The sequence below is a fragment of the Petromyzon marinus genome, chromosome 37, assembly GCF_048934315.1.
Source record: "Petromyzon marinus isolate PM22_M1 ecotype Great Lakes invasive population chromosome 37, UKy_Petmar_22M1.pri1.0, whole genome shotgun sequence".
NCBI lineage: Eukaryota > Metazoa > Chordata > Hyperoartia > Petromyzontiformes > Petromyzontidae > Petromyzon > Petromyzon marinus.
The window spans coordinates 23502236-24060634 of NC_133703.1; the positions used below are offsets into that span (position 1 = coordinate 23502236).

Genomic DNA, 558399 nt, shown 5'->3' on the forward strand with positions numbered 1-558399 from the left:
TAATAAAATAATACAATAAAATTCTCACGACGTTTCGGCCACAACACAAGCGGCCTTCATCAGGTGAAGGGACGAGACTGTCTGGAGGACAGCGCTCCAGCGAACTTGCTAAACGCTGTCCACCAGACGCTGTCCTCCAGACAGTCTCGTCCCTTCACCTGATGAAGGCCGCTTGTGTTGTGGCCGAAACGTCATGAGAATTTAATTGTGTTATTTTATTTTACTTTTATCTCATTACTTTCTCACATCACTTTATCTCTCATCACTTTGTCTCATCAATGTTATTCTCTGTGTTTCGAAGCAGTCGTGTAGTGTTCTGGATGCGATTCGCGGATAGCCAAAATCACGTTTAGCAAGTTCGTGAATAATGAGAGAATACTGTAAGGATAAACAACCCCAAGGCGGCCGATATGCAATGGGTTGACCAATAATAATTTAGCAAAAATAAACCCTGAATCTATTCTCGATTAAAATTGCCACCACAAAGAGAAATAAGTGAATGAGCTGACTGGGGCGGGAGTGTGAATCGGTGGAGATGTTCGGTGTTTTACAATCGAGCTGCACCACCACACACTGGAGCTCAAAATCGCTTGGTTGCCATTGTTGCAAACCGCGTCACTTCAGTCCATGGAGATCAGTAGCCATCACTCAACGTCCTCAATGCTCCTGTGTCAGCGCACGCACCCGCCACTGTGGACGCAGAGTGCACCGCGAATGAAATTGGGCTTGCGACTCCCATTGGGGCTGGCAGAAGCCTTCTATGAATGAAGAGGAGCAGCTGTTGCGTGACCCATCCCATCCATTATTATTTTCCTCCAGATACACTTCTGATTCATAGCTATTTGCGCAGGTGTTGATATACCAGTGCAATTCATGTGCAAAGCCCCCATGAATCAAACTTTGTCGGAGAGGTATTTATAAAGCAGATTCTTTCAGCGTCTGCGGAGTGCGGTTCCAGCATTCACTGAACTCAGCGGTGTTCCGCCTGCTCGCATTTGCCCATGGAGTGTTCATTGAGGGAAGAAGAGGAGGTTTTCTCACTTTTCAGATGCAGAATAGCATAAATTTCGTCATTGTGTGGCCTATTACGACATCACACTCGACACAATACCTGCAACAATTTCCCCCGGAGTGTTTAAACATCGTCAAAAATGTCCAATTCACTCTCATTTTGTAACTGCACCGAATCTGATGTTTTTTGAGAGAGGCAAACGCTAAGCAATGGAAGCCACACAAAGACGCGTCTATTATGTGACGCATTAAACCAATGCAATTTCAGGTGTTAGAGCGAGGATAGTTCTTTTAATTCGTGGTTTACCTTCCACACCCAGTGATGGATTGTGCAGCGTTACATTTCTAACAACCGCCGCTCCCCAACCCCAAAGACAAATATCCCCCGTGTAGTCTTAATAGACTGTTGGGGCAAGTGCTGGTAGCGAGCACCTATGAAGGCCGGCACGGCACACGAGAGGGTGGGTGTCCAGTCCAATGCCGACCGCCTTTGTCTCCCCAGTGGCGATGTTTACACACTGCACCAGGTACTCTTTGAGACTGAGTCGACCTAGAGGAGGCCCAGTACCGGTTCAGATAATCGTCACCGGTGTAAGCCGTGAGCGGGAATCGAACCCGGGTGGCCGGGGTTCGTAGTGCAGCGCTAACCGCTGCACCCCCCCACCTCCCTGCCCCCACCCGGGCCCCCCTCACACTGGGGAACGCAGCCACTTCGCGCGTGTCTGTGGACACCCATCAATGAGTGTGCCCGGCTCCCGTTTTGTTTGCTTGCTCGATTGTCGGTCTCAGCCTCGACAGCAGCACCCCCTCCCCTCCCGACAGTGGTCCAAAGCGACTTCGTGCGCAGTGCGTCGATATACGGCACCACGCTGTAAACATTCATGAATTGGTAGCCAAGATGAGCGGTTTGGCAGAAAAGGAACCCCAGCAGAATTAAACGCCACCTCCACTCTCCTCCTCCATAAGTTTGAGAATATCTCTATGGCAGAACGTCAACATCAATTGTCGTGATGATAATGATGTATGTATGTTGAACTTCTTTCGCACCGTGCGTAGCCTTCCATGCTAACTGGAGGTGCGCGGAAGGACAAGAAAACTAAACACCCAAAGCAGTTCTAGAGATATTAGTTTTCAATTTAGATGGAAGAAATGCACTTAAACTTAGGACAATTACTCACTCATGCCACTGCTAGCGGAAGGGTCTCCACTATGCCGCGCTCTATATAACCTCTTGAGGGAATGTGGCTAACCCTTCTTGCTCTTCACGTTACTTGAAACGCTTCAAGTTAATGAATACAGTGCCCTTCGTTGAGATAAAGCCTCACTGAGTCGCAAAGGCTCTTTCATCAGGGTGTTCCTGCTTCAGGATGTTGGCCAATTCCATTCATGAGCACCCAGAGACAATCTGCACATATGAGGGGATAACACTCTCAGAGCTCCACACAGATCCATCTGCTTAGAGCTTCTTCTTTATTAAGCACAGGAGATTCTTCATCAGTTTTTGAATTAGCCCCCAGCACGTGGAGCGAAATGTCGGACATCGCGCCTAGAAACACGCGGCACAACACGAAAACGGCATCTCGGCAAACAGCCGCGCAAAACCTTCTCAAGTTAGCGAAGGGGGGACGCTGACGGGGCCAGCCACGCAACGTGTCAAGCGTCGAGCTCAAGGGAAGCCCTCCCCAGCTCCTCCTTCACTCGCTCCCTGCTGCCTCCCTCCTGCCGTTCCAAGCGAGGGGGGGTGGGACCCGATAGCGCTGCGATTTGGAGAGGACAACGTGCAGCCTTCCCGGCTTGCCTGCCTCGACACGATCAAGGGTCCCACCACGCTCTTGGCAAGACTGCGCTATTGTGCGCCGGTGTCACAGCCAAATTAATCACACATCCACGAGCGATATACAATCCCTGTGCCTCTAATATATACACAAATAAGGCAGCATAGTAAACACAAGAAGCCTCTTGAACCAAAAAAAGAACAGTAGTCTTCAACTAGATGGGAGCTTTTCAGCGCAATAAAAATGTAACAGCTGATGGTGACCATAATCATTGTAAATCAGCTTTTTGGCTAAAACAAAAGATCCATTTGTTACAAATTGTGTCATGTTAAGCCCATCGAATGATACATCATCTCACGAAACTCAAAGAAAACAGAGCCTTGAAATATGCTAATTTCAGTGCGACTGTTCTGGCTTGTGTTTACAGTGCAAATAAACGTGAGTGTATTATCGCAATGCTTTGTTTAAGGCATTCGCTTTCGCAAACAAATACGATGCATAATGTTATATATAACACATTCTTAGAGGCTTGCTGGCCTCCCTTATTATGCATGGCTGTGAAACCAACGGTCACGGGGGTGTTGGCATGTTGGTAGAGTGCAGTCTTGGGCCCTTGAGGCCAGTCCTGGGCCCTGAGGCCACATCAAAGACATTCACTCGGCCCTGGGGGTGCTGCCTTGATCTCAGAACCTGACTTCGAGGCATCGGCCTTGGCACTGGGATCTAACTAAACCAGTGTTCTTCACACATTTTCAGAGGGGGGCCACTTTCCCCGATAGGACATCACCAGTGTGAGGGCCCCCACACTGCCTGCTGCCAGGGTTTTACTTTTTTGTCTTGTCGGGGCCGCACTAAAGGTCACCAGATGCTGACAGTGGCCCGCGGGCCTAGCAATGAATAACACTGGACTAAGCTATTTTGCTCTTTTTCGGAAGTGACCTGGCCACAAATAATAGCTCAATAAAAAGTGGCTTATCGTGTGAAAATGTATAGAAGCCAAATACTCTAAACGCACGTTTCTAAATGTGGAGGGGAAAACCGGAGGACCCGGAGAAAACCCCACGGAACCACAGGGAGAACACGCAAACGCCAAATATACAGCAGACGTCAGTGTCGGGATCGAACCCACGAACTGTGAATCAGGCGAGGGAGTTAACATCTCGCCACCGAGATCAGCCTAGAGGGACCAGCCGTATCAGGCCTTAACTGGCTTTGACACCTGCACCAACCTAAAAGGCCCCCACACTTGACCTTGGCCTTAGTCTTGTGACTTTTTTCCCTCAAATCTGGCCTTGACTTCGTGGGTCCCGGTCTTGAATCCAATAGTTGAGATGCAGCATTCATGTGTGAACACAGCCTCTATACCTGTGGCAGCGCGCCCTTGGGTATTATATTCTAATCCAGTTCTGATCAGAACTTAATCTGTATTGGCTGCTACATCCTTACAGGATTGAAAGCAATCTCATGATCGCTGAAAATAATCCCATATACCTGTAGAGAGCGATGGATGTTAAACAAGTCCTAAAGCCAGTAGAGTATGTGATCTGCAATATGCATCGTGCACATGGTGTGCATTGGTAAACGCTACATACAAAACGTTTAACAATACTGAGACACAATACAATTGGTTTGAGATCCCTGTTTGAGGTGTTTAAATAGCAAAGGGAACCGTTGATGGAAAAACTCCACTTCCGTAGAGCATTTTCGTGCATTTAAGTGTGGCTGATAAAAATTAGAATGCAATAAATTGAGTTTTGTAATTTTAGCAGCCAAGGTTAAATATCAAATGCAATTTTTAATAGCTACCATAATCTATTTTTTTAAACTTGAACATAAAAAAATCAGTTAGGTGTATGTTTGATGACATTTTGTCTGCGGCTTTTGGTTAAGAATGTGAATAGTCGTACGAAAAAAATTCCCCCCTTAATAAGAGTGCGTGATGCATTGCATTAGCAGGGCCGTGTTGAGTTTACATGCGGCTCATTTCTGTATTGTGTCTGGGCAAAATGTGGCTTCGACTTTATTACAATAATTAGCATTGTGGGTGTCTTGACCTAAGACTTACACGTAGGTCAGCAGGGAATGGCAGCCAAGCAGCAAGGAGCCACAGAGAGGTCCCAGCAGATTGCTCGCGTCTGTAGCTGCCGACGCGAGCTGCATTTTTAACAGACGCAGGAATATTTCATTGTCCTGTACCGCCGTTGTTTGTTGTTACATTAGCACCTACTCAACAATGCTTCACTCCCCATGAAACGATGAACACAGACTCTTAACAAAGCAACGGCATTGTTACGGGGAACTGAAAGGCTTTGAGACGTACGTACGCAATGCGTGAATAGCGTCTCGGTCTTTTGATATTTCAATCAGTGCGATTTTAGTAAACATTGCATGTACGGTGCTTGACCCTCACACTCAGGTACAACATTGTATTTCCAGTGCTTGCCACTAAATGACAAAGATAGCAGTGCCCTTGCACAACTGGTCATTAGAAAGGCAGTTCGTTTGTGTTTTGTGTTATACTGCAGCTTCAAGTCAAATTTATTTTTGGTTAACCATTTCTGGCACAAATATGCCATTACATCATGAAACATGGAAATAATTCGAAACAGTTACAAATTAAACAATGTAATGCAAGTTGTGGCTGTGAGTTAGTTGTTGCAGGCCGGCGTATGTTTTGAGTTGTGGCTTGAATGCAGTGACGGAGTCGAATGTTTATGTTGCCAGGCGAATTTGTTCCACTTGTCATTGACATCCTCAGAGCACGAGGAGTGAACCACACGGACGCCTCTCCTCTTCATTTGCGCAGAGGAACCAGGGCACCTCCATGGTTGACCGCGTGATATAATTACCGTCTCGCAGCATCAATCTGCAATAAAATACTGCACACCAGCAACCAGGGTTATTCCTCATTCAGTGTGTAATCATTTTACTAAAATCACACTGACATTTTACATATTAAAATAGTCTTTACTTAAATAGCCTTCACTTTTAAATACCTCATCCATATGAGGCACGGTCTGCGGAATGATACAAAAATCTATATTTTGTGTTGCAAGGTAATATTAAAGTTGGTCTCGTGTGTTAGTAACATCTCATCATTAAACGTGCCTCTACTGTAACAAAACAACTTTGATTGATAGAGCGTCAACGTGTAACCACATCTCAAGGCACATTATGGGGAAATGAGGCATAAATATAAACAAACACAATACCCTATACACCAGTACGAATCAAATGCATTACATATGCACATATCAAGTAAAAAAAGTTTAACAAACTGCGCTGCATACAAACATACATTTATTTATATGCTATGTAATGTTATTATTATACAGTGCATAAATATAATGGATAAAAAAACATAAACTAACAGGGATTTAAAATAATTTAAACCCTGCCTTTGGCTTGACTTGGCTGGTACACGGCACTGTACCCATTTGTGATTTGATTGCCGAGTCTCCAGTGAGGTCCGTAATTAATGATCGTCCATAATGCAGGTTTCATGGGTTAGATCGCGTAAATATATAAATGTGTCGTTAAACCTGCCACCACTCGACACAAGCAACTAGCAAGGTTTGTCACGTAAACAGAACGTGCCAATTCGTTACTAGTACAGCACTAGTGTATAGTGTAGTGTATAGTAGTGTATAGTGTAGTATACTAGTACAGCACACCGGTGTGTTGGAGAGCAAAGCCACAACATTTACAATCTGAGTACGACGTTTCGCCAGTAATTACAACTAGCTGCATCAGGCGACAGCCAGATTTGTGAAGTCCACCTGTTTTTTTTCCTTAAATAGAGGCGTAGGTGTGATGACGTCACTTGTGTGCTCTTCTGGCGCGAGGTGGGGGGGGGTTAATTAATTTATATAAATGACAATGGGTATCCAAATCTTGACTTAAAGCTTTCACCACTGCAGGACTTCATAACCATATCATCATTAAAAAAATATATTTGAACCTATCCACGAGACTTTACCGAAAGACCCAAGAATATAATGGGTATCCATTTCCGGTTGGGTTAATTATATGATAATCAACGTACATTATGCATGTGCATTCCCGTCGATTGTGTGTATTAAAATATCCGTACCAACGGTAATCCCTATGGAAGTATGGTGACCTGTATAGGCATGCATTTAAACAATTCATGATCGTGCATTCATGTTGCAGCCGCGTGATTATCGTGCACAGGGAGGCAGATGAGCGCAGCGAGCCCCTTTGTCCTGCCAAATCTGCAGCATCGACCACCGTGTGGTGGGTCACTAAACTCCCTTGAGCAGAGTTTCTCTTTCACTCCACCGCGACTCACCCTTTCGAACTTGCTCAGTCTCCGCGGCGCGCTGTTTGCCCGGCAGTGCAGGCGCCCCCACGGGGGAGCTGACGGGACCGGGGTGGGGCTGGAGGGGCTGCCGTGCTGCGCCGCGACCAATGGAGAGGGGCGGGGACTGGATCGGCCACCGCACGGCACGGGGCGTCTGTTGTGTCCCAGCTTGTGAGCAGTGAAGTTCTTTCCTCTCCGATAATTCCAACAGCACCGTGACGGCACCGGCAGCACAGCGCTGTCCTGGAGCAATGTCGACATTGGCATTCGAGCGTGCGAGGACAAGCAGACGCTGCCTCTCAAGGAGGATCCGTTGTGCAACTCGGTTGCATGCAATTGAATCGCCTGTTATGTGGACGTCTCTGCAACCAGTTGCGTTAAATTGCACAGCCAGTTTCAGTGGCATCAAACTTGACTTTCAAGCGGCGATGTGCTCAGCGATTTGTCCGTGATGTGTTGTTTCAACACATTCGCAAACCTTATGATCAGTCAAACTCCCTGAGTTTAACATATAGGCTTTCGCGACCAATATCATACATAAGAGGTTTTTTTTTGTGCTAGATCGCGTAAATATATAAATGTGTCGTTAGAACCCGCCACAACATTTACAATCTGAGTACGACGTTTCGCCAGTAATTACAACTAGCTCATCAGGCGACAGCCAGATTTGTGGAGAAGTCTTAACTGTTTCGTTCCTTATATAGAGGCGTAGATGTGGGGACCACGCTTCTGCGCTCTTGCACAAAGTGGGGGGAGGGGATTACTGAGGCAAGGTACATTATGCATGTGCATTATGCGAGCCCTTTGAACTTGTCCTTCCTGTTGATTTTGTGTATTAAAATAGCCCTACCAACGGTAATCCCTATTGAAGTATGCTTTCCTTTATAGGCATGCATTTAAATTATGTATTATTTGATGATTCGCTTCCACGCAGTACTAAGGCGGTAGCTATCCGAACGGTTAAAATTATTTTTATTTATTTCAATTTCGATAGTCTCTAATTATTCTTGGCCAGTAGTAGCTAGTTTTGCACAAAACTTCAACATTATCAAAATCAATTGAGTGTCCTTGTTGACACGCGTGTTCTGCTGCTGCTGACAGTGGCATTTGGGAAAATTTAATATTTCTCTGATGTTCTTTTAGTCTCGTGCTGATCATTCGTCCTGTTTGCCCAACATAACATTTTCCACACGTGCAGTTCATCCAGTACACACCTTCTGTTGATAGCTTCGGTAATACATCTTTTGTACCAGATATAAATTTCTGTATTTTATGTACCGTGCCAAATCTGACTCGGATGTTTTGTTTTTCCAAACATCTGGCTAGTTTATCAGTTACTCCCGCAATGTACGGTATTTTGATCATTTTAATTACTTGGGTAGTTTAAATGATCTTCATATTTGATTTGGTTTTGGCATTCAATGCCCTGTTGATTTGTACATCATTGTAACCGTTCATTTGCAGCGCTTCTTTAATATGTTGATGGCGGTTTTGACGACACATTTATATATTTACACAATCTAACCCAAAAAGCTCCCTGACTCGGATGCGTGGTGGGTAAATGGTGGTGGATGGTGAGTGGTGGTGAGTGGTGGTGGTGGTGGGTAAGTGGTGGTGGATGGTGAGTGGTGGTGGTGGTGGGTAAATGGTAGTGGATGGTGAGTGGTGGTGAGTGGTGGTGGTGGGTTAATGGTGGTGGGTAAATGGTAGTGGATGGTGAGTGGTGGTGGTGGGTAAATGGTAGTGGATGGTGAGTGGTGGTGGTGGTGGGTTAATGGTGGTGGATGGTGAGTGGTGGTGGTGGGTAAATGGTGGTGGGTAAGTGGTGGTGGGTGGTGAGTGGTGGTGGGTAAATGGTGGTGGGTAAGTGGTGGTGGGTGGTAAGTGGTGGTGGTGGGTAAATGGTGGTGGGTAAGTGGTAGTGGATGGTGAGTGGTGGTGGTGGGTAAATGGTGGTGGGTAAGTGGCGGTGGGTCGTGAGTGGTGGTGGTAGGTAAATGGTGGTGGGTAAGTGGTAGTGGATGGTGAGTGGTGGTGGTGGGTAAATGGTGGTGGGTAAGTGGTGGTGGGTGGTGAGTGGTGGTGGTGGGTAAATGGTGGTGGGTAAGTGGTGGTGGGTGGTGAGTGGTGGTGGTGGGTAAATGGTGGTGGGTAAGTGTTGGTGGGTGGTGAGTGGTGGTGGTGGGTAAATGGTGGTGGGTAGTGGTAGTGGATGGTAAGTGGTGGTGGTGGTGGTGGGTAAATGGTGGTGGGTGGTGAGTGGTGGTGGTGGGTAAATGGTGGTGGGTAAGTGGCGGTGGGTCGTGAGTGGTGGTGGTAGGTAAATGGTGGTGGGTAAGTGGTAGTGGATGGTGAGTGGTGGTGGTGGGTAAATGGTGGTGGGTAAGTGGTGGTGGGTGGTAAGTGGTGGTGGTGGGTAAATGGTGGTGGGTAAGTGGTGGTGGGTAAGTGGTGGTGGGTCGTGAGTGGTGGTGGTGGGTAAATGGTGGTGGGTAAGTGGCGGTGGGTCGTGAGTGGTGGTGGTAGGTAAATGGTGGTGGGTAAGTGGTAGTGGATGGTGAGTTGTGGTGGTGGGTAAATGGTGGTGGGTAAGTGGTGGTGGGTGGTGAGTGGTGATGGTGGGTAAATGGTGGTGGGTAAGTGGTGGTGGGTGGTGAGTGGTGGTGGTGGGTAAATGGTGGTGGGTAAGTGTTGGTGGGTGGTGAGTGGTGGTGGTGGGTAAATGGTGGTGGGTAAGTGGTAGTGGATGGTGAGTGGTGGTGGTGGTGGTGGGTAAATGGTGGTGGGTGGTGAGTGGTGGTGGTGGGTAAATGGTGGTGGGTAAGTGGCGGTGGGTCGTGAGTGGTGGTGGTAGGTAAATGGTGGTGGGTAAGTGGTAGTGGATGGTGAGTGGTGGTGGTGGGTAAATGGTGGTGGGTAAGTGGTGGTGGGTGGTGAGTGGTGGTGGTGGGTAAATGGTGGTGGGTAAGTGGTGGTGGGTAAGTGGTGGTGGGTCGTGAGTGGTGGTGGTGGGTAAATGGTGGTGGGTAAGTGGTGGTGGGTGGTGAGTGGTGGGTAAATGGTGGTGGGTAAGTGGTGGTGGGTGGTGAGTGGTGGTGGGTAAATGGTGGTGGGTAAGTGGTGGTGGGTGGGTGGTGAGTGGTGGGTAAATGGTAGTGGTGGGTAAGTGGTGGTGGGTGGTGAGTGGTAGGTAAATGGTGGTGGTGGGTGGGTGGTGGTGATGGTCGTGGGGTGGAGCGACTGTGAAGGGCGGTGTCACCCGTACACGGTGCTCGTTGCACCCTTAACAGGATAAAATGTTTCCGCGACCGACTTAATTATGCATTGTGTAATGTATTAGGCCCATATATGAAGTAATTGGGCATTGATTTGCCCATATAAGGAATACTGCAATGAGAATCAACGGATTTGTAATGATTCAAAGCTCGATTAAATGATTGAATCGATCTGGAAGGAGCTTTGGATGTTGTCCCCTCATGCTTGTGGGTATGTGGGGGCTAATGCCCCCCCCCCCCCCACTTCCCACTATGTGGGGGCCGATCCCCCCTCCCTCACCACGAGCGGGGGGGGGCGCCACGTCCACTTGGTGGGGGCCGACCTCCCCCTCACCCACCACGGGCTAATGTCCCATCGATTGGGTGACCCCCCCCCCGCCCCAGGGTCCTCTCTGACCGACATAGCTAGCGGCTGGCCGACACCGCCTAGGGGCTGATTACGCGCGTGCCCCCCCCCCACTCGCGTGCCTAACCGCGTGGATTACGTAATTGTTTGACTCGCCGCTGTGTGGGGTTTAATTAATAATTTCCACTAAGCCGTTGTGTCAACAAGGCGACCGCTCCCGCACGATCCGGATATTAATAAATAAATCGGCGCTCGCGCGGCCCCACACCCAACAACGTGTGTCTCACCGTGAACACTGTGGTGAGACACGCACAGACACACGTGACACTCACGTGTGTCTCACCGTTAACACTGCGGTGAGACACGCACAGACACACGTGACTCGTGTGTCTCACCGTGAACACTGTGGTGAGACACGCACAGACACACGTGACACTCACGTGTGTCTCACCGTGAACACTGCGGTGAGACACGCACAGACACACGTGACACTCACGTGACACTCACGTGTGTCTCACCGTGAACACTGCGGTGAGACACGCACAGACACACGTGACACTCACGTGACACTCACGTGTGTCTCACCGTGAACACTGCGGTGAGACACGCACAGACACACGTGACACTCACGTGTGTCTCACTGTTAACACTGCGGTGTGCACACAGACACACGTGACACTCACGTGTCTCACCGTGAACACTGTGGTGCACACAGACACACGTGACACTCACGTGTGTCTCACCGTGAACACTGTGGTGAGACACGCACAGACACACGTGACACTCACGTGTGTCTCACCGTTAACACTGTGGTGAGACACGCACAGACACACGTGACACTCACGTGTGTCTCACCGTTAACACTGTGGTGAGACACGCACAGACTCACGTGACACTCACGTGTGTCTCACCGTTAACACTGTGGTGAGACACGCACAGACACACGTGACACTCACGTGTGTCTCACCGTGAACACTGCGGTGAGACACGCACAGACACACGTGACACTCACGTGTGTCTCACCGTGAACACTGTGGTGAGACACGCACAGACACACGTGACACTCACGTGTGTCTCACCGTTAACACTGTGGTGAGACACGCACAGACACACGTGACACTCACGTGTGTCTCACCGTTAACACTGTGGTGAGACACGCACAGACTCACGTGACACTCACGTGTGTCTCACCGTTAACACTGTGGTGAGACACGCACAGACACACGTGACACTCACGTGTGTCTCACCGTTAACACTGTGGTGAGACACGCACAGACACACGTGACACTCACGTGTGTCTCACCGTGAACACTGCGGTGAGACACGCACAGACACACGTGACACTCACGTGTGTCTCACCGTGAACACTGCGGTGAGACACGCACAGACACACGCGACACTCACGTGTGTCTCACCGTTAACACTGCGGTGAGACACGCACAGACACACGTGACACGTGTGTCTCACCGTTAACACTGCGGTGAGACACGCACACCGTTAACACTGTGGTGAGACACGCACAAACACACTAGTGACACTCACGTGTGTCTCACCGTTAACACTGCGGTGTGCACAGACACACGTGACTCGTGTGTCTCACCGTGAACACTGCGGTGCACGCACAGACACACGTGACACTCACGTGACACTCACGTGTGTCTCACCGTTAACACTGCGGTGTGCACAGACACACGTGACACTCACGTGTGTCTCACCGTTAACACTGTGGTGCACGCACAGACACACGTGACTCGTGTGTCTCACCGTTAACACTGCGGTGCGCCCATAGACACGCGCCGGCGCGGGCAGCCGTTGATATTTCAATATGCGCGCGCGTTACATTCACACTGATTTATAGTCACCCACACACCGTCGTACGCCGATCGCTGTCCCACCGCGCTTCACACGCACACATGCACCACGCGTCACAACGTCAGTCTGTGCTAAGATTTATTTCCCGGAGCGAATAGTGAACCCCCGTTTATGGCCCCCTCCGGCCAGCACCCTTCGGACAGCGCCTAGCCTCCTGTCACCTGGCTGTCACAGAGGGCGTCTATCCTCCAAGCTCGAGCTGACTGCGAGCTGGGCTGAATTGGCCCCTACCCCCGTACCTATTCACCTCTTCAGCTGCACGATGGGGGGTTGGGGAAGATGCCCGCCTCGGAGACTTTGCCTGGCCAATCGTTTTCAGCTGCACCCTGCAGACGTCCCACAGACGCTGAGGGCGGCTGGTATTCTCCGCCACTCCGGAAGAACTCTGATTCAATCCGCCCCTCCGGCCCCCTTATGTCTCCAAAGTTCCTTAACCCCCGGGTCACGTGACGTCATCCTGCGCATCCAATCGAATCCTCTTTGCGCCGTTTTGAGCGCTCTGGCCGTTGGGGGGGGGGGGGGGAGGTCGCGTCATCCCCCCCCCTTCCCATTGTCTCTGTACCTGCGTTGCTCGCCGTTGACTCACCGATAATCCCCTCGCTCCCTCCAACTTAAATCAACTCTTATCTGCCTAGGGGCTTTTCCCTCCCACCACACTGTTTACACTGCCGTGTTGTGTATGCTTCATCGCAGCCGGCCTGTAAAGCTCTATGCCCCTTTCTTGGGGGGGCCGCCATGTAATCCGGTCTGGGGGGCTCAGCCAATTTCCTGGTCCGGGGAAACCGTGGACGTCCCTGTGAATGGGGTCCTCGGTTGAAAACCCATCGTACCAGGTGATCCCTCCTCGAGACCCTACGGGGGTGCATTGAGTGTTTAGTGGGGCGTGCGTGCGTTCGTGGGAGAGGGTAGCGCCGGCCGAGCTGCTCCGCTGCCGTGGCACCACAGGTATCAGGCCAAACACTATTACATGTGAAATGACGCAAACGACGAACTACGAAGAGCCTCTTCAGACACAGTAACAACACTAGCCGGCCTTCGTGCGAAGATCGCCTCCCCTCGTGCTCTCCCATTTTATATCCCTCGAACGACGGCCCAGAGGCGACAGTCAGGAACCGTCGCCTCTCGGTTCTGCTCTGTTTCCCGCCTATTCCTGTTCAAAACTTTTTCTCCAATCGCTTCAAAAGCCTGCCGTCCGACCAATCACCATGGAGGCCTCTTTCCGCCAATCGGAGACCTTGGCCTACTTTTTAATAACCGTTAGACTGAACATTGGCTTGAGGTGAGTGCTTGTTAATTTCAATCATTACAAATAGAATTAGCCGAATATCCCAAATGCCAGACCCTCCTGAGTAGATCATTGGCTTTGAGTTGTACCGTGTGTTCAGCATCACGTCCGGCATTTATACATTTTCCCCCTTTATCTCCTCTTTTTACGTTTTCGACCGGCTCCCTATTTCCTGCAGCAGATAAAGCACGTACCGAGACTTGCTGTTTGTATCACGACCTATGAAAGCACGATTGTAACTCAGGTCTGTACTTTACATCATCTGTACCGTCGCAGGACGCCCGTGAATCGGAGCTTAACAGCTTCATTGGACCCTACCTACTGACATAAATAAAATACATTTCATTTCAACTCAGTCCCCGAAGAAGCTCCCATCATGTGGAGCAACACCTGCAGTACAATAACAACATCGGATAGCTGCCCAGGAAAAGTGCAGCGTTGACCCAACGCGACAACCAACGCAGCAGTAGTCGCAATAATAGCCATTGTTCAAAAGTGCTACCGCTCTTGAGAGATATGATTTTTTTTTCTAGCAGACAGATCCTTTTTTTGTGCAAGAGTTGATTAATTGAATGGGAACTATATCACGTGACACGTGATTATATAGTAACTTACCACACCAATTTGTACAGAGTAACTTTATGATTATTATACTACCCGAAGAAATGATTGTGCAAATCGAATAACCATCGTGTGTCAAGTTTCAAACATTGACCAATCTGTAAATTAAATGCAAAATATGTATACGTACATTTGAAGGGCATTATAATTATTATCTGCATCGAGGAACGCCAATTACATGAATGACTGTTTGGCTTGTGGGAGTAAGCCGGAAAACCGGGAGCAACCCCACCCCGCACACGTGGTGAAGGCACACGGTGTGAGTGGGGATTAGGGTCTCGGTGGTGTGCATGTATGCACTGGAATTCCAGCGACCTGGGTTCAATTCCTGTACTTGCACCTTGCAGACATGTTTGAAACTTAAGTTGGCCTGGGCCGTCCGTAGGTTGACTCGGCATAAAATGTTTAAATGATCCAATGGTGCTGTAAGCAACGAAGAGACAAAAGCCCGTTGTGTCCCGGCCACACCGCTGCCTTCGAATTCCACGTCCGGTTCAATCGACGCTCATCAGCAGTGCTGGCGTGTAAGCATTCGGATGTCAGGATTCAGAGAGAATAATTCTCTTGTTGTGTATATACACAGGGCGAGTACACGTTGAAGTACATTTGGCAAAGCAGAATAAATTAAATATGAATGTAACCATTTGTATAACCAGCAGTGATACGAAACATGGAAATTGAGGCTTCCTTGACACTAACCGTGTTGGCCTGTAATTTTATCCCTTAAAAAATGCGGCAAAACGCAATGTGGGAATTGAATTCCTGACAACGTGTTAGCGACTCCAGAAGCCCTGACAAGGGCTGACGTACATATGGCACATACGAGAATCCCATCTGCTAACTCATTATGACCTAGATACCATCTTCCCAGCGTTTAGCTTTCAAAGGCATCGTTTCCGATCAGTTCTCGGTGTTTTTCTTGCCATCGTCCACAATTTGCTGGCTGTCGACATGAATCTTGTCGGAATCGTCAACACGTGTCAGGGATTATGCTTAAACGCCCCCCCCCCCTCCAAACCGCTGGTGTGTGTGTGTTGCCCGGGCAACGCCAGGAAGACCAAATTAAGTTTACAGCTGAAAAACTGCAAAGTCAGTGCGATGGATTGGAGACGACACGCAAGGTAATATCGCGCCTCGCCTCTGGGTGGATGTGTGCCATCTCGTGACACAGAGTCACAGGCGTGGAGTCATCAGAGAGAGAGAGAGAGCCGCTTGGGCTGCACCCAACCCAGGCGGGCACCCTCGGTGTCCTACCTGTCTGCTCGCAAGCGTGCACATAGATGCCTTCATCTGAGAGCCATCGCTTGCAATCTGATAGCCGTTGGATACATCGAACCTGGCAGTGCACAACGATTTCGGGCGTGCGGAGAGGCGCCCGTCGAAGTGTGCCAACTTCGTTTGGCAGCCGCGGAGAAGCAACGCGGGAGGAGGGGCACTCGGCCGGCTCCTCATCGCGACGGCCCAGAGTTCCGTGCGCGTGGACTCAAGATGCCTTCACTCCAAGAGTTTGCCTTGAAATGCATCGCACTGCGTTCTCGGCAATAAACAATCGGCTTGTCCATGTGAGAGTCGCCGCTGAGACAGATGGCTCTTGGGTAAAGTGGAAATAGATGACTGAAAACTCTGGCTTGGTTGGCCATCGCCTCCTCTTCGCTCGAATACGTTGCGGGGAAAAAAAAAACACGACCGTCAGTCGCAGTGCTGATAAGGATTTTGACAAAAATCTGGGCTGGGTCGATGCGTGAAAATAAACTAAAGCACCCAATCGAGTTTAGAGGTTACAGTAAACATCATCAAACAAAATGAACACGTGTATTTTAAAGCAAAGATTCGGGGGTGCGTCTTGTAATCCAGCAACTGCATGTGTGCACGTGACCAGATATGTATTTCACGTTATTTGACACCGCGCACACGTATTGGGTGTGTCGGACTTTCCACGGCGTCCTTTGATCCAGATAATACGGTAAATTATTTGTGTAGAAAGAAGAATACGGTTTTTTGTTGTTGTGCAGAATGAGGAATATGCAATTCGTAACTGTGAACATAATGCAGTGGTGTCTGGGTTTGAGAGTGTGAGGTGACGTTCGGAGCTCGAGGACTCGTGTCTGTTCCACTCTCAATGGATATTCCAAAGCTTTCTTTGTCTGCGGCACAAAGTGGCTTCTGTCTGTCTTTATTAAGAGTTGCCAGTCTGCTACTGTCTCAAAGTCTTCTCTTCACCGCCGCAGTACCAAAGAGCCGACAGATGGGCCAGAGGAAAATCAACGTCACGTGTAGAACGCTGCCAGACGGCCTCGCTGACATGGAGCAGCAGTACGGTAGTCATGCACTTCTCCCAGATGCTTAATATACCCCACAGAGATTTGATGGATTTAATTATGATCATGCGATTAATTAAACTGGCACAATAACACGTAAAAAAGTGTTATAATTCCATTATAATAACACAATATTTATCTTACGTACTGTCAAACAATATATGAAGCGGATATAACAGTTGTAAAAGAGAAAAACAAACATGCCTATCGTATGATTATGATACGGGGCTCAAGCCATGCCATTGTGAGTGGCATAACAGATAAGCAGCACTGGGAATGATCAGCGAAACTTTAAGATCAAATAAAAATATACGACCAAATATGCATCTACGGATTCTAAGAAACTTTCAACTCAACTCTCATTCACTGAAATAAGAGTTCTACAAACAAACCTGTAGATCATCTGCTTATTATACAGATTAAATGTTCTTCTTTTTACTTGCAAATTCACGTAGCAATTTATTAACATTGATTTATAATTGTGTTATTAATTCGCAGTAATTGTATCGACCAAGTGTCAAGGACAGATTTAATGGAACCACATTTCACAATTAAAAATAAATCCTTTGCAGTATAATTTGATTTGCTTCGTATATGTTTTCCAATGAATGCATGACATTTTTAATATCCCGTTGTCAATCCACTGCTGGATGAGGGCCTCTTCCCGCTGTTGTCTGGGCAGGTAGAGGTTGAACATACTTCACCACGCTGGTCAATTCAGCTTCGTGAGGAGTTGAGGGGGTGGGAGGCAAAACTAGTTCAGAATAAATAAAGTTTTCTCCAGGATGAGATATCAGTCATCCACCACTGTTCAGGAATCAAACTCAGGTCACCGGGTTCGTAGCGCAGTGCCCCAATCACTGTGCCCACCGTTACTACACCCCGACAATGGGACTGTAATGAGCTATGAATACAGTATTTTTTTTGTAACTGCACGTGAAATGTTAAATGCTAAATAAAGTTATAATAATTGCGCGTGTCAAATTACACAAAAACGTTCCTCGCTTGAGTTTAGTTTAGCTACAAATTCCTCCCTGAGGCTTAATCATTTTGTTTTAATTCCATATTAATATTCATTTCCAAGAAGTGCCTCAACCTATCAATATTTATACAAAAGGAGAGGGAGTCGTTTTATTTTGAGCGTGCGCTTGTGTGAACTGTAGCATACTTTCATTTAGCGGAATTATAAATGACACAAGTTTCTCTGGGTACGTGCCTGAGCACAGAGATCGGCCCTCGTGTGGCAGCGAGATGGAGCGCAGCATCGCACCACCGTGATAGACGGCCATGGCAGAGGGGAGCCTTCATCCAGCAGTGGACAGACCATGGCTGCTGCTGATGATGTTGATCACCATCAGATTATACACGACGAAATTATGCCAATCCAACAGGTTATTTGTACACATGTATATACTGTATGTTTAATTTCTTTTGCACCATACGTAGCCAACAGTGCTTATCGGAGGTGCGGGGGAAGGACAGTAGACTAAAGACAAAGCAGTTCTAAAGAAACGAGTTTTCGATCTACATTATTTAAAAATGCATAGCTCCAGTGGCTTCCTCATTTTGGAAGGAAGAGCATTCCAGACGGCCACAGAAGCGCATCTGAAAAGCGCGCGATGCAGTGACCACCGTCTTTGTTCGATAGTCATCTGAAAGCCGCTGCGAGGATGGCCGGAGTTCGCGTGATGGATCATGCTCCTTGACGAGATGAGCGAGCTATTGTGGTTGATTTGTGGCGAGCACTCTGTGAGCAATGACCGTGACCTTATAAAAGAAGAGATCCGGGTGGTAGAAATGCACGGATTATTTTTTGTCTCGGAGGAAATTAATTTTGCATTTACTTTGACGTTACTTAGACACCGAATTGTGTTCAGGGATGGAGTGGTGGCACTATGAACCTGGAGATCAGAGTTAGATTCTAGCCATTGTTTTTATCAATGGTAAGGGATAACTGAACCGGTTCTGCTCCCTGGCACTTCACCAAGCCGCACTGACGAGCCGTGAGATGTAGAGTCTCACATCCTCCCCGTGGCCCACATATTGAGAGGAGGCGACAATGCATTATATTGCATGGATAGCAGGAGATCCAGGGATTCAATCCTGATTCCTTTATATTTGGAGTTTGCGTGTTCTCCCCATGGTCACGTGGATTTTTTTCTCTGGATCCTCCGGTTTTTCCCTCCACATGCATTGAGATTATTTTGATTATTTGTCTGCTATAAATTTCCACATGATAAGCCATTTTGTTGAGCTATCATTTGTGGCCAGGTCGCTTCTGAAAAATAAGTTCATACGTCAGTGGGCTTTGCCTGGTAGGATGGGAATGGTTTAGTTGTATTTGTATACTAGCTTGTTTGCCCGTCCAAGGACGGGTGTATATTACAGCAAATCCGAAATATTCAATAGAAAAATTGTTCAGCTCATGATTATTAATGAGAGGGGGTTGCCCCATGTGGAGTGACGTCACCCGCTAATGGTTATTGGGAAGGGGTGCGGCACGTGGAGTGACGTCACCCGCTCATGATGACTAATGAGGGGGGGGCTCATGTGGAGTGACGTCACGCACGGGACACACAGACATTCTTGGCTTATTTGTAATTTTGGATTATTTGTTCACCTTTCTTGTACTTTGCACTCCTGCCGTGGTTTTTTTTTACCGTTTGTTGTTGTAACATTCGAACCCACCCGACTGGATATCTGTGAAAAATTGCTTTAAAGCTCGTCGGATTACTCCAGGATAAATAAATATTCTCATTATGAAATATTCTGGTTCTGACATGATTCATAGAGGTCCATTTCCCTATTCTTTGTCAAATTCTCTGCTGCTCAAGCGAGCGTAGGATGGTCATCATTTACCTTGGCGATCCTGAGACAGCAAAGGAAATTCCACACTCCCATGACGGGGGCTAAATAATTATAGGACTACATTTATGATCCTCAAAAATGTAGTCCTTTCTGGGCAACTTCTAATGATTCTGCTTTCCACATCAAAACAGGAAATCAGTTCTCCATCCATGCCTTCATACAATTACTTGTGCGCTGCACCATCCGACCGGCCGATCAGAGGCAAACATTTCCCCTCAGTGCTGAAATAATGTAAATTTGTACGCCAACGTATAAAGGAATGGTTTAAAGTGCTCGTAAGATGTCACAAGAGCAGCTTATATTGTGGCAGAACCATCGAACGAATTTGCCAAGTAATTTAACACGATCTGTCCACGTGCTTTAAATAAGTGTAGTACAATGTATTTAGAAAAATATGGCTTTTGGCTAGCCATCGAACAAAGAGAGCCACTGCATCACGTGCTTTCAGGTGGGCTTCTACCTTCCGAAATTAGGAAGCCAGTGGAGCTATATTGAAAACCCATTTCTTTAGAATTGCACCTCCGATGAGCGCAGTTGGCTACATACGGTGCGAAGGAAGTTCAACATACATCATGTGGGTTCCTTAACCGTGGTGCCAAGTATACACAGGTTTAGTAAGAAGGCCGACGCAACTGCTTGCTCATGAGCACGTGTACGTATGTATTTAGTGTATGTTGAAATTATTTTGCACCGCACGTAGCAAAACCGTGCTCATCGGAAGTGCGGAGAAGAATTAAGTAAGTATGGACGTACACAATTTAATGTATCCTGGAGAAGGAAAGGCGCATCTCCTCTACCAGTGTAGGAGACACGTGATAATCCTTGAGTGTCACTGTGGAGAATATAGATAAGAAAATGAATAAGCAGACAGAATTCCTCCTTTCCATATTTGGCTCCCCACATGCATGTTTTTGTTTTTTCCACGTCCCATTGGCCGCACAGCCTTCTGGGAGCACGTCTTTTAAGCAGCATTGATTTAATACAAGCAAATTCTGGATGTGTTTCGACATTCACTGTCTCATCAGCAGTCATGGTTTCTTAAACCATCTAAATGCAAATGAGCAGATTTTACTTTCTAAAATTGCCCCACATCGCACCACCAGATATCCGCCATGATGCTGCGACGGTCCGTGAACAGCACCCATCAGAAGTCGACCCAAACCTGCCAATCAACTACGATCTGAAGAACATCCCGCATCCACGAAATAGCGTCGACGAATGAGTGAACTTCAGGTAACGTGATCCACAAGCACCTGATCAGCAAGCCCACCACCACCACACTACAGTATACATTATAAGGTCGTGCTCATTACACACAAAGTGCTGCCACAAATGAACCACAATACCTCGCTGATCTTGTCAGGGAGCATAAACCATCACGTGAACTCCAGTCATCCTCGCAGTGGCTTTGGATGGCCATCGAAGATAGTTACTGTATCGTGCGCTTTCAGATGCGCTTCTGCGGCCGTCTGGAACGCTCTTCATTTCAATATTAGGAAGCCACTGGAGCTACGCACTTTTCAATCTAAATTGAGAAGTAATTTGTCTAGAACTGCTTTTTGTGTTTAGTTTGTTGTTCTTCCCCCGCACCTTCGATTAGCACAGTTGGCTATGTACAGTGTGAAAGAAGTTCATCATACACTGCCCAGGTTCCATATTCCATGGAAACAGTTCTGCACAAACCACGGAAGATGTCCAACACCTGGTTAACAAATAGATAATACGAAAAAAACCTCTCTCCTTTGCAACTGCGGCTACAAATAACAAACCATAGAGGCATGTAACTTCGCACTGCCCTAAATAATAAATTGAATGTTGTGCATCTGTAATTGACCAACTCTCAGACAAAGTAATTTAACGGCTAAATCACAGAGAACTGAATCTCTAAAAGTTGCTCTACATTGGCCGTACGGAATCATCATCGACACGTTTACATGCGGGCGAGACGGAATGGAGGAACTTAGCATTCGCCCAACAACGACACCTCGACTCTTCCACAAGCAGTGAAGTACGTTCTCCAATTATTGCTACATAACCAAGAGACAAACCGCTGCTTCAGGAGCGAATGCATCGCACACATATCGAACATTTGCTTCGTTCGTGGCTAATCGTCATGCTGCGGAGAACACGGCACGCCTACGACATTGAGCCTATTTGGAGGTCGCATACGTGGCCTGGGCTACGGCAGCCGTGATCGCATTCACCAAACTCAGCCAAGCATCGCTCAAGAAGGGCGCTTTCAGCTGTCTTGGTAGAGGAAATATTAGTGTGTGCACAAGTGCACGCACTGCTAGGGATGAGAATTTACAGAGACAATTGGCAAGGGCAGTAGGATTAAGGGTGAGAGGAAGGATTGAAAAGAAATATGCACTAATTAACAAGCTACACACGCACACATACAAAACACCGGTTTATCCTGTGGACTGCTGAGACAAGTACCATTAGCTCAGCGAGCACATGTTAAGACTGGCGGGGCACAGAGGCATCCGGGTCGCTCAGAAGTCAGAGCACTGAGCTTGAGCCACAATGAACCTGGGTTCGAATTCAGGTTTCAGCCACTGCCTGTGACTAAACCAGCTCCTCAAGCGAAGTGAGTTGATGGTCTAGGTCAAGTCACCAAGAACAGCACACCGATATAAAAAGATAACATTGAGTTTGATTTTGCATTTAATTCCAGCTATGAGAATTTAACAAACTTAAATATGTAGTGACATATAATGGGTCACTACGGCGCCTCGCTCCATCTACCAACAGAGAGAGGAATTGCATGTGTAGTAGCCCTCTCTGCCAGAACAGTACACGATGTCATGGAAGAGGTCTCGAGGGGAGCATGGTTCTGAGGGCTGGCAGAGTAGGGGGCATTTGAAGACATAATAGCCCGATTGGCTGGCAAGGGCACATGATAGGGTAAGGTGAAGATGTAGGCCAAAGGTGACAGAGGGGACACGTGTTGTAGGGCCAAGAACCTTCTAGTGAGTTCCAGAAGGGGGCGTCGCCAAGCGCGGAGAGGGGCCACGCTGAGGGGCATAAAAGGGGAGTCCCGGGGCCACATCGGGGCTGTCTGCTGGAATGGAGCCCACCGTGTTACATCTTCTCCTCGGTCTCCGGTCTTCGTGCACAGCATCGTGGGTTAGGCAGTGTGCCAACTGACCTGAGCCGTTTATATAGTTACCCCGTGGTGGTTACCGGTTATGTAATTACCCTGTTGTGGTTACTGGTTAAGTAGTTACCCCGTTGTGGTTGTAGAATGAACGTGTTGCCTCCTGAATGTGTGTCTTTCAAATGAACGCACTACACATGTGTTTGACTCTTGTCACGGTCTCGTAGCAGAGTGTGTGTGACAGTACGCCCCCGCTGCTTGGACGTTAAAGCAGCCAAATTCTGTGAAAAAATCTCTTCCGCGACCATTCCATGACATGGGGCACGCTGCTGTGAGAAAATCTCGTGACAAATTCCTCAACTCATGACTTGACACCAATGGGGGGGTGGGGGGCCCTGCACCCGGCCAGGAAGCGCAAGGGACAGAAGGACATGTCCAAGAGGTAGGAAAGTGAAGAGAGCCAAGATAAAAGCACAGCTGGCCTCCTCGGGCGCGACCGGTGTTGCTGGCTTCATCCTCTTTCCCTCTGCCCTACAGCTGAACCTGTCGCTCAAGAAATCAAACTCGAGCCACGTGCGGAGCTGTAATGACAAAGTGACAATATTAATCACTGCGGCACCTAATCCGTTGTCTTCTGAGATGTACGAATATTGACTTGGTGTAACCTAACGTGTTAAAAATATATATATAGAGAGAGCCACAAGGGGCTCTTTTAGCATCGGCACCATAAGCGAGCGGTGCTGGGTCCTTCCCGGTCCGGCACGGCTCCGGTCTCACAAGTCGTGGGGGTGCAACGTCAAATGAAACCCACGCAGGCAAGGCGCGCTCGTAATACGCACGCTAATGACGATACACACACTCGCTTCTTTTAGAGTCGCAAACATCGGGGGGAAAAAAACAAAGTTGTAAAGAACACAAAGGCTGCAGCATGTCAAAGTCGCCGACACAACGCGTATGTGCAATGCTGTCACGATGGGAAGTACACCGATACAAATCGCGACCCTTAAGGCAAGCCTTTTTGCCGAAATAAATCCTGAAAAACAAACCGCCCGAGCTCTCTTTCATCGCCTCCCTGTGCATTGGCGGCTTTCGCCAAACTCGTCAAGCGCCTGCTCCGTCACACGACGTTCTCCGCTCGTGCTGCAGGCAAAGCGTCGCAGACGCGAGCGATGGTGTCAAAAATCAGATTCAATCATTTACTTCTTTAAGCTGCATGGAAATGCCTTCATTACACATTCATACATTCATAATGTGTGCGGCACGTAATGTTACCAAGATATGCCCATAATCCCCAAGTCGGGTGACAGATGAAGCGACGCAGCATGCGATGTTGCTGTGACTTGACATTAAATGCGGTGGTTTATTTCGTACGAAATGCAACCTGGCAGCACGGATATGAATGCTGATATATATATGCATAATGTGTGTTTATTTAAGTGTGTGTTTATGCGTGTGCATATATGTAAAATGTGTGTTTGTTTAAGTGTGTGTTTGTGTATATATACACACATCTCTGTATAATTTATATGTGACAATGTCAACATCAGCCCTCCGTAGACAACTTTGGCTCAGCATATACATATTGTGGAATAATATTTAATCGCCAGGGTTTATATATATATATAAAACTGCACGAGATGGAGCAGTGGTGCAGTGGTTGGCGCACTACACTATGACCCCAATCCACACTGACCAGCGTGGTGAAGTATGGTCGAACAACCCACATAACCAAGGGTGGGAAAAACCCGATTTTTTTTTGCTCGACAAATCGGGTTATTGGTTTTAATAGAATTAAAGCCGATTTTGCCGATTAAAACCTGGTTTTATTATCGGCGTCTCGTGCACACTTCAATCCTGCTCCTCCTCGTCGTCTGCCACCGCGTCGTCTTCGTCGTCGCTCTCGCCGCTGGACTCGGTGTTGTCGCCGTCATCGGGTAGTCGTGGAACGCGTTGAGGTTCGACTTAATGAAGACGAGCTTCTCGACTGCGTTGGGCGCCAGGCTGTTCCTCAACTTGGAATGGATAAATCCCATCGTCGAGAAGTTTCGCTCAGACGCAGCAGCGGTCGACGTGGCCATGCTGAACAGTTTGATGGCTGATCTTCTGGAGCGCGGGATAGTCGCTTCCGACGAGTGACGAACTGACGACGAAGGCCTGGGCAAGGGCCGAACGCACCGCGTGACTCACGCGCATGGCGGCTGAGTCCGGGCCCCGGCCCGAACGCCGCTAATGGGCGCGTGCGACTGAAATCCCGACTTAACTTTAATAAGACCGAATAAAACCAGATTTGGGCAGGATCCAGGTGCTCCGGTTTTATATAAAAAACGATTAAAACCCGAATGAATAAAACCGGGCCGTGCCAGCCTTGCACATAACCAACATGGCATGGGATGGTATTTATCTAATTGGGGAATTATTAAGGGCAGTAATTGATTGATCATGAATTATTAAATGTATATCTTTTCTATTGCAAATTATAGGCCAGATGGCGCGTGTGCATGGCCACATCTCTAAGTCTGGCCAGGTGGTTCTCTGAAAGTCGCCAGTTAACATCTCAGTTGGTGGCCACCTCAGCCAATCAGCCCTCTGGGGGTCAATACAATGAGTGCCACGTTGTAACAAGTCAACAGAGTGGTTGTCCCATTTGGAGACTGGCCATCACCAACAGATGGATCGTCCAACGCTTGATTGTACACTAAAGCTACATTTCCAGGTTCACTGACAAGCAATGCTCTTCAGCCCAGGCACGGCTCTGGAACGTCTAGCATCAGCAGCAGGGCACCGATCCAAGTCCCCGGACTTCACGAGCCATGCAGCACCATGTACTTATCCCCCCCTCGTTCAGTCATTGTGCCCTCTCGCACAGAGAGGTGCAATCTTTATTTCGCTTATTGTATGTAAATATACTTTTTGGGTTTCTGTATATGGCAACACCCCATTTTTACGTCGGGGATGTGTTCGAAAAAGACGTCAACTGAAGCGATTTACAGTGCAGGTGGTGGAGGGGAAGGCCGAGAGGCGACGGATACGAGGAAGGGGCTTGGAGAGCGGGTCTCTATAGGTTGGTGATCAAGGGGACACTTCGAGCCACATCCTGGAAAACCACAGGGAGAGGTTGGAGGTGGGGTGTGGACCTCAACTGGCAGAGGGAAGGCAGCAATGGCAAGTCGTGGTGACCTCTACAGCATGACACTTCCCTGCACCATTGATCAGCACGGTTGGCTATGTGTGGTGTGAAAGAAGTTCAACATATATACCACGTGATGATCTCGTTATCTATTGAATAAATGAGTGTGATTGTTAATGCATTGCCACGTTCGTAAATCTCATTTGGCCATGATGACACATCACATCCCATACGGCTAAACACCCTCAACAAAATATCGAGCGTTCACTTCATCAAAGAGCATAATAGGAGAGTCAACATTTTTGATTGCCAAGAAGAAATAACGAAATAATCGTATGAACTTTTTTTTGCAAAAGACCAACAATTAATTGACAACACAAACGGACTGCATGACGACCGTGAAATGCTGTCGAGTGTAAATCGAAGTGGCCAAATCTTAACTACCTTGCCTTGTATACAGGAGTTCGTGGGTTCTATCCCGACTCCGATGCCTGCTGTAGATGTGGAGTTTGCATGTCTCTCTCTCTCTCCCTGGAGTCTGCGTGGATTTTACTCCGGGTGCTCTGGTTTTCCCTCCACATTTAGATTGAACACCACACGTTTAGGCTGGTATGCATATCCACATGATAAGCCGCTTGCGTTGAGCTGTCATTTGTGGCCAGGTCGCTTCTGAAAAATACCTATATAGCTCAGTGGGCTTTACCTGCTAAATGAAACCGTTACGTTTATATTTTATTCTGCTGATCGTTTAAAGCTCGTTTAACATTGACTGCTGCTCGTGCGTGCTTCGCGAGGCGGCCGTGACAGCAACAGACGATGGCCGACTGCTGCCGTGGCTGCCCAAGGTCGTCGTTGTCGTCCTCAGATTTCCAATCGGTTCGCTTCAAGCGGGAAAGAACGACGACGCCACTGGGAAACAAAGACGTGGATAATGTCAACATGTGACCGCTCTGGATAAAGTACGACAACAAATCCAGGCCGGGAGGGCGTCGTGGAGGCCGGTGCCGCTCTGCGCGCCAGCGTTCGCTGCCGGTGCAACCCTGCCTAGTGTATTGGTGAACGCACAAGGGTGAGGAGAATCATGGTTTGTGATCCCTCCACTTCAGTGGCAGCGATGCCGCTGGTGGCAAGCCATTGTCCGTGTTCTCCGGTTTTGCTCTCCACATCGAGAAACGTGCGGTTAGATTATTTGGCCTTGCTACACATCCCCGCAGTATGATGATAATGTAAGGTACTCCGATGAGAGATCATGTGTGGCCAGGTCACCTCTGAAAAAGAGCTTTCCAGCTCAGTGGGCTTTCATTGTCAATAAAACCAAACACTTCGGTGTTCAGATGATTGGCATGCAACCACCATCACAAGGGTAGAAGTGCAGAACACAACAGCGCACTTGTCCAATACCCCCGTCATCACGGACGACGATTCTCGGCCAGGGGAATTAAATAATACTACAACCTTTTGTGATATTTACGTGCAGACAAGGTGTGGACCAGACCCAATTTCGAATTCCAAATTTATGCACGGGACAGACAGACGGATGAACATACGGACACATGAATTCACGCGTGCACACGCACGCGCGCACACACACGCGTGCACACACACACGAGTACACACACACACACGCGTGCACACACACGCGTGCACACACACACGAGTGCACACACGCGTGCACACACACACGCGTGCGCACACACACGAGTACACACACACACACGCGTGCACACACACACGAGTACACACACACACGAGTACACACACACACACGCGTGCACACACACACACACGAGTACACACACGCGTGCACACACACGAGTGCACACACACACACACATGCGTACGCACACACACACACGAGTGCACACACACGCGTGCAGACGCAGGCCTACGCATACTCGGCTCATCAATGAATAAGCGGCTCCCGCAGTGGCGTGGTATATTAAACACCATTCCCCATATTTCCACATAGCAGGCAGGGACCCTCTGACAAGATCTGGCCACTTTCCTAACGCCGACCCACCGTGAATACAAAAAACGCGCGATTGTGTGTGCGTGTGTCTGTGTGTCTGTGTGTGTGTCTGTGTGTCTGTGTGTGCTTGCGTGTGTGTGTCTGTGTGTGCTTGCGTGTGTGTGTCTGTGTGTGCGTGTGTGTGCGCGTGCGTGCGTGTGTGTGCGTGTGTGTGTCTTTGTGCGTGTGTGTGTGTGCGTGCGTGTGTCTTTGTGTGTGTGTGTGCGTGTGTGCGTGCGTGCGTGTGACCAGCGGTCACAAAGCACGGGCTGAGCGAGGCAAGGAAATGAGATAACCAGGAGCTATCGCGTTATCTCATTTACGTTTTGCATTTTTAATGAACACAATTCCTGCATTTGTTCATTACTTTTTTTGCCCACAAAAGTGCCAGGGGGTTCAGCAGAGTTTGCCCGCCGATATAAAACATCAGCGTGCGCAGTGCCCAGCTGAGGTTTAACCACACGGGTGGTTATGTTGCTATGATGGGGTTGTGCCAAATGAGTGATGGTACGGTAATTTTTCAGAGCACTGCCATGTCTGGCCAATGCGAGTTACTGTGGATGTTTTTTTTTTAGTAATGGGAGGAAACCAGAGAACCTGGAGGAAACCCGCACAGATCAGGGGGACACACAAACTCCACACAGCAAGGTTCCTGAGGTAGGAATCAAACCTAGGCCCTTCCTGCCATGAGAGACAAGTGTTACACACTGTGCCACTCCACCACCCAAAATTACTTCTCGCACACCATTCTAATCTTTACCTTTCTGTCACTGTTCATACAACTATTAGTATGCATAACTAACCTAATGTACGGCCTTCTATCAACCGCCTAACAAATGTCTGCCTTCCCATGCCGTAACGGACCTTGCTGGTCATTTCGGGTTGGTAAAGTGAGGCACCCAGGACTGGTTCAGATGTGAGACGCCACTGATGTTAGCCGTGGCCGGACATGGAAGATAGGTCGCAGGGTTCCCTGGGCCACCGATTCCCCATTCCTATGCTCGACAAGCTAACAAGGAAAACATTTCTCTTTGCAAGCGTATCCCGACCAAAGGGGCGAATACAAACTGCTCGTACAGATGTATGTATGTTGAACTTTATTTTGCACCATACGTAGCCAAACGTGCTAATCGGAAGTGTGGGATAAAGGCACACACCGCTAAACATTGTGTGTATTTGCAGTACAGACCCATGGCAAGGTCCTAGTGCAGTGCAGCCAGTGGTGCGACGCGTTTCTTGGTTGTGCTGTAAAGCTGTTCCAATGTGATTTCAGGTTGTACCGCGACCTGTTCACTGACGTCTGACGTTCCGCTCATCGTGCTGCGAGCTAACTCAGGAGCACGTGAAGCGAAACATCTAGAAAAGCCTCACTGAGTCGCAAGGCTGTCCCTGTTGTGGGATGTTTGGCCAATTCCATTCGTGAGTACCCAGAGACAATCTACACAAATAGATCCATCTGCTTGGAGATTCTTCTTTTTTCAGCACAGGAGCTTCTTACACACAGACCTACACAGACTCGGCTCAGTTTCCCGAAAAAAACTCTCGGCACGTGGAGCGAAACGTCGGATATCATGTCGAACAACGCCCGGTGAGATCTGAAAACACATCAGAGCCACTCCGGCGCTGCGATGTAAAAGGCGGTGATCAAAGTCCAATTCATTTTTTTGTTCCTGGCTGAGTTTGGCCCTGGGTCAACACCTCCTGGGACGAGTTTCCCGGTGGGGACACCCCCTAGATCGACTTAGCATGAAATGAGCGATAAAATGGAGGGCTCCCAACGTTACCAACGAGCTCCGTTATTTGTAAGCGCTTCCAAATAACTGTTTGCATTTGGGATTTTTATTTGGAAATAAATAAAAAGGTCATCGTGACGTTGGTATTAGTTACCCGCTTCTTCTTCACACGGTTCCGCTGCGAACCTATCAGAGTTCTCAATGAAAAGGCCATCTTTTCCATCCCAAATCCTACAATACATTGCAGTTCCAAATGCTACAATACGTTGCAATTCCAAATCATAAAATACATTGCTATCCCAAATCCTACTCGCGTTGTATTGCACGGCCGTCACACAACTGGCATTCAATATTTCGAACAGCAGGAACCCCCCCCCCCCCGCCAATAACATTTTATATTCAAACACACGCACTCCGACAAGGATGGAAATAACTCACTAACCTTATACACTGTAAGTGATATACGAACCTACACCTGTGCCTCCCCTTGATTCACTCAGCCCTAAATTAATATATTGTGCGGCGTGTAAACATTAGCAGGGTGGAGGCAAAGGGAGCCAGGCATGATGACCACACCACCGCTTCCTTCGTTTCACTTTTATTCCACACTGTTGGGACAAGTGATGCCATCGAGCCCCGATAAAGCACAGCGCATGAGGGCGCGGTGTGGCCGGTACCATCCAGACTGTGGTCGGACCACACCAGCTACTCATTGAAGGCTAAGTAGATATATAGGAGTGGTTCGGATTCCACTCATCGGTGATGTTAGCTATGGCCAAGAATCAAACTCGGTGGTCATGTCTGCAGTGGCGCACTAACCACTCTCTCCACACACACATTGTGTTTTTGGAGATATAAACAATGACTCCCTCGTGTATTTGAACTCGTGAATGCGTTGATCCAGGACGTGAAAGTGAGGACACTGCTTGCGTGCCACGCAGCTCAAAGGCCAACCCCGTTATGAGAGCACAAGTCGCGCGCCAGTGGGAGGGCCGTGGCAGGACAGTGCCGCTTGACGGCATCGCCCGGCCGTCACCTGCGGTCATTACCCGCACCACGTAAAACACAACCTTGGAAATGTCACATTCACACACGATGCATTCTTCCCCGACTCAAAATTTCTGTGGAAAGCAGAACCAACACATGCCAATATATTAAACGGCTTGGTTGTTAAATATACGTTGAGGGATGTTGATATATATTGCATTTTCTCAATGACTCCCTCACAAATCGTGACTTAAAGCTTTCGTGACTGCAGGAATTCATATTATTTGGGTCTTTCGGTAAAGTTACGTAAATAGGTTCAAATTAATTAAAAGAAAATAAACAAAAAACTACGAGGTTTACGATCACAACACAAGCGGTCGTCATCAGGAGGAAAAAAGAGGTGGAGGGAGGGGGACGATCGCCTGCGTTGTGATCGAAGCGTCGTGGTTTTTTATTTTATTTTTACTAATTTGAATGTATCTACGTCACTTTACCGAAAGACCCAAAGAATATGACTCCCTCACATTTTGCTTTAAATGTCTGTTTAAATTAAACCCCCGCCCAAAAAAACACTAGTGGGCCCGATTTCTATCATGTATTTGAAAGAGTTAATTTGCACTGTGTTGGTTTAATCAGGAGCTGACCGATGCATTGTGAGTGGTTGTGCAAGGCTCTTAATGAAACATTCTCAAGAGCTCCCTTGAATATTATTTGTGGAAAACATATTGCAGATGATCAATATGTTGCTGCTTTGTTGTTAATATTTTGTACACGCACTCGATAGAAAATACATCAGCACTTTTTGTCGGCAGAGTAAATAATGAATGGTTAGCTGCAGAAAATAATAATTATAATAATATATCAAGCATTCACAATTTTTGCAAACAGATGTTACGTACTTGTTTGGCTTCACCTAACTCAATTAAGAAAGGTTGGAACAGCACATTAATTCACAGAATACAAGTGATTAATTATATTAAGCTCACGACGCATTCATTAAACTGGACGCAAAAAAAACCTCTATTTTTAGAGTTTTTGTAAATATTGGATGTAATTGATGACAACAATCCTACTGTTCACCGCATCATAAGCAAATATATATAAACATATATCCTTGAATCACGACCCTGAATAATCTAAAAAATAAAGTTAACATTAGGTTGTCACGCCATCCTCATAGCACAGAGGCAATGACCACGAACGCGCTATGTTTCACAGACGGGTATATTCTACCAGTAGGAGGCAATGCTGCTGCGCGGTTTTACCCAATTAAGTAAAATTCGCTTAATTTTCAAACGTGCCACATCTGGGGGTGGGGGCATGGGGGGCGGGGGCGAGGAAGACTTAATTATTCCACCGCTCAGAACCACGGAGCTGAATGTGGTCGCTGCATTCTCTTCAAACGTGATGCAAATGCACTGAACTCATTCCATTCCATTCGCCGTCTCGACCCGCATGTAGTCGGACGGGCTGGAGAGAGAAGGGGAGGGAAAATATTCGCTCGCGGATCTTGCATGCGTGCAGCGCATCTCACGGCCATGCCGCGTATTTACTAAAACGGGAAAAACGAACAAATAAAGAACTGACCTGGGACACGGTCCCAAAAATCTGCGCTCGCATTTCCACTCCGCTGCAGTGAATTGCGAATGCACAAAGTCGGGCTGGCCGGCCGTGAAGCAATCATCGGATGGAAGAGCGGGAGGTTATTTTCTTGAGCAGGAATGAGGTCCGCATCGATGGTTCTGTGATGTTAGCACCTATTTTCACCACTAATTCAAGATTATTTAGGGGGTAGCTGCCGTGTCTGTCCTTGTGCCTTAGATAAATTCATGAACGAGCCGGCAAACCCGAATGGACATTACAGCACGCCCATATTAAAGCACCGAGTTGCATATTAAAACAAAGCTTCCACCATGGAGTGCGTTCTTCTGAACCCAGCCCGAGGACGAGCAAGGTGACCCCAGAGAGGATTAATAACACGCGGCTACAACACTGCTCACGTCAGTTTAACACGTAGGCTTTCACGTGCTGCCACGGTGGTGTAAAGAGGCAGCAGCGCAATCTGGAGGACGCCGGTTCGCCCTCCTGGCGCGGCAGTCGACACAACGGGAAAGCCCCAAGCCTCTCCCCAATCGGCGATATCACTGGGAACACCACGAAATAGTCGATCGGCAGGCCCCGTGCGGTGGCGTAAATTGTCTCGCACACGCCTCCCGAGTCGTCGGCGTTGAAGCCGAGGCTAAATACTCCCCCGAGATGTTTCCTCCAGTTGAGGTCCTTCCGCGAGCGGTGGTGTGAGCGAGTTACCGTCGGGTTGCGCTCTTTCCACGGTTGGGTATTCACGGAGTGCTTTAGCCGCTGACCAACACACGCACACACACATACACCCACGCGGTAGGCAGTAGTTGGTCTGGTCGCCGTCGCGGATAGGACGCGTGCCGCTGGCTTCAGGGAGTGTGGGTTGGATCCCTCTCAAGGGCCTGCTGCCTGATGACCGATGACCAGCGCACACAGAGCAATGACCAGGAGCCTCGTGACCAAATCGCCGAGAATGCAACCACGCTTCGAAGCTCTTGGCATCGAAGCGGGGTTGAACCTGGGCGCTGCCGAGATGAGGGCCCACCACACAGGGCCGGTTGTGACAGGCTGCCACGGGGCGACGTGGTGGGCAGCAGAGAGAGGAGTTGTGTTGTGTCAAGGAGAGAGGAGTTGTGTTGTCTCAAGGAGAGAGTAGTTATGTTGTCTCAAGAAGAGAGGAGTTGTGTTGTCTCAAGGAGAGAGTAGTTGTGTTGTCTCAAGAAGAGAGGAGTTGTGTTGTCTCAAGGAGAGCGTAGTTATGTTGTCTCAAGCAGAGAGTAGTTGTGTTGTCTCAAGGAGAGATGAGTTGTGTTGTCTCAAGGAGAGAGTAGTTGTGTTGTCTCAAGGAGAGAGGAGTTGTGTTGTCTCAAGCAGAGAGGAGTTGTGTTGTCTCAAGGAGAGAGTAGTTGTGTTGTCTCAAGGAGAGAGGAGTTGTGTTGTGTCAAGCAGAGAGGAGTTGTGTTGTCTCAAGGAGAGAGTAGTTGTGTTGTCTCAAGCAGAGAGGAGTTGTGTTGTCTCAAGCAGAGAGTAGTTGTGTTGTCTCAAGCAGAGAGGAGTTGTGTTGTCTCAAGGAGAGATGAGTTGTGTTGTCTCAAGGAGAGAGTAGTTGTGTTGTCTCAAGGAGAGAGTAGTTGTGTTGTCTCAAGCAGAGAGGAGTTGTGTTGTCTCAAGGAGAGAGTAGTTGTGTTGTCTCAAGAAGAGAGGAGTTGTGTTGTCTCAAGGAGAGAGTAGTTATGTTGTCTCAAGCAGAGAGTAGTTGTGTTGTCTCAAGGAGAGATGAGTTGTGTTGTCTCAAGGAGAGAGTAGTTGTGTTGTCTCAAGGAGAGAGGAGTTGTGTTGTCTCAAGCAGAGAGGAGTTGTGTTGTCTCAAGGAGAGAGTAGTTGTGTTGTCTCAAGAAGAGAGGAGTTGTGTTGTCTCAAGGAGAGAGTAGTTATGTTGTCTCAAGCAGAGAGTAGTTGTGTTGTCTCAAGGAGAGAGTAGTTGTGTTGTCTCAAGGAGAGAGTAGTTGTGTTGTCTCAAGCAGAGAGTAGTTGTGTTGTCTCAAGGAGAGAGTAGTTGTGTTGTCTCAAGGAGAGAGTAGTTGTGTTGTCTCAAGGAGAGAGTAGTTGTGTTGTCTCAAGCAGAGAGTAGTTGTGTTGTCTCAAGGAGAGAGTAGTTGTGTTGTCTCAAGGAGAGAGTAGTTGTGTTGTCTCAAGCAGAGAGTAGTTGTGTTGTCTCAAGGAGAGAGTAGTTGTGTTGTCTCAAGGAGAGAGGAGTTGTGTTGTGTCAAGCAGAGATGAGTTGTGTTGTCTCAAGGAGAGAGTAGTTGTGTTGTCTCAAGGAGAGAGGAGTTGTGTTGTCTCAAGGAGAGAGTAGTTGTGTTGTCTCAAGGAGAGAGTAGTTGTGTTGTCTCAAGGAGAGAGTAGTTGTGTTGTCTCAATGAGAGAGTAGTTGTGTTGTCTCAAGGAGAGAGTAGTTGTGTTGTCTCAAGGAGAGAGGCGTTGTGTTGTCTCAAGCAGAGAGGAGTTGTGTTGTCTCAAGCAGAGAGTAGTTGTGTTGTCTCAAGCAGAGAGGAGTTGTGTTGTCTCAAACAGAGAGGAGTTGTGTTGTCTCAAGGAGAGAGTAGTTGTGTTGTCTCAAGGAGAGAGTAGTTGTGTTGTCTCAAGCAGAGAGGAGTTGTGTTGTGTCAAGGAGAGATGAGTTGTGTTGTCTCAAGGAGAGAGTAGTTGTGTTGTCTCAAGGAGAGAGGAGTTGTGTTGTCTCAAGGAGAGAGGAGTTGTGTTGTCTCAAGGAGAGAGTAGTTGTGTTGTCTCAAGGAGAGAGGAGTTGTGTTGTGTCAAGGAGAGAGTAGTTGTGTTGTCTCAAGGAGAGAGTAGTTATGTTGTCTCAAGCAGAGAGTAGTTGTGTTGTCTCAAGGAGAGATGAGTTGTGTTGTCTCAAGGAGAGAGTAGTTGTGTTGTCTCAAGGAGAGAGGAGTTGTGTTGTCTCAAGCAGAGAGGAGTTGTGTTGTCTCAAGGAGAGAGTAGTTGTGTTGTCTCAAGGAGAGAGGAGTTGTGTTGTGTCAAGCAGAGAGGAGTTGTGTTGTCTCAAGGAGAGAGTAGTTGTGTTGTCTCAAGCAGAGAGGAGTTGTGTTGTCTCAAGCAGAGAGTAGTTGTGTTGTCTCAAGCAGAGAGGAGTTGTGTTGTCTCAAGGAGAGATGAGTTGTGTTGTCTCAAGGAGAGAGTAGTTGTGTTGTCTCAAGGAGAGAGTAGTTGTGTTGTCTCAAGCAGAGAGGAGTTGTGTTGTGTCAAGGAGAGAGGAGTTGTGTTGTCTCAAGGAGAGAGTAGTTGTGTTGTCTCAAGGAGAGAGTAGTTGTGTTGTCTCAAGGAGAGAGTAGTTGTGTTGTCTCAAGGAGAGAGGAGTTGTGTTGTGTCAAGCAGAGAGGAGTTGTGTTGTCTCAAGGAGAGAGTAGTTGTGTTGTCTCAAGCAGAGAGGAGTTGTGTTGTCTCAAGCAGAGAGTAGTTGTGTTGTCTCAAGCAGAGAGGAGTTGTGTTGTCTCAAACAGAGAGGAGTTGTGTTGTCTCAAGGAGAGAGTAGTTGTGTTGTCTCAAGGAGAGAGTAGTTGTGTTGTCTCAAGCAGAGAGGAGTTGTGTTGTGTCAAGGAGAGAGGAGTTGTGTTGTCTCAAGGAGAGAGTAGTTGTGTTGTCTCAAGGAGAGAGGAGTTGTGTTGTCTCAAGGAGAGAGGAGTTGTGTTGTCTCAAGGAGAGAGTAGTTGTGTTGTCTCAAGGAGAGAGGAGTTGTGTTGTGTCAAGGAGAGAGTAGTTGTGTTGTCTCAAGGAGAGAGTAGTTATGTTGTCTCAAGCAGAGAGTAGTTGTGTTGTCTCAAGGAGAGAGTAGTTGTGTTGTCTCAAGGAGAGAGGAGTTGTGTTGTCTCAAGCAGAGAGGAGTTGTGTTGTCTCAAGGAGAGAGTAGTTGTGTTGTCTCAAGGAGAGAGGAGTTGTGTTGTGTCAAGCAGAGAGGAGTTGTGTTGTCTCAAGGAGAGAGTAGTTGTGTTGTCTCAAGCAGAGAGGAGTTGTGTTGTCTCAAGCAGAGAGTAGTTGTGTTGTCTCAAGCAGAGAGGAGTTGTGTTGTCTCAAGGAGAGATGAGTTGTGTTGTCTCAAGGAGAGAGTAGTTGTGTTGTCTCAAGGAGAGAGGAGTTGTGTTGTCTCAAGCAGAGAGTAGTTGTGTTGTCTCAAGGAGAGATGAGTTGTGTTGTCTCAAGGAGAGAGTAGTTGTGTTGTCTCAAGGAGAGAGGAGTTGTGTTGTCTCAAGCAGAGAGGAGTTGTGTTGTCTCAAGGAGAGAGTAGTTGTGTTGTCTCAAGAAGAGAGGAGTTGTGTTGTCTCAAGGAGAGAGTAGTTATGTTGTCTCAAGCAGAGAGTAGTTGTGTTGTCTCAAGGAGAGAGTAGTTGTGTTGTCTCAAGGAGAGAGTAGTTGTGTTGTCTCAAGGAGAGAGGAGTTGTGTTGTGTCAAGCAGAGATGAGTTGTGTTGTCTCAAGGAGAGAGTAGTTGTGTTGTCTCAAGGAGAGAGGAGTTGTGTTGTCTCAAGGAGAGAGTAGTTGTGTTGTCTCAAGGAGAGAGTAGTTGTGTTGTCTCAAGGAGAGAGTAGTTGTGTTGTCTCAATGAGAGAGTAGTTGTGTTGTCTCAAGGAGAGAGTAGTTGTGTTGTCTCAAGGAGAGAGGCGTTGTGTTGTCTCAAGCAGAGAGGAGTTGTGTTGTCTCAAGCAGAGAGTAGTTGTGTTGTCTCAAGCAGAGAGGAGTTGTGTTGTCTCAAACAGAGAGGAGTTGTGTTGTCTCAAGGAGAGAGTAGTTGTGTTGTCTCAAGGAGAGAGTAGTTGTGTTGTTTCAAGGAGAGAGTAGTTGTGTTGTCTCAAGGAGAGAGTAGTTGTGTTGTCTCAAGGAGAGAGGAGTTGTGTTGTCTCAATGTTTCAAGGAGAGAGTAGTTGTGTTGTCTCAAGGAGAGAGGAGTTGTGTTGTCTCAATGTTTCAAGGAGAGAGGAGTTGTGTTGTTTCAAGGAGAGAGTAGTTGTGTTGTCTCAAGGAGAGAGTAGTTGTGTTGTCTCAAGCAGAGAGTAGTTGTGTTGTCTCAAGGAGAGAGGAGTTGTGTTGTTTCAAGGAGAGAGTAGTTGTGTTGTCTCAAGGAGAGAGGAGTTGTGTTGTCTCAGAGTTTATCACAATCACAGTGCTGCACGCTTTATTGCCGGCGGTTTCTCCCGGTAGTCGACTCGGGTGTCCTCTCGCATTACAACCGCTCCTGTGTGTGACATTGATGAAACATCGCAATGCAGGAGCCTCCTGAAACAAGATTCTCGAGAAGCAATGAAAAGGCTTCCCTGGGTAAATATGACTTGGAACTTCGATCTTTACCTGTGTATCGATAGTTCAATGTTCATGTGCTGCTTTACTGGCGTACTGTGTCGTGTTATCTTGGTGTGGTCTGGGACCCTTTGTTTTCTGCCTTGCCCAAGCTTGATTTATTGGACTTATACAATGAACATTTATTGGTATTTACTGTATTTATATTTAGTGACTTGCTTACCCTGTTTCTCCTTTATGGCACTCCTATCGTGTGTTGGTATTGTTTGTTATTGTAATTTGCTTACTGGACATCTGTGAAAGAGCTTCATAGTTCATCGGATTCCTCCTGCATTCTAAATAAAGATTCTGATTCTGAAACGAACGGCATGATTACGATCACGTTTTAGGGTTTTACTACGGCTGATGTTCGACGTAGCGGTGGGGGTATACGTGCATTTCGCACGTCCCTCAACTAATCGTCGATGCAGTGTCCGTAAATGAGTATGACTTTTTTTTGCAATTTCAACAATTATCCTTCTGTGGATTGACTGTCTGTTTCAAGACACGGCGCTTACAGGTGGCGTTTCAGCAACCGTTTGGACGGCTTAAGCACAGCTCTCGGCAAACATTCAATCAATATCCATTCTAAACACGTCTCCGGAATCGCATTAAAACGCTGTTATTGCACCAACCCAGGGCGTAGCAACTGGTTTATTAAGAGGCCGCGAGGAGGGGGTGAAACCCTCCGAGAGCCGCGTACACGCGAGCCTCGAGGTGCCGTGACATTGTTGGATTTCCATTGCGACATTTGATTTGCCTCGGGGCTCGCGAGCCGGCGAGCCGCAAGGGCCGCCCAGAGGGAGGAAGCGCCAGGGAAGAGCGCTCGGCACGGCCCTCGAGTCCTTTCCCGAGTCGCCGTGGGGCTCGCGGGCGCCCGAGGTTATGAACATTCCCGTGTCGGCCACGGCCAGCGGAGTCTGCAGTCTTCACTTTGGGCGGAAGGGAGCAAAGCTGCGGGTTGAGTGGAGTCCGTTGCGTGGCGTCCCCATTGCCAGTCCGCAGTGAGACGTCTCAATGAATGAATTCTCCAACAGTCCACAACTGGTGCTCTCATATTCGTCATTTGTGCCAGCGATTGACGGTTTAAAGTAGTTAATGGTCCCGACAAAATTAACCTGTTAAATTAATGTCTCGTCCAAGTACAAATCAAAAGTCAAAGTGTCTACCTGCTCACAGAGTGCTGCTCTCCAATTGTCGATGTTTGACACGCAGCTTTCGCGACCAATATTATTAATACTAATAAAGTGTTTTGGGTTAGATCGCGTTATTTATAAATATATCGCAACCCTCCACCACCTGACATGGCCAAACAGTCATAAAATGTGTCACGTTGACAAAAGACAAAGAGTTCAGTACTTTAGCCCACCGGTGTGTTGAAGAGTGAATCAACATCATTTAAAAATTTTGAGTACGACGTTTCGCTGGTAATTACATCCAGCATCATCGGGCCATTCGCAGCAGGCACAGACACAGAAGCAGCAGCAGACAGCCCCGCAAGGCCACACCGCCGCCGCAGAGCTGGCTGCGTTGAGACCCAGCGTGGTATTTCGAGTACGCGTGGCGGCCCAGAGGGTGGTGGTAGGCGCGGGGTGTGTGAGAGGCAAGGAGTCGAGGTAGGCGGGGAGCGACCGGGCCTCAACTTGGATCGCTGCAACTTTCAGGAGCTTTCAGCGCCGCGGCGCTGAACGAGGCGCTGTGATCGTGGCACTCCGTCTCACTCGGGCGGAGGAGAAACGAAGATGATAATCTAGCGGTGACTGCTTCTCGACCCCTCCAACCCCCACCCCCCCGTGTGTCTGTCTGCCTGCTCTATGTCCGTGTGTCTCTGTTTAGTGCGTGAGAGGTCGTGTAGCGGTTAGCGCGCTGTGCTACGAACCCCGCGACCCCAGTTTGATTCCTGCTCACGGCCAACACCGTTGACGTTTATTTGAACCGCTCATGGGACTTCCCTAGGTCCACTTAGCCTCAAATGAGTACAGTACTTGGTGCTGTGTGTAAACATTACCTCTAGGGAGACAAAGGCGGCTGGACGTAGTGCTGCCCACCTCCTCGTGTGCCATTCCAGCCTTCATAGGTGTTCGCTAACAACACTTGCCCCAAGTCTGGTAGAGGCTATGCCGGGGATCTTTGTCTTGTTAAGTGTGGAAGGAGCGGTGGTGCAGCAGCGGGTAGTGCGTTACACTGTGAACCTGGTGGTCATTTGAATAGGTCCTGGACCTCCCTATGGTTGACTCAGTCTTAAATGTGTCCCTGGTGGCGAGGTGTGTAACCATCAGCACTGGAGGACACGACATCGGCTGTGGGCGGCGTTGGGCAGCCCTCCCACCGTGCTCTCTCGCTTGCCCCCGCGTGAACTGCGTAAACGCGCACCCAAATGCACTCTTGCTGAATCCTCAATTGAAAAAACACAACTTGGTTTTATCCATTCAACTTTCACTTTCCAAGTACCATACTTTGCTGTTATTATATTTTAGGGTATCTAACGCCCCCATTTATTTCAATAGTGCTATTGGCATCATGTCATCGAAGTAAAATCCATTAGGAAATGTACTAGAGCGCCTAAGCCCCATCTGTGACGGAATGTCAAGACTCTTGTGTGAGGATGCTTGCCCATTTCCATGAATGCGTGGCTAAATGTGGGCGGGAGTGGAGAGTCTGGAGATACGCCACCGTGAATAGGAGGGGGTGACACTCAACGCTGACATCTGCTGGCCTTCCTCGCAGTCCCACTCCACACGCGGCAAGCCCCTGGTGTTTGGGCACCCATACAACTCGAAATGAGTTCCAGCCCGGGCGAGTCTTGAACTTGCTCTTGACGACGTCTTCCACGGCTCGTCACTGACCGGGGAACGACTCTGCCCTCTCCCCGCTTCCATTCCCTTCTCCACCCTTCCCGGGACGTGCCACGACTCTCCACCGATCCCCTTCACTCCTCCGCGTCGTCTCACAACCGACCGCTCAGTTCCATTCACCTGCGGTGGTCCCCGACGACCAACCCGCCCTCAACGCCCCCCCCCCCCAACTCCGATCGCTGCCCCCTCCGTCGGCTCCCCCCGCGATCGCTCCTCGCCCAGGCGAGCCCGGCGCGTCATTGGGACTCGCGAGAAGCCGTGAGACCCCGTGAGCGCTTATTTATTTGCGAACAGGGTTTGGTCGCGAAAGGCGACGTGTTCAACCGAGGGGTGCCTCTCTGGCATCCCTGGCACAAATACAAGCCAGGCTGAAGCCTGCTTACCTTCCGGGCAAATTGTCAATGGTTTAGGCACAAGCCAACTTTCGTTTTTCTCATCGCTACGTAATTTTCTGTCAAATTATGAGCTTATAGCCACGGCTGCACACCCCGTTTGTGAGTTCCATTTGTCATTGTCACGAGAGTCACGAGGTGCGAGGGTACGCACCGCTGCTCCGGATCGTGATGGAAGCACCGTGCAGACTGTGCAGACTGCACGGTGGGAGTCAACTCATGCTCTCCGCCTTCGCGGTTGTGCCAGATCTTCAAGTGTCACCCTGCTGCTCACAAACACTTTGTGTTCCGCCGTGGCAGGCAGATAATATAATCAGCGCAGACGGACCATGCTGTTGCCAGATCAGGTTAAGAGTGAAGCTTCTGCACAGCCCTTGTGAATACGGCACCAGAGAGCCTGCGAACGAAACAGCAGCAGCAGCCATTGGCTATCCACTGCTGGATGAAGACTGCCCCATGCTGTAGCCATCCCGTCACGGTCGTGTGATGCAACGACCAATCGAGCATCTGCACCTGAGCCGACCTCATCGTTCCATCTCCACGGCAGTCGCCCTCTTGGCGGAATTCCCTCCTTGGCTGCAATTCTGTCACCAGTTTCCGTTCGTCCACCATCTCCCTTCACACCACGATGCATCCTGCCCAAGGCCATGCGCTTTCCCGAAACATCTCGTGCCATGTTCCTGATTTGTGTCCGTTCCCTTACCCACCTATTCCTCGTTCTCTTTTCGTGCAATAATTAAACCTTATGGCGGTCCCGAATAAACGGAAGTCAAAATCGAAATGTATTTATTTTTGGCGACTCCGTCCCACCGTGCACAGAAACGCCGCGACCCGCCTGACGCGGATCATTCTGTTGTCATCCAAGCGCAGCGAGGACGAATGCGCAGAAGAAACAAAACTTTGAAACGTTGATTAGCGCATCGTGTAGCGCTCGTCGAGAGGAATTGATTGCCGTATCGTTCGCCTTCAACAGACATAAAATGACGTCGCGACGCAGTTTGTGCGAGAGTCGGGGGGCTTATGGGACCCCGGGGTCCCGCCATAAGGTTCAATTATTGTCTGATGAGATTAGTTGAGTTCAAATGAATTTTGATTTAAAGCTTTCGTGACTGCAGGGATTCATATTATTGGTTCTTTCGGTTAAGTCACGTAGAAGGGAAACAATAAAATAATAAAAAATATAAAACAATAAAATTCTCACGACGTTTCGACTGCAACACAAGCACCTGATGTGGTTGTCACACCTGATGATGATTGCTTGTGTTGCAGTCGAAACGTCGTGGAATTTTATTGTTTTATATTTTTATTATTGTATTGTTTCCCTTCTACGTGACTTTGCCGAAAGAACCAAGAATATGAGTTCAAATACTTTACAATCAGGGTACAACGTTGTTTGGTCATTTTCCTGATTGTATTTGGAAGCAATAGTCATGAAAAAATCATATAGCTCGAGAAGAATAGCACCAATAATAACATAATAGCACATTAAACATGTTTTACACGAATACAATTAACGATTAACTCTTTTAAAAAAGACTGGCGCTCCCAAAACAAATTAATCATGTTTTTACATGAACAAAAGATTTGCAAATAATAATAAAAAAAATAGCAGACAATCCCGTGATTTTAATTAAGATTAAATGGATTTCCATTCACGTGTAAAGCGGCGTGGCTTGGCGTGATGCTCCTGCCGCGGTGAGGAGCGATCGGGCGCGATCGCTCTGCCCGGCCCGCGACTCAGACGGCGCTGCGCTGCGATTCGAGAAACGCCACGAAATCGGTGGCACTTGTGCAGCGCTCGGTGTGGAAACAACAACAAAAAAACCGCATTTAGGAATTAGAGCGGCGCACCTTCTCAATGAACTAATAATACAAACGATTGCACTCAGCGGTATCAGCAATTATCTTCCACCCCTCTCCAGCAAAATGCACTCGGAGCTTACACAATGGTGGCAGCACAGGAGTTGCAGTGGTGCGAAGTCTTTAGTTTGACTGACGACAGCAAAACCCTTCCCGAAACAAAAGCTGGACAGGGTGAAATGTCACCTTTTTAAAACGGACTCTGGACAATCCCCATACCTTCTACTTATATTGATTACATTTTCTCTCGTTCTAGCTTCCCCCCCCCCACCCACCACCCACTCTTCATTAACCAGGACTAACCTGTGTGGTGAAGTATGGTCAAATTACTGCCAAGACTGACATAAAGCTGGGAGGCCTAAATCTAGCAGTGGAATGATAAAGGAATACAATTATTAGGTTATTCTGATTTGTTGCACGGATGATCCCGTTCATATAACTTTCTGACCCGCCCCTACTGGATATCTGTGAAAAACAACTCTTAACTCATCGTACTCCTCCTGTATACATAAATATTCTGATGTGAAGTGAATTAAGACTTTAATACAGTAGATTACAATTCCGTTGTGGTTAAACACTGTTCAGCTTCCCAGCAGTGGATTGACCAATGCTGCTGCTGATGACTCGCTGCTGCCAAAGTATGTTCACTCCGCTGAGGGAGGGAGACCGCCCTTTGACTCCCACTTGAACGTGTTGTATTCTACGTGAGCCGGTAGCTGATGTCTGCTAAGGGCGAAGCGCTTTGAGAGGAATCTCAACGCTGTTTGGGGCAGGTGCACGGCACCAGACTGGTGGAGACTGAACGGGCAGGAGTGGAGGCTTCCATCCAGCAGTGGATTGCTCATTTATGATGATGATGATGACATGAAGTGTAGAGGCGATCGTGGCAAGGAGACCGGCTTCCCCTAGACACCACTCGGGACTCTTTAGTCGTTGTTGGCGACTGATTCCTCTGACTGGGGCGGATCCCACGAGGCCCCCTGCTAAATGGAACCATCCAGGGACGTCCGCTGGAGTTTTGCTTTAAGTAGTCCAACATAGGCAGCGAGTCAAAACACCCCCATTCTTCATCCGTACGTATGCATGTCACGGTACGTTGAACTTCCTTCGCACCGTACGCGGCCCACCGATCCGAGGCCGTCGCACCGCCTGAGGCCGCGAGCGGGCGGGCGACCGGCGTCCCCGCTCGACTCGCGACTCTGGAAGCGCGCAGCGCTCGACATCCCACGCCGCGCGAGTCGGTGCGCACACGGACATCTGTGTGGCACTGCAGTCTCAACTCAAGCGACGTAAACACGCCGCTTACGGCGATCGATATCGCAGTCAACAATTCTCCACGCTCAGACAAGCGTGGTCGGCCCCATTGGACATCCCGAGGAAACTCGTGGACATTCGACATTCATATGGCGGGGGATCAGTGTACCCAGAGGACAACCACTGCTAGCTTCCTATAAAGTGGTACTTAGTTTAGCTGCACCGAAAGGGTCATGGGCTGAGTCGACCACAACCAGGAATTGAACTCAGACGTCGCCTCGTTGTGAGTGACATGATCGAGAACAGAACACAACGGCCATACGACCTTAAATATTGATAACCTCCACGCTAGCGCCAACGCACATTGTGAACAACAGATTCTAGTGGTGGACCAAAACATTGCTTGATTGATAGTTCCTATCACATGTTCTTTCCCCCACCACCCCCCCCCCCCCCCCCATTTAGGACTATCAGTGCTGTGTACAGTGTGATGAATATTAATAGAGAATATTACTCAGTGCAAAAACACTTCCAAATGGAATAAGCAAATTCTACCCAGAATTAAACCTTCCAACTAATGCTGTGGCCTATTTATCTCCCTCACAATTTCAATTAAAAAAACGCTTAGAACAAACGTCCATTGGCGATCCAGCCTGCCTCGATGTCATCGTCCCATCATCCACCTCCGAGGTGATTCAATGCGTTCTTGTGATCGCTGTCGCTTATAGCGGGGCCCACCACGGTGGCTAGCAGATGTTAACTATCTCGCCTAGTATGCAGCAGGTCGTGAGTTTGATCCCGACCCTGACGATTCCTGCTGTGTATTTGGAGTTTGCATTTTCTCCCCGTGGTCGCGTGGATTTTTCCTCCGGGTCCTCCGGTCTTGTCCTCCAAATTGAGAATTCACATCACGCGTTTAGAGTATTGTATTTGGCTGCGATACATTTCCACATGATAAACCACTTCGTTGAAATATAATTTATGACCAGGTCACTTCTAAAAAGGATCTATATAGCTCATTGTGCCTTATCTGGTAAAATTAAAATAGTTTGTTTTAGCATTGTGAAATGCACGTGGATGAATATCACTCAGCATTCAAAAACTCTGTATCGATTTCGAAATGCAGTCTCATCAACAGTTAAGTTTGCTTTAACTAACGCCGGATAACTACCAGCATGGTATAAGCAAGGTACTCTTTTTAGGCTATGGGTCCTAGTTCATCGCACAATGGTATAACACAATGTAATCACGCGTATCGCTCTGGACAATATAAATAACAAGAGATAAGCAGATAATACGTTCCCTTCATATCTCTGCACATACAAAAGAAATAAAGTATATTTTACACTACGATCAGCCACGCGTATTGAGTAACATGCATCTTACCTTCCGTCAGAAGCCAAAACACATTATAAACTATTTAAGTTATTTTCAGTCGATTAGCAATTCCGTTTTTTTATTCCATTACGGTAGCATGATAATTATTATTTGACGGTAATGTGCATTAATGATACAAGACTCGTTCATTCAATCAAACGTGTTCAAATCTGTATGTGTGATCTTTGGCTTTCCATGCTGATAATTAAATCACTCGGCTGCTTGAGGACGTGTCTCATTACTTTACTTTTGTAACAATTATTGAAATGAGCTTTCGGAAAGTCAATTAAGCTATAAATAAATCAAAATCACTACCAATGAGATGTATTAAAAAAAGTTCAGCTTTTTAAGATAATGTAAAAAAAATACACAGAATGGTGAATTTTATAGTTATTGCGACGTTTGTTTGTATGTTGAACTTCTTTCACACCGTACGTAGCCAGCCGTGCTAAGCGGAGGTACTCCACGACAGGATTGGTTTAGATATCGCTCCCATCTCAGAACACGCAACTCAGGTTGCCTGTTGCCTGTTTCAGAGTGCAAACAACCCACCACTGATCCACCAAAAACATTGATTATGAAGTGCGCATTTTTATTTAGGTTTTTTTGTATTGCAATTTTTAGGAAACACTTATTTTTTGTTCTTGACAAAGAGTGTGATGCATAATCAAGAGGTGTGCACTTGGCGACAAGGGAGAGACTCGGCTTGGGAACAAAGCTCGGCATCTCCCACGTGCGCTGTCGACGGCCCATTTGTGGGATCAGATGGTCTGCCTTCGAATGTCTCCGTGACATCCTGCACTCGTCTCCCCAACGTCGACGACCTCATTCCACACCCGCCGTCTGGGCCTATTCGGGCATGCAGCTCGTCTCCAACAAGCAGACATCCCGGATCACCTTGCTGTGGTTGAGCGTCGCAATCGGATCCGGAACAAACCCCCGACCGCACGAGCGATCGCCAACGTGGACGACCACAGTCAAGCCGGTGCTGCTCACGGATCACCGCGCTCGATGATGCGGACACGAAGCTTGTCCAGGAGGCCTGGCTAGGGGCATTGCATTGCAACACCAGGAGGAGCATTCGAAACGGCCCCTTGATGGCTGAGCGACTTTCACTGTTTATGAAAAGCGTGTCCACGACCGTGCGACGTAGGGTGTTGTTCAAGGTGGGAATATTCGTGCATCTTGTGGCCATCGTGAGTGTCTACATGTGGGAGGAGACCGGAGCAGCCGAAATAAACCCCACGTGTGCGAGGGAGAAACACTCTATCCCATACTGCACCGCCTTCTGGCAAGCCGCGGTGCATGGCACCTCGATGCCCGCAGGAAAGACATTTCACAATATTTGTACGATCCACCAATCCTCACCTCCGCAGTGCTGGATTGCAGGCGTTGCGTAGCCACCGCCACTTCTCTTAGCGATGCTGCCGTGGTGCAATGGTTAGTACACTGGACTTGCAATCCAGAGGTCACCGGTTCAAACCCTTGATGCGGCAGTTGAAACAATGGTCAAATGTGTTACATGTGTAGTGACATAGAATCGGTCACGTAGCAGCATAACGCTAGCTGCTGGCAGGAAAGGGGATCTGCAGCTTGCAGCAGCCTTGACTGACAGCAGGCCACGTGATATACCAGAGAGGGGTGTAGGGGGAATGTCACGGAAGGGACACGTCGAGAACCCGCTAGTAGGTTCCAGAAGGGGGGCGTGGCCGGGGGCGGAGCCAGGCCACGCTGACAGTATAAGAGGGGCCCCCTGGGAGGGGACCTCGGGGCTGTCGTTTGGAGTGGGATCCCCGTTGCCTTCTACGCTGTCGTCATCACCTCATATTGCGCCGCTCGACGGTGGTTGGCTGTCTCGGTTCAGCGCTGTCATTGTTTGACGGCTAGTGTTGTGAAGAGGCTAGCAACTTACGTAGAGTTGTGTATAAACGAAAGGGAGAAGAGTGTGTACCAGTGTAGGGTGTGTATTGTGCAAAGGTTGCTCGATTTAATAAAATAACTGCCTCCAAGAACTTGCATCTCCAAGTCAGTCACTACACGTCCCCACCATTGCCCATCCAGCAGTATAATTGGGTAGACCGCAGTCAGTCAAACGGCAGGTCGGGTCTGGCCAACATGGAAGAGTAGGCCAACATAACTACCAGAGGGGCCGTCTCTCGAACTCACTTTTGTGGAGGCCCTTTGACCAGCAGTGGCGTGAGCGAGCAATTGCAGGGCTGCACCTTTCATCTTGTGGTATAAACAAACTTGAAGCCCTTTAATTTAGCTCCCGCCCTCATAATAATAATGTCATTTAGTTCAGCAGTAAGAGTACAAAGAGACAATTTGGTTTCACTACTCACAAAAAAGTAACCTCTCTCCACTCACAGGGCCAGGGGCGGAGCCAGGATTTTGACTTTGGGGGGGCTGACTTCAATATTCTGAGATATCCAATGTTTATGTTTTCCAATGGGCGCCACAAATGTATAAAACACATTTTATTGGATTTGAACACGGAGTTTATTAATAGGTCGGAGCCGTTGATGTGGCTAATAAGTTCGATAAGTTCGAAAGGCTGCCGCTCAAGCAGCCTGCAGGGCAGCACGAGGTGGCAGCCTGCAGGGCAGCACGAGGTGGCAGCCTGCAGGGCAGCACGAGGTGGCAGCCTGCAGGGCAGCACAAGGTGGCAGCCTGCAGGGCAGCACGAGGTGGCAGCCTGCAGGGCAGCACGAGGTGGCAGCCTGCAGGGCAGCACGAGGTGGCAGCCTGCAGGGCAGCACGAGGTGGCAGCCTGCAGGGCAGCACAAGGTGGCAGCCTGCAGGGCAGCACGAGGTGGCAGCCTGCAGGGCAGCACAAGGTGGCAGCCTGCAGCATTTTGCAGCAGCCGGATATCCGGTTATTCGATTACCGACTTTCCCAAAATTTCAGGTGGGGCTAAGCCCCCCCAGCCCCCCCTGTGGCTCCGCCCCTGCACAGGGCAAACTGAAACTTCATAAAGAGCAATAGTGGGTGAAAGCCTGTAATTGGCCTAACATCGTACGGTAAATGCACAATTCCAAATCAGAATTATTAATGACACACAAATGGGCAGGCTTAATTTGCTAAACATGAATGTTCATTCAAATTGGCCTCATGTTTCAGACTGCCAATTGCTACTTTATAGCAGCAATTAACAAAATTACTTCAATAAGATATTTTAAAAAATGCAAGTGTACCCATTTATTATCTTCGGTTAACGGACACAAATCTTGATAAAGTAAATGTGGATAAGTTTTATCACTTCCACAGCGTACTTAAAAAAATGTATATTCGCAATCACACTTATCCCCTCAAAGTCTCAGCTGACAAGCACGGCACATCAAGGAGCACCAAACAAGAACTGGTTGGTTAAACCATCCAGGAGATTTTTGACGGCTACCGCTAACCCTGTTACATTTGCACATTTTAAATAACGTACAATATAAAACATTAACCAAGAGCTTAGCGCTTTGAGTGGCAGAACATATTTGTTTGTGTTACGTGTGCATGTTTTGTGTTACTTGTGCATGTTGAAAACTTCTGTGAGGGGGGGGGGGGGGTGGGAAAGTTGCGTTGACGAGTTTTGCAAGGGTCGATGAAACGATCGCTCTCCTCTTTGTTTTCTTTGGTTCTTTCGGTAAAGTCACGTAGAATGAGAATAAAATAATAAATTGATAAAATAAAATAACACAATAATATTCTCACGACGTTTCGGCCACAACACAAGCGGCCTTCATCAGGTGAAGGGACGGCCTTCATCAGTCTCGTCCCTTCACCTGATGAAGGCCGCTTGTGTTGTGTTATTTTATTTTATCAATTTATTATTTTATTCTCATTCTACGTGACTTTACCGCAAGAACCAAAGAAGATGAATCCTTGCAGTCACGAAAGCTTTAAATCGAAAGAACCGAAGAAGATGAATCCTTGCAGTCACGAAAGCTTTAAATCGAAATCTCCTCTGTGTTGATGCTAAAGCTCGAGAAGACACCGCTGGTAACACAGCCGCGGCGTGATAAGTCATCATCAAGTTGCTCCAGAAGGCCGTGACGCGACCCACACACACACAGAGACGGGCCAGCCTTGACACCGCCGCTCGCGGATTACAATGGACAACCGACGGCAGGACGGAACCCACTTTGCGATAACAAAAAAAGAAAAGCTTCAAAGCTTATTTATGACACGTGCAGTTTAATAAAAGCCGCCACGCTCGCACGAGCGTAAGCAATAACCATGCAGGGATCCGTGTATTGTGGATTTTATTTAAGAGGCAGGGCCGCCTCCCTAGATCTGCCTTCGATAGGGGCTCGACAGCGGCACTGGGGATTCACCCAGTGCGTAATTGAGGGCGATAAAAACCCGAGGCGTTTTTGAGGCCACGGTTGCGCCGTGCATCCAAATGCACGCCACCATTTTCGTGACTGCGTTGGGACATCTTGCGTTTGGGTCACCGTCTTTTCTGCCCAGTCTTGTGTCATTCCAATTTCGCTTTGGAAGACATCTCACAAGTAGAAGAATACTGCTGCATTGCCCAGTATTTGAGACTGGTCCGTAGAAAAGAGACATCTTAGAGGCATACTTTTGACATCTCCTTAAGAGACTTATTCGCCATGCTAACGGGCAGCACTTGCCCGCACGCCCTGCTACTGAGAGAAGTGTTCATCGCATGGGGATGAAAGAATAATATTTCATTCTTTTTTATATTTATTTTTATTGAGGCAATATGCGGGCCCGTTACTTAGTGTTGGGATGCATACTTCGTGTTGGGATGCACGTACACACCGTCAGCATAAGGCAAACCGGTTATGAAAAGCAGGGGATAGAAAGATGGGGAACAGGCTGGCTGCCCCAGAAAAAAATAGTTTATTCTTAAATCTGTGATTCAGCCCAATGAAATCCAATACAAGGTTGAGACTATCAACTTACTACATTGGTGATCATTTGAGCACCCAGATTCCGAACTCAAGAGGTGCCAAGCTCAGTGCTCTGGCTTGGCCACCACCAACTGCACGGGAGCTTCCGATGTTTGGCCAAATTAACACGCACTGCTGCATCGGACTCAAATGTATTCCACGCGACTGTAATTCAGAAGTATTCAAGCGATCATACGCGTGTGATGAGAAGTTGCACGCATTCAATCATACAGCTAAATGGAACTATCCTGAGTGCCACAGAATAATTTTCCTACTTACAAAGTGCCGGAGTGAATAATTATAATGAAACTTACCGCTGGATGAAAGGTCAACCAACTCCCATGTCATGCTCGACACGAAGGACCACACCTCACCGTGCTTGCCAGTGCAAGTCGACAAGACACTCGAGCGGTTCGGCTATCGCTCACCATAGACGATAGCGGTGGACGGATTGGGAGCGACATCGCGATAAATACTGAGCTCCGTGATCACGATCAGCCATCGGATATCCATCCCCAACCCTCGCAGTGACGCGATGGAACAATCCGCGAAGCTCCTGCAGCACAACTCGCCTCGTCACTCCACCGCGGCAGTGGATGCAACCTTGGGCACGTTTCCTCCTTTGGAAGCCGACTTCATTGTTAAGTCTCGACCAATGGCCGTCATCCCTGCGAGCGACGTGTCCTGCATTTGTTCGCTGATCCACGCGTGGTTCTTCCCGTCTCGACGGGATTCCCAGCGTGCACCTCTCCGTGACTGTTTGCGCACCTTTCAGCTCGTTGGGGCTCTATTTATATCGCGTCGAACAAAGACGGTGGTCACTGCATCGCGGGCTTTCAGATGCGGTTCTGTGGCCGTCTGGAACGCTCTTCCCATATTAAGAAGCCGATGGAGCTTTGAACTTTCAAGTTATCTAGATTGAAAACTAAGGTCTCACGAACCGCTTTAAGTGTTTAGTTTGTTGTCCTTCCCCCACAACGCTGATGATCGCGGTTGGCTGCGTACACTGCGAGAGAATATTTCTGAGTGTCGTGTCAAAGCAGGAAATAAACGCCGTATGATTTAAACGAAATAATAATACTTCTTGAGGCACATTGGTATGATAATGCATGTTATTAATTATCGAATGACATGCCGTTTTATAGATTACTGCACTTATTTCGTGACTGTTTATAGATTATTGCACTTATTTCGTGACCCCTTTAAAGTACCTTTTTTTTTGCTTAGTATACATCATTTGCCGAGCCTTGTTAGGGTTAGAACTCTCTTACAGCAGTGCACTGTCCCATGGTTGGCAATGGTCCGTGGAAGGAGACATCGCCGAGATGACTCCTCAAGAGGCCACTTCGCCACGCCCTCCTCCAGAGACCATTGTCCATCACGTGACATTAGAAGAAACATATTTTTTATTCTCAGAGCTGTAATTTAGCCAAATTAAATGTTAAACCAGGTTGACACTATTGTTTGCTGAGAGGAGATTTCTGTGATTGCTGCCCCGACTCGCCAAGCCCGACGTGGCACGGCAAGGTTTTTGTTTCCCGTGTAGAGAGACGACTTGAAGCAATCAGCTAATGGAAGCCGAGAGAGTAAATTCAAGAATGTGCCTCTCGCTGCTTCAAACAATAACTTTCTTGCCGCTGGAAGCTGCCTACCTGGACTGCCAAAACAACCCCATGAGTGTTTCACGTTGAATAAACTGCCCAACGCGGTGCCAGCCAGCTGCATTAAAGTGTACTCGATATTAAGACCGCTTGTTCGCATTTGGTCTTCAAGGGAGGCCAACAATTCAATATAACATGGGCGCCACGGTGGCGAGATGTTAACTACCTCGCCTGGTATACAACAGGTCGTGGGTCTGATCCCGAACCTGACGCCTCTTGTACCTTTCGAGTTTTCGTGTTGTCGCGTGGATTTTTCTCCACATACAATTAGAAACATGCGTTTCGAGCATTTGGCTGCTGCTATAACATTTCCAACGTGATAAGCCACTTCGTTGAGCTATCATTTGTGAGGGCCAAGTCGCTTCTGATAAATAGCTACACAGCTCAGTGGACCTTACCTGGTAAAAAAAATATAATCATTTTTTAATGTGGCCGAAAGCCAAGCCAATACAAATGCCTCCATTCACCAGGAGTGCATCTGCTTGGCCCTCACTTCCATTTGCATCACTCCTATTTTTGGATTTGAAGCAGCCGATCTCAACAGCGGTTCGCTGGCGAGGCCTCCAACACAGCTCAATAGCTCAAGTTGGAGAGCAAACATCCAGTATCTAGTATTGTTGGCGTGGCATTTCAAATGCAAGCACAGTCCACCTAAAATCTTCAGACTGTACGAGGCGCGCGCTTGATAAAAAGTGGGTCTCGGGAGTAATCATGACCAATGTGTGGTGCCTTTAAAAGCATGTCCTTTTGTTGGTAGCTTCCTCCAACTTCAGCAGAAATCAGATGTTATGTTTCGGTACCGTGTTTATGCAAATGCAGGATTTAATATTTATTTGGCAATGACGGCAAAAAAAAAAACGAGCTAGATATTTCCAAAATTGCACTCGGGATATAGCACACATTTATTTGAATTGGTGTAGGCACGGGCTCCGCACTGCATGTGTAGACACTTTAAAGGACATCTTATTACGATTTTAAACTGCATAATAAAATTAAACTTTCACGTAATCGCCTTCTCAACCACAGTATTAAAATTCAAGAACAATATCTTTCATATGTGATATTGAAAAGGCACGATATTTTAAGATCAACCACTTACATACATACAGAATTTCGTATCAAAAGGCCCCGAGAAAATAAAAAATATATTCTCACTCAAATAGCAAGAACAAATTTAAAGCCCTATTACAGCACTGGCCATTGTGCCAAAGACTATGAAACCTCATTGGGCATGCCACTTAAAGTGGGCATATTAGTAACCTTGAGAGAGGCTCGGGCATTTCAAACGGCACTTTTTTCTCTAATACGGCTCAAGGGAATGGAGGAGGAGTCCTTGAATAAGGGGACCCTCGACTGACAGGAGTGATTTCTCGCGCGTCTGCGCCGTGGCCACATCACAAGTCGGCTCAGCGCCACTGACCGCGCATCTTTATTAAAGAGGCGCGTCAATATTGAAATGAGGAGGGTTATCGATGCCGAAACCCATACGTCAGTAATAATGGGGAACCGAGGGCTTTCTCCGGACCTAAATTAATTACCTCCACTCCCTACGTCTTTCAACGCATGCATCCAAACATCAAATGAACACTGCGCGAGGCGGGCGCTGCGCTCTGCCAAACGCATCGACGCCGTCCAAGGAGGCTGTCTGGTGAGGGCCGCGAAAGGCTCCCGACGCCGATTGTGGACGTCCAAGTCGAACACGCCGGTCCCCATTGACGTGCTTCGTGGTGCTTGTGTGGGTGGCAAGGGGGGGGGGGTCGTGAGCGGTGGCTTAGCGGTTAGCGCTACGCTGCGCTACAAACCCGGAGACCCGAGTTCCGTTTCTGCTCATGGCCAACACCAGTGACGATTATCTGAACCGGTCCTGGGCCTCCCCTAGGTCGACTCGGCCTCAAATGAGTACCTAGTGCGGTGTGTAAATATCGCCAATAGGCAGACAAAGGCGGTCTGGCGCGGTATTGGCCATCCACCCCCTCGTGTGCCGTGCCGAACTTTATAGGTGCTCGCTAACAGCACTTGCCCCAACATTCTGTTAAGGCTATACAAGCGATCTTTTTTTGCGGGGAAAAGCATATTGATAGAGCAGTTTTACTCGAAGCTAATTGGGGCTTGCGCTCTGGGAAAATGTTGCCATCAAAATAAAAGTGCTTTTTCAGCCATTAGGTGTAGCGCATTTACAGCTTGTTTCCAGACGCATTCATTTCATTAATCATTTGAAAGCAAAACAATGGAATCGTGACCACATTGGCAAAGTGCATCTTAGCAGTCTTTCCAATTGGAGGTTCCGTATCACCGTCCTGTCGCAATGTGGATTGATGCTGGCGCTGCGAGCCAGCTGCTTTGTAATTAGACGCATTATTGGATAACAGAACTCAATGAATCTGGGATGTGACATCTAAGACCCTCGGCATAACTGCTTTTTCACAATTGATAATATGGTGGCTCTGGGTGGAGAAGGCAGCGGCTTCACAGCAGCGCCAAGGACTAGAGAAACATAAATCAAAGAGCAATAATCATGATAATATAGGTTCTCAGATATCACCTTGTACGGTTCGATACACATAATATAAAAATGCCAATAGTTTTGATAAACCTCAGTCTCTATAAAGGTTATTGCTCTGCATCGGCTTTCCAAGGCTGACTGTGTAGTGTGTACGCCTCTTTACAAATATAATGTCGCCTTTGCTGGGGCCAATTAATATGGGTCATTGTCATCAGCCGTTGTTTTGAATGGGAAACATGCACAACAGTAATCAAGGCAACAGTAATCACGTTACTCGTTTTTTTCGCAGAGTACTTGTAAACTTAATGAATCAATACTAATTGCGCCGGAGCATATTGCAAATCATCTGCATAATACAATAATTAATATTTGACTACATATACATACAGTATCTATGCCACACATGTATACGATATGTTAGAAAGTGAATTTGAACTTCCACGTGAAGCATCTGTATATATAAATATATAAAGCGTTAAGTGCGTCATAAAACATGTACAGCAGCATCTGAAGCTAATGAATTAACCATCATACATTTAAACAATCATGTTGTGTGATGTGCTTGAAGCTCATACTTTGGGGCTAGACTTTGTAGGCTGAGCGTTGCTGAAATTATTAATCCACTAAGTTGATCAATCGATTTAAACAATATATATTCAATTTATACCATAGCGCAGGTCAAATACATTTCTTTACTGCGTCCATCCTCGACTTGGGACTTCCTCTCCATCGTCTCTTCTTGCAAATGCTTACAACCTTACTCAAGACGTGCAATGACAACTTCGGGAGTGCAGTTTGTTTGTCGCAACTTGACATTTTGAGTCTTTGCTCAGCAACCGTGATGAAAATAACATTTTTTGTTATTTTTATTTTATTAAAATACATAATCATAATAATCACATTTAAAAATTGCACCTGCTGTCCATGCTAAGTGTTGTGCTGATTGAGTGATGACCACGACGACGATGACGCATTCAATCCCTAACCACACTTCTGGTCTGATGACATGTATTTATGCAAATTATAAGCACATTTACTGCTAAAATAAAATGCCCATTGTTTTGTTCTTCCGCAGCCTACACTTGCGACTTGAGTTGAAGACGTCTGATGAATGAGGCCAGGCCTTCTAGGTAGAGGGAAAGATGAAGAATTGTCAAGTGTGCAGGAAGATCTGTCTTCAGTCGACAGGTGTTTGGGAATCGAACCCAAGGAGCCGGTTTCACCATGCAGCCTGACAACCACTGCACCACTACTCCACCCAAAGGAAGATTAATTACGTTTAGGAATGCACCCGTCTTTGTAAATCCACTGCTGGATGAGGTGCATCCCCAAAATATTTCACAGCCATACCTCACCACATTTGTTAGTGCACGTTGGTGAAGAATGAAGATTATGGCACTACCTCTCAAGGAGCTGCCATTATCGATACAAGCCACCACTTACATCGCCTCTTTCCATACCTACTGCACCATGATAAAAAAAAAACAGCCGAAGGAAAATCCCTGCTCCCATTTCTTTCGGGAAGTCATAACAGCACCAGCTGCTGACATGAACGGCTTTGGCATCTTGACCCAAGACAGACACAGATCTTTAAAATACTCGCCCCAGATTACATTTGCAGCCCCGCTAAAAGTAATTGCTCCAGTGCAGCAAGCACTTGTCAGGCATTGCACACCATTCACCTAGCGCCTCCGTGAACTCCAGAATCTGAATGATTCAATCTTTTGCTCGTTAAATTTTAGATGTGGGTGGAGGAGATCCAGGCGTTAATCGTCACTTTTCTCAGTATGGATGAGCTTTAGAGAGTTCTCTCTGCAGCTACATTGATGCACGACTACAATTGATGAGTTTGCAAAAAAACAGACTGAACCAGGTCACAGCAAATTGAAGACCATTAACTCTTTTGCAAAAGTAAAAAAGAAGCGGTCTCTCTGGCATCTAAAGTATCATGGGGGCGGTGCTAATGTCCTTCCACATGGGCCCTTAGCTCGTGGTACCAATTCCACATTCCCATTGAACAGACCGATGTACACATAGAAATATCACTGTTGACTTCTTTACAGGTGGTTAGCTACATTACGTGGCGTTTATTTTGCTAAGTGATGGTCCAGTGGTTAGCGCGCTGCACTGTGAACCCGGCGACCTGGGTACGATTCTCGGCCATTGCTATCATATGTGAGGCGCGATGGGAAAAACTAGTCCTGACCCCTCCCCTTCATTAACCAGCACGAACCATCCTGGTGAAGCATGGTCACCCCCCCCCCCCCCCATGACTGACAGCAGTGGATTGGCACGGGAGCGTCATCGCTTACTAATCGTACCCATGACAGGGGCATGATGGGCTTACCTGCATTAACACTCTCATGAAGGGACAATTTATTTTACAATTTTCCCGCAGGTAATTTTAAGGTATTTGTGTAAAAAGAGGTTCTTAGTGCGAATGGGATCTGACCTGATTTTAAAGGCCTCCATCTAATGTTGAGATTAAGGTTATGGCCTTGCACACAGCAGGCTATCTTGTGAACAATGTCACAAGTTCTTTGATGTCTGCTCTACAGGACAAATTGCTGGGTGGCTACAAAAAGATATCAACATCGGTCACAGTCAGAAAAAAAACAACATATGAATCAAAATGAACATGTATTTATACTAAAGTGGTACAAAAATTACTACAAAAGATTCAGAAATTAGTAGTTTTTCGAGTTCCTCCCCACAGAAAACTCGGTCCGCTGTGGCCAGTCCCGCCTGTGGCAGTGTGCCTTGATGTCGAAATCTTTTGTAGTCATTTTGTATCACTTTAGTATAAATACATGTTCATTTTTATTCATATGTTGGGTTTTTTCTTTCTTTATGTGAACGAAAAGACACAAATTCGCCCGTTTTCTCATTGAAAATAGGTACATTTCAAAATGTCACTGTCCTGGATACAAAGCAAAGTTTGTGGGGAATAATAATAGCCATTATCTGTACTTTTGAGGCATACGCAATTAGGAAATAACACTACCCAGGAACAAAAAACAAATGTTAGTATTCTTAGCTCTTTCGGTAAAGTCACGTTGAAGGGAAACAATAAAATAATAATATATATAAAACAATAAAAATTCTCACGTTTCGACCATAACACAAACGGTCGTCATCAGGTGGTCGAAACGTCGTGATAATTTTTATTGTTTTATATATATTTTATTATTCTATTGTTTCCCTTCAACGTGACTTTACCGAAAGAGCTAAGAATATGAATTACTGCAGTCACGAAAGCTTTAAATTAAAAATGTTAGTGTTATTTCTCTTTTCTTTCATATTTTTTCACAGCAGTTTTTTTTACGCATCCATAAAAAAGCGACAAACTTTAATACTTAAGAGATGTAATTGAATTTGGCGTAAACTATGCTGCCACACCATTCACGTTTCAATAAATGCGCGTGCACGGTGGTTAATGTAAGGAGGAATACTGTTAAAAGGGAGCTTGACATTCAGGATGTCAATAAAGCAGTCAAGGCAGCCAATTTCAAAGCACAGATGTAGGTCTTTGCTTCGTGAATGCCTTTAATTAGCTACAGACGACTTGCCTTACGGGCGGCACGGAACAATGGTGCAGGGGTACGCTTAGCGTGGACCATGAAATTATCAAAGTGCCGGTGAAGTCGTCTCGCGGCAGCCTCCACCCCCAACCCACGATGCCACAACAGAGTTGGCGCCCCTCACCTCCCCCCCGGTAGCAGCAACACAAACGCTCACGGCCACCAGCTTGGTAAACGCACCTCAACAATCACGGACTTTGTAACTGGAAGGGCGTTCCGGCGAGAAGTCGCGCGCGGCCGTGCGGCATCCGCCGCTGTGGCGTTTTGAGTTGCGGCGTGGGAGGGGGGCGATGGCGGCGAGACAATGGATTGGGGGGGGGGGGCGTGGAGCGACACGGCGCGTGCCGTGGGGGGGGGGGGTGGAGGCTTTCCCCTCGCCGGATGTCGGCGCTTCAGGAGAGGTGGCGTGAGACCCGCACGCCGTGCCAAGGAGGCCGAGATGCACTTCGATCCCGCCCGGTGAGCTCGCCACCCCCACCGTTTAGCTCACAAAGTGGACAAGTAGCTGTCAAAATACTACCCACGCAATGGTACGAGCGAAGGATACGTGAAGGAAACATTGTCTGCTTATTTCGTTATTTATATTCTCTACAACACCGCTGACGACTATTTTGAGTTTAATAATAAGTACATGATGAGTGTATAACCTTTGCCAATCCAATGGCAGGTAAAGGTATCCCTGTAACAAACCAAGCGTGAAGGTTGTGTAATCATACTTCACCACTCTGGTTAGTTGCGGGGATTAAATGAGAGGGGCCCAGGACCCATGAAGATCTCACTCCCTACTGAGGTCCACCAAGGCTGCGAATCCACCTTTTGGTCACCGTGTCCATAGTGCAGTGTACTTCACCCCACTGAGCTACTATGTTAACCATCCAGGAATCATTGCCAGCGCATGTTTGAATTCACGGCATTCATATGTAACGGTGGCAAGCGAACACTGGTCAAAAACCCTCGCACACAGCCAGACACAGACACCGAGAGACTGAGATCCACGTGGCCACAGTGCGGTGACGTGGGCAAGCGCCGATGAAGGCCGGCGAGGCGCGCAAGGGGACGGCGTGGTCAGCGTGGTCAGCGCCACGACGTTCAGAATCTTTATTTAGACTGCAGGAGGAATCCGATGAGCTATAAAGCTCTTTTTTAACAGATGTCCTGTAAGGGCGGGTCAGAACGTTACAAACAATACAAAACAAGTGAGGAGTGCAGGGTAGAGGAAAGGTAAGCAAATCGCAAAAAAAAATATATACAAATATAACTACACTCTTTTACCAGGCAGAGCCCACTGAGCTATTCAATTTTTTTCAGAAGCAACCTGGCCACAAATGATAGCGCAACGAAGTGACTTACCACGCGTAAGTTCCACATCGCACAGCCCAGGCGCTGTGCGATCTCCATATCACACTCCAGATGCACACTTTAAAGACGAGTCCATCGAAAGGAGACCCACACCAGGTTGGCACTGCCAGCACCACTGACATTCACGGCCAAGGGTATACATCCAAGTTGGCAGCATTGTAGCATAAGCAGATGAAGTAATCCACTATGGCTCCCAACACGCCCATAGATACACGCAAGTACATCAGGCATTGCGGAAAATTAGGTCGAGACAATGGCAGACGGCAGTGTAAATCAATGACGGGCGAACAGACATCAGGGTCTATTCCACAACATGTCGTCTACACAGAAACGTTACATATATACGACTAATTAGGCATCAAGGCCAATTGATATAGACTGCCCTCTGTACAATATTATTGAAGGAATTAAAATATATATAATGTAAGCACTAATGGACTACCATTGACAATGTGGCAGTCATTATTATCCCCAATTAAACGAAATCTCCCTTTCATCTCTCCTCACCACCCAACCCCAGAACCCCTCAGCTCCTTTCTTGAGCCAAGTCACTCATTTCTGGCTGAACGCACACGAGCGTAGCTCAAATTGATTGCAGGCACTGGGTGATTCTGGGAGGCACTCAATACCGCCTTCCGTAATCAACACACACACACGGTTTGCGCCCTCGCCAAGAATGTACATGATTTACAACATTTATGCATTCAGTGTGCGTTAATGAGGATAGAAATTGTATTATCTGAACATCTGTTGCCATTTAATTTCACCGTCTAGTGGTGCGTGCAAATGCAGGAAATATGCCACATGCAGTGATGTCATAAAAAAAAAAACAAGGCTTGCTTCGTTACGAAAGTTAAACCAACTTTGGGCAAGTCAATTCAGAATTAAACGTTTTAATTTCAAGCGGAACCTGTTGCATGCCCAGAAATTGACCAATGCAAGTGTGGCCAGGCAGGATCTGTGAGAGATAAGCCACAATCCTTAGCCTACTGTGACTTATTTAAATGCAACAATTGCGGGAAAAAAATTATTAAAACAAGTTTGAGAACAGGCAATTGATATCACAGACTTATACGTTTCAGACATTTCATAAACGTACGGATTGCTTATGCACTTCGTTTGTAGTAAGGCGAATAGCACTTTTCCAATGGGCAATTAATTACATTGCAGCACATTGCACGGTAAACAGAGGCTGCTTCATTTTAGAGTTAAAAATGTGGCTCATAACACACTTCTCTAATCCCATTGCATCTTCCCTAACGAGATAAACAAAAGCAAACCCCTATTCCCTGCACTTTGCGTAAGCGGCTTTTTATATATATAGGCAAACGATAGCTTAGCTTCTCACGAGAGGATACCTCAATCTATCTGGTTACATTAACATGCAGTGAAGATCACAGGCTACAATAAATTAAGCGCATAAACGGCAATCTTTAAGCGACCGAGTGTTAAGTTTTGGCTAATGGTGTTGCGGATGTGCTTACATGGGTGAAACACCTCAGGACAAAAACACTTTCCTGTGCAAAAGAGGACAGTCTCTTACCGAACGCGCCGAGCGCAGAGAAAACGAAGAGGGGTAGAAATTAAAGACCCATATCACGACACGCACGGCTTGCCCCACTCTTGAAGATTTTTTGTTTTGTGCACGGCTGAAACAATTTGGGCCAGTGTTTCTCACAAGGACAGTGATGCGTTATGTTCGTGAACGGATTTAACCACATATGCGGGAGTGCTTGGAAAACCTGAAGGAATTGAATGTGCGGCACGTGAATGTGAAAGGTGCCACACTACAAGCAGGAAAACGTCGCCCACAGGCCCCCGATGGGGCCGGGGACGGTCGTCGCCAGGGTCGTGGTTGTGCAGAGAAAACGTTGCGCAAATTAGGTTGTTGTTAAAAGGACATTTGTTTGGGTGAATGTTCACTTTTTTACTTTACTCTTTACAAGGATTACACCCAATTGAATTGGACTCAAAACAACTGATTTTACGACATCGTTTAATTTCATCTTCTGGGTTCTTTCGGTAAAGTCACGTAGAATGGAGATAAAATAATAAAAATAATAACAGAATACAATTCTCACGACGTTTTGGCCACAACACAAGTAGCCTTCCTCAGGTGAAGAAACAGGACTGTCTGGAAGACAGCGCTTAAGTGAACCCTGCCAAGCTTAGCAGCGTCTTTTAAGCTGTGTGGGAGGAACAGAGCGCCTTGACAAAGGAGTTTACATATAAATTAGCATGTAACAGGGGGATTAGCATGATGTTGGTGTGAGGGATTAGCACCACGGAGAGCGACGAGCTTTGTTCAGACAGACGAGTCCATCTATGTTCGGAACGGAGGAGGGGGGAGAGGAGTTTACATATCAACAGTAAATTAGCATGTAACTGGGGGATTAGCATGATGTTAGTATGAGGGATTAACACCACGGAGAACAACGAGCTTTGTTCAGACGGACGAGTCCATCTATGTTCGGAACGGAGGAGGGGGGGGGGGGGACGAGGAGGAAACAGCAATGGTGCGCTGCTCTGTCCTGTGTTGCGTTATAACTATGCTATAAACTAGACTACTATACATTACAATATTATACCTTCCAATCTAAACTACATTGTATAATATCGTATCCATAGACAAACCCCACGCTTAAATTATACAATGTGTTACTATACACTACCCTATACTTTAGACTATAAAATATTAGACTTGTAGTATTACACTATGTATTATTTTACTAACCCTTCTGTATAACACACTGCTGTATATTCACTATAGAATTACGGTACTATATATTGCCTTATGAATTATGTTAAACATTACACTGTTATACTATTTATTATTATTATTATACAAAATGCTATAAACTATACTATTGACCATCGTGTGAAAGGTACTAAGAGGCAGTGCCAGCGAATGGACTGCGGTCTGAAAGTCACCGTAAAATACAATCAATCAAGAACCGAAATGGTTTATAACGTCTTTCCAAAGGTTACTAAGCCGGAATCCATCTTCTCGGTTGAAATTGTCTGTGTTTGTATATGTCGATAGCCTCATGAACGAATCTCTCATGGTAGCCGGATGGCTACCATGTATAGGGCAGTGTATAGTAACGCATTGTATAATTCAAGGGTGGGGTTTGTCTATGGATACAATATTATACAATGTAGTTTAGATTTGAAGGTATAATATTGTAATGTATAGTAGTCTAGTTTATAGCATAGTTATAACGCAACACAGGACAGAGCAGCACACCGTTGCTGTTTCCTCCTCTTCCCCCCTCCTCCGTCCGAACATAGATGGACTCGTCTGTCTGAACAAAGCTCGTCGCTCTCCGTGGTGCTTATCCCTCACACCAACATCATGCTAATACCCCAGTTACATGCTAATTTATACGTAAACTCCTTTATCAAGGTGCTCTGTTCCTCCCACACAGCTTAAAAGACGCTACCAAGCTTGGCAGGGTTCACTCAAGTGCTGTCTTCCTGACAGTCCTGTTTCTTCACCTGAGGAAGGCTACTTGTGTTGTGGCCAAAACGTCGTGAGAATTTTATTGTTATTATTATTTTTATTATTTTATCTCCATTCTACGTGACTTTACCGAAAGAACCCAGAAGATGAATCCCTGCAGTCACGAAAGCTTTAAATCGAAATAAAAATCGTTTATTTTAATCAATTTAAACCAGTTTCAGTTCAGTTAAATTGACTTATAATCAAATCGACCTGCCTCAATCAATTCAAGTTTTGCCCAATTAACGCGACTTGTTGATTATTGCAAATTCCTTTAGGGGTAACACACAGCCAAGCCAAGTGAGATATGTTTGTTCAGATCCTTGCTTAACACAAACATGTTAATACAACACCGTGGACTCTTTCGTTTTACAGAATGCATTTTATTTCCAAAGGCACTGGTACATCCCATCAGATGGGGCCATAGTATTGATCTTTTTGTTATCCACATGTGGTATCTGAATGTACGAAGCCATGCATCGGTGACAGACAGACAGACACGTTGTCTCCTGTGAGAAAGCGTAACATTTCAATAAGATCACGTTCGTGTATAGGTGCACACACGTACACACAGATATCAACCAAACGTAATTGTTGAAATTTCACACGCAGAATTGCACGTTTCACCAACCACGAGTGTGTATGGAGCTGAACTGGTGACTGGTTTCGAGGAGCTACTGAAGGATCCACCGATGACTTTTAAGTGAAGCGAGACACACTGACGCCTCCGTATTACAACAAGGCTGAGTAAGGCCAATGATTGCAAAGTGCATGGCTCAAGCCTTTTTTTACCTGAATTTTTCAAACGACCTTAAGCCCACGCAAGCCCTGCATTGCAAAAACTGTTCCTTTTGGTGCTAAATCACTGAAAACCTTCAAATGGACCCTCCTCCCCCCCCCCCGCCACAAAAACCGAAAGGCAGCCATCTACAAAACATCACAAATTTTCTTCCCTAACGGAGCAAACAAGTGAGTAGTATATTATCCCATCACCTCCTCCGTATTGCACCCCTCTCCTCTGAAACCCTATCTTCGTCAACCACCTTTCGGTTGCGGCTAGGCCCGCCCAGCCGGCCCGCCCGCTCAGCGCCGCCCGTCGTTGATGATGATGTTGGCCGTGACGAACACGATGCAGGAGGCGGCCCAGCCCAGGATGAAGTAGGCCCAGAGGCGGTGGCGAAAGGGCGAGAGGTGCGTGCTCTGCCCGCCGCGGCCCGGCAGGATGGCCGCCACGTGCCGGCGCGAGGACAGGGCCAGGAAGGCGGGCGTCACGTACTGGATGCCGGCGCCGGCGTACGCGCCCGTCACGCCCACCAGCCACTCGAGGTCGTGCGTGAGGAAGGCGATGACCACGGGCGGCAGCACGGCGGCCAGCGGGAACACCACGCACTCCACCAGCCAGGGGTACGTCGTGCCGTCGCGCTTCGCACCACACATCACGAGCACAACGACCGCGCAAAAGTCAACGGGCCGCTCGCGCTTAACCGTAGGCACGGTGCAATGCGATGGCAATTACTCATCATCGTGTGAGATCACTGCCGCGGTGTCACGTTTTGGCGCGCTGCTCTTGCGATCCGCGATCCAGAGGTCTCCGGCAGCTGCAACAACGGTGTAAGTTTCTTAAATAGTACTGACTTTGTCCATGCCGATGTATAAATATAGTTACTCGATTGGTAGGTGGGGTAAAGACGTGAGAGAGTAGGCCAAAATAACCTATGGAGAGGTTTTCTTCAACTTCCTCTCGTGGAGGCCCTTCTGCCGGCAGTGGCGTAAGCAGGCAGTTGCAGGGCTGCATCTTAGCTTGCTGATAGCCCCCTGTCAATCCAGTCGTAGGAGGGTTCTTTCGCTATACTTGCCGGTCAGTGGGAGTTGATGAAAGGGGGCCCAGAAGGGGTTCAGATATCACTCGCCACTCACTGTCGTTATAACTGTGGCTTGGGAATTTGAACTGGGGCCACGGCAACACCTCAACAGCGATAATTAATCACATGCTGAAACATGATGTCACGATATCATATACAGTAAGTGTCTTCAAGAAACATTTTGCCAGGGAATGCCGGGGGGGACAGCGAGCGAGGATGAGAGAAAGCGTGCGTGCATTTAAAGCCAGCAAAGGCATTTGGTGTACACACGAGTGGTTGAGCAGTCACATGCAGTGACACCTAAACGGTCATCACGGGCAATCGCACAGCAAAAACAAATTAGGCGAAGATGTAACATCTGATGAGGTTCAATCTTCTCGTCTGTCATAATCAATACAAGTGACCAAGCCCAGATTTTTCAACCGGTTCGCATCATTTGTACTCAACAGTGACGTGTCAATGATTGATCACGTTGCACGCAATTCTCCATGTGTGAGTCTTGCACGTCTGAACAGTGAAGCGGGGACAATAATGCTCAATTCAACTGCACAACTAGAGAGCTAATTTTTACCCCCTACTTAGTACCGTACACAATGCAGCCAATGCCTCGTTAAGTGATGGTTTGTGGCAGAGATGAGTTTTTGCAATCGCTACACCGTACAATAATGATCAGTAATCAATAATTTAGTACGTGTGGTATTCGTACCACTCTTATAGCACAGGGCTATCACGAAGGCACTTTGTTTCACCGACAGATTACAGTGCGCCAGTCGGGGGTGACATTGCCACGTGTAATCCCAATTGAGTAATCTGCGGTGTAATTTTGTAAATTCGGTAAATGTGGACAAATACGCCAGCACGCAATGGCCTAGGCATTACGTCAAAGGGATCTGTAACAACCACTGTGAATCAGACGGCGTGGAGTGCTTTTACGGTTAATACAGCCGCAGTAATAACCAGTGTGGCCCGCCAGAGTTGAACCACGAGCGGGAACCGCGCTACCGCTAGCTGGGCCGCGTCACCGGCCCAGCGTCACGCAAGGGCGGTGTTGGCCGAGAGCGAGATCCAGCTCACCTTGCCGCTCGTTGAACACGGCGCCCGTGATGAAGCCTCGCGATGCGGCGTGATTAAGGGAGGTGCCAAGACAATGGCCCGACTTTTTGGGCCATTTGGTCCAATTTGGGCGAAATGTCAATGAGCACCGTCCGTAACTGGAAGAGTGCACAATTAACTCTCAAACGCTGTGGTTTTCTGGCCTCTATTCAGTAGCTGAGTATTTTTGATCGAGCTGGTCCCACTTTAGCGAGTGTAAAAAGTGCGCGTGACATTTTTCGTTTAAAATTTACGACCTTGGAATTGAGCACGGTCTGCTGGAGTTTTTATACGGGGTTGCTAGCAATGTTGGATGTATTAACAATCCGTGAGAATAGGTTTTCCCCTTTATTCTGGCAACAAAACAGGTGTTAAGATGTTAAAACACCAAACTGAAACTTTTTACAAGAATCATGTCTGCATTAACCACGATACTTGTGGTCAGAATGCAAACAAAAAACGTACTCTGATAATATATGCATTGTCTTTGATACTGATTGGTCCACACCAGAGACAGCTTTCTTTTGAGCCTTATCTTCAAAACGGTGTTAGACCAGAGGACGCCAAAAGGCGTACAGCAGAAAGACAATGCCACTATCAGAGTAATGAGGGCTCGAGGGTCAGCAGCTACATCATGGGACCTCCTTTGCCAGTACCAAAATATGAGAATAGGTTTTCCCCTGTTTTGTTGCCAGAAAATAGGGGAAAACCTATTCTCATATTTTGGTACTGGCAAAGGAGGTCCCTTGATATTAACAATCCGTCGATTGAAAGATTTAAAAATTCAACACATTCATCAATTGAACTGCACCAAAATAAAAATATATAATCGGGACTGTTTTGGGCAATGGCCCGTCTTTGCGCCAAAAAATACATACGATGTATTTTCTCTTTATTGGTCGTGTTATTGATTAATGTGCAGAGTCTTTTGTTTCATTTTGCTTGTGCATCACTGCCAATGCAGCGTCACGAACTAACGTATCAATTAATATTGATTGCTGAGGTTGACAATGAATGCATGAAAAAAATGTGTATATGCATTCAAAATACACGAAAATTATGTTGCGTTGGATTTAGAATAATGGAACAAAACATAACGGGACGAACAGATAAAACTAAGAACAACACAAAAAGGGGAGTTAAAATAATTGACACTTGAATAGAAATTTGGCATGAATCACAATTGATCGAATTGCAGAGGTCAAGGAATGGCATGGATCGATATCCCGTGATGGCCATGCTCCACCATGGCAACTTTATGTAAATTGTTGCCGGCAAATAGCAACAGCAGCACATTGACCATGAGCGACTGTGGCAACTTGGCGGGAAAGTGAATGGAGTTCTCACCGCCAATCACATTAATGTGGAGCTAAAAATTAATCTGCTAAAGCGGATCAGAGGACCATCCTGCTTATCAGGACTCATCACGCCACACTATCACGCCACCTCTACACAGTCACACAAAACCCCATCTTCACAACCACCATACTATTACAGCACCTCATCATCTCTACACCACCACCACCCCATCTCTCTACACCACCACCACCACTCCATCTCTCTACACCACCACCACCCTATCTCTCTACACCACCACCACCCCATCTCTCTACACCACCACCACCACACCATCTCTCTACACCACCACCACCACCACCACCCCATCTCTCTACACCACCACCCCATGTCTCTACACCACCACCCCATCTCTCTACACCACCACCACCACCACCCCATGTCTCTACACCACCACCACCACCCCATGTCTCTACAACACCACCGCATCTCTCTACACCACCACCACACCATCTCTCTACACCACCACCACCCCCCCCCCCCCCACATCTCTCAACACCACCACCACCCCATCTCTCTACACCACCACCATCCCATCTCTCTACACCACCACCAGCCCATCTCTCTACACCACCACAACCCCATCTCTCTACACCACCATCACTCCATCTCTCTACACCACCACCACCACCATCCCACCTCTCTACACCACCACCACCACCACCACGACTCCATCTCTCTACACCAGGGCCACCCCATCTCTCTACACCACCACCACGCCATCTCTCTACATTACCACCAGCCCATCTCTCTACACCACCACCCCATATCTCTACACCACCACCAGCCCATCTCTCTACACCACCACCCCATCTCTCTACACCACCACCACCCCATCTCTCTACACCACCACCACCCTATCTCTCTACACCACCACCACCCCCCCATCTCTCTACACCACCACCCCATCTCTCTACACCACCACCACCACCACTCCATCTCTCTACACCACCACCACCCCATCTCTCTACACCACCACCCCATATCTCTACACCACCACCCCATCTCTCTACACCACCACCACCACCACTCCATCTCTCTACACCACCACCACCCCATCTCTCTACACCACCACCACTCCATCTCTCTACACCACCACCAGCCAATCTCTCTACACCACCACCAGCACCCCATCTCTCTACACCACCACCAGCCCATCTCTCATCACCACCACCATCCCATCTCTCTACACCACCATCACTCCATCTCTCTACACCACCACCACCCCATCTCTCTACACCACCACCACCCCATCTCTCTACACCACCACCACCCCATCTCTCTACACCACAATCACTCCATCTTTCTACACCACCACCACCCCATCTCTCTACACCACCATCACTCCATCTCTCTACATCACCACCACCCCATCTCTCTACACCACCACCACCACCCCATCTCTCTACACCACCACCACCACCACCCTATCTCTCTACACCACCATCATCACCCCATCTCTCTACACCACCACCAGCCCATCTCTCTACACCACCACCCCATCTCTCTACATTACCACCACCACCACCACCCCATCTCTCTACACCACCACCACCCCATGCCTCTACACCACCACCCCATCTCTCTACACCACCACCACCACTCCATCTCTCCACACCACCACCAGCCCATCTCTCTACACCACCACCACCACCACCCCATCTCTCTACAAAACCATCACATCTCTCTACACCACCACCAGCCCATCTCTCTACACAACCACCACCACCACTCCATCTCTCTACACCACCACCACCCCATCTCTCTACACCACCATCACTCCATCTCTCTACACCACCACCCCATCTCTCTACATCACCACCAGCCCATCTCTCTGCACCACCACCACCCCATCTCTCTACATCAGCACCACCACCCCATCTCTCTATACCACCACCAGCCCATCTCTCTACACCACCACCCCATCTCTCTACATTACCACCACCACCACCACCCCATCTCTCTACACCACCACCACCCCCATGTCTCTACACCACCACCACCCCATCTCTCTACACCACCACCACCCCATCTCTCTACACCACCACCACCACTCCATCTCTCTACACCACCACCACCCCATCTCTCTACACCACCACCACCCCATATCTCAACACCACCACCACCACCACCCCATGTCTCTACACCACCACCCCATCTCTCTACACCACCACCACTCCATCTCTCTACACCACCACCATCCCATCTCTCTACACCACCACCACTCCATATCTATACACCACCACCACCCCATCTCTCTACACCACCATCACTCCATCTCTCTACACCACCACCCCATCTCTCTACATCACCACCAGCCCATCTCTCGACACCACCACCACCCCATCTCTCTACATCACCACCACCCCATCTCTCTATACCACCACCAGCCCATCTCTCTACACCACCACCCCATCTCTCTACATTACCACCACCACCCCATGTCTCTACACCACCACCACCCCATGTCTCTACACCACCACCACCACCCCATCTCTCTACACCACCACCACCACTCCATCTCTCTACACCACCTCCACCCCAACCCCCCCCATCTCTCAACACCACCACCACCCCATCTCTCTACAACACCACCACCACCCCATATCTCTACACCACCACCACTCCATCTCTCTACACCACCACCACCCCATGTCTCTACACCACCACCCCATCTCTCTACACCACCACCACCACCACTCCATCTCTCTACACAACCACCACTCCATCTCTCTACACCACTACCAGCCCATCTCTCTACACCACCACCACCCCATATCTCTACACCACCACCAGCCCATCTCTCTACACACCACCACCACCCCATCTCTCTACACCACCACCACCACCACCACTCCATCTCTCTACACCACCACCACCCCCCCCCCCATCTCTCAACACCATCACCACCACCCCATCTATCTACACCACCACCACACCATCTCTCTACACCACCATCACTCCATCTCTCTACACCACCACCCCATCTCTCTACATCACCACCAGCCCATCTCTCTACACCACCACCACCCCATCTCTCTACACCACCACCAGCCCATCTCTCTACACCACCACCACTTCATCTTTCTACACCACCACCACCCCATCTCTCTACACCACCATCACTCCATCTCTCTACATCACCACCACCCCATCTCTCTACACCACCACCACCACCCCATCTCTCTACACCACCACCACCACCCTATCTCTCTACACCACCATCACCACCCCATCTCTCTACACCACCACCAGCCCATCTCTCTACACCACCACCCCATCTCTCTACATTACCACCACCACCACCACCACCCCATCTCTCTACACCACCACCACCCCATGCCTCTACACCACCACCCCATCTCTCTACACCACCACCACCCCATCTCTCCACACCACCACCAGCCCATCTCTCTACACCACCACCACCACCACCCCATCTCTCTACACCACCATCACATCTCTCTACACCACCACCAGCCCATCTCTCTACACCACCACCACCACCACTCCATCTCTCTACACCACCACCACCCGATCTCTCTACACCACCATCACTCCATCTCTCTACACCACCACCCCATCTCTCTACATCACCACCAGCCCATCTCTCTGCACCACCACCACCCCATCTCTCTACATCAGCACCACCACCCCATCTCTCTATACCATCATCAATCCATCTCTCTACACCACCAACCCATCTCTCTACATCACCACCAGCCCATCTCTCTACACCATCACCACCCCATCTCTCTACACCACCACCACCACCACAACCCCTCTCTCTACACCACCACCACCACCACCACCCCATGTCTCTACAACACCACCCCATCTCTCTACACCACCACCACCCCATCTCTCTACACCACCCCCCCCCCCCCCATCTCTCTACACCACCTCCACCCCAACCCCCCCCATCTCTCAACACCACCACCACCCCATCTCTCTACAACACCACCACCACCCCATATCTCTACACCACCACCACTCCATCTCTCTACACCACCACCACCCCATGTCTCTACACCACCACCCCATCTCTCTACACCACCACCACCACCACTCCATCTCTCTACACAACCACCACTCCATCTCTCTACACCACTACCAGCCCATCTCTCTACACCACCACCACCCCATATCTCTACACCACCACCAGCCCATCTCTCTACACCACCACCACCCCATCTCTCTACACCACCACCACCACCACCACTCCATCTCTCTACACCACCACCACCCCCCCCCCATCTCTCAACACCATCACCACCACCCCATCTATCTACACCACCACCACACCATCTCTCTACACCACCATCACTCCATCTCTCTACACCACCACCCCATCTCTCTACATCACCACCAGCCCATCTCTCTACACCACCACCACCCCATCTCTCTACACCACCACCAGCCCATCTCTCTAAACCACCACCACTCCATCTTTCTACACCACCACCACCCCATCTCTCTACACCACCATCACTCCATCTCTCTACATCACCACCACCCCATCTCTCTACACCACCACCACCACCCCATCTCTCTACACCACCACCACCACCCTATCTCTCTACACCACCATCACCACCCCATCTCTCTACACCACCACCAGCCCATCTCTCTACACCACCACCCCATCTCTCTACATTACCACCACCACCACCACCACCCCATCTCTCTACACCACCACCACCCCATGCCTCTACACCACCACCCCATCTCTCTACACCACCACCACCCCATCTCTCCACACCACCACCAGCCCATCTCTCTACACCACCACCACCACCACCCCATCTCTCTACACCACCATCACATCTCTCTACACCACCACCAGCCCATCTCTCTACACCACCACCACCACCACTCCATCTCTCTACACCACCACCACCCATCTCTCTACACCACCATCACTCCATCTCTCTACACCACCACCCCATCTCTCTACATCACCACCAGCCCATCTCTCTGCACCACCACCACCCCATCTCTCTACATCAGCACCACCACCCCATCTCTCTATACCACCACCAGCCCATCTCTCTACACCACCACCCCATCTCTCTACATTACCACCACCACCACCACCACATCTCTCTACACCACCACCACCCCATGTCTCTACACCACCACCACCCCATCTCTCTACACCACCACCACCCCATCTCTCTACACCACCACCACCACTCCATCTCTCTACACCACCACCACCCCATCTCTCTACACCACCACCACCCCATATCTCAACACCACCACCACCACCACCACCCCATGTCTCTACACCACCACCCCATCTCTCTACACCACCACCACTCCATCTCTCTACACCACCACCATCCCATCTCTCTACACCACCACCAGCCCATCTCTCTACACCACCACCACCACCACCATCCCATCTCTATACACCACCATCACTCCATCTCTCTACACCACCACCATCCCATCTCTCTACACCACCACCAGCCCATCTCTCTACACCACATACCACCACCACCACCACTCCATCTCTCTACACCACCACCACCACCCCATCTCTCTACACCATCATCAATCCATCTCTCTACACCACCAACCCATCTCTCTACATCACCACCAGCCCATCTCTCTACACCATCACCACCCCATCTCTCTACACCACCACCACCACCACAACCCCTCTCTCTACACCACCACCACCACCACCCCATGTCTCTACAACACCACCCCATCTCTCTACACCACCACCACCCCATCTCTCTACACCACCCCCCCCCCCATCTCTCTACACCACCTCCACCCCAACCCCCCCCATCTCTCAACACCACCACCACCCCATCTCTCTACAAAACCACCACCACCCCATATCTCTACACCACCACCACTCCATCTCTCTACACCACCACCACCCCATGTCTCTACACCACCACCCCATCTCTCTACACCACCACCACCACTCCATCTCTCTACACAACCACCACTCCATCTCTCTACACCACTACCAGCCCATCTCTCTACACCACCACCACCCCATATCTCTACACCACCACCAGCCCATCTCTCTACACCACCACCACCCCATCTCTCTACACCACCACCACCACTCCATCTCTCTACACCACCACCACCCCCCCCCCCCATCTCTCAACACCATCACCACCACCCCATCTATCTACACCACCACCACCACCCCATATCTCTACACCACCACCACCATATCTCTCTACACCACCACCATCCCATCTCTCTACACCACCACCAGCCCATCTCTCTACACCACCACCATCACCCCATCTCTCTACACCACCATCACTCCATCTCTCTACACCACCACCGACCCATCTCTCTACACCACCAGCCCATCTCTCTACACCACCAACACCACCCCATCTCTCTACACCACCACCACCCCATCTCTCTACACCACCACCACCACCACTCCATCTCTCTACACCACCACCACCACCCTATCTCTCTACACCACCACCAGCCCATCTCTCTACACCACCACCCCATATCTCTACACCACCACCCCATATCTCTACACCACCACCACCCCATGTCTCTACAACACCACCCCATCTCTCTACACCACCATCACCCCCCCATCTCTCACCACCACCACCACCACCCCATCTCTCTACACCACCACCACCCCATCTCTCTACACCACCACCAGCCCATCTCTCTACACCACCACCACGACCACCACCCCATGTCTCTACACCACCGCCCCATCTCTCTACACCACCACCACTCCATCTCTCTACACCACCACCACTCCATCTCTCTACACCACCACCAGCCCATCTCTCTACACCACCATCACTCCATCTCTCTACACCACCACCAGCCCATCTCTCTACACCACCACCACCACTCCATCTCTCTACACCACCGCCACCCCATCTCTCTCTACACCACCATCACTCCATCTCTCTACACCACCACGCCATCTCTCTACACCACCACCCCATCTCTCTACACCACGACCACCACCACCACTCCATCTCTCTACACCACCACCACCACCCCATCTCTCTACACCAACACCACTCCATCTCTCTACACCACCACCACCCCATATCTCTAAACCACCACCAGCCCATCTCTCTACACCACCACCAACCCATCTCTCTACACCACCACCAGCCCATCTCTCTACACCACCACCACCCCATCTCTCTACACCACCACCACCACCCCATCTCTCTACACCACCACCACCACCACCACTCCATCTCTCTACACCACCACCACCACCACCCTATCTCTCTACACCACCACCAGCCCATCTCTCTACACCACCACCACCCCATATCTCTACACCGCCACCACCCCACTCATCTCTACACCACCACCACCACCCCATGTCTCTACAACACCACCCCATCTCTCTACACCACCATCACCCCCCCCCATCTCTCAACACCACCACCACCACCCCATCTCTCTACACCACCACCACCCCATCTCTCTACACCACCACCAGCCCATCTCTCTACACCACCACCACCCCATGTCTCTACACAACCGCCCCATCTCTCTACACCAACACCACTCCATCTCTCTACACCACCACCACCACCCCATATCTCTAAACCACCACCAGCCCATCTCTCTACATCACCACCAACCCATCTCTCTACACCACCACCAGCCCATCTCTCTCCACCACCACCACCACCCCATCTCTCTACACCACCACCACCACCCCATCTCTCTACACCACCACCACCACCAGCCCATCTCTCTACACCACCACCACCACTCCATCTCTCTACACCACCGCCACCCCATCTCTCTACACCACCATCACTCCATCTCTCTACACCACCACGCCATCTCTCTACACCACCACCCCATCTCTCTACACCACGACCACCACCACCACTCCATCTCTCTACACCACCACCACCACCCCATCTCTCTACAACCAACACCACTCCATCTCTCTACACCACCACCACCCCATATCTCTAAACCACCACCAGCCCATCTCTCTACACCACCACCAACCCATCTCTCTACACCACCACCAGCCCATCTCTCTACACCACCACCACCCCATCTCTCTACCACCACCACCACCCCATCTCTCTACACCACCACCACCACCACCACTCCATCTCTCTACACCACCACCACCACCACCCTATCTCTCTACACCACCACCAGCCCATCTCTCTACACCACCACCACCCCATATCTCTACACCGCCACCACCCCATATCTCTACACCACCACCACCACCCCATGTCTCTACAACACCACCCCCATCTCTCTACACCACCATCACCCCCCCCCATCTCTCAACACCACCACCACCACCCCATCTCTCTACACCACCACCACCCCATCTCTCTACACCACCACCAGCCCATCTCTCTACACCACCACCACCCCATGTCTCTACACAACCGCCCCATCTCTCTACACCAACACCACTCCATCTCTCTACACCACCACCACCACCCCATATCTCTAAACCACCACCAGCCCATCTCTCTACATCACCACCAACCCATCTCTCTACACCACCACCAGCCCATCTCTCTCCACCACCACCACCACCACCCCATCTCTCTACACCACCACCACCACCCCATCTCTCTACACCACCACCACCACCACTCCATCTCTCTACACCACCACCACCACCACCACCCTATCTCTCTACACCACCACCAGCCCATCTCTCTACACCACCACCACCCCATATCTCTACACCGCCACCACCCCATATCTCTACACCACCACCACCACCACCCCATGTCTCTACAACACCACCCCATCTCTCTACACCACCATCACCCCCCCCCCCCATCTCTCAACACCACCACCACCACCACCCCATCTCTCTACACCACCACCACCCCATCTCTCTACACCACCACCAGCCCATCTCTCTACACCACCACCACCCCATGTCTCTACACAACCGCCCCATCTCTCTACACCACCACCACCACTCCATCTCTCTACACCACCACCACTCCATCTCTCTACACCACCACCAGCCCATCTCTCTACACCACCATCACTCCATCTCTCTACACCACCACCAGCCCATCTCTCTACACCACCACCACCACTCCATCTCTCTACACCACCGCCACCCCATCTCTCTACACCACCATCACTCCATCTCTCTACACCACCACCAGCCCATCTCTCTACACCACCACCCCATCTCTCTACACCACCACCACCACCACCACTCCATCTCTCTACACCACCACCACCACCCCATCTCTCTACACCAACACCACTCCATCTCTCTACACCACCACCACCACCACCACCCATATCTCTAAACCACCACCAGCCCATCTCTCTACACCACCACCAACCCATCTCTCTACACCACCACCAGCCCCATCTCTCTACACCACCACCACCACCACCCCATCTCTCTACACCACCACCACCACCCCATCTCTCTACACCACCACTCCATCTCTCTACACCACCACCACCACCACCCTATCTCTCTACACCACCACCAGCCCATCTCTCTACACCACCACCCCATATCTCTACACCACCACCAGCCCATCTCTCTACACCACCACCACCACCACCCCATGTCTCTACACCACCGCCCCATCTCTCTACACCACCACCACTCCATCTCTCTACACCACCACCACTCCATCTCTCTACACCACCACCAGCCCATCTCTCTACACCACCATCACTCCATCTCTCTACACCACCACCAGCCCATCTCTCTACACCACCACCACCACTCCATCTCTCTACACCACCGCCACCCCATCTCTCTACACCACCATCACTCCATCTCTCTACACCACCACGCCATCTCTCTACACCACCACCCCATCTCTCTACACCACGACCACCACCACCACTCCATCTCTCTACACCACCACCACCACCCCATCTCTCTACACCAACACCACTCCATCTCTCTACACCACCACCACCCCATATCTCTAAACCACCACCAGCCCATCTCTCTACACCACCACCAACCCATCTCTCTACACCACCACCAGCCCATCTCTCTACACCACCACCACCCCATCTCTCTACACCACCACCACCACCCCATCTCTCTACACCACCACCACCACCACCACCACTCCATCTCTCTACACCACCACCACCACCACCCTATCTCTCTACACCACCACCAGCCCATCTCTCTACACCACCACCACCCCATATCTCTACACCGCCACCACCCCATATCTCTACACCACCACCACCACCCCATGTCTCTACAACACCACCCCATCTCTCTACACCACCATCACCCCCCCCCCCCCATCTCTCAACACCACCACCACCCCATCTCTCTACACCACCACCACCCCATCTCTCTACACCACCACCAGCCCATCTCTCTACACCACCACCACCACCCCATGTCTCTACAACACCACCCCATCTCTCTACACCACCATCACCCCCCCCCCATCTCTCAACACCACCACCACCCCATCTCTCTACACCACCACCACCCCATCTCTCTACACCACCACCAGCCCATCTCTCTACACCACCACCACCACCACCCCATGTCTCTACACAACCGCCCCATCTCTCTACACCAACACCACTCCATCTCTCTACACCACCACCACCAACCCATCTCTCTACACCACCACCAGCCCATCTCTCTACACCACCACCACCACCACCCCATCTCTCTACACCACCACCACCACCCCATCTCTCTACACCACCACCACCACCACTCCATCTCTCTACACCACCACCACCACCACCCTATCTCTCTACACCACCACCAGCCCATCTCTCTACACCACCACCACCCCATATCTCTACACCGCCACCACCCCATATCTCTACACCACCACCACCACCACCCCATGTCTCTACAACACCACCCCATCTCTCTACACCACCATCACCCCCCCCCCCCCATCTCTCAACACCACCACCACCACCACCCCATCTCTCTACACCACCACCACCCCATCTCTCTACACCACCACCAGCCCATCTCTCTACACCACCACCACCACCACCCCATGTCTCTACACAACCGCCCCATCTCTCTACACCACCACCACCACCACTCCATCTCTCTACACCACCACCACTCCATCTCTCTACACCACCACCAGCCCATCTCTCTACACCACCATCACTCCATCTCTCTACACCACCACCAGCCCATCTCTCTACACCACCACCACCACCACTCCATCTCTCTACACCACCGCCACCCCATCTCTCTACACCACCATCACTCCATCTCTCTACACCACCACGCCATCTCTCTACACCACCACCCCATCTCTCTACACCACCACCACCACCACTCCATCTCTCTACACCACCACCACCCCATCTCTCTACACCAACACCACTCCATCTCTCTACACCACCACCACCACCACCCCATATCTCTAAACCACCACCAGCCCATCTCTCTACACCACCACCAACCCATCTCTCTACACCACCACCAGCCCATCTCTCTACACCACCACCACCACCACCCCATCTCTCTACACCACCACCACCACCCCATCTCTCTACACGACCACTCCATCTCTCTACACCACCACCACCACCCTATCTCTCTACACCACCACCAGCCCATCTCTCTACACCACCACCACCCCATATCTCTACACCGCCACCACCCCATATCTCTACACCACCACCACCACCACCGCCCCATGTCTCTACAACACCACCCCATCTCTCTACACCACCATCACCCCCCCCCCCATCTCTCAACACCACCACCACCACCACCCGATCTCTCTATACCACCACCACCCCATCTCTCTACACCACCACCAGCCCATCTCTCTATACCACCACCACCACCACCCCATGTCTCTACACAACCGCCCCATCTCTCTACACCACCACTCCATCTCTCTACACCACCACCACTCCATCTCTCTACACCACCACCAGCCCATCTCTCTACACCACCATCACTCCATCTCTCTACACCACCACCAGCCCATCTCTCTACACCACCACTCCATCTCTCTACACCACCGCCACCCCATCTCTCTACACCACCATCACTCCATCTCTCTACACCACCACCACCACCACGCCATCTCTCTACACCACCACCCCATCTCTCTACACCACCACCATCACTCCATCTCTCTACACCACCACCACCCCATCTCTCTACACCACCACCACCCCATGTCTCTACACCACCACCACTCCATCTCTCTACACCACCACCACCACTCCATCTCTCTACACCACCACCACCACCCCATCTCTCTACACCACCACCACCCCATCTCTCTACACCACCACCACCCCATCTCTCTACACCACCACCAGCCCATCTCTCTACATCACCACCACCACCACTCCATCTCTCTATACCACCACCACCCCATCTCTCTACACCACCACCACCACCTCATTTCTCTACACCACCACCACCACTCCATCTCTCTACACCACCGCCACCATCTCTCTACATTACCACCCCAAGTAACTCTCCACCCCACGTAACCCCGACAGGTGCTGGGGAATCACCGTCGGGGATTCGTGGGGCGGCGTCGCGGACGCCTAAAACCAAACTGGCCCCACACTTTGTTCACAAAATCCCAACGCCCTGCAATCCACAAGTGCCGTTGTCTTCTAAAAAATGAATACGTGATAAAACCATTGCGTGTCATGTATCGCAACATACCCCGATGCACGAAACCCTAAAACAATTAGCCTGTCCAGCAATTACGATGAAGTCATCGCAGTGATGGATTGTGACACCGCCAAGGATTCTTTGATTACGTGCGTCAGTTTGTGTTCGGGAAAATGTGTAAATTGCATGTACGGTACCCCAATGTACTGTATTTACAGTGTGCATATTAACATGGGACAATCTCCTGTTTTTTATTGTTTTCCCTCCGTAATAACGTTTTTTGGGTCGGATGGTGTAAAAATAAATGTGTCGTTAGTTACACGATATAACCCAAAAAACCTTTATTGTGAATAATATTGGCCATGAAAGCCTACGTGTTCAATTTGCCATGACGTTTCCCAAATTGAACATTGCAAGATGCCTTCGTGTACACATGAACGGCAGCGAACCTGTGCATTAATGGGCATTCCTAACACTTTGTAAAATGCAGGTTATTGCGAATATATTTTCGAATTGCAACAGATTTACAAAAAATCAGTGTTGAAGGAATTTGTTTGCCGGTGATATAAGTTCTGTTTTGGAATTCGAGGTTTTTAAGGGATCCAGAGGTCAACAGTTAGATTCACTCTCCCAGCGAGGCAGTTTAAATAAAAGATCATCTTTTAATGACGCCACATCTGTCTGCCCACCCAGCAGTATAGATGGATACACCACAGGCGACTGGCAGCTTGCTTGCGATGGCGTAAATCGTGGATAGTCCCACTTCTGGCACGATGTCTGACCAATATGGAAGAGTAGGCCACATTCACTCCAGAGGGGCTCTCCTTGGCTCCCTCTGGTGGACGCCCTTGCGCAAGCAATGCCGTGCGTGCATAGTTGCAGGGCTGCAGAACTGAAAATTCGTCATGCTGTTTGAATTCACAGATACCCGACGTGAGACTTCATTTGGTTAAGAGTTCTTCTCGGAATTGCAGCGCTAAAGAAAAAGTCCATAAATGAACGTCAGCTCATCGCTCACTCGCTGGCAATGATGAACAAGCCTCCGCGAAATAAGAGAGCAACAAACAAATAGGTGGTGCTGTGGTTGGAGGCGTCTCTGCACGTGATTATAATGAGATCAGCAGAGCTTAATGATCTAGTATCGCAGAAGGAAATGTGGGGGGGGGGGTGGAATCCACAAAATCTATAACCTTAACGTTCGTGATGATTTGTCTTTTATCAGTAAACTGACTGTACACTCTGTCTATGTTGCCAAGCAGATGAGGGAATTATCAACATGAAAATGTATTCCTTTTGTGTACCTAAGGTTCATAACCATGACTATCTCGTTCATTTTGTAAAATTAAATGCAAATTTGATTTGACAGCTTCAAAATACACCGAGTGAAAATAGAAAATCATCCCGGTAACAGCACCACACACATCGAGCCATACATAATGATTGCTGTGGGCTTTATAAAAGATATTCAATGATTTTTCCCAAGCAACAAGTGACCTAAAAAATGAGTCTGCAGCAGCAGCAGAATAAATAAATTGTCAATTTCATGCATTAGCACAAGTTTAACTCGTAGGCTTTCACAAACAATATCATCCATAATACAGGTTTTTTGGGGTTTAGATCGCGTAAATATATAAATGTTTCGTGAAACCCGCCACCACCCTACACAGACAATTTCGCAAGGTTTGTCACAAACACAACATGCCAAATCGTACGGCACACCGGTGTGTTGGAGAGCAAAGCCACAACATTTACAATCTAAGTACGACGTTTCGCCAGTAATTACAACTAGTTTAATCAGGCAACAGCCAGATTCAAGGAACGAAACAGGAGGGGGTGATATGATAGCTATTTTGATTCCAATTCAGAAATTTTCGAATAATTTTTCAAATGCGGTAAAATTTTTACCATGATGCCAGCAATCAATGGCCTACTCTTGCGAATGACTTTACAGGATCTTTGTGGAGCAGGCAGCGTGTAATTTGTTTGGTTAATACACCCACTGTTCCCGCACCTCCGATTAGTATGGTTGGCTACGTACGGTGCGAAAGAAGTTAAACATACATACGGCATTAATCAGGGCAGCCGAAGGATTCAACCCTGAACCTGTGCAACAAGCTGCAAACGCCCTACTGTTGGTAAATTCTTAAATTGGTAACCTATTACTGTATATTGACACTTTTCATCTACCCATGTTCTGTGAAACTAAACCTCACTAATTATTGTGGCTATATTTGGTATTTGAAAAAACATCACAAATGCACAATATAATTTGAACTCCAGTACTTAGAATTCTTGGCCTTTATGCTAAATCTTAAAACTGAATGTCTCGGACATCAACAACAAGAGTCAGAACAAATGGGCACAAACAGTAACAAGATTAAAATTAACTCTGGGGTAGAACTGAATATTTTATTTCTGATCGCGTGTAAACTCAAAAAGTTACCATAAGAATGGAAACCAATATGAGATGTCAGGACGGTAAAGTCTTACCGGCAAAAACGCACAAATCATTCAAATCCATCGACTGATTTATAACGTTTCCGTGACTGGACCGGATAACGCCTCGGATGGTCAGAGAGCCCTCTCACTCACCAGGAAGATGGAGCGCAGGTTGTTGCGGAGCGTGACAGCGATAATGGGAAAGTTGGTGCTGATGGTAAACACCGGGAAGAGGCCCAGGAAGTAGCGGACCCCGATCGGCGCGGAGGGGTCGGCCAGGAAGTTGAGGGTGTAGAGGTCCTGCAGCGCGCCCGTGGGGTACGCGAACACGGCTGTGAACGCCAGCAGGCTGTAGAAGGCCAGCACCAGGGCATAGGCCGAGAGCGTCACGCAGCCCAGGCGCCGCTTGTCGGACACGGGCGTGAGCAGCGATGGCAGCGAGTGCTGGCACATGAACGAGTAGACGCACACGCCGAACAGGTTCGGCACGCCGCTCAGAGTCCCGATGGCCGGGTGGCCCTGCGCCTCGCCCTTGCTAATGTGCAGGATCGCCAGCACGATCATCATGATGAAAGCTGCAGGGACAGATGGGCAACATGGGGCGAGTGGTGGGGGGCACGGGATGGGCAGGGGATGAGAGGTGATGAGAATAGCAGTGGCAACCAGTGAGGCATTGGAAAAGCAACCTAACTTTTTAAGCAAGGCAGACGTATCACGCATATAGATTCTGTAATACTTTCTACGATTTGTTGTCCTTGTAGCACTGGTGAATCATCTCCAGGTTTTTTAGGATACGTTTGATCAATGTGTCTGTTTTTTGTAGAGTAAGTCTCAAACAGCAACACAGCTTTAGTGTAAAAGCTTCGGTCATATTGGATCAGCCATACGAGAGTTATCATGGCCCCGTTACATACAGGTGGGGAGAGCTAAAGCATAAAATAATTCGCCATTAGTTGGGAGAACATTAATAAAACTTGAACTTAAATGATCAACTGTTGACTGCTCACATAAACCAGCTTTATAATGAAGCAGATCCTTCACAATCCAAGACCGCTTTGTATATATTGTTCTTCATGAGGCCGGAACCATTGCAAAATCTACAATTTCGCGTAAAAAAACTAAAATCTCTATCCATAGGGGTGCGCAAACAGAGATGCATTCCTTCTGTCTCTACGAATGTGGAGAAAACCCAACGATAGTCAAAAGTGAAGTGCCGTACGTGCGTGTTCAAACAAAAATTAGCGCTTTCAAATTATCACTGCACATTTATAGTCTATCATGCAGATTTTGCAAGACATGCCAAGAGTGAAAAAAATGGAATTGAACAAAAGCAATTATGCTTTGCTGCCGTTAAATATGAAGAAAACAATCACTACTGTACGATACCCGATGCCTGTGCAGGAGACGGTGTAAAAAATGTTTTTTTCGGAGACAGAATCGTGCCTTATTGATCCAACTGTTCATTTATAGGACAGATCAGAGGTGAAGTAAACACGCACTGAAGGAGGATGAAATTACTGTCTGGTAACCTTCCCCTGTGCTCGTTTCTCCCGCCAGCCAACAGTAAAACCTGCAGTGAGTTCCGTGCACAACGCGGCCAGCCACACAAAGGCTTTGTGCTGTGCGCACGATCTGTTGTTGGCAGACAGCAGGCGCATGCTGAGACCGAAGGTGATAATGGGGTAATTTAATAATTAAGAAAGTCAAACATCAAAAAGGTCAAGGTTGCAACAGTTGACAGCGCTACACTCACAACATTGCTTCTTGCGTTTCTAGAGCCTCACAAATTAAGCAATAAGAAGCATTAATTAGTAACAGGTAGTAATCAATAAGTAACACAGAGCTGTTCCCTTCTGGGCATTCAACCAAGCACAGCACGAATGGGCAAAAATGTAATACAATGAAGCTTTTGTTTAGACATGTTTCTGTTTTCTCTTGACCCTGTTTTGGAAGGTTATATGCAAAGGGAAAAACGTGATCACCAGAATGATAGGGTTGCTAAATAAATATTATGGCCAGTTCGATGCAGTGATTCAGTGCAAAAATAATTAATTGAGATGAATGTGTACAAGGGGAACACTCCAGGGCGTGTGATTGCTTGCACAGGTTTATTTGTGATGTTTATCCCAAATGGGCCAAACGCCCCGCACATTTCGCGGGGATAATGTACTTGTCCGCCCAATTTACTCGCTTATTTATTAATGTAATTCGAAAAGGCAGCTGCTCCACGTATAAATAATATCTACCTCCTGGATCCAAAACTTTACGGGACTATTATTCGAGTCAACCTTGAACGATCCAAAATGACAAACAATTGCATCTGCAGACAATTGTGCCTTTAAAGGATAACATTAATTATTTCTCCTTCCTATAAATCAACAAATGCGCCCTGCAAAAACACATAAAAGGCGACCTTTAAAATGTACCTGGCCATTTCCCTGCTTTGCGAGTTCCCGCTGATTGCAGAGCAATCTAATTCACAGTCACTGCAGTCCCATTTGCGCGCTGCACCGAAGCCACTCAAATGTTTTTTATTTCTATTTATTTGTTTTGGCTTTCATTTGTAAAAGCTTGGGTTACTGCATACATTTTCACTGAGGCAAATGCTGTTTTCGCAGTCTACAAAGGCCAGGGATAATGGTATTTTCTAATCATGGATATTTCTATAATATTATTGATAGAAGATGTGGTTGACAGTAGAGAAGCCTTTACTAAACCTGGCTTACTCATGCGGTTGATTGGCTTTGAAATTTCCATTATTCTCTTCCCGATGATGTTGGTGGAACAATTGATAAGTTAACATTCCCTAGAACAGGCTAAGAGGTGTGCCACTCTTTAAGTGCAACTTTACCAATGTATTTGAATCGCAGAACGATTGAGGAATCATTCCATGAGTGAGCTTTTTCAATTCTAAACATTTGGTAAAATTGAAATATAGTAGTCAGACAAGGGGGAAACCTTTCGCCAAAGTTGATCCGAGTAACATTCGTTAATAGACAATGGTGGCTGTTGAAAATCCACGCTGAAACCACATTCTTCCCAAGTGTGCATTTCAACAGTACCATATACAACAAGATTTGTAACGTGGACAAACCGGCCCTCACCATGGAACATCTGTGCACAAGAGCTGCAAAGCTCATCGGATTTCTCCTGCAGTCTAGATAAAGATTCTGAGTAGAATTTGTGTTATTATACACATGCATGTATGCTACTGAGTGTTGCCCTTCTGTGTTGTTTCAAAGTCATGTTCAAGAGTCTCCCTGCTCAAACGAGCAATGAGGTGGTGCTCATCTCTGTTGGTGGCCCTAACTCAGCCGTGGAAATTCCACATTCCCATGGTTTCCGCATTGGACGATCACAGCTGACTTCCCACAAAGCGGTATCCATTGTATTGACCCTGAAAGTCCAAGTCAATCACCAATTAATGACTCTGACCACTGTGCCATCTGGCTGCATTGCTTATGTTCAGCAAATACTATTTTTATTTTATTTTACAAAGGATGCACACTGATACTTAAGCACCATATCTAATTGAAAATGTACATTTTAAAACACTCCATCTAACTGCACTGTGATCTGGGTCGCATAGCAAATCCACGACCCTGAATAAACCCACTACCTGATAAAGGCCTTTCCAAGCCGTGTTGATCATGGGGATTATTTGGCCTTACTTCACTGTGCTAGTCAGTGTGGGTGGGTGAATTGCGATCTGGAATTACAATGGTACAAACATGCACTTTGTAATCTGCGATCAAATGCATTCAAATGACATAGAGAGCCCAAGAAAGACTGTTGTTAGTTGAGACTTAAATCTTTCAAAGACACTAGACTACGATGCTGATAGCACCTATTACAATACCACTCACTCTTCATTGAATTTATACTGCGACTCCTCGCAAACAGAATCAAAATCTTTATTTAAATTGGAGGAATCAGATGAGCTATAACTCTTTTTCACAGATGTCCAGTAAGGGTGGGTGAGCAAGGTCAACCAAAACCTCGATGTCGTTGAATGTGGCATTGCCAAATTTCCATTCCACTGTGCACCGGTTCAGCTCGGACTGTGCAGTGCTTTAGATCAATAGGAAACCTTTAAGAAGCTGCAATGTTCAAATAATAATAATCACGCCTATGAGTTCACCTGCATTATTTAATGAGAGCAAACGTACAATGGACCAGAGCTTCGCTACGTCTCCTGGACAATAACATTTGATTTAAATTGAACTATGAAATCAGCGCCTTCAACGACCCGGCCACCTCAATCTTCAAGCCAGACGACCTTGACGCAAACCTAACTGTTCATCGTGAGGCTCGTAATACCATGGGGTTATCCATGAACTTAACTAGTTGCAAATGTGTCAAGTTTCTTCTGGGCAAAAAAAAAACTTTAGTGAGACAGAACATTTTGCAGTTAAACCGAGCAGCATTGAACATCAGTAATGTTTTTTACAGCAGGGTTCTTGACGAGGTTAAGAGGTGACATATTTGATTCAATGCTACATTAGCTTTGCTCTTTAAATTACTTTGTTGTTATGGCTGCCGGAACACAAACAAGACAAAGGCTCCAACATGACAGCGCACGGCTTGCTCGGCTCTAATTCTGGTGCTTAGGCAGCGCCGCAGAATAAGGGCAATCCGAGTACACGGTTGTGCTACAATAGCCGTGATTGTGGTCATTAATCCAAGACGTGTAAGGGTCCAACAAAGCAGATGTCCTTCTTGGCAATGGTGTAACATAGCCCTGCCAACAATGCTTTGCATCCTGCTACAATAACACGCATATGCTTACAAATAGTATTTCTCACATATATATTATCATGAAACATTTTCAGTTTTCAGTATATTTATACTGAAAGAGCTTGCGTGTCCTATTTCTGGGAATTCTTCTTTTTGGTATACCTAAAGAATATTTCTTCATTATTATTATGCTCAACTGTGGTACAACTTAAATTAGTCAAGATTTGAATTAGGACTTTAGCAGAATCACCATTCGTTATTCCTTAACCTAATTACCGGCTATTATCAATCTACTGTTGGATGAAGGCCTCCCCATGCCTTCACCTAACACTTGAACTTATTTCATCACTCCATCTCCAATAGTTTCATCTGGGTGGATTTTTTTCAGTGCACTCCAATGACTAAACTAAAACTTTCCTCCATTGGAAACCCCATTTGCCAGTAACAAAATATGATAATGTTTTTTTTTACCCTTTTATCTGGCAACAAAACGGACACCTTTTTTACAAGGAGTCATGTTTGCATTGACCACAATACCTGCGGTCGGAACGCAAACAAAAACACAACTCTGATAATGTATGCACTGCCCTTGAAATTGATTGGTCCACACCTGAGACAGCTTTCCTTAGAGCCTCGTCTCACATGGTGTTGGACCAGATGACGCCAAAAGGCGTCATCTGGTCCAACACCAGTTTTGTTGCCAGATAAAAGGGTAAAACTTTCCTTTTTATTAAATGCATGTTTCTAAGCATGGAGGGAAAAACTGGAGGACACAAAATCCATACGACCACAGGGAGAGAGACATGCAAACTACAAATATACAGTCATCAGGGTCGGGACCGAACCCACGACCTCCTGTATACCAGGTGAGGTAGTTAACATCTCGCCACCGTGGCCCCCAAATTTGCCTTCAATTGCCTTGTGCACACCGTAAAATGGCATTCAGACAGGAGCAGGCCACACATCCCAAGGAAGGACCTCCAGAATAAATGAAAAATACTCAACATATTCATGAAAACACCGTGGCCTCAAAAGGAAAAGTATATAATCGGCGACATTGTGGGCAATGGCGCTCGTAAATAGACGCGCCAGAGGAACAGAGCGGGTGCTAAGAGTTGGAGACTGAAATTCAGACTAAAGTGTTTTTGATACAATGCCGTGAGGCCCTCCTGCTTAAATAAGTACGGAGGTTACACAAATTGACCTCGCCAAAAAACAGCAAAGTCGTCATCACACAGCGGGATAATCTTGCAGTCTTGTTTTTATTATTAATATTGTTATTATTATTATTATAATAGACATATGAGAACCCATTGGTTGCAGGAATCTGAGTGGAATTGGGAACTTTATTGGGTGGTCTTTATTTAGCTTTTTATCACATCAAATTTTCTCCAGACGTGACAAGGAAAAAAGGTGTGGGAATCAGAACCGCAGTCATCTAATTAATTAATGAATTACACCCTAAGTGTGCAGCTTTTAATGTGGCAATGTTGCTGCCTCTGGCTATATTTAGGCGTTTTGTTAAATAGCTATAAAGGATTTAAAAAAATGTAAATTGCATTCTGAAAGACTAACAGTTTAGTGCGGCAGAAAAAATATCACAATTATCTCTGTGATTTATGATGACCTTAAAAGCTGCGTTTAATCGCATTATGTCTGTATTCATCTCCTGCCGTGGGCACGAACTATGCTCTTTGTACTGAGCCATGTCGCTGTCCATTATAAAAAAAAACACTCATCTTTTCTCCACGACTGCAACGTTGCAAATTGACTCTCCGATCCAAACCAACCAGACATTTCGCTAAATCGTTCGTGTGTCCTCACTTTCCAGGAATCAGCCGACTTGTTTGCTGGTATCTGGCCCATGTCAGGGCCAAGCAGTGGTCACTGTGAGCTACTTGCTGGTTTCATGAGTAAAATAGAAGCCTGTGGGGTGAGGCCGAAGAAATGCATTGGGTCAACTCGTTGCATGCTTCTTGTGGTTTCTTTCACAGCAATGTTTCCCCCCCCCCATGCAAATCCTATAAGTCTATGACATTAGCTGACATCACAAAGCGAGCAGCGAAGTAACAAGCCGAAATGTGATGCACATTGACAATCTTTTTTTTCGCTCCTGGTCCCGCTGAAAATAGCTTTGCTTCATTTCATTCACATCAGCTATCACCTGCAAGACAGGTGCTGACAGCACAAGATGGGGAGGAAACATCCCACAATGCACGGGGGCCTCTGGCGATCATCTTTGGAAGATTTAGAATCAAGTAGGACATGCTTTGGGCCCGCGCACAGCGGAACAAAAGAAGTGTCTACGCCTTACGGCAGAGGGAGATTATCATTCACTATGCGTGCCACTTAGATCGCAGACTGTGTGCTCCTTTACACTGGCATCAATTTTTTCCGTTCCTACAAATATACAAATAAATATTAATTGCAAGTGCACATCACAGTTACGTGATTTTAAAACACTGCATAAGCGTGACAGCAAATAGCCAGGAATCAAAACAATCTTTCATTTTAAGGTCTACATTACTATAACACAAGAAAATCGAATGCCACAGTAAGCACCGTCATACACGGACAGTTTATCACACACAAGCATCTTATGTACATAACGCAGCAGTGCTTCATTGGCAAGATAAATCAAACATGTTCCATCTACTGCTGTTTGCATGGCATCGGGAAGATTACTCTATGTATGAACAGGATAGGACATTTTATTTCATACACTGATTTACAAAACACAAATACCGGGATGAATGCCATGCTCTGTTTTTGATGGACCCATTTTATATAATTGTCACTATTTCTAAACTCAAGACGTTGATGCGATTTAAAAGTGGAGCCAAAGTATCCCACTATTTACATGAGCCCTGTGGACAGAGGAACACGTTATTGCTCATAGCAGTGAGAAACTGCTCCGAGTAGTTTGGAGTGACTTGTGTTGTAAGCCAGACGTATTACACACGAGTTTTAGAGGGGTTGAGGAAGGTGATGATGACTTGTGGTTGCTTGTTCTAATAGGTTGAATGTTGATACCAAAGCCGTTGGACTGAGCAATACTTGAGTGTTCTCCACTGGGGATTGTATCCAGTTTGAGAATCATTACCGATTTTGGGGCAGCCATCCAGCAGACAAAAAGAGACATACCGAGAGGGATTCCGGTGACAATGTAGAAACATTCTGGCCCCTGTACCATATCTTTTTAGATAGATTTTAAACTTCACACAATTTCGGTAGACACCTACACAAATGATCCTACATGCACGATGTACTGTATAAGCATGCTACATCTACCTATTATCGATATAAAATACAGTATAATAATCTACATCCCTGTGTAAGTCCATTCCTGGATAAAGGCCTCCCCACATCAAGTCAGCCATGTGGGCTGTTTGACCACACTTCATCACACTGGTCTGTACGATTTGGTGAAGGGGGGGGGGGAATTGTTTCAGATATCACTCGCCACTGATGTGAGCCGCGCCTGGGACTAACTCAGCAACGATGCACACATGTTCACTATATACAAAGAGAAAGATCCTCTGTATAGCTTTAACAGACTGTTGGGGCAAGTACTGTTAGCGAGCACCTATGAAGGCCAACACAGCACACAAGGGGGTGGGTGGCCAGCACCACACCCGGCCACCTTTGTCTCTCCAGTGGCGATGTTTACACAGCACAAGGTACTCATCTGAGGCTAAGTCGACCTAGGGGAGGCCCAAGAATGGGTCAGATAATCGTCACTGGTGTTGGCCGTGAGCGGCATTTGAACTTGGGTCATCAGTTTCGTAGTGCAGCGCGCTAACCACTATGCCACCACTCCACACACATTTTATAAACACACACGAATATGATATGTATAATTCAGTAAAAGAACACATTTCACCATTGGGCTATGAAATTCCAAATGCTGACAGATTTATACAATGTTAAGTCTCCAGTACATTTTGTCTTTACACCACGGTGGAACGTTACACTCTTTGGCAGACAGAGCACAGAGCCAATCACCTGCTCGCGTTTCTGCCCACATGGGACTTCTTAACCAATCAGGAGCAGTGCGGCATAAAGGGACAATATATCAATATGATTTTTTATAACGGGGGCATTTGATTAATTTAGATGCCCCATGTGGCTACAAAATCATTAAATATCATTGGCTGCACTTCTACTCTAAAGGGCTTTAAGTAGCTGTCTTAAGTGACAGTCCATCAAGAGTAATTCAAATTCAAAGCTATACGCTCACTTGCATTCATAGGCACTATATTGCGCATATATCAAATTTATATAAGCCATCAAAACTCTTAGGCAAGAACATCTGGTGCAGTTTTAAAACAGAATTGATCCAGCATTTATCTCCATTTAGGTCACTTCAACTTAAAATGCAATGAGAGCTGCTGCCTTCTCAGCACTGCCGAGAAAGGAGCGAACATTTAGGGGCCGTCCATAAATGACGTCACGCACCTGGGGGGGGGGGGGGTCAGACATTTGTGACGATGTGTGACGATGGGGGGGGGGGGGGTGAGAAATGTGACGTCACATCAAAATGCGCAACTTTAAATAAATATAGACAACACGTTCTACTTAATTAAATACTGTTTAATAAATGTTTTATCCTACAACATCAGAGTGCAGCACCACATTAAATACACACTACAACGACAGTAGTTTAAAGCGATTTGAAGAATGTTTTATTTTCAAAATGGAAATATGGTTGGGGGGGGGGGGCAGAGCTTTGTGACGTCATATTTGAGTGGGGGTCTGACTTTTTGTGACACCGTGTGACGAGGGGGGGGGGGCAAAAATCGTCCAAAATCGCGTGACGTCATTTATGGGCGGTCCCTTAACATGTCTCACGTTAAGGGATCGAGGCACTGGTTACTCATGCCACTCGTTTTTACACATTTCTTATGAAGGCCTTCTCAATGCACTTGTAAGGTAAAACTATTTGCCAAATAAAATTAACTATCTCTTTAATTGGGTAGCAAAAAGTGGCAATGCATTTGCAGTGGTACACGCGCAAATAATAACAAGAATACAAAAACAGCAAATGCATCAATACAATTGTAGCCTTAAAAGTAAAACTATAATCAGTGGCGTTTCGAGCAATGGCCCTTCTTCATAGATAAGGTATTGACAAATATAATTAATTTGTAACATTTTCTTTCGGTACAGAGAAAATGTTTGCAAAACAAGCTCACAGAAAATCAAACTGCCTGTTGAGCCACATGCAACTCAGATCCCTAATTACAGAGGCCCCTCCTGCTGCCTATTCAACCCCAGTGCTGTGGCTTGTCAACGGGCATTCGGGTCTGTAATTTGAGCTTCACTGAGACCTTCAACGCGCGAGGCCACCAAACTACAAACACCGGAAAAGTCTTCGTAACCGAGACGAAACAATGCTTTGATTACGTAGATGAAAAATAAAAATAATTAAAATAAAATGAAAATAACTCAATTAAATCACGACGTTCCGGGCGCAACACAAGTGTCCGTCATCAGGTGGGATGGCGGACGCTTGTGTTGCGCCCGAAACGTCGTGATTTAATTTAGTTCTTTTCATTTTATTATTTTCATCATCATCATTATTATTATTTTCATTTTTCATCTACGTGACTTTACCGAAAGAACCAAAGCGTATGGATCCTTGCAGTCACGAAAACTTCAAATCTAGAATGCTTTGATTATGCGGCACCAACAAAGTGAATCCTGTGTTACTCTGAATGAGCCTGCCAAATTGTTAATTTTAATACCGCAAAATTAATGTGAAGGCAGCAACTTACAAGCCTAAGCGATGACGGACTATGACTTTGTAACAATTTGACTGTCTCGATCGAGCTTTGCAAACCTGTCTGGTTTTCATGCCAAGTGGGCTTAACATCACCGTCACGCACCATCACGCGCGCTGAGCTGCAGTCTCTTTTTACATTAACCGCAACAAAATTCATAACTCATTCACTTTACGCTGTTCCCATCTTAGGCCGTAAAGGTGAAGAGAAGTTATATTTAATTAAAATGCAGCATGCAGGATCAACATGTTACTGTGGCAAGCAAACCAATTAAACGCGCACAAAGACCTGAATGTTCCTTCATTTGTATTTCCTTTTCTATCTCTTCTTCGAGAAAAAATAATAAAGTGACAAGATAATTACACCTCATCTTTTTCATCACATTCATAATAGGCCTGTTCACAGGCGAGCCTCGAAGTGGGACAGTGGTGAGGGTTTCATGCCAGGCAGCCAGCGGCATCAGACGACACAAACAACCGCACGGCGAAAATACATTTTGGTAATTTCGCTGGAAGTTATTTGCATCTTTAGACCATGACACAAACACATAATTAGCCTGTTGTTTCAGGTGGCAGCAGAAGATTATTAATGTCTACACAGCAGCACGCGGCAAGGTATGTTAATTCCTGCAGGAGTTGCTGGGCGGCTGTGGATATTTAACAGTGGCTGTGCAACAAATTGACTGACCCCTGCCACATGAATGTGGAATTTATACCAATGGCTAAGGGCCAACAATGGAGGTGAACAATATCCTATGCTCGTTAGAGCAATGGCACAGTTTGACTTTTGATTCTTTGAGTTATGACTCTTGTGGCGGTAAAACCGTCAACCCTGCGCCTCCATGGCTCTATGTGGAGTTTCTAATGTTTCGCCTCTGTGTGTTTGCCCTCACAGCTCCCTCCTGAGAATACATTCCAGCCAATTTCACGACTCACAATTATTTCAATGCGATGTTTTTCCACAGTAAATATATTTTAAATAGGATGCATGGCAGTGGTGTCCCTTCCCTCTGGCTTGTTCTTTGATTTAGCGATTGATGGTGAATGTTGAAGCAAAGCGAACGTCACCTGCAGCATGCAAAGCGGTGCTTCATTAGGGGTTCATTATTGCGTACACACCGTAGTTCACGCCACAGATGCAGTGTGGATATGTGCGGTGTTCATGTGCAATGGCAACATTGCACCCGTGGTGAGCAACAATTGTCTGAATTAAGCTACTTTGAATTTATTCTGCATGCTTTAAGTACATATCTCGATATACAAAACGCAATTAAATTAAATCGTGCACTATTGTAAATGTAAGCTCCCCTCCTCGTGTTTTATGATCGTATTTTAAGGCAACCGCTCCAATAAACATTTAAAGTATATCTCAATACTCAGTTCTATACTGCACAATGCTTCCAACTCTTCGGCTTTATGCATGGTACGATATATATTGCAGAGAAGTCTTATACCAAAAGTACTGTATGAAAATGTGTCTTTTTGCCCAGTGAGACTTCAGGAAGCATCAAAGGCCTACTTTTGCTGTTAACATTTTTTAGCATTTTGCCAAACTTCCAAATAAATTTAAAAAAACATTTCTTTCTGTGTACAGATTAAGGGGACGGCTCTTCTCCTCTCCCGTCTATTATTCTGTAACACTTAGAAATTCCAGCATGTCGCCTTCTCCCATAATTTGTCGTGCAAATAACCCCTTCCGACTTCAAGGGGGCGTTTTCGCACGCGAGAGGACGCACACACATCGGTCTCCCGGCAGAGTGGGGTGGCCGTGGCTCACGCCGTGGCTCACGCCGTGGCTCAGGCCGTGGCTCACGCCGTGGCTCAGGCCGTGGCTCACGCCGTGGCTCACGCCGTCGCGACGTCGCGAAAAAAGCAGCTTCGCTCGCACGTCCGCACAACGATTACTGCCGTCAAGTGGACGTGCCGACAGCTGCACGCCCCGATTACGGGTTTTCTTTAATTCTGACAAGAGCCCAGCGGTACAGAGTGTGAGCGGTAAAAAGAGGAGAGGGCACATGAATGCCAAGGGGCTGAAACGTATAACTCATCACGGGCTGGGGGTAAAGGGAGAGAAAAGGACATAGGGACTGCGAGCGGGAGTATGGCGTTTTGTACAAGTGTAAGGGGAGGCAATGGAAAAGGAACAAAGACAATGAGAAAAAGAGTGAGGGGGGCAGGCAGGGGGACGTGTACGAAAACAAGGTCCACCAAATAAAGTAACCTCCACGCATCAAGTGAACTTATCGTCGATATGAATCCCGCAGAGCAGTGGTTACCTCGTGTCCACCCGTGGGGTGATAGCTGGACGCCCGTGCCCTCCCCGCGACCTCCCACCGTGTGCACCATCACGCTGGATTCACTAAGAACGGGGGCGATTCCGGCCTCGAGCAATGTAAGTGTGTGTGTGTTGGGCTTATTTCGCACCGAACGTAGCCACCCGTGCCAGTGGGGGTTCCTCGCGACCTGTGGGCGTCCATCCCAATCGCTGCCCACGCTCCCAGCCTCCGAGGGCGGCGTTTTAGACAGATTCAAACGGTCTGTGTGCGGACCGTCTGCCCTTGGCCTTGGAATCAACTGAAAGACAAATTCAGGGCGCGCTCTCGACGCGTGTTACTTTCCCAGGCGATGGGGAAGAGCTACGTGTGTGTATGTACATGGACAGTCGCGCATCGTCGCTACCTAAGATACAAGTACCGGTGGTGCGGAGCAAGGACGTGTTGCCTGAGCTGTCGATGTTCAATGAATCCCAGCTCCATGCGCTTTCATGAATCGTCACGAATCAGGATTGCAATTTGATTTAAAACGTCATCGCGTCTCAGTGTCTTGTCTCATTTGTTTTTGTCTCGTTCATTGCATTAGCCCAAAGATAACACGAACATCTTATTTCCTTAAATTACTAAAAATATGCATCCTTAGACACAGGATTCGATGCATGAGATATGTATGTGAGAACTGACCTGAATCGATTTAAATTGATGACTCCTTCCAAGCCTGTTGTGCTACATGAATTTAAAACCTCCTTTTTATCCTTCATGGGCTCATCTTTTCAATATCTCTGCTCTTAGTTTATTGAACAGAAACAATAACCAGTAAAATATTAGACCGATTTTACATAAACCGCATGGAGAAAGAGTCGACAAATAGTTTCACTGTGTGGCAGGGTGGCACGGTGATAACACTTGTGTCTCACGGTGGTAACACTTGTGTCTCACGGTGTAACACTTGTGTCTCACGGTGTAACACTTGTGTCTCACGGTGTAACACGTGTGTCTCACGGTGGTAACACTTGTGTCTCACGGTGTAACACTTGTGTCTTACGGTGTAACACTTGTGTCTCACGGTGTAACACTTGTGTCTCATGGTGGTAACACTTGTGTCTCACGGTATAACACTTGTGTCTCACGGTGTAACACTTGTGTCTCACGGTGTAACACTCGTGTCTCACGGTGTAACACTCGTGTCTCACGGTGTAACACTCGTGTCTCACGGTGTAACACTTGTGTCTCACGGTGTAACACTTGTGTCTCACGGTGGTAACACTTGTGTCTCACGGTATAACACTTGTGTCTCACGGTGTAACACTTGTGTCTCACGGTGTAACACGTGTGTCTCACGGTGGTAACACTCGTGTCTCACGGTGGTAACACGTGTGTCTCACGGTGGTAACACTCGTGTCTCACGGTGTAACACTCGTGTCTCACGGTGTAACACGTGTGTCTCACGGTGTAACACTTGTGTCTCACGGTGTAACACTTGTGTCTCACGGTGGTAACACTTGTGTCTCACGGTGGTAACACTTGTGTCTCACGGTGTAATACTTGTGTCTCACGGTGGTAACACTTGTGTCTCACGGTGGTAACACTCGTGTCTCACGGTGGTAACACTTGTGTCTCACGGTGTAACACTTGTGTCTCACGGTGTAACATTCGTGTCTCACGGTGTAACACTTGTGTCTCACGGTGTAACACGTGTGTCTCACGGTGTAACACTTGTGTCTCACGGTGTAACACTTGTGTCTCACGGTGGTAACACTTGTGTCTCACGGTGGTAACACTTGTGTCTCACGGTGGTAACACTTGTGTCTCACGGTGTAACACTCGTGTCTCACGGTGTAACACTCGTGTCTCACGGTGTAACACTCGTGTCTCACGGTGTAACACGTGTCTCACGGTGTAACACTCGTGTCTCACGGTGGTAACACTCGTGTCTCACGGTGGTAACACTCGTGTCTCACGGTGTAACACTCGTGTCTCACGGTGTAACACTTGTGTCTCACGGTGTAACACGTGTGTCTCACGGTGTAACACTTGTGTCTCACGGTGTAACACTTGTGTCTCACGGTGTAACACTTGCGTCTCACGGTGGTAACACTTGTGTCTCACGGTGTACCACTTGTGTCTCACGGTGTAACACTTGTGTCTCACGGTGTAACACTCGTGTCTCACGGTGTAACACTCGTGTCTCACGGTGTAACACTTGTGTCTCACGGTGTAACACGTGTGTCTCACGGTGTAACACTCGTGTCTCACGGTGTAACACTTGTGTCTCACGGTGTAACACTCGTGTCTCACGGTGTAACACTTGTGTCTCACGGTGTAACACTTGTGTCTCACGGTGTAACACGTGTCTCACGGTGTAACACTTGTGTCTCACGGTGTAACACTTGTGTCTCACGGTGTAACACTTGTGTCTCACGGTGTAACACGTGTCTCACGGTGTAACGCGTGTGTCTCACGGTGTAACACTCGTGTCTCACGGTGGTAACACGTGTGTCTCACGGTGTAACACGTGTCTCACGGTGTAACACTTGTGTCTCACGGTGTAACACTTGTGTCTCACGGTGCAACACTTGTGTCTCACGGTGTAACACTTGTGTCTCACGGTGTAACACTTGTGTCTCACGGTGTAACACTTGTGTCTCACGGTGTAACACTTGTGTCTCACGGTGTAACACTTGTGTCTCACGGTGGTAACACTTGTGTCTCACGGTGGTAAAACTTGTGTCTCACGGTGTAACACTTGTGTGTCACGGTGGTAACACTTGTGTCTCACGGTGGTAACACGTGTCTCACGGTGTAACACGTGTCTCACGGTGTAACACTTGTGTCTCACGGTGTAACACGTGTCTCACGGTGTAACACTTGTGTCTCACGGTGGTAACACGTGTCTCACGGTGGTAACACTTGTGTCTCACGGTGGTAACACTTGTGTCTCACGGTGTAACACTTGTGTCTCACGGTGTAACACTTGTGTCTCACGGTGGTAACACTTGTGTCTCACGGTGGTAACACTTGTGTCTCACGGTGGTAACACTCGTGTCTCACGGTGTAACACTTGTGTCTCACGGTGTAACACTTGTGTCTCACGGTGTAACACTTGTGTCTCACGGTGTAACACTTGTGTCTCACGGTGTAACACTTGTGTCTCACGGTGTAACACTTGTGTCTCACGGTGTAACACTTGTGTCTCACGGTGTAACACTTGTGTCTCACGGTGATAACACTTGTGTCTCACGGTGTAACACTCGTGTCTCACGGTGTAACACTCGTGTCTCACGGTGTAACACTTGTGTCTCACGGTGTAACACTTGTGTCTCACGGTGATAACACTTGTGTCTCACGGTGGTAACACTTGTGTCTCACGGTGTAACACTCGTGTCTCACGGTGGTAACACTTGTGTCTCACGGTGGTAACACTTGTGTCTCACGGTGGTAACACTTGTGTCTCACGGTGTAACACTTGTGTCTCACGGTGTAACACTTGTGTCTCACGGTGGTAACACTTGTGCCTCACAGCCCTCCTGTGTGGACTTTGTTCTCCCCCTGTGTACTGAATGGGTTCTCCAGATTCCTCTCAGAGCTAAAAAACAAACAACGTTTTGGCCAAACAACCCAATGCTGAAAAGTTACCAGCAAATGACTTAATAGTGATTACAGAGAGCACCGTACGACCCTATTGTAACATTGTGGTGGGGGCACCCTTGAAAGGGAGTGTTGAGACACAGCGAGGCTTTCCTGGAAAAATAAAGTGCTGAATAAAGTGTTGGGAATTATCTATACAGCAATATCGTTCCAAATCAATGTTGGTCTATGGCAGCCCGGCACACTGAGGCATACCGTGACACGATGTTGGATTAGAACTCGTGACCTCCAGTGAGTAAGGGTAACACTCAAATCAACTGAGTGGTTCTCCTGTAAATTACGGCATATTGAAATGAAGAAATTTGATTATAAATCACACACACTGCATGAAAAAGGATGCATTTGGAAAATAAAAGTATTTTCATTTATTCAAACCCAATGAACCTGACCCTGAGCAAACAAATGCATGCAGAGCGAGGTAGCCACAAGGCTGACTGTGATGAAGGGCTCACACGGCATTCTGTTAAAGCCAGACAATGGCCTCCAGAGATCCTGCCTAATGCAAGGCAGCTTCAATAAAACACAGCATTTAGATTCAATCCATGTACGACACTGTCATTATCAGTGTCCGCATCTGTACAATGCTACGGTGCTGTATACGGGGAACGAAGGTTTTCGAGCTAGATTCGACAAAGCTTTACACCTACCCACAGGAACAAAATGGCAACTCCACAGTTCGTTTGATTGCATCTTTGGCTTCAGCGCCTCTTGCGTCGTAGGCTAAGCACAGCACGGTACCGTGGACACAATCGGCGAGCAATGCATCGAGACAGCTGGTTCTTGGGTTACGGTAACGGGCCCACCAAGACACAAGTCGACCAAACTATGGCTCTCGCTCAAACGACGGTTGAGATAGGGCACTTACCGATGACGTGTGGTGCACCGGCGGTATGCGCTCAGCCAGCCGGACTGCTGACGAGCAAGAGATGGATGAAACGAGTCCAGAGTTTCTTGTGCTGAATAAGAATCGCTAAACTAAATTTTTTATAATTTTGTCTGCAGATAAATTTCTGTATGTATGGAGCCAACCATGCTAATCGAAGGTGATGGAAGATGACTTATTTAATGTATTGTTCTCACTGCTTGGCCACTGCACATTTATGTAATGTTCATAGAGCAGCTTGCGGTACAGGCTGGCTGGCATATGTCATCACTACATCTGAGTGATCACAAAACCACATTTGAGTCTTAAAATGTACCAGACAGGCCACAACACAATCACAGCAAGAAGACCTGCGGTGGCATCCCAGTCAATGTGTGATGGAGTGACTTACCCGTCACCTCGGATCGCAGCGACGCAGTGGCAGAACACGCACGTTCCAGACCTTTCAGTGTGAAGTGCTCATGCAAAGTGCCCTCAAAGTTGTTGGTGGAGCAACGCAATTCTTCTGCCAACAGCACGCTAAACACACGAACGCGTTTCAGTCCTCAAATGTGGTGCCAAAAATGGTGTCCGCGAACTGAATTTCAAGTCTGCGTCATCCCGATAAAGCATCCCTGGTGTCTGCATTAAAAGAAACGTGCGGTTGGAGTTGGCATACAGACAACCACAAGTGGCTATCTTGGTTGTGTGGGCTTCTTAAAATTGATTAAGAGTGCTGTACAAGAGGAGTCCCTTGCACACAGAGCTTCCCACATTGCAGACAAAATTCCAGCCTTTTGGGGGCCATTTACTCATCGATGCTGATTAGATGGGTTTGGAAAAGCAAGCGTCATAACACGTTACCCCACCACGAACTCTCTGCTAACTTACTACATGAACGTAACTCTTTTTTGGGTGCCACTGTGCGGACAAAGGCTATGGTTGATTGAGGTACCTGTCCCAAGGGTTTAAAAGCAATCTGACTCAGAATGAAACCGAGTTCTCTGGATTGGTTATCTGGCACGTTCACTCCGTGAGAGCATGTATTTTGAGCCAGGTGTATATGCTTCAGAGTTATATGCATATTTGATTCGAGCGATACCTGTCGCATATTTGAGTGCGCGACAATAATGCATATTTTTGATTTAAAGCTTTCGTGACTGCAGTAATTCATATTCTTAGTTTTTTCGGTAAAGTCACGTTGAAGAGAAACAACAAAATAACAAAATATATATAAAACAATAAAAAATTCTCACGTTTCGACCATAACTCAAACGGTCATCATCAGGTGTGTCGGTTTGCATAAATTTATTTTGAAAACGGCATATTTATTTATTTATTTATAAAAAAAATAACGTTTGCGTCACGCGCAACGATTGGCAGTTTGCCCAGGACTAGTCCATCTATTTTTTGAAAAGAGGAGGGGGGAGACGAAATTTGTTTTTATGTATGCTGTCTGAAAGCCACTGTAAGCGTGAACAATCAATCAAGAACTGAAATGATTTATCAAATCTTTCCAATGATTGCTAAGATAGAATCCATCTTCTCGGTTGAAATTGTCTCTGTGTTTGTATATGTGGATAGCCTCATGAACGAATCTCTCATGGAAGCCAGATGGCTTACAAAGAACCTCCGTCTTGGAAAAGTCAATGGCATGTGAGCCTACTGAATTAGAACAATGATCTGCTACGGCCGAGGTGTTGGTCCTAGCGTGTTTAAGGTCTGCTTTATGTTCACGAATGCGGTCCGAGATATGGCGTTTGGTTTCTCCAATGTAACTACTACCACAGAGGCAACTTAGTTTGTAGACACCAGGGTATTGTATGTCCGGAATCACATCTTTTACAGACGGAACCAGATCACGGATTTTATGTAATGTGTTGAAACGGACCTGGATCTTGTGTTTATTCAAGATTTTGGAGATCTTTTTTGTGATCCCAGCAATGTAGGGTAAAGTGATGGTTTTGAAAGGCTCCTCAAGAGGGTTCTTCTTCATGGTTTGAGTGATAGCTTTGCGGATTGTATAGTCGGAGTAACCATTAGCCCTAAGAGCTTGGTGTACGTGCTTGAGTTCACTGCTTATGTGTTCCTGGTCGGATATGCATTGGGCTCTATGATACAGAGTCTTGATGAGAGAATTCTTCTGTGATGGATGGTGGTGGGAATCCGGTTTCAGATAAGCATCCGTATTTTAGTTTAATTTGTGCAGGGGCCGTCCATACTACAATGACAATAGTTTAAAGAGATTTGAAGCATGTTTCATTTTTGGGGGGGGGGCGGGGGGGCAGAGCTTTGTGACGTAATATTGGAGGGGGGGGTCTGACATTTTGTGACGCCGTGTGACGAGGGGGGGTCAAAAATCGTCCAAAATCTCGTGACGTCATTTATGGACGGCCCCACAAACGTTGTAAGATAAAAACATACATTACCAAGCAACCACGGTAAGGACACGGGTCTGCTTGCTTTTACACCAAGGTGATACAAAGCATTAATCTCCCATCCACCATGGAGCATACTTGAGACATTAGAGGAACCTACACTCATGGACACTTGTACACGTGGCCTCTACGGTCCCAAGAAACATTGAGAGGACGTCCCTTTAATCTTCAGACTACACAAATCTATATTCTTCCTTGTGTGTCCAAAATATCCATGCTGTTAAGGATACATTAAATATCACTGGTATTTAACAGAACACAGAATCCATCCTTAAATAACCCATTTAAAACCCTCCTCACGTCCGCGACTCTCAGGCCCAGTGTCACGAGGACGCACAGCGTGTTACCTGTGCTAGATTCCCACCCCAGCCGACATGTGGTGCACCTCATAGCCCTCCAGTATTGTAGCCTCCCCCTACCCTTTCCTCTCTTCCCATCCCTTACATTATTCAAATAAAGCTCAGCTCAGCCAACCCTATGCAACCCAATAACGATCATTGTTGGCATTTCCACCACATGTACCAAACGAGGATAAATATCAGTGGCATGGTGGTGAGGTAGACACCAGTTGACTGTGGTTGAATATTCCAGGGTGGCCGTCAAAAACTCGCCCCACGAAACCCTTACAGTGGCCACCAGAGAGTAGCGGAACCCAGTTATATTTATCCTCAAGTGAAAATCAAACCCAAAGTCCCAGCCCAGCGGTGCAAAGGCTGAATTTGGGTAGGCGAATTCAAGGGCTGTTAAGGCCCTTTGAGCCAGTCGGCAGCGGCCCCCAGTGCGTTCTCAGTTTTTAAGCTCGACGCTGGCAAAGATCTCATATGTTCTCAACAACACCTCTCCCGTACAACGCAAAGCTTGCATTTATGATGGGAATTTTTTTTAAAAGCTGATTCGTTTAATTGCATTGTTTGTGGGTTTTTTTAAATGTGTGAAAGTAAACAACAAAAAACAAGTGAATGTAATTGCAGAAATCGAAGTAACAATTAAGCGAAGGACACGCCGTGCATTATTTCGCTACAAAACTTAAAACATTTTATTGGCGGGAGAAAAAATGGTGCAGATTATCGGAACAAAATGATATTTGGCAATCTAACACATTGTGTTCTTTGCTGACTCAAAAGACAATATGAAAAATTCAGTGGGGAATAGAACACTGAAATTGGTTACTGTGTGTTAGTGTTTTTTGAAATGGGAGTTGTCATGAGTTATAAATTACATTAGGGCAGGCTAAAGGAATTCGCTGGGACACACAGGTATTACTTTATCAAAGCCACGTGCAGCATTTTAAAATGTCACAGTGTCAGCCCTTACAGATCACAGCCAAAATCATCCCACTGAGCGACGTGATTTTTTCCCAGTACAGTATTTTCCAATAAAAGACCGCCACACTCAGAGGCTCATAACATGTGCACAGGCACGGAAATAATAATTTATGTTCGTAAAATGCAAGCATTGATGTTTGCTAGTTACACTGGTAGCAACATCATACTTTTGTACAATGTCTTATATTTAGAATGTTACATTTCTAGATTCCCATTTAGCCGTATTAGACTGTTGAGGAAAGTGCTGTTAGCTAGCACCTATGAAGGTCAGCGTTGAATACGAGAGGATGGGTGGCAAGTACCATGCCCGACCGCCTTTGTCTCCCCAGTAGCGATGTTTACACACTGCACAGGTACTCATTTGAGTCTGAACTGACATAGGGGAGGCCCAGCACCAGTTCAGATAATCGTCCCTGGTATTGCCGTGAGCGGGAACCCGGGTCGCCAGGTTCGTAGCGCAACGCAGCTGAACGCTGCACCACCGCTCCCCACGCAAACAGTACCACGTGCACGAGAATACCGGCAGCACTTAAGAATATATAAAGATCTACAATTTGATTTCCCCTCGCAGAGCAAGTTGTTGTTCGCAAACACCTGTGAAGGCTGCCAAGGCAAATATGGAGCAAGGGGGGTAGGGTGTGGTAAGAACCACATTAAAATCCCATTATTCTCCCCTTCCAGGTGTTTACACACAGCACTACACCGGCCCTCGCGTGCCCCTATTATCAGCATCATCGCCAATAATCAACCCGAGTGCAGTGTGCAAGCCACTCTGGCATTAATCCCCTCCAGAACACAAATAGGAAAGCTTCGTTGAACGCGCGGGGGTTACGTTCCTGGAAAATGGCGTTGGGCAAAACCGCGCTTGACAAATGATAGACCTTACAGGGAAAACAGGGTTACGTTCCTGGGTCCGAAATGATCCTCCCCTCCCACTTTGTCTAATTCTACAAGATCTCCACCCTTGTAATTGTACTCAAGAAAGCCGAGTCGCTCGTAATTTCTTCAGCGTGTGTGGACACTTTATTTTTCAATTCCACCTCAACACAAACCCGCCGTCTCCATTACTCTCCCCGCACCGCGGCACTCACGCCCAACGCTCAGGGCCCTGACACTGAATTGCCAGCCCAACGCTCAGGGCCCTGACACTGAATTGCCAGCCCAACGCTCAGGGCCCTGACACTGAATTGCCAGCCCAACGCTCAGGGCCCTGACACTGAATTGCCAGCCCAACGCTCAGGGCCCTGACACTGAATTGCCAGCCCAACGCTCAGGGCCCTGACACTGAATTGCCAGCCCAACGCTTAGGGCCCTGACACTGAATTGCCAGCCCAACGCTCAGGGCCCTGACACTGAATTGCCAGCCCAACGCTCAGGGCCCTGACACTGTCACTTGATCGTGAATGATTCGCCATCGAGGCGTTCGTATGAATAACATAATCGATCAGTGGGACGGCTCGATGCGTGCTGAAAATGTGTGAACGTTTGCGTTGTGCCTGAGTGTATTGAGTACAGTATGTGTTACATTATTACAAAAAACACATACATGGTATATAAATCGTTCTCACCGTCGATTTATTCAGGCCTGAGTACCTTCCAACGGATGCAGGCCTCTCACCTCTCGCAAGCCGATCTAACGACTATATTGGCAAAAATATAAGCAGTTCAGTTCAATTTTGATTTAAAGCTTTCGTGACTGCAGTAATTCATATTCTTAGCTCTTTCGATAAAGTCACGTTGAAGGGAAACAATAAAATAATAAAATATATAACACAAACGGTCATCACCTGATGATGACCGTTTGTGTTATGGTCGAAACGTCGTGAGAATTTGTATTGTTTTATATATTTTATTATTTTATTGTTTCCCTTCAACGTGACTTTACCGAAAGAGCTAAGAATACAGTTCAGTTTTAGTTTATTTTGGTATAGCCCTGTGAGCCATTCGGCTCTTGAATCGGGTGCAACCACAACAAACAAAATAAACAAAAACACGAACAAGAAAAGCATCTTAAAGTGACTATGTGTGACTGTGCAAACAGAAAATCCATGGAAAATAAAAAAAACAGCAAAAATATTCCTGAAAAAAAAGCACCGTCAACCCACGTACAGCCAAAACATCACCCCCGTGTTCGGGAAAACACCTCATGAAGTAAACCGTGCATAGCCGCAACACGTGCTCGGGAGAGGTTTCCCTGTATACAGAGACACGTGAACACACACAAAGGTACGAACACATTCACATGCATTATACATACGTGTGCACACATGCTTGCGTTCACAAAACCACAGGCACACGCATGCACAGACATTTAGACACACATAACAGCCGCTATTTGACACTAATTGGCGGTGACATCACCACAGCACTTGTACTAGGCTAGGTCCACCTCAGACACATACGCACACATATACATAAACTGAGACACGTGCATAAGGTTTTTTTTGCATCTATGCTGCGAAACCAATTCCTATAGTGAGAGATGTTTTAATGATCTCTCAAGAGGAAGGCACCCGTATCACTGCCCTTTGGTGGCGTCACGATGACAAGTCTGCTGCACCGCTACTCTTCCCAGCTCGAGCATGTCAGCTCACCAGGGACGAACGCTGCGCTCCCGTGCCAAACCCCCGCTGACGGCTGGCAGGGCCTTGCCATCGTGCCGCGCCGAGAGTCCAGAAGAGAGGCGCCGTGATGCACGCGTTGTTCGCGTTGTTCGCGTACGGCTCCCCTTGCCCACCACCTAGTGGTGCGTGCGGCCGGGCTGAGCCCATGAAACGTGCTGTGCAGGAGAAGTCAAACTTTCCGCTGAGGTGGTAACGAGGAGCGTGAACTCAAGGGCCATCACGCGAAGTCCCGTCATCGTCGCAGCGGCTTTTGGCCAGCGATCGGACAGAGACGGTAGCTGGAATGCCCATCCTTCCAATAACATGAAGTCACTGGAGCTGTGCACTTTAAAATCTATATTGAAAACTCATTTCTTTGGAACTACTTTTTTTGTCTCCTTTGGTACTTTCGGTAAAGTCACGTAGAATGAGAATAAAATAATAAAATAACACAATAAAATTCTCACCGACGCTTCGGCCACAACGCAAGCGGCCGTCTTCAGGTGAAAGGTACAGACCTTCCACTTTCACCTGAAGACGGCCGCTTGCGTTGTGGCCGAAACGTCGTGAGAATTTTATTGTGTTATTTTATTATTTTATTCTCATTCTACGTGACTTTACCGAAAGTACCAAAGAAGATGAATCCTTGCAGTCACGAAAGCTTTAAATCGAAATTTACTTTTTTGTGTTTAGTTTGTTGTCTTTACCACGCACTTCCGATGAGCACGGTTGGCTACGTACGGTGCGAAAGAATTTCAACATACATACAAGGGCCGACAGTAATCATTATGAAGGAGTTGGTCAAAAGCTCCCAAAGCAGAACCCTCAAGAATAGAGAGTCTTGAGTAAGAGTCTCGGAGCACAGTGGTTAGAGAGCATAACCACAATTGTAATGATGCAACATGACATAGCAGTTTTGGGGGAAATCAATTTATCCTATCATATTCCTGGTGTCAATAATGCGAATAGCACATTATGGGACACAAACAGTGGCTAACATACAGAGACAGTGGCACTTGCTATGAGAACGTGGAATTTACACCAATGGCTTGTAGCCAACAAAGCACGTTTGAGTGAGGAGGCCCTTTCACTCGATTCATCCTGTGAAGCGAACCCAGGGTGCCTAAATCGGCTCAGCTGCCTCGTATGTCTCACTGAACATTGAACAATTACAAATTTCCCTTTTAACTGGATCATGGAAAGAAAAAAAATTGTTGGGCCAAAGCACGGGGCAATAAAAATGTTTCGCTGTGTTGGTGAATTAATGCTGATAAGCAGTTTATGAGCCTTCCAGAAATGTCACACGCGTGGGAATTTCGATGATCTCAGCACACCCGCAAGACAACTTCACAGGCATAAAAGTTGCTAAATTTGTGGTGGCACTTTTGTTTCGGGATCGAACACGTGTCTGAATGTAGCCAACTGATCGATGGTCGAAAGCGGAATGCGATTGATCAGTCAGCGGCAGTGCTCTTTCATTTTTTTATTCAACGAGCAGCAGGAGGAGCATTATCGGGGGCAATGCTCAAAGAAAGAAAAATGGTGCCCGTGTAAAAACCTGGGATGAGAGATGCACATGGTATCATCCTTATGGCTGGCAAAATATACATGCAAGCGTGGCTTCAAAAATAACCAGTCTGGCAAAGTCTCCAATTACTGGATGCGACTGCACAAATTAAATGTGCGCTCAGAAGCAAGTGGGCATCCAAAGAGTGCATCCGGGATGCATGTGTACAAACTGTGCTGGTACACAACATAAAACAAATGTGTTCAAAATATTATATATATAAAAAAGTATTTTGTCACTATTTTCCAAAATGTATGCAGTAAGCTGTGTTGGTTCGTTTCAAAGTCTTGGTTCAGGGATTTTGCAGTGGTCATGCAAACACAAAGGAAGTCCTCGACTTACGAACGTGTTACGTGGCAGATCCGTTCGTAAGTCGAATTGTTTGTATCTCAGAACTCAATATTTAATTGTGTATTTGGTGAGTGTTGTAAAATGTGTTATGGTTCAAGAAAACATTTAAGCATTGTTAAACTCATCAGAAGTACTGTAAATTTAATAAGGTAATAAATACTGTATATTAAATAAAACATAAAATTAAGTAAAATGAAAAGAAAAAAAATCGGCTTTATTTACACTCGCCTTGAGTCGCGATGATGGCTTGCTTGCCAGAAGGGGCATTTCAAGGAGGAGAGAGAGAGGATCGCTCCGCCGAACAAAATCGTTCCGCGGTTCGGTTCGTAAGTACGACCGAACGTTCGCATGGTACGACCGAACGTTCTTATGGTAGTTTGTTTGTAAGCGCTGATGTTCGTAAGTTGGACATTCGTATCTTGGGGCTTGCCTGTAGAAGTACCCGATCTGATCTCTTAACTAAAGATGAGAGGTATTAAGGTGGAGGTGTACGCGGAATATGTTGCTCTAAACACCATTTCATTGTCTCCACCCCCACCCTTGCCAAACAGGTTGGAGGATATGAAAGTACCTACACGTGGTTCAACTGTGGTCCTTTACATTTTCTGGCCTAATTAACTTACTACTGGCTTAATTAACTTACTACTGGCTTAAATGCCTTGCGTACTGACAATTTGTGAAAACGATGAGTATATTTTGAACACACGTCTGGTAAAGGGCAACACGTGAATTAAAAATATTAATATAATCATAATTTTAACTTGTAACGTGCACGGTATTAGCTCACTCTTGTAGCGAAAGAACGACGCAGAGGCATAAGAAACCAGAGACGAGCGGTAAGGCAGCAACGCAATGAGCCGCCACGAAAAAATGCCCAAGCTCTGTGGTCCTCTATGCATTCAGGTGTTTTCGGCCAATTAATGCGCGTTTACATGCAAGAGGAAACCAGAGCACCCGTAGAAAACCCACTCGTACGGACGGGAAACACTCTACTTCCATACAAATGGAACAGGTGGAGTCAAAATTTTTGCTGGACTGCATTCTCCTAGCGAGCCAGGGTATGATGCCTCAATTAATGTTACGTCTCGGCTGCCAATAAACAAGACTAAGAATTGGGAATTCACCCATATGAAAATTCACGCAATATTATCCTCGGCCATGCTGGCTGCCCATACGCATCATTATATGACGAAAAAGTTTTGCGGGCTGGATTCCTGGCTGGCAGGCGCACGGCCAAGTGCACGTGCGCCGGTGGTGACGTTCACCTTGCACGTCTGCGCGATGACGTCACCCGCATCCCACAGCGCTGAGCCGGGTACGTGCGTCTCAACAACAGCCGCCATTCGCCAGTAAGTGGCGGCGATGTCACCACGATGCTTGTGCCAGGCTAGGTGCACGTTGAGGCCACGTGAAGTATCGAACGCCCGCTGGCACGAGGTCACGGCGCAGAACCAGATGCCAAGAGTCGACTGATATGACTGGCTGATGCACCACCTGTCCCCCTACTGTGCCAACTTGCTGTGCTTTAGCCACCTGGCGCTCCGCTCGTTGTTGTGAGCGTCGTTCCTCCCCCCTCCTTTGTTGTTGGAGGGCGACTGCCTCCAACTGCCCAGTAGCGTCTTTCACGAGCCTCCTCCACAGAGGCCGATCTCGACACCGCTGGTACCGGTCATCGGCAAGTCCACTCAGCTCCACGTCCTCCTGTACCACATCACTCCATCTCTTCTCTAGCCCGTGCCACTCCCGTTTATCCCCCTCGATCCAGCCAAACAAAAGCTGTTTAGGGACCGTCCATAAATGACGTCATACACCGAGGGGGGGGGGGGGTCAGGCATTTGTGACGATTTCGATTTAAAGCTTTCGTGACTGCAAGGATTCATCTTCTTTGGCTCTATACCATAGAGCCCAATGCATTTCCGACCAGGAACACATTACCAGTGAACTCAAGCACGTACACCAGGCTTTCAGGGCTAATGGTTACTCCGACTACACAATCCGCAAAGCCATCACTCCAGTCATGAAGAAGGATCCTCTTGTGGAGCCACTCAAAACCATCACCTTACCCTACATTGCAGGGGTCACTAAAAAGATCTCCAAAATCCTGAATAAACACAAGATCCAGGTCCGATTCAACACAGTACATAAAATCCGTGATCTAGTTCCATCTGTAAAAGATGCTGTTCCAGACATACAGTACCCGGGCGTTTACAAACTAAAGTGCCTCTGTGGTAGTAGCTACATTGGAGAACTCAAACGACATATCTCGGACCGCATCCGCGAACATAAAGCAGACTTGAAACACGGTAGAACGAACTCCTCTGCTGTGGCAGATCACTGTTATAATTCAGTGGGCTCACATGTCATTGACTTCTCCAAGACGGAGGATCTTTGCAAACCAACCGGCTACCATGAGAGATTCGTTCATGAGGCCATTCACATATACAAGCACAGAGACAATTTCAACCGAGAAGATGGATTCTAGCTTAGTAACCATTGGAAAGATGTTTTAAACCATTTCCGTTCCTAATTAATTGTATTTTACGATGACCTTCAGACCGCAGCTCTTTCGCTGGCATTGACTCTTAATACCTCTCACACCACGGTTAATGGTATGGTTTACAACATGGAGTATAACAGCGCCTCGCAGCTGTCTCCCCTCGTCCGTTCCGACCATGGATTAATTCGTCCGTCTGAACGGGGCTCGTAGCTATCCGTGATGCTAAAGTTGAGGGTAAGAATCCACCCATTTTTTCGCCATATAGCATTGTGATATATAACGACTTATTGTTGGTAGCTTAGCTGATTGGAGAATATATAGAGTTTATTGATAACATTGAGGTAATTTATATTTAGTTTTTTATTGGTTTACTATATAGTATTCATTATATAGTGTAGTGTATACCCAGTTACTGTTAATAGCTCAGATGTGTAGGCGTTGACTTTAACATAGCCATTTCTGTGACCAGTCACAAGCTAATCACTCAGCTATTTCAATGCTAAATTCTCCTGTTTGATTTGTACTAGGTGCCTCTGTAGATGTGTAGGCTTTGACTTTAACATAACTATTTTTATGACCGGTCACAAGCTAATCCCTCAGTTATTTCAATGCTAAATTCTCCTGTTTGATTTGTACTAGGTGCATCTGTGGATGTGTATGCTATGACTTTAACATAGCCATTTCTGTGACCAGTCACAAGCTAATCACTCAGCTATTTCAATGCTAAATTCTATGCTAATTCCTTTGTCAAGGGGTGCCTCTGTGGATGTGTATGCTTTGACTTTAACATAGCCATTTCTGTGACCAGTCACAAGCTAATCACTCAGCTATTTCAATGCTAAATTCTATGCTAATTCCTTTGTCAAGGCGTTCTGTTTCTTCTCACACAGCTTAAAGGTCGCAGTCTGAGCTTGGCTGTGTTCGCTCCAGCGCTGTCCTCCAGACAGTCTCGTCCCTTCACCTGATGAAGGCCGCTTGTGTTGTGGCCGAAACGTCGTCAGAATTTTTATTGTGTTATTTTATTTTATCAATTCTTTTATTCTCATTCTACGTGACTTTACCGAAAGAACCAAAGAAGATGAATTTGTGACGATGTGTGACGAGGGGGGAGGGGGGGGGGGTTATGTGACGTCACCTAAAAATGCGCAACTTTAAATACATTAATTAAATAGGACTGTTATAACAACATTAATTTTGATTAATTTTCATTATTAACTATTTTAGTATTTAAATTTACTAAGGTCACCTTTTATTTATTCCATGAAGGAGCATTTTTCCTCTCCATGGGAGAATGGAGAAGCATGGATTTTGTAAAAAAAAAATGTAATGATTGTTATTAAACATTTTGATTCTTATGATTCTACCAGGGCTTTTCATTCTGTGAAATGAATATGTGATTGTTATAATTGTACTCTCCATTTTGCTTTGTTCTACTTTAAAGTTTCAAGTATTTTTTTAGAGGTATAATTACTTTTAATATTTTATAATTATAAGAGAAATTCAATATAATAGTCTGAATATCTGCAGTTTTAGTTAGACGTTGAATATTTTCAAGTGAATTTTATGCTAAATTTCAGATTTCCAAAACCTTTTTAATACGTGTTTTCTCCTACATCAGATTGCAGCGCCACATTAAACACGCACTACAATGACAATAGTTTAAAGTGATTTGAAGCATGTTTTATTTTCAAAATGAAATGGGGTTTTTTTGGGGGGGGGCAGAGCTTTGTGACGTCATATTTGAGGGGGGTCTGACTTTTTGTGACGCCGTGTGACGAGGGGGGAGGTCAAAAATGGGCCAAAATCGCGTGATGTCATATATTGACAGTCCCTTAGGCATGCGGTGACTGGTCATGCGGGCTACGTCACGCCTCCCTGCCCCCACCGACCCACTCTGCCCCCACCCACCCATCCTCCCCCACCCACCCACCCTGCCCCCACCTCACGCCGTGTATCCATGCAACGGCGTGGGCAGGCCGGGAGGGACAGACACACGCCGTTCAAAGGACGTGCAGACCGCGAGTTGAATACAAAATAAAAAAAACGGGCCGTAATTAAAAAGGCAATAATGAATTTATGCCTTCAGCTGACTGTGATTTAAAATCACAGTTTCTCCTCGCCCCCACCCCACCCCCTCTGTTTGCACGGCAAAGAGTCATTGTTCATATTGCCGTCGGGAAATCATTAGATTGTACGTTCGCTACCGTTTTTTATCTTGAACATTCAACGATGTAAATTCCACTCCTCCATCAGTCCCAGAAATGTTGGCCTGAAAATGTGTGGTGTGAAGAAAAAAGCCTCCGTTGAACTCGAGATTTGCCCGTCGCATCAGCAAAAGCCATACAACATGTAATCTCATTGAAATAATAAACATAGGGGAAATATGGTACAAATAATGAACCAAAATTCTGCATAAAACCAAAAAATTGGCATATTCCTTGGAAACCCAATTATTATTGACTCTTCCTTTTTTGCTGTGGATTAGATGTAAAAGCTAGTTACAAATACATCAAACCGTGTGCATTTTCAGCCCTTCAATCTATTTCTGGAAAATGTCCTCCCAATGCCAAGCGGGCTATGGGGACTATTTGACCAGATTTCGCCATTCTGGTCAGTGCAGGTTAGTGGTGTGAAGGTGGGGGGGGGGGGTACATGGATGTTGGGGCACTGCAAATTGCTGGACAGCCCTCTGCTGCCCTTGAAGTTGCCCCGCAGAGGCCTATAATAGCACCCGTTTTATCCAGAGCAGTCTCCCATCGAACCACTATCCCAGGCTAAACCAGCTTAGCTTCAGAGATCCAACTAACTGGACACATGCCAGGTGAGTTCGGACATAGGCGGGCACAAGACAGCACGGTGTGCCAAAGGAGAGCTGGGAGAACGGACGGATATACATTCTGTAGAAAGAACAATCGGTTGTGCCCCAAAAGCAAAAATAGGTTACTGTTTGACAATTATTAAAGGGCCTTTTCATGGAGCAACATTTAAAATGGGGTTTGAGGACATTGTGTGGGTGTGTGCGCTGTGTGTGTGTGTGTCACATAACCCTCCCGCCTAGGTTAACTCAGACTGAAATTCGTGTCCGGTGCAGCCTGTGAACACAGGAATGCGCCATTCCCAAATATCCTCAAATGGCACCGTGTCTGGCGTGGCGGTGACTGCTGCTTAAAGTTCTTGTTTTGCACAATATGATTTTTGCTTTCTCTCTTCCCATCATAAAAAGAACACTTAAAAGTAGTTTCACAGAGCCACCAAAGCCGCTGACATTAAATAGCAGATGGCACAATTAATTTGCGAGAACGTTTGGTTGCAATATTGCAGGCGTTTTGTGGCCGCTTTGTATTGAAAGTACACGCTTCGTTTCAGACAGCAGAACAGATAGCATGTGACCTGTGCACAAAATAATATCATGCGAGCAAACAAACCACAATAAACAGCTGAATAAAGGGAAAACTAGTATAGGGATTTTTTGCACGGACAGTGTGTCGATCGGAAACTGAGGCTGGTAGTATATTATTTATTAAACATTAAATTATGCACAGTCCTTGATAAAGCAGATCAATCATCCTAACTATTATTAAATCATACTTTTAAAAAAGACATGTAGAGAATACATTGGCAGTGGCATGCACGAAAAAATACGAAACTCATCACCTCCATCACTAACATCGGCTTGGAATGTGTGCTTTTAGGGTTATGAAGTAGTGTTAATGAAGAAGGTGGGGTGAGTTTACCAAATTCGATAATTTTAACAGTTTAAAATATTATTCGTTTTTATCGTGGTGTTCATTGTGGGCCACTTGGGACTGTTCTCCGTCACAATACGGAAATATATTTTATAGACAACAGTTTCAGATATCTTTTGAAATTACACGGTAACAAACGATCATTAGCAGTCGCCGCACAAAATATTCACAACCGCACTCCGATGGCAAAGCATTGTTACTGTACACGCGTCGCCACAACAGCGATGGGGCATCTCAGGACTCGTGGGCTGGACGCAGAACATCTCTCAATGTCAAACAATAAGCGAACGCATGCAACACTTGGCGTGTCGTTTTCTCCACGGGAATACAGATGATGGTTCGGCATAGCGAGGAGGTGTGTTTCTCAACTCCACGGCAGCCCCCTTAGCTTTTGGGGGTAGGGGGCTGTATGTGCCCCTCCCGCCCGCACCCAGCTGAGAGCTCGGAAATTCCCTTAGACTCCCTTAGAAATTCTTATAATCAAGTCAAAAAATATTGGTGCGGCCGTCCGTCATAAGGTAAGCGTTTGAGAAGCGTGCACTACAGATGGAAGCAGATCGCTTCAAGTCTCTAGCGCATTTAACATTTGTGTTTTGGTATTGCGCCGAATGATGCACCTGAGGACTAGTAGGTTGTGCTACTGGGTGAGGAGGGGGTCACGAGCACTGCAACTGAGAACCGCTGACGATGAGAACCGCATCCACACTGAGCAGAGCCCTGTTTACAAGAGGCACACTGTTGTGGTCGCCACTCATCAACCACTATCAGCTATGGGCAACCCCACCGCCGGATAAAGGCCCTCCCCCAAGCCGCCACCACCATCTCTCAAGACGCTGCGATGTGCACGCCTGGATTTCCACCGCGGTGCACGTGGCTGTGCACAACATTTGAACGGGCCGGGGGAGTGGAGGGGTGAATAGGTAACAGGGGAGGGGTAGGGGGAGTTCCAAAGGTATCTGGTTAATTCCACTCTCTTGGCACAGGGATCAAAAAGCACGTGGCTAATTGAGGTAAGTTTCACTTTAATTATTACCTTGAACTCCATTTCAATAAAGATGCAGAGCAGTCAGCACTGTGTTCCCAAGCATTCCTCCTTTCTTACTGCAAAGGAAGGCAGAATTGACCGGATTGGAGACACGCAAAGTAGGGCTCTTGTATTTATGCTGAACGTCATTCACATCGTATGTAGCTCTTAGTCCAACAGGGCTAACAGCTGAGCCTGGAGAATGACTGGGGAAAAATTGTGACTTCCCCCTATTGAGGCTTACGTTGCGCACGGTGCAATGGTGCAGCACAGCTCTTGGGTTGTGAGGCACAAGTGGTCGGCACAGCGTCAGATATTCAGCTCCACTCGCTGGGAGCCTCATGGCATCCCGTTAATACTCTTAACGAGGACAAGAAGAGGTAAAGAATTCAAATAGAAAGGCTAAATATATCTTGTAGAGCAATAAGCAAGGTCAGATAGCAATGATGTTGAGGCATGCAGTTTTAGCAGTGGTACAATGTGGTTAAATGAGTCTGTGACTGGTAATGTCAATGGAGACGAAAGGATGATTTGTTAAACAAGGAAGGACAATCATGCAGATGCATAGATTCTCCAACACTTTGCAACAAGCGCACCGCTTGCCATAACTTGGATCAGAAGCAGAGACATGAACAAATAAAGTGGAACAAAAATGTAAAAGTGTGCAAAAAGTCATGGAGAGGTGCATGCTTGGAATGACCCTGAGACAGAATGAGACACATGGATTAGAGATGATATGCAGGCTAGAAACATCACAACACCATTGAGAGAAGTGGGCAGTCACGAGAAGGGATGACGGCTGGTTGTCGAAATTCATGGGGGAGTGAAGATGGCCGAGAGTGTGTCAACCACAGAGATGGAGAACTTAGCATTTGCAGGTGCCACGTGAAACATGAGAGATGGTGGCAGCTTGAGGAGGCCTCCATCCAGCAGTGGATTGATCATGTCTGATGATGAATATGCTACTTCCTGAGCCATAAGAGATGACGTCATATGACACGTGATATAATGACGTCATACATTACATACATCTTTAAGTCGATATTCGCTATGCCATACGCAAGAAGAGGTTCATACATAACACTGTGTAACACAAAAGCCCTACCCAGGAACAAAAAATATATATATTTTTTTATTACACAGTGTATAATGACATCATCCGCACCTCCAATTAGCACGGTTGGCTACGTACAGTGTAAAACAGGTCAACATAGATACATCGCAAAGGATGTATTGCTGTGGCGTGTAATGTCATAACCTTGGCTGAAAAGGCTTATCTATTTAGGGCTGGGTGTTTTTGTCACGAAGTTTTAGCAAAGCCTTTAAACAACTTCGGCCGTATTCAAGAAGGAAAGCCTCATACAGCAATACAATTCGATACTCAAATGTAATTTATATTGGAGCATCTTTGCAAGAGTTATTGTGGCCCCCTGTTACTGACAGATGGATAGACAGATGGATAGAGCAAATGAATTAATTCATGCTCCAGACCTCGGTTGGAAAGCACTAAAAAGGATCCTGCTTTTCTTGGGCACACACTTTGAGTTACACCTTTGATGGGCCTTCATAATAATAATGCTGGCCAACCACGAGGTTTTCTTCATTCTTCTCAAGTGTTGGCTGCCTATTGTCTTGTTCAAGAGTTTTCGGCAAAGTGGGATATAATAAAATGTGTTGTGAATAACATCTTGCGTTTCAGAAACTGAGAAAATATCCAAAAGTGGTTAACTGTAAGCCGGACTCTTCATGAATGATTAAATGTATTGACTGGATGTGCAATCGTCTGATGTTTTGAACATGTTGTTATAAAAGTATGCAATGTTTGTTGAGCATACAGTGGAGAAACAGCAAAATAACATACATTTTGCTTCTAATTTAGAAATCAGCAAATTAATGTGAACAATATAAGAAAAAAAATAATTAAAATGAGTGTTGCATTGAATATTTGCCATACAAAGAACCAGAATTAACTTTATCACGTGAACATTTGCTAAGCCCAAATGTCCATGTCGAGCTTAAACAACCCACTGAATAGTAGCACCGTTAGTGGCCGCACAGGTGACCATTGTATTTATTTATTATTTTACCTGGTAAGGCTCACTGAGCTGTAAAGCTCTTTTTCAGACGCATACTGTCCACAAATGATAGCTTATCAAGTGGAAATGTATTCCCAAGTACGTCGTCACTTGATTAATACCGCTACCTGATTTACATCGCCTCAACCCACACTTACGTCGCTGACGTCATCGTCCGTCCTGTCTCGTGTCCGTTGCCTCGCAGCCTTCACCTCCACCCGTCCTAAAATCGCTTTGATTGACGTCGTTTCGATATTCGTCGTCGCACCTTTGAGGAACGCATCCAAGATGTGAACCAGGCCTTTACTGTGTATACGAAACCACAAATAGTGATTCTTACACAGGGCTGTATACGTGTATCGCTGGCTTGGGAATTAATATTCAATTAACCACTGCACATTTCCACCACTCTCACGTGGCTGCGATACATTTGCTTCATTCCCCCTGCCTATGGCAGAGTCCTGCTTTCAATAAAATAAATATTCCCACCGTTCCTATGGCGTTTTGAGATGCTGACGCATTTAGATGCTATGGAATTCCAAATGTGTTCTTGTATTTTAGATTCAGGAAACAAAATAATAAGACACCGTGTTGTCTTGCCTCATATGCCGCTGGGCTGAGTTCTGCTAGTGGGATGGGGTGGTATGGTGATGACGTTCCCGCACTGCCATCCTGGAAATGCACTTAACCAGTGGAAAACAACTTCATACTCTTTGGTTCTATTCGGTAAAGTCACGTAGGTAAAAAATAAAATAACAAAAATCACGACGTTTCGGCCACAACACAAGTGGCCCTCATCAGGTGAAGGGACCGTGTTGTCCAGAGGACAGCGTTGGAGTGAAAACAGCCAAGCCCAGGTCGCGTCCTTTAAGCTGTGTGGGAGGAAGCAAAACGCTTTGACAAAGGAATTAGCATAAAAATGAGCATGATGTACGTAGGAGGTACATGATGGACCATGATGGACCAGGAGCGGGTGGGGACCATGACGGACATCCTACGTACATCATGCTCATTTTTATGTTAATTCCTTTGTCAAAGCGTTTTGCTTCCTCCCACACAGCTTAAAGGACGCGACCTGGGCTTGGCTGTTTTCACTCCAACGCAGTCCTCATGACAGCACGGTCCCTTCACCTGATGAAGGCCACTTGTGTTGTGGCCGAAACGTCGTGATTTTTGTTGTTTTATTTTTTACCTATGTGACTTTACCGAATAGAACCAAAGAGTATGGATCCTTGCAGTCACGAAAGCTTCAAATCTAGAATTGAAAACAACTTCATCAACCTGATATGGGTCTCCCCTACTTCCACTCGGCATAAAATGAGCACCTGGAGTGGAATGCTAAATACCCTGAGGACAATACCCTGCAAACGAGCTGTTCCATCTCAGGCGAATCATCCAGGTGAACTATTTTAATACAATAATAAACGTGGTGTCAGCCATACCCACATAGTCATGTGCTGTGTCTTTCAAGAAGTGTCCTTTCAATATACGTATCTTATGGTATAGCGTATAATCACACAGTTTATGTACATATCGGTTTTTTAATACCCATAACTATTTAATATTGAAAGTATAGCGGTGGCATTTTCCCACATACGCCTGTGTACTTATCTACAATCCTGCCTCCTCGATGTTTATGCACTGGAGAGGAGACACAGATAATCCACCAGTGCTGCCTCCTACCCAGGTAGTCTACAACAAGAAAAAACTACTAAAAAGTGTGTATTTACATCTCTCAACCCACGTTAACATCAAACTAATTTTCCATACCAGGGAACAACATGAAGTGATTATTCATTTTATAAAGAGAAGATTGTGCAATCATCCCAGCAATCAAGGCCTTGTACTTGTGGTCACACACAGCAACTCAATTATAAAACGCACCCACGACGTTTTATTTAAAGTACAGGGGAAGAAGTGCATCTTATAACCAGAGAATATGGCAACTCTCGGCTGAAAAGCATGTTTGTAATTTCCTACACAAGAACTGCATAATTAAGTGGAGCGGTGATCCAAAGTTGTCAATGGTCGCTCACTTCTCCACCTTCCTTGTGCTCGCTCACGAAGCTGTGTGACCTTCCAGGTTTGCACTCCACAACGCTACAGATGGAAATCACTCTCCTGATGCATGCCAGCTGTTTTACATTTATCTCGTTTCCTTTTTTCCTCTTCTGAGCATGCTTGTTTTTTTATAGACTCAGTAAAACAGCCATTTGTCTCAAATGAGCTGCCTACAAGAGAACAATCAGTGTCCGTGACTTAGCTTTCACTATTACTGTAATTAAGTCAGCGGGCATGCGTCATGGCCAAATAACTGGATATCAATACAGACTTTAAGTTAATATTTCACAAACAAGCCGGCCGAGCTACGATTTAGCATTCCAAGCAAGAATGATCAGCAGTTCCTCTATCCAAGTAAACTATCCATATCTGTGCAGAGCACTGATCAAACAGGACCGCATGTGACCTCCAAACATAACATTTCCCAGAACAAGTCCACGGATACTGCTTTGGCACAACACGGGGACCCAGGGCGAAGGAGCCCGTCAAAGGTAGGAATGTTAGAGGCACTCATCGATAGCCAGGACACAACCAGGGGATGTCTCTGTGGTCAATCGGACTGCAGACTTAGAAAGGGGCTCACCCTATTTCTCTCTTGCGCATACGAGCTTGTTCTTCCAAGACACAGGGCACACACTGTAGGCTGACGTGGCGTCTGCATTCGTCAGATGCACGTCAATATTCAGCTTGCGCAGGGAAACACATTGGCATTTTTTTTTTCAAAACAAACTGCCTCATTGCGGTGCAGTGTACCTCAACGGACCGCTTAATGGGTGGCGGCGCATGGGGGATTGCGTTGGATGTCTTTGCTGTCCGTTTGGCACGTGGTTCGTGCCAGAGACTCGCAGCTACATGCACTTTACATTGCGTAGTACGCCTGGGATTGCTTGACTCCTCGAGTGCGCCGCGTGAACAATGAACCATTATTAGGTTGGTTGACAAAACTCACGAGTCAATCAATGTATCGAGAGCAAGCTGTGCTCTCTCAGTGGTTTCAACGTCATGATATGTATTACAAGCCGACCAATCGCTCGGATCCCCATGTCGAGCAAGCAACATGCATGTTGGCCAGTTTACAATGTAATGAGTGAATGGGCCACTTGTGTAGTAGGTGCATTAAAACAGCCTGGCCTTAGGATCTCACAATTCATTACGGGACTCTGTGCCCTTTTTGTATTTGATTAATTTTTCAATGGAAGTAGAACCTAGCCACATTGCTTTTATTACAAGTGACAGTTGCATTATTCATCTTTTGACAGATTAATGGCATTTGTTGAGCACAATAAAAGCCCACTGAGATGTATTATCTACCTTGCAAGGGACACTTGAGTGGAAAAAAAGTTACACAAAGACAGTTGTTACATTTTAGTTAATTAATATTCTGCTGGAAAATAATTTAAAAAAACATAAATTGAGTAATATCATCGACACAGATTATGTCAAATGTTATTTTTGATCACTGTCTATGAGAAGACGCACTTCAGTAATTCAATCATGGGCATTATTGGGCAGCTGTAGCAAGAATCAACTCTGCATCGCCTGCAGAGTGACTCATTGGCAAACCCTGAAACAAGTACTGGGTGCTGCTCATGCCCACTGGCAGCCATTAAGCCACTGCTATATATTCCACATTCCCAGCAAATTACGGGCAATATCACATATTTCAGAGGCACAGACTTGCTGTCTATCACTAAAGGTTGTTCATTCAAGATTTTAGATGAAAGTCGCGCTCATCATTGTAGAGACAGATGGTGCATCCCTCCAGTGCAACAACTAAAATTACCCCTGGCCATGTACCCAATATTTGATTACATCAGGCATGACACTGAATAGTAGCAGTAGTGGCAGCATTTATTTTCTGTCACGCCGCACATATATAACTGTGAGCGTGTTTTGCTTTTAACAGGGGGACCACAAAATAAAAAATCCAGACAGGGTCATTCGACGGCCGGAGGTGAGTATTGTCTTTTTTTAATGGCACATAAATGCATGCAGATGCCATAGTAAAAGTTTGAATAATGCAGGAGATAATTTTTTCACTAAAAATGTGATATAATCATGTAATTCTAGAGATATGAATGTCAACAAAACAAAAACGATGCTGCAAAATTCTTATTGGCATCATAGGACCTCCTATGCCAGTAGCAAAACATGAGAAGAGGTTTTCCCCTTTTTTCTGGCAACAAAACAGGTGTTAAGATGTTAAAACACCAGACTGAAACCTTTCACAAGGAATCATGTCTTGTGGTCAGCATGCAAACAAAAAAGAGCGTCTTCTGGTCTAACACCCTAGGTTCAAAAGAAAGCTGTCTCTGGTGTGGACCAATCAGTTTCAAAGACAACGCCACATATATTATCAGAGTACGTTTTTTGTTTGCATTCTGACCACAAGTATTGTGGTTAATGCGGACATGATTCCTTGTAAAAGGTTTCAGTTTGGTGTCTTAACATCTTAACACAACTGTTTTGTTGCCAGAAAAAAGGGGAAAACCTCTTCTCATCTTCTTCTTGGTTCTTTCGGTAAAGTCACGTAGAATGGAAATAAAATAATAATAATAATAAAACATAATAAAATAAAATTCTCAAGCGCTGTCTTCTGGACAGACCTGTTTCTTCACCTGAAGAAGGCTACTTGTGTTGTGGCCGAAACGTCGTGAGAATTTTATTTTATTAAGTTTTATTTTTATTATTTTATTTCCATTCTATGTGACTTTACCGAAAGAACCAAGACGATTAATCCCTACAGTCACGAAAGCTTTCAATCGAAATTCTTCTCATCTTCTTATTGCCAGTTAATAAAATCCCATTTGTGACATTTTCAATTATGCAAAACTTGACATCTTTAATTATTGTTAAAGAAAAAAATTCCCAAGAAATTTACGACCAATTAATCTCTTGCAAAGATATGGTGCTTAGTCCACAAATTGAAACAATAACTGGCAATCTAAACCGTTCTGCTGCATGATTTAACCGGCTCTATATCACATAAAGATACTCTCATTTGCTCAGTTGTTGAAGCTACAGTGAGGGAAAAAGTATTTGATCCCCTGCTGATTTCGTACGTTTGCCCACTGACAAAGAAATGATCAGTCTATAATTTTAATGGTAGGTTTACTTGAACAGTGAGAGACAGAATAACAACATCAAAATCCAGAAAACGCATGTCAAAAATGTTATAAATTGATTTGCATTTTAATTAGGGAAATAAGTATTTGACCCCTCTGCAAAACATGACTTAGTACTTGGTGGCAAAACCCTTGTTGGCAATCACAGAGGTCAGACGTTTCTTGTAGTTGGCCACCAGGTTTGCACACATCTCAGGAGGGATTTTGTCCCACTCCTCTTTGCAGATCTTCTGACGTTTGGTAACTCGAACCTTCAGCTCCCTCCACAGATTGTCTATGAGATTAAGGTCTGGAGACTGGCTAGGCCACTCCAGGACATTAATGTGCTTCTTCTTGAGCCACTCCTTTGTTGCCTTGGTCGTGTGTTTTGGGTCATTGTCATGCTGGAATACCCATCCACGACCCATTTTCAATGCCCTGGCTGAGGGAAGGAGGTTCTCACCCAAGATTTGACGGTACATGGCCCAGTCCATCGTCCCTTTGATGCGGTGAAGTTGTCCTGTCCCCTTAGCAGAAAAACACCCCCAAAGCATAATGTTTCCACCTCCATGTTTGACGGTGGGGATGCTATTCTTGGGGTCATAGGCAGCATTCCTCTCCCTTCAAACACGGCGAGTTGAGTTGATGCCAAAGAGCTCCATTTTGGTCTCATCTGACCACAACACTTTCACCCAGTTGTCCTTTGAATCATTCAGATGTTCATTGGCAAACTTCTGACGGGTATGTATATGTGCTTTCTTGAGTAGGGGGACCTTGCGGGCGCTGCAGGATTTCAGTCCTTCACGGCGAAGTGTGTTACCAATTGTTTTCTTGGTGACTATGGTCCCAGCTGCCTTGAGATCATTGACAAGATCCTCCCGTGTAGTTCTGGGCTGACTCCTCACCGTTCTCATGAACATTGCAACTCCACGAGGTGAGATCTTGCATGGAGCCCCAGGCCGAGGGAGATTGACAGTTCTTTTGTGTTTCTTCCATTTGCGAATAATCGCACCAACTGTTGTCACCTTCTCACCAAGCTGCTTGGCAATGGTCTCGTAGCCCATTTCAGCCTTGTGTAGGTCTACAATCTTGTCCCTGACATCCTTGGAGAGCTCTTTGGTCTTGGCCATGGTGGAGAGTTTGGAATCTGATTGATTGCTTCTGTGGACAGGTGTCTTTTATACAGGTAACAAGCTGAGATTAGGAGCACTCCCTTTAAGATTGTGCTCCTAATCTCAGCTCATTACCTGTATAAATGACACCTGGGAGCTAGAAATCTTTCCGATTGAGAGGAGGTCAAATACTTATTTCCCTCATTAAAATGCAAATCAATTTATAACATTTTTTACATGCGTTTTTCTGGATTGTGTTGTTGTTATTCTGTCTCTCACTGTTCAAATAAGCCTACCATTAAAATTATAGACTGATCATTTCTTTGTCAGTGGGCAAACGTACAAAATCAGCATGGGATCAAATACTTTTTTTCCCTCACTGTATGTGCTGTATGCATTCAGGAGTCATACAATGTTTGTAATTCATTGAATAACCTCAACACAAAGCAAAAGAATCAAATATCAAGTAACGATTCGCTATGGAAATGTGTATTGGTCAATTATTGGCCCAAAGTCCAGACAAATCGAAATGCACGGTTAACTAGTAATTGCATGCTGTTCGTAATGCAACATGAACTAATGTCACAATACGTTTATTCACAAGGCAATCATGAAATAAATAGGATAGCTTTAACATTTTCTCCTTTGGTCACACAGACACGTAAAGCAATACTGACGACACATTGTCAATCCATGACCATAACTAGTAGCCATCAAGAAAAGATAACGAGAGTGATTATGTTCAAATATGTACCAAGTATTTATAGACTGAAAATAAAAAGTGGATGTCTCCAAAGTGGAACAAACACAGCGTTAGCGGATCCAGGTGTCTCATGAGGAAGGCCGCTCTCATCTCCCACAAAGTGCTACTCAATTTATCATCCCTGCAGCTGTGATGGGCAACACAGACTACCGTCGGGATAGAAAACAACGCGACCTTCGAATGCAAGTCTAATACTCAAGGTGAAATCTCGTATGTTGTTGATTCATATCCCTACCAAAACCTGTCTGAAATGTCACAGTGTCCATTCACTGAGAGGCAGTGATGCGCAACCCTGACGAGTTCGTGGGCCACATGAGTGGCCCTCCTCCACCCCAGTGGGCCACATCGTGCGTGTGCACTAACCATGACCCCACGCGTCACTCGAGACACACTGAGGCCACCATGAGGGGCCACCATGGGACGCGTGAGGCCCGCAGGCCACAGGTTTCCCACCACTGCCCTAAGGCTTCTTTAGGCTTCCTATAGACCTCCTCTCTCTTCACTTTACCTTCACCTTACCTGCAGAGGGAGTCTCATTTCTCTATTACTACACCCTGACATATCAGTCCCACACCTGGCCAACAACCACCACTCTTTCGCTACAAAGAGCCCCCATATAGCCTTAAACTTTAGGGACAAGTGCTGTTAGCGAGCACCTATGAAGGCCAACACGGCACACGATAGGATGGGTGGCCAGCACCACGCCCAGCCGCCTTTGTCTCCCGAGTGGCCATGTTTACACATCGCACCAAGGTACTCATTTGAGGCTGAGTCGACCTAGGGGAGACCCAGGACCGGTTAAGATATCAGTCATCCTGATATTAGTCATGACAGGAAATCGAACTCAAGCTCATAGGGCTACACGTTAACCACTGTTCCACCGCTGCACACATACACGAACGTTGATACACGGACACACTCACACACAAAGACGCACAAAGGTGCACAATATACCGAGGAATACATTCGCAGAGTGATGTGAAGGTTGTCCTGACCATACATCGGCCTCTCGCTGCGCATAAATTAGGCGACGCTCCGTCGTGTGCGTTGCCCGTGCTGTGTTCAGCGTGACAAAGAGAACGTACACTCTCTGCGCATGCCAAGTGTGCGCACAGTCCAGCCTTTTTTGTACTTTCACAAACAACCTTGTCCATATATTGACGCAGTAATTGACTTGGCTTGTATTTTATTGCTCATCGTTACAATTTAGGCATCGAAATGCCAAAGGGACGCTGCTTTGAGAGAGTAACAAGCCAGTCAGACTGGGGTATTGATTGAGCCTTGATTTGTTTGTATGCATCATGCAAATATTGTCTTTCTCTCTATTCTTTTAGTTATTCTCTCTATAAAGTATGTTATACATCTGCGATCACATATTAGAACAAAACATTTGTAAAAAGCAACTTGGAACATTTGTAATTATAAAATGCTACAATGTTTTAAGAGGTTCATTTAATGGAGGCACTTATCTCTGAGAGCAGTATCTACTTTCTGTATATATCACGCGATATTTTGTTATTTTACATATATTTTTTTATTTCAAACTAGAAACTAAGAAGCTTTATTATAGAAGACGATTAACTTGATTTCAAATGAGGATATGTAAGTCCATAATATTACCTATTTATACGCACATGAGCAGATGGCATCAACATTTGACTTATTTTACCTTTCGCGAGAAAAGCAAGACTTGTGTTTATACCCAACGCAGCCGTCCACCGGGAGTTATTCATAGCAAACATTGGATGGCGACATCAAAAATTAACCCACCGCGGCGTTTAGAGTTTGCCCTACGCTTGCGAAATTTGGCAGCAGCAGCTTTGAGAGTGAGAGCAGACTGGCTAAAACATCGTTGCTAGCCACAAACGGACAGCACGCATGCATGCATGTATGCCGGCCGGGAACTCAAACAGATTAAGTGAGTTCTTCTTGTGTACGAAGGTCCGAATCAAAATAAATCTTATTAATTTTTGTCCTCGGATCAGGATTCCTTTCACATGCACAATGGATGCTCTCTCAATGCAGCACAGTGTGTATCGCACGCAGTGCTCCCTCCCTCACAAAGGCGACCTCAGCCGAGAAGGCGCCTCCGCTATCGTTGTTTAGTCACCAAGGCAAGAGCAGAGCAGCATGATTTATCCGCTGCCACGGCGTGGGTGTCCCGCAGTAGATTAAGAGAATTCATAGAGGAATGAATGAATACATGAATAGACCTCTGTATGGTCTCACGGTGCAGACATTCGAGAATGCAAGTGTGAAATAAATAAATGTGTGCCTTTCTGTCCAAACGAGCATGGGATGACACAGATACCCGTTAGTTGACTTGAGCCAGAGGTGGAAATTCCACTATCCTATGGCAGGAGCTAGTCCATTCATAAGTTAACCACTGTGGGCTTCCCACCTAAAATGGTATGTATTTTATCGCCCCTGGAAAGATGATGCACTGAGTCAACCTCAAATGGGATTTTAACTCGCAACTTGCATGCAGTCATCTACAGTGTAATTAACATTTAAGTCTAATGATGGAAATTCCGGGTGTTTACTAAAACCATTCCCAACACCATTGCTTGCATGCCTCTCGTGGGACAATGGGGAGAGGGAGTTTATCAATAACGATGTATGGGGTATAGCGGCGGTACAGTGGTTGTTGCACTGTGATTAGCACGGTTGACTACGTAAGGTGCAGAAGAAATTCAACGTAAATAAAGTGATCTGACATCAATTCCAAGCCGCTAAGGCAAGGTATGGCCAAACAATAAGCTGACTAACCAAACTAATCCGGCTAAGCAGGGTTTTGCTGTAATTGACAATACTTAATAATCGTATTCCAGCCTGAACAAATGAGAGCCTGGACAGGTGAGAACCTGGACAGGTGAGAACCTGGACAGGTGAGAACCTGGACAGGTGAGAACCTGGACAGGTGAGAACCTGGACAGGTGAGAACCTGGACAGGTGAGAACCTGGACAGGTGAGAACCTGCACCCTCTTCACGAGTGAGGGACTGAACAGGTGGGAGACTGGACAGGTGAGAGTCTTGATGGTGCTTGGATGCTGCTGCGAGCATGCAGCGGTGAGAGAGAGTTCCAGACAGCTGCTGCCGGTGCAGCTACGGAGAAACGCCGCTCAGCCAGGACGGTCCCGGTCCTGGGTATGATGAGCAGCTTATTGGACGTGCCTCGTGGGACGTGGCGGTTTGCCGTGGTCGGCGGAGTGAGAAGGATGACGGGGTATGGTGGGAGAGAGCTCGATGCCACAGGATAGCGATTTTGTACCGTATCCTTGATTTCATGGGGAACCTTTGCAAGGTTTTTATCAAATCCAAAACATTTTTTGTGTAGGGGAGGAAAATGGAGTTAGTCTTTGGAGAATGCTCAATAATTGAAGGGGATAACACTCGGGCATCTGCAAATAATTAAATAAAACCTAGATTTGAGGCTTTCGTAACTGCAGGAATCCATACTCTTTGGTTCTTTCGGAACCAAAGAGTATGGATTCCTTTTTTTAAATAACAAAAAACTACGACGTTTCGATCACAACACAAGCGATCGTCCTGATGACGATCGCTTGTGTTGTGATCGTAACGTCGTTATTTTATTTGAACCTATCTACGTGACTTTACCGAAAGACCCAAAGAAATATACTTGGCAAATCTTCACACACACAAAAAGTACGAACTTTTATTGCAGCAAATGAATTTGCCGTGTAATTTCTGAAATGAGGAGTTACATTTATAAATAGCAACAAACCTCAGCCTGTTCAGGCACCACTGCCTCACTACAATACTAATAATATCAGTATTAAATTTCATGTATAGCCACGAAAGAGCCAACTACATGAGAAAATACAACTGAGCAAGTATAGCACGTATGCCATTACACGTGTGTTCACATGACGTGTCAGCGTGCGAGCGTGCACACGGCATGCGTATATACGGTCAACTTCCAAGTGAAGTCCTGCTCAAAGGAGCAATGGAACATTGGTAGTCATCTCCTGCTTAAAGCACTGAGACATTGGTTGAAATTCCACATTCCTATGGTGGGGGCGGTCTGTTGACTTCCCCACAAAGTAATAGTATTCATCATATTGACCCCAGAGGGATGATGGGCTGAGTCAACCCCCGACTGGAATTTGAACTTACCACGAGCCAACTGGCCATATATATGTACATACAAAGACAAAGATCATCCATATAGCTTTAACAGACTTTTGGGGCAAGTACTGTTAGCTTGCACCTATGAAGGGTGGCATGGCACACGAGGGGTGCGTGTAAACGCCGCACCAGGTACTCATTTGAAGCTGAGTCGACCTAGGGGAGGCCCAGGACCAGATCAGGTAATCATCACTGATGTTGGCCATGAGTGGAAGTGGAAATCGAAATCGGGTCGCCGGGTAAATAGCACAACGTGCTCGCCTCAACGCTACCGCTCCCCACATGCACACAATTGTAACGTAGCCCTAAGAGACACCGTCTTGTCTTTCCGTATATTTTTTTATGAATAAAGTCCACTGACAACTCAACGAGTAACCGCGAGTGACTCTGTACACGTGGGTAGTTAGACGACTCTATATATTGCTTCTCGTCTCAAGACAACTTGAAGACGATGGAGACGACCCGTTCCAAGGCGACGACGGCGATTCCCCACACGAACAGCCCTCCAGGTCCGGTTCGTGCCGCCCCTTATCCCTCGCCCGGTCCGGCCACGCCCCTTTTCTAGAATTCTCCTCGCCGCACCTGGCTCTATCAATCTCCGTCCTTATTACACTTTCTCGCCATTGGATTCCGTGCTCCCCCTCACGTGACCCTGTCAACGCTTGTCCCATCAATCATCATTAGCACGTCCATTAGTGACCATGGTCCCGGAGAACCATACTGTCCCACTATCGCTCCGTACCGTCTTTACACAATTATACACACACTTAACATATCAAATTCCAAACACAATGTAAAACCACAATAAGTCATCCTCTGGGGAACTACGATGGCATTAAACATCATGCTGTTGATGACTGATGATGGCAGTGGTTGTGGTGGTGAAGGTGATGATGCCGATATGGTGATGTACTGCTGGGATGAGAAGACTTCTACTTATGTGGTTGTGGTGTGCATGTTTATCTTTGCCAAGGCATTTTATTTCAATAATTTATGGCCGGTGCCCTTCAAAATATCGCATTATCTCCGTGAGTGCGATGAGTGACAGGGGTGGATCAAACCCCTGTTTACCCATTGTTGTTGTTGTTTAGTCTTGTTTTTGCTGTCAGTGTGGGACTGGGTTTGCATTTTCTTCCCTTCTAACTTCTGATTCAATCTCTTTGCGCCCCTCCTCCCACGGAGCCCCCCAGCCATCAACAGTGAATGAAAATATAGCGCTGTCCGAGAAACACTATTAATTACATTCTTAGGTCACAATCAAATTTTCACGGAACATATCTTTAAAATAACTACGTTTATTAGAATCTTTTTTTATACAGTGTGGTTATGTAAGGTCAAACAAGGACTCCCATGGGCTGCAGAGCAAGGCCTTCATTAAGCAGTAGATTGTCAAAAGAATGCAAACAATTATCACTATTTAAAATGGAGTAGAAGATGGCAGCAGCCTTCACGTGGCCCACTCTGTTAAATGAAAAAGTGTACTCCGAATGCCGTCAACGCGGCGACCAAACATCGATCATTGATCTCCCGGTCTCCAGAGTAACAAGACACCGTTTAAAATAACGCATACAAAATACAAAAATCTAAGTTATTTCTTGCACAAATGAGCACTGAAGCAGTGCTCATCTTCCCGTTTACAGCACTGACCCAGTGATCGAAATTCCACATTCCCATGGCCCAGGGCGAGTTTCTCCATAGGACAGCTCCTGTTGCCTTCCACACAAAGTGCTTCTCGATCATACGTGCAACGGTTAACACTGTCCAGTCTGCAAAGCATCATGACTAAAAGCCACGAGGCCAAACTACAATGTATAAACATTCAGGTAATCCTTACATGCAGTATTGTTATGAGATCAAAGAAACAAGCATTTCAATTAACAACAACATTGCAGCACAGATACATTGGGGAGGAAAACAGTCGAGGAATCCTGGCTGTTAAGAGGTTACATGACTATCAATATTTCAGAGCAGCATCAAAAGTCTGAAGCGAGATGTACTATTCGACCAAGATCCGTCAATATGCTCAGCACAGATGGCTGGATTTAGTCCTGGAGACAAAAAGCGGTGATGGATTGCATTTGCTGTGTGTGTGGCCAACGCAGCATGGGCATTACTTTAACTTACACCATGGGTGTCAGCTGCCAAGGTGATAGACAGCTGGCACATAAACGCGGCATCATTTCACGCCTTTCGAGTGGCTCAGAGGGCTGAAGCACATCCGCAATCCCACACAAAGACAAAGATCCTCCGTATAGCCTGAACAGACTGTTGGAGCAAGTGCTGGTAGTGAGCACCTATAAAGGCTGGCACAGCACACGAGGGAGTGGGTGGCCAATACCACGCCCGGCCGCCTTTGTCTTCCCCAGTGGTGATGTTTACATACCACACCAAGTACTCATTTGAGGCTGAGTCGACAAATCGGAGGGCCATGACCAGTTCAGAAAACCACCACTGTTGTTGGCCGTGAGTGGGAAACGAACTTGGCTCTCTGGGTTTATAGTGCAGCGTCCTAACCGCTGCACTACCGGCAGTCCCACACATACACATGTACACACAAACACCAACCGGAGAACCGCTCAAATACTAAACTAATTAGCAATATTCTTTGGGTCTTTCGGTAAAGTCACGTAGATAGAAAAAATAAAAGTAAATAAAAAATAAAAACTACGACGTTTTGATCACAACACAAGCGACCGTCATCAGGAGGAAAAAGGGGGGAAGGCCACTGAAGGCAAGCTGTTTTAAAGGTTTAAAAAATGGGCGTGGCACAAGCGTCCTGGTATCAGAACGAAATGAGGGAGGGGCATACGTACCCTGTGGTCAGAGAGCACCATGATGAGGTACGAGAAGTTCCAAGAAAGACACGGAAGGTGACAGGAAAGAAACATCACAACCAGTTATGACTTGAAGTGGTTGATGACGTTCTTCCAATGATTGCTGAGTTTGTACCCATCCTCTCGGTTGAAATTGTGTCTGTGTCTGTATATATGGATGGCTTCATGAACTAATCTTTGTTGATAGCCAGTGGGCTTGCAAAGTATCATCGTCTTAGAGAAATACATTTTGTGTGGGGCCCACCGCATTAAAACAATGATCAGCCACGGCCGAGGTATTGGTCCTACCGTGTTTCAAATCTGCCTTATGCTCACGAACATGGTCCGAGACATGTCGCTTAGTTTCCCCAATGTAACTGCTGCCGCAGACACAGCTTAGTTTGTAGACGCCGGGATATTGCATGTGACTTTACCGAAAGATCCAAAGAATATGAATTCCTGCAGTCATGAAAGTTTTAAGTCAAAATTTTGTCACGTAGATAGGTAAAAAATTTAATAAAAATAAACAAAAAACTATAATCAACTTTCAAATATTATTACAACTGTAATTGCATTGACCAATCTCACAAATTCCTTCCTTCCTTGTTCGTTGCATGCACTTAATAAAGAGTCCTGGAATGAATAGCCAGCGGGAAAGACTCAAGGCAACCAAAGCAGGTCAAGTACAGGAAACATGAATATTACGGACACGTGACCAGGAAGAATGATGACCGACTCTGAAGGATGATGATGGAAGGATCACTCAAAGGTGCTCAGGGAAGAGGAAGACCGGCATCTGAATGGACATCAAACATCAAACACCAGATGTGATGGAAGCTATCTCAGTTGGAAGACGCAGCGATGGACAGAGCAGAAGTGGAGAGACATCTGCCTGGTGATGGAAACGCTCGTCAAGGAGCATGAACCATCACGCGAGCTCTGGTCGTCATCCTCAGAGCTTTTGGCGAACCATCGAATAAAGACGGTCACTGCATCACGTGCTTTCAGATGCGCTTCTACGGCCGTTCAGAACGCTCTTCCTTCCGATATCAGGAAGCCACTGGAGCTATGCACTTTCAAATTTAGACTGAAAACGAATTTCTTAAAAACATCTTTTTGTCTTCTTGGTTCTTTCGGTAAAGTTACGTAGAAGGGAAATAATAAAAATTAAACATAATAAAATAAAATTCTCACGACATTAGAGCGCTGTCTTTCCGACAGTTCTGTTTCTTCACCTGAGGACGGCTGCTTGTGTTGTGGCCGAAACGTCGTGAGAATTTTATTTTATGAAGTTTTATTTTTGTTATTTAATTATTTCCCTTCTACGTGACTTTACCGAAAGAACCAAGAAGATGAATCCCTGCAGTCACGAAAGCTTTAAATCGAAACATCTTTTTGTGTTTAGTTTGTTGTCCTTCCCCCGCACCTCCAAGTAGTGTGGTTGTCAATGTACAGTGCGAAAGAGGTTCAACATACACACATACACATGGCCCCCAATGACCCAAAAAGACAAACGACTATCAGAAGAGGGGAAGCTCAAAAGAAAGGTGCTGCAACCAGCTTGCGACGTCGAGCCGACCAATCAACCATGGTGCCCAGCGGCATGCGGACATTCGGCCAAACTCAAGATTGCACTCACCCAACACGATTCCAAATGCGCGGAGCCTCGCCGGGCGACACGCGGAGAGTTTGAATTTACAGCCGAGTTGACGGCGGGTGCACCCGGCAATTTAGCGGCAGGGAAATTGATTGGGTTTGCCGAAGCGCCTTGAACTGCAGGCGTCCCACGCTTTTAATATTTTCGCTCATTCGCACGTTATATACTTTATACTTACATACACGGTGGCGGGGGGGGGGGGCTAGGTTCCCTGGGTCAGTAAATAATAATACTGTTTGTCCACCAAAATCCTCAATGAATCTCAAGATTGTTCTTCGTGAGGATATTGCTTAGGATATTTGACCGATTTCTATTGTGAGCATTTTAGTTTAAGCACGGAAGGAAACCAGGGCGCCTGAATAACACTATCCTGCTGAGAGCATACAATGGTACTTCTAATGTGCTGGAATCTCAACTGCCCCTCTCTGGCATGCAGCATTCTACAGCTCTTTCACTGGTCTACAAATAATCCTATATGTGCACGTGCCCGCTTATTTGTACGGCATTTTGAGACGCGGTTACATTAAGATGCCTTATGAATCCACATTGCACTGTAATTTCATTGCTGTATTGTGACCATCAATCCCTGTACACAGAGCCTGTCAAAGACCTACTTACTCTACCGTCTCCTGTAGAAACCCCACTGTGGGTATATCATGCAGCTTCCAACTCTGTGTGATCCACCGATCCCACTTTACAATTGGCTGACCCGTGAGTGTGGTCGATTAAAAATAGCTTAAGTGAAGATTTCCCTCAGTTTACATTGATTTCATAATGGGAACTAAGAGATTTTTTTTCCACACTTAAGTTGTCTTTTACAACCACAACGCCCCTGGACTCAAGCAACAAGCATTAATTATGAGCATGCACAGAGCTGCTTTTGATGTGTCTATTAATTAATTTCTATATTTGTATTACAGCCTATACCATCTGGATGGGGAACCCTCAGTCAGCCGATAAAGGCCTGGCGCGATCGATCACGTCATGTAATCTACCGAACAGAAGCTGGCATCCAGGGTTAGGACATAACAAATGTTCTAACATTATCACCATCCATTACGCCGCCCACAGTTTATCACAGCGGGGGGCTTTTACTGCACAATACACGCACAGCTCAGCGTCTCAAATGAAGGGGGGGGAGCTATTAAGAGCATCAAATCCACGGCGGTAGGCATGACAATCTGTGGCGGCCTGCGAAGCTGCGTCTGTGGCTTTAATCATTCGGCTCGAAGTGTGCACCTTGAGGCAAGTGCGACACGAGAAATTGGTGCTAAGCACAGCGCACCGCCATGACAATTTGTTATCGTGCTGAAAATTCTACATGTGTGCTTTGAAGCTTACGGAGGAGCGCGTTCGAATTTAGCATCCCGGGCACTAGCCATAGTGCGACACGCTAGCCGTAGAGCGACATGCTAGCCGTAGAGCGACACGCCAGCCGTAGAGCGACACGCCAGCCGTAGAGCGACACGCTAGCCGTAGAGTGACACGCTAGCCGTAGAGTGACACACTAGCCGTAGAATGACACGCCAGCCATAGAGCGACACGCTAGCCGTAGAGCGACACGCTAGCAGTAGAGCGACACGCCAGCCGTAGAGCGACACGTCAGCCGTAGAGTGACACGTCAGCCGTAGAGCGACATGCTAGCAGTAGAGCGACACGCCAGCCGTAGAGCGACACGTCAGCTGTAGAGTGACATGCTAGCCGTAGAGCGACATGCTAGCCATAGAGCGACACGCTAGCCGTAGAGCGACACGCCAGCCGTAGAGCGACACGTCAGCCGTAGAGCGACACGCCAGCCGTAGAGTGACACGCTAGCCGTAGAGCGACACGCTAGCCATAGAGCGACATGCTAGCCGTAGAGCGACATGCTAGCCATAGAGCGACACGCTAGCCGTAGAGCGACACGCCAGCCGTAGAGCGACACGTCAGCCGTAGAGCGACACGCCAGCCGTAGAGTGACACGCTAGCCATAGAGCGACACGTCAGCCGTAGAGCGACACGCCAGCCGTAGAGTGACACGCTAGCCATAGAGCGACACGCTAGCCGTAGAGCGACACGCCAGCCGTAGAGCGACACGTCAGCCGTAGAGCGACACGCCAGCCGTAGAGTGACACGCTAGCCATAGAGCGACACGCTAGCCGTAGAGCGACACGCCAGCCGTAGAGCGACATGCCAGCCGTAGAGTGACACGCCAGCCGTAGAGTGACACGCTAGCCATAGAGCGACACGCTAGCAGTAGAGCAACACGCCAGCCGTAGAGCGACACGCCAGCCGTAGAGGGACACACCAGCCATAGAGTGACACGCTAGCCATAGAGCGACACGCCAGCCGTAGAGTGACACGCTAGCCATAGAGCGACACGCTAGCAGTAGAGCGACACGCCAGCCGTAGAGGGACACACCAGCCATAGAGTGACATGCCAGCCGTAGAGTGACACGCCAGCCGTAGAGTGACACGCTAGCCATAGAGCGACACGCTAGCAGTAGAGCAACACGCCAGCCGTAGAGCGACACGCCAGCCGTAGAGTGACACGCCAGCCGTAGAGTGACACGCTAGCCATAGAGCGACACGCTAGCAGTAGAGCAACACGCCAGCCGTAGAGCGACACGCCAGCCGTAGAGGGACACACCAGCCATAGAGCGACACGTCAGCTGTAGAGCGACACACTAGCCGTAGAGCGACACGCTAGCAGTAGAACGACACACCAGCCGTAGAGTGACACGCTAGCCGTAGAGCGACACGTCAGCTGTAGAGTGACACGCCAGCCGTAGAGTGACACGCCAGCCGTAGAGCGACACGTCAGCTGTAGAGTGACACGCCAGCCGTAGAGGGACACACCAGCCATAGAGCGACACGTCAGCTGTAGAGCGACACACTAGCCGTAGAGCGACACGCCAGCCGTAAAGCGACACGCTAGCCGTAGAGCGACCCGCCAGCCGTAGAGCGACACGCTAGCCGGATGGCACCACGCTTGGCGTGCAGTGCCAGCCCTACAGGACAGGGTGTGGGAGTGCCGGCTGTAGGAATGAGGATACTGAAGGCCATGCCACTCTGGTTGACCTGAGAGGACACAAAGGGGCCCCAAGAGGGGGCTAGGGGTGGTCACGTGGTCGGGGTCGAGATCCTGCTCGAGGATTCTGTAAGGTGGTCGTGGCCAAGGGCAGAGTCAGCCATGCCGCAGAGAATATGAGCCGAGTCCCCTAGAGGGGCCGGCGTTGTTGTTCATCCTGAAGAAACCCTTCGTCTACGTTCTACGTTCTACCGAGTCACCAACACGTGGACCTGGACACGAGCTGTGGTCCCAGTCCCGTATTAGCAGTTACGTTGTAACTAGTGTAGTTAGTACTCTTTGGTTCTATTCGGTAAAGTCACGTAGGTAAAAAATAAACCAAAAAAATCACGACGTTTCGGCCACAACACAAGCGGCCTTCATCAGGTGAAGGGACCAGACTGTCTCGAAGACTGCGCTGGAATGAAAAAAACCAAATCTAGAATTAGTGTAGTTAGCCTGATGGTCACCACCATAGATAGGTTGTTATTCTGTTAAGGGGCAGTTACCCCATGTGTTGGTGTTAATAAATGTGTTGCCTCCAAGTGTACGTCTGCGACTCAGGTGAACTCACTACACACACACATGTCCACCTATTGGATTATAAAATGCGTGGCCCTATAATCTGGAGAATACGGTAGTTGCACCACCTTCAGTGTGGTTCAGTGCCCATCATTTATTAAATGTGCTGTATTTAACGACTTTGGCGTGTGTCACATTAATGGAATGCGATATGATATTTATGGAATTGAATGTTAATGTTTATAAAAATTTCACCGTGGAAAAAGTAATCATGTAGTCGATCAATCAATGCAGGTCATTTTTTTAATCTGATAAAGTTCATATTACAGTATGTATGACAAAGTAGGGAAATTTGCTTAACAGGAACATGGTCTGCACTCCATGATGTTGAAAGATGAGACTACAAGATAAAGGTACAGCCCCGCAATTGCTTGTTCACACCACTGCTGGTAGAAGGGCCTCCATAAAACATTAAAAAATAAAGTAATAAATGATTATAAAAAAATATTTGTAAAAAATTTTTGATGGACTAATGTTGGACAGATTGCAATAATGGTTGAGATAAGGCATAATACATATTTCTGGATCGGCGAGAAGGTCAAAGGTCAAACAGATCACAATCGGACGTGAGCGTCAAATCTTCCAGGCGGCCCGTGATGCGCAGGTCGCTGGATTTTACAGCTTTCCCCTCGACTGCTTTCTACGTGGCTCAGAAACTAATGGCAGTCAGGTGACTGTTCCCTGATAGTGTAGAGGGGCGCCCTATTTACTTACACACGCTGACCCCCTCGGAAATCACACTCACCTGGAGCGAAAGCAGCACTCTCACTCCAGACTATGGACGCGACGACACTTTCAAAGAGACGATGGGCTTCCAAGTGCTCTATGGAATAAAACTACCCCATGGGAAATTTAAAGACCACAGTGCTTTTGACAACAACCCATCGCTGCAAGCAATTAAACTGCTCACATCTGACACTTGAAAGAGGCAGAAGTGTGGCATTGATAAAATAAAGTTCTGCGGTAAATCACTCAGGAGCGTTTATAGTTTAAATGACGGAAAGTCTAAATTCGCTTTCAAACTAACGCACGAATCGTGCTTTATCCACAAACATGTTCCACTTGAAGGTGCTGGGGTTGTTTTTCCTTCATATTTGCTAAACTGTCTTGCAAAAATGAATGTTGCCTTATGAATACATTTTCTTTGCTTAGCCTTGGGCAGATCAAAGTTACGCGTAAAAAGATATTTGTAAGAGTTGAAGAAATAACTCTTTAAACCATTTTTTCCCAGTTGTAACGGCGCAGTGGTGAACGTACTGCACTGTGAACCCAAGTGATCCGAGTTCGATTCCAAGCCATGGATAACATCGCTGGTTCGTGATATCTGAACCAGTAGCGGCAGCTACGTTTCACTCATCCACACTGGCCAGCGCTGTGAAGTACAGTGAGGGAAAAAAGTATTTGATCCCCTGCTGATTTTGTACGTTTGCTCACTGACAAAGAAATGATCGGTCTATAATTTTAATGGTAGGTTTAATTGAACAGTGAGAGACAGAATAACAACAACAAAATCCAGAAAAACGCATGTCAAAAATGTTATAACTTGATTTGCATTTTAATGAGGGAAATAAGTATTTGACCCCTTCTCAATAAGAAAGATTTCTGGCTCCCAGGTGTCTTTTATACAGGTAGCAAGCTGAGATTAGGAGCACTCCCTTTAAGGAAGCAATCAATCAATCAGATTCCAAACTCTCCACCATGGCCAAGACCAAAGAGCTCTCCAAGGATGTCAGGGACAAGATTGTAGGCCTACACAAGGCTGAAATGGGCTACAAGACCATTGCCAAGCAGCTTGGTGAGAAGGTGACAACAGTTGGTGCGATTATTCGCAAATGGAAGAAACACAAAAGAACTGTCAATCTCCCTTGGCCTGGGGCTCCATGCAAGATCTCACCTCGTGGAGTTGTAATGATCGTGAGAACGGTGAGGAATCAGCCCAGAACTACACGGGAGGATCTTGTCAATGATCTCAAGGCAGCTGGGACCATAGTCACCAAGAAAACAATTGGTAACACACTACGCCGTGGAGGACTGAAATCCTGCAGTGCCCACAAGGTCCCCCTGCTCAAGAAAGTACATATACATGCCCGTCTAAAGTTTGCCAATGAACATCTGAATGATTCAGAGGACAACTGGGTGAAAGTGTTGTGGTCAGATGAGACCAAAATGGAGCTCTTTGGCATCAACTCAACTCGCCGTGTTTGGAGGAGGAGGAATGCTGCCTATGACCCCAAGAACACCATCCCCACCGTCAAACATGGAGGTGGAAACATTATGCTTTAAGGGTGTTTTTTCTGCTAAGGGGACAGGACAACTTCACCGCATCAAAGGGAGGATGGACGGGGCCATGTACCGTCAAACCTTGGGTGAGAACCCCCTTCCCTCAGCCAGGGCATTGAAAATTGGTCGTGGATGGGTATTCCAGCATGACAATGACCCAAAACACATGGCCAAGGCAACAAAGGAGTGGCTCAAGAAGAAGCACATTAAGGTCCTGGAGTGGCCTAGCCAGTCTCCAGACCTTAATCCCATAGAAAATATGTGGAAGGAGCTGAAGGTTCGAGTTGCCAAACGTCAGCCTCGAAACCTTAATGGCTTGGAGAAGATCTGCAAAGAGGAGTGGGACAAAATCCCTCCTGAGATATGTGTAAACCTGGTGGCCAACTACAAGAAACGTCTAACCTCTGTGATTGCCAACAAGGGTTTTGCCACCAAGTACTAAGTCATGTTTTGCAGAGGGGTCAAATACTTATTTCCCTCATTAAAATGCAAATCAATTTATAACATTTTTGACATGCGTTTTTCCGGATGTTTTTGTTGTTATTCTGTCTCTCACTGTTCAAATAAACCTACCATTAAAATTATAAACGTACAAAATCAGCAAGGGATCAAATGCTTTTTTCCCTCACTGTATGGTCAAACAACTCTGATGACCGACAAAGCATGGCAAGGCTTTCATGCAGCAGTTGCTTTAAACAGGGCTTTAAATTATATTTGCTTTATGGTGTCTGTGGACAGAAACAAAACATTACCAATATCTACTTTGAGGCATTTACAATCACTAACTCTAGTAATAGGTTTTACCCTTTTAACTGGCACAAAAACTGACACCTTTATTCAAGGGATCATGTTTGCAATAACCACAACACAAGCAGTCAAAATGCAAACAAAAGAGACAACTCTGATAATAATATGCACTATCAGAGTTTTCTCTTTTGTTTGCATTTTGACTGCTTGTGTTGTGGTTATTGCAAACATGATGCCTTGAATAAAGGTGTCAGTTTTTGTGCCAGTTAAAAGGGTAAAACCTTTTACTATATCTTGTTACTGGCAAAGGAGGCCTCATAATGTAAATCACTAACTCAGCAAGCCGGGGTCTCCCTAATGTAATTAGCTAATGCTGATTATCATTACTTCTACCTCAGGAAAACATCTGACTGTGAAAATACAGCACGACGCTTTTGCTGCAGCGCACGAGAAGAAACCAACCAGCGAATTATCTCCAGGAAGTCAACGCGTCTCTGCTCGGAAAAAAACAGTGTGCCGACATCATGTCTGAGCAGGCTCTCTGATCCAGTGGTGAAAACTCCACCTTCCTAAGGCAGGTTCCGGTCTCTCTCTCGACTGAACGTGGTAGCGTGTGTTGTATCGACCCGGGAGGGACGTTCGGCTGAGATAACGTCTGTCCAGGACATGAACTCACAATCTTGCGAATGCAAGTCAGGCGCTCTTGACGCAGTGGTTACCCGGCCGGATTAAACTTGACAGAGGAAACTACAATTTGACGTTCTCTGTGTGTGACAGAGAAGCAACTTATCTGCTTAGGAAAAGCATTCGATCTGTCCAGAGGCCATGAACTCCGTGGGGAGAAGAGCAGCGGTTGGATATGTGGTCAGTGGAAAAACGTTGGGTAACTTGGGAGGCATGTGCCCATGCCAGGGAACGTCGCCCACGAGCTTTGAGGGTGGGTGTCAAGAGATTCTAAACGCGATCTAACCCCAAAAAACCCTGCATTATGTAACGAGATTCAGGGTCAAGATTTGATTCAAGGAATCGATTGTTTCATGAACAGTGCGGTGAATGGTAGCACTAATCGTGGCCACAAGGGTGACATGTACCATTTATATGAAGCATATACTTATATAACACACACATTAGAACAATTCTTATACATACGACTCGACGCATGATCTTGTGAACCGATATCAGCCAATGGATCAATGCATCGTTACACATTCACTATATTTTATCAGTATGTGCAAAACCCCCCACAAACCCTAAACTTGTGATTGTTTCCCTTTCCTTTAGACAGTTCTATAAGCAAGACAGAAGTAGTATGAGTAAACCTATGCAGGCGTAGAACTGGGTCTACTATGCACACATGACGAGTCAGTTACTCCTCAGTACACCGTTGTTGATTTGATGCACTAACCTCTCACTGAAGCAGCCAATGTGATCACCCCAATGATGATTTACAAGCCCGCAGTGCTGCACTTAAGCCCAAAAGACAACAGAAACACTTACGACAAGATCCACATGAGGAAACAGGCTCGCAATGAAACCAACTAGCTTACAATATAACTGCTCCAATGCTTCCCAAAAACACAATGCAACGATATTTTCAGCATTTGAAAATGTGCATTTATTAACTGCTGATGTATTAAATTTATGACGTCGTTTGGATCATTGCGCCCTCGACACAGCTAACCTGTGTTTCATTCCCATCCATGGCTAACATTGGCAGTGAGTGATATCTGAACCGATCCTGGTAGCAACCTGCGCTGACCAAGTGAGGTGAAGTATGGTCGAACAACCCCTCGTGACTAACACGGCATAGGGGGTCCTTCGTCCAGCAGTGTATTGGCACAAGAGGTGTAGATTATTACTATTACGCATTATTTTTGTTATCATCAATAGCAGTTGACAATATATATGACGATCAATACCTGTGGACATTATTTTTAGTAAAAACTCAAAACCCATAATATACCGGCACTTAAAAGAATAAGATTGCTGGGGACTGGCTCAATAATGACAAACGAGCATGATTACCCAGAGCCTCAGTACCTGCTATAACCTTCAGAGTCATGCTTATTATGAACGACCAATGATTCCCTTTTTTAACAAGCTGCATAAACCAGTCCAGTAATTGTGCCGTCAAATAAAACTAATCGCAATTCTATACGCAAAGGCAATACGCAGCAATTTCTGAGTCGTGTGTCACATTTTGTATGTTTGTGTGTATGTTTAACTCTTTTGCACCGTGCATAGCCAACCGTGCTAATGAGAGGTGTTTTACTTTTTGTCTCCCGAGTGAGAATGTTTATATACCGCACCAGGTACTCATTTGAGTTAACCTAGTGGAGGCCCAAGACCAGTTCAGATAATCATCACTGAGCGAGAATCGAACTCGGGTGACCGAGTTCATAGCGCAGCATGCTAACTGCTACAAAGACAAAGATCTCCCATATAGCCTTACCAGACTGTCGTGGCAAGTGCTGTTAGGGAGCACCTACCGTGGCCAGCACGCCACACGAGGGGGTGGTGGCCAGCACCACGCCTTGCTGCCTTCGTGGCGACGTTAACACACCGCACCAGGTACTTATACAAACTGCATTGCACACGCGCATAACACCAAATAACCTAAATGCGCTCAAATTCATCGGACCTCGGAAGCTAAGCTGGCTTTTAGCCTGGTTTAGTCCCGGTATGAATGACCACCAGGGCTTGCCAGGTGTTGTAGGCAAGGGGCTGCAAGTTTCCTCCCACATGCAAATAACGCAAACACCCCCAAGCAGAATCCTCCATCATAGATTCGTAAGACTCACCGAGGCTTCTCTGGGTGAATAACCCGAATTAGAATGAAAGCAGCATACCAAGGAATCTCAACAAGCTAATTTCAATGGGTGCATTTTATTTGCATTGAGATATGGTGTGGAAACATAGACTCTTGACTAAGTAGAACGAAAGCTGGAAAGTGCACAATGAAGCATGGAAAGAAACATGCCTGCTGGGGATTACGCTGACAGACGAAAATAAAATTACAAGGCTCACAGAACAAATGGAAACTAAGAGATGTAATTTTGACAATTAAGAGACATCACACTGACCATTCAAAAAAGTAAGGGGATTGAAATAGGGCATCACCAGAATGAGTGATGGGCAATGGATGAGAGTGGCGATGGAATGGCAGCCAAAGGAGGGAACACATCGGATAGGATGGCTACTAGGGAGATGGAAGGATGATATTGGTTCAATTGCATACGCCTTTTGGCACCACGGGACTGTCAACGATGTGAAAGATATGGGGAGGCCTTCATCCAGCAGTGGATATGTAACGGCCAAAAATGACGATGATGAACTTAAAACATCTTTAAGCATTCACACACATATATAAATCAAACTATCTCTTGGGAGCAAAGAGTACTGAACTTGTTAACTACTTTACAAAAAACCTTGAAAAACACTCACCCTGCCACCTCATTTTCCTAAAGCTCAAGTCAAAACTGCCAAGGTTAAAATATAAACAAACAGTAACTCAATGAGATTAAATTCTGACTTAAAACTTTCGTGACTGCAGGAATTCATATTATTTGGTTCTTTCGGGAAAGTCACGTAGATAGAAATGATGATAATAATAATAAAAGTAAATAAAAAAATACGACGATTCGATCACAACACAATTGATCATCTTGAGGAGGGGAAAAAAGACGATCGCTTGTGTTGTGATCGAAACGTCGTAGTTTTTATTCATAATTTTATTTACTTTTATTTTTTCTTCTATCTACGTGACTTTACCGAAAGAACCAAAGAATATCAATGAGATTAATAACTGTGTGGACGATTTTTTTTATTGCACACAGTGGCCAAATAAACAAGGTTGTATCTCGCCAAATGCAGCTTGATGTGCACATGGCACTGGTTTTACAAGGCAAGTGGGATGAGTGAAACATCCCTGTGTAGCCACACACTGCTCAAATTCCGGTGCACTGAGCCAACAATGCAGCGACCCTGGGTTTAAACCCAGGCACTGCCACCGCAAGTGAAATGATGAAACGATGGTTCTTATTCGTCAATGGCTGCACACTGAAATATAACACGAAATAAAATTGAAACATAATTGACTACATTCCTGGCATCGTACATTTTTTACATATCAAAGCATCTGATTTTACAATCAACATTGCCCGATTTAACACTTGCACACGTGAAAACAAAAATTTGGTCTCTTCTGAAACATAGTATTTTGTGGAGGTTTCACAATACGATGTAAAATAATTGTACACAGGCCAACTCTAAGTGACTGAGATGTTAGCGAATCACGATTGACTGGGCAGGAAGAAACACCGTCTCCTGCTGAGGAACAGAGGCCTGTTGAAGTGATTCTAGGAGTAGCTTTGTGACATCTTCCAGGAGTAACTGCTAAGAATATGTATTCACTTCATGGGACTCTGACAGCACAGTTAGGAGAAAGGCTACAAAGTCCAAATTTGCAGCATTCTTTGTTGAGTTCTAAAATAATCTCCTGTAATACATATTCCTGGGTTATTTTAATTGGTGATACTCATCCAACATATAACATAATTTGCTAAATAATTCATAAAAGCGATCACGATTTGCTAAATACAAGGATATAGATAGCCTAATGCTACAACCCCACAATTATCATCGGTCATGGTCAATCCACTGCTGCTGCCACCTCTCATAATCCTGCGATGCAAGAATCCATTTAGCACTTGCACACGAAGCGATTTCACTACTCCATCTCCTGAGTGGCCATCCTCTCAGACGCGTTCTATTCCTTGGCTGCCACTCCGTTATTATTCTTGACCATCGGCCATCGTCCCTTCTAGCAACGTGTTCCGATAATGCCATTAACCTGTGTGTGTTCGCTGGTCCATGTGTTCCTCTTTACAGTGAGGGGAAAAAGTATTTGATCCCCTGCCCACTGACAAAGAAATTATTAATCTATAATTGTAATGGTAGGTTTATTTTAACAGTGAGAGACAGAATCACAACAAAAAATCCAGAAAAACGCATGTCAAAAATGTTATAAATTGATGTGCATTTTAATGAGGGAAATAAGTATTTGACCCCCTCTCAATCAGAAAGATTTCTGGCTCCCAGGTGTCTTTTAAACAGGTAACGAGCTGAGATTTGGAGCACACTCTTAAAGGGAGTGCTCCTAATCTCAGCTTGTTACCTGTATAAAAGACACCTGTCCACAGAAGCAATCAATCAATCAGATTCCAAACTCTCCACCATGGCCAAGACCAAAGAGCTCTCCAAGGATGTCAGGGACAAGATTGTAGACCTACACAAGGCTGGAATGGGCTACAAGACCATTGCCAAGCAGCTTGGTGAGAAGGTGACAACAGTTGGTGCGATAATTCGCAAATGGAAGAAACACAAAAGAACCGTCAATCTCCCTCGGCCTGGGGCTCCATGCAAGATCTCACCTTGTGGAGTTGCAATGATCATGAGAACGGTGAGGAATCAGCCCAGAACTACACGGGAGGATCTTGTCAATGATCTCAAGGCAGCTGGGACCATAGTCACCAAGAAAACAATTGGTAACACACTACGCCGTGAAGGACTGAAATCCTGCAGCGTCCACAAGGTCCCCCTGCTCAAGAAAGCACATATACATGCCCGTCTGAAGTTTGCCAATGAACATCTGAATGATTCAGAGGACAACTGGGTGAAAGTGTTGTGGTCAGATGAGACCAAAATGGAGCTCTTTGGCATCAACTCAACTCGCCGTGTTTGGAGGAGGAGGAATGCTGCCTATGACCCCAAGAACACCATCCCCACCGTCAAACATGGAGGTGGAAATATTATGCTTTGGAGGTGTTTTTCTGCTAAGGGGACAGGACAACTTCACCGCATCAAAGGGATGATGGACGGGGCCATGTACCGTCAAATCTTGGGTGAGAACCCCCTTCCCTCAGCCAGGGCATTGAAAATGGGTCGTGGATGGGTATTCCAGCATGACAAATACCCAAAACACACGGCCAAGGCAGCAAAGGAGTGGCTCCAGAAGAAGCACATTAAGGTCCTGGAGTGGCCTAGCCAGTCGTCAGACTTTAATCCCATAGAAAATCTGTGGAGGGAGCTGAAGGTTCGAGTTGCCAAACGTCAGCCTCGAAACCTTAATGACTTGGAGAAGCTCTGCAAAGAGGAGTGGGACAAAATCCCTCCTGAGATGTGTGCAAACCTGGTGGCCAACTACAATAAACGTCTGACCTCTGTGATTGCCAACAAGGGTTTTGCCACCAAGTACTAAGTCATGTTTTGCAGAGGGGTCAAATACTTCTTCTTTGGTTCTTTCGGTAAAGTCATGTAAAATGAGAATAAAATAATAAAATAAAACAATAAAATTCTCGCGACGTTTAATTGTTTTATTTTATTATTTTATTCTCATTCTACGTGACTTTACCGAACCAAAGAAAATGAATCCTTGCAGTCACGAAAGCTTTAAATCGAAAATGCAAATCAATTTATAAAATTTTTGACATGCGTTTAACTGGATGTTGATGTTGTTATTCTGTCTCTCACTGTTCCAGTAAACCTACCATTAAAATTATAGACTGATCATTTCTTTGGCAGTGGGCAAACGTACAAAATCAGCAGGGGATCAAATACTTTTTTCCCTCGCTGTATGTCTCTCAGTGTAATTTTCTGTGTCATTTTCCGTTTTCGTTCTATATTTTCACCATGACTGCTGCTACAATGGGAGTAGTGGATTTTCAGACGGCCACTTATCATAGTGATGAGGATGCGTAATGGAAGGTTTTGTCAGGACAATATTCATTATATATTTAAAAAATTAAGTACCATTGTATCAACACTACTCTTATTGAGTAGGGCTATCACGAAGGCGCTTGTGTTTTCACAGATGCATTTAGTCTGCCGGTAGGTGAGCGATGTTGCTATGTGTAATCCCAATTGCGCAATTTGAAGGCAATTTTTCAAATTTGACATATGTTGACCATGGCGCCAGTACAAGATGACCAGCTGGTTTCCAATGATGAGCGCGGGATCTTCAACGTCCACCGTGAAGCAGACGGCAACTCGTGCACATGGGCGGCCTGCAAGATTGGACACGCTAGCGCTGGGCCGCGTCACCGCCACAAACTGCACTGACTGCACTGACTGCCGGTGAGTGCTGGTGATGGGAAAGGAATAACGTGGTGTCATAAAAACAATCTGGGAAAAGACTGACGACACCAAAGCAATGAACACTGGGACTTGGTATGAAGCTCTGATTTCTCTCAGGTCTGAGTAGTGGGGTCAGTACTTATCCCTTCCCGCGCTTGCACACAACCTTATGAAAGAGAAATTCAAAATCTAACTGTGCCAAAGTCCTGAATTCTGAATGGCATGGCCGTGCGTGCATTACATTTTTAAAAACCTCTCACGGATCCTTTGATACACTCACAGCGATCAACTTTTGAGCTCAATGTATCACCGCAAACACTATCAAGGGATGTCCAATCTAACTTGCGTTAGCCTGGACAGAGGCGTAGTAATAATTATCAGAAAAGTTAATCATTGATTCTTTTGGGATGTACAAAAGCAAAAAAAAATAAGCATATCAGCAATGCAAGCACTTTTGCTGGTATATTTTCCAAGTGGTAAATTACAGTTTTTGTTTTGTTAAAATGACTGTTCAATGGGGTTTATGAAGAGAGTCAATTTATTTCAAGTGTATTATTATATGAAATATATATTAATGAGCAAAGTCCTAATAATAATATATTTACATGTACCAGACTTGTCTGAATAAGCCAGGTGTTAAGGGACTTGCTTCGAAGGCACTTTCCAATTGGGCAATTCATGCCACTTCATAACGCCATGTAGCACTATTGTTTATTAATGCACATGTATTCTGAAGCGGAATACTGGAGACTGTATTCTTTGTTATCACGAGAGCTGACCATTGTGTGCCGTGCGAGAGGCCATAAGCTTATCAGCAAACCAAAATATGACAACTTGACATTCCATTCCTCGTATTCCGTCTACGGTAAAGTCCCTTTTGCTGGGCTAAGAAGGCTCCCTCGTTGCCAAAAATGTATGCAATGAAAATAATTGGTTCACAGACAGCACGAGTAAACAATGTACACACAGTGTACAGTCAGCACCGCACACACATGCTCAAGGCATTCACTGGTTGGCGTAGAACCTCGTTGTTTTGGGGCAGTATTTATCTCGCTTTCCCGTTCTTGGCGGAGGGACCTGAGAGTGCACCCATACTATGCCACGCCGTGAGCACTCTGCCCTTGAACTAATGCAGCGTGGCCGCTTTGTCTTTGTCGGACACGTGCACAGCCCCACGCAACCGGACACACACGCAAACGTAATTAAAATAACCCTGCATGTGGTACGGTCTAACACGTGCCGCACCGCAAGTCCCTGGGTGAACAATCTGAACCCTGTCTTCAACCTTCACTGCATCATCTCAATGCACAGGCCCTCTGGGTGTCAAAAGGAATAAAGTGGAAGCCCACTTTGGCCCGCTGTTAAAATTCAGCTGCCACTTGCCTGTATTCCATGTGGCAGGCATTGGAGTCTTTTCACCGCTGCGTGCAGTGGACAAGTAACCTCAAGTCAATTAAATCCACAACGGTCAAAAAACCACATGCCAACCTTAACGACCTACACTTCTTCAAAATGCTAATTTAGCGCAAACATAGCTCAGCATGCACACCACAACACACAACACGACGCAGTTTAAACCGACTTATAGCAAGGATTATTTGTATTTTAAACTGTTATTTGACTTTTAAAGATTATACTTCACAGGTACACAAACAAGCACAAAGACACAATGAACATTTATATGACATAAAAGAAAATTGGCAAGCAAAGAGTTTAGCCTGTGGCATTGAAAAGACATGTAATTTGCAAATACATTTTTTAAATAGTATTAATAACGTTTAAGCCGTGTCGATCCACTGCTAAATGAAAGCCAGGACTGGCGGGGGCTCAGGGCTGGGCCTTGCACCACCAAACGTCTCATTGCGCCCCCCCCAAGTTCACTCTCCTTCACCATATATCACTGCTGCGGTGGCCCCCCACACAACTACTCTCGTGCCCCCCCCCCGCCTCCTCACTGCCCCGAATCCGAGAGGAGCTGCAGCGGAGCCTGCTGAAGGTCTGCCTGGGCCGTGTCGATCATTGGGGTTGTTTGATAAACCTCCCCACCACGAGTGAGTGTGAGCTGGTGAAGCGGAGCCCGGTCTCTCTCTCTCTCTATATATATCACTCAAACTTGAAATGGAAGAATATGCAGCACTGGAATACTACTTTGAGGGAGTTTAAATCACTGGATTTTGACATGATACCATTGTTCCATAGCTTTCATTTTATTCCAACGGATTTAAGATGATCTTGAGGTGCGATAGCATCTGTGGTGTTGGCTGTGATAACCCCAAACCGCATGTTTTAAGGCACTGTTTATTTTGTGATTGGCTTTCCCAATAATATATTTTATTAGCTACCACTAATTCTGATGAGACATTTTATTAGATACCACTAATTCAAAGAGATATGTGATGAACAAACTTGCTCTACCACTTAGGACAGGCACCCTGCTGCAGGTGGTTATTTCACTCATGTGATCGCAACATGATCCACCAACCCCTACCTCCAAATCGATGAGTCACAGAAGAATGGCGGCAGTACATCCAGACATGAGGCAAGCCTCAGCGTTCTGTATAACCAAGTGAAGTTGTGCACCTCCTCTGGCTTAGTAGTACATCCTAGCAGCAAGAGCAATTGAGCTCATATATCCCATAGTTAATACATCAATTACGCTTCCGATTGTCGGTGCAGTTACTCGACTGATCGGGTAAGATTAAAATATTTAGGAAAAAAAAGTCTCAACTCTGTTCTGTTGTGTGCCGCTGGACGGGAGGTGATGAGCGGGGCTTGATGGCATAAATTACATCATCATCCGTGTCGCGCTGGGCGGGATTTGCAGGGGTGTCCGACATTGTCAAAGAGGCCCGAGTAATCGTTCACAAATAAAGGAGTCTATTAGAACTGTTTTTTTGTCGATTAATCAACTTAATTGACTAATCGTCCTGGCTCTCAACCCCTTCGCTGCGAGATCTGCTGCTGAACACGGGGCTCAAAGGGGAGAGCGCCTCCTGCTGACCAACGCGAATGCGCCACTGCTCACTCGCAAGACGAGCAGTGGCTCTCCCTTGGCGAGAGCTGCGAATGCAGCCAGCCGCGTGCCTGCAGCGTCGTGTGTCCGCGACATGCGGAGGAAGATGCAGGGCACAGCGAGAGAGAGAGAGAGGCGCGCGTGCGTTTCGCTGCTCCCCTTCACTCTGGAAAGCACGGTACGTGCAGTATCACCATCGTCAACATCGTGATTCCAGCTGAGACAAAAATACAACGGCAGTTTCGAATGGCCAATGACTTTTCCACTTCGGGAGGCAGACAAACAAATATGCAGCAGGGAAACGTTTCAGTGCAAAAAAAAAGGTGAGGGCCGTTTAGCTGCGGAAATGAGATGGGCAAGGAGAGCTCTGCACGAGAGCGGAACTACTCGTCGCAAGAGAGGGGTAAAACAGACTTTTACACAAAACACCTCGTGTGAAGCGCAGTCATTAATTATGAATGCCTGTTTCATACCTTGTATTATTAAATGCTTTGTGGGGAACGGTGTACTTTGTGCGGTTCGGAGCATGTGCACACAGCCCGTATTGTGCATATTACTATTTGCTACAAATCCAATAGCACTTTTGTGGGACTGTCTCTGCCTTGGGTTAACCCTCGAGTTGAGCGTTTTACCATCATCATTGTTTTTTTTTATCGGCTGCTGTCTAATTGATACAGCACACACAGTAAACAGGCATGGTGTACACTTTTTTGCCACCTTGAATATGAAATGGTGATATGTTTGTGGTCTTATGCATAGAAAAAGACACGAACTTTGTAAATTCCGATCTTAGGAAAATCAGCTACATGCGTGACCTCTAATACTCTAAACTCTTGCCATTAAATAATCATGGGCACTGCATTCCACACATCCTTTATGTACACTACAAAAATTATTGATCTGTAGCACATATTTTTGCGGCGCAGAACTATAATTGACCAACGTGGCTACGGTATCAAAATTCCACGCTCCATATTAAGCAACAGGCTTGACCGCTCTGGCACACAACAAAAGACATTTTAGCGTTAGCAGTGCTTAAAGACGGCACCTCGATCGCAAGGACAGGTAGGCAAAGGTTAAACAACCCACCCTCCGTAATTGCAGCCTGCCACTTCAAAACCCTTCCCAGATATTTCACAATGGAGGGCCCTTAGCTTTTTTGCTAATTAGCGTCCGGCCTTGATCGATCCGCCCATCCATCGGCAATTGGCACGGATCTGGCAAACGGCAGCACGGCCACGGCGTCCCCACGCGCGCGAGCCGGTCAAGGCCCCATTGCTCACAGCCGCGCGCCCACCGCCGTTGCCGGTCCCCGTCCAGGCAGAAAGGGCACGATTGCGGGGGGGGTCAAGTCCACGACCATCACGCGATGCGGTGCTGCCCTAGAGCACCGCACCTTAGAATCCAAATTTCTCCCCTTTGTTGGGAATTGTCACTCAAAAGTCGTTGCAGAGCATGTCGAAAAATGGGCTTCATGAGCGTATATACATAAAGAACGTGCTCAAAAGAGGACGTCCGCCAAAGAGATGGAGCGATGAAGTCAGTTCGACTCGAATTGTGGGTGAATGTTTGCATTGCGGGATCGTTAGAGATGCCTGCAGCTTTAAGAGGGGCCTTCATCCTACAGTGGATTGACCATAATATGAAATTACCGTTCAAAGGAGCAACTGGGTATGCTCATCAACATTGGTAGTCCAGAGACAATGGGAGGAAATTCCACATTCCCATGACAAGAACTAGTTTCGTCATAGTAAGACCATTGTTGACGTCCCACAAAGTGGTATTCATTTGAATGGCCGCAAAGGATGACGGGCTGTAACGACCAGTGCCATTCTGATGGCGATACATGTATTGCATGACAATTGTAAAAAGGAAATGTATTCAGCTTGGTTTAACATAATAAAACATCGCTCTGCAAAATCGACAAATATGCCCAGACATGATGGTATAGCAATGTAATCATTTGTTGATTAATTATTATCGACTCAATCTCATGATACATATATACAATTGCGTGTATAAGAATGAATGTTTATCAATGTGTATGTCATATGTAATGAATTATCGTAACCCCTGCAACTGCTCGAGCACATTCTTCTTCGCTTGCTGCAAAGATTCACGGTTCGAGCCCAGTGGCCGCCCCATTTAATACTGCGGGAGTGGAAGATGGCAGCATACTTCACGCGGCCCACTCTGTTAAGTGAGAAATCACGACGAATGGCGTTAACGTGGCGACCGAACATCGATCATCGATCTCCCGGTCTCCAGAGCAACAGCACAGGCCATGCCAGTGGCCCTCGTCAGGGCCAAACATGAAACCATTGTCGTTGCTCTGCATCTGTATCAGCCATATAAGAGAAGAAGACCGTAAAAATATCCGCCATCTGCTTAATTGATGTTTAAAGTGCAGACCGTTGTGTGCCGAGGTCATGGTAAAAAAAATTGCCAAACTACGCATACATTGCTCAGTTGGAATAGGCAGGCGAAAACGTAGCCAGAACCCTTCAGACAAAGCAAGTCATGAGGCTCAGTAAAGCTTTCCTGGTTAAACAAGCATCATAAATATTCCCCGCAACTTTATGAATAAAAATATATTACTTCCTAAATTGAATCCTGACCCCCAAAATCATGACAATTCATGAAAGTCATTACCTCACAGGAAAATATATAACTTGTGCACGGGTTTCAACTCGACAAATATAACCTGACAACTCATTTCACGTGCATGAGGACAAGTGAACTGCCTCGCGAGATATACAGATCGTGGGTTCGATCCCGACCCTGACACATTTGGAGTTTGCATGTCTCTCTCCCTGTGGTCGCGTGGATTTTTCTCTGGGTCCTCTGTTTTTTTTTTAATCCAAGTGTAGAAACGTGCGTTTACAGTATTTGGCTGCTATAAATATCCACATGATAAGACACTTTATTGAGCTATCATTTGTGGCCAGGTAGCTTCTGAAAAATAGCTATACAGCTCAGTGAGCCTTACCTGGTCAAATAAAAAATAGTTAAGTAAGACTACGCGTTAAAAAGTCTACGTGTTAAACTTAGTAAGACTGTAGTTTCGGAGTTAGCACCGCTTTCAATTGTGAAACGGCGAACAGTGGTACAATCCGTCTACATTCGCAGCAGGGATAGGCAGTTGATGTCACTAGGGCGGCGTAGGTCACCAGACCTGTGCAGCCGCGCTGATGCCTCAGAAAGCGCTAATGCGGCGGCAACAGAGGCAAAGCCAGCCACCTATTTAAGCGCAACTGCAACCTACCAGACATTTTCGCTCATTACCAGATCATCTCTTAACCCCCTTCCAGCACACAACCTCTGCTGCATCGAGAAAGCAGAGGGCACACAAAGCTGCTCTCCTCCTTGTCTTTCTCTCTCTTGTGCGCGCGCGTGTGTGTGTGTGTGTGCTCCTGTGAGCCGTCCAGTGACCTCACGTGATGAAAGGCAGAGCTGCGAGTGTGTGTGCCACCCCGTGTCAAGACAAAATAAATAAATCACAGTTCTTCTTTGGAGGGGGTGGTTGTCTATGTTTATTTGCTGAAAATGTATCCATATTATTGAGCGATTGCCGAGTTAAGAACACGATGTGATATTAATGGTGAGCGAGTTTAATGATACCCCAGCTGAGCGTGAGTCACCTGGGAATATCTGATATCAAAGCAATCGATAGAGATATGCATTTAAGTTTAACCAGCTTTCTTATACAGCAGAAACTGGACATAAGCAGAGCCCTTGGAAGCAGAAAGATATGTGCTTATATCCAAAGTAGTGTTCTTGTGTAAGAAATGTATTCCCCAACCTGTTACCAGTGAATGTAAGATGTGTTTTTACATCACTTTGTTATTTTAGGTAGTCTTATATTGCCCCCTTCCAAGACGTCTGACAAGCGTGGAGAGTATGCCAAAGTACTCTCTAGAGGGGCTCTCTGGTGTCCTCCGAGTGGAGGTCCTTCCACCGGCAGCGGTGTGAGTAAGTGAATGCACAGCCGTGCCTTTACCATCTTCATATCCAGCCTCTACTGCGGCAGATTTACATCGCTGCGACTCTTAATGAGCTACAGAGCCCGTCCACGGGGTGGCGAGGGTTAATACCAGAAGTGGAGGATGCCCACCGCTCCCCGGCACTGCACATGTACCTGCACCAAGCCCGGGTGACCACCTACTGCAGTTAAAACTCGCCTCCTCGACATCAGCCTCGTGACAATAAACTAGAAACTCTCGCTTGGAACGTTTGGCGCAACCCGCGTATTATTCGATCCTCACTACCCTTTCTGAGAGCGCGACATTCTCATTCGCCGGGGCTTGATACGATGTTCTGAATGTTTGGCACGCTTTGACATTTGCGTGGAACTGCACTGCGCCAGTGAACGTCTCTCTGTTGGCCTGCCCAAGCCCACATTTCTGAACAGAGGAATCAACATCTCCGGTTTGCATTGGTTCCCTGATCCACGCCCCCACCCCCTGCTGATTTTGTACGTTTGCCGACTGACAAAGAAATGATCAGTCTATAATTTTAATGGTAGGTTTATTTGAACAGTGAGAGACAGAATAACAACAACAAATCCAGAAAAACGCATGTCAAAAATGTTATAAATTGATTTGCATTTTAATTAGGGAAATAAGTATTTAAACCCCTCTGCAAAACATGACTTAGTACTTGGTGGAAAAACCCTTGTTGGTAATCACAGAGGTCAGACGTTTCTTGTAGTAGCCAACAGGTTTGCACACATCTCAGGAGGGATTTTGTCCCACTCCTCTTTGCAGATTTTCTCCAAGTCATTAAGGTTACGAGGCTGACGTTTGGAAACTCGAACCTTCAGCTCCCTCCAGATTTTCTATGAGATTAAGGTCTGGAGACTGGCTAGGCCACGCCAGGACCTTAATGTGCTTCTTCTTGAGCCACTCCTTTGTTGCCTTGGCCGTGTGTTTTGGGTCATTGTCATGCTGGAATACCCATCCACGACCCATTTGCAATGCCCTGGCTTAGGGAAGGAGGTTCTCACCCAAGATTTGACAAAACATGGCCCCGTCCATCGTCCCTTTGATGCGGTGAAGTTGTCCTGTCCCCTTAGCAGAAAAACACCTCCAAAACATAATGTTTCCACCTCCATGTTTGACGGTGGGGATGGTGTTCTTGGGGTCATAGGCAGCATTCCTCCTCCTTCAAACACAGCGAGTTGAGTTGATGCCAAAGAGCTCCATTTTGGTCTCATCTGACCACAACACTTTCACCCAGTTGTTCTCTGAATCATTCAGATGTTCATTGGCAAACTTCAGACGGGTATGTATATGTGCTTTCTTGAGCAGGGGGACCTTGCGGGCGCTGCAGGATTTCAGTCCTTCACGGTGTAGTGTTACCAATTGTTTTCTTGGTGACTATGGTCCCAGCTGCCTTGAGATCATTGACAAGATCCTCCCGTGTAGTTCTGGGCTGATTCCTCACCATTCTCATGATCATTGCAACTCCACGAGGTGAGATCTTTCATTGAGCCCCAGGCCGAGGGAGATTGACAGTTCTTTTGTGTTTCTTCCATTTGCGAATAATCGCACCCACTGTTGTTACCTTCTCACCAAGCTGCTTGGCAATGGTCTTGTAGCCCATTCCAGCCTTGTGTAGGTCTACAATCTTGTCCCTGACATCCTTGGAGAGCTCTTTGGTCTTGGCCATGGTGGAGAGTTTGGAATCTGATTGATTGATTGCTTCTGTGGACAGGTGTCTTTTATACAGGTAACAAGCTGAGATTAGGAGCACTCCCTTTAAGAGTGTGATCCTAATCTCAGCTCGTTACCGTATAAAAGACACCTGGGAGCCAGAAATCTTTCTGATTAAGAGGTCAAATACTTATTTCTCTCATTAAAATGCAATTCAATTTATAAAATTTTTGACATGCGTTTTTCTGGATTTTGCTGTTGTTATTCTGTCTCTCACTGTTCAAATAAACCTACCATTAAAATTATAGACTGATAATTTCTTTGTCAGTGGGCAAACGTACAAAATCAGCAGGGGATCAAATACTTTTTCCCTCACTGTAGGTCTCTCCATGTCATCTTGAGCGTACGTCCCTTTTGTGTTTTTCAGATTTTGTTAAATTGTCTTTGATATTAAACAGAAACAAAGCAAAATGAATGCTCGTGATGGCAATGTTCAAGCAAATGTACAAACTGAATATATGCTTATAACATACGCACCTCCGATTAGTGCGGCTGGCTACATACGGTGTGAAAGATGTTCAACATATATACATACATCTGGAAGTGCCGTATAACAATGGTATTTTTAATAACATTATTACTACTATATTATCACAATCAACATTTTATTTTACAAATAAAATCAATTATTTCTCCGGGAAAGCCACACTAAGTCGTAGGACTCTTTTTTTCCTGCTTTGCGTTTTAATTGTAAGATGTTTTCAGCCAGTTAATGAGTGTTCATGCAAGTGGGAGGAAACAGGAGCATGTGCACAAAGGGGGCTCTATCCCCGTACAGGTCACCATTGACTTTCTCATCAAGGAGATATTTACTGCAGAGGTCTGTGGTGCAATTCAGATTGCGAATTCAAACGCTCTTCACGTTAGCACACTGCCACCATCTCCCAAATTATTCGGGGACTGTGAGCTCTTGAGAATGGCAGATGAGACTGACTAATAGCACCCTGGGACAGGAACTGTCCGGTGGAGACAGCCATTGACAAATAGGTCTCTGGGCACTTTCGCATTTTCTCAGTGTGCTGATTCTAATTACCAGAGAATCTGCCAATGGCCCAAACGTTGCGAGACACACGGCAAACAAAAACAACGTGCAATGGTAAGTTTGTGTGGATGTGTTTATGCTTGTGGGGAGTGGTAATTGAAGCGGTTAGTGCACTGCGCTACAAACCCAGCGACCGCAGTTCGAGTACCACTCACGACCAACACCAGTGATGATTATCAGAACTGGTCCTGTGCCTCCCCTAGATCAACTCAGACTCAAATTAGTACCTGGTGCGATGCATAAACATCATAAGGGAGAGAAAGGCGGCCGGGCGTGGTGCCGGCCGGGCGTGGTTCCGGCCGGGCGTGGTGCCAACCGGGCGTGGTGCCAACCACCCACTCCTCAGTGTGCCGTGCCAGCCTTCATAGGTGCTCGCGAACAGCACTTGCCCCAACAGTCTGTTATGGCTTAGGGGGGTCTTTGTTTTTATGTGTTTGTATCGCAATGGTATCGTCGAACACTGCTAGAGTCTAGGCTGTGAAGGTTCAATTCTCGGCAGTGTGCATCAGTGTGGATTCGTGTAGGCCTCAGCTAGGTTGACTCGGCCATATTGTGCAGGTGTATCAATAGTCACACTGGCAACACATAGTTGCTCAGGCAAGCCTGGCGTGACGACTACCCCTCAACAACATTCCGCACCCACCAGTCCAGCTGGAGTAAGAGAAGACAATATCTCCTTGTGAATGCGTAGTCATGCATGGATGTGTTCGTGTATGAATTGTAACGCTCTCATTTTAACTCAATTTGTTAGGCAAATATTTGAGCAGTTAACCTTTTGAGATTAAGCAAGGATGTTATCGCAGGGTAGTTGCACAGGTATATAAATTAGGCAGCCTGGTAACAGTGGGCTGAGTGCCTTTGCATTGCTCAAGAGTGAATAGGTGACAAAATGGCCTAGGTTGAACATTCTCTGTTGCACTGGAACAGTCGCTAAGGTCAGATGAAACACAATACGCACTCGGAACTGGGTTTAAGTCGATTCGATAGCCGAATGTTTAATTTTTAAATCTGTTTTGTTTTCTCATTTGCAATTGAAATTGGATTTCTAAGAGTGACATTTGCATTGTACACATGGTGGCACTTTTATTTTTGAATGGTGTGTTTTTTTTATAAATATAAACAATGATAAACGTCAGCACATTACAGTTGATTTCCATCAAACCTGCTCGAAGCAGTAAAGGGAAAACATAAACAATAAAATTAAAAAAAATTATTTTTATTCTAAGAATTATAATGACCCATTTCACTTGATTCTAAAAATTCTCCAATAAATAAAAACGGCTTCACAAAAACGCAAATGTTTCTATACGTATTGTCAACACAACTGAGAGCCAAGAGAGAGAGAGAGTGAATATATTTGTTACTGTGGTACGTGCATGTCATAGTGATTGCAGCTCATCCTTGCTTCGATGATGAATTGAGATTAAATTACGTCCTCCTGTCTGCTTTCCGCACACGTGACCGAACATTCACTGCAACATCCACCAGCAGGTGCAGTGATCCAAGGATGGGGCTGCTGTAATTCCAAAGGGGTAGATGCTGCCACTCCTTGCATGCGTTATAAGCACACCACTTTTAGTGTTCATATGAAGACTCCACAGACAACCGCATGTACCGACACATACAAACTCACATTGATATGAAACTTTGTTTTGTGAGAGTTGTGATAATACGTAAATCAGAGCCAGCCAGGTCGCCACGTGTAGCATAGCCAAGTCGCCACGTGTAGCATAGCCAAGTCTTGGGGGAAAGATGATTATTTGATAACCTTTCAAGCCACGTCCTACACCTGGCTGTTAGTCAGATTAGTTTCCGGCAACACGTGTTGTCACGTAACAGCAGCATCCCCCCCCCCCTGTGCGGACACTGAAACCCCCAGAGCAGAGAGGGGGTGGCACCTCCAGAGGATGTGTACCGCACACGCGGGGCGGGGGTTTCACGGCGGCGTGGTCACGCCGGGCAGCGGAAGCGTGCCGCGGGGGCTGTGCGGCTCCACCGCCACGGGTGGTCAAGCGACCACACCACGTGCCGCTGCCGCGCAAACGTATTCGCGGTTGCGCTGGATGGCTCTTTCCGACGTGTAATTCGGGGTCGTTACCGCTCGTCGTTCGGCACGACGTCCGACGTTTCAGACGCCGTTCACTTCCTGCGCGAGATCCCGAGCACACGTGGGGCAAAACGCCGGCGCGCTAACGACCCAAAACCCCACACGCTCCTCTGCAGAGTGCGATGTTGATGATGATGATTAGCCCATTTTTCGTCACAAGTCAAGATGTGTGCAGAGGCACAGACACACTCTGGCCACCCTCATTACTGCTCGACCAGTGGAGACTCAAGCTGCTGGATTTTTATTGGCTGCTAACGCTGCACCCGCACTTTGCTAATGGTGTGCGTGGGGCCTCCATACAGACGGAGCCCCGTGCCAAAATTAGGGGGGAGCTCGAAACAGAATAGCAGCTCCTCCATTCACCGGCTGAACGTGACGCTAATGGGTTTAGATCAGCGCTTGGACGACCCTCCTCTAAATGGAAAGGCTCACGTGCATTGAAAGGGAACTATGATACAACATCCATGGGATTTGTGGACTGTGATATGAACATGTGAAGCTTAATGGTCGAATAAATACAGCAAATGACAAGCGATGCTGAAAGTTTGGACAACAACTGTATGTTACATTTAAGGGCCGAAATTGTACTAAATGCAAATAAATTCTATCATCTGCATGGTGGATTCCACATTGATAGGTCATCTAAACAATACAAATTCAAGTTATATGATAGTGACACTGCTCTAACGGGTGTGGAGCAGCTCTCAAAGAGTTGATGGAGAAAACCACCACATTCCTAAAGCAGGAGGTCGTCTCTCATACGATGACCAATCACGTTTTCACACAAAGCGGTACTCATTCAATATCTCGGAAGCGCGATGGCCTTTCTCTCTCCTCCCCCACCCGCCATCCCAAGTGGGAGCTGAGCACACAGCATTCTTATTTGGGGTCAAGAGATGTGCCACATTAACGCTCAGCCATATCGGGCGATTATTTCATCATAAACCTTGAAAGTAGTGGAGTGTTTTTGGGCGGCGTGGGGAGGGCAGTGGCACAGTGGTTAGCACGTCGCACTACGAACCCGGCGACCACAGTTCGATTCCCGCTCACGGCCAACACCAGTGACAATTATCTGAACCGGTCCTGGGCATCCCCAAGGTCAACTCAGCCTTAAACGAGTACCTACTGCGATATATAAACATCGTCAAAGACCAAGTTCCCCCGTATAGCCTTAACAGACTGTTGGGGGAAGTGCTGTTGGCGAGCACCTATGAAGGCCGGCACGGCACACGAGGGAGGGTGGCCAGCACCATGACCAGTGGCAATGTTTTTAACACACCGCACCAGATACTCATTTGAGGCTGAGTCGGCCTAGGGGAGGCCCGGGACCGGTTCAGATAATCGCCACTGGTGTTGGCCTTGAGCGGGAATCGTAGAGCAGCGGGAATCGTAGAGCAGCACGATCACTGCTACACGACCGCTCCCCACAGACGCACGCACGCACACAGCCCGTGGTCGGTGCACGCCGTTCGTCGTTAGTTGGCGATTAGATTCCTAGTGCCACACTGCATTTGTGCGAAGAATCATCAACGCTCTGAGCTGTGGTGCAAAACGGATATTAAACAGCGGCGCGTTCCTACACAGGAGCAGCAGGAAGGACATCTGTGTGCCGACTTCATAGCCCAAAATCCCCAAACTCTTACATGAATAATCCACCAGTAGCTTGTCTGTAAGTCATAATTCCCGCCCCACCCCCCCCCCCCCCATGTAAGCATTACCCGAGGTCTCACTTGCAATGACGAGTCTCAATGGGCTCTTTCACACTTAAAGGACAATCATGTTGTTCTACACAAGCAGGATGACGGAAATTACACAGAGGCTCATTATGTAGTTAATACTCATAATATACAGACCTACGGTTCATATGTGAATGTACCTTGCACGTTAACCTGTGGCTTCATACACAGTAAAGTTTGTTACAATGTTCCCACAATGTGCGTCTTCCCATATGTTACATTCTATTTTAAATTCCCCGATTGGCTATATATTACAGTCAGTATTCCTTGATTGAATGTTCCATACATCTAACATTCAATTTGAATGGACGCCTGAAAACATACAGTGCCAAGGTTAGCACAACCGCTCTTGAAACACAGTGGCCGTCCTGCATTGACAAACTCTCACGCATTCCTCTATAACACATGCTTTGAAGCACTATTGTCAGAACAAGATTAGTTGTTGTTAATTGTGTTTTGTGCACCGCTGCCAATGCAGCGGCATCACCACATAGCTTGCATACAGTATGGATTCAGTTCAGTTTCACACGGCACATTAATACCCAACACATTCATACCCAACACATTCACGCGTCACAGCGACTATGCCTACATGTATGCGTGTAAGCACTGCATACACAATGAACGGTATCAATTCATACGTAGCGTTTAAATGAAATGACGTAGCCTATACGAAGCACCATCTTTCAATATACTCCCCACTTCCTATTTTATTCAATCTAACAAACACTTCATCTGCTCACGATAATCCCCAGGACAATAGAACGCGGGCGTACTGAGAAACAGGAAGCCTGAAACATACACCGGTCCTTTCCTCTTGATCAAACTCCTTGGGCTGCGCTGAATGGATCTGCAAACGGAACGTTACTTAACAGGGACACACATTGCTTAAGGTGTTGCTTCATCTCTGCAAAAAGATACACGACGCGAGATAAATACAGCGTGAGCACCGCGTGGTCATATCACACGTACACGCGTTTAATTCACTTTAAGGTCTACCTCGTGAGTATGTTCTACAAGCACACCGCCGTCCAGTGTAATTACGTACAGGTCACCCAGTGAGCAAGTCACACATGCCAAACTCATTTCAATCGCGGCTGTTGAGCAACGGCTTTCACGCCCAATTCGCGGATGGGAAGACAAAAATCCAGACAAGAATCGCGGCGCAGTCACCGGTGGCGCTCGCTCGTGTCCCCAGACCGCCGCCACCCCGCCGTGATGGCGCGCACGCACGCACGCACGCATCAGCTCGGTGACCGCGTGCTCCTGCACGGCTCGAACACATTCCCCAATTCATCGGCTCGTGAGTAGAAAATTCACCACTGTGATAGCGGCCAGGCTTGTAGTGTTATCCTGCCAGGAAATAACGCAGGGAGACATTTTCGATGTTTACAGTGCACCATGCGGGCCTTGATGGGTGCTTGCTACCAGCACTTCCGAACGATTTATAAGCCTCCACGTGGAATCGTTATCTCTATCTGTGTGCACACAGAGTACTTATTACCTTCACCGAAGGAATGGTGGCTAACGGCCGAAATTGGCGACATAATTGGCGCCAAAGGAATTAAAACACCCGAGAAGATGGCTAACGCTGAGATGGTGTGATGAGCTCATGAGGAATGGTATCCGACAGTGTATAGACCAAGGTTGATAATTGGCTATCAGAATCGTTGTCGTGAGATTATTAATCTATTTGGAACGTCTGCAAGCAGTACACCCCGTTCGATGAGATTTTTCACAGGACTTCTAAAAATCCTTCAAACGGCATCTTTGACCTGTCCACAGTAGGGGTCACGCTTTCCCAAAAACTGCTATTAGACCGTTGCATTACGGTCAAAGTGACACGATGTATTCTCAACGGGTTGATATATGACACGTTTGAGTGGAATAACAAATGTAATATGAAGGGCAGTTTTTTTTGGCGAGATCACTGGTGGTGCATCGGCTGAGATCACCAACTCACCACAGGAGCCTCAGGACCCGGCTCTAATCGTGAGCGGCTGCCCATATATGAACCCAGTCAATCAGCTGTGCTCCGACCTCCGAACCACTCTGCCAGAACAAGCTTAATGTAGCCAGTATATTTTAAAATGAAAACCAGGATCTTGTTCTCTAAACTTGTTGTCCAGCCCATATGACAACACGTATGTGTATGGGGAGGTGCACACATTGTGTATTCATGAAAGTGCAATAGACATGCATGTGTATAATTGTATCAGTTATTTTTTATGTATAAACACCATTCATTATAAAATTAAACGTCTACAGTACATGTCATGCTACACATGAATTTGTGTGATGCACCGTATGCAAGCGTAAGACAGTGTCAACAAATCGCTATTCATTCACACACGCACGCAATGTGCGCGAGCCCGTTCAATGCAACTCTGCCACATTACCATCACGCAAAATCCGCGCAAAATTCGGTCATCCATGCAGCAGCAGCGTTTGGCTCGCCATCGAACAAAGGCGGTCACCGCATCGCGTGCTTTCTTTCAGACGCGCTTCTACGGCCGTTCAGAACGCTCTACCTTCCAATATCAGGAAGCCACTGGAGCTATGCACTTTTAAATATAGATTGAAAACTAATTTCTTTAGAACTTGATTTTTGTTTTTAGCTTGTTGTCCTTCCCCCTTACCTCCGAGTAGCTGGGTGGGCTACGTACGGTGCGAAAAAATTCAACATCCATACATAGATTACCAAACAACAACACACCAATTATTCATTCAGACGTGTATATATATTCTTGGTTCTTTCGGTAAAGTCACGTAGAAGGGAAACAATAAAATAATAAAAATATATGAATCCCTGCAGTCACGAAAGCTTTAAATCAAAATTTCATTCAGACGTGGTTTAAAACGACTCTGCGACAAGTTTCAGGTCGTGCCATGCAGCCGCCGAAACAGACTGTAAATCTCCGTGAAGCAAGGCGTAAAAAGACGCGATAACACAGTAAATAATCCATGTTACAATTAACGACTCATTCCTTCCCCGAGTCAAGTGCCTGGAAAGCGTTACATAAAAGTGACATAACACAGTGAATAACACACGAGCTGGGATAATGGAAACGTTGAGAGTGAGAGGGTGGCACTCAGGCACGACTGGTTGCTGTACACACGCTTGGCAGGGAATTTTATTTTTTATTTTCCCCAATGAGCAGTGTGGTCAAAGTGATTGATATAATCAGCTTTACCAGTGCAAGTGTTATAATAAGGTTAACAAGTGTTATTAGATTAACTCGATTAGACTGAATGATTATCATATACTGCTTAATCACGGCCACCATGATAACGTGTTTTTCTTTAACCAGCTGAACCAATCATTGCCTGAACTCAGTACCATTAGCATAATCCCCTTAACCATCAACATCTTGATGAGCTATATAGGCACAATCACCTTCATCGAAGCGATCGGGCACCGTGCGCCCTGACCTGCGTGCGTGCATCACCAAGCCAAGGGATTGGATCAAGACGGCCCCTACGGCACAGAGCGCCAATTAGGTATCGCAAAGAGGGCTCTCGTGGCTCCCACTGACGGCAGCGTAGCTGCCCCCCTTTAGCAACGGCACACTCAGGGGCACAGAATCCCCCCACCCCGCATCGGCGGTGCACGTGAATGTGCTCCGGCTTCATTGTGCCCGGCGTGGTCATGTTGTGTCGAGGCAGCTTGATGCCCTCGGAGGTCAGAGCGATGAGCTGGCACCACAAAGATCCGGGGGGTTTTAATCCTGAAAGCCGCCTGTGCTTAAACTGAGTTCTCAAGGGGGTCTAGAGTGAGTTGATGGTCTCGGACCGCCAGTCTTATTAACCGATGACTGCACAAAAAAATCACCACATTATATCTGGGTGTTGCATTAGATATGGATAAAATTCAGCTTTAAGAAAATAAAAACCCATCAGTTTTCGACTGTTGTGTGACAATCTACTGATAGAGTGAGTGGGAAAGCATGCCCCCCTCTGTGTGAAGGATATAAACAACGGCCACTTTAAGGAAATTTCGGGAGAAGTGCAGTGAAAGATATCATCGTCTGTGGTCATTCTCTTGACAGATGGGGTACACTGCCCCTGTGAAGATATCCAAATGGATTCCCCACGTTGTGGTGACACGGTACCGCTAGCACAACAGGAATAAGTTGTGGGGGGTGGAAAAGGACAAAAAAAAACGAAAGGTGCCTTGTTATTATTTAATGCCGTCTCTATTTGAAGTGCCCGGTATCGCTGTGTCCAGCCACTGCGATGTTTTATTCAAGCGGTGCACGGCCCCCACTGAATTGAAGAGGCCGCACAAGGGATAGCGGCCTTCCCTACGTAGCCTGGTTTTCCAGAAATAATAATCACGCTTTCATTTATTCCTTTCAACAAGATAAAGGTCGTTAGAATCCCAACATTAATCATTTATACCTCGGCACCTTCACGTGCTACAAATACACACCTACAGTCCATGAATAGAAAGAATGGGGGGGGGGGGGGGTGGTGGTGGGGAAAGAAGCATCGTATTTAGTGGGTGCCAAGTTTAATGCAATTTAAATAAATAAATGTACTTTGGTCTCATTGAGTCTCAAAACTCAAGAAGTCTTTCAACATCCCAATTTGGGCACTGCAATTGCGATGTTTGGCGAATTTCCTATAATGTGGGAGATAGCTGGAGTGCACAGAGAATACCTATGCATATGAATCCAGCAGATAGTATCCAGCCAGGACGCTCAATTGTAGTGCTCGCGGCTCACAATCGGAAGGTAATTAAAATCCTTGTTGAGGATTCACTAAGCCCATCAGCCTCAATAAAATTAGTTTAACTTTGGGCATAAGTCAACAGTCGTTGTGCTATGGAGAGACACGCCACCACCATAAGAATGTAGAATTTACACCACTGACTCAGGGCTGTAAACAGGAAATGACCACTATCTCAATGCTCATTCGAGCAGGAACTCACTTTGGCTTTGAGATATGAATGATGGGATACAAAGTATTATTTAAAATATGTATCAGCAATTATTACTGATCTTTGACCTGTAATTAACTCTCATCTAAATTATTGACTAGACTGCAGTTTATTTGTTCCATTTCACCCCTCCAAACCTTGTGAAGACAAGTAAAAATCACGACGTTTCGATCGCAACATGAGCAATTGTCTTCAGGTGAAAAAATACAGCAGGCGGACTGCTGAGGCAGGAAGAAATGCGTATATAATTCCTGCAGTCACGAAAGCTTTAAGTCAAGATTCCTATTCCCTGTCAACCATCCTCTTCCGAGGCTTTCAAAATCCCGATGGCTTCTGCTTTTCACATTCACATTATTTATGAATGTACATTTAACTTGCACCACACAAGCGAGGAAACCAGAGCAAGTGCAAGGCAGACTCATCAGGGTTACGCCGAGCCTGCTGTTAACATTTACTCCTCACTCGAAGACATTCAAGGGGCTGCTTCACATCACAAACACCGGACCTTTGAGGTTATGAAAAGAGCATCATAAATTTATGAAACAAGGAAAACACTATTCACGCTAACTGGCGCATCCATGACCGTACGCAGCGATGTCACTCCAAATCTCCGACTCTCAAAACTCACGGCATATTCCCCTCTTCCGTTCGCGGTTCCTTTTCGATGGCGTCCACAGACAAAGGCGGTGCGCTGTTCAGCCACTCCTGAAGCCGGCTGATTGGAACCTGCCTCTGTGCCACGAGACAAGGGAGGCTTAGCGCCATCTCCTAACAAGCGAAGAAGAATTCACTTCGGCACGGTTCAGCGCCACAGCACCGAAGGGGGGGGGGGGTGGATGGGGGGGAGAAGCGCCGCTTCGAGGAGCGCCGAGAAAAAGAAAAACGTGATGTCACGTGGGACGCCTGAGGTCGTTACAGCGATATAATTGCGCGTCAGCGCACGCATTCTCTGAGAACAGTAGATAAAGGCTTGCACGGCTCCGCAAGCAACCTCTTGCTACCATCAGACCACAGCGTGGTGAGCTCACGCCCCCACTTAACCCCCTCATCGTGCCACTACATCAAAGTAATTGCAGCGGCATAAAAGCTGGAAAGCCAAGGGTTTCAGTGGTATGTATGTTGGACTTCTTTCGCGCCGTACATAGCCAACGGCGCTAATAGTACTTGTGAGAGATGCTTCATTCTGTACTTGGACTTTTGCATTGTTTACACCACTATTTTGTTCCGAGTAAGCAATGCCTTTTTTGTTATTATGAATGGAGACGGGGTGCAACATTCACTAAGGGACCCCCGCCGTGGTGTAATGGGCATCAGCGCACTCGACTTGCAGTCCAGAGGTGGCCGCTTTGGTCTCCCGGCACGGCAGCTGAAACGATGGTGCTGTGAGTTTCTGAAATCCCACCTCCAGGCCTGTCTCACCCAGGAGTACATGTTGACATCTGGGTCATGCCACAGTTCGTCGATCAGCACGTCGTGTGGTGGAGTTAAATGTGGGTACTCCAATCTCTTCCAAGATGTGTGGCCAGCGTCGAACATTCGGACCAAAGCACCGTCAGTGGAGGCCCTTCTGGCAGCAGTGGCGTGAGCAAGAAATTGCGGGGCTGCACCTTCACCTTTTTACAATGCTTATGTAAATTAAATCAAAAGCAATTTTACGTAAGGTGAGTGCAATTTAGGAAACAAAAAAAGAAAAACGTTAAATGACCTGTCATAATGTTGTCATAATAAATTGTGTTAAGTGGAAGAAAAAACGGCCTCCCTCACGCAGGATTCCCTTTCCGAAGCACGGCCACTGCAAGATCACTGTCGTCTCATCGTGCGCGGGATTTACATGGCGCTCGCTTGCGACGGGATACACAATTACTATGCATTGCTTGTGGGTGTGGTGAACTTTTCAAACAATTACTATTCATCACCAGCTGGGCCCCATGTTAATTGCTGCTAGGAGGTACAAGTTACATTAATTAGGATAACACAGAGAGGTCCCGATTATAATAATGTGAATGCAAACAAAGGTACCCACGGGGAGGGGGAAGGAGTAGGGTGATGGAGAACGTTTGCAATGCGTTTACACAACACACATAAGGTCGCACTCGTTACACACAAAGTGCTTGCCAAAAATGAACCGCAATACCTTGTTGATCTCGTCAAGGAGCATAAACTATCAGATGCGCTTCAGCGGACGTCTGGAACGCTCTTCTTGCTTCCGGTATTAGGAAGCCACCGGAGCTATGCACCTTTAAATCATCGAGATTGAAAACTGATTTCTTAAGAACTGATTTTTGTGTTTAGTTTGTTGTCCTTCCCCCCGTATCCCCCGAGAGCACGGTTGGCTACGTACGGTTCAAAAGACGTTCAAACATACATACGATCTTTAAGCCGTGTTGCGGGAGATCATTACCTCATCACGTCGTGGTCACCCAGAACAGAAACATAGGACACAACAACTCCACGCATAACTCACAAATATGAAGGAGGCATCATTACAGCAGCGACGCACTACGCTACTCCTGACAAAATAATCTGGCTCAACCACGCTCAATGTAAAATCAAAGTTGTTGCTCTACATCAACATCAACCATTCAAAGACGATCGCATGATCACGAGCGATAGTGAAAGCCTGGGGAAGGTCTTTGTCCAGCACTGGATCGATCGTGGCTGATGACAATGGATTTCTAAGCAGGTTCAGTGCATACATTTGACCCTAAGCAGTTTTATTATGCCTAAATTTTTAAATAGACTCCGGCAATGCAAACATTGCAAATATTTCTATAAGGTAATACATAAGGTGAGTACAAACATTGCATTTTAGCAATGTTTGTATGAGCACTAAGCACGTGGTTTCAAAGACAACAAGGGGCAAGGGTAGAAATAGTTGGAAGTGGAAGGTAATCAAACAAACGCACAAAGTACTGGAACCTCGGTAAGAAGTAGAGCACAGCATGTGTGGGGGATAGTACACGCTAGGTCGGTCACCTACTTTTCAAGGTGTTTTTGAAAACAATATTTGCCTTCCGCACAGGCAACGCAGCGGCAGTGCGGCGACATTCAGCGCAGCTCTCGAAGTCGCGGAGAGAAAGCCGTGCGGCCGTTTAGCCCGAAGCCGCTGTGGTATATAAGCAAGCCGCCCTGCTGTTGGACAGCAAATCTCATCAGCACGTGGCCTCTGGGGATTTTAAATGCCTCGACGACGAACGTGGGTCATTCCCAGAGCAATGATGGATGGGAAGACACATACATCAGGCTGTCCTGGGAGGAAGGTCAGAGCGATTTAATGTGATGAACGGTTTGGGTGAAAATGGGAAAAAATCATGACCACTGAGCAAGTCGAGGCTCACAATTCACAAGTCCTTCTGGTGTCACAAAACTTCATTATTTGAAAACGTTTTTAAGTAAGCTCTCGTGTTGCAGTATTTTGTGTGCATCATTTACAGTTGCTTGTTCGAATTACGTCTTGAAAAGTTAATTGTCGCTGGACAAAAAAAAAAACACGTCACCAAACGTGGCAAATATTTTTCTGACTGACAACAAAAAAAAAACATTCCAACATCCTTTACCAAGATTTCAGTTGCGATTTATTGCATATGTGAATGAAATAACGTTTATATTCTTGGTTCTTTCGGTAAAGTTACGTAGAAGGGAAACAATAAAATAATAATGTTTTATATTTGTTTTATCATTTTATTGTTTCCCTTCTACGTGACTTTACCGAAAGAACCAAGAATATTAATCCCTGCAGTCACGAAAGCTTTAAATCAAGAAATAATGTTTGTTGAACTGGGGGCAACCAACAGCAATGCCCTTGGGTTGCAATCATTCACATTTTTACCATTGCCATTTCAGTTCTGTGTCACTCTCGCATAATGCATCTTGAACACGGCCTATCTTTTGTATCTTTAATGGAATGACCCCTTGCCGTCACTAGTACCACAATGCAAATGATACGATGTACCTCGGCCATAAATCCAAGCAGGACACTGCACCAAACGAAAGGAATGAAGCAAACGCGGATGATTGAACGACTGCATACGGGAACTCAAGGATGGATACGCGGGTGGTACAAAGAGGGTATGATTGCATTGGACAGGATGGATAGGATTAAATATAAAGTATATGGCAAGCCTCGCCTGCCATTTTATTGCAAATTCACAATAGCCGAGATGCGATAGCGCTTTAGGCAGTAAGATAGCTTTCTTTGCAGGTGACACACAACAGCTTCGTGACCTGGGCTGCCTGCCTCCAAGGAACCGTAATCTCAAAATATATTTAATTGGTCTCAGGGTTCCATCATAGCGACACTCACCAAGGCTGACTCTGCTTGAAATGTGTACCGCGGATAGAGAATGACTCGTGCTGGTCGCTTAAGTGTTGGTTTGGGAAAAAAAAGGCTCACTTGGAGCACTTGACAGAACAGTGTTTCAGGAGGTATGGTTTCCTTACAGGGAACGGTTTATTTGAGGTCATTTGAAATCTCATCTACTCTTCCCTCGTCCTTTCGTGCTAACCATATTTTGCAAAGGGAGCCAAGGTTAATGCAATGAATGTGAGTTGCAAGCAAAACTATTCATTATTCAAATAACTGCACTGCTGAGAGCTAACCTCTGTTACGTAAACAGGCGCCTCGTGGGGAAAAAAAAAAACCACGCTCGCAATTACAGCCTGCAAAATGGAATATGAGCAAACATGTGAATTGCATGCATGTCATATTTCAATACGCGAGCAGCTCTGTTATTTATATGAACTCACTGTGTGAATTTCCATTTTAAGGAATGCAATAAATAAAAGGGGTAAAGCAAAAAAAGTCACAACTCAATCACACATTTGATCTTGCTTCCGATTAGATGCGGGTCGCACAGAGTGAACATTTTAAATTTCACATCTCCACAATGCCCCCACCACCACCACCAGCAGCAGCACCCACCCAAGCCCCCCCCCCCTACGCACATTCACAACAAAAACCCACACACTCGCTCACGGGTAACAGGTGGCCATACATCAAGCGTACAGAGATTTACTCGAGATTTGTCCACAAGGCCCTGCCATCCAAGCTGCAGTTTTGATAACATGGCAAACAACATTTGACGCTTGCTGAAGTACGGGACGACGAATGGAATGAGATTACAAGCATTATTTTTAGTGAAAGACCTCAGTGGTGTGGAGGGCAGACCAGCTCCACACTAACACGAGGGAGGCTTTCGTTGTGTGAGCCTAAACAAAAGACAAAGGTCCCCCGTGTAGCCTTAACAGACTTTTTTGGCAAGTGCTGTTACTGAGCATCTATAAAGGCCGCAATGGTGCACGAGATGGTGGGTGGCCAGCACCACGCCCGGCCTCATTTGTCTCCCTCGTGGCGATGTTGACACCAGACACTCATTTGAAGCTGAGTCAACCTAGGGGAGGCCCGGAACCGGTTCAGATAATCGTCACTGGTTTTAGATGCGAGAGGGAATCAAACTGAGGTCACCGGGTCCGTAGTGCAGTGCGCTAACCGCTGCGCCGCCGAGCCTAAACACGTGCACACACACACGAGCGGCTACACACAATGGCAGTTCTGCCAAACCTCGGAACACATTTATTTTGTTTGCTCTTCATCGCTCTGAAATTGACAGCAGTAAAAAGCACTTAATACCGTGGTGTGTGCATGTGTGCGTGTTAGTACTGTTTATAATACTATTATGGTGGGTAGCGGCAGTGTCGCTGTTAGCGGGCTACACTACAAACCCAGCGACTCGAGTTTGATTCCTGCTCATGGCTAACACCAGTGACGGTTATCTGAACTGGTCCTGGGCTTCTCCTCGGTCGACTCAGCCTCAATTGAAAACCTAGTGCGATGTGTAAAAACATTTCCACTCGGGAGACAAAGGCGGCTGGGGCGTGGTGCTGGCCAACCACCCCCTCGTGCTCCGTGCCGGCCTTCAAGGTGCTTGCTAACAGCACTTGCCCCTACAGTCTGTTTAGGCTATACTGGGGAATCTTTGTCTTTGTGTGTGCATACTGTTTATAACACAGTTATGGTCGCGTTGGGTTCACATTCTCCAGTTATATAACTGGCTGTTATGCACAAGAGTGACATGTCGTGTCTGAAGCTCCCCTGAACGTCCCTTTCGCCCACTCTGCCTGAAATGAACACCAAGTGTCACGGTAGTAATCACCACTCGTGAGAAGGCTGTCTGGGTATGGTGCCGGCCACGCCACCCTTACATGAGCCATGTCGATCTGAATGGGACCTCACTGAAGAGGAACTTGGGCCTAAAAAGAGGTTCAACGTGTCCCCGTAGCGTTCGCTCACAGATGACAATACCTGAACTTGTTTAGCCTTTTTGGGTATCATCACCAAAGCATGGCCTATTAAATGAATGCTCCTCAGTAGAACAATATATTATACAGGGAAAGACGTGCGCATGAATACCATGGTCCTCATTCTAGAGGAAAGAAACAAAGGAAAAGCCCTCAAATAATTCCATGCTGCCTCTGTGAGCTATGGGAAGTAACACGAATGAGAGTTGCCTGTTTATAATGCAGCATGACATATATAAAACACACCAGCTGACTTGGGCAGTACACTGCACAAGAAGAGATGGAGAGTGATTGACAAAGCCAGTGATGGAATGGCAGTCAAGAGAGCAAATACCCACCAGGGTGGTGACCAGGCAAGACATGGAGTGATGAAACAAGTGCACATGTGGGAGCAAGATGGATTAGAGTATGATATTCGCATAAGCACAAGGTAACCTTCTTACAACAGTGGCTTAAAAATGCTACCGCTATGATCGTGATAATGAGTGCCAGTGTGTGCAAATATGGGAAGCGATGACTTAGCGGTTCATGTTTACTGTGCTACGATGTTGGTAACCCAGGTTCGATCCCTGCCCATGGTCAAGGTCAGATGATATTGTGAAAATAATATTGATGTGGGCCTCCCCTAGGATGACTCAGCCTCAAGAAAGCACCTTGTGTGGTGAGTCAAAACCACCATTCCAGCTCTTGTGTGCTGTGCAGGCTTTTTTGTTTTCTAAAAGCATCCGCCCTGACAGGCTGTGTAGGCTAAATGTATGTATTATGTTGAACTTCTTTCACACCGTACGTCGCAAATCGTGGTAATCGGACGTGTGGGGAGAAGGACAACAAAGTAAACACAAAACGTAAATAAATGAGTTTGAAATGGGGTATCATTGTTCGTGTGTGCTTGTATACATAGTCGACATATTTATACATAAAATATTTTAATTACCCCCTGCAGGCAATATAAAATCACATTGCTGCACCCAGAATGCAATTTACCAATTTCATTTTTGAATCCGTTAATGTGCTCCATTTAATTGCATCTGACGGGGGTGGACACCTTTGGCCACGCATGGGGGTACGGTTAAGAGGGTCCCCTCCCCCCCCCAAGTTGACGGCAAATCAGAACGGTCACCGTATCTTTTGAACCCATTAAAAGCGGCCGTCAAAAAAAAAAGCCGTGGTCTCTTGGCGCCCAGGGAACAATCGAGACTCCCACGGTACCCACTGTCGATAAACGCGCGCGGGATGGAGTGCAACGTTCATGGAAAATTGGACCTCAAATTCCAGTTCTCGAAACATCACGAATCGTTTAATGGATGAAAGCAGTTTCACAACAGCAGCTAATTGTTCAACTCGCTTGCATGCAATTTGAGGCGGCCTGCGAAACAACAATGACCCTGCTGAAAAACCGGCCGCTAAGCGCCGAGTCGGTGGATGCTTCCCACAATGCAAAGGCAGCACGCTCAAAAAAACAGTGGACTGAGCAGATCCCTTGCGATGATTATTGTGTCTAGGGCTTATTAAACAATTTGAAGAAAGGCTAAGCTATTGTCGTGGGTTCACGTTACGCGATACTCTGAGGATGGGGCATCTTTGATGGATTACCCAGAGCCCCTCGAAGACATGAAAGGGGACGGGAAAAAAAGAGGTTGAGGTTCAAAGCCTTGCCGACTCTTTGCCTGCACAGAAACACGGAGCTCGCTCAAACAGTTGCTTACGTCTCGAACCTGTTAAGTACAATTCACGAGTGTATTCTTGTGTTGCTATTATGAATCTTTTTAGCACGGCAATTGAGTTTGAACGTTTTGGAGGTGATATGCTCCCGCTGCGGAGCCCACACACAGTGCACATGGTGAGCACACGGAGAGCACACACAGAGAACACGGAGAGCACACAGAGAACACGCAGAGCACACGGAGAGCACACGTAGAGCACACGGAGTGCACACACAGAGCACACGCAGAGCACACGGTGAGCACACGGAGAGCACACAGAGAACACGGAGAGCACACACAGAGAACACGGAGAGCACACGCAGAGCACACGGAGTGCAGACGGAGTGCACACACAGAGCACACGGAGTGCACACGCAGAGCACACGGAGTGCACACGCAGAGCACACGGAGTGCACACACAGAGCACACGCAGAGCACACGGTGAGCACACGGAGAGCACACACAGAGAACACGGAGTGCACACACAGAGCACACACAGAGCACACGGAGAGCACACACAGAGAACACGGAGAGCACACACAGAGCACACACAGAGCACACGGAGAGCACACGGAGTGCACACGCAGAGCACACGGAGTGCACACGCAGAGCACACGGAGTGCACATGAAGAGCAAACGGAGAGCACACAGAGCACACGGAGTGCAGACGGAGTGCACACACGGAGCACACGGAGAGCACACGAAGTGCACATGAAGAGCACACGGAGAGCACACAGAGCACACGGAGTGTACACGGAGAGCACACACGGAGCACACGGATTGCACATGAAGAGCACACGGAGAGCACACAGAGCACACGGAGTGTACACGGAGAGCACACACGGAGCACACGGATTGCACATGAAGAGCACACGGAGAGCATACACAGAGCAAACGGAGAGCACACAGAGCACATGAAGAGCACACGGAGAGCACACACAGAGCACACGGAGTGCTCATGAAGAGCGCACAGTCAGGAGAATCCTGCTTGAGAAGTTTGGCTATTTCATTTTTTAGCATTGTTGCACGTGGCAAAAAACTGCAATGCTTAAAGAAGCCCCCTGAATCATGAATAGACAAACTATTCAAGCTACATGGAGATAGAAGTAAAAAAAAAACGACTTGCTGCACTCCTTCCAATATATACGTCATTGTCCAGAAGGTCGGTACCTTACACACATCATGACTCTATGGACGACTGCTTAAGGGTCAGCTGCCCACTGGTAAAGGCGCTTTCCCTTTCCTTCCTTAACTCTCTCGTTTGTCAGCTTCGGAGGCAAGCGCTTCTCCTGGACGCATCCCACGGCCTGACGGAGAATGTGGCGTCACCGAGGTCGGCCGATGGCTCGCTCCTCCACGCGTGCGATGTCCACGTTACTTTTCCTGACATACGCTTTCAGTACCGCAGCCGGCAATTATGCCTTCGCACGCGGTCCCAGTCTTCAAATTGCCCAGTAAAGCAGGCTCTTGAGTCTCTGGTGAGATTTAACTTAGTGCGTGGATATCCAAAGGAACAATAAAACAACCTTGCATGCACGATACGGCACTTGGGCCACCGTGAGGAGTAACTGTTGGCGTGATGGAAGCAGCGGTCGTGAAACTTGCCAGTTTACCAAATCACCTGAGGTGCTACACATTGTGAGTGCACCAGGCACACTGTTCACATAATCTAGCATTAAACAGAAAAATGTTAAGCAGCCATAATCAACTGTTTGGGGCTGCTGTGATGAGAAGGGAGATAAGGGGGATATACGAGATAGGTGCTGTTTGTTTGAATCCCAAGACTTAATGGTCCTTAATTAATGGTGGCATTCGTCAAGGAATTCCTCCACCGATGAGTGCAGGAATACGATTCGTGATGCGTTGAGTGCTCTGAGATACGTTGGAGAAATTAAAGACTACATGTTTTGGTGATGCTGTGATGGCAGCGGTGCGCAAGCACAGTTAGCAAACACATTTAGCCGATTCATAATTAACAATACCGTGAAGTAAAACAAATATATATGTCATTATTGACATTTGGACATGGGCGTTTCTTCATAGCACATGAACAGAGAAGCCAGAGAGATAGTGTTCATAAGAGCTGGCGACTACACTTAACACCATGGAACCTGATTAGAATTACATTAAAAAAATGTTGTTTGATGGGCAGTTTTTGAAAAGGCATATTAATGGTTACTTAACGAACAGTTACTAAAGAGTACCAGACGACCCTTTAAACAAGAAAAACATATTACTAAAGAAATGTGCTTATAATAAAAGTTAAATTATAAAATGTTGCCGTCACAATGCATTGTGGGATGATTTTTGTCAGGATAAACGAGGCGCAATCCGCCTGTCTGTGCATTTCAGGGCTCAATCGACCCCATCACTGCATTCAAATTACCACTAAGAACATGTTTTTTTATGCTTGCGGATAACAATTAACTTACAACCACATCTCTTACGCAGGGATGCTAGTGGAGAGGATGAACAATTGTTTGGTGCTTTTAATTTATACTTTCTAAAATAAATTTTGCTCCGTTATTTTTTTGCGTTTGACGAGCAGCCCCAGGTCGGCTTTGCCTTGTAAAAGAAAAATAGTTTATATTCATTGTATCAGCGATTTTGTTACCTTTCCTATACTTTGCACTCCGATCGTGTTTTTGTATTGTTTGTTGTAACTTTCTGACCTGCCCCAACTGGACATCTGTGACTGGTGTCTGCCATATAAATGTGGAATGTGGAATGTCCACCCCTAGCGCAAGGGGACACTTTTCATGATGACTCGAGTTCTTGTCACCAATCTGTTATCAAGTCTGTTGTACACCTCAGCAGCATTCTTTATAACAGATGCATTGACATAGAGGTAGTAAAAGTGGCGGGCCGAGTATTTTACACCGAGGCCTTCAGTGCTATCCTCCCGCAATTAAACCGCCTTCAAATAACCTCACCATGACACGAGGGCTATAGGCTGTTGTCATTCGACGTAACCACCCCATATTCACAATGACAGTAACCTTTATCGAGTGGAATAAAGTGATTTAAACACGAGGCTCAACACCTATGAGAGTTACAATACACTAATTGCAGAGACATGAATACATGGTGACTGAAACCATCAAGGATGTGCCACTATTACGCAGTATGACAGGATACTGCATCACAAATAGACATCGCATAGCCCAAATCAATGTCATTACCAATGAAACAAGAACAAACTGACAACAACCAGTCACATTTACTCATACGACCACCAAGCAAGCAAAAATGCCGTGAAACACAAATAACACAATCAGGATTCAACAGGCTTCCCCACAGATTCCAGCCAAGCTGCTGGACCTAAACGCACATGCCACCACGCACACTCAAAGGCACAGCCAGGCCACTGGATCTGAATATCATTCACACCAGCAGCAACAATCTAAAGCAACAATAATAAATAGCTAGTCACAGGCCTGGCGCCAGGATAAAGTCTGTCTGTCGATCGATCTCTTCCACAACTCGCAGGTGTTCCGCACAAATCCTTTGCCTGGCTGGGACAGGGCTGCTAGCTGCAGGGTTGGTCGACCCTTCCTCACAATTTCCAGCTTTTCTTGAAAGGTCCTTCTCGAAAAAGGCTTTGCCAGTAAATCCGCGACCAAGTCCATTTGTTCTCCTCCTTCAGCCATTGTGTTCAAAACAGCAGGGCTAAGTAAAAATCTAAACAAAAAATCTAAAGCACTACATCTAAAAATCTAAACGTCACGAAAGAAAGTTTAAATAAATTTTAGATGATGCTACGTTACGTGCTAGCAAGTTTTACTTAAGTTAGCTAACTGGCCCTCCTCCGATCACGCCACACGAAAATGCTAATGTAGGCGGCTATGCCAGAGAGAAGTTTCCGGCGTATCAAAGTAGACACCCAACATGGCAAACTCGAAATCTGATTGGTTAAAGAATGACAATCAACAACATCGTCCCCATTTGCTTCAACAGCAGAGGGGATTCACTCGAAATTCTGAAGGCCTCAGGGTAGATTTTTCACCCAGAGGGCGGAGACAGCACAAGTGGACAAACTGATTGGAGAAAAACTCGAATTTATATGAGCAGCAATGAAATGACGTTGACTGATGGAAACGAACTTTGTAAAATACGTATAGCATTAATTAAAATATATTAAATTATAAAAATATAATTTTCTGATTCTGACAATCTCTAGGCCAGCAGAGAAGGCCTTGCTGGCCCTGACGGCCCGCCTCTGAGTATTAAGGGAAATTAGTTTCTGAAAAACTTTATTTTATATGTAGGCTTTCACGACCAATGCTACGAATCACAATTTCTTTCTTTTTGGTAATATGGTTGTGTTCTGTATAATGTAAATATTTTACTATAACCCTCCACCACCTGACAGAGCTAATCAAATCAAGTTGTCACGTGGGCAAATACGCCAATTGATTTGGCTTATCAGCAAAACGAGTATGTCAAATGTTGCTTGGCCATTTCCACATTACGGTTTCGCTGATAAACCAAATCAATCGTCACCCTTCCCCACATGACAACTTGATTTGATTGGCTCTGTCAGGTGGTGCAGGCTTATATTTGAAAGCAAACCTTGAATTTCTGGATAAACTCTGCCGAAAAATATTGACGTCATTCTTTTTTTACAGAATTCCTTCACCATTGCCACCCTAAATCGCATCCACTGCACTAACCATCCAGAACAGACCATACATCATATAACGACACAATGCCCAATGCACAAATACGAAGGAGGTATCATCACAGTGACACACTCTGCTGCTCCTGACGCAGTTATCTGGCTTGACAAACCTGACTGTGAAATTGTATTTGTGGCTCTGCATCTACAGCAGCAGCCATACGAAAGAAGAAGACCATTGCCATCATGCCCGGGCAGGTATTTACAATGCACACCACACCACCTGCTCACAAGCCACAGCAACAAGGAATCGAATCATTGTCTCTGGTTAGATTCTGATTGTGTGCGTGCATGTCCCATGCAACCAGCTGATTAACCAAGTGAACAGTCACTGGAGAATCCTTCATTTCTGCAGACGAATTTGGCGTCTCGGCATCACGAGCCATCTGTCATTGCTCCAGAATGCCCCACGCTGGGGGGGGGGGGGAGGCGGCACAGACAGCATCAACGTGCTAAATAAATCTCCCCACATTTTCTGCCACATCAACCCAGTCTGGTATAAATTGATGAAAGACAGGAAAGACATCACATTAATCGCCAGAGATTCCGTCCCATTGTTCTTCTCTTGTGTGAACTAGTTACATATAATGATACAGTGAGGGAAAAAAGTATATGATCTCCTTCTGATTTTGTACGTTTACCCACTGACAAAGAAATGATCAGTCTATAATTTTCATGGTAGGTTTATTTGAACAGTGAGAGACAGAATAACAACAACAAAATCCAGAAAAAACGCATGTCAAAAATGTTATAAATTGATTTGCATTTTAATGAGGGAAATAAGAATTTGACCCCCTCTCAATCAGAAAGATTTCTGGCTCCCACTTGTTTTTTATACAGGTAGCGAGCTGAGATTAGAAGCACACTCTTAAAGGGAGTGCTCCTAATCTCAGCTTGTTACCTGTATAAAAGACACCTGTCCACAGAATCAATCAATCAATCAGATTCCAAACTCTCCACCATGGCCAAGACCAAAGAGCTCTCCAAGGATGTCAGGGACAAGACTGTAGACCTACACAAGGCTGGAATGGGCTACAAGACCATTGCCAAGCAGCTTGGTGAGAAGGTGACAACAGTTGGTGCGATTATTCGCAAATGGAAGAAACACGAAAGAACTGTCAATCTCCCTCGGCCTGGGGCTCCATGCAAGATCTCACCTCGTGGAGTTGCAATGATCATGAGAACGGTGAGGAATCAGCCCAGAACTACACGGGAGGATCTTGTCAATGATCTCAAGGCAGCTGGGACCATAGTCACAAAGAAAACAATTGGTAACACACTACGCCGTGAAGGACTGAAATCCTGCAGCGTCCGCAAGGTCCCCCTGCTCAAGAAAGCACATATACATGCCCGTCTGAAGTTTGCCAATGAACATCTGAATGATTCAGAGGACAACTGGGTGAAAGTGTTGTGGTCAGATGAGACCAAAATGGAGCTCTTTGGCATCAACTCAACTCGCCGTGTTTGGAGGAGGAGGAATGCTGCCTATGACCCCAAGAACACCATCCCCACCGTCAAACATGGAGGTGGAAACATTATGCTTTGGGGGTGTTTTTCTGCTAAGGGGACAGGACAACTTCACCGCATCAAAGGGACGATGGACGGGGCCATGTACCGTCAAATCTTGGGTGAGAACCTCCTTCCCTCAGCCAGGGCATTGCAAATGGGTCGTGGATGGGTATTGCAGCATGACAATGACCCAAAACACATGGCCAAGGCAACAAAGGAGTGGCTCAAGAAGAAGCACATTAAGGTCCTGGAGTGGCCTAGCCAGTCTCCAGACCTGAATCCCGTAGAAAATCTGTGGAGGGAGCTGAAGGTTCGAGTTGCCAAACGTCAGCCTCGAAACCTTAATGACTTGGAGAAGATCTGCAAAGAGGAGTGGGACAAAATCCCTCCTGAGATGTGTGCAAACCTGGTGGCCAACTACAAGAAACGTCTGACCTCTGTAATTGCCAACAAGGGTTTTGCCACCAAGTACTAAGTCATGTTTTGCAGAGGGGTCAAATACTTATTTCCCTCATTAAAATGCAAATCAATTTATAACATTTTTGACATGCGTTTTTCTGGATTTTTTTGTTGTTATTCTGTCTCTCACTGTTCAAATAAACCTACCATTAAAATTATAGACTGATCATTCTTTGTCAGTGGGCAAACATACAAAATCAGCAGGGGATCAAATACTTTTTTTCCCTCACTGTACCTGCAGCTGAAACACAGACAAGCCGTGAGCAACTGATTTAAAAATGATCACCCTTGAGGTCTTAATTAACTTATGACAATAAACAAAGCCTCAACAGAAAGTTACCGAATGGCTAAATAACATCGGTATCCATGATCGGTATCCACATGGAACGTTGCTGACGTCACCTTTAGCCATACGAAAAAAAAAACGAATAAGCCAATTAAAAGTCATCTCACGTAACTATCATCAGTCAGAGCTAATCCACTGCTGGATGAAGCCATCACCACCTCTCACCGCCTATCGCCCTGCTCTTGAACCGATTTCATCGCTCCACCTCCTCCGTGGGTGTCCTCTCAGACGCACTCCGCCACTTGTCTTGACCATTGTCTATCACCCCATTGCAATACATATTATAATATTACACAGTAAACATCGATTCCTGCGTTGGGAGCAGAGCCTCTATAGGACTAACATCGTTTACTTCGACAGAGTGGAATGCAGTCGACTGCGCCTGGAGATACGGATTTGCCAAGTCTACCGCTGGCTGGGAGTCGAACTCGGAACTTGCCGATTGTCAGCTGAGCATCAGACGCTTTGTAATCGAGGCGTAATGGCTTTGCGAGAACTTCCAACACATGGTGATTTCGGAGCGTCGGCGCACGTTATTTCGACAGCGTGGAGCAAAACCGCGTAGGGCAAACAAATGAAATTAATTGTTGATAATGCCTCAATCGGATTCCTCATTGAGCAATGTCCAGCCATTGAGATTTATTCCATTGTAAATCTCCACTTGTTGTGCCAAGGCCGGAATGGAAATCTAATGGCTCCCCTTTGAGATTGTGTGTGAATGCAACAGCACCCTTTTAGGTTGTGAATAGATAAGAAGCCACTGCTTGACTGATTATTATTTTTATGTTTATAGCATATTGCTCTTCATTTACATAAATGTATGTAAAACAGCTCAAGCCCCCCATAAATCACGTCACTTACGCATAGCCACCCCATGCGGACGCTGCTCCATCGCACCTCTGATTAGCACTGTCGGTTACGTACGGTGCGAAAAAGTTAAACGTAAATACACATCCATAATGCAGGTTTGTTTGTGTTAGATCACGTAAATATAAATGCATCGTTAAACCCGCCACCACTCGACACAGCCAATGAGTAAGGTTTGTCACGTAAACAGAATATGCTAATTCGTTACTAGTACAGCACACCGGTGTGTTGGAGAGTAAATCCACAACATTTACAATCTGAGTACGACGTTTCACCAGTAAATACAACTAGCATCATCAGGCGACAGCCAGATTTGTGGAGATATCATCCTGTTTCATTCCTTAAATAGAGGGATAGATGTGATGGCGTCACTTGTACAGACAGACATCGTGCAGCTAACTTCGGATCGCTGCTTCCCTCTCTCTCCTGCTCTTCCCTCCCCTCCCATCCCGAACATCTTTGGCCCATTCATTCCTTCTCCCCTTCCTCCCTTTCCTACCAGGCGTTCCTTCCTTCTTCATTTCTTCCTGCTGTTCATCTTTGAGCCGTGCCCTCCTCCCTGTGTGTCTTGGGGTCTTCCATCCCTGCATCCCTTCCCATCCCACTCACCTTGCCACCCCTGTCTGCTGCCCTTTTCCCCTTCTCCTGGTGTGCCACAGGTGAAAAAAGTTATTTTTTTCTAATTAACAAACAAAAAAAGATACAGCTCAATTGTAACAAAAACGATCGGATTTTTAAACGCTGAGGCGCGCAGCAGAAATGGCACCACAATGTGCCACCAGGAAGAGGCGAGGCAGATGTTGCCAGTAACAATAAAAGGCAAGACATACGAGTGAAAATAGACAACTAAATCATACACAAAGGAACACGATTATAAAACCAACACACACAAGCTGAGAGAGAGGACGTGCACTTCTGTAAGAACAAGTTGTGCACGTTTACAGTCGTTCCCTGTGGTTTGGTGCTTTGATGCACAACAGCGGAAAGCACTTGGTCGAGACTGTGCTTCTATTGCTGGGGAGAGCATTGCTTGTAATTAAAAAGCAAACATAATATAGCTGTTATGGACATTTGCACAGTGATGTGATCATGCATTGCGCAACTACTAGCAAGAGTGGTCAAAGTTCAGGTCTGATTCTGCAAGCAGGTCACTGTTGCGTGCAGTCAATTATGAAGAGGAATGCAAGGTATTAATGTGATGCTCCATTAGCATACACATTTTGTAAACTGTACAAATGTGCAAATGTCATTATTGCTCCCGTTCAATTACTCCTTACAACGAGGAAGAAAAATCGTGCACACGCGTGGGCTACGCAACTTTTAAAAGACACTGCACCAATACACTCCACCAATACACTCCACCAATACACTCCACCAATACACTCCACCAATACAGTCCACCAAAACCTGTTGTTTTGTGAATGTGCACCGAAGCTGTGTGTCCTGAGCTACCTGATGCCATTTAGAAAGCTCCGATAGGACATCCCACAACGAAAGCCTTCCCAAAAAAGTGTCGCAATTCAGGAAGGGTTCTTCGGCGTGGTAAAAAATTATATTGAATTTTATTTTGAACATGGTTGTGGCTGAGGGGGGAGCGAGGCGAGGGGGAATTTTTACGGCTGTCATCGCTGAATGGTGGCACGAGGAGCACGTGCGTTCAAGTTAAAGTTGATTTTGTTAAACCAGGTCAGGACTCAAGTGATCAGGATAAAAGTTTCAATTGCAAGAGTGACCTGGGACACCAAATTGACAGAAGCAAAACAGGCAGAGTACAGCAATCAAGCAAATAGAAATAAGGTCACAAACAACTGAGTCACATGACAAATACAAAAATATTGCACGGAAATAACTCAATGTTATGAAATAAATTCACGGTATCGCAAGTTAGCTCTTGTTGATTATTTTCGACTCATCATAGTACAATTACAATTAAAGTAAAAAAACACATGAAGCACAAATCATCGGGTATTGTACTAATAATTTGTAAACAGACCAAGAGATTGCTGGCATTTAAATATCAACAATTGGAAATCAGCAAAAACACCTGCGGAAATAACATTGACAAATGCTTAAAGCAGAGCTACTTGAATGAATGAAATAGCAAGCGCATTCCTCAAACATTTCACTTCATTGGGAGCTAAATCATGTATCCAGGTAATGAATGATTCATGTGAAGCCTTAAAAGAAATAACATTCTGTATAAGGGAGTGTGAGTTGGATGCATTACGGATGTGGGTGGACCCTAATGTATGTGTTGGAAGGCAATACTTCACTGAGAAAAGCATTTCAAAAATATATACCGTGTTCATTCATACATGAATATTTATATACACACATACACACTGTACATAAAGAACTTATCGCTGGCAATGCTTCTGCATCATGACAACCCAAGATGGCGGTATGCTGTTATAGACCTGAGCGTTTCACCCGCCAATTAAATGCTGGTTACATTCTTTTTTCTGCGCTCAAAGAGTTTCTTATCTCTATTGGTGGCACTGAGCGAGTAGTGGAAATTCCACATTCATATGATGAGGCCTGCATCACCATAGGACAGTGTTCTAATTTTCAGAAGGGGGCCACTTTCACCGATAAGACATCATCAGTGTGAGGACCGCCACACATTTGAAACCATTGGGGTTTGACATCGACACGATGATGATGATGATGGGGGGGGGGGGGGGGTGTTTTCACATTTGTGTCATGAAGAACGCTGTCATAGGACAATCACAGTAAACTTGGCAGACAGTAATATTCGTTCTATCCACCACCAAGGATTTATCGTGCCTGCAATGACCTCCATAAGGGATTTTAACTCAAAACCGTCTGATTGCGAGATGGATTCGTTACCACAGCACCACCTGGCCAGATCGTTTTAGAGTGTAAATGTGAAACGTTTAAGGAGCCAAATTCATGTCCTGGGCAAATGGTTCCCTTGAATCAAATTCCTAGACATGGTGTGCCGATGTCTTCCTCACCGACAAGGTGGCACAAAGCCAATGCATTTGGGGCCATTTAGTCAAGACGATTGTTGTTGGCTTCTTGAATATATATTAATTAAATGAGGCCATTTTCATCTTGTGGCAGAACCTGGGATGGGCAACATTGTGACATATTTATCATAAAAAAATAAACAAATATTTTTGTATCCCTTTGTCAATTCACTGCTGGATGACGTCCCCCCCCCCACCACACCATGTCAGTCATGGGGGTTGAGTCACCATATTTCACCAAACTACTAGTCACTGCAAGTTGGAAAAGTGGGGGGCCAAGAACCGATTCAGATATCACTCGCAACCAAAGTTAGCCGTGGTCAGGAATCCAACTCGGGTTACGGGGTTCAAAGCGCAGCGCGATAACCACCGCACCACTAATCCCCGCCCCACCCGGTATAACATGAATACGGATTAATCTAAAACTGGTGCGCATTCACCAGCGTCATTTATCATGCTCGCTGAAGCAAAATGCATTTTCAGCCTGGTCCATCTCCCTCAAGCCCTCACACTCGGGAGAAGAGGGACAACATTAAATGCACTCTTGAAATGACATAGCACCTGCTCAAAGTGAGAAGAGGGCAGACCGTGTCCCAGATCACCGATATTTATCAGAATATTCTCGATTTGGCATAAACGCTGTCCGTTCATTGAGGTTACATTTACAGAAGTCGATTGAAATAAAATTAAACTAAGACTGAAGCTAAGTATGCGATTCCTGACATACAGCACTACCCAAGGGTAATCTCCATAGCTCCCGAATAAATGAACAATCAGAATATCACATGCAATATTTTTGCGTGCTCCAATGATAATGATGTTCATCAGACATTTTTTTGGTTTAAGGAAAGATGAAAATGAAAGTACAAATGCTATAGCTCTTATCTGTTGGATATACAGCTATAGGTTGTATTGTGCTGTCTGACCCGTGAGCTTAGAGCTTTAATGAGGAAAACAAAATCCTTTAAAATCAGGTCAGGAACTCCATCATAGTACTTCAGTGATGTGTCTACATTGACAACACAGTCAAGGTAGTGATTGCTATAGTAGCGGGCTGTGCTTTGAAGCCAGCGATCCGAGTAAGATTCCTGGCTAAGGTGAACATCAGTGTAAAGTGAGATCAGAATTGATTCCTCCCTCATCACCTTCACAAACCCACATTGACGAGCCTGGTAGAGTACGGTGAAAATCCATTTGTGGATTGTGAATCTACGATTTCCTCATACACTTGATCATAAGAGTGCTGTAGTGGGTCTCACCACGACTTCAATATTGTTCTCATCAACGAAGCTTTAAATGATTGCAGAGCACAAGGCACACAACTTAGGTCAGTATCTCGAGAAGTTTATTTTTGTCTTGTGTATTCCGAAAATAAGGAGTTACGTTGGTAAAATGATGGCCCTTAAGAATCATAATCTTGATTTAGACTGGAGGAATCCGATGAGCTATTAAGCTTTTTTTTTATACAGATGTCCCGTCTGGTCGGGTCGGCAATTTACAACAACCAGCAATACAAAAACACGTCAGGAGTGCAAAATAGAGAAAAATGTAAGGAAGTCACTAAATATGAACAAATACATTATCTAAGTGAGATTTATCGAGCTTGAGCAAGGCAGCAAGAACAACAACAAAAGAGTCCCAGACCACACCAAGATAAAACAAAGTCCCTCAATAAAATGACACATTAACATTGAACGATTGATACACAGATAGGAATCAAAGTTACAAATCACATTTGCAAATGTGACTGCTGTATCCAGCACGAATCTTCTGCTTTAGGATATTCATTCGTCCAGGAGCGCTTAATTCTATGATGATAAATAAATACGTATTTTTTTTATCCATGAAAGCCTCGCTGAGTCTCAGACTTTTGTCAGGTACCACTTGAGGTTTTTGGCCAATGCCTCATTGAGAATTCACTGTGGCTGGAGAGAACCCACGACACACACACGGGGACAGCACTCAACACTTCGCCAGCCGCCTCGGAGGCCTGCAGGCGTGCGTCGCACGCACACACACACACAAGTGACGATCCACAAATATAATTGTGAGGAACGCGCGTGGTTGAAGCACATCCTATTGGGAACTTTCAAAGTGTAACAACCAAAATGGGCCGAACACTCTGCAATATGTTCTCGAAATTCAAATTAGGGCACTGAGCAACAAATGAGCCCGTTCGCCGAACTTTACACTTGGCTCAATGGCCCACTTAGTCTCGGCATTTGCCTGCAGAACCCCAAACAATTGCCGCGAAAGTAAACCTCAACGCGTGAAAATGCTCCCACAAAGGGAGGACGTAACACCAAACACGGGGGAGGTGCTCGTGCCAGTCCTCTCCCGGGGTGTTCAATGTCATTCTGCTCATTTCAATGCACAACCACTCTCCCTCTCTCTCTTGCAAAGACGAAACGGCATTGTCAGATCAAGAGTGCGCGGCTGTGGATTTTGAAAGAAAGAAAGGTTTTTTATGTAACTCTTTATATTTCTTTGAACAAAGCTATTTAGATTAATTGGCTGCTACTATAACTCCCTACATATGATTACCTTTACCTGCTAAATGAAGTAGCTTATAGTTTAAAACGAAAAAACTAATTGGAGTAGTTTTAAACCAGTGTCTGAAGCAGCAGTCATGCATTCCTGGCACAGTTTGTTGTGTGTGCAGGTTATAAAGTGTGTGCACTTCAGAGGAGGAGTTGGAGACGCTGCTGCTGAAACTGGAGCGTGCCACTAAGAGGTGGGGCCTTACCATCAGCCCCACCAAAATTAAGCACCTGCCTGGGTATTTTGTACCATCGGGAACTCCACCCCCACAACTCCCAATCGGTGAAAGGGCAGTTGTGGAGAGAGTGGAGAGTTACCCATACATGGGCAGTGTGCTCATGACCGGCTCCAGTTTAACAGCAGAGGTCTCACTCCGAATCAGTCGAGCGGCAATATATTTTCATCGGTTGCGTAACGCTGTGTGGAAGCTACCTGGTTTGTCGCTCTGCACGAAGCTTCAGGTCTTCTCGGCCACGGTCATTCCCTTCCTTCTCTACCCTTGCGAAACGTGGACCCCCCTAATGGAGCATCTTCGCCGGTTAGAAACATTTAGGCTGGCCTGCCTACGTGCCATCCTGGGTTTAACCAGGCTGGATTGTGTGAGGAGCTCACAAATCCTTGAAAGATCTGGTGAGCTCCTCCGGCAGGCAAGGCTGCGTTGGCTGGGTCATGTCGCCCGTATGCCCAGCCACCGCATGCCTAAACAGCTTTTGTTCGGCCGGATCGAGGGGGCTAAATGGTCGCGGCACGGGATAGAAAACAGATGGAGTGATGTGGTACAGGAGGACGTGGAGCTGAGTGGACTTGCCGATGACTGGTACCAGTGGTGTCAAGATCGGCTTCTGTGGAGGAGGCTCGTGAAGGACGCTACTGGGCAGTTGGAGGCAGTTGCCCTCCAACAACAACGGAGGGCGGAGGAGCGACGCTCACAACAAAGAGCGGAGCGCCGGGTGGCTAAAGCACAGCAAGTTGGCACAGTAGGGGACACAGGTGGTGCATCAGCTAGTCATCTCAGTCATCTCAGTCAGTCGATCCGTGGCACCTGGGTCTGCCCCGTGACCTCCTGCCAGCAGGCGTTCGACACTTCACGTGGCCTCAAGGTGCACATGGCCTGGCACAAGCGTTGTGGTGACGTCACCGCCACTTAGTGGCGAATGGCGGATGTTGTTGTTGTAGTATTTGCGCATTTGTGACTATTGCGTGACTAACTCACTCACCAAAAAAATATGCGAACATGCCACTTAAACTGACTGAAGTAAAAGATATTGACACACGGATGGCCTTAATAATGTCTGATTATTGTATATGAAGGTTTCTTCATGCAATTTAAATATATTTGCCGTGTTACATTATTTCAAGTAAATTTACATTTCTGCACGAACTGCAGTTAGCACAGAAGACAGAAACTAAAATATCTTTCTTTCAGTCACAACGGCGTAAATGAAGCAAGAGAACGTTCATTATTGCACTCTCTATACAAGGATATTTATTCTCGGTTTACATACCAAGTCCTGGTCCCATATCTGTAATTAAGCTGAGGGTTAAATCTTGACTTAAAGCTTTCGTGACTGCAGGAATTAATATTATTTGGGTCTTGCGGTAAAGTCACGTAGATTGGCTCAAATGAATAAAAATTAAATTCAATAAAACTACGACGTTTCGATCGTCATTCTCCTCATCAGGAGGATGACGATCGCTTGTGTTGTGATCGAAACGTTGTAGTTTTTTATTTTATTTTCATTAATTTGAACCTATCTACGTGACTTTAACGAAAGACCCAAAGAATATAAACTGAGGGTTGATTTGTACAAAATACAATTTGCTACCATTCTCTACTTATGTAAGAATAAAGAAACCCATACATTAAAATATACATTTGTATTTAACTTTGAGCTGGCATCCGTGCCTCTGAGCGGCTTTCAAAGTTTAGTCTGTATGCAAAACTGTCTGTATACGATGATTGTTGCCATTCCTACATATCAAACCCAATAAAATGTAAAGTAGTGTCACGTTGGAATACGAACTGAAACCATCTCTCCAGCGTCACCCTTCGGTTTGTACAAAAAATGTCTCTCTGCTGAAGTGTGTGTTGAGCAGTGCTCATCTTCATTCGTGGCCCTGAGTCAGTGGTGGATGTTCCCCATTCCCATGGCAGTATCTGGTCTCTCGATCAGACATCCACAGGCTTAGCAGTTCACAGAATTACCCTCTCTACCAAGAATCAAGACCACTAAGCACAACATCACGTTGTTAGGTAAAGGTGCAGTCCTGACATTGCTTGCTCATCTCACTGCTATTCGGAGGACTTCCACTTGGAGGGAGCTCTAACGGAGATTCTCTCGGGGGTATTTTTGCATCTTCTTCCAACCGTGCAAAATGTCGCAAAAGGGATTCGAGTACCCACAATTTACGCCACCACATGTGACCTATCGACTGACTGTAGTGTAACCCATTTATTCTGCGAGGTGCACAGAGGCAGGAGGATGATTTTAGAAACGTGAACCGTTGGTTTATCTGCCATGCCAGGAGATGGAACCAGCGACCTCTGGCTCAAGCTACTGCGCACTCATTTTGTAAACTGTTCCCAGGTGTCTTGGACGAAGCCCAAGCTGTTAAAATAAAGCCGCAAGGAGTTGACATGTTGCAGGCAACGTATTGTTATTGAAATATAAATCAATGTAAAAAATGGAACACCCCCGATATCGTGTCTTATTTGTTAAACAACAACCCACAGATCCTTGGTGATTAATTACCAAGGTCCTGAATGATCAGTCCCAATACCACAGTCAGTTTGGTTTTTGTTTCAGCAGCATGATAGAGCCATGATGTGAGGCAGGATTCCTGAGAGTCCAGTTATAATTTTATTATTTGTTGATTGACACTGTTTCGAATACAGCCGCTTAACAATGCAATGTTTAAATTTCATTTTTATAAACAGTTCTGAGACTAAACATTTTGCTTTTCAAATTTTTGGGATGCTCCACTAATTATTGTTGAAGCTGGAAAGAGTAAACATTAAGCTGGAAAGAGTAAACATTAAGAAGAGTGAACATTATGCTGACAAAGATAGCCTTCTTAAAAATAAAGACAGCTTTATGAAAATTGCACTAACATTTAAACGTGAATATCACTACTGCAAGTGCTGGCATTTTAAATTATTTATTTTCACGTGTCAGCTCTGTAAAAGCTGCAGATCTAGCAAAAGGCAGGAAGCAATCCCAAGGTTCAAGTGACATCAAAGCTAGTGGCAATGATGACCTCTTGAACTTGATGTATACGTGCAGAATAAGTAAATGCTAAATAAATGGCATGGCTAAATTGACACGTAGAGATGAGATTTGGCATAGCTACATATGAAACGTCGTATCCAATTGCTAACTTCGGTTGTGAGAACTGTTCCTCAACTTTATCAGTGAGCTGAAACGATAATAATAGGCGCATTAAACACTCGTACACGTGATAATTACATTGTTTGGCTGTCTGGTGGTGTAATTGGATCACTACGTGGCCTAACTCCAAAATCAATTATGAATCATAAATGGCATAGTTTACTCGTAGACAAATACTGCTCAATCTTTCAGCCAATATGTGTCTTCTAGATCGTCATTAGACATTCATCAGCATGAGAGAGAGAGAGAGATGAATGAAGCCCACAGAAGGACTAATTAGTGCCATACACATAAACATGCACATATGCTACAGATATACTATAGGCCAGGGCTGTCTAAACTGTGGCCCATGGGCCAAACCAACCCGGAAGCTCATTGGATTTGGCAGCAGGCACCGATGGAAGGCACCATCAAAGGTGGCCTGCTGCTGCTGCTGCACTGCCATGAAAATGTATGATTAATAATTTCACACAAACGTGTTTCACACAAACGTGTGAAATTATTAATCACACATGCACAGAAATGTGTGAAATAGTTTATTGTGATGAAAAATAATTAATTGCACGATGGTGCGATATAATTAAGGGAATGTTATTGGTCTCCATAAGGGGCTCTGGAGGGAAGTGATGTGGGAGGAGTTGGGGTTCGTTGGAGAGTCGTGGTTGGTGGGGGTGCGGGCCCACGGAGTGAATACTTTGGCTGTGAGTGTTGTGCTCATACTCTGTATCTCACTACACCCCTCTGGCCTGATTACAACTTTATCCTAGCTCTCTTTCATCCTCGCTTACAAATTCAACACCTTTCTTCTCTCTCTCTCTCTCATATCTCCTATCTCATAGCTTTCCTGTGAATACACCCCTACTTTACCTCTCATCCCCTATCTCTTTCATAGCTCTCTTATGCATACAGCTGTCTACGCTATCTCTCATATCTCCTATCTCTCATTAATACATCTCTATTCCATCTCGCATTTCCGAGCTCTCTCTTCTGAACACATCCTTATCCTGTGTTACTCGAAAATCTCCCACAGCCCTTATGAATACATCTCTTATTTTGATATCTTTATGTATTCTATCTATGTGGCCCATGCCCATCAGCATGTCGATCAAGTCGGTCCTTGATACAAAAACAAAGTATGGGCACCCCTGCAGTAGATAGCCAAAATCTTTCAAGCAAAGTATATTAAAAGTGTGCATGCACTAAACCTTAACATTTAAAAGAAGAGTAATGCGATGATATATACAATGTGAGTCTGAATACTTTAATCCTTAGAATGCTTGAGAAAATGTCTGGTCCATGAATTCCGAATTGGCTGAAAGGAGAGAGACTTATTATTTCAAAGGCTCTCCATGAGACCCAGAAGTAATGGTGCCGAGAAGGAGGACAGCCTTTCATGTGGAGGGCCATATGCACGTAATGATGACTGATTAACAATGCATTTCTCTAAAAGGAAATGCACTGACCAACTGGTAAATTATATTAACACGTCACGTGACGGCAAAGAGCCCGCCTTTGGAAGAATAGTGCTTTCTACAAAACTGCGTAATGGGAAGCATAACTTTATCACTCTCTGGCATATTTTGAATAAAAAATAGTTTGTCAATCATTGCATTTTGCAATGCGTGTACGAAAATAAAACATGGATACAGAAAAGCTACTTTGTATGGTATCTATGCACAGTGGGGTAGAACAAATGTGCCAGGCTGGGACCGAAAAACAGCCTTGTGCCAAGAGCTCTGGACAGCTCGGAGTGTCCACTCTGCCCTCATAACAAAAGTGGGTGGCTGGCTCATGGGACAATGCTGATGTCACAACACTCTGAGCCAGCACCACTGAGACCTGTGTTCTAATCCAAAAAGCCATCTGTTCTTAAACCAGACTCAAGTGTAGTTCATTTGATGGTCTCAGTCCAGTCACTAAGTCGTGGCATAACAGCAATGCCCTTTGTTCATCGAGCAAAGCCTCATTTAGTGTCAACTCTTGTTCAAGAGCATTCTGCATTGGGAGGTTTGGCCAATTCCACCGTGGGTAGCTACTCAGAATTCAACCCCATTTCTCAGCAGTACCGCCTCTTTGCTCTCAGCCCTGAACCGTCCGGCCACCTTTACTTCACCAATTATAAGAGTTGTTGATTTACAGAATTGTTCTTCCACATATTTATTTTATCGTAGTGGTGTACATTAACTTTTAAGCTCACACTACACGCATCTAGTCGTGTGCAAAAATCAATGTTTTCAAATTTGTGTGATGATGCGTCGTACGTAATACGTTTACAAACACATGACCCAATAAGATTAAAATATTAATATTTCCTCACATCTTACATATGAAATACAAAGTATCTTGACAAGCACCGGAGCTCCACTCACCTCTGATGGTAGCCCCTCAGCCAGCAGTGTATACATTCCAGCATTCCCATGGCAAGTACCACTTTGCCCACACAGCAACCACTTTCTACTTTCCACTAGGTGGTCCTCATTTTATCGAGTTATAGGATGGGTTATATTCTTGGGTCTTTCGGTAAAGTCACGAAAGTTTTGAGTCTGATAGGATCGGGTCAATTCCCCCCAACGTGGGCGAGACTTCGTAACCTCCAAACCATTACACACGCTCCACGTTAACCCTTGCCACCAGGACAAATACCAAAAATAACACCGAACGTGAGATGGACATTTAACTGCGTAAAACACGTGCTTTTTGTAAGAACTGGATATTTTCATCCTACACAACACTCATCTGCATTGACCTCTGTGAGGCAAAGCCGAGCAGACAATTTTACCGTGGCACACATGTGGGATAAGTAAAACTGCGTTAAGGATTAATGAGACACGTTTACTACATTATAATTGAGCCCGTCTCGTGGTGAGCAATGAAGCTCTAGTTCCTTCGTAGATGTAGCCATAATAAATAATCCGCAGAGAAGCAGGAGCCCGAGGCTGTGTGGATCACACTTTACAGTTCAACGTTACTGACTGTATTTTGTTTTTTAAATACAAAAATGTCCCCATTTTTTTGCTCATTATTTTTTATTAGCTATATCAAAAATAAATAAATTACATTTTCATCTGGTTCCCTCTTCCTCGAACATGTACATACGTAGCCAACTAGCAGAGCTGGCTAAGTACGTTGCGAAAGAAGTTCAACATAGATACATACATGTAAAGCAAGAAACGATACTGTTTGGATTGTGACCTATGTAACGATGATTGTAATATGATCTGTACCATGGAACATCTGTACCATCACAGGATGCTCATGAAAGACAGCCTCACAGCGTATTGGGCCCTTCCTGCTGAGATAAAAAATTCCGATCAACAACATATATTTGATGCAACTGTTAGAAAAAATACACATTCGAGAACAGAGAAAATACAATGAGTTATGCCCTACAAATAAACGTGAACATTCTTCAACATTGAAACAAGAAAATTCTATGTTTTACTCCTATACAATGTGCTGCAAAGCATTTAAATGATACATAAATAAAAAAATATATACTAGAAATTATATCAGACGTGGAATAAATTACACTGGCCATCAAGTAGGGTTACGTGAAGCAGGAAAAACAAGTGTCGTGTTAAGCAGTTATCAGTCGTTTCATTACAGACATAATATGAAGTCAGAAAAAACACTAAGAATGGTTTAATTATGTTTTGACAACCAATTACTCTGGATTACCATACAATCATTTTTAAAAAATCAATTGGGGAAAACATTTTTACAGAAAAAAATATTAATTCTATAAAATCACTATTATCAGTTCCTTTTTTACATGAAACAAGACCATTCGTAAAGTATGTTAACACAATGCTCCCCGGGAGAGTTACAAACAAACAAAACTGTGATTTGGAAGCACGTGTTCTACCGAATACATATTTCAGTTGACTTTGATATTAAGCTATGTTTATTTTTGTATTATATTATGGTGCTGGCTGGGTGACCTAATGTTGTGTAATGTCACCCCAATTGTAGGGTTCACAGGGTCGAAGGCAACCTGAGACCTCATCACATTATGCACGACGCAGGCGGCAGCAAGCATGAACCATGAAAAGTGGGTGGTGAACCGTGTGGACAAAGAGAGAACGTGTTCACCAAAGCGGGTGAACGTGTCGCGGCCAAGTTTTGAATAATAATAATAATCATCATCACAGAATAATAACTGCCGTAAACTGCCCCTTCCTGTGCCAAACTGGTACGGTATTCCGTACAGAGCCATAAATGGCAGAGGTAAACGGCACGCGTAGTCAGTGATGACGATGACGAAGTTTTTCACGATCGTTTACATATTTTTCTCTCGTGGGTGGCACTACGGCACACGCGGCTCCCTGCACAGCAGCGCACCCCGCGCCGGAGCCCCCCAACTCATTGCCCGCACGCTGCGCCACTCTTGGTAACGAATGTGGCAGCAGTAAGGTTCACACTGCGGTGAGCGGAGGACGGGACCGCACACGTACACTTATTGAATTTTTGTGTAAACGGGGGGAAAAAAAAAATTCAAGGGTCGCCAATGAAACGACCAAAAAGGAAAAGGCCATCGCTTGTGGGGAGTTGTTCACGGCGACTCCGAATAAAACATCTCAAGCCAGAGAGAAAGGGCATTTTTACGAGGCTCTCAAAGAAACACCCTGAATACAATGAATTTGCTCTTTGTATTTCATAAAGCAGATGAGTGGTGTGGGTGTAAATGAGACGAGTGTATGTGCATGTATACACAAACATACACAGTACGTGGTGGTTACGTACACGAGGGTTGGTAGTTCACTTCAAGATAGGAACACTGCAAACTAGAAAAATGCTTTTGTAATCTCTGCACTAATTGTGTCTCCAGTTATAAGCAAACAGAAAAACACAAGTACCAACAAGGCTGAAGAAAGGCGAGTTGTTCCAAGTTCCATAAACATTTAAGTATATTGACAAATACTTAAATGTTTATAGTATATAATTTGAGATAACAAAAATACATTTTTCTTGGTTCTTTCGGTAAAGTCACGTAGAAGGGAAATAATAAAATAATAATAATTAAAATCATAGAATAAAAATAAAATAATTAAATGTACCCGAAATAATAAAATAAAATTTAATCGAAATAAGACATTTCACATACTTTGATCAATCCACTGGTGAGTGAAGTCCTCCCAATGCTGTGTTGGTCATGGGCATTGCTTGACCATACTTCACCACACTGGTCAGTTTGGGTTCATTAAAAGGGTGGGGGCAGGTTGGGGTCGAGGAATAATTCAGATAAGACTCGCCACTGATGTTAGCCGTGGCAAAGAATCAATGTTCCATGCCAAAAAGATGCAATTACAAATACTTCATTGCAAACGATCATGCTAATTTATATTTCATATGTATATATTAACTAAAATTGTGTGAATGTCTTAAATTATTTCATGGCAAGTTTATACAAAATAGCTGCTCTCAAGTATCGCAAAAGTTTAATCAAACCTCTTAATAAGCTTAATTCACCAAAAGATATGTAAATTACTTGACATCAATTAAACTAATGAGATCACAAATGATTGATCAATCAAAAAAGCTGTGAACCTAAACGTTGCAACAAGAGCAAAAATATTATATTATTTGGTTCTTTCATTAAAGTCACGCAGATAGAAAAAATAAAATAATAAAAGTGAGCGTACTGGCAGTCTATAATGTAGACTGTAGCCTGGTAGATTGTAGCCTGGATTTTAAGCTGGTGAGCGTATTGGCAGTCTATAATGTAGACTGTAGCAATGGTTATTAAACTGAACCTGAGTGAGCGTATTGGCAGTTTATAATGTAGACTTATTCTGGTTCTTTCAGTAAAAAAACACAAAAACTACGACGTTTCGATCGCAACACAAGCGGTCGACCGCGACAGTCTCCATTATAGACTGCCAGTACGCTCACTTTTATTATTTTATTTTTATTTTTTCTACCTACGTGACTTTTACGAAAGAACCAAAGAATATGAATTCCTGCAGTCACGAAAGTTTTAAATCAAAAACTAAAATATGACCTTTTGCCTTTCTGTTAAATGTTTAATCATTACAACTACAAAGCAGTGAAAGATACACCAAATGCTGCTCTTCTTCTTGATAATACAATAACAAAGCAATGTAAAAGATGTCAAGAATTAAACTAATATCCTTTACAGCGGACTAGAGATAAAAGTTATTTAGCCCCGAGTTGGTGGACTGGATTATCTGATGCTTTTGTTACATTTCCACATTAAAACCCTGGATGCACTCACAGACAGTCCTCACACAACAGAGGGCCAAGAATTAAGCGCACGAATAAAAACACGTTTTAAATATCCAGAATGTGTCGTGCCGACACAGGTAGCCGATGCTTACCTATCCACCTCATTAGCGTCGTGAGGATCTGCAGGTACTTTGTCTTTTGCACGTTGAAAAAGGTGAATGGGCCCAGGAGGAGGAGAAAGGCTGCCTGTTGTGAAAACAACACACACACAGCGAATTCAGTAAAATCCTCTAATTAGGCAGTCATTAACTCTTCTTCATTTTACCCACAGGCATATCTTGCACCATCCACTAACGCTGAAAATATACAACACAAGCATTCAATTCAACGCAAAGGCTGTGCAATAAGAGCCGGCACATTTTCCTTCTAAGTGACCCAGCGTTCTACAGAGCCAGAACCTGCTCCCATCCCACCAGATTGAACACGCCAACAGAGCAAGTACAAGCACAGAGCTGCAGGATTTGATATTGTTTTACTTGTCCCTGCAAGCAGTGCAGGGTTAAACACACTGAACCGGGCTGAGGCAAACACGTTTGGTTGAACAGAGCGACATTAATTGGACAAAGCCACTTTGGGCTTTGTTTTTTTCTTGTTTTAGGAGGTGTCAGAGCTGTCCGCTGACTCCCCCATGCCAAACCTCATGCCATCATCCGCCCTGCCCACCCCCCCAACTAGGCTGTGCAAATTTACATGGAGGGCAGAGCACATCAAATAAACGCATGCGGGCGGTCGTTTTTAGCATGATTAGGTTTGCCGATTTCCCCCGGCACGGCGGGTAAGGGTCAAAGTGGCGCGTGTGCGTGATGGGCTGGTGTTGCCACGCGCCGTAGTGCATGCGCGTGCATGTGTGCGCGTGTGTACGTGCGTCTGTGTGCACGTGTGTACTCGTGTGTGCGGAGCGGTAGTGTAGTGGTTACCGCGCTGCGGTCCGAACCCGGCAACCCGAGTTCAATTGCTGCTCACTGCCACCAACAGCAGTGACAATTAGTTGAACCGGTCCTGGGCCTCCCCGAGGTCGACTCAGCCTCAATTGAGTAACGGATGCGGTGTGTAAACATCGCCACTAGTGAGACCAAGGCGGCCGGGCGTGGTGTTGGCCACCCACCCCTCGTGTATTGAGGCTATCCAGGGGATCTTTATATTTATCTTTGTGCCGGCGATACAAGGAGCTCCATGAATTACCAGCGGTAAAGGTGCCGCCTTGTAATTGCTTGCTCACTGCAACTGCTAGCGGACGGGCCTGCCTCTACGAGCACGCAGGAGATCTCGAGAGTTTCTCTGGATGGTGTTTGTGCCGACAAGTCTTGGAAGGGATGGGAGTTACCCCCACTTTACCCTCACCACCACACGTGAGCTGCCGATGGACTACACGTGGCAAACCCATTTAAACATATCTGTGTTCAACTTCTTTCGCACCGTACTAATCGGAGCTGCAGGGGAAGGACAATAAACTAAACACAAAAAGCAGTTTTAAAGAAATTGGTTTTCAATCTAGATTTAACAGTGCATAGCTACAGTGGCTTCCTAATAGTTAGGTGGACAGCAGGGGTGGGGGGTAAAAGACTTGCACCATTGTTTAAACTGCCAGTGGGCTAACCAGAGCACCAGAACATGTAGCGAGAGTGGAGAGTGATACACACTCGCAGAATCTCACCCACCACTATAATTGCGCAGCTCAAAATAATTTGATCTAAAGACCATTGTTTGTATAATTTAGATAGCAATACACTATATTTTTGGTTCTTTCGGTAAAGTCACGTAGAAGGGAAACAATAAAATAATAAAAATATAAAACAATAAAATTCTCACGACGTTTCGACTGCAAACAAGCAATCATCATAAGGTGTGAAAACCACAGCAAGAACATTTGAAAAAAGTGGCGGGTTTTTTTAACGTTAGCACCATGGAGAGTGGTTTGGCAGTTATTCAGATGGACGATTCCATCTATGTTCGGAAAAGAGGAGGGGGGAGACGAAAAGGATGGATGCGGTCAAGCGTGAACAATCAATTAAGACCCGAAATGGTTTATCAAATCCTTCAAATGATTGCTAAACTAGAATCCATCTTCTCGATTGAAATTGTCTCTGTGTTTGTATATGTGGATAGCCTCATGAACGAATCTTTCATGGTAGCCAGATGGCTTGCAAAGAACCTGTCTTGGAGAAGTCAATGTCATGTGAGCCTACTGAATTATAACAGTGATCTGCCACAGCCGAGGTGTTGGTCCTACCGTGTTTTAGGTCTGCTTTGTGTTCACGAATGCGGTCCGAGACGTGTCGTTTGGTTTCTCCAATGTAACTACTACCACAGAGGCAACTTAGTTTGTAGACGCCAGGGTACTGTATGTCTGGAATCACATCTTTTTCAGACGGAACCAGATCACGGATTTTATGTAATGTGTTGATTGTTCACGCTTACGGTGGCTTTCAGACAGCATCCATTATTTTCGTCTTCCCCCTCCTCATTTCCGAACATAGATGGACTCGTCCATCTGAATAACTGCCAAATCGCTCTCCGTGGTGCTAACGTTAAAAAAGCCACTTTGTTCCAAATTTTCTTGCTGTGGTTTTCACACCTGATGATGATTGCTTGTGTTGCAGTCGAAACGTCCTGAGAATTTTATTGTTTCATATTTTTATTATTTTATTGTTTCCCTTCTACGTGACTTTACCGAAAGAACCTAGAATATGAATCCCTGCAGTCACGAAAGCTTTAAAGCAATACACTACTTACAATGTTTACATTATTAAACGAATGCACGACGTAATTTGCTTGCGTGACAGTAATTTTCATCACCACCAACATCCATATTACGCAGCTATCAACACCTCTAAAGATGCCATCACATTGTCGTCATCAATACATAATTCAAATAATAAAATTTTATAGCACTTTGTAAAAACATTGCTATAATATGGGACCTTTCTTGCCAGTATTAAAATATAACAATCGGTTTGACCCTTTCTGGAAATAAACCAGTTGTGTCAAGATGTCAAAACACCAAACAGAATCCTTATTCAAGGAGTCCTGTCTGCATTAGCCACGCACAGTACTTGTGCATACTTGCATGGTGCTTTAACATCTTGGCACAGCTGTTTCATTGCCAGTAAAACCAATTGTTATAAAAAAAAACATTGCTGGATGAAAGATTTATAAAGCTGTGGTGGTCATAGCAGTTTGCTTAACCATACTTCACCACACTGGTCAGTGTAGGCCGGTGACGAGGGGAGGGGGAGGAGCCACTGGATCAGATATAACTCTCCGCTGACATGAGCTGCTGTGACTGTCGCCACGAATTCATCTCAGCGAGCTGGCGTCATAAGCGCAATGTGCTCACCACTGCACCACCGCTCCCCACCCATCATCACAAATAACAATGGAAACTTATATAAATAGGTTTTACCCTTTTAACTGGCACAAAAACTGACACCTTTATTCAAAGCATCATGTTTGCAATAACCACAACACAAGCAGTCAAAATGCAAACAAAAGAGACAACTCTGATAATAATATGCACTGTCCTTGAATTTGATTGGTCTACACCCGAGACGGCTTTTCTTAGAGCCTCTACTGGTGTTTGACCAGAAGACGCCAAAAGGCGTACAATGAAAACTATCAACGTTATTTAAAAAAAAAACATGAATCAACCAATACGTTTACAAAGCAGGGCACCATTGTCGTATCCTTCATAAAAAAATTCAAGCCGTTCTGAGCTTATGTACGAAGAGATATGGCAATACATCAAATGCACAAAACTAATTAAGAATAAAAGTTGCGGTTTGGTTTATTTAATTTGACCGTAAACATTATCAGCTCACACCCACTCGGACAACTGAGCCCGAGCACATCTTTGCAATCATTCACGCATCATTAGCGGCAGTACGTCTGGAAGCCCGGCCATATTCCTTGCACCGCGGTCCCCCAAGACCTTTGCTGGGATCTCGTAGTCGAGAGCTCCATTGTGCTAATGGCTCCACTGTACCCACATAGCCATACACGGCGACCTGAGTTTGATTCCTGACCATGGCTAAGATCAGTGGTGAGTGATATATGAAGTGGAAGTCAAGGGGGAGGAGGGGGCGCAGAGACCACCCCACCATCATTTAGCAACTCACACTGACCAGTATGGTCCAACAACCCCCGTATGACTGGCATGATGTGGAGAGGCCCTGAAGATGTGGTTACATTTGGATCCAATTTGAATCCAAATTGTTTTATAATGTTTAAATAAGCTCACACACACATAGATCACCCATACATCATGATACACAATCAGGTTAAGTGCTGTCCGTGAGCAGCAAGGCACACGAGGTGGCGATGTGGCCAGAACAAAGTCCAGCTACTGTTGTCTTGCCAATGCTGATGTTTCACACCGTACCAGGTTGACCTAGGAGGCAATACTGAGATATCACTTCCTGCTAATGTTTTACGTGGCCACGCAAGCACACACACATGAGTGCACAAGAAGGAGGTGTTGTAGTAAAATGGAACGCAAAGACTACTGCCAACAGGCTTTAAACATGTCTTCAAACAACTCCAGCAAAAAAAAAGAAACCATTTAGCTACAGGTAGGTAGCATGACATACAGCTGGGAAAACATGCAAACATGTGAACATGTGCAGAGAGAGAGACAGAGAGCACGTGCACTGGCAGGCAGGCAGAGAAACTTGCAGGGTCATTTAAGCAAGCAGGCCAGATAGTGAGTAGAATGAATACATGTGCAATTAACTTAAAGCAGCTTTCAAGAGAACGGTACACGGTCATATGCGAAGACAATTTAAATTGGTTGGCTTGATAGATACGCAAAAGCAAACAGTCTCTCAGTGAAGTTACACTGAATTTAATGGCTGGAGCTGTCCTCCACTGAACATAAACAACAAGTATGCTTGAGGCGAACAAAGCTATCACAATAATCTAATTGAACATATACACCTCTCTATGCTGGAGATTTGGTGTGTCACATCTAATACACAGCGCTAATGATCATTCGCTGCGGTGGGGTGAGGTGGTTGAGAGGTCACAGCACGGAGCCAGCAACTGCTGACATCCTGGGTTACAAAGATGGTAGCCACCTGTGATTGAACCGGGTTTAAAGCACTGACAATTGATAGTCTCCATCCAGTCGCCAATGACTGTACAAGAAAACGATGAACTTACACTCTGCAACGATGATGGCCGATGGTGAACAACAGTAATGGAGTGGCAGCCATGAAAAAAGAACGCAGCCTGCAGGATGTCTGCCGAGGAGACGGCAGCGATTAAAATCGGTTCATGCGCAGCTGCTAGGTGATGACCTAATTCCGATAAATTCCAGCTCTGAGGATTAAAAAATATTGGCTTGATTGTTGTGCGACAATGTCATTGCAAGAGTGTCTGGGAGTGTGCGCTCCGAACTGTGTAAAGGATTAGAAGGCGACTTGAACGACTTTTTGGAAGAAGTCCTCCGAAAAAATATCTTCCATTGTCCCTTCCGTGACACACGGAGCACCGCAGTTGTCTGCCTTATTTGTGCATGGATTCGTCTCATGACGTGAATCAAATGTGGGAAAGCATACAAAATATATGATACAAATTCAAAAGAAGAAATGCTTTAACCCAACTGTGCAATCAATTATTTTATCAGGATTCTTTATTTCTACCCTGAACCCGATGAATTCTCACTCGTGATAAAATATTCAACACTATCCAAGCCTTCTTACATTGTCAGAAACATATTAACGGCCTCCTCCATAGGGGCCCGAATGCCTAAACCCACAGAACAACGAGGGACTGTCACCCTTCAAAGGTTGACTTGTAGTTGAGCAACCATATTAAGATATAACCACAAACGTGAGAAATAGTAAAAAATGATAAGAATGAGAAATGTAATAAAAAAACACAAGTTTGTAAAGATGCATACTGTATATGCATATTCAATTCTGTTAATTATTTTCATGAAATAAATGCACCAATAAGAAAGTCCAGGTGGCTTGGGGAGGTCTTCATCCAGCAGTGGATTGATCACGTCTGGAGGCGATGATGAAGGAAAAGCTTTTGTGAAATGAGCATAAAAGTCTTTAAAAAACACCTCCGTCTAATAAAATAAATCAGGGTGGGATTTTAAATAATTTACACTTACTAGAGAAACCTCTTGCTCATCCGCCATCTGTGCCTCCCTCCACCTACTCTCCGAGCTTGCCTTGCATAACATCTAAGAAATGTTCCCACAGCTATTTGACGATTTCATAATGCCGGCATCACCACTCTCTCTCGCGAGTTCCTCTGAAGCCACTCGGGAGGTCTGCAAATGAACGTCCATGAAGCACAAAGGTGAGTGGGCAGATTGGCCGTAATGAGCGCCTGTTAGTGAGGAACGGGTGGTGAAGAACACAACTCCCTCTCCGCAAAAACCTGACAAAACCTTGACGGACAGATGAGATTTCCGGGCAGTTCAATGGAACAGATGCTTTGGGGATTGGTTAACGGTGCGCTAAGCCAGCCACGTAAAACACATCATACACTGCGTGCCAGAGCTTGTGCCACGTAGTACATAACTGGGTGGCCAACACAGACACGAGTGCACATGCTTATGAAGCAGGCAAACGGTCGGAGTGGGTGAACTTGCAATAGAAGTTTAATATCTGAGTCACCGAGTACGAGTGTAAAGCCAGGTGTGAGTTTCAATGTTTTAAATTTAAGGTTGAGAGTTAAATTTCTGTCAGGTGGGCTGCATAGGTATTTTATACCTCTGGGATTAATATAAATTATGACCACTTTGTGCGAATTCAGCAGTTGCATGTATGTATGTATGATTAACTTCTTTCGTACCATACGTAGACAACCGTGCTAATCAGAGATGTGGGGAAAGGACAACAAACTAAACAGACAGTATTTATAAATAAATTCGTTTTAAATCTAGATTTATAAATGGTAAGTTCCAGTAGCTTCCTAATATCGGAAGGAAGAGCGTTCCAGACGGCCGCAGAAGCGCATCTGAAAGCGCGTGATGCGGTGACCGTCTTTGTTCGATGGCCAGCCAAAAGCCGCTGCTGCGAGGATGACCGGAGTTTGTGTAATGGTTTATACTGCTTGACAAGATCGTGAAGATATTCTAGTGCATTCGTGTTAATGAGTTCATTAGTTTGTTCTAATGAAGGGCTTGAATTTGCCACAGGCATATTGCATTTCTAGCAGTGGCTCAGGTCCACAGAAAGAGTTGAGCATCAGAAAATGCTCGTTTGAGCTGGGCGACACTTTGAATTTTTTTTCTTTCAGGAATCATGAACTGGAATAAAAACAAACTGGCAAATTTTAAATCCGTTCATAGTTCGGAATATTAATGAGCAGGCTGATTGAATGGCACCAACAGCCACAACAATGCACAGAGTGCATTTTAGTGCCCTCATTGAATAACCGAGGGTATTAAAAAAATGGACTTGAAATGTAGAAATGCACTCGATTATATAATTTATTTTTTTATTCTAGGCACGCTGCCATAAAAAGGCACAGGTTTATATGCGTTGGTCACAGTATAAAATAATTCATGTGAGGATGTGCCAATATCTACTTCATGTCATTGAACATGCGTAACAGGAAAAAACCTAAACATTTTATCAAGTGGAAAAATAGTGAAACTCGTTTAAAGGTTTGAAATGTACACGCTGAACATTTAGCCAATCTCATACAATACGCATTCCCATTAATGTTTTGCAAAAGCCTTCAAATAAAAATCGAATGCTGTCGACAAAACTGCAGTATGCATTAAATATCAGTTTAAATGTAACGGCACATTATAACTGTGCACAGCATGGACAACAATATAACCATGGCAAGCTATGAACAGTGAAAAGATGATGATAATGATGGCGCAACGTGCAATGTTTTAATACTGATTTAACTTGCAGCTTTTGCCTTAAATGTCAAGACGCCCCAACCTATTATCGAAACAAGTCGAACCATCATCTCAGAGCTAGACAAAGAGGATTGCTGCATGACACACACTGAGATTAGACAAAACGGTGCTGCCAAGCCAAGCAAAAATAAAAAAAATAACGTTGCTTTGATTTCCCTCTTTTGTCCTTTTCCCCATATTTAATTCAAAACGCGCGACTGATCTCATGCCGGGAAACCCCACGCAACGGAATGGCCTGATGGAATAACATATCATTACAAGTGTTAAACTTCAGGCACGTTGGCAATGATGCTTTTCATTCTTAAGTTAATTCTTCCAGAAGCATTCCAACCTGTTCTCGTCTCTTACAAGGTTCACTGTACAGATACATTCATTATTGATCGTGCAATATTAATCCATCAGATAAAATGCGTTTATCAACTTCTTTCTTGCCAGTGAGGTGTTCAAAACCTTAATGCACTCATGGCAGTCATTTGGCCAGGAGTTGACAGTTTTATTCCTATAGCTGGCCGAGAAGTTCATTGGAACATGATTACAAAGAGTCACCGTCTGTTATAAGGCAGACAATTAAAACACCTATTACTTATACTCATAATTAAAGACTTTGTCTCACTGACATAACCAAAATATTAAATGTGAAAATCACTTGCCATCATAAAGGGTTTTTTTAGTTTAAAAATTATATTCAGAAACCCACCCAAGAGTTTCAAGTATTTTTAAGCAGTTTCTGGTAAATGGTGGAGAAATCAATCATAGATGAGACAGTAACACTCAAAGTTCCAACAGATATGGCTTAATGTTGAAAACGATGTTCTTTGGGTTGTGTAAAAATGCGTGGCGTAAACCCTTCTCCACCCAACAATGCGTATTAATAAGTGTCACAGGAATCAAATGTGCCAAATAAATCAGTGCATCAGCAGCGCTACCGGTGCTATTGTTGGAGAGCGATCTCACAAACATTAACACGGGGTAAGGCCGCCTCACTGGAGATGACATACAGCATTGTCATGCTGTTCACAGGAGCTCTGATCTCCAGCGAAAATACTTCCCTCATCCACGACCCAACTCCCCCCTCGCCCTCCGGAAAAAAAAAACTTGTGAATCATAATATTGGTCGTGAAAGCCTATGAATAAAAGATACGGCTTAAACCTATTTTCTGCACTGCCTACTAACAATAGACGCTTCAACTCCCTGAAAGCTGGTGTCTCCAAAGTGCGTAGTCCAAAGCCCGGCACCACAACACCTGTGGCACTATTAAGACATTTAACAGAGGAGGCTTTCGCGACCAGTATTATTCATAACAAAGGTTTTTTGGTTTAATCACAAAAATATAAATGTGTCGTTAACCCACCACCAGCCGTATATGCATACGGTTACATTAACCCCCCTCTGTACTTCGCGGCTGAGAGGCACACAGTGATGACATTACCTTGCTCTATTGAAGACCAGAAGCAGGAAGATTTATTCACAATTCCGGCAAAATCGCCTGATGAAACTGGCTGTAATCACCAGCAAAATGTCATACTCGAAATGTTAATGTCGTGGGTTTATTCTCCAACACACAATCGGTGTGCTGGAGGAATAACTAATTGGAACGTTTTGTTCACCTGACAAACCTTACTAATTGGCTGCGTCAGGTGGTGGTGGTGGTGGGTTCACGACACATTTATATTTACGCGATCTAACCTAAAACATGGGGTCGGGGTGCGGCAATGCACAGAGCTATAGGTTGGCAATGATTATTGAACTAAACGATACAAGCGTCGAATTGCCTATCTAAGAATTGATGTTCGTTTGTGTAGGTTTCAAGCTGTACATTTGCCTCCCTCCAGCCACCAGAGACTGCTACATTCAACACGATATAAAATGATAGATGATTTACTTGATTTCAACAAATTCTTTGAACTGTGAGTGCAATGTTTTAGCTCTACGATGTAGCAGCGACAACAGATCATGCGTCTCAATGTGCTCTCAAAACGCTAACAAAAGGACAAGGATTAGATTCACGGATTGATTAATTGATCATGTCTTCAAGTCATTTCAGTGTTAAATGTAACAAAAAACAGAGCTATCAGTCGTGCTAAGAGCAATATATATTTCATTGTACATTCTGCATTCAAATTTCAGTGAATATATACACTTAACTGCCACTGCATTTTAGTTTTACAAAAAGCTTTGGACGATCTAATAATACAATTTTTTTGATTCTATGAAAGATTGCGCATGTGGTAGCACCTTCATTTCCTTGGAGGCAAACCGCAGTGTTATTTATTTTGGTTTCAAATTTTTTTACAATGTATATCCACTTGCACACACAACACACACACAACACAGACAAAAAATTCTGTTCGTGAGCACCTATTAAGGCCGGCACGGCGCACGAGGCTGCCTTTGTCTCCCGAGTGGCGATGTTTACACACTGTACCAGGTACTCATGTAAGGCTGAGATCATCGTCACTGGTATTGGCCATGAGCACTGCATGCTAACCGCTACACGACCATACACACACACATATAAATATATAAATACATATGCATGTGTATTCTTGGTTCTTTCGGTAAAGTCACGTAGAAAGGAAACAATAAAATAATAAAAATATAAAACAATACAATTCTCACGACGTTTCGACTGCAACACAAGCAATCAATCATGAATCCCTGCAGTCACGAAAGCTTTAAATCAAAAAACACATGCATGTGTACGCATACATGCACATACAAACATATGCACACACATATACACGCATGCATGCACGCATACATATATTGCAGACACACAAATGTGCATGCAAACACAAACACTCACGAGCACGCAACTATTAATATTCACAGGCATATACGAACATGCATACACAAACACATACACACCAGGTGATATTAATAAATGTGCTCTCATTCCAAGATTCATTGAAAAGGTAATAACTTTAACCCTTCCCTCCTCCACATTAGATGATTTCCATGACTACATCCTCTTGGGTCAGTTGCAGTAACATTTAGAAGGAATGATAAACGTCTGTCAGACTATGGCTGCACTGATAAATGGCGGATGCGGCGAAGAAAGTGGCAAGAAATCATTAATTAATGACACAATTCACTGCCTAGATCATCAGAGCTGAGTGCAATGGGGTTAAGGTGTATCCTCTCAACCCTAAGGTGAACCCTCTCAACCTTAAGGTGAACCCTCCCAACCCTAAGGTGAACCCTCCCAACCCTAAGGTGAACCCGCCCAACCCTAAGGTGAACCCTCCCAACCCTAAGGTGAACCCTCCCAACCCTAAGGTGAACCCGCCCAACCCTAAGGTGAACCCTCCCAACCCTAAGGTGAACCCTCTCAACCCTAAGATGAACCCACCCAACCTGAAGGTGAACTCTCCCAACTCTAAAGTGAACCCGCCCAACCCTAAGGTGAACCCTCCCAACCGGAAGGTGAACCCTCCCAACCCTAAGGTGAACCCTCTCAACCCTAAGGTGAACCCGCCCAACCTGAAAGTGAACTCTCCCAACTCTAAGGTGAACCCTCCCAACCCTAAGGTGAACCCTCTCAACCCTAAGGTGAACCCGCCCAACCTGAAGGTGAACTCTCCCAACTCTAAGGGGAACCCTCCCAACCCTAAGGTGAACCCTCTCAACCCTAAGGTGAACCCACCCAATCTGAAACGGTTAGAGGCTGGAAATGCATGAACATCAAACGAAGGGCACATAGATGCAGCATGTGTTTGTTGTGACATTTTTAAGTTGAAAAGCAACACTTAAATGCCTAAAAACTGCGAGATGCCGGACAAGACACATGTATTGTATTGCAAAGTCTGCCAGCGACAGCCAGGAAACTGAGACACTTAGAGGATTGGGTTTGCTTTCTTTGCCAGAATGGCAAAATACCAAAAACATTTTGAAAAGCTGAAACTTTTTAAATGCATTTTCTAGCTACAATAATGCCTCTACCACAATCATGTATTCGTAACAATACTAGCAATGGTCATGTACTTCATCCTTCCAGGCTCCACCAACTATTTATTCATGAGCATCTTGCAATTGTGATATTCTATGTATGGAAAAGGACTGCACAAAAAACGCTATCAAAAATGGTATCTCACTTAATTTGGAGAAATTCCAGTTCTGAGAAATTAAAAAAATAATATGTAGCAGGGTATGTGAGAACATGCACAAACGAGATCGCTTTGGAGGAATCCCAGAAGTGGTTTCACTCCACTCACTCACTCCACTCACTCACTCCACTCACTCACTCCACTCACTCACCCCACTCACTCACCCCACTCACTCCACTCACTCACTCCACTCACTCACTCCACTCACTCACTCCACCCACTCACTCCACTCACTCACTCACTCCACTCACTCACTCCACTCACTCACCCCACTCACTCCACTCACTCACTCCACTCACTCACTCCACTCACTCTCTCCACTCACTCACCCCACTCACTCCACTCACTCACTCCACTCACTCACTCCACTCACTCACCCCACTCACTCACCCCACTCACTCACCCCACTCACTCCACTCACTCACTCCACTCACTCCACTCACTCACTCACTCCACTCACTCACTCCACTCACTCACTCCACTCACTCACTCCACTCACTCACTCCACTCACTCACCCCACTCACTCCACTCACTCACTCCACTCACTCACTCCACTCGCTCACTCCACTCACTCCACTCACTCACTCCACTCACACTCACTCCACTCACTCACTCACTCCACTCACTCACTCCACTCACTCACTCCACTCACTCACTCCACTCACTCACCCCACTCACTCCACTCACTCACTCCACTCACTCACTCCACTCACTCACTCACTCCACCCACTCACTCCACTCACTCACTCCACTCACTCCACTCACTCACCCCACTCACTCCACTCACTCACTCCACTCACTCACTCCACTCACTCACTCCACTCGCTCACTCCACTCACTCACTCCACTCACTCACGCCACTCACTCCACTCACTCACTCCACTCACACTCACTCCACTCACACTCACTCCACCCACTCACTCCACTCACTCCACTCACTCACTTCACTCACTCACCCCACTCACTCACCCCACTCACTCCACTCACTCCACTCACTGACTCCACTCGCTCACTCCACTCACTCCACTCACTCACTCCACTCACTCCACTCACTCACTCCACTCACTCACTCCACTCACTCACTCCACTCACTCACTCTACTACCCCCCCCCCCCCGCTGCTGGTCCATCATGGTCCCCACCCGCTCCTGGTCCATCATAGCCCATGCACCTCCTACGTACATCGTGCTCATTTTTATGCTAATTCCTTTGTCAAGCGTTTTGCTTCTTCCCACACAGCTTAAAGGACGCGACCTGGGATTGGCTGTTTTCACTACAACGCTGTCCTCATGACAGCACGGTCCCTTCACCTGATGAAGGCCACTTGTGTTGTGGCCGAAACGTCGTGATTTTTGTTATTTTTTTTTTTTTACCTACGTGACTTTACCGAATAGAACCAAAGAGTATGGATCCTTGCAGTCACGAAAGCTTCAAATCTAGAATTGGTTTTGTGATATCTACTCTCCACGACTCTTCTCGAACACAGGCCGATGGTGCCATGTTCTCTGAGACAATGGATACTGTGTCTCAAGAGATAACGCCAATAGAGCGTTTTGAATACAATTGAGTGAAAGACAAAAATCCATCTAAATAGGTCACAGCCACAGAATGGCATTCGGTTCACATGATAATCTCTATGCGGAACGTCAACCCCTGCTCGCTCTGAAGAGCGACCACACCCAACACCAAGAACTACAATCGTACTCATCCCCTGATATTGTGAATCTAATTGCGCACACCAAAAGTGCAACTGCTGATTTCGCAAAAAAAATGCTCCATATCCACCCCTGAAATTCACAACTTAACGCAGCAATGGGTTAGACGTTAGTTTAATTAGCGTGCTATTAAAATGACAATTTATGGAGGTGGCGAGGATTTTGAATATGCTTAATGGAGCGGGTGTCCTGGCACTGAGCCAGCACTTGTACCGGAGGTTAAGTCAGAGCCGATGGCACGACAATGAAAAAAGATCCTCCCCTGTCCCAGGGCAACGATGACCGCACTGAAAGAACCAGATTTATACACCCATGTTTGTGAATGATTTTGTCAATCACAGAAGCAACAGGGTAGCACAGCAGTAAAAAGTGTGCATCACAGCAAGAAGGGCCTGAGTTTAATCCATAACTTTGCGTGAAGTTCTCTCTGCCTGTTTGGAATGTGTGTCCTCTGGTTTCCTTTCATGGCTAAAAAAATGTATGCACCTAGAATTGACCAAACATCCAAATGGTGAAAATTGAACTGCAGTTTCAGTTTTGTCGGCTAGGCATTCTGTGCCCCATAGGTTAATCTCTTTCGTCGGCTAAGCATTCTGTGCACCATAGTTTAATCTCTTACGTCGGCTAGACATTCTGTGCCCCATAGTTTAATCAACCACAAGCGACCGACTGATTAACGAACTGTGGTTTACCCATTTATACTGCTGGTTAGACAAAGGCGAGGGGAATTAATGAACTTGACCATTGTTTTAATTGGTGCGCCGGGTTATTGAATCAGTGACCTCTGGATTACAAGTCCTGTGTGCTGCCCGTTAAACCACAGCAGCATCCCACTCAGTTTACAGCGCTAAAGGTTGGGGGTCCTCCTTTACTACAAACGTAATCAACAATGTATGAGCATAATTGCAAATGTATTACTGAGAGCAAAAGTTTAAAGCCCTCCATATTTCGACTGACTGAAAGGGCTGCTACTGACAAAATAATAATAAAGGATCAATGGAGAGTTGTAATTTGTGGTAAATGTCAAGCCAATCAATGTTGTGTATTTACATTTTGATATGCACAGTATTAGCGTTCATTATTTTATTGATAAGAATGTTAATAGTTTGTAAATGTCTAAGCTTGCGTTGTAATATATTCTATTCTGAGACATGTTTTATTGCACTGTTTTGCATGCATCCCAGGTCTCCATTGCAAGAGATCTGTCTCAGTGGGCTATCGCCTGGTTATAAATAACATGCATATATATATATCCCTGTACGATCTTTGTGTTGCATTAGACCCGGGGTAGGCAACCTGCGGCTCCGGAGCCCCCGCATGGGGTGGCTTTATGAGGACTGCTGCTTCGTCACGTTTATTATGGACAACCACAGTCTCGTATCCACTACATGCATTGCGGCTCTTCATTATTGGGGTTTTTTCCGAATTCGAAAAAAAGGTTCTTCTTGTTGTGGTTCGTGACTGACCCTTGCATTAGAGCAGTAATTTTTTGGGAACCGTATTCATAAGAACAATGCCCTGTGGCCAAACCGTAAATAAAGCTGAACGGATGTGTGCCTTCAAGGCGTCAATCGTTTCTCAAGAAGAGTCTCCCGGGCAGAGACATTTATCATTGCTAATGCGAGTGCCGTGAAACGTGGGTTCGATTCTGGCCTCGACAAAAACGACATTTGCAACGATTTCAATCGTTCCTGTTTGAACCGGAGAGTGTGCTTGCAAGGGTCAAACGTACGCATTATGTTGAACTTCTTTCGCACCGTACGTATCCTACCGTGAACACGCTTGCAGAAGTTCTGCACAACTGTGTGAGGCCCGGAAACCCCTGCACTCAACCCAGACATAAGTCAAATGTATGTACATATCATGAGACGTAATTTATGACTTGATTAATGTCGTCAACTACAAACACGCCAGTCAACGGTGAAAATGTCATGACAGCTTCCGGCTGCACTTTGAGCAAAATGCAACAGCATACATTCTTACAAGTTAATGAAAATGTGATTTAAGTCCACTGAGGTTTTATGAGAGTATATATAAAAAAGACGTGTAATCCTGTCTTCAGTTTAAAATAACAGGTGTGTGGTACAGTGATGATTTCTTTCAAGTAATAATATCGATTCCTCAGCTCCAAATACATTTATCAAATTTCGTGTGCAAAAATCAATGTTTTTCAATTTGTATACATTGTACGTAAAGAGTTAATGTAATTTCTTCAGTCGCTAGAGGCTGTTAACTTCTGCCACAATGTTAAAAGAGGTATACGTTCTTTAATCGAATCATGGCAATTCAATGAAGTGCAAGATGGGTGAATCATCAGACCCATCATATATAATACACATTTCAACAAGTAGGGCAGCTCAACTGCAAAAGCAGCACATTAGAGCATCAAGGGCACAAGTTCCAGCCTTTAACATGTAGCATCACACTCGGAACATGCTGCACAAAACAGCCAGTTAACTAACAATCCTAGCTATGCATCCAGACAAACTAAATAGCAACCTTTGGTGTAGAATTCATCCATTACAAGATTCAATATATATTTCAAAAGCCAGCAGGAAAAATTCACAGCCAGAGGTGGCAAAACAACTCCTTTGCTCGTTCATCTCAACTTTTACATAAATGCTGGAGGCAAGGGTTGTAAACTTCTAGTAGGAGGGCTGCGAATGAGGCTGGGAAATTCCCTTCAATGCATCTCAACCACATTAACCCTTCTGCTGACAATGGCTCAAAGCCATCGAGGAAGCTGGTGCACACTGCAGAGACCTGCGCTTGTTTTGCCTTGAGCTTTAAAGTGCCACGCAGCTAAGGTGCAGCCCAGCACGAGCCTTGATCCTGGGAGGAACAGGTGATATCCGACGCTCCCCATTTTCTTAAATTACCTGCGGCTTCAATCTATGAGCACAGCAGCTGTCAAAACGCAACCGTGCCACTATCACAAGGATGAATAATCTCTGAGCGATGTAGTAACGGAAGCACCATTTTCACTCCTTCCTCTGGAAATTACAGCACTGTTTTGTGGCTCCAATGACTCGGATTAGAGCCCTCGTGAGGCAACTTGATTAAACTGGAATGAAGCCTTAACCGTTTGGTGCACGGCTCGTCCATCACAGTGGATAAGGTCGCAAGTTGGATTTGCTTATAGGCAGGTGAGAACTCAAGAGACCAGGATAGAGTCTCATTTGCAAGTGCGATCTGCGTCACGAAAATGACATGGTATTGTTAATGCACAAAAAAACCAGCTGCAAAACGCACGCGCACGCGCCCAGAAGGAATTGGTTACACAGGGCCACCTCGCTATGCTTGGAAACGTCCCCGCACTGCTTTATTAAACGTGGCAGTTAGGAAAATTGCAACAACGGAGGACGCGAACGGGTTAAAGGTTGAAGGCAGGGCTCAAATACACCTTGATGGCAGCGGCGCACGCAGGCCTAATCCGACACATTGCGCACAATACACGCGCGGCCTGCTTGCGTGCTGGCTGTCCGGTGCCTCTTTGTGCTCACTATTTTAATTCCAGTAACCATGCTTCAGTGCCCAGCCACGCATGCAATGTTAATGATCTCTATCTACTACCAGCTTTGCTTATTACATGGTTAACGCCACAGACGGCCGTGGTGTGAAGTTAATTTCACGTTTGCCATTCACTTTTGCACTCACGTCTCACTAGCAGCACTCACAGTGTCAAGTTGACAACGTTTCGAATTGTTCGGGCTTGCAGACAGCGGAGGCCATGTGACAAACCAGGCAATCGAAACGCACGGCTGGGTAGCACAGAGCGCCAATGCCCATTTAAGATCAGGGAAGCTGAGACCTTGGGTTTAAATACAGTGAGCCGCCAGACAAATAAAAAACAAGGTTACCAAGTACAGTATATAAAGTTGATGTCTCACAGAGATTTTCCACATCTTACCTATAAAAGGCATTTTTTGTCTGTGTGTGTGTGTGGCCGAAACTTGTGAAGGATTTGGCTGGCAAAACCGTGGGGTTCACGTATAAAAAAGGAGCCAGGTACCACGCCATAAGCCCGTGCTGAGCCAGCGCTATTCCGCCCGTCACCTTTAAAGTAGTTTAATTAGCGATTTAGTTCTGTTTTTGTTAATTTATTTATTACATAGCGCGTGCTCGACCCTACCAACTCACACACGCGTTCGGTGGGGGTGAGGTGGGAATTATCTTTCGTGTGGACACTGCGTAAGGTAAAACAAACAGATTCACAGCTCCCTTCAAACATGTATTACTATGACTGTTTACTCATTACAAATCGCCTTTTATAGGTAAGATTTAATGACAGGGATGAACCAATGTTGATGAATAGCCTTTTTCTGTACTCTTGAGGCATAAGCAGCAGTGACGTGCGGTGAGGTCAATGCCTGGGGAGACACTGGTCAGTGTCAGATTCACACACTGAGGGGGGCGTGACCTCATGGAGGGGGCGTGGCCTCACGGAGGGGGCGTGTCCTCACTGAGGGGGGCGTGTTAGACACGTCCCCCTCAGTGAGGCAGATGTGATAGCTGCCTCCCATGGTGCTTTTTCATTGCAGTTTCGTGACGAGACCAGCGAGCCTAAATATCTTAAAACACATACGTGAAATAAGTTACCTGGAGTATGGAAGGCGAGGACATGAAATGAAGGGGTCTACAAACATTACATTGGTGATATACTGAGAGATAGTAACAGGCACGGACTTACTGTCCGCACTCCATCCAGTTATTTTATTTTATACCTACGTGACTTTACCGAAAGTTTCAGTTGATTTATTTTGGTATAGCCCTGTGAGCCATTCGGCCCTTGAATCGGGTGCAACCACAACAAACAAAAACCAAAAACACGAACAAGAAAAACATAATATAATAATAGGGTTTTCCCCCTTTTTTCTGGCAACAAAACTGAAACCTTTTTACAAGGATTCATGTCTGCATTAACCACAATACCTGCAGTCAAAATGCAAACAAAAACATACTCTGATAATATATGCATTGTCCTTGAAACTGATTGGTCCACACCAAGGGACGGCTTTCTTTTGAGCCTCGACCCAATTGGGTCAACAAAAAACAATTGGGTCGAGGCTCAAAAGAAAGCCGTCCCTTGGTGTGGACCAATCAGTTTCAAGGACAATGCATATATTATCATAGTATGTTTTTTGTTTGCATTTTGACTGCAGGTATTGTGGTTAATGCAGACATGAATCCTTGTAAAAAAAGGTTTCAGTTTTGTTGCCAGAAAAAAGGGAGAAAACCCTATTATTACATTTTGGTCCTGGCAAAGGAGGTCTAATAAAGAAAAACATCTTAAATTGACTATGTGACTGTGCAAACAGAAAATCCATGAAAAAAAACAGCAAAATATTCCTGAAAAAAGCACCGTACACCAATGCTGTGTGCAAAAAAATCCCAGTGGGATGCAAGTCAAACAACAACAACCACAAGAAAACTTAGACTTTACCGAAAGAACCAAAGAGTAGAGTATCCATCAAGTTACTGAGGGGTTGCACAATCAGAGGGGAGGCTGAGCTCGTCGCTGCCTCACCTCTCGTCTCTTCCTGTAGTTGCAGCAGAGCTCCGCAAATTTGGCGATTTTGATATAAAAATGATTGGAATCGTATAGAAATAGACATATAATAGCCCAGATCTGTCCTTCTGTCATTCTGTGACTGTGATTAACGCCCCCGGATTGGTTGAAGTGCGTCACGTGACCGCGAGCTGCCCACTTCGTGTTCAGCGCCGGAGACGCAGCCATGGAAAGCTGACGGTCGATCCACTCACACACGGCTCACTCATACACACAGCTCACTCATACACACAGCTCACTCACACCGTGAGGGAGCCAGACGGACTCTCTCCGCTGCTGCCCTGAGGGAGAGTCGCGCTCTCTCCACTGCTGCGCTGAGGCAGAGGCGTGCTCCATCCACTGCTGCCCTGAGGGATGCCCGTGCTCTCCACTGCTGGCTTGAGGGAGAGCCGCGCTGTCTCCACTGCTGCCGTGAGGGAGCCAGATGCGCTCTCTCCGCTGCTACCTTGAGGCAGAGCCGTGCTCTCTCCACTGCTGCCCTGAGGGAGAGCCGTGCTCCGTCCACTGCTGCCCTGATGGAGCCCCGTGCTCTCCACTGCCGGCTTGAGGGAAAGTCATGCTCTGTCCACTGCTGCCCTGAGGGAGAGCTGTGCTCTGTCCGTACATTAGTACTCGAGTTTTTTTGGTGCTTAAATCCACTGCTGGATGAGGGCCCACCGCACGCTGTGCGAGCGGATCGTAAGGATTGACTTGACCAGTCTGTTGGGGGCCGCCGCACGCTGTGGTTGTTGGAAGGTGCTGCACGCTGTGGTTGTTGGGGGGTGCCGTAGGCTGTGGTTGTTGGGGGGTGCCGCAGGCTGTGGTTGTTGGGGGGTGCCGCATGCTGTGGTTGTTGGAAGGTGCTGCACGCTGTGGTTGTTGGGGGGTGCCGCAGGCTGTGGTTGTTGGAAGGTGCCGCACGCTGTGGTTGTTGGGGGGTGCCGCACGCTGTGGTTGTTGGGGGGTGCCGCAGGCTGTGGTTGTTGGGGGGTGCCGCAGGCTGTGGTTGTTGGGGGTGCCGCAGGCTGTGGTTGTTGGGGGATGCCGCACGCTGTGGTTGTTGGAAGGTGCTGCACGCTGTGGTTGTTGGGGGGTGCCGCACGCTGTAATTGTTGGGGGGTGCCGCAGGCTGTGGTTGTTGGGGGGTGCCGCAGGCTGTGGTTGTTGGGGGGTGCCGCAGGCTGTGGTTGTTGGGGGGTGCCGCACGCTGTGGTTGTTGGGGGGTGCCGCACGCTGTGGTTGTTGGGGGGTGCTGCAGGCTGTGGTTGTTGGGGGGTGCCGCAGGCTGTGGTTGTGCGGGGGCGCCATAGGCACCCCCCAACAACCTAGTTACATTTATAACACAGATCAGTTGAAAATGTTTAATATTTATTTTATTTGATTATTCTTTTTTTTTACTTTTCGTAACAGCTATTTTCATTGGAGTATGACAGGTGAGGCTCTGCCTCCCCTGCCTCCCCTCACCGCACGCACGTCCCTGATAAGCAGCCACATAATATCACTTACTGCACAGGGGCAAACCAATAAATATACTCAATTACATCTTCACTTTTTCTTCTTTGGTTCTTTCGGTAAAGTCACGTAGAATGAGAATAAAATAATAAAATAACACAATAAAATTCTCACGACGTTTCGGCCACAACGCAAGCGGCCGTCTTCAGGTGAAAGGAACAGACCTTCCACTTCAGCACCACGGACAGCTACGAGCCCCGTTCAGACGGACGAGTCCATCCATGGTCGGAGCGGAGGAGGAAGGAGCGGAGAAACAGTTGCGAGGCGCTGTTATACTCCATGTTATAAACCATACCATTAACCGTGGTGTGAGAGGTAATAAGCGTCAGTGCCAGCGAAAGAGCTGCGGTCTGAAGGTCCTCGTAAATACAATTAATTAAGAACCGAAATGGTTTAAAACATCTTGACTCTTAATACCTCTCACACCACGGTTAATGGTATGGTTTATAACATGGAGTATAACAGCGCCTCGCAGCTGTTTCTCCCCTCCTTCCTCCTCCGCTCCGACCATGGATGGACTCGTCCGTCTGAACGGGGCTCGTAGTTGTCCGTGGTGCTGAAGTGGAAGGTCTGTTCCTTTCACCTGAAGACGGCCGCTTGCGTTGTGGCCGAAACGTCGTGAGAATTTTATTGTGTTATTTTATTATTTTATTCTCATTCTACATTACTTTACCGAAAGAACCAAAGAGGATGAATCCTTGCAGTCACGAAAGCTTTAAATCGAAATTTACATCTTCACTCTATCATATTTACACTTGCCCCCTCAGTAGGGGGGTTTAGCAGTGACGTTATGTCAATTACGCTTCATTGGTGCGCTTCTGCTCATAGTTACAGGTGAGTTAGGTTCATTTTGCATTCGTTGACTTTCATTAATTTGCCGATCTTGCTCGCGGCAAATGTTTGCACCAAAATGGAGAACACCCTCACAGTCGCTCCTAATTAATGACTTATTATACACGCGTGCATTTTCCCTCTCCCTTGCTTCTTTCGCTAAAGTCACGTACATAGAAAACGATTATTTACAAACTTATTTAGTCTATATAAAAGTGAGAGTGTGCGTGTGTACGTCCATGTGTGCGTGTGAGTCCATATATGTGTGTGCGTTGTGTTTGTGCGAGTCCGTGTGTGTGTGCATCAATGTGTGTGCGAGTCAATGTGTGTGTGTGACAGCTGGGTCATGTAGCCCGCATGCCCAGCCACTGCATGCCGAAACAGCTTTTGTTCGGCCGGATCGAGGGGGCTAAACGTGTGCGGCACGGGCTAGAGAAAAGATGGAGTGATGTCGTACAGGAGGACGTGGAGCTGAGTGGACTTGCCGATGACTGGTACCAGCGGTGTTAAGATCGGCCTCTGTGGAGGAGGCTCGTGAAGGACGCTACTGGGCAGTTAGAGGTAGTCGCCCTCCAACAACAACGGAGGGCGGAGGAGCGACGCTCACAACAACGAGCGGAGTGCCGGGTGGCTAAAGCACAGCAGGTTGGCACAGTAGGGGGCACAGGTGGTGCATCAGCCAGTCATCTCAGTCAGTCGACCCGTGGCACTTGGGTCTGCCCCGTGACCTCCTGCCAGCGGGCGTTCGACACTCCATGTGGCCTCAAGGTGCACATGGCCTGGCACAAGCGTCGTGGTGATGTCACCGCCACTTAGTGGCGAATGGCGGTTGTTGTTGTTGTTGTGTGACAGTCGCTGTTTTTTGTGTATGTCCATGTGTGTGTGTGCGGTATGTGTTTAAGTCGAATCACACACACACTAAGGCAACAAAGGAGTGGCTCAAGAAGAAGCACATTAAGGTCCTGGAGTGGCCTAGCCAGTCTCCAGACCTTAATCCCATAGAAAATCTGTGGAGGGAGCTGAAGGTTCGAGTTGCCAAACGTCAGCCTCGAAACCTTAATGACTTGCAGAAGATCTGCAAAGAGGAGTGGGACAAAATCCCTCCTGAGATGTGTGCAAACCTGGTGGCCAACTACAAGAAACGTCTGACCTCTGTGATTGCCAACAAGGGTTTTGCCACCAAGTACTTAGTCATGTTTTGCAGAGGGGTCAAATACTTATTTCCCTCATTAAAATGCAAATCAATTCATAACATATTTCACATGCGTTTTTCTGGATTTTTTGTTGTTGCTATTCTGTCTCTCACTGTTCAAATAAACCTACCATTAAATTTATAGACTGATCTTTTCTTTGTCAGTGGGCAAACGTACAAAATCAGCAGGGGATCAAAAACTTTTTTCCCTCACTGTACATAGACTCACATGCACATAGAACTATGCACACATGTGTGAGTCGATGTGCGTGTCTGCGATGTGTGTGAGTCGATGTGTGTGTGAGAGTTGATGTGTGTGCGTGGGTCCATGTGTGTGTGTAAGTCCATGTGTGTGTGATTCGATGTGTGTGTGTGTCAGTCAATGTGTGTGCGTGGTGTGTGTGTAGACAACTAATATTTTAAAATTAAGTTAGTAATTTTTACAATAATGTGTGTCTAAGTACATATGCGCGTGTGAGTCGATGTGCGTGTCTGCGTCGATGTGTGTAAGTCGATGTGTGTGTGTGTAAGTCGATGTGTGTACGTGGATCCATGTGTGTGTGTAAGTTCATGTGTGTGTGTGTAAGTCCATATGTGTGTGTAGGTCGATGTGTGTGTGACTATGTATGTGTGTGTAAGTCGATGTGTGTGTGTAAGTCTATGTGTGTGTGTGTGTGAGTCAATGTGTTTGTGTAACTCCATGTGTGTGTGTAAGTAGATGTCTGTGTGTTTGAGTCCATGTGTGTGTGGAAGTCGATGTGTTTGTGTGTTTGGCTCGATGTCTGTGTGTGTGTAAGTTGATGTGTGTGTGTGTGTGTCTTTTTCGCCCGGGCAACGCCGGGTACTTCCCGCTAGTGAAATAAAAATAAAATTCTCAAACATCCTCAACCAGTAGATGCTTTCATGGTCTAATGGTCAGCCCACCGGACCTCGAGAAGGCGCTGGTTTCAATCCACAGGTCGCCAGAGGTTCCACCTCCAGCCAGCGATTACCTGGGTTCAGCAAAGTTAGTTGATGTGCACGTTGCGTGTGGGGTACAGTGTGGATACTCTCACCTCTTCCAAGACGTCTGGCCAGCGTGTAAGCGTACACAGGGCCCTAGAGTCGTCTCTAGTGGAGGCTCTTCTGCTAGGAGTGGCGTGAACAAGCAATTGCAGGGCTGCACCTTTATCCTACATACGTATCATCATTTTGATAAAGCAGCTGTAGGGGTTTCATGTGTAAATAATGAAATAATGAATTAATACATGTACGAGGAGAGACCGACTTATACAGGAAATGTGACACGCCAGCTTATCAGATGGGCGGCTGTAATATTTCCTGATAAAGTCAACGTTAACTCCCTGCTCAAACATCGGAGTTCATCTCCTGTGCGCAGCTCCAGTCAGGGGTGGAAATTCCACATTCCCAGCGAGGCTCTTGCCTTCCGTGGATGACCACTGCTGACTTCCTGCGAGTTGTGGAACCCGACAGCTGTGCAGCGATAATTGGCTGCTGGATACGTAAAATGAAAGCACGTAAAGAGATTCAATTTAAATACTTTAAGAACAAATATAAAATATATAATATATGAAATTAAGATATGTTTGTAAAAAATGAACAATAAAATTACTCAATTGCAAACGACATATAGATAGACTTTCATACCAATTGAGTGACCAATCATTGCAATTGTTAGAGCATTATCGATGAAGACTGGTGAGATTCAAAAAGCTTCCCATAAATCGAAACAAAAGTACTTTCAAACATTCCACTGAGGCGTTGAGCAACTAAATATACAGTTTTGTTTAAGCTAAATACCGTTTGTGCTCTGGGAAATAAATAATAAAGAATTGACTTATTATGCAACCGTTAATGTGTAAGATGTGTTTATATGTAATATTGCATATAGCGGTAATATGCAGTTTGGAGTCAAAATTATGATGGTGATGATGGAAATTGTAAAAATTAACATACGGAATGACACTACTAATGTATGCAAATTGCACTTCAGGATGATGCAAGCCACAAAAAGCTTTCAGAGAAATGTAATACTGTTAAAGCCATTTGGCACCGACCAGAAACGATAAATTTACATCCAACGTTTGTTAACTGGATGGAGTTTAACATAGTGTTCTGGATTTATTTATCTAATCAATCGGACAATGAGCACACCAAGGAATAATAAAGCAGAAGGGACCACCTTTCTCACAACTATTGAAGGGACAAAGCATTCAAGTGCCACTCGTCCTGCCATCATGTACGTATGTATGTTGAACTTCTTTCGCACCGTACATAGCCAACCGTGCTAATCGGAGGTGCGGGGAAAGGACAACAAACTGAACAGAAAAAGAGTTTTCGATTTAGGTAATTTAAAAGTGCATATCTACAGTGGCTTCCTAATATCGGAAGGAGGAGCGTTCCAGACGGCTGCAGAAGCGCATCTGAAAGAGCGCGATGCAGTGACCACCTTTGTTCGATGGTTGGCCAAATGCCGCTGCTGCGATAATAACCGGCGGTCGCACGATGGTTTATGCTCCTTGGTCGTACGAAGGTACGGGGTGGACGAGGTTGGTTAATTTCTAGCTCATACCTAGATGGTCAGTCACACGCTTGCCCCTTTCTCCGTATATCATCGATCACACTGGCCTGGACACGCACGCTGACGCGGGAGGCCCGTACTTTTACGTGACTCCAAATGGCAAATAAACGCGCGCGGTCGGTGGGGGGTAGTGGGGGGGGGCCGTGGCGGCACCGCCGTCTGTGGCCGTCCATCTCCCACAACGCGTGTGCGCGATTTTAACACGACGTATTTCCGAGGCGTGTGCAACAGTGCCGCGCAAAATCGACGCTCGCACAGGATGAATTTCTCTCCCTTATTCTGTCACTTACTAGTGACTTGTTAAAAAAAATAACTTTTGAGATTTACTCCGGTGACGATTCAAAGGAGGCCGTTCCGCTTCTGAAGTGTACTCGACGATTAAGTTCACGCGCGCACCCGTTCCCTCCCTGCATGCGAAGGGACTAGCTCCTCTTACGACAGCTGGCACGTGGCAGTTTGCGCGGGTCCTCGCTTTGACATCGGCGGATTGAAGGCATGGTTCAATGAGCGTAAATCGCACTCCGGTAAAATTGTCACTAAGTTGATTTTCCCATTGCTTACGGGCGGGAAATATTAACGTAAATTTAGACTTTTTTAAAATTTCGTTTGTTGCTGTAAAATCGACACCGTGGCACAGCTGCAATACAGAGGGCAGCCTCATGTCCAGGGTGTGATGTAAAGTTCAGTTGATGTTCGCAAAGCTCTGCAGACCAGGGTTATTACGAGAAGCTGCTGCCCCGGTCGCCCAGAGGAGATCCGACACTCAGCAGGCCGATTTTATTGGCGGATTTTGGTCACGACGCTCGCATACGAGGGTGCTTTGGGACACTGCACGTAAACAAGTCGTCTGACATGCACACACAAAAATAGGAGAATCCTTGACAAATCCATGCCTCTGAGGACAAGGCACTTATTGATAATGGACCCGTGGCAAGCTACACTACAAGGACCATCTGATAGGGGCACAAAGCAGCAATCCTCAGTTGTAAAATCAAATGCAAGTTCGCGATACACAAAACGTGTATCACTGTTTCTTATGCAATGGTCTTACCACTTGGATATTTCATGAGGGCGCGGTGTTTAGCAGCACTGGCCGCCAGGGATTGTAACCACGTGTCATTTTCACCAATTGAAACACATTCTTACGCTCACGATATGTGCATCTAATGTAATGTTTCCAATCGTGCACGTTGTTTGTAATGTGTTCACATGATCCCCACAGCCACCAGAGGCACGACATTCACCAACAACAGATATTCGCGTCAATCTCGCGCCAATGACGTGGCTGACGAACGACTCAGAGCAGTTGTCTTAGCCTAGGGCAGTGGTTCTCAACTTTGTTTAGCTACTTGTTGAATTGTTTCAACCGAGTGCCCCCTTGCCTGACCCAATGTGGTTCTGAGAAATAAATGTATGAATAATGAACATCGATATTTTAAGAAATTGTCCATTTTTGAGGTATCCTAACTAGCTAGTAACTGCATGCCTGATGTAATTTGTCCGCGTTTGCTGGTTACTCTTGGAAACCACATTATTTATGATCAATGAGTTTAGCAAGGTCTTTCATATAGTTCTAGGTTACCATAAGGATTAAAATGTTATCGTAGTTATTTTATATTGGCAGATTCATACATGATTATTCACCAATGACTCCCATGTATGATATAACTTCACACGTTTATAAATCACCTCACGTACCCCCTGGGACATTGCCACGTACCTCCAGGGGCCCGCGTGCCCCTGGTTGAGAGCTCCTGGCCTCTGAGACACCCTGATGCCAGCTATCCCTGTGGCACAGGGTGTTGGCAGCCTCAGTCTGCCCGCAGGAGACAATAAATTGCATTGCAATCCTGCATTAGAAGTGGGGGGGTGTGATTTGTGACAAGCCGACTTGCCACTGGAGTTTACGGATCAATTCCACTGGCGCTAATGTAGACAATAAGCACCCGGGTGACATTCAAGCAACCCAAAGTGATGTTTATATTTTTTTTATACACTATCAAAAACAAAATTGGATTTTCTAATCGGTGGCCAAGGAACATGCACAGCACACGAGCTGGCACTGAAAAAGTGCAACTTTACGAAATTTTGGCTCGGGGTCTAAGCCCCTCAGAGAGTGTAAGATCCCTGAAGTGACCTGTACCCGTGGAATATGAGTTTGATTCCAGTCCGAGGCAGAATGATTGTAATAAATTCCCAATTGGAAAGGTTGTGGCGGAGTGAATCCCCCACACTGTGGCTTCACACCGTGGAACGGCACGGACTCCCACAGCTGCTGACGGGAGGTACAAAACTGTCCCTGAACTGCGACACCAGCACTTAGTTTGGCACTTTTAGCGCGCAGGGGCCTGCACAAAGGATGAGCAATGCCGACTCTCCAGACGGCGAGACGCTTTGAGGCGGTACGAATCTGTGGTGCACCTTGCTCTTCATTTCGATGCCGTGCCGTACCGTTCCAACCGTTGCGCAGACCAGCAGCGGTAGCTCCCGCTCCTAACCACGCGTGCGTCAGTATCTTACGAATTAAACGGCAGAGGAGATAACTTAGACGCACAGAGTGATGTAAGACCTGTTTACGAGACGAGCAATTAACGTGGAGCTTCAGGAGTGATAGCTGCGGCCTTTTGTTTACGGCCACATGATCACCACGCATGACAGGTGTTACTGAGCAGCTGAACGTAGAGCCCTAACTCCCTAATTATTCGTGTTAAAATATATAACTTTTTTCATAGTTATTTTTAAACCTCCCACTCACATGCTTAATTCCAAACAAAACTACAATTGACAGATAAAAACATATACATTTTGTCAGGTATCACTTATTTCATTTAAGACTAACCGTGAAGAATTAAAAACTGCCAAAAACAATGCGACTGATACTCAAGCCACAAATGTATGAGGGATGCTTTCTAAGCACTTGCTGACACTATGATTCTGCCAGCAAAAGTAAAACTCATTTTCAGCTGACGAATTTGAAGATTGTCCAAAATAATTTGCACACGCAGCAAATTTTGCAGATGGCTCCATAACCCAGAGAACTTAAACCCTGGCCAATGTAACAAAACGAGTTTCTCCACGCAGGCACTTGTGGGCTACTCAGCGTAAATTGAGGCATCACCATTCCAGGGTAAAACAGCAGCATGTCTGTTTTGTACAAAGCCAAGAAATGCTACTGAGCCCAAACATAATTTTAGCAAAGAGATTTCATCTGAGACTTGCATCCATTATTTAGGTGGCTCCCAGCTCCCAGCACTCAATTCGCTATCACCTTCAGGTGTCATTAAACCCACGACAAATCTGCCATCATGCAGTAAGGTCCCGCATTTCGCCAGTGAGTGGTCGAAGATTTAGGTGGCTGATTTCATTTTCATACCCCGAGCAGTAATTTTTAGTGCCCCGATTGGGCTGCAAGTGTGTTTCTTTGCTTGCGGCAGCAGCCTGTCATTTATAGTGCCGAACATCTAGCGGCTAATAGTCTGGCACTTGGCTCATCTAAAGAAAACACAAAGTTATTCCGAAATAAACTAACGTATCAAAAAAACAATAAAGAAAGTAAACTGGAAGTGGGGAGGAGGTAAAGTGATGAGTCAGGTGGTAATGCATATTGAGTGCTTCTGTGAGGACACTGTCCCACTTGCTTAACGGAGGAGGCAATTTACATATTAGAGTTCATGCTGCCTCTTCTCTGAGTGTCAAGAGATTTTTAAAGTTCAAAATTTACAACCACTCCATTTTAGCTGCTCCACCTCAAGGAGACGGTGTGTTATATTTGTTTCCAACGACTACCTGGCCATCATCAACCAACACCTCGTCGACATACCTCAGCGCCAACTCCCGATCCCCCCTCTGGGATCGCACTGTCAACATCCTACAATCTGAACCCTATCTAGAATGCCACCGGCGAACACAGGCGTTGGCATATAGCTCCTCGACATATTGTTGTCGTTGTTGCTGCCACGCACAAGAATAGAGGCAGGCACTTCCGCAGGCAGTGGCGTGAGCAAGACATTCCTGGGATGCACCTGCAATATTTGACATTGCTTTGTATATTGCGTGCTTTATACAAATACTGAATGGAACACGCAAACGCACAGACATACACATGCTCCTCCACATGTAATAGGTTGTAGGGGGGGAGGTTTGTTAGAGAATAGCAATTAAAATAATAAAACTTTCATTTCATATCGTGTCATTCATGCAAATAGCATCCCAGAATGCAGTACATTAATTATATATAAGGACCAAATCCCATATACAGCCACGACCAAGCCAATGAAAATCCTGCGACTAAGCAAAGAAAAAAATAAGAAATGGTACCAAAAGAAACAGTACAAACAACAACGTTGCGCCCATGGGAATGGCTGGGCCTCTACAATACGTTCCCATGGGATGCATGTATGCATGTAGAACTTCTTTCGTGCCACCGTACGTAGCCAACCAGGCGAATGGGAGATGCGGGATGCTGCAGTGTGCTGAAAAAACAAATTTACGTTCACACTTTTAACATCCCATTCTCAAAACCCTTGGCAAGTGCATACCTTTTACATTTTTAAATGTTGCTTTGCATTAATGAGAATTAGAAAAAAATATTTTAACGGGTTAGCAGAAATAGGCCAGTTGTTGCCCAGTGTAATATATCCATGGACGGGACATGATAGGTTTTGGATTTTACGATGCACTATTATTGTGTTGTATTGACAAATAGCGCATCCCCATTTCATTTAAAGAGACACCATCCCTTCAGGGTACTTTGTATCATGAGCTGGCATGCAAGGTTTGAATTAACGACTGTGATATCGGCACACCCCGGAGGCAACTGCTTATGTGGCATTACCAAAATTCTTCTTGAAACAGCAGACACCGCGCTATTTGCATAGATATTAAATTAACATTTACAGTAAAGCCCGCTGACAATGACAGGGATCGGTGACTCACTGAGTCGCCCATCCTCTCTCTTTATCACTGATCTTGTGACTGCCAGCCTCATCCCGTACTGCCTACCCGTCTCATATCCCTGAACAACATCAGCTTCACATGCCCCCATCTCTTCCAGCACCGCTCCCCTAGTTGTTATGTTGCTGTTCTAAGAGGGATTGTGGTAGTCGTGAAGCTGCCCCACCGATACTGTCCCCCAGCCACCACCTCTGCTGCTGCTGTTCACACTTCCCGCCTTAACCCCCCACTACTCGCCAAAGAATCCCAGCGCTGTGTCTGTAGGAGGGGGTTGCGGTCTACATAGAAAGAGGTGTGGTCTAGTAAATAATGGGCGGGTCCTAAAAAGGAAAGGCACAGAGCAGAGAGAGACTGAAGGCCTCATTCCCAAGGGGAGGGGTCCAAGGCCAACTAATCTCTCAAAGCAGAAGGAGGCCCAGGCCTAACGAGGAAGGGGCAGGGCCTACATTGGTTGAACTTCCCTGTTGATTCATGGTAATAAAACTATAGAAACAAATACGTGCAAGCAGGCACAGGCTGACTATTCTCTCAAGATTGCTGCTTACCCTGGTACCCTACACACATCATTACCCTGGCACCGACAAACACTATTGTACATAGGAGCAAACATGCAAAACGATACATATATATACATAAATAAATATAAACGGTCTCTAATCGAGGCCACAATACTCCTGCGCCCGCATGACAATAAACATTCATTCATGTATTTCATATTCTTGGGTCTTTCGGGAAAGTCACGTAGATAGGTTCAAAGAAAATAATAAAAAAAATAACAAAACACTTCGACGTTTCGACCGCAACACAAGCAATCGTCATCAGGAAAAAAACATAGCGTGAAAGCTGCTGAGGCAGGATGTTTTTTTGAGTCAAGATTCATGTATGTGTTCGTTAACTCTGAGCTGATCAAGCGATATTGGCCCACAGAGACAATATGGTACAGCACATTGCCAAATAAACATCAGTAACCACAAGGTAGAAGTGAACCACACCTGGCTGGGACCACCACCTCAACAGTGGTTGAAATGTAGCAAAACGAAATATGGCACACGCATATATGTGGCACACACAAGTATAAATATTTTTTGCCTTGAGTTTTATTCTATGGAGTCCATATATTAGGTTGTATAAAGGAAATGAGATGGCAGAGGTGATAGTGTTCAAGGTCAAATTGAATGATGTCTTGATATTTATTTGACTACTACCCAGGCATCTACACTGATGCATGTGCTCATATGCTTGCACACAGACACAAAATCGTACACAGTAGATTCAGTAGATTTGTAGATATTAGGGATTCTTTCAGATTTTATATATTTGCACGTCAGATTTTCAGGCTCAATGAAGGATATTATTTTGTATTTTCACAATTAAATGTATTCAATGTTAATAACGTTTGAATCATGTATATGCTAACTTTAATTTCCGAATAATGAAAAAAAACTTACATTTTTTTATACTGTAACGACTTCAGCAAAAGTAACGTCATGTATCGGGAAAATTACGTGAAGTGATGGAATTTTGGGCGGAATAAGCACGGAACTAACAAATTATGACCTAATTTTCAAAAACATCAACAACAATTTGAATTTTGATTTAAAGCTTTCGTGACTGCAGTAATTCATATTCTTAGTTTTTTCGGTAAAGTCACGTTGAAGAGAAACAACAAAAATAACAAAATATATATAAAACAATAAAAAATTCTCACGATGTTTCGACCATAACTCAAACGGTCATCATCAGGTGTGTTGGTTTGCATAAATTTATTTTTAAACGGCACATTTATTTATTTATTTATAAAAACCGTTGGCGTCACGCACAGCGATTGGCAGTTTGCCCAGGACTAGTCCATCTATTTTTTTTTTTAAAGAGGAGGGGGGAGACGAAATTTTTTTATAATGTATGCTGTCTGAAAGCCACTGTAAGCGTGAACAATCAATCAAGAACTGAAATGATTTATCAAATCTTTCCAATGATTGCTAAGATAGAATCCATCTTCTCGATTGAAATTGTCTCTGTGCTTGTATATGTGGATAGCCTCATGAACGAATCTCTCATGGAAGCCAGATGGCTTACAAAGAACCTCCGTCTTGGAAAAGTCAATGGCATGTGAGCCTACTGAATTAGAACAATGATCTGCTACGGCCGAGGTGTTGGTCCTACCGTGTTTAAGGTCTGCTTTATGTTCACGAATGCGGTCCGAGACATGGCGTTTGGTTTCTCCAATGTAACTACTACCACAGAGGCAACTTAGTTTGTAGACACCAGGGTATTGTATGTCCGGAATCACATCTTTTACAGACGGAACCAGATCACGGATTATATGTAATGTGTTGAAACGGACCTGGATCTTGTGTTTATTCAAGATTTTGGAGATCTTTTTTGTGATCCCAGCAATGTAGGGTAAAGTGATGGTTTTGAAAGGCTCCTCAAGAGGGTTCTTCTTCATGGTTTGAGTGATAGCTTTGCGGATTGTATAGTCGGAGTAACCATTAGCCCTAAGAGCTTGGTGTACGTGCTTGAGTTCACTGCTTATGTGTTCCTGGTCGGATATGCATTGGGCTCTATGATACAGAGTCTTGATGAGAGAATTCTTCTGTGATGGATGGTGGTGGGAATCCGGTTTCAGATAAGCATCCGTATGGGTAGCTTTCCTGTAGACAGAGTGGCTCATTGAACCATCAGGTCTCTTTTTAATTAGGACATCCAAAAAAGGTATCTTGCCATCTATTTCGACTTCCATGGTAAATCTGATGGCTGGGTGTATGGAATTGATGTGGTCGAAGAATTGGTCTAGAGCAGGCCGGCCATGTGGCCAGATGACAAAAGTGTCATCCACGTACCTCTTCCATAAGGTTGGGCGCAGAGTGGCAGTCTGGATGGCGTCAGTCTCAAATTTCTCCATGAAAATGTTAGCTATAACTGGAGAAAGGGGGGAGCCCATTGGGGTGCCCTCAGTTTGTTTGTAGAAAGTTCCATTCCAAGTGAAGTATGTATTGGTTAAACAGTGTCTCACCAGGGGGGGTACCTCAGTGTTTAGTCCTTGATGAACCAAGTCTTCAATGATTGCAATGGTGTCAGGTACAGGAACCTTGGTGAATAAGGAAACTACATCAAAACTGACAAGCAGGTCGTCTGGGGACAGGGAAATACAATTGAATCATGAAAAAATGTAGGCCTGCTATTCAGATTATTTGAAGTAACCTGAAAAGTGGGAATAGTTCCCTTTTACATGTACTCCATCCTCCTTGACCAGCTCCATCATTTTTGAGAGTCACCAACATTAATGATGAATATCTGGCACACTTATCTTCGAGTCCCACCCCTACCTCTCAAAGCGCTCCTTATACGTCTCCATACAAGGACTGTCTTCCTCTAAAGAAACCCCTGCCTTGTCGTGTCTCGTAAGAATCCATCCTTGGTCCACTGCTCGACTCGACATGCCTCCTCCCCCTTGGCAAAGGCAACTCAAGCGTCAATGATGGATGGTGGTGGGAATCCGGTTTCAGATAAGCATCCGTATGGGTAGCTTTCCTGTAGACAGAGTGGCTCATTGAACCACCAGGAAGGATTTGATAAACCATTTCGGGTCTTAATTGGTTGTTCACGCTTACGGTGGCTTTCAGACAGCATACATTAATGTTTCGTCTCCCCCCTCCTCATTTCCGAACATAGATGGACTCGTCCATCTAAACAAACTGTCAAATCGCTATCCGTGGTGATAACGTAAAAAAATAATTAATTAATAAATTCCGACCGCCACTTTCAAATGTTCTTGCCGTTGGTTTTTACACCTGATGACTGCTTGTGTTGCAGTCGAAACGTTGTGAGAATTTTATTGTTTATATATTTTATTATTTTATTGTTTCCCTTCAACGTGACTTTACCGAAAGAACCAAGAATATGAATAATATTAGTCGCGAAAGCCTACGTGTTAAACAAACTGATTGAATAATATTGGTCGCGAAAGCCTACGTGTTAAATAAACTGATTGAATAATATTGGTCGTGAAAGCCTACATGTTAAACAAACTGATTGAATAATATTGGTCGCGAAAGCCTACGTGTTAAACAAACTGATTGATGTTGAACATTGAGCCCTTGAGTGGCAACTCCACCTTCATATATAAGTGACTATCTGCGCTGTCAAGCGCTGACATTTCTCCATGTCCATCCATTTGCTCATTTGACTGTCACCGCATCCAAACTTTATAACCGCAATAACTCGCGAGGCTGCACAAAATTACGGGTAAAACGTTGCACTTGTGAGACATCTAATGAGGCGCGGAGATGTGTTAGCAGTTTTGATCACATTGGTGTTTAAATGGTAAAAAGAGGGCAAATGTTTACAGCAACATCACAAAACGTCTTTTTATTGCAACTGCAGCTGCTCGGCTGGATAATTCTGACCGTATGTTCGTACAGGTTTCTACTACAGACAAAACCACACGCACACAAATATACACACTTTAGGAGTAAGCACTACACCTCAGATGTAATTAACAAAGCAAGTCGCATGCATATGTGAGCTATAACAATCTCCAAAAAAAACATTCCGTAAATTTTACACAACCTTTCAAAAAACTTTCACACACATCACGTACTATATTTCTACTCGGTTTGTGACTTCACGAAACATTAAGCAATTGCTTTCAAAATAGATGTATTTAACTTTCTATACCGTTCGTCAGAGCTTTCTTTGTAGTGGTTATCAATATTTTAAATTTCAATTAAATAAACAAAAAAGATATCTCTGTGAAAATACATAATGTTAGCATTGCAGCAGCAGTTAATGAGATGGGGAATTGCAAGTGCAGTTTTAATGCAAATTTTAATTGTGGCTTTGCTCTTTATACGTATAACACTTGAAGATTGCATTCAAATGAGATTGTGTGCTTGCCTTTGGGTAGAATTATAATGTCAATTGTGGCCAATATCTCTAGCAAACAGCACTTTCTTAATAAAGTTGTAAATAATTATAATATGAATCAGCAGCATTAATATCCTTTTATATTGGTAATGCCTTTTTGAACAGTAATTGTGTTAGGAGATCATTCTCCCTTGCATCAAGGACAATAACATTGGTCCTATAGTCAACACGCGAACACTTAGAATTCAATGTGGCAATAGCCATCGCATGAGGAATACATTTTAGTTTGACCTCAATATGAAGTGATGACGATTTATTCCACATTTGCCCCAAATGGCTTTGTGTTCAAGACGTGATTGCAAGTCATTGCACTTATTAGTGTATTTGCACACATCCGTATATATGCATTTCTTTGTGTTTGCAACCGAATTGTACGATGAGAGTCAAGACCAAATTGTCTCCTAGGTCAATCAAGCAACACAACAATGTGCTTATATCCACATTCTTTGATTTAATCTCGCCAGATCTTCATGAGCACCTATTCAGCCCATAATGTAAAAGGACGAACATCACCCATCACTGATGTTAACAGTGGCCAAGAATCGAACTCGGGTGGCCTAGTTTGTAGGGCACTACGCGAACCACGGTGCCACCGCTCCCCAGAACAACTACCACAACAGCCAACATCTGCCTCGAAGAGACGGGGACAACACCACAGCGCTTGTGCCAGACGAGGTGCACTTTGAGGTGACGTGAAGTGACGGTGGGTCGCCAGCAGGAGGTTACAAGACAGACCCAGGTGATATGGGTTAACCGCTTGAGATGGTTGGCAGATGGCCGCTCCAAAGACAAAGATCCCCCCTATAGCCTGAACAGACTGTAAGAGAAAGTGCTGGTTCGCAAGCACTTCTGAAGGCCAGCATGGCATACGAGGGGGTGGGTGGCCAGCACCACGCCCGGCCACCTTTGTCTCCCAAGTGGCGATGTTTACACACTGCACCAGGTACTCATTTGAGGCTGAGTCGACCTAGGGGAAGCCCAGGGTCGGTTCAGCTAATTGTCACTGGTGGTGGTTATGAGCGAGAGTTGAACCCGGTTCAAGGCGCAGTGTGCTAACCGCTACACCACCCCTCCCCACAAACACAACCATACACATACAAACACAACGATCTGTATTCACATGTTGCTAACAATGTGCATCCGACACGCGGACATCCAATTAACGCAGCGGTTCTGGCGGCGGCGACGGGGGTCACGCGGCAAACGCGCACGTAATTAACGGCGCGGTATTGGAGGCGCGTGGCACGCAAAGTGGCGCGGAAACGAGTGAGACGCATTCCGCCGTGGAACAAAGCGTGCATTCGGCCCGTGCTCAAGCCGAGCGGAATTCGACTCGGGCTGTTGCTCGCGTGCTCTGCGAGCGCGGGGACATCGCGCTGCTGGATGTCTGGCAGGTCAGGTGCAGACGCTACTCCAGGAGCGTGCTCCCATGGAACAAAGGTACATTGCATGAGCAGGATAAATGTCCCTCGTGCTTGGGAGGCATGAGAGAGAGAAGCCGCTTTCGTTGGGATGGTGTAGAAATACGGGCAAAGGGAGTAAAACAAATTGTCACGTGAGACTGAAATTAAATAGAGGAATTTTTTTAACTGTTTTAATGAGTTGTTATCTGACCTTCATCAATTATTGAGCACTAAGATCACTCTTAAAATGACTGTAAGAAGACAATTACGCACAGGTGAAATTTAAATAACCACTCAATTTGGAATTCGCCAAACTTTCCAAGCAACGGCTATCCTAAAAGAAATAGTGAAACTTGGATAAATAAAGGAGCATTATCATTACTATAAAAAAGTGAGTTGTGTTGGAAGTATCCTTTTAACAGATCAGTACTTCAAACCATCAAAGGAACAATGCCATTAATCCTCCTGTTAGGTAAAACCAATTTCACAGCGTGAGAATAAATCCAAACTCCATGAATGAGCCGCCACCTTCTGTTATCGTGAAGATTTAATGCCAAGCCATTTCACCCACTCACTGCTGCAAGCCCCTCTCCTCGTCGACAGCCAACAGCATATGTAATCAGCAGCACGATTGACGAGGCACGTGACGACAGATCGATGCAATCGATTAAACGAGATTCTTGTGCTTCTGATATATTCATGGAACACAATAAAGCGTGCTTCTGGGTGCTGCAGAGGCACAAAATGCCAGGCTCAGACCTGCTTATTTAAGGTCGCAGACTGAAATTTTCAGCTTTTCCAGTGCTCAAAAGTATAATTTATCATCTCACGCCACAATATGATGAGTTTCATACAATACAAACAAGACAGTAGCAATGAGGGGGAAAAATAATTAATTCTCAAAATTAATCAAGACCCTGGATAGGGGCAGGGGGTGCAGGCAGGGGGGGTGTATATATAAAATATGCTTACAATTGCCTGATTTACATTAGCGCATTAAAATGCTGAACAGGCATTTTTGCACGTCCGTTAATCCATTAAATCGTTACGATAATTTACGGAAGCAAAACGAAAACACGGCAACCCCAAAACAAGAAGCTGGGTAGTTCGTGAAGTTAAAGCAAATCAGCATCAAGCGGAAAGAAAATCTGACACATGTTTTATTGTTAACGCCAACTGAATTAATGTAGCGAGGGAAGGAGAGAAAAAAATTCACTCAAACTGCAAAAATCACTTATTCTTTTGACTTTTACAACTGCTGAAGCGATTGAAATTTTGCCGCTGGCATTCCAAAAAAACATTGTCGCTCACCACCGGGATATTTTGTCCAATTTTTCCTTGGCTGCGTCTGTGTCAAGAAAGGCCATTATCGGGTGATCGTTTCAACATATTCTGTCTTCATCCACCTGCCACTGTGCTAGAGAAACCCAGGGCCTCAGCAGAAGCTGCACGAATGCAGTGAAAAACTGTGTGCTCGTAGCAAGCAGCGGGGAGACCTTAAATCCATCCCAATCGGGGGCGCAACACGTAGCCACACGAGCGACGTGCGCTTCGCGAAATTCACTTTGAGGTCGGTTCCTATTAAAGTCAAGTACTGCGGGCTTGAACATGTTATACGTATTAAAAAAGAAGCGCATGTTCAAGTGCAAGAAAAGGGAATTGAAAGAAATGCCATCAAATAACATAAAATAGTGTGTGTATGTTGAACTTCTTTCACTCCGTACGTAGCCAACCAGGTTAATCGGAGGTGCAGGAAAAGAATTAAAAGTACTGCTGCAACAAACTGATAACATTCAATGATCAGTATGTTAAATAAATTCATTCATAGAACCTTTGCAATCTCGCCAATAAAATAAAATGTCCCACAATATAATTATCACGTATGTAAAAAAAATAAGCAAAAGACTATCATTTGAGCAGCATAAACTGCTCAGGAATGTGCTGTTCGTAAGTGTTTATTAAGGCTGACACGGCGCACCAATGGGTGGTGTGGTGGGACCCATAGCTGCCTTCATCTCTTTCCGGTTATGGTGTTAGCACAAGCCACAGTCATTTCAGGCTAACCTAGGAGAGCCTCAGGCCATGTTCAAATATGTTTGCCACTGCTGTTGTGCATCGCCAGGATCTGATTCACATTCCACCACTCCCTATATTCAAAGCAAGTGCAAGTGTATACAGACAAAAATCCTCTGTATAAACCTGATGGTTTGTTGGGGTGAGTACTCTTAGCAGGAATCTATTAAGGATGTAACGGCACATGAGTGGGTGATGCGGGCAGCACAATGTCCAGCTGCTATTGTCTCCCCAAGTGCATTAATAGAGTGCACCAGGTGCTGTTTTAAGGATTAATTGACCGACTATGGGAGGCCTGGAACCAGTTCACATGTCAGACAACACTGACATTAGCGAGGAGCGCCAATCAATCTCAGCTCGCTGTGTTTTGCGGTGGAATGCGCCAACCACTATCCCACGTCTCCCCACACAAGTTATAACACAACAACAACAACCAACATTCGCAACTAAGTGGCGGTGACATCACCAAGTACTTGTGCCAGGCTAGGTGAACCTTGAGGCCAAGTGAGGTGTCAAAGGCTTGCTGACAGAAGGTCACGAGGCAGAACCAAGTGTTATGGGTTAACTGTCTAAGATGATTGGCAGATACAAAAACAAAGATTAACTGTATAGCCTTAAATACCATTTCGGCAAATGATGTTAGCAAGCACCTATAAAGGCCGGCACGGCACACGAGGGGGTTGGTGGCCAACACCACGCCTGGCCACCTTTTTCTCCCAAGTGGCAATGTTTATACACCGTACCAGGTACTCATTTGAGACTGAGTCGACCTAGGGGAGGTCCAGGACTAGTTCAGATGAACGTTACCGGTGTTGTCCATCAGCGGGACTCGAACCCGGGTCGCCGGGTTTGTCGCACAGTTCCATCACCACTATATATACAACACAAAAATACGAAAAAACTGAAATCCTAGCTTCTTTGGTTCTTTCGGTAAAGTCACGTAGAATGAGAATAAAATAATAAATTGATAATTTATTTTATTTGATCAATTTATTATTTTATTCTCATTCTACGTGACTTTACCGAAAGAACCAAAGAAGATTAATCCTTGCAGTCACGAAAGCTTTAAATCGAAAAATGAAATCCTAGCTTCAAGCTATGATAAAGCGACCTGAACACAAACAGAACATCCGAGTTTTCCTTATCCGAGCCATATTAATTTGATCTGATTTTCACAACCACTTAGGAATTACTCGTGCCAACTGAACTAAAACAGAACCAAACACTTTTCTTGTTTGACTCCTCAGTGTGAACGCTTGTTAGTACACAGCAATTATACCGATACATCCATAGACAAATAAAGAACGTTCATTTCTCGAACTCCAACTGTGCCTTGACAATCGTATATCAAATGTACACTATACAATGCTCCTCATTAGGCAGATAAACATGCATTCGTTTTAAATAGCTATTCAATTTTCAATGGAAGCCAACAAGCTGTGGTTTTTAATCGCTCAGTTATTGCAAGGTTTTTAAATGTGCAGGCAGAGAGCAAATTTCACACCAAAAACCAAGCAAATGTCATTTACATTCCACAAATGAGTTCAATAGTTCATAAATATTTTATAACAATGATTGTTTTAAATAACACATTGTCAACTGCAACATGCGGAACATGCGGAATGACGCTCTGAACATAAACTAAAGAGGATGAGGAGCCACAGAACAGCATTACTACAACAGCACACATCCTGCAATTATTACGCCGATATTTCGAATACACCAACAACCAGAAGGCATCTGACCGTCAGGTCTCAGAAGCCAGGGTTTGGGCCTGGACAGCAACTAGGATGGTGCGACCACCATGCACACGGAACAGGTGGAGTTGACGTTGTGGGCAGCAGAGGAGGCAGTGGAGTAAAATCCATTGTTGGGCACTTTCCCAAACTCCACCAACCCGCACTGACCAGCACGGTGAAGTATGGTCAAATATCCATCATGTTTCACAATGCATTGGGAGGTCCTCATCCAGCAGTGGATTGACAACATGGAATGTACTTGTTACATTTTCAATACATTGTCACGTGCACTAAGCTTTAGGTCTTTTGGTCGGCAGTTTCGGAGAGCCGCTGTGACAGTGTGCCACCCTGCGCCCAGTAACACTCTCGCTCCTCTTCCCTTCTTGCTCCCCTTCACTGGAACAAACTCCGACTGCACTTACAACAAACATCTTCACTATAACAACCTGCTTCCATTCCTCCCTTAAAACAAGCGCAATCTCTTCTCCCTATCACCCTCATTAATATTCATGCCCGTGTGGAGATTTACACTAACGCACAAGAAGGGCGCGCACTCCACATGCCGCACCCTCCTCTCGTTAATAACCATGAGCGGGTGACGTCACTCCACATGCCGCACCCCTCCACAATAGCAATGAGGGGGTGTGTGGTGCCACCGCAGCGGAGCCGCTCCGTCGGGGCCGTGCCCACCGCCGAGACGCCGCCACCGGCGAGCGACAACGCTGCGCGCCCCTCGCCGCCCACCTACATGAATGCACACATACCTCACATAGAGCCTGGGGGGAGGTCACCAGGCCGGCGGGTTTTAGTCCAGAAGCCCCTAATGGGATCAAGCTTCATGGTTTCCTACGGCCGGGGAATTGGGCGACCTACCCCCGAGGCTGACGGGCACCGCGGCGCCGCGACCTGGGATTGTAATCGCGTGGTCACGGCAGGGGCTGTTGAGCCACCGCGGATGGAAACGCGCACACGCAACACGGGTCAGTGAGCTGGTAGCGGGAAGAGCAGAAAGCGGACGTCGAGGGGACCACTGCGGTGACGTCACCAGAGCTAGGGTCCGACTATCAAAAGAGCGAGAAAATCCCGGTAACAGGAAGAGCAGAAAATGGACGTCGAGGGGACCACTGCGGTGTTGGATCCAACTATCAAAAGAGCGGGAAAATCCGGACCCCTGATTGGACGGGCAGCGCGGTGCCCTTTGATGTGAGCGAGGACGATAAAAGAGGGTGAACCAGGGAGTGAGGGCAGTGTTCTTCAAGGCATGGAAATCAGCGGGGTGTTGGAGCCAGCCGTTCGAGTCGTCTGTGTGACGAGGTTCAACGCAGCCAGGCCCAATTCCCCATGGAGACGACGTACAGCAGCGCCCTTCCACAGCTTCCGGCGCATCAGATTGTGAGTAAGCGTAAGTAAGGGAGAGGTGAGTTTGGGCTCATCAACCAGAGGGTAGAAAGTGGAGCGACAGGCAGGATAAATTGAGTCCCGGATCCCCGACGGATAGTCTAGTGTCTGCTGACCCACACAAACACGCGTAGTTTAGCGGGTTATTCGCAGGGAATAAAATCGTCAGTAGAGGATAAACTGTGTCGTGTGGTCTTTGTGAGGGTGAAGGGGATGGTGGAGTGCCTTGTGTTCGCGTGCATGCGCGGCTGTTTACAGCGAAGAGGAGGGTGAAGCGCCTGGTGTTCGGTACACGTGCGGCTGTTTAAACGGCTTTTAAATCGGGGCGGAGTGACTCCCTCCAATCAGCGGCACGCGCACGGTGGACACCCCAGACTTCTGACCCCCGACCCCCGTGCGTGAGCGCTCGGTGCGGCCGCGGAGTGACGCGTCGGCGCGCTGTATCCCTTTAGTTACGCACGAGACGGGGTTTCACTCCGCGGGCGCGCTCACCGCAGCACGTCCGCCCCTGAGCCCGCGTAGCGCGTCACAAGCGTAAAGCGGTCGGTCCCACCAATAGAATCATGAATACGCGGGGGGCAGCAGCAAAGTCGGGGGTACAGGGGAGCGAGGAATTGGGGGGCGGTAGCCCGAACCCGACAGAGCCGTCGGGGAGCAGTAACTCGATCATAACGGAGGAGTCGGGGGACAACGGCCCCGACAGGTGACGCCACTCCACATGGGGCACCCCCCCCCCTCATTAATAATCATGAGCTTAACAATTTTTCTATTGAATATTTCAAATTTACTGTAATATACACCCGTCCTTGGACAGACAAAAAAGCTAGTGGAGTTATATAACAGATGTTATAAACTTACCTCGCAAAAATCCCTCCACTTTTTCATTGCACTTTCAGAAAACCACAATGAGTCTTTGGGGATTGTTATGAGACGCGTACAAATTATTTACAAGAAAGCCGTAAAAGAGACTGGGGCAGACAGGTTGGCAGCAGCAGTAGCAGCCTGCAAAAACAGCCACAAGCTCTCTGCTCAATATTACCACACCCGCTCCTTCTTTAGTCGCCTTCTACTGCTCAATCAAAACGCTGGGTGCTAACTGATGTTTTTTTTTTACTTTTTCCCAATTGTATGCAAATTGTATAATCTGCGTCCTGTCATGAGACAAATAACCTGTTCGGATCTCTCCTAGAACAGTCCAACCATTTTTAAAATATCAGAGAATGGCCCACTAAAGCAGATATCATGGACATAAATCCGAGATGTCTTCAAGTGACCCCTGGTCCACACAGCAGGTGTGGGCAGCACTCATCAAATCTATCTGCCATTGAGAATGAAGCCCGTCGCGTGAAACAAATATTTTTTTTAATTTTCAAAGGTATAATTTAATCAAATTAAGAGCGTGATGCGAGTACACAGCTGCTAAATAAAGTCAAGGTGTCAAACAAGCATATCCAGGTGGTACTCACCTTCATTTATGGCACGAAGCCCGTGGTGAAAAATGTCAGATTCCTCTGGTAGAACATAGTCACCCCACAAAGTAGTATCATATCTTGGGACCCTTTTTGCCGGTATCAAGATAATACAGGAGGTTTTAAGATGTTGAAACAACAAATAAGACACCTATTACAAGCCATCAAGTCTGAATTAATCACACATGCTTGTGGTAAAACATGCAAACAAACATGCTTTGATAATAATGCAAGCATTGTCCTTGAAATTGATTTCCTACACCAGAAACAGCCTCCTTGATGGGCTCGTCCCACCGGTGTTAGACCAGAGAACCCCAAAAGACGAACAGCACACAGGCAACGCAAATATCAAAGCATTAATATGTGTATATTTGGTGTTTTAACATCTTAACACCTGTATTATTGCTGTTCTTTTTCATCAAGGTGGTATCAATTTTATGGATCACGAAGAAAAGAGGCGATAAGGTGAACACCTGAACGGGACGGTAACTTGAGCCAGAAGGGCTGGGACGATGAAACAAATTTCTGGACTAAAACTGCTCATCGACCACTTTCGCTGTAGTCAGTGACATCTGCCCCGTTAAACATTATGGCCGAGCTCGACATCCTGGTTCATGAATCTAGGAAACCCTCTGTAAGCCACGTCTAGCCTGACGTAAACGTCCCCAGCCAAGACAACGGTAATGTCTTACAAAATAACTCCCAACATATGTGGCCAGTAACTTGTACAAAATAAAACTTTTAACTAATTGAAATAAATGTATTATAATTCGGTGAAAGGAACGACCCTTGGAGTCTTTCTCATGGCACTACTGCTACAAAGTACTTTACTGGAGAACGCTCAAAAGGATACGTGGCCTCTTCTTTCATGTTGACCAGAGGTCTCAGGGAAATGTTTTACCACCCAACAAGGGATATTTAATTCATAGTAATGTGACACATATCCATTTATTGCTAAAGTTTTATTTTATCGGGCAAAGTTATTGGACATTAATGTACAATTAAGAAATGTTAATTAGACAAAGATTAATTAATTTAATAACTCTTCTCTGCATAGCCATAATGAATCAGGATTAAATGTTTCAAGACAATGAATCATAATGGGTTCATATCTGATTACATAAGGGCCACTACATCGTATTATCGCCGCAGTGCTTGACACACTGGGACTGGGCTCGCAATCCAGAGGTCACCGATTCCATCTCTCGGGGTCCGGCGGTTAAAACGTGGGGGCAAGGTTGTTAAATCCTTTCCTCCTCCATCCACCCAAAAGTGGACGGTGGAGGTCAAGTGTTGTGAGATAAAGTTTACACTACTGCGCAGAAACGATTTTATTTTATTTAGATTAATATAGCGCCTTATGCCAAGGCGTATTACAACAATTATAAAATTTTACATAAGATGATACTGGTTGATATCAAACGTGGGGTTATTAAAAGTGGTAGTGTACTGATGGTGACAGGAGAACAGGTGGGAGTGGTTGGGGGGTTAGGGGTAGTGATAGTGGTTGGGGTAGTGATAGGGGTAGTGATAGGGATTGGGGTAGTGATAGGGATTGGGGTAGTGATAGGGGTAGTGAGAGGGGTTGGGGGAGTGATAGGGGTAGTGATAGGGATTGGGGTAGTGATAGGGGTCGTGATAAGGGTTGGGGTAGTGATAGGGGTCGTGATAGGGGTAGTGAGAGGGGTTGGGGTAGTGATAGGGGTCGTGATAGGGGTTGGGGTAGTGATAGGGGTAGTGATAGGGATTGGGGTAGTGATAGGGATTGGGGTAGTGATAGGGGTTGGGATAGTGATAGGGGTCGTGATAGGGGTAGTGAGAGGGGTTGGGGTAGTGATAGGAGTCGTGATAGGGGTTGGGGCCGTGATAGGCGTCGTGATAGGGGTTGGGGTAGTGACAGGGGTAGTGATAGTGGTTGGGGGAGTGATAGGGGTCGTGATAGGGGTCGTGATAGGGGTTGGGGTAGTGATAGGGGTCGTGATAGGGGTTGGGGTAATGATAGGAGTCGTGATAGGGGTTGGGGCCGTGATAGGCGTCGTGATAGGGGTTGGGGTAGTGACAGGGGTCGTGATAGGGGTTGGGGTAGTGATAGGGGTCGTGATAGGGGTTGGGATAGTGATAGGGGTCGTGATAGGGGTAGTGAGAGGGGTTGGGGTAGTGATAGGAGTCGTGATAGGGGTTGGGGCCGTGATAGGCGTCGTGATAGGGGTTGGGGTAGTGACAGGGGTAGTGATAGTGGTTGGGGGAGTGATAGGGGTCGTGATAGGGGTCGTGATAGGGGTTGGGGTAGTGATAGGGGTCGTGATAGGGGTTGGGGCCGTGATAGGCGTCGTGATAGGGGTTGGGGTAGTGACAGGGGTAGTGATAGTGGTTGGGGGAGTGATAGGGGTCGTGATAGGGGTCGTGATAGGGGTTGGGGTAGTGATAGGGGTCGTGATAGGGGTTGGGGTGGTTATAGGGGTTGGGGTGGGGGCAGGGAGTAGCAGCAGGATAATAACGATGGGCTAGGGAGAAGAGACAGAGATTGTTTTAAGGGAGTAACGGAAGCTGCAGGTTGTTCGAGTGAAGATGATTGTTTGACGTGCAGTGGGAGTTGGTTCCAGTGAAGGGGAGGAAGAAGGGAATAGTAGCGAGAGCGAGACTGGCGCAGGCTGACGGAGGCTGACGGAGGCTGACGGAGGCACAGAGAAAGACGGTAGAGACTGGGAGCATAGGCCAGGCGTTACCTGTACACAGGTGTGGGCTCTCTCTCACCTGTGATTTCACTGGCCTTTCGGTGTTCACCGTACGCTTGCTACAATTACATCCTTAAAATAAGATATCATATGTTGTACCATGTTTATTGAAGGACAGGCCTGGACGTTATTATTACAGTTATAGAAAATAAAATCTATTACACCAAAATGTAAACCATTGCTATAAGGGTGGCCGTTAAAACGCAACGAAGGTGTTCTTACATAACCTAACAACGCAATGGCTGAGAACAAACAACAATCAAATCCCAGCGAGCCGGTATGCGGTTGATTAATCAAGAATTCGAAGAACCCTGAGTATAAAAAAACAATATCTCTGCCTACCTAACATGAATTACAATCCCCAAAACCTTCACCAATATTTTTGCTCAAAAAAATTAGATACAAATGTTAAATATTCCAGCATAATCATGCAGGGATATGGTAAACCGAGGTAATATTGATTCGTTATATCTTATTTGTTTGTTTTAACATCTGCTGCAGTTGTAAGTGCGGTTACATAATCCAACTTCAATTTCAATGAATAAGCAATGACAGGACACACGATAAGGATTTGCAAAAACAGCTCACGTAATGACACAAAGCACACGTATGGGTGTGTTCTTCTCTGTGGGGAGCGGTGGTGCCGTGGTTCGCGAGCTGCGTGACGAACCCTGCAGCCCGAGTTTGATTCCGACACAAAGCCAACACCAGTGACGATTATCTAAATCGGTCCTGGGCCTCCGCTAGGTCGACTTAGCCTCAAGTGAGTACCTGGTGTGATGGTTAAACATCGCCACTGGGGAGACAAATGCGGCCGGACGTGGTGCTGGCCACCCAACCTCGTGTGCTGTGCCAGCCTTCATAGATGCTCACGAACAGCACTTCCCCCAACAGTCTCTTAAGGTTATATGGGGGATCTTTGTGCATAAATTTCTATACAAATACCCGCCATTCGCCACTAAGTAACGATGACGTCACCATGGCGCCCGTGCCTGGCCAGGTGCACTTTGAGGCCACGTGTCGAAGGCTCGCTTACAGGAGGTCACGGGACAGACCCAGGTGCCATGGGTTGAGTGATTGATATACTGGCAGATGCATCAGCTGTGTCCCCTACAGTGCCAACTTGTTGAATTTTAGCTGCCCAGCGCTCTGCTCGTTGTTGTCAACTGCAGCATGAATATACACACACACACAGCCATGGGAAGAAAGTGCAGTCACACACTCCCCTACGAAGCAACCAACCTCAGTTCCATTCCCACCAATGGACAACATCAGTGGTAAGTGATGTTAAAACCATTTTCCCGGATTTTGCTAGGTTAATTCAGCCTGTAATTAGCATCTGGTGCATTGTGTAAACATAAGCACTGGGAAGAGACATACGGCCTGGTGTGGTTCTGGCTACAACACCATCTTGTGCGTCCTGCCAGCCTCCAATTGGTGCCCTGCAAACAGCAGTTGCCCCAACAGCCTATGGAAGCTATATGGGGCATGTTTGTTTTTTCTATATACACAAACACCCGATGAATACTGCATTCATTTAATGAAGAGAAGTCACAATATCTATGCATTGGCAATAACGAGGTTAAGGGGAACAGTACGTATTTCTCTAAATGGAAAACATTCAAGGAATAAACCAATGGCCCTTCAATTAATAAATATTAGTCATTTACAGCACTTGTCAGTCTACTGCTGGATGGAGGCCTCCGCATTCCGGGTCAGTCATAGGGTGTGTTTGACTATACTTCACCACAATGGTCAGTGTTGCTAAGCGAAGTGGCGATGGTGGCGCTGGCTGGGAATCAGAATGAACTCGTGTTTCTTTTGCACAGCCAACACAGTGCCTGATGCTTTCTTTAAAGTTGTGCAGCACATCTCCTCTGTGTATAGGACATCATCCTCAACAAGATCCACGGGAAAATAGCCAGGAGGCGTCCACTGCACATTTCACCGTTTGTGTTCACTTTCCTCTTATCTCATGCCAAGATGCTCAAGTAGTGCATAACTTTCTGGCACCAATCTCTTGCGTTGTCAAGCCATATGACATCAATGTGCAAACATGCTCACAGCTAAAGTTTGCGACTGTATTATACGACAGATAAACAATACCCTGCTCAGCCTTTGGCGCATGTCTGTAATCCACAACTCTAGGGAGAGGGTTGGTGCCACAGTAGTGACATGTTAACTACCTCACCTGGTATACAGGAGGTTGTGGGTTCAATCCCGACCCTGATCCCTGTATATTTTGAGTTTGGATGTTCTCCCCGTGGTCACGTGGATTTTTATCCGGATCTTCCGATTTTTCCCTCCACATTTAAAACATGCGTTTAGAGTATTTGGCTGCTATAAATATATCCACATCAGCCACTTCGATGAGCTATCATTTTTGGGCAGGTCGCTTCTGAAAAAGAGCTACATAGCTCAGTGGACCTTACCTGGTACAATAAAAAAATATATTAGTGAAGTTTGGTGGATCACACAAATGCCATGAAACTGCTTTCCTGTGGGCATTGAAGTCGTTGTTCCCTGGCTCATCACAAGATGGCAGTACTGCAAGTGGATTAATTATTAATCTACATCGATTTCCATTTGTACAATGACAGAACGTTGCCCCCTTGCACATATGAGTTTCTCCTGGTACTCCGCTTTCCTCTGACATGTATAATCACTCACTAACGGAGTTAGTGAGTGAATTGCTTGGGCAATTGTTGGTAGCGGTTTCCCACGCCTCTGAATCAAAGGAAAACTGTGTGCATTACACAAATGTAACTTTAACCCTCTCAGCAAAAAACTGTGTGTGCCCTATCAAGATTCAAAGTCAGGGCCGACAGTTAACCTGACAGAGTCCACATCACACATATTTAACGACGCCTGCGATTCACGGATGTCGTGGCAGAATCGGTCTCAATGCATACGCTACATGCGAGTACATAATAATGGTTTTCTATACATCTCTGTTATCGAGGAAAAAGGTCATCTGTTCCAGGAATGCAACGTGCCATTAATGAGTCAACAAAGCAAAACAATTAATGATTTTTTAAAAAAAGAAATAGAAGAAATTAGCATAAATTACAAATAAAAATAATTTCCCCATCGATTACAACTTATAACACACAGATAATAAATATTTTTAAAAATGTAAAAACTTAAATGATTTTTAAATATACCCCAGACTCAACCTTAAAGCCATTAATATCAGTGAGTGTTTTTTTTTCTGGCCGGTACATTACCATTCAATTGAAATGACTGTGCTCATTAAGCAGCGCATGGATTCGAGTTAGCATAATAATACCCAAATATTAAAATTCCATAAGTGGATAAAAATGGATGTTATAGCAAGGCAACACTTACATTATGTGCTAAAACACACCAAGAAGCGCCCAACAAAAATACAATATGCACAAAGGGTGTTATCATAAATGGCGTGGCTTCACAAACTTATGACGTAATACCACGGCTCTCAGAGCACTCCAGTGTCAATGCATCTTGCAGTGCGGTCAATTAATTTCAAACTCGACTTTGCAGTTAAATGTGAAAAGCTCGCCCAACGGACTGGCTGGCCTGCTGTGTTGTTTCCCCAAGGTGACACGAGAGAGACGGGTCATCAATCTCACTCAAGCGGATGTCTACAATGGAGATGGACACTAATTGCCTTAAGCCTGGAGGCCCCATGGCTTGGCACCAAGAATGTGTCCCTGCGCCACCTGTGCTTGTTCAATAAACAAGGGAGCAGGCCAAGACCAACACGCGCCGAGACTGCCAGGGACGCGCGGATGAAGGGGGTGAGCACGCGTAAGAAAATGACAAAAATATTTCACGCAAATATTAACCCTTTAGAAATATGTTCACACGTTAATTTATAGCGCAATGAAAATGAAAAAGGCACGGCACTTCCCACTCCATTTCGCTAATTATTTTTCTAATCGGAAAGCTCCAGCTGCAGTCTCAAAAACTATTAACCTGTGCATGTGACAGAGACAAATGAAAGGAAACTAAGTATCAATTACAGGCTTTAAATCAAAATTCTGCATTATGACGGCAAAATGTTGTTGTTGTTAATTCCCATGCATGGAGGTGTAATTTGATGGCGCCGGATCAACAGGTTGATCGTTGAACTTAAGGAAACGCACACGCCAGCCGGAACAAAGCTTACGCGGGAAGCAGAAGCGTCCACGCGCACAGCAACTCGCTGGGAGGTACAACACCGCTCAGCAACCACGGTAAATCACAGAAAAATGTGACGGCCCCGGTCGATTTAGAGTTTGGAGCAAGTTGGGCGGAAATAACGCCAAGCGACAAATTGCAAACAAGGGTGCGAGCGCCGCCCCTATTTGTATGCGGGGTAGCATCTTGGACGGCTTACACAGGACCGCTAGCAGGGTGCGCCTCCCGAGATTAAATAACATTTTGAAGAAGACTGCCCCGGAATGTAAACGTGATGCATTAACCAGTGCATAAATATGCATGCGTACTACAGAGCCGCTCCGTGAGAACTTCCCATACATATGATAATTTGAACTTCAAAGCGGGGATAAAGAACCCAACGGTAGAGTGCGCCATAAAAAATTGGTTTTCAGCTCAAGGTCCTCAATTTCAGCATCCCAAATGGCAAAATATGCATTAAAAGTTATCTGAATATGGGCAATTTGTGGCATTTCAGGAAATACAGATTAAACAAAAAAATAACAACAGATTGAATTTAAAATTATATTTTACAAGGATGGGATATGTTACAAGCTGGAATCCTACTGTGTGCATAAAATGAACATAAATGTCTCTGAAAATGCACGGTCATCGCAAGTGTTGGAGTAGCCATGGTAAAGGAGGTCATGTAACCATTGATATTAATTGGGGACAGTGAGTCAATCACAAGGCATCTCAGCCCATCAAGAATGTATTCCCAGATTGCTTCATTAAACGTCTTCCTTGTGCAAAATTAGACCAGTCGGAATAGAACAAATAAATGTCCATTTCCAAGAAAAATGGCTATTTAAAATTTTATAGATGAATGCTTCCTTATTCACATAGATTTGCGGATACCACTTGTAAAAATGGGGCACTGCAGTGGCAAAATATTATCTCCCTCGCCTGGTACGCAGGATATCGTGGGTTCAATCCCTTACCCAGACGATGCCAGTATACAGTGGTACCCCGGAGATCGAACTTAATTCGTTCCAGAAGGCCATTCGAACACCGATTTGTTCGAACACCAAATCAATTTTCCCCATACGAATTAATGTAAATGACATTAATTGTTTCCAGACACAAGAAATCTCTCATTATAAAGCATTTTTACACGAAGTTTACAGTAATTACATGCATAAATCATACAAAAAAACAAGAAACACAATAAATAAATGGAATAAATGAATGAATATATGGAATAAATGAAATAAATGAACATTGAACTTCACTTTACCTGTAGTAAGGAGAGTTGATGGATTGAGTGGAAGGTGGTGAGGAGGAGGTGGTGGTGGTGTTATTGTTTGAAAGGGGAGTCCCCTTGGGCAAGCGTCATGCACGTTGCTGGCCATACGCGTCTCAGCCGTACAGGTTCTTTTAAGTCGCGATTGCCCGTTCAACCTCCGAATTTCGTTCGGTTTCCAGGGCAAAAAATGTTCAGAAATATTGTTCGAACACCGATTTGTTCGAGTTCTGGTGCGTTCGATTTCCGAGGTTCTACTGTATTTGTAGTTTTCTCCGGGCCCTCAAGTTATGCCCTTTAGATTATTTGGCTGCTGCTATAAATCCCATGAGTGATGATATCAGCCACTTCGATGAGCCATCGTGTGGTCAGGTCGCCTATGAAAAATAACGACTAGCTCAGTGGGCTTTACCTGGTAAATTAAAAAAAAAAAATAAGAATTATGGTATAAGAGGTAAATGTGCAGCCCTGCAATGACCTGCTTGCATCACTGTTGGCAGAAGGGGCTCCACAAGAGGGGGGCTCAAAAGAGACCCTCTCTGGAGCCTGTGGTAAAACACTTGAAAAAATATGCAATTGACTCTTTTTTTGCTGATCTTGTAAAGTACATAAATCACTTGAATTAGTCACGAGAAGCATTGGCACATCAGCCATCTATACTTCAGGGATTCATTTAAGCAAGAAGAAGAGCGGCAATAATGCATATCATTAAAAAAGGTATTTTGTTCCCTGCCAAATTCATGATAAATGTTGCAAATGCCACTTAGGGATGCCACTTCCATAATTGGGCCCTCTGATAGTCGACACTCTTCTCGAAATGGTCATGAATTTTGCATTATCCAACAACAATGGCTGGGGCAGGGCATGAGGTGGAGCGGGGAGGGGGGTATATGCCCGGCACATTCTGCAGCGGTGTTTGACAAAACCTACTGAATGAGAATCGCACGCATTGCCAACAACAACATGAACAAAAAAAATTGCTGAAAAAAAGCACCGGGCGACCACAAATCAATCTCATGCGTGCAGAGCGGTGGCCGTTCGACGCGCAGTCTTCAGCGGCGTCTGAATCACGATCAACAAACACGGCGGACTCCCCGGAGGTTTCCACATCCAAACCTCCCACACGTGGGCACGGAATCAATTACCGCAGGGGAGCATTGCACTTGTTTTTCCTTACAGCGGAGAGCCACGCGCAGGAGTGTCGGCTCGATGTGCGGGTTTGACGCCCGGCGATTGTTATCGGGCTCATCGCTGATCTGCAAACGTTTGGCAAAGGGTGCAATTCTGCCTCGCCACGCAGCAACGCTGTCGAAAATGCCTCTGGTCAAAACGTTTGCTGCAAAAATACGTTAAAGACCCATTTAGAGCAGGTAGTAAAAGAGCGGGCAGTAAATTCCCAAATTAAGCTCACTGCAAGATTTGGGACAGGGTGGTGCAGTGGTGCTCTGCACAATGCAATTATGAAACCTGGTGACCTGGGTTTGACTCTCAGCCACGGATAACATCAGTGGCGAGAGATATCTGAATCGATCCGAAGCCTCACCCCTTTACTAACCTGCACTAGCCTGCACTAGCCAGTGCGGTGAAGTATGGCCAAACAACCCCGATGATCAACACGGTGCGGGGAGAAGGCCCTCATTCAGCAGTGGCAGCTTGTCCCACAAATGGATGTAAAAGTTTTATTACTGCTGTTAATTAACAAATTATCAAACATGAAAGTATAATAAATTGACAGGGAACCATCACATAGTGCACGCATTAGGAGAGAATGCTCCCGCCATAATAATGTGGAATTTTCACCACTGGTTCAGTGCAGGCCAAGGAAATGAGCACTACCCATGTAATCAGGAAGACGTTGTATGCTTGATAGAAAAACATGAGACTTACGGCACATGAAGAGGGATTGCTACCATTAGCTCGGAGCCTCCTAGCAGAATAGCAGATGGTGCGAATCAAATTGAACAATAAATCAATCAAACGCCTTTATCTTAAAGTAGCTAAATTTCAATTTGGAACTTATGCAGTGAAGAGCAGATTAACATTCTACAGATGGCTTCAACCATTTAAAATGAAACACTTATATTGCAACATCGACTATTAGCTGTACACTGCATCAACAACGTACAATGAGCATTACATATATATTATGCAAACTGGTTTCGTGTGCATGTTTACATGGTATTATGTGCCCCTCTAATAGTGATGTTTTTCAAGTTAAATTGTTTGAAAAGGTTTGAGCAACGGTGATCTCCATGGGTCAAGTTAAGGTATCTCCCTGCTCAAACAAGCATAGGGGGCAGTACTCGTGTCTGCTGGCATCCTCGAGCCAGGGGTGGGAATGACACGATCCCATTGTGTGTGGCAACCACTGCTGATCACACGTGATAAGGGGTGAAACGTTAAACAACCTTTGATGACGTTAGTAACCAGGTAAAGTCTGAACTGACTGTGATATTTCCATCCTACCTGCCTATGTCAGCTGTTATTTCCGACTCTCTCTGTGTGTCTCTCTCTATGATCTCTCACATGTTCTTTGGATTGCACTCTCATGCTCACATGTCCTTTGGATTGCACTCTCATGCTCACATGTCCTTTGGATTGCACTCTCATGCTCACATGTCCTTTGGATTGTACTATCATGCTCACATGTCCTTTGGATTGCACTCTCATGCTCACATGTCCTTTGGATTGCACTCTCATGTTCACATGTCCTTTGGATTGGACTCTCATGGTGCTAATCTCTCATTAACACTGCTGTTGTGCGCATATGCGGGCATGATACTCTTGTGCGGCGACGGAAGCTCATTCATGCTAATTTCCCTAACTAATTCCTCTCTCCCTAATCTCCCCCATTAACACAACTGACGTTCTTGCGTCCATGGATGGAATTCCTTTCCAGCTCAGACCCCGCTTGCTTGCCCATCGCCACATCTATAACCTCTTGTTGTTGTAACAGTTCTCTCGCTGGTTCAGCAGTTCCACTGCTGGATTGTATTTTTTCCGCCTGAGGACGACCACTTGTTTTGCGATCGAAACATCGTTATTTATTTTATTTTATACCTACGTGATTTTACAGAAAGAACCAAAGAGTATAGTAATAATAATTTTAAAAAATAATATGCCACACAATATTCGCTTACTGTCTGGCTGCTCCAAGAGAGAGAACGACTTCAGAGGCGCAAGTAGGAACCACAGACAAGAAAAAACAGCAGCCAGATGGTGAACCCGTGACAAATTCACACGTGGGAGGAACTTAGAGCACCCGCAGTACATCCAAGCGTGTGGTGCAGCAACACCATACCCATAGAGATAGAACAAGTGAAGTTCACGTTTGCTTTAACGCCTCTTCCTGACAAGCCAGGGTATGTCACCCCAACGCTCACGGAAATGGAATTTTACAACATTTATCGTGTGATCCACCAAAACACGCCTCCACAGCGCTGGATTACAGGTCACGTGTACCACCACTGCCCAGCTAAAGGCTGTATCCATGTAGTCTCAGGTCAACTGCATAACCAGCCCAAGTAGTGGTAAACGCTGGGAGATGGGTGAGTGGAACAAATATGAATCTATAAACACTCATGAAATGGCCGAAAACATCTTACTGTATATGGCATCAAAGAGCTTGGGCAATCATGATCAAAATCATCATTTAGACTGCAAGAGGAGGAATCCGATGAGCTATGAAGCTCTTTTCACAGATATTCAGTGGGTAATTGTCAGTAGAGCGTAGTTCCTCCTTGTGCCTCACGAGCCACCGTCTTCAAGAGTGAGCGAATATGCCATGCACGTTACAAGTTCTTACAATCATTTGAGGGTAGTGAGCATGCGGCGAATGTGGCTGCATACGTGACATCTATGCATTGATGTTTTCAAAACCCCATAGCAAAATTCAGATTTCGGATTCAGATTTTAGGTTTCTAGGCTCATTTAAATTGTTTACTGATTTACCTACTAACAAAAGTGATATCACCTGATGCCACGTTACACCACTTTGTGCAGGAAAACCACCGAAGTGAATGCAAGTGAAGTGCTTTCCTATGAAATTACACTTCAAGAACAATCCTAACAACAAAATTAGGACCATCTGAAATGTTACATGTCGGTGATATTTGGATTTTTCGGATTGATCCAAAAATCAGGAGCACATCTCTAACACTTACATACATATCACGTGATTATAAGCCATAAACATCTTTTTAAATAACACCAACAGAAGGTAAGAAAGAGAAATAAATAAATTTGAAGCTTTCGTGACTGCAAGGATCCATACTCTTTGGTTCTATTCGGTAAAGTCACGTACTTTACTGAATAGAACCAAAGAGTATATAAATAAATAAATAAATTTGCTGGCAGGAAGGCAGTGTGATGTGCTCAATGGTGGAATGTTGATGGCTCTGGATTGATGGAACTAGAATTACAGTCCAATTACTCGTGTCGCAAAGGAGCCGAAAGAAGGTGCTGTTCTCCTGCAGAGAGGAGTTACCCTTCTAGTTACAGGGCGATCCACCGTGACTTCCAGAGAGCTTCAGATGTTGCTCAGGTTACAGAACAACAACCATATAATCAACTGGGCACATTTCAAAAAGTGTAAATCTCTTTGCTTTGTCTTCAGACTCTGCATTGACTTTTGTAATATGAACAAAACCTCAAACCTTTCCTATTTTCCCGTAGGATGAAAAGAAGAAAATAAAATAATTGTATTCTGATGTCAACACAAACAAGCTCCTGGAAAACATCGGCGATTAAAGGAAAGATCCACCCTGGAACTCGGGCAAAGATAAGACGAAACCCCAGGTGCACTCAGGTGCCGAAAAGCCCGCGTAAAAAGGTCTCAAATTATCCTCCCCCATGCACAGCTAGTGGCCAGCCCTCATTTACTTTTTGGAAACCTCAGTTCGGGTTCACTCCTTTAATCCACGCACAGCTCATTAACTGGGAGATGGTTGGTGGCTCTGTCTCAAATGTGTGTACAAGGAGAGCTTGTAACTTGTATTGATTCTGCTACAAACACGTACAACATTTGTTTTCATCCTGCGCGGGTGCATCCTTGTCAACATGACGCTGTGCGCGTGGTAAATTACACCCAACGTGTACATTCTGTGGTCACAGGCAAGCACAGGGGCTCTTGCCACGTGCAGTTTATCGACGGGGGCACTGGCGGTGCACCGCTGTTCAAAAGGACCTCTGGCTTGCTACTTTTTTATTTATAACCTGACTTTTACAACGACATAATCGACGAAACGCAACTGTGTGCACATCACACGTACAGACCTTTAACAACAGAGCTGCTTTATACTTTCCACTGTTTACATCAGTGTTCTGTAGTCACTCTACACGCGTTCAACGCCCTTGGTTGTCCCCAGATATTACCTTTTTCTGTTTGTTGAGATGGTCACAAACTCCCCGAGAAATACCTTGTTTCATCTCCATGCTGTCAATTATCTCCGAGATAATAATGTAGACCTTAATTACGAGAGGTCTACACAAGAGCAATATATTTTATCATAAAATTACACTGCAGGCAAGCACAATTGCACGAATTTTTTTACTTTTAATTTGGTAATGCCTCACACATGACGTTAAATGCACTCACTTCATAATATATAAATTATTTAATGGTGACGCTGCTGCTGTGTTGACAGTGGTGCACAAACACAATTCAAAATAAAACGCAGCAAATTCGTCAAGAACACTGTGGCCTCGAAAGAAAAAACATGTAACAGGTGACGTTTCGGGCAACGGCCCTTCATCATTGGACCATGCTTTGCAATAACAGAAAATTAGGCTATTGGGACAAGTGTAGAGACTACCACACTACCCAAATGAAAAGCCACAAATGGGCTTACTCAATCAATAAACCGTGTCCACGGCAGCACACAAGCCTCACATCGAACAGAGGCTCATTATATTCTTGGTTATTTCGGTAAAGTCACGTAGAAGGGAAACAATAAAATAATAAAAATATAAAACAATAAAATAATAAAAATAATATTTTTTATTATTTTATTGTTTCCCTTCTACGTGACTTTACCGAAAGAACCAAGAATATGAATCCCCGCAGTCACGAAAGCTTTAAATCAAGAGGCTCATTAATTGGGCAATTAGCAGCAAAGCTGTGCATCTTCCCCAGTTATTGCCCTGTCACGTACCCCTGACAGCTTCAAATGTGCCTTTTCTTTTACATAATCACAGTACATAGTACAATAAAATGTCAAACTCTTTTTGTTGTTGTTATTGCATGTGCTAGTCCATTACATGATTATCTCCTGACCGTGTGAGAGATAGTGTTTATTCTTAGTGCCAGTGTTTCCTCGGACGACACGGTGTGTACGCGCGGACGCGTATGTGGGGAGTGGTGGTGCAGTGGTTTGCACGCTGTGCTTTGCACCTGGTGAGCTAGGTTTATTCCCAACTGCAGCTGATGCCCGTGGTATGGGTTGTCTAAACTTGTTGCCAAGTAAAACATTAGTACTCGGAAGACAAAGGCGTGTGCCATGCTGGCCTTAATAGATGCTCACAACAAGCGTCCAACAGTCTGGTTAGGGATCTGTGTCATTTGTGAGCATGCGTGGGCACGTGTGTGTGTGTATATCAGTCAACCCATGGTACCTGGGTCTGTCCCGTGACCTCCTGTCAGTGAGCCCTTGACACTTCACGTGGCCTGAGAGTGCACCTGGCCTGGCACAAGCGCCGTGGTGACGTCACCGTCACTTCGTGGCGAATGGTGGTTGTTGTTGTCTATCATTCAAAGTCATAGCTGCTGTGTCCAAAGCAGTCTGTTAATGGAATATGTAGTGTGCGAACCTGTCTCATACAATAAACATTCAATTGGTGAATTCTTGTTTATTTTGGCAAACACTTGTTAAAATGAGAGAGTGCATCTACAGCGAAGCTATAATTCTATTTTCAGATGAAGAAATAAAAAACACGCCAACGTACTGGCTGGAATTTTCCCAGGTAGCCCTTGCAAAAGAGGCAATGCTGTTTCAATTGTCTCAACGGGTTTATTTAATCTCCTGGTTAAATAAATTATGCGAAAACAACTATTTGGGGTTTAATGCAGATGCCAATGGAATACATCTGGTATTCTTTGGTTCTAATGGGTAAAGTCACCACGTAGGTAAAAAATAAAATAACAAAAATCACGACGTGTCGGCCACAACACAAGCAGCCTTCATCAGGTGAAGGGACCAGACTGTCTGGAGGACAGCGCTGCAGTGAAAAAAGGCACGCTCAGATCACGACCTTTAAGCTGTGTGAGAAGAAACAAAACGCCTTGACAAAGGAATTAGCATATAATTTAGCATTGAAATGGCTCATTGAAATAGCTAAAGGAATTAGCATATAATTTAGCATTGAAATGACTCATTGAAATAGCTAAGTTAATTCCTTTGTCAAGGCGCTTTGTTTCTTCTCACACAGCTTAAAGGTCGTGATCTGAGCGTGCCTTTTTTCACTCCAGCGCTGTCCTCCAGACAGTCTCGTCCCTTCACCTGATGAAGGCTGCTTGTGTTGTGGCCGAAACGTCGTGATTTTTGTTATTTTATTTTTTACCTACGTGACTTTACCCAATAGAACCAAAGAGTATGGATCCCAGCAGTCACGAAAGCTTTAAATCTAGAACATCTGGTATTGCTGTTAATGTCACACAAAGCGTGTCAAAACTGGTATATAATAATGCTAACATCCCAGGATTGTAAGAGGTGGCGTTGGGTTAGGGAGACCTTCATCCAGCAGCGGATTGACGAATTCTAATGATCATATACACAATCCAGTGTCTCACGGCTCAAATAACTCATGGTTGAAATTCCCCATTCCCAAGGCAGGGACCATTCATTCTACAGCACATTGCCTGTCGACTTCCCAAGCTGTGATATTCATTGCACCCAAGTGTAGTGACGTTAAGGGTGTCACTATGGTGTTAGTGCCAAGCACTATCATAAGAGTGCTACTGTGCGTCTAGAACCTCTCTCTGTGGCCAGAGTGAGTACGACATGCGAACGGGCCCTAGGAGGCAGTCCTCGTGACGGCTTGAGAGAGGGCAAGTCGGGACATGGTAGTCTGGGTGAACCCGAGAGGGCACGTGACCGGGACAGGGTGGTGAGGGGGGCCCGAGGGGGGCTTTAGGGACACGTGATGCTCGGTCGAGATCCTTCGGGAAAGGTCTCGAAGGGGGCGTGGCCGAAGGCGGAGCGAGGCCACGCTCAGGAGCATAAAGGGGAGGTCCCGGGAGCCTTCTTGGCTGTTCCCTGGAATCAACCTTCGGCGCTACGTCTCTCCGACCTTCGGTCTTCGCTGACTGACCCGGTTATGAGGTTACCCTGTTGGGGTCTAGTGTAGTGAGTGTACGTTATGTAGTTAGCCCTGTTGGGGCTGTGTAATAAACGTGTTGCCTCAAACTCAAGTGTGTGCCTCCGTATTCTACACGACACAAGTACAATGCGCGCGTCTATAATGTGCAGTAATTTTATTAATAGCATCAATGGCATTGTTGTTTCTAAAACGTGAGAGGAAGCAGTTGCTTATCACAGCCAGCCAGAGGAACAACTCGCACCCTTGAAGAAACTCCTTGGTGAAACGAGAAGCTGAGGGTGGCTCCAATATTTTACAAAATTACCGACCGTGGCGACCTAACACACGTGCATCTGACACTGTCAGTCAAATGCCTACCCTCTGTGACCTGCGCCCTCCCGTTACACTTTGACTTCCGTCTTTTGCACATTCACTGAGGGACGCGCATAATGGGGATGCCTGCATACATATTTACGTGAGCGACATACATCACATATTCCACTCTCCCAATGGCTCAACGGTAGCATGTTGCAGAGGTTTCAGAGTTTGAATTCAGCGGCCGCCCTGATTATCACTGTGGTGTGTAGGAGTAATAATAATCTGCTTCACAGTGCATGTTAAATGTCCCTTGTTGTCATTCGCTAGCGTAGGCTATTGTGTGCAGGCTCATGGTCCATATTTGGCAATTTAGAAAATTACCCGCAAATTACTCACTTGGGATTATACGTATGTGTCTATGCATGTTGAACTTCTTTCGCACCGTATGTAGTCAACCGTGCTAATTGGAGGTGTGGAGAAAAGACAACAAATTAAAACACAAAAAACGTAGCAAACATCGACCCCCTAACGGCAGACTAATGCCCTGGTTACCCTTGCAAAAGAGAATATCCTGGTCTCTTAATTTCTCACCGGTTTAAATAAAATTTTCTTAAAACTGAACTTTACCTAAAACCTCATGCCAGGTTCTCTGTGGTCTCTTGGAGCGAGGTCTCACAAAGACTGCATTGATACAAGGTTCTGTGGCAGTGGTCAAACATGCACACGAATGAATGTACACGCATACACGTGAACACAACATACACACACACAAATGTGGGCATGCATGCACACAAAAGCATTCAAGCTAACCCCCACATACATACACATAAAGACAAAATTACAAATATCCGCCCTATGGAGACTGTTGGGGCAAGTGCTGTTAGAGAGCACCTACAGTATGAAGGCTGGCATGGTACACAAAGGGGTGGGTGGCCAGCACCACGTTGGCCAGCACCACGCTTGGCCACCTTTGTATTTACAGTGGTGATTTTTACACACCCGCCAGCTACTCATTTTGAGGTTAAGTCGACCTAGCGGAGGCCCAGGACCGGTTCAGATAATCATCACTGGTGTTGGCCATGAGTGGGAATCGAACTCAGGCCGCCTGGTTCGTAGCGTTCTAACCGCTGCACCACCGTTTCCCACCATGTGTAAACACATGCACACTCACACACGCACAAAAATACACATGTACGATTGTGCGAACACACACACAAACTTGCACACACAAAAGCAAATGCGTATGTGTGCGCGCTGGAACATAACGCACTCATGAGTGCACTGAAACACACATACGTGTGAGCACATACACGTGCACATGCACGCAAACACACGCTGCCAATGACTGCCTCACTTTACAAACTATGCCCATTATTTCTGCACAGCCTCTTGAGATGTGGTCACCTTTCGACACGGCTATACAAATCCAAATTGTATTGCATTGTGTTGTGTTCTCCATAAATGTCAATGATCATTCTCCTACCGAGGATATTTCAGCTAATATCCCAAGCCCTGTGAACAAACAGTACTTGCAGCTCCATAGTCAGAGTCGGGAGGGTAAAATACATTGAGGTACGCCCGAGCAGACTCACCAACTCAATCAAGTGAGCCAGGTGCGTGTACACGGTTTGCACAAGGGTGCATGACTTTACCAATGTTTCTGGTGACCTATACCACATGCAGTAACAAGGCCGTAATAACACTTCTGTTTTCCTGTACCTAGTGTGCAGACTTTCCGTTATTGTAAGCAGTGCAGAACCGCGTTCGGGTCCAGAAGGCGTGAGTAATGCAATGTTCTTTTGCACAGAGCCGTGCGATTGACATTATCAATTGGACGAGTTTTGCTCAATTTGCGCTGCTTTCGTGTTGCACCAAGGGAATGAGATATGATTCAGGAGTCATTTCTGTTGTTTCACATACATCAGCGGAGCCCAAGCACAGATCCGAGAGTGATCATCTCGCTTTTAAAGTAGACGCCAAACACATCGTTAGTTTTCAGGGTCAGTGAAGCTAAACAAAAACACAAAGTCAGGGGGTCATTTGGCAAAAAGCAACAACATGTATTGCGTTTTACATTTAGCCCAGAGCGTGCTTCATATCAGAGCAATTTGCTATCGGGGGCTTGTAGTCTTGTGGGACAAACACCGATTTGTGAAAAGCCCTTATAATATGACACAAGCCTGTTGTTTTTTTTCCTACAAATTAACACAACAGAGATTTCATTCAAATGTATCTGCGATGCATTTACTGTACTATCGGCCAATAACCTATGCACTGCTCGATGAAGACCTTCCCAAGTTTTTGCCATCTCTCAGGATCTTGTGATTCAACAATCCACCTGGTTCCTGCACAGGATCATCAGCTCCCAGTGCTTTCATATCCACGGTGCACATTATGCTGGGTGCGTTCCCTCCTTTGGCTACCACTTCATCGGTGTCGAGAAGTTAACTACCTCGCCTCGTATACAGGAGGTCGTGGCTTCTATCCCGACCCTAACACCTGCTGTATATTTGGGGTTTGCACTTGGTCGCGTTGATTTTTCTCCGGGTCCTCTGGTTTTTCACGCCACATTTATAAACACATGCTTAGAGTATTTGGCTGCAATAAAATTCCACATTAGCCACATCAATTCTGACAATGACCCAAAACACACGGCCAAGGCAACAAAGGAGTGGCTCAAGAAGAAGCACATTAAGGTCCTGGAGTGGCCTAGCCAGTCTCCAGACCTTAATCCCAGAGAAAATCTGTGGAGGGAGCTGAAGGTTCGAGTTGCCAAACCTTAATGACTTGGAGAAGATCTGCAAAGAGGAGTGGGACAAAATCCCTCCAGAGATGTGTGCAAACCTGGTGGCCAACTACAAGAAACGTCTGACCTCTGTGATTGCCAACAAGGGTTTTGCCACCAAGTACTAAGTCATGTTTTGCAGAGGGGTCAAATACTTATTTCCCTCATTAAAATGCAAATCAATTTATAACATTTTTGACATGCGTTTTTCTGGATTTTTGTTGTTATTCTATCTCTCACTGTTCAAATAAACCTACCATTAAAATTGTAAACTGATCATTTCTTTGTCAGTGGGCAAACGTACAAAATCAGCAGGGGATCAAATACTTTTTTCCCTCACTGTAACAAAATACATGTCAGAAAGGGAGTCAAGCAAGAAGACGCATGTTCGCTGTGATAATTTACAGCCAAATTTAAATGTTTCCACAAACTTTGATTGGAGAAACAAAGGTATAAACGGAAGGAGACATTAACATCTCCCTTGTGCATGATGACATACTTCTGTACAATAGCACTCATATACACAACACACTTTGCAATCACACTTAATTTGAAAAAAATAAATGTGAAAAGAGTCCGTTTTTAAATGTAAAAAGTATGAATACGACAACATTTTTATTACAACAGGATTCCTTCGTTATTTGTGTTAAGCAGAGCGGAGAACAGTGGCTCTATACCAGTAGCACGTACAGGTGGCATTGCACGTGTCAGCACAATTGTTCAATGTAGGTAATTTGTGCAAATACGAGCAAATTTAACTTCATATACAGTTAGTCCATGTAAAGGAAATGAATTCCTTAGATTTCATCAGTCGTTCCTAAGTCAGCCATTATTTTATGTTGTGGAACAAGGGTGCTGTGTTACAGAAACATTGACAGGCTATGTATGTATTGGGAACTTCTTTCGCACCGTATGTAAACCAAGCGCACTAATCGGAGGCTACATATGAGCATACCTGTGCTTCAGTGACGTTTGCTACGTTTTTTGACGTGCTATCGTAGAACAATGTATACTTCTTGCTACAAAAAGTGGCATTCTAAACGTGTGCAACTGCTAGAATATCTTGCATGTGAAAATGAAGAGTTAAGTTGTTATTTTAGGATATGCTTCCAATGCCTATTATGCAATCGTTATCCTGATAACACTCTTGTTAGAGTGGGACAGGATGAGTAAACATGCACAAATGATTGATAATGCCACGAACAATGAAAAACTAAATCCGTTAAACTCACCTTGGGCTCATGAAAATACTGAAATCATGTCAATGAAGACAGTGATTCCTGAATGCGTATTCCTTCCGCATGATCCCTGTGCATTGTCCAGAAGAGGCATTGACTCAATGGGTGCGACTCACAACTTGGGGAAGTGCCAATAATGCCTGGCAGATCGCTCTACGGCTTTTCCCATGAGCTCCGTCAAAGCGGAGCGATGCATGCACCAGCCGAACATGGCCCTCCGCCAACATGCGACTTCCCACTCACATCTGTCTCTCCATGGTCATGCGAGCAACGAGGCATCACTCACCAAAAAAATGCGATAGGCGTTCCCACGTGTGATGGTGCCCCAACAGGGATCCGAGTCCAGGATTTTGCTTGATATGTTTGTGCGAGACAGGTTTCCACTGCACAAGACAAAGTAAAAGGTCAGACACACAGTACCTTAATACTAAACTCACATTCAGTTATTCAATTACTCAAACGAGCAATTTATTGTTGAAATGAGCAATGCGGGTGACACTCCTCTCCACTGGCAGCCCTGAGCCGGTGGTGGAGATTCCACATTTCTATGGCGGGGGCCAGTCTCTTCAGCGAATAACCACTGCAATGCTGATCTTATTTCTCACGTGTCCACACATGGTACATGCCAGAGTGCAGCACAACTCATGTAGATAACAGGCGACTGAAGTGATACCAGACGTGATTCTGCACCCATCATCTCCTGGGGACACTGGCACGGCTCCCTGCAAGAGTTCAAAATGGGCATTGCTTGAACTCATACGATGACACCGATAGCACCATTGGAATGTACTTAGAAAGAATGCCAGCTGCATTCTAGTGATGTAGAGCTGTGGGAGTATTAGGCTCAGAAATTCTAGATTGCTAGACATTCACACCACTTTATACAATACAAACTAGTCAGCATCTGCCTGGCCTTCAATAAAAGGTTCCAGGATTTAATAACACGACCGTAAAAAAGACTGATATAAAACACAAGTTCAATGATATATTGTTAATTTAACAATACATAACAACTTGAATGGGTTAATCTGAAAAAAAAAGTTATTTCGAAAAATCCAGTGTCTCCCAGGACATAAAGGCATGGGGTAGCATTTATTTGTTTCCACTGGCACCCCTAAGCCATTGGTGTAACTATCACATCCCCACCCACACACTCATCTTGAGCAATAAAGTAAAAATATTCAGCCAAAATATGTGAATTAGCACACTTCATATGGATGCCTCAAACACGGTGTAAGCTCCTGTTCAAAGCTGCACTCACTGAAAGACTTTGAGCCACTGAAAGAGAAAGTGATTCATCACTGTTTTGTGCTGTCACCACAAATAACACTGTGTAATAAAAAAAATTGTCCCTGGGTAGTAAGTGTTATTTCCTAATTGCTTATGCCTCAAAAGTACAGAAAATGGCTTTAATTCCCCACAAACTTTGCTTTTGTGACCAGGACACAAATATTTTGAAAGCTACCTATTTTCAATGAGAAAACGTGTGCATTTGTGTCATTCCTTCAAATAAAGTCCTGGTCACATTTTCTATACTTTTTAGGCATAAACAATTTAAAAAAATAACACTTACGACCCAGGGACAAAAATCGTGTGACAGTGTAGTCAATGCTCTTATCCGACAGCCCATTTCTAGGAACTAAGCTTTCAATTGTAAAATTACGCCCAAGTTTTTTTTTAATCGGAAGACGACTTCAATTAGGCACTCTGCAAAGCGTGCACCTCAGTCGCCTCGCCCCTCAAAACAACAAAGATCCCAAAGTGGCGATGGTTACACAGTGCAACACATACTCACGTGAGGCTGAGTCGACCTAGGGGAGGCCCAAGATACATTCAAATAATCGTCACCGGCTTTGGCCGTTAGCGGGAATCAAACTTAGGTTGCCTGGTTCATAGCCCAGCACGCTAACCGGTACACTACCCTCCCACAATACATCATCAATCAACACCCCATGAATAACATGGCATAGGGAGGGAGGCCTGCATCCAGCATTCGAGAGATGAGATTGTTTTTTTATTTTACATTCAAAACCTGATGATCATTCCATGAAGAAAAGTGGGAGAAGTAATATTAATTCAGCTGAACATCTCCTGTAAATTTTCTTGCTGTGGTTTTCACACCTGATGATGATTGCTTGTGCTGCAGTCCAAACGTCGTGAGAATTGTTTCCCTTCTATGTGACTTTACTGAAAGAACCAAGAATATGAATCCCTGCAGTCACGAAAGCTTTAAATCAAAATCTCCTGTAATATTAACAAAATCGTGGCTTCTTTGGAACTCAACCATTATTTTTCTCCCACTTGAGTTGCAGAGCCAACAAATAGCGTTGATGGCCAGCGGTTGTGTATTTTATGAGACGGGAAAAGAGCAGTTTATACCAGAATCAAGTGCTCAACGCTGCTCGATTGTCCTGGGGCCAGGCATGGCAACCAATGTTGCATTTACACCGTTTTCCAACTGGCACATCAGAGCCGAGCCAGCACAGACCCCTCAATGTACTAGTGGCTTTCCACTAGCTATATTTCATGTGAAAACATTGATACATTGGCCTCACAGGACATCTGAATCTGACACGGACCCAAGCAAGGGCAAGGGGAGGGCTAATGACGTTTTTGCACTATTTATTGTTGTAACGTTCTGACCCGCCCCTACTGGACACCTGTGAAAAAGAGATTTATAGCTCATCGGATTCCTTCAGGATAAATATTACGATTCTAATTCTGAATTATTGGACGCGACGTCACTCAGAATGCAACATGAACAAAATGACGGCCCGTCATCGACATGCATCTCGACTCGTTCACTGCATGTGCCGCTGGTGGCCTGGTTCGGCTTCTGCAGCGTAAAAACAGCTTGATGCCTCCCCCGAGTTGTGCCGGGCTGCATTAGCTCAGCGGCAGCAGCATAGCTCGGCTCACAGAGTGGCAACGAGGAGTCCAATGCACACCTGCTTGCTAGCCTCAACCTTTATCTTCTTTACCACGATACAGAAGCCAACCAATCATGCCACTCTATACTTTGGAAACAGATCCTCATAGAAGGAATATTTCAAACCTATTACCAGCTTGAATGGAAATTGGATTTGTTGCATGGTCAATATCAACATGAGCGTTGTTCTTGTTACATCCATCATTTAACTAAGCGGTTAAATAAACCCACTGAGACGCATGACACATCACCTATTTTGCAAGGGCGGCTGTGGTCTCTTTGGAGATATTTCTTACATCTTATTTAAAATGTATCTTACTGAAATCGTAAGTGCTATTAAAATGTTATAGTTTAATTGCAATTAATGCTGAATGCTTCCATCGCATTGTTCGAGTTGTATATTTCTGTAGATGGATGTTATTGAACTTTATTACATGTTAACTTTATAGCTTTGCTTGACCCTGGTCCTAATTGAAAAAAGAGTTTGTCTCATCTGGCTGTCGTTATCATCAGCAGCCATGGTCAATGCACTGCTAGATAATGATAATCATGATTCGTTTTTAAGAAAAGCCCTTTACACCCATAAATCTCAGAGCACTTTACATACAAGGGAAATACGTCAGATCTCATCTCAACACATTGGAAAGCAGCCGTCCCTGTGCGGCACAAGGTAACTCAGCATTTGACCTGCAATCGGGCATTTGTCTGCCGGAAGGAGGCAATGATTGCTACGTGTAATCTTAATCGAGTAACTTGCGGGTATTTTACTGAATTTGGCAAATTTGGACCATGACGCTGGCACACACAGGCCTACTCGTTTCAAATGCCATCAGGGAATTTTAACATCCACTTCGAAGCAGACGGCACGTATTTCACAGTTAATTCACCTGCGAAATTAACCAGGGCAGTCTGCCGGATTCAAGCTGTGAACCTCTGCGACAAGCGGCGAACGCGCTCTCCCTGGGTCGCGTCATCGCCCCCATCAAAGCCTCCCCAAGGCCATCACCAGCTCTCACGACGGTCTTGCTCACAACAATCCATCCGGTCCTCCAAAGTGGATGTCTTCTCCAGTGTTCCTCCTTGGGCTGCCACTTCATCATTCGTCTCAACTATCGGCCATTCTACCTTCGAGTGGTGTGCTCATGGGCAACTCCGCTTACCTTTATTAGAGTCACTGTGATGTCTCAAAATTGTGCATGTTCTCTACCCCACGTGCTCCTTCTCCTCCCCTCCCTCTCGTATTACTTGCCAAGACATATGGCCCAAAAACATGGACATTGGCAAATAAAATGGAACAAAAGCTGAAAAGCCAAAAAAATAAGCGTGGAGAGATGCATGCTTGGAATCACAATGGGTTCCCACCTGGCTTTAAAGTACACCAAAAAATAAATGAACACATGTCTTTTTACTGGTATGCTGCACTTGAGAGATATATTCTTGGAGGTTGGAGTCGAGGATTTATTTGACAAGTGCAGAATGTAGTGAAAACAGCTAAAACAGCTAAAAAGCTAAGCGAGACGTGGCGAGCTTGCCATCCAGAGACTTCGGTGCCACATACTCGTACACAGCACGGTTGTTTACGTACATACATACAGACATACGGGGAACACGAGCTGTGCAAGATTTAAAATACCACCAAGTGAATGCTACATCATTGAAATTTGAATGAATGTGAAGAAAAATTTCCATGAAAGGTCAAGTTCAAGAGTCCTCTTTTGCCAGCAGCCATGAGGCATCGCACCCGCGTCTCGAACTCGCATCAGGGCAGTGGTCCTCAGAGTGCAGTCCCCGGCGCCCCGACGGTCCACCACGCTACTCCAGTGGGACGCGGGGCTATGATGCAGGTTGATCCGGAAATAATGACATGTTGCTTCGGACATTAAATCATATTTTGCTTATATTTTATTTTAAAAATAAGTTAGGTAAACCACCCTGATTAAACTACCCTACCCCTAAGGTTTAAATGTTCCCCTAAAAACCTTAAAGCTGCGTTGAAAATAAAAAAAATGTTTGGGTAATATGAATCATGTAGTACGAGTGGTATTTAGAGAGAGAAGTGAATGCGCTTTGTCACCAGGGCTGGGGGCTGGCTAGGGCTGGGTGGTCCACAAAAATGTTTACATCGGTTGAGTGGTCCGCGGGCCAAAAACAGTTTGACAAACCTTGCATTGGGGCGTGGCCATTCATAGACAGCGCTAAAAGACCAACGTCAAAGTGCGGATCAAATTCCACATGGAAATTTGTGCAACAATGTAACCTCTTCTTGGTTCTTTCGGTAAAGTCACGTAGAATGAGAATAAATCAATAAAACAAAATAAGACAATAAAATTCTCACGACGTTTCGGCCACAACACAAGTGGCCTTCTTCAGGTGAAGGAACAGAACTGTCGGGACGACAGCGCTTCAATGAACGCTGCTAAGATTCGCAGCGTCTTTTAAGCTAGGTGGGAGAAGTAAAGCGCCTTGACAAAGGAGTTTACATATCAAACAGGATAATTTAGCATTGAAATAGCTGTGTTAAAGTGTTGGATCAGCAGGGTGTTAAAGTCAGAAATTAGCATGTAACTGGGAGATTAGCATGATGTTAATGTGAGGGATTAGCATGTGACTGGTCACGGAAATAGCTATGTTAAAGTCAAAGTTTACATATCAACAGAGGCATTTAGTATATGGACGCTAAAGGACTGCAACTACCCAACTATCATACAGTAAACCGATGTGAAAAAAACTAAGTATAAACTACATCAATATAATAAATGTACTCAATATATTCTTCAATAAGTTGAGCTATAAACATAAAGTAACTGGGTATACACTACACTATATAATGAATACCATATAGTAAACTATATGGTATACCCAACTATCATACAATAAACCGATGTGAAAAAAAACTATATGGTATTCAATATATAGTGTAGTGTATACCCAGTTACTTTATGTTTATAGCTCAACTTATTGAAGAATATATTGAGTACATTTATTATATTGATGTAGTTTATACTTAGTTTTTTTTCACATCGGTTTATTGTATGATAGTTGGGTAGTTGCAGTCCTTTAGCGTCAATATACTAAATGCCTCTGTTGATATGTAAAGTTTGACTTTAACACAGCTATTTCCGTGACCAGTCACATGCTAATCCCTCACATTAACATCATGCTAATCTCCCAGTTACATGCTAATTCCTGACTTTAACACCCTGCTGATCCAACACTTTATCACAGCTATTTCAATGCTAAATTCTCCTGTTTGATATGTAAACTCCTTTGTCAAGGTGCTTTACCTCTCCCACCTAGCTTAAAAGACGCTGCGAATCTTAGCAGCGTTCATTGAAGCGCTGTCGTCCCGACAGTTCTGTTCCTTCACCTGAAGAAGGCCACTTGTGTTGTGGCCGAAACGTCGTGAGAATTTTATTGTCTTATTTTGTTTTATTGATTTATTCTCATTCTACGTGACTTTACCGAAAGAACCAAGAAGATGAATCCTTGCAGTCACCAAAGCTTTAAATCGAAATGTAACCTCTACGCAAGTCTGTGTTTGACACGTTCAAAAGTAACTTCAAATGCGTGTCACTGATCAGAGACGAAGATAATAATTCGTGTGAAGTGGATGGGTCATATTGGAACTTTAATTGGCCGTATAATGTAGTTAATTAATCACATGAAGCAAATTGGAGCGACGCCTCTTCATGACAAGGGAATGGGAAAGTTGAACCACTCCACACTGCAATTTTAAGATTATTACTATTAAATTATAAATAACCATTTACAAATGCATTGCTTCAGTATTAACATATAATTAATGGCACGAACTTAAAATTATTGAAAAAGTCCTCAAGCATAGTGAGATGATAGACTCAACTTAGTTACCAAAGACTGCAAAAACATATCATTCATTTGCTTTTCACAGTTTATTTTGGCTAAAACTTTGCTCTGCGAATTAAAAATATCAGTTTGACTATCATGTGACACACATTACTCTGTATCAAGCATAAGGGATAACTTTACAGGATCTCAGAAGTAGTTCTGCGAGATCCACTTTGGCAGGCATATCTCTCACGTGGGGTTGCACTGCCTTGCAAGAGTTCCTGATGGATGTCGTCTAATGACATGATGCCAAGAGCAGGGTAAGGATAATACTGTGGGGAAATACAATTTTATTTCTGCATAAACCACGCGCAAAAAATGTTGGGATTTTCATTCTTACCATCATTATCACGAAGGTAGTGATGCTCCAAATGGGTGAACCATATTATCAGTTACACTCATTTTCTACTGCCGAGACGAGCCAAAATCAAACCGTGAAACGCTGGCCTCACAAGATGTATGAATCTGGCTCAGGGCCAAATAGGGCCAGAGGCGGGGATAATAGATAAATTCATTGCATGCTACGAAAGTGGCATGGTTCGGATTCTGCATTGAAAAAAAAACCTGGCCCCTCCTCTCCTGAGCCATGCTGTGCTGGCTTTGCACGGCACCAGCATGGCTCTGTTGTACAGTGGAAAATAAGCCTTATTAGAGTCAAGTGCTTTCATCCTCGCAGCGGCTTTTGGCTATCCAAAGACGGTCACTGCATCACACGCTTTCAGATGCGCTTCTGCGACCGTCTGGAATGCTCTTCATTCCGATATTAGGAAGCCACTGGAGCTATGCACGTTTAAATCATCCAGAATGAAAACGAATTTCTTCATAACTGCTTTTTGTGTTTAGTTTGTTGTCCTTACCCCGCACCTCCGATTGGCAAGGTTGGCTACATACGGTGCGAAAAGAGGTTCAACGTACATACATACGATAACATGAATGGGGATATGGCTGCCCGTCAAGAGTTCTCAATGGAGAGGGATGGTTTTGCAGGCCCGTGCCCAGTGGGGTCTACAAGACATAACCCCCAGGAGAAGACAGGATCAGGATCGGGCCCACAGCAATGCGTAGCGGTGGAAAGGGGGAGCTGGGCTCAACAGCACAGAGAGGGTCAAACCTTGAGGGTAAAGGGAATATCGGGCTTTCATAAAAACGCCAATGCCATTTAAAAATGTGCAGAATGCAATGGGTTTATATATTTGTTTTTTTATGTTTCAAATTGTTGTGCTAAATTACTTTTTTTTGAATGGTTTAACATGTCTACAAAATAAAAAAAACATAATTTTGCCTGGCGAGTCAAGTGTCACCACTGAATTTTCAGTGATGCTTCTCATATTCTTCCCAAAATAAAAAAATATAAACTATACCACCTTCTATCATCCTGTATTACATAGAGATTATTTTAACACTAATACAGTCATACATTATCCTAAAGTCAAAAACTACCTTTCAGTAATTACTCTCATAGTTTTCATTGACAAACGTTCTGCTCTATCTAAAAACACATATATCCTCAATCAGCAGCAATAATCACATAAATAAGCTCGGAACACTGGACACTTGGCCACACTAAATCAGTATGCATGCACTCTTGTCTTCATGTGATGCATCTGCTGGGTAGCAACGTGAATTAAACACTCGACTCACAATCAGAGGACTGAGCTCAAATCCTTATTGGAGGTCATCTGACCCTATCAGCCCTCCAGAGCAGAGGAAAAAAAGCACCACTCTTAGAGAAGTCAAAAGTGGTCATCGTGTACAGTGACTGGCTCCTACCATGGCAATGTGGAATTTCCACCACCGGCTTAGGGCTACCTAAAGAGGTGAGCACTGTCCCATTACACAAAGGAGCAGGGAGATCATTTTATCTGGAGTACCTGAGCCTTGACCATGATGTGAACTCACAACTTTCTTCTTATAGAAGACTATTCTGACAGTGCTACCAGACCATCTACAGTTTAAGCTACATATAAGCACAACTTACATCAGCACAGATCTGATATAAGCAACACATGCTCACATGACACTGGTGAGGGAAAGGCGAAGGCAAAGGTTTCTATAACAAGCACACTCCAGATATAAGCGCACGTGCATATTCTCCAAAGTGGCATGCCTATATCTCACTTATAATCTACAGGTTCCCGTAGCTCTATGCGGGTTCGGTTTGTGCAACTTCGTGTATATGCAGATAACCTATTTCTACTTAAAATTCGCTATGCAGTATCCAGTTTGTATTCACTCATATGCGGCTATGCAATCAGAGGTGGGACCACATTGTGTGTGCGTGCACCATATGTGCTACACGGCAGGCAGCTGTCTCCTCGTGCAGTGCATTGTGGTTTGGGTGACTGTGCCGCCCATGCTACACGATTTTGCTTGGTGCGCCCTTTTCTTGGAATGCGCCTTCCGCATGAAGCGAGGGAATCCTGTATGTGCCCTGCTATGGAATGGTCCAGATTAACATCGGAGTCAAGTGCTCCGATGCAGGAGCATAGCGTCCCCTGAAATGTATTGGCCCCCACTAGTTATAGAGCAGTGTTCTTCATTTCAAGGCCTACAGGCCACTAGCAGCCCCTGGTGGCCTTTAGTGTGGCCCCTGACGTGAGGCCACCGACAATACACAAGATGTAAAAACACTCTTGGCAGCAGGCGGTGTGGCGGCCCTCACACCGGCGATGTCTTATGGGTGAAAGTGCCCCCCCTATGAATATTAGTGAAGAACACGATTATAGACAGTGGAACGTTACGTAGTACCAGACCAGTCCTCCCCTGTCCCCTCTTCTACTCAGGCTCTTCCCAGAGGTGGACCTGGAACTGTATCAAATACCCAGCTCCCCGCTTCACACCCTAACCCAGCCCCTTCTCCCAGCACTCAGGTGACAGAACGAGCTTCTACCTTAGGGGCAGCCCGATAAACATGAGGACATCACGCCCACTTTCATCAGTCCCTATTTCACGGTCATTCAAATAAGGCTCTTTTATTAACATGGCCCTCCACTTCACCCTACAGCATCTGGACGCCCCAGCATCCTACGCCAGGATCCTGTTTGTGGACTTCAGCTCTGCCTTCAACACCATCATCCCTGCCCTGCTTCAGGACAAGCTCTTCCAGCTGAACGTGCTCTACACCACCTGTAAATGGATCACAGACTTCCTGTCTGACAGGAAGCAGTGCGTTAAGCTGGGAACACAAATCTCTGACTCCAGGTCCATCAGCACCGGAACTCCTCAGGGCTGCGTCCTTTCCCCACTGCTTTTCTCCCTGTATACCAACAGCTGCACCTCCAATCATCTGTCCGTCAAACTCTTGAAGTTTGCGGACGACACCACCCTCATTGGGCTGATCTCTGGTGGGGATGAGTCTGACTATAGGTGGGAAGCTGACAACCTGGTGACCTGGTGTAGCCAGAACAACTTAGAGCTAAATGCTCTAAAGACAGTTGAGATGGTTGTGGACTTCAGGAAGAATACAGCCCCCCTCACCCCCATCACCCTTTAGACTCCCCAGTCAAAATTGTAGAGTCCTTCCGCTTCCTGGGCACTATTCTCTCCCAGGACCTCAAGTGGAAACTGAACATCAGCTCCCTCACCAAGAGAGCTCAACAGAGGATGTACTTTCTACGGCAGCTGAAGAAATTCAACCTGCCAAAGACAATGATGGTGCAATTCTATACAGCGATCATTATATCCATCCTCACCTCCTCCATAACCGTCTGGTACGCTGCTGCCACTGACAAGGACAAGAGCAGACTGCAGCGTACCATCGACACTGCTGAGAAGGTAATTGCCTGCAATCTACCAACCCTCGAGGACCTGCACACGACAATGACCATGAGGCGAGCGAGGAAGATTATGGCCGATTCCTTCCACCCTGGACACTCTCTGTTTCAGCTACTCCCCTCCGGCAGAAGGCTTCGGTCCATCAGGACCAAAACCTCACGACATAAAAACAGTTTCTTCCCATCTGCTGCTGGCCTGTTAAACAAGGCCACGGGCTTACACTGATTTTAACATTTATCTACATGATGACACCTTGCCGATATTAACTATGTTAACCTATTTGTATTTTTTATTTTTAAATTATATCTTAAAGCTATTTTATATTCGATATTTTTTCAATTTTATATACTTCAGCCCCTTGGTGTTAGTTAGACTTTTAACCCTTATTATTATAGTAAGACTTGTTTAAAACTTATTTAAGATTTTAGATTCCTTATGTTGAATGTATGCACCATCCTGCCAAAGTAAATTCCGTGTCGGTGTGAACTTTCATGGCGAATAAAACCCTTTCTGATTCTGATTAGTGCGAGTAAATTACCTAATTACTCAATAACACAAACGTTCTGAGCTTGCACAGTAAAATATTACAGACTGAACGAGCTAATATCATTAAATTATAAAAAGAAGAGCTGTATTTTTTAGGATACCACTGTTTGAATGAATGTACGTTGCACTTGTTTCACACCATAAGTAGCCAACAGTGCTAATCAGAGGTGCGATTAGCACGGTCGGAGTTTAGCCTGCAGACTACACAGAGGCAAGTGCCTGTGTAAGAGCACAATTTTAGGACTGGTGCAGCACATGCCACGCAGTGTGGGGCCAGAATCCCCCACACGTCTGCTCCCCTTCGTCTCCCCCAGCATTGAAAAGCAGACGAGGTGCCGCCAAATCGTTTTTAATGCCGAGTCGTCACAAAAGTGGCCCGCGTCGTTTAATACAGGGTGCTTCAAAAAATGTTAACACTTACATGGGACTATCGTTTGTAATGAAGAAAGAACGGATAATACACTGTAACATGATAACAAATGTATGTTAATAGCTTAAAAAAGTCAAAGAGTCTCCACTTGTTCGCCATCATTCGTCAACACGTGCCTGGAATCTTCTCCAGGTGGTCTCCAGAGCCCGGAGGCAGCAGCACATTTCTTGTGTTATTGTTGCAAATTCTCAGAAGTGTGAAAACATTTTTGAAGCACGTTGTATAATTTACCCCGAATGTGCACGGCCAGAAATCGAACCCAGGTTGCAAGAATTGCATCACACGGCCCAGGCGTGCAAACCGATTGACCATAGATACCAACACGCATCCTCTCTCTCTCTCTCTCACTCCTGGTGACGCACGCATTATCTTATCTGTTTTGCATGATGTTAAATGCACTACCGGAGTAGTGCAATGGTTAAAATACACTTTTTCACTAATGCACTAACTCACAATGGCATTACAAGCACAGCAATTTCTATGCTCTATTAGCCTAACAAACAAAGTAATCTGGAACCAGACCAGCCGTGGCAACATTGATGACAAATTGCTTGAAATGGGGGTGGGGTTTTAGAGCTGGCATTTTCCAGTTCTTTTGCTTAGGCGGTAAACATTGGCATGCAGGGTCACTGGCTGTGCTGCTAAAGGCACGCCAAGCCCATGGGCACGTGGTTTGATTAAAGTGGCCAGAAGCACTGTGGGGCAGGCCGCGACAGTCAGAGCGCATGATGGCCAGTGAGCTCGCCATGCACTACTACGTAACGAGCGACGGTGTGCATGAGAGTGACACCGGTTTGATATGCCATGACAATTATTTATTTTTCGATTTAAAGCTTTCGTGACTGCAAGGATTAATCTTCTTTGGTTCTTTTGGTAAAGTCACGTAGAATGAGAATAAAATAATAATAAAATAATAAAAACGTCGTGAGAATATTATTGTGTTATTTTATTTTATCAATTTATTATTTTATTCTCATTCTACGTGACTTTACCGAAAGAACCAAAGAAGATGAATTATTTATTTGCCTACGAAAGCGTTGGTGAGTTTTTAAGACTCTTGTTTTCAGTAGTAGTGCAGCTTTATATTATTTGCTAATCTTCATTCGTAAGTATTTTTGAACATCCCTGAGAAAAACAATGCACATGAGAGATGCAGACAAAAACTCCGTACAAAATAGGGCAACAGACTACTTCGTGTACTGCCTTCCTCGTCAGGTGCAGTTCAGAATCAGAATCTTGATTTAGACTGGAGGAATCCGAAGAGCTATGAAGCTCTATTTCACCTCCAGTATGGGCGGGTGAGCATGTGACAACAGTACAAAAACACGATAGGCGTGAAAAATAGAGAAAATGGTAAGCAAGTTACAAAATATAAATAAATTAGATTTTTTTATATATATAGATCATATAAGTCCGATTTTTCAAAACTAAATGTAAGCTTGGGCAAGGCAGTAAAACAACGAAAACAGTCCCAGAGCACACCAAGATAACACACAAATCCTTCAATAAAATGGCATTTTAACATTGAACTATCGATATGGAGGTAAGGATTTAAGTGTCCATTGTAAGGGAGAAATTCAACCTCAACGGCTCACCACGTGTACTTAAAAAGCACACTGAATTCAATTGATGCAGCATTGCCCGGCAGGATACGCACACAGTGATCGGCCATGGACCGCACCAACAGGAAGGCCCAAGCTGTTTCCTCCTCAACGCCCCTGTACCAAGTGATCAGTATTCCGTGGGTTAAAACGCAATTTTCAACTGCCTCTGCTACAGTTGCAATAATCTTGAAAGTGTCAAGGTTGTTGTGTGATGTGGCACTCAGGTGCAATCTGGCAGTGCAGAGATTACACATTCCTGGACCTCTTCAGGCTGGTTCAGCGCTAAATCTAAAGCAAAAACACTTTCAGGCTTAGACTTATGGATCGCATGAATGGCTCAGAAAGCTGGAGATTAAAACAATTACACCAGGATCAACAATAACAGCAAACAACCATGTGGACCAATATGACAGAGTGAAACGTAATGCACCTGGAACAAGTGTCCCAAAGATATTGAATCACTCCACCAACCACTCCGAGACTCAGGGGAATGGTAAGTTTAAGATCCCGTTGCTTTAAATGTTTTCTTTAATTGCGTAAGTGAAACTTGACTACGCATCAAAAGCTCACCAGAGAGGTTAATGGGACAATTATTCTACTCATGGCTGCGCTAATATTAGGATAGAGCACACAACAACAAAGATAATAAATGCACGCTCATAATCAAAGTGGAAAATAATGAAAACATGTTCATAAAAATTAACCGTGTCTCCACAAAGGCATGCTTCTGGATCGATAACCGAAATAGAAAACAGTCAATATAAATCACATTTCATCAACACCGTCAGCTTTTTAAGTCTCTCTATTTACATCGTGAGCAAGGGGAAATGTTTGACATGTTTGGCATTAAGATCAAATTCTGCCGTGTGGACACAGCCTAGGGGTGGTAACACGCTTGCCGCTGAAGCATTAAGATTGTTGGGACTGAGCAGGTGAGAACCTACTGGCACTGAGTACAACTGCAGGGCACTGTCTTCTTTAGATTGGATGATGTTAACCCTTTCCCGTTCCTAGATGTCTGCAAGTCGTAGGGTGGGTCTCCCATTCACCGCTGAATCTCAGAACGTGCAAGCAGCTCAGCTTTAATTTTATTTAGAGGCAAAACCACTGTTGTTTTTAAAGACATTGCACTCAACGCAAAGAACTGTAGTGGCACGACCGCACTCTATGAAAGCTGGTGCCAAACTTGGCCACACGCTCTCCCGCATGAAATTGTGTCAGCCTCGATACCGATGAAGTTAATTTATTTTAGTTTTTCTTCTAGTTCCGTTCCGTTTATTCCGATTCCGTCATCGGAAAGGAATCGGAAATAAAAATTGATGACCTGCAAATAGGTCATCGGAACGAGAAAGGGTTAAGGGGCACGCCTGGCAAACATTAACATCTAGAAGAAATATCAGAGCACCAGGCCTCGTTACAAAAATCACAAGGATACCTACCAGGGACAATTACAAAACAACATCTCACACAAGAGAAGTTTAAAATGTCTACAAAGGGATGGAAGCGGTATAGGAGTTTACATAAATGTAACTATTGAAAATACATGTTTGATGCAGTGCAAACAATAAGAAGGAACTTGTCAAAATTCAATTCGAGTCATAAGAGTGTGTTCGTATGAAAAACACATATTTAATTAACTACGATTCTCAATTATATTTTATTCCACGTTCCTTAACAAGCGAACAACGTGAGTGTATAGCAATCGTAGTCAGTGCTCAAAAGTGCCGTAGCGTCTGCATAGGTCGACAACTTGCCACGTTCTCAAGGCCTATGCAATTATGGGGATGAAAACAAAAATGTAAACTTCAAACTTTACGCAACTTTTGCTCGTCATGAAACTTACATAACCCAGAAAAACTGGGCAGATTGAAACCTATGTAAATTGAACATCATTTTCTTGGTTCTTTCGGTAAAGTCACGTAGAAGGGAAACAATAAAACAATAAAAATATAAACAATACATTTCTCACGACGTTTCGACTGCAACACAAGCAATCATCATCAACACAAGCAATCATCATCAGGTGACACCTGATGAGTATTGCTTGTGTTGCAGTCGAAACGTCGTGAGAATTTTATTGTTTTAGATTTGTATTATTTTATTGTTTCCCTTCTACGTGACTTTACCAAAAAAAACAAGAATATGAATCCCTGCAGTCACAAAAGCTTTAAATCAAAATTTTAACATCATTGTTCTACAAAATTGGACAGCCTACTTATGTCAATAAATGTTGAATATAAATCTATTTGCAAAAACATGTTTACGGTTACAATGGACATGTCAATGTATTCTTTCTAAACAGTATTTGTCCTATGAGCAGGGTGGCTTGTTATTTCCTCTTCTGACATCAGTGGCAAGTGGTGACCAGTTTGGTGAAGTATAGTCAAAAAAAGTTATGGCTCCATCGCCAAAAGGCATGGGGAGGAGGCTGCTATCAGTATTATTGAAATTGTGATAACGGTGCCATAGGATTTGATGACATTTTTATTCTAAACAGAAAGCAATGCATCACCCCAATGACCTCTGGAAGATGACATCACACAACTACTTCTGAGGTCCCTGCAATTCGCAGTTACCCACACTAGGTAGTGCATCTTCTCACACAGCCTGCTACGGAGATGTGAATTTCAATGCAATAAGTGCAAGTACAATTTGAAAGCTTTAATTTTTAAATGTTTATGCAGTCGCTTGTGGTTGGCTTGAAAGACTTTCTGACTGCAGATGTTATTATTGACATTCCATTATTTTGTTTGTATTCATAGATATTGTCCATAAAAACACATTTTAATGTTAACACTTTTTTTAAGGCTACATTAATACCTCTTGTAATTAAATGCACTTTAAATATTTCAGTTTTGTTCATCATATAACCATAATTTATTATTCATTTCATCAATTTATTCAATGAAACAGAACTAATCTGTTGTCCTTCCCCCGCACCTCCAATGAGTGCGAAAAAAGTTCAATGTACAGTACACATGAGGCCATTGTGAACCCCAAAAACTAATATGTGCAGTCGACGTTATACTGTGCATACAAATTAAGAGGGTAGAGTGGAAATTTCTAAACAATGCAGTCTCACTTTAATTTTCATCAAAAATTGCCAAGCCATGCCAGTTGTTTACCATTAATCAACAATTCAATTCACGTCTCAGACCATTAGAGTTACACATCCTCAGCCATTACAGCTAATGGATCAATGGCATACCACATTGCAGCACTAAGAACGGGGGGGTGGGGGGTAGTTCTGGCTCTTGGTGAGATGAAAGGAGGCACCATCTGCGAACTGCTGCCCTCCAGTGGCCCCTGCCTAACATTGTTTACAGTGACGTGTGGATTTACGTGGCAGAAATTCAGATCGACAACATCGTCCGTCTCAGTCTTCCCAAATCCCAACATGAGCCACATTGTAAACACGGGCGAAACGATGAATTAAACATGCAGACTGTCCGGCGGTCAGGTCTTTGACTTACCAGGAGATTGCGGGGGATACGAAGGATTAAGTGATGATTGGCTGCTGATGTTTACAGGAGGGAGCTGTGATGGGGGTTTTTCCCGACCATCCGGGTTTTACTGTATTATAGTTCAGGTACTTCAGTGACATCTGTTGTGTCATAAATGCTACAATTGCACCGTTGGAATGCATTGAGAACCAATGATTATCGAAGCATTACTGAATAAGTGTTGGACGGGTTGAACAGTTCGGCAACACGATTTAAAACTGTAAATTATCGTTTTGTTATTAAATGGTGCGCAAACTTGTAACCTTTTCAAGTGTTAAACTACTTTAGTAGTTGATTAAAATTACACATCAAAAGGCTGCACTCAAATATCTCTGCAGATTGCGAGGTTATGCAACCGGAGTCTCTGGTGTAACAGCATGTCCGCTAAACTTACATAACCTGCTGTCACTTGTATTCACTACCAAGCTAAGGTATTTCAGGGCCAAGCACAATCTTGTAGAACCTGCAACACATTTTTTAACATGCCCCCTTTTTTAAAATATATGTTTAAACCTTTCAGAAATTGCAGGCATACAATTATGAAAACTTAAATCGATTCATTTAGATATATAATTAGATCGGTGTTTCCATCCAGTCATCAAAATATAGCAAATAAAAAAATATGCAATGCAGAGACATTTTTAAATATAAATCAATGTCAGCCACCATGTTAAGTATATCAAGGCCTTCTAACTAATCATCTTTGGTTTCCCGTGTCAGTTTAATTAACCTCTAATGAATTCGTGATCGATTAATTTATTGTTAAGGTAAGTGTCGCTAAAAATCTTTTATGGTTCAGGCAAGTGACAGCCCAGTGACTTGAAGATACTCGATGCCAAGTGGGGCTCTTGTGGCCTGGGAAATAGAAGCGAATCTGTACAAAGAATGGAAAACTCTGCAAGATAAAATATAATGGACATTGAACATATCATTTCCAAGGTGCAGATATAGCTTTAGGGAACAAACCACACACTAAACAACAAGGGGCTATTACAGGGACTATCCTGGCACTTTAGTTTTGGAAAGCACAATATTAATTTAATTTTACAGTGCTGTATCATGTCAAAAGTCTACACTTTCACTTTTTTTAAATAGAGACACTTTTAGTACGTTTGCCTGGTTGCACGCTTTATGTTTAGAATTCTCTTAAAATAGTCATCAAAATGTAAAAAAGCACATTTAGAATAATGTACTGAATTAAAGTATGATTACCAATACTTAAAAAGCACTGCATATGTATTTAACTTTAATTTAATTGTACATGCACCGCTTTTTTAATGCACTTCTAAATAAGAGCCGACCCCACTGGGCTTCCTCCCTACAGTGGGTCGTGGGGGTTTTTGACCATACTTCACCACGCTGTTCAGTATATGATGACAGTCATTATATCAACCAATTGGAAAGTATCTAAAAATAACGATTAAGAAACGATTAAGGTACTTAAGATGCAAGGTTGGGCTCAAGGTAAATATGAATGCCACAGCATAATTACAAAAATGTAAAGCCTTAACATTCGTTTTGTATTTCGAGTGTGGAATGTGTGGGCAGCTTTAAGTAGTGAAAAGTTCTCTATTCTCAGGCCTGTGTGGGCCTTTATTCAATGCCCGTGGTCAAGATAGGTGGCCATCGCCATCAGTTAAGGATCTACCCACACCGCTCGTGTCGTGCTGCCATGGAAGACTTCCATTCTTTTGACCAAGGCTCGATTTTCGGGCGGCGCAGATTTATTTTATTTGGCTACGTACAGTATGATGTGTTTGTGCATTTATTAACCCATGTGTGTGTTAGTTTGCCTTTCTTATCCTCATTTGTTAACTAATAACTGCAATTTTAAATACTGAAAAACATATTCTCATGTACTTCTCATTTACATCACACTTACAAACAATAACCGTAAAGTATGCTCAAGCATAAAGTTGCTATCTTGAGCCATAATTACGGTAATAAGAATATGAATAACAAAACAGACACCTCAACAACTTCGAAAATAAGTTCACTCGATTAAAACGTCGATTGTAAATTACGAAAAATTACATGACCGCCATGCACACTCGCACATGCAAAATCATTCATCCCTTGATTTTCCACATTTCTTTGATTAAAGAGAAACAAATTGTAATTCAAATTTTGATTTAAAGCTTTCGTGACTGCAGTAATTCATATTCTTAGCTCTTTCGGTAAAGTCACGTTGAAGGGAAACAATAAAATATATATAAAACAATAAAAATTCTCACGACGTTTCGACATTAACACAAACGGTCATCACCTGATGATGTCATCACCTGATGATGACCGTTTGTGTTATGGTCGAAACGTCGTGAGAATTATTATTGTTTTATATATATTTTATTATTTTATTGTTTCCCTTCAACGTGACTTTACCGAAAGAGCTAAGGATATACATTGTAATTTAATTAATTTTGCTGATTCACTTTTAATTAATGACATTATCTTTCCTGGAAAATGTGTAATTGTGATTAAATACTCTCTGCCACGATTAACCCCAGGGCTTGAATTTGAGGACACTCATGGTGCGTTTGCTACACAACGCAAACGCCCTGCTAAATATTGATTTAATTGAACTGTTCCGCAAACATCTGCGAGGGGGTGGCACTGTGGCTTCTCAAAGGGGAAGACAAAGTATAATTTACGACAAAGCAACGACCAATCCATTGTTCGCTCATCGATGCACATGAAGATAAAATATGCATCTCGTCATCCATTTGTGTCACATGCAACACAGATTAGCAGAGCGTCAATACGCAAAGGTTTGACTGATGGCGATTTCATTGTAGGTCCAAGCTCCTCAACCTCCACTTTACTTTTTAACAGATTTTCAATAATATCCAATCATTAACTGTTAGTACCAATTAAAACCTTTCATCTAACCCCCCCCCCCCCCGCTCATTTATATTCCAATTTCGTGATCCGCATCATGTCATGGGACGAATACATTTTCATCCACAACTCTGGCTGCTAACAGTCTACTTTGTGTCTGAGTAAGGCCTCGAAATATATATTTATTTTAGTCGGCAATGCTGGAAACATACAGAATTCAGTAAAACAAAATTTAGCGTCATGGCGTTTGTATGGACTCATTGGTGGACTGGGTCAAGACCCTCAATGCATTACACCTCTTGAGAACCTGAATTAATCATGCTTCTTTGCCTGGATTTAATACCAAGATCTCAGCTGTATCAGCTCGGTGATCTGGCAGTATCAGCACTATGGGCTACCCAGCTACCTCGCTTGCGAATTTAATTTATGGGACCCACAAACCATTGCGTGGCTCTTACACAACACACGTCAAATGCTTTCTCGTCTCCTATGATGGAACTTGGCAATCTAATGGAAATCCACTCTCGAGCAAAGGTGTTGGAAAATAACTGCATGTTCAATGGTATTGTTAGCCTCACACAAGTATACTTATATCATATAAAGAGAAGCAATATATCTATAATAGTTTTTTTGTTCGATTTCTTAAATGTGTCGTTAAAACAAAACATGCCAATTAGTTACTAGTTCAGCACCCCAGTGTGTTGGAGAGTAAACCCACAACACACCGGTTTAATGACACATTTATATGTATGCGATCTAACACCTCTATTATGAACATTGGTCACGAAAGCTTAAGTGTTAAACAGCAATGTTTGTTTTCCAAGCAGTGAACTCCCAAATTAAAAGTTGATTTAGCACACTGGATTTAATATGAATCTGAACATTAAAATATATGCTGGCAAGGCAACGTGATGTTTTTTTAAGCAAGAGTCTTGTGACTGCATATAACATTTGTTAATGGTGACAACAGTGCATTGTTTCAGTAAGGAAATCATGTATCACAAAGTCGACAGTGGTTAGTTGGGTCATGATGCGGCTGCAGAGAAATTTACCCTTGTTTGACTGCTGCTTAATCCAGAATCATTAAATTACGTTTAACTTTTGTCAAGAACGAAAATGTAATTTCATACATTTCAGGAGTGGGGAAACACGATACAAGCCCATTTAGCCAAGTTGCAGATGCAATTCACCTACACTGGAGGTGAACGATGAAAATTCCACACTTCTATAGAAAAGTCCAGGTCTCTCCATGGGATGGCTGCTATTGACTACACACAAAGTATCACTCATTGTATTGACCCCAGAGGAATGATGGGTTGAGTCAACGACCCCTGGCCAGGATTTTAACTCTCAAACCTCCACTGTAACCACAGTACCATATGATGAATGACACATCTTTAATTGTAAAACAAGTGTAAAAACGTACGCATACATTTAAATGATGTTAACAAATAATTAAATACATAAGACAAATACGAACAATGACAAGATGGTGCTGAAGCTTTTTCAATCTCAGACTATTTTCTTGCAGTCAACAACATCACTGAGAATGTGATTTATCCATGGTTTAGGTGGGAAATTGTGTGTTCTGAATATCTGGCCAGCATAATGTCCACATGAAATTGGAGGCATCTTGACCTGACAGCCATCACCCTCTGTTCCCACGTCATTTGCTCCGAGCAGCAAAATTATTTCCACGACGTGTCGCGTCTCCCTTCCTCCTCCCCTTTTTGAATAATCCAAAACCTATATTAATTAGCAGTCCTGTATGTTCATGTTCACAAGCTCCGATTTTAAATGCAACAGTTTAATTAATATATCATTATAGGATTAATGGATAGCCTTGCTTTTAATGCACTTGTCACAGAGCAAGCACATTGGAAGGGTTCAGCATTTATACCAAACCTCATACTGTAATCCCTAAGTGACATTTATCAATGAACCTCAATGTTCCCCAATAACAGATGCTACAGAATCATATGAGCCAGTCTCATGCCCCAGTCTTGTCCGCTGCAGGCACTGAACATTCCTGAAAATGGCGTTCCTGTTCAAGCAAATTCGTCACGCCCAAATGTATTTCAAATAATATAAATGTAAACCGTCAGAGCCCCCAATCATCCGGCCTCAAACACGGGAGTGGCAGAGCTCTACGCCTAGAGATCATGCGCAGCAGACCTGTGCACTGTGAAACGTGACGAAAATGCCAATCCGCACACCGGCTGCAAATCCATTATGTAGGAACGTCAAAAAGCATGAGTAAATTAAGGAAATAATGTGGGCAACCGCGTGGGTCGGTGTGCCAAACCCCGATATCAGATTACTTCGCCTGGAACCTGCAGGTCAAAATTTGCACTGGATTCCTGGGAGAATTGCTCGGAACACACTCCAGATGCAGTTGATATGGAAAGGGAGCTTGGTTAATGGTCTCGATCCCAGCGCCCTTTGGACGTTAATATACTGCCCATGTGCCTTCCACGCTGGTGGTTTATGCAAAAAAGAAATCTGCCTAATCTGGAAAAGCCTAATTTATTAACTATGAAATTACTATTAAATTGATAGGCAGTCACTCTCCCTAGGTATGCTTTAATTGGGTGGTTTGAGAATGTAGAAGAGACCTTTATCCAAATGTAATTATGTTATAACCTTGTCGTTTTTAGAACCAACATTTAAATGGCTGTTCTGTTCATATATCTTGGCTATTTTTTGCTTCTGGCATAAACTAGTTTAAAAAAATGTTAATGTCCTCAACTCATATTCTTGTTTCTTTCGGTAAAGTCACGTAGAAGGGAAACAATAAAATAACAAAAATATAAAACAATAAAATTCTCACGACGTTTCGACTGCAACACAAGCAATCATCATCAGGTGTGAAAACCACAACAAGAAATTTTGAAAAAAGTGGCGGTTATTTTTAACGTTAGCACCACGAAAAATAACCGCCACTTTTTTCAAATTTTCTTGTTGTGGTTTTCACACCTGATGATGATTGCTTGTGTTGAAGTCGAAACGTCGTGAGAATTTTATTGTTTATATTTTTATTATTTTATTGTTTCCCTTCTACGTAACTTTACCGAAAGAAACAAGAATATGAGTCCCTGCAGTCACGAAAACTTTAAATAAAAATTTAGTCCTCAACTCATTTTTAATGACACTGTGCATGTAGATTTCCCATCATAATACAAGGAAACCCAGTTGCACTGGTTTCAGATGCCAAAGACGTGCTAATGGTAATTAGTAATTAAACCAGTTCAAACGTTCCACCAAAAAGGAATGCTTCTCGTCAAGATCACATTCCTGCGGAGGGAGCTGGTAGGAACGTTGGGTTGCTCGGTCAATGGCCAGGGTCAACGGCGGCACCACGTGGTGTATTCCGCAAATATGCCGGACTGTGAGGGCGGGCACAAGCCGGCGTGAGTAGGTTAAACGTTGAGTTTTATAAGGGCACCACGGGGTGACCAGCCCCTCCCCACCCAGCCCCACCCCTCCCCACCCAGCCCCACCCCTCCCCACCCAGCCCCACCCCTCCCCACCCAGCCCCACCCCTCCCCACCCAGCCCCACCCCTCCCCACCCAGCCCCACCCCTCCCCACCCAGCCCCACCCCTCCCCACCCAGCCCCACCCCTCCCCACCCAGCCCCACCCCTCCCCACCCAGCCCCACCCCTCCCCACCCAGCCCCACCCCTCCCCACCCAGCCCCACCCCTCCCCACCCAGCCCCACCCCTCCCCACCCAGCCCCACCCCTCCCCACCCAGCCCCACCCCTCCCCACCCAGCCCCACCCCTCCCCACCCAGCCCCACCCCTCCCCACCCAGCCCCACCCCTCCCCACCCAGCCCCACCCCTCCCCACCCAGCCCCACCCTTCCCCACCCAGCCCCACCCCTCCCCACCCAGCCCCACCCCTCCCCACCCAGCCCCACCCCCTCCCACCTCCCACCCAGCCCCACCCTTCCCAGCCCCACCCTCCCCACCCAGCCCCTCCCCACCCTCCCCACCCTCCCTCCCCAGCCCCTCTCCACCCTCCCCAGCCCCTCCCCATCCTCCCCTCCCCACCCTGCCCCTCCCCACCCTCCCCTCTCCACCCAGCCCCACCCCTCCCATTTTATCCGGGTGTCCGGATACACGTGGCAGACATCCACAGACATACACAATTAATCCCCTGCCTCCTGTGATAATCCCGGTTGGGCTTCCAGTCCACTACGTTTCCTACCAGTAATGCCCACTAGGATCGCATTTGTTATATATCCGGGTGTCGGGACACATGTGGACAGACATCCACAGACATACACAATTAATCCCTTTCCTCCTGTGAATAAATCCCGGTTGGGCTTCCAGTTCACTACGATTCCTACCAGTATTAATCTCATTTATCAATTCAGAAAACCTTCACGGAGTCAAGATTCTTTTTAGGAGGGTTGCAATTGGGATGTCCGACCGATTTCGGTTTAGGGAGCGCTTTGCTTGTGGAAGAAAACGGGAACACAAAAAGGAAACTCACAGATGCAATAAAACTCCAAAGTATGCACATGGTTTTACAAATTCATGACTATCTCCCAGCAGGTGCTGAATTATCACAACTCTAAGTGATCCAGAAACACTTGCCTCAAAGCAATGGATTACAGGCGTGCAACCAGATGAAAGGGTTATTTCTCTTTCAGTAAATTATAACCAATTGCTGCATATGCTTTTACAATATCGCCAAAACACACGAATTTCCGCGGCATCCAACGTATGTGTTTATCACACAAGCAAACCACCTTGACACAAATACACAACGATACAATGAATATGCTCATACCTGCTATGCATTGACCAACATTTACATGATTCAGATTTAACACACAAAGGTGAGCTGATCACAAACAACAGGAAGGTATGACTTCCATCCATACGTCTTGCATGCATGTAATATGACCACCACATTGCACGTATAATGCTCTCAGCCTTGTCTAATAATTTCCAGTCCGATTCAATCTTCTTCGAGTAACCTCAAGAGACTCTGACGGTGACAAAACCATCTCGCCCGCGTCATCCTCGTCACCTGTCATCCTCAGCTGGACACCCTCGCCTCCCTCCGCTGGCTTCCATCATCGGCAGCAGGGTCAGCTACATCGTCTGCTGCCTATGCCACTGCAATCTTCCCCCGTGTCTCTCTTCACTCTCCTGTCTCCCTGTACTACAGCTCATCGTAGAACTCTCTGCAACAGCAGCGGCACTCGCAACCTCCTCCTCTCTACACCAAGGACCAGGACCATCACTGCCGAGTGTGGTTTCTCCGTGCCAACCCCCGCCGTCTCGAACGCCATCATCCCGTTGCTGTAGATTCGCAGCGGCGTTAAATCTACACCGACTTTTAAGAGACACTTGAAGGCCCCACTTCTATCGCCTGGCTTTCGAGCGACACTCAATTTGACTTCATGAGTCAGAGTCACGGTCATATATCTTCGTGAAATATTGTACGCGTAAAAATTTGCAATATTATTATTTTTCGATTTAAAGCTTTCGTGACTGCAAGGATTCATCTTCTTTGGTTCTTTCGGTAAAGTCACGTAGAATGAGAATAAAATAATAAAATAAAACAATGAAATTCTCACGACGTTTCAGCCACAACACAAGTAGCCATCCTCAGGTGAAGAAACAGGACTGTCCAGAAGACAGCGCTTGAGTGAACCCTGTCAAGCTTGACAGCGTCTTTTAAGCTGTGTGGGAGGAACAGAGAGCCTTGACAAAGGAGCATTAACTGGGAGATTAGCATTACGGAGAGCGAACGAGCTGGAACTGGAGGAGGGAGGGGGAGTTTACATATAAATTAGCATGTAACTGGGGGATCAGCATGATGCTGGTGTGAGGGATTAGCACCACGGCGAAAGACGAGCTCGGACCGGGGGACGGGGGGAGAGGAGTTTACATATAAATTAGCATGTAACTGGGGGATTAGCGTTGGTGTGAGGGAGAGAAGAGCACCAAGGAGAGAAAAAAATGGCGGTTTTTCCCATCTCCTCAACAACCAGCTCCCCCCGTCCCCCGGTCCGAGCTCGTCGTTCGCCGTGGTGCTAATCCCTCACACCAGCATCATGCTGATCCCCCAGTTACATGCTAATTTATATGTAAACTCCCCCTCCCTCCTCCAGTCCCAGCTCGTTCGCTCTCCGTGATGCTAATCTCCCAGTTAATGCTCCTTTGTCAAGGCGCTCTGTTCCTCCCACACAGCTTAAAAGACGCTGTCAAGCTTGACAGGGTTCACTCAAGCGCTGTCTTCTGGACAGTCCTGTTTCTTCACCTGAGGACGGCTACTTGTGTTGTGGCCGAAACGTCGTGAGAATTGAATTGTTTTATTTTATTATTTTATTCTCATTCTACGTGACTTTACCGAAAGAACCAAAGAAGAATATTATTATTGTTTCCAGCCGGTACGCCTTTTCCTGTTGTTATGGGTTTTCCCATCATTTACAGAAAGTGTAGGATTTTAACTCGTGCCACGATTTGTATGAACTCCCGCTATGCATTTAACCAGTAAGAATCAGTGTCCACCCATTTCTACGTGTCGTGTGCGTCTACCTACCATGCGACGAAGGCCAGCGAGTGTGGGACGGCGGCGGCGTAAATGGCCAGGTCTCCGTACAGGTAGATGACAATGCACAGGTAGAACAGGTGCAGGCCCACTGGGAGACAATGAAACAAAAGGGAGGGGCGGCAGCAAAAGGACACACACGTAAATTTACGCAAATATAGACAAATACACAGACACAAAGCTATACCATCACACTCACACACAAATAACAACAACAGCCACCATTCACCACAAAGTGGCGGTGATGTCACCTCGGCACCCGTGCCAGGCCAGATGCACTTTGAGGCCATGAGAATTGTGGAAGGTTCGCTGACAGGAAGTCATAGGACAAATCCGGATGCCATGGGTTGACTGACTGAGATGACTAGCAGATGCACCAGCTGTGCCCCCCACTGTGCCAACTTAGTGCATTTTAGCTGCCCAGCGCTCTGCTCGTTATTTTGAGCATTGCTCCTTTGCCCTCTGTTCTTGTTGAAAGGCGACTGCCTCCAACCGCCCAGGAACATCCTTCACGAGCCTCGTCCATACACACACATATAAATGCGTATACGACAGACGCACACAAAAAACATCCCCTATTGAGCAAATGCTGTAAGCGCGCATCTATTGAGGCCGGCACAGCGCATGAGGGGATGGTTTGGCCAGTCCCATACCTGACCACCTTTGTATTCTCAGTGCTGATGTTTAGACACTGCAGTAGGTATTCATTTCAGGCTGAGTCGACCTAAGGAAGCATTAGAACCTCTTCAGTTATTCGCCACTAAAGTCAGCCATGGCTGGGAATTGAACACAGGTTGGCAGGTTCCACCTCACCCCCCTCCCCCACACACACTGATATACTCAGACACACACACAACAATCAGATCCAGCGACATGCACACAAGGGCAGACAGACACAGACAATACGGCCGGGTACAAACTCTACACGTGGGTAAAGAGATCTTTCGAGCGAGCCCGCATTAAACTCGACAAATCTGAACTGGCAGCGGTCTTGCATTTGTTTTGTTCCCGGCGCGGCATTCAGGAGCCTTGCTGCCAGGCTGTAAAGCAAGAGCGGACGCAGGGACTGTGAAAACAGAAAGTGAATTGAGGTATCCATCACGCGGTGATCAATATCTCCACTACCTGTTGGCTGCATTTGGTCAAATTGTATGGCCAATATGCCCCTTTGTCAATCCGATGAACGCTTTTGTAGAGACACTTTCTCCATACTGGAGGCTTAAAAGCCAAATCTAAAGCCGACAGTGGGGAGCACTACAGGAACGTTCTCCGACTGCATTTGCAGCATATTTACGTCGAGATAAATTTACGCTTCCGATCACCCAGCGGTATCTATTAATAACCCCGCTTTAAACGAAACACTTGCTAAAAATCTAATTTAAGACGGGGTACAGAATGGCATACTCTTAAAATCAATAAAAAAAAGCTCTAATGTAGTAAAGCATTGTAAGTTAACTAGAAGCATACGTTGGTTTTGTGTATAAAAATGTACTGTATATTATGTTTATGTAGACACAATGTGCATGGTGTCCATACAGTTAACATCCATTATTATTACTACTACGCTTAGTAGAATGTTGGGACAAAATGCATGCCACAGACACTGAAAATCTTGCTTGATCATCCAATGGCTGGAACAGAAGCATTCACAACAATCACAACCTGAGATTGTTGGTGAACACCTGGTACTCTAAAATATTGATGCATGTTACCAATGTCATATTAGACACATGGGAGGCTTAGTGAGATGAAAATAACACGTTAAAAACATCAAAGTATGAAGCGTGTGTATGTGTAAGGTTTAATGGACGTAGTTCAATTTGCTATCTAATTATAACGCTTTAATAATGGATGATACTTTTATTGACAGCCTATAAATAAAAAATCAAGGGAAAAATCACCTGCAAACTAAAATAAATACAGAACACATTAGAAGGGGAATAATGGAGCAAGCTGAGGGATTTTCCAGGAATCTCATAAAGTGAAAGAATGATGGATGAATGGGCAGCCATGATTCCCTGTGCTGCTTTGCATTGCGAATCACTGCTGCTGATGGTAATGTCACAACAATATTAACATTCCAACAACGTTCACTACTTGAGTCTTATACGTATGTGTGTGTATACTCTTTGGTTCTTTCGGTAAAGTCACGTAGTTAGAAATAAAATAACTACGTGACTTTAAATTTCGATTTAAAGCTGTGACTTTACCGAAAGAACCAAAGAACCAAAGAGTATGGATTCCTGCAGTCACGAAAGCTTCAAATCATGTGAGTGTATGTTAAACTTTGTTCGTACCATACGCAGCCAACTGTGATAAATGGTTGTGTGGGGGAAGGACAACTACTCAACACAACAACAAGCAGTTATTAACGCCTCTTACTGGCATCGGTGTGCACAATGCGAACACAACAAGATTTAAAATAACTTCGATATGAGAAACACACGCTCGATGATGATACTATAATTACAATGTTACCTGTAATGGTGACCCCAATATTAACTACTTAACACAGCATAATCATTAGCGTCACTGTAGAAAATATAAAATAAAAACTGAACATGTAGCAGACAATACGTCTCCTTCAGATATCCATCTCCACATAAAAAAAATATATATATTTCTTACACATCCCATCAGTCACACGGCCTTCTGTGAGTGCATCATTTCAGCACCATTGGGTCAAGACAAGCAAACTTAGGACCAGTTTTGACATACAGGGTGTCATCAGTAGTCAGGCTTGCTTGAACCATTGCTGTTGAATTGCCAAACCTCGAGGAAAGGGCCTTCTCTTTACATGAGACTCCAACGCTCACAGCCCTTCTCAGAGGGTATTTGGCCTACTCTTACATTCCAGCCAGACATAATGGAAGAGATGTAGGAGTCAAGCATGGTAGAACAACACCACTGACACAGCGTAGGGAGGCCTTCATCCAGCAGCGGATTGACAAAGGGGGTGTAAACTAAACCAAACTAATTATAGATTTGAAGCTTTCGTGACTGCAAGGATTCATACTCTTTGTTTTTTTCGGTAAAGTCACGTAGGTGTCTATTCCACCTGAAGAAGGAAGCTTGTGTTGCCTCCAAAACGTCGTGATTTAATTTAATTATATATTTTTATTTTATTTTTTATTTTAACCTACGTGACTTTACCGAAAAAACCAAAGAGTATAAACCAAACTAGGCGTTACCGGCAATTAGCCTATTACCACTCCAAAACTCAAGCAGCTTAGTTCCAATTCCATTATGATGTACTATCCTATGTTGGCCTAACACGTCACCATTCATCATACTTGATGCCTATTGTGCTATAAATGCTTTTAAACGCAAAAAATATATAATGCTTGAGCATTGCATTGAAGGTACACTGCACTCCCATCATAAACTACTCTAACATCATCCAGTACGGCCTCAGTTGATAAACGCAATGCCTAACCCTCAGCCTAACTAGAATAATCCACTCACTTACTGCAACAAACCTGGAAACACACTGTACAATTGTATGTCTCATGAGAATCCCCAAACATGCTTGAAGTTGCTCGCTATACAAAAAGATCTACTCATATATCCGTCTTACTTTGCTGATCCTAAAAATCTCTATGATATACAATTTAAGCTCACCATCTAGCATGTTTGGTTTAGCTGCTCACATTACAATGACATTCCCATGTCTGGACCTTAATCCAGAAAATCATTTTATATCTCCTACCTTCGTTGCAGTAATTCTTACTATCACGCAACAATGATTCCTCAGCTGGTGAGACAGGGTGCACTTCACAATGTTTCTTCTACAGCCGCCATGACAACCGAGTGGACTGCACAGGTCAATCCAGTCAATGTCTGAACCAAGATGGAACATTTTAGCGGAGCACTGCCATACTAGGTAATTTTTCTACATTCGGGCGTACTACAGTCTAAGTCCAAGCCTCTTTCAGCCACCACATTCAGATGGATTCTACAGATGACGCTGCTGCCCAAGTCCCATGAAGAGAACATGGGGGGAGGAGGAGGGGGAGTGTTTAAAGTTTTAGCGAATTATGCAAGGTCGGTGCTTTGGCACAGTACTTATTGGCCTGGAGAAGCCACACGCTGACCCAACAGCAGTTTAACGCCGAATTAACATTAATTACTCAAGCCGGGTATTCCGGCAACGTGCCACTGGTCGTCATGGAAATGTTCCAATTGCACACCGATGACACGCTAATTCAACTCACCGGTTACGCTGTGGCAGAACAGCTGGCCTTGATGGCAGCATGCTCATGTATGCCGATCGCTTGGTAATAAAGGAATTATTGCAGGTCTATTATTATAGAAAATAGTTGTAATAATAGGCCTTCGGTATTGTGATAATCCCAGGACAATAAAGGAGAAATATTTATTCTTAAAGATTATTATTCCAAAAGTAACCCGAGTTGGATTCCCATGACGAGTGATATCAAAACCAGTCTGAGCTCCCACATTCAGCAACCATACTGAGCAATGTGGGGAGGGCTCCATCCAGCAGTGGATGGTAAAAGGTCTAGAAATTATAGATTATTTCATATATATTTTGCTTGAGACTAATTGGATCATCAAAAGGAAGAACAGCCTATACTGGATAGTAACAAGATCAAATTTCCACGAGATCCATTCCAACTGACATTGGTCACATTTTAGATCAATTCCTCTTTATAAATAAGCAGAAACTGTTCTTCAAATTGAACAATTTTTACGCTTACAGTGAAGGAAAAAAGTATTTGATCCCCTGCTGATTTTGTACGTTTGCCCACTGACAAAGAAATGATCAGTCTATAATTTTAATGGTAGGTTTATTTGAACAGTGAGAGACAGAATAACAACAACAAAATCCAGAAAAACGCATGTCAAAAATGTTATAAATTGATTTGCATTTTAATGAGGGAAATAAGTATTTGACCCCCTCTCAATCAGAAAGATTTCTGGCTCCAAGGTGTCTTTTATACAGGTAACGAGCTGAGATTAGGAGCACACTCTTAAAGGGAGTGCTCCTAATCTCAGCTTGTTACCTGTATAAAAGACACCTGTCCACAGAAGCAATCAATCAATCAGATTCCAAACTCTCCACCATGGCCAAGACCAAAGAGCTCTCCAAGGATGTCAGGGACAAGATTGTAGACCTACACAAGGCTGGAATGGGCTACAAGACCATTGCCAAGCAGCTTAGTGAGAAGGTGACAACAGTTGGTGTGATTATTCGCAAATGGAAGAAACACAAAATAACTGTCAATCTCCCTCGGCCTGGGGCTCCATGCAAGATCTCACCTTGTGGAGTTGCAATGATCATGAGAACGGTGAGGAATCAGCCCAGAACTACACGGGAGGATCTTGTCAATGATCTCAAGGCAGCTGGGACCATAGTCACCAAGAAAACAATTGGTAACACACTACGTCGTGAAGGACCGAAATCCTGCAGCGCCCGCAAGGTCCCCCTGCTCAAGAAGGCACATACAGTATACATGCCCGTCTGAAGTGTGCCATTTAACATCTGAATGATTCAGAGGACAACTGGGTGAAAGTGTTGTGGTCAGATGAGACCAAAATGGAGCTCTTTGGCATCAACTCAACTCGCCGTGTTTGGAGGAGGAGGAGGAATGCTGCCTATGAACCCAAGAACACCATCCTCACCGTCAAACATGGAGGTGGAAACATTATGCTTTGGGGGTGTTTTTTTTGCTAAGGGGACAGGACAACTTCAACGCATCAAAGGGACGATGGACAGGGCCATGTACCGTCAAATCTTGGGTGAGAACCTCCTTCCCTCAGCCAGGGCATTGAAAATGGGTCGTGGATGGGTATTCCAGCATGACAATGACCCAAAACACACGGCCAAGGGAACAAAGGAGTGGCTCAAGAAGAAGCACATTAAGGTCCTGGAGAGGCCTAGCCAGTCTCCAGACCTTAATCCCATAGAAAATCTGTGGAGGGAGCTGAAGGTTCGAGTTGCCAAACGTCAGCCTCGAAACCTTAATGACTTGGAGGATATCTGCAAAGAGGAGTGGAACAAAATCCCTCCTGAGATCTGTGCAAACCTGGTGGCCAACTACAAGAAACATCTGACCTCTGTGATTGCCAACAAGGGTTTTGCCACCAAGTACTAAGTCATGTTTTGCAGAGGGGTCAAATACTTATTTCCCTCATTAAAATGCAAATCAATTCATAACATTTTTGACATGCGTTTTTCTGGATTTTTTTTGTTGCTAATCTGTCTCTCACTGTTCACATAAACCTACCATTAAAATTATAGACTGAACATTTCTTTGTCAGTGGGCAAACGTACAAAATCAGCAGGGGATCAAATACTTTTTTCCCTCACTGTACATTGCTCACTTAGTTATGTGACCACTCCACAGGCGTGACGTGATGGGTTAATTCACTGCATTCTGGTCACTGGTGACTGCTAAAAGAGTTAAAGACATGTCCCATGCAATAATGCGTGTACCTTTGTTGAAGAATATGGAGGCCATCTGACCCATCTCGGCACGCTGTGTGATATCAAACAGATCGGGCCTCCGTAAGGTAGGACTTTCAGTTTCTGCGCGACAGAACAATAAGCACGCACAGCACTTTAAAGGCATGGAGAGAAACGCGAACGAAAAATGTCAATGGAGCTACAAAAACAACCAAGGGTGGTTCATGAGTAAAAGTCAGCACCTCTGATGAGCACAGTCGGCTACAAACAGTGCGAAAGAAGTTCAACATACATAAAGATCCCCCATATAGCCTTAACAGACTGTAGGGGCAAGTGCTGTTAGCGAGCACCTATGAAGGCCGGAACGGTACACGAGGGAGTGGGTGGCCAGCACCACGCCCGACCGCCTTTGTCTCCCTAGTGGCAATGTTTACACACCGCACCAGGTACTCATTTGAGGCTGAGTCGACCTAGGGGAGGCCCGGGACCGGTTCAGATAATCGTCACTGGTGTTGGCCGTGAGCGGGAATCGAACCCGGGTTGCCAGGTTCATAGCGCAGCGCGCTAACCGCTACACTATCGCTCCCCACAACATACATACTGTAGTAGGGACAGTGCTCGGTTCAGGTTAGCTCGTTTAGTTAAACTTCGGGGGATAGTTCTTAACACTCAATAAGGAAAAGAGGTAGGCCTGGTCTGCATACGCTGCTCAAAGGGACGAGCGCCAGCGATTAATACCGATGATGGAATGGCAGCCCAAGGAGGGAAAGTCCACCACAGAAATGGAGTGATGTGATCAGCTCGTGTGCAGGAGCAACATGGATTGCTACTTCACAGGAACATGGAAAATTGTGATGGCTTGAGGAGGCCTTTATCCAGAATTGGATTGACAAAGGGCTGTACAATTCTTTTTACAAAGTGTATATTGTATTAGATGCATAGAAACATTAATGTTTTCATATAGACAATGAAAATGTGTGAATGATAAAAACATATTGTTTTCTGATAAAATTAATCAAAATTAGCAACTAAAAATAAGACCTTGATCTGATAAGGTTGCGTATAAAAAACACATCTGCTATAATTTCGGATGTGATTTCAACAATTAACATGCCAATTTTATAAAAATGTGTCTCTGAACACATTTTCTGCAAGCATAAATTACGAAACATCCAAACTTAAGCATTTGGCTTTGCCAGGTGGTGCAAATATACAATTAGTCTGTGGGTTCGTGTTCACTGATGACACTTTACGATCGCTTGAACGCACACAGCAGATACAATCACGTGCAACTCTCACACCAATAGGCTGTTCAATTTATTGCCTTAATTTCTGTTAAAGTCAGCCTTTAATAGCTTCTGTATATCAATTAGTCTTTAGCACTTTTACCCACCGCATTAAACTGCAAGCAGCGCACAAAGCACCGAGTGGACTGAGAATGTAACATTGAATTTGCAAATTACAACGTGGAACATTCTATTAAACAGACCTGGTCAAGCGCCGACTGGCCAGGTTTTATCACCGCAGAAGCAAGACCGCACCAAAAGAAAATCACGCACAATCAACTGTAATTATACGTATTAAAAACAACACTCAAAAACAGCAATAAGATGAAAAACTTGGGGTTCAAGATTTACACGCACCACGTATTACAAACTCTATATACATATACATTGTGTGAAACCCATCATCTATATCATACAAATGCTAGATATAGATTTTTTCTTACAATAAAAAGAAGCCTTCTACCAAAGAGCATTCAAACCAAAAAGTAACTGTCACTGACTTGGGATTTTACAAGAATATAACTTAAAACCGAGAAAAACTCTTAAAAAGGATTTTTTTTTATCTCACAGAAGCCATTTTTTCCAAAGTCCTCCAGTACATGTCTAAAGCACTGGCTGACATGGCCATGACATTATTTTCTGATATGCATTCACAATTGTTCCGTTTCATGCGCATCAAATTAACAAGGAGTATTTATATATGCTATAAGTTGTTGCATATTTGGCGGTGGGGCAGTGGCGCAATGGTTAGCACATTGCACACTGAACCTGTCAGCCTACGTTTCAAGTAAACCAGCATAAAACAACCCAATCGGCAGAGCACAGCGCTGGCCTGGCCAGCAAAAAAGCGGTATAAGTGTGTGAGACGGGGGAGAGGAATGGGGTGGGGGTGGGGGGGGGGGCGGGGGCCTCACCAGGGCTAAGCAGAGGTCGTCTCTCGGCCCGGCCTCCGAAGCGGTCATCCCGGTTAAGGCTCGTGCCACTGCTGCCCGTCGAGCTCATCACCTCGGTGCTGCCCGGCCGCTCCGAGTCCTCCGAGTCAGAGTCATCGTGCTGCAAGAAAACCATGAAGAAAAATCATGCGTTCACATTAATAATGTAGTACTTTCCAACATGCGTTTGTTCTCGGAAATACATAATGATTAATATTCCAGAATCCGACAGATAGTTGTTGGGGCAAATGCATTTGCCTTTTGCACAGGGTAATTTTTGCTCTGGTGTGGGTCTCCAAAGTATTGCGCAGTCCTTTCATCCATGTGGTCGGTTTTCTCTTGGGCCAGTTACTGACAGCAAGAAAACTTTGTAGTAAAGTTTGGTTCCTGTAGGATCATCTGCATGAGAGTTATTGTAATGACATATTACAGACAGATGGACAAGACAGACGAACAAAGCTCAAGTATAAAAGCTTTCAACCGTTGTTGTAAAGCGTTAAAGATATATGTATAATTACAGCTGGGATATTCCATGAGTTAAATAAAACATTACTGTACCAATGAAAATATTTGATTATATATTTGACTAATCGGATAACATGCTGGATGAACTTAGGACCTGCACACATGCAAATTTCATCGCTCCATCTTCTCAGTCGCGTTCCATTCCTTGGATGCCATTCTGTCATTCTTGACCATCGGTTATCTCTTCTCGCTAGGTTATCATCATTTCTACCTACGTGACTTTACCAAAAGAACCAAAGAGTATCATCGTCCTAAGTATTGAACAAATGGAACAGGAAGGCAATCGCTTCATGAGTTTCATCAACATAATGACAGCGTTGGGAGTTCTCACTGAATGCCAGCAGATCTCAGATGCGATGCACGTGTCGTTAGAAAAGTAATTTTATCTAGTATTTGGTCAGATGTCTTTATCATCTGCAGAAAAATATATAAGGATTTGGGAACTTGTCACCAAATATCGTTGGAAACTGTCTCTCGCCAAGTACATAAATGAGACACCATGGCTCATTTGCGAGCAGAGCACTGACTCACTTTCCCATGCTTCCACAATGCCAGAAAATCGCTCGTTCCTGTCACTAGCCACCGCAGCAGGTGATGTGGTTTAGTTGTCTCTTCATTCGAGAGCTTGGAACTGCCACTGAATGCCATGCAAATGTACTGCACTAAAGTGTAAACTTTTATTACTCGGATTCGTTTTTTATGCAACTGAAGGTTTCAGTGAACAATGTCTGCGCAACATTTGTGCAGAAATTGATTTGAAGTCACACTGATGCTTCATCGCTTACTTTGAAGCGACTTCTACGAATACGTTTGCTCGTGTCATTAAGGCTCCGTAAATTTTATTTGATTCGTGCAAAGAAATGTCAGCCATGCCAGAAGCTTTTAAACTGCCTCTGGTAAGAAATTATTGAAAGCGCCTGCACAGAGTGCTTTACAAACCTTCGCATCGAGGAAAGTGTCACATACTCTTTGGTTCTTTTGGTAAAGTCACGGAGATAGAAAATGAATAGATCACGAGGTTTCCATCGCAACACAAGCAACCATCATCAAGTGACGGTTGCTTGTGTTGCGATCGAAACGTCGTGATCCATTAATTTTCTATCTACGTGACTTTACCGAAAGAACCAAAGAGTATGGATTTCTGCAGTCACGAAAGCTTCAAATAAAAACGTGTCACATGTTTCATGACAAATCCCAGTTTGGCTACGCAACGAAGTTTAAAGCAAAACGTGAAAATGAATGAAAAAATAAATGTAACTAAAGAGGCACATTCACACACATCAAAAACCTTCTCAGCATTACAACCTCATACAAGATAGATTCGGAGGCCTGTCACTGGGGGGAAACAAGCCAACGGCTCAGAAGGATTTGAAAGACTACATATGTAACAAGTGACTTCAATTGAGATCCAACATGCTCTACATTACTGCTATCGCAAAATGCTGCAACGGGGAGGGGCGGCTGCACCATTTTCTTGACATCCCGCCTCCATTTGCATGCGGAAAGCAGCAGGATTTTTTGTGTATTTTTTTTACCAAAACGAAAGCAGATTTTCTTGTCAGACACATTACCCCGTTGGGTCTATTTTTACAAAGGAAAACATCTTCAATAACGATAGCCATCAAGAATACACGTGATTTATTAATTATTTGCTTTATTTGTTTACCAGCAGAAGCCTCCCCGAGTCTCAACACTTTTGAAAGAGGGTTCTGATGAGTTTTTAAAGAAGGGAGCGATGTTGCTAAGTGTAATCCCCATTGAGTAATTTGCAGGTAATGTTTTAGCATTGAGATGTATTGCAAATACCAGTTTTATTGTAAAGACAACTGCCGTGGGAAAAAAAAAAACAGGAGAACCCGGGGGAAACCCATGCAGAACAGGAGGAGAACAAACTCCACGCAGAAAGGACCCTCAGTTGGGAATAGAACCAAGAAACTGTTCCTGTGAAGCACAAATGCAAGACCACCGAGCCACACTGCCACCCAATTAAGACAAATACTTGAGAAAGGACATCCAAGTCATCTTTGATCATAACAGTTTAAACCACACCACTCATGGAAACTCCTCTTCACACTTCTGTCTATATAAACAAATAGTTTTTTTCAAATCTTCAAAGCGAAACAGATTCGGAGAATTCACCAGAGCTTTGTGGCGATGTTAAGGTGCATCACTATGTAGCACCCACATTGTTACAGCACCCTTCTATTGAACGCGCAAATCATTATCTCCGATGCGGACTTGGCACTGGACATATCATATAAAAGAGCAAGGGTAATGAAGCAGCACCAGCAGTTGACAGCAGCAGTATGTAAAAGTGCCATCCGTCCCCGAGAGAGTGTTATCCGAGTTAAGGAAGTAGACCCCAGGGATGTAGAGTTTATTGAAATACATGGCATAGACAGGTTAAAAATACAAAACGTTGGTAATAATCATTGTACTTTGCATTGTGTCTATACCGGTGTCATTTCCCATACATGCCCTCTGTGTGTACTTGAATCGTTCGTTCAGTAAAATACTTTTGGGGGACAAAAGAGTGGCACTACTTGGATCCCACAACAGTAGCAGCTGGCAACAGCTGCCCCACAGCCCTGACGTTCACAACTATTCGGGCGTACACGGGTAACGGCTCGCGCCACACGCGGTGGCGATAGTCCGCCAGAAGCGAAGGATCCACGCGCTGGCCACGTTACCTACCGCGAAGCTTTCACATCAATCAAGACCACGCGGCCTTCTCTCGCGCACCCCCTGCTCCAACACGTCCCCGTGTTTAACTCTTACCCCGCAATGGCTGGCTTGACAGCGAACATTGCGGTGAACGGCCATGGCCTTGCTTTACTACTTTAATGCGATCAATGCCATTGTTGATGGCTCCGCTTCTGGACCCCCCAAGGGAATTTTTCGCGCCTGACCTACCGTTAAGGCTGTGAATATTTGTGCACTTGCTGTTGTGCATGCGTGATGCAAGAAGCTGATGGGATATACATTGATGCCTTACGTATGTATGTATATTGAACTTGTTTTGCACCGTACATAGCCAACCATACTAATCAGAGGTACGGGCAATTTAAACAAGCATTCAGCAGTACTCTTGTCTATTCGTAGGCCGAAGCAAGTGGTGGAAATTCCACATTCCCTTAGTTTAAAAAAGTATATTGTGAATAGAATTAACAATGTTGATTTCACACAAATTGATTTTCATTTTATCAACCACAATGAAATGATGGGCTGAGACAGCCACTGACAACATTTTGATTGTCAATCAGGAATTATTACAAAGAATACTGCATGGTTGGCTACCTTTGTGCGGTGCGAAATAAGTTCAACATACATGCATGTTAAGTGTAGCACCAAGTTTTTATGAACACCATCTGTTAGTTAAAATGAAAATATATTGCAAAAAAATCATACCATCTTTTCGGCCACATGCCCTTTTTCAGCAGAAAATAGTTTAAAGTGTCCTATTATTTTGGTACCTTTGACATATAAGCAAGTATAATTTTATAATAGACGTTGAGGATACACCGGTGGATTTATAAACACTGTTTATACAAAACTGATGTGCCAATGTAATACTACAATAGAAGGGAGGCAAGGTGAAAGGTTGAAGCAAAACAATGGATTCCGAGACTCGATATGAAGTTAATAGAGTGGAGGTAGTTCTTGAGTGTGCTTTTATAAAGTGGAAGTCAAAACTGCATGTGGAGTGAGTGATTTCAGAGACACTATTTAGGAGGCAACAACGTTTATTCTACAATTACATAACACCGTTACACACGGGACTAAATACACCTATCTCTCACTCTTGTTACACACGGGACCACAATACACCTATCTCTCACTCTTGTTACACACGGGACCACAATACACCTATCTCTCACTCTTGTTACACACGGGACCACAATACACCTATCTCTCACTCTTGTTACACACGGAACTACAATACACCTATCTCTCACTCTTGTTACACACGGGACCACAATACACCTATCTCTCACTCTTGTTACACACGGGACCACAATACACCTATTCCTCTCGTATGCGGGTTAACTATTAACGGGTCAGAGCAGCCAGCGTGCTGTCCGACCCACAATGTCGAAGACGTAGACATAGCACTTGGGTTCCACTTCACCTACAGACAGCCCCGATATTGGATCGGAGCTCCCCTTTTACCCTTCTCGGCGCGGCCTGGCTCCACCCTCGGCCGCGCCGACCTCTGGAATATTACCGACGGTTCCAGGCTACACCACACCTGTTGCCTCTCTAGCTCCGCCCTTAACCACGCCCCCTTCGGGAACTCTCCAGACGTTTCTCAGCTACTCTTCCCGTGTCCCCTCGTTCACCTTTGGCCCACTTTCCTCACCCCGGCCCATCACGTGCTTAACCCGGTGCCGGGGTGACTCGTCCTCACATGCCCCCCTACCGCCAGCCACCCCCACCACACTCCCCCAGTGACCGACTCTGTGGCGATTACCTGCGGCGCGGTCGGTGGCTGTTATCCCTTCTCCTCTGTTGGTAGTACTCATCTGGCTTCCTTCTGCTAACACCCAGTACCATGTCCCTAGTGGCCCGCTGAGTGGTACTGCACGGTGTGTTAGCCTCTGCGCCCATTTATACGGCACTTGGCGCTACGCGCCGTAGTAATCCACTACACGACTTATGCATAGGGAGTACGATAAGTAGGTAGCTAACCTCAAGTTTCAAGTTTCATTTATTAGGTATAGCCCTGTGAGCCACGCCACTTTTGAGTCGGGTGCAACCGCAACAAACAAAATATGAACAGAGAACATCTTAAAGTGACGACGCGCAACAGAAACATCCTGGATAAACCAGCAACTCTTCCAGAAAAAAAACCAGCGTATTACAACGCCGTGTGCAAAAATCCCAGTGTGATGCAAGTCAAACAATATACATAACATGTACGACCAAACTTGCAGCCATATCTGGCAGCATGACACTCCCAGTGTATGATGTGTGAGTGAGTCAGTGGTAGTGTGAGTGAGTGTATGATGTGGAAGTCAGCGTATAATGAGTGAGTCAGTGTATGATGTGTGAATATGATGTGTGAGTGAGTCAGCGTATGAGTGAGTGTATGATGAGTGAATCAGTGTATGATGAGTGAATGGGTCAATGGTTGTGTGAGTGTATGATGTGTGAGTGAGTCAGCATATGATGAGTGAGTCAGTATATGATGTGTGATTGAGTCAGTGTAAGATGAGTGAGTGTATCACAGCATCCTCCCCGCCATCGCGGCCTCCTCCACGCCATCACGGCCTCCTCCCCGCCATCGCGGCCTCCTCCACGCCATCACGGCCTCCTCCACGCCATCGCGGCCTCCTCCCCGCCATCGCGGCCTCCTCCACGCCATCACGGCCTCCTCCCCGCCATCGCGGCCTCCTCCACGCCATCACGGCCTCCTCCACGCCATCACGGCCTCCTCCACGCCATCGCGGCCTCCTCCATGCCATCACGGCCTCCTCCACGCCATCACGGCCTCCTCCACGCCATCACGGCCTCCTCCACGCCATCGCGGCCTCCTCCATGCCATCACGGCCTCCTCCACGCCATCGCGGCCTCCTCTCCGCCATCACGGCCTCCTCCACGCCATGATCTAGCTGTGCTTATCATTGAGAGTTAATCCATCACACACATTGGTGTTCTCGAGGCACTGGTTTCCTCCAGCATGCAAAAAAAACAACTCATTAAGGAATTGGATAAAAATATCCTTGCTACATTTCCTTACTATTTTGGATAGCTTAATAGTAATAATGTTATATTCTCACCGCAACTCAATAATCTTTTAAGGGTCATGCATCGAAAACCAGAAGATCCACTGAAAATTCACGCATACACTGAAAAGTTCAGAACAAATGGGGTTCACAAACCAATTTGCTGTACTGCCATCTCCTGGGCACCTTCCAGTGTAACAGATATACACAATCCTCTAACCTTGGCTTCCAAAGTGCCGGATCACCGGCATACGGAATATCATCCCAGACAGGCAAAACAACAAAACAAACAGCTAGGACTTTCATTCACTCCCCATCACACCACTGTGAGAAGGTGAGATTACAAATCGAAGGTAGGTATATTGAATGATTTTGAGTACAAGAGCGATGTCACACATGATGTACAGGCAGTTTGGAAAGCATTGAATGGACTAAAGGGCCGGTGTAATAGGTTGCCTTTCATGATGGATACTCTCTCTAAGGATGCCTTGCATAACAATACAAGTGCTGAACTTCTAGGTATTAGAGCTTATGGGTAATAAAACGAACCTCCAGATTACACAGCAGAAAAACACTGCAACTATACATCTTCTTCGTTGAAGGCAGCCAAGGTGCACAATGGTAATGCATTGACTCCTCATTAGTATACGTTACATTAAAGCTTTGTGTGTGCTAGCCGTGTAATGTGACTTCTTGTACCGTTGACCTACTGACAAAAAATATCTTAATTTACAACGTGACCTTTAATTGATTTATAAACAGCCTGCTTGCCATTTCTAGAATGTGGATGTTTACAAGCAGCTGGATCCACTAGGATGCACACGGTGGCCTCGAAGGTGAATGTTGGTCATTGATTAATGTTCACCAACAACTCGTGCACATTATTTGAGAATGTTTGGCCCTGGGAGTAATGAGGTTAACAATAACAAAACATTTGAGAACACATAAGATCCAGGTCATGTAACATTTTTTTCAAAATTCTCTCCATCACACATTTGACAAATTTTGCAGCAAAAGTTTTGCCCTAAATCCAACAGAAATGCTTTATTTAATTAGTGTAATGTCACAGCGTGTTCCCTGTGTGCCTAACTGTGAAATACATGGCTCGTGCATATTTGGAAGCACTATCTGGATGGAGTAGGTCTGATGGTGGTCTGAAATCTCTATGGATATGGTCTTGTTTGAGCAAATTTTTATGAGGACCACTTAAAACTACCACAACAAAGCAAAATGTCCCAGTGTGCATCTAAAATATTAAGTGTTACAATTAAAGATTTCATAGATCATTGCTTTAGTCATACATCACCTTTCAAAATCATTAAACTTTCAATATCGTTAGAAAAATGTACACCCTAAAAAACTTGAGGGTATTGTACAAGGGAGCAGTTTAAGTCCAAGAGTTAGCGGCTCGCTGATAAATTACTCTTGGCAGTCTGGCAACAGGGAAAGAACCTCCATGTTCCAGGGGCACAATTAAAAAAACTGCTTCAAGGTCACAGTTCAAGCCGATTGTAATTTTTCAAAGTTCAGTTTGTTTATGTATGTGGTTTCTCTTCAGTTTTAATTGTGAACAATTCTGATTACACCTACAAACTTATATCAAAGTAAATATATGCACTTTTTTTCCAAGATAAAGAGCATGGTTTGTGGTGTTGATGAACTACTGGATACCTGTGGAAGAGCTTTATAACTCATCGGATTCCTCCAGTATGAATAAATATTCTGATTCTAATTTGATGACATTTCCAAAGCAAGGATCAGTGTCTCCGTAACAGAACAACACTTTTAATGCACCCTGTATGTTTCACAACGAAGGCACCTTCATGTAAACATTTTGTAAACACTAGAAAATATTGACATGTAGCTCTCCGGTTGCGATTTCAGGGTCATACTATGTGCTGTTCGGTACAATGTCAGACGTTTCACTACAGCTGCTGGGAGCTTCTTCAGGAACTTTCCCAAACGTCAGCTGTAGTGCCGAACGACACGCGGTAAAACCCAAAAAAATCCGCAATACTATTGACTTGTGTTCGGAAGCTAATGTTCTAATTAAATGACATGGCTTTATTGTCCCTTCCTCGTTGCACAGCGAACGGCCAGACTCATGGCGAAGTGCAGAACGGGGACCCGACCGCACGGGATTGGTAACACGTCGATGTTATTGACCAAGGAGAAAATTAAGAGCTTCTGATGACGGCGCCGAACAGACGTGACTTCGACCCGGCTGTGAGGTCACCAGGTCAAGCAGCAGCCGTGACCGAGCTGACGTCACGCCCTAATCTCACAAGAGCCGAATGACAGCGTCGCCTTGGTCCAGCTGTGACATCTTTACCGATCTAATTACCACTGCGCAATAAGACATCAGAGAAATGTTATATTTTACTAGCCTTTTGCCCGTCCAAGGACGGGTGTATTTCAGTAAATCCGAAACTTGCAAGCGAAAAGCAGATTGCGACGTGATATTCATTGCATCCACTCGTGTGCAATTTGTAAGGCCACGGTGACAGAGACTTATTTTATTTAAAGGTTATAATCCCTTGTTCATCATGACGTCCTTATCATTTGTGGCCAGGTCGTGAGCTATAATTTGTGGCCAGGTCGTTTCTGAAAAATAGCTAAATAGCTTAGAAAGCCTTACTCGGTAAATTAGTTGCTGGTGACTTCTCACGAAGGTAGTGCAACATGTATGGATGCCGGGTAGATGATGGGTTCGGTCAATTCCCAACTCGAATTTCAATACGTGGACCTTCTGACTGCAAGATAGCAGTGCTCCAACGAGCCATCTGGCTGCTTGCAAGTATGAAACAGGCAAAGACAGAAACCTCGGCAAGCATCATGTTACGTGCTTGCTCAAACTCTCCGAACCTATCGTGCACGGGCATTTCCAGATCATTTGGAGACGTGTACGGGCTGGTCTTACCACGCCGGTCGCATCACGTAACATGTCTGGGCGAGTAACGGATGGCCTCTCTCATCAGCGATGGTTGCGTTTATGCAGGGAGGCAGCCTTGGCACGAGCGGCTGAGGCAAAGAGGGGCACGTGACTGTGCAGGAGCATAGCTCATTGATCTGTGAGCATAGCTCATTGATGGCTCCACCATGCAAAAAGGGACCGTTTTCAAATAAGCAAACACATTTTGCCACAACTGCCACCCGTCAGCTTCTGTACTGCTAATTAAATACTTTGGAGGACAAACAGATGTTTAAAAACGTTACATAATCCATAAATGTGTTATAGTTTCCTTCAGTTGCAAGAAGGCCCTAACTTTCTAGTCTCAAGACTGTTCCGTGAAGGTTAGATTTGGGATGTATGGGTCCTTTCTTGAGGAGCAGTTTTTATCGAATTTCCATACATGAGCCAGGCAGCCTATTAACTTCAGAAAAGTTCAGTATCTGCCACATTGCATGTTGATGCACAATAATGATCCGTCTGTTGGACAATGCAGCATGTTGCTTTTAGAAACGGGCAGCACAACTGCTCAGGTTATCACAACATTTCACCTTCCTCCCCGATTCAATGAATTATCAGATTTCAGGGTCACCATTTGATACAATAATTGATCCTTATTTTCATCACATTTCACAGTTTCTGGACTAATCTTTCTCTTTTGTCTTGTTTTCCTCGTTTCAATGTTTTCATCTCGTCCGCTCCGATTTAGCCGAAGTATAAATTTTACTCTTTTCAAATATCATAACTAATGGCCTTCACAATTCAATGCACACATCACGACCACAACAATTTACTCAAAATTGAGTTGTCACACTGTTGCAATTGTCATATTATTGGACTGTGAGAGGTGGTGACGGCTTGGGCAGGCCTTCATCCAGCAGTGGACTGATCATGGGTCATCAAGATAAGATGAAGTACTGCTAGATGCTGAGGTTTGAGGAGTTAGGGTAGCCTGTGTATGTAGGTACAACTACTCTCGCACCATACGCAGCCGACCGTGCTAATCGGAGGTGCGGGGGGAAGGACAACAAACCAAAACACAAAAAGCAGTAATAAAGAAATCAGTTTTCAATCAACAAAACTCAACGTGGTCTGTGCCTGTGGTCTGTGGCTGCCCGTTCCGCATCCACACACTTGCAGGGTGGTGCCTAGCCCATCGCACTTTACTTTGCAGCGTGCGCAGCGAATGACGGGCATATTCTGTGCCCTTCATGCTGTGCCTGCGCTTACCGATGCGTAGTCGCAGGGCGCGGGTTTAGCACCTCACGAGCACGGCACGCGGTGTGCTGTGCCGTGGCTCGACGAGCAAGAGTGTGGCCCAGGCAACATCTCCAAGAGAGATCACCGTTACCTGACCTCAATTTCACCGCGCCGTCAGAAGCAAATCACACGACGACATCATGGTGAAGGGGATAGAGGGTGGCCTGGGTTGCGCAGGTGTACGCCTCCCACCCTTTTCATCTTTTTCGCTGGCTTTCATTTGTAAAACAATGGGACGGGGGGAAATTGGGCTTGGAGCGCAAAGTTGGGCGATGTGTTTTACAGTGAGCAAGTTCCATGATTTAAACTGGGTGAAACGTCGTTCAGGCAACATGTCCCATTAGCAAGGGAAACCTGGGGGAAATATATATGCATATAATTACAGCCCCCTAGTATTCCACTTTTGAATGAATGCCTCACCATGTCATTCCGGTCATGCAGGGGGGTGTTTGACCATACCTGACCGTACTTCATCACGCCAGTCAGTGTTGGTTGGTTGGTGATGGGGGGGCCCCATTACCAGTTCACCACTGATTTTAACCGTGAAGAATCAAACTCAGGTCGCTGGGTTTATAGTAGAGTTAATTAACCACTGCACCAATGCTGCTTCACTACAGGAATACATATATACAGATCTATTAATATATACAGATCTATTAATATATACAGATAATTGTATGGGGGCTGAAAGCTAGAAAATATCCAGCGAACTCAAAAACAATTACAAAATGTTCAGAAAAATGTTGTGCAAGAAAAGAATGTAAATTAATTCCTAAAAATATATATTCCAGGACTAAATACAGAAAAAAATCCCACCGTGCAAAAACGTTATTTGATAACAGCCACAACAAAAACAAATGTCAATGTTTACCTTAATATACAGTACACCGTATGTTAATGTCCACTGATTAAATATGATATGTGCAACATGTAGTTTAATTGAGGTAACTGCGGTAATAGGCACATCCTCGCTATGTTTCTGCGGCCTTTGTTCTTCTGCTGCAGTCTGGAACGCTCTTCCATCCAATATCAGGCAGCCACTGGAGCTTGCACTTTAAAATCTCGATTGAAACCTCATTTCTTTAGAACTGCTTTGAGCGCTTAGTTTGTTGTCATTCCCCATACCTGTGATTAGCATGGTTGTCGACGTACAGTGCGAAAGAAGTCCAATATACATGTATACATGAACTAGTTTGATATAAAACAACAAAATATGTAAAAACAGTATCTCAACGTGCTCAGAAGAGAACAGGAGAATGTGAATTCAACAGCACATGGCAGATCCATTAGAAACAATCACACCCAAGATACTGGCCAGCACCTGCGGCTCTCTCGTATCGTCATGCAATGTTTGTCGCCAATGCCATAGTGGACAAGCATAGGCGTAGAACTGAGTCAGTGTGTGTGTGGGCGACACTGTGGCAAGATGTTAACTACCTCGCCTGGTATAGATACAGTGAGGGAAAAAAGTATTTGATCCCGTGCTGATTTTGTACGTTTGCCCACTGACAAAGAAATGATCAGTCTATAATTTTAATGGTAGGTTTATTTGAACAGTGAGAGACAGAATAACAAAAAGAAAATCCAGAAAAACGCATGTCAAAAATGTTATAAATTGATTTGCATTATAATGAGGGAAATAAGTATTTGACCCCCTCTCAATCAGAAAAATGTCTGGCTCCCAGGTGTCTTTTATACAGGTAACGAGCTGAGATTAGGAGCACACTCTTAAAGGGAGTGCTCCTAATCTCAGCTTGTTACCTGTATAAAAGACACCTGTCCACAGAAGCAATCAATCAATTAGATTCCAAACTCTCCACCATGGCCAAGACCAAAGAGCTCTCCAAGGCTGTCAGGGACAAGATTGTAGACCTACACAAGGCTGGAATGGGCTACAAGACCATTGCCAAACAGCTTGGTGAGAAGGTGACAACAGTTGGTGCGATTATTCGCAAATGGAAGAAACACAAAAGAACTGTCAATCTCCCTCGGCCTGGGCCTCCTTGCAAGATCTCACCTCGTGGAGTTGCAATGATCATGAGAACTGTGAGGAATCAGCCCAGAACTACACGGGATGATCTTGTCAATGATCTCAAGGCAGCTGGGACCATAGTCACCAAGAAAACAATTGGTAACACACTACGCCGTGAAGGACTGAAATCCTGCAGTGCCCGCAAGGTCCTCCTGCTCAAGAAAGCACATATACATGCCCGTCTGAAGTTTGCCAATGAACATCTGAATGATTAAGAGGACAACTGGGTGAAAGTGTTGTGGTCAAATGAGACCAAAATTGAGCTCTTTGGCATCAACTCAACTCGCCGTGTTTGGAGGAGGAATGCTGCCTATGACCCCAAGAACACCATCCCCACCGTCAACCATGGAGGTGGAAACATTATGCTTTGGGGGTGTTTTTCTGCTAAGGGGACAGGACAACTTTACCGCATCAAAGGGACGATGGACGGGGCCATGTACCGTCAAATCTTGGGTGAGAACCTCCTTCCCTTAGCCAGAGCATTGAAAATAGGTCGTGGATGGGTATTCCAGCGTGACAATGACCCAAAGCACACGGCCAAGGCAACAAAGGAGAGGCTCAAGAAGAAGCACATTAAGGTCCTGGAGTGGCCTAGCCAGTCTCCAGACCTTAATCCCATAGAAAATATGTGGAGGGAGCTGAAGGTTCGAGTTGCGAAACATCAGCCTCGAAACCTTAATGACTTGGAGAAGATCTGCAAAGAGGAGTGGGACAAAATCCCTCCTGAGATGTGTGCAAACCTGGTGGCCAACTACAAGAAACGTCTGACCTCTGTGATTGCCAACAAGGGTTTTGCCACCAAGTACTAAGTCATGTTTTTCAGAGGGGTCAAATACTTTTTTCCCTCATTAAAATGCAAATCAATTCATAACATTTTTGACATGAGTTTTTCTGGATTTTTTGTTGTTGTTCTGTCTCTCACTGTTCAAATAAACCTACCATTAAAATTATAGACTGATCATTTCTTTGTCAGTGGGCAAACGTACAAAATCAGCAGGGGATCAAATACTTTTTTCCCTCACTGTATAGAGGTTGTGGGTTCGATCCCGACCATAACGCCTGTTGTATTATTTGGAGTTTGCATGTTCTCCCCCTGGTCACGTGAGTTTTTTTCCGGGTCCCCGGGTTTTCCCTCCCACATTTAAAAACGTGCGTTTACAGTATTTGACTGATATAAATTTCCACATGATAAGCCACTGTGTTGAGCTATCATTTGTGGCCAGGTCACTTCTGAAAACGAGCTATATAGCTCAATAGGCTTTATCTGGTGAAATAAAATAGTTTAAATAGTAGTTTGAGTGTGTGTAGCTGTATTTTGGAGAGCGGTAGTGTAGTGGTTAGCGCACTGCACCAAGAACCTAGTGACCAAAGTTCGATTCCCACTCGCAGCCAACAGCATAGACGATTATATGAACCAGTCCTGGGCCTTCCCTAGGTCGACTCAGTCGCAGATTAGGGTGATAAAGGTGGCCAGGCCACCCACTCCATCGTGCGCATGCCATTCTTCATAGGTGCTCACGAACAGCACTTGCCCCCAACAGTCTGCAAAGGCTAAATGGGGGATCTTTGTTCTTGTTTTGTAGCTTCATCAACTCAAGTTAAATTGTTGTCGAATTATAATTCTTTAATTATAGATGATACCATTAGGGACAGCAAAAATCATTTGTTTTCAAACTCTAAAGAAGCCCACCCTTGCTGCTGCTTTTCTTCCATCACGTGGGAATTAAATAACATGTCACACAGCACGTAAACACTGAAGGTGCCTTTGATAGGGTGAAGCCATCGCATTGTGTACAACCCGTGTGCAGCCACACCAACAATCTCGGTGCTCTGTAATCAGTGTGTTTGTGTGAGGACGGGGGTGGGGGGTGCTTGAGGGTAGTACTTGGTGCGGTGTGTCAACATCATCGCCACTCGGCAGACAAATGCGGGTGGGGGCATGGTGCGAGCCACCCACCCCCTCGAATGCCATGCAGGCCTTCATAGGGGCTTTCTCACAGCACTTGTTCCTACAGTATTTTAAGGCTATATGGGAGATATTTGTGTGTGCTTGAGGAGAGACAGTGGAGTATCTCACTATGCTACAAACCCCTTAGGCCGAATTCTAAACCCAGCAATGACAGCTAACATATCTCAACTGGGCCCGGTCTTCCCCTAGGTATACTCGTCCTTAAACGAGTACCTTGTGCGATGTGTAAACATCAGCACTGGGCAAACACAGGTGGACGTGCTGCCCACACCCCTCGCTCTCCACGCCAGCCTTTAGAGACGCTCAAATCCAGCAATTTCCCTAACAGTCTGGGTTGGTTCGTAATGGGTGGGGGAGGCCCAAGACCAATATCTACAAAAGGGGACATTTGTTCTTGTAATCATGTAAACAATTAATTAATGCACTTGTTTCATGGGTTATTTGTATAGATGCATATTTATGCGCGAGCGTACATACATACATACAAGCGCAGATGTACTGGAAGTAGATCAAAGTCATTGTACATGCAGACAAGAGTACGGTATAGACAAGGTTGTGTGCAAGTGAGAGGAGGGGCGCCGTGGTGGTGTCATCTCCCTCGCCTGGTGCACAGGAGGTCGTGGATTCCATCCTGACCCTGACGATGCCTGTTGTATATTTGGAGTTTGCAAGCTCTCTCCCCATGGTGGTCGCATGGATTTTTCTCTGGGTACTCCGGTGTTGCCCTCCACATTTATAAACATGTCTTTACTAGCCTTTTGCCCGTCCAAGGACGGGTGTATTGCAGTAAATCTTAAACTTGCAAGCGAAAAGCAGACAGCGACGTGATATTAATTGCATCCATTCATTTGCAATGTGTGACACAGACTTATTTCTTTTTAAGGTTATAATCCCTTGTTCATGATGACGTCCTTTTTACTTTGATGTCTCAATAGCATGACGGGGATCGCGTGACGTGATGAGGGTTCTGCCTTTGTCGTGAGGGTTGTGAGTTGACGCCGAGGAGGGGCGAGGAGGCGCCTCGCCCCCCCATGTGGAGTGACGTCACCCGCTAATTATTATTAATGGTGGGGGGTGTCCATTTGGAGGACGTCACCTGTTCATGAATATTAATGAAGGGGGCTGTTCGATGTGGAGTGACGTCACTTGCTCATTATTATTAGTGAGGGGGGGAGTACTCTATATTGAGTGACGTCACCCGCTCATGATTTGGAGGACGTCACCTGCTCATGAATATTAATGAGGGGGGATGGTGGATGTGGAGTGACGTCACGAGTGTTAAGGACATTCCTGGGTGATTATAGTAGGTACGTTATTTGGCTGTTTCTATAAAATTCTCACGTGTGATGATGATATAAGGGGCCGTCCACAAATGATGTCACGCGATTTTGGACGATTTTTGACCACCCCCCCCCCTTCGTCACACGACGTCACAAAAAGTCAGACCCCCCTAAAATGACGTCATAAAGCTCTGCCCCCCCCTTTACCAAAAAATATAAAACATGCTTCAAATCGCTTTCAACTATTGTCATTGTAGTGCGTATTTAATGTGGTGCTGCACTCTATGTTGTAGGAGAAAACATTTATTACAAAGTCTATTTAATTAAGTAGAACGTGTTGTCTATATTTATTTAAAGTTGCGCATTTTGATGTGACTTTACATATCTCACCCCCCCTCACACATCGTCACAAATGTCTGACCCCCCCCCCACCCAGGTGCGTGATGTAATTTATGGACGGCCCCGAAGCCACTTGGATGAGCTATCATGTGTGGTCCAGGTCACCTGAAAAATAACAAATAGCTCAGTGGGCTTTCCTTGGTAAATACAACTGATTAGCTTCAAGAGTAAACTCATAATACCGTGTACTTGTTTTCAAACCAAACGATAGTTCACGAAAAATGTGATCTTTTGTTTGAGTACAGACAGCTAGAAAATCACATGCTCAGTACTGCTTGTGCTGACATCCGATCAACTTTTGGGAATTTGACTTGTGATTGCTGGGCACTTCAGGCAGACTGCGGAATACTCAACGATTGGAAATCATGCCAAAATGCCATGACATTGCATCCAAGTGACCAAAGCAATCACACGGCAACATATTTCTTTCCACAATAGCACTTGATTGGCTTCAAAATAAATAAGATATATTTTTTATTACCTAACATCCTTGCACTCGTTGACCAGGGTCTTGTATCATCATCAACACAGCTCTGTAGTTATCCCAAAATACGGTGTAGAGACAGAGCACCTGGATTATACACCAGACAAACATAGCTCAGCACAAGTCAAATGCGCTTTGCACAGTGCTGATTTACATTCCACGTTAATATGACAGGTTATCCCAAAGGACAACGACTGTTAGCTCCCACATGTGGAATTTATTTAATTGATCCAAAAGGGATGACAGACTAAGAAAATATGGTTTGAACTCGCAACCTCATGATTGCAAGTCTAATTATTTTGCCACGGTACCACCTGTCAAGCTGACAACAAGTGAATCTGCAATGATAATAATATACTTGCCAAAGACTAGCTGGGAAAATGTGATCTTAGCATCTGTGCAGGTAAAAAATAATAGAAATATACCTTGGTCACTCTTGTAAATGAGACTGTCCTGGTCTCTTTATTTCTCAACTGGTTCAACAAACTCAGCTTGAACTTAGAATTTGAACAAATGCATTCAATGTGTGCCGAGTATTGGGGGAAGTTGCACGCTGAAGGGATGGACTGTGCATGGCTTCTGGGGACCCATCAGCAATGAGCGATACTGAACATGTCAAGCATTCCACACCAACATGAGTTGCAATCCTGGCAAAATAAGTATGTCGTACAGAGCTATTGGCGTGCGTGCAAATGCCTGGCCCCGAGATCAAAACTATGCAGCCCAGTACACTGCTCCTACAGCATGTTTAGCGGGTAATCTGCCAACCTTCAGAGTGAGTTACTGACCCCTGAAAAATCTCAATTTAAACGCAAGTTTTTTTTTATTTAAAAGCCGTATGTATAGGAAACAGATTCGCTAACATTAAAGCGTGTATCTCTTTTAAAGTAATAGCCCAGCATGGCCCTTGCTACGGATTGATATTGAATTTGCCAGCAACCAACGGAGACTTGGCACAAATTAATGTTTGTACCAACAGCAATATCTTTATTGGATAGTTTCAAATGAAATATAATAATCATGTTGGAACATGTTAATTGTCTTCCTGAATTGCAATGCCAGAAAGATTAATGAAATAAATTTCAAAAACACACTTTTGTAATCCTATGTTGATCACTTGAACTTGTTTACAAGGCAAAACTAAAGCTAAACATGATTTTCTTGTCAAAACACAACACAAGCCGGTTAGTAATCTGCATTGTAAAAATAACGCACTGCAGAAAATATACATACATATAGTGGAGTAATTATTTGAATACTACATTAATTAACCGTGATAAAAGACACACGGCAGTAATAGTACCGCCCATTTTAGAAAACATTTTGCCTCTAAGCATTGAAATGACAATCTCGCAAGCCACTTGTGGAGGATTATGGGAGATGGCAGCGATATCCCCATGCACTGCAGGCGAATTTTGAATAAGGTGACCTCAAGAAAAACCTCCAGCCAAGCAACACCAAGATTCTTTGCTATCATCTTGGAGAGAAAAGTGTCTGTAGGGGTGGAAAAACATTTTAAAAATACTTTAGGCGATGATAAGTCTAGATGAGAGCGACGATAAATCGACAGACGAGCGGTGTGGCAGGCGGCCAGCTGGACAGTTCAGCGCTGCAGGTTTTATTTAGGTGGCGACTTTGGGGATGGGAGGAAGCCTGGGGAGGTCCTCTCCGGGTATAAAATCCTATTAAGGCTCAATTGATCAGACTTAGATTTGAACCTGCCTCCTTGGGAATACAGCACAGCATGATAATCACTACCCTGCCAACCCACCCTGCTTTCTTTGTAGAACATATATAGCAGACATATTGTGCAAGGGGACAGAGGATCTCATTTTCAGATTGCCTATACAAATTGGATGGTTCCAACTGGACAAATGCATTTTTAAAAATACGTGGTTGAATGTAAACTTAACTGCTGCAAGATAGTAAAACAAGATGGGATTATTTTACTGCGTGGTATTAATACATTAGTTGTGTTTATGAATGGAAGTGTCCTGCAAGAAAAAAAACATAACCCTTTAATATATATCGCCTCTCTGTCTAATTATTACAATGTTTCAGCCACATTAATGGTGTCATATTATTTAAATCGTTAAATGTCTTTCAACTATTGAATGTACCCAATAAATATTTCACACATGAGCATAAAATAATTCTATACATGTATTTCATTTTGATTTAAAGCTTTCGTGACTGCAGGGATTCATATTCTTGGTTCTTTCGGTAAAGTCACGTAGAAGGGAAACAATAAAATAAAAAATAAAAAGTAAAATAAAAAATATATAAAACAATAAAATCATCACGACGTTTCGACTGCAACACAAGCAATCATCTTCAGGTGTGAAAACCACAGCAAGAAATTTTGAAAAAAGTGGCGTTTTTTTTTACTTTAGCGCCACAGAGAGCGATTTGACAGTTATTCAGATGGACGAGTCCATCTATGTTCGGAAAAGAGGAGGGGGGAGACGAAAATAATGGATGCGGTCTGAAAGCCACCGTAAGCGTGAACAATCAATTAAGACCCGAAATGGTTTATCAAATCCTTCCAATGATTGCTAAGCCAGAATCCATCTTCTCGGTTGAAATTGTCTCTGTGTTTGTATATGTGGATAGCCTCATGAACGAATCTCTCATGGTAGCCAGATGGCCTAACATTGACTTCTCGAAGACAGAGGTTCTTTGCAAGCCATCTGGCTACCATGAGAGATTCGTTCATGAGGGTATCCACATATACAAACACAGAGACAATTTCAACCGAGAAGATGGATTCTGGCTTAGCAATCATTGGAAAGATTTGATAAACCATTTCAGGTCTTAATTGATTGTTCACGCTTACGGTGGCTTTCAGACCGCATCCATTATTTTCGTCTCCCCCCTCCTCTTTTCCGAACATAGATGGACTCGTCCATCTGAATAAATGTCAAATCGCTCTCCGTGGTGCTAACGTCAAAAAAAACGCCACTTTTTTCAAATTTTCTTGCTGTGGTTTTCACACCTGATGATTGCTTGTGTTGCAGTCGAAACGTCGTGAGAATTTTATTGTTTTATATTTTTTCTATATTCATTGTATTGTTTCCCTTCTACGTGACTTTACCGAAAGAACCAAGAATACATGCATTTTATTGTAAATGTTAACTTTCAACTTTACAGGACCATTTTTCAGCATTTTATGCAAAGCTTCAGCCTTGTGTCTATACAGTGGCGAATAAAAGCGCCTATGTAACACGCTTAGAATATCAACTAGACGCAATGCTAATAAATTACTTTGGCCGAGGCCTGCATCCAGTGCAGATGACGCTACAGATATCCGATGAAGGCAACTGATAGGGAAATATAACAAGACAGCAAAGTTACCCCCAGCGAGGGTGAAATTGCAGAGGGTGAATTAACCCGAGCCACGAGGCTGCTTGCTACACATTAGGAAAAGCGTTGGAAACGTTTATACAAAGAAAGAACGAAATGGCTGGTGTGACAGCAGCGAGCAGCTACTATTCCCTAGCTACTCACTTCCTGAGCGAGCGAAGAAACGATGGCCAAGCTTCATCACAAGAAAGAGATACGTAGCTGCAGCTTTGCATTGTCATCACTTTCAACGGCAACATGCCGCAAACACTTGTACAAAAAATAACCCTGCCATGCTGTTAAAGAGAGAAACGGCGTGGCACGCTCATGCCGCGGACCTCCAAATGTAGGGCCATAATTTATTGTCGTTTGTTTTCGTTTAAATGGAACGGGACATAATCGAGTCACGGAAGAATTTACAGAAGGCAGCAAAGTACGCACACATGCGGTCAATCAGACATATCCAATCATGACGATTGGGTGACATCAGGATGCGGGTTTACACAAAACCTCCCCGACTCGCGCATCACGCGAGAATGTCGGCTGCACCAAGCCGCTGTGCATCGAATCAGAGTTAGAGAGGAAAATTCGGGGGACACATCCGCTACATTCACATATAACCCTCACCCAATACGTGAGCTCCATCAGGGTCATCTCCTAAAAGACGGATAAACGATTTGGCGTGCACAATAATAACGCAATGGTGTCACGTGTGCGATGTGAAATGAATCCCCTGGCTCGTGAACACGTTATTAGTAAGCGACCGGTTAATTCTGTGATGCTCCAAAGTTCAAGTTCACAAAGTGTGCCCTGGTGTTTTGCTAACTTTTAAATATTGCTCCATGATTAATCTTAAATGCGTTATAACTTTAGTAACACATCTACGGCAGAAAGCCAAGGAATGGAAAACCTCACAATTAAAAGCACCCTGCAGGGGTTCACAAATGTTGCTGCTCCAAGCTTTTCTCGCTGAAGACTCGCAAGCACTGTCAGTGTCTAAGACAGCTGTTACCATATCGATGTGTCACGAGTTATTCAGGAGGGTCCTGTTTTTGGAATGTTTGGCCAGTTAATCTGAGTATTTCTGCGGACGTGAGAGAAAACCTGCAGCACCCATACTGAAGAACTCACAAGCGTAGGTTAGTCACCCAAATTCTGTACTGCCATCTACAGGCCACCATGTGGCTCTGAAAGTGGGTGTCTCAGCATTCACCACAGTATAAAAAAAGACAAATCTTAGGTTACATCGCAACGATTCAATGCATTATGGGGAGGAAGCAGCAGAGACCTTACTATTTTCCCCCGCCTATAGCTGACTGCTTCTCTGTAAGTAAATACGCACCGTTTCTGTACAGCGCCATGAGATGCAGACATTTAGATGCAATATAATTCCAAATTGTGGACATACTTTATTCTATTTCATAGCGAGGCAGTCAAGTAATTGACAGAGTAAAAAGAAAAGTCTTCAGCCTGCACAGGGAGTTGACAGCGCAAATGGCTGGGGGAAGGGATGTCCCAGTCTTTCGAGAAGGCGGGGGGCGCGCAGCAGAGGAGGAGTGACTTCTCGTTAGCTATGCTTTAAACTCACATGAGGCAATCCTAGATGGACAATGTGTACACATCCAGCTTCTGCAGGAGCTACTTGTTTTCTTATTTTTCAATCGCATGTCTGTTTAAACTTTAATCATGTAACTTTAGTGACAGTGACAGGAGCCGCATCTGGCCATGTATGTGGTTGTGGTGAGCGAAGTTGGACTGGCACAGGTGCTCGCCTCATCGCGCCGGAAGCCTCGCCCCCCTGGAAGGAACCCCCGAGAGATTAAGGGAACAGAGTGGGCCCCCGAGGTTTGAACCCCACGTGTGGCAGCGCTGCAGCCCATGCCACCCACCGCTATCATGGCAGGCAAGCGCTATTTAAAGAGGTTTTTGTTTTCGATTTCACAGAAAGAAAAAAAATCGCATCAAAATCAGACATGGGTGAAATGTGTTTTACCAGAGAAATGAAATCGATGGAATTTGTTTTCACTCACTTTTGCCGACAACACTCGGAGGGAAGCACTGGACCGATTTTAACCAAACGCGCCGCAAATCCTTAACGGAGACGTGCGCACTACATGTAATTGTGCAATGAAGCCACAATCTACACTTATTTTTTTATTGAAAAATGTGTCTGTTATATCTCAAATACAATGCGATATGTACAGTGAGGGAAAAAAGTATTTGATCCCCTGCTGATTTTGTACGTTTGCCCACTGACAAAGAAATGATCAGTCTATAATTTTAATGGTAGGTTTATTTGAACAGTGAGAGACAGAATAACAACAAAAAATCCAGAAAAACGCATGTCAAAAATGTTATAAATTGATTTGCATTTTAATGAGGGAAATAAGTATTTGACCCCCTCTCAATCAGAAAGATTTCTGGCTACCAGGTGTATTTTATACAGGTAACGAGCTGAGATTAGGAGCACACTCTTAAATGGAGTGCTCCTAATCTCAGCTTGTTACCTGTATAAAAGACACCTGTCCACAGAAGAAATCAATCAATCAATCAGATTCCAAACTCTCCACCATGGCCAAGACCAAAGAGCTCTCCAAGAATGTCAGGGACAAGATTGTAGACCTACACAAGGCTGTTGTCACCTTCTCACCAAGCTGCTTGGCAATGGTCTTGTAGCCCATTCCAGCCTTGTGTAGGTCTACAATCTTGTCCCTGACATTCTTGGAGAGCTCTTTGGTCTTGGCCATGGTGGAGAGTTTGGAATCTGATTGATTGATTGATTTCTTCTGTGGACAGGTGTCTTTTATACAGGTAACAAGCTGAGATTAGGAGCACTCCATTTAAGAGTGTGCTCCTAATCTCAGCTCGTTACCTGTATAAAATACACCTGGTAGCCAGAAATCTTTCTGATTGAGAGGGGGTCAAATACTTATTTCCCTCATTAAAATGCAAATCAATTTATAACATTTTTGACATGCGTTTCTCTGGATTTTTTGTTGTTATTCTGTCTCTCACTGTTCAAATAAACCTACCATTAAAATTATAGACTGATCATTTCTTTGTCAGTGGGCAAACGTACAAAATCAGCAGGGGATCAAATACTTTTTTTCCTCACTGTAGTACGCACAATCGAACACAGCAGCAGCAATTTAGATGACGTAAATCATTCTGAAACAGGATAATTAAAATAATAACAGGCGAGTGTTTTTTTTGTTCTGTTACTGAGATGAAAGGAAGATTTTTTACATTAAGGCCAATTAGCCTTTTTCAGTAAATACGATTCAACTGTATAGACGTGCAGACTTTTATGTACTGGAACAGTTGGATGGGATTTCGTGTTACAAGTTTGGGTAATGGTTGACAATGCTTTAGAAATGTAATTCACCAGAATGTGAACAGACAAATGCTGATAGGCCTTTTGAAGATGGACGATACAAGATGTTGACAACTAATTAATAAATATACCTGTTATTTTATGCATAATTTCAATAAAGCAGCAACTTGATAACTGATATTAAGCATCACATAAATTTATTTCGCAAGCGGTTCATAAAATGTTGGACTATCATGTATTGTTTGTTTAATTACTCTTTTCCCGATTAGCCAAATTAATACAAGAATGTATACTCTCGAAAGACCTCAAAAATATTTTGAAGTAACAATCTACGACAGGCCAGGACCCTCAACAGGACAAGCGGACTGAGAAACGAACGAAACAAACGAATCTACTACATCAAAACAGGTAGTGTTGTTGAATCACAATCAGGTTGCAAGTTCAAATCGAAGTCAAGGCTTCGCTCAGCTCATAATTTCTCCAAGTTCATAAAATGAGTATCACATTGTGAGACATCAATAGTGTATAGAGTAGCTCCGGTGACAGCAGTGAGGGTTTTAAAGCAATAGCTGTGGGCCATCAATGCAGATGAGCATCAGCCTATATTTTAGCAGGGGAGTCACCAATAAGTGAGTGTTGTATTTTTTGGTCAATTTAGGCTGTAACACCACAAATAAATATTATTCTTCACTATTTTCATTTTACCAGGCAAGGCCTACTGAGCTATATATCTCCTTTTCAGAAGCGACCTGGCACCTACTGATAGCTCAACATAGCGGCTTATCACATTTGAATTTATAGCAGTCATATACTCTTAACGCATGCGTATAAATGTGGAGGGAAAACCAGAGGACCCGGATAAAAATCCACACGACCACGGGGAGAACATGCAAACTCCAAATATAAAAGGTGGCAGAGTCAGGATCTAACTCACGACCTGCTGTATACCAGGCAAGGTAGTTAACATGTCGCCACCGAGATGTTAACTACCTTGCCTGGTATACACCGACATGTTAACGGTGAAATTTAAACAGATGAACTCTTTTTAACACGTAGGCTTTCGCGATCAATATCATCCATAAGAGGTTTTTGGATTAGATGGCGTAAATATATAAATGTTTCGTTAAAACCCACCACCACCCGACACAGCTAACTAGTAAGGATTGTCACGTAAACAGAACGTGCCAATTCGTCACTAGTACAGCACACCGGTGTGTTGGAGAGCCAAACCACAACATTTACAAACACACTGGTGTGCTGTACTAGTGACGAATTGGCACGTTCTGTTTACGTGACAACCCTTACGAGTTGGCTGTGTCGAGTGGTGGCGGGTTTAACGACACATTTATATATTTACGCGATCTAACCCAAAAACCTCTATTATGGAAGAAGAACCCTTACAATTGTTATCCCACCCATAACATATGTAACATTTGTAACTGCCACAGTGAATACCAAATCCATCACAAGTACAGAAATGGCTTTCACCACCAAAAACAGATTCCATTATGAACAACTTCCTAGATGTTCAATGTAGTTTTGCTCAAGCAATTGGTTCATTCATTTATTATTCAACAGTAAACATTACAGAAACATGACACTTAATCTGAGAAGAGCTTGATCTCGTACACTCCCCACTATTTGTAAATGCACTACTTGTTGTGACGATTACAGAAAAAGTGGACAAAAGACTTCTCCCCAACATTGTTTCCATGTACCCAGAACGGTAATTCCCAGTTAGAGAATCTATTGTGCTCCCTTTCACTGCAATGCTTAAAGCTTTCATGAGCATTAAGATCATAACAGACTGTTATTATTAACAAATAATTGGTTTGAACAGAGAAATGTGAAATGTGCCATCAGTAACCTAAATAATATATTTGCGTCGAGTTATACGGTATTTCAGTAACATTGATATCCCACCTGAGGAAGATTGCTTGTGTTGCGATCGAAACGTCGTGATTTTTTTTTCTATCTACGTGACTTTACCGAAAGACACAAAGAGTATGAATTCCTGCAGTCACGAAGGCTTTAAGTCAAGATTGAACACTGATATTGTACAAGTAATTACATGAACAATTATCAGCTTTTAATTTGGTAACGGAAAAAAATTAAGTGTCAAATGTAAGTGCTTTAATTATAAAACATCATACCGATGTCAACTGGAGTGTCTATAAATTTTGGATGTAAAAATTACAATTGTTCACTTTGTATGGTACGGAATTTAAATTTGTGGGAACCCCAATTTGAATGAATGCATTGTTACAGAAACCTGTACCAAATCACTATGCGGCCATGCGGATCTGAAACACAAGACACCATGAATAAACTGGATTATAATTCGGCTCGGCGATGCGTTTTGGGTTTCTCTTGTATTTAAAAGCACTCACATCTGCCCAGGATGGTGCCAAAGCTTACTCCGACAATGATTTAACCTGAAATATGTGCAATCCGAATTAGCGGTCGGCAGTTTGCAACATCCGCTAGACTTTTAATGTTCTTTCATCAATGCCAAGATGAATCCGTGCTCTGTGTGGTGATCGGAAATAAGCCAGCTACTTCTATTTCATGGCACAGTAAGCACAGCTGTACTCATGACGTGTTTGGTAAATTTGCACAAGAAATCCATTCGCGTGTTGCCCATCTACCCTCTTTATCGTGCACAAGTTAATTCACACTGAACATTTCTGAAGCCTTTCGTGATAACGTTTCGTTTTTTTTTTACTATAAACGCCAATTGCCTATGTCGATGAGCCACAATGTCGAAACCGGAGCAGAGTTTGCTCGTCTTAAAACAATACCTTTTAAATGATGCACTCCCAGAATGCTGTGCGCGGCTGAAGGGTTGTGTAAGAAATACTTATATTTTTTTCCTTATGGATGTGAAGGAGACATTTACTTCACATTTAGTTTGCCTTATAATGTAGATGAGGATGGTAAACGTGAAAATGTAAGACAATAAAAGCCAAACCAAGGACAACGTCATAACAAAAATTAACAGAACGGTTATTTGTGGTGTGACAAATGAAACAAAAATATATTATTAAACATTCGATTAGATGCATGCACGATGAGCTTGAAAATCACTGAAAGTATTGTGTAAGCCATGAAAACCCCGTATTTGCCTACGGCACGCGTTGCCCCAGCTAGCAACAGTGGAGAGAGAGGAAGTCGGTACAGGTTGGTAAGGAGGACCCAAGAACGTTTCAGATATCATGTGCCACTGATGTTGGCTGTTCAAGTTTCAAGTTCAGTTGTTATCCAGGTGTAGTGGCATAGTGTAGTAGCATAGCGCTGGCTGCTGGCAGGAAAGGGGATCTGCGGCGTATGGCAGCCCTAACGTCAGCAGGCCAGGATACACACCAGAGGGGGATCTAGGGGAAAGGTCACAGAAGGGGCACACCAAGAACCCGCTAGTAGGTTCCAGAAAGGGGGCGTGGCCGGGGGCGGAGCGAGGCCACGCTATAGGGGATCTCGGGGCTGTCGTTGGAATGGGATCCCCGTTATGCTGCTGAAGTCTCCGCCACCGTTCTTCTCACCGTCTTCATAATTCTTCTCATCGTCGTTTCCATCTTCACCATCTCGGGGCGCCACCAGTTAGGCAGCCTACCAACTGTCCTGACTGAGTAGTGTCGCCGACAATAGACGGACTAATTATTATTATTAAGAGTGTTAACCCCGACGGTGCTTGTTAATAAAGAAGTGCCTCCAAGTCTTATCGTCTCCGAGTTAGTCACTACACAGGCAAGAACTCAGGAGACCAGAATCGTCTCATTTGCACGTTCGACCCGGTTCACCAAATTGACAAAAGAAAAACAAATTAGATGCAGCGATAAAGCAAATAAAAATGCGAACAAAAAAGTATACTCTTTGTTTCTTTCGGTAAAGTCACGTAGGTAGAAAAATAAATAAATAAATAATGCGCCACAACATTTCGATTCACAACACAAGCGGTCATCCTCAGGTGGAAAAAATAATCCAACAGTAGAACTGCTGAACCAGGAAGAACACAGCGAGAGAGCCGTTACAACAAGAGGCTATATATGTGGCGAAGGGCAAGCAGGCGGGGTCTGAGCTGGAAAGGAATTCCATCCCCGCACGCAAGCACATCAGTTGTGTTAATGGGGGAGATTAGGGAAAGAGAGATTAGGGAGAGAGATTAGAATGAAAAAAGCTTCCGTCGCCACATAAGAGCATCGTCCCTGCATATGTGCACAACAGGAGTGTTAATGGGAGATTAGCACTATGTTGATGGGAGAGATTAGGCAGAGAGATTAGGGGGATTAGCAAGATAATGTCATGTCTTTGTGTAACACAAGCTGCGGCGCTGCCAACTGCGCTGTGAGAGGCAAGCGCGTCCACGCAAGAGAACCACCGTAACGGTGGTCGCACCAGTGAGGCACACAGCCCATCACACAGCCACTAACATGGCCACCTCTTCTCCCTTAGCCTCGATATATCGATGGTTCTGGCTGTGAAATGGGCTGTGTGTCTCACTGGCGCGACCACCGTTGCGGTGGTTCTCTTGCGTTGACACGCTTGCCTCCCACAGCGTAGTTGGCAGCGCCGCAGCTTGTGTTATATATAGACGTGACATTAACTTACTAATCCCCCTAATCTCTCTGCCTAATCTCCCATTAATACTGCTGTTGTGCGTATATGCGGGGACGATACTCTTGTACAGCGGCGGAAGCTTATTTAATGCTAATCTCTCTCTATAATCTCTCTCCCTATCTCCCCCAGTAACACAACTGACGTGCTTGCGTGCGGGAATGGAATTCCTTTCCAACTGAGACCCCGCCTGCTTGTCCTTCGCCACATACAGTGAGGGAAAAACGTATTTGATCCCTGCTGATTTTGTACGTTTGCCCACTGACAAAGAAATGATCAGTCTATAATTTTAATGGTAGTTTTATTGGAACAGTGACAGACAGAATAACAACAACAAAAATTCAGAAAAACGCATATCAAAAATGTTATGAATTTATTTGCATTTTAATGAGGGAAATAAGTATTTGACCCCTCTGCAAAACATGACTTAGTACTTGGTAGCAAAACCCTTGTTGGCAATCACAGAGGTCAGACGTTTCTTGTAGTTGGCCACCAGGTTTGCACACATCACAGGAGGGATTTTGTCCCACTCCCTTTTTCAGATCTTCTCCAAGTCATTAAGGTTTCCAGGCTGACGTTTGGCAACTCGAACCTTCAGCTCCCTCCACAGATTTTCTATGGGATTAAGGTCTGGAGACTGGCTAGCCCACTCCAGGACCTTAATGTGCTTCTTCTTGAGCCACTCCTTTGTTGCCTTGGCCGTGTGTTTTGGGTCAATGTCATGCTGGAATACCCATCCATGACCCATTTTCAATGCCCTGGCTGAGGGAAGGAGGTTCTCACCCAAGATTTGACGGTACATGGTCCCGTCCATCGTCCCTTTGATGCGGTGAAGTTGTCCTGTCCCCTTAGCAGAAAAACACCCCCAAAGCATGTTTCCACCTCCATGTTTGACGGTGGGGATGGTGTTCTTGGGGTCATAGGCAGTATTCCTCCTCCTCCAAACACGGCGAGTTGAGTTGATGCCAAAGAGCTCCATTTTGGTCTCATCTGACCACAACACTTTCACCCAGTTGTCCTCTTAATCATTCAGATGTTCATTGGCAAACTTCAGACGGGCATGTATATGTGCTTTCTTGAGCAGGAGGACCTTGCGGGCACTGCAGGATTTCAGTCCTTCACGGCGTAGTGTGTTACCAATTGTTTTCTTGGTGACTATGGTCCCAGCTGCCTTGAGATCATTGACAAGATCATCCCGTGTAGTTCTGGGCTGATTCCTCACAGTTCTCATGATCATTGCAACTCCACGAGGTGAGATCTTGCAAGGAGGCCCAGGCCGAGGGAGATTGACAGTTCTTTTGTGTTTCTTCCATTTGCGAATAATCGCACCAACTGTTGTCACCTTCTCACCAAGCTGTTTGGCAATGGTCTTGTAGCCCATTCCAGCCTTGTGTAGGTCTACAATCTTGTGCCTGACAGCCTTGGAGAGCTCTTTGGTCTTGGCCATGGTGGAGAGTTTGGAATCTAATTGGTTGATTGCTTCTGTGGACAGGAGCACTCCCTTTAAGAGTGTGCTCCTAATCTCAGCTCGTTACCTGTATAAAAGACACCTGGAAGCCAGAAATCTTTCTGATTGAGAGGGGGTCAAATACTTATTTCCCTCATTAAAATGCAAATAAATTTATAACATTTTTGACATGCGTTTTTCTGGATTTTGTTGTTGTTATTCTGTCTCTCACTGTTCAAATAAACCTACCATTAAAATTATAGACTGATCATTTCTTTGTCAGTGGGCAAACGTACAAAATCAGCAGGGGATCAAATACTTTTTTCCCTCACTGTATATAGCCTCTTGTAACAGCTCTCTCGCTGTTTCTTCCTGGTTCAGCAGTTCTACTGCTGGATTATTTTTTCCACCTGAGGACGACCGCTTGTGTTGCGATAGAAACGTCGTGATATATTATTTTTTACTTTATTTTATTTTTCTACCTACATGACTTTACCGAAAAAATCAAAGAGTATGGATTCCTGCAATCACAAAAGCTTCAAATCAAGAAACAAAACGTATGTTATGAGAAATCGAAAATATCACACAAACATAAATTAATGTAAAAAAATAAATTCCTCGTTTCCCAAGTTGACTTGGGTAGATTAATTTCAGACTGATCATAGTACATTTTCAAGTAAATGTCTACGAAGTCAACTCGAGTCACCGGGTTCAGAGCGCCAACTACTGTGCCAACACTCCAACCCAATGATCATGTTACCCCCAAGTGGTATAGTGAAAAGTATACTGTTATATTGTTTAATAAGTACTGTGGACAAAAATGGTACGCATGGGGGGGGGGGGTCTTATTTTACTTATTTGTACAGGGCAGAATGCCGCAGTGTGTGTGTGTGTGTTAAATAATCTCGTGGCTTAATCTGACAATACGAGAATGCAATTATGAAGAATCAATTTGAACGGACGTGTTTGCACTGTGTATTTTAGTAGGTGAATAAACACAATTTAATCCAATGTAATTGATGTTTTGACAGTGAGAACTGTGCTATAAAAGGTCTGTTTGCTTGATCGCATGCCACCAATGAGTCCCGAAATACAAAGTTCAACTGCCTCAATTAAAGTCCCTTCGATTTTTAGCTCTTCACTGGCACATGATCAAAAACAACAAGGGCATATTCCTCCACACAAATTGCACAATGCGCTCACGTGTGCATTTGGACAGCTTTACATATATCCAAGAATGTTCTTCTTTGGTTCTTTCGGCAAAGTCACGTAGAATGAGAATAAAATAATAAATTGATAAAATAAAATAACACAATAAAATTCTCACGACGTTTCGGCCACAACACAAGCGGCCTTCATCAGGTGAAGGGACGAGACTGTCTGGAGGACAAGTAACAAGTAACAGCAGAACATCTGGGAGAGGCCCACTGCCACAAGCATGACAGAGATGATGGGTGGAGTCCTTCATCCAACAGTGTAAGGATCATGGCTCATGATGTATATATGTCGACAAGTGAATCTGCATATATGAACGGCATACATAGGTGGCTGGATATCGAAGCAATAAATGTTGATTATCAAGACAACTATCATGGTTGAATTCCTAAGAATGCTTGAAACTTCTGAGGGTAATTAACAAACCATGTAATCTGCTGTACATTGGTCTTAAAGTCATCAAAGCTCAGCAACACAGTTCACAAGATTAGATCACCATGTGCTGATGTCACAGCCTAAATCAAAATTGGAACATTACTCACAATAACATCATGAGAAAATTAGTGCCCCCCCCCAACCGCCCTGTGTAGGATAAGCTATTCACAACCACCTTTCAAAAGTGATAATAAATGTCAATAGTAAATCATATTTACGAAATATTTAATGTGTGCCCATAAACACGTGTAACAACATGCCTCCAAAATAACCATCACACATACTGAATCGTACCAGCGATGCATCCAATATTCTTACAAAAAATGTACAGTATTCCCTCATTATTTGGGAGGGATACGTTCCGGAGATGCTCATGAATATCAAATTTCACGGATAATAATTTTGGCCTTCGAATATCGTACAAGCAACTTCTGCAGATGCTTCTAAAGGTTCGAGAAGTTCTCCCTCTCCATCTCTCTCATCTCTATATCCGTCAACACTTTATCTGTCGTCACTTTATCGCATCACATTCTCTCTCATAAATTTCTCTCTCTCTCGATGCAGTCGTATAGAGTTCCAAATGCGATTCGCGGATAGCCAAAATCATGGAAAGCAAGTTCGTCAATAACGAGGGATATCATCCGCGAAATTTTCTATTCACGAGAATATCCGGAACGTATCCCTCACAAACAACGAGGGAATACTGTACTGCAGTATGATTGGTTTCTCATGATGCAGTGCTTATTATGAAAGGATGGCAATCATGTGTTTGCTATATCAAACATTAGGGGAAGGCAAGCAAATGTCACCACTCATAACACTAATTATTTGTGCAGAGATAACACTTAACTTTACACTAAGTATTGTACTCCATTTTTGCACTTGACTTTTTACAATAAGTTAGTAATGTGCCGTTCATGATACAACAGTGACTTCTCAATCGTAAACATAAAAGATTATATTGGTTATCTGTAGTATTTCTATTATGTGTGAAATGCAACATTGGATTGATTAGTTTTCCCTCCCCATGATGCTATCATCAGCATGATGTCATGAGAAAAAAAAGAGTACCCACAAACCAAGTAGTGCAACACCCGAGTGTCAGAGAATATCCCCTAGAAGATTAACTCACAGAAGTATTTCTGAAGTCCTTTCAAAAGAGCCTTATCTACACTAGGTGCCACACATGTTTATCCGTCCTAGGATTTGTACACAAGCAGCAATTATTCTAAGTGCTAACAAACACTTAATACAAGTGAGTACTCCACAAAACTGAAAGCTCTGCAGTCATTAAATCTGCACATGAAGTTTAATTCATTGTGGGTTTGAAGTATCAGATTTTTAGAAGCTTCTTTAATAATCTGAAGTGACTCCAACATTGCAACGGTTGGCAGTGAAAGTTATTTAATATTACAATTCGAAGTGGAACGATGCTTTCATCATTGAATATTAATTATAATGCTCACATTTTATGCGTCGAATCACACGTGATAGAATTATATATGAGGATCGATTTGTATACGTGGTGTGTAATATGTTCACGTGTGCCCTGCAGTTATTGGAGGAGCTAAATTTTCCACAAGCTATTGAGACCCACAAGGTTGAAAACCGATGCAAAATCTCGCTTGTCTAAACACATGCAACTCAATAATACTGATGTGGAAAGCCTATAGGCCAATGGTATAAACACTTTTTTTTACGTGTGAAAACAAATTGAGGAAGTTGGTTTAATTAATTACCCATAATGCTCTCCAAAAAACATAATACTTTTTTCTACAAAATAATTGATTCTTGAATGAAACCGTGACTCTAAATCAGAACTCATCAAATTGCCAGTGCAGGTGAGGTTGGGGTGGTAAAGGGAGGTGGGGGAGGGCGATTTATCCAACCCCCAATTATTTAATTGTTCGGTTATATCGCCAACCGGCACTGACCAGCGTGGTGAAGTATGGTCAAATAACCCCCAAGACACACACGGCTTGGAGGGGACCTTAAACTCATTCAGCGGTGGATTGACAAATAGTCTGTACGCTGTCCAAATAAAGTTATTCACGGTTGTGAAGGTGTCACTACCGATGCATGTAAATGGTGTTTTATAGTCTAGCAAGTGACACAAATTCATTTCAAGGTGAACGTCTGAAAGCTTGCTCATTAGAACACCCTCATGCCCCCCCTCCACCCACCAGCTTCCAGAAGACAGCTCTGCCCCCATCTCGGGTTTGGCAATGATTGACACATCATGGCCGCTTTGATTAACTCTGTTGTGCAAGTCCAAGTGCTGCCCGTGATGATCAATCGAAAGCAGCCGCACGCAATTAACAGCACCAAATTAAAGTGTCAAGGCAAGCAGCATAACTAATTGTCTTTTGGCCCAATCCAGAAGCTCAAATATTGTCATATAAATTTTAATATTGACACCATCTCCTACAGTGATTAACCACGTCAGCTGCAGTAAAGTCGAAACAAATAATTCCCAGTAGCATTGTCAATCCACGACTGGACAAAGGCCTCCCTGATGCCACGTCCGTCATATCGAGGTTGGTTGACCATAATTCACCACGAAAGATCAGTTCAGATATTATTCACCATTGACGTTAGCCATGGTTGAGAATCGAACTCAAGATCATAGAGAAGTGCGTTAACCACTGGACCAATTTTTGAGCCCCCTTGCCCTCCCCCATCCCCTCGCCACTAAGGTCTGTACACTTAAACATTAGAATTAAGTCAAATGTAAATTTTACACGAACACTTTCTCTTCCAATATTATTAACGATAAAGTATTTTGGGTTGGATGGCATAAATGTAAATGTGTCGTACACACACCTCCCCCCGACACAGCCAATGACATTTACGCGATCTAACTCAAAACACTTTTATCACCAAATATATAAATTGCCGATATGACAATAGGTAAAGACATGATCCAATTTAAAAACTACAAGCAATGGTCCAAGAATAAAAACCCGGCACAGGTACAATTGCAAAATGGCCAATTTGGATTTGTAGGTAGTGCAGCGTCACACAATAACCACAAGCAGTCATTCTAATGATCACCACGTACTTACAGTGAGGGAAAAAAGTATTTCATCCCCTGCTTATTTTGTACGTTTGCCCACTGACAAAAAAATGATCAGTCTATAATTTTAATGGTAGGTTTATTTGAACAGTGAGAGACAGAACAACAACAAAAAATCCAGAAAAACTCATGTCAAAAATGTTATGAATTGATTTGCATTTTAATGAGGGAAAAAAGTATTTGACCCCTCTGAAAAACATGACTTAGTACTTGGTGGCAAAACCCTTGTTGGCAATCACAGAGGTCAGACGTTTCTTGTAGTTGGCCACCAGGTTTGCACACATCTCAGGAGGGATTTTGTCCCACTCCCCTTTGCAGATCGTCTCCAAGTCATTAAGGTTTCGAGGCTGACGTTTGGCAACTCGAACCTTCAGCTCCCTCCACAGATGTTCTATGGGATTAAGGTCTGGAGACTGGCTAGGCCACTCCAGGACCTTAATGTGCTTCTTCTTGAGCCACTCCTTTGTTGCCTTGGCCGTGTGTTTTGGGTCATAGTCATGCTGGAATACCCATCCACAATCCATTTTCAATGCCCTGGCTGAGAGAAGGAGGTTTTCACCCAAGATTTGATGGTACATGGCCCCGTCCATCGACCCTTTGATGCAGTGAAGTTGTCCTGTCCCCTTAGCAGATAAACACCCCCAAAGCATAATGTTTCCACCTCCATGTTTGACGGTGGGGATGGTGTTCTTGGGGTCATAGGCAACATTCCTCCTCCTCCAAACACGGCGAGTTGAGTTGATACCAAAGAGCTCCATTTTGGTCTCATCTGACCACAACACTTTCACCCAGTTGTCCTCTGAATCATTCAGATGTTCATTGGCAAACTTCAGACGGGCATGTATACTGTATGTGCTTTCTTGAGCAGGGGGACCTTGCGGGCGCTGCAGGATTTCAGTCCTTCACGGCGTAGTGTGTTACCAATTGTTTTCTTGGTGACTATGGTCCCAGCTGCCTTGAGATCATTGACAATATCCTCCCGTGTAGTTCTGGGCCGATTCCTCACCGTTCTCATGATCATTGCAACTCCACCAGGTGAGATCTTGCATGGAGGCCCAGGCCGAGGGAGATTGACAGTTCTTTTGTGTTTGTTCCATTTGCGAATAATCGCACCAACTGTTGTCACCTTCTCACCAAAGCTGCTTGGCAATGGTCTTGTAGCCCATTCCAGCCTTGTGTAGGTCTACAATCTTGTCCCTGACATCCTTGGAGAGCTCTTTGGTCTTGGCCATGGTGGAGAGTTTGGAATCTAATTGACTATTGCTTCTGTGGACAGGTGTCTTTTATACAGGTAACAAGCTGAGATTAGGGGCACTCCCTTTAAGAGTGTGCTCCTAATCTCAGCACGTTACCTGTATAAAAGACACCTGGGAGCCAGAAATCTTTCTGATTGAGAGGGGTCAAATACTTATTTCCCTCATTAAAATGCAAATAAATTTATAACATTTTTGACATGCGTTTTTCTGGATTTTTTTGTTGTTATTCCATCTCTCACTGTTCAAATAAACCTACCATTAAAATTATAGACTGATCATTTCTTCGTCAGTGGGCAAACGTACAAAATCAGCAGGGGATCAAATACTTTTTTCCCTCACTTTATAGCACAATTTGACAACTGAAAAAAATGGCTGATAGTATAGTCTAACAAAAAAGCTTTTACCTTGTGTTTTTTTCATGTGTATGCCATTCCATTCCCCTACATACCAATGTATATTGACGAGCCTCACATATCTTTGCATTATTCTAAAATGCAGCTCATCCCAATAGTGACATACAGATTAATCAGCAGTTTAGGGTTTAATTTTCTGAACAGCGTGTGAAGACTCTTGTGTTGACATCTTACATTTCCCTCCTGTTTGTAGCACCACCACCACCACCCCACTGCATGTGTTTGTATGATAGAGTGATTAACGCACCGATGCAGTGATTAACGCACTGCGTAATGAACTCAGCAAATCCGAGCTCAACTCTCAACCAAGATTCAAAACAGTGGGAAGTGATATTTGAACTGGTCCTGAATCGTTCCATCAGCACTGCATATGTGGGATGAGATGGCCTTAGTCCAAAAGTGGCATGACAAAGGTCTATAAATGAATATTATTATTACTTTCTTTTCAGGTAAATATATATTTACATTGGTGGCGAGATGTTAACTACTTCGCCTGGTATACAGGTCGTGGGTTCGATCCCAAGCCTGATGCCTGTATATTTGGAGTTTGCATGTAATACATTTCCACATGATAAGCCACTTTGTTGAGATATCTTTTGTGGCCAGGTTGTGTCTGAAAAAGAGCTATATAGCTCAGTGGGCCTTACCTGGTAAAATAAAAAATTTAGTTTTAGTTTATATGCAGGGAATCTCTATTCATACGATTACAAACTAATTGATAAGGGGTCTCATGTCCTCATCACTGGGTAATTGTAGAATTAGCGCCTGAAACCAGAAAACAGAATCTGGGATGAATAATGCCACTTGATTTATTACTTGCACAACTCAGAAGGAAGGTCCGCTCTAAAAGAACAGGATATTTATCAGCCTATGCTCACAATGTATCTTTCCACCAGGCAGCTCAAGACAGGGAATAGCAGCCAGCCGACTTCCCGGTAGTCATCAAAACGTGACATTACAGAATCCAAAATCACCCATCTTATACCCATTTGCCCTCATCGTTTACAGTCTGTGGATGTAGGAGGGGCCATGTTGAGGTTAATTTGTAGCTAATTAAAGGGGCTCCAGGTGGTGTGGGCAGGTGGTATGGTGGGAAGTAGGAAGCCCTAAATGGGATGATGCTGATGTCTCAATTTGCAGGGAGGGCATGAGCGATGAGAAATTAACAGCAACGAGTTAAACAAGGCTGTTGCTTGTATTTGTGTAGATGCGCCTTATGTCGCAATCATGTCAGATTATCTAAAGTTTACAATTGCATAGCCAAGGCGGTACTCTATTCATTGCACAATGTAGCTGAGAAAATATGGTCCGGGAGTAAAACGTACTGAATAATTTTGTTTATAGGGCTCACTGAAGCAGCACAGTTTACAGGTGCAAAGACTGGTGAGAAACATTCCAGTATAGAGGGCTGTGTTTTATTGTGTACAGACAAAAGCCATTCTCCCACACAAAAAATAATTGATGATTCAAAATTGATTTTTTTTGGTCAGATCACGCGAGTAAAATGTGTCTTAAACCATCCTCCAGCCAACGCAGCCAATTAATCAAGTGGTTATGTGGAAAAAGCCATACCAATTTTTTAATGCTTCAGCACTACCGGTTTGTTGGAGAGCACTCCACAACATTTAACAATTGAGTTTGACATTTTGCTGGTCGTTACAACCAGCATCATCAGGCAATTGCCAGAACTCAAAAATCGATAATGAATCATAGGATCGGTGAATCGTGTCTAATTTGTGAGCCTTGCAGACTCACTGGCCTGCAAGGTGGCCAGGAGATTAGTAGTACGAAGTAATAGTTTGACTCATCTGTGCAGGTCTTTCTGTGTTATCCCCTCTCTCTGGGTCCTCACAATTTCTTCCCACATATGAAATACTCAAGAATAAACATTGCCAAACATCCAAATGCAGGACCCTCCTGAAGACAGATAGTACGACTCCTGGATAAATAAAGTACCAGTGAAAAAAATATATAGCAGAGACCAAAATTAAATCACAGAGGTAATTTTAGCGCTGCTTATACCCAAGTGTTTTTCTGGTGGCACACACGCAGATTACACAGCTGCATTACATGAGCAGATTAGAAGTTTTCATCACTCAATATAGTGTCAGGAAATGAGATTGTGCAGAAATTTAATGGGGACAAGGTTTTCTCGGTGCGTTTAATTAAAAGATGACTTAGGTTAGTGGTTTTTATACACCGCCTCCCTTAAAGTGCAATATCATTTGTGAGCCCATCTGTCGGCCTGGACTAAACTGGCAGTGCAAAAACCTTATAATGCTGAACCTACATTGTGCTCACAACGCTGGGAGAATTGGTTCATTTTTGTTGTCGTGGTTTTTATTTGGCGCGTAAAGCAACAAAAGATGCGCGGGTTCAGTTTTTTTAATCCAGCAGGGTGGCTGTTGGATGGACCAGACTGGTGACGGGATGGCAACAGGTGAGGGAGACCATCAATGGGTCACCAGTGCTGTGATGGAGCGATGGAATCGGTTCATGTGCAGGGCTGAGATGGACTGTGACATGGACAGACACTGGCCGACGATGATTACGAACTTACGATATTGTATATTGACAGTGTATTGTGATACCAAGCCCATATTTAAATAACTGTAACACAGATAGCAAAAATATATATAAAACACGCACACTAGAATATGATTAAATGTTAGATGAAATGGCCAGAGGTCAGTATTGCTAGACAAATTAGAGTTACAATGCGTGTTAAACATGTCCGTGCTGTCACACATGTATAAAAAATATATTTAAGTATTGCATTCACGTTGCCATGATGACCCAAAGTGAACTCAATTTAGCCAATCGCAGCGTTCTTGAATGTGCACCGGCAACAAAGGAGATTTTAACAAAGTCGTGAATTGCAGAACTATATGCAACTTTTGATTTGAAGCTTTCGTGACTGCAGTAATTCATATTCTTAGTTTTTTCGGTAAAGTCACGTTGAAGGGAAACAACAAAATAATAAAAATATATATATAAAACAAAACAAAATTCTCACGACGTTTCGACCATAACTCAAACGGTCGTCTTCAGGTGTGTTGGTTTGCATAATTTTTTTTTAAACGGCGCATTTATTTATTTATTTTAAAAAACGTTAGCGCCACGCGCAACGATTTGGCAGTTTATTTAGGACTAGTCCATCTATATTCTGAAAAGAGGTGGGGGGAGACGAAATTTTTGGTAGTAGTTACATTGGAGAAACCAAACGCCATGTCTCGGACCGCATTCGTGAACACAAAGCAGACCTTAAACACGGTAGGACCAACACCTCGGCAGTGGCAGATCATTGTTCTAATTCAGTAGGCTCACATGCCATTGACTTTTCCAAGACAGAGGTTCTTTGTAAGCCATCTGGCTTCCATGAGAGATTCGTTCATGAGGCTATCCACATATACAAGCACAGAGACAATTTCAACCGAGAAGATGGATTCTATCTGAGCAATCATTGGAAAGATTTGATAAACCATTTCAGGTCTTAATTGATTGTTAACGCTTACAGTGGCTTTCAGACAGCATACATTATAAAAAATTTCGTCTCCCCCCTCCTCTTTTCAGAATATAGATGGACTAGTCCTAAATAAACTGCCAAATCGTTGCGCATGGCGCTAACGTTTTTTTATAAATAAATAAATGAGCCGTTTAATAATAAATTTATGCAAACCAACACACCTGAAGAAAACCGTTTGAGTTATGGTCGAAACGTCGTGAGAATTTTTTATTGTTTTTTATATTTTTTTTATTATTTTGTTGTTTCCCTTCAACGTGACTTTACCGAAAAAACTAAGAATATATATGCAACTTCTTTTCCCCAAATGCTGCAGCCTAATATATATGGACCAAAACTGACATTAACATTGCTCTTATCAGCACATTTGCAAGTCATGCTGCTTACATTCGGCTTAAGACATTTTATAGATTCTTAGGGTTCACCTTTATAGCTCAAGTGCCAGAGGACCAGGTGATGACACCTTACTGGTCAGGGTTAACATCAAAAGGATTCTTAGAGGTCAGGGTTAGCACCCAAGGATTTGTACAGGTCAGGGTTAACACAGAAGGATTCTTACAGGTCAGAGTTAACACCCAAGGATTCTTATAGGTCAGGGTTAACACCCAAGGATTCTTACAGGCCAGGGTTAGCACCCAAGGATTCTTACAGGTCAGGGTTAACACCCAAGGATTTTTACAGGTCAGGGTTAACACCCAAGGATTCTTACAGGTCAGGGTTAGCACCCAAGGATTCTTACAGGTCAGGGTTAACACCCAAGGATTCTTACAGGTCAGGGTTAACACCCAAGGATTCTTACAGGCCAGGGATAACACCCAAGGATTCTTACAGGTTAGCGTTAACACCCAAGGATTCATACAGGTCAGGGTTAACACCCAAGGATTCTTACAGGTCAGGGTTAGCACCCAAGGATTATTACAGGTCAGGGTTAACACCCAAGGATTCTGACAGGTCAGGGTTAACAAGCAAGGATTCTTACAGGCCAGGGTTAACACCCAAGGATTCTTACAGGCCAGGGTTACCACCCAAGGATTCTTACAGGTCAGGGTTACCACCCAAGGATTCTTACAGGTCAGGGTTAACACCCAAGGATTCTTACAGGTCAGGGTTAACACCCAAGGATTCTTACAGGTCAGGGTTAACACCCAAGGATTCTTACAGATCAGGGTTAACACCCAAGGATTATTACAGGTCAGGGTTAACACCCAAGGATTCTTACAGGTTAGGGTTAAAACCCAAGGATTCTTAAAGGCCAGGGTTAACACCCAAGGATTCTTACAGGTCAGGGTTAACACCCAAGGATTCTTACAGGTCAGGGTTAACACCCAAGGATTCTTACAGGCCAGGGTTAACACCCAAGGATTCTTAGAGGTCAGGGTTAACACCCAAGGATTCTTACAGGTCAGAGTTAACACTCAAGGATTCTTACAGGTCAGAATTAACAACAAAGGATTCTTACAGGTCAGGGTTACCACCAAAGGATTCTTACAGGTCAGCAACACCCAAGGATTCTTACAGGTCAGAATTAACACCCAAGGATTCTTATAGGTCAGGGTTAACACCCAAAGATTATTACAGGTCAGGGTTAACACCCAAGGAGTCTTACAGGTCAGGGTTAACACCCAAGGATTATTACAGGTCAGGGTTAACACCCAAGGATTCTTACACGTTAGGGTTAAAACGCAAGGATTCTTACAGGCCAGGGTTAACACCCAAGGATTCTTACAGGTCAGGGTTAACACCAAAGAATTCTTACAGGTCAGAGTTAACACTCAAGGATTCTTACAGGTCAGAATTAACACCCAAGGATTCTTACAGGTCAGGGTACCACCAAAGGATTCTTGCAGGTCAGTAACACCCAAGGATTCTTACAGGTCAGGGTTACCACCCAAGGATTCTTACAGGTCAGGGTTAACACCGAAGGATTCTTACAGGTCAAGGTTAACACCCAAGGATTCTTACAGGTCAGGGTTAACAGCCAATGATTCTTACACATCAGGGTTAACACCCAAGGATTCTTACAGGTCAGGGTTAACACCCAAGGATTCTTACAGGTCAGGGTTAACACCCAAGGATTCGTACAGGTCAGGGTTAACAGCCAATGATTCTTACAGGTCAGGGTTAACACCCAAGGATCCTTACAGGTCAGGGTTAACACCCAAGGATTCTTACAGGTCAGGGTTAACACCCAAGCATTCTTACAGTTCAGTAACACCCAAGGATTCTTACAGGCAAGGGTTAAGATTGAAGGATTATTACAGGTCAGGGTTAACAACCAAGGATTCTTACAGGCCAGGGTTAACACCCAAATATTCTTACAGGTCAGGGTTAACACCCAAGGATTCTTACAGGCCAGGGTTAACACCCAAGGATTCTTACCGGCCAGGGTTAACACCCAAGGATTCTTACAGGTAAGGGTTAACACCCAAGGATTCTTACAGGTCAGGGTTAAAACCCAAGGATTCTTACAGGCCAGGGTTAACACCCAAGGATTCTTACAGGTCAGGGTTAACACCCAAGGATTCTTACAGGTCCGAGTTAACACCCAAGGATTATTACAGGTCAGAGTTAACACCCAAGGATTCTTACAGGTCAAAGTTAACACCCAAGGATTCTTACAGGTCAGGGTTAACACCCAAGGATTCTTACAGGTCAGGGTTAACACCCAAGGATTCTTGCAGGTCAGGGTTAACACCCAAGGATTCTTACAGGCCAGGGATAACACCCAAGGATTCTTACAGGTTAGCGTTAACACCCAAGGATTCATACAGGTCAGGGTTAACACCCAAGGATTCTTACAGGTCAGGGTTAGCACCCAAGGATTATTACAGGTCAGGGTTAACACCCAAGGATTCTGACAGGTCAGGGTTAACAAGCAAGGATTCTTACAGGCCAGGGTTAACACCCAAGGATTCTTACAGGCCAGGGTTACCACCCAAGGATTCTTACAGGTCAGGGTTACCACCCAAGGATTCTTACAGGTCAGGGTTAACACCCAAGGATTCTTACAGGTCAGGGTTAACACCCAAGGATTCTTACAGGTCAGGGTTAACACCCAAGGATTCTTACAGGTCAGGGTTAACACCCAAGGATTCTTACAGATCAGGGTTAACACCCAAGGATTATTACAGGTCAGGGTTAACACCCAAGGATTCTTACAGGTTAGGGTTAAAACCCAAGGATTCTTAAAGGCCAGGGTTAACACCCAAGGATTCTTACAGGTCAGGGTTAACACCCAAGGATTCTTACAGGTCAGGGTTAACACCCAAGGATTCTTACAGGCCAGGGTTAACACCCAAGGATTCTTAGAGGTCAGGGTTAACACCCAAGGATTCTTACAGGTCAGAGTTAACACTCAAGGATTCTTACAGGTCAGAATTAACAACAAAGGATTCTTACAGGTCAGGGTTACCACCAAAGGATTCTTACAGGTCAGCAACACCCAAGGATTCTTACAGGTCAGAATTAACACCCAAGGATTCTTATAGGTCAGGGTTAACACCCAAAGATTATTACAGGTCAGGGTTAACACCCAAGGAGTCTTACAGGTCAGGGTTAACACCCAAGGATTATTACAGGTCAGGGTTAACACCCAAGGATTCTTACACGTTAGGGTTAAAACGCAAGGATTCTTACAGGCCAGGGTTAACACCCAAGGATTCTTACAGGTCAGGGTTAACACCAAAGAATTCTTACAGGTCAGAGTTAACACTCAAGGATTCTTACAGGTCAGAATTAACACCCAAGGATTCTTACAGGTCAGGGTTACCACCAAAGGATTCTTACAGGTCAGTAACACCCAAGGATTCTTACAGGTCAGGGTTACCACCCAAGGATTCTTACAGGTCAGGGTTAACACCGAAGGATTCTTACAGGTCAAGGTTAACACCCAAGGATTCTTACAGGTCAGGGTTAACAGCCAATGATTCTTACACATCAGGGTTAACACCCAAGGATTCTTACAGGTCAGGGTTAACACCCAAGGATTCTTACAGGTCAGGGTTAACACCCAAGGATTCGTACAGGTCAGGGTTAACAGCCAATGATTCTTACAGGTCAGGGTTAACACCCAAGGATCCTTACAGGTCAGGGTTAACACCCAAGGATTCTTACAGGTCAGGGTTAACACCCAAGCATTCTTACAGTTCAGTAACACCCAAGGATTCTTACAGGCAAGGGTTAAGATTGAAGGATTATTACAGGTCAGGGTTAACAACCAAGGATTCTTACAGGCCAGGGTTAACACCCAAATATTCTTACAGGTCAGGGTTAACACCCAAGGATTCTTACAGGCCAGGGTTAACACCCAAGGATTCTTACCGGCCAGGGTTAACACCCAAGGATTCTTACAGGTCAGGGTTAACACCCAAGGATTCTTACAGGTCAGGGTTAAAACCCAAGGATTCTTACAGGCCAGGGTTAACACCCAAGGATTCTTACAGGTCAGGGTTAACACCCAAGGATTCTTACAGGTCCGAGTTAACACCCAAGGATTATTACAGGTCAGAGTTAACACCCAAGGATTCTTACAGGTCAAAGTTAACACCCAAGGATTCTTACAGGTCAGGGTTAACACCCAAGGATTCTTACAGGTCAGGGTTAACACCCAAGGATTCTTGCAGGTCAGGGTTAACACCCAAGGATTCTTACAGGTCAGGGTTAACACCCAAGGATTCTTACAGGTCAGGGTTAAGACCCAAGGATTCTTACAGGTCACGGTGAACACCCAAGGATTCTTACAGGTCAGTAACACCCAAGGATTCTTACAGGCCAGGGTTAACACTGAAGGATTATTACAGGTCAGGGTTAACACCCAAGGAGTATTACAGGTCAGGGTTAACACCCAAGGAATCTTACAGGCCAGGGTTAACACCCAAGGATTCTTCAGGTCAGGGTTAACACCCAAGGATACTTACAGGTCAGGGTCAACACCAAAGGATTCTTACAGCCCAGGGTTAACACCCAAGGATTCTTACAGGTCAGGGTTAACACCCAAGGATTCTTACAGGTCAGGGTTAACACCCAAGGATTCTTACAAGTCAGTAACACCCAAGGATTCTTACAGGCCAGGGTTAACACTGAAGGATTATTACAGGTCAGAGTTAACACCCAAGGATTCTTACAGGTCAGGGTTACCACCCAAGGATTCCTACAGGTCAGGGTTAACACCCAAGGATTCTTACAGGTCAGGGTTAACACCCAAGGATTCTTACAGGTCAGGGTTAAAACCCAAGGAATATTACAGGCCAGGGTTAACACCCAAGGATTCTTAGAGGTCAGGGTTAACACCCAAGGATTCTTACAGGTCAGAGTTAACAACCAAGGATTCTTACAGGTCAGAGTAAACACCCAAGGATTCTTAAAGGTCAGGGTTAACAGCCAAGGATTCTTACAGGTCAATAACACCCAAGGATTGTTACAGATCAGGGTTAACACCCAAGGATTCAAACAGGTCAGGGTTAACACCCAAGGATTCTTACTGGTCAGGGTTAACACCCAAGGGTTCTTACAGGTCAGGGTTAACACCCAAGGATCCATACAGGTCAGGGTTAACACCCAAGGATTCTTACAGGCTAGGGTTAACACCCAAGGATTCTTACAGGTCAGGGTTAACACCCAAGAATTCTTACAGGTCAAGGTTAACACCGAAGGATTCTTACAGGCCAGGGTTAACACCCAATGATTCTTACAGGTCAGGGTTAACACCCAAGGCTCCTTACAGGTCAGGGTTAACACCCAAGGATTCTTACAGGTCAAGGTTAACACCGAAGGATTCTTACAGGTCAGAAACACCCAAGGATTCTTACAGGCCAGGGTTAACACTGAAGGAGTATTACAGGTCAGGGTTAACACCCAAGGATTCTTACAGGTCATGGTTAACACCCAATGATTATTACAGGAGAGGGTTAACACCCAAAGATTCTTACAGGTCAGGGTTAACACCCAAGGATTCTTACAGGTCAGGGTTAACACCCAAAGATTCTTACAGGCCAGGGTTAACACCCAACGATTCTTACAGGTCAAGGTTACCACCCGAGGATTCTTACAGGTCAGGGTTAACACCCAAGGATTCTTACAGGTCAGGGTTAACACCCAAGGATTCTTACAGGTCAGTAACACCCAAGGATTCTTACAGGCCAGGGTTGACACTGAAGGATTATTACAGGTCAGAGTTAACACCCAAGGATTCTTACAGGTCAGCGTTAACAACCAAGGATTCTTACAGTTCAGTAACACCCAAGGATTCTTACAGGCCAGGGTTAACACCCAATGATTCTTACAGGCCAGGGTTACCACCCAAGGATTCTTACAGGTCAGGGTTACCACCCAAGGATTCCTACAGGTCAGGGTTAACACCCAAGGATTCTTACAGGTCAGGGTTAACATCCAAGGATTCTTACAGGTCAGGGTTAACACCCAAGGATTCTTACAGGTCAGGGTTAACACCCAAGGATTCTTACAGGTCAGGGTTAACACCCAAGGATTCTTACAGGCCAGGGTTAACACCCAAGGATTCATAGAGGTCAGGGTTAACACCCAAGGATTCTTACAGGTCAGGGTTAACACCCAAGGATTCTTACAGGCCAGGGTTAACACCCAAGGATTCTTACAGGTCAGGGTTAACACCCAAGGATTCTTACAGGTCAGGGTTAACACCCAAGGATTCTTACAGGCCAGGGTTAACACCCAAGGATTCTTAGAGGTCAGGGTTAACACCCAAGGATTCTTACAGGTCAGAGTTAACACTCAAGGATTCTTACAGGTCAGAATTAACAACAAAGGATTCTTACAGGTCAGGGTTACCACCAAAGGATTCTTACAGGTCAGCAACACCCAAGGATTCTTACAGGTCAGAATTAACACCCAAGGATTCTTATAGGTCAGGGTTAACACCCAACGATTCTTACAGGTCAGGGTTAACACCCAAGGAGTCTTACAGGTCAGGGTTAACACCCAAGGATTCTTACAGGCCAGGGTTAACACCCAAGGATTCTTACAGGTCAGGGTTAACACCAAAGAATTCTTACAGGTCAGAGTTAACACTCAAGGATTCTTACAGGTCAGAATTAACACCCAAGGATTCTTACAGGTCAGGGTTACCACCAAAGGATTCTTACAGGTCAGTAACACCCAAGGATTCTTACAGGTCAGGGTTACCACCCAAGGATTCTTACAGGTCAGGGTTAACACCGAAGGATTCTTACAGGTCAAGGTTAACACCCAAGGATTCTTACAGGTCAGGGTTAACAGCCAATGATTCTTACACGTCAGGGTTAACACCCAAGGATTCTTACAGGTCAGGGTTAACACCCGAGGATTCTTACAGGTCAGGGTTAACACTCAAGGATTCTTACAGGTCAGGGTTAACAGCCAATGATTCTTACAGGTCAGGGTTAACACCCAAGGATCCTTACAGGTCAGTGTTAACACCCAAGGATTCTTACAGGTCAGGGTTAACACCCAAGCATTCTTACAGTTCAGTAACACCCAAGGATTCTTACAGGCAAGGGTTAAGATTGAAGGATTATTACAGGTCAGGGTTAACAACCAAGGATTCTTACAGGCCAGGGTTAACACCCAAATATTCTTACATGTCAGGGTTAACACCCAAGGATTCTTACAGGCCAGGGTTAACACCCAAGGATTCTTACCGGCCAGGGTTAACACCCAAGGATTCTTACAGGTCAGGGTTAACACCCAAGGATTCTTACAGGTCAGGGTTAAAACCCAAGGATTCTTACAGGCCAGGGTTAACACCCAAGGATTCTTACAGGTCAGGGTTAACACCCAAGGATTCTTACAGGTCCAAGTTAACACCCAAGGATTATTACAGGTCAGAGTTAACACCCAAGGATTCTTACAGGTCAAAGTTAACACCCAAGGATTCTTAGAGGTCAGGGTTAACACCCAAGGATTCTTACAGGTCAGGGTTAAGACCCAAGGATTCTTGCAGGTCAGGGTTAACACCCAAGGATTCTTACAGGTCAGGGTTAACACCCAAGGATTCTTACAGGTCAGGGTTAACACCCAAGGATTCTTACAGGTCACGGTGAACACCCAAGGATTCTTACAGGTCAGTAACACCCAAGGATTCTTACAGGCCAGGGTTAACACTGAAGGATTATTACAGGTCAGGGTTAACACCCAAGGATTATTACAGGTCAGGGTTAACACCCAAGGAATCTTACAGGCCAGGGTTAACACCCAAGGATTCTTCAGGTCAGGGTTAACACCCAAGGATTCTTACAGGTCAGGGTCAACACCAAAGGATTCTTACAGCCCAGGGTTAACACCCAAGGATTCTCACAGGTCAGGGTTAACACCCAAGGATTCTTACAGGTCAGGGTTAACACCCAAGGATTCTTACAAGTCAGTAACACCCAAGGATTCTTACAGGCCAGGGTTAACACTGAAGGATTATTACAGGTCAGAGTTAACACCCAAGGATTCTTACAGGTCAGCGTTAACAACCAAGGATTCTTACAGTTCAGTAACACCCAAGGATTCTTACAGGCCAGGGTTAACACCCAATGATTCTTACAGGCCAGGGTTACCACCAAGGATTCTTACAGGTCAGGGTTACCACCCAAGGATTCCTACAGGTCAGGGTTACCACCCAAGGATTCTTACAGGTCAGGGTTAACACCGAAGGATTCTTACAGGTCAAGGTTAACACCCAAGGATTCTTACAGGTCAGGGTTAACAGCCAATGATTCTTACACGTCAGGGTTAACACCCAAGGATTCTTACAGGTCAGGGTTAACACCCAAGGATTCTTACAGGTCAGGGTTAACACTCAAGGATTCTTACAGGTCAGGGTTAACAGCCAATGATTCTTACAGGTCAGGGTTAACACCCAAGGATCCTTACAGGTCAGTGTTAACACCCAAGGATTCTTACAGGTCAGGGTTAACACCCAAGCATTCTTACAGTTCAGTAACACCCAAGGATTCTTACAGGCAAGGGTTAAGATTGAAGGATTATTACAGGTCAGGGTTAACAACCAAGGATTCTTACAGGCCAGGGTTAACACCCAAATATTCTTACATGTCAGGGTTAACACCCAAGGATTCTTACAGGCCAGGGTTAACACCCAAGGATTCTTACCGGCCAGGGTTAACACCCAAGGATTCTTACAGGTCAGGGTTAACACCCAAGGATTCTTACAGGTCAGGGTTAAAACCCAAGGATTCTTACAGGCCAGGGTTAACACCCAAGGATTCTTACAGGTCAGGGTTAACACCCAAGGATTCTTACAGGTCCGAGTTAACACCCAAGGATTATTACAGGTCAGAGTTAACACCCAAGGATTCTTACAGGTCAAAGTTAACACCCAAGGATTCTTAGAGGTCAGGGTTAACACCCAAGGATTCTTACAGGTCAGGGTTAACACCCAAGGATTCTTGCAGGTCAGGGTTAACACCCAAGGATTCTTACAGGTCAGGGTTAACACCCAAGGATTCTTACAGGTCAGGGTTAACACCCAAGGATTCTTACAGGTCACGGTGAACACCCAAGGATTCTTACAGGTCAGTAACACCCAAGGATTCTTACAGGCCAGGGTTAACACTGAAGGATTATTACAGGTCAGGGTTAACACCCAAGGATTATTACAGGTCAGGGTTAACACCCAAGGAATCTTACAGGCCAGGGTTAACACCCAAGGATTCTTCAGGTCAGGGTTAACACCCAAGGATTCTTACAGGTCAGGGTCAACACCAAAGGATTCTTACAGCCCAGGGTTAACACCCAAGGATTCTCACAGGTCAGGGTTAACACCCAAGGATTCTTACAGGTCAGGGTTAACACCCAAGGATTCTTACAAGTCAGTAACACCCAAGGATTCTTACAGGCCAGGGTTAACACTGAAGGATTATTACAGGTCAGAGTTAACACCCAAGGATTCTTACAGGTCAGCGTTAACAACCAAGGATTCTTACAGTTCAGTAACACCCAAGGATTCTTACAGGCCAGGGTTAACACCCAATGATTCTTACAGGCCAGGGTTACCACCAAGGATTCTTACAGGTCAGGGTTACCACCCAAGGATTCCTACAGGTCAGGGTTAACACCCAAGGATTCTTACAGGTCAGGGTTAACACCCAAGGATTCTTACAGGTCAGGGTTAAAACCCAAGGAATCTTACAGGCCAGGGTTAACACCCAAGGATTCTTAGAGGTCAGGGTTAACACCCAAGGATTCTTACAGGTCAGAGTTAACAACTAAGGATTCTTACAGGTCAGAGTAAACACCCAAGGATTCTTAAAGGTCAGGGTTAACAGCCAAGGATTCTTACAGGTCAATAACACCCAAGGATTGTTACAGATCAGGGTTAACACCCAAGGATTCTAACAGGTCAGGGTTAACACCCAAGGACTCTTACTGGTCAGGGTTAACACCCAAGGGTTCTTACAGGTCAGGGTTAACACCCAAGGATCCATACAGGTCAGGGTTAACACCCAAGGATTCTTACAGGCCAGGGTTAACACCCAAGGATTCTTACCGGCCAGGGTTAACACCCAAGGATTCTTACAGGTCAGGGTTAACACCCAAGGATTCTTACAGGTCAGGGTTAAAACCCAAGGATTCTTACAGGCCAGGGTTAACACCCAAGGATTCTTACAGGTCAGGGTTAACACCCAAGGATTCTTACAGGTCCGAGTTAACACCCAAGGATTATTACAGGTCAGAGTTAACACCCAAGGATTCTTACAGGTCAAAGTTAACACCCAAGGATTCTTAGAGGTCAGGGTTAACACCCAAGGATTCTTACAGGTCAGGGTTAACACCCAAGGATTCTTGCAGGTCAGGGTTAACACCCAAGGATTCTTACAGGTCAGGGTTAACACCCAAGGATTCTTACAGGTCAGGGTTAACACCCAAGGATTCTTACAGGTCACGGTGAACACCCAAGGATTCTTACAGGTCAGTAACACCCAAGGATTCTTACAGGCCAGGGTTAACACTGAAGGATTATTACAGGTCAGGGTTAACACCCAAGGATTATTACAGGTCAGGGTTAACACCCAAGGAATCTTACAGGCCAGGGTTAACACCCAAGGATTCTTCAGGTCAGGGTTAACACCCAAGGATTCTTACAGGTCAGGGTCAACACCAAAGGATTCTTACAGCCCAGGGTTAACACCCAAGGATTCTCACAGGTCAGGGTTAACACCCAAGGATTCTTACAGGTCAGGGTTAACACCCAAGGATTCTTACAAGTCAGTAACACCCAAGGATTCTTACAGGCCAGGGTTAACACTGAAGGATTATTACAGGTCAGAGTTAACACCCAAGGATTCTTACAGGTCAGCGTTAACAACCAAGGATTCTTACAGTTCAGTAACACCCAAGGATTCTTACAGGCCAGGGTTAACACCCAATGATTCTTACAGGCCAGGGTTACCACCAAGGATTCTTACAGGTCAGGGTTACCACCCAAGGATTCCTACAGGTCAGGGTTAACACCCAAGGATTCTTACAGGTCAGGGTTAACACCCAAGCATTCTTACAGTTCAGTAACACCCAAGGATTCTTACAGGCAAGGGTTAAGATTGAAGGATTATTACAGGTCAGGGTTAACAACCAAGGATTCTTACAGGCCAGGGTTAACACCCAAATATTCTTACAGGTCAGGGTTAACACCCAAGGATTCTTACAGGCCAGGGTTAACACCCAAGGATTCTTACCGGCCAGGGTTAACACCCAAGGATTCTTACAGGTCAGGGTTAACACCCAAGGATTCTTACAGGTCAGGGTTAAAACCCAAGGATTCTTACAGGCCAGGGTTAACACCCAAGGATTCTTACAGGTCAGGGTTAACACCCAAGGATTCTTACAGGTCCGAGTTAACACCCAAGGATTATTACAGGTCAGAGTTAACACCCAAGGATTCTTACAGGTCAAAGTTAACACCCAAGGATTCTTACAGGTCAGGGTTAACACCCAAGGATTCTTACAGGTCAGGGTTAACACCCAAGGATTCTTGCAGGTCAGGGTTAACACCCAAGGATTCTTACAGGTCAGGGTTAACACCCAAGGATTCTTACAGGTCAGGGTTAACACCCAAGGATTCTTACAGGTCACGGTGAACACCCAAGGATTCTTACAGGTCAGTAACACCCAAGGATTCTTACAGGCCAGGGTTAACACTGAAGGATTATTACAGGTCAGGGTTAACACCCAAGGAGTATTACAGGTCAGGGTTAACACCCAAGGAATCTTACAGGCCAGGGTTAACACCCAAGGATTCTTCAGGTCAGGGTTAACACCCAAGGATTCTTACAGGTCAGGGTCAACACCAAAGGATTCTTACAGCCCAGGGTTAACACCCAAGGATTCTTACAGGTCAGGGTTAACACCCAAGGATTCTTACAGGTCAGGGTTAACACCCAAGGATTCTTACAAGTCAGTAACACCCAAGGATTCTTACAGGCCAGGGTTAACACTGAAGGATTATTACAGGTCAGAGTTAACACCCAAGGATTCTTACAGGTCAGGGTTACCACCCAAGGATTCCTACAGGTCAGGGTTAACACCCAAGGATTCTTACAGGTCAGGGTTAACACCCAAGGATTCTTACAGGTCAGGGTTAAAACCCAAGGAATATTACAGGCCAGGGTTAACACCCAAGAATTCTTAGAGGTCAGGGTTAACACCCAAGGATTCTTACAGGTCAGAGTTAACAACCAAGGATTCTTACAGGTCAGAGTAAACACCCAAGGATTCTTAAAGGTCAGGGTTAACAGCCAAGGATTCTTACAGGTCAATAACACCCAAGGATTGTTACAGATCAGGGTTAACACCCAAGGATTCTAACAGGTCAGGGTTAACACCCAAGGATTCTTACTGGTCAGGGTTAACACCCAAGGGTTCTTACAGGTCAGGGTTAACACCCAAGGATCCATACAGGTCAGGGTTAACACCCAAGGATTCTTACAGGCTAGGGTTAACACCCAAGGATTCTTACAGGTCAGGGTTAACACCCAAGAATTCTTACAGGTCAAGGTTAACACCGAAGGATTCTTACAGGCCAGGGTTAACACCCAATGATTCTTACAGGTCAGGGTTAACACCCAAGGCTCCTTACAGGTCAGGGTTAACACCCAAGGATTCTTACAGGTCAAGGTTAACACCGAAGGATTCTTACAGGTCAGAAACACCCAAGGATTCTTACAGGCCAGGGTTAACACTCAAGGAGTATTACAGGTCAGGGTTAACACCCAAGGATTCTTACAGGTCAAGGTTAACACCCAATGATTATTACAGGCCAGGGTTAACACCCAAAGATTCTTACAGGTCAGGGTTAACACCCAAGGATTCTTACAGGTCAGGGTTAACACCCAAAGATTCTTACAGGCCAGGGTTAACACCCAACGATTCTTACAGGTCAAGGTTACCACCCGAGGATTCTTACAGGTCAGGGTTAACACCCAAGGATTCTTACAGGTCAGGGTTAACACCCAAGGATTCTTACAGGTCAGTAACACCCAAGGATTCTTACAGGCCAGGGTTAACACTGAAGGATTATTACAGGTCAGAGTTAACACCCAAGGATTCTTACAGGTCAGCGTTAACAACCAAGGATTCTTACAGTTCAGTAACACCCAAGGATTCTTACAGGCCAGGGTTAACACCCAATGATTCTTACAGGCCAGGGTTACCACCCAAGGATTCTTACAGGTCAGGGTTACCACCCAAGGATTCCTACAGGTCAGGGTTAACACCCAAGGATTCTTACAGGTCAGGGTTAACATCCAAGGATTCTTACAGGTCAGGGTTAACACCCAAGGATTCTTACAGGTCAGGGTTAACACCCAAGGATTCTTACAGGTCAGGGTTAACACCCAAGGATTCTTACAAGCCAGGGTTAACACCCAAGGATTCTTAGAGGTCAAGGTTAACACCCAAGGATTCTTACAGGTCAGGGTTAACACCCAAGGATTCTTACAGGCCAGGGTTAACACCCAAGGATTCTTACAGGTCAGGGTTAACACCCAAGGATTCTTACAGGTCAGGGTTAACACCCAAGGATTCTTACAGGCCAGGGTTAACACCCAAGGATTCTTAGAGGTCCGGGTTAACACCCAAGGATTCTTACAGGCCAGGGTTAACACCCAAGGATTCTTACAGGTCAGGGTTAACACCAAAGAATTCTTACAGGTCAGAGTTAACACTCAAGGATTCTTACAGGTCAGAATTAACACCCAAGGATTCTTACAGGTCAGGGTTCCCACCAAAGGATTCTTACAGGTCAGTAACACCCAAGGATTCTTACAGGTCAGGGTTACCACCCAAGGATTCTTACAGGTCAGGGTTAACACCGAAGGATTCTTACAGGTCAAGGTTAACACCCAAGGATTCTTACAGGTCAGGGTTAACAGCCAATGATTCTTACACGTCAGGGTTAACACCCAAGGATTCTTACAGGTCAGGGTTAACACCCAAGGATTCTTACAGGTCAGGGTTAACACTCAAGGATTCTTACAGGTCAGGGTTAACAGCCAATGATTCTTACAGGTCAGGGTTAACACCCAAGGATCCTTACAGGTCAGTGTTAACACCCAAGGATTCTTACAGGTCAGGGTTAACACCCAAGCATTCTTACAGTTCAGTAACACCCAAGGATTCTTACAGGCAAGGGTTAAGATTGAAGGATTATTACAGGTCAGGGTTAACAACCAAGGATTCTTACAGGCCAGGGTTAACACCCAAATATTCTTACATGTCAGGGTTAACACCCAAGGATTCTTACAGGCCAGGGTTAACACCCAAGGATTCTTACCGGCCAGGGTTAACACCCAAGGATTCTTACAGGTCAGGGTTAACACCCAAGGATTCTTACAGGTCAGGGTTAAAACCCAAGGATTCTTACAGGCCAGGGTTAACACCCAAGGATTCTTACAGGTCAGGGTTAACACCCAAGGATTCTTACAGGTCCGAGTTAACACCCAAGGATTATTACAGGTCAGAGTTAACACCCAAGGATTCTTACAGGTCAAAGTTAACACCCAAGGATTCTTAGAGGTCAGGGTTAACACCCAAGGATTCTTACAGGTCAGGGTTAACACCCAAGGATTCTTGCAGGTCAGGGTTAACACCCAAGGATTCTTACAGGTCAGGGTTAACACCCAAGGATTCTTACAGGTCAGGGTTAACACCCAAGGATTCTTACAGGTCACGGTGAACACCCAAGGATTCTTACAGGTCAGTAACACCCAAGGATTCTTACAGGCCAGGGTTAACACTGAAGGATTATTACAGGTCAGGGTTAACACCCAAGGATTATTACAGGTCAGGGTTAACACCCAAGGAATCTTACAGGCCAGGGTTAACACCCAAGGATTCTTCAGGTCAGGGTTAACACCCAAGGATTCTTACAGGTCAGGGTCAACACCAAAGGATTCTTACAGCCCAGGGTTAACACCCAAGGATTCTCACAGGTCAGGGTTAACACCCAAGGATTCTTACAGGTCAGGGTTAACACCCAAGGATTCTTACAAGTCAGTAACACCCAAGGATTCTTACAGGCCAGGGTTAACACTGAAGGATTATTACAGGTCAGAGTTAACACCCAAGGATTCTTACAGGTCAGCGTTAACAACCAAGGATTCTTACAGTTCAGTAACACCCAAGGATTCTTACAGGCCAGGGTTAACACCCAATGATTCTTACAGGCCAGGGTTACCACCAAGGATTCTTACAGGTCAGGGTTACCACCCAAGGATTCCTACAGGTCAGGGTTAACACCCAAGGATTCTTACAGGTAAGGGTTAACACCCAAGGATTCTTACAGGTCAGGGTTAAAACCCAAGGAATCTTACAGGCCAGGGTTAACACCCAAGGATTCTTAGAGGTCAGGGTTAACACCCAAGGATTCTTACAGGTCAGAGTTAACAACCAAGGATTCTTACAGGTCAGAGTAAACACCCAAGGATTCTTAAAGGTCAGGGTTAACAGCCAAGGATTCTTACAGGTCAATAACACCCAAGGATTGTTACAGATCAGGGTTAACACCCAAGGATTCTAACAGGTCAGGGTTAACACCCAAGGACTCTTACTGGTCAGGGTTAACACCCAAGGGTTCTTACAGGTCAGGGTTAACACCCAAGGATCCATACAGGTCAGGGTTAACACCCAAGGATTCTTACAGGCCAGGGTTAACACCCAAGGATTCTTACCGGCCAGGGTTAACACCCAAGGATTCTTACAGGTCAGGGTTAACACCCAAGGATTCTTACAGGTCAGGGTTAAAACCCAAGGATTCTTACAGGCCAGGGTTAACACCCAAGGATTCTTACAGGTCAGGGTTAACACCCAAGGATTCTTACAGGTCCGAGTTAACACCCAAGGATTATTACAGGTCAGAGTTAACACCCAAGGATTCTTACAGGTCAAAGTTAACACCCAAGGATTCTTACAGGTCAGGGTTAACACCCAAGGATTCTTACAGGTCAGGGTTAACACCCAAGGATTCTTGCAGGTCAGGGTTAACACCCAAGGATTCTTACAGGTCAGGGTTAACATCCAAGGATTCTTACAGGTCAGGGTTAACACCCAAGGATTCTTACAGGTCACGGTGAACACCCAAGGATTCTTACAGGTCAGTAACACCCAAGGATTCTTACAGGCCAGGGTTAACACTGAAGGATTATTACAGGTCAGGGTTAACACCCAAGGATTATTACAGGTCAGGGTTAACACCCAAGGAATCTTACAGGCCAGGGTTAACACCCAAGGATTCTTCAGGTCAGGGTTAACACCCAAGGATTCTTACAGGTCAGGGTCAACACCAAAGGATTCTTACAGCCCAGGGTTAACACCCAAGGATTCTCACAGGTCAGGGTTAACACCCAAGGATTCTTACAGGTCAGGGTTAACACCCAAGGATTCTTACAAGTCAGTAACACCCAAGGATTCTTACAGGCCAGGGTTAACACTGAAGGATTATTACAGGTCAGAGTTAACACCCAAGGATTCTTACAGGTCAGCGTTAACAACCAAGGATTCTTACAGTTCAGTAACACCCAAGGATTCTTACAGGCCAGGGTTAACACCCAATGATTCTTACAGGCCAGGGTTACCACCAAGGATTCTTACAGGTCAGGGTTACCACCCAAGGATTCCTACAGGTCAGGGTTAACACCCAAGGATTCTTACAGGTCAGGGTTAACACCCAAGGATTCTTACAGGTCAGGGTTAACACCCAAGGATTCTTACAGGTCAGGGTTAACACCCAAAGATTCTTACAGGCCAGGGTTAACACCCAACGATTCTTACAGGTCAAGGTAACCACCCGAGGATTTTTACAGGTCAGGGTTAACACCCAAGGATTCTTACAGGTCAGGGTTAACACCCAAGGATCCTTACAGGTCAGGGTTAACACCCAAAGATCCTTACAGGTCAGGGTTAACACCCAAGGATTCTTACAGGCCAGGGTTAACACCCAATTATTCTTACAGATCAGGGTTAACACTGAACGATTATTACAGGTCAGGGTTAACACCCAAGGATTCTTACAGGCCAGGGTTAACACCCAAGGATTCTTACAAGTCAGGGTTAACACCCAAGGATTCTTACAGGCCAGGGTTAACACCTAAGGATTCTTACAGGCCAGGGTTAACACCCAAGGATTCTTACAGGTCAGGGTTAACACCCAAAGATTCTAACAGGCCAGACTTAACACCCAAAGATTCTTACAGGTCAGGGTTACCACCCAAGGATTCTTACAGGTCAGGGTTAAAACCCAAGGATTCTTACAGGCCAGGGTTAACACCCAAGGATTCTTACAGGTCAGGGTTAACACCCAAGGATTCTTACAGGTCAGAGTTAACACCCAAGGATTCTTACAGGCCAGGGTTAACACCCAAGGATTCTTACCGGCCAGGGTTAACACCCAAGGATTCTTACAGGTCAGGGTTAACACCCAAGGATTCTTACAGGTCAGGGTTAAAACCCAAGGATTCTTACAGGCCAGGGTTAACACCCAAGGATTCTTACAGGTCAGGGTTAACACGCAAGGATTCTTACAGGTCAGAGTTAACACCCAAGGATTATTACAGGTCAGAGTTAACACCCAAGGATTCTTACAGGTCAAAGTTAACACCCAAGGATTCTTACAGGTCAGGGTTAACACCCAAGGATTCTTACAGGTCAGGGTTAACACCCAAGGATTCCTACAGGTCAGGGTTAACACCCAAGGATTCTTACAGGTCAGGGTTAACACCCAAGGATTCTTACAGGTCAGGGTTAACACCCAAGGATTCTTACAGGTCACGGTGAACACCCAAGGATTCTTACAGGTCAGTAACACCCAAGGATTCTTACAGGCCAGGGTTAACACTGAAGGATTATTACAGGTCAGGGTTAACACCCAAGCATTATTACAGGTCAGGGTTAACACCCAAGGATTCTTACAGGCCAGGGTTAACACCCAAGGATTCTTACAGCCCAGGGTTAACACCCAAGGATTCTTACAGGTCAGGGTTAACACCCAAGGATTCTTACAGGTCAGGGTCAACACACAAGGATTCTTACAGGTCAGTAACACCCAAGGATTCTTACAGGCCAGGGTTAACACTGAAGGATTATTACAGGTCAGAGTTAACACCCAAGGATTCTTACAGGTCAGCGTTAACAACCAAGGATTCTTACAGTTCAGTAACACCCAAGGATTCTTACAGGCCAGGGTTAACACCCAATGATTCTTACAGGCCAGGGTTACCACCCAAGGATTCTTACAGGTCAGGGTTAACACCCAAGGATTCTTACAGGTCAGGGTAAACACCCAAGGATTCTTACAGGTCAGGGTTAACACCCAAGGATTCTTACAGGTCAGGGTTAACACCCAAGGATCCTTACAGGTCAGGGTTAACACCCAAGGATTCTTACAGGCCAGGGTTAACACCCAATTATTCTTACAGATCAGGGTTAACACTGAACGATTATTACAGGTCAGGGTTAACACCCAAGGATTCTTACAGGCCAGGGTTAACACCCAAGGATTCTTACAAGTCAGGGTTAACACCCAAGGATTCTTACAGGCCAGGGTTAACACCTAAGGATTCTTACAGGCCAGGGTTAACACCCAAGGATTCTTACAGGTCAGGGTTAACACCCAAAGATTCTTACAGGCCAGAGTTAACACCCAAGGATTCTTACAGGTCAGGGTTACCACCCAAAGATTCTTACAGGTCAGGGTTAACACCCAAGGATTCAAACAGGTCAGAGTTAACACCCAAGGATTCTTAAAGGTCCGGGTTAACACCCAAGGATTCTTCCAGGTCAGGGTTAACACCCAATGATTCTTACAGATCAGGGTTAACACCCAAGGATTCTTACAGGCCAGGGTTAACACCCAATTATTCTTACAGGTCAGGGTTAACACCCAAGGATTCTTACAGGTCAGGGTTAACACCCAAGGATTCTTACAGGTCAGGGTTAACACCCAAGGATTCTTACAGGCCAGGGTGAACACCAAAGGATTCTTACAGGCCAGGGTTAACACCCAAGGATTCTTACAGGTCAGGGTAAACACCCAAGGATTCTTCCAGGCCAGGGTTAACACCCAAGGATTCTTACAGGTCAGGGTTAACACCCAAAGAGTCTGACAGGCCAAGGTTAACACCCAACAATTCTTACAGGTCAAGGTTACCACCCAAGGATTCTTACAGGTCAGGGTTAACACCCAAGGATTCTTACAGGTCAGGGTTAACACCCAATGATTCTTACAGGTCAGGGTTAACACCCAAGGATTCTTACAGGCCAGGGTTAACACCCAAGGATTCTTACAGGTCAGGGTTAACACCCAAGGATTCTTACAGGTCAGAGTTAACACCCAAGGATTCTTACAGGCCAGGGTTAACACCCAAGGATTCTTACCGGCCAGGGTTAACACCCAAGGATTCTTACAGGTCAGGGTTAACACCCAAGGATTCTTACAGGTCAGGGTTAAAACCCAAGGATTCTTACAGGCCAGGGTTAACACCCAAGGATTCTTACAGGTCAGGGTTAACACGCAAGGATTCTTACAGGTCAGAGTTAACACCCAAGGATTATTACAGGTCAGAGTTAACACCCAAGGATTCTTACAGGTCAAAGTTAACACCCAAGGATTCTTACAGGTCAGGGTTAACACCCAAGGATTCTTACAGGTCAGGGTTAACACCCAAGGATTCCTACAGGTCAGGGTTAACACCCAAGGATTCTTACAGGTCAGGGTTAACACCCAAGGATTCTTACAGGTCAGGGTTAACACCCAAGGATTCTTACAGGTCACGGTGAACACCCAAGGATTCTTACAGGTCAGTAACACCCAAGGATTCTTACAGGCCAGGGTTAACACTGAAGGATTATTACAGGTCAGGGTTAACACCCAAGCATTATTACAGGTCAGGGTTAACACCCAAGGATTCTTACAGGCCAGGGTTAACACCCAAGGATTCTTACAGCCCAGGATTAACACCCAAGGATTCTTACAGGTCAGGGTTAACACCCAAGGATTCTTACAGGTCAGGGTCAACACACAAGGATTCTTACAGGTCAGTAACACCCAAGGATTCTTACAGGCCAGGGTTAACACTGAAGGATTATTACAGGTCAGAGTTAACACCCAAGGATTCTTACAGGTCAGCGTTAACAACCAAGGATTCTTACAGTTCAGTAACACCCAAGGATTCTTACAGGCCAGGGTTAACACCCAATGATTCTTACAGGCCAGGGTTACCACCCAAGGATTCTTACAGGTCAGGGTTAACACCCAAGGATTCTTACAGGTCAGGGTAAACACCCAAGGATTCTTACAGGTCAGGGTTAACACCCAAGGATTCTTACAGGTCAGGGTTAACACCCAAGGATCCTTACAGGTCAGGGTTAACACCCAAGGATTCTTACAGGCCAGGGTTAACACCCAATTATTCTTACAGATCAGGGTTAACACTGAACGATTATTACAGGTCAGGGTTAACACCCAAGGATTCTTACAGGCCAGGGTTAACACCCAAGGATTCTTACAAGTCAGGGTTAACACCCAAGGATTCTTACAGGCCAGGGTTAACACCTAAGGATTCTTACAGGCCAGGGTTAACACCCAAGGATTCTTACAGGTCAGGGTTAACACCCAAAGATTCTTACAGGCCAGAGTTAACACCCAAGGATTCTTACAGGTCAGGGTTACCACCCAAAGATTCTTACAGGTCAGGGTTAACACCCAAGGATTCAAACAGGTCAGAGTTAACACCCAAGGATTCTTAAAGGTCCGGGTTAACACCCAAGGATTCTTCCAGGTCAGGGTTAACACCCAATGATTCTTACAGGTCAGGGTTAACACCCAAGGATTCTTACAGGCCAGGGTTAACACCCAATTATTCTTACAGGTCAGGGTTAACACCCAAGGATTCTTACAGGTCAGGGTTAACACCCAAGGATTCTTACAGGTCAGGGTTAACACCCAAGGATTCTTACAGGCCAGGGTGAACACCAAAGGATTCTTACAGGCCAGGGTTAACACCCAAGGATTCTTACAGGTCAGGGTAAACACCCAAGGATTCTTCCAGGCCAGGGTTAACACCCAAGGATTCTTACAGGTCAGGGTTAACACCCAAAGAGTCTTACAGGCCAAGGTTAACACCCAACAATTCTTACAGGTCAAGGTTACCACCCAAGGATTCTTACAGGTCAGGGTTAACACCCAAGGATTCTTACAGGTCAGGGTTAACACCCAATGATTCTTACAGGTCAGGGTTAACACCCAAGGATTCTTACAGGCCAGGGTTAACACCCAAGGATTCTTACAGGCCAGGGTTAACACCAAATTATTCTTACAGATCAGGGTTAACACCCAATTATTCTTACAGGTCAGGGTTAACACCCAACGATTCTTACAGATCAGGGTTAACACCCAAGGATTCTTACAGGTCAGTAACACCCAAGGATTCTCATAGGCCAGGGTTAACACTGAAGGATTATTACAGGTCAGGGTTAACACCCAAGGATTCTTACAGGCCAGGGTTAACACCCAAGGATTCTTACAGGTCAGGGTTAACACCCAAGGATTCTTACAGGCCAGGGTTAACACCCAAGGATTCTTACAGGCCAGGGTTAACACCCAAGGATTCTTACAGGTCAGGGTTAACACCCAATGATTCTTACAGGTCAGGGTTAACACCCAAGGATTCTTACAGGCCAGGGTTAACACCCAAGGATTCTTACAGGCCAGGGTTAACACCAAATTATTCTTACAGATCAGGGTTAACACCCAATGATTCTTACAGGTCAGGGTTAACACCCAACGATTCTTACAGATCAGGGTTAACACCCAAGGATTCTTACAGGTCAGTAACACCCAAGGATTCTTATAGGCCAGGGTTAACACTGAAGGATTATTACAGGTCAGGGTTACCACCCAAGGATTCTTACAGGCCAGGGTTAACACCCAAGGATTCTAACAGGTCAGGGTTAACACCCAAGGATTCTTACAGGCCAGGGTTAACACCCAAGGATTCTTACAGGCCAGGGTTAACACCAAAGGATTCTTACAAGTCAGGGTTAACACCCAAAGATTCTTACAGGCCACGGTTAACACCCAAGGATTCTTACAGATCAGGGTTACCACCCAAGGATTCTTACAGGTCAGGGTTAACACCCAAGGATTCTTACAGGTCAGGGTTAACACCCAAAGATTCTTACAGGTCAGAATTAACACCCAAGAATCCTTACAGGTTAGGGTTACCACCCAAAGATTCTTATAGGTCAGGGTTAACACCTAAGGGATAGCAGTGTGCCAATTTCCAGAGCAACTTAGCTGTAGGTACACCGGCTATTCCGTTCCATGATCAGTATGCAACGAGCAGCATTAAATATGAGTATAACTCAAGGTTCAATGGAATATTTTTTTCATAACTTTTGACTTTCAGTGCACTATTGATTAAATGTACATGTAATGAGGTTTACGAAGTATAACACCGATTACATGGAAAAGCACTGTAAAATGTTTTTTTTTTACAAGTAATGACTGCAAAAGCAGACCTTCCACAGAGATATTCTATGCATTACACAATGTGCTTAATCATATAATTATCATACGACTTTAAGGTCCTTATGTTGTGGAAATGAAGGATGGAGTATGGCGATGCTTCCTTCGTGTTGACTTCAGGAAGTAGTCCAAGACTCAATGTAAGATGGGAACATACACAGCCATAACCGATAAACACCGCACCACTTGAGAAGGACTACCCCCCCACCACCATCGTAAGCGCTACGGGATCCTCACAGTGATTAACGATCCGAATCATAATCGATGAGTGTCATGTTGCCACCAGGAAGACAGCTGACAAGTGTGAAGCCCAGCAGAGCTAAACAACACCGGCGTAAACAGAGCTGCACTTGCGGGCTGTGGTGACAGTAAAACTCTGATAAGGCATGTACTCCACAGGCACAATAATGCTGATATTTCTGTCAAAATTATGGTGACAAAGATGTTAAGTCTTTGCAATTTTTGAAATTGGTTCCATTCTGCTCTCAAACAAATTGTTTCTGCTAATCTCAACAGAAGGAGGCAGTGAATGTTTACACCACGGCCACCGTATACTGAATAGTGAGTGCCCATGAGTAAGCCTTCTCTTCCAATCCCACTTAATTTCTAAAATAACTTTCAGTGTATTATCAGCACACTGCACCACCCAACCCAGTGATCCTGGTTTTTTTCCCAATGCTGTGGTAACTGAGGGTCTCTGCCTAGGTCAGTGCAGCCAGCAATGAGTCAATGATACTGGAAGCACAGCGATGCTTAAATATGCCAGGTGTATTGGACAACAGGTCACAAGCAGAGCCAAAACAAAACAAGAAAAGGGTTCGTAGACCGCATTTGTCTCTGGTGATCATCCATGACTTTTCAAGGCTTACTTTCATCACGGGTCTAAAATTGTATAAATAGCTCATTTCACCCAGAGTAATAGCTGAATTATCCCCAACTCCATCGTTTCATGATTGAAATTAAAAAATGCTCTATCTGCCTCTTACCCTCTGCTCTGTCCTGTTCTTTCGTCCTCTGTTCACAGGCAAATTCCTTTCACTTTATCGAGTTACTTTGATGAAAGGTGGCTTCATGAAATTAGACGCAGTTTAATGTTGGTCAAAGTGTCCAGGTCATATGCAATTTTAATATTCCACCATAAATTAAAGGGGATTTAAAAGCTCTTCGCCATGGAAACAGAGTTATTCTCTCTTTGAACTCCCAGTTCTAACCCAAGAGACATCACATTCTGATTAATCCTCTGATTTTTTATTTCTTTATTTTCATTCTATCACTTGGCAACACTGGAACAAATAAACAATGAGGTTACTCTATTACCAATCCATTTACGAAGACTGCCTTTTACTCTTGTATTCTTTCAAAATGTAAAGGGACATTGCATACATGTGTGCATGGGTCTCTCAACCACACTACTAGGCCAAAATTGTAATTAGTGTGGTGCACCATCACAAATAAGACTCACAGTAGCACACAATTGTTTTGATTATATATGGCATATTCATCCATTCATTTGCTAGCTGTAAATCAAAATTGCTTTTCATGAGTATGGCAATCAATGCATTTGGGGTTTCACTACTTTCCTATTCCAACCTGAATCAACTGATATGGGTCAGGGCTTTATAATGTGGTGAACCACCAAAGCGGAATCTGGCCAAGTCATATTGTGACTCGGTTTTCTTGACTTGCTATCAGAGGCTGCAAGTTCAAATTCCATTAAATGTACAATTTAGCCCATCATTGCGCTGGGGTAAATAAAATGTCTTCCAATTTGTGGAAAATAAACTGTGGTTGTCCTGTGAAGTGAAAGGCACTTGTCATAACAATGTGGAACTTTAACCAGTGACTCAGGGCATTAAATATATATTAACATAACCTCATGCTCAATTAAGCAGGAACTCATTTTGACCGGCTCACATGGTCAGATTGACAACCCGACAAAACAGCTGCTAAATCATATCGCCTTGGCGATTTTTTTCATCATTTGTGCTCTTGGCTTCAATTAAAAAAAACTGTTGCGTAGAAAAATAAACTTTTTTTTTAAATATGCCCACCTCCTTCTTCTCCTCGCTGCTCTTCCAGCGGATGTGCGCGTTTGCTGCCGCCATAGCTTCAACAACAAACGTCGTGGTCACGAAGCTTTGAAGACAAACAAACATGCAATTTGTATTAGGACTGCATAGGTCTTCGCAGTTGTGCTGTACAGCTCTCCAAATGTGTTTCCAGATTGTACCGTGTGCTGTTCTGCACGATGTCCAACATTCTGCTCCATGTTCTGTGAGCTTCTTCAGGAATGTCAAATGTTGGATATCATTCAAAACAATGTACGCTACAACCCCAAAAATGTATCAAAGCACTATGTAATCAGAATCATCATTATAATATTGCATGGTGTGTTTAGGAAATAACCTCTTTTAAAAGGGTACTGGTTTGGTGAACTAATAGAAATTAAAGCCTCAGTCTTTGGAAACACTGCTGACCCTATTTGATCCATTCATTCCCAAAAGGCTAAACAATACAAACAGTAATTAAAACCCCTAAACAAAGCAAACAGCAATTTAAATGTACAACATAAAAAGTAATGGACTGCACTAATCCCAAAACAAGTATATTTCCAATGGGACCATGCTAATTGTTAATGAGGTTTCAACTAGTCATTAAAAATTTTCTTCAATGCCAAGCGTCTTACTCAATCTTGCATACATTGCGAGCGACTCTTAATTCTGGAACAGTACATTGATTCTGGGCCAGCAATGGCATTCACACAATATTCCACACACACTCCTCCATCCCACCACTTCCCCTGGTATTCCATTGTCATCAAGATTAGGGGTCACGATTCTATTCAATAATCAATCATATTTCATGTATTATTGTAATGCGTGTATCGTATTGTTTGGTCTCATTTATTCCATTATCTGACGGGTGACATGCATAAGTACAGAATAAGTGAGGCAAGGGCAGGACACATCGCAAGAAGATGACCAATGGATGAAACTGGTGATGGAATGGCAGCCAAAGGAGAAAATGTGTCCAAGAGGATGACCACTGTTGAGATGGAGAGATGAGATCAGCTCATGCATATGATGGATTGTGGCATCACACGACCGAGACAGATGCTGACACCATAGAGGCCTTCATCCAGGAGTGATTTGACAATGGATAATGGTTATGAAGGCATAAAAATGAATTAATTAAAAACATATTCTTCCATGCAAACCTTTGTGGATAGACTGAGTATAAGAATTAACTTAATTGATGAATCAACGTATGCCTCACACACGCATTTTAGGCTGAGCCGTCTAAGGTCTGGCTAGATAGAAGAAACACTTCTCCACCGATGTGCATGTACACACACACACACGACACACAAACTGATTTGCAGTATTTTTTCCAAGATAAATGATCCTTAAAGGCAGAAAACACTGCAATAAAAGCAGCATGTAAAATCTCATGCAATGTTAACTTAACTCTCAAGCCAGAATGGCAAGAAAAAGCAAACCTATGGGTGTGATAGTCTTATGAAGCACCGTGGATGAAATACATTTAGTAACATTTCACAAAGTATGCCTTGGTTCCCCACTGCAAAATGCATTCCGGTTCAATTGCTTTATGGATTAGCATGAGTTTTATTTACAACATTGTGTCGCCTTAAATGCATTCTTCATGGTTGCGTGGATTTTATATGGTTAACCCATTTTTGTTCATGACAACTAAAGCAATTATCAATTCTCACTGAAGGACCAATAGGTAAGATGCCTCTTGTTTGTAAAAATGCTGTCAGTTACAGACATTACATGCAAATTGTAAAATAAATACACATAAGACTTCAGAGTGCATGATTTATCACAACAGCATATGATTGGCTTATTAGTACAAAATTATATCAATGAGCAGCTCAATTACTCTACACTCTTTGCAGACTTAACTTCTTCCTTTTGGAGTAAATTTACCTTAATAGAATGGTTGAATTCCCCATTGACTAGCTAATGAAAAGTTTGCAAGGTGAGGCCAAAAGTCCAATTAACAGGGGCGCAACCATCAGCTGAAATGGAGAGCTGGCTAGTTATTAACCGTTTAATAAACCGGGTAAGACTGCCCAAAAAAAACTAATTTGCAAAGTATCTTTACTTCGCACTACAGTGTGCAAGTTAGTGGAAATAAGAATTTATGGAAATGTCGTTGATGAATGGTGGCACATGTTCCACCTGTACTTCTCACTCTGGCACCAGATTCCTACGCATACAAAGAAAAGGCAAAGATCTCCCACGTTTAGCCTTTACAGACTTTTTGGGGCTAGTGCTGTGAGCAAGCGCCTTTTTAGGGCCGGTATGGCACACGACTAGGTAGGTGGCCAACACAACAGGCCCAACCGTCTTTGTTTCCCAAGTGCTGATGTTTACACACTGCAGCAGGTACTTATTTAAGGCTGAGTCGAGCAGTTCAGACTTTCGCCACTGTTATTGCTACACTACCGCTACCCCACCACACACCCAGACAACGGTCGTCATTTGCCACTTAGTGGTGGTGATGTCATCACAGTGCCTGTGTCAGGACGAACATATTAACACTCAAAATACATATAGACGACCATTTATAGATACCTCATGAAGGCGAGGAGGATGAGGAGGAAGAGGCTGACGAGCCAACCAGCCATGCCAAAGGCCTTGGGCATCGTGAGTGCTCCAGTCCCCACGATCAGGTTAAACATGTACACCAGCCCCACCTGGTGGCATACAGACACAACGTAAAGGATCGTCCATCTCACCTCATGATGATGACTGCCGGGAGAGTCCAAATAGAATGGATAGCAAATGGGTTTGAATAGGACTGGTGGGACCAATCCTGGCTATGCAACATTTTCCACGCTTAGAACAGACCATGGACTGAGTCTTGTGTTGCATGTTTAGTCAGGTGTTGTTTATGGAGTCTCTTCTACTTGGTATCCTCCATGCATTGGATTCAAAAGTTTCCATAACAGCCTCGCATACCACATGGGCAAGTACTTTTAGGGAGCACCTACTAAAGCCCACGTGGCACACAAAAGGGTGGTGTAGCCAGAACCACACCTGGCCCTCATTGTATCTCCAGTGTTAATATTTACAAATCGCCCCAGCTACTTATATAGGGCTGAATCAACCTTGCCACTGATGTTACACGTGGCTGAAAATCGAGCCCAGGTTTCCAGGATCGTAGTGCACCACAGCAGCACAGATTTGTGCACAAACCCAACGAGGTAATCTAACTATGAAAACAAACAAAGACAAGTGACATAACAGCAAGTATAACTACACAGCATGCAAACAGATTCAAGAGTGCACGTGTAATATACTACTGCACCAATGAATAAAAAAATACTTTAGTACATTATATGCATGCAATAGCTCACACAGGTTATTTAATTTATCAATAAAGTCACACCATCATTAAATTTATAATGAATTAAAATTATTAACGCATAACGTATAGAGGCTTCAAAAAAGCATTACTCCAGGTCAGCGATCCCTGAAATGCTAAATTCATAAAGCAACTATAACCAACTCTAGAGCTGGAATGTTATTGGAGCACAACATTGACCCATTGATTTTGTTAATGCAATTTTCCAAGCAAAGAATAATGGTAAAATTAGATTTTAGATGAACCCCTATTTCTATCCAAACTGTGGGAATTAGTCTTCTCCCCATTTGTCTAAATAGTTATATTATGTAGATTTAACCCATGCCATTCTGAAGACGATAATGTAATGTGACATTGCATTTAGCCAAATGAGGACCTCTGCTTAAAATGTGTTTATAATGAGCCTTACACACATACAATTCAAGCACTGAGTGGTAATATTCATAATAAAGGTTTTTGGGTTAGATTGCATATTTATAAATGTGTCGCAACCCTCCACGACCCAACACAGCCAATCAGTAAAAAATGTGTCACGTTGACAAAAGACAAATATTTCACTAATAGATCAGTAATCAACCACTTAGCATGTCACTCACCTGTAAGGAATTGCAATGTCATCTCAGCTCATTACTTACGAGTTCAAATCCCATGCAGATATCATATCAGCTCATCACTAACGAGTTCAAAGCCCACGCAGATATCATCCCAGCTCATCATTAACGAGTTCAAATCCAACACAGATATCATCCAAGCTCATCACTAACTAGTTCAAATCCCACGCAGATATCATCCCAGCTCATCACTAACGAGTTCAAATCCTACACAGATATCATCTCAGCTCATTGCCTCTTCAGAGTCAACAATGCGAGGACCATTTTCGGAGGAAGTTAACAGTGGTAATTGTATGGATCGCCTGGCCTTTACCCCAAGAAAATGGAATTTCTACCACTGGCTAAAAGCCAAGAAAGGATAGTGTGTCAGTACCACCAAATTCCTTATTTGAACAGGAAAAACAGTTTGATTTCACTGATATGTCACTTTCCATCACTACTAACAGAGTGAAATTTCATGTACTTGCAGGTATTAGTGTTTAACCTTCAGACATCACTTGTGCTGTTGTTTCATGTTTAAATGTATTCACATTCAATACAATGAAGTTAAAGTTTGTTTATAATAATTTAAACACCTAGTGTGACAGCAGCCAAATAATCACAGGGCTTCTGTGCCAGCCAGGGTAATATTAAAGTTTGAATTTATAAAGCATCTAAGTACACCACAACTCAAGTCTATTATCATTGACTATTTGACACTGGTGGAATATTGCCCATAAAATAAGTCGGAAACAAAGTGTAATAACTATTCAGTACTCAAGACACAATGTCTTGACCCATGAATAAAGATGCTGACAAATGCAAATTACTCTTTACTAGTGCAAGGGCATACATGACACCAGCAGTCAAGTTAACAAAAGTACCTGGTGTTGTCACAAGCCAAAAGGTTAGTGTCCCCAAGTTGAAAGCAGTAAAAGGCCACTTGCTCATCACCACTGTCAGCCCTTGGCAAGTGCAGGAAATTCCACATTCTAGTGGTGTGGGCCAGTCTATATACAGAACGATCACTGTTGACTTCCCACGAAAGTGTAAATCGTTTTATCGATGAAGGAGAGATGTTAGGCCGAGTCAACCTTAAAATTAGATTGAGGGTTGACGCAGGCAATCTTCAAACTGCACCCACCCAGATTGATGCCTCAATGGAACATTGCAATACAGATAGTTCAACTATATCTCTTATCAGCAGATACAACCAAATTGTACAGATTTACATGTATTTAATTACATATCACTGGTGACTCTTTACCCATGAGCAATGGATTAACACTACTGTTGCGAATGTTCTAACTAAACAATAGCAAATATAGTAATTTAACAGGCATATTATATAAACCACCAGGAAAATATAGAAACTCAATAGACAGACAGAAATCCATCTCTCCATAATGATAATTTTTAAAAATGTAATGTTTCAGTCCCCCTGACTACTAGCCCTTCAGAAACAATGTTTTCCTGTGGCATGTGTTTGTGCAGTAAAGTCTGTAATGGTCCCATTGAGTTAATGTATGAGTGTATGATTACTGTATATTTAAACTTAAACTTCCAAAACAAACCGAGGAAAAAATAACTGCCAATTCTCATATATTGGCAAACAAAATTACCATTCGCACTAACAACGGTGACCATCAGACTTATGTGAATTTCTTTTGGTATCAATGTTTTGGAATTGTCCATTAAAAGTTTGCATTTGCCAAGTTTAAACAATGAACATGGGTGACAATGCAGCCAGAGATAATAATGCTTGTTTTGGCCAATGTATTTTGCGAATATTTTTTTTACCACATTTAAAGTCCTGTTCTCAAACATGTATTATTATTTTGTAGGAAGCATATAGAGTTAACTAAACTCAACTATTTTTTTATTTACCAGGTAAGGCCCATTGAGCTATATAGCCCTTTATCAGAAGTGGCCTGGTCACAAATTAAAGCTCAACGAAGTGGCTTATCATGTGAAAATGTATAGCAGCCAAATAGTCTAAACACATGTTTCTAAATGTGGAGGGAAAAACCGGAGGGCCCAGTGAAAAATACATGCGACCAAGGGGAAAACACGCAGCAAACTCCAAATATACAGGCATTGGGGTCGGGTTTGAACCCACAACCTCCTGTATAGCTGGCGAGGTAGTCAACTTCTCGCCACCGCACGTACGGTGGCGAGATATCAGGTGCACGCTTTGAGCTAAACTGCACTCGTGATGCCATACTCACAAAAGGTGAGTAGAGTTCTCCCGTATCGGTGATGTCACCAGCCATTGCGGATGAGTTTGAAGTACTTCCAAGTGTCTGTCAACAACGCACCAAGCCACGCATGCACGTGACTTGAGAGAAAAACAGAACTTCCTCAGAGCACAGAGAGTGACCTGCAAGAGAGAAAAACACAATAGCACAATGCAGAGGTGTGTCAACCTGGGTCATAAACACAGCAAAAGGGGAACAACACTGGGCAGATTTACATCTTTGAATGACTCAAGAGTAATATGCAGCAGTATATACAGTAAGTGCTTCAATGACTTTAGGGTACTGTGCTTTTCTCTTAGTTTGTTGTTTCAAAAAGAAGAGTTCACAGGTTAAGAGCAAAACCTCTTCGAGCTATTTTAAGCAATTGTGCACAGGTCTATAAGGAAATGACAGAGAGAAATCTATACTGTTTTTAAGCAGGTAAGATAAACACAAGATAAACATCAAACTCCACGGGCAGAAAGCTCGTAGGTATCCACTGCTAATTTGTGCAACTTCTATCCTGTACCAACATGCTGAGCCTATGCACATCTCTCTGGCACCAATCTATCATGTCATCCAGCCATTCTCTGCAGGGTCTTCTTCCACTTCGCCTCCATGATTCCCTCAATTCCAGTTTTTATTTTCCTGTTGTTCTCCATTCTGCATGTGCCCAAACAAACTCAGTTTCCTTCTCATTACCACTTGCATCAAGTGTCGTGTTATGTTGAGCCTTTTCTCACTTCTACATTTGTCACTCTTTGTGTCCAACTAAGATCCTTCTATAGCAGTGCATTTCAAATGGCAGTATTTTGTCCTTATTATTTTAGTGTCCAAGTTTCACAGGCATACAAAGCTGTGCTGAAAGCGCATGTTTTTAAGATACTCAGAGCTTGTTTTTTTAGCTAATTTGCTTGTTTCTGTATATGTTGTTAAATCCTGCCATTACTCCTTTTGCCGTCGTGATTATTGCTCTTATTATGTTCTTTGTGCAGTCATTGTCCCAGGTCAATATGCTTCCCAAGTAGACACATTTCGTACATTCACTGTTGGTTTCCTGTCATTATTTCCTTCTCTATGTGTTTGCTTCCAAACACCATCGTCTTTGTTTTTTCCACATTGATCCTCAGTCCTGCATTCGTTGCTGAATTATTCAGTGTATGAACACTTTCTGCAACAATTTGCATATTTCCTCTATCAAATCTATATCATCTGCAAATCTAAATTATGTATATGTTCACCATGTATCGATATACCTGTTCCATTGTCTTAGATTCAATCCATCACCCTTTCCAAGTATGTAACAAAGGTTCATCTTCTTTGGTTCTTTCGGTAAAGTCACGTAGAATGAGAATAAAATAATAAATTGATAAAATAAAATAACACAATAATATTCTCACGACGTTTAAAATGTAACAAAGGTGTTTGGTATTATTGCATCTCCTTGTCTTGTCCCTATGGTCGCTGTGAACCATTCTCCTATTTCCTGTCCAATCTTTACTGCTGACTTTGATCTTTCACCTTTATCCTGCAGAATCTGCGTATATCTTTTTCCTATTCTATATAAATTGAACATCGCCTACATTATGTCCTGCTTAATCGAACCAAAGGCGTTTTGATTTGAATACTTAATATTCGAATAAACATCTGTATTCGAATATAAGCCCTGAGGGATGATATATTCATACCAACAGAAGGAAATAAGGAACAGAAAACATCTAAACAATAAAATTTAAAAAACTATAGGGACACTACTTTAACATAAATTACCAACAAATGAGCAGTTGTTTTCTTCGTATATGAGCGGTTATTGAAAATTTACTATAGTTATAATCTCGATGATACATTTTTTTCTCCATTGGGAATTGAGGGAATTATTGATACTTTACACAAATCTGTTGCATAAAAAGGACTATAAGAGCCAACAGGAGTATATGGGCCTCAATACAGTCACTGCCATTCTCATTCCAAAAGACAAAGATCCCCCGTTAGCCTTGACAGACTGTTGGGGCAAGTCTTGTTAGTGAGCACCTATGAAGGCCGGCACAACACACGATGGAGTGGGTGGCCAGAACCACGCCCGACCGCCTGTCTCCCCAGGGGCAATTTTTAAACACTGCACCAGGTACTCATATGTGGGTGAGTCGACCTCGGGGAGGCCCAGGGCCAGTTTAGATAATCGTCACTAGTGTTGGCCGCGAGCGGGAATCCAACTCGGGTCACCGGGTTCATAGCGCAACGCGCTAACTGCTGCACCAGCCCAATACCAATACCCGCTATTTACCACCAAGTTACATCACCATGGCGCCTGTGCCAGGCCAGGTGCACTTTGATGCCACGTGAAGTGTCGAAGGCTCGCTGACAGGATGTCTCGGGACAGCCCCAAGTGCCATGGGTTGGCTGACTGAGATCACTGGTAGATGCATCAGCTCTACCCTCTACTGTGCCAACTTGCTGCATATTAGTCACAAGGCGCTCCGCTCGTTGTTGTGAGCGTCGCTCCACTGCCCTCCGTTGTTGCAGGAGGGCGACTGCCTCCAACTGCCCAGTAGCGTCCTTCACGAGCCTCCTCCATAGAGGCCGATCTTGACACCGCTGGTACCAGTCGTTGGCAAGTCCACTTTACTCTACATCCTCCCGTACCGCATCAGTCCATCTCTTCTCCAGCCCATGTCGTGCCCGTTTAGCCCCCTCTATGCGGCCAAACAGAAGCTGCTTGGGCATGCGGGCTACATGACCCGGCCCTCGACCACCTTCACCTGCAAACCTTTCTCAAGTCTTGAAACCTCATGCCTTATTGTTTCTGACATTCTCATATTGTATTCCTCAGTGCCGTAAGAAGACAGCAGTGGGAACCATCCATCCCATCTGAGGATCACACATGGTACAGTACATAGATGCATTGACATACACATACAAAATTCAGGCCCTTAATGGCAAGAGCTCCAACTCAGCAGAGTAAACGCTCTCCTGATGACTATGTTAATTTCCTTGTATCATCCGCCTTGTCTGAAGAGTGCGTATTCATGAGTTATGTTTTTTTGTTGCCAACCAGAGCAAGTGAACAAATGTATCCAGCATATCCAAAATATATTGTTATACATGTATGTTTAACTTATTTTGGACCCAACCATGCTAATCGGAGGTGCGGGGTAAGGCCACCAAACGAAGCGCAAAAGGAAGTTCAGTTGGTTGTCCTTCCCCAGCATCTATGCTCCTACACCTATGCTCCCCTCTTTCACCAACCTATACGGGGACAAGCGTGGGTTAAGAAACCTCAATGACAGCCATGGCATGGCGACCCTCAATCCTGCAGTGGACTCACAAAGGGATGTGCGTGGTACCTGTATTTAAATAAGTAACATTTAAAAATACTTTTTTTTAAACACGCTTTCATGAAATGTACCGTACTCGTAATGCCAGAACTCCACGACTCCAGGAAGTGGCCCCAAAGCTTGCCATAACGTAAAGGGCCGTGGTGATTTACAGCCAACGTCAGTTGAACGTGGACAATTAGACCCAAGCCGAAACATAACATATAAAAAATAATGTTTAAAAATATTTATTTTTAATAGAATATAGTATTGTCATCAATATGACATAAGTATACCAAGTTTGCAGTCGATACCACATTGGGAAGTCGGTTACAATTGAGTTACAAGATTTGAGGATACAACAGAGTTAAATAAAAGCGTGTAATAAAACACATTCCATTGGCATGTGTTGTTGTATTACCAGAATCCTGGAGCTTTACCGATGCTCCTCTTGTAAACTGAGAGGTGAGCAACCACAATACTTGACTGTACAATTAATTATTTGTATTTCATCGGTTAACGATTCTTAAGTTATAGTTATAACATGCATGGAATTGAGTGTTGCATCAAATAGGTTCACGTGACACATGCCGAGCCACGAGAGGCCGTTACACGCACCACAATGATAATTACATAACCGTTTTAATTGTGCGGGGAGCACCGTGAAACATCTCCGAGTTTAGTTGTAACGTATGGGTCATGACACGTGTTGGAATTGATCTCCACCTTTCTTAATGGGCCACTAAACTGCCTCCGGAAGCGTTCATCTCTCTCGGCGAACCACGAGCCAGCAATAATTCCACATTCCCATGGTAGGGGTGAGATCAACCAGTAACAATATGTACCCTACGTCTTCATTAACAAACCGCGGGAGAAACCATGTATAACGATTCACGGTTATTAAACCAAACCCATCATCCCTCATGCCTAGGTGGCCGATAAAACACAGCACAACTTGTGGAAGGTCAGCAGTGGTCGTTCGACAATCTGGCTGATACACAGGAACGTGGAATGTCCACCACTGGTTCACAATGCATGTAAACCAGTGCACAGTGTGAACCATACGCACCCTCCTCACCGAATATGACGCTGGCTGGTCGCCGTGGGAACGCGTCGTCCTAATAAGCCGTCGCTACGGTAGCCGGTTGCCCTGGTAACTGGTCGTCCCGGTAACCGGTTGCCTTGGTAACCCGCTGCCTGAGGTAACCGGGTAACACTCACAGCCTACCGCTTTGAACGCCGCCCCGCTTCCCGGTTTTGTCACGTGGCGGGTGCTTCGGCGGTCACGTGACTTACAACGTGGGGCGGGGGGCGACGACGACTTCTTCATGTGACCGGGCTGCCGGGCGGACGAGCCCGTGCAGTCAGTCACGTGAGCCCGCGGCGTGCTACGAGCCGCTATTTTAGGGGCGGGGCTTTAAACGCGTTTGGGAGCGGAACTCAATGTTGAAGGGGCGGGGCCCGTTGGGCTGGGCTAACATGGGTGGACGGGGTTAATCGCTGTGGGCGGAGCTATATGGTTAAATAGGCGGGGCTAATGTGGGTGGGCGGAGCTGTCTATTGAAACAGAAGGGGGCGAAACCCTTAGCGATTTTAGGTTCCGGAGAGTCAGATTTTCGTTCCGAGCACCACGAATGTTCACGTCCGGAGGGAAACGCGTCACGCAGCGCTTCTCCTCCCCAGCTGGCCTTGAGTGGCGCGCTGCTCTCGGTTGACCTGCGGGGAGCGGGCGGGTTTCCCGGGCGGGTTCGCCCGCCGCGTTTCGCCGCCGCCGCCACCACCGCTGCCAACTCTAAGCGAATGAAAGCGAAGAGACGAGATGCGAGTGAACGCCAAAACGCTGCTCGAGGGCCGCCACGTGGTGCTGGTCCCCTACGAGAGGGAGCACGTCCCGCGGTACGATGCCATTGCTTTGGCCTGGAGCCCGTGAGTCAAGCGGGTTTGGCAGGCACCACATGGGGTGGTAAATCCCACGAGTGCTGTACTGTTATCCGTCATGGATAGTCACCCACCATTCGTTCGTGAGCCCAGACCACATGTTTTTTTGTCCATACCACCTAAGGGAGCAGAACTTTAGCGGTTCCAATTTACGTGATTCAGTGAATTGTGGTAACCATCTGAAATTAGTGGGTTATCAAATAATTCACAACCATCCATATAAATCGACAATTTTTTTAATCTTTAGATGGTACCAATTTCAGTCTGCTTTGTCCTACCGACGTATTGTGGTGGCAGTCGACCATGAGCTTGAAAGTATATACAGTTTATCATATTTATATAATCCTATTAATTTCATTCCCCAGATTTTTTTTCCAGAACGATATTCTCCGGCAAAACACTGTTGTCAGATCCGACCCTCGGGTGCGGCGAATCGGGGCAAATGCCCCGGGCTCCGCGCTTTGGGGGGCTCCGCGCCTCCACGGTGTCGGATGTAATACTTCCCGTTTCGTTTGAAGGGGCCGGGGGGCCCCACATGCCCTCGATCGACGGCCTTGACTGTTACTAGAACATTTTTCTCATAGAAAAAGCTACAACGATATCTTTAATGTCATTGATAATTGGAATCTGAAGATAGAATGCGTCAAGAAAATCATGGGTAGCATATTCCACCCGAGATGGTACCGGACAGGCAATTTTCGAGGCCGCATTCAATCAAAAGACCACTGGGGCACGTTGACAGCGCGCGATGTCGCCCCTTTTTACACCGGAGTGCTGCTGCTATTGGGCCTCGTGTGAGACTTGATTTGACTTGATTGCTTAATTGAGCCATTATCCATAATTTAAGTAATAGCTTTAGCTGTGGTTTGTGAGATAGTTTGAACACTTTCTATTGTGCCCGAATTGCGTGGTGCTTTTTATGCATAATAGCGCAATTTGATTTTGAATGCATTGTTTGTAATTGTATCACCTTTGTGTTCCTATTAGCCTTGTGTATTTTATACCAGATTCATCAAGTGAAATACCTTGAATATTGAAACGTGTTCATTTCATTGCGTTATGCATGGCTATGTGTTTGCCCTAATTTAGTACATGTGCCCTTGTTCATGTGTTGTTTATTTTTCGTCGCAAATACCATTGCCCTAGTATACTTATTGTGCTTGTTTACTCAGGAAATCCTCACCGAGTCTCAGGACTTATTCAGAAGGGGGCTGCCAAATTTTCACTTGGCAATGTTGCTATGTTGTGATCCCAATTAGCATATTTTAGCATTGTGTTGTTTTTGACCATTGCAGTGTTTTTAAGTTATGGCAGGAACTTGGAGGGAACCCATGGAAAATAGTGAGAAAACATAAGTCTACAGAAAGGCACCCAAGTCCGGAATCGAACCCAGGCCCTTTTTTGCTGCGAGACACAAGTGCTACCGCTGTGCCACCTGCCGCCGGCTTGTCAATCTTAATCATTTTTCTGATGCTGGTTGAATATGTAAACGTTAAAGGAACCGTTAGTCAATCAGGGTTATGGTGGAGCAAAGGCGGCAATCAAATTTCCACTTGTAGTGTTAACACATTTCATAATGTACTCGCTCATCGGCTGTACAGTGTGAAGTGTTACAACAGGAGGGTAAAGGAGCAAGCGTATCTGTGTGTTCACATGTGCGCCCTGTGTGTGTGTGTGTGCAGCTACCACATGTGGATGCAGAGCGCTGAGCTACAGAAACTCACTGCCTCGGAGCCGCTGAGCCTGGAGCAGGAGTTTGCCATGCAGCGCAGCTGGAGGGAGGATCCAGACAGTGCGAACGAGACGGCACTCGCATTTATTCACAGCCATACACGCTCGCACATGAGCACACGTACCTGCATGCACACGCACTGATATATGCACTTACATGTGGACAAGGACATCAGATCATTCACATGCCTGCACACTCACAAAGACAAAGATCACCCGTATCGCGTCTAATATATTTGTTGGGGCAAGTGCTTTTAACGAGTACCTAGGAACGCTGGAACGTCACACACGGGGGGTGGTTGGCCAGCACTCCACCCGACTGCCTTTGTCTCCCCAATAGCGATGCTTACACACCACACTAGGCATTCATTTGAGGCTGAGTCGACCTAGGGGAGGCCCAAGAACAGTTCAGATAATCGTCACTGGTGTTGGTCTTGAGCAGGAATCGAACTCAGGTGGACAAGTTCATAGCAGAGTGCTAACCGCTACACTACCACACCCCAACTCAGACATACAAGTGTAGTGTCGTGCGTCTCTTCGCATCTGCAGTACATGTGATTGTAGCATGCCCCCGTACACGCACACATACATGCACACCAACAACCACCATTCGCCACTAAGTGGCGGTGACGTCACCACGGCGCTTGTGCCAGGCTATGTGCACGTTGAGGCCACGTGAAGTGTCGAACGCCCGCTGGCAGGAGATGACTGGCTGATGCACCACCTGTGCCCCCTACTGTGCCAACTTGCTGTTCTTTCGCCACCTTGCGCTCTGCTCATTGTTGTGAGCGTCGCTCCTCCGCCGTCCGTTGTTGTTGGAGGGTGACTGCCTCTAACTGCCCAGTAGCGTCCTTCACGAGCCTCCTCTACAGAGGCCGATCTGACACCGCTGGTACTAGTCATCGGCAAGTCCACTCAGCTCCACGTCCTCCTGTACCACATCACTCCATCTCTTCTTTAGCCCGTGCCGCGCCCGTTTAGCCCCCTTGATCTGGCCGAACAAAAGCTGTTTCGGCATGCGGTGGCTGGGCATGCGGGCTAAATAACCCAGCCAACGCAGCCTTGCCTGTCCGAGGAGCTCACCGGTAGGACTTTTTCCAGATCTTTCAAGGATTTGTGAGCTCACACAATCCAGCCTTGTTAAACCCAGGATGGATCGTAGGCAGGCCAGCCTAAATGTTTCTAACCGGCGAAGATGTTCTATTCGGGGGGGTCCCCGTTTCGCAAGCGGAGAAGGGAAGGAATGACTGTAGCCAAGAAGACCTGAAGCTTTGTGCGGAGGGACAGACCAGGTAGCTTCCATACAGCGTTACGCAACCCATGAAAATATAATGCCGCTCGACTCATTCGGAGCGAGACCTCTGCTGTCAACTGTCAATGAAGCCTACGTGTTAAACTGTCAAGGAAATCGCCAAAGAGGCCAAGTGAAACCCTACTGACAATTATTCTTGAGACTCGGTAAGTATTTCAATTGGTCCTTCTTTGCTAACTGAAGCTAATGCATTGCCAGCTCAATGCAGTGCTTAACTTGGGAAATAAAGACGAATGCTCGGGCTTCAATAACTCGTAAAAGCCTCAAGGAACCATTGCTTGATATTGTCCATAATGCCAAGACTACCAAACACCACAGAGTCAATTGGAGCCAGGGATATTCTGGTACTTATGATGGCATTTGTAACAGTTTCAGTAACATTGCCTGCAGATAACTGTGCCACACGGCAGCAAAATAATTTGCGCCAAAAAATTATAAACTCTGCAAGGAACTAAAGAAGTGGTTTTATTGGTCGAAGTTAAGGACTGATTTATTTTATTGCAAGCAACGATACACCAGCAGGCTCGGGACACTGGTACAGCCTTGAAAACTTCCCTCCTCTCTCCCGTTGCCACATTCCATTGTGTGCCACCCTCCCGGAGGGACCCTTACAATTGACGACGTGTTTGTGTTGGCAGAGTGCACGTTCATTGTACTGGAGCGGGCGGCTTGGGATCGTGAGCCATGCTCGGAGGAGACCTGCATGGCTGGTGATGTTAACCTCTTCCTGACTGACCCCGGTGACCACTCATTGGCCGAAGTAGAGATCATGATTGCCGGTGTGTTCTCCGACTGGGACCCACACTAAATCATCCCAGGCCAACAAATCTGTCCTTGGAGCATTTTGCCAAAATGTCTTTAGCTGATACATGGCCATTTATCATAAGTTCAGTGCCTGGTCTGGGTCAACTCAGCCCATTACGTGTTTAATTTGTTGTCCATCCCCCATACCTCCAGTGAGCACGGTTGGCTACGTATGGTGCGAAAGAAGTTCAACATACATAATCTCTAGAAGGTTGATTAAATGAGAACCACTGTTGCAAGGCAACAGTGGTCAGCCTATATAAAGATTGGCCCTGTTATGGGAATGTGGAATTTCCTCCCCAGGCTCAAATTTGACTGTTTATGAAGAATGCCACCCCAGTGCTCATTTGACCAAGGGTACCCTTTGTTGTAATGTCGTTTATGCTCACGGTTACTTGTATCAATAATAACTTTTAATTACTTAATCTTTCGTTATATTTTCCCTCTACAGTTGTAAAAGTTATCCCGTTCAGTGATAAATAATATTTTAACAGTCAATGCCTAACTGTCAGTTTCCCTGGTCTCCATGAAAAAGGGTTACTGTGTCTCGGTAGATTGTCATTAAGTTTTACGCAGACAAGGAGGATTGAAGCAACGTGTGAAAAGGTTCCAACCTAAATGGAAGAAATGTTTGGCACACAGACATCATACATATCTGCTTTTGTTAATGTTATACACATTTCATGGAGCTACTCAAGTCCAGCACTGTCCAATTCTGTCGAATGTTAATTTTAGGACCCAGTATTCTTTGACCTGCACAAGCCTAGTTTTTACAGACATACTGTTCACTCAGTTCTCAACCCCCTTGCAATGCTTTGCGATCCGCTTATGAGGCTTTTTTTGAGACAACCTCACAAATCCTCCCCTTTATGCATTATTAAATTAAGTGGCGTTTCTTCCATTCTATTACAAATCTCTCAACGTGATACACGACACTGCCATTTGACTTTCATATCCTGTGCCACCGTAAAAATGGCCTGACACCAGTCTGCCACATAAATCAGACACGGATTAAAAAGCACTGGAATTGACTGCCAACCCTGTGGTCCAGGACCTCCTGATCCAGTGCTGACAGTTCCGCATCTAATTTATAAGGCAGCCTGTTTTATTTTCCACAAAATGCCTACCTAATCCACAAAAAGCATTGCACCAGATTTAAATTCACTTTTTTATTATCCTTGCTGCACAATGGAGAATAAATACATGTTATCTCGCCTTCCAAGGCTGACTTGAAGGCAGACAGTGCAATGCTTCATGCTAAGTGCATGTCTGTGCCACATTCAGCGAATGCTTTTAACCACTCGTGACATAAAAACGTTCCACTGGAAGCCACATTGTTTTTGCAATTTACTTAATGCACACCCACCATGTATGCCACGCAAGTAAGTTTTAGCATTTCATAAATGTACAAAAGCATTTGCCATTGGTCGTTTTACCAACACATTATGCTTTTGAATATGAACCAGTTTGTGGATGTTCTTTCAATGCTGTCAATTATCACTTCTTGGAAATTGTTTCCATTTGTATCTCACCCACAGGGATTACATCCGTCCTACATGTTAGTAAATAATAATTTACAGCTCTTTGTCAATCCACTGCTGAATTAACCCCATCCCCACACTTTGCCCATTTTGTGGGATTTTGGCCATACTTAAATGTATTGATCGATATGGGTTAGTGAAGCAGGGGCCACAAGCCAATTCAGTTATCATTCTCGATGAATGTTAGCAAATGGCAACGTGGTCAGATTTACAATTGGAAGGTCGTGAGTTAAAATATTTGTTGGCAATCCATCCTACAATCTCTCAAAGGTCAGTAAAACATGTACTATTTTTGAGGGGAAGTCAATAGTGGACATGCCATGGACAGACTTGCCCTTTCCATGGGAGTGTGTAATTGCCACTACTGGCTCAGACTTGCCCTTTCCATGGGAGTGTGGAATTGCCACTACTGGCTCAGAGCTGCCAAAGTATATTTTCACTCCCCTCTTGTTGGTTTCAACAGAAAGACACGGTGTGTCTGAATAGTGCATAGCCTAATATGAAGTGCCAAGCTAGTTTATAAATCCACGTTTTTTATTACTGCCATGCCCCATATATCATCCTGAATTGATGGTGGAAATTCCACATTCCTGTGGCAGAGACTAGTTTATAGGGAAACCACTTGACTTCTCACAAAATGTCACAACATTTATCCACCATAGAGGGATGATGGGCTAAGTTTACCCCTTCGAGAAAATCTGTGGATGCTTATTGACTGTCCATGCTTGCCTATAATTTACAGAGCCATCTTGCAGAGGAAAAGGCCTGGGGAGGGAGGCAACGCTTATTATGATGCAATATGGCAAGTATATTATATTGGATTATTAAATGGTATACTATTACATTTCAAGAATCTCATTAAGTTCGAAAAAAAACAAAGATAGGCATTAATATTTAATGCCATTTAACAACCGCTCATAAAATACCTTGATAATGAGCCTTTGCCCTATCCTTGACGTGCAATTAAAAGTTATCATAACAATTACCTAGGAAGTTTGTGTAGTTATATGCTGGCTTAGCAAGCAGTGGAAAACCGTGTGATAAAAATGTAAAAGCTTTTTTTTACTTTGTCTAAAATTGTGATTCATTAATTCATTGGAAGAATTAGCTTAAGTGTAACCCCTATGACTATTAACCATAATTATAAGGTGCTATCAAATGTTGCCAATTGTATATATAAATATAGATATGTTATATGCATTTTGTGCTTCCACACATTTCTAGTAGCTTATGAACAATGTGATTGATACTCTTTTTAAGATCACTAACAATGTGTAATTAAAATGTGGAAGTCCATAAAAACAAACAATAATAACGTCTAATTAAAAGTTGCTTTATGAGTTTTCTTGCTTAAAATTGTCACACCAAGATTAATTTAAATTTAATTCCAGATCTTTTTTTTCTAATGTGTCATTTTTGTATTTAATATCAGGTTTGCAGAATTTGGGGATAAAAACCTACCAAGCCAAAATAGGAATGGACAATGTGGTCAGCATATCCATGTTTAAAAAGATGCATTTCAAGGAGGTAAGGTAGATCACTCTTGTGTGAATTGTTTTACATCAGACACTCTACTTTGACAAAGATAAACAGGGGAAATTGTTAAATTCAAGTGATTTGTTCTAAGATAGTGGTTTGTGATTCGATGCTACTTGACTTGAAGTGGAAAAACACACTTGTAAGTACAACTTGTCAACCAAGTTTGTGATTCAGCTTGGTGGCTCTTTGCTCAAATGACCATTGTGAGTATTTTGAATTGCAACCCTGAGCCAGTGGTGGGAAATTCCACATTCCCATGACAGGCACCACTATTTAAGACTTGAATGAAGATAAGCACTGCGTTTTATTTATGAATGGATGGCAGAGAAGACAGCATTCTAGACTACAAGGGCAGCAAGGAAGAAAGAGTAATCTTCGACTGAGCAACGGGTTTCTATAGAATGCCTCAATTGCTGCAGTAAAGTGTTTTGAGGAGGATACAGTGAAATGAGAGGGGAGAGAGGTAGGCAGGGATATGTCCGTGGAGGGTCTTTATGAAATACGACTATTTTGTTGGTTGAGTAGGGAGACACTTAAGACTTGTCTCGTACAATATCCCCAGAAAGTGATTATATTTATAATTGTATGAACCTCCAAGAGTTAATGAGCTGACCAGACCATTGCACAGTGTTTGAATGCATAGCCTCTCAACTGAGCTAAGCATCTGCTACAGTATGTTACATTTTGTGACTGCATGATAACAAAACATCCTACAAATATAACTGGTAGTGATGGTGGTGATGATTATGATGATATACTGGCCTCACTTCCACACAGGTATCCAGGAGTAATGTCTTTCAGGAGGTCACGTTACAGCTGGCGATGGATGTCGATAACTCCGCATGGCTCACTGAACAGACGGCACATGTCATACAGAGAGACTATGCTCAGCCAAAGTGCTGCGAAGATTGATATTGTGTGGTTTCCTCATTCTTGCTCTTTAAGTAGCCAGTTTTGATTACATAACCATACCTCCGGTTACCACGGTTGGCTACGTATGGTACGAAAGAAGTTCAACATAACGAAGCTCATTCCAACTTGTTCCACAAGATTGTCAAGGTTATCCCCCCCCCCCCGGCCCTAACAGACAACATAATAAGTGGAAACTATTGTCGGAATCCTGATTACACTGCCTCCATGGGGAAAAATGCCAACGTGTGTCATCCTGGAATAAAATCCACCTTCCATCGTCTGCTACAGCACATGGTCGATATTTAAAAATGCCTCGCAATCGCAATTTTTCACGAGGTTTTAAGTGGTTTGCTAAAATGTTGCCACACGTGGAAGAATAACTGTACTTTTTGGTTCTTTCGGTAAAGTCAAGTAGGTAGAAAAATAATAGACCGACGTTTCGATCGCAACACGACGATTGCTTGTGTTGCGATCGAAACCATATTTCCATTTTGAAAATAAAACATGCTTCAAATCACTTTAAACTATTGTCATTGTAGTGCGTATTTATTGTGGCGCTGCACTCTGATGTTATAGGAGAAAACACGTATTAAAAAGGAGGCGTTGGAAAGCTGAAATTTAGCATAAAATTCACTTGAAAATATTCAACGTCTAACTAAAACTGCAGATGTTCGGAATATTATATGGAAATTCTCTCAATTATAAAATATTAAAAGTTTATAAGTATAAAAAAAACTTTAAACTTTGTAGAAGAACGAAGCAAAATGGAGAGTACAATTATAACAATCACATTCATTTCAAAGAATGAAAAGCCCTGGTAGAATCATTAGAATCAAAATGTTTAATAACAATCATTAAAAAAATATACAAAATGTATGCTTCTCCATTCTCCCATGGAGAAGCAAAATGCTCCTTCATGGAATAAATATAATGTGACCTGAGTAAATTTAAATAATCAAATAGTTAATAATGAAAATTAATCAAAATTAGTGTTATAACAATTTTATTTCATTAATATTTATTTAAAGTTGCGCATTTTGATGTGACGTCACATTTCTCAACCCCCCTCCCCCCTTCGTCACACTTCATCACAAATGTCTGACCCCCCTCCCCCCCTAGGTGCGTGACGTCATTTATGGACGGCCCCTTGCCCCAAAGTGAGTGTGCATGAACACTTTTGACGATTATCCCCGAGGACCTAAGTCGACTTAGCCTCAAATTCGTACCTGGTGCAGTGTGTAAACAAAGCCACTGGGGAGACAAAGGCGGCTGGGCGTGGTGCTGGCCACTCACCCCCTTGTGTGCCGTTCCGGCCTTCAAATGTGCTGCTCACTAACAGCACTTTCCCCAACAGTCTGTTAAGGCTATACGGGGGATCTTTGTGTGCGTATGTAAATGTGTGTGTGTGTAATTGTAGCAGTTTACTGATAAATAGCGCTTTGCTCATCATAAAATGCTCGCGGAAGTTCCACGGGTTTTTTCTAGTCAAATATTAATGAACATTATCGCAGATGATGCACTTAACAGTCATTGTATCATTAAAATTTAAATCATAGCTTGCATTTTGCCAGAGTGGGTCACTTGTGAATTACACTTAGTTTTCTGATGAGCGGACCACCGTACACCTCTGATTAGCACGCTTGGCTAAGTACGGTGTGAAAGAAGTTCAACATACGTACAGCTAGTGCCCGTGCCAACATGCCAAAATTCCTACATTTAAACATGGCAATGGACAGAGAAGTTGAACGTCACTGTCATCTGACAGGGCATGCAAAGGCTGCACTAATAAATCACATCCTGCACCTTTCACGATGAACAAGTCATGTCACATCAACCAAATTGGGTGATAGGTGAGACATCTAGCAGTGGTATGAGCACACCCATTCGACGCACAGCTGACTGGTATGTCTTCATTGCATGGAATTTCGAGAGTGGTTCATGCCACCCGGGAAATACGTCATTAAAAATGTCTGCTTTGTGACAGATTACCTTTCGGAAATTTACAGAAAATATTCTTGGTACTTTCGATAAAGCCACGTAGATAGGTTCAAAGAAAATAAAATATAACAAAAAAAACTTCGACGTCTCAATCGCAACACAAGTAGTCGTAAAAATTGTATTTAAAGTTTTCGTGACTGCAGGGATTCATATTCTTGGTTCTTTTGGTAAAGTCACGTAGAAGGGAAACAAAGGAAACAATAAGTAATGTTTCCCTTCTACGTGACTTTACCGAAAGAACCAAGAATATGAATACAAGCAGTCGTGTTCAGGAAAAGGGGGGTTAGTTTCCAAGGCAAACTGTTTATAAGGGTTTGAAATGGGCATAGCCCAAATGTCAGCAGCCAATGATAATGAGAGTGGTGGGCAGCCAACCCGACGGTGGTTGGTTTTCTACCAATAAAAGGGCCACCAGGTGAAAAATTGCATGTTAAAGAGAGATTAGCATGTTCATGGGAGATTAGCATGTTCATGGGAGATCGTAGAGCCGCAACCAAGGGGTCGGCGCGCAAATTGCCTGTGCTCGTGTGAACCCTGTGAAAGCGCACGTTTTAAATGGGCGTAAAGCACAACTAACATCGGAAGGTGGTAGGATGGGAACATCATAGTCAATTATGACTTAAACTGGTTGATAACCTCCATGGTGAATTTGATGGCTGGGTGTATGGAATTGATGTGATTGAGGAATTGGTTCAGAGCTGGTCAACCAATCTGAGGACCCAATCAAACCCATCTCCCTTGCCATACATAGCAGGGGTCACTAAAAAGAGTTCCGAAATAATGAGCAAACACAAGATTCAGGTTCGATTTAACAGTACATAAAATTCGTGATCTGATCCCATCTGTGAAGGATATGATCCCAGACATGCAATACCCCGGCGTCTACAAGCTAAGCTGTGTCTGCGTCAGTAGTTACATTGGGGAAACTACGCGACATGTCTCGGACCGTGTTCGTGAACATAAGGCAGATCTGAAAGACGAAGGTACTTTGCAAGCCCACTGGCTATCAACAAAGATTCGTTCATGAAGCCATCCATATATATAGATACAGAAACAATTTCAAACGAGAAGATGGGTACAAACTGAGCAATTATTGTAAGGACGTTATCAACCAATTTAAGTCATAATTGGCTATGATGTTCCCATCCTACCATCTTCCGATGTTAGTTGTGCTTTACGCCCATTTAAAACGTGCGCTTTCACAGGGTTCACACGAGCACAGGCACTTCGCGCGCCGACCCCTTGGTTGCGGCTCTGCGATCTCCCATTAACATGCAAATTTTCACCTGGTAGCCCACACCACCAATACCCACACCACGAACACCCACACCACCAATACCACACACCACCAACACCCCACACCACCAATACCCACATCACCAATACCCACATCACCAATACCCACATCACCAACACCCACACCACCAATACCACACACCACCAACACCCCACACCACCAACACCCCACACCGCCAACACCCACACCACCAATACCCACACCACCAACACCCACACCACCAATACCACACACCACCAACACCCCACACCACCAACACCCCACACCGCCAACACCCACACCACCAATACCCACACCACCAATACCACACACCACCAACACCCCACACCACCAATACCACACACCACCAACACCCCACACCACCAATACCCACATCACCAATACCCACATCACCAATACACCACCAACACACCACCAACACCCCACACCACCAATAGCCACACCACTAAAACCTCACACCACCAACACCCCACACCGCCAACACCCCACACCGCTAACACCCCACACCGCCAATAGCCACACCACCAACACCCCACACCACCAATACCCACACCACCAACACCCCACACCAACACCCTACACCACCAACCCCTACAACCACCAATACCCACTGCACCAATACACACACCACCAACCCCTATCACCACTGTCCACCAACACCCACAACCACCAATACACACCAGCCCAAACCGTGTCAGGGTGAGGGGGCGGCGCCAAAACAGAAAAAGGCGGAGCCTGAAGAAGAAGAGGGGGTAGGGTCTAGAGATGTAGGGGCGGAGCCTTAACGGCAGTGGGTGGAGCCTGGTGAATGAGAGGCGGGGCTAATGAGTAAAGGGCGGGGTTTATAGAGGAAAACAGGCGGGGCTTAGAGGTTTAACGTCCCTTTAGATTCCAGGTTAAACATGACACGCAGCACATTTGCTGCAGTGCCAGACAAACTCGTGCCGTTGGTTACTCTCCACCCAAACTAGCATCTACAGGTTCGTATTTCTGACATGTGTCGATCATGCCCAGACAACGTATATAACATCATATACTTATCAATTATTTGGAATGCACTTCCCATGCACTGCGCCATGTAACCAAAATGGGGTATTTGAGATAATTACTCAGTAAAGGAAGTGATTGCAGACAAAAAATAAGATCTTTAAAAACAGAGTATAGCCACGGTCTACTTAATTGTGTGTCGTCATTGGCAATTATCAATGCACGTGCATTTCACCCCATTCACGAATCAGGATGCCCCTGATTGCGATTGTTGGACCAATAGCCGAGGCAAGCAGGATTCATACAATGCACGACAGCTACAGTGGTGCAACCCGTGTAATGCTGGCTATGCTGATATACTAGTTGCGGGTGTCGTGTTTGGCTGGTGGTGTGGAGGCCGATTGATGGACTTTGCCCCCTCGTGGTCTCGGCACAAGCGGCCAGTGGACACTGGGGCCCTCCCCGCCCCCCCCCCCCCGTGGACACTGGGGGGGCGGGTCCCAGTGTCCACTGGGGCCCTCCCCCCCCCAGTGTCCACTGGGACCCCCCCCCAGTGTCCACTGGGACCCGCCCCCCCCCCCCAGTGTCCACTGGGGCCCTCCCCGACCCCCCCAATGCCCACTGGGGCCCTCCCCCCCCCAGTGTCCACTGGGGCCGCCCCCCCCCCCAGTGTCCACTGGGGCCCTCCCCAACCCCCCCCCGTGTCCACTGGGACCCTGCCCGCTCCACGTGAAGCCCATTGCATCCTTGCAGATCGTCGCTTTGCAACCCCGGTTGGCCTCAAGCACCGTGCCTTGTCAGAGAGAAAGCTGCCCAAGGTGAGTTCGAGAGACGCAAGGACAATGAACTTTTTCACAACGGCAACAGCTGGGATGATAATACACTTGCCGTGGGAAATGTGCTGGAGGTGTGCATGTTGCTACTCTAAAATGTAGCTGGGTCGATGCGAAATTTAACCCGTTGCGCACCATATACATCGTTAACTTAATGCGTTTGGCATTATTTACGTGATTCATCGGTTTTGTTTGAACGTGTTTCTACAACAGCAGTGACTTTCAGAATATTTACTGAGACATGGAGGAATCCAATGAGCTATGAAGCTCGTTATCACAGTTGTCCAGTAGGGGCGGGTCGGCAAGTCTGCGTCGCACTGTTGAATATCCCAACAAATGTATTGTTTTCATTTGCAACTTGGATATCTTTCTAATGTGATGGAACCGTTCCAATTGAGCAAACAAACTTACTAGTTACAATAAAAAAAACGAACAAAGTTTCCGTGCAAATCATCAGCACATTCTACCAGTGTAACACAATGTACTACTTTACCTACTTTGCTTGTTTAGACTTGACAATTGGACGATGTATTGTGATTGGATATTGAGGACCTGCTATAATTTACCAGTCCTCAATACAAATGAACATCTAATTTATATTTATTGAGCTCCTTCAACGCAAGGCGCTTGACATAGCTTACAAAGCGATGACAAAACTCTTTGAGATGGCAGAGGGGCGTCACAGCGATGGAGGAATGCGGGACAGCTCCCGAGGATCACGACAGGGTCAGGGAGGGACAGGGAGGAGTGGAGGGGCGAGGGGAGAAGAAGATAACGAGCAAGAGGGAAGGCCGCGAGTTCTTGTTCACGTGCGGACCAAGTGACACTTTGTACACGACTTAGTTGATACTGATGAATGCATATTCCCATTGATAGAGGCCGTTTAAAGTCCTCTCGAAGTTGAACGTTGCATTGATTAATATTGAGGCTCACGGTAGCCACGAGTAGCCACTACGTTCACAATACTGTAGAGTGAACGTACAAGCCCTTTGTCAATCCACTGCTGGATGAAGAACTCCCCATGCCGTATCGGTCATGGGTGTTGTTTTGTTTGACCATACCCCACCAAAGTGGGGGAGTGCAGGTTGATGGGGGGGGTGGGGGGATCAAGAACCACTCTGGCCACTGATGTTATCCGTGGCCGCGAATCAAGATCAAGTCACCACCCTGAATCACGCCAATTCACAGAATCACCAGGATGGCGAATCATTACGCCTCAAGTTTAAACCTTTGGATAATGTGTGGAGCAAACAGGACCGGGTTGGTTACGAGTGGCGTATTTATTATTGCGCTCACGTAATGCTATCCAGCGTTGTCATCACAAGAGCTGTCTGCCTTCTGCTGTTTGCGTTGCCAGCGCACTCCCACATGCACACCAAGTGTGGCTCTGTCGTTTGAGCCTCTTACATTTGGATACGGCCAAAATGTCACTTCAGTCCATTCCCACACCGAGCACGTAACGTCCTCGTGCCCTCAGTGGGACTTTGGAATCGTTTGCGCTCTGAATCAGGTGCACAGTCCGGATCAGATTAGCTTTACACGCGCAAATAATGAAATATTTTCTCCACATGAAAGCCAATGAGAGCCAACTAAGTTACAGTGTCCCTTTAGAAATAGAGACATGAACAACCAAACGAAAGCAACGTGTGGATAAGGCATATTTCTAGTTGGAATAAAAACAATCCTTTACAAAAGGAAGACTTTCTTAATTGAACGTTTGAAACATTTTAGTTGTACATATGATGCAGAAACATTTTAAATCACTTCATAAGGCTCTACACGTCATAACACCTTTACAGCAGCAGATGGCCCATATACAGTACTTCACTTGCAACCAAAAATTCACAAGTTCAAATTCTGGTCAGAGAACTATTCAGCCCATAAGTATTCAAGATTAAATGCTTACTGATGGAAAGTCAACAACGGTTATTCAATGGAGACACTGAACTCTATGACAGGAATCGCGTTCCAATAGGGATGAGCAGTACAGAACTGCTTGAATGAGCTGGAGACACAGCCAGAAATTCAACTTGTCCATTCCATGAAACTCTCGATGGCAGTCACATCGATCTCTTGGCTGCCCAGCGACCTATGAGAGCACAACAAGACAAATATCCCCCTTATAAGCCTCTGACAGGCTGTTGGTGTGAGCGCTGTTAGCGAGCACCAATGAAGCCTGGTACGGCACACGAAGGGGTGGGTGGCAAGCGCCACGCACAGCGGCCTTTGTCTCCCCAATGGCGATGTTTACACACCGCACCAGGTACTCCATTTCATGCTGAGTCGACCTAGGGGAAGCCAAGGACCAGTTCAGATTATCGTCACTGGAGTTGGTCATGAGCGGGAATCGAACTCGGGAGATCGGGTTCGTAGCGCAGCACGCTAACAGTTGCACTATTGATAAGACAGGCACAAGCGCAAATACCAGGGGCCTGTTTTATTAAGGCCATTTCTGTCGCAAGCAAGGACTTCTAAAGATAGCATGCTCAGTGCCTGCATGGGTGAGATAACAGAAGGAGAGCAGATAGCAAAACATTGTGCACATTGCCCCATATTATGACTCCTATGTTGGGTGTAAAATTTTAGACTCGCAGATCCTATGGGTAATATCACGGCCTCATTTCCAAGGTTCACTGCTTCGGTCTCAACCTCCTCTGATCTGCAGTGCCACATTGTTGACTGCTTGTAAATGTTAATGGTTCTCAAAGTGTTATTATGTATAGGAAGGGTAGGCCATCATTACCAAATTAATAATAATAATAATAAAGTATCCTGAAGTGAAATAAATGGCTATGGCTTTAGAAAGGGCACAAAGATTAATACAGGTGAATCATTTTCATGGCACAGTTTAGCCAATCTTTCTCTGTATACTTTGGGTTATATGCAAGTGTGGTATGCACATAATGTATATTTAAAAAGTATTAAAGATGGGGCCACTTAATTCTTAAAACTAATGACACCATTACTAACCCTTTAGTGCAATAATTCAATTCAGTAAATAAAAAGCAGAGTGCTGATAATAGAGAACTCATTAAATTTTCATTGCAATAAAAAATATATACCCAGTATAAGTACACTATATTTTCCAATGTATATTTGCGCTTAGCTCTCCTTTGCAAACAGGATGTTCATCTCAGAAGCTTTTCCTCACTGAATAAAAGGGGTAAAAACTGCGTGTAAGCAGAGATATCCAATTTTGAGCTAGCATGAAGAAAAAAACAATCTATACAGTTTTTTCCCCTGCATTCTTGAGCGGGCTACATTTGCCCACAGGGGCAGAGATATTGTGCGTTTGGATCAATCGGACAGCCATAAGCACACCCCTGCTGAACTTTAATATACCAATGAGACCAGAGGTTGAAGACATTTGATGCAAGCAGGAGACTCGATGGCTCAAACCCCTGGTATACACGCCAGTTGCCAGCCAGTAACATCGTGCTGCTTCCTGGACAGTGCGGCAGTGATGGATGGTAATGTCAATGATCGATTAAAGGTATTGATTTATCTATCGACTGGCTGGATGCTGATTTATGTTAGACATTAGCGAAAGCTGCAAAAAGACACAAATATTTACGTTTCCAGTCCCCTTTGATTTCCCATCTTCAGAGGTATCTTTACATGAGCTTGAACGAAGAGGCAGCGCTTGAGGGGACAGTGTGTGTGCTTTCTCAAAAGCATTCCTACAATTGAAAGCTGCCTATGGCTTATTAATATGGATTAAATATACTTCACCAGCGATGATGTAATGCACAACAAAAAAACTAATATGTTCGGCAATGATCCTTATTCAGAGCAGAAATCCATAGGCAAAGCAGACATATTGTGCCAGAGATATCATTGTACAACTGGAAAAGACTGAAATTTGGAAAAATAAGCTTAAATATGAATGTTTCCCCACTAGCAAATTATGTAATAGGATTTATAACAACCCTTTGTTATTCTTCTGCTGGAAAAAGGCATCTACAGCCTGTGTCGGTCATGAGGGCTGGTTGGCTACATTTCACCACCATATTCAGTGTGGGTTGGCGAAAGGTGGCCCAGGACTGGTTTAGATACCTCTCTTCACCATTTCTAGGAATCAAACCCAGATTATCATGATAGGTTGAGTTGACCCCTGACTGGGATTTAAACTTGCCGCCTTCCAATTATGAGTCCAGCACTACGTTGAGTTGACCCCTCACCAGGACTTCAACTTGCGACCTTCCAAATTACGAGTCGAACACTCTCCCGATACACAATTTAAAACACCTTTACATTTTTTTGCTGATACAGAAACGTGTTAACCGAATGAATCTGAACGTAACAGGTGCTGGAGTGCAGAGGCCTGAAGAGGTGATACCATGGCTCACTTGAAGGCAGAATCAGAACACGGGGCAGAAATGAGCACCGATGTGGTGGTGGTCGGTGCTGGCATCTCTGGGTTGACTGCTGCATACCGCCTGTTGCAGACGGACCCAACACTGGGCGTGATTGTGCTCGAGGGGAAAGGTAAACATTTGGAATGTTTGAATGTATGTTGAACTTCTTTCGCACCGTACGTTGCCAACCGTGTAAATTGGAGGTGCAGGGTAAGGACAACAAATTAAACATAAAGCAGTTCTAAAGAAATGAGTTTTCAATCTAGATTTAAAAGTTTATAGCTCCAGTGGCTTCCCCTAATATGGGAAGGAAACGTGCTCCAGAAGGCCGAAGAAGGGAATCTGAATGAGTTTATGATTGATCTATTTTTAAAATATTGGCCTTTATTGCAGTCCAATTTTTGGATTTCATATTTCCGTATTTAAATGTATTACAATGTAATACCTTTCTTTGTTTACTTAATTTAATAATTGAAAATCTTGATCGTTGAGTTAAAAAAAAGTTTACTTAAAGTTACGTTAGTAAAACAATAATTGTACATGTTATCTCCATATATATAAAGGCAAAGTTGTGAATATGTGTGTCTGTTCAAAATGTTTAGCGTACTTTCCGACATGCAACAAACTGGATATTTGCCATGTGGGTACTTCCCAGACTGTACACCATGCCAAAATTATAAAAATACACTTTTTTGGGGGGGGGGGGGGAGCTCAATAATGCATAGATTTTTTGCACGGCAAGTGAGCTGTGACGTCAAATCTGTCACGTGACTCGCGCATGTGGAAGCGTAACGCATTGTAGTGTAGCGGTTAGCGCACCGCGCTACGAACCCGGCGACCCGAGTTCGATTCCCGCTCACAGCCACCACCGGTGACGATTATTTTAACCGGTCCTGGGCCTCCCCTAGGTCGACTCAGCCTCAAACGACTAACTGCTGTGGTGTGTGAACATCGCCACTGGGGAGACAAAGGCGGCCGGGCATGGTGAATCCAAGTCCCGGGCAAAGCCGGGTAGTACAGCTAGTATTTGAATAAATCTAAGTAAAAGTGACATCTTGATTTGAAGCTTTCGTGACTGCAGGAGTAAAATTGACATGTTAAAGTAACGTCATGCGATCGTAGTTTTGGCGCAATGTAAACAACGTTGCTTTCAGTGACATCACTTTTTTATTAATCTGAGTAAAAATGGAAATTTGGATTATCCAAAAAAATGTTAAGACCCAGGTTCAGATTTTTCAGATTAAGCCATGAATCTGGAACACATCCCTAGTAAACATGCATTTTACAGTTGCAGATTCTCAAACATCAACCCTACAATCTTGGCATTTCCTGCAAACTCTGGTTGGTCCTAACCCTCCCATCCATCCACCGACCCATCTACACCACCTCCCTTGACTTGAGATTCAGGGCTCGCCTGCAGCTGAGCACAGTTTCAGGGATCCCCAGTAGTGGCTCCTCAATTCAATTATTTGAATTGGCAAGATGGAATAACTTGTGTGTGTATGTGCACTAGAAATATATGGCTTTGATGAGCCATGCGATGTCTCACCTTGAACATAGGACCCTTCAATAAGTGGGGCATGCCCCCCAGTTTTTCAAAATTACTGTGCCTCTTGGGCCATCAACTCCCATAGATGGGCGAGTGAGAAAATGGTCTAGAAATTTGGAATCCACCCTGGGGAATAACATTACATTTCTCTGTGTGTTTGAGTCCATGTGCCTCAGCATACGCGTGCTTGTGCATACATACTGGATGTGACTGGTGGTGGTGAAGTGGGGAGCACTAGTGGCTCAGTTTTATTGCGCTATACTGCGAATCTGGTTACCTGAGTTTGATTGCCGTTCACGGCCAACACTAGTGATAGCGATGATCGAAATCGATTCTGGGCCTCTCCTAGGTCAACTGAGTGGTGTGTAAACATCGCCACCCAAGAGACAAATGCGGCCGGGCATGGTGCTGGCCACCCACCCCCTTGTGTGCTATGCCGGCCTTCAAAGGTGCTCGCTAACGGCACTTGCCACAACCGTTTGTTAAGGCTATACAGGGGATCTTTGTCTTTCTTTGTGTACATATGAACACCAGAGCGGGTGGGAGGACGCACAGTGGCAACTCAGCTGAAGTCTGCATCAGGGCAAGACACGTGGGACCTCGGCGGACAGTGGGTCGGCAGGTGCAGTCTGCACTCCCTTCTCCACATGTTGCAAATATGCCACGAGATGCAAATATTCGTTAGGTTGTAATAGAACCTGAAACTTGTTCAACGTGTCAAGAGTGCACATACGAGTTTGTGTGTGTGTCGTTAGTATGCCGTGTCCCGTGCCACTCTGAGCGTTCCACTCGCAATAACTTGGTCGCAAAGTATAAACCCGGTCCGGAAGTTATTGACTAAAATTACTACTACTTTGTGGGAAATCAACAATGGTTCTATCGAGTAGACACATAACCAATCACATTAATATATATTCTTACACTCACGGTGCCATGCATTGAATTGTGCAAGAACATTTTAATTATTTGGAGTTCATGCAAACTTAGTTTGCCTTACACATTCTAGATATATGGTATTATCACAAAGCCTAGACGTATTTATTCATTATTTTTTTCTATTTAGACCTAATATTTCCCTTGCAGCCCCTTCGCACAATGTATGTACGTACGTTGGACATCTTTGACACGTGCCTCTGGGTCCTCAGCACCCAACGGCACGTGATGGGTCTCCTCAAAGAGCTAGGCCTGGACGTGTACCCACAATACACCCACGGTACCAAGGTGTGTCAGCTGGGCGGCGCGCACGCCAAAATCGGCACCTACTCATCCAACATCCCCAGCCTGTCCCTGTTGGCGCTCGTGGACCTGCAGCTCTTCATGTGGAAGGTACCCCGCTGGCTCGGTCCCCGCACACTTCTTTGTGAAGCTTATAACGTTCGTGACACCCACGGACTTCTCACATTTGACTATGTCATGTGTTGTCTGTACACCAAGAAGTGAATCTTTTTTAATGTGATGGAAAGTTACGTGTGTTCATTTATGCCGAGGAGGCATTCACGTGTAGGAGTGAAGCGGTTGATCACGGGCTATTGCACTGTGCTGTGAACCTGTTGAGCCTGAGTTTAATTAATGGTCACTGCAAGCTCCAGTGATGAGTAATATCTTAAACAGTTCAAACCTCCCCGGCCCACTTCACCGGCGAACACTGACCAACGTGGTGAAGTACGGTCAATTAAAACCCATGATCTACACGTCATGGGGAGGTGTTCATACAGGAGCGGATCTATTCCTTGAATTTGTAGTTTCCATTGCTGGCCGAGGTATGACATAGGAGATGAGCACTGGCCTATGTAATTTTGAGCATTTTCTTTGATATATGTACTGGCGCTTACCACAGAAATGTGGAATTTCAGTCACTTTCTCAACACCTACCTTTCAGTTGTTTGAGTTTAAAGAGGTGGGGCCAGTAATTGTATTAATGCGGCATATCTCAGGGCTGCGAATGCATTTGACCACCTACCTAAGCAAAGAGACGCTTTGACCTTTGACTTTCACACGTGTGCTGCCCTCGCCACAGTAACGTGGATTGTAAATCCAACATTTTAGAGCCGTCGTTGCAGATGAGCACCGGCTCTACGTGCCGTTGAGCAGTGACATACTGACTTCACGGGGCTCGAAGACGTACCGAAGAGACCACAGCTTTGTTTAATCTCACGAGAGGCAGATGTTTAGAAATACGGCTCGGTCTGTGCCGTGCACGGGAGGGCAAGTGCACAGCAGCGGCTTTGCTGTGCGGAGGCTGCAGCTGTCAAGACACTACGGTGCTTGCCATCTGTTTTCCAACACGGGTTCTTGAGCGTTGAGCACCCCCTGGTGATGAGAACCTCGTAACGTCCCCGCTGAGCGCACCCCATGCGCGTTAAATTTCCCTAACGGTCTCAGCACGATGCTTGGGGAATTCTGCGAATTAACCACAGCGCTTGATTTAATCAACGCTGCCATTAAATTAAGCATCCTTGGTAAGGGGGGGCGGGGGGGCGGTTCTGCAGCACATGAGGAACGTATAATTATTTACAGCCTTGCAACAGAGGAAAATTGCGCTCGCATGTCATTAAAGTGTCAATGTTGTGCTTCTGAACAAGCTTTGATGGTTCTTCATTACACTTTCTGCCAATAAATGTAAATGTAAAATTACCCATTTGTGCTGCATGAAGGCAACACACATACCAAGCCAGTCAATGATCCTACTTCACCACTCTACTCAGTGTGAGTTGGCGAAGGCGGCGGGGCCATTTCCAATTCAGATGATTAAGTGCCATTGATGACAGCCGTGGCCGGGAATCGAACCTGGGTAGCCGGGTTCATAGTGCAGTGTGCTAGCCATTACGTAACAGATCCATACCAGCGAATGGATATATTACAAAATAATGCTCAAAATCAACGTGTGTGCCCACTCAATCGAAAAGTGAGATGTTGCTCATTTCCAATGATCCAGTGACTAAAATGTCACATTCCCATGGTAGGGAGACAATTATCTCCATTGGAAAAATACCATAAACCTCCCACTGACTTGAACACACACCAGGATACAACTTAAAACAACTTAATCAGCAGCAGCTATTATCTATCCACGGCTGGATGTAGGCCTCCCCAAGACCAACGTCATCTCTCACAGTATTACGATGCATCATATAATCTATCACACCTGCACGCGAGCTGATTTCACATTTCCATCTGTGCAGTGGGCATACTCTCTTATGTATTTCCTCCTTCGGCCATATTCAGACTATAATCACCCAGGGATGTCTGTCCTTAACGCTCGTGACGTCACTCCACATCGACCAACCCTCCTCCTTAATATTCATGAGCAGGTGACGTCCTCCAAATGGACACCCCCCCCACCCCCCATTCATAATACTTAGCGGCTGACGTCACTCCACATGGGGGGCCGAGGTGCCTCCTCCCCCCTCCTCGGCGTCAATTTACAACCCGCACTACAAAGGCAGAACCCTCACGTCACGTGATCTCCGTAACGCTGTTGAGACATCGAAGTAAAAAGGACGTCGTGATGAACAATCGATTTTAACTTTGAAATAAAATAGTTCTGTGTCACTGCGCCCTTACAACTTGCACACGCATTAATGGAATGAATATCACGTCGCGGTCTGCTTTTCGCTTGCAAGTTTCGTCCTTGGACGGGCAAAAGGCTAGTAATATAATCATCAAATAAATGTGAAGAATATTGAAAGCGCCCTTGGCAATGTCCACCCTGGAAACTGCAGATAGACCGGCTGTGCCAAACAGTGCCCGCAGCCAACCCAGCAGCATGCCCCCTGGCAGCCCAGCTTGACAGCATGACCATGGAGACATTCAAACAGCAGAACCTCTGGACCCAAGGTATGAGAGTATAAAGTGTCTACCTGTACATTTATACGTGCATTGCTCCCCTCACCATGGCAAGTTTGTGCAGTGGGGAGCACAGGTGGTGTCTCATGCCATTCATCTCGGTGTTTTTTTTCCCATACCATCTGGGACTGTCCCATGACTTGCCAGCAATGCCCCTGACACTTCGCGTGGCTTCAAAGTGAGCCTAGTTTCGTATGATCTCTGTGGAGACAATATCACCACCACTTAGTGGTGAATGACAGTTGTTGTAAGCGTTTTCCCTCAGAATTGAACCAGATAAAAATGAGTGAAAACTTAAATACCTGTCTTTTGTGTGCAGTTGTGGCTAACTGGGCTTAGGCCATGAGAGGCAGTTGCTGGTGCCTGGGTTCAAACCCAGGAGTTTAGCAGTGCTGGCTCATTGCTGCAACAATTGCTAACTCCTAGGGCAGCAAGCTCCGGAATTCAACTCAGAATCTCAGTGGTGGCTCAGTGACTCTAACACAGCCAAGCCATTCTCCTTCATATATCTGTAAGCTAGTTGTAATTACTGGCGAAACGTCGTACTCAGATTGTAAATGTTGTGGCTTGGCTCTCCAACACATCGGTGTGCTGTACTAGTGACGAATTGGCACGTTCTGTTTACGTGAAAACCCTTACTAGTTGGCTGTGTCGGGTGGTGGCGGGTTTTAACGACACAACATTTATATATTTACGCGATCTAACCCAAAAACCTCTATTATAGACAGATATATGAAGGAGACCTACAAATATATTGCCCACACAACCCATTGGCCAATTGGCTATGTGGGAAATACATTCCTTTCTTACGTGGAAAGACATTTTAATGAGATATTGTCTGTTTATCTATTTTTAGTATTCACATTCGCCACAATTACACCATTGATTATTTCAAGCCATTATAAGCTGCCCGGGCTACCTTGCCACCCCTATTATTATTATTACGTAAAACTGCTACCACTACCGCCTACACCGCTGCTTCCACCAATAACCGCTTCTGCCGCCCCACGCAGCTGCTAAGGATGCATTGGACGTGGCATGCAAGAACAACTTTGGGCTCGAGTGCTCACAGGTGTCCTGCCTCTACTACCTGAGCTACGCGGCCGCAGCTGGGGGATTCCTGCCTCTAGTAGAGGCCTCGGTGGGGTCGGCACAGGAATTCAAAGTCAAGGTACCCTTCACCAAAATATTCAACCAACTCCACAACCATTTTACCACCTTGTTTCATTTGTTTTCATTTAAAGCCAAACCTTTGTTGGTGGATAATGTTTACATGTATGTTGAACTTATTTTGCACCATACATAGCCAACTGTGCTAATATTTATTTGGAAAGCCATTAGGCAATGGATTTTTACATGTGGAGGCACAAGAGATGTCCTGTATTAGCTAACATGCTGACTTGACATTTAAATAGACCGCAGAGCTTTATGGGAAAAATCCCACAATGTTTGATGTAAAATACCGTACAAGTTTTTTTTTTTTTAGCCAGACACTCTTTTGGCCCAAAGACCCTGTAATCAGGTACTGGTCACATTGCAGCAGTCCGAGCTGCCAAAGAAAATCAACATGTTCAAAGACTGCTCTTTCTTTCTTTTGTGGAATATCTGCCAACTTTCACAAGTGATATAAACATTTATCAAGAAAGATTGACAACTGTGAAGACTAACGGAACGCCTGCTGCACCAGATGCTGAGCAGCTGGTGGATGGCATTGATTCAACACGCGCTACGTGCTTTGGCATGGGTAGGGGTCGGCAACCTGCGGCTCCGGAGCCGCATGCGGCTCTTTAAGGACCGCTTTGTGACGTTATTTATTAAGGACCACCTTCTCGTATTCACATGCACTGTAACTCTTGAAATAGTTTTTTTACTGAATTGGAAAAAATTAACTTCTTGTTATTTTGGTTGCCGACCCCTGCCCATGGGAGTTTTCTGCGGCCGGGTTTAATGCGTGTCAACTTGGCTACTCTTACACTCTTTGGCATCCCCAACATTTCTCACCTCCAAACTCCAGACGATCCTTACCCATTCCTGAATATGGAGACCCACTACAGGCCAACACTCCATTCCCACCGCTGACTCCCAAATCTGTTCAGGATCAATGTCAATAATGCACTCAATGTCTTTAAGATTCTCCAAGGACTTGCCCCTGTCTACCTCGCAAATAACTGAACTCCACTCCATGCACTCTCCAGCCTGTAATCAAGGCTTCCCAATGAAGCCCCCAGTCAACTGTTGCTCAATACTTTCACAAAAGAGATCAATCCACGTCTCCCCTGCTGACTCCAACCATCCGTGCTGCCAGCTCACTGCACCAGTTCAAGTCCAGGCTGAAAACTTTCCTATTCTCCTCTGCCGACAACGACTGCCTCTTCTCTGAATACAATGTCAATGTACAACGCGATTATGCTCCATTTCCCCCGTGAAATGCATCACGCTATTTTACTTCCAGCGCCTTGAGATGCTCTTGCATTTAGATCTCCATATATATAAAAGGCAAAGTTGTGAATATGTGTCTGTTCAAAATGTTTAGCGTACTTCCCGACATGCAACAAACTTGAAATTTGCCATGTGGGTACTTTCCAGACTGCACACCATGCAAAAATTATGAAAATACTTTTTTTTTCTGGGGGGGGGGAGCTCAATAATGCATAGATTTTTTGCAAATCAAATCTGTCATGTGACCCGTGCATGTGGAAGCGTAACGCATTGTAGTGTAGTGGTTAGCGCGCTGCGCTACGAACCCGGCGACCCGAGTTCGATTCCCGCTCACGGCCACCACCGGTGACGATTATTTCAACCGTTTCTGGGTCTCCCCTACGTCGACTCAGCCTCAAACAAGTAACTGGTGTGGTGTATTACAATCACCACTGGGGAGACAAAGGCGGCCGGGCGTGGTGCTGGCTACCCACCCCCTCGTGTGCCGTGCCGGCCTTCATAGGTGATCGCTAACAGCACTTGCCCCCTACAGGCTACCCGTGTGTGTGGGAGTGGGGGGGGGGACTGCGTAGCGATTCGTGCGCTGCGCTACAAACCCGGCGACCCGAGTTCGATTCCCGCTCACAGCCACCACCGGTGACGATTATTTCAACCGGTCCTGGGCCTCCCCTACGTCGACTCAGCCTCAAAACGAGTAACTGCTGTGGTGTGTGAACATCGCCACTGGGGAGACAAAGGCGGCCGGGCGTGGTAGATCCAAGTCCCAGGCGAAGCCGGGTAATACAGCTAGTGCTCTATAAATCCAGGCATTGTATTGGTTTGTAGGTGTAAGCCTCTTGTGAGCGTGTCTCACATTGAGCTTTATAGCTCTTTTTCAGAAGCAACCTGGCCACAAATGATAGCACTACGAATTGGCTTATCATGTGGAAATTTACAGCGGTCAAATACTATAAACGCACGTTTATAAATGGAGGGAAAAATTGGAGGACCCGGAGAAAAATCCATGGGACCACGGGGAGAACATGCAAACTCCAAATATACAGGCATTGTCAGGGTCGGGATTGAACCAACGACCTCCTGTATACCAGGCAAGGTAGTTAACATTTTGCCGGATGTACTCATACACTGGCTGACTCTTGACACAGCCTCCATTTAACATGGGGTTAGGGCTCAACTCTATACCAGACTGGATTTTACCACTCATGGAGCTTACATCAAGTAACCAATTGGATTTTACAACCGATCAAAACGTGACAAATGACGATGGAAATTTCTCACGATCAATGACATTGACAAATCAATTAATTTGAGGCGTTGTATTTGATATGAATATACAAAGAATATATTTTCCATTAACAAGAATTATAGGGCTTGCCTCCGACCATATACCACGAAATGTACGTGTTTATTTGTGTGCATTGTTACATGTACATTTCCATATTGCTGTCTTGCCCAGCACCAACTGAATCTGTTTTTTGTGCAAATTTGTATGATTCAACAAATTATTGTCTACATTCGCTTATTTAACTTAATAAATAATAAGCATGCAACGATGTATTAATTACAATTATCAATACAGTTTGATGTGTACACTCACGAAACATTAATTGAATCATGCGTGTGGCAATCATTGATTTACATTTATGCAATTGGTCTGTTAATGTTACATTTAGGCTAATGGAGCGAGCAGAACTGCAGAAACGGGAAAAAAACGAGACAAAAACTAATTGATTCTTGAATTGGATCGTGACCCCAAATTGTGCCAACTAATGGAATCGCAGAGCTGGCTAGGGGAGGGGTGTGGGCGGCGAGAGTCATTACATGGCTACTGAACACACGAGTAATTAACTCGCTGTTGTGAATTAAAATGAAAAATTCATGTCTCTTGGCAAAACTTCAAGACCATCTACTTATATACTGCATTATGCAAATATACACCATTCATCATGGACGCTACTCTGCATTTATGATGCGTTGCCCTTATTGGAATGGATAAGGCATCATCATATTTCAGATACGTTATTTTCCGCAGCCATAAACATTTCCCAAAACGATAAACAAATGTTAGGAAAAATGATACATTGATGCAATGAAACAGCTGCTTACATTTGTCAAGCCATCCTTGACAACATAATTACATTAGAGTAGTGGTTAGGGTAATATCTGCTTACGTACATGCCTGCAAGCTTGCTCTCAAAGACAGCGAGCCTCCTCTATGACTTTGCTAAAGTTGCTATAAGAGTCAGACCTATGCTTCCGCACAAATTAAGGATTGCTTCTGACAAAGTGGCACTGGATGAGTCACCAGCACTGCAGTGTTGATGGCTGACAGCAACAAGCAGCGTGAGACACATGAGACGAGTAATAAGTCATTCATTCATAGCGCTTCTTAGGCTCATGATGCATGCACCTAAGAGCATGAGATTATCTTCAATTGCCCGAAATCTCACTCGAAGAATTTCCTTGGTATTTATGGTTAGAACAAGCGAGATGGAATAGATGAGACAGTAACATTGAGATAGGATAGACAAGGTATGGAATGACTAACCACGCGAGGATGCTATGAATTGTCAACTCAATGTCACTATTTAAGTTTTCTTTAATCAATCAGACCATAGCATTTCGAGTGACTACAGGGGTAACGTAATCCTGCTGCATGCAACACACAAATCCGAAATAATCGATTCCCACGACATACGATTCGACGCGTGGATTGTAAATGAAAAAATACATTTTAATTGATCTATTGTTACATTCATAGGATAAGAAAGTAAATAATAAAAATACGGGCAGACGGTACATATGAGACAATATAAGTGAGACAAAAAAATATTTATTTCTTTTAGTAATGACAATTAATGAAATCACAGGGGAAGTGAATCTCAACATGGTTGCTTCAACGTAGCCATTGTTCCAACATCGCCACAGCCATAGAGTTTTTTTTTACGTGCAAGAACTAACCAAATTAATTATTTAAGTTTATATTAGTTGTTGCACAGATGACCCCATTTTGCCAGTTGCATCTATATTACAAGCGAGATCCGTGCTGCGTAAGCAGAGCAACAAAACAAGGACAAAAACATCAGTCTTACAGAGAATGAGTACCGGGTGCTATGCCAATGTATTGTTAGATTTCGGCTTCCCCATGCAACTTGCCATGTTCCTTAGTGTGCGTTGGTGAATCAAATATATGCGTATATGATATTCAAATATCAATCACCACTGATGTTGGCTTTGGCTGGGAATCAAACTTCGTTTTCTGGGTTCATTGCGCAGTATTTCTTGAGTAATACAAGTCAAATATGCACTCTTTATCCAAGCAAACAAGCTTAAGGCCTATCAATTAAGTGGATATGTACGTATGTATTTCCACTCAAGACCAAGATCAATCTGCATATGTATCTCATTCTATAAAATGTATGTTTTTTTCAATAATGCACTTGCATTCAGTGAATATGAAAAAAAATTCGAAAAATGTATAATGGAGTACATTTCCGGATTCTAAGTGAGACGCCAGTGAGGATGTGCGAGGGCTACCTGCAGATAAATTAAAGGCAGAGATTAAGGAATGACAGTGGCTGCTACATTATAAAACCGTCTACAAGAGTACTTCGGTCTTCCGAGTCTGGGCCGAAGTCACGTCTCTGTACGATGACGATCGGTGACCGGGGCCTTGTCTCATGTGGCTCCCAGGCAGTGAAATTCATTTAAATTACACCTTAAGTGGCTTTTGGCTGGCCATCAAACAATGATGGTCACTTCATCGTGCAGTGCTTTCAGATGTACTTCTGCGGCCGTCTGGAATGTGCTTCCGATATTAGGAAGCCACTGGAGCTATGCACTTTTAAATCTAAATTGAAAACTAATTTCTTTAGAACTGCTTTTTGTGTTTAGTTTGTTGTCCTTTCCCATACCTCCGATTAGCACGGTTGCCTACGGATGGTGCAAAGAAATTTCAACATATTTAGTGTATTAGTCTGTCGCCGGTCCCTCGTATGGGGCAAGAACGGGTCCCTCGGGAACCCCAGGGACGACTTGAAGACGGCCCAACGGGCGCGATCCCTCCCGGAACGACGATGGAGGGGAAGAAGAAATGGGTGGCGGTTGTCCCGTCCACCCTGGCCCGCCTGTGGGTGGCACCGCTGGTAACTCCATGGGCATCAGGGCCTGGGATCCTGCAGATGGAGGAACAGAGTCTCGCAGAGGCGCAACCTCCGTGATCGTACGTCCAGGCCCATCAGACACATCAAACACCCGGCTTTCAGATATTGGAGATGAAACGACCTCATAAGGTGGAAAATAAGGTTTCAGCCGTGACGGGTGCACATACCAACGCCTACAACCATCTAGATCTGTACACATTGCGGCCTCCTAACCTCAGTCACCTCCACCGGGCCCTGCCATAACCTATACAATTTAGGAGACATGCCTATTCGCACCTGGGGGTAATGCAGCCATGCCCTCTTACCAACTTTCCACGGTTTTCCTGATTCTTTAAGCCCCACCAGTCGCTCATTCGCGGTTTGCCGCTTGGCCGAATTTCCACGGGACGCCTCCTTCTCTGTCGTCAATCGTTTAAAGGTTAGGCTCATAAGTCCCGGCACAGCGACACTCGTCTTACGTGGTTCAATATGTAACTGGGCTTCCATGGGGGGGTCACTTTCCCTCCCATACCTCAAAAAGAACGGGGAGAATCCGGTAGAGGCATGAGGGGCCAACCTGTAAGCTGCAAGAACACTCGGAATGTGCAGGTCCCAATCGGACTGTGCCTCGTTAACCTGTTGGCACAGTATGAATGTAAGTCCTGTGTAGGCGCTCTACCATTCCATCTGTCTGGGGATGGTAGGGCAAAGTCCGAATTTTATTTGTACAAAATAAATCGCATACCTCCTGCAACAATTTCGACGAAAATTTTCTACCTTGGTCCTAAGGAGACGTTCCGGGGCCCCCTTATCCCGCACATAACCATACAAAAACGCGTCCGCAATGAACGCCGCCGATTGATCCGGCAGGGGCCATGCCACCGGCTACCGTGACAGGTATTCTACCCCTACCAGCAAAAATGTATTCCCCCTCAAAGTGGTGGAAAATGGCCCCAGGATGTCGAGGGCAACGAGCTCGTTTACACGTGACACCCCAATACACAAAGGTGGTTGGGGCCAGCCTCGGCGGGGGCTTTTAACGAGCACATTCCACACATCCCTTCAATACATTGTGGACGTCTTCTGACATTCCGGGCCAAAAGAAGTCACGCTTCAAAGTAGATAACATTTTCTGCACCCTTAGGTGCATCGATCGCACATGGACAGCTCACGTTACTCTACCCCGCAGAGCAGTTGGCACAACAATACAGTACCGCTGTACCTCCGTATCCCATTGCATAAGTAGCCCATCTCGGAAGACCACAAGGGACACACCCCCTGGACCCTTCCTACCGCTCGTCACATCAACGCGGCACCGTATTTTCCATAAGGAGGCGTCCTCCACCTGAAGGCGCCCCCACTCCTCGTGTGCAAGGCCAATAGTATTATCATACGCCACCTTCTCTACGGTTGGCGGAGCGTCCACCGACGCTACAACGGTGCACGGTTCCCCCGCACCCAACGGATCCATCCACAAGTCATCCGACACCACTTCCCATTCAACCACGGCCACGATCCGAGTGGCCTCATCATCAGTCTCTACACAACACGCAGCCGTCGCGTGGGCCAAAACCGTACCCACCTGTATAACCGCGGTACCCGGTCCAGCATTCAACACCTGAAAGAAGGGCTCCTGATCCCCCCTCACTATCGTCTGTGCCGCTATTAAAGCAAGACCATGAACTGCTCTATTCGAAGGGGTTAAAAGAACCCCACAGTAATTTTCCGATCGAGCCGCTTCCGCAGCCGCAAGGGTACAAGCATCTGTGCACCCGGGGGAATCCGAACAGTTTCACGCACCAGGGCCCGAACCACTGCGTTAGCCATATGCAACCTAGTAGAGTACATCAAAATCCCAACCGATGCCCCGATGGTAACCTCAACACACCCCTGGTCAATCAAAATCTTGAGGGGGCATCCTCTTCAAAAAATCAATCCCCAATAAACAAGGCACTGCCAATTAACTCGAAACCAACACCGGGCCTGTCCTTTCAATATCCCCAATCCGTACTGTCGCAACAATTTGGCTCACAATACCTAAACTCCCGCCATTAGCGGCGACACATGGACTACCCACAGGACCAAGGCAACCCACCATCAACGGCAAAGTCCTATAAATAAACTCTGAAATAATGGTGGCGGATGCCCCTGTATCTATGAACACCCGCACCTCAATACTCTGCACAAACCCCTTTACCGTGGACAATCCCGCTCCCACCGCCATGAACCGGTGTGCCAGTGCGTCACACTGCCCAGACCCCCGTGGCCAATTATCACGTGCTAATGTGTAATTCTCGCTCCCCATATCAACATGAGGGTCAATGGCGTGCGCATCCGACACAAACTGCGATGAAGATGTATGCGGTCACTGTGTCGGCTGTATGTGTGATACATCGCGACCTGCCATTGAGCCCGGAGGAGCAGAGGTTGGCAGGGTGGAGGATGGCGAAGGCGGGAATAACTGCCCCGGATCAGCGCGGCATCCTTTAGAGATGTGGCCTGCTGAAGCAAATGACGGGGGCTCTCCATGGCGGAGGGAAGAACCCGCTCCGCTGATCCCACCGTCGTTCTGTGCTGACCCTCCCGCGCAGACACCAAGATATTGAAGCGCAGGCCCGACAGGGCTCTTGGTACCCCTGGTCGCCCTCTCCTCCCAGGAATCCTGCACAGCCCGCCACCCCAACTCACCGTTGCAGGTTGCAGTGGGCCTGGATACATCGGACCACCTTAATTGAAGACAGATCATCCTCCTCCGTGGCCGGTAGACAAACGTTCATTTCTCAGGCCAACGGCAATAATTTCTCCAACACCAAAGAGTCCAGCCCTTCTCGCTCCATCTTTGGGTATGTAGTCTGCGCCAGCGACATCAAGGCTCTGCGGAAGGCGAGGGGCGTCTCGGTCTCCCCCCGACTCTGCATCACAAACTTCCGCCTGGCATTGGACGGGGGAACAAAGATCGCCGCCATCTGGGCGTAAGCATGCTGCAGCATCGCCTTATCTGTCGAAGGAATGGCATAGAACACCGCCAAGGCGTCATCATCCAGGGTGGTAGACATAGCCCACGGCGCCTCCATGTCAGACCACCCCACCAGCTCATGAGTAGCGGCAAAGTGACGCTTGAAGGCCTCCCTGTCACCCCCCGCAGCTGAAAATTATTTCAGGAATGGCAACCGCTGCGTGAGGGGAGGCACCAGCAAAAGAGATGCCGTCGGATGTTTAAATTCGGCAGGTCCCGACGTCCACTTGCTTGACTCAGTGGCGGCCAAATGTGGCACGCCACATCCAACTGCAGCCTCTTCCTCGACCAGTCACTCAACCAGTGCGCACTGCACGCACGCTGTCCTTCCTTAGTCGGCGGCAACATGGAGTTGTCACTCCTCGCACACTGTCCCGCCGGAATGGCCTCTTCGGGAACCCTCGCCGGGGTCCCGGTTGCCGGGGCTGTCCAGGAACCTCCCTTGCCACTGCCCTCTTCACCCGAGGACCCGACGGTAGGAGCCTCTCTTTTCGCCTTCGTCGACATCTATTCCCCTTATCTCCAGAGTTGAAGGGAAAAAAAATCCAAAAAAATCCCTAACAACCCTACCAAAAAGGTTGTTTTCATTATCACTCCTGAAACTAAATGTAGTGTATCAATCTGGACACACTAAGAGTTGGAGGCATATCCTTTATTCCATTCCATATAGTCATAGGGGATATTTACCCACAGTCCGTATGCTACCCGACCAGCGACACTGAGGATGTGAAGACGAGGACGATGGCAGCACGACGAGTTCCTTTCCCAGACAACAGCAGCCCCAACTGAGTGTCAGAGCCTCCCTTTTATCCTCCCTGGCATGGCCTGGCTCTGCCCTCGGCCACGCCTCCCTCTGGATCCCACCAGGAGGTTCCAGGCTCTGCCCATGTGTCTCACTGGTAGACCGGGCTACTACACCCATAGTCCTCCTCGCCTCGAGCATCCCATGCCACGCACTCTAGTGACTCATTCTATGTCACTACACATACATAATGATGTGCTTATTTTTATGGGATTTTTTTATTTCTTGAGGAATTTATTTTGGGGTTGGATCTGATTGGTGCGAGTGCCTGTGTGTGTGTGTATTTTGTACAGCACCTTGTGACCTCCGGGTGAGAGGTGCTTTCGAAGTGTCAATTATGATTTATATTATTATTCTGTTACAAATTCAGTCATGCCATCCTCTGCATGGTCTTAAGTCAGGCCTTTGGTGATTGACGTATGATAATATTTCAGCGTGGTATGATGATGTATGATGTATAACCTGCTTGTAAGGCTTATACAAATGAATGCGTGATAAATGTTTGAATGCTGCGTGGATGTGTTATGATAATGTGTGATATATTCTGTCGTCATATTATAAGGCTTAGAAGATGAAGTGTGGTAAACGGTTAATGCTTAATGTTTAATATTTGAGTGGAGCATGATGATGGCTTATTGAAGTGATTTTAGATTGGAAGAGCAATATTAATGCATGTTTTGTTATAACTTTTGGAAGGATGCAACTTAACATTTGTTTATTTCAGTTTTGTTCCAATAATTATTTCCTTTTGTTCAGCAAACTTGTTGTATCGCATGCAGAGAGGAAGGGATCTCTGTGTGTGGTTGTGTTCGTGGGAGCAGGGTGGGGCTTTTCAGCTGTCCAGTCTGCTTGCCAAGAGGATTGGTCACAGCAAGATCATCCTTGGGGATGCAGTGACTCACATCACACAGGTAAATGTCGCACACCTTCCCAAGAGCTCGACTCGTTTCCCTGCTGAAATGAGCAATCAGGCGAGCTCATTTATGTTGGCACCCTTGAACCATTGGTGGAAATTCCACATTCCCAAAGCTTGGATCATTATATCCATAGGATGACCACTGCTGACTTCCAAGAAAGTGGTACTTGTTTTTTTTATCAATCTCAGAGAGGTGATGGGCTAAGTCGACCAGGGATTCAACTGATAATTTTCGATTGAGTCAAGTGCTCAAAGCACGAAGCCACCTGTCAAACTCTCTCTTATGTGCATTAAATAAAATTTGCGAGGCCAACACAATCATACTAATTAAAGTAAATTGATTAACCTTGACTTACTTTCAGGATGTCGTTGCTGAGGGTGTTTGGTCATTTGATTTTGGATAATTTCGTGCGTGGAAATAACTGAAGTACCAAGAAGAAGAAAATACTCACGCAACACGAGTGGAGAACACTCAGTACATCATGAGAGATCAGTGACCTACTTGCTGGACTGCCTTCATACAGGCACCTCACTGCCCCGGCAGACAGGTGTCTCATGCACTTGACGATCAAAGTGCAATTCTCCAGCCCCACCTCCCTCTCCGCTATATTAATTACGTGATAATAACAGGGGAAACAAAACGCAGCCTAAATTCGTTATCATTAATCATGATTAGCATTAATCCTGCGATCGCAAATACTTGCCTTGCGCATTTCACTGTAAGCCAGATTATAATCAATAAGCCAGGCTTTTATACGACAGACAGAGCACACTATGAGGAGCCTACACGTGACTCGTTTTTGTCGATATGCCAAGATCTTTAGCGGGAGAGAAACAGGCACATGGGAGAAGTGCTCAGTGATAATATAAATTCATCTCTCAAGGCCAATTGTTTTAAAACTGTGGCTGAGCCTGGCCAGAAATAAACCCCATCGGGCACACTGTCTGGCATTTGTTTTGTATTGTTATTTTGCAATGTAACAATAGCCTGGTAGATTTAAAGCTTTCGTGACTGCTAGGATCCATACTCTTTGGTTCTATTTTTCACCTACGTGACTTTACCCAATAGAACCAAAGAGTATGAATAGCCTGGTACAAGGCACAGGCAAGGGGTACAAAAACTCCCCAGGCTAAAGCCTCAGTTCAGTGCTCCTGGATCCAAAGATGGGAAGGCAATTGGGCTCACTGCCTCACACACTTGGGGACTACGAGCGGGAGTGGCCGGTTTTTATTTGGGGAGGGGAAGATAAGGGAAGAGGGACAAAGGTAGCGGAGCCTACGCACGCCAAGTGAACTTATCGTCAGCAAAAGTTCCACGGGCCAGTGATTAACTCCTCCTGTCTATGCCCAGAGAGGGGAGGGGTAGTACCCCAAGCGCCCGTCACCTCCCCATACCTCCCTGCAAGCGCACCTCACGATTAGGCCTCGGCAAGGTAAGGTAATTTACTCTTTTTACCGGGTAAAAGGGTAAAGGTAAAGGTGTCGACCATGCCAAGGGGTAAGGTAAAGGGTAGGGTAAAGGTAGCGCGGAAGCATTACCCGGTAAATACCTAATAGCTCCATGGCACAGTCCATGGCCTCCATTTGAAATTGGAACCATTGATGTCAGACCAGATGGAGACGGACCACGTTCTTGAGGAAGAGGGTGAGGTCGAGGATGCCAGGAACGACATTTCCGGGGTCGCTGGGAACAGCAATCAAAAGAGGCAGCGGAATGCGTTCACATAGGAGCACACGCACGATTGCATGGAGGGTGATCCCCGTGAGCAGCAAGGAAAACGGCAGTGCGTGCACTGCCGCGAGTGGTTTTCCTCCCACTTGAACGAGTCGGGGTGGAAAGCCCACCTCAAGAAGCACAACGTGCTCGCCCCAGGCAGCGAGGTCGGGACGTCGGCGTCGGCGAGCCACCTAATGCAGTAAACGCTGAGCCGGCCAGCAATCCCGGATCGCCTCCTGGTAAAGTTTGAGAACACTGTGGTTCATTTTGTTATGTAAGGTGCAATATCTTTGCGACCCGCCGGCAGCGACAAGTTCAAGACCTTGGTCCACACATTGACGCAGGGATGCGAGGGCCCGTCAACCCGCACCGTCATTCTCAAGATTGTCGAGCTTCATGCCATCATGCTGCCCATCGTCGGGGCATTCTTCTCCAACCTGGACGTAGCCATCTCACAACCTGAAGGGATTCTGGATGGTCACGGTGCACTGGATCGACACCAAATCTGGTGCGTCGAAATCCATGCTGCTGATGATCCTCAATGTGCAGTCCGGAAGGGGTGATGGCAAGCGCATTGGCACTGCTCTGTTTGAGCACCTCCAAAGCCTCGGGCACAATGTCTCGCACAAGCTGCTCGCTGTCACCAGCGACAATGGCTCCGATGCGATCAGTGCTGTCAAGACGTTCACCCTGGTCAATGCGGATGGTGGATATGAGCAGTTGTGGGCTTGCCACCATATTCGCTGCGCGGATCATTCGGTCCAGATCGACATCGTCCAAGTTCTCAAACTGATCAAATCGACCAACGCTGAACTGCGCGAGGCGCTCGTCAATATCAGGCGCAGCAAAGTTGTCCGGCAATCGTACCGCCGTGAGGCCGAGATCGCCAAGCTCGCCAGGAAGGAGCCGACACACCAGGACTCGCCGACCAGGTGGAATTCGACGTGTGACATGGGCAACGACGCCATCAAGAAGCGTGTCCCATTGGACATTATCATGGCGCTTCCAGGATGTGATCAGCGTCGGTGCTTTCTCTGAACTGCAGTGGGCAAACATCGAGGGCGTGACAGCATTCCTGCGAATGCTGTGCCAGGTCATGACCTTGTTGTCGGCGGACCGCAAGTCGACATTGGATCTCGTGCCGGTGACGATGGAGCACCTGATCCGTCATTGCGATCGCGGTGAAGCCGCTCTTAGAGCAATCGATGAGTCCTTGACCGCGACAGGGATGAAGGCCGAGCTGGTGCGGTAACGCGACTTCCTGGTTCAGGAACCCGCCATTGTGGCATCCTACTGGAATCCACAGCTGCCGAAAACGATAGACCAAGACGAGCTGGCTACACTGAAGGCCACGATTCGCTCTGTCCTGCAGCATCGCTACTCGGACGTGCTCCCGATCCCGCCAACGGTAGTCGCTTTCCATATGGAGGAGGGGTCGCTGTTCAGCACCCTGTTCAGCAACGTCGGCAGCTCCATCGACGACGCCGATGAAGTCGATTGTTTTCTGAGCATGAGCGTCACGACCGCCAGCGCCTTCATTGACGTAATGCAGTGGTGGTCTCCCCGCAAAGAGCTGCTCCCCGTCCACGACAAGATGGCCTACGACTACTTGGGAGCGCCGGCGACGTAAACTCCCTGCGAACGCGCAAATAGCAGAGATGGGTGGGAGTTCACGTGCGTTCGCCAGTCGCTGTTGTCGACGCTCTTCATCCAGTCCATGTGCTTGCGCTTGTGGATCACGGCCGGCTGCCTGAAGGTCCCGTCTAACTGGGCCAGAGCAGCACAGGATCTTATTGCCCGTAATTCGTCTGAGGACGACGGCAATGACGAACTTGATCAGGTTGTTGATGAGATCGTCATCGACCAAGACGACTGGGACGAGGAGATTATGGAGGACGGTGTCGTCGACAGCCTCAACGCCCAATTCGAGAGTATCCTATACGAACAAAGCGCTCTACCTCGCATATATACCTGTTATAGACCTTTTTCATGTGTAGTATCCCAGTAATTACCCTATAATCGGGTAATTTGTATGGGGTAAGGGTAAAAGGTAGGGTAAAGGTAGACTCGTATCTACCTTTTACCTTACCTTGTCATGGCCTGCTCACGATAGGCTCCGTGGGAACAGGGACCGCCTCTGGCTTCCAACTCCCGCTCCCTGCCGTTAAGCTTGTGGCTTTGAATGTTCCATTTCTACAAGGACTAAAAGGGTGCCATGCCACAGCTTCCACAAGAGAGGCCCACGATCTCTCCAATTTGCCAGAATGGCCTACCGAGCCACAATGTCAAGGGACCGCAGTGGTGCGTGCTGAAATCACTGCCTGGCGTGTTAACGGCTCGACATGCCGCTTATCACCAGCGCGGGCTGCATGGCCACTCCTCGCTGTCTAAACCCCACACCAGGTGGCAGTGCTTACTGCCACATTGAACACTTGCTGGTTCAAAAGCGTGTTCCTGAAACCGAGTCTGGATTTAAAAACATAAATTCGTTTTCACGTTAATTTAACACAGAAATTATGACGTTTGTAGGATTTTGTTGAAAATTGGTGAACGTTATTAGACTGTGTGTGGAGTAGGTGTTAGGCGTTAATCGTCCAAACAACATTCATTACAGTATTTGATGATAAACATGAATACCTGTGGGGATAGTGGACTAGTGGTTCATGCATTATGCTATGAACCGTGGGACTTGATTTTGATTCCTGGCCACAGCTGACATCAGTGGAAAGTGATATGAGCTAACCCTGGCACCCTCTGCACCAACTTGGACTAATCTGTCAAGTGAAGTATGGCCAAACAACTCCCATTGAATTGAAACGCAATGCCAATTGTGTGAATTCATAGTTTGGTGATGGTGGTGCATTGTTACATGGCTCAGTTATGCATCAGAAATGCTCATAGTGCAATAAAGAGTTTGATTTATATAACTGTGGGAGAGCCCATTGAGGAAAGTGCCTCTGTTTCGATAGAAAGATGAGGATAAAAGCCATGATGTAGAGTGAATAAGTCGTCTCATTGCAGAACAATGTAGCAAAGTTTTGGCAGAGGTCTTTGAGTAATTCTGCACCAAACCGAGCCCTGCCTTTATCAAAATTAGACCACACAAACTCTTGTCTCAACCTAACAGCAAAACCAACTAATTTGCAACAAACCGATCTGCATTCTCCCTATTTGTGGTAATTTTCGCACCTCCGATTAGCACGGTTGGCTATGTACGGTGCTAAAGAAGTGCAACATACATACAATCAATGACAAATGCGATTGCCCGATGTGTATGGGACACAGACGGACGATGGCGTTGAGTTGCGGACTGCGTCCCATCGCAAGCTCAGTTGCCAGAGAGTCATCGTCACGTGCCCCACGCACCTTGCCGGTAAGTGGCGCTACTGCTGAGCGATGGCAAATTCACACGACCGCAAAAAACATATCAGGGCTACATCCGTCTCTCTGTCCGTCTGATGACAGTTTACATGTTTATTAAAACTACAAATGCCCCACACCCAGCGCAGTGAAACTTACCGCACAGCTTATTCATTGCATTGCCCAGATCCATATGGTTTTTTGGTAATATTGGCAACAAAATTACTTTTAAAAAAGGTGTTCTATTTTCAGAAAGGAGATAATTACCTCATACCGTGTACCATCATGACGAGCGCACGAGCGTTAGAACGCAAGCACGTGGTTGTAAGCTCGTGTCTAATGCGCGCGCATGTTTATGTGTGTGCTCGCATATTTCTTTGTATGGTCGAATGCATTAACAACACAGAGGCGCCTTTAATGCACTGGCTTGCCTGCTTATTTATAACTCTGCCCAGTGACTGGAGTATACTCTCAAGGGAAATAAAAATGTCCCTTTTCAAAACCATGGCAATATATAATGTAAAAAATAGTACCAGAATTGTACTTTATTTATGTAAAGAAACTGTACATGTATATTGAATGTGTCCATACCTGGGAAGTAGTCACACATATCAGAAATGTAGCATTATATACACATACACCGATTCTTCAACCCATTTCTAGGCACCGCACTGATTTCGCATGACCCTCTTCTCAAAAGGCGACCGAGTACGGTGCTGGCAATGGCTCCGTATATCTTCGAGGAGATTGTTAAAGGGGCCGTCTATAAATGACGTCACGCGATTTTGGACGATTTTTGACCCCCCCCTCCCTCGTCACACGGCGTCAAAATAAGTCAGACCCCCTCTCAAATATGACGTCACAAAGCTCTGCCACCCCCCCCCCCCCCCCCAAATATAAAACATGCTTCAAATCGCTTTAAACTATTGTCATTGTAGTGCTTATTTAATGTGGTGCTGCACTCTGATGTTGTAGGAGAAAACATTTATTACAAAGTCTGTTTAATTAAGTAGAACGTGTTGTCTATATTTAAAGTTGCGCATTTTTATGTGACGTCACATTCTCACCCCCCCTCGTCACACATCGTCACAAATGTCTGACCCCCCCCCCCCCCCTAGGTGCGTGACGTCATTTATAGACGGTCCCAAAGGGTTAAATGGGTGTGTTCATAAAATCATCGGTGGGAGGCGTGTCGGGGCTTTTAAGTCAATTGTTGTTTTCCCTGTCATTTCAGATATTTTTTGTAGGAGTTTTTTTTTTTTAAATGGATCACCCTCGTAATATAATTTCTCAGTAAAATGAGTACCGTTTTGTAGAAGCCAAAAGTAGTAGTCCCATAAACTGACTGGTTCCTGCCATGGGAATGTGGAATTATCAGCACTGACAAAGTGCAAACAATGAACATTGTGAGCTCTCCTTTGTTCATGTGAGCAGGGAAAAGACATTGGCTTGACCTTTAAATACCTACGCTATGTAAATAGCACACTCAAGGGCACAAACACGCTCTGAGCACCTATATATGAATAGTATATGTGTCACTCTGTGGGCACGTGAGTGTATGTACTGTATGTTCGCAAATGCATGTGGGCACGTGTGTGTACAAATCTGTGCGCCTGTGTATGTGCACCTGTGCATGTGTATATGTACGTGCGGAGTGTGGGTGCACGTGTGTATGTGTATTGTGTGTGGGGAGTGGTAGTACAGTATAGGGTGTCGCTTCCTGTGATATGATCCTGGCGGCCAGAATTTCAATTCCGACTCACAGCCAACATCAGTAGCAAATATCTGAACCGGTCCTGTCGTGGGCCTTCCCTAAGTCGACTCAGCCTCAAATAATTACTGGGTGGTGTGTGTAAAAATCAGCACTGGGGAGATGAAATCGGTCAGGCGTGGTGCTGGCCCCACCACCCCCTTGTGCGCGATAGCTGCGTTAAAAGGTTGTCACTAACAGCGGTCAACACCGGTGACGATTGTCTGAACCGGTCCTGGTCCTCCCTTAAGTCGACTCAGCCTCAAATGAGTGCCTGGTGTGGTGTAAACATCGCCAGTCAGGAGACAAGGACGGCCGGGCGGGGTGCTGGCCACCCACCCCCTCGTGTGCTGTGCCAGCCATCATAGGTGCTCACTAAAAGCACTTGCCACAAAAGTCTGTTAAGGCTATATGGGGGATCTTTGTCTTATCTATGCGTGTGCACGTTTACCACCCTCCCAGCTAAGATCCACTATGAGCCAGCACTTCCTGCGGACAGGGAGCGTCTCACACAGAATATGCCCATGGGACATCTCATCAAGTTCATCGTCACCTACCCAACGGTGAGACAGAGATAATGCGCTGCCATCACAGCAGAGCGTGGCAGCACATCCACAGAGCGCCTATGGTCCATAGCCAGGAAATATTTTAAAGACTTAATGGCCGTCGCTTTGCAGCGTAGTCCATAAATCAAAACCTTGTTAAAGGAAGACATTTTTATTGCGGTTTGGTTAAGTGGCTCGCATCTGAGTATTTTCTTACCGAAAATTGGATTGGAGAAATAAAGACATGAACATAAATGGGGAAAATATTAACAACAATTTCATGTTCTGATGTGCCACGGTCATTATATAACTGCCAATGAAATTAATTTCAGCAAATACCTTAAAATCTTAAATGATGAATCTGAGCAAAACGAAGGTGATGCACAAAATACATTTTGTAAAACAAATGTTTGTTTGGAGGACATAATTGGAAAACGCATCAAGGTTTGCATATAGTTGAGTGAAGCTATATGCCCAAAGAGGAAGTTTTGCAATCAGTGCACATCACCTGCTATAAACATATGGATTGGCAACATGGACACTGACAGAGAAAATGGAAAGATAAGCTCCGAAAGCAGGATGTGCTGGCACAGAGCTCTGCGCACTTTGGAGATTATTTTTCCACATATGCACGGAATGACACTGACAGACATCAAAGGAAATACATCGAGAATGAATGCACTTTAGAGACATCATATTAACTGTTGAGAAAAGTGGACTTGGGCAGGAGAAAGTGCTTGAAGGGATCATGGCCAATAGTCAAGACTGACGAAATGAATGTCTGACAAAGGAGGGGACATCAGAATCAGAATATTTATTTACACTGGAGGAATCTAATGAGCTATAACGCTCTTTTTCACAGTTCAGAACGTTACAACAACAAACAAACAATATAAAATACGATAGAGGAGTGCAAAGTTTTGGAAAGGGAAACAAATCACTTTAAAAATAAAACAATTAAACTATTTGCATATTTTGATTTAAAGCTTTCGTGACTGCAAGGATTCATATTCTTGGTTCTTTCTACGTGACTTTACCGAAAGAACCAAGATTATTTGTATCTTACCAGCCAAGCAAGGCCCACTGACCTAATAGCTTATTTTTCAGGAACAACCTGGCCACAAATGTTAGATCAACGAAGTGGCTTATCATGTGGAAAATTATCGCAAAATAATCGAAATAATCTAAACGCATGGAGAAAGAACAATGAGATCAACTCATCTGCAGGACTTAGATGAAATGTTGCATCAGGTGACTGTGGGGGATGACGACAATGGGGGAGGCCTTCATTTGGCAGTGGATAGATCATGACTGAAGGAGGACAGAGCGGGATATTGCTACAGATATGTTGTGCTATATCCCCACAACCACTGGAAAGTGAGCTGGCCCAGTTCATAAACTAAGGAAGTGGGCCTTACTGGGCTGACTTGACTTTGGTGTGGGGCCTTCTAGCACATTTATGAAAGCTCTCAGAACAGCTGGAAAATCACGACGTCATCGCGGGAAAAGAGGGAAGTGCGGTTTGTGGCATCTTTTGGGGTGGTAAATTTTGTGAAGAAATGTAAGAAATCATAAATATTCGCTGGCCATTGTGTAAAACAATGGGTATAATTTTATGTACATTATATTTTTTCCATGACCACTTTCCTCCAGCTACAGGGGGAAAGGGGCATGCTATTTGTACATACTTTGCATGGATAGTAAATAATCGTCACGCGCTATTTGACGTGTGTATGATTAGAGCGTTGCATCATTCTAGATGGATAGTGCAGTGGTCCGCAAGCAACGGCTCACGACATTGCCCATAGGAAATTAAAATATGTAAACCGAAGCCTGGCTTGTGCGAGAGTGAAAACGATATTGCACGAGAGGTGAGCGCAAGACATATTTAGCACTCCAACTAGGGGGAGCAGCAGCATCGTGGTTAGCACACTGTGCTCGAACCCGGCGACTCAAGTTCGACTCCCGCTCACGGTTAACAGCAGTGACAATTATCTGAACCGATCCAGGGCCTCCCCTAGGTTGACTCAGCTTCAAATGGGTACTTGGTATGGTGTGTAAACATCGCCACTTTGGAGACAAAGGCCGCCAGGTATGGTGTTGGCCACCCACCCCCTCATGTGACGTGCTGGCCCCAACAGTCTGTTGAGGCTATACGGGGGATTTGTCTCCGGTTCTCTTCACTTCGCCCTCGCATGCGCCAGGCGTTCTGGCGTGAGGCTGGCTACTCCGGGGAGATCGTGTGCAACGGCGGTGGTGGCAGCCCTCTGAGCGTGACGTACGACGCCACGACCTCGCGCGGCAACGCCGCCCTCGTGGGATTCATCGCGGGCAGCCAGGCTGGGCATTGGACGGTCAAGACGGTGAGGAGGGCACAACCAGACCCATGTCCGTTTAAAGCAGTGGTATTCACATTTTTGGAGGGGGGGGGCACTTTTGCCAATAAGACTTCACCAGTGTGAGGGCCACCACACCGCCTGCTGCCAGGGGTGTTTTCACATTTGTCTACTGTCAGCGGTCGCACGTCAGGGGCCACACTAAAGGCCACCACCAGGGGTCGCCATTGGCCTGCGGGCCTTGCAATGAAGACCACTGGTTTAGAGTATTTGGCTGCTATACATTTCCACCTAAGCCACTTCGTTGAGCCATCATTTGTAGCCAGGTCGCTTAAAAAATGTAAAGTTGAATGTATGTCCTCCCGTCCCTAAAGCCTGAGCCACAGAATGTGAGGGTGTTTTCAGCTGTGGCCCGTGAGCCATAGCGTGTTGCCGAATTCACCATTTTGTCGCTAGATCTGGCGGCTTTTTTGGTTTCCCCCCGTGATGTTTCCAAAGCAACAGATCTATCCACTTTCACTGTGGAGGATGTTAAAACAGATTTGGGAGCCGTTCCAAGAATGTGTTATGGATCCTATAACAGTTTAATAATAGAAATTTAATTTATCAAACGCCCTGCATCGAGGATCTCAATGCACTGTACAAGACAGCAGAAAACACTAAGCAAAAAAATAACTCGGGAAACTTACAACAAATTAATAATTAATGCTAACATCCATTTTCTTAATTAAGCTGATAGTTGAATAAATGGAAGTGTATGAATACGTTTTAAGACATGTTTGAAAATTGTCCACAAGTGCAGAGATGTGCGTAATACTTGATACATTTGCTCGTGACATTTTTGATGACATTGGAAGGTCTACCTATCGACATCTAGTGACTTTTTTTAGCTTCGTTTGGTGACTTTCCACTCGAATGAGTTGGCGACGCTGCTGCCATCTTCCCCAGGAACCGGGAAACGGTTCACGACGTAACGTACTTATCATACTCGGCGTGATCAGCTGCATTACCCGGGGGAATCGTCCTCAATCATCAATATGGGTTTATGTCGTTTAACGGTAACAGCTGTTGGTTGATGTCCCCATTTTGATTCCCTAGAGAAGTGGAATAACCTTCCACTGCACTAATTGGGCTGAGTGAGGAGAAGGAGAAGAGTTTGTTAGGATTAGTCCTTTGTCTGTGTGGGCACTGTCTCTTTACCCCCAACTGGATATACATCAACACTGCGGCACAGTGCAATGGGGCACAGTGCTGTAGGAAGGGCCAGCTTTTGAATGACGAGTTAAACTAAGATCCTGTCTCATTAAGTAAAAAAAGGCTAAACACCACGCTTGTAATAATAATAAATAAGGATTAAAAGTGCCTCCCTGCTGAAAACAAGGGCTCATCTCTGTTGGTGGTCTTGATCCAGTGGTGGAAATTCCATATTCCTATGGTTGGGGCCATTAACCACCATCACTACTGACTTCCCACAAAATGGTGCCTATTTTATAGACCTTGAAGAAATGATGGGTCAAATGAACAATGCAAACAGGATTCGGACTTATAATCTTCCTCTCTGCCACAGAAGCACATTCCTGTATGAGTTACGTGTCAACAGTTTTTTTTTTAAAGTATGTTAGCTTCAGCAGCTTGTATTTGTTTATTGCTTTGTTTATTTTTTGCACAAATTCGTGCTTGTACTGGAATATTTGCACCCAGCCTACATATTGTTTGTGTCATTGGTATATGATTCCAGATTTGTCTTTCAAAAGTGAATTATTGTCCCACTGGATTTTCATTTGACAAAATGATAATTATCAAAATAATAATTTGTTTGTGCCTTTTGTAAATTTGTCTAAAATGTAATGAATTTATTAGAAAATGTGTTTACTGTCCTTTTTATACATTTGTTTGCAACTCAATTATAGCATTAAAACAAACTGGCCTTGTCGAACTACATTAAGAATACATGACGCATAATCAAAAGGTTGTGAGTTCAAATCCTGATCGTGGGCAAATTAATCATTCCCTACGCGGTCAATATGATTATAGTACCGCTATGTGGGCAATTATTAGTGGCCATGCAGTGAGACTTTTCTTTACCATGGTAAAGGTGGAATTTCGGTCCTTTGGCTAAGGGTCAGCAATACAGATGGGTACCATCCCACTCTCACTTGAGCTTGTACGTGCTGTGAATTCACTTTCACATGCCTTTTGAATTCTGTAAAAAAATTAAAACAAGCCAAAAAAATCTCATTCCCTTTAAAGACATCATGCTGGCTCCTTCATTGGCTTACAAATAGCTGTGAATTGGGGTCTCTTTGTGCCACGTCAGCTTGAAGAAAGGCGGGAGGCCGTGATCAAAAGCCTCGTGAAATTCCTCGGAGAAAAGGCTGCCGGATATCTGGAATATGCCGAGAAGGTAATGTGGAAAACTCTCCCCAAGACTAATGTGGCTCTTTGCCGCTGCTGCCTTCAGCATTCACCGTAAAAGCCTTCCCTCCCTGTGCCATTATTCGCTCTCCTTCCCCTCTCATTTCAGCTATATTTCTTTGCGTGACACTCCTTTTCTTTAAAAGCATCAGTTCTGTCCTACTTGCCATTTGCATGTATTTGCTGCTGTCCCAACAGGCCCAGGACTCAGTCCCACACTCAAAATATAAATGTCAGATATTTGTACAGTGAGGGAAAAAAGTATTTGATCCCCTGCTGATTTTGTACGTTTGCCCACTGACAAAGAAATGATCAGTCTATAATTTAATGGTAGGTTTATTTGAACAGTGAGAGACAGAATAACTAAAAAATCCAGAAAAACGCATGTCAAAAATGTTATAAATTGATTTGCATTTTAATGAGGGAAATAAGTATTTGACCCCTCTGCAAAACATGACTTAGTACTTGGTAGCAAACCCTTGTTGGCAATCACAGAGGGCAGACGTTTCTTGTAGTTGGCCACCAGGTTTGCACACATCTCTGGAGGGATTTGGCCCCACTCCTCTTTGCAGGTCTTCTCCAAGTCATTAAGATTTTCTATGGGATTAAGGTCTGGAGACTGGCTAGGCCACTCCGAGGAAGCTAAGAATATGAATGCACATTACAATTCCTTATAGGGGAAACACATACTAATTAACGGATTACTAACATAGCATATAATCACTAACACACATTACAACTAATTACTAATCTACAACTCATTACTAATCATAACCAATGACTGATTACTAATCGATTATATAATTACAATACCCCCCCCCCCTCCGCCTCTAATCACTGCACCTGATATGAGTTAAGTGATGACGTCACCCTGCTGCTCTATATAAAACCGGGAGCAAGCGAGGGCTTTACCATTCTGGCGAATTGCCCGATGATGCTGGATGTATTTACCAGCGAAACGTCGTACTCAAACTGTAAATGTGGATTCACTCTTCAACACACCGGTGGGCTAAAGTAGTGAATTATTTGTCTTTTGTCAACGTGACACTTTTTTTGCTCATTGGCCGTGTTGGGTGGTGGAGGGTTACGACACATTTATAAATAACGCAATCTAACCCAAAAACCTTTATTATGAATCCAGGACCTTAATGTGCTTCTTCTTGAGCCACTCCTTTGTTGCCTTGGCCGTGTGTTTTGGGTCATTGTCATGCTGGAATACCCATCCACGACCCATTTTCAATGCCCTGGCTGAGAGAAGGAGGTTCTCACCCAAGATTTGACGGTACATGGCCCCATCCATCGTCCCTTTGATGCGGTGAAGTTGTCCTGTCCCCTTAGCAGAAAAACCAAGCTGCTTGGCAATGGTCTTGGAGCCCATTCCATAATGTTTCCACCTCCATGTTTGACGGTGGGGATGGTGTTCTTGGGGTCATAGGCAGCATTCCTCCTCCTCCAAACACGGCGAGTTGAGTTGATGCCAAAGAGCTCCATTTTGGTCTCATCTGACCATAACACTTTCACCCAGTTGTCCTCTGAATCATTCAGATGTTCATTGGCAAACTTCAGACGGGCATGTATATGTGCTTTCTGGAGCAGGGGGACCTTGCGGGCGCTGCAGGATATCAGTCCTTCACGGCGTAGTGTGTTACCAATTGTTTTCTTGGTGACTATGGTCCCAGCTGCCTTGAGATCCTTGACAAAATCCTCCCGTGTAGTTCTGGGCTGATTCCTCGCTGTTCTCATGATCATTGCAACTCCACGAGGTGAGATCTTGCATGGAGCCCCAGGCCGAGGGAGATTGATAGTTCTTTTGTGTTTCTTCCATTTGCGAATAATCGCACCAACTGTTGTCACCTTCTCACCAAGCTGCTTGGCAATGATCTTGTAGCCCATTCCAGCCTTGTGTAAGTCTACAGTCTTGTCCCTGACATCCTTGGAGAGCTCTTTGGTCTTGGCCATGGTGGAGAGTTTGGAATCTGATTGATTGATTGCTTCTGTGGACAGGTGTCTTTTATACAGGTAACAAGCTGAGATTAGGGGCACTCCCTTTAAGAGTGTGCTCCTAATCTCAGCTCGTTACCGTATAAAAGACACCTGAGAGCCAGAAATCTTTCTGATTGAGAGGGGGTCAAATACCTATTTCCCTCATTAAAATGCAAATCAATTTATAACATTTTTGACATGCGTTTTTCTGGATTTGTTTGTTGTTATTCTGCCTCTCACTGTTCAAATAAACCTACCATTAAAATTATAGACTGATCATTTCTTTGTCAGTGGGCAAACGTACAAAATCAGCAGGGGATCAAGTACTTTTTTCCCTCACTATGCTCGTATTACATTGCCCATGTGTGCCCATTAGGCATGTGACGATGCACCGATTCATTTGTTAAAATGGAATCTTTCTCTTGCGATGTGGTGTGCATAAGAATCTATCGTTTAAGATGTATTCAAAATATACGCATGTGCAAGTGGTACACTTAGGGTACCGGAGCAAACTGACTGTACAAGACAGAAAACATTTACAAATGGAACGGTAAGAAGACAAATAATGATATGTTTCTTGAATTGAAGAGCAAAATCAGATCTTGGCAACATATCGAATCGCTGGCTCGTGCCATGCATATAATGCAATGATACTGCATGGTACATAATTATAAGGGCATATGCACATTCATGTCGGAGGTAAAAATATATTCTGGCATTTTTGTAGCCCTTAACCGAGAGGGTAGTGCTGAAAAAAATCAATGTCACTCTTCCCTCCCATCGAGTACTCAATTCATGCTTCCTTGCACTCATCATAACCTTGCTGAAAGATATTTGTCTTCCTCTGAATGATGACTTGCAATACATTTATATATTTAATTACATATTCCTTTTCAAATACATATTGAACGTGTTGTATTATTGCTGTCATTAAAATGCGTTACATTTTGTACTTGTGTTATTCACACCTCTGAAAATAAAACGTGATTGACGCAGATTATATAATTATATATATTCATTATATGTTCAGTGATATATAATAACACTGGCAGTGTAGGTTGGTGAAGGTGGGAATGATATACAATGGAGCTCAGATATACAGCCCAACAATTGATTATGCTGCACTGCCCACTGCAACCCACTTTGTAGCCCTGCACAGCCGATAACAACCTGTTATTTGCATGTGGGCCGCCCACACTGGACATGTGAAAAAGAGCATTATAGCTAATCGGATTCCTCCAGTGTAAATAAATATGATTTTAATTAACCAGGCTCCAAAGCCTGCTTAGCTTACGACATCCGGCTGGATATTGGATGCACTCTGGGTGTTTTAGCCATACGCGGTCAAGATCACTCACGGTGCCACATTTAACGCCAAGCCCACTCAGCCACGACACTCTCATCAGCAGGCCATGGTAGGCGTTCCTAGACCGCCAAGTCCACCGATCATCTATCATTGCCGCGGGACGGGTGCTGCGAACCGCAAAATTGTAGAAACGATGGGTTTGTATCCTCGGCTTGTCTGCACGAGTTTGTATCTGAATAGGCAGAAGGCGATGCCGAGTGCAATAACGTCTCTCCTGGGATGTCTTGTTGTGCTTTCCACTTTGATAGGACTGGAGCAGAGAGCCATACAGCACAGGATGTCCCGTGAATGTGATGGTTCCTGGGATGATAACATACTACCACTCGGCACTCCGGAGGCCGTTTCACAGGTTTGTATTTATGTTACCATTTACATGTGCACCTTTACACGATTATTTTTCCCAAGGCAGCAAAGGAAGCAAGACTCGTTCTGCTTTTGTTAAGAGTTATCATTGACATTTTTTTTTATTTTATACCATTGTGTGCTATTGGCAATATTTAATAAGATTAGTAGTCTAACAGCACCTTGTGTCAGAGAACATCCCCCAGAATGTAACATCATAGAACTAGTTCTGAAGTCACTTTCAAGGATCTCAAATGCACACTTCTACCTGCTCTGCACAGTGTGTTGTTCCATGTAAGACTGAAGGACTTCAATTTGCGGAGCTAAGTATAATTTAGCAAAACACGTTCACATATTGGTGACCAGGCTGAGACCATCAGCTCATTATACTCAGGAACCCAATATAATTGGTTATTGGTTGAAGGTTACAAAACATTTAATCAGACTGGGATGAAACTGGAAACAAAAAGGCAGATTGGCTTCATGATGACTTGCAAATGAAATTTCAAAACTGAGTCAATCACACATTCAAAGCTGACCAATCAGCTTTCAGATCTGAGTCCCCCAAAAGAGCTCAAAGCTTGACAGCCAGTCCGGTTCAAGCGCATGATTGAGGCCTCATTCTTACAAACGTCTTACTTGTGTAGTGGGTTCACTTGAGAGACACACTGATTCAGGAGGCAACACCATTTATTCTACAACCACAACGGGGTAACTACACAAACGGGTCAGGTCCGTCGGCACACTGCCTGACCCACGATGTCGAGCACGAAGACCGAAGAGAAGACGTAACATGGCGGGTTCCATTCTAGCAAACAGCTCCGATGCAGCCCCGGGACCCCCCTTATATGCCCTTTAGCATGGCCCCGCTCCGCCCTCGGACACGCCCCCATGCAGAACCTTCTAGTAGGTTCTGGATTGCCTTCCACGTGTCCCCTGCCTGGATCCGCCCTCTGGAACTGACTAGAAGGTTCTGGGCCCTCCAACACGTGTCCTCTCTGTCACCTTTGGCCTACATCCCATCACGTGCCCCTGCCAGCCAATCGGGCTACTACGTCCTCAATTGCCCCTTACTCTGCCAGCCCCAAAGACGTCTTCGATGACATCATAACTCTGCTGGCAGAGGGCTACTATACCCACTATTCCTCTCTCTGGCGGTAGATGGCGCTAGGCGCCAGTGACCCATTATGTCACTACACTTGGAAGGAGCCAGCCAATGGCGTTCAGTGAATTGGTCACATCCTTGGTATTGTATTTTCTCAAAAGTAGCAGCACATTTTGCATACTGCAATGTGGCTGAGCAGGAGTTATCTAGGATTAAAATTATTTAAATGCTGATAAACTCTTGTCATGATTCCATTATTGTGTCATCTTCATATTGAACGGGGCACTCCCGATAACAGATCTACCGCTTGCACTCCTTTGTCCTTGTAATGTGGCTTGATATAAATGTATTGTCTGGTCTTGGACTGATTTACAAAGCGAGTCAGCCGTGCTACAATTATATCGGTGTCATCAGGACAATGGAAAAGTGTTGCTTTTAGCCAATATTTCCCATAACCATAATTTTGAAAAAGAAAGGAACACAAAAACAAGCAAATGCAGCTTGGTTAATGTTGATATGAAATTATAACACAATGATGAGATACGATAAGCAATTGCGAACATAAGCAACGGTGAATGAGGGATCATATACGTTTTAATGATGCGTCCTAGTCTCAGAGCATATATAAGGGAAGTTTTTAATCATTGAAAATGTTAATTGTTTGCGCTGACGTGCTTTGAAATAAAAAGCATTGTGCCTTTTGACTGGAAGACCCAGCAGAATGTAAGCTAATAAAACCCACCGTTATATATTATTATATGCATATCTCTCAATTTTTTGAAAAATATAAACACCCCTGAAGTGGCATGAGTAATTCCTGATTCGGCAAGCAAAAGAGTAAGGTTCAGAGCCTTATTTTTTGTAAATAAAATTTTGATTTTAAAATAGGTATTTGAGTGAAGCCATAAGAAAAGTATGCACATAATTGCCTCTTATTCAGGACATTTAAGCTGGGCTATCCAATTAATTGACCACTTTACCGATTATCGGTTCAATGACTCAACTATTTGTAATTGACTAAGACGAAAATATTTGGGGGGGGGGAGGGAAATCTCAGCTCTGTTCCCACGTGTGCTGCTATATGGGAGGTGATGGGTGGGGATGAGCGGGGATTGATGACATCATCGGCTTAATCAGTGACATGGAGGTGAGCGTGGTGTGGGACATTTCCCACCTTCGGGAAGCGAGACTTCGGTTTGGTCACCAAAGAAGTCGATTACCATTTTCAGTCAATGGCTCGACTAATTGGCCTAGCTCTTCATGACATCACAGGGCATCGAACCTCTACTTATTAAAGCCGACGATGCATCTAGATACGGTCAAATCTGTTATCAAGTGGTGAGACTTGGACCTTCAAATCCATGCAAACTGGCCAAAAGTTGAGATCACAGACCAACAGTTGAGATTACTAAGAGTTGAGATCACTAATCAAGAGATCAGATCACTAGGAGCTGAGCTGTAGATTACTGGAATAATCTCCCTGCACGTGATGCGTATCAAATTAACTCATTTTAAAAGCCGCTGGATGGTTTCTCACTAATATGTTGAGAACAATCAAGGATAGTTAGTCGTGGGAAATTACTTAGGGAGTGTTTTGAACATTTAAAAAAATCAGTGGGTGAAGAGACTCCTCCGGACAGAAGCATCACAATTAATCAAGTTGTCATAGACAGTAGTTAATATGCTTCTTGAATTGAGCAAGGGTGTTATACGAATTTGGAACAAAGAGACGATAGGAGGGAATTACAAAGTTGAGCAGTGCCAGGGAATAAGTAAAGATAAAAAGTTTATTCACCTGCAATGTGTTGATTAATTTTCTTATTTTGCTTTGTGTGGAAATCACTGTGCTGAGTCATATCCTGGGCACATGTAATGTACTAATACAGCCTGCTATATTCATAACTGCAATATGATAGAAACATTATATATATGGATGCTGCTGTGGGGTAATGGTTCGCAGCTCATCAGATTTGAAATCCAGGCCGTCAGTTCGGTCCCCCGGCGCGGCAGTTGACACGATCACACCCCCCCCCCCACCTCTGCCCACCCAGCAGTGTCCATTGGCAGTTGATCGACAGGTTCGCATGTGGTGGGGTAAATTGTGGGTATTCCCGCCTCTATATGAGAAGGGCCACTGCCTTGTGTATCTTGTTATGCTATTAGGCAGTGTTGAAATATGGAGTTATTTATATTTGTACTTATGCAATGCAGTGCCTTATCTTACTTCTGATGACCGTACAAAGTGGAACACATCTGTAAGCCGTGGATTTAGAGGTAGGGTTGGTGGATCACACTGAGATTATTGTGTGGGAAATATCTACTTACAGGTGCATCCAGGGGAACGTGGGGGGGGGGGGGCAGTAGAGCAAGTAGGTAGTTGACATATTCAAGTGCAGTTTAATCATTCTTCTTTTAGATCGCATTGTGCTTTTCCGGGAATTCCCGTTTCCTTCCCACAGGATAAAAACGCGCATACAAAAAGGATTTGGGGCAAACATTCCAAGGAGAATTCTCCGGAAAAAGTATTTAGACACAGTGGGGCCTCCTGGAAAAACACAGATCAAAATAATTTGTTGTGATTATCGGACACGACTCAGTCCCCAAAGATTGCAAACGTTCAAATGTGTCTTCTATAGCAACAAGGCTGACCTCTGCCATGAAAATAACTATTTCCCCCACGTGCTTAGGGCCTATCATGGAGATGAGTATGTATGTGTTGAACTTCTCACACACGGTACCTAGCCAACTTTGCTAATCGGAAATGAGTGCAGATCTCAGCGCTCGTTTACGCATGAATAATTAATTCGAATTTGAATTTTGACCATCGTCATCAGGACTGAAATTTTTACTGAATGTTTTCTGGGTGGCTGGTAGACTGGAGGAGACACGTGACTCGTAACCACAGCTACAGTGAGCGATGTACTGGTTGTGATGTGGTTGTGCCGGGCGTGGAAATATTTTCTGGGTCGCCAACCCAGACAGACCTGTCTCATGTTAAGCCTCGTTCGTAATACGCACTGATGGTGACATTGTCATTATCTTCACCAAATGATACCAACGGTAGCAATGGTGGTTGCTAACAATACTCGATTGCCCTAGACTAGCCCCATAACTTAGAAAAATGTTGGTATAATATTTACTTAAGGGGTGAGAGCTGGGATGCATAAGACAAAATAACTCATTCTGTTTATTGTTTAACGTTCGTTTCGAGTTTGTTTAACATTGACTGTCTTGGCTCGTCCGAGTCTTTTTGCACGCGCCCTCTTTAAACAAGGTCGTGCTCAGGAGTTAATTTCCCATGGAGTCCGTTGGACTCGGCCCTCCTCTTTAAAGGTAGGGAGCTGGCTGGGTGTGGTAAATTATATCAGGAGCTCAGCCCCGGGCATCTCTGGATAAAATTAAGCCCTGGTCACACGACAGGATTGCCCCGGACTGCACTCGGCAACCGCACTAACCATCCCACGTCGAAAGTGAGTCTGCTGCATGAATGACGCACAACAGCACACAACGTGGATGTCAGACGCGGAGCCTGAATGACCAGGATCCACTGGGCGGGCACGGAGACGGCGACCGAGTGGTGCGGCTTCATGAGCGGCGCGGTGCAGTCGGGCGCGCGCGCGGCCCGCGAGGCCCTCCAGGGCCTGCGTCCCTCCCTGCTGCCGGCTTTCGACGGCGGCGAGTTCGAGTCGCCCGATCTGCGACCCGCAGGCGCGGGGGTGCCGCCCCACGGCGGAGCCGGTGCCTCGCCGTGCTGCGCCGGACGCCGCTGGCTGTGCCTGGGGGCCGTGGTGGTGGCTGCGACGGCTGCCGCCCTCTGTCACGTGCGGGGTCGAGGTGGCAGCCTCCGAGAATTGTTATCCGCAGTGCCTTTCCGAAAAATCCCTGCCATGGCCGGGTTGTCTCGATTTTCATAAAATGTATTTGTGGGGGGTGTTTTTTTCTTCTCCCCCAATCTTTTTATAATTGTGCTATTGGTATGGTATCACAAATCGAAGTAGTCACGTGTTGCTCTCGCAGAGCAGTACACCCATTTGTATTAGAGAATAGCCCCGCAGAAACGGATATCACAGAGCTAGCTTTGAGATCCCTTCAAGTAACATCTGGTCGACCCTCGCAATATGAGAGTAATGTTTGTTGCGTGATAGTCACGCTGATGTTTTAGTTTTCATAGCTGGAATTTAGCCAAATTCCGTGCAAAACCTAATTTTTATGGGATTTTTTATAATATACTGGAATGAATATAATTAAGAAATGAAGATATTGCATACAGAATACCAGGGATGGGAAAGAGAGGTAACGGGAAGGCTCTAACACTAACATGCACGGTTTACCTTTGAGTACTATTGTACACTTTTAGTCCATTCTCCGGCTCTCAGAATAACTTAACAGCGCTTGGGATGCCAGTTATTCCCACATTCATGGAGCCTCATATCCAATGCAAATTATGTTAATTGCTGTGTGTTATGTCAAACAATCATTGCTTTTAAGAAAAGTCAAGCAAACTAATAATAGATGTTGCTTGAAAAAAAAACTTCTATGATGTGAAGCATGGAAGTAGGCCTGGAAAAAGTTTCATGTGAATATATCACTCAAATGTGATCGAGCGTGAAAGTGATTGGACAGCACATTTCGCGATGAAATATGATGTCTTCAGTTAAATTGGCTCAATTATACACCATACGCAGTGGTTGTACTGCATGTGCAAATGAACACGGTACATGATTTAATATGCGATATGGTGGAAAGTTAATCAACGTCAATGGCTGTCAAATGCAGTTACATGGTGACAGCCGTTTCAGCGTGGATTCTGTGTCAGGTGCACGGATCCCCCTAGTTTGAATCATTAAATCACAGCCTGGAAAATTGGCACACTTTAACGAAGGCCTAATGGGCCTGTTTTAAAAGCAAGGTTTAAAATGTGCCAAATATACACAGTCGTATGAAAGGAAACGGTGGTGCAGCAGTATGTGCACCGCACTGTGAACTTGTTGACCCAAGTTAAATTCCCAGCCACAACTAACATCAGTGGCGAATAATATCTAAACTTGCGCTGGGCACCTCCCTATACTCAAGCAGCATTTTGGTTTAGTCAAAAAACCCCATGACCGACACGGAATGGGGAGAACTTCGCCCAGCAATGGAACTAACAAAGGGCTGTAAATTAGAGTTGGTGATAGACAGTAAGTAAACTTCTTGGAAGTACGTTCTAAACAACAAACGTTCACGTAGTTGGAATGACGATTGCTTGTGTTACTTGTGTTGCGATCGAAACGTAGTTTTTTGTTATTTTTGTTATTTTCTTTGAACCTATCTACGTGACTTTACTTAAAGACCCAAGAATATGAATTCCTGTAGTCACGAAAGCTTTAAGTCAAGAAATGTAATAGTTTACAAATAATTATTTACCTAACAATATCACGTACATTATGAATGCAGCGTCCATTAAAGTTGCAATTAATTGTCAAGCTCGTCTTATTGCTCGATTCATTTTAATGTGCAAATGTTTTGTTTGCACTGCTGTCCTGCGGTCAGTGTGGAGTGATATGTCAGTACAAGAACACACATGACGGTGGCTTCAGTAAAAAATAACGAAGTGACTTGGGCATCTTAGCGAGCTATCATTGTGCTCAAGTGCTCAGCCAGCACCACTGAGATTCTGGATTTGGGATCTGTGTAACCACTTGAGGAAGGTATTTTTACGTGGGCCAAATTTGATTCAATCAAGTGTTTTATTTAGAACCAAATACAGCATGAATAGTACAATGTACAAAACTAAACAATAGCTGTAGAAAATATTTGTCCAACAATTTAAAATGTAAACACAAAATTCAATGACTAGCTCGATGTGAAAATCAAAAAATGTAGTCCAAAAGTAAAGACATAAAGCATTCCAAACCCCCATGTATGTTGTCCACATAAATAATGTAAAGGCTTATTCAAAATTACTTGCAATTTAATAGTTTTTAAGTATAATGCACTCTGACCAGATCACAAAAATTATTCACGTTTCATATAAAGTACTGTAACTTTATGTATAATGCACACGGGCATTTAAAACAGGTAGAATCTGGCACACAATAGTCACCAAATGCAATGGCGGTAAGCGAAATGCAGAATGTGCCATTTCAACCTTACCTTTATATTGTATTTACTGATGGTAGCCTCTGAATTGTAAAAAAAAAACTGCCTCGATTGAAGTACGGTCTACACACTACACACAAATACTCGTGTCTTAATTTCAAGTGCCAGAAAGTAACGCACTGATGGTTAGATCAAGACAAAAAGTGCAAAGGGTGTAAGTAAAACTAGAATTCTTCTTTCTGGAGGCTGTTGCTTTGACAGTAACTACCTGGCTATAAAATTTAACAGCCTCTCCCGAGATGCAACCCCTTGGGTTCAACACATCAGGCAAGGAGGTTGCTCTATTCAGAAATGCATCTTTCATCCGGCCTTTTCCTATGAGTGGTCAAGTTGTTTTGGAGTGCCAGCTTGCACAAATAATACATCTACTTCAACTGCTCCAAGGGGGGACGCATATTACATTTCATGCACAGCTCTCTGGAGGCTTTTAACCAAACCTGGAAGCAATATTTGTCGAAAGATCTTTTCTGCCTGGTAAGTGAAAAACAGTACCCCGAGACTGTTCTAGCATCCTTTTGGGGCGTTTTAAATCGGTAAAAAATAAATGTATCCCAATCGATGCAAATCGTAGCTCTTTATCAAGATGCATTAGGTGTTAACTATCGGTAGAATGATTAATCAATTAACATCAATTCTTACGTTTATAAACATGCAATGAACACGGTATCGTGTGTGCGAATCGGTGTTTTTATATATGTATTTCATCAATACGGTGAGGGATGGAATTGGCAAACCTTCAGCAGTGGATGGAAATTGACTAATATATTTCAAGTTAGGTTAAAGTGATTCCTTCTAGACACTAAAGGCTGCCCATTCATCGGTGTTCAAAAATAATCTGTTCTTCAACGAAACTGACAATGACGGTAATCTAATTATGAAGCAACATCACTCACCCCACACGGAGCATTCCTCCAGTCCCTGTGGATTCATAGCACTGTAAAGTATTTGTATCTGCCGGAGAAAAAAAAACATCCACTGTTTTACAAATTTCTGCACGTTTATCCTGCATACAGAATATAAAATGATACAGGGATGTGATCATGAACAAGCACTCTCATTTATGCAATACAGGACGAGCAGTCCTCGACTTACGAATGGGTTCTGTTCGTCAGTGTGGGTGTTTGTAAGTTGAGGACTGCTTATCCAGTAAAGTACTTAGTGTATAGCCCTTTATCAATTCACTTCTGCAGTGCTTCTCAACCTTTTGAATTTGACGGCACACTTTAGAACCAAAAATTCACCGTGGGCCTGAATGAATAGGTGTAAATGCGTTGTAGTCGAAATAATTCACAATCCTTGGCTGATACGGTGCTTCAAGGGGGCAAGTGGCGCTTCCAAAACCCTTGGCAAAAAATTGCTGCAATGCGTGTCTCCATGCCTGCGTGCGAGTGTCATCGTGTCTCCACGTCTGCGCAACTGGGGTATTTGAGAGTGCCAGGCGTGCGGAGTTGATGGCTGCCAAACCGTGCCGTGACCAATGGAGAGGAAGTGGGGGGAGGTGGTGGCTGGATCGGCCACTGAACAGCACGGAGGGGAGTTCGTCTGTCCGAACTTGCGAGCAGTGAGGCATACCACTGCACACCTGGTGTACCGCACTGCACTACTACATGAATGCCTCCCCCCACCCCATGATATGTCGGTTAACCATGCTTCACCATGCTTGGTCAGTGAGGATTGAAGGGGAAGCGGTGCAAGGCCTGGTCCAGATAGGGGCGCCACAGAAGCGAGATCTTCACTCCCTCGCCCGGTTCGATCGATCCCGACTCTGACGCATGTTGTATATTTGGAGTTTGCATGTCTGCCCGTGGTAGCGTGGATTTTTCTCCAGGTCCTCCGGTTTTACCGTCCACATTTAGAAACATGCGTTTAGATTATTTGACTGCTATAAATTTCCACATGATAAGCCACTTCGTTGAGCTATATCATTTGTGGCCTGGTCGCTTCTGAAAAAGAGCTTTATTGCTCAGTGGGCCTTAAGTGCTAAAATAAAAAAAATAGTTTTTATCACTCGCCGCTGATGTTAGCTGTGGCATGGACTTGAAACAAGATTGCTGGATCATCACCGTTGCTCTCCCACCGTAAAGTGATACAGTGCAGTCGTCGCAATATAATTGTGGCGTTGCTAGGTCCCAGCACAGGACAGAGTTCAGTTCTAAATCGGAGCGTGTCGGTAACCACGCTCCGATTTAGAACTGCAATAGAGATTATACATTTTATATATTCCGTGTACTGTGTTGTGACATGGGTTTTGCAGAACTCTGGGAGTATTTTTCTCAATCTGCAATTCATAGGACATTTAAACAAACACATTTTCAAGGTCAATTTACTATGTTTTTGTTCAAAACGGCCCGGTCCTTTGTTTCGAAAAGCAAACGCAAACCAGATGGTTAACGTCAACATAAAATAAACACACGCGTTCGTTCTGTGACAAAAACACATACAGTACATCTAAAACACACACACACGAGTCAATAAGAATAGAATGGCTGTCCCCCCATCAGAACGTCCACATTGACCACAGTAATTCAAATCAATCGTAATTGATTTGGAATCCACTAAAAGTCTTCCCCTTGATAGACGCGCGGCTGCACATTTTGTACGTGACCTCACGACCTCTGCAACCTCAAATGAACTGCACTGCCGTTGTCATGGCAACTGATGCACTGCGGTGTGTTCCACGGAGTACACAAGGGTTAGAGTGAGACGACATTAATGTACTTACACAAAAAGAACACCTCAACGCCTCCGTCAGTAACACCGTGGCTTTTCAATGGAAACAAATATAAAATATGACGTTTTAGACAATGGCCCTTCTTCATAGGACATAAATCACGGATGCGTTTACATTAATTATAAATAATGTACGTGCAATGAATGAGGGTCATTGCCCGAAACGTTGCTTATTATATATTTTACTGTGAATTGTGAATGTTTCCTTTTAAAGCCACAGTGTTATTGACGAATGTGTTGAGTTTGTTTTGTTATTTGTGTTTGTGCACCACTGCCAATGTTGTATCACCAAAGAGTGTGTTGAATGTACGGATACAGTACTTTACTGTGCCCGGTTCGTGGTAATATGCAGAAACAAATTATCACCTTCGCTACCAGACATTACTTTTTATACACATATATCCTTTTCAGACTATGCTACCGTTTCAGGGGGGAAATATGACTGTACTTCACCACTCCGGTTATCGCGTGTTCGTGAACAAAGCCAGCTGACACGGGGAACGACGGCTTGGGGAGCCATTCGTCCAGCAGTGGATTGACCATGGCTTCATGCAGACGATGACATATCTCGTCCCAAAATGGCCTGCGCAAAGAGTGTTTCTTTCATATGCACGCTGCGTATCAATGGTTATAAAAACGGATGCCACTGGGACATTTTCATTGTCGTACGTATCTTTTTACACAATATGCTCACAAGCCTGTTTCATGCATTTCCCATATATATTCATTTTAATCATCATAAAGCGGTTACGGGATGGAGCTGGTATGGTGTGCTTTGTTGCCAAGGTCAAAGGTTTGCTCAGTGCTCCATCCATAACCCTCCTGCATGCCTTCTCTGGGCGTCTGATTTATCGGACGGCCGCAGGCTAAGAGTTTCCACATTTTTCAGAGCAATTTACCATTTTTATGGAGCAGCCATGAGCCGCAGGGCATTTTGCAGAATCACGGCACCGTCGTCGCATTCACCACAGAAGTTCGATAGAGTTGCGTAACGTACCCCGTGGACAGGGACATTAATTGACCCTCACCGATTTGGCGAAAGTTCAGCCCATTCACATTAATTATGGTTGTGCCACAAGCGGGAATCCAAGTGGGTGGAGGGGCGGTGGGGCAGAGGGGTGGTGGGGGTACTTTCCAAATCAGTTCCTGAAGAAGCTTTCAGCACTGGGGGTGCAGCGTCGGACATCATGCCAAATAGCACGCGGCACGACCCAAAATCTCACCAGAGAGCAAAAGAGGCCAACAACATTTAAAATGTGCGCAGTACACAAACAGAATGGTGTCAACAAACATCTCTGAACAAGATTCAAAGATGCACACATGCTGCACGCACGGCAAAAAAACCACGTGACGCAAATACATATCCAGTACAGACCATGCAGGCAGATATTAGCATAGAAGATACGGTTTCGTGGAATGTTTGTGATTACTATTTTTACGCGAGTATTTTTTTAAATTCTAGTTTTATGGGACACAAAATGAACCTACCCCAGCCCACAGCTAAAAGGTATTCTCGTGTGAATTGTGAGACCGTTCATTCCAAGACTCAGACCTTGGCTCAAAGCTATCGCAGACGCAAGGACGACGTGTCATTGAGGGCATATTGGTCTCTCGCCGCAGCGATTTCACAAAGCTTCCTGCACAGCTTGTTCTGACAGTGCATTCACCTACTCAGCAGTTTTTCCTTTCATCACGTGTGGTGGTAGAATACCCTTGTGGTCAATCGAGAACGCTTGCTTTTGGTGGAATGTTTATTTTATACTAGCCTTTTGCCCGTCCCAGGACGGGTGTATTGCAGTAAATCTGAAACTTCCAAGCGAAAAGCAGACCGCGACGTGACATTCATTCCATTAATGCGTGTGCAAGTTGTAAGGGCGCGGTGACACAGACCTATTTCATTTTAAGGTTATAATCCCTTGTTCATGATGACGTCCTTTTTACTTTGATGTCTCAACAGCGTTACGGAGATCACGTGACGTGATGAGGGTTCTGCCTTTGTCGTGAGGGTTGTGAGTTGACGCTGAGGAGGGAGGAGGAGGCGCCTCGCCCCCCATGTGGAGTGACGTCACCCGCGAATTATTATTAATGAAGGGGGGTGTCCATTTGGAGGACGTCACCTTATGATTGTTAATTAGGGGGGCTGTTCGACGTGGAGTGACGTCACGAGCGTTGCACACATTCTTGGCTCACACCCCACACCCCCCTCTCTCTCCCCCCTCTCTTACCACGGCAACTCTCTCTCCCACTTCAGCTAAACATTTCTTGCTGTGGTTTTCCCACCTGATGGTGATTGCTTGTGTTGCAATCGAAACGTCGTGATTTATTTTATTTTATACCTACATGACCTTACCTAAAGAACCAAGAATATGAGACGTCACTTGTTAATGATTATTAGTGAGGGGGGAGTACTCCATATTGAGTGACGCCACCCGCTCATGATTATTAATGAAGGGTGTCCATTTGGAGGACGTCACCTGCTCATGAATATTAATGAGGGGGGCTGGTTGATATGGAGTGACGTCACGAGCGTTAAGGACAGACATTCCTGGGTGACAATCATCCCAAGGGAGGGATGGTGCATGAAACAGTATGATGATAGAGCAAAGTGTGTGTCACTCAATCGCGGGTCATTGCAGTGGTGCCAGTCGGGGGTAGTACAGCAAATCGATTTATGACCTATGTATGTGGAGTTTGAGTCTTGATACCAGATGTATGGGATTTTCTCAAACTGCTCAAACAGGGACTGACCAAACATCCCAAGCAATATCTGTGTAAACTTGAGACTAAGCACGGTTTTAATAGAAAATAACTAATTTAGGAATTTCCTGTAAAAAACTTGAATGAGCTACATTTATGTCTTTAACATCACCAACCCTCGATTAAATTGCAATGTACAGTTGATAGCTTTTATTGCATCAGCTCTCCACACTTTGATCCCACGATGAAATAAAGAATTCACCTTTTACATTCACTTAACCTGCCTACTATAAGAAATAAGCTTAATTTTTGGACAATGAGCTTTTGTGCTATTATGTTTCCAGGACACCATCATACAAACAGAAGTCTCAGGTGCGACTTTCAGCAACAAGACTGACCGCTCCGGAGCCTAATAACGGTTTTGACGGGCAGCAGGCCAATCCTGCCTCTGTTAGGGTCAATAGTGATCTTCACTTCAAGTCAAAGAGCTTCCCGACTGCAATGAGCAATGGCAATTGAATCGCCCCGATGTCAATTGGCTGCCCCAGAATTAGTGGTGGTAATTTTGCATTGCTATGACAGGGGACCGTGTAGAGTGGTGGTGCCAATGGTTCGCGCACTCCGCTATAAACCTAGTTGATTAATTTTGATTCCCAGCCTTGGCAAATATTAATGGCGAGTGATATATAAACCAGTTGTGGCCCACCATTCACCAACCCACACTCATAAGCATGGTGAAGTGGCATTATCAAACGCCCATGACCGACATCGCATAGGGAAACCTTCATCCAGTAACGGATCGACAAAGGGGCCTTAAGAGATTAGGTTGAGCATATCTAGAATACTGTACTGCACAAGTAACTTTCTCTTATCCGTAATGATGTGTGAGGTGGGGATGGTGGTGCTATTAATGTACAGTATCACATTATTCACACTTCTCCACAAACTTTTGATATCCATGCAATTATCCACAGGTTAACTGGATAATAGGATGTATTTCCCACCACTCCTATTTTTTAAAAGACGCAGATAACAGGGATTAATTTAGCACTTTAAGGATACCGCTGCTGAGTGACGGTAGATGAGGAGAATTTCCCACCACTTTCAAATTATTATTCGCAAAAATACTCAAATATTATGATGAATTTGTTAAAAGTACAGAGATATTACGATTAATGCGATGCCACTTACAGGCGACTCCCATTGTTTGTGAAAAACACAAGTAGCATAATCTACCTGCGGATAGCAGCATCTTCTGTGCATTGATGGAAGTCATTGATAATACTGTAGGTGTAGCGCATATCAGGGCGTCGCATATAGAAGTGTTTCGTTACATACGAAGTGCGTGTGGTAAATTTCTCGTGACACTTCAACATGGTTAAGGGTGTAATGCTTTCATGTCACTGCCCTATAAATATGCCTCCTTAATATGAACGTATATTTACATATTTCACATTGGGAAATTAGTTCGAGAGCAGCTGTATATGCTTTTGCAAATACTGTAGCAGAAGCCAAAACAAGCGGGAGAAAGTGCCCAAGCCAACTTTTGTTTGAACAGTTGGACTGGGCATATCTTTCACCCTTACGTAATCGCTTACACAACGCTTAATGAATCACGTTCACTGGACCCGGGAGCAGTCACCGCTGCAGATGGTACCGAGTCATCTATAATTGGATTCGGAGTGCCATCGTGATTATAAAAAACAAACCCCCTGCAGGTCATAAATATAACCCATTGCGCAGAACACACTTTGTTGCAAGCTACAAGTAATGACGCAGCGCATACAAATGTACGCATTTTGATTTCGAAGTAAACCGTGGTTGGAATGTTTATTGACAGAAAGGATTGTTGTTTTCTGGAAGTTATAACTTTCTTTTAGCCCAAACACATTTAATTACGTGCATAGCAGTCTCGCACAGTTTTGCTCTCATGCATAATTCACTCTGCCATATATTTGAAGCTATCCACTAGTCGAGGGAGAATGCAGTATGCGTCATGGTCAAGTACCCAGGTGCCAGAAACCAGAGTTAGATTCCCGGCCACAGCTCACGTCAGTGGGGAGTGACACCCGAACCTCGCTGATCAAACGCCTTCACACTGGTCAAACGCCTTCGCATTGAGCATTGTGGTGAAGAATGGTCAAACCACCTCCACTGCGGACACATCCTGGGGAGGCTGCCATCCAGCAGCGAATTGACAAAGGGCTGTAAGTTTTTATTTTTACAAATGTAAATTAATAACCAGCAATTTCTGTAAATGTAAACCGAAGATACCAGTTGACCAAGCATTTATTTAAGAAAAGTTGAAACTCTTATTTATTTGTCAATAATACATGCCAGACATAGAACCTTGAGCTTAAAGTATACGGTTAAGGCTAACCATCCATCAGGACAAACGTGACTGTCCAGCCGGGTACACCATCTAAGCCTTTCAAGGACTTGGCAGTCACAATGCCCGCACACTTTGTTTAAACTTGATTAGGCGCTTTGTTTAAACTTTAATTTTGTCTTCAGTGAAAGTAATGTGCAAGTTCAAAGCGTATACAATGGCAATCATATTTACAAAGCACCCATGGGGGAGAAGTACAGTTTACTAATTCCAGTAAGCTCAGCAGGACTTTGGTAAGCACACGATGGCACATTTTTACCGATATATTTAGTGTTTTGTTGTCCTTCCTCCGCACTTCCGATGAGCATGGTTGGCTACATACGGTGTGAAAGAGGTTCAACATACAGACATAATAAACTGGATCTGACAAATGAATGTGGAATTCTTGCCACTGGCTTAGAACTCTGCACTCATATTGAGTAGGGTGACTCTTTGCCCTCGACTTTTTGATTTATTCCGAGACAAAATATATAGATAGACATTAATTGAGTGATGTTAATTTTCAGCCTTTAAATTGGTATGACTTTCCAATTCATTTTTGAACGTTTCCCATAACTCATCATGAACACTGTAAAGTTAAACATGCCATAAAAACATAAAACATATTCTCTTTGGATAAAAAAAAAATCGGTGAAATCATTATGGCAAGATACGAAGACGCAACCCCAAACGGCCATAAAATTATATTTAAAACACTTTCAGACTGAACGACTCTGCAGGGAAGGTAACTGCGCAATGTGCATGCTGATTTAAACGCTGGTGGGGGGGGGGAAGCCACTGTGCTGCTGGGCTGCAATCCGCCCAGCATCCATCATCATCATTCTGCCGTCACTCTTAAATTTTCACAAACCCACGTTTGAAAATGCCGTCAAATCTGCCTATTAATTTAGTTGAATGTTGCAGCATGGCATTTCGCCTTCAATTTGAACCACCTTTTGTCTCCCGTCCTTCCGCTATTATTACCTTCATTATATTAACACACATTTCATACTGGCTTAGAAAGTAAACTGTATATATTTTGTTATCGCGCAATGATCATACAGTCGATTATGCCAACATACTGGAATTGCCATCATACAGGAGTTTGTTCAGTGCCATCTCAATAAAAAACAGAGGCCTATATCCAGGCCTTCTTCACCACCATCCATAATGAGCACAGAAGTGAGCCAAGACCCTTTCTCCAGGGCCCAATTGACTGGGAATGAGAGCTGGCAGCTGTGTGGGACTTGTGGAGTTCAGAAGTATTGTGGGCCCCATTATGACAATCCCTGGGTGGGGAGCCCCACATTAACGTGCTGGCTTACATCCGAGTGCTTCCTTAGCCTGCATGCAATCGAGTAGCTGTGTCTGGGTCACGGAGTGATTCATTATTATCTCACTCCTGCAAGCTGCACTGATGAGCATTGTCATGCCAGATTCTTGGGAATTAGACCATTTATTATTTTGATGTGGTTGCTGAGGCAGCAACAATGTCAATGTGCTGTATAAATGCAGACACAACAGCATGGGGCCATTTAATCATCACCATCATCAGGAGTTTAATCGATAGAGACTATGAGAGCAACATGCTACACGTGAGGGCAGGGAGCACAAGAGTTTGCATGACTGAATAGAACTGTGTAGGACTCCTTAGAAGCATGTTGCACTACCAATCACAGTCAAACTTTGAAAAACAATGTAGGTTTTTGGATCAAGTCAATGCATGGTAATACAAATACAACACAGCTTTATGTTGTCCACAATGCACGGACCTTGACTGCAAAGTGAACATATAATATGCATGAGAACATTTTATTACCTATATAAAAAACAGATACATTCTTAAGTAGCCGATTACATGATATAGCTAGATGGTTTATTTACATACTCTTTGGTTCTCTTCCGAAATGCAATGAGCCCTATGGTATAAAGTTTTGATGAGAGAATTCTTTTGAGCTGGGTGGTGGTGGGAATTCAAAGGTACAGTATATTTTTTCAAGTAGTGGTACCCCAAACTTTCGCAGCTTCTTAAAATTCCCTTTTCATACCATCAAAATGTAAACTCCCCCTCCCCCCCTCGCCGGCCTGCACATGTTCACCCACTCTACACCGTTCATCATGCTAAATCCGCCAATTAAATGCTATTTTTTATGCTAATTCCTTTGTCAAGGCACCTTAATTCCTCTCACACAGCTTAAAGGTCGCGGACTGAGCTTGGCTGTGTTCACTCCTCGAGACAGTCTGGTCCCTTCACCTGATGAAGGCCACTTGTGTTGTGGCCGAAGCGTCGTGATTTTTGTTGTTTTATTTTTTACCTACGTGACTTTACCGAATAGAACCAAAGAGTATGGATCCTTGCAGTCACGAAAGCTTCAAATCTAGAATAGATGGTTTATTTATTGGATACTGCGCTGATGCGAAAAATATTAAACATGTGCACCAAATTAACATCTGGCCAGGTGGCACAGCTGTTGAGTGTGCAGTTCATGATTGAAAGGTTCAAGGTTCAAATCTTACTTGGGGTACAAACCCATCCTGAACGCTTTGCAGGACTTAAAACACTTGCTGAGCAGTATGAAACTATTCTGTGACAAACCGCTTCAACACAGCACGTTGCATCTCAGACTACACAGCACAGTAAACACACTTTTACCGAACCACAGTCACGTTCAATCACGTTGTGGTCATTAGCCAAAAATGCTGTCCCTAACGACTGAATGGCGAAGCTTGTAAAACTTAGGGAGTCATTCGCGAAAGTGCTGACCCTGCATACCATTACAGAGTGCGGTATATGAAAGCCATGGTACAAAGACCAATTTCATTCTCCTCATGTCTGTGGGCCTCCTCCCAAGCCTGACCTCAACTGTCACCGAGTCCCCTTTAAACTGCCTAATCTATTTTCATTAGCGGACAACTATGCCATGAAACTGTCCACTCGTAAGCACCCAGACACTCACGCCGCACGCAGACATCCAACCCTCACGCTCAGACTCCCAATGAAGCGCTGCCTCCGCATTTCCCTGCACTCATCAGCGGTTACAAAGACTCCGTGCACAATTCAAACAACGTTCATGAAAAAAAAATCCACCGTATATATCGTTGTTTCATTGCCCACTACTCACATCGACCATTAATTTTTGAGGTATTTTTTAGATTATGCTGATTTTAATTATGTCAATCATCATCACTATCATTAGCAGCAGCAGCCGCTGGTTTCCACTATTGAAAGTACTATTTATTAACGTGTAAAAGATATTTGGATTCATATAGCATCTATAGGTAACAGGGTTTGTCATGTTATTCAAGTCCTATGTCAATAATTTATACGAATTATGCTTGTCGTTCAAACATATGTTTGAAAAAAAATCGCAACCTCCCTCCATATACTGCTTGCATCGGTGTTAACGCCTCGGGTGAGTGTCGCTCGTGCTACTGGAGGGCGGAGGGGCCACTGCTGCTCCTGTAGCAAGGATGAAAATAAACACACCTGATTTACGTACGGCTATGGTACAGTGAGGGAAATAAGTATTTGACCCCTCTGCAAAACATGACTTAGTACTTTCTATGGGATTGAGGTCTGGAAACTGGCTAGGCCACTCCAGGACCTTAATGTGCTTTTTCTTGAGCCACTCCTTTGCTGCCTTGGCCGTGTGTTTTGGGTCATTGTCATGCTGGAATACCCATCCACGACCCATTTTCAATGCCCTGGCTGAGGGAAGGAGGTTCTCACCCAAGATTTGACGGTACATGGCCCCGTCCATCGTCCCTTTGATGCGGTGAAGTTGTCCTGTCCCCTTAGCAGAATAACACCCCCAAAGCATGTTTCCACCTCCATGTTTGACGGTGGGGATGGTGTTCTTGGGGTCATGGCAGCATTCCTCCTCCTCCAAACACGGCGAGTTGAGTTGATGCCAAAGAGCTCCGTTTTGGTCTCATCTGACCACAACACTTTCACCCAGTTGTCCTCTGAATCATTCAGATGTTCATTGGCAAACTTCAGACGGGCATGTATACAGTATAAGACTTGTATTACACTGGTGGGTGGGGGGAGGCAATGGACAACATCTGATATTAGCACACCGTTTCAGATATAAGCACAGCTGGCCTCGCTCCAAAGGGGTCTGCTTATATCCACATTCGTCTGTCATTTAATTGCTTATTACGTGAGTTTGATTGTTTGTCCGTATATACGTGAATATGTGCGTACAAAGGTTTCCAATGTTGGAAGACTTTATTTGCGCGCAAAAGTGGCGATTCACATAACACAAGTCGAGGTGTCAGGCGGACACTCCTCTCTCATCCACGGCTGCGTGTTGTTCTCTTAGGGCCGATGTGTTTGGAAATATTGTTGTTGGGCTGCACTGCGGAAACTGAAATCGTCCAGCCTTGAGACCCATGAGTGGCTTTTAAAGCAGGATGCGGAATTAAACCCTGGAATACATAGGATCTGATTCGTATAAATAAATCACCACGTGAGATGCACAAGTCCTTTGTGTCAAGTGAAATAAAAATTTCATCACGTCAGGCATCTCATAAGTATGTCTAGTTATGTTCATCAGGCATTCTTGCATGACTATTTAGAAAAATATATGCTGTAGTTAAGTCAGGAATTTATTAATATTCATGAGGCTCGTTTATTTCATATTTAGTATTTATGATAACTAAGTCATATATGCGTATACAGGTTTATATAATTGCCGATTGCTAGCTACAAAAAGTAGAGTTCAGTATTGCCATGTTCGCATATTATAAAAAGCATAACTTCATTCTCTCAAAAAATATATATTTTTAAGTCTATCAGCTTATTGGCTTTCCAAACCAATAGTATCCAGTAGTATTTGTTAAAACAGGAAAACTCTAAATAACTTTTGACCTTCTGGGTCTCATCAGGAGTCAGGCTTATACATCAAATGTTGCCGGGTTGTCAGCTATTATTGGCAAGAGATCTCCGTCTAACCATTGGGTCACAATTGCCATATTAGCTTGTTCAAACAGCTTTCCTGGTTCGCGTGCGAACCTGTTTTTCCTTCCTTTAGTCTTGCTGCCCGGTAAGGACTGGATGGCCTAATGGTTCGTACTAAAATCTGTCAATCTCCCTCACCACCTAGGCCGTGAAGGGACAGGGCCACGGATTGACAGGACAGTAACCGGATTTAATTAAGCTGAGCGCAGATTCGAGTGCTGTTCCCTGGCATGCGTGGGCCTTCTCCTGACTACTCTGTCTGTTACCTGGCCCATGAAGCCAAACAGTCATTATTGAAATTGGTCAGACATCCCAACATCCCTCCTTTAAAAGCGACGGATGCATTTGGGACTTTTCTGGAAGAAAACATTCCCAAAGTGCATTATTATCATTAAGTAAATGCTAACAAGCAGGCGATTGCTTGAAGCCTTTGGAGTTTCACACATCTTTCGAGCTGCCCACGTCTTATTTCAGCCTCAACGCTGCTCAGACACTTTGTTCATTCTGCTGATGCCAACTCACTGTGCTCAACGAACGTTGCCCACGCGACGTTGCCGTGGCTACCAGAACATTGAATTGCACTCTAATTAAAAAGATTAAAGTCTCGTTCTGTTAGCGTCATATGAGGTGTGCTCCCTATCGCTTAGGATCGATGGGGAGCCGAATTTTAATTACCCTGTTATGTTTAAGCATGGGGTAAAAAGCTGCTTTCTGGTGCCGAATAGCGATGATCGCATGCAGGTATGCTCAGCTAGGAGTTAATAACCATTTCTCTGATAACTCCATGCGATGAATAAGGTAATTACGGCAAATTAATGTTTTGTATAGAATAATGTGACTGTAGGGGTTAAAAGTGAACATGACTACCCGAATTCGATTTCCGGCCATGGCTAACAGGGACTTAAATTTTGATTTAAAGCTTTCGTGACTGCAGTAATTCATATTCTTAGCTCTTTCGGTAAAGTCACGTTGAAGGGAAACAATAAAATAATAAAATATATATAAAACAATAAAAATTCTCACGACGTTTCGACCATAACACAAACGGTCGTCATCAGGTGTGTCGACACACGTCATCAGGTGTGTCGACACACCTGATGACGACCGTTTGTGTTATGGTCGAAACGTCGTGAGAATTTTTATTGTTTTATATATTTTTTATTATTTTATTGTTTCCCTTCAACGTGACTTTACCGAAAGAGCTAAGTATATAACAGGGACTTGTGAACTGATCCTGGGCTGTCTGGACTGACCAGCATGGTGAAGTATGGCCAAATAAGCCCCCGTGACAGATATGTCGTGGGGATGTCTACGTGGTGTAGCGTGGTTGGCACTGGCCCTGGTGCATGGGATTAAAAGGGTTCTCCTGTCCAGCACTCCCCCTCCCTTTCCCCTCTGGGTGTAGCCCAGTGCCTGGTACCCCCTCATTGTACCCCTTTCTCGTACTTCTTCTGCCATCCCTTCAGCTCACGGGCCCCAATGCAGTTGCACCGCCTGCACACTGTAATTGATGGCTATGTCACTGGGAGGCCTTCATCGAGCAGTGAATTTCCAAATGTTGTATTTATTTGTATTCTTTTAATGTGATGGTACTTATTGTGGTTTCAATTAATTTTGTTCACTTTTCTGCTCTACGTATCTTTTTCTCTTTGTTTCCGACAAGTCTTTGCAGTAAAATGGCTTTGAATGTTTTTTTGCATTTAGTCATTATATAAATAAATACAATTGTACACGTTCCTTGGTTTTCCTTCTACTACTCTGCACGAAGACTGCAAGGAGCCTTGTTATAATCGCCAACTGTCATATGTATTAATTTAGATTGCCGTCGTACAAATGAAAATGTGGTCTTATAGGCTACATTCATTATATATTTTTCTCAGAAAGTTTTACTTCTGGATACGACGGCTGATACGCATCGACCAAAAAACTGTTGAAATGGCTCAAACTGGTTGCTTTTTGTATTGGCTCTTAATTTTCTTACATCTCCTTTGTCTAGTTTTGCCCACTTTACTAGGCACAACCTAATCCTGGTGCATTGTTTGCTTCTATCTTGCATACATTCTAAATAACGGGATCTCTCTCGCACGCGCAATTTTACGCTTGTGTTGTGGTGTTAATGATGACACGAAGGCAGACGTTGTCGGGGCTTACGCCAACAGTTTATTAAGGGCTGTCGCCTAGCTTTTGGGGAAGGGCTAACACAAGACTTTGGATAAGCTAAATCTCCCCAGGGGAAGGGTACTGGGAATCCCTACGCCTCCCAGACTAACTGGCTCTTCCCACAGCGCTGACCGACGGTTCATCCAACTCAGCCAGCCGGGTGAAGTAGCCCCCCCTAACCTGGTGCTCTTTCTCCCCTACCCTGGGTCCCCACTTCCCTACCGCTCACGAACCCGGCTCCTGGCGAAGACCCCGAACATGTCACGGGTCCCCACTCAAATACCCCGAGGGGACATGACGTCACTCCTCCCGAGGCGAGTGTGACATTCCGTCATCACTCTACTCCTCAACACATGCATTGCGAGCGCAAGGCTAGGTACTTCACGATGAGTGGAGGCTGTACCGTGCCACGCCCGGTAATCTGTGCACGGGCAAGCAACGCGGTCGGCAGGGCGGTGGGTAACGTGGCCTTGCTGCAGGAGCGCAATTTCGTCGCTTTTTTCAGAGATTCCAATTCGAATCCAGTGGCCACCCTAATTATTACCGCAAGTGTAATCGCCATGATTCTAGGTGCCGTCCACTTCACAGTGCACCTTAGCAACCCTCTGATGTCATTTGCAAGATTCGAGAGTTGTGTGCCGGCGTTAGAGTCAACATTTTCCAAAATTCGAAAATTTACTGCAAATCTGACTGGAGGACCAATGCCCTCAGCCCGCTCTTGCAAATTAGAGTACCCTGCCATTCTAGAGTACTCACCTAGTTTAATAAAATAAACGTCAACCTCACCCATCTCCATTGGTGGTCCCTGAGCTACACCTGGAATGTAGACAGTTTCATGATGCTGTTTATTTACCACCAAGTGGTACAAAGTGATCGAGAGCTCTAACCGCAGCGCCGCCTGGCTGGCTAGCAAATAACCGAGGCATTCCAATGCACACAATTCGTCAATGTCACACTTTAGAGCTTTCCACAATAGCGGGGATCCTTCCATAATAGCCCGGCCCAATGCTCTCAGATGCACGCTAGAGGCAGGGACCGCATCGATGTCGCAAAGACATTAATTCGCCATAGCTTGACACACCCACGCGGACTCGTCCACACTCCATCCGTAAGCGATCTGGTTTCCTAATTTATTCACCCCACAAATGCGGGAATTCTCCACAGGGCTCTGCAGCAATTATCAAATATGCTCAAAATGTCCCCCCCAATATATTGCTATAAAATATTTTTAAAAATAATTGCGATGCTATGTAAATAAAAATAGCAATTTGCTAAACCTTGGCCACAATATCTGGACTTAACTTCACATAACAATGCATATTTATTCTTGGTTCTTTGAAAAAAGTGGCGGGTTTTTTTTATAATAAAAACCGCCACTTTTTTCAAAATTGATTGCTGTGGTTTTCACACCTGATGATGATTCCTTGTGTTGCAGTCGAAACGTCGTGAGAATTTTATTGTTTTATATATTTTTTTATTTTATTGTTTCCCTTCTACGTGACTTTAACGAAAGAACCAAGAATATGAATCCCTGCAGTCACGAAAGTTTTAAAACAATGCATATATTTATGTTAATATGATTGTGGTTATGGTTGTACTTTATGAATCCCTAATCTCTGCCATTACATACAATGAAACAAGAAAAGGTAAAAAAAGAAAAAAACAGAGCAATGTAATACAATACACTTATAGACATTGTAAAAAAAAAAGTCCATCCCATACTAGTCCATCCCATGTGTTAGTGATTTTTTTTCATATTTAGGGCAGGAAATGAGTTTTCAAATTTATATATATGTCTGGGGGAGGATCCCAGACCCCCTGGAAGATTTGGTCCCCCCCAATGTTGACTCCATGGCTACGGCCTTGCTCTGCAGGCACGCGATTTGAAGGGCGACCTTTCCTTAGTTTAGCGATGCAGAGCCTCGGTACCAGAGCTTCATTTGGCCTGTGTACTGGCACCCAGTGATAATATTTGAGGAAAGGTGATTCGACTTCTTTAAAGGTCCGTTTAATGGGCCAGATCGTAACTTGCATTTTAATACAAACCCTGCTGAAAACTTCACGTTCTGCTTAGCTTATCACAACAGTTGTTTATTGCATGGCATATGCCGCACTGAACGATGCTTTTTACGTGTTGTTTAATAAGTACTAGATTCAAAAACATGTAATGTATAGTTTTGCATTCAGTCGTACCGTACAGTGAGGGAAAAAGTATTTGATCCCCTGCTGATTTTGTACGTTTGCCCACTGACAAAGAAATGATCAGTCTATAATTTTAATGGTAGGTTTATTTGAACAGTGAGAGACAGAATAACAACAACAAAAATCCAGAAAAACGCATGTCAAAAATGTTATAAATTGATTGACATTTTAATGAGGGAAATAAGTATTTAACCCATCTGCAAAACATGAGTTAGTACTTGATGGCAAAACCCTTGTTGGCAATCACAGAGGTCAGACGTTTCTTGTAGTTGGCCACCAGGTTTGCACACATCTCAGGAGGGATTTTGTCCCACTCCTCTTTGCAGATCTTCTCCAAGTCATTAAGGTTTCGAGGCTGACGTTTGGAAACTCGAACCTTCAGCTCCCTCCACAGATTTTCTATGGGATTAAGGTCTGGAGACTGGCGAGGCCACTCCAGGACCTTAATGTGCTTCTTCTTGAGCCACTCCTTTGTTTCCTTGGCCGTGTGTTTTGGGTCATTGTCATGCTGGAATACCCATCCACGACCCATTTTAATTTCCCTGGCTGAGGGAAGGAGGTTCTCACCCAAGATTTGACGGTACATGGCCCCGTCCATCGTTCCTTTGATGCAGTGAAGTTGTCCTGTCCCCTTAGCAGAAAAACACCCCCAAAGCATGTTTCCACCTCCATCTTTGACGGTGGGGATGGTGTTCTTGGGGTCATGGCAGCATTCCTCCTCCTCCAAACACGGCGAGTTGAGTTGATGCCAAAGAGCTCCATTTTGGTCTCATCTGACCACAACACTTTCACCCAGTTGTCCTCTGAATCATTCAGATGTTTATTGGCAAACTTCAGACGGGCATGTATATTGTATGTGCTTTCTTGAGCAAGGGGACCTTGCGGGCGCTGCAGGATTTCAGTCCTTCATGGTGTAGTGTTACCAATTGTTTTCTTGGTGACTATGGTCCCAGCTGCCTTGAGATCATTGACAAGATCCTCCCGTGTAGTTCTGGGCTGATTCCTCACCGTTCTCATGAGCATTGCAACTCCACGAGGTGAGATCTTGCATGGAACCCCAGGCCGAGGGAGATTGACAGTTCTTTTGTGTTTCTTCCATTTGCGAATAATCGCACCAACTATTGTCACCTTTCGATTTAAAGCTTTCGTGACTGCAATGATTCATCTTCTTTGGTTCTTTCGGTAAAGTCACGTAGAATGAGAATAAAATAATAAATTGATAAAATAAAATAACCACAATAATATTCTCTGGTGAGAATTTACCGAAAGAACCAAAGAAGATATTGTCACCTTCTCACCAAGCTGCTTGGCAATGGTCTTGTAGCCCATTCCAGCCTTGTGTAGGTCTACAATCTTGTCCCTGACATCCTTGGAGAGCTCTTTGGTCTTGGCCATGGTGGAGAGTTTGGAATCTGATTGATTGATTGCTTCTGTGGACAGGTGTCTTTTATACAGGTAACAAGCTGAGATTATGAGCACTGCCTTTAAGAGTGTGCTCCTAATCTCAGCTCGTTACCTGAATAAAAGACACCTGGGAGCCAGAAATCTGATTGAGAGGGGGTCAAATACTTATTTCCCTCATTAAAATGCAAATCAATTTATAACATTTTTGGCATGCGTTTCATCTGGATTTTTGTTGTTATTATTCTGTCTCTCACTGTTCAAATAAACCTACCATTAAAATTATAGACTGATCATTTCTTTGTCAGTGGGCAAACGTACAAAATCAGCAGGGGATCAAATACTTTTTTTCCCTCACTGTATACAATTATGAGTATATATCACATGGAGGAGACACATGGACATCAACAAATAATAGAACAAAAGTTTAGCATCGCGTAAATATGTATGGAGAGGTGCAAGATTGGAATTACACTAAGAAACATGAAAAGAAGCACGTGGATCAGAGGATAAACACTCATTAAAGGCACCAGGCTGACTGTTAGGAATAGTAAGTCGGCTTGGGTACGATACGTCGCTAGCAGTAATAGCTGATGATGGAGACAAGCTACAGAGTATGTATGTACGTAGAATTTATTTTGCGCTGCACGTAGCCAACCCTGCTAATCGGAGGTGCGGGGGAAGAACAAACAAAATAAACACAAAAAGCAATTTGAAAGAAATGAGTTGTCAATCTAGATGTAAAAGTGCAGAGCTCCAGTGGCTTTCTAATATCGGAAGGAAGAGCGTTCCCCAGTCACTGCCGAAGGAGGGAAGCAGGTCCAAAGGGATGCCCATATTTCACCAAAATCAGTGTTAGATTGATTGTGTACAACAGGAGCACCTGCTCACGTTCTTAATTTCGAGTGTGCAACATTTAGTTTTCGTTTTCACAAAACTACAAAACCCCTAAAGCAATCGCTACCCCACAGCTCACCACGACCAGTCACCACATCTGTATAACTTATTGGGTAGGGTTAAAACCACACTCTATTAAGCATTTTAAAACAATTCAACATTACAGTACGCTGCATACCAACGCCATTAGCGTGCAAATGTTGGATTGCAAGCACGTGGGCTGTACACGCACGCCTAACCGGTGTGTGTGTGTGTGTGGGAATGCGCATGTGTATTGTTGCGTGCACATTCTGTGCCGTCAAATTATGAAGGGAGCATGCAACGATCAATCGAGTTCGAGAATGAATCGACATCGTCCAAGACTCAAGGCTTTCAAGTCAAGGCAAATGTAGGAAACTACAATAATTCAGTCACGTGCCCAGGGAGAATGATGACCAGCTCCAAAAGCATGATGATGGGGGAGTTACTCAAAGGTGCGAGTAAGTTAGGCCACGATATGACTGGAAGTCAAACATCAACCACTGGGCGGAATGGAATGTCTCAGTTGAGAGGTGCAGAGACAGAGAGAAGTGGACAGAGAAAGGTGGAGAGACTTCTGTCTTCGAGGAGATAATTATTCCAACAGCCACTTAATATGTTGCTTTGTAAAAATGATGACACATCGAAAATTCAATTTGTATTAGGGCACAGGCTGGGCCATCTCCAGTGCACGGCTTCATTTAATAAATTAAATATGAACACTGGCAAGCAAACACTGTTGTAAAGTCCGCGAATATAAAAATAGAACAATCTTGCCAACACCATTAATTAGGCGTCTCCCAAAGGAGCGGAACACACAGCGAGCCGCTATTCAACCCTTTAAGGCGGTTTTTTTCCCGTGACTTCAACCCTTAACAGCCTTCTTAAAATTGAACATTGTCAAAAGGCATTCGGCGTGCACGTATGTCACGTGCAAAGCCATTCGTGACAATCCGCTGCTGGATGAGGGACTGCCCCTTGCCGGGCGGTTGACGGCGGTTGTTTGGCCATACTTCCCCACTCCAGTCAGCGCCGTGGAGAGCAGAGCAGGAGAGCGCGACCTCGGATCTTGCTGCACTGTCCTCGTCTAACCTCAATGTCACTTTGAGCGGCAGATTCGTGCCAGAAAGGCACAAAAATAAAATTGACTTATAACCTCAATGTCGCCCCCAGAGCAACCTAAAAAAACAGCTTATACACATGGTGGCTCCATGTCCTTGCAGGCATGATCCAGGCACAACGCTGCTTAGCTTCCACGATCACGGGCATTCAGGGTGAGATAGTCACAGGAAATATGGTATATTTGCAATTAAAATTAAAACAACTAACCACGAACGTACGCACTTTAACAAACAAAAAACTATTCGCGTTTTGTGGGTGTGTGTTTTGGGGAAAGGTGGCACAGGTGTTCGGACACTGCGCTATGGACCAGGCGATCCGAGTTTGATTCCCACTCATGGCCAACACCAGTGACGATCACCTAAACCAGTCCTGGTTCTCCCCTAGGCCGACTCAGTCTCAAACTAAGTACCTGGTACGGTGTGTAAACATCGCCACATGGGAGACAAAGGTGTCCGGGCCTGGTGCTGGCCACACACCCCCTCATTTGCTGTGTTGGCCTTCATAGGTGCTCAGTAACAGCACTCGCTCCAACAGTCTTGTCAGGCTCTGTTAAGCAGTTGTGCAGTGGTTCGTGCACTGTGCTACGAAACTGGCGACGAGAGTTAAATTTCTTGCCTTGTATAACATCAGAGGGATGTGCCATCTGAACCTGTCCCTGGCCTTCCCTAGGTAAACTCAGCTCTTAAACGAGTACCTTGTGTGGTGTACGAATATAACATCAGCATTGAGGAGATACGGGTGGCCACTACAGTGGGCTGGCCTCATAACAAGCACTGTGATGTCAAATTTTGATTTAAAGCTTTCGTGACTGTAGGGATTCATATTCTTGAAAACCACAGCAAGAAAATTTTCTTGCTGTGGTTTTCACACCTGATGATGATTGCTTGTGTTGCAGTCGAAACGTCGTGAGAATTTTATTGTAATTATGTTTTTATTATTTTATTGTTTCCCTTCTACGTGACTTTACCGAAATAACTAAGAATACACTGTGATGTCCTTTATAATAATAATGTCTTTAATAATTCTAATGAGGATCCGTATGAAGATGTTTGTCTAATTCCATTAATGGGCATTTAGCTTATGGGAGAAAACTATAGTAGCCCTGAGAAATCCCGCACATACTGGGGGGGGGGCGGGGGAAACACCCAAAGCTGCACAGATAGATTTTAAAATAATCTGCTACTTTCCTGAAATGACCTGCTCATCTCGCAGCACAAGACTACAACACCTGCAATCCCCAGGCAGTCTCCCATCCAGGTAGTATCTAGGCCCATCCCTGCTTAGGTTATGGAATCTGACAAGATAGAGACATCCAAGATTATTTTATCACAGGTGCTCGCTCATAACTACACTTCCCCCAACAGTCTGTTTGTCTATACAGCAGATCGTTGTGTGTTCAAAATACTAAATAGTACTGCCCCTTTGGTCTGTATGCGATATGTGCGTGCGTGTTGCTGTGCGTTTAATAAAGCAAACACTTTCCAACGATAGCACCCACTGTGAATTCATTTCCTCGGTCAATTTGAGTTTGTAATCGAATGCACAGCAAATCAACTGGGCGAGGGTTAAGTTGCGCTTGGTGCGCCGCCTTTGGTTTCCAACAGAGACCGAGCATATCGGAGGTCCTCTCGGTCAATGCAGTAAGGAAGTCAACTAGTCGTATCCCCCCCCCCACTCCACTCTCTCTGTCTCTACAACCATCACGTTTCATCCGTCTGCCTGCCTGCAAAGCCAGCACAAATCAGCAACAGCATGTGCTATTATCATCAGATTGTCAGCGTAGCGATGGCTGTGTCAGCCGGCATTAATAAGTAAAATCCTATCTCCGCTCAGACCACCAGCTGTTTTGCCTCTCCACCAGAAATCCGGCTGGGCAAGCGGCTTCGCAATCTGCAGGGCAGCCATCGTGGGGTCGGGGGAGTGGGGAGCAGGGGTGGGGGGAAACAACAGATACATTATTAAAAGATAACTCTTAGCGACCACCAATGATGGCTGGCACGGCACACGGCGGTGGGGAGCAACACCACACTCCGTCCCCTTTGTCTCCCCGATGCTGATGTTTACGATCTCTCTATCAATCCAAGATTTGTAACGTGCCACATTCAACCAAGTACTTATTTAAGGCTGATTCGACGTCGGAAAGGCCCAGTTAAAATATTCGCCACTTATTATTCATGAGGGGGAACGAAACTCGCGTCGCTGGGTTCGGAGCGCAGTCTACTATTCACTACACGCACACACATTCGCCTGTACATCCACTACACGCACACACATTCACCTGTACATCCACTACACGCACACACATTCACCTGTACATCCACTGCACGCACACACATTCGCCTGTACATCCACTACACGCACATACATTCGCCTGTACATCCACTACACGCACACACATTCACCTGTACATCCTCTACACGCACACACATTCACCTGTACATCCACTACACGCACACACATTCACCTGTACATCCACTACACGCACACACATTCACCTGTACATCCACTAAACGCACACCCATTCACCTGTACATCCACTACACGCACACACATTCACCTGTACATCCACTACACGCACACACATTCACCTGTACATCCACTACACGCACACACATTCGCCTGTACATCCACTACACGCACACACATTCGCCTGTACATCCACTACACGCACACACATTCGCCTGTACATCCACTACACGTACACACATTCGCCTGTACATCCATTACACGCACACACATTCACCTGTACATCCACTACACGTACACACATTCACCTGTACATCCACTACACGCACACACATTCGCCTGTACATCCACTACACGCACATACATTCGCCTGTACATCCACTACACGCACACACATCCGCCTGTACATCCACTACACGCACACACATTCACCTGTGCATCCACTACACGCACACACATTCACCTGTACATCCACTACACGCACACACATTCACCTGTACATCCACTACAAGCACACACATTCACCTGTACATCCACTACACACACACATTCACCTGTACATCCACTACACACACACATTCACCTGTACATCCACTACACACACACATTCACCTGTACATCCACTACACACACACATTCACCTGTACATCCACTACACACACACATTCACCTGTACATCCACTACACACACATTCACCTGTACATCCACTACACGCACACACATTCGCCTGTACATCCACTACACACACACATTCACCTGTACATCCACTACACACACACATTCACCTGTACATCCACTACACACACACATTCGCCTGTACATCCTCTGCGTTACTGCCGCTTGGCTCGCTTGGCTCGGTGTGAGCTGGATTTTTCACTTTCACAAAATGCAACGCAATATCTCCTGCAATACAAATGACCATCCTAATGGCAGTGGCGTTTATCTTAACAATGGGCTCATAATATGGATTTTTAACGTGAATGGCATTAATTTAAAATGTGGTCGTTACAATAAAACAACATGAAAGTGGCCGTTTAATATTGCATTCAGGCACTGCAAGTGGGTACCCAAAGCGAACAATGAAAACCTAATGGAGGTGACGAGGTCACGACAGAAACCCTTGGAGGTCAGCTGTTGAATGTGGCAACAGTCACGGTGTCTGGAGGTAATGGGAACATGTGGTGGTATCAATGACATTGCACGTGTGTATGTATATGAATGGATGTTGCGGAGCGGTAGTGCAACGGTTAGCGTGCTGTCTTTTTTGGTTCTTTCGGTAAAGTCACGTAGAATGAGAATAAAATAATAAATTGATAAAATAAAATAACACAATAATATTCTCACGACGTTTCGGCCACAACACAAGCGGCCTTCATCAGGTGAAGGGACGAGACTGTCTGGAGGACAGCGCTGTACCGAAAGTACCAAAGAAGATGAATCCTTGCAGTCACGAAAGCTTTAAATCGAAAGGTTAGCGTGCTGCCCTATGAACCCAGCGATCCGAGTTCGATTCTAGCTCATGGCCAACACGAGTGATAGCGATTATCTGAATCGGTTCTGGGCCTCCCCTAGGTCGACTCAGCCTCAAATGAGTACCTGGTGCAGTGTATAAACATCTCCACTGGGGAGACAAAGGCGGTCAGGCGTGATGCTGGTGACCCACCCGTCATGTGCCGTGCCAGGCTTTATAGGTGCTTGCTTACAGAACTTGTCCCAACAGAATGTTAAGGCTATATGGGGAATATTTGGTCTTTTTGTATGTTGAACTTATTTCGCACCGTACGTAGCCAACCATGCTCATCGAATATTAACCAGCATGACAACCCCCTGAACTTAAGGTTGCAACAAAGCAAGGGAGCCGTATACGGTGGCTAGGGACGTTTCTCTCGATATTCTTAGCATCTTGGGTCAGCTTCTTTAGTTCCGCTCTTGGAGCCTTTTACTCGTACAAAGATTCCTAAACATAGCCTGGTGTGACTTACACACAGCTTGCAGCGATTCACAGTTTTTAAATACAACCGACTGTGAAAATCACTGATCAGACATTTTTTTTATTAATTATGATAAGCAGCGTATTATTAGACTTAGGATTCACGTGGTTGTGTCTTCACGCGAATGCTCGACACGTTTCATGCTATTCGCTTCCCATGCCACCACCATGTTCCGCTGTCACACGTCGCTGTTCGCGTTTGGTTCACTGTGAAACCTGAAATGGCTGTGCTGTAAACACTGCATGTGCTTGTGACATTAATTTCCAAATGTCATAAAGGGGGGTTCAAGAGCTTCCATACTCTTTGGTTCTATTCGGTAAAGTCACGTAGGTAAAACATAAAACAACAAAAATCACGACGTTTCGGCCACAACACAAGCGGCCTTCATCAGGTGAAGGGACCAGACTGTCTCGAGGACAGCGCTGGAGTGAAACACAGCCAAGCTCAGACCGCGACCTTTAAGCTGTGTGAGAGTAATTAAGGTGCCTTGACAAAGTAATTAGCATAAAAATTTGCATTTAATAGGCGGACTTAGCATGATGAAAGGTAGGGAGGGGGTCGACCTGTGCAGGCTGGCGAGGGGGCAAGGTAGCGTCCACATGCTGGTGGTGTGAAAAGCGGATTTTAAGAAGCTGCGAAAGTTTGGGGTACCACTACTTGAAAAATATACTGTACCATTGAAAATTAGTTTAATGTTTGGTTCGATTTAGAACATCTTTCCAATGGTTGCTTAATTTGAAACCATCTTCTCGGTTGAAATTGTGTCTGTGTTTGTAGATCTGAATTGCCTCGTGAACAAATCTCTGATAAAAACCCGTGGGTTTGCAAAGAACCTTGGTATTGGAGAAAATGATATCGTGATCACCCACAGCATTGTAACAGTGATCAGCTACGGCAGAAGAATTCGTTATGCTGTGTTTCAAATCTGAATTGTGTTCACGAATTCGGTCAGAGACATGTCGCTTTGTCTCCCCGATATAGCAATCACCGCAGGTACAACTCAATTTGTAAACCCCGGGGTACTGTAAGTCAGGAATGACATCCTTCACGGATGGGATCAGATCACGAATTTTGTGTACTGTATTGAACTAGACCTGGATCTTGTGTTTGTTTAGAATTTTGGAAATCTTTTTAGTAACGCCTGCTATATATGGTAGTGTGATGGTTTTGACCGGAGTCTCAAGTGGTTGTTTCTGTATGGAGGGAGAAACAGCTTGGCGGATGGTACGGTCAGAGTATCCATTCCTTTCGAGGGCCAGGTGTACATGTTTTAATTCACTGGTCAGGTGGTGTTGGTCCGAAATGCAATGAGCCCTATGGTATAAAGTTTTGATGAGAGAATTCTTCTGAGCTGGGTGGTGGTGGGAATCAGGCTTCAAGTAGGAATCCGTGTGGGTGGGTTTCCTGCAGACAGAATGCCCCAACGAGCCATCAGGTCTCCTCTCAAACAGAACATCCAAGAATGGTAGCCTGCCATCCTTCTCCACTTCCATGGTGAATTTGATGGCGGGATGTCTGGAATTGATGTGGTGTAGGAAAAGGTTCACCAGGTCGACCCCCTCCCTACCTTTCATCATGCTAAGTCCGCCTATTAAATGCAAATTTTTATGCTAATTCCTTTTTCAAGGCACCTTACTCTCACACAGCTTAAAGGTCGCGGTCTGAGCTTGGCTGTATTTCACTCCAGCGCTGTCCTCGAGACAGTCTGGTCCCTTCACCTGATGATGGCCGTTTGTGTTGTGGCCGAAACGTCGTGATTTTTGTTGTTTTATTTTTTACCTACGTGATTTTACCGAATACAACCAAAGAGTATGGATCCTTGCAGTCACGAAAGCTTCAAATCTAGAATCAAGAGCTTCCCTTTTATATAAACCTTATTTCTGTAGATAATGTGTGGATATAATTGGGATATATACAGACATATACGTGATCCCCAAGATAATTAATATATCTGTCTTTGGAAGAAACTTTAAATTATTGTATAATACGAGTGGAATGCGGCTGGAGTGGAATGAACCAGAGGTCAAAGGTTCAAAATAATTTCCCAGCGTGGCAGCTGAAACGGGAAAGTTTATTAACTCACTCCCCTCCTGTCCACGCAGCACCATAAATGGACACGCCACAGCCGGTCGATCGGTAGGCTGCATTTGGTGGGGTAACATGTGGGTACTCAACTCTTACAAAAAGTCTGGCCAACCTCGAAGAGTTAGGCCAAATAGCTTCTCTCCACTCGAGAGCTTCCTCGAGTGGAGAGAGACCTTTCCGCCGACAGTGGTGCGACTTGCGAGCAAGCAATTACAGGGCTGCGCCTTGACCTACCTATGATGCGCTTTTGCGGCCGTCTGGAACACTCTTTCCTCCTAATATTAGGAAGCCACTGGAGCTTTGCACTTTTAAATCTCGATTTAAAACGTATTTCTTCAGAACTGCTTTTTATGTTTAGTTTGTTGTCCTTCCCCCACACCTCTGATTTGCACGGTTGGCTACGTACTGTACGAAAGAAGTTAAACAAACATACGAAGGTGGTGCCAGGGAAAGGAGCTAAGTTCACATTGCATCTCCTGCAGGTATGGGCCAGCGATGCTTGGCATCTGTGTACAGCCAAGGAAGAAGACACATTTGTGTCTTTCCCTTGCATGTGTTTATTCCTCCCAGCGAATGCGGCATCTTTGGCCCACGTCATGGGATGTGCTGGGGCAGCTCAGCCTCGCATTGGATAGGACATGTCGCCATCTAGAACTAAAACCTCTTCCATTTGTTGCCAATTCCGCACGATAATTTGTATTATTATTTAATCTGCCTTGATCTCTGGCTGCTTTAAGTATTGCATGCAATATGTGCGATGTACTGCATATATATGGCACATCTGAGAAGCGTATGTAAAAACAATGCAAATAATTGACAGCCTTGTGTCAATCCACTGCTAGATGATATTCTCCCACAAGCTGTATCGATCACGGAAGTGTTCAACCATACTTCACCACGCTGGTCAGTGCTCGTTGGTGAAATGGGGGTGGGTGGAAGGGGTGTGGTCCAGGGCGAGGTGTCAGATGTCACTTGAGAACGACGGCACCCACGGGTTCCCCATTGCGTCGGGGTGACGTGCAACCCTGTCACGAGCGCACTTCAACCAGAGCTGCATTTGTATTTTCTCACCGCTGTGTGTAGAGCCACCAATTTATCGCATTAGAGTTTCAAGGCGTGTTGGTTGTATGGGGTGATATGCTATTATCCGATTGCAGATCGGGTAAGGGAGGTCACGCTCATTAAATGTTAAAATAAAAAAACTTTTTTCTTAAACAGTATAGCAAACTTCGTTGTTCGCGGTTCTACTGTAATATGTTAATGTCAGTCGCAACATTATTTAAATAATGTTCACAAATTAATGTTGGGGTTGGAGCTGAAAAATATGTGGATTTTCACAGGCTGTGTTGGATCTGGAAGCATTTAAGATCGGATATGTGCGGTACTGTATGTGATGCCCGCTGTGGCGCGATATGACCCATGGACACCTTAATCCGAGCTGTAAAATTGATACCAAAAATACCCTAATATTTGTGATGGTTGGGTGATTCAGAACCCCAGAGTCCCACATCAGGGAATCGAGACAGCGGTGTCTGCACGATGTCTACTAGTAATTGAAGTCAGGGGCAAGACATGCAGTGGATGTAAAATCTCATTGCATCTTCCCACAATACAACTTACAAAAATACCTCTACCAGCATTGGTGCAAATAGAATAGATTTGGCTTTCTTTAACATTGCACGGTCTATCCACTGCTGGGTGAAGGCATCCTCGTGCCATTACATTTCTCGTGGTCTTGCGATAAAAATTAATCCACCTCTTGCACATGAGCTGATCTCATCACTCCATCTCTGTGGTCGTTGCACTCTCCCTTGGCTGCCATACTGATAAGACGTTAACTACCTCGCCTGGTGTAAGGAGGACGTGGGTTCGACCCCGACCCCAAAGCCTGTGTATTTGGAGTTTGCATGCCCTCCCCGTGGCCGTGTAGATTTTTCTCCGGGCTCGCCGGTTTTTCCCTCCATATTTAGAATTGACATGTATTTAAGAGTATTTGGCTGCTATAAATTTTCACATAAGCTACTTCGTTGAGCTATCATGTGGCCAAGCTGCTTCTGAAAAAGAGCTATATAGTTCAGTGCGCCTTACCTGATAAAATACAAATAGTTTCGTTTAGACGTAAGTCTCATTTTTGTTTATTCCCTATTCCACGTGTTCCTCTGTCGGTCTCTCAGTGTAATTTCCAAATATATATCCATGCTTCTTTGCAAACGTTTTCAGCTTTCGTTCCATTTTCTTCGTCAGGTGTCTATGTTTCTTATATGTATGTCAAAAATTGGCATCATTTTTGTAGGAATTTGCATACCAAGTGTTTTAATGCAGCTGTGCGGCTCAGAAGGATTATTTTTCAACTTGACACAGATATTCTGATTTGTCAATGACGAGAAAACCCGATTGAGATGGTAAACTAGTGCAGGCCGGAAAGCCATGAGTTTCAAACAGGACCACGATGCATTTCTTCAGGAATTGTTGATGGTTTTGTGACCCAGTGCTCTTTTACACGTTTTTCTGTGTTGGTCGATGCTCACAGGTCTGACACTTTTCTGGGACGGATAATTCAGTGACAGTCATTTCAAGTAAGTCTCCAATTCAGTTGCAACAAGCAGAGGCACAAATTGAACTCCAGTAATCGTTGTAAACTACAGCATTCATTTCTATACAAATAGAGACACAGCGATCGTGTGTGTTAGTGAGCAGCGCTCCAGTGTAAATATAAATGTACAGAGTTCACGTTGTGGCTCAACCTGTTACGTCAAAGTCGTCAGCCAGTACAAGTTAAACGACATTGATACAGTCGCAAAGAGAAGTAATAATGTCAACAGAATCTCACGCCGAGACGCTCTACAGATATGTAAAATCTAACTACTTGGCAAATAGGAAAAAGAGCGAAGGCGAATATATGTTTATACTTGATTTGGTCATATATGCATCCCTATAAGTAAATATTTGTCTTTATTGGCCATGAACCAGCATTATAAAATCAAGCTGCTGATTTCGGTCATAAATCAAACAAACGACACTATATAGGATCAATAATGTTCTTATCAAAGATGTGTATTTTATATTTGTTACGGTTCAGCAATGCTGATAGATAGTGAACCATCAGCACTGTGGTCTCCCCTTAATGGCGATTGTATACGCATGTGAGTTATGATCCCAAATCAGCGTCAAATAATTGATTCATACCACCAATGCAGTAATGGCCACCATTGATCAATTAATTTATCCACACTGCTTCTATTTAAGCGATATTTTTCTTAAAGCCATCAAAAATCCTCTTCGTGGGGCCATTACCTAGATTGAATGACTTGTGTAATCGATAAATCAGCTTCGTCCTTCATTCACCACTCTTGGCCAGGAGCCAACATTTCATGACAGCACAATAAGCACTTGGTTGTCCTATGTTCATATAATTCATATTATTCAGAGAGGTGAGGAAATGTCAAAACTTGAGTTTTTTTATTTTTTAAGCCTGAGTTGTGAAGGCGATGGCCTAGCATATTGCATATGCCAACCTCTACAAAAATAACATGCTCTTTTAATCATAATTCCTCTCTGCCACGCTGTAGGTGGGATAATTTGCATCTATCCACTGCTGCAGACTGCCTGGCTTGGCCTGCTCGAATGACAGTCAGAAAATCAAATGACAAACTCATTTAATTTTTTTTTATATCTGCAATGTTTTGTATTTGTTTTCCTACAGGGCCTTTCTTGTGCCAATGTAAGACGTCCCAACTACGCAGTAAAATGATGCATTGTTATTGCCAGAAGGCAACAATGTATTGAGGTGCAAGTAGGTCAATTTTACAGAATTAAATCTAGCTGTCAGTTTGAAATGTTTGCTGCCTGAACAGTTCAATTCAACAATCACACATGACCGTAACGTATCATTATGTACTTGAGAATATGTGAGATTCAAAAGTCAAAGTCAGTTCCTGTTCAAATGGACATTGAGGTGGTGCTGCTCACCACGTGTTTATATCTCTGAGCCAATGATTTAAATTTCACATTTCTATGGTAGGGGCGATTCTATCCATTGAACAACCACTGCTGCCTCCCCCATAAATCAGGGCATATTTTATAGATCCTGGACGGATGCTGGTTGAGTCAACTCCCAACCAGGATATGAACTCTCAACCTGCCAATTGTGAACCGTTCGCTCGACCGCCGAGCCACCTGGCTGGATATGTTAAGCTAGAGCAATTACTGGATATTACATTTAAACACTTAGGAATTCGCGACCAATATTATTCAGAATAAATGTTTTTGGGTTAGATTGCTTAAATATAAATGTGTCGCTAACCTACTACCACCCGGCACAGCCAATTAGTAAGGTTCGTCACGTGAACAAACATGCCAATTAGCGATTACTTCAGCACATCGGTGTGATGGCGAGTAAACCAAACATGTATAATCGAGTATGACGTTTCTCTGGCGATTACAACCAGCTTCATCAGGCGATTAGGCAGAATTGGGAAGAAGTCTTCCTGCTTCTGGCTGTAAATAGACCAAGATGATGTCATCACTCTGAGCCTAGTGTGGAAAGAGGTTACATGTTCTCTACAATTATAATCAACGGTGACAACTGCAGATATGGTAACATAGATGGCCTCTTGGTATCTTATAGCAGTAAGAGCCAGCAGTGGACTTTCCATTTTGCAAGTGGTTATCACATTCAGCTTACTACATGACCAGGAACCATAATAATTTCCCACCTTTTTGCAGACTGATATCACCTGCACACACTTTGAGCGCCAGCAATAGGCAAAACGAGTCATTCATCTCCCCTCGTGCCAACACCAGAACTGTGGAGTGTGCCTTTGCTATTATTGCCCAAAAGTTATGGAATGGTGTGCCCAACTATCACGGCATTGACAAACTTATGGAAAATCGTGAACTGGCAGCGGGATTATTTTTTATCAAATCAGCTATGATCAATGACTCCCTGTGCATTTTACGAGGAAACATTGTATTTTGTAAAATTGTATTTATTCGCAAGTTTATTTATACAGTAATTGGTTGCGGTTGCGTTTTATGCATCGGGGGGCATCTAGTTCACATTGGGGCTTAGTTTCAGCTGCAACGATCTTGGGCTGAGCTCTGGAAATATCTCCAGGAGATTGAGATTTGGAGACCCCAGTAATGTTTCATAAACAAATTAAGCCCTGGTTCATAAGTTAAACCATGTTGCATGCCCTTTGAGATGAAACAAATATATTAAATGATGTTGATATTAAGATCGCCCCTAGTTTATCCATATGATAATGGTTATCATCCCACCAAATTGCAGTCTTTCCAGGTGGTGCCCATTTCACCCACTTCACCCACTTCACAGAAGCATGAGAAGGACACTTGTTGACTGATAAGTGGTAGAAGTGGAGGTAATGTGGCTTGGCTTACCCTAGCTGGTATTTGAACTCGCATCTTCATGCTCTGGAACACTCCTGTTCTATCACTTGAGCTACAATATCCCGATCCTTCTAATTATGTCCTGGCACCTTCACCTCTCCCTTGATCATCCCGGCGAGAAAAAAAAAATTCATTGTAATGCAGATACGTTCCAATTACTACAATAATTACACATTTAAATTAGTGTTATGTGCCGCACAGTAGTATTTGCTCACTCTCGGAGAGAGAGAACGCCTCACCAGACAGTCTCGTCCCTTCACCTGATGAAGGCCGCTTGTGTTGTGGCCGAAACGTCGTGAGAATATTATTGTGTTATTTTATTTTATCAATTTATTATTGTATTCTCATTCTACGTGACTTTACCGAAAGAACCAAAGAAGAAAACGCCTCAAGAGGCGCGAGTAGGAACCGACGACGAGTGGGAAATCCAGCAGGCAGACAGTGAGCTGGCGCCAAATTCCCCACCCACTTCACCCCAAGTTGTGCGGTCTTCCACATATTAAGGTATTATTGGTCAATGGATGTGTGCAAACGTGGGAGGAAACCAGAGCACAAAGAGAAAACTCACATGTTCGAGTGAACAACTCTATCCCATACAGATGGAACAGGTGGAGTCCTTGTATACTATACCGCCTTCCCTTGGCAAGCCAGGATATGGCACTTCCACGACACCCATGGGAAGGGAGTCTCACAATATTCGTGTGATCCACCAAACCTTGCCTCCACAGTACCGGATTCCCGGTGTGCGCTAAGATCGCATCACTACCACCGTGATTGCGAACAGAATGAAGAATTTTTCATTTCAATACCATGCTATTATGGAGCGTTTTCTCTTTTCTTCTCTTGGGATATATGTACATAAGATCAATTAACTGTTGACTTAAAGCTTTCGTGACTGCAGGAATTCATATTCTTTGGGTCTTTCGGTAAAGTCACGTATATAGGCTGTTATTTTCTTTGAACCTATCTACGTGACTTTGCCGAAAGACCCAAAGAATATAAAGTAACGGTTTGAATCGTGGGGTTTGACTTATAAACACAGCATAAGGTCTCGCTAACCTATTCACTGCCAGGACAGTAAAAATAAAACTTGGACAGGACGGCCAGAGCGGGGTTTTCATTCACTGAATACATTTGCAGAACAACGATTGTCGTGCGTTTGGGTGGCACTATCACAAGCTCAAGCAGTCAGCAATTTCAATGTGATGGAATTTGAATGTAATCAATAATGTCGCTGCGCAGGGTTAAAATAGAAATGTCAAGGTATTTAAATGTCACGCTATTTTCAATGAGAGCTAAGGATATCAGAAAAGCACCTGTAGATGTGTCTTTGTCTTGCCCTTGGGAGAGTGGCAGCAAAGTGGTTAGTGCGTCGCGCTGCGAACCTGACGACCAGGGTTCGATTTCAGACCGTGACTACCACCAGTGGTGGTTGTTTAAACCGGTCCTGGTGATTCCGTGGGTCGACTCGGCCTTAAATAGGTACGCGGTACAGTGTGTAAACATCAGTACTGGGGGAGACAAAGGCAACCGGGCATGTGGTGCAAGCCACACCACCCCTGCCGTACATCGTATTGGCCTTCATTGATGCCCATTAACAGCACGTACCCCAGTAGCCTGTTGGGGATCAACAGCATGGTATGATCCTGGGGCTGTAACCATTGACCCACCATGCCACGGCAACATTCGCATTTGCCTTCTGAAAATTGCATTGAATAAATAAAGACATAAACATTTATAATTTTTTTGGCATCTCAGAATTTTCTGCTGATAGTCAATATGCAACATTTACAGGAAATGATTTGAGATTTTATAAAAGGTTGAAAGAACTGGCTCAAGATAAGTACGTGAAAATTAACACCAAGTACAACACGTTAATTAAATAAATTAATGTTTGTTGGAGAGACACCTGGACGTCACATTAGAGTGTGTGTATGTAGAGTGTGTGTATGTAGAGAGCAATCATTGAAGATATATCCAGGGTGAAAAATATTCAATAAAAGTGGTGAGGGACAGAAGGCTATAAAACTCAACTTGATAACAATGATGTTGATCCCCAGCTATATATATGCAACAGCCAGATGACCGAGGTGTCTCGTCGTATGTTGCTTGTGACCGCCTGTGATTGGCCACCAAAAAAAATGGAAGACAGTGCACTGGGTAGGAATCTAATCCCTGGTGAAGACTGCACAGGCTGTGTGAACTACAGTTCAGCAGTGGAAATGTATTGAGCAAAACGTTTAGTATCTGATAGTTCCTTCTGCCTCTGGTAAAACTTGGCAATAGCTTTTTAATTTGTCTAAATTAGAGATGACGGCTCACACAGCTCCATTTAAAATATATTTATAATGGGTTAAATTTTAAAATCCCATTTCCATACCCCCCTTTTTCAATTGTCTGGGAACAGTCGCTGGAACAGATGGAAGAAGAGAATTCACCTTATTACCCATAATCCCCTCAACAAAAGCACAAACAAATTGCCCCAAGGTAGATTTTGCCTATTTTTAGAAACCAAGGCACCATTTCCTGCTACTGAGAAGCATTATTTTTTTAAGTTTAATTATTTTGCAAATCTGCAAAACAAAATATATTTTAAATATTATTCAGCTTGGCTTGAAGAACTGGGTTTGGACACAATCGTTTTTCCATTTAGTTACACTTTATCTGGAACAACAAAGGTTTATAACAGCACTAATGTTCATGGGAAATGCCACATGATGACATCAGTCAGACTCTGGCCAACATGAGACCATGTACCCTGCTGAGAATCTAATTCCACTACCCTCAGGAACCTGATGTGTTTTGGCATTGCCGATGGCAGTAGTCATCATAGCCAGTCCTGACACCGTTTGGTGACTAGGTACTTAAAGAAACGTGCTGCAAAGCACCGTTGAGGAGTTTTCATTAAAAACTGCATTTGCCATGTAACCGTATGGTCATTTTAATGCAATCTGGGCCACACAAAAAAAGCGTGCGTTAGCCAAGACCGCATCAGTCTTGCAAATAATGTACTTGCCACGCAATAAACAAGCACGTACATTAAATGTAGGTCATTGTAAGTTTTAACAAAGGATTCTTAAATAATCAACATTCTTGGTTCTTTCGGTAAAGTCACGTAGAAGGGAAACAATAAAATAATACAATTTTCTTGCTGTGGTTTTCACACCTGATGATTGCTTGTGTTGCAGTCGAAACGTCGTGAGAATTTTATTGTTTTATATTTTTATTATTTTATTGTTGCCATTCTACGTGACTTTACCGAAAGAACCAATAATATGAATCACTGCAGTCACGAAAGCTTTAAATCAAAACATAACTGATATGTTTATATTTGAAAAAAAATAAAGGTATTTTCAGGCTATGCCAGCACTTTCAACATGTTACCACTATTTGTAAATGCACCTGTCATTTGAGAACAGCGAATTCGGCACGGCTCGAGATTGTCTGCAAACCTAAGCAGTGCCATGTGCACGTACCTTTATTGCATTCCGTAAACTCAAGGAACGTCAAAGTGTCTCCTGTGTGAACAAGCAACAGAGTGATGCTCAATCTGTCGGTGGCCTTGAGACAGTGATAGACATTACAAATTGCCATGGCAAGGGACATTTATTTCAAGGTTTAACAATTATACAGTACATACAACCAATACAGAATACATGGAGTGATGGAGTGATGGCGCAGACGTTACGCTCACTGAGCTACGACCCCAGTCACCCAAGTTTGATTCCCAGCCAGGGCTAAAACTAGCGGTGAGTGATATCTGAATTGGTCCTAGGCCTCCATCGCCCTCCCCCCCCACCTTTTTTGCCAACCCGCGTTGACTAGTCTGGTGAAGTATGGCAAAACAACCCCAGGACTCGCACAGCATAGAGGCCTTCATCCAGCAGTGGATTGACAAAGGTATGTACAGTGTCAGTATTACATGAACATACCTGTACAACTCCAGGCAGAACAATGTATCAGTCCATGATGTATGTTGAACTCCTTCCGTACCTTTCAAAGCTAACCGTGCTAATTGGAGGTGCGGGGAAAAAGCAATCTCGACACAAACAATGTTATCACTCTCACTTTTTAAGCTCACAACACAGTACATGCATCAGATTACTTACGTAGGAATCAATGCATTTTGATTGACATATGTTGTAAGTAATGGGTTCACATGACCTTTTCAGCCACTAGAGGTGCTACAATGTTAAAACAATGACACTCAATATCTACATGTACACAGATAATGGTGCGAATTCACCAACAGAGCCACCTTCCGCCCGACCTTGAGCTCAACCCCAGGTTATTGTTGTAAATGTGATTTAGACGCAGCAGTAACCAATTGTCCACATACTGTACATCGCTAATGATCCTCTACAAAGTTAGTCTGAACGCGACCACTACAAACCACTGCCAAAATTCACTCAACTCTCGAGTTTTCTGGGATAAATTCAACAAATTTACTCATGCAGCCTGTGTCTGTGGTCCCCTTTTTGTATCGCACTCAACAGCTGTTAGAGCATGTGGCCGAGAATGTGGGCCACCCGACGCAGCCACCACAGCCACCGATGCAGCCTACTTTATGGGAACTTGCCAAGATATTCATAGAATGTGATGGTTCCTCATGGATGCAAACCCCAAAACACAACAGCCCATAACCGGGCACAGACACATTTATCTGATTGCTCTGGGCCCAAATTATCCCTCCCTTTGGGGGGTTGGCATCGGCCTTTAATAGTGAGAGAAGAAAGGAGGTGTTTGACTTTGGCTAACAGGAGGATCATTTTGATCTGTGGATCACAGCCACCTGAGCAGCCAGCTAGCTCTGGCTATGGACGCAAATCAACAACTGTGTGGAACTTGGTGACTGTCATAACCGAGCCCGTGAGATCGTGTCTCTGATGGCACACGGTGTCATCGAATATGTCCTGTGTCGATGCAGGGCTGATTGTTTTAAGTACTATACATGTGACAATACATTGATTACAAACTGATTCTTCCACACACATGATGTACTATGAAGCTAACGAACTATATGCACATTATATGCTCATGTTACATTTTAGACCAAATTAAACGAACAATACCCCAATAGTAGTGAAAATAACAAATTAAATACAATAAAAATGATGCAAAAAATAACCCCAAAAATGATTCAATGCACTGAATTGCTGAGGAAGGGATTGAATATAACATCTGGTGAGGGTACAAGTTAATGGTGCAGCTCTAAAATTATTATCCATGCCAATGCTGGCTGCCCAGCCTCCACTAAAGGGAGCCCTTGAGAGCCCCTCTATGTTGGTATACTTGGCCTATTCTTCTACATTAGCCAGACGTTTGAAGAGGAGGGGCAGAACCCACACTTTTAACCCCACGACACGTGACTTGCCGATCGACTGTGGCTTACCCATTTGTACCGCTGTGGGCAGAGGCAACCGGCAGGGGTGGGTTTAAGAAATGTGCCCCATTGTTTCAACTGCCACCCCTTGCGATTGAACCGGCGTCCTCTGGATTGCAAGTCCAGTAGGCTGCTGACCGTTACACCACCGTGGCAGCATATGTATTCATTAAGATCCTGTAGCTTCAACACCAACGCTACTGCACGTAGCAAAAGTAAATAACGTATTTTCTGTGTAACAAACACTAAGGCCAATGACAGATGTGTTACATCTGAGCAGCAGCCTAAAAGTTTCCTAGAATGCACACAGGAATTGCATCAACTTTCCACTATATCTTTACCATATGGTGATTTCATGGGTGCAGCACTGGAAGTCTTCGTGATTTACACAGAACAAGAATTAAATATATGTAGGGTATCCCTGCCAAAACCCATGAGTGTAGACAGACGTGCTCTTAGTGTGGGTTTTATTCAGGCCTGTTCACTATCACACAGACACCGATATCCAGATATCTAAGACTGAAAGAGATGAAGTTATATAATCAGACAGGATGTATAAATAAACATATCCAGACATAAATACACATGCACTTATTTTGCATATCATTCTTAAAGCTGTTTGACCGGCCATCAATGCTACCGAAGATTATAAAAAAAAGTATTAATTTGCCATGTTAAACTCCATTGTTGGAATTGACGTCAAATTCACTTGCATGCACGCAAAAGTTAACGTACTGCATTCCCACAGATCATAGCCCAGAAGATACACGTGAACGTATATGGGAACTCAGCAGCCACACTGGCATGTAAGAAACTTGCCCCATTGTTTCAAATGACACACTGAGAGGTCAACTCAAACAGTTGGGACCTCCGAATTGCAACCCTAGTGTGCTAACCATTACCCCACGTCAGTATCCGTACACCAAATTATTTTAATCTAGATTCATCCACTCGCTAGATTTGTAAAGTAGGGCAAATAATCAAATCACCTTCACTGTTCCTCGACGTTTAACAGAGTGTAAAATCACGCTACGAAGCTTGGAATGTTGAACTAGTCTGGCTTCGGCGACGCGGACGTGCCTCGGATAGTGGTGGACAGACAACGTGACACTTTCTGCCTTTTGCAGACACATGAGCGGCAGTACTGCAAGTGCAGAGTTTTTGCAGGCGATTTTAACATTCAGCTCTCCGATGGGATAGCTCTAGTTGGTTTATGTGCTGCTCGACCTGATGTCCGATGTTTCGCTCCATGTGCTGGGAGCTTCTTCAGGAACTATAACGGTGCACAACTCAAAAACACACACACAGCCAGAACCGCCAAAACCTAGGCAGTGATAAAATAATGGCCAAGTTCACACTTTAACTCGGTGTTTTCATTTAAGCAAGACTATCATGTCTACATTTGACTGCCAAACAGCAGGAAGGAAATGAACCCAGTTTCGTTTTTTTTATCCCTGCTTCCCACTCCCTCCCTCGCTCTTCCACCACTGTTACCAGAGGGAGAAAAAAAATGTACATTGGAGCCAGATGGGGCTTTCCTTCCAAAGGTTTCACGTCTCACTACAGTGCCCAGCTCCATTCCCCTTGACATTTTACATATTTCCTTATACATGAATTATTATTATTTAGCCGGCGCCTTGTGTTTCACACTCCCAGACGAACGGGGCAGCCTTCTGGAGTTCACGTCGATGTTATGCCGTCACACGATCCCCTGCAAGGAGAAGTCGATCAATCATATCACGAAGGGCACGGAAAGGTGAAGCATGCTGCTCCCGTGCTTGTGTCTATGTAGCACTTCTTTCGCACCGTATGTAGCCAACCGTGATAATCGGAGGTGCTCTGGCAATCCAACAACTGCTGCGTTCAAGAACTTTCGCGGCAAAAGCGGCTAGCTCGCTCCGCTTACAGTAGATGAAGCGAATCGATATCCCACTGAGAGAATAACACCGAGGCTCCTGGCTGCTCGACATTGTGATGCTTTCTAAATCAGGGGTGCACTCCATGCTTTGATTCGCCAATGAACATCGATTCTTAAGCTGGCGATACGTGCACCGAAGTTGCGTGTGCAAGAAACCAATGATATGTACTGCATGTTGAACTATTTTCACGCCGTACGTAGCCAACCATGCAAATCCGAGGTGCGAGGGAATGACAACAAACTAAAACATAAACATCTGTTCCAAAAAAATGATTTTCAATATAGATTTTTAAAAACGAATCATCCATGTTGTTTGATTCGTACATATGTTGTAGATAATGGGTTCACATGACCCCTGCAGCTGCTGGAGGTGCTAACATTCACCATCATGTTGAAATAGAACTGAATCTCTAATCGAATTTAGGACAAATCATCGCATCCCTACTTTCTAACCTACAGCTTGCACCGGATTACAGTAGTTTAATAGCAGTAGATTGCATGGGAGTACACTTGAACAATTCTGCAAAAATGCAATTGAGTCAACACTAAAACGCACACATTTAAGTTGCATTACATCGCGGTGGCGGCGGTGGAAGGAGGAGGAAATATGGTTGGGCCAGAGGTTACGCAGAAATAGGATTTTGAGATAATGCTCAATAGAGGTTCCAACTAAGCAGACGAAAGGGAGATATCCTGTCCAAGCCAAAAGGAATATGAGACATTGGTCTCAAGAGTGATCCATTGTTTGGTTTGTGTGCTGGCTAAATGTCACGTCCCAAACTTGCTATACCACAAATAAACTCGAAATCAGGTGTCCTTCACCCAAATCCTCGACGAGACCCACCGTCCCGAAGGAAGAGTTGACATTTAGTGTCTTCCAATGAATATATCCATCCATGAACATTTGAGGTACAGCTGACAGCACTCATATGGTAAAACATGAATTGTTAAAATGTCATCACTTCGGGCCAGGCAAGAGCCCACAAAGAATCGATATCTTCTTTTCAACACAGACCTGTAAAATTTAACCAAAAGACCAGAACTATGAAAAGTATGTCTGCACTTGCCCGTGTTACCCATTGACAGCAGGAAATTGAAAGCCATCTAAAGGGGCTCAGAAGTAAGCAAACTAAACGCCAGCGTAGCCGGTCGCTTGTGATAGGTTATGAGCCGTTTACATTTGTTTACTCTGTGTTATTACACTTTCTCTAAACAACTACCATTATTGTTATTATGTATGAATAATAATAACAATACCATGTAGTATTAATAATAATGTACAGCTTATTGGGATCTCATTATTTATGTATTTTTCTTTGATAATTATTAATTATTCCTCTTGTTTACCCAGGAAAGCCTCACGGAGTCTCAAGACGTTTTCAGGAGGGCACTGTCAAGTTTCCGCAGAAGGGGTGACGTTGCTCCTCTGTGTAATCCAAATTATGTAATTTGCAGGTAATTGTTTAGCAGTAATGTTTGGCCAAGATCGGTTACAAGTTATGGGTTTGTTTTAGCTATGGAAGGAAAAAGGGAACCCGGAGAAAACCCATCCAGAACAGGAGGAGAATATTACAAATTCCATACAAAAGCGCCCAATTCATTTGGATATATGGATGAAATGTGCATTACAAATGTAAATTATCATCAAGTAAGGAATCTAAGCATACCCTTCTTGCTCTGAGGCACAGTGTTACAAGCATCACCACTGTACTACCCTGCCGCATGAGTCGCTCAATTAATGTGCATCAACATTTTAAACAATCACTAACAAAGTGCAGCATCTCATATCACACTAATAACAGTTTTTCCTTCCCAGTCACTATTATAAGCAATGGGGAAGTCATTGTTTGCGGAACTGAACAACCAATTGATCTTGAGAAAAGATAAACGTGCACAAATTCTGTTTCAGATGCACTTAAATGTCAAACGCCCATCCTAAAAATAACAGCTGCACAACGAGCTATTGTACAGGGTTTCTAATTAGTGCATGGACGCACAATAATTTGTTTTTATGCTCTCTCTTTCGACATTAAAGGCAATGGGAGAGGATCCTTTGGTAGAATATCAACAAGCTGATTGCCAATTGAGAGTACGTTACGGGTACGAATAACGGACATAAAACAACTGTCTATATAGTAATAGTGCAAGCATTGTTACACATAAAGGGGTAATTCTGTAAGAGATCTCTTCTCGCTGCAGTGTTTGTTAAGTGCTGATAGAAAGCGTTTGCTTTTTATGGGATAGTACATTCAAACGTGTGTAATACATGTGTAGAGGTGTTACGGGAGGGTGACACGCGGTTGTAGGGCGGTGGTCACAAACACGTCCGCTACGGCCACCACCCTGAGGGGCTGTGGGGGATGCTGTGATCCCTCCCAGCCCCACCCCTCAGTGAGGGACAGTATAAAAGGTGGGACCCGGAGAGCTGAGAGGCAGTTCGACTCAAGAAAGATGAAGAGCCAGAGAAGAAAGAAGATCGACTAGCTAGACCCTGGAACTCCTTTGGCCCGCTGTCCTTTTGAGGGCCGGGCAAAGCAAGCCAGGGTGCGACACCAGAGCCGCGAGGCCCAATGTCCTTCTGAGGGCCGGACTCGTGGGGCTGGTGATCGGGACCTGCGCCGAAGCTGGGCCAGGTCAGATAGCCTCCTGAGAGAGGACCAAGATAGAGGGAACCAGGGAGCTATCATGGGCTAAAGCTCGAGGAACGTTCCCTCTATAGAGTATGGGTGAAGAGGCCGTTACCTCTTCAAGTATCAGATTCGCCACTGTAATTGAAGCGTCTGTAATAAATACGTGTTGCCTCCAATGAACAGTCTCCGACGTCAATAAGGCCACTACACATGCATGCCATGCTTTATAATGGTTGCTTTTCCCCAAAGATATCGCACACTTCTGCGGGTATACAGTTAAGGCCCAAGCGACCTCCTGGGAGGCCCTCAGTGGGGAAAAGAGATCAACCTAAATAGTGGGGGAAATGTCAAGGTAAGGTTTGTGTTTCACACAAGAAGCAGGCACTGCAATTAAAACCATAACTATTTACGAAAATTCTGGATATTTGCAAATTTTTGGATAAAGAATTCATGACAACGATTTAACAAAGCACGGGTTAATGTCCTGCCAAGTCTTTACATGTATTGTGAGAGTCCCTTCTCAGAGATGCATCTCAGAGAGGAAGAACATGGGCACTGACGATGGAGCTATGTATGTAGAACTTATTTTACACCATACGTAGCCAACCGTGCTAATCAGAGGTGCGGATTACACGTTCGTTTTGAAGGAGACAACCACAGGACCATGGCAAGGAGGAGATGAGAGGCATGCTTGGCTTATTGTGATGCCACATCACGACAGCCGATATAAATGCATTACACTGGTTAAAATAGATTCACATGCTCACGACAAATGCAGCAAATCACATGCGTGATCGCTTATTTTTTTATACGATTTATGCCAATTGTATATGATTTCATGTAAATATTAGGCTAATTATGTATTTAAGTTAAGGGAATAAACAAGACAAACAGGAAACAATAGAAATGAGACGGTAAAAAAAGACAAAAGACAGCGGGTTTTTTTTCCTCTTCGGGTCATGTGGTTTCCTATGGTTCGGCTGTCGTGCAATGAACATTTCTCTCTGTAGCCGAATAGGTGAGAAAAGTGCTTGTTTGAACCAGACGTCACTTGAAGGGAACTTAGAGGTAGTAGCTCTATGGTATCCACTTCCGTGGGCCTCATTCTCCACGGGTTGCACTGCTGTTTGAGCAATACTGTACAAATGGACAATCCATGTCATGACACCGATGGCACGAATCGGGATAACAATAAAAAGATCAGCCCTGCATTCACGCACACTCACGGGCAGCAACTGCCGTAGCGTGTTGTGTGCACGGCACACTCATGAATTTGCCACGATGTAACACGACCACACCATACCTCCACCGGTGTGGTATCCTCTCTATAAATAGGCATGTGTTTCCATTGATGCCTGCAACATGAGTTTTACAGTAATGTATATGCACTCCATATACTGTAAAGGTTATTCAAATTGTACACACACACCCACGCGCCCTTTATTTAATCTCAGAGGCAGTGTATATTATACAAGAGAAGACAAGGTTGTAACAGGGGTTAATCGCAAATGGGGTTGAACTTTATGTAAATAATATATTGCGATACACATTGCACAATGTATCATTGTATCGCTGTTACTAAACGCTTGGTAAATAATACTGTAGTACACACGATGTACTACAGTATAATATCATATATGGCAAAATTCACATGTCAAAATGTCTTTACCTCTTACCAAATCCACCCAATGTGCCGGCTACAGCGAGTAACTCAGAATTGGAAGGTTGCGAGTTCAAATCCTGGTTGGGGGTTGACTAAGCCCATCATCCTTCTGGGGTAGTTAAATAGGTATCACTGTGTGGAAGCCAACAGTCGTCCTACAGATGGACTCACCCCTGCCATAGGAATGGGGAATTCTCACCACAGACTCAGGATTGTAAACGGAGGATGAGCATAGCCTCAGTTCCCATTTGTGCAGGAAATCACTGTCTGTTACCACTATGCAGTGTAAAAATAAACAAGGCTCCGCATGAATAACATACCTCGGTTTGGTACAGGTTGCGAGTTCAAATCCAAGTCAGGATGGACTCGGCACCAGCATTATTGACATTAACATCAACATGGTCATATATCTGTCATCTATATCATCACCGCCATTGTGCAAGAACCATCATCATGATCCCTTTCAGGAGTATTTTTATTTCCCTGTGACTGGCTTGTTATGTTAGTGTCCTGTGGAATGGGTACAGTATTTTATTACGTGTGTCTCTATATTCAGTATTCTGTATTTCTCTCGCGATCTCCCTCCCCTCTCTCGCTGTCTGTGCCACCAGTCTCAGTGCGTCTCTTTCCCCGTCTTCCTCCCAGGTTCTCTATCCTGTGCCTCCGATGTGTATTGTTGCTCTGTTTGACTGCACTTTTGTCTCTGGTCATCTACTCCTCACTCTGAAGAGACAGACTAAATTCAACTCTTATTTTTATTTAACGAGGTAAGGCCCACTGGACTACAGTATACTGTATAGTTATTTTTTTAGAAGCGACCTGGCCACAAATGATAGCTGAACGAAGTGGCTAATCACGTGAAAATTTAAGCAGCCAAATACTTTCAAGTCGATGGAGCCGAGGGGACCGGGGGGGGCGACGGAGCCGCGGGGGAGGGCCGACGGCGCGAGCAGAGGGAGCCGACACTCACTGACTCACACCATGCACTGACTCACACCATGCACTGACTCACACCATGCACTGACTCACACCATGCACTGACTCACACCATGCACTGACTCACACCATGCACTGACTCACACCATGCACTGACTCACACCATGCACTGACTCACACCATGCACTGACTCACACCATGCACTGACTCACACCATGCACTGACTCACACCATGCACTGACTCACACCATGCACTGACTCACACCATGCACTGACTCACACCATGCACTGACTCACACCATGCACTGACTCACACCATGCACTGACTCACACCATGCACTGACTCACACCATGCACTGACTCACACCATGCACTGACTCACACCATGCACTGACTCACACCATGCACTGACTCACACCATGCACTGACTCACACCATGCACTGACTCACACCATGCACTGACTCACACCATGCACTGACTCACACCATGCACTGACTCACACCATGCACTGACTCACACCATGCACTGACTCACTCACACAAAGATCCCCCGTATAGCCTTAACAGACTGTAGGGGAAAGTGCTGTTAGCGAGCACCTATGAAGGCCGGAACGGTACACGAGGGGGTGGGTGGCCAGCACCACGCCCGACCGCCTTTGTCTCCCTAGTGGCACTGTTTACACACCGCACCAGGAACTCATTTGAGGCTGAGTCGACCTAGGGGAGGCCCGGGACCGGTTCAGATAATCGTCACTGGTGTTGGCCGTGAGCGGGAATCGAACCCGAGTCGCCAGGTTCATAGCGCAGCGCGCTAACCGCTACACTATCGCTCCCCTCACTCACACCATGCACTGACTCACTCACACCATGCACTGACTCACTCACACCATGCACTGACTCACTCACATCATACACTGACTCACTCATCATGCGCTGACTAACACATCGTGCGTTGATTCACACATCATACACTCACTCACACTGCCGCTGACTCGCTCACACATCATACACTGACTCACTCATCATGTGCTGACTAACACATCAAGCTACTACTGACTCACTCATCATACGCTGACTCACTCATCATACGCTGACTCGCACATCATACGCTGATTCACACATCATACACTCACTCACACTGCTGCTGACTCACGCACACATCATACACTGGGAGTGTCGTGCTGCCAGCTATGGCTGCAGGTTTTTTGTCGTACGTGTTATGTATATCGTTTATTGTTAAATTTAAAATCACAGTTCATATGATTACTATTGTTACATTGTTTTTATAGCTTTATTTTGGTGATTCGAAAACATATGGTTAATCTAAATTGTCTTATCGTTGTTATTGTTGGCTTGCACCACATTGATTTTTGCACACAGCGTTTTAATACGTTTTTTTGTGTGGAATATTTCCTGGTTTATTCCAGGATGTTTCTGTTACGCGTTGTCGCTTTAAGATATTTCTGTGTTCATATTTTGTTTGTTGCGGTTGCACCCGACTTAAGAGCCGCATGGCTCACAGGGCTATACCTAATAAATGAAACTTGATCTCGCCACAGCGGCGCCAATCGCACAACAAACACAAGACACACGTACGTGCGTGTCTGCTATGGAGGACCGTATTTTGCAGGATGGAGTTGTGGGTGAAGCGTTGATATGTTTCCATGTTATTAGTCGGGGATGCGATTCATAAAAACCCCGCGGCTTTGATGTGTGCACGCTCGCCGCGCCCCGCGTCATTTGCAGGCAGGAGACGGTGGCTGAGGGGCTCCTCCCATTGGCCACGGACAGCAAGGGGCGGGGCAGGGGCGGGGGGCGGAGAGAACGCAGCGCAGCAGTCGGAGCCGGCGGCTCCATCCAGCACGGAGCGCGTCAACAATCAGAACTACGACCACGGTCAGTCGACCGCGACTACCACCACCACCACCACCTTGGTTCTCTCCAGCACGGCTCGTGCGCAGCGAGGATTAACGCAGAGGGGCTCGGCACTGACGGTAAGAGGAGATGAATGCGTGGTGGCCACAAGAACGGTGTCCTGTTGTACGTGTCGTGCGTCACGTGTAGCGCGCGCGCGTGTGTGCGCGCTTTTATAGGTGCTCGCGAACAGCACTCGTCCCCCCGGCCCCCAGCCGTGTGTTGTCGAAGGCTATACGGGGGACCTTTACCTGTGTGTGTACATGCACGCGGCATTGCGCATCACGGACGATTCATTGGTCCCGCGTGCCGACTGCACGGACTACGGACACCGCAGTGGTCAGGGCTACGTTGCATCTGTGTGTGTGTGTGCGTGCAAGTATACCATGTGCAGTGTGTCCAATATAGGATGACATCATTCAAATAATCTGGATTCTGATTTACAGCGCGTACGCATGCGGCATGCGTGCGGAGGGCGTATGTGCGACTTTTATGATTGTGTTATCCTAAGAGCTATTATTATTCAATGAATACGCTGTGTGTATATATAGATGGGCATCTCCATGTTTAAGTGTGTAATCCTACGTAATCCCTATACATGCCACTACCCATACGTGTACAGTACTTATATTGCTATGTAAAGACAACTCTCGTAATAAGTAAATTGTTCTCCATTTCTACGATAACAGTGAAGGACAACCTGTCCCAGTAAACATGCCAACGTGAGGGCATCGTTGGCAAGTGGTTGGAACCGTTGGACCAATGTTGGACCAAAGTTCCATGTTACTGGGTTGTGAGCCCTTTGCCCATGCAATGGTGCATAAAGGTCGCTGCAATCCGCATTAGTCGTGGGGGTTTGTTTGACCATACTTCACCATGGCTGGTCAGTAAGTACGGGTTTTTGAAATGCGATGGAAATGGGAAACCAGCTACGACCCGTTCAGATGTATTCGCCACTGATGTTAGCTGTGAACGGGAATCGAACTCAGGACGGTTAGGTTCAGTGCAGTGAGTGAACCACCGCGTCGATGCTCTGTTAAATTACACACACACACGTGTATATATTGGCTCACATCGTATATCCTGTATGTATTTAATGTATACAAGTCAAATTCACCAACAACACTGCAATGGTCCTTCATAGCACATTGTTGTGCTATGAAGGGCCATTGTCATACACGTTGCCTATTACAGTACAGTATATAATTTAGAGCAGTGTCATTGACATATGTGTTGAGATGTTATTTGTGCACCACTGCCAAACGCAGCATCAAATGATTTATATTTAACATATGTTTATATGCAATGTGTCATCATGCGTGCAATGTATGGCTATTAACATGAGGGTTTGTGCATTCAACATACACTAACTCACTTATCATCTTCTGTGTATGTATGTGTGTAGCACAATGATAGAGGTTACACATGTTTAATACAGAATCGGTGTGCTCGTGAGCATGTGGGCATGTGTGTGCGTGGTGACTCAGCATCATGAGTACCTGGTGCAATAGGTAAGCATCAGACATGGGGAGATTAACAGCCAGGCGTGGTGATGACCACACCATCACCTTGTGCACCGTTCATATTATAACCAATGGGACAGCCAAGGTACTGCTCTGATTGTGTAAATGGGGATGGAAATTCTTACAGTTCCCAGTGAGAAAAAAAATCTATCTCCCGGGGGAAAATTTAAAGAAAATAGGGATAATTGGACCACGGTTATTTTCTCTGTCTCTCCCTGCTCGCCGTATTAAGTGGTTATTCCACGCGGCTATGTTGATGCGGTGAATATAATCACAACAGCGCTGGGGCAGAGCCATCCCCACGTTCTATTCAATAAAACAGTAACACTTCAATTTGCAAGGTTACGGGTTCTTCCACTCAGTGTGATCGGGTAGGCTTAATCTATTGTGATAAGTACTGTGGCTTCCAATATATAATTTATGCTTGACATTTTATCAATCAGTCCACGCTAATGTAAACACCATGTGACAGAACTGCAGTTGACCTTTGAGACATATATAAAATCCATGCCAACTAAGAACCCAAAACATTTTAAATTACTGTAACTAAAATTACTCGGGTGGACAAAGTGAAACAATATTCTAAGGTTACTTATAAAAAAGATAATCAATGTGTACGCATATTTTCACTTAACGATTACCAAAACCTATCAATCGCTTTTCATATTCCCACCAGAGAGCATTCATAACTACTGCCGTTTTGTTTTTCTATGAATGTATAACTTATTTCAACACCGTGTGTAGCCAACCGTGCTAATCGGAGGTGTGTCAGGACAACAAACCAAGCACAAAAAAACAGTTAAGAAATTGGTTTTCAATCTAAATTTAAAAGTGCATAGCTCCAGTGACTTCCTAATAACGGAAGAGCATTCCAGACGGCCGCAGAAGCGCATTTGAATGCGCCAGCCAAAGCCGTTGTGAAGATGGCCGGAGTTCGCATGATGGTTTATGCTCCTTGATGAAATCAGCACGGTATTGTGGTTCATTTGTGGCAGTATATATAACACATTCCTGCGGAGGGGGCTGGTAGGAACGTTGGTTGCTCAGTCAGTGGCCAGGGTCAACGGCGGCACCACGTGGTGTATTCCACAAATATGCCCGACTGTGAGGGCGGGCACAAGCCGGCGTGAGTAGGTTAAACGTTGAGTTTTATAAGGGCACCACGGGGTGACCAGCCCCTCCCCACCCAGCCCCACCCCACCCCACCCAGCCCCACCCCCCCAACCCCACCCCTCCCACCCCCCACCCAGCCCCACCCTCCCCACCCAGCCCCTCCCCACCCTCCCCTCCCCACCCAGCCCCTCCCTACCCTCCCCTCTCCACCCAGCCTCACCCCTCCCATTTTATATCCGAATGTCCGGATACACGTGGACAGACATCCACAGACAAACACAATTAATCCCCTGCCTCCTGTGAGAATTAATCCCGGGTGGGCTTCCAGTCCACTACGTTTCCTACCAGTACCAGTATAAATGGGCGCTAGGTGGCGATGTTTTTATATATCCGGGTGTCCGGATACACGTGGACAGACATCCACAGACATACACAATTAATCCCCTGCCTCCTGTGATAATCCCAGTTGGGCTTCCAGTCCACTACGTTTCCTACCAGTAATGCCCACTAGGAGCGCATTTGTTATATATCCGGGTGTCCGGATACACGTGGACAGACATCCACAGACATACACAATCCCCTGCCTCCTGTGAGTTAATCCCGGTTGGGCTTCCAGTCCACTACGTGTCCTACCAGTAATATATCACTCTACAATTGCCGGCACTGCTGTTTATACAGGCATATTTTGTGCTACGTGAGTGCAACATTCTGGTGCGCTGACCGTACAGTGATAGCGCGGCTCTCCGTCTCATCCTGGGAGGGGATACGGTTACAGCCATCGCTGGTCGCCCTGGTTAACAGGTGACATGGGCTCATTGCCATGAAAAGATGGACAGCTTTTGCACTGAGGGACCATACCTCGTGTATGCTATCACGTATTGAGGTGGTTAGCTGCCGATGTTTTTCAACCTATTGATGCATTCCACTTTGTAAAAAAATTGTGGGAAAAAAACATGTATTCAAATTGCTTTGCAATTCGGGAGACAGTAACGGGTTAAAAATGTTACAGCAGACTGCCAACATCAGCAGGGTTGGCAAGTATGCAATCATCTAGTTTACACACTAAATATATCTCTCATTCAAGGAAGAGTATGTCTGAATGTAATGCGTAATCATCGGAGAGCACTTAAAAAAACCATGAGCAATCACAACGTATGCTGCACGTCGTAGTGGAAGGGTCAGACATTACCTGGCCTAATCTGTTGGGCTCGACGACAGCAACATGCAATAATTTCAGGTGATTGGGGACGTGGTTAAAATTGAGATTTACAAAACGACCAAAGTGGACCCCAGTAATTGACCAGAATGAAAAAACATTTCAAAGATGGCAATTTTGTTAATCAGTCATGTTTCCAAAAAATAAATATTTAAGTTATGTTGAAATATAAAATGTTTGCCTCAAATATATGTTGTACTTAAATACATAAATACTAAATATTAATCATGGTCATTGTTTATATTAACATTTTTGAATTTCATTATTATCTATATCTGTATCATATATTTCACCCCAATGAGGTGAAATTTGAATATGATAAATCTTATTGGTCTCATTCGTATCAAGGAAGCGCAAATGCTATCGATTGTGTAGTAGCTCTCGTCCACAGACAGCAAAATAAGAATTAGCCTGAGGCACTCACCCAGTAATATTCTGTTTTGATATTTTGGTTGTAGTACAGGGAAGAGAGAGTGGGAGGGTGGCTTGGGGGTTTGAGGCTCCTTAACAAGTCACATTTGCAGCCGTTGAACTTTGGTATATATTGCCATTATCGCTTATCACTTTATACCCTGAAATGGCATCGCAGAAAGAAAAACAAATTCTCAGCTCTCCAAGTTCCACAAATGGATGAGGCCCTCCCCATGACATCTATTGAGGGTAGCCCAGGACTATTTTGATATTACTTTCCACTGATTTTAGCTGTATCTAGGAATCAGACTCAGGTTCCTGCGTTCATAGCGACTGCACCATCACTCCCCTATCATTGCAGGCATATGTGGAAAAACTATGCCTATAGTTTTTTATGGAATTGTCTTTTCATTGGCTTAAAATAACAATACATTTTTTACAATAACAAAAAATCTAAATGTGTCCTTGCAATGTTCATAGTAGGTCCATGCTCACAAGGAAATTAAGTTATTAATGTACATTATTAAATTATTAATGGCCCTTGACCCTAGAAAGAATAACTTTCTTCAGGAAGGTTCTCAAAAGGTAATACCTGTTTTGGGTATCGCAGAATTACAGCGCATTACATTCACATCACAGATAAATTTTTAAATCGGCAAATTAGCATGAAATCACAATTTGTAATGATAGTGCTTTTGCATTTAAAAGGTCATCGCAGCAGTTAAGAGGTTAGGGGCTGTTGCCTTGGTAATTAGTCTTTTTCCGTGCCAATGTAGGATGTGTCAAATGTGTCGGATGTGTCAGGGCGTTCCGTGTGCAGCGGTGGTATGAGAACGTCTCTGTCTGTGTGCGGCCCGCTCCTTACACATTGCATTGTGATGCCAGCTGTACATTCGTGCGGTGTGCATTCCACGCGTGCAGAATGCACGCTTGTCGCACACGTACGAATTGCATTACATCGTGGGTGCACACAAGTACTCCACAAACATGGATTTTGTGCGCAAAGACAATAAATTGCAAGCTCACTCATTATTTATTTTTCGAATTGTGGTTCTGTACTGTATTTTAGATGTATTTTTTTTGTAAACCAGTACCATTTAGGTAATGATCAGTCAAATACAGCAATTGTTCAGTTTTCCCTGTTATAGTATTGGAATGGTGGCACAGTGGTTAGCGCACTGAGCAACGATCCCGGCGACCTGAATTCAATTCCGCATCATACCTAACATCATTGGCAAGTGATATCTGAATTGGTTTTGCCTCCCCCCCCTCCCATTTTCACCAACTTGCATTGACCAGCATGGTGAAGTATGGTCAAACCCCCATGGCGGGCACAGCATCTTGCAGTGGAGTGATACAATGGTGTTTTCTTAACCCATAATTAATATTATTATTGATTCATCATGAACAGATATGTAACCTGAATTTGGGCAGTTTGTATACCATCATATACATTAACTATGTTAACCTGTTTTCAGGTGTTAAAGTCAAATATACAAAATAAATAATCACGAAAATGTGTGACATAACAGTATTTGATTTATTTTTGTTGATGAGCATATTGTAATATTTCATTTTGCAATATTAACTGTTCATTGCATTGATCTTGTGATATGCACCATTAATAAGGCCCGGTGAACTTCCCTATTAAAAAAAATAACCTTCAATTATTATGAATTCATTTTCTGGTCTGTATGATAGCCATACCAAATAAACATACCAATGTACCTAAGGAGGAGCGTTTTTAATCAGTGCAGATTACCTGCCATGTGGTACACCTCTAGTTCAGGCCACACGTTCTCCGGGGAAGTTGCGTGGTTATTTTTTGGGCTGGAAAACACGAGGTGGTTTCCACTGCCAACCTGGACCTGGAGTCACTACACATCACTGGTGCATCCTATGGCTTGGGGTGACGTGACAGTCACCTGACCCTCGGATCGGGTAACAAATCACCATGAATAGATTTGCTGTAGCAATGTGTAATGGCTTCCATACTCTTTGGTTCTTTCGGTAAAGTCACGTAGTTAGAAATAAAATAAAACAAATCACGACGTTTCGATCACAACACAAGCGGTCGTCATCAGGCAAATAAGGGGGAACCCATGGGGGTACCTTCATTTTGTTTGTAGAAAGTACCATTCCAGGTGAAGTAAGTGTTGGTAAGGCAGTGTCTAACCAGAGTAGGTACATCAGGATTCAGCCCATGTTGGACTAAATCTTCAATTATTGCTCAGGTGTCAGGTACAGGAACCTTGGTGAACAGATAAACTACATCAAAGCTGACGAACAAATCATCTGGGGACAGTGAAATGCCCTTGATTAGAGAGACCAAGTGAGCTGAGTTACGTACTGCTGAGGTGGTCTTGCCCGTGAATGGAAGCAAGGTATCAGATAGAAAACGGGCCAGTTTGTAGGTAGGTGAGTTGATAGTGGAAACAATGGGCCGAAGTGGAGTACCTTTATGGATTTTTGGAAGACCATAGAATCTGGGTGGTCTAGTAGAAGATTTTAGGGAGAGCTATTTGCATGGTTCAATTAGAGAATAATAGGGTTTTCCCCCTTTTTTCTGGCAACAAAACTGAAACCTTTTTTTACGAGGATTCATGTCTGCATTAACCACAATACCTGCAGTCAAAATGCGATCAAAAACATACTATGATAATATATGCATTGTCCTTGAAACTGATTGGTCCACACCAAGGGAGGGCTTTCTTGAGCCTCGACTCAATTGGTGCTCGACCAGATGATGCGTCTCGACCAATTGGTGCTCGACCAGATGACACGTCATCTGGTCGAGCACCAATTGGGTCGAGGCTCAAAAGAAAGCCGTCCCTTGGTGTGGACCAATCAGTTTCAAGGACAATGCATATATTATCATAGTATGTTTTTTGTTTGCATTTTGACTGCAGGTATTGTGGTTAATGCAGACATGAATCCTTGTAAAAAAGTTTCAGTTTTGTTGCCAGAAAAAAGGGGAAAAACCCTATTATTACATTTTGGTACTGGCAAAGGTCCAATGATGTGGATTAGAGAAGTTGAACTTGCAATTATATTGTTGTTTTTTGTAGCCAGGCGGTTGGTAGGATCTTTGTTGATTTTGGTGTAACTGCCATTATTAAGAAAGTCCTGGATTTTGTTGTTGTATGTGGTTTTATCCATGATGACAGTAGCATTGCCCTTGTCGGCTGAGAGGATGACTATGTCCTCTCTTTCAATTTGGCGAGTTCAGAGCGCTCGTCTTTGCTGATGTTATTAATGGGTTTCTTAGCATTTTTAAGGATGGTGGCAATTTCAGATCTTGCCACGTCTGTCGGGATGTGTCCCAAGCCTTTGAGGGCTACATCTACCTGGGCAATTATATCATCCACTCGGATGTGTTTGGGGGTGACAGCAAAATTCAGCCCTCTATCTAGTACCGATTTTAGGCTATCGGAGATTGTGCTGCTACTCTGATTGATAACAGTCTTGTTAACATCTAGCTTTTTAATGTGTGGATCTGGTTTATTTTTTGACAAGTTATTGAATTTAGCAATAAGGTTAACCTTACATTTGGAATGGTACTTTCTACAAACAAAATGAAGGTACCCTCATGGGTTCTCCCTTATTTGCCTGATGATGACCGCTTGTGTTGCGATCAAAACATCGTGATTTGTTTTATTTTATTTCTAACTACGTGACTTTACCGAAATAACCAAAGAGTATGGATTCCTGCAGATGATGACCGCTTGTGTTGCGATCAAAACATCGTGATTTGTTTTATTTTATTTCTAACTACGTGACTTTACCGAAATAACCAAAGAGTATGGATTCCTGCAGTCACGAAAGCTTCAAATCAAGATTGTAATGGCTTCGTTGTAAGCCTGATTTACATATAAAAATCATAAGCTTCGTCACGATAGAAGTGACTACACTACATTTAAATGCAAAGCAATAGAAGTAAGCCTGCATTAGTGGCAGTGCGAGGCTGAAGTAAACCAAGCCACAGCTTAGATCCCCCAGGAGCTCAGGGGGGCCCATATTTATGAAGAAAAAAATTGATGCGTCAAATACCGGGTCAAATAAAAATTCAAATAAACATAAGCAAATAAATATAAACATCAAAACCTGCTAATATCTATGTCTGTATCTCTTCTCTCATGTTACTCCCTATTTATTGTTGTCCACATTTATTTCCGATCACTACATATCTATCTTTTGTCCATGTCTCGTCTGTCCATTCACTTTGCATTTTAAACATTGAAAGGGGGCCCCCAAAATTATTATTTTTTTCGGGCCATCAATTGGCTACTACCATCATTACAACTTGGGCATGCATACGACATTTACAAATACCACTGCCAACAAAACATATCTTGACCAGTCCTTGTATTCCAAGTATTCTTTCGTATGGCTAATGTAGATGCAGAGCAACTACAATTTCACGTTGAGGTGGTCAAGCCAGACAACGACGTCAGGAGCAGCGGAGTGTATTGCTGTGATGACTCCTTCGTATCTGAAAGATTGGGCATTGTGTTGTTATACGTTGTATGTTCTGTCCTGGATGACCAGGCGCACACTGGAGAATTTTTAATGTTCCATTTGTGCATCAGGTATCCGCATCCACCATAGTTTTTGCAGATGCGGTTTAGGGTGGACCATGAGCTTCGTGGAAGATCAAACCCAGGGATCTTCTGCATTGGGTATTTCCCAAGGTAGTGTTTGAGAGTTCTTTTGTACTCCATTCAGCTCTCCAAGCTTCATCGGGGTGGAATTTGCATCGTTGAAGATTAAGCGCATGGGTCCAAAACGGCTTGCGTGACTTCAAGCGATGATGAGGGCCGTTATCGAGGTCTTAATGAATTCCAAGTGGCACACTCAGACTCGGTGGTATCAAGGTGGCCGCGAGGAATGGGCCACCCAAAATATTCATAAATACTTTCAACTCCAACCCCACCTATTGTCTCCCTGGCTTTGAGCTGATGTGCCGGTCATGGGGCCTTGCTTAACAGCATTTCCCCTACACACAGCGCGCATTTGTGTTCAAAGTTTCAATTGTGACACACGAGCGGTGTATGGAAAGCCACGGCACTCGAGATGGAACGCGCCGCTTCACGGTGGCCACACACCCATCGCACTCGCAATGCTCCCGCTCTGCAAGCACAAGCGTAAGTTGGTAAAACACACGCAGCTACCATCATCAGCATCACCGGTCATGATCTATCCTCTGCTGGGTGAAAGTCTCTCCACGTTTTTGCTGCCCCTTACTCTTGCGATAGCATGGCCCATCTCGTTCCTGCGCTACAGCTTACAGGATCGCTCTATATCCATCGTGGTTGTCTTAGGCACATTCTCTTCTTGGGCCACCATTCCATTACTGGTTTTGTCCATAGGCCATAATTCCCATTTTTAAATGGGTTGTTCTTCCAAAGTCCAATAATTCTATTGCAGTGAAGACCATGTCTGAGTTATTTTTTTTATCCTCGATATAATAAGCATGCATCACCACACTTTCTTTCATAATATTCAGCTTTTGTTACATTTTCTCCATCAGTTTCCATGTTAAATCAGGGAAAAGCACTAAAACACAGGCCCCCAAGCCTTTTAGGCTCCACCAGCCATAGCAGCTCTGGTAAGGGAAGACACTTTAGAGCGCTCAGGGGCGTCACTGTTCAAGCCGCGTTGATGCCTAACAAACAACCAGGACTTAAATACTCCATCACAGATGGGACGTGGACAACAATTCCCGGTCACAGCACAGCACCGGACTGCAGTTTACACAAATGTCTCCCCATGTGAAATCGCTTCGGAATACACAAACACACACATTGAGTAAACTCATCCTCAGCACATCTAAATGTTCACCAGTGGTTTCTCAGAATACTGAATAACTGAAGTAAAAAAGGTGTAAGCATTTAATGAATAGAATACAATGTATACATTGAGGCAGCTTGGTAGCACTGTGGCTAGTGTCTGACTCATAGGAGATTGCGTGGTGTTCAAATCTGTTCCACTAAGCCCATCAACACATTTGGGGAGGGGGGGGGGTGATAAAATGAGTACCACTTCATTGAATATAACATTTCGTGGGAACTCATCGATGGTAGTCCCATTTTAAAACTGACTTCCTGCCATGGGATTGTGGAATTTCCATCACAGGCTCAGGCCCATCAGTGAAGAGCAGAACTGCACTGTTGTCCCTATGGGTAGGGCGAATGTAGATGTTAAGATGACATGGGGTGAGAACACATCGAGTGAGACGGACGAGGGACGAACCACAAGTTACGAAGGCAAGGTCCTGCGTTTTGGATGTACACTGGAAGAGGAAACTTTTAGTGCAGAGACACAATAGGGGGAGAGAGACACAATAGGGGGAGAGAGAGACAATAGGGGGAGAGAGACACAATAGGGGGAGAGAGAGACAATAGGGGGAGAGAGACACAATAGGGGGAGAGAGAGACAATAGGGGGAGAGAGAGACAATAGGGGGAGAGAGACACAATAGGGGGAGAGAGACACAATAGGGGCAGAGAGACAATAGGGGGAGAGAGAGACAATAGGGAGAGAGAGACACAATAGGGGGAGAGAGACAACAGGGGGAGAGAAATTCAACTATCCCAGGCAGCAGTCAGCAGAGAAGGAACGATCTCTCATTGAACCTATTTTTAAATAGGGGGGGGGGGGCGGAGTTGGTGAAGTGGTTAGCACACTATGCTAAGAACCCGGCGACCCGAGTTTGCTTCCCGCTCACGACAAACATTGGTGACACTGGTCCTGGACCAGTTAAGATTTTAAGTGTATCAGGTGCAGTGTGTAAACATCAGTATTGGGGAGACAAAGGCGGTCGGGCGTGCTGCTGGAAACTAACCCCCGCGTGTGTCGTGTGCCAGCTTTCATAGGTGCTCGCTAACAGCAATTTTAGTCATTCCCCCGCACCTCCGATTAGCACGTTTGGCTACGTACGGTGTGAATGACGTTCAACATACGTACTTGCCCCAACAGTCTGTGAAAGGCAATACGTGGGAACTTTGTCGTTGTGTTGAGAGGAGGCAGTTGGTGTTTGAGCAATAAAGGAGCGATGAGGTTCGAGGCACGAAGGGGGGATCTGGAGGGTCACTGAGAACAAAGTCAATGTCGTTAGAATGCACATGGCAGTTTGGTGTTGCGATAAAAAAAAACACATTTAGAAGGAGAGTAGCTACGTATTTCACAAAAATGAAAACTCAACATATTCGTCAATAACACCGTGCATGGCATTAAAATAGAAACGTATCATCATCGCCGTGTTGGGCAGTGGCCCCCCTTGTCCCCAGCACTGAGGCCAGAGAGATGAGAGTTAACAAGGGTGAGAGACTGCATTTTACACCGTGGGGCCGGATGAGAATGACATTTGTTTTTAAACATGTTTCCTGACGACTCGTTTTTAAAATTGGCTTAAGAATAGTTACACACAGTATATAATAGCTAATGGGTAGCTACTTATCGCTGTGGTTGTGCAATGAATGCCATGAAAAATGGCCAATGCCTGAAATGTCGGTAATAAGATGCTTTTTATTTTAATGCCAGTGTTATTGATCAAGGTGGAGTTTTTGTTTATTGTGCTTGTGCACCACTGCCAATGAAGCGTCAAAATATAATACATTTGTACTGGCTAATCGAGTCGTCTTTGTGAAGTGAATCTTTGAGTATATGCAAGTAACCTTTAAAACCTGGATGAACTATATCTCAAAATAACCCACGTGATAAAAAGACCACGGGCCAGAGGAATTGAATTGTCTGTCGTGTCAACCTGTCAGGTTGTGGTTGGATGTCAAAGATTCCCAATTTCAGCAATTACTGTGAATCTGTGATAAAGCAGCTGTAGAAGCACAGCGAATGTCTATCACCATAATCTATATCTACATATGCGATGTTACCTTCTTATGCCGAGCCTGCCAAGAATGAAATGCTTTCTAATCTATAGAACCGTGAATAGTGTAAGACTCCACTATTACCGACTCCCTAGTCAAAATGAGCATTGGGTGACACTCATCTCCATTTGATCTGTGCCAGTGGTGACAATTCCACATTACCATGTTGGAAACCAGCCTCTCTTCCATAGTCCTACCCAACTTCCCACAAAGCGGAATTTGTTTTATGGTTGCTGAAGGGATGATGGGCAGATGGATTCCACCGAGACCATTGTGAGAGCCATTCACCAGGCAGATTGACGGCTGTATACCGTTTGAATCAGGTAAGGGTTGTGTTTTTGTGGTGTTATTTTGTGGGTATAGTGGTCTCGGACGTCTGGGTAGTTTTCCGTTTTTGGTGCGCAAACCAGGCAAATTTTGCTGATTGTCAAAAAACTAGGCATGCAACCTGTAAATGATGAGTATAGAGTCTTCACTGCCACACTATCATTAGTATAGAGTCTTCACTGCCACACTATCATTAGTATAGAGTCTTCACTGCCGCACTATCATTAGTATAGAGTCTTCACTGCCACACTATCATTAGTATAGAGTCTTCACTGCCACACTATCATTAGTATAGAGTCTTCACTGCCACACTATCATTAGTATAGAGTCTTCACTGCCACACTATCATTAGTATAGAGTCTTCACTGCCACACTATCATTAGTATAGAGTCTTCACTGCCACACTCATGTCAACAACCTAAGAGCACAACGCATTGCAGTTTCCCAGCTGGTACACGTCAGACACGACAATCTAGTGTAGAGAGTCAGTGGCGATGTTAATCCTGTTCATCAATGATTGCAATAAAAAAATAAATGATAATGGTGATTTTCAATTAATTTAGCCTAGCTGATCTAATGTGCTCAACTGATATTTTTTGGTTTTACAAATACATAAGTGGTAAAGACTTTCCTCCTCAGAGCCTGAAGCAGTGACGTCCCGTGGTGAGCGAGAGCAAACTATCGAAACCAAAAGGGCATCGGAAGTGTCATCTTCAACACTCATTCCCTGATGTCATGTGATGCTCGTTTAGCTGCGACATCTGGCAGGACCTTTATTCTAGAATTTAAAAAAATAACAGCAAAGATCCCTGCCTGACCGTATCCGTGCAAAGGTGAGCTTGGGTCATTTCATGAACAGACTCAGGACAATTTTGGAAGCAAATTTGTTCCAGTTGTTTATTTTATAATATTTAATGTATTTACATTTCTTCGTACAGTATTTGGTTGTTGTATTTATAGATCTGTGGGCATTTGGTCCACATTAAACGATTATGCAAGTGCTTATGTTTTGCGTTCTAAAATATAAAAATGGCGAAGATGAATGATTGGTGATAAAATAAAAAAAAGGTTAAACAGTTGAATGCCTGAACTTTAATGCGTGTATCAGGTGTGTTTCGTGCTCGTTTAATTCGTTGAGATCCAGCTCCGGTTCAGATACCGCTCACTCTAGATGCTGTAGATCACAGCCAGGGAGCCATACCTGAATTCACAAGAATGCAGCGCATTGCGTGCCCTATCATGCCAGATAACAAGCACATTCGATTCCCAGTAGCTCATCAACTGGTGCACCTTACAGAGTTTCCTTCCTTGCCTCTCTACCTACACACTGTCGAAAGCAATTGGCGCATAGCCAAATCCAGCTCACATTTTTTCAAGATCCAACTGGAGTGGAGGAGGATGGTGGGATCTACAGCATGGTTAAAAAAAAAATCATTGTATGTTTGCTTGTTGCTTAAATATTGTGTGCATATCCATTCTTAAGCCAATGGAATTCTGACTTTATTTGGGGGGAGATTTAGAAAAAGGAACCTCTCCATAGAAACGTGGCGCCTGCCTCTCGCCTGTTTATCGCGTCGGGTTTCAACGCGTGGAGGAGCAAGGTGCGTGCACCGCTATAGGCCTCCGTGTGCAATACATGACCAGTGGCTTGGATCTAGTACGCGCATGTCCCGTTTACATTTGCACATAAAAGTGCCAAGTCCTCAGTCAATTAGGACGCATATTTAAAAACGAGACCTATAGCAAATGATACGATTCTGCATGTTAAAAAGATGCGCAATATAATATAATAAAAATAATAATTGCCTCCCCTCTCCAAATGACCTTTTCGTACGTCACGTTTCTGCATGCCTCATTAGGATGAAATTTGCGCGTTTCAAATCGTCGGAGATTATATACGAATATAATGGGGTAGCGAAATGTAATGCTCCAGACAGTGTGGTGTTGTGCATTGGTCCCCTGTAGTAGATTATACTGCTATGTACGATTACCTCCAAAACATGCTTTGATGATGCGATAATATGAAAACGATAGAATTCCACTCTTAATGCACTGGGAAGAAAATTGTGAGCAGTGTTTGTGCAAAAGTAGGAACAAACATTTGATCAAGATCTGCTTTAGTTTGGCTCACACTGATGTAGAGCAACGGCTACAGTTTTACATTGAGGTGGTCAAGCCAGATAATAGTATCAAGCAATGCAATATTTAGTTTAAAAAAGCTTCAATATATCAATTTCATGTAATGACATTGCATGTGTAATATATTCATCATCCGTGCAATCACAGACATCACGATGGTTCAGATATCAGTCGCCAGTCATTGTAGCTGTGATTGGGAATCAAACTTGGATCACCGGATTCATATAACAGGCCGCAAACCACTGCCACTACAGACACTGTTCCACCCCAAAGGTGTTTAATAATTGCAGTTATTTGTATCTCGGTCACATGATTAAAAATATTAAATATATTTTTTAAAGATGAAAGTATTGTATTTCTGTATGCTCACTGTGTTGTGTCATTTATATTGTTTTTGCTTCTGTGTAACTTTTCGTCCCCATCGTCAGAGAGACTATTTGTCTCAACGATCTCCTACCCTATTCTATGCGTCATTCATTTATAACAATTGTGCACAGTGCCCAATATGAGCGTGCATACGGGACATTCGTGCACGCAAGCACCGCACGAGAAACAACAGTGAATGCCACAAAGAACACAGACGCTTGGCAATTAGTGTTGCACTGCTACAAGAGACGAGGCCCTCCCAGTCTTGAAGGCACGCGGAGCGACAGGGCTTGCGGGGAGACGGCACACGCAGGCTACGAACACAGGCGAACACTTAAGCCTGTAAATGGGAGCGTGTGTTTCACACAATATTCACCCATTGTGTTGAGTCAGCCGAGCTAACACGCACACTCGCGCTCATTTTTCAGCAGAGCCGGGAAGCGCATCACTTGAAAATATAATGTGCGAAATACTATCCTCTTAATTAAAATAGAGAAGCAGACAAAGCGTCTAATTTGTATGTGTCTCTCCACAATTCATCGGCCCCACGGCATTCTGGGAGTGCATGTTCCTCACTCTTTGGTTCTATTCGGTAAAGTCACGTAGGTAAAAAATAAAATAACAAAAATCACAACGTTTCGGCCACAACACAAGTGGCCTTCATCAGGTGAAGGGACTGTGCTGTCAGGAGGACAGCGTTGGAGTGAAAACAGCCAAGCCCAGGTCGCGTCCTTTAGCTGTGTGGGAGGAAGCAAAACGCTTTGACAAAGGAATTAGCATAAAAATGAGCATGATATACGTAGGAGGTACATGGGCCATGATGGACCAGGCGCGGGTGGGGACCATGACGGACCAGCAGCGGGGGTGGGGGGGGAGTAGAGTGAGTGAGTGGAGTGAGTGAGTGGAGAGAAATAAGAAGTTGTGAAAGTTTGGGATACCACTACTTGAAAAAATATATTGTACCATTGAAAATTAGTTTCATGTTTGCTTTGATTTAGAACATGTTTCAATGATTGCTTAATTTGAAACCATCCTCTCGGTTGAAATTGTGTCTGTGTTTGTAAATCTGAATTGCCTCGTGGACAAATCTCTGATAAAAAAAAACCCGTGGGTTTTGCGTCCTTTAAGCTGTGTGGGAGGAAACAAAACGCTTTGACAAAGGAATTAGCATAAAAATGAGCATGATGTACGTAGGAGGTACATGGACCATGATGAACCAGGCACGGGTGGGGACCATGATGGACCAGCAGCGGGGGGGGGGGGGGGGGAGTAGAGTGAGTGAGTGGAGTGAGTGAGTGGAGTGAGTGAGTAGAGTGAGTGAGTAGAGTGAGTGGAGTGAGTGAGTGGAGTGAGTGAGTGGGATGAGTGAGTGGAGTGAGTGAGTGGAGAGAAATAAGCAGCTGTGAAAGTTTGGGATACCACTACTTGAAAAATATATATATACTGTACCATTGAAAATTAGTTTAATGTTTGGTTTGATTTAGAACATCTTTCCAATGATTGCTTATCAGAGATTTGTCCACGAGGCAATTCAGATTTACAAACACAGACACAATTTCAACCGAGAGGATGGTTTCAAATTAAGCAATCATTGAAACATGTTCTAAATCAAACCAAACATTAAACTAATTTTCAATGGTACAATATATTGTTTCAAGTAGTGGTATCCCAAACTTTCACAACTGCTTATTTCTCTCCACTCACTCCACTCACTCACTCCACTCACTCACTCCACTCACTCACTCCACTCACTCACTCCACTCACTCACTCCACTCACTCCACTCACTCACTCCACTCACTCACTCTACTCCCCCTCCCCCCGCTGCTGGTCCGTCATGGTCTCCACCCGCGCCTGGTCCATCATGGTCCATGTACCTCCTACGTACATCGTGCTCATTTTTATGCTAATTCCTTTGTCAAAGCGTTTTGCTTCCTCCCACACAGCTTAAAGGACGCGACCTGGGCTTGGCTGTTTTCACTCCAACGCTGTCCTCATGACAACACGGTCTCTTCACCTGATGAAAGGCACTTGTGTTGTGGCCGAAACGTTGTAATTTTTGTTATTTATTTTTTTACCTACGTGACTTTACCGAATAGAACCAAAGAGTATGGATCCTTGCAGTCACGAAAGCTTCAAATCTAGAATGCATGTTCCTCGCCTGTAACATCTGGCACTTCTCCATCATTGGTTCAAGCGAGGGGGAGGGGTTGCAGGGCCAGTTAAAATTTCACTTGTGACTGCTGGCCAAGAATTGAATTCAGGTCAGTGTTCACAGATGATTACTCTAGTCACCGCGCTAGTCACTGCATGACAAAAATCACCACGCATGATACAATATGAACTGCACAACGCATAAACTCACTGCCATAATGCTTCACCGTGTATTTTAGACAAAAATAACTACAACAGCGATGAAATGAATTAGCTTTCATCCAAACTGAAAATGTCATGTAAACAAAAAAAAAACAATTCAATCATCTATTTGTATATTCATTTACGGACTACAAATTTGCTTGCTTTACAAGACCACGTTGCCAGCCTGGAGGAAAAATTGTTGCTTGTAACCCCCTTAAATGAACGTCCGCCAGCAAGGTTCCCGTGTTATTGAAGAAGAGCAACGAGGCGCGCTTTGACACGTCTACGCGGTGAAGCCCAAAGGCGCGGACTCGTAAAGCGCGGTTGTGCACAGAGGCCATCTCGACAGATGGACCCTAATCCTGATCCTCTGACCAATACTTTGCCTCCTGGTAGGCACTTGGATAGCAGAGTGATTTACCACCGTAGTGGCTAGACACTATCAGTGACGCATTTCACGATTCAATATAAAACATTTTTTAAGGGACTGCGTTGTCGCAATTGCTGCACCCTGCACTTCCCTTCCATGCTTTTGTCACATATAATTTCAATGCAGCCATATCCACTTGAAAACAACAACACACCCAGCTAAACAATGGACAAATTGGGAAACAGGATGAGATTTTACTTTAAAAATAAAAAAAATTGCCTACATAGACTGTTGGGGTAGATGCTGTTAGTAAGCACCTATTTAGACGGATACAGCAGATGGGGCTGGTGTGACCAGCACCATGCCTGGCCAGCTTTGTCTTCCCGATGGTGACGTTTATATACTGTATCAGGTAATCATTTGAGGCTGAGTTGACAGTCCCAGGACCGATTCAGATAATTGCCACCGATGTTCACTATGTAGCCAGGAATCAAACAGGTCAGCGGAGTTTTAGCAAATCACAATGCCATTTCCACTATACTATCATCTCGCAGGCGTGCAGGAAAACATACGAGCACACATTTACATCCGTGCTTCATTCCGTGCTTAATTGTTTGGCTGCTGAAATGTTGATATCATCCTCGCCATAAGCTGGTCTAGCGGCAATAATTAGGGGCAGAAAAAGAAAAGAACAGGCGAGCTTGGGGAGAGGCAGTAAGCCAACGCTTTAAATCATAATCTGACCACTATGGCAACCGCCTGTGAAAATACGTCTGTCAGCAGCAGGGAATCGGTAAAGCACAGTCCAGACCAGGGTAAAACAACAGTGACGAAATAACACATTTCTTATTAGGCCTGCTGTGTAACGCTCATCCATGACCAAATTGCTCAGAGCGTTCCCGATCTTATCAGTTTTCCAAAACCAAAGCAGGGCCGCGCCTGGAGAGTTGTTTGGGATGGTGTTTCTCTCTCCATACAGAAACAACCACTTGACACTCCGATCAAAACCACCACACTACCATATATAGCAGGCGTTGCGAAAAAGATCTCCAAAATTCTAAACAAACACAAGATCCTGGTCCGGTTCAATACAGTACACAAAATCCGTGACCTGATCCCATCCGTGAAGGATGTCATTCCTGACTTACAGTAGCCCGGGGTTTACAAATTGAGCTGCACCTGTGGTGATTGCTATATCGGGGAGATGAAACGACATGTCTCTGACCGAATTCGCGAGCACAAATCAGATTTGAAACACGGCAGAACGAATTATTCTGCCGTAGCTGATCACTGTTACAACGCTGTGGGTGATCACGATATAGTTTTCTCCGATACCAAGGTTCTCTGCAAACCCACGGGTTTTTATCAGAGATTTGTCCACGAGGCAATTCCGATTTACAAACACAGACACAATTTCAACCGAGAGGATGGTTTCAAATTAAGCAATCATTGGAAAGATGTTCTAAATCAAACCAAACATTAAACTAATTTTCAATGGTACAGTATATTTTTTCAAGTAGTGATATCCCAAACTTTCACAGCTGCTTATTTCCCTTCACACCAACATTATGTAAACTCCCCTCCCCCCGCGCCTGGTCCATCTTGGTCCCCCCCGCGCCTGGTCCATCATGGTCCATCATGTACCTCCTACGTACATCGTGCTCATTTTTATGCTAATTCCTTTGTTAAGGCGCCTTTGTTTCCTCCCACACAGCTTAAAGGACGCGACCAGGGCTTGGCTGTTTTCACTCCAACGCTGTCCTCTGGACAGTCCGGTCCCTTCACCTGATGAAGGCCACTTGTGTTGTGGCCGAAACGTCGTGATTTTTATTTTTTTATTTTATTTTTTACCTACGTGACTTTACCGAATAGAACCAAAGAGTACGGTGGTGACCGCCATGCATAGCAGGCGGGCAGCAGAGGGCAGCGTAGGAACGTCGATTGTGCTGTACTTTCTATGGTGCCACGTTTATGCTCCCCTCCGACCTGTGGATTACAAGTGGAATATGCTAATCATTCCATCACTGCAGTCATCGCATTGCGAAGGAGACAGAGACACGATGCTGCCAGCTGGTATTTGTTTCACAGTCCGGTACACAAGGTGGAGGTTGGAGGGGGTAGCTAAGTCTCGTGCCCAGAAGCCGCTTTAATAGCCTTCCATGACGGCGCCAGATGAGAGAACTCGTGTTAGCACTCGTATCGTGCCTGGGTGATGCTACCACTGGCCTGATAAAGAACAAACATATATCATGGCAGGTCCATAACATCTGGCATAAAAAATAACTTAGGCATGGTACAATGCAACTCTCCACTGTTTTTTCCCCAGGTTGCACCGTGTGTTGTTCAGCACGAAGTTTGACGTTTCGCAAAACTGAATTCGCAAAACTGAATTCGCATTCCAAGTTGTTTAAAAACCTCGCAAAAACACTCACAATTACCTTCATGTCGTTCAATCGAGTTTATGAAGCTCCCAGCAACATGGAGTGAAACGTCGGACACCATGCCAAACCAGAAAACACATCGGAGAGCCGTGGAGCGCAACTGTGAAAATCCAACGCCGATGCGGCGGTCATGCAGTGCGAGTTATGCCTTCGCACTGCACTGTATATGCCACTGCAAATAACAGAAGTGGAGGAAAATAACATAAATGTCCCACGCATGACTGACAATGAGGGGGGGAGGAGGCCTCGTTCCCAGACACTCCAGCATTCACATCCACAGCTGTTTATTCAGTCGTGTCACGTGTCACAAAATTCACAGTGGCATTACTGCGAGATTATTGATTTGTTTTATGATTGCATTCATTTTTCTTTCACAAGTACAAAACCGAGTGCCAAATAGACTCCATGTTGTGAACGAGATGGCACATTCTTAGCTCTTTCGGTAAAGTCACGTTGAAGGGAAACAATAAAATAATAAAATATATATGAAACAATTTAAAATAATATTGTGTATATTTATATATTTATTATTTTATTGTTTCCCTTCAACGTGACTTTACCGAAAGAGCTAAGAATATGAATTACTGCAGTCACGAAAGCTTTAAATCGAGATGGCACATGCCACCAATACATTAGCGTTACCTGTGATGAGACCAGTCGGCCAAATTGGACCAAACATTTGATCCTCATGGCGATACCACGGGGTACCAAATAATACAAACTGGCCGAGGCAATGAAATATGTTATTTCTGGGACACTCTTTTTTCCAGGGGTGTACTTAACTCCGTGACTGGGGTACCAATCAATCCGCAATCAGTGCTACTCCGCGATGTCGAAACGCCAATCATTAGCATAAAAAATACGTTATCGAAAAATTCAACTTTGAATAGTGCATCGTGCACAGCTCGTCGAGATGAGTCGATTGCCGCATCGCCGACCATCATCAGACTAAAAATGATTGCATCACGGACATTATCCGAGAGCCGGGGTACTATGGTACCCCGTGGTACCGCCATTAGTTTAATTTCACTCATGATTAAAATGTGGGAGATTGTGCATGCATCCGTGCGATGCTTACTAAAGACTCTACTTATTTAATTATGCAGTGTTTATTGTTAACATAATAGCTCCAGGTAGTTGATCGTCAGATGTTAATTTTTTAGAGGGATTTATGTGTATAAAAGATAAAAGGAGCAGCCCTGGTAATTGCTTGCTCACGCTACCGGTGACGGAGGGGATTCCACTTGAGGTAGTTCTAGAGAGCCTCTCCATACGGTGGATTTTGACTTCTTCTACGGTGGTCAGATGTCTTGGAAGAGGTAGCAGTACCCACATTTTACCCTACCACATGCAACCTAACGATCGACTTAAGTGGTAAACCCATTTTATACTGCTGGGTCGAGAGGGGCAGGGGAATTTAATAAAAATGCACAATTGTTTCAACTGCCATACTGGGATATCAACCCAGACACCTCTGTTTATAAGTGATATTAAAATCAATATTCTGGATGTGCTGACAAAGAAACGGAGTTGCCACTTTTGTTTACGTTTGTAGTGGGTTCAACTGAGACGTACTCTTCAACTCGGAGGCAGCGTATTTTAGTCTTGAACACAACAGGACAACTTAACACAACGACCTAGGGTGGTGACCACCCTGGCTAACTACGTAACAACTGCAAACGTGGGCCGGGGCTAACAGCATACTGCCTGGACCACGTGCTTGAAGACTCACGGAACATAGACGAAGGGTTTCTTCCCCGGGATGGACAGCCCAGAGCCCTCTCGGGGTTCGGCTTATATTCTCTCCGGCGTGGCCGGCTCCACTCCTGGCCACGCCTCCTTTCCAGAACCTTCCCGAAGAACCTCACTTCCATCACGTGACTCTCAGCCCCCTCCTCGGGGGCCCCTCTGTTGTCTTAACCGGTCACGTGTCCACCCGGGTCAACTAGACTGTCATGGCCTTACCCAGCCTTCCCTTCGGGTCGGCGCACACCCTGCCCGCTATGGCCGGTACTGTTCTGACAGCCTGGTGACATCCCTTGATAGCATTACCCACACGCCGTGCCCCCCTAGGGCCGGTACTGCACCCACAGCATGGTGACATTTAACAATGCTCTAACATACGCACATCGTGCCCCTCTAGGGCCGGTACTGCACCCACAGCATGGTGACATCTATGAAGTCACTGCACATTTAGACACAAAATGTTACTCTTTTTAAATTTAAGATGACGCCTCCACGAGTAATTTGTACACAGATTACATCTGGTGGGTAAAACCATCATTGGCTTGTGGCTTCTGCTGAACAGAATGGTAGGACTATTTCCTGTGTGGCAGCATGACTTCAAATGGAAAATTGTTTTTGAGATAGGTTAAACATCTGTTATTGTACATACCAGAGTACTGGAGAGCTTAGCTGAGCAACCAGAAAAGAAGAGTATTGCATTTCAAAAGAGGCATATGCTGGAAATTTAATGGCAGTAGTGTACAGAGGTTTGCAAAATAATTTGGTGGAAAAGTGTCGACAGATATATGGAATCGGGAAGAGGATTTTTTAATGGATGTTAAGGGTTGTCATTTCTGAGGATACAAGAAAACCGGGACATAATGTCGGATGAGGAATATCTTACAATACCAGAAAATCGGGAGAACGGCGTGTGGTGTATTGGTGTTACACAACAAAGACTTACAAATGTCATAAAACAGCCACCTCAATAAGAGGATGTCCTGGGACAGGGACAAGCTTGGGTTAGACACGGTGTGCAGGTTGGCATAGGCCAGGTTACAGAAACAGGTATTGAAGTGACACCCGAGGTTGCAATTAAGGGAATGACTGGCACCTACGTGTTGGTTGTGGCAGAGCAGACCTTGAGGGTCAGGTGTTGACTGTGCAACACTTTCCAGGACCCGCTGGAAAGGAAGCATTGGCATTTTACTAAATACTTTGTTAATATTGTTAATTCAAAGTTTCAAGTAGTCAGAAAGATAAGTCTTATTACGAACCAAACTAATTATAAACTGTTGCCGTCTTTATGATTTCCTGGATCTTTACACGAGGGAATGTGGAATTGCCACCCATGGCTCAGGGATGCCGACTGAATTGAGCACTGCGGAACACTCATTGGAGCAGAGACACGTTGATATTGATACGAGACACATGGTAGACCGATGATTACAACCAATTGTAACTACGAACTGGTACTAAAGTTGTTTGTACACAGTGCTATGACGCTGGCGATATGAGTTTGATTCCCAGCAATGGCTCGTATCGGTGGCTGGTGGTATCTGAATCACTCCCAAACACCATTCACCAAAGCAGCAACATTGACTGGTCAATCAACCCCTGTAACCAACCTGCTATTGGGGATCACCAAAGCAGCAACATTGACCGGTCAATCAACCCCCGTAACCAACCTGCTATTGGGGAGGCTTTCATATTAGGCAGTATATTTACAAAAAGAATGTAAATTACGTAGAAGGGAAACAATAAAATACAAATATAAAACAATAAAATGCTCACGACGTTTCGACTGCAACACAAGCAATCATCATCAGGTGTGAAAACCACAGCAATTTTATTGTTTTATATTTTTATTTTGTTTCCCTTCTACGTGACTTTACCGAAAGAACCAAGAATATGAATCCCTGCAATCACGAAAGCTTTAAATCAAAATGTAAACTATTTAATGTTTAACAATACCACGCAAATCTAATTAATAATAAAGCCGTCAAAAGAGTCCGTTTAGACATGAACAGAGACACTGAAATGACACCGATGACCTGTAATTTATGTAAGTGGTGACCTGTAATGAGCCTATCAAACTTTGTGAAATCCTGACGATTACAAATCCACAACAATGACAAATTACATTTGTCACAACGCTCCCACTTGCTTCGTGCCAGATAAGGTTCACCGTATGACCACACGAAAGCTATTCTCTGATTATTTCGGGGCGAGTGACAATTAATGACTAGATCTGCTGCGACGAGCTGGAACGTATAAAAGCGAACGTTGCGCAATTTCACTCTCTGCGGTGCCGTTAATTTTGCCACTCTTTGACGGCGATTCCAGGGATGAAAATGTAATAAGTGACCGTGCATCGATCATTTACATTTTTGTGCACCCAAATTGGTTGCAAGCACTAAGTGCCAATTAAAGGGCACACGAGCTGTGCACTGTACTCTGTGCTCAAGAGCCATGTGCAATGAAGACCGAAGGGGGATTTTCTGGATGATCCTTCCTGTGACTTAATCATTGCGAGCTATACGCATGCATACATTTAAATGTGTTTGTGTGTATATACCTCATGGTATCTTTCCTCACGGGTGCTTCTATTTGCATTAGCAGGACTTCATTTCTCATGCAATGTTCATGATGCAAGGCTCCCTACCCTCGTAACCCTCCCAGGGTTGTTGAGCTTGGAAATATTTTCCAAAGCTCAGCCCTGGACAACTCCAGCTGAAATTAAGCCCTGGGAATAATGGATTCTGGTGTAAATTTAGCTTTTTATTTTAAACACTACAGTAGCATAGATATCCTAATTGGATGTTTTTTTTTCTACTACTAGAGGAGTCAGTCATATGATAGAATACTGAGTGTTTAAAATGCTGTGCATTTAGGACTCGTAGATCATGAAATTTCAATTCGTCCTTGAGAAAACAAATTATATAGTTAATGCATAAGTAATATATTCTATTCACTGAGGGGATACTTACCGAGGCTCATTTTCAGGAGGGGGCTGCATTGTGCGATTTTGCTTCATGTGGAAGGAAGGCGACGGGGGCACCGAGAGATACCCCACGGTGCATTCTAGCGGCTAACACTGAATTCACAAGCCTACTCTTCTATTTAAGTCTAATTTTAAATCCTTTTTGTTTACCACGCACTTTAATTGGGTTGACCTTGGTTTGGGTTTGCAATATTTTTTGTGAGGGGAAATATAAAAATGTTTGCTGCCATCTTGTAGAGCGTTGTGAGATGCAATTTAGCATAAACGATGCTTTATAAAATTGTATTATTACTTCTTTGGTAAAGTCACGCAGAATGAGAATAATATTTTATTATTTTATTCTCATTCTGCGTGACTTTACCGAAAGAACCAAAGAAGATGAATCCTTGCAGTCACGAAAGCTTTAAATCGAAATCTATTATTACTCTTGCACTTCCAGAGCATAGAATCACATAGTACTGTACCGGAGCCAGGTGAAATGTTTCGACATCCTGAGAATGATAGGATACATGATTGGGGGAAGATAGACCATCGTCAGAGGAGAAGGTGGTGGTCCATTAGCAGGGACTTCAACAATCTGCCAGAGATAGTGCCTACACACAAATTAGTGCCGTATCTGAAAATGCTAATACAACAGTGTATATTTGTAGCATCTACAAAAAATTAGTATTTTTTATTTTATAGTAAGAGAAAGTCAAATCATCGGTAAGAGAGAGAGATGTTGAGTCTTTGGCAGGGAATCAACATCACGGATGGCTGGGAGAAGGGAGTTCCAGACTCGGGGTGCGGAGGAGAATAAGCGACCTCCCTGTTATTGCAAGTTTAAAACGGACTTCAAGAGGAACCCTTAGTTGCTGGAGCTGAGCATGTGTCGACGGGGGAAGACGGGAAGACGGGAAGAGGGAGATGAGAGGCGAGAGGTAGGAGAGTGTATGGAGAGGAGTAGAGCTAAATTAGACAAGTAGACGTGTGGAAATCTTGAAGGTGGTGGGTGCAATCTGGAAATAGTGTTCTTCTAGCAAGAGGTATTGCATACATACAGACAGAAATAGTAAAATTTAATCGCCATGTTTCACTCACTGAAAAACCTCTTCTGCCTTTCAACAGAGATGCTTTCAATCAGCACCATTTGAGATACAGGAACACTTTGCCTCATTAGCCAACCATCCATGCCTAGCACAGAGCCCAAGGTGTTATATGGCTGAGGGAGTGCACGACTATTGTAGGTTTAATCTTGATTTGAAGCTTTCGTGACTGCAGGAATCCACTCTTTGGTGCTTTTGGCAAACCATCACCTTACCGTACATAGCAGTTGTCACCAAAAAAGATTGCCAATATCCTAAACAAACACAAGATCCAGGTCCGATTCAATACAGTACACAAAATCCGTGATCTGATCCCATCTGTGAAGGGATGTCATTCCTGACATGCATTACCCTGGGATCTACAAACTGAGTTGTACCCGCGGTAGCAGTTACATTGGGGAAACTAAACGACATGTCTCGGACCGGGTACGCGAACACAAGGCAGATCTGAAACACGGCAGAACCAATACCTCTGCCGTAGCTGACCATTGTTATAATGCTGTGGGCTCGCACGATATTGTTTTTTCTGAGACCAAGGTACTCTGCAAACCTTCGGGTTACCTTCAAAGATTTGTACATGAAGCTATCCAGATATAGAGACAACTTCAACTGAGAAGATGGGTTTAAGTTGAACAACCACTGGAAGGACGTGATTAACCAGCGCAGTGACCAGCTCCGCAACCTGGTCTGACCAGTCTTCCTCTCGCAGCGCAGCAGCCAGCTCCGCAGCAGCCAGCTCCGCAGCAGCCAGCTCCGCAGCAGCCAGCCTCGCAGCAGCGAGCTCTGCAGCAGCAGCAGCGAGCTCCACAGCAGCAGCTAGTTCTGTAGCGGCGAGCTCCACAGCAGGAGCGAGCTCCGCACCCCAACGCGTTAGCACGGCCATTTTTTGGATCGCTAACACGGCTGCTTTTGTCACACATGGACATGCAACCACCGGCATGACTGCATCGACTTGCTCATCTCTCATTGACTTTAACATGATATTCTCATTAACTTCGCTCATTGACTTTGACATGCTTTTGTCATCAACTTTAACATGCTATTCTTGGTTACACATAGACTGACATTAACTTGCTAATTTTTTCATTAACTTTTACATGCTTCTCTCATCAAAATACATATGCTAATCCTACATGCTAATCTGAGCTCTTATGCGCTACGGAAGCTCATTAAATTTGCACGATGATTCAACATGCTAATCTACGTTAATTTCCTTTAACATGCCACGCTATAATGCCCCATTAATACTACTTCGGCTACCTTTGTTCTTCACAAGGCAGCAGACATCGTGCTGCTCGCAGCAGACATCGCGGCTATTGTGATTTTCACCTGAAGACGATGGCTTGTGTTTCCATCGAAACGTCGTGATTTATTTAGTTTTATTTCTACCTACGTGACTTTCCCGAAATAACCAAAGAGTATTGTAGGTTTCTGAACGCGACAATGGTCATTAACAGGGTTTTTGTTCCTCCATGAAGTTTATAAACAAAGCAATTCGGTCAAATATATAACATGGTAAAGTTTATCAAGTCAGTTGCTTGGTTTGTAATTAACTTTTTATACATTTGGCTAAGTAGCATTCATTGACATGCTAATCTCTCACACTACAATGGCCACCTACACAGCTTTGTCATGGAGGAGCTCAGCTCTCCGATCTCACATTTACATGCAAATGTCATCTCTAGCCCCGCCCACTTCGCTTATGACCCTTGGGCTACACCCATCTCAAACCTTTATAACACCCTGCCTCAGCAGCACTCCCGCTATATATTTTTTTCCTGCCTCAGTAGCTCTCCCGCTATATTTTTTCACCTGATGACGATTGCTTGTGTTGAGATCGAAACGTCGTGATATTCATTATTTTTTTATTATGATTTTTCTATCTACGTGGTTTTACCAAAAGATCCAAATAATATGAATACAACTCTTCACATTCGCAAATAGGATAAAAATACACGAGTCTTTAAAAAAAATTGCTGAATAAATGCATTTATAGGATGTGGCGAGTTAAGGTGTTTGTTGTCCTTCCCCCCCACACCTCCGATTAGTGTGGTTGGCTACGTATGGTGCAAAAGAAGTTCAACATACATACAAAGTATTAATAAGCTACATGTGACAGATTCCATGCAATTAGAGCATTATAAATTAGGTTGTCACTGTGACAACAGTGCATACATCGCATCATACAATGCTAGTAGTGGCAGTTATCAAAAGAGAAAGTTACATTTTGGAAAACGATTATTCAACTTATTTTGAATAAAAAAATTGGGTAAGTGTGATTCAAACAAGATGCAATATTTCTCCTGCTTATTAAAAGGTAACCCAGTTAGTGTGGGGCCAGTGGTGGATGTTGTTGTACATTCCTGTGACAAATGCTGTTCACTCTAAAAAAACAAGCACTGGTAAAACTCAATTCATCAACCCCAGATGTGCAGCCCTTTGTCAAGCCACTGCTGGTCGATGTCCTCCCCACACAAGCTGTGAGACGTGGGTTTTATTTGACCATACTTCAGGGGCATAGAAGTACAGTACAATGGATTTCACTGCATTTTCTTTCGCTTCCCATATTGTAGCTACTATTATGCATGGTGGTCACCCGTTCAGGTACTATCCAAGCTCAAACATGCTTAGCTTCTGAGATCTGATGAGATTCGGCACATTTCAGGTGATTTTCCCACAAGCTTAAAGCCGATGAAGACTGCTAGATTTTTCAGACAGCATTTATATTTTTCAGTTTTGTTCAAATATTCTTCAGCAGACTGGCCATGGAGAAAGTCGAGGCAGTACTGTACTTACGATCTATACAATTTCACTGGACACTAATTACTGCTGTATAGATGCTTCGGAGACACGTTGTGCATACACTGCCCTCGGTCATTGTATTCATCCATTTGCCATCATCTTTATTCATGTGAGGCTTCGGTACATATTGGCAGTTTCCCTGTAAAACTGAGCCAAGCCAAAGAGAAATGAGCCCTGTTGTACTGCTCCAGGGCTCCACCGGCATCACAGGTGATGAATGGATCCTATAATACAATTCTAATTTGCCGTTACCTTTTGTCTATGTCTGCAGCCTAGTCTGGTTACAATGACTGATGCCACATGTGTAATTGATGGCCTTTTCACTACCAGCAAATGACGAGGTCATTCACTTTAGCCTTTTACCCCCCTCCTCCACCTTTTCTCGCAGCACTATTTTTCCGGCGTATTTACACGTGCTTCGTCATCTTGGTTGCGGGTTCGCCTGTCCCACAGATTTCACGGTTCTGTCCGCCACGGAATGACTTTGGCAGGGTGACCGAGCCTAATTTATTTTCAGCCTTGGTGGCACAGACAGTGGCAGAGCAGGACTTAAATTTGCATGACAGAGCAAATGACAAGCTGCCCATGTTTGCAGCTGCTGCAAATGTCTGTGAAATAAGGAAAAGAAAGCGGGAATCTCGGCCGATGCCATTGGTGCTGCCACACCTCGCCATCGCTTTTTATCATGTGCGAGGTTCCACAGCCATGGCGTGGTGTTCATCCAACCTCAAGGCCCACACCTACAAGGTTCCTCCACCTGCAACGGTCCTATCACCTGCCCTTCATTCACCGGTATCCGAATGTTGCTACATGGCGTGCCCCTGCTTCCTCCAGCACACATCCCCCTCTCATCAGTATCAGAATCAGAAAGGGTTTTATTCGCCATGAAAGTTCACACCGACACGGAATTTACTTTGGCAGGATGGTGCATACATTCAACATATAGGAATCTAAAATCTTAAATAAGTTTTAAACAAGTCTTACTATAATAATAAGGGTTAAAAGTCTAACTAACACCAAGGGGCTGAAGTATATAAAATTGAATAAATATCGAATATAAAATAGCTTTAAGATATAATTTAAAAATAAAAAATACAAATGGGTTAACATAGTTAATATCGGCAAGGTTTCATTATGTAGATAAAATGTTAAAATCAGTCTAAGCCCGTGGCCTTGTTTAACAGGCCAGCAGCAGATGGGAAGAAACTGTTTTTATGGCGTGAGGTTTTGGTCCTGATGGACCGAAGCCTTCTGCCGGAGGGGAGTAGCTGAAACAGAGAGTGTCCAGGGTGGGAGGAATCGGCCATAATCTTCCTCGCTCGCCTCATGGTCCTTGTCGTGTGCAGGTCCTCGAGGGTTGGTAGATTGCAGGCAATTACCTTCTCAGCAGTGTGGATGATACGCTGCAGTCTGCTCTTGTCCTTGGCAGTGGCAGCAGCGTACCAGACGGTTATGGAGGAGGTGAGGATGGATTCAATGATCGCTGTATAGAATTGCACCATCATTGTCTTTGGCAGGTTGAATTTCTTCAGCTGCCGTAGAAAGTACATCCTCTGTTGAGCTCTCTTGGTGAGGGAGCTGATGTTCAGTTCCCACTTGAGGTCCTGGGAGAGAATAGTGCCCAGGAAGCGGAAGGACTCTACAATTTTGACTGGGGAGTCTAACAGGGTGATGGGGGTGAGGGGGGCTGTATTCTTCCTGAAGTCCACAACCATCTCAACTGTCTTTAGAGCATTTAGCTCTAAGTTATTCTGGCTACACCAGGTCACCAGGTTGTCAGCTTCCCACCTATAGTCAGACTCATCCCCACCAGAGATCAGCCCAATGAGGGTGGTGTCGTCCGCAAACTTCAAGAGTTTGACGGACAGATGATTGGAGGTGCAGCTCTTGGTATACAGGGAGAAGAGCAGTGGGGAAAGGACGCAGCCCTGAGGAGTTCCGGTGCTGATGGACCTGGAGTCAGAGATTTGTGTTCCCAGCTTAACGCACTGCTTCCTGTCAGACAGGAAGTCTGTGATCCATTTACAGGTGGTGTAGGGCACGTTCAGCCGGAAGAGCTTGTCCTGAAGTAGGGCAGGGATGATGGTGTTGAAGGCAGAGCTGAAGTCCACAAACAGGATCCTGGCGTAGGATGCTGGGGCGTCCAGATGCTGTAGGGTGAAGTGGAGGGCCATGTTAACTGCGTCGTCCACAGACCTGTTGGCTCTGTAGGCAAACTGAAGGGGGTCCAGGAGAGGATCTGTGATGGCTTTGAGGTGTGCCAGTACCAGGCGCTCAAAAGACTTCATTACCACAGATGTAAAGGCGACCGGTCTGTAATCATTTAGTCCTGTTGGCCTTAGCTTTTTGGGCACAGGGATGATGGTGGAGGACTTGAGACAGGCTGGTACATGGCATGTCTCCAGGGAGTTGTTAAAGATGTTGGTGAACACTGGAGACAGCTGGTCAGCGCAGTGCCTGAGGGTGGCTGGAGAGACAGAGTCCGACCCGGCTGCTTTGCGTGGATTCTGCCTCTTGAAAAGTCTATTAACTTCTCCCTCCTGAAAGGAGAGAATCGTCTCTGTAGTATGGGTGGGGGGTGGGGCCTCTTGGGTGGGAAGGGGTGGTTCAGGACAGTCCAATTGTCTTTCAAATCTACAGTAGAACTCGTTCAGGTCGTTGGCTAGGCGGGAGTCGTTAGTGGTGTGGGGGGCTCTGGGTTTGTAGTTGGTGATCTGCCTGAGCCCTCTCCAGACAGAAGCAGCGTCGTTAGTAGAGAACTGGTGTATTAGTCTCTCTGAGTACAGTCGTTTAGCCTCTCTCACCGCTTTGCTAAACCTGTTCTTCGACTCCTTGAATCTGTCTCTATCCCCACTCCTAAACGCTTCCTCCTTCTCCAACCTCAACCTTCTGAGCTTTGCTGAGAACCAGGGCTTATTGTTGTTAAAGTTCACCCTGGTACGTGTTGGGATACAGCAGTCCTCACAGAAGCTGATGTAGGACGTCACAGCCTCTGTGAGTTCATCCAGACTAATGGTAGCAGTCGTGAACATATCCCAGTCAGTACAGTCTAAGCACGCCCGCAAATCTTCCACAGCCTCACTGGTCCACTGTTTAGATGTCCTCACAGCAGGTTTACAGAGTTTTAGTTTCTGCCTGTATGCAGGAATCAGGTGGACCATGGCATGGTCAGAGTGTCCTAGTGCTGCTCGGGGGACGGCGTGGTAGGCTCTACTGACTGTAGTGTAGCAGTGATCCAGAGTGTTCCCTTCTCTGGTTGGGCATTTAATGAATTGTATGTATTTGGGGAGTTCGTGGCTGAGATTACCTTTGTTAAAGTCGCCAAGTACGATAACCAACAAATCTGGATTTGCTCGCTCCACACTCAGAATCTGATCGGCGAGCATGCGTTGGGCTTCTTTAACCTGAGGACAAGGCGGCAAATAAACTCCGACCAAAATGAGCAACGCGAACTCGCGAGGCGAGTAAAACGGTTTACAGGTTATAAAAATTGATTCAAGGAGTGGAGAACAATGTTGCAGAATCACTGTGACATCTACACACCAGCCACTCTTAATGTAAAAACAAATACCACCGCCTTTCGTCTTGCCGGAGAGTGCTATGTCACGATCCGATCTGACAAGATGGAATCCTGCTAGTTGTAGCGAAGTGTCCGGAATCAAATCACACAGCCATGTTTCCGTGAAGCACAAAACAGAAGCTGAAAGAAAGTCTTTGTTTTTTACCATCAGTAGCTGAAGTTCATCCATTTTGTTGTACAGTGAACGTACGTTGGAGAGGAAAAAGCTCGGAAGCACTGTTCGGATCCCGCGTCTGCGTAGCCGTACTAGAGCCCCCGACCGTTTACCCCTTGGGCGGCGTTTCGCTGCTTGAGCAAAGCCTAGCGCGGCATTGACTAGAATGCCTACTAATTCTGCCGCTGGAAGCAGAAAAGTAGGAATTAAATCCACAGGAGTTGTTTCCCTGATATTTAAAAGTTCGTCTCTTGTTAGAGAACTCCGAAAATCTTGGCAAAACACTGAATTGACAGACAAAACAAGACAAAACAGGGCGCACCGACCGGCTGAGGCTACCATCATCGGCGCCATCTTCGCACCAGCACGGGTGTGCTGAACAGCAGGACTCTCTCACCAGCACTGGTGTGTTGAACAGTAGGCTCCTCTCACCAGCACGGGTGTGATGAACAGTAGGCCTCTCTCACCAGCACGGGAGTGGTGAACAGCAGGCCCCTCTCACCAACACGGGTGTGATGAACAGCACGCCCCTCTCACCAGCACGGGTGTGATGAACAGCAGGCCCCTCTCACCAGCACGGGTGTGTTGAACAGCAGGCCCCTCTCACCAGCACGGGTGTGTTGAACAGCAGGCCCCTCTCACCAGCACGGGTGTGCTGAACAGTAGGCCCCTCAACACGGGTGTGCTGAACAGCAGGCCTCTCTCACCAGCGCAGGTGTGCTGAACAGCAGGCCCCTCAACAGCAGGCCCCTCTCACCAGCACGGGTGTGCTGAACAGCAGGCCCCTCAACACGGGTGTGCTGAACAGCAGGCCTCTCTCACCAGCACGGGTGTGCTGAACAGCAGGCCTCTCTCACCAACACGGATGTGATGAACAGCAGGCCCCTCTCACCAGCACGGGTGTGTTGAACAGCAGGCCCCTCTCACCAGCACAGGTGTGCTGAACAGCAGGCCCCTCTCACCAGCACGGGTGTGCTGAATAGCAGGCCCCTCTCACCAGCACGGGTGTGCTGAACAGCAGGCCTCTCTCACCAACACGGGTGTGATGAACAGCAGGCCCCTCTCACGAGCACGGGTGTGCTGAACAGCAGGCCCCTCTCACCAGCACGGGTGTGCTGAACAGTAGGCCCCTCAACATGGGTGTGCTGAACAGCAGGCCTCTCTCACCAGCACGGATGTGCTGAACAGCAGGCCCCTCAACAGCAGTCCTCTCTCACCAGCGCAGGTGTGCTGAAGAGCAGGCCCCTCAACAGCAGGCCTCTCTCACCAACACGGGTGTGCTGAACAGCAGGCCTCTCTCACCAACACGGATGTGATGAACAGCAGGCCCCTCTCACCAGCACGGGTGTGCTGAACAGCAGGCCCCTCAACACGGGTGTGCTGAACAGCAGGCCTCTCTCACCAGCACGGGTGTGCTGAACAGCAGGCCCCTCTCACCAGCACGGGTGTGCTGAAAAGCAGGCCTCTCTCACCAACACGGATGTGATGAACAGCAGGCCCCTCTCACCAGCACGGGTGTGCTGAACAGCAGGCCCCTCTCACCAGCACGGGTGTGCTGAACAGCAGGCCTCTCAACAGCAGGCCTCTCAACAGCAGGCCTCTCTCACCAGCAAGGGTGTGCTGAACAGCAGGCCCCTCAACACGGGTGTGCTGAACAGCAGGCCTCTCTCACCAGCACGGGTGTGATGAACAGCAGGCCCCTCAACTGCAGGCCTCTCTCACCAGCACGGGTGTGATGAACAGCAGGCCTCTCTCACCAGCACGGGTGTATTGAACAGCAGGCTTCTCTCAAGACAAAACTGGACAAAACAGGGCGCACCAACCGGCCGTCAGCTTTGAGAGTACATCTACCATGATTTTTTTTGCCACATTATTCCAGACCTCCAAGTTTCTTACCCTATCCTGTTATGACTATCCTAATATTATGCGGATACACCGATATTCAAAGGCCAGAAGCCATTTTCTTTTTCAAGTCCCACTGTCAAACTTTACTCAGAGGCGGAGCCAGGATTTTCAGGTAGGGGGGGCAACCCCTCCAGAAATTAAAAATTATAGGAGTTGTTACTAAGTAAGGACTTGTCCCTTGCTTTTTATTTGACGCGTGTGCGGCGATGGCGCATGGCCTGGAAGTATGACATGATTTGATCATTCGTTACTGTCGCAGCAGTCTCCTTCTCGACATACAGCAGCATGGTGTCATTGAGTTAGTCGGAGCCCACTGCGGTGCGCAAACGTGTTTTGATGATTTTCAGGACGCTCGGCCGTGGCTGTTGCCACCGACAACGTCAGTATCTGCCGCAGCAATCGGTATACAAGGTGGTAGCCGGCCGTGGCCTGGCCGGTCTGCACCAGCATGACCGATAGTTCAGGGAGCGCGCCCACATTCTTCAATAACTCGTCCTTCTCTGTTTCCCTGCCGAAGTGGATGAGCTGCTGATCGAGAAGCATTAGGTCGACGTCAGGAAAGTCTATCATGTAGAACTTGCAGGCCAGCTCCACGAGCTTGTTGACATTGAACGAGGTGAACTGCTTGCGTGGAGAGATACATGCTGCTAGGCGGAGCATCTCCATCGACTCGGCGCTGAATCTGTTGGCGAACTCGGCCAGCATCTTGTTGATCACTGTGTACAAACAGGTCGACACGGAAAACATGATCATTGGTGTTCATGTGCCCATCGCGACAAGGCCGGCCAGGTCGGACGAAGTTGGCGGTCATATCGAGCACCTCGACCTTGTGGGTCTCACAGAACTGCTGCACCTTGTGGAGCAGGTCGTCGTAGCCGGTAATGCGCATCTTTGTCAGCGCTTCGACCACGCCATCCACCAACTGCAACGCATTGACGATGTCCTGTTCATATTCTTAGCTCTTTCGGTAAAGTCACATTGAAGGGAAACAATAAAATAATAAAATATATAAAACAATAAAAATTCTCACGACGTTTCGACCATAACACAAACGGTCGTCATCAGGTGTGTCGACGACCGTTTGTGTTATGGTCGAAACGGCGTGAGAATTTTTATTGTTTTATATGTATATTATTTTATTATTTCCCTTCAACGTGACTTTACCGAAAGAGCTAAGAATATGAATTACTGCAGTCACGAAAGCTTTAAATCAAGATGTCCTGTTCCTTCGTTTGCAGCGCCTGTGACAGGTCATGCGTGATAAGCAGCATCTTCTCCATTAGGTGCAAGATGAACGCAAACTTGAACGTGCACATGCCGTCGAGCAGGCGCGTTGCCTCTACCCGCTGCTCTGACTTGCTGCCATCCGTCTCCACATGCTGGATGACTTGCATTGTCGAGTCGAACATGTCCATCAAGCGCCAGAATGACAACCAGCGCGTGTCGCCTGGGCGCACCAACGCCGTCTCCTGGTTCAGACCACGGCTTGTCTCGACCACCAGCTCGTTGATCATCTCCAGCACGATCTTCTGCGTGTTGATGAGATTGTCGTTGCGCTTGCAGGATCTCATTGCCACATTGATGATGTAATTGACCAATGCGAAGAACAGGCCGATGGTCGGGGATGCCATCCTTGCAAGCAGCAACCAGAGCCCATAATAGGCCAAATCGTTCAGCTGCTTGATCAAGGCTTGCGCTGGCCATTGATCTCGCCGCTCATATTGGACGTGCCATCGTAGGCCTGCCTGCGGCAGTTGGCGATCGGGCGACCGCGATTGGTCTGCATGTCGACAATGGAATCGCGGAGCGTGGGGGCGCATGTGTCGGTGACGTGCTTCAGGTCAACGAGACGCTCGCGCCGCACGCCAGTCTTGATCTCAACAAAGCGGTTAACGACAGCCAGTTGCTCCTTCTGGCTCGCATCGCGCGTCTCGTCCGCCATGATGCAGTAGAAGGCGTCGGCTTGTTCATCATCGAGAAGTTTGGCGTGGATGATGTCCTTCTGGATGTCGGGACTAGTCATGATGGCGTTCTGCGGGGCGTTGTCGAGCGCGACGCGGGCCAGCTCGACGTCGCGTTTGCACAGGAACTGAAGCAGCTCGAGGAAGTTGCCGCGGTTGAGCAACTCGTCCGACACATTGTGGCCCCGGCAGGCCAGCACCTTCTTCATCAGGAATCGAATAGCATCGACTGATCCCTCCAACCGATCATCATCACAGGCCGTGCTTGCCCGTGATGATGTGCATCTCCGTGTTCATCAAGTCTCTGGCCTTCTGTACCGCCTGGTTGTGGAGCGACTGCACGCCGCCTTTATGTTGCAGAAGGCAGCAATTGCGGCCGCCCACCTTATTCAAGGCCGAGAACCCATCCGAGATGAACACGTCCGAGCGATTGTGGGACGGGAAGAGGAAGCACGGGAAGCAGTAGACCGACTCGGTGTGGAACGAGTATTCGAGCCAATCGTAGGTCTCAAACCACGATGGCTGCAGACGGCGCTTTCCCCATCATCTTTGATGGGAACATGCTGCCATCTGACGAACGGGGGCGTGGAACGAACCGGCCCTGCATCAGGTACGAACAACGGATCTCGTTGACACTGTTCGGATTGTACGTCGAAATGACGGGTCTTGTCCCGGGATCCCGATCGACGACGCGTACCCCTGCGGGCAATGGCGCTGGATGCAGGGAGTTGGCTAGCATGCTTCCGATTCATCAGCTGCCGCTGTTGAAGACGAAGCGTTACGAGATTGCAAACGGTGACGCCGGAGCTGGAGGACGCTCTGGCGAACAACTCGCCGGGCGCTTCTGCAGCCATCGATTGACGGTCGAATCCGAGCCATGTGTGATCTGTATCGCGCTCGCTGAAGGTGTTTGCCTTCAGGGTATTCGTGTACTGTATACGCAACGGCGCACGATCCTGAGTCACTTATAACTGCTTTGCTGTTACTTATTGCCACTTATGGACTCAGACTATTTTCCAATCATCTCAAAGAGTCCCTAGCACGTAATGATGTTACACAGTGGCAGTAGGGGGTCGCAAAATGCGGATTTATGACTAACTAGCGGGAAGTACCCGGCGTTGCCCTGCGGAAAATATATTTTAAAACGTCTCAAAACTTAAAAACATAACATATACAAATGAAAATGAACTTTGATCATTTTGTCATTAATTAAAATTAAACCCAATGCGTGGTGGAAAAAAAACTTACGCTCGCGCGCCAAGATTCGATTCTTTTAATTGAGCAGAGGAATCTAAGGTTGTAGATTTCTTTAGAAGCGGCCTATTCCCGTTTAATCGATACCACAAACGCTCAGCAGATATCAATTCTCGCCAGTCCTGTATGCGGGTTGATGCCACACACTTAATGTTCATCCCCCCCCACCCCAAAATACAAAAGTAAATTTTTATACGTTTTACATTGTGTACAGTATGGGAGCTATCCACATGGCAAATAAAAAATGTGTAGCCTAGTATATTATATCCATTATTCCCCCCCCCCCCAACCGCGCATTTGTGCGGGATACACGGCCTACGCGGAGGGTTGGGGGGGGGGGGGTGCGTGACGTCAGCAGGCACACTGCGTCACGCTGCCCTATGCGGGTGACATGACAGAAATGTGACGTCACCGCTCGCTTGCAAAAATAGATGCATTATTGAGCTCCCCCCACCCCCCCCAAAAAAGGAAAGTCTATTTTTATAATTTTTGCATGGTGTACAGTCTGGAAAGTACCTACATGGCAAATTTAAAGTTTGTTGCATGTCAGGAAGTACGCTAAATATTTTGAACAGACATACATTCACAACTTCTTTGGTTCTTTCGGTAAAGTCACATAGAATGAGAATAAAATAATAAATTAATAAAATTAAATAACAATAAAATTCTCACGTAGGCTTTCGCGACCAATATTACTCATAATAAAGGTTTTTGGGTTAGATCGCGTTATTTATAAATATGTCGAAACCCTCCACCACCCGACACGGCCAATCAGCAAAATAAAGTGTCACGTTGACAAAAGACAATTAGTTCACTACTTTAGCCCACCGGTGTGTTGAAGAGTGAATCCACAACATTTACAGTTTGAATACGACGTTTCGCTGGTAATTACATCCAGCATCACCATGGAAATGGAGGTGAATAACACACTCCCGTTCCTAGATATTTTGCTTGGACATGGCATAAACGGTAAAATAACACACAGCGTTTACAGAAAGCAAACACACACTGATGCCTATCTGAATGCAGATTCGCATCATCATCCAGCTCAGAAATCCTCTCTTATCAAGACGCTCATACATCGGGCTAAAACAGTGTCAGATGGTGAAAGTCTAGTGAGAGAGATCAAACACGTTAAAGAAGCATTACGACAGAATGGCTACAATAATACTCAAATTAACAGAGCACTAAATGCCAAATCACGATCGCAAAGCAACACTGCTGAAAGCGATCAGATTCTTAAAAAAATAAAAAATTCCATATATCTCAGGAGTAACTGACAAATCAGCCCGTGTTTTGCAAAAGCAAAACATTACAGTAAGATTTGGTACAGTACACAAAATTCAAAAACTAGTATCTTGCACGAAAGACGAATTACCTAAATTATCAACAGAAGGTGTATATCGGATTAATTGTTTATGTGGCAGATGCTATATTGGACAGACGGGACGTAACATCAGCATAAGACTAAAAGAACACCAAAGAAATATTAAATAATCTCAAACACAGCTGTCGGCAGTGGCAGAACATGCTTGTCAACAAGGACACTCAATTGATTTTGATAACGTTGAAGTGTTGTGTAAAACTAATTATTACTGGCAAAGACTAATTAGAGAATCCATTGAAATTGAGAGAAACAGAAATAACTTTAATCGTTCCGATAGCTATATTCTTAGTGCGGCTTGGAAGCGTATTATTAAATAATACATATTACAATTCCTTATAGGGGAAACACATTAATTAACGGATTGCTAATGTACCATATAATCACAATAACACATTACAACTAATTACTAATCTACAACTCATTACTAATCATAACCATTGACTGATTGCCAATCGATTATATAATTACAATACCCCCCCTCCGCCTCAATTCACTGCACCTGAAATGAGTTAAGTGATGACGCCACCCTGCTGCTCTATTTAAGACCGAGAGCGAGGGCTTTACCATTCTGGCGAATTGCCCGATGATGCTGGATGTAATTACCAGCGAAACGTCGTATTCAAACTGTAAATGTTGTGGATTCACTCTTCAACACACCGGTGGGCTAAAGTAGTGAACTAATTGTCTTTTGTCAACGTGACACTTTATTTTGCTGATTGGCCGTGTCGGGTGGTGGAGGGTTTCGACACATTTATAAATAACGCGATCTAACCCAAAAACCTTTATTATGAATACATTCACAACTTTGCCTTTTATATATATGGAGATAAACCCCAATTAGGGATTTCGATCGGATCATTGGGGGGGCACGTGCCCCCTCCCCCACTGGCTCCGCCACTGACTTTACCCATGCATTAAATCCCCCTCCCCCGTATTGGGTATTAAACTTGATCTCGCTCATTTAGTAGTCCATCACAAATCATATTGGAGAATAATAATACATGCTGTGAAATATTTTGTCATGTGTATTAAATGCAAGGCAGACGTGAGTAACACATTAATAACACATCTAAGTAATGCATATTGAAAGCAGGTCAGAATCTAAACTAATGAGGCAAACAAGAGAACAATATAGTGCTTTTGAAAAAAAATACATTTATAGTGGTGCTGAAAGTAGTAACTTTTCAATCAGTGCATATAAACGTATTATTACAAGGATTGGACACATGGGTGCAATTCTAGATTTAAAGCTTTCGTGACTGCTAGGATCCATACTCTTTGGGTCCATTGGGTAAAGTCACGTAGGTGGAAATAAAATAACAAAAAAAACGAGACTGTCCTCCAGACAGTCTCGTCCCTTCACCTGATGAAGGCCGCTTGTGTTGTGGCCGAAACGTCGTGATTTTTTTTGTTATTTTATTTTCACCTACGTGACTTTACCCAATAGAACCAAAGAACATGGGTGCAAACAAAGTAAATGCAACTAAAGCTGAAAAGTGTGTAAATAATTGTGGATTTACTTGTTTGGAATTACACAGAACTATAAATACATGGATCTGGGAACAAATGCATATCAGCGACCCAGTGACTTGAGGACTGGAAGTGTGCTTGGGCAGGACACATCACTCAAGGGATGAGAGCGGACAGATAAGAGTGGTGATAGAATGTCAACTGGAGAAGGTGGAGCAATGAGATGAGTATATCTTCTTGGTTCTTTCGGTAAAGTCATGTAGAATGGAAATAAAATAATAAAAATAACACGTAATAAAATATTTTATTTTAATTTTATTATGTTTTATTTTATTATTTTATTTCCATTCTACGTGACTTTACCGAAAGAACCAAGAAGATGAATCCCTGCAGTCACGAAAGCTGTAAATCGAAAGAGATGAGTATAGTTGCAGAAGTGAGATGGATTGTGGCATCGCAGGACTGAAAGATGGTGATGGCATGAGGCTACCTTCATCAAGTGGTGGAGAGGGAAAAGCTGATGATAATGATAAATCCACGTTGATAATCTTAAAAACAATGTCTTCCCTTTTCAGAATATTTGGAAAATATGTCTTGCCTACAGCAGTCACAAGTCATGTCTGATAAATTACTATAAACATATCTCTTCGCGATGGCGAAGATTATATTATAGTTCACGCATACAATATTACCACTATAATAGCCAGCCATTGGCAAAACAAGTAATTGCCAAAAAATCTAATTGTTGCACATCTATGTGCTGGTCTTATCAATGCTGATACAGAATGATATGTAAAAAAATATTCAACATTTTCAATAAACTTACATTTCGAAAGCTCCTGGGAGCAATGTTAAAATATTCGTTGAATATCTTTTGAATTCTGTACCATATAAATGTTGCATTTTTTGCGGGTTGCTTGCTTCCTTTGGTAAATAGCCCCACGGGCTGCTGGGAAATGCACTTTGCCCATTAATGTTATTTCAGATGGTTTCAAGTTGACCCACAACTGCACTAAAAGGCAGAGTCAAGTGCGGACTTTAAGCTAGTGAATTTAAAAATACATGGGCACGACATAAAAATACATACTTCGTGCCACCAATTGGAGTTAAGGAGAGTGTTAACAAGTGTCACAGTAGAAGTGTTTTAAGTCAACACAAAATTAAGACTTTCCGTAACATTTGGATCTTTCATCCTTATAGGAAATAGTTCTGCAAAGTGAATGTGAATTTCTATACACAAAAAAATCATAGCATCAGCCATAGTTATGATGTGTGCTTAAAAATCAGGGAATATTATTCAATAATTACCAATCTTTTTGCAGGTTTATACGTTCCTCCGCTCCGGAGGTGGGGCTGGTAACATGCTAATTCAACTCCGCCCACACAGCTTTAAAAGACGCGGTCCTTGCCTGACAGCGTTCATTCAAGCTCTGTCTTCTGGATAGACCTGTTTCTTCACCTGAAGAAGGCCACTTGTGTTGTGGCCGAAACGTCGTGAGAATTTAATTATTTTATTATTTATTATTTTATTTCCATTCTACGTGACTTTACCGAAAGAACCAAGAAGATGTATCACTTAACTTTGAGCAAACAAACATTACCGTTTGCTAATTTGTAGAAATGTGTTATACAGTCACACAAAAAATATACATTATCTCTCCTGATGGGTCTTTCGCTGCAAGTGCTAGCAGCTTCAGGAACTGTGCAGCACAATCATAAAAATCTACACCGCAGCAGTATTAATATTGAACTTAATTCACACCGTATGTAGCCAACCATGCTAATCGGAGGTGCGTGGGAAGGAGAAACTAAAAGAGAAATAGGTTTCAAAGACATTACGTTTCAATCTAGATTAAAAGCAGATAGCTTTAGTGGCTTCCTAATATTGGAAGAGCGTTCTAGATGGCCGCAGAAACGCATCTGAAAGTGCGCGATGCAGTCACCGTCTTTGTAAGATGGCTATCCAAATGCTGCTGCTGCGAGGATGACTGGAGGTCGCGTAATTTTTTATGCTCCTTAACGAGATCTGCAAGGTATTGTGGTTAATTTGTGGCAAGCATTTTGTATGTAACGAGTGCGTCTTTATAATGCGGTGTTTTTCACTAATTTTCAGAGGGGGATTGCCACACATTTGAAACCATTGGGTTTGACAGCACGATGATGGGGTGTTTTGACATTTGTGTATTGTCGGGGCCGCACGTCAGGTATCGCACTATAGGCCACCAGTGGCCTGCGGGCTTTGCAATGAAGAACACTTATGTATTCGTTCGGCATGCCTTCTAAATTACACTGCACTTCTGCCAATGTAAAAATATACATTGGCATAAGCGCAAAGCATTTTGCATTTCACTGAATTTTGGGAACGGGTTCAGAGAGGGCATGCACAGCATTCCTCTTGACTTTTATGAACACTATTTGGGTGAAAGCTTTTCAGTTGACTGCATTTAGGCAGAGAGCATTATTTGAACCCAGCAAATGGAATATATTTGGATAGGCACAACAAATACAATGCAAAACGATTTAGATTCATGTTGCGTCCAAATGCAACCGCATCTCAAAAAGCTGTGCAGAACAGTGGGGACATGAGCATTCTGCGGAAAGGAGGCAAATTCACTTATGTATTTATAAATATAAAAAGAAAGTAAAGTCCTAGGAAGAGATGAAGGTCTTGAGTCGAAATTTAACAGGGGTAACGAGTTAAACGCACAGATGGCTGCTGGGTCAAGGGACTGCCAAACTCAGGGAGTAAATGATTCAAGAAGGTATTGTTGTCCTATACCTGACTGCACAAGAAAAAACGCTGGTTATTAAGACATCTGTATGCCAAGCAGATATTTGCACAACATGACTAACAGTGAACATTTTTTTTATGTCTTTCAGGAGGAGAAGCCAGAAGTAATCATCCAAACACAATGACCTTGTGCCATTCCTCTATTCCTCGACTCCATCACAGTAAACACATATTTAAATTTTAGACTTCATCGCGCAAAACATCAGCAAACAAAAACCAAACGATGCTGATAATGGACTTAGCGAAGACTGCCATGCGTAAATAAAAGACGTGGAGAACTACAACAGACAACTACCAAGGAATCGGTCGGTAGTTTTCCTGAAAAAAAAACAGAGGGACAGCGTCTGGCGCAATACAGTCGGGCGCACAGCCTCAACTGGCTAACATCCTCTTCAATCTCCCTCACCACTCACTCTCCTCACTAGCCCACGCCACCTGCGAACCCTGACGCGATGCTGCCCATGGACCACAGTCCCACGACTGGCGTGGTGACGGTCATTGTCATCCTGATAGCCATCGCTGCTCTCGGCGCGCTCATCTGCGGCTGCTGGTGCTACCTGCGCCTGCAGCGAGCATCGTGTCCCTCCGAGGACCAGGAGAGCATGGTGGTGGAGCCGGGCCGGTACGAGGGAGGCCTCAACGCCGGCGGTGTTGGGGGAGGACTGGGCAAAGGCAGCAGCCGGGAGCCTTTCCTCATGGTGCAAATGCCGGCCAAGGGGCCGTGTCCGGAGCGCCAGGCCATCCTCATCTCCGACCAGACAGGTGGTGGCGGCTAGACAACACCGTTTTACGATGGTGGCCCAAAACGACCGTTACAACTACCACTTTGGAAACGTGCCGACGCCTAAAGTAAAAACGACCAAACCAACCGTTTATTATAAGTTAGCATATCCAGTCCCCACCATGCTGTCGTACACACTGTAGAATCTCTTTGCAGAATTTACAAACCCGTAATGCTTCGACAACCACATTCAAATGACAGAAGAGGAAACTTTAAGTCCATCTATATTTAAAATCGGAAGCTACAAGACATCTAGCACAAATACCGATCAGAGCTCAATAGACAGTCTATATCACCATAATGATCAGAATGACCAAGATAAATTCATGAACAGAACTCAACTGGACTTTATGTTGTTCCTACCCAATTTACGAAATTTCAATTGTAAAATTGTAACATTTCTCCGATTGCCCTGTCAACAAGTAGTGAACAAAATTAAAAATGCATTTGACTGTATGATATTGCCACTTTCGTGCGGCGGTGAGGAGCTGCTGCTGGAGTGATCTTTTGGGTGGCTCAACGTTGTTGGTTTCTCTCATGCCCACACAGGTGGGGGGGGGGGGAGGGAACCTATCGCGTGTGAAAAAATTCTGATTGCACAGTGTATTTGCTGCTTCAGTATTTAGGTTAGCTTTGGCAAATGCTCCGCAATGACTCTTGTCGAAAACAACAAACGGCGTTGTCTCCACATCACACGGTGGAATGCAACACCGTGGATCGCTGGCGCTCAAAGAAAGCCGCTTCACATTTGTTGTACTACTCAGCTTGCGAGGATGAGACGAGCCGGTGCCTCTCTCTACGTTCATTGCCTCCCTCAAGCCCAAGGGACTGCTCCTTAAAAATAAATGGCTCACTTTGTGTGCGGTGAGGCTGATTAGAAAACCGTGGCTCGAGATGTCACCTTTCTAAGATCAACACTTGACGTGGTGTATCCATTACTCTCCAGCTTCCCAAATTTCATGACGATGCAAGAATACAAAATTAACTGGATCCTTGATTATAAAAAAAAGTTACATGGATCAATATTCGAAGACTATTCTCCATTCAAGTAGCAGACTTTCCAGGGCAATTAAAACAAAATAACACCTGCACCTGGTGGATGGAAGACTGGAACCTGCCATTGCGAGGTTTACTATGGTACATGCTGCTGCGCGTAACTTCTACGAGAAGTGAAACGCAACATTCAAGGGACCAATTTGGCAGTGGTCTACAAGAGCAGATCAGATTAAAACTCACAACTTGTTCAATGAAAGCACCTCATAACAGGAAAATGCACAAGTGGCCAACGTCTGTGCTGGAGCATTGCTTCGCGGTGGTAAGATGTGAACTCCCTCGCTCGTATGCAGGGGATTGTGGGTTCGATCCCGACGCCTGTATATTTGGATTTTGCGTGTTCTCCCCATGGTTGCATGGAATTTTCTCTAGGTCCTCCGGTTTTTCCCTCCACATTTAGAAACATGCGTTTGGGGTATTTGGCTGCTTTAAATTTCCACGTGATAAGCCACTTTCTTGAGCTATCATTTGTGACCAGGTCTCTTCTGAAAAAGAGCTATTTAGCTCGTTAGGTCTTCCCTGGTAAAATAAAGAAAAATTTGTTTTGGTCTGGGCAGGGGCCCAGTGTCCCAGTGTCCAAGACGTTACCCTCTGTGTGTTTCTGTATAATGCAGCATTGACGCAGGTGGAACGAGTATTTTTTCAATGCGTGTCCTTGTACTCTAATACATTATTGAGACAGCTCCAGTTGTGGCCGAATTGTGTTCCGACTGAGGCCAGCGGTGAATGGTTGTCGACTCCACTGTTGAGACAGACGTATGATCTATAGCTGATAACCAAGGGGGATGCCACAGCGCCGAGAGATGGCCCAAGTTTTCCATATTTATCACTCAGCTCTGGTATTGAGTTTTACGGCAACACTAGTAATGCATTTAAAAATGGAAGCTATCTACTGCACACGGGCTGCCAGAGCCATGATTGGTAATTGATAATTGCGAGTAATTGCCTTCCTCAAAAAGTATGAAGAAATCTATTTTCATCTCTCGTGAGGAGAGCTCGGAATGTAGAATATATAAAAAAGAGTGGATTCATTTGATAGTTGGAATAGAGTGCGGTATTGCAATGTAATAATGTCTTCTGTCTGTTACAAGTTTATTTTGCAGTTATTTAAAATATATATATAGTGGGGGAGATACATTTAAGCAATGAGAAAGTTTTAATTAGAATTCTTAAAAAGCCTGCGTTAATAATTATAGCACTTAGACACAGCGACCCTTGTGAGAGGGTAAGGACCCAACTGGAAAATGAAACCAGGTGGTTGACTCTGGATATTGACCAATAGAGAAACTGTTCTTAGTCTACAGACCCAAATATTTTTCACAAATAGACAACAAAACATAGGACAAAGATCTTCCCCCGTCCAGACTTTTCAGGCTGTTTTGACTAGTGCTGTTCACGAGCACCTATGAAGGCAAACAGACACACACACATTCAAACATTCACATTGCTAAGTTGTATGTCGGATATAAGTTAAGTTTTTTGGTTTTTAATTAGCAAGGACAAGAATGGGCATTGTGGGAGTGCACAAGTGTAAAAAAAAGACTTGTTTTTAAGTGGAGTGACATGCAGCGTATTGCTTGCTTATTTATTTTATTACGTATATTCTCCACAACAAAGCCAATTAGTAGTGTGTCCTGTACAGTATTATATAATTGTGTCGAACAAGGACCCATATCTTATAATCTGACAGTTCACCAGCAGCGTTTCAAGCAAGCCTGGCTCGGCATGTGTTTGTCAAAACCGGTCCAGAGTTTTGCTTGTATTGAATCAATGCTGCCGAAATTATTGCACTCCCACACGTCGTTGTGGTTGATGGCAAGTGTAAAAAAATATTTCATTTTGTACGTGGAAGGACAGCTATATATGAAGGAGATGCACTATTCTGTGTGCTTATTTACTCTGTCGTCTCCCAGTGTTGTTTACACACTGCACTAGGCACTCATTTAAACCCAAGTTGACCTTTTCAAGGCCTTGAATAGGTTGGAATTGAATCTAGACCTTGGTATTGCAATGCAGCACAGTGTGTGCAATACTACGTGCCCACTCCATACTACAAAGACAAAGATCGACGTGAATGCACACGTGTGGTGTGAAGGGCGAGGGAAGGAGTAGATGTGGGTGGAGAGAGGAAGGTGACGTTTTCTGCTGCGAGTTTGACTGCCATGCCGCACAAAAGCGTGTTGGTGTCCTATCATCGTTCTGCCGCGCTTCAGGTCTCCCCTCTTGTCGATTCGTCCATGCGATGGAAGAATTCATATTTGATGCATAATTGCTCGGCGCACGCCATCTGCCATCAATTATGGGATTCAGGAAAAACAAACAACAATGGCTGCCGTTACGTGAGAAAAGGACCGGGACAACAGACTTCACCTGCAAACGTGGGTCTGAGTACGCACGAGATTAACGCCACAAATCGTTTTAGGAATTTGAAATACCTACAGTGAGGGAAAAAAGTATTTGATCCCCTGCTGATTTTGTACGTTTGCCCACTGACAAAGAAATGATCAGTCTATAAATTGAATGGTAGGTTTATTTGAACAGTGAGAGACAGAATTACAACAAAATCCAGAAAAACGCATGTCAGAAATGTTATAAATTGATTTGCATTTTAATGAAGGAAATAAGTATTTGACCCCTCTGCAAAACATGACTTAGTACTTAGTGGCAAAACCCTTGTTGGCAATCACAGAGGTCAGACGTTTCTTGTAGTTGGCCACCAGGTTTGCACACATCTTGGGAGGGATTTTGTCCCACTCCTCTTTGCAGATCTTCTCCAAGTCATTAAGGTTTTGAGGCTGACGTTTGGCAACTCGAACCTTCAGCTCCCTCCACAGATTTTCTATGGGATTAAGGTCTGGAGACTGGCTAGGCCACTCCAGGACCTTAATGTGCTTCTTGAGCCACTCCTTTGTTGCCTTGGCCGTGTGTTTTGGGTCATTGTCATGCTGGAATACCCATCCACGACCCATTTTCAATGCCCTGGCTGAGGGAAGGAGGTTCTCACCCAAGATTTGACGGTACATGGCCCCGTCCATCGACCCTTTGATGCGGTAAAGTTGTCCTGTCCCCTTAGCAGAAAAATACCCCCAAAGCATAATGTTTCCACCTTCATGTTTGACGGTGGGGATGGTGTTCTTGGGGTAATAGGCAGCATTCCTCCTCCTCCAAACACGACGAGTTGAGTTGATGCCAAAGAGCTCCATTTTGGTCTCATCTGACCACAACACTTTCACCCAGTTGTTCTCTGAATCATTCAGATCTTCATTGGCAAACTTCAGACAGGCATGTATATGTGCTTTCTTAAGTAGGGGGACCTTGCGGGCGCTGCAGGATTTCAGTCCTTCACGACATAGTGTGTTACCAATTTTTTCTTGGTGAGTATGGTCCCAGCTGCCTTGAGATCATTGACCAGATCCTCCCCTGTAATTCTGGGCTGATTCCTCACCGTTCTCATGATCATTACAACTCCACGAGGTGAGATCTTGCATGGAGCCCCAGGCCGAGGGAGATTGACAGTTATTTTGTGTTTCTTCCATTTGCGAATAATCGCAACAACTGTTACCTTATATTCTTGGTTATTTCGGTAAAGTCACGTAGAAGGGAAACCAAGCTGCTTGGCAATGGTCTTGTAGCCCATTCCAGCCTTGTGTAGGTCTACAATCTTGTCCCTGACATCCTTGTAGAGCTCTTTGGTCTTGGCCATGGTGGAGAGTTTGGAATCTGATTGACTGATTGCTTCTGTGGACAGGTGTCTTTTATACAGGTAACAAGCTGAGATTAGGAGCACTCCCTTTAAGAGTGTGCTCCTAATCTCAGCTCGTTACCTGTATAAAAGATACCTGGGAGCCAGAAATCTTTCTGATTGAGAGGGGGTCAAATACTTATTTCCCTCATTAAAATGCAAATCAATTTATAACATTTTTGACATGCGTTTTTCTGGATGTTTGTTGTTGTTATTCTGTCTCTCACTGTTCAAATAAACCTACCATTAAAATTATAGACTGATCATTTCTTTGTCAGTGGGAAAACGTACAAAATCAGCATGGGATCAAATACTTTTTTCCCTGACTGTACATGGAACTTAAATGGAGTCGGATCGTAATAAAGGATAGCATCCACAGTGATCGTGTAGTTTTGGTCGGGTAACCAAGCTTAAAATTATGCTATTTGCACATTGTTAGATACTTTCCATGAGTCCTGGAAATATCTATGACCAAATCACCGAGAATGACTAATATTGTAAGGCACATTTAGCTAAGTCACCAACCCTTTGGTGATCCTAGGGCTTGCCAGGTGTTGGTTGTTTAGAGGCTGTAAGGTGGCCAGGAGATGGCAGTGCTGAGTGTCACCCTCGTTTGCGTTGTGGTTCGTGTCTCTAGGGCACTCCAGTTTCTCCTCACATGGTCAAACATCCCAATTTTCAGGACTCTGCTGTAAAAGTATTGAGACTTAGTGAGGCCGTCATTGGTAAATATTTAGTTTTATTATTATAACATTCTCATTTAGGATCCTTTATTTTTATAATGTGATACACAACAAGGGTGAGGAAGGTCAGTTATCTGCAATAATCTAGTTCTCAGCTAAGTGCAAGAGGGCATATCAAATTATTTCCCTATAACCTCAGGTCAAGAAATATCTATCACCAAGACAGAAGCACAATACAAGAACAAGACTTACAACAGGTCAGAGATCCATTTAAAGTCCATGCTATTGATATTAATTGTATGTTCTGGAAAATACAGCAGTAACGTATTAAATTGGGACCCTGTTCCATACTGTTGCCATTTATAGTATGTTGAAACAATCCACTGTCGTAATAAAACACCCAGGAAAACAACAAGATACCTTAATGACCTAGCTTTAAGATAGTTTGTTAGAAAATTACACCAATATATGATGCTGAAATTCTGCACAGATAAATCAGAAATTTAAATATGCATGCATGTTGAACTTCTTCCGCATCGTATGTAGCCAACCACCCGCAAGGTAGATGCTGCAATACACATTGCTGCTCCCATCTCTTGAGTGGCCCACCAACCCTGCCTCTAAGTTAGCGGGCTACAGCTGCCAATTGTATAACACACCTTGAGTAGGGCATTTAAACCAATATGTCGGGGAGGTGGAAATAACTAAAGATATTTCATTAGAAATATTAAGTCTTCATCAGCACAATACATTTAGTAAAACTATAATTGTTCATGAAGCCAACAGTGTTTTTGCTCTGATTTGACAATGAATCGGCAACTTCAAGTGACAAATACTGTTGTGAGAGGTTGGATATTACCAGAACTCATTGAAAGCTCACTTACCCGACCTAAATCTTCTATGTGGAGACAAATACGGCAAGGAGGAATATTTATATTCATGCAGTCACGCAAGCTTTAAGTCAAGATTTAAGGGGGAATATTGTCTGCTTATTCATGTTGAATTTAGATATTAATTTGCCAACGACTGTGAATTACCAGAAATGAAAATCGCATACCAAGCATCTTCAGCTTGGCAGGGAAATTGCTCAAGAACTTTTCCAAACGCAATTGGAAATGTTTGGTCTCGCGAGTTATTAAAGTTGTGTTCTGAACCAGAGTCTACAGCAACAAACACCACCGATATATTAACAAGGACAAAAGGGATGCATTCCACACTCGCCATCACGACCACAAACGTCTTCACATGGCACGTGTTCTACTTGTTACAAGGTAGTTGAAAGTCAGTCTTCAAATTAAGCAGTCCCTAACATTAGACATGGCAGTGTGCACATTTTGTGCATTGCCACATGCGAGTTAACATAAAAACTACGTCCAGAAATTTTAACAATCGGCTCATTAAAACGTTGAGGCTCTTTTTGCAGATATGGCAGCATTGTATTTAATTGTTTCCCTTCAACGTGACTTTACCGAAAGAGCTAAGAATAGAAACAAAGAGTTCAGGTTGCTCTCTGCAGTCAAAGACGTTAAAAAGGCGTTCTTTTACAATCAAGCATAAAAGCATTTTAATTTGAAGCTTAAGAGATGAGTATATTGTACTTCTATGAGGGAACAGAACACTAGAGATACTTTACTGCAGACGTTTCTGCGATGATTCGCAACGCAAACATTGCATGATTGCCCCCCTTCTGAGGCCTGCTTGATCAAGAATACGAATTGAATTGATCAATTCCAATACTGTTGAGTCAAGTCCGTTGGACTCAATAAGGTCACTTCGAAGCAAATCCATCAGTCAGATAATAGATATTCAAGCTTTAACTGCTTATTCTTCATGGATATAATGCATTGGATGGACCCTGCAATTGTATGATTTAAACATGGGTTGGGGGTAGCCCTTCCCACAATGCTCCATTTTCAATTGAACGTTGGACAAAGCTCAACTGTATTACGGCTCCCGGCATATCTCATTCCCATGGTGGGGTTGGGTCCATCCATTTTACAAGTACATTACGACTTCTCAAGCCGTGTTATCTCTTTCCATATGATTGGGCAAGTCTTCTCACAGCTAAAAATCTACCCAAGTGATACAATTCACGCATTTCAAGTGTTCAATTGATAATTTACAAAACTCAAACGTTGCAACCGCCAGTCGCTTCACTCAGCATCTATTCCATCCACGTTCCATCGTATTGTTTCTCAGTGTTCATAATACATCAATGCTAACGGCGTTCTTACATTGGTGCCGTGAAAATACCAACGAAATGGCTTCAATAGAGCGCTGTGAACGCGATTGGATTTGCTGTGAGCGTTATGAATGCGATGGTCGGTGCGCTGCACCACGAACATTCGTTTAGCGGCCGTTCAGTTTACAGCAGCAATGGTGCTTTTAAAGAAATGTCAACACGCAGCAGGCGGATGGCTCAGATGATTTATCTTTTAACTCCGTTCACAGCACAGGGCTGATGTGATATTAGCACGTTGTCATGGAGAACAATTTTTGTGAAAGGCGAGGAGTTGATCTGCGGCGTTTATACTGCGCTTACGTCGAGGTTGGCGAGCGAGCAAGCGGACAGCTTTTGGGAGTAGCCTCGCGGTGAAGACCTGAAACACCGCCAGTGACGTCTCTGTACGGTCCACGCTTTGAGATTGGCAACCGCAGCCGCACTGTGGGTTATTCTTAAATCGTGCATTGGTGCTGTGCATTGTTTTGACGCATTTCAATACGGATTGTGTGCAGGGTACTTAGTAATGTGGGTACACACACTCAAAATACATGTAGAATGTGTATACGTGCACACACACACAAAGAAGTGAATTACTGTACAGTTAGCTAGCCTTGAAAAACCTGTTTTGAAATCAAATTTTGGATTTAAAGATTACCTGCCCAAATGCGAGGGTCAAATAATTACCTTCGGCAGGAGCGTTTACCTAAAATGGTATCAAATTGTGAGAGGAATTGCGTTCGGTGGTGAAAACCCTGCAATATTTACAAATGCACATTTTAAATAGCGACGCATAAAGTTTGAGGCTACCGAATTGTCGCTAATGAATATAAGTAACGATGACAAGGCATTTGTGCATCGATTTAAAAAGCGTAATTGTGCGTTGTATATGGATCCTGATTTAATGCAGTGAGCAAGGTTTTGGTTCTCATCGGTATGGTGGTCGATGGAGACGACGTAGAGACGAGCGACAAATGTGTGATGAGGTGTGCACTTGCCATCAAGGACACATCGTGCTCCTTTACTTAATCATTCCATTGGCCGATTTATGTTGGGCAGTATTTTCCAACGCTAGCTGGAAGCACCTTACTACCTACGCATATTGTAGACATGCTTTGTACATTTGTAGCAAAACACATTGTCATTTCCTTTAGAAAAATGACACCAGAGCTTACTAACTTAAACGTTAACTTAAAACGTTTTACAAAGCGCAGAAAATAATGACAATTAGTAATTAGTAATCTTACATTTAATATTCTAATTCAGAAGCAATATGCTGGTATAACTGCATATTAGTTCATTTAAATATTCAAGTGTACTATTATTGTATGTATTTAGAAATACCTAATAATGTACACGGTAGCTTAGATTTATTCGCGTCGGTAGTGTTAGCAAAGTAGTTACGCCGAGACAGAACACTATGCTGTGAAAAATTTGCACAATATGATAAATGTGACTTTTCGTTTGATGTTCGCCTTTGGTGGTCTAGAGTAGAATAAGAGCCAAGTGCCGCTGCTGTGCTCGCGTGGGATGAGACGCTCGCTTTGGGATGAAAATTAGGCGGGGGGAGGAGGCACTTTAGAGTCTGCGCTCGCCAGGGCCTTTACAGAGCGCATGACGGGACAAAAAATACAGCAACCATGAAATTAATAATTTGGAACAAAACTCGCATTTTTGGTTTAAACGTGCGCAAACGTGAGCCATTCAAACGCAACACTTTCTGTAAATGGTGAGAAATGCCAGCGCAAAAAGCAATTGTGCGCTAGGCTTGAAAACTAACAGATTGAACATCAACACAAAGGTGTTGCTGCTCACAAACAGACAGGAAGAAGGTTCGACTGCCATCGCGAGGCTTGGGCAAGGCTGAAAGCAGCATTGTACATGCAATGTGACGGGTTACGTGACATGCACACAAGGTTTGATGGGAATTGTGCTTGCCTGTTGTTTGAGAGCAGCACACGTTTGACCTTTTTAATGTAAAATGTGAAAGAAAATGGCAGTATTTTTGCGCAATTCCAAAAATGCATGGCCCTTTTATCTGCTTTTAGCACCAATCTTACTAATTTTAGCTAAAGCATTGCAATAAATATCACTATTATTTCGACATTGTACATGTTTTACTTGCAGCATTTGTACATTCTCTGAATTGATATGAAATCGTAATGTATACAATATCATAGATTCCCCTTAAACATAGTTACATTATAACGCCTTATTCAATATTGTAAATACATAATAAAACATGGCAAAATTCTAATATTAATCAGTTAATAAATTCCAGTGGAATTATCGGATACTACAGTACATTTTTTTACATCCTACAATGTGATTTTCTAAAATATGCACGTGAAAAAAAACCCTCCAAACAAGAAAAGACATGTTAAATTTCGGACACTATTTTAATTCATGTTTGGACAATACTGCTATTTTTTAAAATTAACTTACACTAGCTTTTGATTTAAAGCTTTCGTGACTGCAGGGATTCATATTCTTGGTTCTTTCGGTAAAGTCACGTAGAAGGGAAACTAAATAATAAAAATATAAAACAATAAAATTCTCACGACGTTTCAACTGCAACACAAGCATTCATCATCAGGTGTGAAAACCACAACAAGAAAAAAATCTTGTTGTGGTTTTCACAAGAAGAAAAAAATCTTGTTGTGGTTTTCACAAGAAATTTTTCTTGTTGTGGTTTTCACAAGAAAATGTTCTTGTTGTGGTTTTCACACCTGATGATGATTGCTTGTGTTGCAGTCGAAACGCCGTGAGAATTTTATTGTTTTATATTTGTATTATTTTATTGTTTCCCTTCTACGTAACTACCGAAAGAACCAAGAAGATATATATTACACTAGCTCGTTAAGCAAAATCCCACGGCGTGTGTTTTAGTACAGCACTGTTCTATAATAAACAAACAGCAAGACCTCATTCACAACACCTACCACCCCAGCCTCTTTTTCTGGAAAGGTTAAAGGTTATGCACGATTTTGCCACCGAGAAGAGCGACGCGCTTCGTTTCCCTTGCACTCCTGAAAGCGCCACAGCAGGCACCGCTGTTTGGTGCAGATGACGGAGGCAACGTTTTCTATCAGTGCCAGATATTCTCCCCAAATACCTCTCTTCCACTGTACCAAGCGAGCCGCACCAGGGTCACGTGGAACCAGCCCGGCGTGGGCTAGGAGGCACCCGATTGTTTTTCCATTGCAGAATCCATGCTGTCTCGCCGACGTCGCACGCAAAATTAAAGAATCGAGACGTATACAGATGACGCCGTATTTGATTTGTACTGACAAGTCACATGCGTTAAAGGTTCGTTAGCTCCAACCGTAGCCCTCCTTGGACCCGAGCCAGATTCAGATGACTTTTGATGCAAGCATAGCACCGTTTGATTTCAACAGTGCAATACCTTCTAAACTATGAGGGCACCACGCTGGCTCGGCTCAAATGTGCCAGTGGAAAACGGGTATAACGGTGTTCCACGATCTTGAAGAGCATAACATCTGTATTTATTCGTGGTACAACTCAGTGTCACATGCACACATGTATCTGTGTGTACATACACACATTACACACATCTTATTCACGCACAGTTCAAAAGTGGCGCAATTAAAGCATTTTAAGAGCAAGATACTAAAAATTGTCACGTAAAAACCTAACATTGCGCTTAACTTTAGCGCCACATTATTGCCAGCAAACAAAAGATATGCCAAATCAAAAGGAAAATCAGTGTCCCCATATGCATTTCGTGCAGTGCTCAGCTCTAATAGTACTCGAGAACCAACAATGGAAATCCCATATTGCAATGACAGATAACAGTTTCTCCCCAGCAGTCACCACCGACTTCGCAGAAAGTGGTGGAAATTGACCATGCAATGCTCATTTTACGAGCTCTGCATGATGATGATGGGGCCGACTTGGCACCGACTGAGACTCGACCTTACGATCTCTTGATTGGGAACTCTGCTGCACGAATCATGTTGCAAGTGCAGCAACGTCAGAGCTTGCACTATTGTATATCCTGGGCATACTTTTTAATATCTTGCACTAAAAATGTATGATTGCTGCTCTAAAATATTGTAATGTATATATGCCTGCATATAAGCATCATGTTAAGTACAAGACTGTCTATTAGCACTGGCTAATGAAAAATGCCAATTATTATTACCTCCGTCAGCTTGGTATTGTGTGTATTAAGTATTTTTTTAATCAAATAACCAATGTCACGATCACGAAGGAACTCATTTCACTGTTAAGAATCGTCATGCCACCCGGATTAAATAAAAGATAAGGTTCAACCAAATACAACTCTTGTGTCGTAATGGTCAAACATGTGGAAGATGATTGCAGTAGCACAGCTTTTAGAGTTTGTGCAGGGAGTGCAAATGAACCGGTGTCCGCCCACAGGCCAGATGGGCCCAGAATCCAGGCTAAGACGATGGAAAGGCCATTGACGGTACGTCGCTGGATGGTTGCTCATCTCAATATTCTGCAGGTACTATTTGGATCTTTCGGTAAAGTCACGTAGGTAGATCACTGTGATCTAGATCACTGATCTTTTATTTTTCTACCTACGTGACTTTACGGAAAGACCCAAAGAGTATGCATTCCTGCAGTCACGAAAGCTTCAAATCAAGATTCTGCAGATACTTTACCACTGTTGCCATTGCAATATATCCAGACTAACAACTCTTGCCCACAGTGTGGCCAATGCTTCCGCTCACTGGCTGGTGTCGAGATCACAGGGAAATGCTGCTTGCGGTTTCTCTGCAGTCATCATCGTTCGCGATGGACAGCCGAAAAAGACCGAACAAATTTGTATAAGCTAAAAATGCACTAATAGCTACTGTTTAGCATTGTCCTATTCTAGAATGACCATTATCCACTGCCCAAAACATTTAAAAGCCAGTGATTGTCTTTAATCAAGTTGTTGATCTACTGTTTTTGACCTGCACTCGTTCACTATAACCATGTGTGTCCATTGGTGCTCCTAAGCTACTGGTGGACATTCCTCGTTATTATGGTAGGGACCAGTCTATAGAATAGGGTGAGGTTAAGCTAAGTACAACGGTTTGTGCAGTCGCTGGAAATAAATCTCAAATGTCCTTTCTGATTTTACACGAATTTCCTGTCATTCTACGAGGATGTTAGAATTCCAGCAGCCAATGCCGATATTAATCTTGGAAGCTATATTTTCATAATATGGACTGCCATACTTGAAATCCTAATTCATTACGCTGTGGGAAATTGAATTGAATGCCTGGTAGCATGGAAATTACAAATTAAATTCAATGGCACATTTTTCAGTCTTTTTTGCTGCTAATCAATTTGGCCACCTTAACTGGCACACTATGCCAATGGTGTAATGGGGAGCAGGGGCAGGTGTCGACATGCCCTGGCAGATACAGTACATTATCGCGGACTAGAGTTCGAACAGACGAGCCCCGGCAACGCACTTGCACAGCACAGCACACCGTGTTCTCAAACACTGTCCTCAGGCCTTACAGAGTCCGGCTCTCAGGTTGTCCTTGTCAATGGGTTCACGAAACAACATGCATGCAACCTTCATCGTTAACAAGAGGGGCAAACCTATGTTTTACCTTCTGTATGCGTAACTAAATGTTTTTCAAGAGCACCAAGGCAATGGTGGTTGAAGTATTTTGCTCTGTATGATATGTATGTGTGTGGAACTTATTTCGCACCGTATGTAGCCAACCGCACTAATCGGAGGCGTGGGGGAAGGACAAACTAAACACAAAAAGCAGTTCTAAAGAAATGAGTTTTGAATCTAGATTTTAAAATGCATAGCTCCAGTGGCTTCCTAATATCGGAAGAGCATTCCAGACGGCTGCAGAAGCGCATAGGAAAGCGTGCAATGTAGTGACAGACTTGGTTCGATGGCTCGCCAAAATCTTTTGCGAAAATGCTCTAAGCTGCAGTGACAATTTAAAGTCTGCCCCTGGAGAGAACATCCAGAGTGGACACTGCCAGTAGGAATCTAACGGGACAGCAAAGCATCAATTAAAATAGATTCTTACATTTGTAGTGACACAGCGTCGACTGCTGTCCAGCAGCGGCAACTGCGGTGGACAGTTAGCACGCACGCCGTCGACCACATACACGGTGTGTGTGCCGGCAGGGCAGAGGAATTGGGGCAAGGGTCACGGAAGACCTCATCGGAGGCCCCTGGAACCCGCTAGTGGGTTCGAGAAGGGAGGCGTGGCCAGGGCGAATCAAAGCAGCGGAGAGCTCCGGGCTGCCGGTTCTGGGAGTGGACTTGTCGCGTTGTCGTTGTCGTCTTTGCCGCCGCCAACTTCGCCCGATCATTGCACGGTTGGACAGTAATTGGCTGTCTCGGTCGACGCCGTCGGTGCAACACGGTCAGGGTTGTGTCCAGGCCGGGCTGTATGGCGAAGTGGTCGAGGGAGGAGGCGATCCGTGTGAGTGAGAATGACCGGATTTGGTGCAACGGAAATGAAAGGTGCCTCCAGTTACTACCTCGTCTCCGACTGAGTGTGCACTATACTCACACACTGAGGAGGACACTACACATTTACAATACTCCAATACTCACATTGATTTGTGCATGCATGAATGGATTATTTATATCTCTCAGCCGGTGGAGATGTGGGTTGATAGGCCGTGCAAATTTGTGAGACTTCCCAAGGTCACTTGGAAGTAAAGTGCCAGGAGATAGCAGTATCCGTTGCGAGTTCTCTTCAGGTACTCCAGAACCTCTCACAAGAAAAACAACGATTTGGCCAGGCTCCGAATGCAGGATGCTCCCAAAGGAGGAGTTTGCAAGACTGAGTGCAGCTTTCATCGAGAAACAAAGTATTGATTCTTAAAATAATGTACAAGTTGTGCATTAATGGGAAAGACCATTTGAAGATAAACCCTAGAATGGATCACAGAAACAGCACTTAGACACTTTTTTTAGTAAACAATATTAGGTGGTAGAGCAATGCATGTGACATGGAAAAACCAAACTGTGGCAGAGGTAACACTCGATTTTCTACCTCCGGTTCCTGAAGCACGGAGACCGAGCATTCAATACGCGGTTCAGACACAAGTTCGTGGGACAAGAACACAATCAACGCAGCCTTCCATCCACAATAAAACATAAAGCAATTCTCATTTAGCAACTGCCAAGCTCATTCCTACTGCATGGGACATGGCCAACTGTAGCCCAAGCGTTTGGCCAAGCAATTAGGAGGCCCCAGCTGTGGATTACCGAGGAATGGCGAATAAACTGCAAACATCAAGCTCGGGGTGCCCTGCTGTAACGTTAGAGGAGTCCAGCACACATCCGTGACACTGCAGAGGTGCATGCTCATATCGATGGGCATGTTTCCAGTTTCTTACGGTTATGTTTGCAAAGAACGTTGCTGGCTGCCATTACACTTTAACTATTATCCAGACATTTATGCATGGGTGGCAACCACCCAAAAAAAATGGAAAGGATTTAAACATTCTTCAGTTTGTGGTGCACTTTATAATAAACTATCAGACTTTGGGGAGGAGACTCGCTGCCAAAAGTAAGCAATCACTCTGAATCACATAGGTTTGTTTAATCTGGACTAACATAATACAGCACACTTTATAGCTTGAAATACGCATTGCACCACGACTGGTTAAAGGAAAAGCATGTGATCTGCATGCCCTTGCAGCATGTATCAGACCATTTGGTTGTTTTAAATTTAAGTCCATGCACGTGAACAAACAGTTTCGGTGTTTGAAAATGTAAAGTCTGGGCAACACAGAGGGTTTGTTTGGTTTGATTTCCGTGAGCACTGCAGAAACATATAACTAACACGGTAAATGCTCTCTTCGGTTGGGCGAGTTAGTAAAGCCGCCTGATTCTTAACGGCGCCGTGGCGAGCGACAGAAGCAAGGCAGCTGCAGAGGTACTGCCCAACAATGCCATGCATGTCTGCATGGGTAGAAGATTGATTTACGCAGCAGATGTTTTATTTCCATTTTTTTATCAGGACAACAGAAGGGAAATGTGGAAGCAATTTCTTGGCTCCTATCCAATCAGCACAGGCAAAGTTTTTCTCCCCTGCACAACAATGGCCATTGGCGTGGTACTCATTTTCATTTGGCAGCCCAGAGGCAGCAGTGGAAATTCCGAATTTCTGTGGCAGGGGCCAGTTTTTCAATCAGCATTTCACAAAGCATTTCAAGCAGAGCACCATAACATTATATGAAGATGGGGGGCTGCCAGTGGCGTAGTGACGACATTATCAGCTCAGGCGGTGCGGCAATCGGTGAGATGGGGCCCCACTATTTTATTTGCGAAATTTGCAGAAGTCAAACGTTACTGCTCTAATTATATTAAAATAAAACGTAGAACGTAAATGAAAGCAGTTTCATGAACAAATTTAAATAAGGTTTTGTTATTTTACGCTGTTGTTGAAATCATATTTCATGGTGGTTGTCAAGGGGGCCCAAACTCGTAGCTTTAGCCATCAGGGGGGGGGGGGCAATATACCCCCTTCCCCCCACGCTCGTTACGCTACTGGGGGTTGCCACCTCTAACCAGGTACAAAAAACCGGGGGCAAATCATGGGAAGGAGGTGTAGGACTATACCTATAACTGACAAAAACCAGGACTCAATGTTTAATGTTCCGGGAAGCGCTATGGATTTCTCAGGACAGTTACTCCAAAAAGAGGATGATCCTGAGGAAACCAGGACACGTAGCAACCCTAGTATCGAGTGAAGTGATTAAAAGACAATCTTGTTTATGTTATTAAATGTCACACGTGGATGTGTGAGACAGCATGGCTCATTTCACAGCAAGTCGTACAACCAAGTTCACGTCATATTCTTGGTTATTTCGGTAAAGTCACGTAGAAGGGAAACAATAAAATAAAAAAATATTAAAGTTACAATAATGTTGTGGTTTTCACACCTGATGATGATTGCTTGTGTTGCAGTCGAAACGTCGTGAGAATTTAATTGTTTTATTATTTTATTGTTTCCCTTCTACGTGACTTTACAGAAAGAACCAAGAATATGAATCCCTGCAGTCACGAAAGCTTTAATTCAAAAGTTCACGTCACTTTACTCCCTCCCTTTCTCGTTTCTTGCTCATCCCTCCCCCAAAAATAATGTCGTAACAAAGTGTGTTTTGGCACCGTCAATTGTAATGAAACTACCGGCCCACATTCAGTTGAGAACGAGGGCGTATGAGATCAATACTGGAGTACAAGTATAGATGCCCAAACATAGTGGTTGCATTTCACTAAACAGCCCTCTGTGGATTAATCGAGCAATGCATCCACACTTAGCTCTCAAAGTGCTCATGTGAAAAATATGTCTTTTGGTAAACCTGATACTGTAAGAATGATTTAGATCGTTCATAAAACTCCCATGCATGGTTATTGTAGCGCAAATGCTGTGGCTTGGAATTCACTCCCACCAGATTAACGAGATAAAAGTTCAGTAATAGTATTTTAATTCATCGTTACGCGTCTTCATTTTTAACTGGCATTAACCAGCCTCGTGGGACTGTGGATCGTATACGGGACCCACTGGCACAAGAATGCTAGTTCAGATCCCGGATTAGGGGTCAACATCAACATCTCTACGGGGTCAATATGAAGGGATACCCACTTTGTGGGAAGTCCAGTTTACGTCCTGTGGATAATCCGATCCCTGCCAGAAGACTGACACTTTTTACCACTGGCTCAGGGTCACCAACAGACATAAACACTTGTTACCTCATTGCTCGTTTGAACAGACAGGAATTTACTTTTATTCAGAATTTTTGTGTTTGACTAAAACATCAACTGTCCTTTGAAATACTGTGTTGTATTACACACATCTATGTTGCTTCCAGAAATATGGTACCTGGGCACATGGTCGTGGTAAGAGAATGCATTACAATGGTACTGTATCATTCCATATATTCCCATACCGCTAAATATATCACATCAGATATGATCGTAGCTATAACCTGTGCTGCTCATAGTGCTGCTCATATATGTTACTCAATTGGGATTACACGAAGTAATCACCCCCCTTCCCCCCCCACCGACAGACGAACAGACCAGGTGCCGAGTCACCTTGTACCCAGAGGGCCAGCTGCCACTGGAGGTGCCCTACAAATCTCTTGAGATGCAATTAGATGTAGAGCACTCCGAGATGCCTCAGTGTATAGGGCATTATATATAAAAAAACAAATTTGTTATCTTTACGTACATGTAATATAACATTGTGATTTCAAAACACATTTTCTCATTTACAGCTCTGATCATGATTTGATGTGTGAGGGATCTAAATGCAATGGCCACCGATTATTGGCGTGAGCTCTGTGTGTGAATGTCGGGAGGCATTATTGTATAAAAAAGGGTGTGAAACTATAGTCACAATATCATGTTTGGTCAGACGACCTCTGAGATTACCTTACACAGTTGTTCATGAGCAAGACTCGAACTCGGGGCACCGAGTTCAGAGTGCCGCGCTCTAACCGCGAACCTACCGCACATAAAGAACAAACACGATCATGCAATTTCCTCAGAGCTCTGACAAAAAATCTACAGGGGTCCATCTTGGAAAAGAGTTCTGAGCACCCTTGTAATTACACAATGTCTGTCAAGTGCTACTAACGCATCAGCGTTAGCTAATGGCCAACATACGAGATGCTAAGCGAGTGAGCAAGCATTCGCAGGTTTGGCCGTAGGACCAGCGAGTCAATCAGCAATGTCCCCATTGTCAAGTCATGCTGACATTCAAGTTTAAATGAATGTTGTTTTTTAGATTTGAAGCTTTCGTGACTGCAAGGATCCATACTCTTTGGTTCTATTCGGTAAAGTCACGTAGGTAAAAAATAAAACAACAAAAAATCACGACGTTTCGGCCACAACACAAGTAGCCTTCATCAGGTGAAGGGACCGGACTGTCCAGAGGACAGCGTTGGAGCGAAAACAGCCAAGCCCAGGTCGCGTCCTTTAAGCTGTGTGGGAGGAAACAAAAGCGCCTTGACAAAGGAAGTAGCATAAAAATGAGCATGATGTACGTAGGAGGTACATGATGGACCGGCGCGGGGGGGGGGGGGGGAGTTTACGTAATGTTGGTTTGAAGGGAAAATAAGCAGCTGTGAAAGTTTGGGATACCACTACTTGAAAAAATATACTGTACCATTGAAAATTAGTTTAATGTTTGGTTTGATTTAGAACATCTTTCCAATGATTGCTTAATTTGAAACCATCCTCTCGGTTAAAATTGTGTCTGTGTTTGTGAATCTGAATTGCCTCGTGGACAAATCTCTGATAAAAACCCGTGGGTTTGCAGAGAACCTTGGTATCGGAGAAAACTATATCGTGATCACCCACAGCGTTGTAACAGTGATCAGCTACGGCAGAAGAATTCGTTCTGCCGTGTTTCAAAACTGATTTGTGCTCGCGAATTCGGTCAGAGACATGTCGCTTCATCTCCCCGATATAGCAGTGACTACAGGTGCAGCTCAATTTGTCAACCCCGGGGTACTGTAAGTCAGGAATGACATCCTTCACGGATGGGATCAGGTCACGGATTTTGTGTACTGTATTGAACCGGACCAGGATCTTGTGTTTGTTTAGTATTTTGGAGATCTTTTTAGTAACGCCTGCTATATATGGTAGTGTGATAGTTTTGATCAGAGTATCAAGTGGTTGTGTCTGTATGGAGGGAGAAACAGCTTGGCGGATGGTACGGTCAGAGTATCCGTTCCTCTTGAGGGCTAAATGTACATGTTTTAATTCACTGGTCAGGTGGTGTTGGTCCGAAATGCAATGAGCCCTGTGGTATAACGTTTTGATGAGATAATTATTTTGAGTCGGGTGGTGGTGGGAATCACGTTTCAAGTAGGAATCTGTGTGGGTGGGTTTCCTGTATACAGATTGTCCCAATGAGCCATCAGGTCTCCTCTCAAACAGAACATCCAAGAATGGCAGCTTGCCATCTTTCTCCACTTCCATGGTGAATTTGATGGTGGGGTGTCTGGAATTGATGTGGTCTAGGAAAAGGTTCAAAGCTGGGAGGCCATGTGGCCAAATGACGAAAGTGTCGTCTACATATCTCTTACACAGGGAAGGTCTGAGGGTGGAAGTCTGGATGGCGTCTGATTCAAATTTCTCCATGAAAACATTGGCTATCACTGGTGACAAGGGGGAACCCATGGAGGTACCCTCATTTTGTTTGTAGAAGGTGCCATTCCAAGTAAAGTAGGTGTTGGTGAGGCAGTGCCTAACCAGCGCAGGTGTATCGGGGTATAGTCCATGTTGGACCAAATTTTCAATTATTTAAATGGTATCAGGTACTGGGACCTTGGTGAACAGAGAGACCACATCGAAGCTGACAAGGATATCGTCAGGGGACAGTACAACGTCTTTGACCATATAGACCAATTGGGCTGCGTTAAGTACTGCTGAGGAGGTCTTGCCAGTGAAAGGCAGCAAGGTATCTGACAGAAAACGGGCTAGCCTGGAGGTAGGGGAGTTGATCGTGGATATGATGGGTCGTAGTGGGGTGCCTTCTTTATGAATCTTGGGAAGACCATAGAATCTAGGGGGTCTTGCAGCAGAAGGTTTTAGGGAGGGACGTTTAGTTGGTTCGTTTAGGGAGGTCGAACTTGTGATGATCTTGTTGGTTTTTATCGTTAGGCTATTAGTAGGGTCATTTTTAATTTTTGAGTAACTTCCATCGTTGAACAGGTTCTAGATTTTCTTGTTGTATGAATATGTATCCAGAATTACAGTAGCGTTGGCTTTGTCGGCTGAGAGGATGACTATATCATTTCTGTTTTTTTTATTCGCGAGTTCAGAGCGTTCATTTTTGCTGATGTTGCTAATGGGTTTCTTAGCATTCTTAAGAATAGTGGCTATTTCAGCTCTCGCAATGTCTGCTTGGATGTGTCCTACGCCTTTGAGGGCTACATCGACCTGAGATATAATATCATCTACTGGTATATGTTTTGGGGTAACAGCAAAATGTATCCCTCTAGCCAGTACTGTTTTCAGATTGTCCAAAATCGGGGTGCTACTCTGATTAATGACGATTTTGTTAACGTCTAGTTTTGTTATATGTGGAACTGGGTTCTTCTTTGATAGGTGGTTGAATTTAGAAATCAGGTTAGCTTTGCATTTGACTGACAGTGAATCAGCAGAAGAAGCAGTCATGTTGTCTACGTGGTTCCAATCAGAAGGTGACATTTTTTGTGTTAACATTAAATGAGCTTGTAGGAGAGTCCTGTCTAAAATATCGAGTTCAAATCGGAATAGCCTTATCCTCTCTGCGATTAAAGATAGGCTGGCCTTAAACAGAATCTGTTTAGAATTCGGCGAAGATACAGCAGCAGAAAGATTGAAAAGTTTCCAGTGCAGGGCTTGCTGGTTATTTTCCAGTATACGCAGCAAATACCACCGTTGCTCCTGGGTTTGAAACTGCTGCATCAGTTTTGTTATTTTTAATTTATCTTGGAGTATTGCAGCCAGTTTTTTTCTCAAAATGTCCCTCCATATATTTAAGGTGCCTGTGTACAGGTGCCGTCTTGCGAATGTGCGAAAGCCTGTGTTAAAGTGCCAGAAGCAATTGTTGGAAAGCCTGGTTAAAATAGCCATCAAGTCCCCAACATTTCCATAAAATATTCAGTCCTGCAAATTAGCTGGCTGAAAAACAAAACGCTACATATCCCGTTGATTAAGACATTTAAAATGATGCAACGAATTAAATATTTGTCTTTTATTTACGCCGTATGGAATCCCAAAAACGCATTTACACTACAAAGGAATATGTATAGCTTGTTAAAGTATATCAAACCATTTGTAATGGAGTTTTAAATTAATATTCTTATGACTAAAGAGTTACATTTTTACGAGCTAGAATACATCGTGGGTGTTAAGGTATTTGAACAGACTTAATGTTAATTTGAAAGTTAGCAGATGCATTCGTTTGTTTAAACATACATTTACCCGGACCACACCTACACTGTTAACTACTTAGAGAATGAATACATCCTCCACTTCAATTGCTCGTTAAAAGCAATAATACGCACAAAAAAATAAAAAGACAAAGGGAAGAAATGTAAGTTCATATATATGAATTTGGTTTAGGCTGTGAAGTGTATGCTGCAGTGTAGTACTGGGATTTCAGCTTACTTTGGTGAGAGCCAAAGTAAGCTGTTTTACGTCATCTCTCGGCACAAAAAGGGTTTGTTGAAGCATAGCGAACGATGAACTACACTCGAATAAAACTTCACCAGCACGTAGGCCTGCGTGTAACTTCTAGGCGGAACCAAGGGCTTTCTCTAGAACAAAGCTTCTGAACTCGAGCAGTGCTTATACACTGACACTCCACCCAGCAGATGTGTACAATCAAGCAACTGGTGTCCCAATGGGCGTTTGCCTCATTTGCATGTGAATTGAGAAAAAGTATGCACCTGGATTCTATTAACCATGACATTGATTGTTTGGAAAAATAACATTGTCATCATTCTTGTGAACTGTGTGCTGATGCATTATCCTCATTGGTGGCTCTGAGCAAGATGCAGGAAATGGTCCACCCGAACCCGCATCCGTACAAACCATGGCAGATGCAAACATTAAAAACTCTCCCGTGTGCGACTGGGGTCATCCAACATATAACGACGCAATGCCCGATCCACAAATACAAAGGAGACGTCACGTCGATACACTCTGCTGCTCCTGACGCAGTTATCTGATTTGACCACCTGAATGTGAAATTGTAGTTGATGCTCTGCATCTACAGCAGCCGTATGAAAGAAGTAGATTTGAGCAGTGAATTTCTGCTCAAATGACAATGTAGTAAATAAAAAATGACCCTACTAATAGCCTAACTATGAAAACCAACAAGATCATCACAAGTTCAACCTCCCTAATCGAACCAACTAAACATCCCTCATTAAAACCTTCTGCTGCAAGACCCCCTAGATTCTATGGTCTTCCAAAGATTCATACAGAAGGCACTCCACTACGACCCATCGTATCCACGATCAACTCCCCTACCTATAAGCTAGCACGTTTTTTTGTCAGATACCTTGCTATCTTTCACTGGCAAGACCTCCTCAGCAGTACTTAATTCAGCCCAATTGGTTTCTATGGTCAAAGACGTTGTACTGTCCCCTGACGATATCCTTGTCAGCTTCGATGTGGTCTCCTTGTTCACCAAGGTCCCGGTACCTGATACCATTGATATAATTGAAAATTTGGTACAACATGGACTAAACCCCGAGGTACCTACGCTGGTCAGGCACTGCCTCACCAACACCTACTTTACCTGGAATGGTTCCTTCTACAAGCAAATGAGGGTACTCCCATGGGTTCCCCCTTATCACCAGTGATAGCCAATGTTTTCATGCAGAAATTTGAATCGGACGCCATCCAGACTTCCACCCTCAGACCTTCCCTGTGGAAGAGATATGTGGATGACGCTTTCGTAATTTGGCCACATGGCCTCCCAGCTCTGAACCTTTTCCTACACCACATCAATTCCAGACATCCCGCCATCAAATTCACCATGGAAGTGGAGAAAGATGGCAAGCTACCATTCTTAGATGTTCTGTTTGAGAGAAGACCTGATGGCTCATTGGGGCATTCTGTCTACAGGAAACCCACCCACACAGATTCCTACTTGAAACCTGATTCCCACCACCACCCAGCCCAAAATAATTATCTCATCAAAACTTTATACCATAGGGCTCATTGCATTTCGGACCAACACCACCTGACCAGTGAATTAAACCATGTACACCTGGCCCTCAAAAGGAATGTTACTCTGACCGTACCATCCGCCAAGCTGTTTCTCCCTCCATACAGAAACAACCACTTGATACTCCGGTCAAAACCATTACACTTCCATATATAGCAGGCGTTACTAAAATATTTCCAAAATTCTAAATAAACACAAGATCCAGGTCCGGTTCAATACAGTACACAAAATTCGTGATCTGATCCCATCCGTGAAGGATGTCATTCCTGGCTTACAGTACCCCGGAGTTGTACCTGTAGTGACTGCTATATCAGAGAGACGAAGCGACATGTCTCTGACCGAATTCGCGAGCACAAATCAGATTTGAAACACGGCAGAACGAATTCTTCTGCCGTAGCTGATCACTGTTACAACGCTGTGGGTGATCACGATATAATTTTCTCCGATACCAAGGTTCTTTGGAAACCCACCAGTTTTTATCAGAGATTTGTTCACGAGGCAATTCAGATCTATAAACACAGACACAATTTCAACCGAGAAGAAGGTTTCAAATTAAGCAACCATTGGAAAGATGTTCTAAATCGAACCAAACATTAAACTACTTTTCAATGGTACAGTATATTTTTTCAAGTAGTGGTACCCCAAACTTTCGCAGCACACTTTCGCAGCACATGCGGGTGCATGTGCACCCGCAGGTGCATGTGCACCCGCATGTTCACCCCTTCAACACCTTTCATCATGCTAAGTCCGCCAATTAAATTTTTTTCAAGTAGTGGTACCCCAAACTTTTGCAGCACATGCGGGTGCATGTGCACCCGCATGTTCACCCTCTCTACACCTTTCATTATGCTAAGTCCGCCAATTAAATGCTATTTTTTATGCTAATTCCTTTGTCAAGCCACTTTAATCCCTCTCACACAGCTTAAAGGCCGTGGTCTGAGCTTGGCTCTGTTTCACTCCAGCCCAGTCTTCGAGACAGTCTGGTCCCTTCACCTGATGAAGGCCGCTTGTGTTGTGGCCGAAACGTCGTGATTTTTGTTGTTTTATTTTTTACCTACGTGACTTTACCGAATAGAACCAAAGAGTATGGATCCTTGCAGTCACGAAAGCTTCAAATCTAGAATTGACAATGTAGTGTTGGCAATGCCTCTCTCCATTGTTTCCCCGTGACAAAATTGTGCACATTCCACGCTACCACAAAAACTGTAACATCCAAGCGACAACCACTGGTGACGTCCCACACCGTGGCAGTACTCTCCTTTTATTGCCCCCCCCCCCCCCCCCCCGGGGGACGATAAACTGAGTTGACCGCTCTGATTGGGATTTCTAAAAATATTTTATTTTTCATGTGAAAGCCATTACAAGACATCGATTGATCTAAACTTAAACTGAGTGAAAACCGCTGGGGATCTGTGCGGTGTTCTATTGATTAATGCTGCTCCCTCAGCCAGGAGGTGTAATTCAGAGTTGATTGCCCTGGACTTTAATAACATTCGTGTGTGCGCTTTGTGTCTTTATAATGCTGTCCGAGTTACTGCCAATTATATGAAATGGCAATCAGATTTCTTACAGATAAATGTTTTTTGTCATCTGAACGTTGTTACAAGCTGGCAAGGAATTAGATTGTACAAATAATTTTCCAAATGCAAATAACACGGACGAACGCTCATATAGCCTTCAATATACCATTGAGAAAGTGCTGTTTGCGAGCACATGAAGACCAGAATGGGACATAAAGGGTTGGGTGGCCAACACCGCGCTCGGCCGCCTTTATTTCTTCAGTGGTAATGTTTAAACACCGCACCAGGTACTTATTTAAGGCTAAGTCGACCTAGCTAAGGTCCAGGACAGGTTCAAATATTCGCCGCTGTTGTTGGTCGTGAACGGGAATCGAACTCGGGTGGCCGGGTTAGAAGTGGTACTGTGGTGCGCTAACCACAGCGTCACGGCTCCCCGCACGTGCTCACAAACAAACGCACGTGTGTTCTCACTCTGAATATCTTAAGGGAGACCTACATGCAAATGTATCATCTTGAGTGGTAAGTTTTATTTAGATTGTTTGTGAAGTGTCTTTAGATGAATGGACGGACATATTTAGTATATAGCCTCTCAGCTCTCTTTCAAAGTAAGGCATATTAATACATTTGCATGCTAAACCTGGCAGTGAATATTCATGTGTATATACAGATAAAATATTAATTTCCTTTTGTTATGAATGCAAATCCTTATCCTAAGTCCTTGAATGATGTAGGAACTACCAATTAACTAAAGTAAACGTAAAGCAAAGGCTTTCATTTGAGGCAGAGGGCCTTTGAGACTCATTACCTCTTTATCAAATTGAAGCAGCAAACAATCGATCATAACAAACAAACGCTATAAATATGGCATGCATATGGATAAGGTAAGATGATATAACCCCACGTGTACAACATCCGCATGCTGTTGAACACTAATGAAGTACGGCAGTGGTTCTCAACATTTTTGGTCAAGTTTCCCACTAATAACGTGGCAGTGACGTTCTCCGCACATACTCAACATATCCCTTGCACGGCATCCATGCCGCAGGCTGCCCCCCCCCCCCACAAACCCGGCCCCTGCTCCACCAAACCTCCTCTCCACCCCCCCTGAAAGGCTTTCGCGACCGACGCGTTGAGAACCACTGCTGTATAGACTTGTGAATATTTTTAAAGGTCTCGAATCACATTGGTGGTCGAGATGCCAGCATGGTGCTTCGACAACCTCGTTGGAAGAAAAGTGGTCATGGAACACGACGGTGAACATACATTACTGCTACCGTAAGAACATACATAACTGTACGGAAATGTTAAATGTTATTGTAACCTTAATTTTTTTTACTATATAAACAAGAAAAATATAAACATACAAAATAAGATCATTCAAAGTGTGCTGGCCCATGTTCTATGTTACACTTGCAAGGAGGATTTCAATTAAAATATTAACCTGCAGATAAATTACTATGCACGAGCACGTCATTTTCAGAGATGCTTTTGCAATTAATAAACAAATGTGGAAAATTGGTGAGTATAAATAAGTCACCGCACCATTGTAAGGGACAATTATTGCAACGAGTTTAATTAGATGGGGGCTTATTGCTCACAAGATGGCTCTGGCCAGGGAATTTGAGCAGTCAGAGCAGTGAATTTTTTATTTTATTTTTGGTTTGCGTTCACATTATTGCCTAATTATTTATATTAATAGATTCAGAGACTCAGAGTAGGCCAATACATTTGCGATTATTGCATTTACGTACCACCCATACGTCTCGGTGTTACCTTGAGAGTCGGAAGTCAATACTTTTTCTTATTCCGGAGGGCTCTACTTTCAGATGTTTGTTCAAACAGATCCTTTATGTAATTTTTGAATACAGTCTATATATTTTGTTCTCTTCACCCCTGTTTGTTCCAATGATGATATCGCTCGCCATCATGTAATGAGACGAAGGATCAATTCGGAAATTTTGCAGAGCGGTTCATCAACCTGGCGTGTCAAAGGACCCTGAAAGAGGTCGTTCTCCAAATAAAATCGTCACGCAGCCTCTTTACCCTGGAGAGAGCAGTGGTTGCTATTTTCCCGTGCAAGCTGCTATGAGACAGTGGGTCACGCTACTGTCAAAAGGGTATTCATCATTCTCAGGCAAATGTAGTGTATAACGCATTTTATACTGTATTGTATGATGATAGTTGTGTGCGGTCACTGGTTAACTGGGCCGAGACCATGAACGAATTGCACTTGAAAACCGGTTTAATAACAGGTGGCTGCCCAGATTCAAACCCAGGCCCTCAACGTTTCAGGTTCAAGCTTGAGACACCTGGCACCTTCTAGTCTTTATTTATTTGTGAGGAATTCACGGTGCCCAAAGTAAACACATATAGGAGACAAACATTCTCAACCTCATCGCAGATAGGTCAGAAACCAACTTGCTGCACTGTCCTCTGCAGCAGAGTGTCTTACGCAGGCTTCATCTCAGTTATGTCGGCTATCATCGATGGGCTACTGGTCGGCTTCAGAGCCAACGGTGATACACAAAATAATAGTTCAATGACAGTGACTGCAAATCAATGTATATAGCACAACAGGAAATACAATACACTGATTAATCAGCTAACATCTCTTCTCTAACCTACATTACATAGTTAACAATCGCGTGTGGACGAATTTATGTTTTCAATTTGTATACGCTGTATATAGTAGGTTCACGTCATGTCTGCAGCCACTGGAAGTGGTTCCATTCCCCGCAATGCTGGAACAAAAAAAGTCGATCCTTTAATCGAATTGCTACCACGAAGCATATCACTGGGGAAGGTGATAATGTTGGCATTAATTGTTAATACCTTATTCTTCGTTCTTTCGATAAAGTCACGTAGAAGGGAAACAATAAAATAATAAAAATATAAAACAATAAAATCTCACGACGTTTCGACTGCAACACAAGCAATCATCATCAGGTGTGAAAACCACAGCAAGAAAATTAATACCTTACCGTATAAACAGTATAGTGAAGAGACTGGATGTCAAGTTAACACTTCTGCATATGAAATCAGGAATTCTGCAGCTGATATACACGTAGCAACTTGCATATGGTCCATTCTCTTGTAATGACTGCCACTTGGGAAACAACTTAAGTACATACATCATTCATTTCATCCACATTTCAGCAATCACTGAGGTTGCTTCTGGCATGAATTGAAAACATGTGCAAAAAACACTCGTTATTGCAAGGGAAACATATTACTAATCTTTCCAGGCATCTCCATGAAATATAATTAAACTATAATGAAAACCAAAAATATAAGTTTTATTATTTTTGTTTTAAAGCTTTCGTGACTCCAGGGATTCATATTCTTGGTTCTTTCGGTAAAGTCACGTAGAAGGGAAACAATAAATAATAAAAATATAAAACAATAAAATTCTCACGACGTTTCAACTGCAACACAAGCAATCATCATCAGGTGTGAAAACCACAGCAAATTTTCTTGCTGTGGTTTTTCACACCTGATGATGATTGCTTGTGTTGCAGTCGAAACGTCGTGAGAATTTTATTTTTTGTTATTTTATTGTTTCCCTTCTACGTGTCTATATTATTTGACCAGGTAAGGCCCACTGAGATATATAACTCTTTCTCAGAAGCGACCTGGCCACAAATGATAGCTTAACAAAGTGGCTTATCATGTGGAAATTTATAGAGGAAAAAAACGGACGCAGAGAAAAATCCACGCAACCACGGGGAGAACATGCAAACTCAAAATATACAGCCGTCAGGGTCGGGATTAAACCGTGACCTCCTGTAAACCAGGCGAGGTAGTAAACATCTCGCCACCGCTATGTCCCGGTAATTGTCATTGACCCAAGGGTGATATGCAGACACGGGTTACTGTATTCGTCTTAGACTTATACTACAACACATCTGGTATAATGTGAAGTCGCCCAACAATAGCTGCTCACTTCATCCATGTCAACAAGTTGGTACTATACTCTTTGGTTACTTCGGTAAAGTCACGTAGGTATAAAATATAAAAATATAAAATAAATTGAATCACGACGTTTCGATTGCAACACAAGCAATCGTCATCAGGTGTTAGAACTACAGCAAGAACATTTTTAGCTGAAGTGGGAGAGACATCGTGGTAAGAGGTTATATAAGAGAGGGGGGAGGGGGCAAGGGAGGGGGGAGTACCCTCCCCCTACTCCCTGCAGTCAAGAAAACTTCAAATCTAGAATGAAGTTGGTACTACCACTTGGCCTTTGTCTGGTTAATCATTACGGGTCCACGCAATCCATTGATGATGTCTTGTAGGGACGTACCCACTCGTTTAAGCACTAGCAGCATTCTAGATTTGAAGTTTTCGTTGACTGCAAGGATCCATACTCTTTGTTTTTTTCGGTAAAGTCACGTAGGTGAAAAAATAAAATGAAAATAAAAAATAATAGAATAAAAAAGTATAAATACATAAATCACGACGTTTCGATTGCAACACAAGCAATCATCATCAGGTGTGACAACCACAGCAATATATATATTTTTACTGAAGTGGGAGAGATGCCGGAGTTAAGAGGGTTTATATATCTTCTTTGGTTCTTTCGGTAAAGTCACGTAGAATGAGAATAAAATAATAAATTGATAAAATAAAATAACACAATAATATTCTCACGACGTTTCGGCCACAACACAAGCGGCCTTCATCAGGTGAAGGGACGAGACTGTCTGGAGGACAGCGCTGGAGTGAAAAAGCCACACTCAGATCGCGACCTTTAAGCTGTGTGAGAAGAAACAAAGCGCCTTGACAAAGGAATTAGCATGGAATTTAGCATTGAAATGGCTGAGTGATTAGCTTGTAACTGGTCACAGAAATGGCTATGTTAAAGTTAAAGCATACACATCCGCAGAGGCACCCCTTGACAAAGGAATTAGCATAGAATTTAGCAATGAAATAGCTAAGTTAAAGCATACACATCCGCAGAGGCACCCCTTGACAAAGGAATTAGCATAGAATTTAGCATTGAAATAGCTGAGTGATTAGCTTGTAACTGGTCACAGAAATAGCTATGTTAAAGTCAGAGCATATACATTCACCGAGGCACCTAGTACAAATCAAACAGGAGAATTTAGCATTGAAATAACTAGGCGAATTTAGCATTGAAATAACTGAGTGATTAGCTTGTGACTGGTCACAGAAATGGCTATGTTGAAGTCAAGGCCTAAACATCTGAGCTATTCACAGTAACTGGGTATACACTACAATATATAATGAATACTACATAGTGAACCAAGAAAAAACTAAAATATAAATTACCTCAATGTTATCAATAAACTCTATATATTCTCCAATCAGCTAAGCTACCAACAATAAGTCGTTATATATCACAATGCTATATGGCGAAAAAAATGGGTGGATTCTTACCCTCAACTTTAGCAACACGGATATAGCTACGGGCCCCGTTCAGACGGACGAGTTCATCCATGGTCGGAACAGAGGAGGGGGAGAGAGACAGCTGTTGTGGCCGAAACGTCGTGAGAATATTATTGTGTTATTTTATTTTACCAATTTATTATTTTATTCTCATTCTACGTGGCTTTACCGAAAGAACCAAAGAAGATGAATCCTTGCAGTCACGAAAGCTTTAAATCGAGGGTTTATATAATTCATAGAGGGCTGGGGGGGGGGGGGCGTTGCGTGTGCGATGATGACTGGGATCATGAGACTGGGCAGAGGGGGGGGGAAGTGTCTGCTGTAATATTACGATCCTTGAACAACGTGTGTGAAACACACATCTATTTGGGCCATAATGGTATGCGATTATTGAGATTATTTTGCTGCTATAACATGTCCACAATATGATAAGCCACTTCGTTGAGCTGTCATTTGTGGCAAGATCGCTTCTGAAAAATAAGTTAATCGCTCAGTGGGCCTTACCTGGTAAGAAAAAAAAAACTACTGTAGTTTTTTTGTACATTTTTATATGGATGGTTTCTTTACATTTCCTATAATTTGCACTCCTATCGTGTTTTTCTATTGTTTGTGAAAACAAGCTTTATAGTTCATCGGATTCCTCCAGTATAAATATTCTGATTCTGAGGTGGTGTAGACAAGATTAGATGCTGACAATTGTCTTCTTATATTAATGGGTTTTTCAGGGAATCTGTTTCAGATATAAACAAAAACTATTGATCTTCGACAAAAAAATAAAGACTCGGTGAGATCTTAATGGATTCTCTCTTTGAGGATCATGCGATACGAACCCTGATGAAAACTTTTCATTGTAAAATCGTAGGCTATCTCACAAGTCATTCAGGAAAGCACTACTACATTCAGATGTTTGTCGATATCCTTTTAAGGCTTGTTTTTCATGTGGAAGAAAACTGGAGTGCCTGGAGAAAACCCAGGCATATGAGGGGAAAACCCTGAAAGTATGCCTAGGCAGGTTCACATAGAGCCAATCGGTGTGATTTATAAGATACCATCAGAGCAGACATTGGATAATGGCTCCTGATCTGACAAAAGCGGTGGGTTTCAATGGCGGTGGTTCAAAGTTGATTTGAAGCTTTCGTGATTGCAGGAATTAATCTTTGGTTCTTTCGGTAAAGTCACGTAGAAAGAAAATTTAATAGAATACGACGTTTCGATTGCAACACAAGCAGTCGTCATCAGGTAGAACTAAATTTGAGAGAGACAAAACACAGACACGGAGACACACAGACAGACACACAAGCAGAGAGACAACACACAGACATAGAGAGAGACACACAACATAGACACAGAGAGGAGGTGGTTGTGATGGCCAGCATTGGGATATCATAAGTTATTAACTTTGTCCGGTGGTGCTGCAGCAGAATATTGGACCCAATCACATGCGAGTTCAAATCCCAACCAAGATGTCAACAGATGTCCTATAGACAGGGTGACCCCATCAAAGGAATGTGGAATTTCCACCACTGGCTCAGGATGCCAATGAATATGAGAACAGTCCCAGGCTCTCTCACTGGAGCAGGGAAACACGTTGACATCTGAATAAATACAAGATCCAGGTCCGTTTCAACACATTACATAAAATCCGTGATCTGGTTCCATCTGTAAAAGATGTGATTCCGGACATACAGTACCCTGGTGTCTACAAACTAAGTTGCCTCTGTGGTAGTAGTTACATTGGAGAAACCAAACGCCATGTCTCGGACCGCATTCGTGAACACAAAGCAGACCTTAAACACGGTAGGACCAACACCTCGGCCGTGGCAGATCATTGTTATAATTCAGTAGGCTCACATGACATTGACTTTTCCAAGACAGACGTTCTTTGTAAGCCATCTGGCTACCATGAGAGAATCGTTCATGAGGCTATCCACATATACAAGCACAGAGACAATTTCAACCGAGAAGATGGATTCTGGCTTAGCAATCATTGGAAAGATTTGATAAACCATTTCAGGTCTTAATTGATTGTTCATGCTTACAGTGGCTTTCAGACAGCATACATTAATTTTTCGTCTCCCCCCTCCTCTTTTCAGAACATAGATGGACTCGTCCTTCTAAATAAACTGCCAAATCGCTGCGCGTGGCGCTGACGTTTTTTTTATAAATAAATACACCGTTTTAAAATAAATAAATTAATGCAAACCGACACACCTGATGACGACCGTTTGTGTTATGGTCGAAACGTCATGAGAATTTTTATTGTTTTATATATATATTATTTTATTGTTTCCCTTCAACGTGACTTTACCGAAAGAGCTAAGAATACGTTGACATTTGATTAACCTTCTACCACAACTTCTGCAAAAGTAGCGCTTCATAACACACTAATAACTAATTTATCACCACAGAAATAGTGTACGTAAAACAGCAGCAGCTCCGAGTGTGAAAAACAACTGTGCCAGATCACATTAACCATTCAGAGAGAACATTGATAAATTTGTATTACAAAAATAGTGCCTGAATTACTTCGAACAAAAAAGGGACCGTTTTAAAATTGTGGATATAAAAATGGGGTCAAGTCGTCTTCCCCATGCAAAGTGTGGGCTAAACTATCCAGTGTGCGACTGTGATCATCCAGAACAGACTGTATAACATATAGCGACGCAATGCCCCATCCACAAATACGAAGGAGACATCACAGCCATACACTCCGCCACTCCTTATCTCGCTTGACCACCTTAATGTGAAATTGTAGTTATGGCTCTTCGTCTACAGCATAGAGCGCCACGGTGGCGAGGAGATGTTGACTACCTCGCCTGGTATACAAAGCGTCGTGGGTTCGATCCCGACCCTGACGCCTGTATATTTGGAGTTGGCATATTCTCCCCGTGCTCCTGTGGAATTTTATCCGGGTCCTCCGGTTTTAACCCTCCACATTTAGAAACATGCGTTTAGAGTGTTTGGCTGCTACACATTTCCACGTGATAAGCCACTTCGTTGAGCTATCATTTGTGGATGGGTCGCTGAAAAAGAGCTACATAGCTCATTGGGTCTTACCTGGAAAGATAAAAAAATAATTTAGTTTACATCAGCCATACGAAAGAAGCGTGGATTAAAGGGTACAACTTTAACATGCAATGGGGGACGGCGTGTGAGACAAGTACAAAACTGCGTGACAGGTGGTGGCGGAGTTGCGAACTTGCAGCACTCCCTCCCAGCCGTGGCCTGTCGTGCATGCGGAGACGGGGCGTACGATGATGATGAGTTTCTACACTTCATGGCGTGGTAGGTTCGTGAAGGCTTGCAGATATTGGAATGATTGCACTGTTTAGTTCTGTTCTTAGACACTCATATTGCTGCTGTTGCTGCTGCTATAGAGTGTATTCGTTCTCGTCACAGCATCTTCTATTGAAATCTCATTTCACCAGAGTAATGGCTTCCTGCAGACATCTTTTGGTGCGCAATTTAATCACGTCAATGCCATCTACATTCTGGGTAACACAGGTTGGTCGATGGCGTGCTGCTAGTGTGGGTGAAATTGGACGTTTGCATATCTAATAATAATACCATATTGAATGCATTTCCTCAGCTGGACACGGATTCTCCACTTAAAACAATGCCACGGAATATTTTTGCATCTCAGCAAACAAGCTTAGGACACGTATTACATATGACAAACAATAGCCAGCTTAGAGTGATATGGTCGTGCATTAAAATCTTGTCACGGTCACTGATCCTTCTGCAATGGAGAGAGTAATGACTTAAATGATCAGACTGGCATTCACCATGGGAATATGGAATTTCCATCGCTGGCTCAAGTTCATCAAATGAAAAGATTACCACCACCAACGCAGTGCTCATTTGATCAGACAGGTTATTTATCTCTGACTTCCACGGTGTCCAATCAGGCAGAACTGCTTTTTGTGTTTAGTTTGATGTCCTTCCCCTCTACTTCCGATTAGCGTGGTTGGCTACGTACGGGGCGAAAAAAGTTAAACATACATACAGTGTGACGATGGACTTTAACCGAGTACTTAAATTTAGATATTTAAAATCTTTCCTCTTTTTATTGCCCTGCTACAGTGCAACCTGTCCCAGTAACACGGCTAACATCAATGGCGAGTAATATCTGCATCGCTGCTGACCCCCCACCTCTGTACTAACATGCAATGAGCAGCGTGGTGCAGTATGGCCAAACAACCCCCATATTTAGCATAGCATGAGAAGGCCTTAATCCAACAGCGGATTGATGAAGTTAATTAAATTATTAATATTATATCAACCAAACACATCCTAATGTCCAGGGAAAACTATCTCAGCTGTTAACGCAGATAATTTCCGTGCTCTTCACAACAAAGGTTTGCTTGCAGCCCGGTTGCACGAAGGTCAGCTCAGAACAATGAGGCCTTCCTCCGAGTCTTCACATTTGCCTCTTCACTACAGTGCACGGAAGGCAAATCAAGCCAACGTAACCACACTCCATTTATCACTCGATAAAGCTAAAATTCCACCATCGCAAGCCAGGGGACGTTATTTCCTGCAGCGAGACGTGAGGCGCCACAGTGGCGAGGAGATGTTAACTACCTCGCCTGCTATGCAGGAGTTCGTGGGTTTGATCCAGACCCTGACCCCTGTATATTTGGAGTTTGCATATCTTCTCCACATTTAGAATCGCCATGCGTTTATAGTATTTGGTTGCTATACATTGCCACGTGATAAGCCATTTCGTTAAGCTATAATTTGTGGGCGGGTCGCCTCTGAAAAAGAGCTACATAGCTCAGTAGGCCTTACCTGGTAAAATAAAAAATGTTTAGTCGTTGATGCCAAGACCACTCGCCTGCAATGTAAGCTGCGTTTGTCCAAGAAGAAGGTATTAGACCAGTTTCCAAGTCAAATATTCGTCTGGAATCTATCATAGTTTACACACATTCTTCCAACATAATGTCCTGTGGAATTCCTTATCTGAGATGACATGGGGAGGGAAGAGGGATGCTGGCTTGTGCATAAATCTGTGGATATGAAGAGCCGTCCTCTTTGTCTATTATAAATGCATTAGTCTTGGAGTGGTTCTAAGAGTTTAGTATGAGGGTAGCAATAAAAAGGTTATGGTAAAGGTGCATCATAGAGAGTAGGATTATTGTTCAGATATTACTTCATATTAGCATATAATTACCCCCACATAAATCAAATTCACGGATTAGTTGATGGCAGATAACAGGGTACTTGCCTTCAGGTTCTGATCCTTTTAACTTCGCATTATTTTCGTGGCAGTTTCTCCTAATTTCTCGCACTGCAAGTCGTTCCTTTCTCAATCCCCTTGTCCTGGTGAGGGTCGCAGTGGCAGCATGTTAAGTATGGTGGTCCAGACCTCCCTTTCTCTGGCGACAGACTCTCGCTCTTCCTGGGATTTTCCCAGGCGTTCCCAGGCCAGTTGAATGATATCGTCCTGCCAGTGTCCTGGGCTGGCCCCGGGGTCTTCGCCCAGTGGGACGTGCCCGGTAGAATTACAGGGGGAGCCTATAGGGGGGCATCCTTACCAGGTGTCCGAACCACCTCAACTGGCTCCTCTCGATCCGGAGGAGCAGCGGCTCGACTCTGAGGCTCTCCCCGATTACCGAGCTCCTCACTCGATCACAGAGTGATCTGGCAACCCTGCGGGGAAACCTTATTTTGGCCCCTTGCATCCGCGATCTCATCCTTTCAGTCATTACCCAAGCTCATGACCATGGCGAGGGTAGGAACGTAGATCGACCTGTAAACCGAGAGCTTTGTTCAAGAACTCAGCTCCCACTTCACTACCACAGAACGGTACAGCTGTTGGATATGCGCCTTTTTCCAAAATTGATATTAACAAGAAATTTGTTAATATTAATTTTTTTAGAGAAATAAATAAAGAAACACGGCAAAGTCAGCACCAGCAAAACACCAGGTGTTGATAAGTAATGAGAACTGAAGGAGGGCCAGGATGGCGGAATTATCGCAACCTTGCTCAAGGGAGAGATAAGGCCTAATGAATGACGCACACGTCACCCGTGCAGGCAGAGACTGAGAGAGACAGCGAGAGTTCGCGTTAGCCACAGACATAGTTAAGTCAAAAAGCTGAACCATTTATCCTGCATTGCTTTTAAAGTAACGTTCAAGTTCGAAATTCAACAACAGGAGTAGGCTAAAATTATCGATCCTCGCGCTCGCTCCAATTGGAGACCAGGTTACGAGCTACATCAATGAACCATTGCCCATTTGCTAATCCAATACTGAATGTTAATTCATCTTTAGTAAGTTTCTGTACAACCTGACCGAAGCGTATGACAAACACAGAACTTTTACTAAAGTCAAAACGAATTCTCTAACCTCAAGACATAGGCGAATAATAGGGCAGTGTTGACTCAAGGGCAATGGAAGAGAAGCAGAAGTGCCTTTGTCTAAATCGTAGCGTGAGAGAGAGGACAGACGCCAAGCAATTATTTCAGCACCTGCGTTCACAAGGCTGGAAAAACGTAGATAACGCTCCCCCACCGCAGCTAACACACCACACGGGCAAGCCGAGAGGAGGGAGCAGAGAGAGAGACGCCTTGAAATTGCTTGCTAACGAAGGTGTGAAGCAAAACTCAAACGAACAGGTTTTGAGTTAAAGAAATCGCAATACATTCATACATACCATTAATGTTAACGCTATTCACCATAAACTATATTCCGCTTACACAACCTTGTTAAACATAAACTACATGATACTCAAGCGATGTTAAACCGGGGCCAGGGAAAAATAGTCTCCCTGCCGCCTTTGTCTTCCTGCAGCCCATGATAAGAATATGCTTATGCTTAATGGAGCACATTCCCTTGACATAAAGTCAAACACCACGATGGGAGACTAACAAAACCAACCTCGAGCCACATACAGAATCATAACTGTAAGACTATGGTAGAATAAAATGTTAACTTTAAAAACCTTAACCATTTCTTTGTGCATCGGTGAAGGTCGCACCGGAGGAAATATCGCCCCTCCCTCCAGGTTGTGCAACACAGACAGAGACGCCTGTGAGACGATTTGTAACACCTGTTATGGTTTGTGGAAAGAGGACACACATACGAACGGACGCACATACGGACACACACTCCAGACCACGACACACAGCTAAATCAAAAGAAGCTCCGCCTTGTGGGGAGGAGCCAAGAGGAGGGATTTTGGCATAAAAAAGGACACTGCAGCATTGAAACCTCAGCTTGTCAGCAAGCGGGCAAGACCAGCTTGCCAGCTCAGGGGGAGCTCAGCTCATCAACTCAGCTCATCGGGGGAGCTCATCGGGGGAGCTCATCGGTGCGCGCCACTGCGCGCCACGGCGCCACTTCGCGACACAGTTCGTCAGGAACTCGGCTGAGTTCGTCCGGAACTCAGCTGAGCTACCGTCAGGAGCTCAGCTGAGCTCATCAGCTGAGTTCATCAGCTCATCGGGGCTCAGCATCAGCGGAGCTCAGCTCATCAGCTGAGTTCACCAGCTCGGCTCAGCTCATCAGCAAGGAGCTCATCAGCTCAGCTGAGCTTGCCAGCTCGGCTCATCCCTGCGTGGGATCGGCCTCTGCCGAGGAGGTCTCTGCCGCCCGCCGGAGTGGCGAGGGTCGCTGTTTAGCGACGAGGCTACGTGGTGCGAGTCGGCATCATCAAAAGTAGCATTGCAACGAACGTGTATCAACAGCCAGCTACACCACCGCACGCTACCAGCGAGCTGTGTGCGCCATTTACCGACAGGTCATCACAACTACAACAACCGGGGTCAACAGCCAGCGACACCACCGCACGCTACCAGCGAGCTGCGTGCGCCATCTACCGACGGGCCATCGCAACTACAACAGCGTGTCGGCTCGCCAACCTACGTCAGCCGAACCGAATCAACCACGGTGACAGAAGAATCGACTGATACATATGACGCGCACTGCCCCCCACCACACGACAAACCAGGCGTCTGTTTGATACAAAGAATCAACTCCGAACACTGACTATTCAACACAATTTATATCCCTCACCATACACGAGTCAGGAACCAAAAGCCAATCCCAAAACGTGAACCATCTGTGGCCGTGGAAGCATCGCTACAGATCGGGTGATAACAGTCCGTCGTTTATAAGTATATTCATAATTTTCCTCCTTAATATTTTGTTTTGGGCTGTACTTCTAATCGCATAAATTAACAACCGATCCATCAATACGAATTAATTCTTGACCCCTTCGCCACGGAGCTACGCTCACGTGGGGGAATAGCGTATCCAACCGGCTTCCTTATCAGGTAAACTGGTCCATAATTAATTAAACGTTTGCCCATGATAAGGATATCAGGGGAGAGAGCGCACCCCACCGCACACCCTCACTCTAAGCCATTTTGGTAATCATATAATCTGTACGATGGATCTGTTGATATATTTGTGCCTTTGGGAATAATAACTGCTTTGATCGCCTTTTCGTATGAATATCGTCATATAATCTTTAAGTACCTTCCGTTACTGATCGCCGCATGTACTTGCGTACTCTACAGAATACTCTACCGTTCCATGACCCAATGTGCTAACAACGTGATAAGGGTTGCATATGATCAATAATGAGTGCGGTACTGCGTGAACAATTCAAGTATAATCATTTATTATAAAGTTAAGGTTTTTATTTAGATTAGCATATGCATGTTTTAACGACTCTCTCACCAACAAAGCTCGCGTTACGCAGCGGAATTAACCACAGGTGCTGTTGTCCAAGTGAAACAACCCAGTCATTGATGAGACTGTGTTGATACTGTGTTGTAATTCCAAGCCGAGAGTTGTATCTTTTAGAGTTAAGGTTTAATTAGAAATAAATTGATTAATGCAGAAGTGGTCGTGTGATTCTTTCCTGAAATCTATGCATAAGAACTGGTTCTGCGTTGAGATATGAACTTGGTGACCTAAAATATAAACACACTAATCCACTCAATAAACGTTAAAGTGAGAATAATTAAACGTGACTTTACCGAAAGAACCAAGAATATGAATCACTGCAGTAACGAAAGCTTTAAATCAAAATTTAGCTGGTCCATTGTTCTACGACCCTGGAGGAATCCGCATTGTTCTTCCTGAACCTGAGGCTCAATCACAGGGCGTAGCCTCCTCTCCAGCACTCTTGACATAGGCTTTACCTGGGACGCTGAGGAGTGTGATCCCTCTGTAATTGGAGCATA

At 44.8% G+C, this 558399-nt stretch overlaps 3 protein-coding genes and 1 long non-coding RNA gene across 15 annotated transcripts; 3 read left to right on the forward strand and 1 right to left on the reverse strand.

Annotated features, from left to right (window-relative positions):
- Window positions 1–63193: 63193 nt before the first annotated feature.
- SLC38A12 (solute carrier family 38 member 12) lies at window positions 63194–370231 on the reverse strand. Of its 5 annotated transcripts, none has more exons than XM_032967021.2 (11): window positions 370140–370231; window positions 365521–365672; window positions 361910–362031; window positions 359360–359444; window positions 294982–295120; window positions 292812–292904; window positions 286346–286445; window positions 260579–260675; window positions 196251–196344; window positions 82350–82771; window positions 63194–64253 (listed from the first exon to the last, which is right to left on the reverse strand). In XM_032967021.2, the coding sequence occupies exons 2-11, from the start codon at window positions 365563–365565 to the stop codon at window positions 63915–63917; spliced, it is 1536 nt and encodes a 511-aa protein (XP_032822912.1). In that variant the 5' UTR covers window positions 365566–365672; window positions 370140–370231; the 3' UTR covers window positions 63194–63914. The 5 variants fall into 5 exon arrangements, with proteins under 5 accessions (XP_032822912.1, XP_032822914.1, XP_032822910.1 ...); XM_032967023.2 differs by lacking the exon at window positions 370140–370231 and adding an exon at window positions 369922–370133 and having other exon boundaries at window positions 365521–365595; XM_032967019.2 differs by lacking the exon at window positions 370140–370231 and adding an exon at window positions 369922–370133.
- On the forward strand, window positions 245905–253246 carry LOC116949577 (uncharacterized). The gene is made up of 3 exons (XR_004403921.2): window positions 245905–246023; window positions 246334–246451; window positions 252331–253246. It is a non-coding gene; the product is annotated as an uncharacterized LOC116949577 (long non-coding RNA).
- Window positions 370232–370410: 179 nt separating the features above from the next.
- Window positions 370411–427187, forward strand: NAT9 (N-acetyltransferase 9). 8 transcript variants are annotated; one of them, XM_032967011.1, is made up of 14 exons: window positions 379742–379777; window positions 383656–383720; window positions 388042–388223; window positions 390177–390264; window positions 390788–390968; window positions 393365–393479; window positions 394502–394659; window positions 404709–404798; window positions 409806–409893; window positions 412093–412193; window positions 414380–414538; window positions 416829–416915; window positions 420524–420624; window positions 425264–427187. In XM_032967011.1, exons 3-14 carry the CDS (start codon window positions 388076–388078, stop codon window positions 425634–425636), a joined length of 1689 nt encoding a protein of 562 aa, XP_032822902.1. In that variant the 5' UTR covers window positions 379742–379777; window positions 383656–383720; window positions 388042–388075; the 3' UTR covers window positions 425637–427187. The 8 variants fall into 8 exon arrangements, with proteins under 8 accessions (XP_032822908.1, XP_032822909.1, XP_032822902.1 ...); XM_032967009.2 differs by lacking the exon at window positions 379742–379777 and adding an exon at window positions 381830–382895; XM_032967015.2 differs by lacking the exon at window positions 379742–379777 and adding an exon at window positions 381844–382895 and having other exon boundaries at window positions 425243–425370.
- Window positions 427188–474707: 47520 nt separating this feature from the next.
- Window positions 474708–530868, forward strand: LOC116949573 (stannin-like). The gene is made up of 2 exons (XM_032967008.2): window positions 474708–474897; window positions 518173–530868. The coding sequence occupies exon 2, from the start codon at window positions 518536–518538 to the stop codon at window positions 518857–518859; it is 324 nt and encodes a 107-aa protein (XP_032822899.1). The 5' UTR covers window positions 474708–474897; window positions 518173–518535; the 3' UTR covers window positions 518860–530868.
- The last annotated feature ends 27531 nt before the right edge of the window (window positions 530869–558399 follow it).

Bases quoted from the DNA above. Each gene is read 5' to 3' on its own strand.
- SLC38A12 (XM_032967021.2), bottom strand. From the start codon at position 365,565: ATGGCTGGTGACATCACCGATACGGGAGAACTCTACTCACCTTTT. The intron at 359,445-361,909 runs GTATCTATAAAT...TTGTCTTCAAAG, and splicing joins ATCCTCCTCGCCTTCATGAG to CTTCGTGACCACGACGTTTG. The intron at 196,345-260,578 runs GTGAGTGATGCC...TTTTCACAACAG, and splicing joins ACGCCTATCGCATTTTTTTG to GCAGCCTTTCTCCTCCTCCT.
- NAT9 (XM_032967011.1), top strand. From the start codon at position 388,076: ATGGCTCACTTGAAGGCAGAATCAGAACACGGGGCAGAAATGAGCACC. The intron at 390,969-393,364 runs GTACCCCGCTGG...TGGAAACTGCAG, and splicing joins TGCAGCTCTTCATGTGGAAG to ATAGACCGGCTGTGCCAAAC. The intron at 420,625-425,263 runs GTTTGTATTTAT...CTGAATGACCAG, and splicing joins CTCCGGAGGCCGTTTCACAG to GATCCACTGGGCGGGCACGG.
- LOC116949573 (XM_032967008.2), top strand. From the start codon at position 518,536: ATGCTGCCCATGGACCACAGTCCCACGACTGGCGTGGTGACGGTCATT.